This window comes from Desarmillaria tabescens, assembly GCF_030435595.1.
Source record: "Desarmillaria tabescens strain CCBAS 213 chromosome Unknown EV420scaffold_40, whole genome shotgun sequence".
In the NCBI taxonomy this organism is placed as follows: Eukaryota; Fungi; Basidiomycota; class Agaricomycetes; order Agaricales; family Physalacriaceae; genus Desarmillaria; species Desarmillaria tabescens.
In genome coordinates this window covers 1-410178 of record NW_026848339.1, presented here as the reverse complement: position 1 = coordinate 410178, position 410178 = coordinate 1, and the positions used below count along the sequence as shown (strand labels likewise).

The following is a 410178-nucleotide window of genomic DNA, read 5'->3' as shown; positions in this document are numbered from 1 at the left end:
GTGTACATATACTGCGCCGCCAGGGTTTTTTCGACCCGTAGTACTCTGTCCGTTTCCGTCCCAACTGTGCCTATGCTTCATCTACTGTGCAGTAGCTCGTCGTATAGATGCGTAAACACTCCATATCACATCACTGAGATTCATCTGATAGATCTGGTGCGCACCCTCCCTCCAGCACGGGAAACGTAATGTGTAATGATATTGTACAAAGGAATACAACAAGATGTCAAAAAATAAATAAACAAGTAGTACGGCAAGATGTCAAAAAATCCCTATTCACGCTCAATCACAGTAACTCCTCTGCATCCAAATAAATACCTGACCGTGTCGTTGCTACTCGGGGTCGACATTCAGGGATATACACATCCGAAGTCTTGTGTGTCAACTGGCGAGGAAGAACAGGTGCACGTCCGAAGTACAGGAAGAAGGTATCTGCATAGTAAGAAGCAATCGATTTTTCGAGGCCCAGGAATTCCTCTTCTGTCCATCCGGAAGGCTTGACAACGTCCAAGGATGCTGGATGCCCTTGCCATGCTCTCATAGCTCTCTTCATTGCAAAGATGCATGGTGCACGCTCTAGCCACAGATGATGGGCCACTCCATAATTCGCACATCCGATATCAATTTGTCCGGGTAAATGTCGGCCATATGGAAAACACCTGGCTTAGTTCGAATACTTCTGTGATTCGCCCTGAATTCGCAGTCGCTCGACGATGCAGTGCCCTGAACTCGCAACGAAAATTGACTTCGGCGAGCTCCCAACAAATTTCACGACGTTCCTCATCTGTGAGTGACTCATATGCCTTTCCTTTCCAGAAGGCCGTGGAGGCGTCATTATCCGCGCGTAGAGGAAAATCATCGAGGTAGCCATCCATCATTCTACTAACCTCTTGGCGTCGTTTTGTAGCCTTGGTTGTCTGTCCGCTTGGCTTGCTTGCCATATGAAGAAACCCTAATGCTAAGACTGTGCGCCACTCCTGATGATAAAGGTTTGGCGGAACACACTCAGTCACAGTGAGACGAGCGTACAATGGTGTGCGGAGACGAAGCCATGAGACGAGAAATGAGTCCACCTTCTCCTCAGTATTCAAGGTCGCAATGATGTCTGGTCGGGGAAAGGCGTATTGATTCTCCCGAGGATTGGCCGAGGGATTGGAGAGAGCCGGACGAGCACAAGAGTGGCAGCGCGCAGGATCCGCATCGACAGCTAGCAGCGCAAGACGCCATGGTTCCACTAACGGAGGAAGGAGCGGGTGTTGGGGGTCCAATAGGCGTTTAGGCTGAGGCCGAGTGTTTTTTTTATTATCTTAAATATAATTCAGATGTTATAACTTAAGGATAAGACAGGGATACATACAAGGAGAAAATCGCGAAGACGATGTAGCCTTGGCCAAGGGAATATCGTTGCGACTGAGTATAATTGGGGATGCAAGGGCGAAAGGATCTATCCATCGTAGAGAGTGCATCACAAATTCTTGTATCTTGAGGTACTTCTTTGGATCCCTCGAAGAGCCAACAAACACGGAAGGAAGCCTTAGACGACAGGGCTCCTCTGTGATTGGTGACGTTACAAACGGGAACAGTGCATCGATCCGAGTACCACCAAGATCCTTCATGGGAACGATACGCCAAACAGGAATGCCGGCTTTGAAAAACCGTTGAACAACAGTTGCATCATTGCAGAACGTGCCCATTAGATCCTCATCCACAGGGAGAGATGGCACGTCGCGTTCTGGGGCATCCATAAGGGGTTTGAAGACGGTCATATACTCGACGAAGGCTCGTAACTCCCGGGCAACACGCTGCGTCTCTGCAAACGTCAGACAGACACGCGAAAACGAGGTAGGGAGAGCATGGAGTCGCTCAAGAAGATGCTCAATCATGCTCAAGTGTCCACGCATACTGCGTATCACACTCTCACTTGCTTTGACAGTATCCATGGACTCTATGATGATGCGACACGCTTTCTGCAGCTTCAGAAATGTTGGCCTGCACAGGCGACCTACTCCCTCCACGATTGCTGATGGATCACATTCGACGAAGTCATAGTTGGTGAGACTACGGTAAAGCGGGTGAAAGACGTCACTAGGCTCTGGTTCGATCCGACGAATGCAGGCGAGATGCGGAAATTGTTCCACATAAGCTTGCGGCCATTGTAATGGGTCATCGTGACCATACCGATAGTTGGCTCGCATATAGACTTCGCGATTGGTTCCCATAGGAGGCATGCAAATCATCCCGGCGTTGGGGGTGATGATGAAGCAGTCGATGTCGTCGAAGACTGTACCCCATTTACCATCAAAAGGTCCCAAAGCTGGAGGATAAAGACTTAGAAAATGGAATAGGCGAATGGAGGTCAAGCGTACATGTGTTTGCTGCACCATTGTGCAACAGAATAGCCGGGTTAGAACGAATTTTTGAGGGTGTAAGATCAGGAGGCAGCATCGAAAATATCTATGGAAGTTCAGAGTTAATTCCAAACGCAGTGGTTGTCACAGAAAAGAACGGGTCAAAACACATACGTATGATTGCTGGAGCTAGACACAGAGTGACTGTGTAAACGGCAGCCAGGATACTCAGCGTATACACGTTCCCTGGTAGACACCACCGACGAAAAACGTCAAATGGATATGACGACACGTTTGCGTCAGTCACAGAAGAAATTATTGCTGACGAAAGATGTCAAGCAAGGTCAGCGACACAATTGTGTCAACCGAAAGAGGCGAGTAGAAGGCGACAAGACGCGTAGTGGTGAGGGTGAACCGTCTCCAGAGTACGTGGGACTTAGCACCCATTTTGGAAGTTAGTGAAATGCCGAGTCCAAAAAAGTAAATAAATAAATAATCCATTTTGGATGATGACAAAGCAGATCTCTTATCGATTATCTGCTCTGCCTCTGCCTCCCACCACTACTGGCACCACACCCTCTCTTGACTGGCTTGATCCTAACGGGTCGGCCGTTCTGCTTGACGTCTTTCGTCGGCAGATATTTGGACTTGACGAGCTACGTCGGTCATGGTCCTTAGCGTCTTTTGCTGGGTCCATCCTCTTTATTCTATCTACTCCCCATGAGTCTTTCGTCGACTCGTTCCTTACCTCATGATAATCTCCTGGAGATATCAAGACCCTGGACTTCTTGGACGCCTCTTGTTTCGCAAATGTCGTCAATGTACCCTTCAATTAGACTGAGTCTGTATAACCTCTTGACCGGGTCAACGCGTACTTATCTTTTTTAGTCTCATTGCAGGCTGTCGGTCTGTTCTTTTTTTCTCTTGGAGCGTGTTCTCACATGTGGAATAGCCAGATGGTGGTTTTTCCTCGACGCTGGACTAATAGGCAGTGGTGAGTAGCTTATTTGCGCGTCCTTTTGCTAATCCATCGTCTGATTCACCTTACAAGGCCCATTCAAGAATGCCGAGAGGGCTATCAATTTCAGCCTCTCACCTTCCCCTTCCTGTGGTCCCATAACGGCGAGCGAACCCATACTAAAGGGAGGAATTATGGCGTTTGTGCTAGCTGATTCTGGGTGGGCATTGAAGATGTCCGTACACGTAAGTTCCCTCTCATTGTTGATGGTGCACCCACTCTTAATTTCTTCCTACAGCGTTCCGCCCTCCACCGGAATTGATCGACTTCAGCTCTCTCTCCCGCCAACGATGCCCTGGTATTCGCAAGCGTTCGTTCTTCAGGTCAGCTCGACTTAGTCTCAAACGTCGGAAGCTGCTCATAACAACTAGTACCGTAAGTGTCTCCTTGGATTAATTCAACCTGACTGCTGACCTTTTCTATGCCTGTATCCAGGCTGTCATCATGGCGCCCAGCATAATGCTCTGCAATAACTGTGGCCACTCCATGGATGCTCAAGTTCCCTGCTCTCCTGTTGATGTCAACAGGTACCTGCACTACGGAGGGCGGATCAGCGAAGCAGAGGCAGATCTCTGTTCAAACACCATCGTACGTTGGCAAGAACAAGTTTTTGACTACGACGCCGAAATTTTCCGGATGAGATTTGCTTTAGGGAAGCTTGAAGGTGTTCGACAATCTCTCATTGATTGCATCCAAACATCAGACGGGCTTCTTGCTCCCATTCGTAGGGTTCCTCGCGACATACTCCAAGATATATTTGAATACGTGTATACACATTCCCGAGCTCTTCTCTACCAGAGTGTTATTATTGTGCCGGCTTTTCGAAGAGAGTCAGTGCAGGCTTTATCACTCGTCGCCATATCAGATGCAAGGAAGAACAGCAGACATCGTGGGTGCGGTAAGAGGCGCGTAAGGATTGGTCCAACCACGAACCATCGGACCAGAAGGCGGGTTCTGTATATGTGCCATGTTGGTCGTCGGCATTGTTCTGACACAACAATCTCCTCTTTTCCCAGCCCAGCGAGTAAGGAAACTTCTCCTGGCCTTCATCGTTCCAACCAACGCGATAGTCGTATTGAGGTCGGGATCAGATGTGATGCATATAGCCGTGTCGCAAGCTTTTGGTCATAGTTTCGGCGGCCGAGTGGCTTGCTGTGGATACGGCAGGGAGCTGCTAGAGTACGAAGCGTTGGTGCGAGATGCGCGTAGACTCCCATCCTTGGTGGTGTCATGCTCGTCGACAACGAGATAAGTAGTCTCTGGAAATGACTGTCGTGGAATTCTCGGCCCGCGCTGGTTCTAGTTCATTACCCAGGCTCCTTTCGTGCTTTGAGCACTGTATCCCCCTCTGAATGCCCTGATATCGTTCTGAACCAGCATTTATATGCTGTTGGACCCTGTGACCAGCACGATGACCAGGCTTCACCTGCTCTGAAAGTCTTTCACGCAGGCCGGCCCTTACGGTTCTTTGCCGTCAAGTAACGGGGGAACTTTCTGATGCTTCAAGTTGTTCCTGGAGAAGCAGATGAAGAGCAGAACCGTATCTGGCTTCGTCCTCGCGTGGTGCAGATTATATAACGGGCGTAGCCTATAATTGCCTCAATCTTGACTTGATCATCCGTCAGGCCTCGAGACGACGTGTTTTCCCTTGGGGAGTGGTATAGTGGCAAGGATACGTTGCTGATGATGGAAATCGAGGTATACGTGTGCGAGGAAGGTCCCACGGAGATCCTAAGTGAGTGCTTTTGCAAGCTGAGTAGCGTTCGCATCCTTACCCTCTCAGTACAGCATCCCCTCTTTGCATCAACACTTCCCGTACCTTCCCCTCGAGCATCGAGTCACCAAATGCCGAGCGACACCAACCTCTCCGTTTGAGTATGACGACCTGCTGGCAGTTTCTTGTACCCATTTTAGCACTCCACTTGCTTCACTTGCCGTTGGCCTGGCATGCGGCAGTGACTATTTGCCCTTCGTCGTTGCCTGTTCTTTCACAAGCCCAGGCGACTCGTACTCATGACCAGTTCACAACCAGCCTACCAACCTCGCCGTTGTCGTCATCATGCCTGCTAAATGCCAAGGACCTCCGAGTTCAAACCCTTTCGACGACCGCTCTCTGCTGCGTTATCTAATTCAGGCCCTTTACATGCAAATACTCCATCAACTAACCTCTGGTCACGATAGTCCATTCAGAGTCACATTCAATCTAGCCATCTTGATGCCCCTTCTTCCTGATCAACCTTTCCTTAGTTCCTCTCTTCTTTCTCCTGCTCTTCCCTCATGAACATGACAGTGATGAATGCAAACTGCTTATCTCTCGATACACCTCGTCTTCACCTACCTCTGCACACTTCTCGTGCTTTATTTTACATACAAGAACTATCGTCGCTTCAGTTCGCAGCAACTCTTCTCAGCTGGTGCTGGTGCTTCCGTATGTGCGTGTGCAGTCATGACTATGAGCCTCCCATCACATCTCTAGGGGGAGCATGCTCTAGCAGAATACTTAAGACGTGCAGTTGAAATGGAGTACTATAGGGTGGGCAGGACAAGGAAATGCCCTCCGGATTTTGGCTGGTACAATGGAGACAGTCTGTTCACCGACATGTACACCTTTGCACTGGATCAAAGCCATGTCTCTTAACGGAGCATCTTGACGCTTGCTTCGGATTCCTTTGTTGGGTTTCAATATACAACACCATTCACCGTGACATTTCTACTCTTGCACCTTCCAAGCTGCAGGAGGCGCTCACTGCCAATGCGTACAGTTCTCACCATAGTACTGCCAGTCGCAAAGCTATGGCCAGTTAGGCTGACAACCTCCATGCTTGATCAGTGATTGTCGCATCCAGACCGTCACCTCGACTCAAACACCATCTTCCAGCACTACTGAGGGACTTGTTCCTTGTACTTGTTGACTTATGGCATACTTAGAGATTCAGTAATGAGAAAGATGGTCCAGGTAGATGCAACCATGCTATCCCGCTGAGAGAGAGGCGGCTTGAGTGCAGAATAGAGACTCAAATGCAGATATTCTGTATCTTAAAATCTCAACACGATATGAAACACCTCCTATTGTATCCTTGGCTCTTACCACCATGGGTGTTAAAGGTGGTTGGGATGTACGTTCATCTGTAGTGGTCTAGGTATTCAATGTTACTCATGTTTTTCACAGTTATTAAATCCAGCAGACTCTATGTCGTTAGTTGAATGGTCTGCTCAAAACATTTCGACCGGTACGCTTCACAACTCGGGCCCATGCATAGGTGTCGATGCCAGGTATTTAACACGTGCATATCATCCATGTTGAGACTGACTAATCTTTATAGCGGATGGATGTTTGCTGCAAAGTACCATTATGGACAAACGAAGAGTCCAGCGCAAGCATCATTGTTCAAGTGTTTGGGATGCCTTTTTCACCTTCCAGTGTCGCCCATATTTGTTTTTGACGGTCCAAAGTGTCCTCTGAATAAGTGTAAAAAGAATATAACCAAGACAAGCGACTGGTTAACTGCGGACTTCAAGCGACTGCTCGAAGGATTTGGGTTCCCCTATTGGGATGTACGTTGATCTATCTTTGTCCTGTTTCCTCTCTCATAAAGGACTTAGGCTCCTGGTGAAGCTGAGGCTGAGCTAGCACTGCTCTCAAACAATGACCGGATCAATGTCGTGATGTCGGAAGACTTCGATACAATGGTATTTGGTGCTCAACGAGTGATGTGAATGTGGGTAGTATCTTCCTCACTCTATCAATGTCATTATTGAATGGAACATATTAGTACTGATGAAAGTGACTCCAAGTACATGATTAAAGTATATGAAAAGGGGGCACAATTTTCTCCAAATGAGCTCATAATGATTGCATTACTTGCAGGAGGAGATTATGATGTAAGTCATTTGAAATCATCGGTGAACTTGTTCTTACACATGCATCATGCAATAGGATGGGATTCAAGGGTGTGGAATCCAGACTGCTGTTGACATCACCCTAACCGGCATCGGTGAACGACTCTTTGAGGCCCTCAAAGCATCTACGGTTGAAAATTACCCCACTATTGCTTCCATGTGGTGCCAGGACCTCTATGCAATGTTGGACTCCCAAGGAGCTGGCCGTCTTCATTCCCGACGTCATGCACTGGCTTCGCACATCCCTCTGGATTTTCCAAAAGTTTCAGTCCTGATCCAATATATTCAACCATTGACATCACAGTCAACTGGCTCGTTCACTCTACCTGCTGCTCCAGTACCATGCCCACCCGACATTCCCAAACTTGCATGGCTATGCAAGGAATTATTCATCTGGGGACATTTGATGGGTATTGTCCAGAATTTTTGCGATCATGTTTTTCCAGGACTGGCAATCCGTGAGCTGCTTCAGGACTTGCATAAGCGACGAGGTGTTATGCAGGAGAGTGATATGTCATTGTCCTCTTCTGCTATCATTTCCAAAGTTTGTTCCATCCATGCAAATCAACGTGAACGATCAGACTCCGAGATTTTCATCTCCCTTGTCATTCCCCATGCAGTTATCACTCAGATCACTTCATCAATTGATGGGGTATACAACACTGATATCACCCAGAACTCCCTTGAGCAGTGGCTAGAGAAATGCGAAGCTCGCGTATGGCTTTCCCATGTACTAGCACTCCATGCACGGCCAAACATCTTAGATGATGTGGAGCATCCAACATCCAACACTGCGAAGAAACATAAACATCAAAACTCATGCAACAAAGAAAAGGGAAGAAGAATAGAAATGCCAGGGCCGACATTGCCACCACAGCAGTCTAAACGGGTGGATACTAAAGTCAGAGAAGAGAGCGAACACTGGCGAGGTGAGACTCACAGTTTGAGTCAGGAATGTATAACTCATGTGCTATAGAAACTCCCGCAGGACAACGAGCTCGCTCTGTTGAGGTTATCAATATCTCTAGCGATGAGGATGAGAGGGCGACAGGTAAGAATTGCCGAGTTGATGTCTTGGAAATGAGTAACCTCAAGCTATCTTCTAGAAATGTCAGTGAAAAAACGCCACCGTCGAGCAGCGTCCCTGACATATCACATCCAGATTCACTATCTGGAATCTGGGGAGATCTTAGAGCTTTGTACAGATGATGAAGGCACTTAAACAGGGGTGCTACTCCTATTTGTCATATATAAACCATATACTTTCGTTTCCTCACTTTCTGTCTCTCCCTCTGTATATTGCGATGACTGCTGCAACCAAGAACATGGATGACAGCAATGATATTACAAATGCCAAAGGGATTTGCAGAATTCTTGACAAGTCTCGAGCTGATTATCCGGATCAAACTGAAATTGAGGACGACATTGAAGGGGAGCAAGAAACCTGCGGCGATTCTTTCAATCATGACAATGATGGTGATGTACAAATAGACACGAGTGTGTCTGTTGAGGACAATGATTTTCTTACTGTCATCTGAGAGGCATCGAAAGGCATCCAAGAGGGCATGGCAGACGCTTATGAAGGGTATAGCCAGGCTTGTTTACTTCTCTTCTCTATCCCGCTGATTGACTTTATCTTTTCAGTGTCATGAGACAGTTCAATGAATTTCTCGTTCAAGAGTGGTTCATCCAACCTGGCACTGACATCTTCAAGCAAAAGGTGCTTGATCCAAAGATTGATTATTATATTATCGGATTTATTATGAGCAAGTATGTTTATCCCTTGCAATTCGCAACGATCATCTAACATTCATTTAATTAAGATGCGATGACTGTGATATGCATGGGGTTGATAAAGGGCTGAAGGATGTTCAAAGGACCTACTCACACGTGCAGAAGATTCAGGCAGGTACCACATATGGCTTTCGGACAGCTGGTGGTAGAGATAATGTTGCTTGGAACAGGGAAAATGCCTCCGGAAATCCCTCGATCTCACAACTGGTTTCATGCTACATGGTTGGTTTACAAAAACACAAGGTAATGGACAATGAGAGAAACTACTATTACCTGTCTGACGAGCTTTCCAGGTAGCTAAAGGAGAAACTCCAACCAGTGCTCGGGCCATTGGTCCCGTAGGTCATTTCTTCAACTCATGTTCCTCAGCTCATAAATTTTTCTAAGGACAATCTTCTGCAGCTGTACAACTTCAATCACCAGCCTGAGAACTGGGATAATACCAAGTTATCTGCTGCTAACTGGTGTGGAGGAAATATGCGCCATCTCCTCCAAGCGGTCTATCTTGTTGCGTTTACGTGCCTACTTCGCATTGACGAGGTGCTGAAAATACAGGTTCACGATCTACATTTCTATGATGATGAATTGGACAGTACAGCTTGCATGTCAGTCACTTTGCCATTCCATAAGACAAACCCATATGGCAGTGAGTTTATCTAGCGCACAGGACTTTTGTTGTAATGCTGACTTCTGCACAGAGATACCACCATTCATACTCCGAGAGCTCCCAGAACATATGGTGCACCTATGCCCTGTTAGAGCACTCGCAGAATGGGTCAGTGCCTCAAACATTCTATATGGTTATCTGTTCCGCAGGATGGATAAAAGAGATAGACTGATTGTTGCAAAGAATACCCATATGGTGAGGTACTTCATTTCCCTATCATTAGACTTGATGTACTTATTCTTGATCCCTGTCAGACCATGGAAGTGTTTCTTGAACTCTTCCGCAACAATCTATGGGACCTAGGCATAGCACCCTATGCTTATGGCATGCACTCATTTTGCCATGGGGGCTGTCAGTGGCTCTCTGTCGATCTTCATTGGTCACTTCACCAAATATGCGAGTGGGGTGGCTGGAGCACTGAATTTTCCCACTTGACCATTGTTAAATACCTTATCTCTTGGAACAATAATCCAATGCTTCAATGAGATGAATTCTTCAAGCTTGACCGTCAAGTAACCATTCAATGCTGGACTTGTGGTCGGACATGCCCATGTGCTTAGGTATCACCAATAACATAGTTATTTGTCCAAAAAAGTACTAGTGAAAATTGTAATTATTGTTCTCGTTGTCAATCCCTCTTCGCATTTGCCATCTTCTTCCTGTAATGACGTGCAATATCACAATCTTTTTTCATAACAACCCAAACCTTCTCCTTCTTCTTTATGTGGCGAAACTCATGTTCGAACCTGTCACCATACTCAGCCTTTGCTTTTGTGGCTAATTCTTTATCAGCCTGCTTTCAGTCAGCAAGAAGGAGAGTAGAGATTCGAGAATATGAGAGCCTTTGACCACGAGTATCTGAGTACTTAGCCCAGAACATGTCTGGTGTGAGAGCCTGATAGGCCTTCATGAAATACTGAATAGCCAGGGAAATCAGGGATAAGTGAGCGAGACAAATTGCATCTAGAAAACAATGTACCTGCCAATTAGTCCACTCATTCTTCAGTTGTTTCCATTCATCCCCTGTTGTCCTGTTGTAACAGTACAATTCCTTCCAGAGTCTGACAGGAATGTCATGCCCATGGATCACTATCGGGTGATCACTAGGAGGATTCCACTCGAGGCTGCCATCATCCCAGCTGGCAATAAGCTTTTGGATATCTGATGCATATCAGAATGGTGTTGTAGGTGGAACTTCACTTTGATTGAAACATAAGCGGCTACCATCAGCAAACAGTAAAACACATAATTTGGAGCTGCTGGACGTGGCATCAGAAGCTGCAGTGCCAAGGGGTTCAGTCAGAGGTGGACAGGCCATCACCTGGAGAGGCAGAGACATGGAGGGCAGAGCAGCTGACTCAAGGGTAAGATCTTTGAATGGTATGGTGGGCGAATCAGGCCGATCCACATCATCAACAATGTTGACAGAATGAGCTGTAAGCCCCAGGCTAGTGGTGTCAAAGTCAACTGAGGGACATGGAGAAAATGAGGCCATAGTAATGTCAGTCGATGATGCACGGGCAGCCAGCTGGGCCTCGACAATGGCAGCAACATGCTTGGCAAAGAGCCGGTTGTTGAGCAGATCTGAGTCCTGCAAGAATTCATCAATTGTTAGAGCAGAATCAGAGCAGAATGACAGCAAGGGACTTACTGAGGGTTTTCTATAAGGCATGTTGTTTACCCTCCGCTTGGGCAGATGGGTGTGGCATGGGACTTGCAGCAGAGCATTGGCAATCTTCACCAGCACACGATGACACTGAGAAACTTGTTAGAAAAGTTGTGTCATTAATACATAGGATAGGGAGCAAACCCATGGTATGATCCCGTCAATCTCAGCCTGAGTCTGAGTGTCCTTCGAGTGTTGAATGGAAAATCCCACTGGAGAGGTATTCGATGGCTGGCTTGCATTTGCATTGAGGAGGCATGCATGTCATTGAGTTGGCTTTCTTGCCTTCACTTTCGTGATACCACCACTTCGAACGCCTTTGTGAGAAATCCGCGCTGGGAGAAGCAAGCTGGAGGGCAATAAGCTACTGAAAGAATATCATGAACACTTATTGACACACCTAGATCTCCATTTCTCCATTCCACCTTTGCTGAAGTGGATGAGTCGCTCCCGTCGCTCAGCTTTGGAGCCATAGTGGGGGAGATGGAATTGCCGGCATAATTCTTGGAAGCCTGTACTCGTATTTGAACTCATGGACCTAGAAAATGTCAGAACATGGGTAAGCAGGATATCGGTATAGGTATAAAGAGGGTGGATGTACCAGTCAATGTCCTCAACCCCAAAGTCCCCATTCTGGTCCGGGCCCATAGGAAAGGCGTATTTGGCTTCTTCATCTGGGGCCATGTTGATTATCGCCGAAGGAGGTGATCCCACTGGCCTGGGCAGAGGCATGGATGGTGGTTCCTGTGCTGTGTCATTCATCGTGAGTCTAGCTAGCCCAATGGGTTCAGCACATCAGTGTCGAAGACTCCTGAGCTTGAGGTGGACAATGAGGATGACCACGGATACAAAAACAATGAAGGCGCTGAGTACTGCAAGACCAGCAGCAAGGTCTGGTATGTTGGAGGTGGTGGTAGTACTGTCCTTTCCACTGGAACTGCAAGGAAAGGTTTCAGATATTAGTAATAGGAGCTAGCAAGCAAAAATAATGGGTGCAAGAGAAAATAATAGGTGCAAGGAAGAGGGAGGGGGAAAAGTCTCGATGCGACATGACATGACATGACGTGAATAGCAGGGCAGGGGAGAATGGAAGAAAAAGAAGATGTGCAAAGAATGGAATAGGGAAGAAGATGCAGGGGTAAGGGAAGGGATGGAAGACAACACAACTGGCAGGGAATGGGGAGGGGGAGGGAGGACACAATCGGCCGTGCCCAACAAATGACGATCATCTCATCAGAGGATGAGACGGAGGCAGTGGAGGGGAAAGTCAAACATGAGAGATGGCCTGAGGACTGTCTCTCAGATGCCACGTGAGACATTGATTCCGGCAAATGCCGCGTGATGGAACTGTCATGATCCCGAGAGAAGTAGTAGAAGGGGCAGCCTCACAGGCAGGCAAGCCATCCCCATGATTGTGACCTACTAGTCCATATCCTAGTGCCCCAATTAAAGGCTTTTGTGCTTAACCTCGATGAAGTGTCTACTAGTCGCTTAGTCACCTATAGTATTGAACAAATTGAAGTGTCTTAAAGTTACTATTCCGTCTTGGAGTGACTCAGAGCATTTCAAAGTTAGTTAAAGTATTTTCTCGGAGTTAAAGTATTTGTTCTTAGCCAAGAGTGCCACTAGTCAAGCCTAGGGTGCCGCTAGTCAAGTGTAGACCACTTGTGAGACTCAGTATTTGGCCCAGAGTGCCACTAGTTTCCAAGTATCAGAGTTAGACCGAGCACAGTTGCTCAACCCAAGTCACTATTCATCCAATCGTGTCTTAAAACCCTGCTAGTGTGAGTATTACATCTTGTGTAGCTCACTAGTACCAAATATACGTCTTTAAACAATCTTTCCCTGATTTATTGAAGTCTGCAGAGTGCTTCTATCATACTTGAAACACCCGAACTCAATAATATTGGTGATTAGTGTAGAGTAGTAGAGGGTTTTGGTGTTGTGGTGTTCATATCCATTCACTAGCCTTTTGTCACTCACCGTTACCGAGCACATCAACATGGGCAGGGGTGTGCTGCCTCTTGCCTGAGATTGGAACACTGTTGGATTCAAGGCTGGCAGGGGAGGTAACACAGGAACCGTTTTTGGGTCCCTGGCCACCTCCATTGAAGCTGCCTCAATGTCTCAAGGCTCCATACTTGCCTGAGCTTCATGGGTTCTCATAGCCCAGACCTGCTCAGCATGTCATGCCAGTTCAGCACCTACAGCCTGCTCAACCTCCACTCACCTATGAGGGGGGAGGTCTTCGCATGCAGGATCGATGCAGACATCAGCAGATACATACTGGTGAGGTTCAAATTGATCCTCAGGCATATCATATTCATGATACCTAGACAGTGCATCAGCAACCTTATTTGACACTCCTTTAACATAGGTGATGTCGAAATCAAAATGGGAAAGGTACTCCATCCAGTGCATTTGACGGCTGGACAGATTCCACTGGGTCATAAAAAATTCAAGGGCAGTGGTCAGTGACCACATGAACCCAATATCCCACAAGCTTGTCCTCCCACTTTAGGAGGGCCTCAAGGATCATGAGGGTTTCTTGCTCAAATACCTGGTAGTGATGCTGGACATTGCTAAATTTTTTGGACATGAATCCAGCAGGTCAGCAAGTCTGCCAGGTGGGTCCCTGTCCATACATAGCACCCACCCCATGAGTGCTAGCATCGCATACCACCCAGATGGGATCTGGTGATCATGCATCCACAGGCTTTAAAATAGGTGTCTTGCAACACATATTCTTGATGTTCTGCATGCATATGTCATGCACCGGTCGCCAAAAGAAAGGCTGACCATTGTGTGACATCTGATATGGGGGTCATCCATGCAGAAATGTCAGGAAGGAAATGGGCAAGGTAGTTCACTAAACCCAAGAACTTCTGGACATCATGATAATTACAGGGGATCCTCCAATTATGGATGATCCCCAGTTTATCAGTATCAGCATGTAGGCCACGGTCATTGATCTTGTGCCTCAAGCAGTCAATCTCTTCAGTGTAAAGCTCACACTTAGTCACCTTGAGGTATAGCTCATTATCTCAGAGTCATTGGAACACTAGTTCCAAGTGTTTCTCATGATCATCAATGGTATTGCTGAATATGAACAAATCATCCAGGTATACATGGAGGAAATCTCTGATATAGTCCTGAAAATTTGAATTCATGAGCTGCTGAAATGTAGAAGGGGCATTACAGTCTCCCTGCTGCATGACATGGCTAACAAATGTCTCATAGATAGACAAGAATGCCATTTTCCAGATGTCCTCCGGTACAATATGAACCTGTTCATATGCATCCGAGAGGTTGATCTTTGAATGAACTAGTGCTCGTGCCACACTAAGACGTATATAGTCTTGGTCTGGTAATGGAGTCACATCCTTTGTTATGGTTTATTCATTTTTCTTCATTTTACTCAGCTTGATTACTCATATGCGATCACCACGGATGATTTCTCACATACTATTATTAGCATATCAAAGTGTATTTAAGTAGAGCCTCAGCTGGCCTAAACCCCAGCTTCGGCTAAGGTTTAATCTACCCAACTCGAACTCCGTTCTTCGTGTCTACATGCCTGCAATCCGCTTTGACATTGTCTTTGACCTGCTAGAGTATCATCCACCGAAGTGCGAGTGGAGTTCCTAGCCTGATCTAAGTCGATTATTAGTTAGTTGTTAACATTTAGCCAAAGCTCGCTTTACCTATTGCCCAACAACTTATCGTTGCCCAATATTCACCCCTACCTCTTACTCATCGCAGTCACCTTTTTGGTTCTGCGCTTCCTATTGCAAGACCCGCTAGCCTCAGTGTTAGCAAGGGTAGCAATTACCATCGTCCTTTGTCGGTTCTATCTTCCAGGCCCCCTACTTGCGGCCTACCTGATAGGACTCCACATCGAATTTATTCGACACTAAATCCCAATTTCCAAACTGACGCCGTTCCCCCTCATCATGCAAGCGGTCGTAATATCAGCCATCATCATGCTGATAACGACCAGTGAACTCTATCCTGTTCTAACAGTCGCATGGTTAATTGTAACCGTCGGATTGTACGAAGAATAGATCCATTCACGGATGCCCTGGTCCGATGCCATTCCCGCTGTCTTTGCGACTTTTATACTCTTTTTCTTGTCCATTATTTTGTACCGACTACACCGTTGTTTCTGACAACAGAGGAGAGTCCGTGCACAACTTCCATTCCATTACGTTCCCAGCACTCCCACCTATCCTCCACCAGTAATTCACATCCCCCCGGCATCTCAACAGACGATACAAGATGTCGAATCAAACGCCTCCAGGGGACCTGGAGAATCCCTCTATGGATCGTCGCGGTCCAGCTCGCGATACTCAGAGTCGAGCACCGACTCCTACAGAAGCACTACCGCCGAGTCAGCTGACTCTGTCGATATCACAGATACCAGGGGCATATTCCTCGACCAAGGAGACTCGCCCCTACCAGGCCTCTTCGACCAGTCTCCAGTCCAAGGCGAGTCAAGTGCCGATGGAGCCCGAGGACAAGACATCGGGCATCTGGATGAGGGCGAAGAAAGCCCTGACACCGAGTTCGAAGGTGACGAGCTCACCGACCTCGAAAGGATCCAACTCGAAGACCTCCTCGGTGACCTCTACCCGAATGAGGAGGAAGATGCAACCTATACTGGAGACAGCTGGAGCGGGCAGTCTCAAACAAAGTGGACCGATGCAGACTGGAACAGCGAGCGAAGGAGGTATGAGAGAGGAGGAACCAGAGACGACTACGATGAAGATCCCGGACAGCTTGCCCTTGGGGCCTCCACCACGACTACCCCCAGTTCAGATGCCGCCGGACCCCCTTGATCTTTTTGGCCTCCGAACAGAGGGCCCCCCATTGCTTGGTACCCAAGGACAAGTTGGGTCTATGCCGACCCAGGGGAAGAGGCTCCTGTGGCCCGAGAGTCAACCGAGCGGCCCCTCCCTCCCATACCAGAAACTGACACGCTCCCAACCCTCGTCGCCAGGGCTGAACCGATGGATCAGCAGCTCTGGGCAGAGTTCCCAGATTACAACCCCGAGGAACTTAGCACAATTGCTGGCGCTGGGGACATCACCACCGTCACCCCTTTTACCCCATCAGTTGCGGGTCGAGCATTCGCCGACCCCGTCCCTCGCTACCAACGTCCCTGGCCCTTACTCTACCACACCCTTGTCGAGTTGCTTGCAGTCCCTAGAGATGCCCGGCTCGCCCCAGAAGCAGAGGCCAGAATGGACGCTGCAAGAGCAAATGATGCACGCATCTGGAGGGCTGAAATCGCCGCCCTCCTCGGGCCCGATTATCATGACCTCCCCCTCGAACCCGACGCTACCCCCGCCAAGGTCGAGAATCGACAATGCGCCGCTGCCCTCAGATACGCCGGACACGCCGAATGTGCTGGAACTGACCTTGAAGCGCGACGAAGAGCCTGGGAGGCCTACCAGTCCAAAATCACCGATGAAGACTCTGACATCGGGAGATGGAGGAGAAACAAGGAGATTGACAGACTCACCAGAAAGGGGAAGGAGGGGAAGGATGCCGAGTAGGCCCCCCAACGTGACGCTAGAGGCACAGGTAATGGACGCCGTAAGGATGGTCCTTACCAAGCCTGGGGCGTTGCTCCCCGCTATATTCAACATCCTTCCTTGGGAAGGATTATACGAGATCATGATGGAAGACATGGAGAAAGATCCCCAGTGGCTCTTCACTGAGGCAGGGGAAGACTATCGCAGCGCAAGGTACAGCGGAGATGTGTACCTCATGAAAAACATCCTGGAAGTAGAGACCTGGCACCGCGTGGCCCTCGTATGGAACCAGGTACACCCCGAAGCAGAATGAAGGACTCGTGAGCCGTACCGCTGCCCCCAGCCTATGCCAAATCCCTTGGAGATGATGGAATTCATGGCAGGTGCGGGAGGAGAAGACGAAGGAGAAGGCTTTTGGGATGATCCGGGTGCTGGGCCGTCCAAAGGAAAGGAATCGACGGTGCCGAAACAACCGCTGCCCATCCCACCAAGTAAGTACCCAGGAGGGTACCCGCCTCCTGACGACAATCCACATCTGAGATCCCTCTCCAGGCCTCCCAAACCGCCGGTGCCACCAATGGTACCCCCCTCCGCCGGACCCTATACCACCTTACATACTGGCACCAGGCACGGCCAATAACCCCTGGAACGATGTAAAGCCAAAGTTGGTTACCCAGCCAGAATACTTCACGGGGGTGTCATCTGACATTATTCGCTTCCTTCATCACTGTGAAGTGTACTTTCAAGTTTTTCCGATGTACTTCACCATGAATGACCAGGGGCAGAACCCCTACCGCATTACGTTCGCCCAGGGCTACTTACGAGGAGAAGCCCAGCAGTGGTGGAACGACCAGTACTACCGGTACCGGACCCCACAGGGGCACTGGAGGTTCCCCACCTGGGAAGAATTCTCTCATGACCTGACGGTCCAATTCCGCGAGGTGGCCGAATTGGCCATATGGAAACAGGAATGGAGGAAGGTCCAACAGTCGGACTTCAAGTCTGCAGTAGAGTTCTTCGCGAAGTTCGAACGTTTAGCCCACAAGTGCGAGGAATTCGAAGACGAGAAGCAAATGTTTGAAGCGGTGGAAGTGGCGATAAGGCCGACAGTATGCAAGACGGTTATGCATGGGGACAATGAGCGCCCCACAACCTATGCGCAATGGAAGGCGTGAGTCCTGAGGATCGACGCCAACTATTGGTACGACGTGGCCCAGGGCCTCACCAGTAAGACCTCCCCGAAACAGGATGGTTCGGGTCGAGGCAATCAAAATCAATCGAAGGGTGGAGGGTCAGGCGATAAGAAGGACGCCTCGGGAACGATCTACGGTGGAGCGGGGCAGCCAATGGAGATCGACAAGCTCCGTTCCGACAAGCGGTGCTTCAAGTGTGGGAACACCGGGTGGAGCCGAGACCATAAATGTCCAACGGACAAATCGAAATGGCTCCCTGTCAAACTCCCACCTCGCAAGAAGCCCACCGTCCAACGCCTACGCCAGTTACTCGCAGAAGCCGAAAAGGAGGAGTTAGGAAAGGACACCAAGGTAGAGGAGGTCAAGGAAGAGAAGTCGTCAAAAGACGAGCTGGTGTCGAAATAAGCGATTCGACGGTGTCGGCAAGGGACTTAATTTCTTCTGGTGCATGCTCATGTACTACTAGTCGGACTCATACTACATATGTAGGCACTCCGTATGAACAATATACCAACCTTTTTGCTGCGTTACCAGTTGAAGGAATTAAGGATGAAGAATCGCAAAACGCCCATGGCGTAGGAGGGGATTTCCGCTGTTCGACGCGGTCTGCGTCGGACAATGAACCCTTAGGGGCCGGTCTACCTCAGGCACCCCCGCTTGACCGAATGGGGAAAGTTCTGGAGCACCCAGTGAGCACCTCAGGTCAAGACAAGACAGATGCCAGACGTGGTGGTCGTCGCCCCAGCAGGGAGAACCGGCCAACGGCTCCGACGGGTGGGCCTTCCACTCAGGTTGTTCCTCCCATCAATGGTGGAAAAGCAGCTGAGGCCAGGAACCAAGGGGACCACCTACATTTAGTAGTGGTCTCATCCGCAAATGATGCCGACCCCCCTGGCGAGCCAATATGTGTGTGCCTGCCTAGGGCTTCCAGGAGTACTGCTGGCGTTAGGAAAGAGGATAAGTATGGAACAGAAGTGGGGGTTACAACACCATGCACAAGTGCCCTTGGCCAGGGCCAAATACAGGGCAGTGAGCCCTCCCCCACCGACTCGACGGAAGGTGACCAAATGCTGCTGAGGGGCCTTACCGACCGGCCCGGTGACCAACTGCCACCTCGAGGCAAGAAACCCCTCACGTCGGTGGAAGAAGTAGAAGACGAAGAAGCTCACCTCCGGTCCAACATACCTGTCACGATGACCAAGGGGAAGTCTCGCATGACCCCCGAACCTGCAGTAACGCCTGAGACCCGAAAGGCTGGTTTGGATATGTATTACGAACCGTTCGGTACGCACTGGACGCGAAGGGCGCTTCGACTCACAAAAGATGAACCCGCCGCATTCGCCACCTTGAAAAAGTGGGTACACCCTCAGCGTACGGGAGAGGTTACCCTGGAGTTGTGGGACGCGCTCAGGGAGCAGCCGGAAACGGCCAAGGAGGCCAGGGACAAATGGGAGTGGATGGAGGACCTTCAGAAGCTGCCTATGTACATACATGGGAGGAAAGGACATAACATATCAATCACCGTGCAAATGGAAACGTTAGAAACCTGAGAAGTGCACACCCTAAAAGCCCTAGTGGACAGTGGGGCCACCGGCAGTTCTATCAACCGTGCCTGGGCCAAGGATCATGCTCTCAACCTCAAAAAGGCGGCCTGCCCCATTCCGGTCTATAATGCCGACGGCACCCAGAACAAAGGAGGCAACATAACAGAATACGCCGAAGTACGCCTGCGGATAGGGGACCATGTGGAAAGAATTGAATTGGCGGTAGTGGACCTAGGCACCACGCCCCTATTCCTGGGACATGACTGGCTGCAGAAGCATAACCCACTGATCGATTGGGACACCGGGGTGGTCACCCTGGCCCGTTGCACTTGTCGCAAGATTCCTTTCTCCCTACCCGACACGGATCCATCATCGTGGTGGGAAGAGTATGAGGAAGGAGACACCATCTTAGTTATAGACTTCAAAGAGGCTTTCCATGTCCAGGCAATGGGAACTAAGGCCAATGAACTAGCCGCCCAAGCTAATGCCCAAAAGACGACAAAATCCTTCGAAGAAATCGTGCCCGAGGAGTATAGGGAGTTTGAAGACGTATTCGCTAAAGAGAATTTTGACGAACTACCCCCACAGAAACTGTGGGACCATGCCATCGAATTAATCCCCAACGCCAACACCAACCTAGACTGTAAGGTTTACCCTCTTAATCCAGCCGAACAAGAGGAGTTGGACAAGTTCCTTGACAAAAACCTCTCCACCGGTCGCATACAGGCATCGAAGTCCCCCATGGCGTCGCCATTCTTCTTTGTCAAGAAAAAGGATGGGAAACTTCACCTGGTCCAGGATTATCGTAAGCTCAATGAGATGACTATTAAGAATCGGTACCCGTTACCACTCATTGGGGAGCTCATGGACTGGCTGAAGAAAGCCAAATACTTCACCAAACTAGATGTGAGATGGGGGTACAATAACGTCAGGATAAAACAAGGGGACGAGTGGAAGGCCATGTTTCGAACTAATTGCAGTCTCTACGAACCCCTGGTAATGTTTTTTGGACTCACAAATTTGCCGGCCACATTCCAGTGGATGATGAATGACATCTTCAAGGACCTCATAACTGCCAGAGAAGTATCGGTCTATCTTGATGACATACTCATTGCGTCTAAAACCAAGGAGGACCACAGGCGTGTGGTACGCAAAGTGCTCAAAATCCTTCGCGAAAACCACCTATTCCTGAAGGTGGAGAAGTGTGAATTCGAGGTAGAAGAGACTGAGTACTTGGGCATACTCATCAGTGAGGGGAAGATTCGTATGGATCCCATGAAAATTGCAGGTCTCCTGGACTGGCCAGTCCCATCCAAGAAACAGGAGCTACAATCGTTTTTAGGCTTCTGCAATTCCTACCGATGATTCATTCATGACTACAGTAAACATGTCAAACCCCTCACCGCTCTCATGGGGAAGGTGGAGTGGAAATGGGGGAAGGCCCAGCAGGCGGCGTTTGAGAAACTCAAGGAGCTGTTCCACGAGGATGTGGTCTTAGCCATCCTGCTTGACGAAGGGAAGTTCCGAGTAGAAGCGGATTCCAGCGAGGGAGCAATTGGAGCGGTACTATCCCAATGGCAGGAAGAGAAGTGGCGACCAGTGGCCTTTCTTTCTAAGGCGTTATCCGTTACCGAACGAAATTACGAAATTTACGACAAAGAGCTCCTCGCCATCATGATTGCGTTGGAAGAGTGGCGCCAGTATCTTATGGGTGCGCGAGAAGATTTTGAAATTTGGACAGACCATTCCAATCTTCAGTATTTCCGAAAGCCCCAGAAACTCAATCAACGACAGGCCCGATGGGTGACTGAACTAGCCGAATACCAGTTCACCCTACATCACAAACCCGGAGCCCAAAATCGCAAAGCCGACCTCTTATCCCGATGAGTGGACCACGACCAGGGAAAGGAGGACAATAAGGATGTAGTCGTCCTAAAGGCCGAGCATTTTAGGGCCCTAGTGATGCCGACGCAAGAGGAGCTACACGAAGAGATTAAACTAGCCACCCACAATCCCCATAAATGGGACTGGGGAATTTCTGACTCCCTTAACCATGAAAAGGGGGTCTCCAGGGATCAGGGCTTGCTCTGGTACGATGGACATATCTATGTCCCTTCAGACAAGAGACTACGAGGAAAAATCATAGCCCTTCAACACAACCATGTAACGGCCGGACACCCTGGAATCGAAAAGACCAAGGAGCTGATTCTTAGGGACTACTGGTGGCTCCGCATGCGCCAGGAGGTGGAAGCGTACATGAAGGGGTGTGAGGTTTGTCAATGAACCAAGGCGGACCGTCGCCCCAAGAGGGTGCCGCTTCACCCGAATGAAGTACCGGATCGCCTGTGGACCCACATATCAGTTGACATGATCACCAAACTCCCTAACTCTAAGGGGTTTGATTCCATTCTAGTGATTGTCGACCGGTTTTCCAAAACGATCATTCCAATTGCGTGTACCGAGGAGCTTACTTCTCTGGGCTTCGCCAAGATCCTAAGGGACCACATTTATGTGCCCTATGGGGTGATGCCCGAGAAAGTCATCTCAGATAGAGGGGCCATTTTCATGTCTAAATTCATGAGGGAATTCTACCATCTGTTACAAGTGGAAGGGAACCCTTCTATGGCCTATCATCCGCAGACGGACGGGCAAACTGAGCGGGTCAACCAAGAGATAGAGAAATATCTCAAGATGTTCATTAGTTATCGACAAGACGACTGGAGCGACTGGTTGCCACTAGCCGCATTCACCCACAATAACCAAAAACACTCGGCTACTGGGTTTTCCCCCTACAAAGTAGTTTTCGGAAGGGATGGACAGGTCATTAAAATGACCCAACATCCAGACGTTGTCCCTGCCGCATCAAAACTAGTGCAAGGGATAAAGGAAGTCCAGGAGAAGGCCAAGGAATCCCTGGAAAGGGCAGCAGACTCGATGAAGAAGGCCTATGATAAACATAAGGATAATGCGGTAGAGTATCGGATAGGCGATAAGGTGTGGTTGGACTCCACCAACCTAAACCTTCCCCGTCCGACAAAGAAACTTGGAGATCGACGTGTGGGACCATTCACTATCATAGCACAAAAGGGTGCTTCCACATACGAGCTTAAGCTCCCAACTGCCTGGAAAATTCACAATCGATTCAACGGATCCCTTCTAACTCCGTATCATGCCCCCGAGTTCCCAAACCAACCACAACCTGAGAGACCACCTCCGGAGTTAATCGATGATGAAGAAGAATATGAGATCGAGGAGATCGTGGGGGAAAGAGATAAGGTCGTCGGCCATGGACAAACCTGCCGAACTATAACTGAGTATTTAGTAAAATGGAAAGGATACCCGGCCGAAGAAAACTCCTGGGTCAAATGCTCAAATATGGCCAATGCCGAGCAACTCGTTGACGAGTACGAGACACGTATCCAAAAGATGTTATGGGGCATCGACAACAAAGGAAAAACAGTTGGGATCGATGACAAAATACCACCCAACAACTTACACAGATACCACGAACCGGACACCCCTTGCCTTACCGACATAATAACGGTTTATTCATCTCAATGTTTGGCAGCGGCTCATTCGGAGGAAATCAATAGAATGGTGGAAGACATATCCGGGGTAGGATCGGACGAAGAATTTGATACGGAGGAAGAGGTCGACCTTCAAAACCTCCAACGTATCCACGAAAATTGGAACGCCGACGAAGAGGAAGAGGACGATGACGTACCCTCTTTCTACTCCGAGTCCAGACATTCAACTTCAGACAATGAGGCAGACTGGGATTCTGAGGACTCATTCGGGACGAACGAGTCTTAGAGAGGGGGTAATGTTACGGTTTATTCGTTTTTCTTCGTTTTACTCAGCTTGATTACTCATATGCGATCACCACGGATGATTTCTCACATACTATTATTAGCGTATCAAAGTGTATTTAAGTAGAGCCTCAGCTGGCCTAAACCCCAGCTTCGGCTAAGGTTTAATCTACCCAACTCAAACTCCATTCTTCGTGTCTACATGCCCGCAATCCGCTTTGACATCGCCTTTGACCTGCTAGAGTATCATCCACCGAAGTGCGAGTGGAGTTCCTAGCCTGATCTAAGTCGATTATTAGTTGGTTGTTAACATCCTTCATGGTGTTCTCATTGTGTTTGCAACAATCCATGGTGGTTTGCAGTTTTGTATCCTTGTTATGGTTTATTCACCTTTTTCCTTTTCTTTTCTTTTCTTTTCACATAATCATGCTTACACATATGTTTCCATTTAACTGGTACTATTTTTAACGTATCAACTTGTATTTAAGTAGTAGCCTATGCTGGTCTAAACCCCAGCTTCAGCTAAGGTTTATTCTACCCAACTCCAAGCTCCTAGTTTCATGACTATCTAAGTCCTCGATCGACTCACTTTAATCTCCTTTGACCTCTAAGAGTATCATCCACCGAAGTGCGAGTGGCGATCCTTAGTTGATCTAAGTCGATTTTAGTTGGTTGTTGACATTTAGCCAAAGCTTGCCCACCGTTGCTCAGCGCCACAACGCTGCCCAACTACCTTGAAAAACCCTGTTGCCATATTTGAACGGCATCCGACTCCTCACGGTCATCGCAGTACTACTGCTAGTTGTGACTAGTGCAGTACCCCCTCAATCCTTGTCAACTATCCTCTCCCAACTGTGGATGTCCGATACCTACAAGACCGACCTTAGTCTCATCATCGCCATCCTCATTGCACTCACTATCCTTGCTGTCCAGTCACTCGTATGCCACTTGCTGAACTGCTACCAACTGTAGCGGTAGCCTTTGGATTATGTTAGCCACTAACTCTCAAAACTTAGATCAACTAGGGATTGCCACTCGCACTTCGGTGGACGATACGATAGAGGTCAAAGTCCTGGGGAATGAGCAGTGATGAGACAGATAGTCATGAAGAACAGAGCTTTGAGTTAGGTAGATTGAACCTTAGCCGAAGCTGGGGTTTTGGCCAGCTGAGGCTCTACTTAAATACACGTTTGGTAGGCTAATAATAGTACTGTGAGAATGCGTCCGTTGCGATCGCATATGAGTAATCCAGCTGAGTAAAACGAAGAAAAGGAAAAAGAAATGAATAAACCGTAACATTACCCCCTCCCTAAGACTTGTTCATCCCGAATGAGTCATCAGACCCCCCCGTCACTGTCCGAAGAAGTATGTTTAGATTCTGAGTAGAATGATGGAATATTGTCATCATCATCATTGTCATCATCTTCGTTCTTATCCCAATCTTCCATGACTCGTTGTAGATGGTCGATGTCTGAATCGTCTGTATCGGCGTGACTTTGTAATTGATCGTTGAACGAATACGCATTATCAATGGCGTTGAGTTCTTCGGAGTGTGCAGGTGCCATGCATTGCGATGAAGGAATGGTAACCACGTCAGAGATACATGGGGTGTCCGGATCATGGTATTGGATTGGATTATCCAGGGGTATTTTGTCGTCTCTTCCGACCGCCTTTCCTCTGTGGTTAACCGTCCACCAAATCTTTTGGATACGGGCCTCGTAGTCATTTACGAGCTCCTCGGCATTGGCCATGTCTGAACGTTTTACCCACAAGTTCTCCTCTATTGGGTACCCTTTCCATTTTACCAAATATTCGGTAATTGTTCGGCAGGTTCGTCCTTGACCAACGACTCAATCTCTTTCTCCCACAATCTCTTTGATCTCGTATTCTTCCTCATCCTCGATTAATTCCGGAGGTGGTCTCTCGGGATGCGGTTGGTTGGGAAATTCCGGTGGGTGATACGGGGTCAGAAGGGACTCGTTGAATCAATTATGAATTTTCCATCCTACCAGGAGTTTGAGCTCATAGGCAGATGCCCCCTTCTTGGCCATAACGGTGAAAGGTCCTACGCGGCGATCCCCCAGTTTCTTAGTTGGGCGTGGAAGGTTCAGGTTGGTGGAGTCCAACCATACCTTGTCACCTATCCTATATTCTACCGCGTCGCTCTTTCGTTTGTTGTAGGCCCTTTTCATTGACTCTGCAGCCTTCTCCAGGGACTCCTTAGTCTTTTCCTGTATCTCTTTTATCCCTTGGACTAATTTCGAGGCTGCGGGGACAACGTCCGGTCATTGTGTTGTTTTGATAACCTGGCCATCCCTCCCGAAGACTACTTTATAGGGCGAGAAACCGGTTGCTGAATGTTTCCGGTTGTTATGGGTGAACGCGGCTAGCGGTAGCCATTCACTCCAGTCATCTTGTCGATAACTGACGAACATCTTGAGGTATTTCTCTATTTCCTGATTAACCCGTTCCGTCTGTCCGTCCGTCTGGGGATGATAGGCGGTTGAAGGGTTCCCCTCGACCTGCAGTAACTTGTAGAATTCTTTCATGAATTTTGATACGAAGACCGCTCCCCTATCTGAAATGACTTTCTCGGGCATCACCCCATAGGGCACATAAATGTGGTCCCTTAGAATTTTGGCAAAGCCCAAGGAAGTAAGTTCTTCGGTGCACATGATCGGAATGATCGTTTTGGAGAATCGGTCGACAATTACCAGGATGGAGTTAAACCCCCTCGAGTCCGGGAGTTTGGTAATCATGTCGACCGATATATGGGTCCAGGGGCGGTCCGGTACCTCGTTCAGGTGAAGAGGCGCCTTTTTGGGGCGACGATCCACCTTGGTTCGTTGACAGACCTCACACCCCTTCACATATGCTTCCACTTCCCGACGCATTCAGGGCCACCAGTAATCTCGTAGAATAAGCTCTTTTGTCTTTTCTATCCCCGGGTGTCCTGCGGTTATGTGATCATGCCGCCAGGCTATAATTTCCCCTCGCAGTTGCTTGTCCCTGGGGACATAGATACATCTGTCATACCATAGCAATTCTTGATTCCGGGAGATCCCCTTCTCGTGATTAAGGGAATCAGAAATGCCCCGGTCCCACTTGCATGGATCGTGAGTGGCCAATTTGATTTTTTCGTGTAGTTCTTCCACGGTGGGCATGATTAAGGCTCGGAAATGAGCAGGCTTCAAGACCGTCACGTCTCGATTGTTGTCCTTCCTCTGGTCATGATCTGCCCGTCTAGACAATAAATCAGCTTTGCGATTCTGAGCCCCCAGTTTGTGATGTAGGGTAAACTGGTATTCAGCCAATTCGGTTACCCACCGAGCTTGTCGTCGGTTGAGCTTCTGAGGCTTTCGAAAGTACTGAAGGTTGGAATGATCTGTCCAGATCTCAAAGTCTTCTCGTGCACCCATAAGGTATTGGCGCCACTCCTCCAACGCAGTCATGATGGCGAGGAGCTCCTTGTCGTAAATTTCATAGTTCCGCTCAGTAACAGATAACGACTTGGAAAGAAAGGCCACCAGTTGCCACTTCTCTTCCTGCCATTGTGATAACACGGCTCCAATTGCCCCCTCGCTGGAGTCCGCTTCCACTCGGAACTTTCCTTCGTCAAGTGGGATGGTCAAGACCACATCTTCGCGGAACAGTTCTTTGATTTTCTCGAATGCCTTCTGCTGGATCTCTCCCCATTTCCACTCTACCTTCCCCGTGAGCACAGTGAAGGGTTTGACATGTTTACTATAGTCGCGAATGAATCGTCGATAGAAGTTGCAAAAGCCCAAAAACGACTGTAGCTCCTGTTTCTTGGACGGAACTGGCCAGTCTAAAAGGCTGGCAATCTTTATGGGATCCATGCGAATCCTCCCTTCACTGATGAGCACACCCAGGTACTCAGTTTCCTCCACTTCAAACTCGCACTTCTCTGCCTTCAAGAATAATTTGTTTTTACGAAGAATCCTGAGTACCTCGTGTACCACACGTTTATGGTCCTCCTTCGTTTTGGAGGCGATGAGTATGTCATCAAGATACATGGACACCTTCCTGGCGGTTATGAGATCTTTGAAGATGTCGTTCATCATCCACTGGAAGGTGGCCGGCGAATTTGTAAGCCCAAAAAACATCACCAGGGGTTCGTAGAGGCCCCGATTAGTTCAGAACGCGGCCTTCCACTCATCCCCTTGCTTTATCCTGACGTTATTGTACCCCCACTGTACATCTAGCTTGGTGAAGTACTTGGCGTCCTTCAGTCGGTCCATGAGTTCTCCAATGAGTGGCAATGGGTATCGGTTCTTGATGGTCATCTCATTGAGTTTTCGATAATCTTGGACCGGGCGAAGTTTTCCGTCCTTTTTCTTGACAAAGAAAAATGGGGATGCCATGGGGGACTTCGACGCTTGTATGTGACCGGTGGAGAGATTCTCGTCCAGGAACTTATCCAACTCCTCTTGCTCTGCGGGATTGAGAGGGTAGACTTTACAGTCTAGATTGGCATTGGCATTGGGAATCAACTCGATGGCGTGGTCCCACAGCTTTCACGGGGGTAACTGGTCAAAATTCTCCTTAGCAAATACATCCTCGAACTCTCTATACTCCTTGGGTACTATATCCTCGAAGGATCGGGTGGCCTTCCGAGCGTTATCTTGGGCAGCTAGTTTGTTGGCTTTGGTGCCCATGGCCTGAACGTGGAAGGCCTCTTCGAAATCTATAACCAAGATAGTGTCTCCTTCCTCGTATTCTTCCCATCGCGATGAAGGGTCCGTGTCGGGAAGGGAGAATGGGATCTTGTGGCATGTGCAACGGGCCAGGGTGACTGCCCCGGTATCCCAATCGATAAGGGGGTTGTGTCTCTGCAACCAGTCGTGTCCTAAAAATAGGGGAGTGGTGCCAAGGTCGACTATCGCTAGTTCGATCCTTTCCACGTGGTCCCTGATCCGTAGCCGCACTTCGGCATACTCGGTGATGTCACCTCCTTTATTTCTGGTACCGTCGGCATTATAGACCGGGACGGGTCGGGCCGCTTTCCTCAGATTGAGCGTGTGACTTTGGGCCCAGGCATGGTCTATGGAACTGCCCATAGCTCCACTGTCCACTAACGCCTTCAGGGAATGGGTTACTCTGGTATCTAGCATTTCCAACTGCACGTTAATTGACACATTACGCCCCTTCCTTCCTCGGATGTACATAGGGGGCTTCTTGAGATCCTCCATCCACTCCCACTTGTCCCTGGCTTCCGAGACAGTCTCGGGTTGCTCCTTGAGCACCTCCTAGAGTTCAGTTGTTACTTCCCCAGTCCTACGGGGGTGCACCCATCGGTTGAGGGTAGAGAAGGCGGCCAGCTCGTTCTTGGCTAGCTGTAGTGCCCTTTGGGTCCAATGTGTGCCAAAAGGCTCATAATACGTGTCTTGAATGGCCTTCCTGACCTCGGGCGATAGTTCGGGGTCGGGGGTCACAGGAGACTTCCCCTTTGGTTTGATGATCGGTATGTCAGACCGTAGGTGGGCTTCCTCATCTTCTACTTCCTCTAGAGAAACGGGAGGTTTCTTGACTCGAGGTGGCAGTTGGTCACCGGGCCGGTTGTTAAGGCCCCTCGGCGGCACTTGGTCACCTTCTGACGAGTGAGGGGAGGAGGGCTCGCTGCCCTGTGTTTGGCCCTGGCCAAGGGCGCTTGCGCGCGGCGTTGTAACCTCCACTGCCTGTCCATACTTATCCTCATTCCTAACGCCAGCGGTACTCCCAGAAGCTCTAGGCAGCCACACACATATTGGCTCGCCAAGGGGGTCAGCATCGTTTGTGGATGAGGCCACTACTAAATGTAGGTGGTCCCCTTGGTTCCCGGCCTCAGCTGCTTTGCTGTCACAGACAGTAGGAATGACCTGTGTGGAGGGCCCATCTGTCGGAGCGGTCGGCTGGTTCTCCCTGCCAGGGCAACGACCACCACGTCTGGCGTCCATCTTGTCTTGACCTGAGGCGCTTGCTGGGTGCTCCAGAACTTTCCCCGTTCAGTCAAGCGGGGGTGTCAGAGGTGGACCAGCCCCTAAGGGTTCATTGCTTGACGCAGACCGCGTCGGGCGGTGGAAATCCCCTCCTACACCGTGAGCATTTGGCGATTCTTCTTGCTTCGTTTCTTCAGTTGATAACTCGGCGGAAATGGTATATTGATCATAGGGGGTACCTACATACATAGTATAAGTCCGACTAGAAGTACATGAGTGCGCACCAACAGAAACTAAGTCCTTTGCCGATGCCGTCGAATCGCTTATTTCGACGCCGGCTCGTCTTTTGACGACTTCTCTTCCTTGACCTCCTCTACCTTGGTGTCCTTTCCTAACTCCTCCTTTTCGGCTTCTGCGAGTAGCTGGCGTAGGCGTTGGACGGTGGGCTTTTTGCGAGGTGGGAGTTTGACGGGAAGCCACTTGGACTTGTCCGTCGGACATTTGTGGTCCCGGCTCCACCCAGTATTCCCACACTTGAAGCAGCACTTATCGGATCGTAATTTGTCGATTTCCATTGGCTGCCCTGCACCGCCATATGTGGTGCCAGTGGCGTCCTTCTTATCGCCGCTGGATCCCTGGCCTCCACCCTTCAATTGATTGCCTCGACCCGAACCGCCTTGGTTCAGGGAGGTCTTACCGCCTAGCCCTTGGGCGACGTTGTACCTATAATTGGCATTGATCCTAAGGACTCGGGCCTTCCACTGTGCGTAGGTTGTGGGGCGCTCATTGTCCCCATGCATAACCGTCTTTCGCACCGTCGGCCTTATCGCCGCTTCGACAGTCTCGAACATCTGCTTCTCGTCTCCGAACTCCTCGCATTTGTGAGCCAGCTGCTCAAACTTCGCGAAGAATTCTACCGCAGACTTGAATTCAGATTGCCGCACCTTCTTCCATTCTGCCTTCCATATGGTGAGTTCCGCGACTTCTCGGAACTGTACTGTTAGATCGTGTGAAAATTCGTCCCACGTGGGGAATTGCCAATGTCCCTGTGGGTCCCGATATCGGTAGTATTGGTTCACCCACCACTGCTGCGCCTCGCCCCTAAGGTACCCTTGCGCAAAGGTAATTCGGTAAGGGTTTTGCCCTTCGTTGTTCATCGTGTAGTACATGGGGAATACTTGGAAGTAAACCTCGCAGTGATGAAGGAAACGGGTAATATCTGAGGAAACCCCAGTGAAGTACTCTGGTTGGGTGATCAACTTGGGTTTCACGTCGTTCCAGGGATTATTCGCCGCTCCCGGGGCCAGCTGCCATGGCGGAATGGGATCTGGGGGCGGTGGCAGAACCAGTGGGACCGGCGCGTTTGGTGGTCACGATAGTGAGCGGAGATGAGGGTTGTCACCCGGCGGGGGATAACCCTCCGGGTACTTTGGCGGCGGCGGAGGCGCTGGTGGGGGTTGGCTCGGTACCATGGATTCCTTTCCCTTCCTTGATGTTCCTGCCCCCGGGTCGTCCCACGTATCGTCGGGGTCTTCGGGTCCCACGCCTGCCCAAAACTCCTCGGTTTCGAGCGGGTTGGGCATTGGTTGAGGTCGTCGGTAGGGTTTGCACCCCAGTCATGTGTTGTCGGGGTGTACCTGGTTCCATACCAGGGCCACTCGGTGCCATGTTTCGACCTCCAAGATATTTTTCATGAGGTAAACATCCCCCATGTATTTCGCGTGTCGATAATCTTCTCCTGCTTCCATAAGAAGCCACTGGGAGTCTCGCTCCATGTCCTCCATCATGATCTCATATAGTCCATGCCATGGTAAAATATTAAAGATCGTTGGTACCGGAGCCGCCGGATCGACAATGACCATGCGGACCGCCCTCATCACCTCGACCTCGAGGGAACTGTTTGGCGGCTGACTCGGCATCCTTGGCCTTCTTCCTCTCTCGGGCGAGTCTGTCAATCTCCTTGTTTCTCTTCCATCATCCAATGTCGGAGTCGGGGTCAGTGATCTCCGACTCATAGGCCTGCCAGGCTCTTCGTCTGGCCTCGAGGTCGGTGCCTGCCCGCTCGACAAGTCCGGAATATCGGAGGGCGGCAGCTCGCTGCCTATTTTTGATTTCGGTGCGGGTGGCGTCGGGCTCGACCGGGAGGTTGTAGAAACCATTGGGTCCAATGAGGGCGGCGATTTTGGCACGTCGAGTGTGTGTGTCTGCCGCTCTCGCTCGGTCCATTCGGGCCTCGATTTCTGGGGCAAGCCGGGCATTTCGAGGGACGTTGAGCGACTCGACAAGCGTGTGGTAGAGAAGCGTCCATGGACGCTGGTTGCTAGGGATGGGGTCGGCGAATGCTCGACCCGCAACTGACGGTGTGAAAGTGGTGACGGGGGCGAGGTCTCCAGCCCCAGCAATTGCTCCAAGCTCCTCGGGACTGTAGTCCGGGAACTCCTCCCAGAGCTGCTGATCCGTCGGTTCAGCCCTGGTGATGGCGGAAGTGGGTGCTGGGGCCTCTGGGCGGACAGAGACAGGGACGCTCCTCGGGGTCTGGATTCGGGCCACAGGAGCTTCTTCCCCTGGGTCGGCATAGACCCAACTGGTGGAGGGGTGCCAACCGACTGGGACCCCCCTGTCTGTCGGCCAAGCAGGAAGAACGGGTCCTGCTCCATCTGCACGGGCGGTAGTTGTGGCGGAGGCCCCAAGGGCAAGCTCTCCAGAATCACTGTCATAGTCGTCCTTTCGACTATGCTCCTCGTACCTCCTTCTCTCGCTTTCCCAGTCTGCATCACTCCACTTTGTCTGAGATCTTCCGCTCCAGCTGTCTCCGGAATGGGTTGCATCTTCCTCCTCGTTCGGGTAGAGGTCACCGAGGAGGTCTTCGAGTCTGATCCTTTCGAGATCGGTGAGCTCATCCCCTTCGTACTCGGTGTCAGGGCTTTCTTTGCCCTCATCCAGAGGCCTGGTGCCTTGTCTTCGGCCTCGGTCAGTGCTTGACTCGCTTTGGACTGGAGACTGGTCGAAGAGGCCTGGTAGGGGCGAGTCTCCTCTGTCGAGGAGTATGCCCTGGGTATCTGTGATGTCGACTGACTCGGTGGTAGCACTTCTGTAGGAGTCGGTGCTCGACCCTGAGTATCGCGAGCTGGACCGTGACGATCCATAGAGGGATTCTCCAGGTCCCCTGGAGACGTTGGATTCGACATCTCGTATGGTCTGCTGAGACACCGTGGGAATGTGGATTACTGGAGGGGGATATGCGGGAGTGCTGGGAACATAATGAAATGGGAGTTGTGCACGGACTCTCCTCTGTTGTCGAAAACAGTGGTGTAGTCGGTACAAAATAATGGACAAGAAAAAGAGTATAAAAGTCGCGAAGATGGCGGGAATGGCGTCGGACCAGGGCATCCGTGAGTGGGTCTATCCTTCGTACAGTCCGACGGTTACAATTAACCATGCGACTGTTAGGACAGGATAGAGTTCACTAGTCGTTATCAACACGATGACGGCTGATATGACGACTGCTTGCACGATGACGGGGAACAGCGTCAGTTTGAATGATCGAGGGATTTTGTCTTTTAGATTCAAAGAAGGCCAACGTACGCTGCTACAAGCAAGGCTGCGAATAGTGGAGCACTGATGACCGTTTGGATGAAGAGGATAGTCACAAGGACTATAAGGACAACGGTGAGGATTGGATCAGGTAGCAGGAGGGGTAGAGCCCAGTCAGCTACCAGGAGTAAAAGGATGAGTGGATAAATGTTGGGCAACATAGGACGAGCTTTGGCTAAATGTTAGCCACTAACTCTCAAAACTTAGATCAACTAGGGATCGCCACTCGCACTTCGGTGGACGATACGATAGAGGTCAAAGTCCTGGGGAATGAGCAGTGATGAGACAGATAGTCACGAAGAACGGAGCTTTGAGTTAGGTAGATTAAACCTTAGCCGAAGCTGGGGTTTTGGCCAGCTGAGGCTCTACTTAAATACATGTTTGGTAGGCTAATAATAGTACTGTGAGAATGCGTCCATTGCGATCACATATGAGTAATCCGGCTGAGTAAAACGAAGAAAAGGAAAAAGAAATGAATAAACCGTAACAGATTACTAGCAGGAGCACTCCTGGCTATTGCCCTCAGGCAATTATATAGGTGTTGCATCTGCCAATGATGAGCCCGATTACCATTTCATTACATTCCGCATCTTCCGATCCCTTACCCAGTAATCCCGTACCCACACATCCCAGTGCAACCCACACTTCATGATGGACGACTCATCACACCAAGAGGAGAACCCTCAAGTTCTGGGGAGTCTTCCTCCAGGGAGTCCTCCCCGACCCCAAGAGCCTCCTCCGTCGACATCACAGACGTATGAGGCATCAATCTCAGAGACAGTAGCATCCTGACCCCAGGCATCTTCCACATCTCTCCTGATGGAGGAGAAGAAGGAGGGGATCTGGACAAGGGTGAAGAAGGCAATGCCCTCAGTGATCTCAAAAGGATCCGCCCCCAAGACCTCCTCGACGGCATCCTGATGGCAGAAGAAAACGCTGAGCTTGGAGTCAGGTGGCATGATGTCTATACCGCAACCGGCTCCCCAAGAAACTTCCACGGAGACGACCTTGCGGAAGATAGTGGAGAGCTCAGCCTTGGGGCCTCCGCTGTGACTACCGCCGGTCCAGTTCCAGCAGTCCCCGCTAACAGGAGAGCTGCGCCAGATAGTGGAGGAGAGCGGACGGGGATCCCTGTGGCGTGGTACCCCTCAACAAGTTGGGTCTTCACCGGGGAAGAAACTTCTATGGCCCGAGATGAGAAACAAACCCCTGGGCCCAAGGACACCCCAATCTCATGGACCGTTGCCCTCCCCACCGAAACAGAGCAGCGTATCTGGGACGCCATCGAGGCGTACAACCCGGATGCTAACCCCGATACAGACACAGCAAGTACCAGTGGAACATCCATCAGCACAGATCAGAGGGAGGAGATTGAGTGGACAGAGTACCCAGGAGATACCAAGGAAGGAAGGGAGATACTTCACCGATTGGCAAGAGATACCTCCACTGACGAACTCCCTGGAGTCCCCCCTTTCACTCCGTCAGTCACGCCAAGAGCGTTCGCTGCCCCACTCCCCTTCAATCAGCGACCGTGGACTGAGGAGTACAACATGCTCGTCGAGTCCAACTTCAATGTTCGAACTGCCAGGCTCACCCCAGAAGGAGCGGCCAGAATGGACAGAGCTCGAACGAGCAGCACACGGAGTCGAAACACAGAGCGAAGGGCCCTCAGAGATGCCCATGAGTATCTCCCCCTCGAGCCAGATGCAACAGACCAGGAGGCGTTCAGAAGGATCGGAGCGGCGGAGCTACGCTTCCACCAAGCCTTACAGCGTACCAGCGACAAGAGAATCCGGACCAACCTCCGACACTACTTTGAGGGGGAGGTCTTCGATGAGGACTGCTCTGACCTCTCTGAGTGGAGGAGGAGGTACAATGCATGAGAAAGACAGAGAAGAGAACACCCAGGACCCTGGTCAACCAGAGGAAGCCAACAGTGGAGTAGAGAGGAGGTCACATGGTGAAATGCCAAGGAAGCTGCCTGTCAGCACAATAATGCAAGAGGTGATAAAGCACCTGTAGCTGCTACTTTGATGCATCAAACACTGTTAGTTGACAGTTAATTGTGATACATCAGGAGTGTCAGTTTACATCCAGCCCATATACAGTAATTCCATCAGGATGACAAAGTGGCTTAGTAAGCTTCCCAATCTGTGTCAATGATGGCATCATTAGAAAAGAGGACAATTCAGGGAATTGAACCCGAGACCTCAAAAATAAATCCAATAATATCAAATGACTTTTTTGAGCAGACATGCTAACCACTACACCATACTGGCATTATATATATATCTTTTCATCTCTATATATACCCTCCCTCCCTTAACATTTATGACCTCATATTGATGCCCTCCCATTGCTCCGCTCTGGTGCGCTCTTTTGCCTTTTTAGGCTCCCCGAATCAGCCCATCAATTTTGACTGGATCCAGTGGCAGTGCCACATTTCTAATACCCAAAATAGGGGCTATTTTCCGGTCAAAACAGCTATTTGGGCTATTCTCAGGCTACTGGCTGGGCCAGGGGATGGCACTATAATCTGTATAGACACAAACAACATAAAATAGAGCCCTCTAATGATGCATAGGAGCCCTGGATAGTGGGATAAAAGGTTAATATAATGAAAATCGCATAAATATTCGCTTTTGGGGGCTGCTGCATGCATTGGATCAGCTGGAGGACTTCACCAATCGATTCCCTGACCTTGAAAACACCCAAACGACCCCTCCACAGTACTCTTGGCACACTTTATTCCTGGAGATAAACGAAAATATTCGCTTTTTAGGGTGCAGCATGCTCCAGATCGCTTTGAAAACATTACCAGTCGATTCCTATGCTATAAAAACCCTAGAATACATCCTCCTTCGTAATATAGATCCAGTATAATACAGTATAAAAGGGGGTATTAGGGGGCATACATCGCTTATTTTGTTTCTCCCACTTCGGATGGCCTGGGGAGCATCACCAATGGATTCCCTGATATTAAAAACCCCAAAACGACTCCAGACTTCATTTATAGGGTCTCAAAAACGACAGAAATAATGATATTACAGTTTAGGAGGAGCACATGTAATAAATCCTATTTCTGGGCTTCGGACCACTTCGGAGTTTTGTCTATTGTGTTCATTGACCTGAATAACACTCAAATGACCCCACAGGACAAAGGAAACCATCAGAAATACGTGATAAAAAGAGTAATAGGGGGATGGAGGAGACATACCTTATATTTCGCATTTCTAATAGTTAGGGAGGGTATTCTTGTTATATAACAGACTGTATATATTGTACAATGGTGTGTACGAAGCCCCATGGATATCCGAAATGTATTGAATGAGATATGAGAAGATCATTCTGTAAAACAGGAGGAGCACATCCCATATTTCGATGTTCTGCTCATTCTATGGCCTGGGGACTATCAGAATCGGATTCCTTGACCCACAAAACAGTAGGGCCACCTATCATCCATTGGAGCCATTTTACCCAGATAACACATACAGCCATATGTAGCTACAGGACAATATAAGTAACAAATGAGAGAACATTTTGTACTTCGGAGTTTGAACATCTGAATACCATGGATGATAGGTGGCCCTACTGTTTTGTGGGTCAAGGAATCCGATTCTGATAGTCCCCAGGCCATAGAATGAGCAGAACATCGAAATATGGGATGTGCTCCTCCTGTTTTACAGAATGATCTTCTCATATCTCATTCAATACATTTCGGATATCCATGGGGCTTCGTACACACCATTGTACAATATATACAGTCTGTTATATAACAAGAATACCCTCCCTAACTATTAGAAATGCGAAATATAAGGTATGTCTCCTCCATCCCCCTATTACTCTTTTTATCACGTATTTCTGATGGTTTCCTTTGTCCTGTGGGGTCATTTGAGTGTTATTCAGGTCAATGAACACAATAGACAAAACTCCGAAGTGGTCCGAAGCCCAGAAATAGGATTTATTACATGTGCTCCTCCTAAACTGTAATATCATTATTTCTGTCGTTTTTGAGACCCTATAAATGAAGTCTGGAGTCGTTTTGGGGTTTTTAATATCAGGGAATCCATTGGTGATGCTCCCCAGGCCATCCGAAGTGGGAGAAACAAAATAAGCGATGTATGCCCCCTAATACCCCCTTTTATACTGTATTATACTGGATCTATATTACGAAGGAGGATGTATTCTAGGGTTTTTATAGCATAGGAATCGACTGGTAATGTTTTCAAAGCGATCTGGAGCATGCTGCACCCTAAAAAGCGAATATTTTCGTTTATCTCCAGGAATAAAGTGTGCCAAGAGTACTGTGGAGGGGTCGTTTGGGTGTTTTCAAGGTCAGGGAATCGATTGGTGAAGTCCTCCAGCTGATCCAATGCATGCAGCAGCCCCCAAAAGCGAATATTTATGCGATTTTCATTATATTAACCTTTTATCCCACTATCCAGGGCTCCTATGCATCATTAGAGGGCTCTATTTTATGTTGTTTGTGTCTATACAGATTATAGTGCCATCCCCTGGCCCAGCCAGTAGCCTGAGAATAGCCCAAATAGCTGTTTTGACCGGAAAATAGCCCCTATTTTGGGTATTAGAAATGTGGCACTGCCACTGGATCCAGTCAAAATTGATGGGCTGATTCGGGGAGCCTAAAAAGGCAAAAGAGCGCACCAGAGCGGAGCAATGGGAGGGCATCAATATGAGGTCATAAATGTTAAGGGAGGGAGGGTATATATAGAGATGAAAAGATATATATATAATGCCAGTATGGTGTAGTGGTTAGCATGTCTGCTCAAAAAAGTCATTTGATATTATTGGATTTATTTTTGAGGTCTCGGGTTCAATTCCCTGAATTGTCCTCTTTTCTAATGATGCCATCATTGACACAGATTGGGAAGCTTACTAAGCCACTTTGTCATCCTGATGGAATTACTGTATATGGGCTGGATGTAAACTGACACTCCTGATGTATCACAATTAACTGTCAACTAACATCTTTCAAACAGAAATCTAGCAGACCAGGCTGGATGAAGGACATCAAGAGGATTCTCACTGAGCCCATAACGGTGGTCCCATCCACCTTGGGACTACTCACGTGGGATAATCTCTATGAGATCCTGGCCGAGGATATGGTGACCAACATGCAGTGGCTACTTACAGAGGCAGGAGAGGATTACCTTGGTGCGGAGCTCGATGGGGATGAGTATCTGAGGAGGAACATCCTTGAAGTTGAGACCTGGCACCGAGCAGCCCTCGTGTGGAATGTATGCCACCCTGACTACCCCCGAGAAGGGTGCCCCACATATTGACGACCCGCACCGATGCCGGCCCCGTACGCGTACCAGAAGATTTACGTGGGAGGAGGAGGAGAAGATCAAGGCTTTAAAGAAGACGAAGGAGCTGGGCCTTCCCGCCCTGACAAGGGAAAGGGATCTATGGTCCCTCCTGTGAGGCCACCACCAGGACCGCCACCGCCTACTGAACCTAGACGGGCAGGATACCCGGGTGGGTACCCACCCCCTGGGGACAATCTGGCCCTGCGGTCATTACCAAGGCCACCAAACCCGCCGGTGCCTCCAGTCCCACCTTCGCCCCCTGATTCTATTCCACCCTGGCAGCTTGCTGTCGGTGTGGTCAACAACCCTTGGAATGACATAAAACCTAAGCTGATTACACAGCCAGAATACTTCACCGGGGTATCCTCGGATATCACATGCTTCCTCCATCACTGCAAACTTTATTTTCAAGTCTTTCCCATGTACTACACCATGAATGATGTTGGGCAAAACCCGTATCGAATTACCTTCGCCCAATCCTACTTACGAGGGAAGGTGCAGGAGTGGTGGAACGACCAATTCTACCATTATTGAGACGCTCATGGGCACTGGAGATTGCCCTCGTGGCAGGAGTTCACCAATGATCTCATGCGACAATTCCGAGAAGTAGCAGAGCTTGCCATTTGGAAGCAGAAGTGGAAGAAGCTTCGCCAGTCCGACTACAAATCGGCTGTGGAGTTTTTCTCGGAGTTCGAAAGGTTAGCACACAAGTGCGAAGAATTCAGGGACGAGAAACAGATGTTCAAAGCCATCAAAGCCGCTGTATGTCCCACAGTCCGGACCACCATCATGCACGGGGACAACACTCATCCCACCACATATGCTGAGTGGAAATGGCAAGTCAAAAGGATCGACGCCAATTACCGATACAATTATGCTCAGCAAGGAGGCAAGTCCTCACCCAACCAAAGCAGCAGTTCGGATCGAGGCAATCAAAGTCAGAAAAGCAGGGGCGCTGGAGGATCCGGCAATAAAAAGGACGCCACCAGCACCACCTACGGAGGGGCAGGACAGCTGATGGAAATCAATAAGCTGTGAAGCGAGAAGTGGTGCTTCAAGTGCGGAAATACCGGGTGGAGCTGGGACCATAAATGTCCGACGGACAAATCAAAATGGATCCCGGTTAAACTCCCTCCATGCAAGAAGATCCCCATCCAATGACTCTGACAACTACTCGCAGAGGCCAAAAAGGAGGAGAGCGGGAAGGACTCAAAGGTTGAAGAGGTCAAGGAGGATCGGTCGTCAAAAGAAGAGCCAGCGTCGAAATAAGCGATTCGACAGTGTTGGCAAAGGACTTAGTTTCACCTGGTGTGCATTCTCATTCTACTAGTCAGGCTCAATCTGTATATGTAGGTACTCCATACGATCAATATACCAATTTTTTTCGCCGTGTTAACAGTAGAAGGAACTAAGGAAGAGGAATCGCATAACACTAATGGCGTAGGAGGGGATTTCTGCCGCTCTATGCAGCCCGCATCTAGCAATGAACCCCGAGGGGCCATCCAAGCTCAGGACCCCCCACTTGACAGTATGGGGAAAGTTTCCAATGCAAGGAAGAGACCCTCATGCCAAGTCCCGACCGAAACCAGACGTGGGGACGGTCCCCCCGGAGAGGGAGAAAGGTCGACAACCCAGCCTGTTGGGCCTGTGGCTACACCGTCTGTTCTAACAGGAGGCATTGGAAAAGTAGCTGAGGTGATGAACCCGGGAGACCACCCTCACTTAGTAGCCCTCTCATCGGCAAACAGTAAGGACCTCTCAGGGGAGCCAATATGTGTGCGTCCACGAAGGGTTACCCAAAGTACTGCCGGAGATAGGAAGAGCAGTAAGAAAGGATCAAACGTGGAGGTTACAACGTCGCACACAAGCACCTGAGGCCAGGGTCGAACACAGGGCAGCGAGCCCTCCTCCACCCCCTCATTGAACAGTGACCAAATGCCACCTAAGGGCCCCCTTCGGCCCAGTGACCAAATGCTGCCATGAGGACAAGATAACCGATCTAGGGTTACGGTCGAGGAGGTTCTAGACGAAGAAGCTCACTTACAGTCCAACATCCCGATCATGCCACCTAAGGGGACATCTCCTGTGACCCCCTCGGTGCCCGAGTATGTACTGACCACCTGAAAGGAGCTCCCTGACATGTATTATGAGCCCTTCAGTTTGCTCTGGACACGACGAGCGCTCCAAATCGCTAAAGGAGATGCCGTGGCCAGGGCCGCCCTCAAAGGCTGGGTACACCCTCGACGTGTAGAAGAAGTAACCGACAGGTTATGTTATGAGTTGGAAGAGCAAACCGAGATGGCCGCTCAGGCAAGGGAAAAATGGGAATGGATGGAGGATTTGAAAAGGCAGCCAATGTATATACGAGGGAGGAAGGGGCGAAACGTCTCAATAAAAGTGCAATTGGAAACCCTAGACACTTGAGAAACCCATGCCCTAAATGCCCTGGTAGACAGTGGCACCACGGGCAGCTCCATAGATCATGCCTGGGCCCAGGAACACGGCCTTAACCTTAAAAAAGCGGCATGCCCTGTCCCCATCTACAATGCTGACAGCACAAGGAATAAAGGGGGAGACATCACCGAGTATGCTGAAGTAAGGTTGCGAATTGGGGACCACGTGGAGCGGATCGAGTTAGCCGTAGTCAACTTAGGCACCACCCCTCTCTTCCTCAGACATGACTGGCTACAACGCCATAACCCGCTCATTGATTGGGATACCGGGGCGGTCACATTGGCCCACTGCACATGCCAAAAAATTCCGTTCTCCCTCCCCAATACCGATCCCTCTGCCCGATGGGACAAGTACGAAGAAGGGGACACCATTTTGGTCATAGATTTTGAGGAAGTCTTCCATGTACAAGCAATGGGAACCAAGGCAAATGAGTTAGCGGCCCAGGCTCACACCAAAAAAGTTGCCAAATCATTCAAAGAAACAGTACTGGAGGAATACTGAGAGTTCAAAGATATCTTCGACAAGGAAAACTTTGATGAACTACCTCCACAGAAACCTTGGGATCATGCCATCGAACTAATTCCCAATGCCAATGCCAACTTGGACTGTAAAGTCTACCCCCTCAACCTGACGGAGCAGGAGGAGCTGGATAGGTTCCTTGACGAGAACCTGTCTACCGGTCGTATCCAAGCCTCGAAGTCTCCCATGGCTTCTCCCTTCTTCTTTGTCAAGAAGAAAGATGGGAAGCTCTGCCCAGTACAGGATTATCGCAAGCTAAATGAGATGACCATCAAGAACCGTTATCCGTTACTGCTTATTGGAGAGTTGATGGATAGACTGAAAAAGGTGAAGTACTTCACCAAGCTGGACATATGGTGGGGTTATAATAACATGAGGATCAAACACGGAGATGAGTGGAAGGCAGCATTTCAAACTAATCGCGGCCTTTACGAACCCCTCATAATGTTCTTCAGGCTAACTAATTCTCCTGCCACATTTCAATGGATGATGAACGATATATTCAAAGACCTCATAGCGGCGGGGGAAGTATCGGTGTACTTGGACGATATCCTCATTGCCTCCAAGACAAAAACAGAGCACAAATGCATCATGTGAAAGGTGCTCCAAATCCTACGAGAAAACAAGCTATTCCTTAAAGCGGAGAAGTGCGAATTCAAGGTGGAGGAGACTGAATATTTGGGAGTAATCATCAGCGAGGGAAGGATCCGAATGGATCCTGTAAAAATCGGGGGCCTATTAGATTGGCCGATCCCCCGGAGGAAACAAGAGCTACAATCTTTTCTGGGATTCTGCAACTTCTATCGATGATTCATTCAGGACTATAGCAAACACGTCAAGCCGCTAACCTCACTCATGGGAAAGCAAGAGTGGAAATGGGGGGAAAACCAGCAGAAGGCATTTGAAAAGCTCAAAGAGTTATTTCGTGAAGATGTGGTGTTAGCCATTCCATTGGATGAAGGACAATTCAGGGTGGAAGCGGACTCCAGTGAAGGAGCGGTGGGGGCGGTATTGTCCCAGTATCAGGGTGAGAAATGGCGGCCGGTGGCCTTTTTGTCCAAAGCTCTCTCCGTTATGGAACGTAACTACGAGATATACGACAAGGAGCTGTTGGCCATTATGATCGCCCTCAAGGAGTGGCGTCAGTATCTGATGGGAGCTCGAGAGGACTTTGAAATCTGGACCGATCATTCCAATCTCCAGTACTTCCACAAGCCTCAAAAACTCAACCGCAGACAAGCGTGGTGGGTGACTGAGTTAGCGGAGTACCAGTTTACGCTTCACCATAAACCTGGGGCCCAGAACCCCAAAGCTGACCTACTGTCTCAACGAGCGGACCACGACCAAGGGAAGGAGGACAATCAGAACATTACTGTCCTTAAAGCTGAACACTTTAGGGCCTTAGTAATGCCTACAGCTGAAGAACTTCATGAAAAGATTAAAGCTGCCACGCATGACCCACATCACTGGGATAGAGGGATCTCCGATTCTCTCAACCATGAGAAGGGCATCCACTGCGAACAGGACCTGCTATGGTATGATGGGCATATCTACATACCCGTAGACCGCCAGCTTCACGGGGAGATCATTGCCCTCAAACACGATCACATTACTGTGGGACACCCTGGTATCAAAAAGACCAAGGAATTGGTACTCCGCGACTACTGGTGGCCACAAATGTGCAGAGACATGGAGACCTACATAAAGGGGTGCGATGTTTGTCAACAAACCAAAGCGGACCGACATCCCAAAAAGGCTCCCCTTCACCCCAATGAAGTCCCGGTTCGCCCATGGACCCACATTTCAGTTGACATGATTACCAAACTCCCGAGCTCTAAAGGATTTGACTCTATCCTAGTCATCGTGGACCGCCTTTCTAAAACCATCATCCCTATCGCATGCACCGAAGAGCTTACCTCCCTTGGCTTCGCCAAGATCCTGAGGGACTATGTTTATGTACCCTATGGCATAATGCCAGAAAAAGTTATCTCAGATCAAGGCTCGGTCTTTGTTTTCAAATTCATGAAGGAATTTTACGCTCTTCTCCAGGTCGAAGGAAATCCTTCCACTGCATATCATCCCCAAACAGATGGCCAGACTGAGCGGGTCAATCAGGAAATCGAGAAATACCTGAAAATGTTTGTTAATTACCAACAAGACGACTGGAGTGACTGGCTTTCATTGGCAGCCTTCACACACAATAATCACCAGCACGCCGCGATGGGGTATTCCCCATACAAAATCATATTCAGGAGGGATGGACAGGTCATTAAAGGAACACACAGGATGGTAGCCGTACCAGCAGCAACAAAGCTAATGGAGGAGATAGAAAAAGTGCAGGGAGAAGCAAAATTATCATTGGAAAAGGCGGCGGAATCAATGAAAAAAGCGCACGATAAACACAAGGAGGCGGCAGTCAAATATCAAGTCAGGGACAAAGTTTGGCTAGATGCAACCAACCTTCACCTTCCCTGCCCTGCGAAGAAACTTGGAGATCGACGAGTGGGTCCCTTTAGCATCACAGCAAAAAAGGGACTATCGGCGTATAAATTAAAACTACCAGTGGCCTGGAAAATTCATAATCATTTCAATGAATCTCTCCTCACTCCATACACTGCCCCTGTTTTCTCCAATCAACCATGCCCAGAGAGACCTCCCCCTGAATTGATTGAAGATGAAGAGGAGTATGAAATTGAGGAGATAGTGGAGCAGAAGGACAAAATTGTAGGCTGGGGACGGAACCGTTGCACTATCACAGAATACTTAGTGAAGTGGAAGGGGTATCCAATGGAGGAAAACTCTTGGGTAAAATGTTCCAATATGGCCAATGCTGAAGCCTTAGTAAACGAATACAAAGCCCAGACCTTGCGCATCAAGGAGAAAATAGATCGAGCCAACAATGGACTATCATACAATGATCCCTCTTCCCTCACCTCACAATCTGAATGGTCTACCGTCACAACTAATGAAGCAGATGGAACACCTGCTATCGACGACTCCACCTCCGAAGACGAATCAGAAGTCAACCTAGAAAATCTACAACAAATTCATGAAAATTGGGAGTTGGACAGTAACGAGGAAGATGATAACCAAGTCCCCTCATCATTCTACTTGGATTCAGCATCTACAGGTGGGACTTCAGGCTCATTCGGGACGAATGAGTCTTAGAGAGGGGGTAATGTTACAGTTTATTCACCTTTTTCCTTTTCTTTTCTTTTCTTTTCACATAATTATGCTTACACATATGTTTCCATTTAACTGGTACTATTTTTAACGTATCAACTTGTACTTAAGTAGTAGCCTATGCTGGTCTAAACCCCAGCTTCGGCTAAGGTTTATTCTACCCAACTCCAAGCTCCTAGTTTCATGACTATCTAAGTCCTCAATCGACTCGCTTTAATCTCCTTTGACCTCTAAGAGTATTGTCCACTGAAGTGTGAGTGGCGATCCTTAGTTGATCTAAGTCGATTTTAGTTGGTTGTTGACAATCCTTCTTGGGTATGCAAAGCATTGGAGCAGCTTGGCTAGTCCTGGCCGACTCCCACCACCCATTCTTGGTGTACCATTGGATCTTGTCACGTAGTTGGCCTTTCATCGACTCAGGGCATCTGGGCAGGTAGTATGCATACCTTGCCTGATCATCCTTCAAAGGTATTGAATGGTTTACACCTCATAGTGGTGGAAGCTTGTCGGGTACTCCTCCAAGAATATCCTTACAAGATTCCAACCATTGTGTGTGCAGCCATGGTGTATCTTTCTTTTTAAGGCACCCCATCTCTGATGTTCGTTCCTTGAATCGTGAAGATGCTAGGTGCATCGCCTCATCCACGGCCATCCTACCGAGTTTCTCCTCAGTAGGCTGCCCTTGGGGGTAGTATTCCTTGGTGAATTCTTGTATGAACTCATGAACTTCCTGCAGATCAGGTTGGTAGTTATTGCTATCCAACTCTAACTCCACAGCTCCATTAGCCATATCTTCAATATCTTTGATAGTCACCGCTTCATCCATACCTATCAGTACGCTGGGGAACAGGTGAGGTAGTGTAGGTTTATTCCCTAACTCCTCACAATCGGTGACTTCCTCTACTGTGGGCACTTTTCTTTGTGTCCGAGGCAGTTCAGGCCTGTCTGAACATGCGAGGTTACTGTCACTTCCATGTAGTCAATCCTTATGTTTGGGGTAAGTGACGTGTTTGGAGTATCATCGAGCAAGCTCTTGTGCTTCCTCCCCCTCTGAAAGGGTAGGCATGGACCTACTGCCCTTTGTACCCAATTGGAGAATGACAGGGTTTGTCAATTCGAAATAGCAAATGTTCGCAACTGGGACGAAGTCGGGACTAATGGCGTCAGACGTACTACCACTGTCGAACAGTGTGAATGCCTTCATGCCATTAATTTCAACCCAGGCAGACAGGCACCTGTTCTCTCCTGAGTGACAGAATGGTCTAGTTCCTTTGTGCTGAGCCCATTTTAATACTGGCTCCAAGGTGGGGGTGAACTCGCCGTGGCTTTCTTGAATTGTACCAAGAAACTCAGGATAGTCCAACGACCACTCATCATGAGACCCGCATTCGCTCACTACAGACTCGTCCTTGTTGGCCTCATTAGTAGAGCCCTCCCCTTCCCTAATTCCCCATAGAAATTCAGACAATTGTGGGTCATGGTCCCTCATAGCCCAATTCCACTCATCATCATTGCCATAGTCGTTGGGATCTTCCACAATTTTGGCCTCATACTCAGATGAATACTGAGAGCCTCCATATGGCTCTTCCGGTACAACCTCAGGCTCAGTGTTTGGGGATTCGGTGGGATTTTCCATGTCTTCTGCCCCATCAACACTCCTGGCAGCCACCATCCAATTAGATGAATTGTTCATTCATCGTTGATCGTACATGGGGCAGTCAGGGTCAGTGGAAATATGGCCAGGCTTTCCACAATGATAACAAGTACGGGTGGATGAATCGGATTCCTTACAAGCCCAATTCATCCCACCTTTAGTAGTGTCCAACTTACGTTTAACAACTACTGTATCTGGGCAAGCGGGAGGGCTGAATTTTCTACATGTCGGGCTGGGAGGTTTGTGCTGTTTATCACTAATTACATGCAGCTTGAGGGCATGCCCCCAAAATTTCTCTTCGGGGGAGGGCCTGTGTCTCATCCTTTTAGCATGCTGCCCCCGTTCTATAACCAGGGCATGTCACATGATATCAGGGCAAGAAGATAGCTCCGTGGACAGCCCTTCATCATATAGCAAGTCACTAATGGATTTGGGCATTTTGTCCATAATGTTACAGCATACATTGTACACATCTGGTTGGGATGGCATGTATTGAATATGGTATACCATGTCAGCATATAGCTGGTGTAGTCCACCATCCCAGGAATACTTCACAGCCTGATAAGATTCTGAGGCTGAGCAGAGGGTAGTCTCATACACAAAGTTATGGAACATCACCTTCACCACCCTCAAAAACATCCATTTGTATGCGACACGACCTCTGTCGATGAATGTGGAATACCAATGTTCGGTGGCACCTGATAGGAAGCCATGGAGCACTAGCTTCCATTGGCAGTCGCAAGATGAAGGGATGGGATCACCCTCATCATTGTGAGTGATAGGACTGCCACAATGCCCAATGAGTCTCATCCATCCAATCACCCCTTGAAACCAACAATCAAACTCAGGAAGGTCAGGTTTCCCATGGTATTTCCTGAGTTTGATCATGCTGCTTGCCATTAAGCACAGCATGGCTGGGTCAATGTCGAGGTCTGAATATAACTCTTGACTGACCAGTAGGTTATATTCATTGAAAACTTAGTCGAGTTGATTATTACCATCAACCACTATAGGTCGATAGTCATAATCCTCCTCTTCAAAGTCATCATAAGCGTGTAATACAGTAGCTTCACACACAAAGTCATGCAGGGGAGTTGGCACATGAAATTGGTCCTCATCATCAGATGGGGGTGGCGAGGGTGGATTACCACCCCCACCACCTCCACCTCCACCTCCACTGGGTGGACCTCTGTCGGAAGGGCCTCCAGCATGAGATAGGTGAGGGGACGGCATGAATTGAGATCCAAATCCCCATAAATTACCATTGTCATGGTTAGACAGTGCTGATGAAGGTGGGTTTTTACCACCACCACCACCACCTCCACCTCCATCTGGGGGTCTGTTTGTGGGACCGCCAGGATTAGATGGACCTGATTCAGGCTGTCTTGGATGCTGGGGGGCCGGAGATCACCCAGTATCGGGCAAATAGCCACCTCCAGGTCCGGGAGGACCAGGGGGTGTTCCATCCTTACAATGGGGGTCCACAATGGGCTTGGTCGTGGAAGGGGACAGTTCTGGTTTCATGTTGGCATCTGGCACCTTACCAGAAGCCGATTGGGCTCCAGCATTGAACTTGGGCAGATGGCATAGGATAGGATTAACCACTGGCGGGACATATTCATGTCCTTTACCCTTGTCGAGTTTCGGCTCTGATTCCTCAGGATGAGTGCCCTCAAGCCCTATCTCCATTCATTCATGGAGAGGCGTAGACGTGGGCCTGAGATGACGGCATTCATCAGAGTCTACATGGGACAGCTGTACCCCAATCTTAGGATTATCTGGGTGGGATACAACATGGTTAACATTGATAACCAACCTGTAATCAGGAAGTGATGTGGCTTTATGCAAGAACAAATCCTGTTGACACAGTAGTTGGATACAACCACACACATGTAAGTTCCGTACATATTCTTCATAGTTGGTATGCATAATATGAAGGTGTTCATGCAATTCCTCGCATGCATCACCAGATACTCCAGGAACATGACCATCCCTGGAGTTGCGAGTTGATTCTTCTACCGCTGCTCCCAATTGGGAAAATCCATCGCTGCTATGGTGGAACTGTCTAACTTTATTGAGTACAGGTATGGGTTCCATGGCTATTATACCAGGTCCTATGCAATTTTCGTTGATGAAAAGATTAATCATATCGCTTTTGAACTTGTAAACGATATGGCTACCCCTTTCAGATCAACAAAAAGCATGGCCTTTTAAGCCCTTGGCTAAGCATCCAGCAAATTCATTACGAGCTTTGGAGTAGACATTAAGACCCCCAGGAGCTAGTAGAATTTCCTTGGGATCCACAGATGGCTGGGGTGAATGGTTATTCACCCCAGTCGTAGGCACCTCCACCTTGACATCCCGAGCCTTCCAATTGGGGTGCAGAGTGTATGCAAATGAGATGTACCTATCACTAAAGACCTCCTCAGGATGGATGAAGTCAGGCTTGAGTATCCCGATTGAAGGTAAGGGGATGTTGTCCGGTAGGACATGGCCTACTATTACGATTTTGCGCCTTATCTTATCTTATCGACTCTCTCGTAATCTCGCTATGCCAATTCTCCGGACTTGATCGCATCCCACCATGAGGATTCAGTACGTTTACCGTACCGTTGCAGACACTTGTAGTATATTTAGCACGATCCAAACTGTATTTAAGTAGCTCGACTGCAGGTCTTAAACCTCAGTCTCGAACTAAAGTTTATTCACCCAATAACTTAGTCAGAACTCACTCTCGCTCAACTAAGCGATAGCTCCCTTAACGCAAACCTGCGGACAACATACAGCGCCTGACCGAAGTGCGAGTCACGCTGAGTTGTTTGATCTTGTTTGTGAAATCAGTCGCTAACAATTAGTTCGAGACTTCCTTACTCTTCATCAACAACCACGTTGACGAACAGTAACGAATGAACCCTATCGAACAATACCTCACCGACCTCTTTGGACTCCAAGGCTTTATTGCCGTAGCCTACCTCGCATTCCTATATGGATACGAGCACCGACGAAACCAGGAGCCAGTCTCCAAAGAAACTATCCCCGTCGAAGCCCCCAACCAGGAGGTTAGACGACCGGACACACCCCCCCCCCCCCCCCGACTATATCAACGACAGACCCGTACCCCACGTCCACTTCATCTTCATCCAAGACGATGAGTGGATCACAGAGAACTCCGACACAAGCGAGTCCGGTGAATCCGACACTGAGATGGAAGGATGGCCCCCACAAAGAGGCCCAGTCGTTGAAGAAGAAGAAGAGCGAGGAGTCTACGAACAAGGGGTGGACCAGCGTGTTCTCTCTCCCATTACCGAAGAGGAAAGCGAAGGGGAAAGCGAAGGAAGTGACCCCTGGAGTGCCCCTTCCCCCACATCCACCGAAAACTCAGCCGCCAATCCTGGCTACGATTCAGACGGACAGCGCCTCTATCAAAGAGAGCTTAGATATCATCTGGGAGAAAGAAGAGAGGCTGAAAATGGAACTGGAAGCAGTTCAGATGAAGAGAGCAGCAATACAGAAGAGGACGGTGACAGCGACGAGCTCCCAGGGCCGTGCAACAACTGGTCCCCTCCAAGGTTGGACTCCAGAGGAGAGACCTGGGGCTACTACTACGCCCATAACAATTCAACAGACGACGAAGAAGAGTACTTCACCCTCGTTACACGACCAAACACCCCGATCATCGTCAACGATAGGGCCGGGGAAGCAACTACTGAGCTCGACCAGTGCGAGCCCACATATGACGCCGATGCCAGCTGCGAAGTATGCAGACGAACACAGGACTACGCCGACGCGTGGCTCATGTACGAAGGAATCGAACCCCCTTCCTCCATCATCCCCTTCACAATCTACCCCCTTGCACCCTCGCACCCCCTTGCAGCCCCCGTCCCCTTCATTGCACCCTGGGTATGGGATAGACCCCGGAGACCAGACTTCGAGCAAGTCATACTCAGGGTCAACGAGTGGGCACGAATCATTCGAAACTGGAACTGTATCGTCACGGGAAGCACGGAGCCTTTTGAGCGAGTCCGACCAATCAGACTTAGAAGAAGGAGAAATCTATGAGAACCCTGGAATAGGGCCGACTTCGACTTACAACAGCAGCATAGAGTCGGAGAGTATGGTGACGAGGATGTCATCCCGGAATTCGTGGAGGGATCTAGCTCGGGAGCCTACTGAGGCCGAGCTAATTCAAATGACATATTTAGAGATGCTGCGCTGGACGGAGAAAAAACTACCAAAGGAAATATCATGGAATGGCTCGCCACAGGGGAGGTACTTCCAGAAAGAAAAGAGCTCGCCAATTGGAGCCCAAGTGCTTTATCGAGAAACCCTGTACCACACAAACATTCTATGGAACCAGGTTCACCCGGACGATTACACGGATCCCGGGGAACGATACCAGGTGCCAGCCATATCAGAAGCATCAAGCGGAAGCATGGTGGACTTAAGCCACCTATCGATTCTCAGAAGAACAGGGTATGTTGACCCTAGCCAGCTATTTGCAGCAGCAGGGACACCAGGAAGTGCAGGCGCAGCAGTCCCCATGGTACCAGTCCCTGCGCCACAAGGCCCCCTATCCCCACATCATAATCCTGAATTACGATCCCTACCGCGTCCAGTGGCAATCCCTATCCCCGCCGACCCTGTACAACCACCGAACACGCCACCACCATTCATAGTCGGGGTGGCAAACACCAACCCATGGGGACAGGTGAAGCCACAACTGGCGGACCCACCCGAAAAGTTCAAAGGAGAGTCCGGTGACGTGGACAGATTCCTCAACCAGTGCAAGGACTATTTCAATGTATTTCCTCAGCAGTTCACCATGAACGCACACGGACAAAGCCCAAACCGGGTGGTGTTCTGTACGTTCCGACTCACAGACAAAGCATTGCACTGGTGGAATCACGCCCGGGACGAATACTATGACGAAACATGCGGATACCTGCGATACCCCGTGTGGCATGTGTTTAGGCAAATCATCGAAGACCAGTTCCGAACCGATGCAGAGGTAGAACTCAAGTTACAGGAGTTTAAACGCATTCGCCAAAACACATACAAGTCGGCAAAGGAATTCTTCCGCGACTTCGAGAGGCTGGCAAAAGAATCCGGCAAACGACACAATGAGGAATACATGATCGAGATCCTCAAACCGGCCATTCGAAAAAACGTCAAAACCGCGATTCATGCTACCGGAACCGCGCTTCCAAGAACATACGCAGAATGGAAATTCCGGGTCGAGCAGATGGACTATAACTACCGCGTGGGATTAGCGGAAGACGCGGGTAGAAACCAAGGGATGCAGGGACAACAGAACAAGGGAACGGGAAAAGCCGGTAGCTCCGGGAATTCCCAGGGTGACAAGAAGACAGGAACAGGGACCACGTATGGGGGCCAAGGACAACCGATGGAAATAGATCGACTGCGGAAAGAAGGACGATGCTTCCACTGCGGTCACAAGGGACATCAGAAGCAGGACAACAAATGCCCCAAGGACGAAAGTACGTAGCTCGTCAAGCACCAGCCCAAGTTTTTGTGTGCCCAAATTCGCGCAATGTATCAACAAGTATTGAAGGATGAAGAAGGAGAGGCCTCCACGTCGAAGATCGAGGAGGTAAAAGATGAGCCAGCGGCGTAAGCGACAAACGCGTGTCGGCAAAGGACATAATTTCATTTAGTGGTGCGTCACAGAATCCCGCAGGTCGAACTAATGTACTGCATGTAGTATCTCGAGGCAATGACAAATCTTTCATGCTATCACAAAATGAAATTATCAAGTCGCATAAAAGGGAGAACGGTGTACAGGGGATTTCCACCGTGCTCGAAGAAGAACCCCATTCAAGATCCTCGGCCACCGGTGCGAAAGCACAAGCGGCGCATGCTGCGCAAGGCAGCGGGAAACTCGGGATCAACCTCACTCCGTCGGGGGCAGTAGATGGCGCGGGGAACAGAGGAAGAGCAGCCGAGCCCAAGGCGAGCAGTGAAGAACCCCACTTGGGGGCGGAATGTATGCACCAGCCACGAGTGACCAACTGCCCCCATCGTGGAATGGAGCCGCAAGAGGGAACGCGAATCCCCAGCAATAAAACCGCTGCCCCGCAAAGAACAGTCCAGACGAACGGGGACCCCATCCCTTTACAGCCTATCACGGTACGTCTACCCCCTTCGTCTCTAACACATAATGGCACCGGGGGCTCGTGTTCCCCGGTGGGCGGGTCGGTGGGACCATTATGTGCTTCCCCTATTTGTAATAAAAAGAACGTTTCTATCGAAGAAGTGCCTGATGAGGAAGACGACTACAGTTATCAACAAAACCTCAAAACACGAGGGGAAGACCTGGTGGTTCACACCGAGGAGTACCCGGAGGATTACGAAGTAACTGAGTTGGAAGAAGAATATTATGACGACAAATGGGATAGGGGATGGCTTAAGCCGCACAGCACTGAATGGGTAAGACGAAAAATGAGACAGGAGAAGACCATGGAAGGAAAGCTTGCTACCCTCCGCATGTGGGTACATCCGAGGCGCCTCATAGAGGTAGACGAGGATCTAGTTCTAGATCTCATCGGAACCACAAAGGAAACGTATAGACAGCGGGAGCAGTGCCTACAAAACATGGAGGACTTGCGAATTCCTCCCCAGTACATTCGAGGAGGAAAAGGCCGAAGCGTAAATATTCGAGTACAGCTCGAAACCCTGGACACCGGTCAAGTACAGGCAGTAGATGCCTTAGTCGACAGCGGATGCACCGGAAGCTGCATAAACTGAACCTTCGTGGAGGAACATCACATGAACACGGTAAAACTGCCAAAAGCCCAGGCAGTCTATAACGCCGACAGAAGCAGAAACAAAGGAGGAGACATTACCGAGGTAGTGGAACTTCGGATGATGATTGGAGACCATCATGAAAAAATCGACTTAGCCGTTGTAGACCTAGGAAACGTGCCCTTGTTCCTAGGACACGACTGGCTTAAGCGACACAACCCCATCGTCGACTGGAAGACGGGAACGGTGACCTTAGCCCGATGTTCATGCCGTAAAATACCCTTCCTCCTACCTGACGAAGACCCAGAACAATCCTGGGGAATGGAAGTGGAAGACGGAGACACCATTCTCGTAATAGATTTTGAGGAAGCCTTTCACGTACGAGCCATAGGGAGTAAAGCAAACGAGCTAGCCGCCAAAGCGAACCAAGCCAAGGGGGCAAAGACGTTCGAGGAAATAGTACCGGAACATTACCAGGAATTCCAAGACGTGTTCGCAAAGGAGAATTTTGACAAGTTACCCCCTCGGAAACCATGGGATCATGCTATCGAACTCATCCCAAATGCCAATGCCAGCTTAGACTGTAAAGTCTACCCGCTCAACCCGACGGAACAGGAGGAACTAGACAAATTCCTTGACGAAAACCTGGAGTCTGGAAGGATTAGACCCTCCAAATCCCCGATGGCATCTCCGTTTTTCTTTGTCAAGAAAAAAGATGGAAAGTTGCAACCCGTCCAAGATTATCGTAAACTAAACGAGATGACCATCAAAAACCGTTATCCTCTCCCGCTCATTGGGGAATTAATGGATCAGCTCAAGGACGCCAAATACTTTACCAAACTGGATGTTCGATGGGGATACAACAACGTACGAATCAAAGCAGGAGATGAATGGAAGGCTGCATTTCAAACAAATCGGGGACTCTTCGAGCCCATGGTGATGTTCTTCGGACTCACCAATTCCCCAGCCACCTTCCAATGGATGATGAACGACCTGTTCAAAGAGCAGATCGCACAAGGGGATGTCACCGTATACCTGGATGACATCCTGATCTGCACCAAGGATAAGGACAGGCACCGCCGGGTCGTACGAGAAGTACTGGCCATCTTACGAGCCAATAATCTCTTTCTAAAAGTGGAGAAATGTGAATTTGAGGTATTAGAAACGGAATACCTCGGAGTAATCATCAGTCAAGGATCCGTTCGCATGGACCCCGTCAAGGTTAAAGGAATCACGGAGTGGCCTCAACCCACAAAGAAACGAGAGCTACAATCATTCCTAGGGTTCACCAACTTCTACCGAAGATTCATCCGAGATTACAGTAAACATGTACGACCACTCACCCAACTCACGGGGAAGGCGGAGTGGGCATGGGGCACGGCCCAAGAAAGGGCCTTCCAGGAAATCAAAAGGAAGCTAGCGGAAGAAGTAGTACTAGCGATACCCACACGGACCGGGAGATATCGCGTAGAAGCAGATGCAAGCGAAGGAGCGGTGGGAGCGGTGTTATCACAAGAACAAGAAGGAAAGTGGCGACCCGTGGCATTCCTGTCCAAGGCCTTAACCGTCACAGAACGGAACTATGAAATCTACGACAAAGAACTCCTAGCAATCATGCTAGCCCTTGAGGATTGGAGACACTATTTAATGGGCGCCCATCAGGAATTTGAGATCTGGACAGATCATCAAAACCTGCAGTATTTCCGCAAACCCCAGAAACTCAACCGGAGACAAGCACGATGGGTAACGGAGCTAGCGGAATACCATTTCACGTTACACCACAAACCAGGAACGGCCAACAAGAAAGCCGACCTATTATCCAGGAGGGCAGACCACAATCAAGGAGGGGAGGACAATAAGGAGGTGATAATGCTCAAACCAGAAATGTTCCGAGCGTTAGTCATGCCAGGGGAGGAAGAAATTCACAAACGAATCCGAACGGCACTAAGAGACACAACCAGATGGGACAAAGGGATCGAAGCATCCCTTCATCACCCACGGGAAATAGTCCAGAAAGAGGGGCTGATGCACTATGACGGACGGCTGTATGTTCCCCGAGATGCCAAGCTACGAGGAGAACTGATCGCCATCCACCACGACCACATCACCGCGGGGCATCCGGGGATCGAGAAGACGAAGGAACTTGTTCAAAGAGAATACTGGTGGCCAAAACTCAAGAACGATGTGGAGCGATACGTAAAAGGATGCGAAGCTTGTCAGCGCACCAAGACAAGCACTCAAAAGAAGAGAGCTCCCTTACACCCTCATGCCGTTCCATCTCGACCATGGGAACATATCACGGTCGACATGATAGGAGAACTACCAGACTCCAACGGATACAACGCTATCCTTATGATCGTGGATCGCTTCTCCAAGGAAGTAATCCCAATCCCATGTTCTACCGAGCTAACCTCGGCAGGATGGGCCAAGATCCTTAGGGACCATGTGTGGGCAAAACACGGAATGCCGCAAAAGGTCATATCCGATCGGGGCCCTCAGTTTGTATCCAAATTCATGAAGGAATTATACAAAATGCTCCACATACAGGGAAATCCGTCTACAGCATATCATCCCCAAACAGACGGGCAAACGGAGCGGGCGAATCAAGAAATAGAAAAATATCTCCGCATATTCATTAACCACCGACAAAATGACTGGAGTGAATGGTTACCGCTCGCGGCCTTTCAACATAACAATCGAAAGCATTCTGCCACAGGATATTCCCCATTCGAGGTCAATCATGGACAGAAACCTCACCTCGCCCCGCTTACAATCAAGGAAGGAACCAATCCGGCCGCCAGGGAGTTCATGGCAGACATACAGAAGGTACATGAACAGACGGCAAAGGCACTGGAGAAGGCGGCGGAAACCATGAAACGACAATACGACAAGCACCAATGAGCGGCAATAGAGTACCAACCAGGAGACCAAGTATGGTTGGACTCTACAAACCTATCTCTGCCTCGACCAATGAAGAAGTTAGGGGACAAGCACGTTGGACCCTTTGAAGTGCTTTCCAAACACGGCACGTCTGCATATAAATTATGACTTCCTTCCACGTGGAAAATCCATGACCGTTTCAATGAGAACCTCCTTACTCCATACCATCCGCCGGAGTTCCCAATCCAGATGCAGCCTTTACCTCCACCACCGGACCTCATAGATGGACAGGAACAATATGAAGTGGAAGAAATTGTGGACAGAAGAGAAAGAGCAAGAGGAAGGGGAAGAAGGCACGGCACCGGAATCGAATACCTCGTCAAGTGGAAAGGATACCCAAGGGAGGAAAACTCTTGGGTAGATGAACAAGACCTGGACAACGCCAGAGACGCAATCAAAGACTTCGAACAAGTCTCGTTCATCATCCGACCCCCAGTGGAGTGGTGGGAAGACGAAGACGAATCAGATTCTTGGTCCGAACACGAATCTGTAACAGAGTCAGAAGTCGACCACCCATTGGTACAGGCAATCCAAGAATACCTGATAAAACCAAACGCACCCTCCCTTGTAGGAGCCTACCTTCCAAAACCAAGTTGTACTGCAGTCGGGATGACTGCCTTAACAGGGGGGTAATATTACGATTTTGCGCCTTATCTTATCTTATCGACTCTCTCGTAATCTCGCTATGCCAATTCTCCGGACTTGATCGCATCCCACCATGAGGATTCAGTACGTTTACCGTACCGTTGCAGACACTTGTAGTATATTTAGCACAATCCAAACTGTATTTAAGTAGCTCGACTGCAGGTCTTAAACCTCAGTCTCGAACTAAAGTTTATTCACCCGATAACTTAGTCAGAACTCACTCTCGCTCAACTAAGCGATAGCTCCCTTAACGCAAACCTGCGGACAACATACAGCGCCTGACCGAAGTGCGAGTCACGCTGAGTTGTTTGATCTTGTTTGTGAAATCGGTCGCTAACACCTACCAACTTTTTTCCCATTGGAGTCTTAGTCTTGTCAGGATAGCCGGTGATGTGCTCGGTAACGGGCAGCACGCAAATGAAACAAGCGTCTAGATCATCAATCTAGATACTAAATCACACACACACACACACTATCACCAATGTATATAAGTTCGAGGGTGAGTACGATAGAAGCACTCGCGATGTACTTAGATTTAGATAATCTAGTGGGGTTTTGTCTGAAAACAACTTCAATTCTTCTTTTGATGTGTTTTACACAAAGTACACTAGTCTGTGATAGCAGGGTTTATGAACTTGTTTTGCAAGGTATAGTCGAGCAAGTTATACTCGTTTTGATGTCATCTAGAAGAGCTTCTAGCAGACACTTCAAATAATCAAACAACCAAAGACTCCGAGGTCTACAAAGAGTGCAAAATCACTCTACAAAGAATGCACAGGTTCTGACTTCAAGTACAAGACTTGCAAAGAGTACACAGACTCTGGAGTTTCTTGAACTCAACGATTGTTCGAACTTAAAGCATTCTAGGGCTTATTTTACTTCAACTAGGTGAGGTCTTTTGACTTAAAGTCGACTCAGCACATCTAGATTGCTAATCTCAGAGAGAGAGAGAGCATGAGGCCTTTGTCCGCAGAGCAGTTCAATTAACTAGCAAGGCGCAAATGTGGGGATGGCTCTACTTCCTACTTAACTCTTCTAGATTACTGTAGTCGCCCTTATGGGTTGACTTTGGTAACTTAATTCACTTCAGTCGAGGATATGCAATAAAAACCAGTGATTGATTAGGTAGCTATACAGGCTACTAGCACAAATGCAGGGGGAATGCTTTCCTGCCATTATGCGTCTAGTCGCTGCTAATTTATACGATTCGTGTTTTAGGTATAGGAGCCCATATCTACAGTAATTATGGTACGAGCTTTGGAATTAATACAAACGGTGAGTCACTATCCTACAAGTATCGCGCCATTCCATAGTTTCTATTCAGTTCGACACGACTGCGCTGGGTTATTCTGTTGCCAAGGAGTGCCCTACTAGTCCGTGGGTGCTCCTTCTTCCATCTGCAAGGCCTGCCGCGCGCCGTATGTATTGAATACTGCGGTATGCGCAGGATCTCGAGGATGTAACCACTGATCACGATCGACTGCAGGTCCGAGATTGTATTCTGTTGATCACTGCGCGATCAAGGTCGGTCATCTCAGTACCCAATGCGGCTATTCATTCTTCCAAGGTTATTCCTTTCCTAGCCTGAGTTGATCTCGAAAGCTGATCTGTTTCTCGACTTAGCAATTTTTCTTGACAGGTTCTTTCTACTCGTCAAGGCAATGAGGCATCTAGTTCATTCCATTCTTCAACTTCTTGGTTTTTATACTCCATACAGACGAGTCCCCAAGATTTGACTGTAATAGTCTTGTTTAGGTAGGGCTTAGCTTGGCGTGTTGATGGCTGGTAGAATTGACTCTTCGAGATGTCATTTCTAAGTCCATTCTGTACTGCCGTGCTTTCATTCTTTATGTAGTATTTAGCTACCAGCACGAAGCCTCCACTGTAGCCCTCTGTACCGCTTGTAGATTGCATAAACTGATGTAAAATCACAAAATCTATGGGTAGCCTGATACCAGGCGTATCACCGGGAGTGGTGGATGGTTGTTCAGCCTCCTCATCTCCATCAGACGATACTGAAACTTCCTCACCTTGTTTCCTCACTTGCTGCTTGACTGCAGCTTTCATTAGCTCAGCACTGGACATGGAGGTGATGATCTCTTTAACTTGAGATGATGCTCCAGTTCTGACAGATCGTACTGACCCAGGAGACCTAGTATTTGCAGGGGCTGATTCATAGGGTGTGGCCAGCCTGCTACCCTCACAGGAGCTACTGCCCTTGGGCAATGAACTCGCGTGAATGTGCACGCTGCTGGCAAGGAACGAAGTCCCACATTCGGTCAAAGCTTCATGCTGAAGCTTCTGATCTTCTAACAGGGCAACAGCCAGAGCTGATGCCATATTGAGAACGATCCCCGGCAAAGCCATCCCAGATGGCTGGTTGGACTCGGTTACTTCTGTCAATGTGGACAGGTTGGGAATGCCAACAGCGATAGGAGTCACTGTGGGCATCGCCAAAAAATTTTGTTGGGAGGCATCCAGGGGGATTTCTTCCCCTGGTACCCCACAGAGTCAGGCAGAGGATCGACTTCCCAGGCATCGCTTGGCAGAAGCATTGCGAACCATGTGTGCTATTGCAGGGTTGAGGTGATGTTTTGATGTGGGTTACATTGATAGGTGCTCTCATTCCAGAATGCCTGTTCTGGTACAACAACAATCTAATCTTTTGATGTTCAAAAAAGTGTAAGGGCTTGTCATAGAGCTGGAGTCTTATATCATGTGATAGAACATGACAACCTATAGATTGAAGTTATACTATGTGTGATGGTAAAAAGACTAAAGTAAAACTAGATGATCGTGCTATAATATAGTAATGGAAGAGGCTGCAGCCACACAAATGGATATCACAGGCCAACATGTCCAAGAATGGTGCTACCCGTTACACCATTGACATGCAAGTCCAAAAAATTGCCAAGTCATTTTGAAGTCCACCCAGGGAATAAGCCCTGGGGTCCATGCATAAAGCTAGATCACATAATTCCACATGATGTTGAACTTCACAATGCAGGCCTGGCAATTCTTCATTCCTTCCTTCTTCCTCCTACCATCATCCCCATTACTTTGCTTCACTCCTTACCACCTCTCTCTCTACCCTCAAACTTTCCTTTGGCTCATGAGTCTGGAGTTGTTTCTTCACCATCCAACTTGACAGTGGTAAGTGGATTTGTTTGCACTGCCGGTAATCCTTTGTTACTGATGTTGTTCAGTTCATAGAGATGCTCAACAACTAGCACACAGCACATCAAGTTTTGCAAGGGGTAATGTTTTCCCCCTTTTTTATATCCTTTGCTTACCATTTTAACGAGTCAGGTGCCACTCTGCCCAATGGTATGAATCTCAAGGGTGGGTTCCCTTAGGTGATGGTACTAGGGCTTAGCACCATCACCATATAATACAGTTGTACAGGTGCCATTATATGGGTACCTGAAATAGGTTATATTGGTGAGTTTTTCTGAGTCATTTGTGTGCAAAACAATGAAAGCTTACAATTTCTGGCATATTCGACTCTCTCTTCTCCTCCTATAGGTGACTGTCGGACACCATACAGTAGAAATGGCTGTCACCATCGCCATTTTGTTAAGGTTAAAATTTTGACGGTTGACAGCTGTCCTTTATATGGCCATATATTGTATACTGTACAGTGTGAAGCCCTAGATGGTACGCTTGATTACATGGTGGTCATTTGCATTGACTAACTCTTTCCAGGTATTGTATGTTTCCTCAAGCATTGGGTCAGGATAGATGGGGTCAGGGACAAGGCTTGGGTGATGGTGTCAAGGGTTCATAGCTGGTTGTGCTGGTGTTATCTGTTTATACTTGCTGTATGCACATTATGTACATGTACTATGTTTATCACAATGACCAATATACATATTGTGCTCTTTTGTCATTCCAATGCCATAAGATCTGAAATATATGAAAGATGTTGCACATTACAGGTCCTCAATCAGTCTTTCAAAGAGTTGGTCTACTTGACAAAACAAGGTACATGTCTTGTGAAATACATTTTCTTCTTCTGGAAAGATATTGTATTTTGTATCTTTCAAACCTTTTTGAACTTGGGCAAGTACTGAAAGACCTCAAAGAAGAAGGGGCTGTTTTGCTGATGCTACTGTGCTTCTCGAATGGCCCCAGTCATTGTCTGGGCATGTATGCCCTGCTGCAACACGACCAACCAGAATTGTGGGTGCAATTCCCTGCAAAGGACATATGAGCAAAGTTCGCATTGCAAAAGGGAGAAATTACCCTCATCTCAGCAGCTACATTTGCCAAATGAATCCTGATCTGCTCATTGCAAAATTGAAACACTAAACACTAACAGAACAACAATTATGGCAGAGTACAGAGAGGCAAAGTCCACAACAACTTCTATTGTTCTGTGATACCAGCAGATACCTGTGGCAATGCCGCTGATTTTAAGGATGTGGTACATGATGAGGATCGTGCACCAAAGCAAGGTAGTCAAAATGAGTGAAGTGTAGAGAACAGCCCAGTTGACAGACTTTAGATTGTAGAAGATTGGTGGTGATAGGCTGCTCCCCCTCTGGAAAGCACTATAATAGAGTACGAATGCTCTGCTCACTGAGTTTGTAATGAGAAGATATAATCATCTCAGCATATAATGGAGAATCATTACCAGAGACTTACTGACTCCCAGAGTAGTGCAAATAATTGGAACAAGTACGACACTCCAAGACCATCCCCACGCAGTCCAACAGTGCCAGATCTAGATTGTTGTAAGTGAGTTGACTATACATATAAAAGGAGAAGGCCATACCAAAGAGTTGTCAGTGTTGTGACTGCAGCCTATTACACGTGTAATTTTGCAATCTAACGTGTTTTACACACATACTGAGATATAGTGAGCAAGTGGACTAAAACTACACGTTGACACTAATGCTATGCAGTGCAATGATATGGAATATAACTTATGGCATAAGAAGCAACGGGATTCTAAACAGGACTTAGTCACAGCACTGTACCTGATGGGCATGTGTGATGAGAAGGCCAAACCCTATACCCAATGCCTTAGGCTCTAACTTACAAGCACACTCACAGGAGCTAGATAAAACCTTGAAGATTGCAGTGACACTGGAAACACTTAGTGCACTCACTAACTGTGACACGTTGATATGCCTGGTATCAGGCTACCCATAGATTTTGCGATTTTACATCAGTTTATGCAATCTACAAGCGGTACAGAGAGCTACAGTGGAGGCTTCATGCTGGTAGCTAAATACTACATAAAGAATGAAAGCACGGCATTACAGAATGGACTTAGAAACGACATCTCGAAGAATCAATTCTACCAGCCATCAACATGCCAAGCTAAGCCCTACCTAAACAAGACTATTACAGTCAAATCTTGGGGACTCGTCTGTATGAAGTATAAAAACCAAGAAGTTGAAGAATGGAATGAACTAAATGCCTTGTCATCTCGACGAGTAGAAAGAACCTGTCAAGAAAAATTGCTAAGTCGAGAAACAGATCAGCTTTCAAGATCAACTCAGGCTAGGAAAGGAATAACCTTGGAAGAATGAATAGCCGCATTGGGTACCGAGATGACCAACCTTGTTTGTGCAGTGATCAACAGAATATAATCTCAGACCTGCAGCCGATCGCGATTGGTGGTTACATCCTTGAGATCCTGTGCAGACTGCAGTATTCAATACATACAGTGTGCGGCAAACCTTGCAGATGGAAGAAGGAGCACCCACAGACCAGTAGGGCACTCCTCAGTGACAGAATAACCCAGCGCAGTCGCATTGAACTGAATAGAAACTACAGAATGGCACGATACTTGTAGGATAGTGACTCACCATTTGTATTAATTCCAAAGCTCATACCATAATTACTGTAGATACGGGCTCCTATACCTAGAACACAAATCGTATAAATTAGCAGCGACTAGACGCATAATGGCAGGAAAGCATTCCCCCACATTTGTGCTAGTAGCCTGTATAGCTACCTAATCAATCACTGGTTTTATTGCATATCCTCGACTGAAGTGAATTAAGTTACCTGTTGGGATTTGGCAATCCAGCATCATGCTGAAGATGCTTATTAAGGTAGAAGTTGTAGGAAAAGCATGGAACATTCTAGTAAAAGTACATTTAGTATAAAAGTAGGTACTGTAGAGTAGATCCTCATGCATTTGCAGAGCTCAGCCAAGCGCAATACTATTGGCTTGCTACTGTGCATGTGACACTGGGAACAAACTGATACCCTGTTTTCCAACATTACCAAAGTCAACCCATAAGGGCGACTACAGTAATCTAGAAGAGTTAAGTAGGAAGTAGAGCCATCCCCACATTTGCGCCTTGCTAGTTAATTGAACTGCTCTGCGGACAAAGGCCTCATGCTCTCTCTCTCTCTGAGATTAGCAATCTAGATGTGCTGAGTCGACTTTAAGTCAAAAGACCTCACCTAGTTGAAGTAAAATAAGCCCTAGAATGCTTTAAGTTCGAACAATCGTTGAGTTCAAGAAACTCCAGAGTCTGTGTACTCTTTGCAAGTCTTGTACTTGAAGTCAGAACCTGTGCATTCTTTGTAGAGTGATTTTGCACTCTTTGTAGACCTCGGAGTCTTTGGTTGTTTGATTATTTGAAGTGTCTGCTAGAAGCTCTTCTAGATGACATCAAAACGAGTATAACTTGCTCGACTATACCTTGCAAAACAAGTTCATAAACCCTGCTATCACAGACTAGTGTACTTTGTGTAAAACACATCAAAAGAAGAATTGAAGTTGTTTTCAGACAAAACCCCACTAGATTATCTAAATCTAAGTACATCGCGAGTGCTTCTATCGTACTCACCCTCGAACTTATATACATTGGTGATAGTGTGTGTGTGTGTGTGATTTAGTATCTAGATTGACGATCTAGATGCTTGTTTCATTTGCGCACTGCCTGCTACCGAGCACATCAGCATCATACCTGAAAATCCAGGGAAATCCTTAAGCAAGATGACAGATATCACTGGCACAAACTGGGGCAATGGGCTTCGGCCGAAGTCCGCGAGCCCGCTGACACATGTGCAACGTGTTCACACATGTAATTTTGCAAATCCTAGGAATGCAAATGTGTGTGTGCCCCATGAATAATATTAGAGTGCATGTAAGGCATAGAGCGCTACACACTGAGGCAGAAAGCACTATAATAAAAATAATATGAGTAGAGCGCATGGCTTAGACTTAGAACGGCACACTTGTGTCATTTAAGTGTGCAGTCTCAGTGCTTATACACATACACTGTGCCCTCCTCTGCAGTGTATCACTCAATTAAATTCACTGAAGATAATATATTGAAGGTGCTTCGCACTACATTGATCTATGACGCGCGAACCCTGCTGATCCAGCAATCACCAAGAAACGTCATCCTGAACAAAGAATCAACAAGTCCGGATACTCTAGGGAGTTCTCGGCCGGAGAGAAATAAAACCCGCTGCCCATATGAAATATTAAACTAGAAATGGTTGCACGGCAACCAATAAAATAAAACTCGCTCACTAGATAAGTTGCATGGCACTGTAATTAAATCTGCGGAGCCAATAAGAAGACACACGCCGCATGGCACGACAAGGCTAGGCCTTGCCAAGTGGAGAAAACAGCGGTAGCACACGTGCCGACATGGAGTGCTGAGTAAAATAATGATTACTATCACTACGGCTGATGTGGCACGCAAGAGAAGGGAGTCCGAGGTGGAGCGTTGTCTATTTTCAGTATTTACATTTCATATAGTTAACGGTAAATATAAGAGCGGTAGTTACAGGTAGTTAGGAAGTTTTCAGACCCCCACAGTTGTACTACGAAGCAACACGCTTAGTGTACGACAAAAGGATTTTATTTGAAGCTTCGAGCGAGAGAGTATTATTGAACTTAGAATTATTTTGAACACTTTGAGAGCTCGCGAGGCATGCCTTGCTCGAGCGTGCTTGATTTGTTCAAGTAAAGTACAGTAATTGATTGCGCTCTACTTAGAGAATATTGTATTGTGATAACTTGAATGTGCATTTGTGTTTTTTGGAACTTGTTTGTGAATTCCAAGTTATTGCAAGTGGCAGAGGTTCGAACCCTTTGGCTTGTCAGTAATCTCTGAGGTTTTTTTTGGTTCATTCCCAAGTGGCATAGGTTCAAACCCTGTGGCTTGTGGACGTGTTTTCTGTGTTTGTGTATCTCTGGATCGCATAGGTTAGAACCCTGTGGATCTACGAACGGGTTTTGAAGTGTTTTCTGCTTGGAGTGCAAGGCTTTAAGTCATGTTAAGTGTATTGTGAAACGTTGTGGACACTTGTGTGTTGCGTGCGACATATTTTGAGGGTTATACGTTCTTGTAGAACATTTGGGGGCTTGCGAAATAATACTTTTGCCTTGAGGCCGAGCAATTCTGTCGCTCACCTCCTGTTCCAAAAGCATTTGGACTTAGAAGATTATTATATTGCTAAGCACGCTATATTATATTGTAACGTGCAAGGATTATTTCAATACTACTGCTATTGTGTGCTTGTATCGCACATCACCCCCAAACTACTGAGGGTTTGTGTGAGTGTGAGTGTGAGTGTGGGTGTGTGCATTTCTAGCTTGGTGTGCACAGAGCCTCTTCACCGCATCCCATTATTCTGAGTCCCATTGTTAGAAGACTCACTTGTTGCTGTGTCTATGAGAAGCCTCTGTGAATCCAAGAAAGAAGTCTTGAATGACATATGCCAGGACTGATAGTTCCATGTGCCTAGACCTGCCGGTTGCTAGAGAACAAGCCTGTGGGTGTCAGGAGAGCACCTCTTGGCACGCGTTTAGTGAGCTCACTATAGAAATGAGACTAAAACTGGGAAGTCCAACTCAGATGCTCAGTAGGGTGGTGGTGGCAACATGCTATGCATGTAGGAGTCTGGGTACTGTGCGACATTTGTAATTCTAATTCCCCTGTAGTATAAGTAGGCTGGTTACAGTAGGTAGAAGCCAGTTTCGAGCCCCCGAGTTCCCGTGCACATGTTGAAGGCAGTACTGTAACGAAGGATCAGTTTGTGACTTCGAGCTTTGCATAGAGTTAGCGAGCTCACTCAGAGAAATACAAGATACCCTTGAGAAAAGACTTTTTGTGCACTTAGTTCCAAGAGAATAAGAATCAGTGAAGCTGTTCTGTTCCATTGAGTGTTGATAAGTCTGTTCAGAGTATGTTCTGAGGAGGAAAAGCGAGATCTGTTCAGTTCTGTTCTGTCTGTTCTGTTCTGTTTCTGTTCAGTCTGTTCTGCATCAGTTCTGTTTCGAGTTTCCGTTTTCTGAATCTGTTTCCGAGCACTTCTGAAGTGTTCTTGAGTCGAGATCATCTGTTGAAGTTAGTTGGAGAACCCCTACATACAGTTGTGTAGCGAGTGGGCTAAGTCAGTGCTTGCCTGTGGTATTCTTTTAGTGAGCTCACTATTGTTTCGGCGTGTATTGCCTCTGTTTCTGTCAGGATCAGTGTCCCTTGTGTATTTTAACTCAAATCTGCCTTGAAGGTTGCGTCATGCCAGTGAACGACCTTCCTGTAGAAGTTCCTAGACTTAGAGATTCATTAGAGAAAGCTTAGCTTCACTAAGAGCGCTGAGAATAAGAGAAACTCTTTGAGATATTGAAGTATAGTGGATCGCATTAGAAATAATCGCTCCCCCTAGAACTTATAAGAGTGATTGTAGTTTGTGTAGTTGTGTGAGTGTGTGTATGGGTTTTTGATGTTTGCCTTTTAGCCCACTCACTATTCCACAAGTGCCCACAGCCAGCCTCTTCACCACATTTATTCCATGCCCAACTTGCATCTGACCATGACTCTGACTTGCAGCTGCAGTGAATGAGGGTAGCATTCCCTGGAGTGAAATCAAGGCCAATCGGAATCAATACATCACTGTCAAAATCTCATTGAGTCTCCCTATGGCTATGCCAGACAGCCTTAGCAAGGGCAACATCATCGACCTGGCTGATTACTTGAAAGGCTGTGCTGTGACTCTGTTCCTACCCCAGTCCAAGCCTAATCTGCTGGAAAAACCAAGTTCACTGACAAAACCTTTCACAAAGGACCTCTCAAGCACCTCAGTGAAGACATTGTGGCGGAAAGTTGCTGGAGAGGTGCCTGCTCCACCTGGGCAACCTCTCTTGCCAGCAGTATCGTCCAAGGAAATGATCAGGTCAAAAAGACTGATGAAGAGGGTGAGACAGACGAGCATGACAGAGGCACAGATATTGTTGATCATGTATCAGCTTCAGGTGGCGATAGCAACACCAAGGACAGTGGTGCAAGCCAATCTGCGGGTATGGGAAGTAGTAGCAGCAAAGGTTGCAATGAGGCACAAAAGAATGGTGATGTCAGTGGAGGTGGTGCTGAGGGATCTGCAGGTGCAGGTGGTAGTGGCGAGGATGGCAGGAAACAGAATGATAAGGTTGTGGGGGAAGATGATATACCGGGTCTGGAGAACAGTGATGGCGATGACGACAAGGACAATAATGCCTTGGATGCCAATCCAGGTGCTTCTGATGGCAGTCTACTGGGGAGGCAGAGGCAGCAGGACACGAAGAGGTGGAAGAGGTAGTCGCGGAGGTGGAAGAGGCGGTTGCAGTAGAGCAGAAGAAGCGTAAAGTAGGAGAGAACAATGGAGGGGAGGGACAAAACAAATGTCGAAAAAAGTCCGAACCAAAGCCGTAAGTTATCAATTTCTGAGTGGCTGTGATTGGAACTGATGATTGACTTGTTGCAGGCAGGAAGTGGAGCCAGTGCTATGTCACAGTGGAAGAAGCAGCCAGAAAGACAAGAACACTGCACCCAAAGAAGAGTAAATCATCTTGTCACTTTTGAGCTCCTGGGCTGATGGTTTGGATAGCATTGAATACAAGCCTTGTCCTGGATACAAGGGTTATGTGCTTGTGGCAACACTGAAGAAGAGAAAGTGAGGAGTTCTCAGCCACAGCCTATATACATCTGTATGTTGCAAAGGTAATTCAATGTCAGTCATGTTGGAAAATGTCTGTTGAAATGTGAGTGTTGCAATGGCATAGCAAAGTGAGTATTGGTGGTATTGCATGGCATTCCAATGCAAGTTGGAACACGTAGAAAGACATCCAGATGCTGGAACAGTATTAGTTGCAATGTGGTGTTGGAATGTATTGGAACGGCATCCATGTAACACTATTAAGTACAGTATAATCAAAAAATCCTACCTACTATGCCAGTGTTGCAACATGTTGCAATTGTTCCATGATCGGATAACATCTCAGATGTCAAATGTTGGAGCAAAATCAAAGAATTTACTGGAGCCCAAGGGCCTCAAAATTAAATTTGGTTTGAGGTATGCCAAGTGCAGGGACTGACTTCCTAATATAGTCATCACCACCTGAGTCATAACCTGTCTGATCATCGGCTTGGCCACCCACTATTACATGATCACCGATAGGGCTGTGTACGACCATCTCTGATACATGATGCAGCAAAACATATGCTATGGTTATGACTACATATGGTTGTGATGTTCCAAACCAATCTCCAAGTCTATTTCTACATCCACAGGTACTTCTCTGAGAGGCTGGCTATTGTCATTTGCACTGGAGTGAGGGTTGAACTGAAGGGATGACCCTGCACCTCCACTCCATGAATCGTCAGTCTGTGCATGCCCTACTGTGACAAGGCCAATCTGAATTGCAGGTATAATCCTCTAGATATGTTATGAATTAAATGCTGTTGCAATAGAATGAAAAGGATAAAGACTGACATGCTGTTGTGACTGCAGCCTACTTATGCATGGAATTTTGCAATCTAGCGTGTTTTACATGCACACAGAGATATAGTGAGCGAGTGGACTAAAATGACATGTCAACACTAACGCTACGTGGTGCAATGATGTGGAATATAACTTATGGCATAAGAAGCAATGGGATTCTAAACAGGACTTAGTCACAGCACTGTACCTGATGGGCATGCGTGATGAGAAGGCTGAACCCTATACCCAGTACCCTATGCTCTAACTTACAAGCATGCTCACAGGAGTTGGATGACACTTCAAAGGTTGCATTAACATTGAAAGTATTTAGCACACTCACTAACTATGACATGCTGTACCTGAAAATCTGGGGAAATCCTTACACGAGATGACAGCTATCACCAGAGCAAACTTGGACAGTGGGTCTCAGCCAAAGTCCGTGAGCCTGCATTCCATTGTCTGGAGTCCCATTGTTCAAAGACAAACTTGTTGCCATGTCTATGAGAAGCCTCTGTGAATCCAAGAAAGAAGTACTGAAGGACATATGTCAGAAGTGATAGTTCCATTGTGGTAGTATACGTTGTGGCAGTATGTGTTGCTGTGCTCATGGAATTGATGCCACGAGGCATGCTGATGTGTCCTTCCTTTTTTGGTTCCTTGTGCTTTCCTTCCTTCTCTCATGACTACATACTACTTTTCTCTTCCCTCTCGCTTTATAGGTTAATCTCTCTTCACTATGCAAAACTTTGGGCACCATTGCTCAAATGAGGCCAAGTTCAAATTCTCAATGCGGATGATGACACGTCAATCAAGGCACTGACTCACATGGGGCTCTCCTCAATGACGACTGAGCTACACCAAATGAGGGAATGTTAGAATTGGTCTAGGTCATGGTGTCATTTATCCAGTCCCATTATACCTCTCTTTCTTTGCTGACACTTCACAGTTGAAATTCTTATGTGCTCTTCCTTATCCCCATCTTCATGCTGAACATCTACCTCTACTGTACACACTGGACGCGAGGATGAGACTGCAACGGCTGTAACCACCTCAGACTGCACTGGGGATCGAGACAATGACGGATTGATGACCCATTCATCCACACTGAGGGCAGCAGCATACTCTCCCTATACAAAGTTGCGCTAATCCTGGGTGGAGCAGTTGTTCAATGTTGAGGCCTAGCTATGGACTTTCACTTTGCCAATGGACTATTTTCTTATCTTTTCTTCTTCGCTTACATTCCCGGATGTCATAGCAGGGCCCTGGTGACACAAGAGAACGTGTGTGGCCATCCCCTAACTGTACAAGTCAAGCCATACCTTGGGAAATAGACCCTTGCTTTTGCTCACCACGTTCGAGCTTCAAGTCCTGAGTTCCAAGTACCAATATTGCGCACCGTGAGCTCTCATTAACCATCTGTTACTGACTACATATACCTAGTTACTACTCATCTATTCTTCTTACTTCAAATCCTCAGCTACGCAACTTCTGTTGGCCAACGACCCGCGCCAACCAGTCTACATCAAGACCGACGTATACTACCACAAAGTCAGTGCTTGCCTGTGGTGTTCTTTTAGCGAGCTCACTATTGTTTCGACATGTATCATCTCTGTTTCTGTCAGGATCAGTGTCCCTTGTGTATTTTAACTTGACTCTGCCTTGAAGGTTGCGTCACGCTAGTGAATGACCTTCCTGTAAAAGTTCCTAGACTTAGAAATTCATTAAAGAAAGCTTAGCTTTGCTAAGAGCATCAAGAATAAGAGAATCTCTTTGAGATATTAAGGTATAGTTGGATCACATTAGAAATAATCGCTCCCCCTAGAACTTATGAGGGTGATTGTAGTTTGTGTAGTTGTGTGAGTGTGTGTGTGGGTTTTTGAGGTTCGCCTTTTAGCCCGCTCACTATTCCACAGGTGCCCACAGCCAGCCTCTTCAACTCATTATAACTGCAATTGTTAGAATGTAACTCATGGACAAATCATTGTGCACTTCAAGCACCAGTAGAGTGATCAACACTGCAGAGTACAGAGATGCGGATTCCATGACAAGCTCTACGACTCTGTGGTACAAATGTATTCCTGTCATTACACTACCACTGACTATCAAGATTTGATAGATAATGAAAATGGTACACCAGAGCATGGTAGCTAATATGAGAGAAGAATAAAGTATAGCCCAGTTGACGGAGTTTTGAGCGAAAAATCCAGATATATTTTTGATGGTGTCAATGAGATCCTGATAGATTAGAATTCCTTTGCTAACTAGTTTTTTTTATTAATAACATCACCTAAGCCTGGAACTGTAACTCACTGACTGCCAAAGACATGCATAAAGTAGGGATAATCACAATATGCCAAGATTAACCCCAGACAATCCAGCATCGCCAAACCTGGGAAGCTGTGGATAAAGAGTCTGTGGACAGGGGAGAACTCGAATGTCATACCAAAATAGCATCAGCCAGGATAGTACTCAATGCAGCTGCAATTCCCTCAAGCACATAGATTGACGTGGAAAGTGGGTTGACATATGTCTTGTATGCCTTCTCCAAACTCTGTCCATTGATGATATAGATCCTAGTAGTAGCTACCCAGCTAAAGGAAAAGTTGATAGTCGCCAGAAGATACAAGAGCAGGACAGCGCACAGGAGCCAGCGTGATCCCCTGCAGGTTTTGCTTGAAACTATGCTTCCGAAGTCAGAGAATTTTGCATAGATAGGAATGATATCCATTAACCAATGGCCCAGAGGGCAATGGCAACTACTCCAGTATAGATTCCTAATAAAAGTCAGATTACAAACAATCTATCAAAAAGTGATAGGCTCTCTCGCACCATGCAATAATCCTTGGACCATTATCTGGTTGAAGGACATGTCCAGGGCATGAAACACGATCTCGGCATGGCTTTCATACGCCCCTAGGATGGTCACTCCGTTAGACATTTTAACAACCATTAAGCTGGTAAGGAGAAAACAGGAATGGGTTCGCCTGCAGTGTGGTCAAGCTTCCGGTGCATCATATAAATGCATAGCAGCAGTGCTCCGACAGCATCATGATTGCGGGATACAGCCAATGCTATGACTTCTGTCTGTTCTCGCCTCGGGTTGAATTGAAAGGAAGGAAGATTATGAATGATGGAATTTAGGAAGAACAAGTAGTCATGTCTACAAGGCTTTGCTCATCATAACCTGAGTACAAGCTTACCTTAACGTCGCTCAAAAAGCTCCGAGAACTTGCTGTATCATAGTGTATAACTGCTCGGTCCCAAGAGCTGAAGTGTCACAGCTAAAACAGAGCTCATCTTACAAATCGCGCCTCTTGTGAATGGAGACATGAAAACGTCTGCCAAACATGATCCCCGCAGCGTAGATCGAAGAGGTTAGCGTATGTTGGAACACATCGCCGAGTTTTGTCGTAGCATGGCAATCAAACAACAGGCAATATTGGCGATAATAATTAGAATAAAGTGGAATCTGGATCCGGACTATCGGTACATTTAATCAATTGGGCGGTGAGGCTTTTGCTTAAGGCAGTTCGCTGCTGTAGTACGGACGGGGATATATTTTTGCTGTCACCCTCTCGTAGACTGATTCTTTATCTAGGTACATGATGTAGACGTGTTTCTGTCAAAGTTGTTAGCACTAAGATTGGTACAGACATGTCACAAGAAACGCACTATCACCATCAACACCGACATCACCTTCGGCAGTCCATGTTTCTGGCGGAGCGGCGGCCAGCATAAGCCCATTGGCCCCACCTGGTTCTCATGGCTGCGAAAGTCTATATCACCGCGGACTCAAGTTCATCTTCCCGTGTCTTTACAAATTTGAAGCCAAACACTGATAAAACGCTCTTGGTCACAAGCTTCCTAGATGCCGCAGTAAGGTTAAATGCAAGAAAGTGAAAGAACTCGCAGCGGGAACGTACCTAGGATCTTGCGACTATAGTGTTACTTTTATCCGTAGCCATTCCTTTCTTGATCACGTCACTAGATACATGGCACATCAGTACGACTCTAGGGTGCTTCGGTTGGACAGGAGCTAAACAGAGTACGATGAGTTTGCGTGCGATGTACTTGCTGGATGTAAGAGACGGTAGCCATACCCTTGTTGCCCAGATGTCCGACCAAAAACAAAGACAGAAATGTTCAGGGCTCGGAATTTGTCATCTGTCACGGCCACCATAAGTTGAACTCTCACTTTTGAAATTCCACCATGAACGCGAACATGAACTCGTATCACATTGAGGAGGATGAGATGCTCATCTCCAATAGAATTTACACTCTGATGAGTACGATTGTATCAATGAGACCGATAGCCACTCGCCGACTTGCAGGTAGCTAGAGTTAGAGTGGTATGAGCCATAGAGATGGTGCAGGGAACGACAGAGAATGGAGTAGAATCTGCAGACGGTTTGGACCCTCACTACATCGAGGAAACCCTGGTGAGCACGTCGACCCAATAGTCAAAGAAACGGAAAGCTCACTCGTAACATGAGAACTATGCCACTAAAGAATATGGTTCACTCGAAGCGACCCGTCCCCTCAACGTACTTAATGGGCTCCCGACTACGACGACTCGAGCCGTGGGTACTCATCGCGAGGTGCCACCCACAGATCCCGCCGCTTTCGATGCCTGGATCGTCACTATTTTTCTCCGAGAGTGTCGACACCACCTACCAGCATCCAGGGTGGTGATACGCGCGAAAACGAGTTCCACGGCGCATTCCACCCAGAGATCCTGCTGCGTTCGACGCCTAGATCGTCTCCTTCATAAAGCGCAACAAGGTCGACAAGACCCGCCATCGCGAGGCTGTTCGCGATGAACAACAGAACAATATATTCATAGATACAATGTCCAGTGGCCCATCGGGATTAGCGACGGCGATGACAGGTCCCGTGTACCGGTTTCCATGGTGGATCGTTCCTCCTGGACACCCTCCATCGCTCTACATTCGATACCCAATCATCACCACGTCGGTCCCAAGTTGGCTCCGCGAACCTGAATATGGAGGGTCCTCTGTCATGTTCGTCTCCCAAGCGCATATGTTGTAGACCAACCATCAACAATAACAAATGGATAGAGATGACGGCTTGTATCTACAAATTTCATTCAATTTTGCTCAGGATAAGAATAGCACTATAAAACTCACTTTTCAGAGCTCGCAAGTGTATGAGTACGCCAAGACAAACTGAAAGGTATCATGATATTTTGTGTCATGCCGACCGGTACTCTAATCCTTGATTGTTCTTCATTGAGTCGAAATATTAGCGAGTGTAGCAGGGTGACGAGGTAGAGGGCATTATTACCAGCAACAAGCTGAGCTCAGATGTGGTGGTGGGACCTAGACCGGTGGTGGTGGCGGTGGTAGAAGGGGAGGACCGGAAGATGGTACGTCACGGTCACGTCACGATCTTTCTCTACAGTTCTCTACCTCTGACAGGGCCGCTGCTTTCGCCTTCGAGCGTACAATTAGTACTCGATGCTTCTCCTCACTGAACATGTTTCTCAGTTATGTCTATCTTAAATAAAAACTAAGGGCTACTACTTAGGGTTCCGTGATTTCAAGGAGCGAACTCGATGGACTCGGAGTCGCGCCAAGATGGGTACTACCGTTTCTTTTACTGAGAAAATTTGTAACTTGGGCTCTCTTTCTTGGACTCTACTCTGTATCTGTGGCTAACTCGACACTTCTCACGATGCTCCTCCCTGCCGGAGCCGGCTATGCAGAATATACTCCCATGTACATCCTCGTTTCGATGTCATCATTCTGCCATCATATGATGCAGGTACAGGCTCAAGCCACGCACGATGCGGCAGTCTTGTGTGACGATTTCCGTTTCAATCACCTCTACAACTCAAGCTTTCCCGGGCATTAATGAGTCACCTGATTAATGATTCGCAATGTAGTTCATGGTACGACAATAACACGAAGGAATACATATGAAGATATCGTGGATGAAGAACTTTTGGTATGTTCTCATCATGCATTGGTCTCGCCTGTACTAACAGTAGTATATAATCTCGAATGTCGAGTCAACTCACAAGCAAAAGTAAGGTGGCTGATGTCTCTCTCATGCGATCCGGTACTAAACGACTGTCATATTAGTCCGAGGTTTCCTTGATGTCATAGTCCGGTGTCGCCAAGTAAGCTGTTTGTAGTGTCGTATCCATCTTTTGCATTGTCACTTCTTTCAGGAGAATAACGCTGTCTGCGGAGTTCCCTTCTCATCACTAACCTGGTCAGGAACTAGTGATAAATTGATACCTATATGTTGTAAATGAGATGCCTTTGCGCCAGATTCGTTCACTGTTTGCTTTCTCAGACAGCTCAGCGCTCTTCACCTTTCTCAGTCACGGAGGGATTTTAACGCTCGAATTTCTTCTTTTCTTCCTTCGACATCCCTAAGAAGGCACCGGGCTTTCACAAACTGCAGGTACCAAACTGTATTGGCATAGCCTTCAGTATCATAGTAACGCGATGCTTTCGCCTTCAATGTTCATCTTTTTTGTTGTTGAGTGTCATCAACTTTCATCTTGAAGAGAAGATTTTCATGTCCACTCGTATAAAATGCTAAAAACTATGGAAAAGCAAGCATCATCCCTTCTTCAATTTCCCCTTGACGCCTCAATGTCCACAGGGATTCATACCGCGTCCGCTATCCCGGAGCTAACCAGCACCCAACTCAAGAATATACACCAGGCTTTGGATACACAACTAAACAGCACGATCCTCTGTTCATTATGGCATGGTCAGGAAGGTTATCTGCTTCAGGATGGATTATCTGCGACTCAATTCGTTTCCCAGGATTCTACACAGGAGTACTGGTAACAACCTTGTGGACTATTGGTATATATCTTCTGCATCCTTGGGCCTTATCCCGTCTGATTTTCAATTATACACAGCCCAAAGCAAAAATCGTCTACACGGTCGAGGGTCACGTTTCCTCCTAATCATTATCCTGCTTCTATACATGTTCACGACTTTCGGCATACTATGTACCTGGATATTGTTGACCCGGTCATTCATCATTAATGGGCAAAGCTTTTGGACGAGATACAAAACTCTGTTCAACCCATCTCCTGCGATTCACTTCATCGGGGGACTGGCTGCTTGCTTCTGCACTATCCTTGCCGATACTTCTCTAGCAAGGCCCCTCTCCTTCTGTGTGTATAACCAACTTACTTACAATAATAATCTAGATCTGGCGCTGCTGGACTGCGTGGGGGCAGTCTTGGCGTGTTGTGCTCGTTCCAATGATTTGCACTACTCTGGCAGTCGGTAAGTCTCTAGTAGCAATTCTCTACTATACACTGAGATGCTTCCTTCTTGAACTCATTAAAACTCAGTCAGCAGGGTATTCGTACTCTACTATGACTTTGCTTCCCAGTCGGACGGCGAATACGGATCGGCATCAATCCTTTACACCCTCAAGTCTGTCAACTGGGCCGTTCTTTATTCTTCGCTCGTTTTGGCTACCTTGCTTTGGTGCACAATCCTCATCGTGTACCGCATCCTCATAGTCAGTGGTATTGCCACAGGTATCCGTGTATATCGCAGAGTGATAGAGATCATGGTGGATTCCGCCTCTCTTTATTCTGCCGTGATCATCGTTCTGTTGGTGTTCGAAGTTCACAATGAGGTTGTTGGAAATTATCTGACATCCATATCTGTCGGGATGAGGGTAATTTTCCCATTTTCAACGTGAACCTTACTTAGATGCCCTTTTTCAGGGAATTGTACCTACAATTTTGGTCGGCCGTGTTGCTGCAGGGCATACACGCCCAGACGATAGCGGGGGCGACTCGAGAAGCACGGTGTCGTCGCTTGAGTTCGGAAATCATTCAATCAGCCAAGACAGTAGCACTCGAATGGATGCTGAAGACGATTTGTCCTTGCGTGCAACGTTGGACTTGGAGGAAGGCCTAGAGGAAGGCTCGCAATGCAGGAACTATGGGAGGGCAGAAAATGCCTAGCATATATGTCTTGTTAATTTTTGAATTATGGAGTTTTCTTTGTTACTAGTATGTGCAATTGCTTCGACGCTCGTCTCCCTCATACAGTAGGACAAGGCCGACAGGGCCTGCCATCGCGACACTGTTCATGATGAACCATCGAAAAGAGTATATTTGTACATACACTGTCGGACGACCCATGACCGTTGGCAACAGTGATGGCGAGTCCCTCGTACCCTTGGCGCGGGTTGCTATGGCGGATTATCCCTCCTGGTACCTTTCTATTGTGCTATATCCCGACCCCTACAGTCCCAAGCTCGCTAAGCAGCGCAGAATCGCCAATTCTGTTCACGCTCCGCGCCCATATGTTTCAGTCGAGTAGTAACGTTGAGATTTACCTATAAGAATCACTCAGTTTCTTTTCAGAATGGAAATTCTTTTTCCAAAAACCTTGAGGTGTGTTTACATCAGCGAAGTTGACAGTGAGGCGAGATGACGATACTAATGTAACAACTGGTCTTCTCATCATCGGCCGCTCTTCATCAAGGAGAAATTATCAAAGGATGTCGCAGAGGGCAGGAATGAGACGGAGGGCGTCATTGCTAGCAGGGCTCAGATGCGGTGGTGGTTGTGGGAGATAAAGGAAGGACCGGGAGGTCAGGCCCGGAAGGACCGAAGAACAGTACGTCACGTCATCAACGTCACAATCTCTCCTTAGACCTCTACATCTGCGACGACACGATACCTGTCCTAGAATTCATCTTTTCTTGTGTCTATTTTGCAGCTCTGACGGGAACGAGCTAGTATCCTGGCATTTCAAGGAAGGAGAGGTACGCTATTCGTCTCTTTCTGTGATATTTTCTTTCTAAGCGAAAACCTTGTACAGGCTCTTTTTCTTGGACGATTTTCCTTAATCTTCCCTAAGAGCGCCGCCTATTTATGTGACGAGTAGCTCGCTACTCACCCAACGAAATGAGATACCCATATAGCCTGCACAAGACTTGCACCGAGGCTTCAGCTGCATACACCGACATGAAAGCATGCTTCTTCCCGCCAAGCGCGTTGTTTTACAGCTAGCATGAGTCCTCCATGTAATTAGTCATGAAGAAAGCAAAAAGAGTAGAACTTGGTCAGGAGTGGTATGTTTTCCGTCCCTCGTTGTGTTGCCTTCATGTAACGGGTGTCTAGATCCCACCTTTTTTGTCCTATCATCGATATATCATAATCACATGAATATTATGCCAGGAGGCGGTGATGGTATGCATGGGTGCGCGCCAAGCAGTAGATGAAAAGGTTACAAAGTGCGGGCCCTCTTGCTTTACTGCGTTCTCTCAATCCTGATCATGTTCTATAGGTCCCAAGAGTACTCGGTGGCTAGTCATCGAGTGAAAAGCATCCGTTTTTTCAGTTCTGAAGATCGTACATTATTGTGTTAATCTGGACATACATGCGATTCTCCTGGATCTATCGATGGTGATTCCACTTACCGTCTTGCATGCGCGTAACCTGATAAATCTTGTCACAGGGTTTCGCTCTTACTCCATATTTATTTCTTGGATAGTCCATTTCTCTGACCTTGGGCATAAGGAAGGGTCTGAGCGCCGAATATATGCGCGGGATGCTCCCTTGGCTTCGACATCCACAGCTCTTACAGCGTTATCGGGAGTAATGACGATGTTAAGGAACAGATACATCTCGATATACATATGTGGGAAGGATGGCGCTGCAGGTTTCTAGATGATATTTACGATCCGACACCATATATGCGCCTGATGGTACCTCTTGACCAGTATGAAGAACGCAACGACGTGCGTCGCCATTCATGCGACCGTATGGTAGCATGTCGGTTTGGTGTGCTCGATACAGATGGCACCTCTGGGATCTACCATCATCTTGAGGACTCGTACCGTCACATCTTCCCTATCTGGACATTGCGACAAGTTAGGCAGTCTTCTATGGTACGCGAGTTTTCTCTTAACTTAAATTCGAGAATCTCGATATACTCATGATATTGCTCTAGTGCGATGGCTCGACTTTAGCCTGAGCCTAGGACCAACGAAGTCCGGTTAGGTCACATAGCGATCTACATTGTTTCCTTTCACTGTAAGTAATAATCTTAAATTGTTGTCAACCGTAAGAAGACTGATCAGAAAGAAAGGTTAGCGAGAGCCAACATCTCTCTTCCTGTACACGCACTTTTGTATCAAAAGTGCAAGATAACGTTTTTCCCAATGAGCCTTGACTATATCATCGCTCACTCCCTTTAAATGGAGCTTGATGCAGACAAGGAACGACATGCAGACAGCGGCCCATCTGTACTGGTACAGCTTATAGTGCCAAGTGTCGAAAGATAGTACAACGTCACCTTTCGGTTTCAGGATCGCCTCGGACAAACGACTACATACCCAGAATACTCTTGGAACACGACACCGCCGAGCCAACGTGATCGTTGCGATCATCCTTTTTCAATCGGCGGGCCTTGGCATCTGCATATGCAGTACGAAATGCCAGCGGTTATTGTCCTAATCGAAGACACGGAAACGGTTCGTCGTGGCTTGGAAATCGTCAATCTTTCTCTTTTGGAGCAAGATCGCCTTGGACAGCGATCGACAAATACACGGAATGACCACCGCCGAGCCAAAACGATTGAATTGGATAACCTTGGCTCGACAACAAGCGGTGTATCGATCCTCCCACCGCAACACAGGATACATTCGCGCTCTCCGTCTAACCTGGATTTCACCACTCAAACCACTCAAAGCGAAATTCTTCTGAGGCTTGGCCCTTGAAATGAATGCTGCCCTGCCTTTTTAGTACCGCACGCCTCCCGACCTCATGTCGGGCATTGTCTTACTCTGAATGCTTCGCTCTTCACCTGTGCATCATCGCAGGGATGTGCAAAGTTGTATAAAGAGGCTGCAGGGAGGCCTCCATTCTCCAGACAAATATTCCATCCCCGTCTAACCACCCTTGTCTACTCATTCTCACTTAACTCATTCGTCATCATGCGCTTCTCACTCGCCTCACTCGCCCCTCTTGCCGCCCTTGCCGTCCCCGGCCTTTCCGCCACTATCAACGCCCGCCAGCCGGAAACAGGAAACAACACCATCCAAGGAAGGGACTACTATGGTTCTTACGCTCCATGGAAGCCGTCTTGGACCTGGCCAGGAACGGACAAGCATTGTCCAACAGACGTTCCAGAGTATTGTCCTTGCCTAGACGACGTACGTTTTTCTTCCCGCTTCTCTTCTCCCAGTTCTGATTAGCTCTGTACAGCCCGTTTGCGGATTTGAATGCCCCTCCCAATGGCCCTACAATAAGTGCACCTGGGAACCTGTGTTCGTCGACAGGTATGACTGGAAAGGCTGGAAGCCCGGCAAGCGTGACCCATTCTCCTGCGGATATGTCGACAAGGTGACCTATGAGATTGGTACGTGTGTCTTCTTTCATGATCTAGGATTTCTTTTCACTTATTACTACGCAGACTGCAAGGACCTTTGCTTGGCCCACGACAATTGCAACTCTTGCCAAGGTGTGTATCTGAAGCTCGTCTTCTTTTGACTGTTTATTGAAGGTCTTTCCTTCTAGTCTATACCCTTGAGGAAGCGGCCGAGCAGTTTATTTGCGCTCTCTTCGAGGAGATCGTTGATATCACCACCTGGGAGGACGACTGTGAGGATGATTGGGTCGACGATTGGGTGTATTATAGCTCATCGTACTGGAATGTCTATTATCAGGCAACGTGAAGTTTATATTGACTCGGCGATCGGACATGTACGATTATTGGATTTTCTTGTAGGGCGCTTACTATATGTCCCTTTATGACCGCAGAAATGGATTTTGGCTTGGCTAAACTCAGTCTAGTCATAACGTGAAAAGCGCGGTAGCTCCCTCACTCTCAACGTCCTCTTGTCGAGAAATCATTTTGATTCCTGCCTTATGTTCGAAAGCCAGCCTTCCTTTAATGAAGTACGAGGTCAATTCAGTGGAATTTCGGCCTGCAGCCGTTGGACCCATTGACATGTCCAAATGTTCGTTCCTTTCTTATCAGTGCGCCTATGCTTCTCCGCCCTCCTGAATCTTGCCACCTAACTCATCAGAAGAGATTTTTGCGGTGTCATTATGTACGCGCTTCGGTTTCAATTCAATGAGGCTGGCTTTCTCACATCATCATAAAGCAGATGGGGCACTTACTTCCGTCTTCCAATTTCTTGCTTCTCAATCATACCAATTGAATACTGATATATCAATCCGCATTATTTGACTTCCGAACTCATCGCCGCCTCATCATTTTTGGCTGTGTCTCGCATCATCACGGATTTGATCTTATGCTCTACTATATAATGAGCTGGTGGCTTGGGAGAGATAACATCCTTCCTTCGTTTGTCTTCAGTTACCATCATGACCGCTACAGCATACCCCGGGACTGCTCTAGCAGCGCTAACCGACGACCAGATCAAAGATATTTTTGCCGGACTAGATAGACAATTCAACTTGGTAATACTTAACGCGTTAACACATGGTAAGAGAAATGAAATTCATATGAAGGTCCAGGGAATTTACCTTTTTCGAAGGGATACATACTGGAGTAGTCGCTGTCACCTTGTGGACTGTTGGTCTATACTTTTCGCTTCCTTTGATGTTCATCTCTCTGATTAGTATGTCTAGCTTCAAGAAGTAACTGCCAGAATTATAGAAGGCCGCGTTTTTTTGTGTTTATCATCCTGGCTTTGTATGTTTTAGCGACGTTCAACCTTTACTGCTCATGGGCAGAGGCTCTGTCATGTTTTGCCGCTACCGGGAAAAACTTTTGGGAGGCATTCAATTCTAGCCGTACTAGCACTCCGATTTTATTAACTATGGGGGTGACTGCGATTCTGAGCACGGTTCTTGCTGATGCTACTTTGGCAAGGGATTCGATATTGGTTTTTTGGAGTCCTTTGTTCATGAATTCTAGATATGGCGTCGTTGAATTGTCTGGGGTCGGTCATGGCGCATTGTGCTCGTGCCGATTGTTTGCACCACCTTAGCAATAGGTAAGCAAGTCTTGAGTTCATAACTTTTCTAAGTATTTTATGGTTCATTGGAACTAAATGCAAACCTAGCTAGCAGAGGGATCATAACTTATTACTCCACTTTTGGACCTATCGAGAATGCGTCACCACGAACGTTATACCTTGAGAATATTGTTAATTGGGCCGTACTGTACTCCTCACTCATCTTGGCGACCCTGCTATGGTGCACGATTCTCATCGTCTATCGCATTCTGAGAGTGGGCGCTGCTGCTGCAATGATGCGCGTATATCAGAGAGTGATAGAGATGCTTGTAGAATCCGCATCAATCTACTCTGTCGTGATAGTCATTCTGGTGGTGTTTGAAGTTCATAATGAGGGGGTCGGAGCTTACATCGAAGTGTTGGCAATTGCGATGAGAGTACGTCTTATACGTTCCGACCTTTTTTCCTTGTCCTAACAATGGCGTCCCTACAACCCTTAGGGCATCATCCCTACAATTTTGGTCGGCCGTGTTGCAGCAGGGCACGCACACCCAGATGACTCCTGGAACGAAAGTACGACGACGTCGTCCCTTCGATTCAGAAGTCACTCAAGTTCACAGACCGACAGCCAGATTGGTGCTGGATCTGGATGGGACACATCTTCCCGTGTAACAGACTTAGAAGAGGGCTCGGAGGGCAATAGACAGAGTTGAAGCTGGAGGATATTGCTCAAACTTGGCGATGTGTGTGATTTTGAATCATTTGGCACGTCGCATGCTGTAGATTAGGATGTCTCTGTAGGAGGAGGAACATTTAAGTTGATAATGGTCAACTATAGATTGTTAATGGGCAGCCGAGTGCAAGAACAGCGAGCTAAATATAACTCCCAACGTGTTTTGGATAGAACCAATATTCTCCGCAAGCGAATCTATGCCCACGAAAACCTATGAGTTAGGATAGTCAGTTCCCATAAAAAAAATGTAGCCCGTAAGACGACTGACTCAATCAAAGCTTAGGCATTTGTACCAGTCCTGCAATGAAACCTTGACGAAGCAGTGCTGAGAAGAATACCTCGAGATCATGACCTTGTCGCATTTTTCGGTATGGTGTTTCAGCAATGCGACGCAGCAAAAATTCCATGCTCACCCAGCCGGAAGTTGAGCAGCACCAATTTCCATTTATATGCCCTCCAGCTAAGCATTTCCATGTCGGTGAGATCTTGTGGCGAATCTCGGACATTAGGTGCATAGCTCCTTGCTTTGCGTCTGGTCAAGCTATCAGTACGATGTCCGAAACAAAACCAGCATCGTACCGCGACCAGAGATTATAACATGGGTTGCTAGACTGGAAAGCATCAAGATCACGGTGTCGCCACAGACACTCAGGGCACAACATGACATGCGTCCCAATGTATTTGAGTGTGTATAGAGCACAATACCATGCGAATTCCTAGATGAGATGTTAGGTCTACTCGAAAGAGCATTATAACTAATCACGGACCATCAATTACGAGTTCGGCGGGGCACCAGGAACGCGCGTAAGCGGCCAGTGAGCACAGCCCAACTGCCCAAGTTGTTTGAACAGCCGATTATCGATAATCATGATGTCGAATGACTGAATCAACAACGCGCTGGGAAGTTGTCTCAACGATGGTCTCCTCCATTGCTTGACTTCTTTCTCGGGGTCCAGCACATCGCATAGAGGATTACAGACGCGTTTACCGAGAATGAAGAGCTCGTTATCTCAGGCCGAGTCACAAGTACTGAGCTTGTACTTTGCCAAGCTTGTCGACGCCTTTGTGGTCATCGTCGAGTCCACACAGTGATTTTCCCAGTAGGAATTTGTAACAAGTTGACCAGGGGCGTTGTGTCGAAGCCTGAAGAAAGCGTTAACAAGGATAAAATATAGAGACTGTACGAACGACACGCCCAGTCGCAACCCAGCATTTGAACAGCAATATCTTGGGCACAAAGCCCGCATATATGCGCTTTGAATTCTCGCCAGCGCGAAAATGGCCAGTAAAGAAGACGTACAACTGACGGAACTACAGGATTCAGGATGTTCTCGCCGGTCAGCAACGAAACGACGCCGGCTAGTAGAAACGTACCTTTCCTTGGTCTTCGACATCATAGACAGCACTCAAGCTACTCTGGAAGGGAGGTTCAGCAAAAAAAACGGTAACAATGTTAAGAGGAATGAGGTTATATTCATGGCCGTCGGGAGGAAGACCGTGACCGTGACAGCAAACTCAGCTATTGCCCGAGTTTCTTTCCTTCCTTCCACCACGACAACCGAGCTCCCTGCTGGCAATTCTTACTCTCTTGAGAATCGGTTTCGACAAGTATCACCTACGAGGCTCATTACCCCCGCCGCTCATGGAAAAGGCTGCTCTTGTAGCGCTCTTGTAGCTGCACCCGATACCTACCGACGAGGAGATGTCTTGCTTGTGGTCCCAGCGATATTAAAGGTGCATCCATTACCATGATAATTGTTGCAAAAAAAATGAATAAAATCGCAGCTATAACCTTTTGCCTCACTACTTGCTTGCCACAGCCTTCCTCTACGGTTGGTCAGCGGATGCATCGACATTTCGAGCGAGCCTGCGAGCTTGGAGGGCCGAATCATTCGAGAAGCAAAGCGAGAGATGGAGACTGTGACATTGGAGAAGCTTCTTGGTATGCCTGGTGCCAGTAGTGAGGCTGAGGCGGCGGGTACGACTGGTTTGGCATCATCGTTGTGAACCCCGATGGGCTGACCAATGCCATATTATCGTATATGGTATTGGTAAGTCTATCGCGACTGGCGCAATGGTTCTGGATCTCGTTGTCCCTCCTGCTATGCATGAAGTCCGCCCAGTCGTCAGGCTCGGTATGTGGATCGTGTTGTACGGTGCGCCAGAACAGCTCCCGTTTTTCCGAAGCCTTCCTGTCATCGTAGCGGAATTTTCCCAGGAGGGTTAACAGGTACCACCTGATGTATTCGCTGGTATTGAGAGTCGGCGCATCGTCTGGGACCCCGGTGGCGACATTGGGTTTATTATTCAAGATCGAAAGCAAGCGCCGATTCGAACCAAAAGGATGTGTAGGCGGCTCGTGGTTCGGTTCGATAGGAATATTACTCCTCCAGGCTATAAATTGATCGGTTATGGTGGAATGATTCCTCTACAACCAATGAGTACCCCAGTTTGTGCAATTGAACGAAGCACTCACCAAAACCTCACCTTCGCAGGCGAGTAACATCACATCCCTCTCATTCAACGAGGTTTCCAGGGCGCTCTCCCTTAAAGATACGACGTTTTCGTAGCCGAAGACGTCGATCTGCGATGTGGCGGTCAGTGGCGACTCCTCAACGTACACGATCGTACTCACCAAAGTGTAGGTCCAATCTTGCACCTCGGACACCGGTACCTCCCATTCCTCCATTTCACGAGATGAGTTCATATTTGAAGTTTACAGGTGAGTGTTTGTAACTTTGTGGATGTTGGACCAATTACAAATCATGAGCTCTGAAGGCTGAGCCTTTGTTTTGTTTTTGGACGCCCGGCAAGCCACAGTCAAAGTACCTCCTTCGTCGTCGAATATTAAGTGTTTAGACTGATCGTTCTCGCTTAGTTTGGTGTAAATTATTGCTTGGTGCAGCAATGAAAAATTTTCCGCGCTCGAATTATATCCTGGACCGGCTCGCCACAGTGATAGATGCGATTAAGACCGTCTCATATCCATATTTCCTCGAGAGTGGCCCTTCTGGTCTTCTCTTTCGCCATCAGCCAATTAAACAGCGCAGTAATGGACCCGGAGTCTAATCCTGTGGCGCAGTGTCGACCTTGCTTCAAACGTCAACTGCACAAAGTACGTGTTCAGCTTGATTTATTTCGACTCGTAACTGAAAGAAATACTGCAGAAACCTCAGGTTCCACTCGCATAATTCAGAGACAGATCTCCAACTTGTCTCGTTGAAAAGTTTCATGCCAGAGATTGCTCGCTAAAATGGCCTGACTTCTTGGTGTAATGCTTACTACAATTGAATATTTCTTTACTGTATGTTCAGGTGGTGGCCGACCCCTGGTGATTTGTGCGTCTCTAGTCGCGAGGCTTGTTTGTTGCTCCCCTTTCGAATGGCTCATCAATATTGACAACAGCGATGATGGGACCTTCGAATCTCAATAATTGTACGCATTACTTACTGCTCCATATCTTAGAACCAGTTGTTGTCTTTGGACTGGTTAGTATCCCCTCATATATACATCACACGCGTACATCGAACAAAGTGTTACGGCTATTTTCAATCGACGAGCCACGGCATCTGCATATGCAGTACGAACTGCCAGCGGCTATTGCCTTAATCTCAGACACAGAACCGTTCGCTGTGGCTTGGAAGTCGCCAATCTTTCTCTTTTCAGGAAAATTCACCTTGTACAGCGATCGACAAATTCACGGAATGGCCACCGCTGAGCCAAAGTGATTGAATCAATGGCCTTGGCTCGTGAATATGCGGTGTATCATTTCTCGCCTCACAACACAGGTTGCATTGGCGCTCTCCATCCAGCCTAGATTTCATCACTCAAGGCAATATTCTTTTGAGGCTTAGCTCTTGAAATGAATGTTGCCCTGCTTTTTCATTACCGAATGCCTCCCGATCTCATGTCGGGATTTGTCTTACTCTAAATGCTTCGCCCTTCAGCTGTGTATCGTCGTAAGTACATACAAATGTGTATAAAGAGGCTGCAAAGAGGCGTCCATTCTCCAGACAAACTCTCCGCCCTTGTTTACCCACTTTTGTCTACTCGTTTTCATTTAACTCATTCGTCATCATGCTCTTCTCACTCACCTCATTCGCCCCTCTTGCTGCCCTTGTCGTCCCCGGCCTCTCCGCCACTATCAATGCCCGCCAGCCGGAAACAGGAAACAACACCATCTAAGGAAGGGACTACTATGGTTCTTACGCTCCATGGAAGCCGTCTTGGACCTGGCCAGGAACGGACAAGCATTGTCCAACAGACGTTCCAGAGTATTGTCCTTACCTAGATGACGTACGTTATTCCTCCTGCTTCTCTTCTCCTGGTTCTGATTAGCTCCGTACAGCCTGTTTGTAGATTCGAATGCCCCTCCCAATGGCCCTATTGAATAAGTGCACCTGGGAGCCTGTGTTCGTCGACAGGTATGACTGGAAAGGCTGGAAGCCCGGCAAACGTGACCCATTCTCCTGCGGATACGTCGACAAGGTGACCTATGAGATTGGTACGCGTGTCTTCTTTCATGATCTAGGGTATCTCTTTACCTATTACTACGCAGACTGCAAGGACCTTTGCTTGGCCCACGACAATTGCAACTCTTGCCAAGGTGTGTATCTGAAGCTCGTCTTCTTTTGACTGTTTATTGGCGAAGGTCTTTCGTTCTAATCTATACGCTTGAGGAAGCGGCCGAACAATTTATCTGCGCCCTCTTCGAGGAGGCCGCCGACATCACCACCTGGGAGGACGACTGTGAGGATGACTGGGTCGACGATTGGGTGTATTACAGTTCTTCATACTGGAACGTCTATTACTAGGCAGCGTGAGGCTTATATTGACTCGGACATGTACAATTATTTTTGTAGAGCGCTTACCATGTGTAGTCAGCCCTATCACAGAAATGGATTGGGCTTGCTGTGTATCACTTGTAGGTTCTGATATTGAAGTCAACGCCAAAACATAACTACACTCCCACTCGTAAATCCCGAAAAGATACTACGCATGTCCTACACCTCATTCAGTGACCTAAGTCTACCGAAGTGCAAAACCGATCTTCTTCAGGTTGTCGCCGCTGACTTAGTTCCGTGTGTGAAGATCTGAAGTACGAGTTGCGATGCATCACGAATGCATGCTTAATGACCATTGACCGTCAATGGAATGAGAATATCTTGGCATACTGATCATATCAAGGCTTTAACTGAGCTGCGTTCATTACTCGAGTTTCACATCTATCGAAGATATACCACCCCGGGCCTTATACTTCAAGAACATTGTCAACTGGGACGTGCTAGACTCCTTGCTCATATTTGCGACCTTACACGTAACACCCGACTTAGAAGAGGGCTTGGAGGAGGGGATGGTTGGAAAACCGGAAGGTATATATCACAGGAATGACGGGGCCAATGTAGACAGTCTTGGCTATGTTCATGGTTGGTCATGAAATTTCTCGTCGAAGCGCTGAAGACATTGCAGATGATGGGCGCGATAAGACGGAGGGCTCCGTCGACGGTAGCGGGTCATGAATAGCATTCTTATACAATAATTGCCATTTCCTTCAGCCCATCTCGGGCGTCAACGAGTCGTCTGGATCATGAAATGCGATGTACTCGATGCTATGATGACCGTGACATCAGCACGCAGGCTATCCGACTGTCGTGGCCAAGATACATTTGTACCCATCAGCATCATATCCATACCTTTTGCTTTCTTGGAAGCCTCAATCCACTCTATCTTCCATCAAATGTTGAAGGTTTTTAATACCTGGGATCCTAGTACTATGTTCCTTTCGAGTCGACACCTCATAGGAAGCGTACTTCCATCGGTCCGGGGTATCTCAAGCTGCCAGGTATTTTATTAGCATTGGCCTTCCTTCGGCGACGCAGCAATGCATTGATTTCAGCTTTGACATTCGTCTTGAAGAGATTTTTTCCCATGTCCAGCCCAGTATAAAGCGACAAAGGCTCGGTCAAAATAGGGACGATTCTTTCTTTTTCCCTCCTGGAGGCCTTGATGTTCACTAGGACTGATACCGAGTCTGCTATCCCAGAGTTAACCAACAGCGAGCTCAAGTCCATATATCAAGCGCTGGACATACGACTAAATAGCACGATCCTCTTTGCGTTATTGCATGGTATACCATCTGGTTATAATAGATTGTCTGCACATCAACTCATTTCCTAGGATTCTTCACCGGGGTTCTAACTTCTGGTAATGACCTTGTGGACCATTGGTTTATATCTTCTGCATCTATCGGTCTTACTCCTTCTGATTTGCGATTATACATGTGTAGTTCAAAGCAAAACACGTCTACGGGGTCAAGCAGCTTATATCCTCGTAGTCGTCATCTTGCTTCTATATATTTTCGCAACTGTCGACGCTGTCAGCACCTGGATATATTTGATTCAATCATTCATCATGAATGGGCAAAGCTTTCTGGACGACATATCTCACCGAAATATCTGTGCCGATTTCCATCCTCCAGGGATTTATAGCTTGCTTGAGCTCTATCCTTCTTGACACCTCTCTGGTATGACCTTCTCCTTTTTATGTGTATTATTAAATAATTCACTTACAATAATCTAGATTTGGCGCTGCTGGACTGTGTGGGGACGGTCTTGGCGTGTCGTACTAGTTCCGACCATTTGCACCATTCTGAGAGTCGGTAAGTCTCTATTAGTAATTCTCCATTATACACTGATACGATTTTGTCTTGAATTCCTCATTAAAAACTCAGTCAGTAGGATGACTGTATTATGTATTAGCTGGTTGGGAATCAACCCGCTGCCATCGATCCTTTACGATCTCAGCTCTGTCAATTGGGATGTTTTTTATTCTTCGCTCGGTTTGGGTACCTTGCTTTGGTGCACAATCTTCATCGTGTACCGTATCCTCAAAATTTGTGGAATCGCCACAGGGATCCGCAGGTATCACAAAACAATAGAGGTCATTGTGGACTCCGCCTCTCTTCACTCTGCCGTAATCATCGTTCTGTTGGTGTTTCAAGTTCGCAATGAGCAGATTGGGTATTATCTGGATGCCATAGCCACCGAGACGAGGGTAATTACATCCCGTATCCGTTTCCAACACAAAATTTACTAAAATGCCCTTTCTCAGGGAATTGTGCCCACAATTCTAGTCGGCCGTGTTGCAGCAGGGTATGCGCGCCCAGACGATAACTGGGGTGAATCAAGAAGCGCAGTGTCGTCGCTTGAGTTCAGAAATCATTCCATCAGCCAGGATAGTAGCCCCGAATAGATGTTGGAAACAACTTGTCCTTGCGTGCAACGTTGGACATGGAGGAAGGTCTGCCGGAACGGAATCTCACAGAACAGGACCACGAGGTGGCAGGAATTGCGTAGTATTCATGTCTGGTTGCTGATTTTTGAAATTTTTTTGAATTATGGAGTTTTTGTTCTTACCAGCACGTGGGACATTTGACGCGGACGCCCGGATCCTTCATATCGTGCAAGCCGAAAAGGCCCACCATCGCGAGGCCATTTGCGATAATCATCCAACAATATATTTGTAGATACATTGCCATGCGGCCCATCTGGGCCGACGAGAGCGATGACAAGACCTTCGTACCCGAAAGACGAGCTTCCATGGAGGGTCGTTTCTCAGCTTCCTCCGCTGTTCACATCCCAAGTGCCATCGTCGCCACTACAAAGGGAAAACATGCTCTTCGAAGAACCATGTACTGTGAAGAGGATACTCAGCTCACTGTATTAGATGCAGTAGGGGATCACCGTACCTCGTTTCTTCTAGATAGCCAAAAACAAAAACAAGGACAGACGCGTTCAGGGCTCGGAATTTGTCATCCGTCACGGCCACCACAAGTTGAACTCGAACTCTCAAAACTTCCGACATGAATGCGAACATGAACTCATATCACATTGAAGAGGACGAAATGCTCATCTCCGAGAGAATCTACACTCTGGTGAGTACGATTGTATTCGTGATGCTAATAGCCACACTCACCGACTTGCAGGTCGCCAGAGTTGGAGTGGCAGGAGCCATAGAGATGGTGCAGGGAATGGCAGGGAACGCAGTAACATCTGCAGACGGCTTGGACCTTCGCATCATTGAGAAAGTCCTGGTGAGCATGCTGACACAGTCGTCAAGAAACGGGAAGCTCACTCATAACAGGACAATTATGCCACTACAGGATATGGTCCATTCGAAGCGACTCAGTCCCCTCAACGTACTTAACGGGCTCCCGACTACGACGGCTCGAGTCATGGGTATTCATCGCGAGGTGCCATCCCACCGACCCCGCCGCCTTCGATGCCTGGATCGTCTCTATCTTTCTCCGAGAGAGCGTCGACACCACCTATCAGCATCCAGGGTGGAGATACGCGCGAAAACGAGTTCCACGGCGCATTCCACCCGGAGATCCCGCTGCCTTCGATGCCTGGATCGTCTCCTTCATAAAGCGCAACAAGGTTGACAAGACCCGCCATCGCGACGCTGTTCGCGATGAACAACAGAACAACATATTCATAGATACACTGTCCAGTGGCTCATCGGGGTTGGCGACAGCGATGACAGGTCCCGCGTACCCTCAACCTACCCTCCCATGGTGGATCGTTCCTCCGGGACTTCCTCGTCCGTTCCATATTCCGACCCCCCTCATCGCCACCATGGTCCCCGGATGGCTCAATAACGGAGAGCCTTCCGTTATGTTCATGTCCCGTGCGCATATGTCGTAGTTGGGTACCAACATCGAGCTGTGTCTACACTGTACAGGCTTCATTCAGTTTCTTTTAATGAAAAACCCTTAATACTCACTTTTCAAAGCCTGCAAGCCTATGAGTACTCCGAGCAAACCTTTAGGTATGTTTTACATCAGGATTGCTGATGACGAGCACTGGAGACAGTGGTCTCGCTGGTCCTCTCATCATTGGCAGTTCTTCATTAGGAAAAATTATCAGAGAATGTCGTAGACGACGATGGTGACGAGGCACAGAGCAACGACGGGGGTCTGATGTGGTGGTAGAAGGGAAAGACCGGAAGACGGTATGTCACGCCGTCACGATCTCTCTTTGCCTTCGACCTCCACATCCGCGACGACTCGATACCTTTCCTAGAATTGGTCTCTTCCTGCCCCATTGAAGCTCTTGCAGATTCAAGCTAGTCCTTTATCGTTTCGAAGAGGGAAAGGTAAGCCATTTATCTCCTATCGTTTTCACTTACCGAGCAAAATCGTTGTGCAGAACCTTTCTCTCGAGCGATTTTATTTCATCTGGGCCCAAAGTGCTCCTTATGTATGCGACGTGGAGCTCGTCGCTCCAACGGAGAGTGATACCTATGTACCCTGTATTGGACCTACATCGGAGCGTCGGCTAGCATATACCGACATGGAGACCTGTTTCTCGTCGCCAAACGCCTCTTTTATCGCCAGGATGGGCTGCCGTATCATTCATCATGCGAATAGCAGAGAGGGCACAACTTGACAAGAAACGGTACGTTTTCTGTCCCAGGTCGTGTTTTGTAATATAACGGCGTCTAGATCCTCTTTCCTCTTATCGGCCCAAGATATATGCCGAAGGCAGCCGAGGGCACGTACAAGTGCATATAAAGAGAATGCAAGGATACGAGGTGCGTTTCTCCTACTTCATCACGGTCTTCCAATTCTGACTGCATTATATAGAGCGCAAGAGCACCGCAACGACCCATTGACATTATCAAGGGAAAGCCGTCCAATTTTACTTTGAAAATTGCGTTTTATTTGGATGACGAGTCTGCGGGGTGGCATGCCTTATGATCCTGCAACTCAAGCCAGCGACTGCGGGACTGGCCACAAGACCTGGCTTCAAGCATAATGTGGAACAAGTACACGCGGCCGAACCCAGGTGCGACACAAAGGATCTCGTTCCCGGACCATAATCTGAGATACTTGACAGGCCTATTTGGTGTGAACAAAGGTACAGCCGTCGGTGATAGCGACGTAGCTGTGCAGGTGTCGCTTTGTCCAAACATCAACTTCTGAACACGGATGGCCTCCCCTTGCCCTGACACGGTCGAGTTACTACCAGGGGAAGTGGGAAATACAAGTGTTCCGAAAAAAATGCGATGAAAGGAGGATCACAGTACAATGTAAGTCGAATCCTTTGTGTCTGGTATTTGTTATTGACGATGCTTATAAGAATCGGTTCTTGTCAGTTTCGATGATCCCCTTCAGCAAACATGGCTACCCTCCAGCCAAGTCAGTATCCAACTTTTACGCCACCTTAGTATGGCTTACTGACAATCCTCATACAGGCGACGCATACATATTAGCCCTTCCAAACGAAGTCCTCGAACAAGTACTGTCGCCAGAGGTACGAGAAGAAAGTCATTACATCAACACAAAGATAGGGATTAGTGCCCTCTGCTCCGTTTGCAAACGTTTTCGCGATGTTTTCCTTTGGCGCCTTTACCACACCATCCGTTGTCATGATATACGTGACGTGAGGCCTTTCCTTGAGGTGCTTCCCTTCCAGGGCGCCCGACACATCGTCCACCTCGACCTCGTGCTTTTCCCCATCGACAACTTAGCAGGTTACGATCTACTCAGCATGCTCTACTTGTTCCTTCTTTCGACGAAGGAACTTAAATCCCTTCGATCTCTCCGCCTTGACATCCATCCAACCCCAAGAAGTGTGAACAACCATGGTGTTACCGTCCCAGCGGCCGTTGAACGGGCCCCCGCTGATCCAATGCCTTTGTCGTCAGAAGTCGTTAATGCCTTCAATTCGGTATTGCGAAGCCTTCCTGAACAACTTCGCTCATTGTCATTGAGCGGATTTTGTTTGGAAGACGCCACAGCAGGTTTAGCGGCCGCCAAATTTCCTTCTCTACGCGCCCTCTCTCTCGACCTCGACGGAACGGATGAACCGTATGATCTGAGTTATCCTCCCTTCTTGCAAGGGATGCCTCTCCTGAAAAGCATCGAGCTCCCTGTACAGTGGTGTCCTCGTGTGAAGTGGTTCAGACAGGCATTTGATGGACGCAGTTTCAAGCGTATCAAGATCGGATTCACCGGAGACATTTTCGCCGCCGAAAAGCATATGAATCATGGCGACTCGTTGTGCGCATGGAACCAGTGTATCGTTACCTTGCTCAAGCAATCTTCCTCCATCCTGAAGAGTCTCAACATTGGGACGATATCCCTCACCATTCCTCGCAACTCGGTCTTCCCGGTATTGACCTCGCTCACTATTGTCGATATCGAGTTTGGCCCCGAAGCTGATAAGGAGCTCAAGGCGCTCCTGATGCCTTTCGTTCGCTCTCCGCTCGAATCGTTAAAGATCCTGGAGTGCCACGATCCTCCGGATGTGTTGATAAATCTCATCGACGGGTATTGGCCAAAGCTGAAGAAGCTTAGTGTGTCGAAGCTCACTACGTACAGGGACAAGTACGATCCTCCTGGCGTTGGTCGTCCGTACCCACGTCCTTTGGGATATGATGCTCCTTGGGATCCAGTGAGCCGGAGGAAGCTTGAAGCGATCTGCGAACAACGCGGAGTGCGTGCATCGCTGGATTGGGGATATTTGTAGAAGTTTGAGAGAGCATTTACATTGGACTTCCTCGTCAGCAAGTATGAATCTGTATAATGTCTATCCAATAATGTCTGATAACAGCAACAAAGATGAGGATTCTATCTACTACCGTTCGTTCATACAGTGATATACAGTCCGACATTCCTCCAAGGTATGTAGTTCGTCGCTATCGCTCTCCGTGATCAACTCGCTATGTTTGACACTGTCCGTGTCCGTGCCTGGCTCGTCGATGTCACTGTCCGTGTTTATATTCGACTCGTCGTTGCTATCCAGATCACTATCCGCGCTAGCGAGCACCACCATCATATCTTCCGCGTTCTGCTCCCAGGCCAGCTGAGGTTGGGTACGCTCCTCTCGAGGGGGGATATCTGCGTTTCGTTGTAGGGCTGCGCGATAGGCAGCCTCGTTGAACGCGTCGTCGTAGAGGTCCCATTCGGGTGACCATGCCTTGTTGGGAATGTTATAGAACTTGATCTGGGAGGTAAGGGCTGCGGCCTGCGCCATGACAGTCTGAAATGTGTGTTGAGCGCCTACGGGTAGATTAAACCAGATGAAATCTCGCGACTTACCGCCGGTTCCTTGGGTTGGTAAGTAGGAGGAAGAATGAAGTGCCACTTTGCTGCGGGGTTCTGCCAGATCGATAATGGGATGGGAGACATTGTTAGGGAGGACGCGTCTTTGGGTTGAGGTGGTTTATGGGAAAGGGAAAGGGAGAGAAAGTGAAAGAGAAAGGGCGAAGACCTTCAGGGTCGGGCTGTGCTAACGGTCAACTATGTTCCTTTGTTCTTTTTGCCACCCCGGAGATATCGGGTGCTATTGCCTTTTGTGTTAGGAGAAGGTCAAATCCTGGTTAAGTGACTTTATGTTGTAATTCTAGTGGGTTGAATAAAATCTATGACCATCCGAGGTATAAGAACGAGGCATAGCATGCTTGAGGTCTTTCCCAACGTCGGCATCTCTTGGAACAAAATTTCATTATGGAGTCTAATAGTTCATTATCGATTCTTTGCAAGGCCATTCGGAATAAAAACGAATACTGGATACGCCTACTATCGTCATCCAACGTATGCCAGGTACAAAACGTCCGTGCCTACGGTCAGCACCGAACTCCCGACCAGGCCGATTTTGAGTGACTAGTCTCGGAGATGGTTTCAGCAAGGTGGCGTGATCGATGACGATGACTGGAGCAGAGGAAAATACTAAACACGGGTCGTCCATACAAACAACACTCGACTGATGGCGGGGAATTGTATCTCTCAAGGTCATTCTCATCATTGGGTGTAGCTGGAGGACGAAAATGCTCTTGAATCATTGCTGAAGATAGAAGTGAGTTTGAGATGTTAAGGCGGCGGTCTGAGGGTGAAAGCAAGCAATCTATCTGAATATTCAGTCACGTTTAAACGAGACATCGCGTCCTCTTACTCATATCTTCTTCGTCCAAGCGTATTTATGATATTCGACCTTCAAACCGTCTATCTCAAGTACCTTCAGGTGCAATAGAGCATAAGGATGCATGGGTGAATTTGGATAGCACACCGTCAGGGACTTTAGTAGCGCAACTTCACCATCAGAATCCCGCCGCCAGAATACCATGTCCAAGAACGGGTCTTCAGCGAAAGAAATTTCCATATAGTCGTCCCAAGACGTATCGTCGCGAACGTATAATTCCTCCAAGCGAGGTGCAAGACACGAAGCGCCGTCCAATGAGAGCGCATCGAACACATGCCAAGCAGAGACCATATCTACCCGAAAGGATAATGATGTAAGGGTGCTTGAGCAGGCTTCGAGAATGGGCTGGAGTTCCGACCATGGAAGTGCTGGGACTTCGAGATATAGGCTGCGAAGCGGACAGCGCGATTCTCGAAATAGCTTAGCGATATGATGGTATCCACCAGAACGTATTCGCTCGATACGAAAAACCTCCAACGCCGGCAGACGAAGGTCTCGTATGCAGTGGATGTCGGTGTAGAGAGAGAGCGTGTGCAGGTTGGTATGAGTGAATGGCACAGAAAGATGGGACAAAGGAGGGACAAAGTACATGTTCAACGTCGCTGTAATAAGCCGTGATGACAAAATGAAAAGTATCAGACACTCGAAATAGTGCGATATATCTCCGGTGAACGACAGTAACTGGGGAAAGGGGAGTCTAAGATGAAAGATGCTTATCCCGTGAAGCGATACCTCTTGTAGATGGGGTGCCTTGGAGAAGCCATTGATGGGTGGTGACGTAGTAGTGGAACGCGGGTCCCTAGGAAGGCTATGATAGTGAGAGATATCGTCGATCGCGATGGACAGTCTTTTGAGGCCCGGGAATTCGCAAGAAATGGTGGATAGCATGTTTAGAGCTTCTTCGTTGACAGTAAAGTCAAGGTCAGTGCAGCGGGTAAAATGGGGAAGGAGTATCTCATGATGCTTCTGGATATCGTATGAAGATGACAGTGCGACGCGGAGTGGATACTGATTAGAACGTGTCAGATACTCTTGGAGAAGTGTCGCTTTATTTTCGGTGAAAGGCACACCGTCTATCATCAGAAGATCCGGGTCATCTTCAATGAAAACAGATGTCCAGAGACTCGGCATTGATAAAGCGACTGACCGCCAAGCACGACAGACGTGACTGATCACCCAGTTTGGACTGTGTTTGACGTCTAGGACGTCGTACTCTGCCAAGCCGAGGTTGCCGGTCACGACGAGTTGGAAGATCTCGATGAGAATCTCAACGGGAAGGGAAGATAAGGCTGAGTCATTGTATGGTTCACAATGGAAGAAGTGTTCTTCTTCGGAGCTTGTTGGAGGTAAGGTAGTAAGTAGTGCGGTCTGAAATGTGAGGAACGCCCATGATTCCTCTCGTCGATACTGTGAGACTGACGGAAGACGGTCCAAAACCACGAGGTCGTCGTTGAGTGAGGAATTATTTTTTCTGAGATCGGAGATGTCCTTCTGTGATAGCAAACCGTTGGATCCGAGAGTTTTTTCGTACGAAAGGGCATTGTTCTTGGCGACTCTCGACATTGTAGTAAGGGCCTTGACCACCTGAGAACTGGGGGTTTCCATTCCAGCTTGGTAAAAAGAGAAATATGAGTAAATCAAGGACGGAAAAGCGGCTTCGAATATCGTACTGAGTATGCGTGATGTAAAATCTTGAAAATCCGGTAAAAGTAGAGTTAATTCTGCAATCACTAGCAGCTGTGGCTAGTAGATATTCCGCTAGATAGACATATTCAATCGAGCGAGAATAAAGGCCACAGTTAATATTACCAGTAGCCAGCCGAAGGCGCGCACTGAGCACAGAACAGATTGCTTCCAGATAACGTGCCGGCCAAGTACTGCCAGCAGATGCTCAGTGCTGGTTACACCGCCACAGACTCGGACCGCAAGTACGAACGGTAACGCTGCACGTGTGTCGTGACAGGCATTCGGAGCTGTCACAACTACTCTGAGCAGAACAAGAACCACAACCAGACTCGCCTGTTGATTTGGCGGTTATCACGATGTTGCATCACATTTCGACTACCATCAGGTAGACGAACGGGCTCTTAAGTCATTGGTGAAGTCCAAGGACTGATATTTTAATTTTTAAGCGGCAGTCGGAGGAACAACGGAACATACTGTACAATTTCGACCTTACCTTCACGGTTTGTGACATGTTATGCCACATCTTCAGCCGGACAGATCTTCACAGATGGCTGAGACAGGGTATGGTCATCTTCATGTTGTAGGATCTTCATCACTGTCATGTTTTTGTGGTTATATGCTGCGACTGAGCAACTAGGGCATGAGTTCAATCCTTCTTAATTGTACTTTTTCACTCCCAGTGGTGACGTCGTGGATCGCTGGATTCACCAGACGGGCCGGATGTTGGCAAGAGAACAGGTCACGGGGTTGTCGAGGCCGCATCATAAAACCGAATCGCTGGTACGACGGAAACATCTGGGAACGCGCGTAGACACTCAGGACATGTGTATTTTGTTATTCCTTGCTCAAAAAGGGCACTAATTTAGAACCTTCTTTCGTCCCTTCACTGAGAGCTGTGACATGCTATCAGGTATGCATATCTTCATTTCACAAGCCTCTGTGACACGTTATGTGAACTTAAGGTCGAAATTATACAGTAGTAGCAACGCAATATTTACTCAGTCACTTATGGCAAGAGAGCTACGTATTATACACGATATATCGCATTTATTCATATCATCTTCGTCCAAGCATAACCATGAAATTCGACATTTAGACTATCTTCTTCTAGCTCCTGCAGCTTCCTCAGAGCTTCATCCGGCCTGGGTGAATAAGGCGCACACATTGTCAACGATTTCAGCTGTGTGACCCTTTTAGAGTACCACCGCCAGAACACCATACTAAAGAAGGTGATTTTATGGAAAGAAGCTTCAAATCCTTTGTTCAAGGAGTAATCATCGTCGCGAATGCATAATTCTTTCAAGCAAGGTGCGAGATAGGAAGCACCGTTGAATGCGAGCGCGTCGTGCACCTGCGATGCTGAACTATTGTTAACCCGAATGGATAGCGATGTGAGAGTGCTCGAGCACTCTTCGATGATGGGCTGGAGCTCTGACCACGGGAGCGCCGGAACTTCTAGATATAGGCTACGAAGAGGGCAGCCCGATTCTCGAATGAGCTCGGCGATATAACAATGGTGTCCACCCGAGTAGATTTGCTGGATACGAAAGACCTCCAGCGATGGAAGACGAAGGCCTCGCAGACACTCGATGTCGGTATAAAGTGAAAGGGTGTGAAGTTTGACATGTATGAGTGGCTCAGGAAGAATGATGAAAGTGGCGGCGGCACATAACACGTTTAACGTCGCCGTGATAAGCTGTGGTGCGGATGAGAAGAGTAGCTTATACTCGGAATATCGATATATATCCCCGGTAAAGGACTCTAACTTGGTCAGAGGGAGCTCAAGATACGAGATGCCTACGCCCTGAAGTAGCACGTCTCTCAGACACGGTGCTTTACCAAAGCTACTGATGAACGGTAGCCCACTCAAACTCGGGGAAAGCCCAGGTTGGATATCGTTGAAAACATAACGCCCCTCGACAACGACGGTTAGTCTTCTGAGACTCGAAAATCCGCTGGAAATGGCGAAAAGTAAGTCTAGAGTTTCATCAGTGATTGTGAGATCAAGGTTGGTGCAGCGAGTGAAATGGGGCGAGAGTATCTCGAGATGTTTTTGGATATCGTACGAGGACGACAGTGTGATGCGGAGTGGTTTCTGATTGGAGCGCGAGAGGTACTCCTTAAGATGCATCGCTTTATCGTCGGTAAAAGGATCATCTATGAGAAGATCATCTTCAATGGAGACGGATGTCCAGAGGTTCGGTGTTGATACAGCTACCGACCGCCAAACACGACAAACATGGCTGATCACCCAGTTTGAACTGTGCTTGACGTCCAAGTCGTCATACTCTGAGCCGTCCACGGCAAATTGGAAAATGGCGGTGAGGATCTCGACGGGAAGGGAAGATAAAAGTGTGTCGTTGTATGGTTGGCAGTGGAAAAAGTAGTGTTCTTCGGGGCTGGTTGGAGGTAAATGTGTGAGGAGTGCGGTCTGAAATATGATGGACGCCCGTATTTCCTCTCGTCGACGCGGTACGACTGATGAAAGCCAATCCAGAACTGCGAGGTCGTCGTTGAGTGAGGAGGTATTTTTTCTGAGGCCGGAGATGTCTTTCTGCGACAGCGAACCGTTGTTACCGAGGGTTTTTCCATATGAAAGGGGACCGCTCTCGGCGTCTCTCGACAGTATGGTAAGGGCCTTGACCACCTGAGAACTGGGTGATTCCATTCTAGCCTAAAAATGATTAAATCCAGGATGAGAAAACGGCTTCGAATATCGTACTGTGTATGCTTGTTGCTAAAAAAAAATCGGAGGAAGTAGAGTTAAGAAGTTTTGCCGTCAGTGGCAGGCCTCGCTGTGGCTAGTAGACTCGGATATTCGTGGTACTAGATAGACATATTCAATCCGAGAATAAAGCCTATAGGAGATGAGATTACCTTTTAATAACCAGCCCAGGGCGCGTACTGAGCACAGAACAAATTGCTTTCAGATGACGTACCGGCGCAAGACTGAGTGTAGAGTTGGTTGCACCGCCACTTGTGACTTGCGGAAGTACGCACGGTAACGCTACACGTGTGTCGTGACAGGCGTTCGGAGCCGTCACAACTTTTCTGAACAGAACAAGAACACAACAAGATTTGCCTGTTGATTTGGCAGTCATCACGGCGTTCCGTCGCATTTCGACTACTGTTCCCCTAAATAGCGCCAACCATGCCTCTAGATAACGGGTGTTCGTCTCTCATTCTTGATCTCTTCGGAAGCGTCTCGTTATCTAGTAGTAGCGACTTTGTCCGAATGTGAAAGGTTTCCCTCGACCAGTGGTCGACTGCCACAATTATATCTTGCTTCGTCCTCGTCTCTTGCGGCTCTGATACTCTTCTTAGTAACCCACATGTATACCTGGCACACGTTCCCTACTCCTGGTCACCTGGCGTTGTTATTTCAACTGCATGACACGCCACACACCCAGGAACCTAAATATGGGATTACAGGAAGAGATAGAGACGCTCATGAGCGAGTGGATCGTTCTTATCGTGCCGTACTAATGCAGAGGCCATGAAAAAGTATAAAGGGATGAGGAGCAGCTCTGCATTTCTCAGTCAAGTCGCCCTTGACCACCACTTGGGCTTCAAGCTTCAGCTTTAACTTGCAAGTGATACCCTCCTCTATATTTTATACCACTTTCCTTAATCCAGGTATGCTGCTTATTTCTTTTCCGACGAAAAGTTCGCTCAAATATTCGAGCAGCAATCATCATGTCTTTCGATATGTTCTCACTCATGCAACGCAGAGCTCAGGGACGCAGAGGAGGTGCAGGAGCTCAAGGATCCGGATTCGGAATGCCAGGCGGTTTTTCGAATTTATTTTCTGCTGGTAGCGGTACATCCGGCCTTGGGCTTGACCCCAAGGCATTTACCGCGTTTCCCATGGCGCCTTCGTCGTTTTCCCCCAACTCTCCTCCCCCCGCTGCTCAGCAGACTTCTGAGTCGTCGTCGTCAGCGCCCTCCGAATCGCAACAGTCGTCTGCTTCGCCTCTTTCCGGAGGCCCGGCTGGTAACCTCGCATCTTTGACGAGTCTCGGAGGGTTCGACACTGGTATTTTTGAGTCCTTCCTTGGGTCGAAGAATGGGGGTGGGCAGTAGGCACCGGAAGGCTAATGTGCTTTGTTGGCACCCGAACAGTGATTCAATTTAGTTTTGGGGTAGTCTCTTGTTCCCAAGTCCCATCTTTATCCTTATTGTACACTCATCCCTAATAAATACCTACTCGGACACAATTTTGCAGCGAAAACACCGGAGTGAAATTTGCGCGAATCGGGCACGATCGGACGAAGCTCGGCAATTTGGTCCGTTCCACCACCAACACCAACACCACCTCGCTCGTCATTGCCTCCGACAATCACTCCCCGTCTTCCATACCCAGATGAATGCAGGATTCGAGCTACTCGTCAAGATGTGCTTACCTCCTCACTTCGGTGACCGTGGAGAAGGCTATTTCGGTCGTTGATATGTGAGACGCTTTTCAGTTTCACAGTGTCCGTGTTCATGCTAGGTTTACAGATGGGTACACAAATACAAGTACAGAGTCAAATCATTCCAAGGGCGCGCATCTCGTTGAAACGATCAGTCCACCAGGCGATTCTCGGGTCAGCGGGGTCAAGGTCGAAGATATCTTCGAATGGGACGTTGTAGTCAAGTCCTTCTATCTTGGTACGGGAGCTGGTTGCGAACCCAAATCCGTTAGTCTGATTGGGTGTCTCTTCACGACGATTAGATCCACCAGCCACCTCACGTTTGGGGCTCTCGACCCTAGCACTCTGCATACATGCAGCTGGAGCAAGATCAGAGAACGTATCCTCATGAATGACCTTGTTGTTATCCCATGGGTTGGTAAACACGGGCCTGTCCTGATACGCGTTTCTGGCGTGGGATACCTCCGCCTTCGGCGTACTTGCTACCGGCGAGGGTGCAAGAGTGCCGAGGTTGAGTCGGGGGGTCGCAGGAGGAGTTCGTTCAACTGCATCGACATTGAAAGGATTGGTGTCGAACGTGATGGGGAACCTAGGAACCGGTGCAGCAACAAAGTGAGGTGCCGGTGGGGCGTTGTAGACTCGGTCTTCCGTTGAGTTGGTCTGGGGCTTAACGATGGGCCCACCGCCTTGCAGTGGCGTCGTGAATTGCGCCCTGGGTATTAGGCCAGGTCTGGGGTATATATGCCCTTCATTTGATGGCCTCTGAGTGGGTGGCCCCCGTCGCTCGAAAAGGCTGAAGTTCGGAGGAGGTGCGCTGAATGGATTGGCACGACCGTATCGCGCACCGGTGTACCGGGGCTCGATAGGGGGCAAGTACCCTCCAAATGGCGCTGAGCGGAAGGCAGACGAGAAACCATGGCTCGTTGCAGGACCATAGGCAGACGAAGGATCGTATGAATGGATGGGCTGCGTCTCGGTCTGGGTGTATGCCAATGGGAACGTCGCGTCGGCATAGATTGATCGTGCTGGCGTAAACAAATCTCCCGCTGCTGCCTGGAAGCTTGAGTATTCGGAGGCAGTAGCGACGCTAGGACGGGTGGCAGGGAATGGGGGTCCAGCAGCTTTCGAAACACGAGTTCGGTCTGAGCTCTCCTCAACCCCCCCTCGTCTGAATCTGCTGCAGACTTGCTCAATTCTGGAGAACGAAACCTGCAGCGAATCAGCTCCGACGCAGAAACGATATACGGACGAACTCACCAATGCATTGCGCGCATCAACGTACATTTCGGGTTGCGTATATGTGTGAGGCTGGGGTGAACCACGCACCGCACCACTCGTCGGGGTCGCCATCGGGCTAATAGGTGGTTCTGCGAGTCCGGACTTAGTGGCATCTCTATCAACGCTCTGGAAGACACTTATTAGAGACAGCGGGAGAATAAGAGGTTGGGTACCTCACCATTTCGGCTGGTAATGAAGCGCTCATGTCTACCAACTTCCGTGCCAATGCGAGGAGGTCTCCCAGCACCTGCAGTACAGCTAAATACCTGTGGCAGATAAACGAACACGATACGGCTCACCGTATCCACTTCTGGTAAAATGAGGTCTTCGAACGAGGAACCGAGTGCCACAGACATTGTTGTTCAACGGGGATAACACAAAGGGAAGCAAAGTAGAGAGCCGGGAGGGCGTTGCGTCGCGCAGAAGACGATTAAGAGAAGGAGGAAGAAAGGCGAATTTGACCGCTTATAAAGCCAGGAATGCGCCGTTAGTTTGGTGCGCTGTCTTTGTGCGTTATCACCTATTTTGGTCGTGTCGCAAAATCATTGTATGTTGCAGCACCATCATTGTTGCTGCACATTGTGCTGATTACTGCCACCTGAAGAGCCTCCTTCGAAATCGATGCGTTGAATGGACTGTTGGTCAGGGACGTAATAGTCTATCCCCGTGCCATACGTATGTATCCAGGTGAAGAAAATCCGGATCTTGTTGGCGGTGACGGCGTATCGGTAAGGACCAGTCGTTCAATAATACCAGCGACTCTGGCTCACTTTTGTTTCTTCCATAGGTCGGGTTATGTGCGCAGCTTGCCCATCAAGCTGGAATTAAGTTTGATCCTTCCGGAGCGATCTCTCCTTGCTGATTTGTCTTGGTGGACCAACTTTTTGCATGGTACTGAGATCATTCGACTTCTTGTCATGCGCAATAAACTTTGGGTTGAGACAAGCACCCAGAAGAATTACGCTGTATGCAGGAATTGCTGTCCCTACTGCCCACCGTCCAGACGATGCCACCTCGAATGGCCACGCGGCTCGGTCCCGCCATTAACCATAAGTAAGTGGAAGACTTACTGCATATTCCTTCTCATATCTTCGTCGTGTCTGATTCTGCGTATTCGATCAGTTCGCCTGCGGTAGCTCTCTTAGCCGCAGGATAGGTCACCTTTTAGCAGACGTGGAAGGTGACCCGTCCACAGTGAAAATGCCCATTGGACGGACGCGATCTCTCAGCATAATCGCGCCGATTTCTGGTGTGGTATTTATCAGTATAGACGAGAGTTGTGATGGCCAGAGATGTCGCCTGCCGGTTGGTTTTTACAGGCCGGCTGCATATGTGATTCCATAACCCAGAGCGACGATATGTAAACGCTATGATACTGTTACACTAAACATTTTGTATAAAGATTTTACTGTTGCAGCGGTAAAGTCACCTGTCGATCCCGGGGCCCGAATTGAGGTCTCCTGCGCAGCCCTGTTGAGTCTTGGCTCTTGAGCTTGCTACGTGAGTCTTGAGTCTTGAGTCATTGAACGCAGTTTAGGGTTGCGCACGAAACCCTAGGTTTTGATACACCAGGGTTTATTCCCGGTAAATTACCGGTAACTTACTGGTAACTTACCCCCCCTCACCGGAGGGGTTTTCGTCGAGGTAACTTACTTGTCATGTGACAGGTAGTTGAGCGGGACAATTCAGCACTATTACATCCATATTTCAACATAGATTGTATACTTACATATGGGTGGTCTTTACAACTGAATTACCCTTCTTTATATCAAGAAAACGTACAAAAACACGAAGACAAGGGTTTTGGAAAAATTCGGCAATCGCAACGCGTCAGTCAGGTGATACTGCACGTGATAGGGTAAGTAACGGTAACTTACCGTAGCAAAACCACCCCCTGGGGTGGGGTCGGTAACAAACAGTTACTTACCCCCCTTGGAGGTTTCGTGCGCAACCCTGCAGTTACACCACACTGCGACTGCTAACTGTCCAAAAGTATATGCTTTTAAGAAGTTTGCAGATTACGCCGAAGGGGAGTCGAACCCCTACCGCTTGCTTGGAAGGCAAGCATGATAACCGTTTCACCATCGGCGTGACAAAGTATTGGTTTCTATCACTGCCTTTGTCGCGCAAACATAGGTCCCTGTCTCTTGTCCAGCCTTGTCCACACTCTGTTAATTCAACTATTTCTTTTTCACAGGGTCGCATTGTCATCCCAACTTCGAGAGTAGAAGAGGTATACTCAAGCGTACCGCTGTCACTGCCGACAGAATTTGAATGGTGAATGTTGGAATCCTCGGTGTTGCGCAGGGTAGACTCCTGGCTGGTAAAGCCAGTTGATATGAACTCGTTATTCTATGGCTCCTACAGAGCCTGTATTTATACTACTTCGCAATGTAATCTAGAATGTACTACAACTTTCTACTAGTCTCGTGCTTACTCAGCGACTCTCGGCATGATGCCGGATTGCCCATTCTAGAACTTTCCGGCAAAATCCCAACAGTGAATCATATTAATTGCCTGTATAAGTCGTGCAGATTGTTCACGATAGCTTTGGATTTCTACTTTCGCTTATGTTTGTCGATGAGCGGCTCTATATGCGTTGATTTGAGAGCTGTATTGATTCGGGTTGCAGGAACTCATACCTCGAGCAGGCTATCGCTCATCTGGGATAGTGGTCATTCCGTACAATGTCGGCTCTTCAGTCATTATTGTAGCAGTGTCTACATTCTGGAGGCCCGTTTTATATTCCAACTTCGTGAGGCTACAGCAAGGCAATGAAAGGTGAGTGTGCTTCTATTTAAAATGGCGGACTCTAGCTTACTTCGCCTTACAGTGATTGTAGTCTACGACCGAGCCCGTAGTTCTTGGACTCCTGTCGCCAGATTATCATATCTACCGTCAATCGATTTATTTGTGTACCTGTACGGCGCACGGATGACGTTGCCGACGCCTCATAGCGTTCAGCGCGTCGCTTTGAATGACTTTATGCATGAACCCCGTTTCGAGACATGAATGAAAGGTCCCGGTCAGCGCTATACCTTCTCTGTATATTTACTGAAAATACTAACGGTCTGACGCAGTAATCTGTATACAGAACTTACGCGGAAAAACACCACCGTGAACTATGTAACATGGCACCCATATGGACCCATAAACCGCATGAAGACAACAGCGAATACCGATTGATTCCGTGCTTGCAACAATACTTGTGTCAAAGCTCTCTGGCGACCTCTATCTCGGTTCTTTTTATACACCCCCTAAGTTTGCGTCATCGATGGCTGTGAATATCCGCATAAACCTTTCACGCCCAATCATGACCACTTTCGAGGTTAGCGGGCCAATATTAACTCTCGATGGCTCAACAAATAGACCTGTCGACTTTTGATGATGGTACGTACCTGTTTCCAGTGACAATTGCAACTGCTATTGTCAATAGACATGTAGACATACGATTGATTGGACACTGCCCCAGGAACGGTCGCACTGCTTCGATTCGGGGCCGACGTGAGAGCAGACATGTCGAATGGTGCCTCTCCGGCGATTAAACTTCTCGCAGGCGTGAACCGAACGAAGTCTCATGCGGGTTTGGAATATCCGGCCAATGGAAATACCTTCCTACGGTTCGTTGCTCGATTTTCTCAAATCCGAGTACCGGGAGGTGTATTATCGGTTCTCTTCGAAACGCATGTGCTCGCGACAGCTTTTTTTTACGTTTCCATACCCTTACTCGACTGCGGCATCCGATCCTTACTTTACTTCGTAGATGCACCGTTTTTTGAGCTCTCCGTTCCCTGTGATCAGTGTTTCTTCAAATCATTGGACGTTGGGAGAGCTCCTGTCGATGTTTATTGTTAACTTCTTGTGATGATCCACATTTGCTCTTCGCCACGCCCTCGTATAAATAAAGAATTGTATACGGTGATGACCTTCTATTGTATGGCTTTTTGAATTTTGACTAAACTATACTGCGAGATGATTAAGAGAAGTCCCGTCCGTCCGCTCCACCGATTAAGCTGAAGAAGAAGTGACCTTCCCCTCGATAGAGCCAGTTTCAAGCGTATGTATCTTTGGATATTGCTATCTGAGCAGGAGTATTTTGGGGTGAGTCAACGAAGGGGATAAAAGGCCGCCGGGTAAGATTTGCATATGCTCTTAAATCTAAAATCACCATCAACTGACAGAGAAGACAGAAGAATGGCTTCTACCATTTGGAATACAGATACTACATAGATTTTGAGCAGAAAAAACTTTTTCTTTAGGCTAATAGGCTTGCCTGGATGCCCTCAACATTTTTGGGTCGCCCCAAAAAGCATCCGGACCTGTACCTTCCATTGGTTTTCACTAGAATCCCCCTGCAATTTTTATTTCCGAGCGTTCACGGCGTCCTGAGATGGCAAATAAGTAACCGTTACTTATCGCGGGAGTAGAAGGCCAAGAAAGGCATAATTTCAATTTGGCATCAGAGGGGAGGCAAACAAACCCAACTCTTCCACCGTCGACGACGTCGTACGCGTCTTGCTTTATTACTTTCATGCACATATCGTCCAACCACAACGCGACAGTCAGGAAATATCGATACTAAGTACGAACAAGCGCTGCTGGTGCGCGACTTTTGCTGTTTCTCGATGTCGTGGCCTGACTTTGATTTCCCTGCTGCAGGACGACAAGGACGACTAGAGACGACGCCTACAGACACACAAAAATTTATTTTTTACCGGCCGAATGCCACGACGCGGTGCTCCGTCTTCCAATACATTGAGTCCCCAGGATTCGTCCTCACCGAACGGTCCTGCTTCCCTTCGTTCCAATTCGCCTACCGCAGGCATCACTCAGTTCCTTTCCAAACCCTCCAAATGGTTCGGTCGCAGCGTTTCCTCACCAAAATCCAGCTCCGGTAGCACCACAGAGCCCAGGGCGAGTAATTCGTCGGCCAGGAAGCACAAAATTTCGCACCCTACAGATCCGAGACCGATATTGGATGGGTATGCTGGTTCTAACGCCAGGTGAGTTGCCTATCACTATTCATTTGGTCGCCGTTAACACGTTTTTGCCGCCTTAGGTCTGTGCTAGATCTTTCGGTACGACCGCCGAATTCACTCGACATATCCCCCTTTCACCCTCCAAGCTCGCCGTCTACCCCCATCGCATCCTCTACCGGTCTCGGCGACCTGCGGGCTATCTCCCGAAAAGCATGGTCGCGATCTGCTGACGACTTGGGGAGCATGTCTGCTGTCGTCGAGTCTCCTGTCAGCGCCGTATTTCAGGACAAAGTCGCCCAGTACCGCAACAGAAGCAGCAGCGGCAGCGGCAAGACCGAGCAACAGCAGCACGTCGCGAACAGTCAGACGGGACGTCAACCTTTCCCTACCATCATCACCAGTATTCCGCCGGAACAATCACCTTCCAGCGCCCCCATTCTGCCACCCGTAACAATTTCTGTTTCCGCGCCTAATAGTGAAGAATCTACCGCTCCTTCCAGACAAACCCCTCCTTCACACGTCCACACGCGCTCTCATTCCTTCACACCTAAATTATCATCTAAATTGGCTTCTCCTAGATTTCCTCCCAGTCCGAAACGTAAAGGTTCGGGCGAGCTCGACGGCAAGGGAGCATTTCCTTTTGGTTTTGGGGCCCACTCGAGGCCAATACAACCAGAACCCGGACCTTCCTCGGCACCTGGCACCACTGTGTCGCGTTCGACTGCACTTTTATCCCCTAACACCACTGTTGAATCCGAAACCGACGACAATGCCGAAGCTGAGGTTACCAAACGGGCTTCGCAGATTGTGTACCACAAGGGGCTAATAAATCGCCTCGCGGATGTACCGCACAACCTCCAGAATTCACACGTGGCATTGTCCAAGGGATGGAAACCATTCAAGCTCGAGCTGAAGGGCTCCAAACTGTACTTTTATAAGCCTCCGGGTGATAGAAGCACCGCCATTAAGGATCTTTTTCCGACGGTGTTGGTACCGCCAAGTCAAGAAGAGTTGGCGGAGTTGGAACTCGAAGGCAAGGAAAGTGGGCTAGACACCGGCGGAAAGGAACGTTTGCGTAAAGCTGACGGCGGGCTCCCCCGGAAGAAGAGGGCATACTGGGGAAGGAGAACGCATCCTGACCTCTCGCTCGATGACAGTGGAACCATTCAGAAGGGAACCTTCGAGGCACTAGTCCACGAATGCGTCTTTGGTACCACCTTCTTTGCCAGTGACGCCTCCGCCGAGCAGGAGAAATGGAAGGATTTTGCTTCAGCCAATCTTCTCTGTCTCCCAGTGCTCGCTGGTCAAGCGAAGTATGAAGCCGAGTTCTTGCGGTGTACTGAGTACCTTATATCTGGGGCGGAGGATGATGCGAAGGAAGGTTTACGTTCGAGAGTCGAATGGTTGGCTGGCGAGTATTTGAGGTACCACGGAACGCCCGCAGACTTTTCTGCTTGGGAAGAATGGAGAGCCGAAACCATTCCAGGGGCATCTTCTGCTGTAGTAAAACCGACATCTGGTACTCTTACCACTTCGACCTCAATGCAGGCTCTCTACGTCCCCTCTCCTGTCGGATCCCCAAATCCTGTTCATTCCCCCAGTATGCCGAACGTTGCTTCCCCCAATTTAGGCACCTTCTCTCCGAGGCCTGATGAGCCATCGAAGCTACCTTCATTAATGGATCTATTGACTACATATGACTCTCCCCCGTCACCCGTCCCATCATGGAAAGGAACACCGACTGATATCAGAACATTAGAAAATCAGACCTTACATCCACCTTTTTCCCCGAAAACGCCACCGCAAGCGTCTTGGGCTACTGCTCTTGATCGGGAAGGACTATCACGCGATGTTTTATTATCTCTCGACCCGCAGCTCACAGCACGCACTCTCACTCTGTTTCATCGTAGTGCCCTCCAGAGCGCCCCGCTGAACTTGACTGCAGACTATATTCTCGGGTACGATGGCCTATCCTCAGCGTCGAAGGCATCAGAAACATATTTTGGCGCACTGTTCGGCAGCGACGACCGCCCACATTGGCTCACAAAGCTGTTGCTGATGCAGATCCTGGGAGCGGATACGTCCAGTGGTTACGTGGGCTCACCTCGTCTATCTTCTCCCAATCGCAAGTCAGAGGAGCGTACATCGCGTACACATTCTCGCTCAGAGTTAATTTCCGTGTGGGTTCGGGTAGCAGAGATCTGCAGGGTGAGTGGTGATGCATGCACGTGGGAAGCCATCAAGGCTGCCGTTTGCTGTGCACCTGTCGCACGACTAGAGAAGGTGTGGAAGAGGGTGGAAGCATCGGCGGTTGCTGCTGTCGAAGCGTGGGTGTATCCGGATGACGACGGTGCGTTTATTGGTGTGCAAGAACCAAAGACGACGCCATGGGGAGGGGATTTGAGGACTCGGGTGAAGACGCAGATGGACAAGGTGAAGGATGAGGGAGCCGATGAGACACTGAAGACTCAGCCGATGGAGACGATTCGCAAGTGGTTTGAGACATATAGAACTGCGTTTTCGCTATGTCCGAGGAAGATAGTTCTGTCAGACGACGAAGTCAGTGAAGATGTCAAGAAGCTGGTGACATACTGGCGCGAGATGTTCATGGAGGGTGGTGGTGGAGGTGGTCTCGGCGTCAAGTTCGCTCGGTATGCTGTTATATATGCTCCCTCTGATCCTATTTGGAGCTCATTGTTTCCCATGACAGAATCGACCAATTCATGTCGCTTTCGCTAGCGGCGGAACCTCGACGAAAAGGCTTGTTCGAGCCTCACTTTTGGTCCCGACCTCCTTCGAATTATCCTCCAAATGTGTCTTTATTGCCCCTGGTTTTCCCCGAACCCCTTCCCACGGTATGCCTTGTTGACCGGAGCCTTGCATTACGCGGACGGATAGATAGTGATGCGGCAACAGATATCCACGCTGTCCGTGCTGTCGATGGACGTATACGGCAGGAAGAACGTCGAGTACGACCGTTCGATCCAACAGCCGGCGTACTCGCTTCATTAAGCCTTGGAGGTACAGTAATCCCGGTGCACAACGGAGATCTCCTTCTCGTTGTCCAAGGTGGTAATGATTCTGTACCGAGCTCTCGTCGCTCTTCTCGCGCACCTTCACGACCGCCGAGTTCCAGTATCGCCGACCTCTCTGAGAAGCCTCCAGGTCGTACATCGTCAATACGAGTTAAGCCGGGGTCTTCACAGGTTCTAGACCGTAAAAGCAGTATGGCACGACGAAGTTCGCTCCCAGCACTCTCCAACCGGCCGACTTATGTGACGTCAGAAACATCAACAGACCGGCCATTGCGAGCTCTTGTACAGGCGGGAACACTGAACAATCTTGTCGATATTTTGGTTCATGGACTCAAGAATATATGCGTTTCTGTTGCCGATGATAACGGCGAGATGTCTTTACGCGAAGGCACTCGGGAGCTTGTAGTTGACCGAAAGGAGTTTTCTAAAGTGTGGTGGAACGTGTTTCGTAGCTTTGTGACCCCTTTAGTGTTCTTCGAAGTGAGTCTAAAGCGCGCTTCGCTTCTTTTTCTCGGTGATTCTAACTATCCTTCTTTTGTAAGTTGCTACGAAAGATGTACATTAAGGCCCAGCCTCGAAGTTCACCACCACGATTATCCGAGTATTTGTCAAAAGCGAATGTTCGCGCAGAGGTGCTCGAGACAATGCTGGAGTGGGTTACTGGGGGAGGTGGCGCCCAGGATGTTTTGGATGACCCGCAGTTGCTGCAAAGCCTGCAATCTTTTTTGGACAGTCCTGATGATCACGTTTTTCGTGTTCCCTTGGACCTTGAAGGAGAGGCTAGTCTAAACCAGTCCATGTCGTCATTACGTGAGATGAGGCAATCTCTTCGCCGTAATTTCCGAAGTCAGTCGATGCGCCCTTCGTCACGAGCTTCCTCATCATCGACTATCATCCCATCACCAAGCGTTGCTCGTGTGCGGAATATGAGCGCCAGAGAATGCCCTGATATTGATCGAATAAATGCTGAGGAGCTCGTGGACATTCTTGACGGCATGGCCTGTGCGACATTTAGCAATGTTACGGAAGAGGTATATATTTTCCCCTGATATTTCATTTCTGACGCTGAATACGGGTCCGCAATAGGACCTTTACATCACGTCCGACTTATTGGAAGTTCAAAGCGCTGACCGAACGGGCTGGTTTTCATCTAAAGAAGGGCCAACCACCGAAGATAATATTGAAATTCAGACCATTTATTCTCACATCCAAGACGTCGAACCCTCACTTCTGATCTCGGAACTTGGGCAAGATTCCTTATATCGACTTCTTCCTCCCGGCGTTCGCAGTTGTATCAGGGCGTACGCCATCTTACGCAAATGGCTGATATCAAAGATTGTGGCGCCACGATTGGGACTACAAGCTCGACAAGCCCGCATGGAGCTGCTACTCCGGACCATTGAAATCAGCCGTATACGGAATACAGAGAAGAGTACGAAATCAAGGCTGATTGACCAACCCTGTGTTCGTTCATTCGTTGAAGCTGTGGTGTCTGCCGCAGTAATGAGCGTTGAGAGTCGAATGCACTATAGAGCCTGGCAAAACGTGGCAGCAAGCCGCAGTACGCAATGTGATTCTCTGTCATCGCTACTGTCACGGTCATCTAGCCAGTCTGTTGGGTCAAGGGATGCATTAACAGTTGATATGGGTTGGGTCATAGAACGGCTTCTTGACGTTATATCGACACCTGATGTAGTAGAGCCAAGCCAAGACGGTCAGAGCCTCGTCAACTTTGATAAACGCAGGTGAGTCATTTTACCCACAGCGAGGCAGGTCCTTGATTTTGGTCATTCAGGCACTTGTGCAATCTGATCGCCAACACACCGCCACTTCACTCGTCCCGGCAACGTGGCGATATAGCGCGTCGCGGCTTTGAACGTTTGAATAACATCGAGCGTGAAGTCATGGCCCTGCAATTTGATCATCGGGGGATAAGGGAAGAAGGCCAGCGCGAGGGTTTACATGGGAACGCCAATGGTCCGCCATCAACTAGGAGGCTGTCTCGTCCATTTCAACGTATAGTAGCTGTTCAGTTGGAAAAAGCCAGACGTGATCGCAATGGGCGGAATAGGCTTCAAAAGGAGAAACTTCTAGAGCAGTCAAGGAACGAGAAGCGCGAAGACATGCTCAATAAAGCCATGCGACCACGAAAGCGACCAGGCACTCCGACGAAACAACATCGTAACAAGAAAAGCATGTCTGCGTTTTTGCACTTCATGCGGCCAATCTCCAGTGCCTTTGGCAGCGAACCTACGCACGGTCCCGAGTTGAAACGCACAGTCTCCGAGCTCAACTTCACCCCCACTGGGAAACCGGCTTTGGTGCTCAGCTTGGTCGACGCCCGCGTGGTCGAGTTCATCAACAACGAGCGCTCGTATATGTTCCAGGTCAATACTGAAGACGGAGGCCATTATCTGTTGCAGGCGATGAACAAGCGGGATATGAACAAGTGGTTGGAGACTATCAACCGGGTGACGAAAATGGCGGCTAAACGTCGACTTACGTACATCGGCAGTTCGCCCAAGCCCGAATTGTCCGATCTCAGGGCTGGATCTTCAGCACCGTCAAGAGACCCTAATGCTGGTAAGTCGATATCCGTGCCTATGCTACTCCCCTTACTTACACCTTGTGACAGTCTTTGGCGTTGACCCCCAAATCCTGCTAGAGCGAGAGGCTCAAGGAGGAGACGTTCCCTATGGCGCTCTGCCAAAAGTCATTGAGCAATGTCTGTCAGAGATTGAAAGCCGTGGTTTGACTGAAGTTGGCATTTGTGAGCCTCAGGGGAACGTCGTATTCGTATCTGTACTGACCAGGTCCTCCAGATCGCATTGCTGGTGCCACCTCTGAGATCAACAGTCTCCGAGACGCTTACAATCGAGGTAGGAAGAACTACTTCGAAAACACGACGTCTTTTGAATCGTTTCCTTTGTAGGCCAAAGTCCGATTACAAGTACGACGGATATTCATGCTGTGTGTGATCTTGTGAAGTCCTGGTTTCGGCTGCTTCCAGAACCCGTCTTTCCTGCTGCATCTTACTTCGAGATCATTGAAGCGACAAGTACGTTTCCTCACGTCCCTTTGCCTTGCCACGTTATTGATCTCCACATACAGAGCTCGAAGATCTGGACGCTCGACTCTCAGCGATACAACGTATCGTTCAGAGCCTGCCACAAGCAAACTTTGACCTTTTAAAACGTGTTTCAGAGCACCTCGACAAGTATGTATAGCGATTCTTTAAGCATTATCTCTTACTCATTCGCCCGTACAGAGTCACTGATTTTGAAGAATACAACCAAATGACGGCGGAAGCACTATCCATCGTTTTCAGCCCCAATCTGCTGCGACCTCCAAAAAACGACTTCACGATGCTTCTGGCTAACATGGGCCATACTAATAAACTCGTTAAAGCGATTATTACACATGTAATACCCTTTCATCAGTTGCTGTTCTTCATCGCTGATAAATTATTGATATCATTCCAGTTCCATGCCATCTTCGACGAGGCTGACCCAGACGCAGAAGCCGACCCGGATGATGAGGAAATCGATTCTCCGATCTTGGAGGAAGAAGAGGAAGATGATGCCATGCCGTTTAATCCGGTCCCAGAACCCACACCCTGACTTACCGACCACGACACTATGCTGTTCATTCATCGTCACCATCCTTGTACCATGCTGCGTCACACATTTTACTCCTGGGACTTCGGACTCGGAATCATCATAAAACTTTCAGGACTACTTATTTGGACGTTTGGCATCCTTAATACGCATTTTTATCTCTTATGCATGTTTTATTAGAAGGTAAAAGTATCCTGTACACTGGCACCAATTTTGAGGTTCATTTAGGTCTTGACACGTTTACCATATGCGAACGTATTACTGCGTATAATTGATGTGTATATGTTAGATTGTAACTATCAAGACGGTGCGGCGCGTCGTCTTTGTATCACGACAGTATCGTGCAGCGGTGGCGAATTCTTGGCAACAGACTGAAAGGCGCGCATTTTCAAATTCTGCTATGGACGTACGAATGCGGATGTGGGTTCCCAAATCGGCAACACAAAGGAAGGTAGTACAAAGAAACTCTGCTTAATGTGGTTCCTTTATTCTCCATCATACATATACAGGAGAGCGCGACGGAACTATCATCTCTCCTCTCCTCTTCCCTCCCATACCAAGCTTGCTTGACTCCTCGTTTATTTCTTTCTCATCGCGTTGACCGTGATCATGAACTCGACCTACAGCCGCTTCCAATTTCCAGAAGACGCACAAATATCTCGTGTTCCCCGTGTACGGGAGATAATGGTGCCTACATTCTAGAATTTAAATGTCGACCTTTGGCTCACGTTTGGCTTCGCAGATTCTAGACCTAAACCTCCAGCGTCTCAAGAAGGCCATGGAGGAGCTTAATGCCTACTGCGACAATTTCACGACCCCATCCCACTCTTCTGACTCTTCATCGCTCTCCGGAGAGCCTTCCACTCCTTTTCACGACGACGAAGTTATGACCGATATCACAGACAGCGACGATTTGTTCGATGTACGCTCTTCTGTCTCTTCTAACGATACCACGTACTACACCCCCGAAACATCCCCCATCCTGACCTCGTTTCACACATATGATAATGATGATGATTCCATATTCGATACCTTTCTCCCCGACACACCTGACGCGTTCGACATCCCCGCATTCGAATTCGACCCTCTTACTGAGGATGTCCATGATATTCTGGAAGAACGGTCTCGATATGATGGATGGAAACAGCTCGCCAACAAGCTCAACCTCGAGTTATTTCGGGATGACTTCTTGCGTTATCACTCCGGTCCTCGGCGTAGAGTGGTCACCAGACATCCATGTTATACGCATTGGGCACACGCGAAGCAAGCGGAATACGTGTTGCCTATGAGGGATGGGGACACGGATGTGGGTGATGGCTTACGTGGTTTAGCATATCCACAGAGAGCCTTGGTGGACCAGGTAAACATTTACGATAACTCTGCACCGTGGTTGATTTTGGCGACATTCCCTTACAACGGTCATTATTTTCTTCGTGTTTTGTCCTCACCCAGGGTGTATTAATGATATGATTAGTCTATCACGTTACCAGTAGAACCATAGTATAAAAATCATTAATGGTAGTGTTAGTGACTTCAGAGGCTACGCCTCAGGCAAACAATCTTCCTACAAGCTATCGTCGCTACTATACCAGGATAGTTGTTGCTGCTGAGAGTATAACATGAATAAACCCAATTATGATGTGCGTACTAATGCTTCAATCTATCAATGGAGACGAGGATAAAAGTAGGTTGAAGGCTCACTGCCAAATGACATATGAAGCAGCAACCCCTTCGGCAGGATGGGGAGGCAGGGTTGAGAGGACTACAGTCCTTTGATTGTGAGAAGGATGCTTGAAAACAATATAGAGGGGAAAGTTCCCGCTATCACCCGACCTGAGTCGATGTCAAAAGGACGGAAACTAAGTTATTTCATGGCGCTAAGGCATGCGATTGGCCTTTGGGATGGCCAGAGCCGACAGGCAGAGAGAAAAAGACTCAATATTTTAAATTCCTAAGCGGTAGACACTCTCTTAGTCTTTGAATTACTTCATACCACTCAGTGCTGACTCTGCTGAGGCGGACAATCAATTATTGAACGACGAAATCACTGGTCAGTGATCATTGATCAATAAGGTCAAAAAAATGAGCGGTAGGGTAGCGCACGAAACCTAGGTTTCGATACACTTGGGTTTATTACCGGTAACTTACACCCCCCTCGCCGGAGAGGCTTTTGTCGAGGTAACTTACCTGTCATGTGACAGGTAGTTGAGCAGAATAATTTGGTACTATTACATGTATATTTCAATTTAGGTTGTCTATTCACAGATGAGTGGTCTTTACAAATGGGCCACCTTTTATTACATCAAGAAAATGTATAAAAACACGAAAACAAAGGTTTTGGAAAAATTTGGGCAATGCAGCGCGTCAGGCATGTGATAGTGCACGTGATAAGGTAAGTAACGGTAACTTACCTTAGCAAAACCACCCTCCTGGGGAGGGGTCGGTAACAAACGGTTACTTACTCCCCCTGGGGGTTTCGTGCGCTACCCTAATGAGCGGAATCTAAAATATAGACATTAAAGGAAGAAAAAGCTGATGAGAGTGGGATTCGAACCCACGCCCCGAAAGACCAGATATTACATAATCACCACGTGATTTGGTCTACCGATCGATCAATCGATCAACCTTAGTCTGGCGCCTTAGACCGCTCGGCCATCTCACCATATTTTTATATATTTATCATGGCAATATGTGTGGAAGAGACCGAAAGGCCAAACCACCAAAGCTTGATATGGACCTTCATCGTGGTCACCTTTGATCTGCTTCGTCTCCATTCTTTCGCATCCGCATACAAGAACCTTTAGCTACCAAATTATCTTTCAAGTTCTTCGTACGAAAGTCAACAGCACAATCTGAGGTGGGACAAATATTTGGCGCCCGTAGGCATGGATACTTACTTCTCGTAGCTTATACGATGGAATTCGAGGCGCAGATAGGACGTGGAAACGACTAGTGTCGAGCTGAACATCAAACTTCTACTTTCCGCCTATTCATGCAGCTACCGTCGACATTTCCCTCCATATCCCAGATGTTGTACCCACTTTACCTTTTCCCCATCGAGCGAATTCTTGATCTGTCGAGGCTGACAACCAAACATTTTTAGGGCACCAAGTCCAGGCATCTTGTCTTCCTGGACCATCCCCAGACTCGATGCGGGGCGTCTACATTTAGGCTCAGAACCAGGCATAAACTTTATTCGGCGTCTATGGTGATTTCTTAGTAGTGTCACTAATGGGTCGCGTTCCTCTAGGTACAAGACCGCTCGAATATTTGCGCATTTCCTCAAAGGACCATAGAGGGACGGTTGTTAAAGACGTACCAAATGCAAAAGTCGGAGAATGAGGAATGTGCATTTAAAGTGACATGAATTCGCCGACGCCCGCATCGTCGCTTCACGAGCATCTTGCGATTTTTAAGCGCCTAGACCTTGATTTGGACGGTTCTCCTCATACAGGAGCTGCGCAGGTAAGATCAGGTTCAGCTCTCCTCAATGACGTCCGATTTGCATGCAATTTATCAGAAATGTCCGCAATAAATTGCACTGACCGAAAAATGTGACCCAGCAGCAAATCCCCACCCTCTTGTGCATTCGGTTCTGCTTACAATGTGTACGCCTTCAAACCCCAGAAAATTTCTATTCTTCACGAACAGCGAATACGGGCAAGTCAACATCATTCTCTCCGTCGCACACGAGCTCTGTCTTCGCCCAAATGTCGAGGTACACATCGCGTCTTTTCCCGGTAACTTGGTTTCGTTCGTTCGATATTATCGCTCCCTGATGTTAATTTTGGAAGTGCTTTCACCCCGTATCAAGGAGCTTCAGGATCGTATTCGGATGACAGGCAGCTCGGCGCGAATCTACTTCCATCCTCTCAGGGGGATATCCCTAAAAGAGGCTCGAATACGCAGAATCGGAACTAACACTCCCACCCACGCACCAAGTCTCTCTGGTGCCCTCCGAAGTTTTAGGCGTCTGCCGTACTATGTCGCCGAATGGTCTGGCCCAGAGTACATGGAACTCTACGACAGCTGTGTTGAGATCATCCAGGATCTTAACGCCCATGCCATCGTGATTGAATACTTCCTTAGTCAAGCTATCGACGCATGCCGTTTCTTGAATCTGAAATTCATTATCATGACACCAAACGCTCCCAAGGTACGACTCACTTTTATTTGATAACAGTCCGTGCTCTAACAGGTGCCTTTGACATGCAGGACATCATCGGCCGTATACAGCCGTATGGCTCGATATTCTGGAAGTACCCTGTCATGTCGTCCGGTATCCCGTACCCCATGCCATGGTATCACATCCCGAAGAATACTTTGCTCACCTGCGCCATGGTCTACTTCATGTTCTCTTCCCCCAAAATCCAGGAACTCGTTCAATACCGTCAGAAAGCTCGGTCTCAATAACACCATTCCCATGTTTGAACCATACATTGCCGACGCACATTATCTTTGTCCCGCCACTCCTAAAACCGACTTCCCATGTGTCATTCCGGACAACATAACGTTGTGTGGTCCCATTCTTGTTCCAGCAGCCCCAGTGAAGGAGAAAGACCCGGAACTCGCCAGTTGGCTCGACAGCGGATCCGACGATTCTTGTCAACTTGGGAACGCATGCTGTTTTTGATGAGAACAACGCTTGTCAACTAGGCGACGGCTCTACGCATCCTGCTCGATCACAACCGCTATGTCCAGGTTATCTGGAAGCTCAAAGCACATGACGTTGCGAAGGCTTCCTTGCATGATATTTTAGGGAACTATGTGGAGAAGGGGAGGGTGAAGATTGTTGATTGGCTAGACGTTGAACCATTAGCAATCCTCAGACACCCAATCTCGTCTGCACGGTCAACCATGGTGGGGCAAACAGCGTCTATGAAGGAATTCAGTACGTCTTCATCACTTCAGCTGATAATCAGATACTGCTAACCATGTCTTAGCGCCGGTATCCCTCAAGTAGTTTTGCCAATGTGGTACGATTGCTATGGTGAGCTATCGGCATTGAGATGAAATCTAACTGAAAAAAAAGACTATGCAGCGCGGGTTGAATGGCTCGGAATTGGTATTTACGGCAACAAGAAATCTGCGCCAAGAGTAGAAGCTTCCGAGCTCAGTTGCGCTCTGACCAGGATAATCGGAGGAGGTGACGAAGCTGCACGATTCCGAGCGGCGGCCAAGACTCTGGCTGAGGACACCCGAAAGTATTCTGGACAGTTATGGCATGCGACAAAATAATAGAGCTTGCGCGTACGAAGTAGTTTGATAACGATGGATGTTATGCTTCCTTCGTAGACAGCCGAGTTTCAAGGACCTTTGTAATTGTAGGAACGGATCGTCTATATCTGAAGAACAAAGATGAGAAAGATAAGAAACAGGGGGTGACCAACAGAAAGACGCGCTGCCACCAAGAAAAAAAGGGGACCTTTGTCCAAGGAGTGGCGCCAAGCATCTCATAAAATGAAAGAATGAACGGCGCGCGCAAAGTTACACCATACCTTCATCACTATCCCGCTCTAACTCGTCGAGTGCAAGAGGCCCCAGTATCCGTCATCCTCATGTCAACGCCCAAGATCACCAGGCGGCCCCGCCACTTTCGATGTAGCGCAAAGAAGACAGCACCAGCTATATCGGAGACGAGAGCAGAATATCCCTCTCAACCCCCGCCACTCACGACACTTGAGCCACAGAACGCAGAATCTTGGCCCCCGCAAATGGTGAGGCCAACCTAGCCTGAGTCCTCTTTGACTGACTCTCTTCACAGATCTCGTTTTCAGCGATTGAAGAACTGTTCAAAGAATTCAGGCAGGAAAAAGAGTCTCGCGATCCTGCCACACGCTACGGAAAGGCTTCGGATGAAGAGGTCGTTGTCTATCCCCGCGTGCTACGTTGGACAACGGTGCATTCACCAGAGGGTTATGTCGGGCATCATAACCCCATTCAATGTGCATATGGTCAATCTGGAGCAAGGTTAAGGTGCATATATCCAGGTCGAAGAGGTTCGAGCCTCGCTGCCCTTCCTCAGTGACAGGTAACCGACGCCACATCAAGGCCTTGACGGGGATGGACATAAATATTATACCTGTATTCATCATAACCGTCAAACATTCGAATTACAACAACTGCTGACACGTACTTGAATGCTGTCCAGGGAGTCAACGTCAACAACTCCTCGTCAACCTCTAGTTGCCTTCTAAGTGAATCGAGCCGAGAGAATTGGCCGTCAACAGGAGGAGAGGCGAGAGAGAGGGTGGCGAGGGCGAGGGCGGGCGGTAAGGTCATGGAAGGAAGTGAAGAGAAGGAAGCCAAATTAACCAGTTATGACGTACCGAAAGCATTTGGTCCGATCGCCTCCCAGTTTGCGTCATGACGATTTTGTAGAGACAGTGCCAAAATGGTATTATGCAGTTGAGCAAGAATTATATACGGGATAAGTATACTACAGTCCTGGTAAACAGTTTGACATTAAAATTCTAGTGCGCAGCAATAGCGCGGCAATTATCACAATCAATCCTTCTTCTCCAGAATCTCCACTGAACCAGCAGGAGTATTGGGCGGCGCCAGCAACGCACTCGAAGGAGGAGGCATCAATGCATCAGACTGTGTAGCATATTTCATGCTCGATGCCAAAAAAATATCATAAAAATCGTTGTCGTTGTCGAGGACAAGGTCCGTCAAAGACTTTGCAGAGGACTGCAGTGGCGAATCCGACAAAAAGGTCGGTGAAATCATCCTCTGGAATGACTTTGGGTCTAGCGCGAGTTCAGATATCGTCGGGCTAACGGGCGTAGGACTGAGTATGGGGCGTGGCGGCATGGCGTCGTTGTCTGCTGTTTTGCGATGTGTCGCATGTCTGTGGCAACGTAATTCGAGAGGCATTCTGTAGCTACAATGTCAGAAAGAGGAGGATAGAAACCTGCGTCAACAGCCTACCTAGATAGTACAAGGAGGCAGAAATTCGGAACGAAAGGTATCGTCGGAGGGCCTTGCGCCTAAGTCGATGATGGAAGGATGTCTTGAGCATGGCCCCTGACTAATCCTTTTATATGTGAACACAGCCACACAACAGCATATATCCGTCTCGGTTTCCACGATCCCATCTAAGTTCCGATTCCCTTGTAACAGCTACGGTAGCGCTGGATTGCCGCCTAATCACTTGATGGTCTCGTTACAGAAGGAAGACCAGTCCCGAACAGCGACCAGCACTTATGCCCAACAAGCATTGGTGTTCCAATAATCATTGTCGTTATCTTCGGAGTCGATGACCAGGAAGCTAATACATGCTGACTTCCGTTGCCGCCTAGCGAAATTACAGTTATCTGGCTTGCTCAACGCTACCAGGTTTTTCTTGCGCTCTTCCCGTCCTCGTTACGCCGGTTGTCTGCGTATCCACCCCAGGAACTCTTTCGGTTTCACGTCCATCATCACCCTCGATCACAAATCACAGGCGTGCATCAGTCTTCTATAGCAATTTGGCACTGGAGCTGCTTGGTGACTGAAATAATATGCCAGGCGGTGTGAGTCTCAATCACACAACATATATTTGACTGGACCATCACCATTTCAAACAACCGTTGGTACGTGTTTTCAGGGTCTTCAAGAACAATAATGCTACAAGCGGTTTGATCATTGCCTGTGGTCACCAAGGCATTCTTCATAAGGCCGGCGCTCAGTTGCTTCGATGCAAACGATTCCAGAGTCGTAAATAAACAATCGATACCGGTACTAGCCAATGCCGAGAACTAAGGCGTACGCAGATAGGAAAACCTAAAATTCATTGATAATGAGTCTTTGGCTCATCCAAATTATGTGAGGTATGACATACCTCCAACGAACCGGAGACAATAGATCCACCGGCTAACAACTTGATGCCGAAATCGTAATATAGTCATTAGATCTTAGATGTTAATGAGATCCACTGTCCTAAGAAGTGGCGAACTTTTGTGTTGAGCAATGTCGATAGAGCCTATGAACGGTCGCGATCCATCGTCGTACCAGTGTGCAGCCTTGAGAGGCAGTAGGTGACGGAACTGCAGAATCAAGTCAAGTGACTACTAGATGCATGCTGGCGGACGACAAAGGAGAATCGTGGATTGTGCCACAGAAAAATCTGACGCTCCAACTGCATGACCTACACTCATAGAATCAGGAAAGGCAAAAACATCAAAATGAAAGTGCGTACTCTGTCGTACGCACTTTGCAGCCGGTAACAGAGGCTTGACCTCAAGCATACATGTTCCAGTTTACATCCCACTATCCACCCCTACGCATCCTGTGGCTCGAAACGGCAACTATGAGCAGCCAGTGTGCAATCACATCACCAAACAATCCTTCGGAAGCACAATAGCTTGGTGAGCCGTTGTGTCGTTGTACGTTATAGCAGGCGTCGAATTCCAAGCCAGGTAATAGTCAGCACAAACAATGTGCTCAAATAACGCTATACATATCCATCAGTATTTCGAAGGTGCGTTTATAAGCTGCTCAACCGCACCTCATCTTTCTCTGCGCTCTTCCCAACTCTCCTTGGTCGCCCTGTACTTTTGTTTTGAGCATCACCTTCACCCTCTCCCACTCGTAAATGGCGTCGAATTTTGACGCTTTCTTCGGAGGCTTGAATACACGGCGAACGTCAGAGCTGGTGAGTAGGCGTTGCTGGCCCTGCCACCCGCGCTGACCGTGGGTCGCAGACGCTCGACGACAATCTTCGGCAGCTAGAAAGCAGGATCATGGAGGATTTTGACGCTCCAGTGGTAAGCCGCATTGTCTTCATCTCCACTCACGCGGCTGAGTCTTTCCAAGACACGCGTTTCGGAACATATCGAGAAGCGATCCACCGACTCTTGGGCTCATATACCGGTAAACAACAGTGGGATTACCCCGGCAACCGCGATGAAGGAGCAAACGCGATTCGAGACAGATGAAAAGTCTGCAGAGCCGTTGGAACTGGTAAGTTGGCTTGTCAATCGTTCGAACGCAGCTCCTCATCGGAAACAGATATCAACTGTCGAGATCGAAAGGCTATTTCAGAGGATACTTCGGAGGCATAAGCGCCAGCTACGGGAGCGTCGGCAGCGCCACCCTCCAATGGAGTACTTTTCTGATGGTTTGCCCGTCCCCAAAGAGCACCCTGGCGTCGACGAAATCATTGTGTATCCCCATCTCGACTCCGAATGCCACCTCCCACTAGAAATTCCGCATACCACCGGCATCAATATTAGCGCCTCCGCGTCGAGCGGGAGCCTCACATCGAGCGGCCACGACCGCCTAGCCATTCCTGTGTGTGGGCCAATGCCAGCTTTCCATTTCGTTGACAACAACCCGCCTGCAAGCGAAATATCCTTTCAGAATCTGCCTATCGATCACGCTGCTCTCGGCTATGCGACAACCACTTCCGGTCCCTTTAGCGGTTATCGCCCACAAGCCGTCGCTTTCCCTCCGCAGATCACGAATGTCGCGATTCCGAAACCCTACGAGCACGACCTTATCGATGTATCCCACGATAAGCCGTCTTCTACATTTAATCCCTTTGCTGACGACGGACCAATTGTGGATCAGTCGTCATCGGAAGGACTGTCGTTCCCCGAAAATGCGAACAGAGGCCGACCCGTTTTTACAGATCCGTTCCACGACAACCGTGTCATTTTCGAGACGTTCGGAATGTCCCAGAACGTACAGATCCAGTCTCCTCCTAAACACCAATGCGCAGCCACCAACGCCGGGTGCGCATACATTCAGGCTAAGCATGCTGGATGCGACCAAATCAAGTCCTACCCGAGTGGTCAGTTCATGTACAGCCAATATGGCACCGTATCGCGCACCAACACAGGCGACAGCAGCTCCAGCTCCTCTTCCAGGACTCTCGTCGACCAGAGTGAACCAGTCGCTCCGAGAATTTCCTATTGGGTGGATCGATTCAACAGATTGCGGAAGTTATAAGTCTTTTTCATGTATATCCAACTGTAACATTAGCATAAATACGGGACAATGGCGAATGATTTCTTGATCCATACCGTAGATGGTGCCCACATGAGGATGTTTCAATATTGCTGGCGGGTCTAGAGAATATCTTCCGAGCCATGGAGCAAAAATTCAGCGCACTATGGCATGCAAAGTTCTGGATACAAGGCCGTGGATCCTCTCAAGATCAGGATATAGCAGCCGCCCGAGGTAGATATCGTCCTTCATCCATACATTCCATGATAGAGATAAGGAAGGGGAAAGTATAGGCAGCAAGGTCATGGGAGGGAAGAAGGATGACTTTGGGCTGTCAATACTGCTGAGTTTCGGCATGAAGCAATACAGCAACGGCATCTCGGCATTCACTCGCGATTGTCCTGCCGGTTCCATCCAATTAGCTGCGATCTAGTGTAAATATATTTTCGATAAAAACTTTCCAAAACGGTAACTAGTAGGGATTGTACCATTATAAACTACACACAAAGTCAGATTGTCTCTCTTCTATGGTACGAGTGTATCGATATCCTCTCGGCAATATCTATTGGTCACCCCCATTCCTCGACTCAAGGAGAGTGTCGAAAGCCGCATTGCTGAAGACGATGTCCGATATCGACTTGAACTTAGTAGGAGGACATGAGAAAGGTGAAGCAGGTGCAGGTGGAGGTAATGCCTTCTGCGCAGTGCCATCGGGGCCGACAGAATAGAATGAAGACGCCCCGAGTGCTGTAAAGCTTCTAGAGTCGCGTCCAAGGCGGCACGTAACATTGTTGGCTAGGCTCAGGTCGGAAGTGAAACCACTCGGCGCTGTGAATTCTTCAGCTCCTGTGCCCATAGGGTGCGCGCGCCTTCGCTTTATATGCTTCTTTGCCTTGTGGCGCAGGAAACCAAACATATCGAAAGATACGGCAATTGCTGCTCAAACATTTGAGCGAATACATAACTGGAAAAACAAGAGTAGCATACCGGGATTGACCAAAGCAGTATGAATACAATAGAAGGGTATCGCTTGAAGGTCCAAGTGTGGACGACTGGTTATGATACAAGACTGATCTGTACCCTTTTATACTTCCCCTCACCCATTAATGATGTTTCTGATTCCGTTTTTGGGTTCACCAGTCGTAGTGCCGTTCTACAGTCGAAGTAACGGTGCTAGATGAACAGGCGCAGGGGGCTGGCCTGAATGTTCCATGTTTTATAAGGGCGTCAAGAGAAAGAGACGTTGAAGCAAGTCACGACCGCAACTGGTTACAGCGAGTTCTTGGAAAATACGGGAGTGCAAGGTGTGGGTCAGAGTCAGACAACCAGGACAGCAGATTCCCAAAGAGTGCAATGGATAATTTGAGAACAAGTGTCCAGTGTACGAGAAGCAGCTATGGAAATCCTGCCGGTAAAAGGATGTTGCTAATTCAAGCCTGAAGGCCTGAAGCTGAGCTAAGCTGAGGCCTTGTGACGGCTCTGAAAGCATTGTCACATTGCACGTGATCCGTTACTGTTCGTTCCCTGTCAGTCACACCGAGGATCGCGTCGCGCCCAACAGTGGGCCAGGAGAATTTTGCGAGCGACACTTGCGAGTTGCGTTCAACTGCGGTTCATTTGCGTTCAACTCAAATTGAATTGCGTTCGCTTGCGTTTAACTTGCATGCATTTGCGCGCATATGGATACGTTTGTTTGCGTGGCCTATGAATACTTATTACTGTCTTAAAGACACTAGTAAACTCTGTCTTATCTTGAACATTTACTTACTGTTCCGAGTTCCTGGATATGTCCCACCAGGTCAATGTCGCTTACTATGACTCAGGAAAACCATTGAATAATATGAAAATGCTATAAAGGTATAGTTGTTGGCCACAAAAAGAGATCCCTCCATCACAGCGACATTTCATTTCGAAATGACTAAGAAATCTTACCCTTTTTTGAACTTGGCGGGATGAAGAAACCTGCTTACGCATCTCACAAACATGTATCGCATGCATCCCAAAGTCGAACGCAAGCCTTATGTAGATGCACGCATGCGTTCTTGAAAATAGCACATGCGGTTGGAAATTAAACGCAAGCGAGCAACAGCGGCTCGCAATTGGCTCGCAAGTGTGACGGATGTGTGACATCGTGTAACATTTGCGTTCGACTCGAGTTGAACCGTCTTAACTGTTGGTCACTTCTGATATCTCTAAGCTATCGGCATCTAGTCATCATATATGGGCTCATTTCATATTCCTATGATATACCTGCTATTGAATTTGACCCTCTCTGACCAGCAGCCAACATTTGACTTACCTTCTTTAACTTCTTTCCTCCAAGTCTGTTCATGCCTTATTCCAATGTTCTTGGGATTAGACTCTTCTATCGACAACTTTTAACATAAATTACTGATTTACCGGATATCTCAGGTCAAAGAATCGCTTCATAGCTTGATTTTTCGGCTCTTGAGTTTTGGTTTTGAACTTTGAGAGAGCATCACCTCAAAAAAACCTTCAACTTTCTGGTCTTTGTCAAAAAGTATTATATCTCTCTGCATCTAGCAGCACTGACTAGATTCCGGCGCTATTTTTATACAAGAAATCTCAAGAAGGTCTTTGTCACGCTCGCACGCGCAAATGCAAGCGTGACAATCGCATGCGAGAGAACGCAAACGCATGCTCGCAAGTGCGCTCGCAAAATTCTACGTGCCCCCAACAGTGAACACTGCCCAACATCGCTCAACATCGTCATCAGTGTCACCACTGGCATCTCCTCTGAGTAACCGATCCTTGACTTCAATTTTACATGGTTATTATTAGCGAATAAAATGTAACCGCATATCTCCCTTCAGATATCCTGGCCACTTCTTCCGCTACATTCTCTTCTTCAAAAATTCCCACCTCAAATTCCCAGAGCTTTATTGAGAACCACTTTCGCCTTCAGGAGGACCTTTGCCTCCGAATTTGTGACCTTCGACTCCTTAGATTTACCCTCATCTCGAAGTCTTTCATTTAGCTTCAACCCAATATTGACGGACACCGCTACTTCTCCATCGGAAACGACGGCATTCGGACCCTGATTAATGTTGACCATCATGTTTGGGTCGTATGTGCTGTCATGCTTTGGCATGAAGAGGTCTAAATCCTGGGTCATAGCGCCTTCCATGATTGCTCTATCGACCCCGATGGTGAGCGCGACAAGTTCTCGGATGCGATCACCGAACAGTCTCTCAATGCCTTCCTTGGGTGCCGATGTCTGCCATCCTGCGATACGGAGGACGTCCAAGAGGTTATCTATGAGCCTTTGAAGAGCGTATTCTCGAGTGGCGTTGAATTGAGGACCGTATTTGGCTATCCCCCTTGTCGCGGCTCGCCATTGGGCCACCGTCTCAAGAGAGTCTAGGGAATACAGAGGTAAGCAAATTATATATAAACTTACACCGGAAAGTACCCACTGATTTCTCGGAATTTCTTGTAAGATGAAGCAAAAAACTTGTGCCCCTTGTGAGATACACTCCAGCGCTGAATAAGCCATCGACATGTCTTTGCCAACACAGCTTGAATAACTGTCTGAATAACAATACCCTGCATTTCCTTAGTAAACCTTCCCATGAGAAGCTCGGCAACCCGTCGACCCAAAAAAATTTGCATATTCTCCGCCGCATCATGTAGGTTTGCCAACCCTTCCAACGTCTTCGCGTATGCGTGATTGAACTTCAGCTTATCCGATATCAAAGCCGCCAGCTGCATTATATCGCAATTCAAGGACTCCAGCATGTCCTTTATTTCCATGCACGAATACGCGTCAGTTTTGACGTGGATTCGACGGCTATTGTGCAGAGAATTGTCCGCCTGTAATGTCAGCTCCCGTTTCTTAGATCTCAGCCCATTCAAGGGATCGTCCGATTCCTCTATTTCGTGAGGCAATGAGCCTGATGAGGCAACTGTTTTCGCCAGCACTATGATTGCTCCCAGAAGAAAGCGTGATAGACTCGGGCATGGTCAGCAGTTTGGATGGCCAGACGAGGGCATGGCAGAGCTTTCAGCTCTGGTAGGCTTTCGATTTCCTCTTGCCATTAGCGTTCGATTTCTTCGCGAGCGTGACACTATATCGGCGCTTTGCATGATCTGGATTTGTCTGGCTCCGAGTTACAGGCCTGAGATCCTTGTTCGTCTGCATTTTGAACTGCAAATTTCCATTAATCAAGTCGATATGTGTCTCAGTATATGGACCTTACCCACTATACACCCAACGAGGTGTACGGTAGCTAGAGGACGCTATTGGTTTGTGAGTAAGTAAGAAATCGAGTTGGCAAATAACCGACTGGTCCCTTGAATCTTTTCGGTTCCAAAATGTCTAGATGGCTGCCTTTCCACATGACGACCATCTTCTGTTGAATCAGAACATTCCGAGAATTGAGTAATACTCCTTCCTTAGCATGATATTCTAAGGGCGAAGGCCGATGTTTGGCCATTTCTAGACATGGCATATCCTTCGGCGAATGCCGACGTGCTTCTTTGCTCCTGCCACTACTTGCAAACTGACTGAACAATGCGGCTCCGCGATTCTTCTATGTTTCCATGGAAATTTCTCTATTTTATCCTCTCCGACGGTCAGATGTAGGGGACGCCCTGGTCTTTGACACCACCCCTCTCATCTCTTGCCTGGTGTAATAATTCATGACGACCGCCCCTGCTCAGCGAAAACCTTACAGCGGTCGTCACCGAAAGTTGGTGATGTCCTTTGATCTGGGAACCACTTTCAGCGGTATCTCGTATAGGTGATACTCTAGTAAAAATTTATTTATTCGCGCGGCTAAAGGTGGTCGACTTGTAGTATACTTGATCCTGGAATTGTTCCAGAGATAAACGGAGTGACAAGGTGCGTTCCTGGTATTAACATCACTGTTGAAGCTGACAATTGTTCCCCAAGGTTCCCTTTTCAAGATGCTGGTAGCGATGCCAAGATACCAACGATCATGTACTACGATGCATTCGGGAATCTTAGAGCTGTAGGTGCAGAGACACAACATCCGTCTGTAGAAGAAGCTGCCCTGGCAGAGGGGTGGATGAAGTACTGCGAGTGAGTATAAAAATGCTGAAAAATAACGATAGTATTCCTGACGCTTTTACGTTGCAGATTCAAATTGCACTTTGGGCCTCAAACAGCGTCGGAGTGCCTGCAACAACTTTCTCCTCTAAAAGAGATTACGACGCTCTTCGCCGACTTTTATACTTACTTATACACTTGCGCCAAGTCCTTCGTGCAAGAAACTCATCATATCTCGTCCTCCGAATGGTCCAGTCTGGAAGGCGGTATTCACTTTGTACTCGCACACCCGAACGGCTGGGAAGGCGAACATCAAAACAAAATGAGAGATGCGATGATAGCTGCTAGGCTTATCAGCAATGGTGAACAAGATCATTCGCGCGTGTCTTTCGTCACCGAAGGCGAGGCTAGTCTTCACTTTTGTTTAAACAAAGGCCTCTCGCGATACACCTCGGTAATAAATCTTATCCTCTTACTTCTTTCTCTCATTAATGTATGTACTAGAATGAAGACGGTGTCATCATTGTTGATGCTGGAGGTGGAACTGTTGACATTAGTACATACTCCAGGGCTGGTGCGTCCGAAAGCAATCGATGTTTCGAAGAGATCACTATCCCCCAGTGTAAGTTATTAGGTTAGAATTTCAGCAGTTCCTCATCTTTCGTGCAGGTCGATTATCGGGCTCCGTGTTCGTTACCAGGAAAGCTCAGATTTATCTTCAAGGTGATTCATAGTGTTACTACCATCAAAGATGTCTAATCTTTGCGATTTCAGACAAATTAAAAGGAACCTCTTACGCTGAGATGGTCGATACTATTGCTGATTACTTCGACAAGACGGCGAAGTTACGATTCAGGAATGCTGAAGAGCCAGCATATATCCAGTTTGGTACCATTCGAGACAATGACCCTGCTCTAGGTATCCGTGGAGGGAGACTTGCATTGCCCGGGTGCGTGATTGTAATTGGATCCAGCTTGTCCTCTTCTAATGATAGCATCATAGGAGCACTGTTGCTGGATTTTTCGAGCCATCTTTAAATGATATCATTCAAGCTATCAACTATCAGCGTTTGACATCGCCCAAAAATATATCTGTTCGTACATAGCTATATTTTAATACTCTAAAGAATTAAATTCATCTCCTCCAGGCTGTATTCCTCGTCGGAGGATTCGCTGCCAGCAATTTTATCTACGCGAAATTACGTGCGCGCCTTCAATCCATTGGTATACAACTTTCTCGTCCCGATAGCCATGTGTTAGTTCTCTTCCTTTTTTTTCTTACCACTGCGTAAACAGCTGATACTTATTCTAGCAACAAGGCCGTCGCAGATGGTGCTGTCTCTTTCTATATTGATCATGCGGTGAATGCCAGGATGTCGAGATACAACTTTGGGGGAAAGGAGTTCACCTCTTACGAAGAATCGATCCCTGAGCACCGACATCGCTCAGATAAGGCCTATATAGCCGCCAACGGCGAACTGTCTTTGGGAGATCAATTTGAACCTATTCTTCCCAAAGTAAGACCGCGCGTTCGATAGACCCTCGTTTCTGTGCTAAAGACTGGACAGGGTATTCTAGTGTCTGAGACGACAGAGTTCAGGCGCACCTACCATATGTACTCCGAGACCCTAGAGGACTTGACATCGATATCAGATGATATAATCTGTTATAGAGGCTCGAAGATAGATCCGCGCTGGATGGACACCGATGAAGGTTCGTTTACCAGTTTCACATACACATTAGCATCAGGCTGACTGTGAATCCTGCAGCTATGTATACAGTGCTTTGCACAATTACGGCCGATACTCAACAGGCAGCGAAAACACTCAAACCTCAACGTGGACCCGATGGAAGGATATTCTACAGGCTTGACTACGATGTCGTCTTGCTTTTCGGTCTTACAGAGCTGCAGGCATACTGTGTCCTGGAGGTATAGGGTACGTATCTTTATTGTGACCTCTCGTTCCTGCATTTATCTCGGTTGTTACAGGGGAGAGAGAAAAGGCAAGATGAATTTTCATTTCACTCAGAGTCTCTCCGATCTCACCGCTACTATCGCAGAGGTCCCGCTCGTATTATCTATTCCCAGCATCTCTAATGTAGTACAATAGTGGATATAGTAGCAACGTCTCGAGCCGACGCTGTCTTTGCAGAGGCGAGGATGTCATACTTACTGAATACACGGCTTCTGTTTGTGAAGTACTCTCGTCCTTTTTGATACCAATAGTATTTTCTCCAAATGAATAGATAGAAACGGAGAGTATCTACGTGGACCACGCCCATAAACCTATTCTTTACATCGCTTTTACACGTACATTATGCGAAACAAAGACGTAGTTCTCCGATATCGGTCGACGCTACCACTCTTTCGCTTTGAGAAAGTTATTCAGCAAAATCGACGCTACTTAGTAGCATCTGACATCAAGACGTGCACGGATACTTCACAGGATGCGGTCATAAACAACTCGTGCTGGACCTCTGGATGATGCGGCATGTGTTGAAATTCGAGCACGGGAGGGAACGAAAATGAGCAACTCGTTTATACCTAGTATGTCGACATGGTGGTAAACGGTAAAGAAAAGAAAACGGCGGGTACGGTACGTAACGGGTTCGGAGCCGGTTGATTCCGATGGCTCGTACAGCCACAGTAATTCCAACAGCATGAGCTCTCATTACCGCGGTATATAGGAAGGAAATGATCGCTTTACCTCTTCTCTACGCCCTATAAGAATATGAGCCTCCCAAAAGCAGATATCGGTAATTTGGACTTACATTTTCCTTCCAGCTTAATTGCGCCTTGAGTTCTGTCCTTCCAAACAAGAGAACAATATCAAAAACAAGAGCGAAGTATGATCCTCCATCCGGCCTCCGTCGAAGCTTGAGAGACTTGGCCACTTCAGAAGTGTCTGCCGCGACAGTGCAAAAAAGCGAGTACGCATCTGGTAAAATATTGGGATAGCAGCTGAAACCAACCCGTGCGACACAAACCTGGTTCCTTATCTATCCAACGGGGATCTTCAATTCTTACACCGCGGTAGCATTTTATATCTGTTGTTATGTACTGCAGATCGGCCAGATGAATTGAATTTCGAGAAAACGAGTGGCGGAATTCTGTCGTTTCCGAGACTTGTGTGTCCTATACACCTGCGTTAGAGGACCACGGAAAGAGTGGTAACTACCAATGGTAATAACTTACCTTGGGAAGTATGATGGAGAATTGGCCTGGAATAGAAAGCGCTCCAGCTCCATCGTAGAAAGTTGTGCCGCTACGAACGTAATGTTCAGCGTCGTATGGGTTATAATGCGTGTATACCGAAATGCCATAGTCGTATCTGGACACACGAGCGGCCACGACATGGTCCAGATAGAATGACAGGGCACCATCAGCAACAGCTTTATTTCTGCCAAGTCAGCAAAATATCAACATCAACCAGAAGGGACCGGGGAGGGAATACTCACACATGACTATCTGGCCGGGAACATTGTATTTCGAGCGGTTCTAGATGTTCTTTCAGCTTGGAAAATAACCAATCGCTTGCCGCAAATCCGCCGACAAGAAAGACCGACTTAATAACGGATCGTGAGTATTATAAGGCGCCAGTAGAAAACCTTTACTGGCTTACCGAAACGGGTTTTGTGGCTTTGGCTCGTTGATTATCTATAACTCGAATCATAGACGCTATTGATGGCTCAAAGAAGCTGGCAACATCGGACCTATTCAACGTCAAGTGGAAGATTGGCGTACAGAAGTATCAAGAACCAAAACGTACCCTGCCAACTTCAGCTGTCCAGAGCGAATATCTAGCTTAGGATCTCTGTCCTTCATGGTGCCGAATTTGATAAACGAGGCCTCTTCAATGTCTCTAAATCGAAGCTTCGTAGTTGCATCAAAACATTCCGCTATAAGTTCGACTTCATCGGCAAACCGAGATCCCGCCAACTTTTCTGCAGTCAAAACATTATAAGCGCATGTCTACACAAATAATTAACGCGCATATACCCGCAAGAAATAGCTTTGCGCGAGCGGTTACATAGACAGAACCGGTAAAGTTGCCTGAGAGGATAAATGAGACTGGAGAAAGGCAGATAAAAGAGAAACAGACAAGCTGGAGCCGAGATTTCTTCGAACGCAAAACTGTCAGCGTTCGGTGACTGAATGCTTGAATAAGTGCTAATATCAACAGTTCCTCCGCCAGCGTCGACAATCACGACGCCTTCCCCATCCTATGAAGAAGTTAGGCTGTAGAATGATGTAACGTCGAAGCAGCTTACTTGTATATAAGATTCGAGTCCCTGGTTGACGCAGAAGTGAAGACTAGTTTCTCCTTCGGTGACGAAATGAACGCGCGAGTGCCCGCCATCGTCATCAGGGATTAATCCGGCATCGATAGCCGCCTCCCGCATTTTGCTTTGCTGAGGTCCTTCCCATCCGTTGGGATGGCTAAGAACAAATTCGATATTTTCCTCTACCGATTTCCAAATCGAGGCGGCATTCTGGTGCGTATCCAGAATGAAAGTCTTCGTACACTCAAAGAGGTACGCATAGAAGTCGGCGAATACGGCAACGATGTCCATTCCGTCTGGAAGAGGTGGAATTGCCTCGGTAATCACATCTGAAGTTGTAGAAGGAGGCCTCAAGCGTAATTTGAACCTGTTCGTTTTGAAGGATTAATGCACTTAGAGATCTTTAGATGATAGAAAAGATGCATGCTTACAGGGAACATTTGAGCCAACCCTCGTCCTCGGCGTCTTCAATCACATTTTGTTTTAGCGCTTCTGCACCGACCGCTTTGACGCTTCCGTCCTGGTCGTAGTACATGATGGTAGGGATTTTGGCGTCGCCGCCGACATGCTCCTGGGACGGAAACCTGAAAGAAAAGTGCGCCATAGCATAAGAATAGTGCGATGGTACGTAAAGAAGACGAATACCTTGTTACGCCCTTGATTTCCGGTACTCGACCAGGGTCGAGAATACTGTTCAATAAGTCTCGACAAAGTCTCAACTGAGAAATCTGGCCAAGTCTCACCTATATGACACCCCAGAGAATGTCGTGCCAAGATCCATGGCTATAACGAGTTTCCTTTCTGTTCCGTTGTAAGGTTTTCTTTTGGGCATCGTGAAAAATACGGAGGAGACGCGTTCGGATGGTGGAGGGAAGAAAGAAAGTGGCTCAGTGTGCTTTCAATGGGTAGTTCGGTTACCGGCACGGACATCCGAGCTCTCTTTCCGAGTCCTATGTATATAGGATACTCGGTTATTATGCTGTCCTGAACTAACCGTGGGAAAGAATCTATTTGGGGTATCAATCCATCACGGCATTTGCCGACTTTGCTACCTGAGCAAACCGTGGGAATATTTCTATTCGTTCACGGCAATTGCCGTCCTGGCTGCCTGAGCTCATCGTGGGAACCTTTTCTATTTGTTCGCTTCCTCTTTTCCAACTTCTTCGCTAACTTTATTTCTGATTTGAACAGTCACCGCGATGACGGCGCCAAAGCTCGCTGTTGGCTACAGTGAGCTCTTTGCTGTTTCTTTTGTTTTTAATCTTACTCGGGATTGGTTCAAGGTCCTCTCGTGTACCCCGGCGTCGAGCAATGAGCTCGACATTCAAATGGTAAGTGAATGGTTAGGTTTGGTTAGCAAGCATTTAACGAGTAAATTTCCAGAGCCTTAGCTCTCTCTTCAATCCCTCTTTTGACTTGTACAGGCTCGTTTCACCAAGGTAAGCCGTACTTTACAATCCTTCAATTTGAGCTAACACTTTGCTTGTCATTCTCAGGTGATGATATGCAATAGAATGGGGCAAGCATCTTTGTTCGCTACGACACAATAGGATGACAGCTGTAAGGTAATGGTAGGAAGTTCGGATACCGGTGCGTGGCTTATTTCTTGCCTCTTTCCCTGCTAACGTGCCATCGGATATGCTAGGATTTGGCTCGTTGCGCGTAAACGAGGCTGATGGATGGGATGGACAAGACCTTGCTGGAATTTCAAGGATATTTGAAGATAGCGGCAATACGGTCATCGGTAAGTCTTCGTTTTTTCTATTTCCCATTCTTTAGACTCATTTGCCTCGTCGTGTAGTTCATTTACTCACTTTATTCTATCAACTATAGTAGCTATGGGCGCAAGCTATGCCTCTCGATAGTCCCATCACGACAAGAACACCTTACACAGTGAGGTTGCAGGTACCAGGTGCGTAGTACCATGTTTCTCAGCTCAGCTCGTTGTTCGCTAACAAGTCCTTTGTTGATGTAGCCCTTTTCCGTGCACGAGTGTGCTCCTCGACTGTCACACGAATGTGCATCATGAAGTCTGATGGGATGCTGATGGATGGGGTACATATACATGGTGAGTTCATATCCTTCCTCGCGTATCTCGTGTTCCTGATGTTCTGCCAGTGTGAAATTTATGTTGGGTCCTCGCTCGTACACGATGGCAGGCTCAACAACTAGTTCTTGAGCAGATCATAGGTAAGGTAAGCTTTTGCTTCGTTAGCGACTCGGTAACTGATCCTTAATCTAGTTTCAATTTTGCGCTTGGATCCTTTCTCAGTGCCTAACTCGCCCTCCAGTCGCTCAAATGAACCGGAACTACAAGTTAACGAAACGGGTACAGGCCTTTACGTGGGCTGAGTGAACGAAGAAGCGGGGATCGCCTTTGCTAGGTCCCTTTCTGCTTCTTTTTCCTTTCTGTGCGCTAACACGGTATCTACTACTGCTAGGCTGGGCTGTTATATCATCTAACACGACGGCTACTTTTCATTAAAGAATCCTACGGGTTGAGGCGGATGTACCGGTGCCTCGTTGGCATGCCATTCATGGACAGCGAAAGGTAGTATATTCATAGTAAGGATTCCCTGTCTTGTTTCGCCTTTGTTTGACTAACTTGTTTTTGCTCAGAATATAGGCTGCGTATTATTTATGTACTAGGGTACGCACCATTATCTTTCAACTCGACTGGAATACTAACCCCTTGTTCTAGCATAAATGATATATATTCTTGCTTGTTAATTCAGGGTAAGCGACCGTATTTGCAGGCCTTAATAGGAAGCTAATACTCTGATTAGATGTCTGACCTGCCGAGTCAAGGAGGCGAAGTGGTATAGATGAGTCTGACACATTGTATTTTCGTACACATTCGTCATGGTTATTAGTCCATGATTTCAATTATTATTGTTGTTTTTCTTTTACTTTCTATGTAAAACAAAACAAAACATAGGACTCGGACTTGCCACGCAGATGCGTTGGCCCTCACCAACTAGTTGCTAATCTCCTTTGCAGCCAGTTTGCAGCTTCCTTTCAACGTCTTGCTACACGAATCTTGCGTACAAAAGTACAGCTGAACCTCGAATTGTCAACTCTTTTTTTTTGCACGAGAATTCCGATACTTACTCCTTTTGTTTCAGGCGCGACTCTTTGAAGGCCTTGTACTTTTTCACGTCACCTCAATGACTTGGTTGAACAATACGTTCCGATGCATCGTCCCAGCATTCATAGCATCCGAAAATCCCAGCTCGCATGAATCGACTGCTGAAACTCAGGACGCCCAGCACAGCAGTGATATATCAGAGTCGCTGCCACACAACGATGACGAGGGTCAATCGCGAATCGAGATCGGCGAGGCCTCTGCTAGAAATGGGATATCGGAAACTGTCGCCAAAGATGTGGATGAATCGCACGCGATGGATTCTCAGCCGCTTCATGCGATGAACAGAGGCACGCCGGAGGAGGACGAACAAAGAAGAAACGACGATAGGGACAAGTTGAAGCGGGCGACGCGGGCAAAAAAGAAGGCGGAGAGAGAAAGAGACGAAGCGTTACGAGAATTGTCACGCTCTCAGGCCGACATGACCCTTCAAGCATCCGAAATATCTGCGCTTCGTAACCTCATCAGAAACCTGCAGCATACTCAGTTGGAAGACGCGACGGAGATAGAGCAGCTGTGCCAGCGTAATAAGGTCCTAGAACAAGAACTTCAGAACGTTGGTATGAAGCTTCTTCACGAGCAGGAACAACGCCAAGTGGAACGACGACTACTCGCGACGCGGGCACAGGAGCTTCACGACACGGAAACCTTCTTGACGAAAGCTGATCTGTTCTCTGGCGCGGAAGTGAAGGTAATGGTTCAGGGACTTAATACCGAGATTTTACAATTGGCTGCCAACATGGTAGACACGTTGCAATTCGAAGACAATGCTATGACGGTAGATGGAGATCAGGCGCCGACGGAGCAACGTCTCGCCATTGGCGGTCGTATGATGCAGCTGTTACAGACTCGAGGGGACCCGGATACGCATGCCATGGTTGTCCAGGCCGCTCTGCAGGGCGTCATTACTCGACTGCCGACGATTCATTTCTGAGTGGTCTAAGCACTCTCCCACGGACGATAGTTTGCATGATTTATATTGTGATATTCGAAAAAGGTGTAAGCGCTTGCCTATTTCACAATCTGTTCTATTACTGAGATCTAATACAGACGCGGACAACCCTGCTGTAGCAGGTAGATGGAGATCAATGACTCGCGAGAAAAGCAAGTACAGCATGGTATCAGAAATAGAAGAAGATTTCTATTCTCGCGTTGTTGAGGTCGTGTTGAATGTGTTGCTCGTCGCCGGGTGGTCGCCTGCAGACTCCAAGGGAACTCTCACACAGACTTTTGGCAAACGTGTTTCGGCGATTGTGAAGGCGGCGATGAAACTGGATCGGGCTATGGGTGAGGGTATCACGTCTCAAGATCTGGTGGTGTATGGTGCACGCTTCGATGATCGTTTTGACTCTGACACGATGGTCGATGCATATGGAAACCAGAAAGAGGACGGCGAATCCGTGGCGTGTACCTGTGAACTTGGGCTTAAAGTCTCCGGTGGGAGCAATATCTTGTCGAAGACTGGTGTCGTGCTGTACTCTGCATTTTTAGCGTAATGACTAAGAATAGTCTGTTCCCGGATATGACATCGTGTACCTTAGTTTCGAACTATAGATCTTTCTCGCGGTTCTAATACATTCCAATTGTGCTTTTCCTGTGAAAGAGTGAAGTGGAGCCGATATTCCCAAGAGCAAGAAAGGTTTTCATGGATCGCCTCGAGAGTCATACCGGGCACAGAGGCAGCCTACACAAGGATCGAACTAGTACAGCCACATACTCCAGTTCATATCCTCGACTCGTTCACAAAAACCCAGGCGAAGAACGACATTACACTAAGGAAACCTTCAAAGGCGTGTATCGTGCGTGTCCCGCATACACGTGGGATGAGCATCTTAGTAGCATACTGCCAAGCGCTCTTGCCATACAGTCCCGCCTTCGTCGTCCGGCTTGCTACGTCCATGGCAGGGATACTTTCCTCATTACGTCGCGGCTCAGGTACTGTAGCCAGGGCCTTCAACTTGTGGAGCAACTCATCAGATGACTCGGGAAAAGGCCATCCTCGTTCTCGTACGCACTCGTCTCAGCAGCCGATACTCGGGAGCACCACACAAGGACAAGGGACAAGGGACCTTTACCATCAGCCGCTGGTGAAAGAGAATGCAGAGGCCAAAATCGAAAACCGAACTCCACCTTCGACGAATATCCGCCCGAGCGTTCAAGACCGGACTCAGACGGCAGGAACGCTGGTCAAAGAACCGGTACGAACGGAGCCAAAGGCAGCCGAGGTGGGTCATGATTCAGGCCTAAATGGAAGATTGTGAATATTAACTTTATGAATTTTCAGCGAAATCTTTACTCGGATGTTGTAAAAAAGCCGGTGCCGGACAAGAAAATCGAGGCAAAGAATGTTCGGGAGCAGAAGTCGGCAGAACCAGAGGGTTTTCCAAGGCTGAGCAAGACGAGCGCTGAAAATATTCAGCCAAGCAGGCAGGTTGCGGAGGCTGAGAAGAGGTTTGCAGTCGTCAAAAAGGAGCTTACGCAGGCCAACGAGAAGAACGAGACGGAGCAGAAGAAGGTTTTGGGGCTCCAGCAGGAAATGACGCGGCTTCAGCAGGAGAGTGCGGAGACGAAGAAGAGTTTGGAGACGCAGCTTCAGTCGGTGATGAAGCAAACGATATACGCAAAATGGAAGTCGAGCGGGTTAGCAAAGAGCTAGAGAAAGAGAGAGCCTTGCGAAAGGAGGAGCACGCTTTGATGGACGTTCGCATGCGGGAGCTGCAGGACGCACGGGCATATCTGACCACGGAAGACACGATCTCTGGAGAGGAAATCAAAGGGATGACCGAAGCACTCAATACGGAAATTTACCAGGTCGCAGCCCTTATGGTGGATACATTGGATTTCGACGCGAAGGTTTCGGAAGATAGAGAGGCTCAAGCGGTTGCGGCGCGTTGTATTGGAGAGCACCTGGTAAGGGCGTTGTCTGGTGGAGAGCCAAAGGATGATTCGGAGGAGGAAACGAGACATCTGGCAACGTTGGCTGCAATCCAGGCATCCCTCGTCGAATCTTGCTCCTCCATGATCAATGCTTGGGCTCTATCCCCGGAAGTGAGCGACCACTTCGCTCGTCTTTATGCGAATATTCGACACACATGTAGGTAGTTCGGTTCTTAACCCTCGGCTAGACATTAATGATCTTCTTTCTAGGTACGCCAGCAGTTGCTGGTCGTTGGAGAGTCATGACGCGAGCTAGGTGCAAGTATCTTGGATCAGATACGGAGGTGGAGGAGTATCTGACACGTGTCCTCCTGGGAAACCTGGTCCCTGTCTTGGTCGTCGCCGGGTGGAAGCCGTTCCCAGTCATGCAGATAGAAAATGCAATAAGCGCCTTGGGGCAGAGATTCGGAACGAGAATGGTGCAGGTAGGGAAGAAGCTAGTACGTTTGGATAAGGCGATGGGCGAGGGAATAATCTCCAAGGACGCCGCAATAGGATGGATTCCTGGGGGGGCACCTTTCGATCCCAATATCATGGAGAATGCCTTCGGGAAAAGCTCAGGAATTTCAGCGGAAGATTTCGTCCTGTCAACGTGCGACCTTGGACTGATGTTATCGCAGGTTATCAAGGATCGGGAAGGGGCGGGATCCGATGCAAAGGCGGAGAGCCAAATTTTACTGAAACCCAAGGTCGTCCTCTATAGCTCACTTTCAGAGCACAAATGAAGGTCCGTGTCGTCAGGATTATTATAGGCAGTCTCCTCCTACCTAGTATCAGTCGTTGGTTAGTATTTATCTAGTTCAATCACCTATGCTTCTGAAAAATGATTCACGTACTGATATCTCACATAAAATTCCTCTGAAAGTAGCACAGTTGTGGAAAAGGTTCAACGAAGGGTACCGGAAAAAAAAAAACTAGGCCTCGGCCCTCTAACGCGAAAGTTCGGCTATTCCCGCCCCTTTCCAAACGTGGCACAACGATCCGGATCCCGCCCTTTGTCACTCTGGTTGCTACCACCACCATCAATGGCCATTGCATACGGGATAATCTACATCGCCGCTTGTCTTCCCGCCCTTGAAGCTTCAAGATCACTCGACTGTATCTTAGACCACAGGGCCTGCGTGGCCAACATTTCGTAGCCATGATCCTTGAACTCGCCGCAATCAGAGTGAGTAAAAGTGCTTGACCGTCATTTCGTCTCGCTGAATGGAAGTTAGAAATGCGGTCTTGTCGACAGAAGAGCTTCTTGAAGCTAACAGTGACTTCTACGGAGGTCGTACCTGAATATATGCTATTTGTGCCTTCGGATGCCGTCTCAAACTTAGCGTCTTTGTTGGTGCAGATCTGTTTTCCCGGCTGAACAATTATCCAGGTGCTAGGCGCTATACGCTTCCATTCTAACGAGACGTATGCCAATGGTGCACTGCCCTGTGGGTCATCGTGAGAGCAACAGGATTGGTAGCCGGTCGGGAGTTTCCTGAGCATGGTTTTAGAAAATGGTGTAGCAGGCAGAAGGTGAATGTGAAAAGGAAAGGTCTGGCTGGTGCGTTCTCTACGTTATTCATCTTCGCTCAAATCTCATTGTCGCGCACAGGTCCACAAGCGTTACAACGATATATTACGAATACTCAGGTCGTACATAATGATGGTCGTGATTAGTTCAATGGGCCTCTTCCGCCAGGATTGTATCAGCCAAGCCTGACTTCAGTATGATTTTCGGCTTCACCAGGACTCTTTTCTCCCACTGTTCCCCCTTCTTCTCCATTCTCATCAACCCAAGATCCGTCGTGCAAAGGATATTCTCCGTGCTATCGGTCGATGCGATCCCGAATGTATCTTCCATAACATTCACATCAAACGGCGTTTCGGGCACGAGATACAACGGCATCATTTCACACGAAGTGATCCCTTGGCCGATGACCCGGTTCAACCGCATCGCATGCTCAACCACGGTAGATGCATGTTCTGCGAACTGGGCGGCCATGGTCTCGCTAACTTCGGATGTCGCGGATTCCAAACCAGCAGTGATAAGGATGTTGACCAAGGTCTCCATCACTACACTTAGCAGTTGGTGTTGACTATCGGGGGCCTCCCTGAAGGCTTGAAGCGCGTATCTACGCGTCAGAGCGCGCCAGCGTCCTGCAACGGCTTGATCTTCTGTAGAACAAACCGTCTCTCATTAGAGGCCCCTGCCAGAAGCAATCAACACGACGTACCTGATTCTTGGATAATCGCGTACAAACTACTCAGCATTTGCTCCTCCTCCCTCCCTTCGAAGTACCATGACGTGACGATCCAATCCACGTACGCGCACATTGCGGCTTGAAATGCAGTTTGTATGAGGATCTGGTCGTCGTGATGCAGCGTCGACTTCAGGAGCTCTGTCATGCGTGGACCCAGTATCTCGATGACATGGTCGTATGCAGCCGCAGCCTCGCTCGACTCCTCCACTTTCTTCTCGCCAAACTTGAATGCTTCAGCCACTGTAGCAGCCGTCTGGAAAATCTCGACGTTCAAGGCGTCGATCATGTTGATGACATCAGCTCCAGAGGATTGGTCCGCCCTGTCGAGATACACCTGTGCTGCCCTCAACTCTTCCGTCCGTGTTCTCAATAGCACCCTCGTCTGCTCGTGTGCCAATGACACTTTCCCCACTTCATCTCTAGCCAGTTTTGCTGCGGCCGTCTGCGCTTTCAATTGCTGATCCAAAATGTGGTTTTGATTCCGCGCCTGTTGAAGCTCATGCTCGGCATCAGTCAACCGCTGCTTGAGCACGTCCGAACTTCGTGTGAGACTAGAAACGAGGGATTTGGTGTTCTTGACCTCCACATTCACATCTGACAGAGATTTCTGTAAGGTGCGAATGGTAGCATCTTTCCTTTCCACTTCGGCCGAGAGGGTGTGAGTTCGATCGTTCGAGCTGAGGCTTTGGTTCGTCGGCATCGCGTGATCACGGTGAAGCAGGATGCGGAAATGGCGACAATACCGAGTCCGCAGAGGACGATGGACATCGTGGAGCGATGGTCATGAGAGGTCATCATAAGTTATGGTGGTCGGACTGAGGATGAAGAAAAATTAACATTAGCTTGCCATGAGGCAGGAACGTGTTGGGACTGCCGCACCCTTCTCCGGTGGGATTTCATGACTCAGAGTTAATGAACGTGTTTACCTACCCGCTTCACTGTCGAACTTCATGTTCAACATCGTTGTGTATTGGGTTCTGGTGTTTTCGATTCATGTGTCCGAGCGGTGATGATGTGATGCGGTGATACCCGAAAATGTCTTCACCCACGTCACTCACGTCACTGCGTCAACCACCCCCTCCCCTCTTTGTTTCGTGAAAGGAGAATGGCGATCGTTCAGAGCCTACAAAACCGACGACCTTTCGGTTCTCACTCTCTTCGAAAATGCAATTCCCAGCCATGACTGCACGCAACAGATACCAAGGCACCCATCGCAAACTCGTCATAGCGTTTGACGTAGGAACCACATTTTCTGGCGCCTCTTACGCCATCCTTGACCCTGGCCTCGTGCCAGAGGTACGTGGCGTAACAAGGTATGCCCGGGTCCCACGATGTCAGACGACTAATAGCTTATGTTGCTAGGTTTCCTGCCCAACAAAAAGTCGGTGGCGACTCAAAGATTCCCAGTATAATCTATTATGACAAGGATGGTGCCGTGCGTGCCGTAGGTGCGGAGGCCACGCAGGAGGCGTTTCTCGAGGAAGCCGAAGACAACGAATATATCAAGGTCGAATGGTCAGTATTGCGTGCTTATGCCAGAAGTAAATTTTTTAATAAAAGTCATTAGGTTCAAGCTCCACCTGCGACCTAAGACCTCTAGCGGCGTCCCATATCACCGATGCAGGACATTCCGCCGCTTCCAAGAGGGAAGAAAGGAATCGACGTCCTCTCCTGATTTTCTAAAGTATCTCTTTGAGTGTACAGCGCACTTATATCATAGAAGCCAACCCTTCCGGGGCGACGTTTTGGGACTCTGTCGCAGACAACTGTCGAATTCATATTGACTCACCCCGAATGGATGGGAAGGGACCACAGCAGGCTATTCATGAGGAGAGCTGCAGTCATCGCTGGTCTCATCCCGGACTGCTCCTCATGGACAGGCAGCGATTACAGTTCGTCACGGAAGGCGAGGCGAGTCTGCACTTTCTGCTATCAACAAGGGGGTTATGGGCAACCTGCAGGTTAGTTTATTTCCTTGTCCTGACATCACTTATCAATGCTCATCCATTGCATTAGCAAGGAGACTGGTATTATCATCGTCGATGCCGGAGGCGGTACGGTTGATCTCAGCGCTTATGGAAAGACATCGGATTCCAATACATTCGAGGAAATCGCGGCCACCCAATGTCTGTCTCTACCTGCTGTCCTGATGTCTCTCATCTTACTCTTCACAGGTCGCCTACAAGGATCGGTCTTTGTGGGCCGGCGCGCAAGAGCCTACCTCGAAGGTGAGAGGATATTATGACTGCCGGTAACGTGCTAACAGCTCTGGTAGATGAATTGGCCGAGTCGAAATTCAAGGGCGAAGACGATATCAACCAAATTGCTAACGTCTTCGACAAAACGACCAAGCTCGGATTCCGCAATGCATCCGAGCCCCAATTCATACGCTTCGGCAGTGCCCGGGACAAGGATCTCAGTGTTGGCATAAGGAATGGGCAGATGAAAATCGCCGGGTGCGTATCACTGGACATAAGCTCGTCCTATCCTGACTTTCGAGTGCTCAGCGATGTCGTTGCCAAGTTCTTTGAGCCTTCCGTTACATCCATCGTCGAAGCCGTGACGGATCAAATGAAAGAAGCTTCCCAGAATGTTTCGGTACGCATGTTTTGCTATTACTTTGATTCTTCATCTTATCATTTTATAGACCATAGTTCTAGTGGGTGGTTTCGCAGCCAGCGACTGGCTGTTTTCGCAACTTCATCAACAACTAGAATCTCGCGGATTATCTATCTGTCGCCCAGATGGGCACGTGTAAGTATTTCTTATCGATGGTTGCTATCATTCTAAAGATATTGTATAGAAACAAAGCTGTGGCCGATGGGGCGTTATCATTCTATCTGGACCACTTTGTTTCCGCACGAGTCGCTAACTTTACCTACGGGATCGAATGCGTCACAGATTTCCAACGTTCCAAATCCGACCACCTCGCGCGTGCATCAACAGTGATTCCCATGCCCTCAGGCCGGTCTGTGGTGCCTCATATGTTCAGTCCCATTTTGACGAAGGTGTGTTCCATTTAAATCGGGGACAGAACTGCAATAACCCACTGCTTCTAGGGTACTCGTGTGCAGGAAGAGAAGGAATTCCTCCAGCGTTATTGGCAAGAAGGCGCACACATTCGTTCGATGGAAAACCTTTACGTCGACCTCATGTGTTATCGTGGACCGTCTCCGGCTCCCGATTGGATTGACCTCAACCCTCGTGGGTTATAATTATTTTCTGGTATCAACGCTCTCATCATTTGGCAAATAGATATGTTTTCCACCCTTTGCACGGTACAGGCCGACACATCCGGTATAACGCAGGGCCTGAGTCTAGAGACGGCACGAGGTGGTCAACGCTTTTATACCATCAGATTTGACGTTGTCCTTCTCTTTGGACTGACAGAGCTCAAGGCTCAGCTCCAGTGGGTCGAGAACGTGAGTCACTTATAAAAGTCTTTTTTGTGTTATCTGATGATGGTCTCTGTTGAAGGGCGAGACAAAACGGTATGTTGAACTTTCTCGTGTATCCTTGACTATGTATCACTGACAACATACTATTGAAGGTGCCCTGCCGTTATTGTGTATGACGACGTCAAAGGGATGAACTAAGCAGCGTCTTGTTGTCAATTGGCTCATACTACTTCCTCTATCTTGTATATCGCACTGATCGTGGACCATATTCCTTTAGCATCACTTTCTTAGGGCTCCATATGTCTCTTTCTCTTTCTTCGTTGTAGGTCCTGTCCATCAATATAATTATGATTGGCCACAAGTGCCAATCAATCATGCAGACGCTTCTCGAGAGACCTCGCTCAATAAAGAGGACTCCTTGTTTCTTTCTCTTGATACGGAGTGTGTCCGGCCTGTATCATGGAGTTCGACAGATATCATAGCCTGGCCTTACGATTGATATTGGACAGGTGTTAGGTTTTCATAACGCTAGCCACTTAGCTACTTACCGCATATATAGCTTTCTACTAGGATGAAGTGATCGGGGATCGACTACTCATTACTCCATTTCATCGAAATTAACTTTATTTGACTGTTGTGACAGTTAACTTGTGCATGTCATTGGTGGGTACCATGCACGATCCATTAACTATCATTATATGCTTCCTCGCGTCCAGAATGAATTGACCTAAATATGATTGACGCACACCCTCTCCCTGATCGGTCAAAGAGGAAATGGTACTCCAAAAATTTTCATCTACTACGGAAGTTTTTCTCCCTGAACACAGCTTTTGATGACTGAACACAATGGGGAATTCACAAAGCCGTCATCACGTTTGACGTCTGATATGTCCATGTCTACTGTCTTAATCCTCGCGTCGTGCCACAGCCCAGGTACACCATTATGAGGTGTGCCCGACTCTCGCGCGCGCGATGGAAGATGGCTGACATTTGGGCTACGTTTCTACCGCAAGGCTTAGGATCCAAGGTCGTCAGTACCATTCATCGCGATTGGACGGCACCGCTGGCACCTCCAAACCAGGTGGAATCTGTCAAAGTCGAATGGTCAGTCTATTACATGCATACGTCAGAAGTAGACCTTTAATTAGGGCGAGTACGTGCTCAAGCTCCGTTTTCGTCCAACTCCCTAGTGCCAACAATGCTGATGACACTTCGCACTTCCGAGAGGTAATACAAACGTCAACTGTCTCTCCGGCTTTTGTCCGACTTTCTGGGTTACCTGTTCGAATACATACTTCTTCTAAAGGCCTGGACTTGCTATGTTGTTGAAGATACCACTCTCTATTACTTTGGGAGATGTAGATCGGGGCAATTTATCCTATCAAACATAGATTCCGACAGTATTTACTATGACTGTCAAACAACTAATCAGTGGCTTATGAGCAAGGGGCTCAACAAATTCACTTACACAAGTATCCGACAAACTGTTAGTAGACTTGTACATGTCCGAATATTCCCCAACCGTCACGTCAAACGTCGTCGACCACGAATAGATCGGAAGCATGAAATGACTCGTGTATAACGTGTAGCCATCATGCGCGTCCGTGTTCCAGACCTCCATTGCGGAAGATTCAACGGCTAGCGAAGGAACGATCATACCCTCGCGCTCTGTTTTCACAACAACATCTAACGAGGGATTCGTCAACGAGTCGTCATTCCGGACCTGCGGCAGAATCAGTGAAAAGCGCGGAAGGACCACGGAGTAAGATTACTTACGGCTGCAACTACCGTGAGGTTCTGATTCCCGTTCTCGTCTGTTCCTTGGACCAAACATGAATGCGGCTCAAGGAAAAAGATGTTATCTTGGATGGGATACCCGGACCCTCCGTTGTCGTACCTCTCCTCTTTCCCAGAGGACGGGGTGACCGATACATTGAAGGACGAAATGCCGCTTGGCACACCTGCTGAGAAGGTATAGAACCAAAGCGTCGAGTTAGCGCGCTGCAGAAAAATAGAACAAAAGGTAGCACCTTAAACGCTGCATCAAAGCCATATCCAGTCGAGTGTACTTCTGCAGTGGAAATAGTGTTATTTGAAGGAATGTTTCCATCGTGATCAGCATAATATAGCTGAACAGTGAGGTCTGTATCCTCTCGGTCTGATATCAGGACACGAATTTCCCCAGTGAATGCAAGCGTCCCGCTCGAGTCGAACGTCATCTGAATCGCTACGGGCTTGATGGGAATTGGGTCTATGACCTCGGACAGGGTGACGGAGGAAGGAACGACCTCGATCATCCGCTGGAGTATGCTTTGGCAGGTGTTTGTAAAGGTGTTAGCATCCGACATTGACTGCATTGTCGCGTTGCCGTCTGCGGAAAACACGAGTAGGTCGGAGTTTGTTCCTTCTGGTCCAACGACTAGGGGATTTTCGGTAGTGCCATCGAGGTAGTCAGTGACTATCGCAGGGTCAAAAGAACTGTGTGTGCTATCGAAGTGAACGAAATTTGTAGAGCTATTGTCTCCGGTAATGTCAGGAAAGTCGACGCCATGTACACCGCCCAAAGCTAAATGAACGTTAGATGAGGCCTACTCTGGAGCGAGGAAACAGACTGACTATGACCGCAGGTCACCATCTGTATCATCTCCGTTCTATTGAATCCCGCGGTGGCGAACTGAGCAACGATAATTTCCAAATCGTCGGTGGGTTCGAGAACTCCTGTAGGCCCAGCACTGGTAGCGTCGACGCGCCCCGCCCTCATAGCGATCTGTAGGGCCTCCACAGCTTCTACGGAGACAGAGACTCCCAGAGCCAAAAGGTCGGCCATGGAGGTCTGTATACCGTAAAGATTGTACAGGAAGGTAAAAGTACCGTCAAATGCATCTCCCGGATTCTCCGGTCGGTCGGTCTCAAACATGATGGACGCATCCAGTCCACCAGTTCCATCGATGGCATTATGCGTAATCATAGTCATGGAAAGCAGTCCGAACCTAGATACCAAGTATGAGCACATAGAATTTTTTAATAACTATGTAAATATACACATTCTGCTGCTGCTTGTCTTCCCGTTTCCCATCCCAGCATCAAAGCTGCACGGAACTACCCCATCTATGATACCATATCTGCGGATATCCAGCCTGTTGATACATAACACCTTCGAAGTAATCGAATCTTCGAGGGCCAGGTGTAGGCATACAAGCCAGTCAACGAGGTTAGGAAGAGGACTGAATATCCAACGGGAAGCATGACGCTGTGCCAGAGAACGGTGAGAGCACCATGGGGGTTTTATAATGTCGACTAGAGTAGCTGTAGTGCATGGTGAATGTCAGAACGAAACTTCGGCGGAATGTGAAGCCCGTACATGGCAAACGAACCACGGTATAACCAGCCCTTGGTGGCAACATCTTGAAGTTGTTGTAGCCAGTCCGTGGTCGCCGAATGGTCAAGCGAGCGTGCGAAACGTAAGGGCCGTCTTCAACGCTATGTTTTCATGAGGTTCTGCCAAGACAAGGCGAGCTGAAGCCATACCTTAGTTCCGACAAAATTCCGGTCCCCTACGGTAACGACAAGAGATTATTCCATCTCGAAATGATTGTTAAAGAGCTAAGTAGCATATATGCGGGAATCGGAGGTGAACGACGTCGTACGCAAACAGACGACATGGTGGTAGGAGGCAAAAGGCAATTTGTCAAAATCTCTGACAGAATTGCAATTTGGATGTAAAACTGACGTCATGGCTACATAGAGGCTTCCTCTAACACCACCACCACCACCACCACCTCGCCTCTTCTGAATCTTTGTACACTGTACAGGCATAAAAGGTCAGCTGTACACCTCTGATGTGTATCTAAAGCATTACTACCCGCTGGTGAAATCAACTCCAGAATTCGACGCTCAGCGCTCAACGAGTGCTGACTTAAGATTGATAGATAGCTATCATAGAGCACCTTTGCCTACTGAAGTGGTCGTTTTATTTTCTTCTGCGCCACTGAGTTATGCCATACGAAAGAACTGGACCGTTCGATGCGATTTTTGTATAGTATATCAGGCCATATTGCCGCCTACTCTGGACCTGCTTTAATATCTGATCTCTGTCGCGAACTACCTAATGGCCACTCAGTCCTAGCCGCTCTTTCCGTTCTAATTCTCACAAGAGGTCTTTCATCACCGCTTGGCCTCGACACGGCGAAGGATATAAACTCAGACGCGTATCGGTCAACATCAGCGCCTACGCGATTCCATATATCCTTCTGATCCGTAGTCCCATATGCACACGTCCTTCTAGACATAAATATACTTAAATCAACCCCAAGGAGGTTTTCGCAGTCCTCTAATAACCCGTCAGGTATTGCACGACAATACTCGCGTATGTCTCACCCGACTCGCGACTCGCGACGGATCACGAGACCGTGTTGGTGGGGTGGATAATATTAATATCGTTGCGTAATCAACGAAGTTGTCATTTGTTCCCCGGCGCATGACACCGAGTTTTGGTATATAGATACCACAGCCAAAGTAAAATTCTCTTCCGAGTCCGAGGCGCTCAAAAACTGTGTTACCGGTGCCCTATTCATTCTAAGTTAACGATACTACTATGACTAAATCATCAATCAGAAACGATACCACCAAGACTTCAGCAAGGTCACTTACACAAGTACCTGCCAATGTACCAGACGACTTGAATGAGTCCGAATACTCTCCCACCGTCACATCAAACGTCGTCGACCGCGAATAAATCGGAAGACTGAAATGGCCTGTGTACAGCGTAAAACCATCGTAGGCATCCGTGTTCCAGACCTCCATCGCAGACGATTCAACAGCTAACAAAGGAACGGGTATACCAACGCGCTGCGTCTTCACCACAACGTCGAACGAAGGATTCGTCAGTGTGTCATCATTCCGGACCTACACCAATGTCATCACCAAAAGGCATCGACATCGAGATACACAGCAAGGTCACTTACCGCAGCAACAGCTGTCAAATTCCGGTTCCCATTCTCATCCGCTTCTTGGACAAGACATGAATGCGACGAAAGGTAAAAGATGTTGTCCTGTATGGGATACCCAGATCCTCCATTATCGTACACCTCCTCACCACCAGAAGAAGGGGTAACCGATACGTTGAAGGACGAGATACCATTCGGTACCGCCGCCGAAAAGGTGTAGAACTACAACGCCATGTTAGCAAATCGCAGAGAAATTGGACTAAGGAAAAATGATCATTGATACCTGGAAATTCACACCGAAACCGTATCCAGTGAGAGGTGCCACTACGGTGGAGATCGTGTTATTGGAGGAAATGTTCCCGTCATGGTCAGCATAATGCAACTGAACCGTAAGATTGGTGTCATCTCGGTCCGATACCAGGACACGTATCTCTCCTGTAAATGTGAGGGCCCCACTAGAGTCGAACGTCATCTGGATCGCTACGGGCTTGATGGGAATCGGCTCAATGACATCGGAAAGTGTGACAGAGGAAGGAACGACCTCGATCATTCGCTGGAGGATATCCTTGCAGGTGCTCGTAAAGGACTCTTCGTCTGATAATGTCTGCATCGTCACATTTCCATCCACTGAGAACACAAGAAGGTCAGAATTGGACGTGTCTGGTCCCACGACAAGCGGATTTTGGGTAGTGCCGTCCAGATACTCTGTAACAACCGTAGTGTCAAACGAGTCGAAGGTACCGTCAAAGTGAACAAAGTTGGTAGAGCTGTCGTTACCAGTGATATCGGGAAAGTCGACGCCATGTACACCGCCCAAAGCTGAGCAAGAATTGAGATATGAAGACTCCGGAGAAAGGAAATGCAGACTGACTATGCCCACAGGCCACCATTTGTATCATATCCGACGCATTGAAACCTGCCGTCGTAAACTGTGCAACGATAGTATCCAAGTCATCCATTGGCTCTGGAACTCCTGCAGGCCCGGCACTGGTAGCATCAATACGGCCCCCTCGCATAGCAATATGCGGTCCACCACAACTGCCGACGGCAAGGTAAACGGCCAGAGCAAAAAGGTCCGCCATGGAAGTCTGCTTGTTGTAAAAGTTGATCATAAAATTCATAGTCCCGTTGAATGCCGCTCCCGGGTTCTCTGGTCGGTCCATCTCAAACATGATTGACGCATCCATTCCGCCAGTTCCGTCAGTTGCGTTGTGCGTTATCATGTCGTGGAATGCAGTGCGGACCTGAAATGTAATAAGAACAGATCTACGAGAGATGTTGGCAAACTCACCCATTCCGCTGCAGCCTGCCTCCCTTCTCCAGCACTAGAGAAACTGCACGGGTTCACCCCGTCGATGGTACCAAACCTACGATACCCAGACAGTTGATAGATTAGACCTTCCAGGTAGTCAATGTTGGAAGGCCAAGTGTAGGCGTACACCACGGTCAACACGGCCAGGAATGCCAGCGAACGTCCAATAGTAGGCATAGTTTTTCTGTAGTAGTACGAGAACCGCGAGACTTTATAGGGCCGGCAAAGGTGGTTCCTGGGTGGCTATTGTGCATGACCAGTGGCGACGAAACTTTCGGCAGAATGTGGAGATTATGTCGAGAAGCCCAAGATCAACGGCAGAATCAGCCTGTTCACGGTAACTGCCGATTTTTGAGAAACGGTGCAACCAATCCGAGGTCGCTCAACGGTCAAGCGAGCTTGCCGAACGTAATGGCCGTGTTCAACGGTAACAAAGCTCCGCGAAAACAAGACCAGGAGCCAAGCCCCACTTTCGTCTAAATCCCAGGCTTCGCCTATCATTCTTTGAAAGTTTCCAGCCCAGCATACGTAGAGAAATTTGAGCTTCATGATGTCTTACAGATACTAACGATATGATTGCAAGAGGACAAAGGCCATGTATTTCCACCAAGATTTACTACGACTGCCAAATTGCCGATCAACAACTCACACGTTGAACACCACATAAAAACACTTACACATGTACCAGACAGGCCCCCCGAGGATTTGAACAAATCTGAGTATTCTCCCACAGTCACATCAAATGTCGTCGACCACGAATATATCGGGAGACTGAGATGTCCCGCATATAAGGTGAAGCCATCATACATGTCCGAGTTCCAGAGCTCCATCGCAGAAGACTCTACAGCTAACGAAGGGATGGGTATACCGATCCGCTGCGTCTTCACCACGACGTCAAAGGAAGGATTCGTCGACAATGCGTCATTACGGACCTGCACCAGCATTCATTCCAGAGAAACGTTAAGATAGAGACAAGAGCACTCACTGCTGCAACCGCTGTCAGGTTCCAGTTGCCATTCGCATCTGTCTCTTGAACGAGACAGGAATGTGAACTCAGAAAAACGATGGTATCTTGTATGGGATACCCAGAACCTCCATTATCGTACCTCTCCTCTTCGCCAGAGGATGGAATAACGGTAATATTGAAAGACGAGACGCCGTTCGGTACTGCTGCTGAAAAGCTGTAAAACTAGTGCCCTCTCAGTCGCCGTACGGGGTATAAATATGCATAGCCATACCTTGAACTCTGCATCAAAGCCATATCCAGTCATGTGTATCTCTGCGGTGGAGATCGTGTTATTCGAAGGAATGTTTCCATCGTGATCAGCATAATGTAGCTGAGCAGTGAGGTCTGTGTCCTCTCGGTTCGATATCAGCACGCGAATTTCTCCAGTGAATGTGAGGACCCCGTTCGAGTCGAATGCCATCTGAATCGCTACGGGCTTGATGGGAATCGGGTCGATGACCTCGGACAGGGTGACAGAGGAGGGAACGACATCAATCATTCGCTGGAGTATACTTTGGCACGTGTTTGTAAATGTGTTCGCATCCAACATTGACTTGCATTGTCGCATTGCCGTCTGCGGAGAACACGAGTAGGTCAGAGTTTGTTCCTTCCGGTCCAACGACTAGGGGATTCTCGGTAGTGCCGTCAAGGTAGTCCGTGACAACTGCAGAGTCGAAAGAACTGAATGTGCTATCGAAGTGAACGAAATTTGTAGAACTATTGTCTCCAGTAATTTCAGGAAAGTCGACGCCGTGTACGCCACCCAGAGCTACATGAACGTTAGAATGAGAAGGGTTCTGAGAGAGGAAACAGAGACTGACTATGACCGCAGGCCACCATTTGTATCATCTCCGTTGTGTTAAATCCCGCGGTCGCGAACTGAGTGACGATGGTGTCCAAATCGTCGGTGGGTTCGGGAACCCCTGCAACGCCGGCACCGATCGCATCGACACGGCCTCCCCTCATAGCAAGACGAGGGCCACCACAGCTCCTGATAGCAGTATGCGCTGCCAGTGCAAAAAGGTCTGCCATGGAAGTCTGTATGTTGTAGAAGTTGACCATGAAATTCATTGTCGCATTGAATGCAGATCCTGGGTTTTCTGGTCGGTCCATCTCAAACATGATTGACGCGTCCATTCCACCAGTTCCTTCGGCGGCATTGTGAGTTATCATGTCGTGGAACGCAGTCCGAACCTAAACGCCAATAAGAGTAAGTTTCGATATAAATTGGCAAACGCACCCATTCCGCTGCAGCTTGCTTCCCTTCTCCTTCGCTGGAAAAACTGCATGGGTTCACTCCGTCAATGACACCAAATCGACGATATCCTGCCTGTTGATACGTGACGCCTTCCAGGTAATCGATATTCGAAGGCCATGTGTACGCGTACAGTCCAGTGAAAAAGGACAGGAAGACCAGCGAATGTCCGAGGCCGAGGGTAGGCATACTGTTGTAATGGCGAATGAACAAGGCTATTGCGAGGCATTATAAGGCCGGAGACGGTGGCTGTATCGCATGGTGAGTGACGGACAAAAACTTCGGTAGAATAAGAACGCCGCACGTGTAGCGAAGCCCAAGACCATCAGCGGGAGAATAAGCCCTTCGTGGAAATTGCTCCTGATCTTCGAAGATTACCGTATGTAACCAATCCAAGGTTGCTGAATGGTCAAGCGATCCTAAGGGCCGCCTTCAATGCCAATGAAACTCTGCCAAGACCGTCTCGATTCCATGATTCCGGTCGTCTAGGCGTTCGAAGAGTGGAGTACTTCTGAGCGAGTTTTCAAGTAGATCAGCCTGTATGTAGGCATCTGGGCTCGAGTATGCGTCCTACAGAAGAGGAGGACGATGACGAATCGACGACATGATAGTGTAAAGGCAAAAAGGAATTTGCCGCAAAATTGTAATTACGCGTGACGTCATAACTAGAAGTTCTTCCCCGAATTCTCACTCCGTAGTAACTCGTTACTACTATTACTCTCCGGCTAACTGTCATATGTGGAAAGTCGCTTCTTCATAGTGCGTCCTGCATTCCGGGCTTCAGGAAATCAAAATGTACACGGATAAGTACCTCCATATGTTATCCTGGATCTTCATGGGGACGAGTACCCGTATTGTTCAAGCTTCCGACCTAGACCCTAATTAATCAGGCGGCCAATCGACGGATTATGTACTCGCTATCCCAGAGAAATCTGTGGTGTACAGTTGGATGCATGATCTGATGCAACTCGTCCTAAGCTCCACGCAGTGCTGACACGGACGAATTTCCCGTAGGCAGAAGTTTCTCACGCCGGGGAGTCATTATTGTATCCATATGGTTCAAGCTAATTTTTCCCGGCTAAATTAATTGATTGGATTACGACATCTCAGTAATAGATCCAGTCATATGTATCAGTGTGTTGTGCACCGTTTGACCGCACACAGCACGAGAGAAAAGAACAATACAATAAAAAAGCCGCAGAAACACATCAATCCACCTCTCACCGCCCCAACTCGTGCAGCGTGGACCCCATCTAACTGCGTGTTTCCTCCTTTCACGAGTACACCGACCACGATGTTAGCGGTCATAGACGCAACTACCATTACGACGAAAAAGACCTGGAAAGCGATCACATGGCACATTTGCCGAACCCTAGTCGAAACAGTATCAACAGGAATAGTCGCCCGCAAAATCACCCAGATGAGCAGGAGCCAGGCAGGACTCAAGACCAAGGTACCCGACACACCGGCCCAAAACAGATCAGAGTAATCCACTGGGGAAGGGACAGGGGATGTGATGAGGTATCCAAACAAGGAGAACGTCGGGACCGAGAACATGTACAAGACCCAAAGCGCGAGGATATGGAGGACCATAGTGCCGTAGTAGATCCACCTCATTGACTGTGGCGAGCCGGAACACATCACCGCCGTACGCTTAACAAAAGAGCGATAAACCCGGAATACATCAAAGAACGTTGAATCTGGGACGAGGGGTGACACCATTGGTGCCGCCGGGGAACTTCTTTGGGTCGGGTCCCGAGATTCAAGTGCGTGAGTGGAACATTTTGCTGAACATAGAAGCTGGGGTCCATCGTGCTCCAAACTTAAATTATTATGACATTCATACCTGATAGAGAGAGAGAACATACCTTTGAAAGCAGCGGTGAGAGTCAGACCTAAGGTGTGATTCTGAAGGCTGAAAGACAAGACCTTTATAAAGATTCCAGAGATCATTTTGTGTGAGCTATCGCAACGTGAACAATACAGAACATTCCTAGCTCTATTGATGAGGTTGCGATGAGTCGTGTTGGAGAACAAAAGACTTTAGGCGCTGAGAAGGTATCAGTAGCGAGTATCGAAGTACAGCTTCTCTAGTCTTCTATTCCCAGGTGTCGCCATGGCATAGATTCGAAGCTGTTGAGGTACCAGATCTCCGGCCAACTTTTGGAAAGATTCCAGAGAACGCCGACGTATCTGGGGAACAACACAGACAAGAATCTTTCTCTCGTGCATATCTCACGCAGTGGCGCCACGGTAGCGAGGCTGAGCAATGAAACAGCAAAGAATCAGATGGCAGGTATGGACCATATAATATATCGACGACGAGGAGCTTCGATTCCAGAGATGCCAGTCGCCGCCTTCCAATACGCAAAGACGTATCCCCAAGTTTACGATACAGAAAATGAATACAACGTTGTAAGGCCAGGATAAGGCCACAAGAAATTAATACTGTGCAACTCGGTCTCTAGAGAGACAAGGGAAAAGCAACGTTATAAACACCCCGAGTATAAAGACAGCCAGAGAAGCAGCCACAACAAGCCGCGGTACCCAAGCATCCTGCGACAACAGCACCCTCTACCAAATCCTTCGTAGAGCCCAAGATCGCTGCACCTATAGCGCCTGCGACGGGGACGAAAGCCGACACGAGGAGACAACGAAGTATCTGAACGGCCTGAGGCATAACCACAGCCGCCAGTGACAGGACAAGGCTAACACCCACGAAAGTGATCGTGTTCCCGACTAATCCAACTTTGAATGACCACAACAAAGGGACACCCTCGAGGAGATGATTATGACTTCTGCGAAGGACAGCATGTCCGATTATGAACACTGTGGAGCTGCAACATAGGCCCACACTGACGATGAGGAGCACGAGAAAGAGCGTGAAGAACGCGAGCGCCACAAATGTGGCGACTTGTAATATGATTGTCGATGTGGGGGCAGTGAGATCGGGTGTGTACGAAGAGAGGTAGTTCCAGAGTCGTTTAAAGAATGGCTGAGATCTATCCCGTCTACTCGAGGTAGGGTAGGCGTGTTCGAGGTGAACCGTTGGCATGATACCAGAAAGACTGATTGTTGGGAGAATTCCAAGATGAGCGGTGTTGGCGTTTATAAAGAATCTCGGCGAATTCCGGGGGGTGGACTATGGACAAAGGAAGGTCGACTTGGGCACAATTCCTCTCGTGGCAATGTCAGGGTCCAGAACAAAGAGAACAAAAGTAAGAGGAGTTCAATATAAGCTAAGTAACAGCATCAAATTAATCAAGGAAATCAAATTAATTTAGACCTGGATTGAAATTTTAATTAGTGATATTGTCAACAGCTGCTGAGTAGCGGGGGAAATGGATGCTCCAACTCATCGAAGTGATGGCCCCAGTACGATAGAGACGCTCCTCTTGGTTTTTTTCCCTTTGGATATTTTGTAGGAAGTGAATTATTGATGAGCCGGGGGTGAAAATGCAGAAGACGGCAATAGACCTTCGAAATACCTTGACAGCGTGGTCTCCCGTCAGCAACCGAAGAGAGTTGATGGTGTCAGCACTTCCCACGCAACCCTCGATGAGATAGCCTAAATAATTCCGAGTCGGGTTCTTACTCTGAGTAGGCTGGTAGAACGCGCGTCACGAATGGATGCTATGGTACATTTAAGAACTACGAACAGCGGGAAAAGACGGCAAAACCTCCGAAACCTGCCCTAAACGGCACGTGATCCTGACCCGTCTGACTCTCGACTTCGTTGGCAAGGCAAGGTTAAAGCCTGTGTTGTATACCTAAGCTTATAAAGGACAAATCCTAGGATTTCGTACATTCCCAACTTTCTGAGAATATCAGAAGTCTTTTTGATAAATGGTACGCGCCGGAAAGGATCGACACGGACAAAACCGGGACTCCTTCCAAATCGGGTCTCCGCCCTTACAACCTCCGCGATATCGCGGTGGATGCTTACAAGCAGTTTCTTCATCCTGGGTGCGCGCTACACAAAACTGGCATATGAAGTGGAATTCGCCTCACTCTTGGCAAGTGTCGGCGTTTTCCTGACACATTGAAATTGCTTATACTACACAAATACCACTACAGAGCTGAGTAAAGTACAACTCCAGCCTCGAGCAAAACACGCTCGTCCCGACGTTCTCCGACACCGTTGTCATTTATGCTAGTTGACCCATTCAGCTTTCGATGTGTAATCAAGCCCATATCAGAAGTGCATGCCACGGACTCTGGAATTATCGGCGCGACGATATCTGTGGAAGTTTGATTGATGTTCATCATCACAGTTGGATTGAAGAGTTTATCACGGGACAGACGAGGCCGTGCGCAGCATGCTTCGAACGGCGGGGTTTGGTTTGGCTGGAGACGGATTGTATCAGCTAATTGAACTTGCGAGAAAAGTGGATAGTCGAACGCGTTCAAGTGTCCTGGAATATGCGGATATGTACCATACTCAACGGTGCACAGGGTTCCCGTCGAGGAATGCTCGGATGAGCGAGAAGGAACGTGACTGTGAAAATGGATATTGTATTTAAGGCTAGAGTTGTTCATTTGTCGTCTCTCTCTGTAAATAAATGTGCAGGTCGAACGGAATTTTGTGAATGCTCAATCTACACAATTCCGAGGTATTCATTGAATCATAGTAATTGTAAGCAAGTACACTGTACATTTAGGTGTCCAGTAGGGGAGTGCGTTTTGAAAGCTTAGTCATATACAATTCGAGCTGGACCGCTGGCGCAGGGACTATGTTAGTATCGAGACAGACGGTTGTGTCATGATTGACCCACCGCTTTTCTACGCCCTACAGCGAAATGTCAATTCATTGTGTGCAATAGGTGCCAGGATATGAAATACTCGCGTTTTCCGTCCAGCAAAACTGAGCTTTCATCTCGGTATCTCTGAACGACAGAATGATTTCGCACTCTAGCTTAAAGTAGGTCTTTCCATCGGGTCTCTTGCGAAGTTTCAAAAGCTTTGCCGCCTCATGTGTATTCGCTGTGATATGACACAAAACTTCATACTTGCCTAAGATTCAGCAATTAGACGTGACCCTTCTGAATCCAGTCAAGAAAAAACAAACACGCTTACTTTTTCCGACATCTGTCCAACGAGGATGCTTAAGTGCACCACGATAAGACAAGATGTCGATTGAAAGTGATGTCAATGTCGATAAGCTTTTACCAGTCCAGTAAAAACTAGTGCGGAATTCCGTGCCTTCGGCCAGACGAACATTCTGGGACTTACTGATATAGTATTAAACGGGGTAGAAGGATGCATACCTTGCCCAGGATTTCCACATATCGGTCTTCTAACACGAGAGCTCCTGTATCATTCGTATACACCTTATCCTTACGTTTCTGATGCTGAGGATCTTTCGGATTGAACACGTCGGTTGTGCGTACACCGTAGCTAAACTGGGAAATTCGCATAGAGACGGCGCGATCAACATAGAAGGACATTGCGCCGTCTGGAACCGCTTTGTTCCTAGTAATCTCATGTGTACTACGTCCAACACAGAGTTGCTGGATACTCACACATGACCATCAGGACGATAGAAGGCTATTCCAAGTGGCTTCAAACACTCTTGGAGCTTGAGAAACAGATAGTCGCTGGCGGCGAAGCCACCAACCAGAAAGACAGTCTATTAGGAAAGATGTCGCATTGGTCTTAGTACCAAGATTGGTTTATGTCTTACGGTAACTGTCTTCCGCGATGTGCAACGTTGCTGGTGAACGATGTCGATGATGGACTTTATAGAAGGCTCAAAGAAGCCTGCAACGTCAGTCCTGTTTGAAGCTGTGAATCCGAAAAGACAAGCCATAGAAGGATGTAACATACCCAGCCAACTTCAACTGTCCAGCCCGAATATTCAACACGAGGTCCTTGTCTTTCATCGATCCGAATTTGATGTAGGCAGGCTCGTCCGAATTCCTAAACCGAAGCTTCGTAGACTTGTCAAAGCATTCGATGATGTTCGCGACTTCTCCGGCGAATGATGTACCTTTCAATTTATCTCGAAACGTATCGGTAACTATCCCCGGCAAAAAAGTCAGTGGGAATACCTTCGATGAATGCATGAGCACGTCGAGTAACAAATAATGACCCTGAAAAATGGCCTGCAGCAGCGTGAATAGAAGACAAGAATAAGGAAGCATTATGTGCGTACATTGGGGAAGTGCGACTTCTTCGAAGGATCGAACACCGTCAGCTGTCGAAGGCACACTAGTGTAGGCATTGATATCGACGGTGCCTCCTCCAGCGTCGATGATTATAACAGCCTCGTCATCCTGATGTGAGTGAGTATATTAACAAGGGTAAGACATTATGAATCTACCTTGATGTGCGACGCAAGCCCATGGCGGATGCAGAAATGCAGGCTAGCCTCCCCTTCAGTGACAAACCTTACTCTCGTGTGCCCCTCATCACTATTCGGCACAAGCCTCGCGTCGATCATGGCCTGTCGCATTTTTGCTTGCTCTGCGCCTTGCCATCCATTAGGGTGCGAGAGAACAAACTCAATATTATCTACTACCGAGCTCCAGAAGACTTGAGCACTTTGGTGTGTTTCGAGAATAAAGGTTTTTGTGCATTGGAAGAGATACGCGTAGAAGTCTGCGAAGACCTGAGTCAGAGCTTTGAATGAGGGAAGCTTGGTCTTGATTTGTGGGGAGTCGATGACTTGGGGACGGAGTTTGCTGTTCAACGGGTCCTGGTAAGTCATCGGTGTTCGGGGAAGATTAACAGGATATACTTCAGATATTTCTTCCCATCTTCCTCTTTCACTTGTTCAACAATGTTCCGGAGATGGAGTTTGAACCTGTTCAACGGGTCCCAGTAAGTTATTGTAATCGGAGGGAATATTAATAGAATATACTCTGAATACTTCACCCAGCCTTCCTCTTCGGCTTGTTCGACGATGTTCTGCTTGAGTGCTTCAGCACCGACGGCCCGAACGTTCCCTTCTTTGTCGTAGTATATAATTGTCGGTATTTTTGCCTCATTGCCGACATGTTCATGGGATGGAAATCTGGGTAGGTGTAAGCAATAATCCGACAAATGGTAGGGAGAAGGCGAAACCTTGTGACACCTATGATTTCTGGGATGTTCCCGGGGTCGAGGACGCTTGGGGTAAAATTGAACATCAACTTCAACTTGTAGCAGAGAATACACTTGCCTGTACGATACGCCAGAGAATGTGGTTCCAAGGTCAAATGCGATGCATAATTTACGTTGAGAGCCGTTGTAAGCTGTGCGGCTTGCCATTGCCACTTAGATGTAAAGCTGAGGGAAAGAAAAGCAAGGGTGGTAGTCTATTCCGTAACAGTTGTTGAAGCAGCGGAACCTGATCTTAACTCACAGAGATCTTCTATAAGTATAACAAAATGGTACCTTCCGTGACTCTACATGTGGATCATTTCCATTGTAACTTTCCAAGAATAAGGGAAAGCTTCCTACCGGAAATGCTTTGTGTTTCAACTTCCATACCTCATTAGCAAGCATGATAGACGAGTCGAGGGCGACACATTTACTTGGAGACGTGTTAATCGAAAAAACAGAGACCGGCTTATGGAACGCCTATCAAACACCAATACAATGGCGATCGGACATCTTGTATGCAATTAGTGACAGAGTACTACTCAACGGATGAAAGGTGCCATGTCGAGCGATATACAGCTGTGCACTTGTATGCTGTACGCCACAGCATACATTTTTATTCCAACTTGATGGTTACCATCAAGAGACAAAGAGCGAAGATCATTTCGATACTGAATTCCTATGGAGCCAGCTTAGAAGTCATAATTTTCACGTTACTACGACACTCACCATCAGAGATGGAAATCCAACCCTTCCATGTTTTTCCAATAAAACTAACCTAATATTCAGTCTGGAAGAGGGGAATGACATCAAGTACTAAAGAAATTTTCTTGCGAAACGAAGACCGTGACTTTTGCAATTGGGAGTTGCAACTTGGCGTGACCTCTCCAGAAGAGTATCAGGGTCTCGTTACGCCTTTGATCCCTGAATCGAAGCCTTGGGTGTGGATTCGTTCGACCCTGTGAGCTTCCTAAACTTAAAAAGTGACGTGAACTTGCCCACCACGCCTTTCAACAGCAACCTTCACCAGCAAATTCTAAATCGCTCGTCAGTATTTTGTTCGAACCGCCGGAAAAAGTAAGTTTAGAGCACGTAAAACATTGTCTACTTATTCTAATCGCCCTGTAGAAACATACACTGTAAGCCTTTATTGCGCAGTCTGGCATGTCACTCAACGCACCTTGTTCCAGAAGCCATGCCAGAACTGTATCCACCGACAGACGCTATCGACTCATTCAAAGGCACCCTCGAGGTCGAACAGCCAGTTGCTAAACCGAATCCAGTAGCCACAGGTGAGGAGGTAGAGATCCGTGGTATGGACATGCTAGAATGGGCTGAAGACTAATGGCGCAAATAGAGCGCGAGGAAGCGGCAAAGGATCTGTATTCGGCTGTCGAGAATCTCCATACCAACGGGTTGTCCACAGAGGGATTGCGGGCTAGCCATGCCGAACTTGAAGAGGAAGTCCGTACTCTTCGAAGGGAGAAGGCCGAACTCCAGAGGGAAGTTTTGGATACGAGGGAAGCGCTCGCCCGTGAGCAGATGCAGCGAGAGGCGGACCACCAAGCGAAGGAGGTGTAGAGGGCGGTGGTACTCGGTACTTGACGTTCGCCGTTGAGGGAGGTGATCATAAGGGGAAGGGATGAGCGACGTGGAGAGGGATGTTGTGCAAAAAAATTGGTGTTTCTCGCTTTTACTCTGTTGTAGGCAATGATTGATTTTCGCTGGTTGTCACTGTTCCGCTTGTTGAAGTAGTAATATGGCAATGACACGACGCCACTGGTCTCGACAAAGAGCCATGAATATGGAAGATGGAGAGTTTGAAAGTGGACTTGTGGCCTTGGATTGCATGACGGGGTCTAGATATTGATCTGCATTCGTCCGACACGTACAGCGACAATTGCAAGCATAAGAATAACGTAGGAAAGGAGAAGGAATTCTAGGATACCAACGTCGACCAGAGAACAACGTTGGCTTTCATCAAAACTGTCGTCTCTATCTTCGTAACCTGTGGATCAGATGAAGCCTGTATTTTTCTCGTCACTCTCAGGCCAAGATCGGAAGTACACGCGACAGCAGTTTCTTCATCTGTGATCATCTCTGACATCGGGTTGTGATTCGCATCCACCATCGACGTAGGATTGAAGCGCGTGTCGCACTCGACGACATAGACCGCTAGCTCTTCGGAAGTGATGCCTTCGCCGATAGCTTGATCCACTCGTTTCATCAGCTTGGATATCTCAAGGATACGGCCACCAAAGTCCCTTTCAAGGACAGGTTTCGCATCAGGCTCCATCCACCCTGCGACGCGCAGGACTGCCCAGATATGGGTGAGCATTATATGGCAGCACAGCTGCTGGACATCTGCTTCGGAGGTGTACTTGGTCTCGGCTCTGGTCATGGCCCTCCATCGCCCAGCTACAGCCGGAGTACCTGAAAACGTCGTTCATCAGGACATGATGAATTCTGGGCAAAGGAAGACGCACTGTTTTTCTTGATGTTGCTGTATAGATGAACGAACATGTCATGTATCTTGGTTTCTTGATGCCAGCGCTGAATCATGCTTTCACAGATACGGGCCATGGTAGCCTGCAATGCAACCTGCAGGACAAGTTCTCGCAGTTCTGGATCTTTTCAAGCCTGCAGAAGGCCAACCATGCGATCACCAAGGGAAAATTTAGCGCGGTTGATCGCGTTACATGTATCCTGGTCAGAGAGATCTAGTGGGGTATCGCTGAAGCGTAAGCTGTCCGACATGAATGCGGCGAGTTGCATGATCTCAGAGTTCAGCGAATCGACCATGGTCTTGATATCAGCGTGAGAGTACGTGTCGTCTTTGGTTAGAAAGGTTCGGGCACTACGAAGCTCCTCAGCACGTGTCTCGAGAAGGTGGCGATCCTCTTCACGATGTGCCTGCTCCCTCGCTAGCGCGTTCCGAGCGCCGTGAAGCTCCCGCTGCAAATCCTCCATCTGTCGTTGAAGAGCAGAGACTTCGGTTTGGGTATGGGATAGTGCAGCTACGAGATTTCGTTTTTCTTGCAAAAGCCTCTGGAATTGATCGTCCTTGCGCGGTAGGGGTGTCATGCGTCTATCATGCCTGTGGCTTGGTTGCTTGTCCTTTCCACCACCCCACCGACGCGTCTCCTCCCTTCCAGGACCCTGACTTGTTTCGAACGTGCCGGGCATGTCGTAGTGTTCATCGAAGTTTTGGGTTTCGTCCATTGGTTCGTCCCGAGGACTGTATGGCGCATATTGCGAAGGACCTTGCTGCCTTCTGCACAATCCTGAACCGTCTGCCACTTCTTCGGGACCAAAGAAGTCGTCGTCCTTCCTTTCTACAGGCGCGACGTCCTCCTCGTCTCTATGGCTATTCCCCTGTTGCTGAGCAGACCGGAGCCTTCGCGGCACTTTTTCCTGAGTCTGTGTCAAAGTTATTCACGTCTTGGTCCATGTCAAAGTCGAGCTCTGGGCGATAGGATACGTGATCTTCATTTTTGAGTGCAGCAGAGTCGTTGTGCATCGTGTTCCAGAGTCCGGGCACTCAGGATCACGCAACAATGGACCTAGAGCACAAAGAAAAGGTCAATGAATGTCAGACGGTATTCTAGGCTACCCACACCAAGTGGTTTTGAGAATTCGAATAATTCAGGTCTAGCAGCAGGACTGTAGAGTTGTCAGGCAGCGTCTAGGGGAGTGTGGCAGCCGTAGGTAGTGACAGTGAGGGAAGAAATGAAATTCGGCCGTTTCCGAATGTAATCCTCGATTCGACCTCAATTCGATCAGCACCGTTCGGCGCTGAGTTTGCACTGAGTCATTGAAAATCTTCGTCTTTTTCCGCTATCTTGACCATCTGAAAGCCGTACGCTGGATTTCGACGTAAACTTGTATTGCTTTCGATCTTGAGCTTTTTGAACTTTCTGATATTTATTACCGGACTCCGTAACAAAGGCACAATATTTGTCAATGTCGTGCCCCGTTCTGGATCCTAGCAACGTACCCAAAGTTAAAAGGCATAATATAGTGCTGTTATCTTTCAGTCCACTGTGTACAGGTGACATTCTTCTCGGTTGTCTCTAGGTTTCCAAGGCGGCCGACAAAATTTCGATGAAACAAAAAGTGTTCTTACCAAGCCGCCAGACCGCTAACGATTAAAGCTTCATCCGTGAGTGGATGGAGCTCCGTGGTGGACTATGATATCTTTCTGTTTTTTTGGTCAGACAGATCAAGCTCAAGGTTCCGTTGCCTTGGAATTAGAAAGTAAGTGCGCACAGTACTGACATCAAATACTTAATTAAAAGAAGAAAAAACAATTGTATAGTATAATACTTGCATGAGGGGAAAGCTACCACCCCGTGCCCACCAAGTATCTGGAAATTCGGAATTCTGACTCCCAGCCGAACCCTACTTAGTACTTCCACGGAACCACTTTAACTGTCAGTGTCACTCCCTTGGTCTGTCACTAATCACGTGTATAGCACGTTAATGAGACACGAACCGTCACGACACCTTTCAACAACCTTCTATCATGAACACCATAGTCCGCAAGCCCTACAGTGGGTCCCGACGCAAGCTTGTTCTTGCATTCGATCTCGGAACGACTTTCAGTGGTATTTCTTATACGTAGGTTCCTTCGAGCCTCTCTTCTTCTGTTCTCATTGAGCGGTTACAGTGTCCTGGACCCGGGAACGATCCCAGAAATCAAAGGAGTGACAAGGTACTGGAATATCTTTCATTCCTGAGACGCATGTAAATTGCTTTTATAGGTTCCCTTCTCAGGAGCATGTCGGTAGTGATGCAAAGATTCCGACTGTTATGTATTACGATTGCGAAGGGACTGTTAAGGCCATTGGCGCAGAAGCGTTGAAAGAGAACATCATCGAAGCTGCTGAAGACGAGGGATGGACGAAATATTCTGAGTACGTGTATAGTTCTGGGCTCCCTTGTCCTGTTACCTGACCGCAGTCCGGTAGATTCAAACTACATCTTCGACCCGTGATCAAGACAGAGGGCGGAATAAAGTCCGAATTCGACGTTGAAATGCATAACAACATTGCTCCCTTTCCTCTCGGCAAGGATTTAATTGCAGTGTTCGCCGATTTCTTCAAATATCTCTTTCAATGTGCCAAGACATTTATTATGGAGTCACATCAAAGCGCTGAGACATTTTGGAATTCTGTCGAGGGACATATCGAATTCATTCTTACTCATCCGAACGGGTGGGAGGGTGAACAGCAGAGTAGGATGCGGAGAGCAGCTGTACAGGCCGGTTTGGTCGCAGACGACGATACAGGACATGCTCGCGTGCACTTTGTCACCGAAGGAGAAGCGAGTCTTCATTTTTGCATTCATCATGGTCTTTCTTCGCATATAAAGGTTCGGTCGAGGATTCACTGCTCGCGAAACTTGTTAATTTTTTTTTACAGAACGATGAAGGCGTAGTCATTGTTGATGCTGGTGGCGGTACCGTCGATATCAGCACTTATTCCAGTGTTCAATCCGTAGGTCGTGGCACTCAACGCTTGTTTGAAGAAATAACTACTCCGCAATGTATACAACTTTCTCCTTTGATGTGTCATTAAAATTGATGGTGCCTCAAAGGTCATTTCACCGGCTCAGTATTTGTCACGAAGAATGCCAGAAAGCATCTTGAAGGTTCGTTACTTCTATCCACATGCTAATTTTCTTTGATCTTCTGCCACAGAGAAACTTCGAGGATCGCGATTTGAGCCTGAAGTGGATCTTATCGCTGAATGCTTCGATAAAGCAACCAAGTTACGGTTCAGAAATGCCGAAGAGCCTGCATATATCAAGTTTGGTACCATGAGGGATCGCGAACCGGCCTTTGATATCCGTTCAGGACAACTTAAATTAGCGGGGTATGTGCTCCCTTCTCGTCTTGCTGCAATTGAATCTGAGAGCGAATCTTGTAGGAGTGTCGTATCTGACTTCTTCCAGCCTTCGATAAATTCCATCATCAATACGATAGATGAACAGCGACTAAAATCCAGGAAGCCTATCACTGTGAGGATCATTTACGTCGTTTTGACGAGGCTGATCCATCTTTCTCAGTCCATCTTCCTTGTCGGTGGCTTCGCTGCAAGCGATTGGCTTTTCGTGAGGCTTCAGGAATACTTGACGCCCCTCAAGGTGTCGTTCTCACGGCCAGATAGCCACGTGTGAATACATTTGAGCTTATTCATCTCGACAACTCTGATCATGATTTCTTCCCCAGCAATAAGGCTGTTGCCGATGGTGCAGTCTCGTTCTACCTGGACCGCTTTGTATCAACTCGAGTGGCCAGATTTCACTACGGCGTCAAAGTTCATACCGAATACGACCCTGCAAACGTTGAACATCAGCGCCGTCGAAATAAGACATATCCCGGTATTTCTGGTGAGCTGAAGCTCGACGACCAATATGACACCATTCTCGCTAAGGTAAGATGCTTCTCCGACTTGTTTGAGACTCTGCATCGTTTACTCATGTTATATGCGGTCAGGATGTTCAGGTGTCTGAAGACAAAGAGTTTCGAAGGTCTTATTATAGAGATAGCAAACTCCTATCTGACCTGGAAACTGCCAAGGCTGACATACTATGCTACAATGGCTCTAAATCCGATCCCCGTTGGATGGACACTGAACGTGGGCTTTCAATTTTCTCTGATCCGACGATCGTCTTGACCTGGATGTATCCCAGCTGACGTTTATCCAGCGCTTTGTTATGTGACTGCGGATACCCGGGAGGCGGCCAAGGCATTGGCGCTCCGGAGACGAGAGGACGGGAAGTCCTATTACCGTCTTACCTATGATGTTATCATTCTCTTTGGTCGGACGGAGATGAAAGCTCAGATATGTTGGATGGAAAATGTGAGTACTGACCTTGGTTTAATGTTTGTGTACTGATTAGTATATGAAATGTAGGGCATAGAGAAGAGGTTTGTATATCCCCAATACAGCAAGTTGCTTTACTGACATCGATGCTCGCTTCAGAGGGCCGGCTCGTATTGTTTATGACAGAGACATATGACACATAGGCGCACTTGGCACTGAAGATTGGGAACTATTGTTGTAGTCTCGGCGTGCATGTTGGCTCTAATCAGAACTTTGGCTAGTAGCGTGATCAGTACAATGACCCTGTCACAAACACATGTTATCACATTCTGTGCCCGTATGATAAGAGGATCGAGCGCATACTAAGGCCGGACTTTCTTTTCCCCGACAATGGAATAAGTACCATCTGAGGACTATATCCCCCAGGATCTCCAGCAGTTTGAAGAAGATGGCGAGTGATGACTGATGAAAAGAGCAAGTACTTACAGCCTTTCAGACAGAACAGAGTACTCGATGAAGTCTGAAATTTCTTCGCTATAAACGGCAACTCACGTCCCTCATATAGCAATCATACGGACACGAAAATGTGACGACACGCGTTTGTGACACAATTAGTCGCTTAGGTTGCGCATAGTGCCGTATGTAATTTATTGCTGGCGCTTCTCGCTATTCTTGTCATGATGGCGAAGATGATAAATCGTGCTACTCTACATTTTAACGACTAGATTATTAGAATAAAAAAATAGATTTGCTACAACACTAGTAGTACACGAAATCAATCTGGTTCTGCAACGGAACCGTCAGTTACACTACTTTTCAATCGAGGACGCATACTCACATTGCGGCCCATACACTACTCGAGCAGGGCTCCTAGATTTCGACCACGTCAGGACCGGCCGAACATTCAGTTGTTTAATTGCTGACCTTTTTTCAACTCCCTAAGATCTTGTCAGCATCGCCATCCACGCATACCAGAAGTCACAACACCCACATTCTCATCCCACGCTATCTGAGCTTTCATCTCCGTCTGCCCAAGCAAAAGAATGATCGAATACTTGAAAGAAAAATACGATTTTCCATCGGGCCTCCGCTGGAGCACCAATGATCGGGCAGCTTCCCGCGTATCTGCCACCACATTGCATAACACAGGATACTTATCTTTGAATACTATCAGCCCCACAAATAAAGGAAGACCGGGACATGCGCACCAGGCTCAGCATCCATCCAGAGCGGATTCTCCCTTGTCCCACTGTAACACAAGATATCTTGGGAAATCGAAGCAAAATCAGACAGCTTGTGTTGATTGCGCACATAGGGACGCCGGAATTCCTTGGTCTCAGCAATAGATTCGCCCTACAGAAGTTAGATTTGCGCATGACTGTCGAATCGAAATGACGGACCTTTGGCAGAATGATATTGTACTGGTTACCCAAGGACAGCACGCCGGCTTCCGACATGAAGGTTTTGTTTTTTCGGTCGACGTGTCCAGGAATTGATGCATCATATGCAATTGATGTTCTGATACCATAGTTGTACTTTGATAAGCGTTCCAATACGGCACGATCTAAATGGAAGGATAAGGCACCGTCTGCGACGGCTTTGTTGCTACGACGAAGCTGCCATCAAGGAGAAGCTCTTTGTGGGAGACGGACTCACACATGACTATCGGGTCTTGAAAACGCAATGTTGAGTGACTTGAAATGCTCTTGTAGTTTTGAAAAGAGCCAATCACTAGCGGCAAAACCTCCCACGAGGAAAGCCGCCTGGATAGAAACATGATCAGTGAAGGAACACGATGAATGCGAGTAAGAGAACTCACCGAAACTGTGCTCTTGGAGGCAAATCGCTGTTCGTCAACGGCCTTTATGATAGACGACACTGATGGCTCAAAAAAGCTCGCTACTTCAGCACTAATAGACACATCAGTATGCATATACCCAGTACAAATATCCTTACCCTGTCAATTTGAGTCTCCCCATGTTGATGTTCAGCTTGGGATCTTTATCCCTCATACTGCCAAAGTGAATGTATGCTGGTTCGTCGGCGGCTTTGAACCGAAGTTTGGTCTTTTTATCAAAGCACTGTGCAATGTACTCAGTCTCTTTGGCAAACTTGGTGCGCTTGAGCTTTGCTTTTAAATACGTTAGCCAAATAGCATCGAAATACAAATACAGAATGACCGGTACCATCGAAAAATGCCTTTGCACGGCGGGTCACGAACATTGAGCCAGCGAAGTTACCTGTACACGGTGTTAGAAAGATGTAGATGTCTATGGAAATACAGTTACACTGCGGGGCTGCGACTTCTTTAAACGTGTGAGCCTGGGTCCCGTCCTTGGCAGAAACACAAGTGTATGTACTTATGTCAACTGTGCCACCTCCGGCGTCGATAATTATAACGGCTTCCTGGTCCTATGGTCCTGATGGTGAGTATAGGATCGGCTGCATCGGAAGTGACGTACTGTGATAAAGGAAGAAAGTCCGTGATGTATGCAAAAGTGAAGACTAGCTTCTCCCTCTGTGACAAAATGTACACGCTCTTCGCCCGGCAACTGCGTCAGGAATCAATCCGGCTAATACAGCGGCCCGTCGCATATTGGCTTGATCGCGGCCTTCCCAGTTATTTGGATGGCTGAGAATGAATTCGATGCTGTCCTCGACGGAACTCCAGAAAATAGTCGCGCTCGGGTGCGTCTCTAGAATATACGTCTTGGCGCATTCAAAGAGATATTTGAAGAAGTCAGCAAACACAGAGACGGCGTCCTTGTCTGGAGGTAGAGGAGGGAAATCAGTGGCCTGTGTTGAGATAGCGGAGCGATAGTAACGATCGAGGTTGGAACGAAGATGGAGTTTGAATCTTTGGGAAAGGTAAATACAGCGAAGCTCGTTCCGACAGGGAGTACACTCACCCTGAACATTTGAACCAGCTCTCTTCTTCCGCCTGCTCGAGAATGCTCTCCCTCAGCGCCTCTGCTCCTACCGCCCTGACGGTCCCCGTTTTGTCATAATACAGGATCGTCGGAATTTTCGCGTCACTGCCGACACGTTCTTGCTCCGGAAACCTGGTATTCTCGCGTGAAAGGCTGCAACCAAAGTTAAATGCAAAAATATACCTTGTTACGCCCTTTATTTCGGGGACACTGCCGGGATCCAGGATACTGAGAATATTTTAATGGCGCGTCTTCTTTTCTAATGTTTGGATAGGCTCACCTGTAAGATATTCCCGAGAAAGTAGTTCCAAGGTCAAAGGAGAAGACCAATTTACGTCGAGAGCCTGCGTACGGCTTTCGCGTGATCATGGTGGTGAAGAAGAAAGAAAGGCAGGTTAAATCGGGAATAGCCGAGCAACCTTTGACCTCCACCACCACTCTTGCCGTAACTGTCAGTGCCAAGGCTCGCTGTTTCAACATTGTTTTCTCTTTTCTCTGTACATACCTGGTGCGTCTATTTCACTGTATACGGTAGGTCATCGTGTACTGATCTTTTTTTACAGAAAACACATAAACCTCGACCTCTGGAATACAATGTGCAACGATATATCTGCGTCTATAAGGGAGGGAAATGCGCCCTATTCCCAGGAGCTCGACTTTCCCATGCACGAAGACATGGTCTTGAGCTCCTGCTTGGAGACAGATCGTCCTGAGGAACAAGGACTGGAATTTTCAGAACAGATGGACCCACGAGCGCGTCCTCGACAGGAGGAGGAAGAACTGTACGACCAGGATAGGATGGCTGACAAACCACGAAGACGCCGCAAGCGTGGTCGCCAATACCACCTAGACGATGCGCCGGCCATGCCAGACGGTCCTTCAGATGAATACATGGACGATATCCACGAATTCGAGGACGGATATGATATGCCCGGCGCATTTCATGGCGACCGTGACCTAGACAGCGAAGAGCAGAGGAGTTGGGATGGTGGCAAGGACAGGCAGCGTGATCACCGACACAGCCGACGCATGACACCCATGCCCCGCAAAGACGACCCGGTGCAGAAAGATTCACAGGAGAAACGGAATCTGATGGCTGCTTTATCCCACGCGCAAACCGAAGCAAGAACTCTCCAACGGCAGATGGAGGACATGAAGCGGGAACTCCGAGGTGCTCGTGAAGCCTTGGCCAGGGAGCAGGCTAAGCGAGAAGAGGACCGTCACCTTCTCAACACGCGCGGTGAAGAGCTCCGTAATGCCCAAGCATTCCTCACCAGAGCCGATGCGTATTCGTATGCCGATATCAAGGCCATGATCGATGCCTTGAACTCGGAAATCATGCAGCTCGCGTCCTACATGTCAGATACACTGCGCCTTGAACAGAGCCAGTTGGATCCCTCCGATGAGGATACGTCGAACGCGATCAGCCGGGAAAAGCACATGCTTGGTGATCGCATGGTTTTCCTTCTAGGCACAAGAGATAACCAAGACCTGCGTGAGGTCGCCTTGCTGTGCTCGCTGCAGGCAGTCATGGTCCGTACGTGCAACAGTATGATCAGGCGTTGGCACAGAGAGGCAAAAATACACGACATCTACTCTGAGTTGTACCAGGATGTCAAAGACAGTAGTAAGCTATCGCTTTCATCCAACCGTGTCTGCTGCTTATGTACATTTTCAGATACCCCAGCTGTCGCCGGACGATGGAGGGCCTTGACTCGAGCACAGACCAAGTATCGCCCCGAGGAAGATGTAGAGGATCTATGCAGTCGACTGCTCTTGAGCCATCTTTGGTCCGTTTTGCAGATCGCTGGCTGGACGACATCCGATGGGAGGTCAACGATTGAAAAGGATTTCGGGGCCCGAATATCGGAGATATCCAAGCTCATGAAACAGGTGGACCAAGCCATGAACGAGGGTATCACGTCTGAGGATCTCGTCACATATGTCATTCAGCCCGATGTTCGTTTTGATCCCACGATCATGGCCGATGAAAATCAGGATTCGCAGGCGGAGATGGTCACGGAGGACGCGGTGACTGTAGCGTGCACCACTGAACTTGGACTGAAGGTGTATAATGAGGATTCATTATCGGATGATGTACGGGATATCAGAATGACGGTATTGATGAAACCCAAGATCATCCTATGGGCCTCGATGGTGTCTTGATATTCTTATACTTCTACTGTTACCGTCTTCAAGCTAATATTTTTGCTTCCTACCGAAGCGTTTGTACCATGTCCGAACAGGCCGCTTGCTGAACTCGGAGATAAATATTTTAATGTATTCCGTCTTTCTCGTAGGCGGGTTTGCTGCCAACGGCTCCAATGTCCCGGATAACTACCAGTAACCCGATAGAATCTGACGCGGCGCGTGGAACAAGGATTCATTGTTGGACGATGTCCAGGGCGTAAAATCATCCTATGGGCCTTGATATATGATATTTTAATGTTTATATTGTTACCCAGCAATACTTACTGTGACCGGAGATGAAGACCCAAAGGGTAGAAAGTTATGAACTGGTTACGATACAAATGTATGGTACTGTGAATTAATCAAAGACTTTTAGATCCTCCTATAACAAATCCAAGCTGTCCAAACACAAGGCTATTAGTATGACGTTTCTGTCTAAGCAAAGGTGACGGCGCTCACAGATGAATTATAAATTTCGCTCATATACGATGCGCGCAGGGCCTCTATATAAAGATCAGTACGATAATCAAATCCGAAAACCCAAACTTCCACCTCTTCTCAACACCCTTTCACGAATTGAGTCAGACGCGTACCCAAACAACAAACGAAAGAAAGAACTCACATCTTCCCACCAACAAATCTGGGCTTTCAACTCCGTGCGGCCAAACAATATGACAATGTCATATGAAAGGGTGTAGTACGACTTGCCATCTGCTCTTCGCCTGAGAACCAACCCTTTCGCAGCCTGACGTGTATCAGCCGTGACGAAACACAGCGTTGGGTACATATCATCTACATCATATTAAGTCATGTCGAATGGAATTAAAGAGAACCACTTACCGTTTTCTTTGTCCATCCAACGGGAATTCTTTCGGGTTCCACGATAGCAGAGGATGTCTTCTTCGATAATATTCAATTCGGACAGAAGCTTCCGAGCCCTCATGTACGAACGACGAAACTCTGTGTCTTCTGACACTTGAACGCCCTGTTGATACAGTCAGAAATGCTTTCTGTTTATCCGTCGGGCAACGTACCTTGGGAAGGATAGTATCGTACTGCCCACCCAACATGAGATCTCCAGTTGCGTCGAAATACGCCTGCTGTCGACGTGCGATATGATCGGGATTGGTCGCGTCAAATTCAGTAGACATCTCCACGCCGTAGTCGCACTTGGATACACGAGCCGAGACGACATGGTCGAGATAAAAGGAAACCGCGCCGTCTGCGACAGCCTTATTTCTATGAAAAGGAATGATATTCCCCTGTACACCATCTGAATTATATCACTTACACATGGCCATCGGGCCGCGAGAACGTGATGTTCAGCGGGCTAAGATAGTCTTGCAGCTTCATAAAAAGCCAGTCGCTGGCAGCGAAACCTCCGACAAGGAATACTGACTATGCCACCTTTGCCATCAATAATGACACATCATTGACTGGCCCTTACCTACCGTAACAGTCTTATCCGTGGCAAAGCGTTGTTCATCGATGGCATTGATGATAGACGCCACAGATGGCTCAAAGAAATCGGCAACCTGACGACTACCCAAAGCAGTGATCAGCAAAAGAAAGAAAGCTACATGTCGATTGACTCGCCCTTCCAACTTGAGCTGCCCTGATCGAATGTTGAGTTCTGGTTCACGGTCTCTCATCCCGCCGAACTTGATATATGCAGGCTCGTCGGCATTGCGGAAGCGCAGCTTTGTGGTCCTGTCAAAACACTCGCAAATGACGTCGACCTCTTGCGCGAATCGTGAGTTTGCCAAGAAGGCTGGTAGAAAAGGCGAAGTCAGCACTAATAGTTGTGACGGAGATTTATAAGGGTTCACCCTGTAAATACTGTTTGGCATTTTTAGTAACAAATATTGATCCTGTGAAATGGCCTTATAAAGATCAGGACGCGGGATTCGCATCAAGCAGGATGCACGTACACTGAGGTGCAGTGATTTCCTTGAAAGCCATAGTGCCAACATGGTCTGATGGCACACTAGTATACGTGCTGATATCGACGGTGCCGCCGCCTGCATCGACGATGACAACAGCTTCGTCTTCCTGAACAAACCGTCAAAGAGGCAACGATAAATCAAAATCAATACCCACGTGAACATGCGAAGACAGCCCGTGATGGATGCAAAAGTGCAAACTCGCTTCGCCCTCTGTGACAAAGTGTACCCGGCCATATCCTTCGTCGCTGTCGGATACAAGCCCCGCTCGTACAGCAGCCTGGCGCATCTTCCCCTGCTGCTCGCCCTCCCAGCCATTCGGGTGACTCAAGACAAATTCTATCTGGTTTTCAATGGACTCCCAGAATGTCGCTCCGGTCTGGTGACTTTCGAGGATGAACTTCTTGGCACATTCAAAGAGATATCGGAAGAAATCAGCAAAGACTGATACAATGTCTTTGGTTGGGGGAAGAGGAGGGATGGTGTTTTGGATTTCTGAGCCAGGCTCGGATTTCACAGTTGGACGGAGATGGAGCTTGAACCTGGCAAATGCGAATTAGAGAAAGAAACAAAGGCGATAAAAGAACGCACTCTGAATACTTAACCCAGCCATCGTCCTCGGCTTGTTCAATTATGTTCTCTTTGAGCGCTTCTGCGCCAACAGCTCTGACATTTCCCGCCTGGTCGTAGTACATGATTGTCGGTATTTTCGCATCGTTTCCGACGTGCTCTTGAGATGGAAATCTAAGAAGTAGGTCAAGGATTGCCCCGCCTCTATACAGTGTAGTCATACCTTGTCACGCCTTTAATTTCTGGGACAATGCCAGGATCAAGAACGCTAAAGAACGAAAGGAACTTTAGTGGCTCAAGATACCCCTTGCAGAGGATACACACCTATAAGATATCCCGCTGAACGTCGTTCCCAAGTCAAAGGCCATTAAAAGCTTTCGGCGAGACCCGTTGTAGGGTTTGCGCGATGATACGGTCATGGAGGAGAATCTGAAAGGCGAGGGTGTCTCATTAGACGAGGAAAAGGATCAATTTGGTCTTATTGGCCAACACCTTTGTCACGGACACGTTACGTCACATATTCCCGTGTGCGTATGCCTACTCAAAGGGGATACAATTTTCTGTCTGAATTTCCGCCAGAACATTAGTTGCTTGATCGCAAGCTAGATCTCTAACTGACCTTGAAGCTTCTACATTTGAATACCATGACGTGAGAGATTTCAAGACCCCAGGACTCAGGTTGCAGTGCTTACTTGGCTGTTTAATAGGTTGAAACAAATTCTTGAAAACACGTAGTACAAAATATAGTCATCGTTGCAAGACATAGTAATGATATTCTTCCCTGGAGAGTCGATACGTTTACGCAAATCACTAGAATCCAGCTAGACTAGCGAGTCTCAAAGGAGGAAACATACACAACACCAACTTTCACCAGGCACTCCGCTCTCGTCTCCTGCTGTCCTTCCTCTGCTGTAGCACTTATCCCGAGTCCCAGATCGCATGAACATGCTATAGGACCGGACCCGTCTTCCACAGCATTCATGTACGAGGGGTCAAACTCCGTTCCGGCATCAACCGCGACAACGAATAGATCTCTTGACGTGATACCCTCGCCGATAGCCCTATCCAGCTTCTTCACGAGTGTCGCCAGCACATCCAAGCGGTCACCAAATTTCTCCACCATCCTCTTTTCCGTGTCCGTACTCGATCATCCCGCAACGTGCAGCACATCTCGCAAAGATTCCTGCATAAGCCACGAAAATTTCTCGTCAAAGTCGGTCTCCAGAACATATTTGGTTGTTTCCCGAGTCATGGCTCTCCATCTTCCCGCGACGGCGGGATTCTCTACAGGGTACAGACATTAGCTAATTGATTTCAGATTCGAGACAGCGAGAACTCACTAGAAATGCGAATATGGTCGTACATATCCTGGAAGAAACTCGACAGGGGAACATCTGAGCTCCAACGGGATATGAAGTGATCAGCCGCTTTCACCAGAAGCGCCTGGATGCTTTTTTGAACCACTTCTATATGCATGTCCTTGTCCTTATGGTCCTGTAACAACTGGACCATTGGCTCCCCAAGAATCTTCCTCGTTTGCGTCACCGCCGTCGTCATATCCTCGAACTCGTCCCTCATACCTGCATCCTTACCCTTACAGTCAAACTCATCCACCATCATAGCAGCAATCTGCAATACCTCCGAATTCAAACCCTCTACCATTTTCTTAATCTCTGCAAACGAGTGCACGTCTGCCTTGGTCAAGAACGTTTGCGTATCGCGGAGCTCCTTGGCGCGTGTATGGAGCAGACGACGATCTTCCTCGCGGTGGGCTTGTTCTCGGGCGAGTGCTTCACGTGCACCACGTAGCTCCCTCTCGAGTTCCTCGTTCACCCGCTGAAGGGTACGATTCTCTGCTTGCGCATGCCCCAGCTCTTGCGTCAACCTCCTCTTTTCTTTGGACCACTGTGCTCTTCGATCGTCCTGCTTCTGGTATGGAGCATTGAACCGTCGGTCCTGCCTGTGGTCTGCCTGCTTTTCCTTCCCGACCCTGTGCTCGTTTTCTCTAAGGTCCGATTCGAATCGTGCTATTCTCTCAGCGAGATCTGCCTTGCCAAAGTTTGGGATATTCAGGGTAGTTCCAGAAGTGATAGGATTCGATTTAATAGTTTTGAAAGATGTTTCGCTTGTGTTCGCGGCTTGCGATAGGGCTTTTTCCACTTCCAGGGTATCCTTCAACTTGATGTCTTCCATGTCCCAAGGCTCTGGCTCGTCAATAGGGTCACAGCCAGGCGTACCCGGAACATAGAGCTCGCTATCCACTTGCATGTCCGCTGCTTCAGATTGCTTGGACCGAGAAGCAGGCATGGTAGAACCAGATGATCCTGTGTATACAAATTTCCCAGCCGTTGTTTAGGGGCAGATCACTGAAAATTATCAGCATACTCAAATTTTCATGTGAGAAACATGCCTTCATACAAAAAAGCGACGGAGATTCAGAACCACTGAAATACTCTGAGCCCTCGCTTTAGCATTGAATGGGCAATGTGTAAGGAGCGTACCGCACGTGCCACCAGGGTTTTGGTCTCGGGCCGTATGCCGAATTCTATTTGAAAACTGAACATTTCTTTCTTTCTTTCTTTCTATCAACCATGGCAGGACGCGAAACCTACAATGGTACTCGCCGTAAATTAGCTATTGCCTTCGACCTCGGAACAACATTTTCTGGAATATCATACAGGTATGTTCAAACTGAGCCGGTGCTTTATCAATTTATGAAAGATTTTCAGTGTTCTTGATCCCGGTAACATCCCGAAAATCAAAGGCGTAACAAGGTAATCAAACCGTCCGGTTACCCTTGTCTTACTGAATGTTTTACAGATTTCCGTCGCAGGAACACGTTGGGAGCGACGCGAAAATTCCGACAATAATATACTACGATCAGGAGGGGAACGTTAGAGCAGTCGGTGCCGAAGCTCTTAAGCAAAACATCATTGAACAAGCCGAGGACGAGGGATGGGTGAAATACTCAGGGTACGTCGCTACTCCTGTGAAGATCGCCACTTTTAACATACCCGGGCCACCGCCCGTCAATAGGTTCAAGCTCCACCTTAGTCCCAAACAGAACTATCCCCCTCACATCAGTTTGAACCTCCCACCTCTCCCCCCAAATAAGACTGTCGTTCAAATTTTTTCCGATTTTTATGCGTATCTCTTCCAATGTGCGAAGTCTTTTATTGTCGAAACCCATCAAAGTGCCCTTCTCTTCTGGAATTCGGTCGAGGATCATGTCGAGTTCATTCTATCTCATCCCAACGGATGGCAGGGCGCACAACAATCGCAAATGCGGCAGGCCATAGTTGATGCTAAACTAGTTCCGGACAACGATGAAGGCTACGCTCGAGTACAATTTGTTACGGAAGGCGAAGCGAGTTTGCATTTCTGCATACACCACGGTCTTTCATCCTACCTGAAGGCGAGTATTTTTTGTGTCCTGTTTATCAGCCTAATTATACCATATCTAGGACAACGAGGCTGTTGTCATCATAGACGCTGGCGGAGGGACCGTTGATATTAGCAGCTACACGACTGCACCTTCAAGTACCCCGAATGTCAAATCTTTTCAAGAGGTCGCAGCGCCTCAATGTACGTGATTCAGTTCTTCATCATTAATATTCGACACGTTTTATTTTACAGGCCATTTTACCGGCTCTCTTTTCGTCACACAACGCGCTAAAGCATTCATACAAGGTAACTATGAGCTTTCATCTCTTCCTAGCATCCGAACTGAGATGGTTTAAGATAAATTGAAGGATTCAAAATTCGCTGAGGAGGTTGAGAACATCGCTGAGTGCTTTGATAAGACTACCAAATTTCGCTTCAGGAATTCAGAGGAGCCAGCCTATGTCAAATTCGGGTCGATGAAGGATAAAGATCCCGCGTTAGATATCCGTTCCGGGCAACTCAAACTGGCAGGGTACATTTCTTTTCACGTTATTCTTGATGTTGCTGACAGTCCTTTACATAGGAGCGAGGTCGCCGGTTTTTTTGAGCCTTCGGTGAAGGCTATCATTGAGGTTGTTCATGACCAGCGCTTTGTGTCCGCCAAGACAGTATCGGTGAGCACGGCTTCGCCTAGGTATATCACGGCAATCTCATTGCGCTTAGACGGTCTTCCTTGTCGGCGGATTCGCCGCCAATGATTGGGTGTTTCTTAAGCTTCAGGAGTACCTGACAACGCTTGGCATATCATTCTTTCGCCCCGATAGTCATGTGTGAGTGCCCATCTAGCGATACTCGACATCCGCATACTAAATACTTACGAAATAGAAACAAGGCAGTTGCAGATGGCGCAATGGCATTCTACCTTGATCATGCAGTTACAGCTCGTGTGTCCAAATTCAGCTACGGCGTGCGCGTGAACAGGAAATTTGTCCCCGGAGATGCTGAGTACGAAAGACGCAGAAACAATGCATACATCGATGCCGACGGTGAACTTAGGATAGGAGGTCAGTTCAGTATAATGTTGTCTAAGGTGGGTATATTTCATCTGATATCTATGGTCCTTCGTCGTGGTAACATCCAACAGAATACTCATGTTTACGATGATACCGAATTCCGCCATGTATATCACAGGACTAATGAACACCTGTCTGAGCTTTCTGCTATATCAGTTGACGTTTTATATTACCGTGGATCGAACGAGAACCCTCAATGGATCGATGTCGAGCCTGGTCAGTCTCGTTCCATTCACAATAAAACTTGCTTCCTTCCTTGAACTTTCATTATCTCTTTCAGATATGTATTCTATCCTGTGCAGTATTACTGCTGATACCCGAGAAGCTGCAAAAAGGCTGAAACTTCAGAGGAGACCAGATGGCAAAAGCTTTTTTAAGCTCACCTACGATGTCGTCCTGCTTTTCGGGAAGACTGAATTAAAAGCTCAGATCTGTTGGAAAGAAGATGTGAGTGTTTCATTACTTCGCACTGTTATGGAATATCTGTTTATGCTGGTTATAGGGTGTTGAAAAGCGGTAAACACTTTGTGCTTCTACAATACCACCTCACTCATCTTCTTGCCCTAGCGGTCCTGCTCGAGTCGTATACGACCGAGACCTCTGAGACTAGACACGCATATTGCGATCATTATATATGTGTATACTATCTTTCTACATACTTAGATTAACAATGGGATGGACAGTGCCTGAACTTCGTGCTTTGGCTAAGTTAAGCCTTGCGTCAGGAGTCAGAACGTGAGTTTCTTTACCAGTTTATATGTATAAATTTATGCTTTACACGGAACACTTTCCACACCAATTACATCGTGCACTATCTCAGCATACTTGTATTCGCTCCGGTACAATCCTCTAAAATTGCGTTCGATCCCCTTATAGAAATCATACGGGCACGAAGGACATGATGACGCGCGTTTGTGACAGGTCGTCATACTCAGAAGCGTTGATTAGAGCAACATTCACGATTGGACTACTATGCGACAATGATCCCTACCCTTAAACTTTACGAATATCAAGTTGTACCACCACCCTTTACGCCTGCTCCTTTGTCTGGTGGCGCCCCGCCTTTCGCTTCATCTGCTCACGGGCAAGCGCTTCACAGCATATCCAAAACTTTCCCTTGTAGTTCGTCCTTCTCCTTCGGAAGAGTACGGAATTCTTCTTCAAGTTGGGCATGGCTCGCGTGCAATCCTTCTGTGGACATTGCTATGAGGGAGGAATCACTTCCCAGAATTTGGACATCCATTTTGTAGGCTCTGGAGAACGGTATGATCCTAGTACGATGGACGGTACCTACGGCAACCAAAAGACGACAGATGAAGCAGTCTTGTACACGTGTGAGCTTGGGTTGAAGTCGTTTGACAATGAAGAAAAGACGCCCAGACTTGTGTTGACGGCAGGGATAGTCGTCCCTTCAGCGCCGGATGTAGCTGTGTCCATTCTTTAGCGTTGGGAAATATCAATTGCATGTATCTATTAAGTATCTCAACCGTCTTTCATAGAATAATGAATTGTAAGATTTGACCATGTTGAGCGCAACCTATGGTAGTAGTACGACATTCAACCACATAGCTTTCGCTTAACATGGCGCCTTTCACCACATAGAACTCTGTAGTCGGTTGCATACCATTAAGATACTCCGAGTCGGTTGTCATTATACTGACATCCTACAGGTTATTGTCCAGGTTCGGAAACATAGCATAGCACATAAATCAATACAATTACTAATTTTACAGCTTACTCCATGATGGTAAAGAATTGAGTTATTTGTGAATTTTGTCCGGAAGAAACTGGCGACGTCGGTTTGAGCATTGGAATATGAAGAAGCAGAGAAATAGTACACTGTTACGGCGTCCCATTGCTCAAAGACCGCGATCGTAAACAATTTGCGCCGGGCCCCTAGTCGACGGAAAACTCAGTATCAGAGATTTGTATAACAATGATCCCACCTTTTCTCGACGCCCTTTGGGGATTTTTGATAAGCTGATGATATTGGTAGAATTGTGGAAATGAGCTCACATCCTCCTTCCAACAGATTTGCGCCTTTAACTCTGTCTGACCAAAGCAGATGGCAATATCGTATGTAAGGGAATAATAAAACCCGCCACCCTTCCGAGGCAAAGCCTTGAGTGACTCTGCGGCTTTACTGGTATTGGCTACAACGGTAAACAGAACGGAATAGTTATCTGTGAAATGATTGTCAATATGTAATCGACCAGCATGGCAGCCCGCCGACTAATATACCTGGTTCTCTGTCCATCCAACGAGGATTGATTTCATGTCCGCGGTAGCATAATACGTCGACCTCTATTGTGTTCATGTTCGATTTTTCTCTACGATATCGCCAATACGAAGTACGAAACTCTTGGGTTTTGAACACTCGGGTGTCCTAATTGAATAGTGGATTATATCGCACTGCCAAGACCATAATACACACCTTGGGTAACGTGATGCTGTATTGTCCCCCTAATCTATCGTCGCCATCTGCGCCTATGAAAACCTGATCTTTCCGCCGAGCATGTTCAATGTGCAATGGCAGAAAGCGGGTGTTCACTATCGAGCCATAGTTATATTTAGCCACCCTGACCGAAACGATATCACGGATATAAAACGAGACGGCACCGTCCGCAACTGCCTTGTTCCTATGACCAAGCGGTCAACTTCACCACGAGATAGCAGCAAACAAAACCACAATTGCCTGGGAGCACTCACACGTGGCTGTCAGGGCGACAAAAAGACAATCCAGCTGGTTCTATGTGCTGGCGCATCTTTGAGAATAGATACGTGTTGGCAGCAAACCCGCCCACAAGAAAGATGGACTACATTCAATTCTTCAATTCAGCAAGTGATCTTCACTGTTCAGAGATAGAATAAAGTCCTTACTGAAACATGCTTCGTAGCTATGGAACGTTGGCCATCAATCCCCCTTATAATGGACGAGACAGAAGGCTCAAAAAAACTGGCAACATCAGAGCTTAGAATTCAAAGCTCAGACATAGGTCATAGTGATGGAACTAGATTAAAGCAACTTACCCTTCCAGCCTCAGCTGCCCAGAGCGAATGTCCAGCTGAATATCAGTATCTCTCATTGTACCGAACTTGATGTAAGCAGGTTCATTTGCATTCCTGAAGCGATGTTTCGTCGTTTTGTCAAAGCAGTCTGCAATAAGCCCCACTTCTTGTGCATATGGGGAGCCTTTCAGCTTCTCTGGCGGAAATTCAGACTGCTTAGAATAAGAGGAAAAGGAATGTAAGGTTCCTCACTCCATAAGAATGAATGAGCACGGCGGGTAACGAATATGGAACCCGAAAAAAGACCTAAGCAAGGTGAGATTTAGATCTAGAAGTTTAGAGCGGAGACGAACATGTAGGAGCGGCAATCTCTTCGAATGACTGGTCGACACCAGTACTGGATGAAATACTAGAGTATGTACTGATATCGATAGTTCCCCCTCCAGCGTCAACAACCATAACGCCTTCCCCATCCTGCCAGTGAGCGCATGAGCAACAATTCACAGGATAAAAAGGAGGATTTCCCACAGTGATATATGGGGAGAGACCATGATCGATGCAGAAGTGAAGGCTCGCTTCACCTTCTGTCACAAAGTGGATTCGTTCGTGGCCTTTGTCGTCATCGGGTATTAACCCCGCATAAACGGCCGCCCTACGCAGTTTCCGTTGTTGAGCACCCTCCCAACCATTGGGATGGCTGAGAACGAATTCAATGTGATCTTGAACGGAAGCTAAAAGGTAGGCGCCATTTTGATGCGACTCTTGTATAAATGTCATGGTGCACTCGACCAAGTACGCATAAAAGTCGCCGAAGACTTCGACAATGTCTTTCCCAGGTGGAAGAGGCACGATAGCTTCATTTATTTCTGTTGTGCGAGCCCATTTAGGACGCAGGTGTAGTTTGAATCTGTTGGATACTTTAGATTTTACAAAGAATAAAAAAATTCATTATACTTGGAATATTTGACCCATCCCTCGTCCTCAGCAGATCTTATCACGCTTTCATCAAGAGCTTCCGCGCCCGGCTGCCTTGAGATCCCCAGACTGATCATAGTATAGGATCGTCGGAATCTTTGCGTCGCCACCGGCATTCTCTTGTGCAGGGAATCTAGGTCCAAAACGCACTGATCATCTGTTATCTAGGAGAAGAGAATACGAGAGTTGCCTTGTAACGCCTTTGATTTCAGGAATGAGTCCAGGATCTAAAATACTTTGCCGGCAACCTTCGAAATCGTGAGCAAGCATGAAAATAATCTGAAGGCGCACCTGTATGATACTCCGCTGAAAGTGGTGCCCAAGTCCAATGCTACGACTAACTTCTGGTGAGATCCTTGATACGGCCGCCGAGACATGTTCTTGAAAAGTTCCGTAAGTCTCTATAAAGTCGCTTGCCGGGCCACGATGAGATTGGAAGAAACTTTATTTGGTGCAGCGTCCTGAATCAAGAGGGACTCGGGGTTTCGGCCCGGACAAGTCCTGGCACGAGTTGAACAGGACTTTCCGAAATAAGCAGTCCTCGTCTACTTACAGTCACATACACTTAATGCCTCACGAACGCTATATAACCCATTAATTTACTAATATCTTCGAAGATTTACATACGGTCAGTGCGGATTCTATAATTGTGGAAATTTGTCAGGGCCTCATTTCTATATCACCTTCATCTCTACAGAAAAATCTGTTTCGAGCGCCTTCAATCGTCGGAGTATCTGCTGCAATCGCAATGAAAGAAGCAGTGTTCAAAAAATTACATCGCCATGACAAGTCTCCAGACTCAAGGCGCGGTCTCGATGGTCAGAATTTTGTAACGTCTTAGTCGTGCCTCTGACACCGGAGTGCCTGTAGAGCGGAGTTACTCTGTGGATTCAAGTTCTGCAGAAGAGAACGTAACACTACTTGATACAACGGGCGCTACCTCTTCTTCCACAATTTTGGGTACAGATCTGAGTAATCTATCCCCAGTCCCGGCCGGAAAGGTCGAGAAAGAACCAAATACTAGGGAGAGTCACTATCGGGAACCCCTTACATCGATTGGAGGCAAAGATTCGGAAGGGTGGTCCCCCAAGGATGAGAAGCAACAAAAGCGATCTGGGTCTTCCAAAGAGGTAATCATATTCCTACGACGCTAGAACGATTGACTTACCAAGAGGAAGACGATGACCAGCAGCGACTCTCTACAGAAGTCGTTACTTGAAATCCAATCAGAGAGGAATCGTCTCCAGCACGAAAACGACAGGCTCCACAGGGAGCTTCACCGTACGCGTGAAATACTCCACAATCAGCAAATTCAGCATCAGGAGGATCGTCGTCTTCTTCAGAGCCGAGGCAAGGAGCTAGAGAGCACACGTCCTTTCCTGGACAAGACAGACGCACATTCCTTCGCCGACATCAAGTCAATGATGGGGTCACTGAACTCCGAAATTCATCAGCTGGCTGCGTACATGTCTGATACGTTGTTCGACAGCGGGAAAAGGGAGGAGATAGCTGATGAGGAAGCTAACCATTCAATGAAGCGAGCAAAGTATTACCTCGATGATCGCATTCTTGCACTTTTGATGCGCAGAGACGCAGATGATGCAGAAAAAAGTGGCGTCCTGCAGGTCGCTTTTCAAGCGGCATTGCTGTTTGAGTGTACTGATTATCTCGGAGTCTGGGATTTAGATCCTGCAGAAAACGATATGTTACGCGATTTGCATGCAAGAGTTCAAGAATCCAGTGAGTTACATATACACTATGCTTTCAGTTTATCCATATGACCCACGGTTGTAGACACGGCTGCGGTAGCCGGAAGATGGAGAGCACTGACTATCACAATGAGCAAATATCACTCATCTTCGAAGGCGGAACAGTATCTATCCCATCGCCTCGGACGTCAGCTTGAAAAAGTCATACTTTTAGGAGGATGGGCCATCCGAAACATACCGGAAGCATTGCGAAATGCTTTTGGCGAACGGATCACGGAAATCACAAAGTTGGCAATTAAATTGGATAGAGCGATCAAGGAAGGGATCACTTCCCAAGATTTGTACGCCCATTTCGTGGGTCCTGGGGAAAAGTATGATTCTGGAACAATGAACGGCGCATACGGCAACCCGAAGACGACAGATGAAACAGTCTCGTGCACGTGTGAGCTTGGGCTGAAGTCGTTCGAAGAAAAAGGAAAGAGGGCCAGACTTGTGTTGAAGGCAGGTGTAGTCGTTCCGTCGGCGCTAGTGTAGATATGGTCATTTTTGTAGCGTTAAAACAATATCACTAGTATTCGAGTCTCTCTATTCGGCGTAAGCAGTGCAGATTGCCAAGACCCACAAAGATCGTCCTGGAGTTCGCCGTAAGGAATACCCATCTACTTGTTGACGAAGCACCAACTAAGAAAACAGGACACCATTAATTAAAAGGTGAATTAGAGGCGAACGTAAATACACTCAGCCACATATAAGATCCGGCTCGCTGACTGTTTTTTGGATCTCCGAGTTGAAAGAAGTCAATAGACTCAGGGATAGCTCCAAAACCGCAATCGTCTTTGTAAAATATGGAATCATCGGAGTTAAGGAAAGCGTGCGATTGGACACGTCCAAGGTACCTTCCAATTATCACCTGGCTGGCCGACACGGCTCACAAGCCAGGAAGTCTACTAACATGAGGACAGCAGTGCTAGAGGAGAGGGACACAATGAAACTGGTCTCGTCGCACCTTGATTTACAGAGGGATGTTGCCTGGATCGACTGGCACTGAACTAATGCCGTTCTATAGTTTGCGAGTCGTGGTCGCTGCCGTTGTGATGGGAGAAGATCCTTGCGCATGCACAGTGTTGATGTTCTCACAGTGCATCAATGTTCATATCGATCAAAAGAGGCTGCATGCCCTTTAGAAACATGAGGAATACACGTTGAGTATTTCATAAGAAGATCACCTATGATCTCTTTCCTCCTTTCATCAACCCGCTAGGCTCCACACCTCGAAAGCGCTTTAGCCTCCTCACTGTACCAAATTCAAGGGACCTTTCTCCGTCATGTCAGACAGCCAAGGAGAGCTTGCTAGTTACAATCACGATGTTCCAACAAGCATACAGAAAAGTAATGCGGTTGACACGCTAGGCGAGGTATCCGCGGTACTGTGAAGATGCGATTCGTAATGATGGATGGGATCCGGTGTCGAAACAGCATATTCGACAAAGCTGCTCTTCAGAGGGGGATAAAGATCTAGCTGAAAGCGACGAAGATTTTGTTATAGTTTCAAAAGATGACGAGGTATGATATCGCCCTATTATGCTAAATTTGATTCTCAATTGACTCCGGGCAATAGAGTATACCCGAGGGAGAAACGAAAAGATCAAAGACACCGAGTAGGGAGAGTGACTCGCACAAAGAAGAGTGCTTCACTTCTCGAGAACTCGAAATCGAGGGACGAGTCGTCGACAATTCAAAAGCAGCTCGAAGCCAAACTCAATTCTCTGGGTGCGGAGATGCAAGGTTTGCGGTGCCTTTTGGATGTCAGGACGAGGGAGCTACAGGATGCCCGGATGTACTTGAATACCGTTGATTTGGTATCTGGAGAAGACGTCGTATCGATGGCAGAGGCGTTGAACGCAGAAATCTTCCAGGCAGCCGCATATATGGCGGATTCGTCGGTGTTTGGGGCGAAGAGCAGACTCACGGAAACGAAGGAGATAGCCCCTTGGATCGGCGTTGACTTCATCGAGATTTTGCGGTCGGAGAAGGATGCCGAAACGCGGGTTCATGCTGTCCAAGTTGCGCTTCAAGCGTCGCTTGCTCGATCTTGTATGGCGACCATTGCGATGTGGCACCCCGATTCGAAGATTGACGAGGGTCTTCGTCAAGTGTACTCAAAGATCCAGAAAACTAGTACGTTCACCTATATGCATAACGAGATAGATTCTAACCTTCCTATCCAGGTTTGGCACCTGTCGCGGCGCGATGGCGTGTAATGACTCGTTCAAATTCGAAGTACTCGACATCGGAGGAGGTGGAAAAGTCATATATACCTTGGATGGTCAGACGGGCAGTCCTAGTGTTGCTCCTAGCCGGATGGGACTCAGACGGAACGAAGACCTGGGACGCATGTGTGACAACTGTCATGAATAAATACGGGAGGCGGGTACGGGACATCATAAAGCTGATGATGGGGCTGGACAAGGCTATAAGTGAAAGCATTGTCTCGAAAGACATTATCGTCTGCATTGCGGCCAGCGGGGACCAGTACGATCCTGGGTCCATGGAGAACACTGACGGACCTGCCGAGAAAGTGCAGCCGTCTGATCGTGTAATGTGCACGTCAGACCTTGGGCTGAAGGTGACGGCGACGTCCGGCGACGGATCCGCGGAACGGGACACTTACTTGCTGAAACCGAAGGTAGTGTTGCGTTCTTCATTGACGCAAGAACACTAGACAGAGGATATTAATATTAATTACTGCGCGGATTTTACATTGACCTTTGCGTACCAGTGTCATTTCCCACATTACCATCATTGGACAGGAAATGGAACCATTTACTTCTCGTTTCGCAGTACGAATATGATCTTTCTTGGAAGCACAAAATGCCGAATGCACGTTGGAGATCGAGCCCGCATTCGTCTCACGAATCATGTTTCTCATATACGGAACCGATACCCCACCAGAGTCTATTGACGAACCACCTTCACCACGGGCACTACAATGTCCTTTAACTGTGAAGGCATAACATCCGACATGCCATATTCTCTGTGGTCAGTGGTAGCTCCCGCCGGCGGAATGATGATTTTGTCATGCTTGTCATGCCTGTCATGCCTGTCATGGCGTTGGTATAGGCATGCAGCGTCCGCACTGGAAGAAAATCAGAAGGAGCTGTCGGTGTTGAGGTCCGCGCTAGCGCAGAGAGACGCAGAGGTTGTATCATTGCGGAGGGCGCTTTCGGAACCAACGCAACAGGTGAGAGGCACTTGACGTAGAAGAGGAATAGAGAAACTGATTAGCCACCCCCGAAGGCACCGAAAGCACCGTCTCGGAAGGACGGTATCGAGGTGCAAGCACTGAGACGGCGCATTTCCGATCTGAACAAAGAACTAGAGGAATTCCGTGCTCATAACCGTGATTTGACCCTTGAAGTCCAAGCGGGAAGGGAAGAACTGCATGGACTCGGGGTAAAACTCCAGCAGAGCGACAAGTTGTCACGGGCACGAGCAGAGGAGTTGCGAGTCGCTCAGGTGTTTCTCAGCACGGCAGACCAATTCTCTGGCTTCGAGATCATTCAAGCTGTGGAGGCGCTGAACGAGGAGATCTCTGGGATAGCTGCAACACTGGCAGATGTCTACGAGCAAGCAGAGATGGGAGTGGATAATCCAATGATGGATATCGCCTATGGACACCTCGCTGGGATCCTGGGGGACATGATGGCGAGCTTCGTCAAGTCCAATTCGCAATACGAAGTCCTTCAGGTTGCTTTTAGTGCTGCTATTTGCGCACATGTGGGGCAGATGGTTATGTCGTGGTCCATCAGGAGAGATACCGGAAAAGAAAAGAGCTGGGACGAAGTATTCAGCCGTATTCGGCGGTCAGGTAGGAGCATATCTCTTTCAAGGTCAACGTCATCTTAGTCCTTTTTAGAGAAGCAGGCTATCGCGGGGAGATGGCGTTCCCTAACACAAAAAGCTATAATACCGTCGTCCAAGCATGACGAAGCCGCAATAGAGGCCATCGTTACGGAGACCCTCGTCAATATCCTCATCGTTGCTGGCATAGATCCAGGTGACAAAAAAGTCGTGGATAAGCTGGCAAACTCAGGATTAGCGAAAAAAGTGATGGAATTACGTTTTGGTGTATGGCAGGGTGTTACGTCGTGCGAGATGCAACCCGTGTACGCTGCTCCAGGTCTTCCATTCAATTCCGGGATGATGGAGGATGCTTTGGGCCAAGGGGACTCGGAACGGCAGGATAGCCAAAATCGAATATGTTGTACCACGGAATTGGGCCTTGCAGCAGTTGAGAGCCAAGGAGAGGCCAGCAGAACAAGCCCAAAAATCCTGAAGAAAGCCAAGGTGATCCTCCTGTCGGGGCTGAACGAGATCGTGGCATAGTGGTACAACAATGTACTTAGTAAACGTATTTTAGTCGTATCTGACAGTGAGGACTTACTTTGTAATTTTGTATGCACCAACCGACACGGAGGGTTGAGACCGACAGAGCATGGCTGCCGCTTCGGCGCATCACGGCATCAGGTTCAGAGATCAATATAAATTGAATTCCGATAGTTGCCGTTGATGGCAGGTCAACCTAAAGGCCCACTCGTCACTGTAGAATCATTCCGATTCCTGAATAAGCTCGCTCAAAGTTCTACACATGAATTTTTTGTGTGACTCTCTGAAACGAAGGGTGCATATTGGGAAGCCAAGTATCTATGGGTACAGTAAACGGTAGCTGCAATCTTTCGCCCGTGAGCCTCTTTACCTTACATTCTGTGTATTATCTCTGATATCGTCGAGTAGAGGATCACCTTCGGCTTAATGAGGATGGTCAACGGCTTTTCTGAGTAACCATTCTTTTCCACCGACCGCGAAACCTTCAATCCTAGCTCGCAGGTGCAGAGAACGTGATCTGAGTCCAGGACCGCGCGTTCCCCATCACCATTCTCCATCGTATCTGGCACGAAGGTACTTCCTCGGCTGACGGAGAAAACAACGATATCTCCTGATACGACGCTCTCTCCCATCCCTCTGTCGAGATCTATGGCTAAATGGACGACCTCTTCTATCCTCTCCCCGTATTTTCCCACCAGAAAGGACGTACAAGCGTCCCAGCTCGGATCTGTACCGACGCTAGTCCATCCGGCGAAGATGAAAAGGATCGCCAGTTTTCTGACAATAATGTTTATCCATTCTTTCTTGACGTCGGCAAGGAACTCGTACTTCAACCCAGATCGAGTCATTGCCCTCCACCGGCCTGCGACCACCTGTGTATCTGGGATATGCTTTCAGTACTCATCATTTCTGATTTTGCGTAGCTGGCTCACTCGTCGCTCGGATTTGTGCATATAGACGGCTCAGATTTGCGTCCGTGCGTCTTTCCGTGTGCCACATAGAGATGAAGTCTGCGCAAGTTTGAATCAACGACGCTTGCACTGCGATCTGAACAACCTGAATGCGCGTCTCTTCATTCATGGGGGAACACAGCAGATCGATGATGTAGCTTCCAAAGTAATGCACGGCCTCTGCCCGAGCATTCTCGAAATCGTTCCTGGTGCCGAATGTCATGGAATCTACCATGTATGCTGATACCTGGTATACCTCCGCATTTAAGGATTCAACCTTTGCGACGAGCTCGGCACTAGACAAGGAATCGCTTATCATCGAATAAGCATGCGCATCCTGTAATTCCCGCGTGCGTATGTCCAAGAGACGGCGCTCGTCTGTGCGTACTGCCTTCTCTCGCTCTAAATCCGTGTGCAGTTGGATCAGCTCTTCATTCCGGGAGGCCATTTCCTGTTCCAACGACGCAATCTTTTGCTTAGCCATGGCCAGCTCCTTTCGGAACTCCTTCGAGCCTTCAATACGCAACGTTTCAGACGGGTTTTGATCGTTCTAAGTTGTGTCAATGTCCACAGTGCCATGCACAAGGAGGAACCTCACCACAGGATCAATAGAGTTCCTCTTTCTTCTCTCTCTCCGGCTGCTGGGATCAACGGCGTTCATCGTACGTGCTCGGTGCGATGACTGCAAGGCATTCCCATGACCTGAATCCACAGCAGGCCACCGCCCTCGATCGGCGCTTGTGTCGCCTTTAGGTTTTTTCCCGGATAGGCGCTGCATTAGTTCTCCAGCCTTCCCCATCGTGCTTGAGCGACTGCTCTGAGGTCCCGTTGGTGGATGGAAACAATCAATGTGACTACAGAGGACCAACGGGTCACACTGGGTGCGTGTAATGCGCATGTTCTCCTCTAAGGACTGCACATTCCTTTCACCATATCACTGGACGTGTGAAGAATAAGGGTGCGAACAAGTGTTTATATTCCCTTGGATGCGCCGTTTTGTCTAAACACAACACGGCCACCATGAACACCCGCTTGCCCTACGCTGGCGATTACAGGAAACTGCTCTTGGCTTTCGACCTTGGAACGACTTACAGCGGGATCTCATACAGGTCAGACTTTTGTCGTGCGCGTGTAATAAATTTCTGAGTATTCGTTTTATAGTGTACTCGACCCCAGTCTTCCACCGACGATTCAGCCCGTGACTAGGTATAGTTTTTGGATTATTTAGGTACCAGAAATCTAATGCTGTTCAGGTATCCTTCCCTTGAAGGCACTGGTAGCAATGCCAAGATCCCGACTATCATCTGTTACGATCGGAATGGCCGGATGAGGGCGGCCGGCGCCGAAGCGATAAGTGAAAATATCAATGACAAGATCCAAGAGGAGGGATGGGTCAGATGCGAAAAGTAGGTTATATTTCCATTAGTATGCTGGTCTTACAACGAACTTTCCGTTACTCAGGTTCAAACTGCACCTCCGCCCTCCTGCCAAGGACGTCAAGTCAGACAATATCAACCAAGCCATTTCACCGCTTCCGCCTGGCAAGAACGTCGTTACACTTTTTGCTGATTTCTATGCGTATCTCTTTGAGTGTGCCAAGACCTTCATACAGCAGACGCATCCGAGCGGTGCGACATTTTGGTCTTCGGTGGAGGATTCGATAGAGTTCATCCTGAGCCATCCGAACGGATGGGAAGGGGCGCAGCAGGAACAGATGCGCAAGGCTGCGGTGCAGGGCGGTCTCGTCAGTAATGACGCCAAGAACACGCGTGTACACTTTGTTACCGAAGGAGAGGCTAGTCTGCACTTTTGTATTCAGAAAGGTCTTTCATCACATGTGAAGGTGAGCACTGCATTTGCTCGTATGATGGATGAATCTAATGTGTTGGTTTAAGAAAGGAGAAGGCGTAATTATTGTCGACGCTGGAGGCGGCACTGTCGATATTAGTAGCTACACTAGTGTTTCGGCTGAAGGTGCTGCGAAATATTCATTCCAAGAGATTGCCGCCCCATTTTGTAAGTTCTTGACTTTCTCTCTACTATTTGACGCTCGTAAACTTATGTACAGGTGACTTTACTGGATCAATTTTTGTCACGCAGAGCGCTCGTACTCACATTGACGGTAACGTCTGACGTACCTTCAGGCTTCTTTTCATTCATAAGTTTATAGAAAAGTTGAAAGGCTCTAAATATTACGACGATGTTGGCCATATCGCAGAATGCTTCGACAAGTCTACGAAGCTTCGTTTCAAAGACCCGGAGGAGCCGTCTTTCGTTAAATTCGGGAGCCTCCGTGACAGGGACAACGCGCGCGATATCCGATCGGGTCAACTCAAATTGAAAGGGTGAGTGAAAGCAATAGACCGAAGACCCGTATCTTATATTACATAGGTCAGATGTTGCGACCTTCTTTGAACCATCGATAACTTCCATCACTAAAGCTATCGATGCCCAAAGAGCCGCATCGACAAAGCCTGTTTCGGTGAGTGTAGCGTTTTTGTAAATGGTTATGCCGGACGCTCATCGCGTCTGTGAAGGCTGTTTTTCTCGTTGGTGGTTTTGCTGCGAGTGATTGGCTCTTCCTTAAAGTACAAGAGCACACAAGTTCGCTTGGCTTGACCCTTGCTCGACCTGATAGTCATGTGTTAGTCTTTTTTCTTCAATTTCATCTAACTGTCCTCAGAAATGTTCGTTCGCAGGAACAAAGCAGTCGCTGACGGTGCCGTCTCGTTTCACCTCGATCACGCTGTTACCGCCCGTGTCTCGCCCTATAATTACGGCGTGACGGTGTGTACTGCATTTGACGGCCTGGATATGGAACATGTTTCCCGTCGTGCGCAGATGTTCGTGGACCCATCTGGCGTGCGTCGCTTGGCCGGGCAATACGATATCATCCTTGCCAAGGTAGTGTCTGCTACCATAGCCACGGGACCGTTGACATATACATCCTCTTTAGGACGTCTTGGTGTCGGAAGAGACAGAATTTAGTCAATCTTATTGCAGAATTGGACGGTCTTTGTCGGATTTGAGTACCATCACGACCTCGATATGGCGCTACAACGGGGAAAGGGAGCATCCGAGATGGATGGACGTGGAGAATGGTTTGTGCTCGTCTAATTCTACAAGATTATTCCTAATTCTTGGCCGACATTGCAGACAAGTATTCAGTACTGTGTCGCATTACGGCTGATACATCTGTCGCGGCAAAGTCACTCATAGCCCAGCGTTGTTCCGACGGAACCTACTACTACCGGTTGAGTATAGATGTCATTATGCTGTTTGGGATGACAGAGTTGAAAGCACAACTTGCGTGGATCGAGAATGTGAGTTACATGGACTATGACTTTACACGCGCCGCTATTAACGATATTTTTTCTTCTGTTCTAGGGCGAAGAGAAGAGGTAATACTGTGCTTCTGCTGATTGATTGCTTAGGATACTAACCATGTTAACAGGGGACCTGCTCAAGTCATATACGATTAACGGGATTGAGCGTTCGCTGCGTATATCTCATGTTTTAGGCTCAATCTTTGGTGATTTTTTCGCACTAGGAATATCGTACTTGGAATTTCCTAGCGTTTGTTCCTGTATTCCTATATTCTGAGAATCATATAATGTAACATGTTCTTCGAGGTTGCTGCGAAATATTGAGCAGCATTCAGCGGTATCCTGCCGAGCTACAGACAAACCACGACATACAACTGAGCGCCCACTTGGCACTCAAACTCTCCACGTACCGTCATAAATAGTTTGCGTGCATTGATGCTCCAGGCCGATCATGGGTGTTAACAAAAACTGCTCTTCCGAAGCGTACAGAAGAAAGTCATGTTAATCCCACTTGAAACGTTGCAATCTTATCTATTGGAGGGCCAGAAGACTCCCAAAAATATTGACGCACGCTGAATGGGATGTCAACGACAGTAACCCGGCCCGGCCCGGCCCGTGGCAGCCGTGACAGCAGGTCCCACCCGCTGGCTTGCATCATCACCTGTTCCGCATTGTTCTTTCGTAAGTTCTTTCACAATTACCTCGTATGGTCGCCTACATCCCTTCTGTTTTATAGAGGAACATATTGAAGACATATGGTCATGTCGCCTTGGTAAAGCCGGTATTTTCATATTTCGGTGCGTCGAGTATATCTTTGCTAGAAGGTGCTGACCAGGCTCGACATACAGAAAGTCCTTTGTTAATGACAATGCAGGACAATATTTCTGTTGCAAGTGATTCATGTCCCTCTTTGCCTCAAGAACTTGTCGATTATATCCTCGACTTCCTGCACGATGATATCCCTGTTTTACGGACGTGCTCTCTTGTTTCCAACGGCTTCTTGCCCAGGAGTCGTCATCACATCTATTCAGGCGTTTTAATCGTGCATGATATGGAGCTTGACTCGTTTCGGGAACAACACGCTGGGAAATTGTACAGATGTGGAAATTTCGACGCCCTGTTGAAACATTCCCCTCACGTTGGACCGCTAGTGAGGACATTAGGGATGCATACCATGTCAGAGAGACTGGACGATCTGTGCGCCTACTCTTCACTCCATTCTATCTTTCACTCCCTCCACAATCTCTCTCAACTCCAACTCGTCGATCAGAGAGACATGACCATTTGGAACTTCTTGCCGATCGTATTTCGAGAACTCTTTCTCACAACGCTACGTTCCTCGCGAATCACAACATTGCAACTCAAAGGCATTGCATATGCCACAAATAATGAACTAGAAGATGTATTCACCGCGGTAGCAAATCCAGTTCTAAAGCATCTGTCGATTGACTCCGATTTCGGAGAAAAAACATCTTCAACCTTTCCATTAACGATTCGCCAGCCAGCGAATGGTCTCCCAGAGCTGGAGTCTCTGTCCATGTCTGGGGATTCCATGTGTCATCAGATAGAATACCTTTTCTTCAATAGATCCCTGTACAACGTCAGCCATGTCCGACAGCTCTCTCTTCAACTGAGTAGCGACACAACGGGATCAGTCGTACAATCCCTTCTCGACGAGATGAGAGATACCCTTGAATGTTTAACTCTCGATGTTACGCATTATGCGGGTATGCAGGTCTCGGCTTTGATTTAAACAATCCACTTATCACATCTTCAGATCAAAATAATGGTTTTGACCTCAGACGACATAAGAAACTCACATCCTTTTACAGTGTCCTTTTCTTCACACTGAATACTTGGCTCCTGACGATATGGTTCGGTCCTGCATTACAATCATTGACTACTGAGCTGCTTGTCGATGATTGGGTGATCGAGCCAGACGCTCCTACATTGACAAAAGTTGATGCGCACATTGACAAACTGGCGCTACCTATGCTACAGCATGCACATGTCAAGCTGCATGATATCAGCCATAATGTGTGCAGCTATTTTTGGTGTGACGGTGATTACCTACCTCCGGGTCATGATGAATGGAGAAACCAAGTCGAAGAGCAGATGCCGTTGCTAAGCAGCAAAAGGATCTTAGAAGTTGACGTTGTAAAACGTTAGTCCATCCTTTTATTCGTCATTGCTCATTCTAATGCACCTTATCCTAGAGCGCTATTGCGTAGCGAGGGCAAATGACTCCATCTGATACACAGGTCTATTTCACCTTGTAAAATGATATTCTCTCGTGTATAATTACAAGCATATACCCGCCGAACTTCCCAGTTTCGTCAATCGCCAATGAAAGAACGGGCCGGAAATTACTACCTCAACACATGCGCTTGAAGAAGTGTGTCACTGCTCTGATTCGGAAACTGGTCAGCAGTGAACCGGGCAGATGGGAGAACCTTGTCGAAATTCAGAATAACATGCAACATGAGATATCTCGTGCACATCTATAAGATGATGTAGACCTGCGAACAGTAATTACAGTTAGTGACATCAAAGACATGTTGTCTTCCCTCGGAGTCTGTCAGTGATCCCCGGATGCATTCCAGGTTGAACTTGGAAGTGCTCGTTTGAGGAGGGTTACGGTCACGTTATCTTAAAATGGCTCCTATACTCAGGGGCTACTTGAAGAACAGCATAAATACCCGTTAGCCAGGTACTCCTAGACCAGAAACAACACGAGCACTTACAACCATCACCACCAGAGCAAGTGATCAGCTTTATCAATGTCTACCATGACATTGTACAATTATCCCCCCTCGTCGTCGTCTACCGAGTCCATCGATTCTCTAAACTCCGTGCCCGAGATGCCGAGGGATTCCATACTATCCGCTTCAGATGGAGACGTTCGCAGCCTCCGAGAACGTCGAGGCGTGACTTTCTTCATTTCATTCACTCAACCGGATTTTGGTCCCGTCATCCCTGCGAAAGGCCATCTCGAACCCAGAGCTGGCACGTTTCCTAGCAGGAGAAAGGCCTCTGCTCCCAGACATATATCTGAGAAAATTGTAGCAAGAACTGACATGGGAGGAGGGTTCTTTTAAATGCACGCTCTGCCACCAGGGTGTTGGTACCATACATCCTCCGGAACGGGCCAAAATTTACCTCTTTCCACTTGCGGGAGGATGCGCCGCCTAGCAGTCCCCAGATCAACGCATGATAATTGTAATGCAGAAGGGGAACATAGATGGAGGAGCGCATAGAACGATTGTCATGGACTCGTTGCTTCGATATAACTTTGTTTTAAGGGAAAGTTCTCAAAAGATGAACTGACGCACGAATCACTATCGTTGCGATCTAGGAATGGGCTGCTAAGAATCGAATACAGAACAGTCGAACTGAATTGCTCACCGAGACATTGCGTCAAATATGAATAGCCTACCCATCTGGAATGAAATAGCTAAACCCAATGACTTTGTTCCTCTGCGCAACGGTGGAAAAAAATAAGCAGGCCCTGTTAATGTCGCGAAAGAAAGATTGCTTGCAGCGGTATAGGAATCATTCTGAAAGGCCCTGTGCCAGTAATGGTGTAGCGACAACGAAGGCATCGGAACAATGGTGGCGGTTAGAATTGGGTTATAGTGCAAGAAAGCGTTGATCGACAGAGCCGGCCCACCCTCCGAGAGATCTAAATAACATTGGCCACCTTCTCTTTTTCTATTGTTCTCTTGTCGCTCAGAATATATCCTCACAGTTTTCGGTGAGACGTAAATCTTAATGAAACCTTTATTCAGCGAATTCAAACATCAAGTACAATTTATTCGTCCTTCAGACTCTTGGTTTGCTTTCTGCCTAGTGACATCGCATCTACTAAGGCTATTATGACCTATGGCCAGTGTCGGGAAGGGTTCTGTCCTTGTAAATTGTTCTTCTCGTTTACAACGATGACTAATCATTTAACGAGATGTATCTCTATCTTCATGGTGTACATACACGCTTTCTGAACAGCACCTTGCTACTTTGGCTTGGGAACTGCTCACTGGAGACCCACTTGGTCGGGGGAACCTTGTCCATCTTCACGTCATAATTCATGAGGACATAGGAAATGAGAGCCTTTAATTCGTTGACAGCGAAGAAGCGGCCGGGACTACACAGGAGTTAGTGTTAGGCTCGAGGAAGGTAAACGTAGGGATGAACGCATCATGCTGGTCGTCCATGGCCAAAGAAAATAAAATCCAGGCTCGGTGTGACCATCTGGTGGCGAATAGCATCGCCTTCTCGTTTCCTCTTTTCGGAGAACCTCCACGGCTTGAACTCTAATGGATGTTCGTAGTTTTCCTACGCAGAAAAACTTATAAAGAGGGCAGTAATGGAAATAAAAGTTTTGTATACCTCGCCGAAATGAGTACTCATAGAATCCACGGCGACTTGACACCCAGCAGGAATAACTATCCCGTCCGAAAACACGAAGTCCTTCTTAGCCAACCGACGCATTGCAACTTTGCTTAATGGTCACCACGAGTATCAAAATAATGAAACAAGACGAATGCGACTCACAGACGCCAATGTCACCATACAGTCTCTGAGATTCCTTCAAGAAGCTATCAAGCTGGTTCATCTTACCCATTGCAGCTTTCGTTTTTCCTTCTTCCTTTATCACAGTTTCCACCTCAGTCCGGAGCATTTCAACGTACTCTGGATGCGCAGCCAATGCATACAACGCCGACGTAAATGTCTATAAGCACTATCAGCTAGTAATACCATCAAATACGTGATTTAGCTTACATTGGATGTCGTGTGGATGGCTGCCACGTTCGTGAGGAGCATCCTAGCAGACAGACTCCGTACTGTGCGCCTTTCTTCGACACCATCAGTCGCATCAATCAGCCACGAGAGCATGTCATTCTACCAAAGCATGAGGCAAAGGGCGACACAGCTGATGCCAGGCAACTTCCTACCGGTTTTCCCGGTCAGTCTTTGCCATGGATCTTCTCCTGATGCAACCGTTCCTGGATGGTCTCAGCAAGAAATTTCTCAGTCTTGGCTATAGCCCGCCGGCGAGGCGTTATAATGGATCCCACAATCCTGGATATATGTCCCGGTAATTAATTATACTGTAAATAATGGTGGGCTCAGATAACTTACGGCTTCATAAGTGTCGGAAAAAGGTTGATGATTTGAGCACAGATGAAAACATTGATAGTGAAGTTGATATTGAGTTCGAGGTAGTCGGAATTTCGGCCTTAACAAAGAGTCGTATCAGGAGCATCGATGATGAGGACCACCACTTACAGAGAGGAAGTCCAACGAACATCCGATTAGTTGTTCGACATACAATTTGCAAGATTTTTTGATATGCAGGCACCTCAATCCAGTCTACCTAATATTAGCTAGAGCATCTTAAAACACCGTTAGTTATCGCACCTTCGGTCATTGGTATATTTCCCTTGAAGGCTGCTTCTATCTCGTCCTAAACATCCGCAAAACAAGTGGCGATGTTGCGGGTAAAGGTACCTCGTATGGCTTCTATATGATAAGTGTCCGTCCTGCATCAGGAAAAAATGACACGCCGATATACCCATACGTAGCGTCTGTACCTGGTATTGCAAATGCGAAAGGTCCCCTTTATGTCGTGATCGTACTTCTCACTCGGGTCTCTGTAGCTCTCTGTAGCCCTCCGTAATCTGCTGCAACGACTACTGTAGCACTATTGTAGGTGTATATAATAGGATATACATCTAGCTAATCAAGGCCACATCTGAGGTAGACACCAAAAATTATGGAAAAAATGATATATTCACTGGGAGATATGTAATACACAACTACAACACATTCTGTACATGGTTCCGGGCTCCCGCAGCTAGCCCTTGGCCTCTACTGGACCCGTGCTAGCGTCCAACAGTGAAGTCCCCGGAAGAGCTTCGAATGCCTCGAGACATACGATCTGAATAATCAAAGTCAACGATTGAGTGAAAGATATTATAAATAATACGCACCATCAAAATGCTACATAGCTCGAGGACCACCTCCAACAGCCGATATCAAACAGACGAATACTACCAAGAGTAATGAGTAACAACGTGAGGGATAGTTCGAGCAGAGCCTGACTCACCGTTAGGAATGCGAGACTGCCAATCATTCCGAACTCACTACAACAGCAACGATCAACTCCAAGCATGCGAAGGCAGACGAAGAAGACCTACTTCATCCACGACAGTCCACGAAGAAACTCGTCAGTGCTTGCATAGTATCAGTCCGTTGCCACAATCTTCGTAAAAGATGAAGTTACTAGTGCGGACCTTGGACGACGCAGTAAAAGGGGAGGTGGTGGTAGGAGGGAAGAAAAATGGTTGGAATTGATCGCATTTTGGTGGTGTGATCATGTTGATAACGCACGAACCATCGGAGTTGGACCGGAAATTGAAACGAACTTCGTAATTCTTTCGATGTTGATCGCGCTTCACCCTTGACACCCACCCGCCGTTTGCAATTGCCCTGCACAAATTTCTTTCGTGAGGTATCCCAGAGACATCTATTAAATTGTTCATTTACTTTGTATCATAAGAATGGATTTTTATGTGACCTTGAACACCTGCCACATCACTCCCATTCATATATCTATGGAGGTGTGCACTTTGCTTTATGTATGTCCTGTTTGGCTATGAAGGCTAAGCTTGGAATTACGGATTGCTACAGAGACATATGGTGGGTAACAGGTGGAGCAACGTAAGGTACCGATCATCAATATGATATAGACAAATTGTGGTCAGGTACGTAGTATTTCAGTTTTTCCTGATGTGAGTGAGCGATCGATAGTGTAATCCGTCTGCAAGGCCTATAAGTGCTAAGAGTAAAACTCCCAATGCATAGAAATAGTACTCGAGCACCCACATCTATGTTCACCTCCAAGGACGACAAATGCTCGCGTGATGACTTTCGGATATCATTAATTTTATCAGGCCCGCTAACCACGACCACCCATTTGTCGAGCAAGGGCACTTTGAACGTTGACCCGCCGTACTTCTCGCAATGATTCAGACTTGCGCCAATTGAGGAATGAACCGGTTGATACGCACCATTCTATGTCCCTCTTCAATGATTTCCTTCGCGTGGTGCACGAACTTGAAAGTATCTATCCAAGACATGATGATACCAGATGACCCGACCGTAGGAATGGCTTTCAGCTGCGATGCGATGAAATCAAGTAGCATAACGTCTCACCTTCGCTCTGATGATCAAGGCCTTTCGAAGTTGGAATGGAAGGAAAAGCGCAGTGGCTATGGCCAAACTGCGTAGCAGTGTTGTGTTGTCCATCTGTTGTGCAATATCGATGTATTCTTCGAAGGCCATTTGTTGTGTAAGGAAGAACCTGGAGGAATGGCATTTATATACGCATGCCAGAAGTACTACGGAGCTCTTATCCGCACTTAGTCATTTTGATTTGTGTAGTTGCCTAACTCCGTTCTGAAGTGAGCATAACGAGGCGAGAGACTGATTAGCGTCCTCTCTTTTCTTGGAAGGGTACATATTTGATTTGAAGCGACAACCTTGTCGCCGAAGACATTCAGGAGTTTGAAGATAGTCCTATGATAGCACAATACATCGAAGGCGAAGGTGGCCTTTAGCCGTGTTCGTGAAAAGTTGATGAGTTCGGTATGGGTGCGCGAGGTCAGTCCCCACGAACCACACATGCGTACCCCGTGCTTGAGGCGTCCATTACCTGCTAGCCCGCGTAATAGACCCGCTTCTCCGTTGGCCCGGTGCATAATGATGATTGCGAATGACCAGCGATCTGCCAAGCTATTATTGTTACAAGCGCTTGCAAAGAAGGGAGGAACACGTGCGCTTTTGTCTTCCTCACATCTGACATAGCCCACGAATTATATAAAACGTCATCGCTCGAGCTCATCTTGCTATCGTTCTCGCTATTGTTTCATGGCAGCCGTGAAAATGGACGAGAGCGGTAATAAGACGAGCCAGGAAGCCAAAAAATGCGGGAGAAAACTGGGAGACAACGTTACGAAGATCATCACCATCATATTGCACAATGTGTTTTGCTGTAGAGACAGTCGTGGCACACAGTACAAATAAAACGTCGTAACGATGGTGGTCGGCGATGGCTGATGGCCGGCTGTATCAGGCCGACCAATCGTTTCTCGTTTCCGACCCCAGATTCACTGCGTTTTAGGTGTTTAGCTAACCAATCTTTCTTGGTTGAGGAAACCCACATTGAATGGCGAGCATTATTCCTTCAACTTTCCTATAGCCCGAGATTTTTGTGCCCCCGTTATGTCTATTTACGTTTACAGACTGATAAATTCTCACAAACTTGAAGACGCAGAGCCCGGTGACCTTTGGCCAGTCAAGATACGTATAAACGGTCTGAAGTGGCTTTTTGACTTCATTCGCATTACGCACAAGTCTGCGATGACCAAAAATATTTAGCAAAGCGGCCCTTCTCAATCCAATCTCGCCCAGATCTTTTATGACGTACGCACACGCTTCCTGAACAACACCTTACTGCTCTGATCAGGTAGCTGATCACCGGCTAACCACATGGAGGAGGGCGGCCTATCCATCTTCACGTCAAAGTTCAGAAGAACATACGACATGAGAGCCTTCAACTCATTGACGGCGAAGAAACGGCCAGGACTACAGGATGGTTAGCTCTCAGAACTGATCAAGCTGTTACTAAAGCTTCGCACCATGCCGTTCGCCCAAGGCCAAAGAAAATGAAATCCAAGCTAGGAGTGATCATCCTGTGACGAATACTCTCGCCCTCTTGTTTTCTCTTGTCGAAAAACCTCCACGGTCTGAATTCTAATGGGTTTTCGTAGTTCCTCTGTACGAATGTCGATGAATATGATAGTTAGACTTGCGTCATGTGCGACTCACCTCGTCCGTATTCGTAGCCAAAGCAGCCACCGCGATTTCAGTGCCCGCCGGAATGACCGTCCCATCTGAAAACGCGAAGTCACCTCGAGCGACGCGACGTATCCCGACTGTGCACAATTGTTAGTGTGAATGCGATGCAGCGAGAGAGTACCAACTCACAAGTGCCAACACTGCCATACACTCTCTGCGCTTCCTTCAAGAAGCTATCAAGCTGATTCATCTTTCCCATCGCAACCTTCGTACATCCTTCTGCATTGATGACAGATTCCACCTCGGTTCTGAGAGTTTCAGCGTACTCTGGATGTATGGCTAAGGTATAGAGAGCAGTCGTAAATGTCTATCAGGGATCCAGTTAGCTTTTGGCCTTGGACATATAATCTAGAGTAAATACCATAGAGGTCGTATGGATCGCTCCCAGATTCAGGCTGAGCATTCGAGAGCTTAAGTCCTGTATTGTACGTCGTTCTTTGTCGCCATGAGTTGCGTCGATTAGCCACGAAAGGAGGTCATTCTGTGGTCCGTGAGACGAATACTCGACAAAACAGAGTTAGTAGAGCTTTCTCACCGGCTTCCCCGGCCAGTCTTTGCCGTGAACGTTTTCCTGATGTAGGCGTTCTCGTATAGTTTCATTCAGGAATTTCATCATCTTGGCTAAGGCACGCCTGCGAGGCGTGAAGAGGGTTCCCAGAAGTCTTAGGACGAAGATAGTTTCAGCCTCGACAATATCAAGCTCTGGTGACTTACGGTTTGAGGATCCTGGGGAAGAGATTGATGATACGAGCGTAGACAAAAACGTCAATAGTGAAATCAATGTTGAGTTTAATGTAATCAGGATCACGGCCTTAAGACGGGTTGGTGTCGACAAGGCACTAACATGGATAGCTTGCTTACAGATGGGAAGTCCTATGAACATCCGATTGCTCGCTCTGCATACGATTTGCAAAATCGTCTCGTATGCGGAAACTTCAATCCAGTCTATAGCAATATTAGCCTGGGTACTTGAAAAGTGCCGGGTCCCCGTACCGTCAGTCATGGGTATATAGTCTTCAAAAGCTACTTTTATCTCGTCTTGAACGTCCGAAAAACAGGTAACAATGTTCCGAGTCAGAGCGCCTCGTACAACTTCTGTCTGGTACGGGTCAACACATAGGTTGCGACCCATGGTATGATTCATTTGCAAAAGCTACAGATGCTGCTATGAGAATCATACAAGAGACCTCACATATAACAAGGAACACTCACATCTATGGTCGCATCCAGAGAAGACAGCTGCTCGAGCGTGGACTTCCGAATGTCATCAATCTTCTCGGCGCCACTCACGACGACCATCCATTTATCAATCAATGGCACTTTAAACGTTGACCCATAATACTATAGGGCAATCATTTAATCCCAAAGGATACTAATGGGACGACCCGGTACACACCTTTGCATAACCCTCTTGAATAATTTCCTTCCCATGAAATATGTACTTGAAGGCGTCTATCCAAGACGTTATGAGACCCGACGACCCCACCGTTGGAATGTGCTTCAGCTACAACAACGTCAGCGTTCACCGGGTTAAAGGAGATACAACAACCTACTTTTGCTCTGGTTAACAGCGCCTTTCGGATTTGTAGGGCAAGCAAAAAAGCAGTGGCTATGGCCAGAGTGCGTAGCACGAAGGTCCTGGCGCCTAGCTGCCACGGAGGTTCGAAATAGTCTTCAAGCGCCATATGTTAGATGAGAATCAAAGAGAAACAGAGGTTTGTATGCATACGTACCATGGGAATGTTGGCATCGTGCGAACGCATGGAAGGTCACAGGTCCGACCAGCGCATATCAGAATCACCGTTGCCGACAGGACATTTGTTCCAATCGCACGGATACTACATACCGCGTAAGCGCCACTCGTTTATCTGTTAAAGTCATCGCGGTGCTAGTGCAAACGCAGAGTGCACCAAGCTTTTATACCATCATAATAGCCACAGAGAGGTAGTAGTCCGTGATCACCGTTCTCGTGTTGCCACTGATTCATCCAGTCCAGAACCGAATATGACAACACTTTCCCGAAAAACACCTCAATAACACACGTGTCGTTCTTTCGGCTGCTTTATATATTATCTCGGACCGGCAGTGTGAGTATACAGTTTCGCTAGGCTAGCAATACTGGATGCCTCTGCATGCTGCATTTCTCTGGTACGACTCGGAGTGTTGAGTAATCCCAGTTTGAAACGAGCAACTATTCCTATTTTCGCTGCAGGTTCAGTTATCAGACCAGTATACCAAATTTACAAGACAGTACACACCGTTCCATCGCTTCCCTGTGAGCCAGCCAAATCGGTAGATATGCTTCCATGGGTTCTGATCATGAAACCGATTGAGCCGCGGAGACATTTCCGAACATGACACCTATGCTCGAGAGGGGCTACTTGAAGGACAGCATAAATACCCATTAGCCAAGTACTCCTAGACCAGGAACAACATGAACACCTACCACAACCATCACAGCACCATGTCAGCTTCACCAATGTCCATCGCAACATTGTACAATCATCCCCCCTCATCGTCGTCCACCGAGTCCTTCGACTCTCTAAACTCTGTACCCGGGACGCCGACAAGTTTTGTACCATCCGCTCCAGATAAAGACCATCGCAGCCTTCGAGAACGCCGAGGCGTGACTTTCTTCATCTCGTTCACCCGACCGAATTTCGGTCCAGTCATTCCTGCGAAGGGGCATCTTGAACCCAGGGCTGGCTCTCTTCCCCGTAGAAGAAAGGCCTCTGCTCCCAGACCTGCGTCTCCGAAAATTGTAGTAGACGTTAACATGGTCGCAGGGTTCTTTTAAGCGCATCCTCTGCCACCAGAGTGTCGGTACCATTCATATTCCTTCGTGACCGGTCAATCTTCTACGCGCGAGAGGAAAGCGACAATGTATCGTCCGGGGTCCAGGGTCCATCCTGCATGAAAATTGTAGTGCAGAACTGGGACGACGTTGGCGTAGCCCGTCATGTTTTGATAGCTCGTGGACTTGTATCAAATAAATCTTCTCTGTTCCGCGAAAAGGCAACCGAGCATCAAGTGTGAGATAGCTGCAAGAGAGAAGAATCGGCTGAGATATTCCCTACAAAAAGAGATAGACATACACAGAATATTGACGATACCTCACACCAATCCTGAATGCTCGTAAGGGGTACGGAGATGCCCTATCGCTGCCGCCCATGACACTCCCGTCATCTTTATCGTCCAAGGAAAAGGCAGTCGCGCTAATGAGCCGGGTCTGCCTCTACACCACCAATAAGATAAAGTCAAGTGGGAAAGCGCACGACGTACCAATAGCCGGACTATATTCCTACGCTTGACTCGACATCCTCAAAGTAGGACAAACTTGTTTTCTGGCAGCGCTGCAATGCATCCCACTAACGGCTCCGAATGGCGATTTCCTTTACGATGCCAGGCAAACTTTGAATCGTTCCATGTCGTTGAATGCGGTAGGCGCTGGAGTCGACAGAAATGGCGAGGAAAGCAGTTAAATTCACCAGCATCGTCGGCAAGGTCGTGGTGGTAGAAGATCAAGTGACCGTGACCACTTTTGCTTCCGTACCACCATCATCGATTATCCCCCTCCGTTCCCTCACCATTTCCTCCTGCAGCAGTGCATATTCTCGTCGTTTCCCCGGATATCTGGAAGAGTAGCTTTTCAGTATCGTGCGTTGCTGTATTTCTTCTTCCCAGGAAAGCGCTGATGGATACTGTAGATGACGACGCCGTTCAAGGACAGCGTACCCGTCGAATTCAGCCTTTCTATTCCCCAAGAGCTCTTTGATTACATTCTCGACTTCCTGTACGACGGCGCCCCTACCTTGCTGGCGTGCTCTCTTATATGCCGTGCATCCCTTCCCTGTAGCTGCTATCATATCTATTCAAGCGTGTTTATCGTGCACATCTGTGAATTTGACAAATTTCGAGAACAATACGCAGGGCAACTGTACCACCACGAGAACCTTGCCACATTACTCCAACATTCTCCCTCCGTTGCCTCGCTGGTCACAAGATTCGGAATTCATGCAATGTTAAACGCGATGATGGACCCTTTTGATGGACATCTCTCTCTTGCCTATCGTTCAATCTCTCCATAATCTGTCCCATCGAATTCATCACTCGCCGAAACTAGGGATTCTGGACCGAGTCTCCAGTCACCGCACAGACTCTTCCTCACAGCTCTCCGCTCTCTCCCACTCAAAACACCCGTCTTCAAAGGCACTAAATTGCGCATAGATGCCCAATTCGAAGATGTTTTTGCTGCTGCCGCGAAGCCCGCACTAAAGCATCTGTCAATTACTCACACTTACGCAAGAGAACGTCAACGGATCCCCCATACGTATCTACTGTACATATTCTCACGTTTTATCATTCAGAGCGCTACTGTATGCATGCAAAAGACTTGCGACTAAATTGTCATCTAAATGTGTACTAGTACCAGGGTAATGGGGAGCTTGAATATGGAACAGTGTTACTTTGAAATGGAAACGAGTGTTCGTCATGTACTTGTATTCAATTGACATTGGCCGGGTACCGCTTTCTCGACTGTGGCATACAAACTGGCTATTATCGTACTGCAACCTTCATAACGCAGGTGCCCTCTTGCGGAACAGCACCTTACTGCTCTGGCTTGGGAACTGCTGAGAAAGGAACCATCCAGGCGGGGGAACTTTGTCTATCTTCACATCAAAGTTCAAGAGAATATGGCACATGAGGGCCTTGAGCTCATTAACGGCGAAAAACCGGCCAGGGCTACAAACAAAGAGTCAGTTTTAAATTTCTCAGTGGCTTGATGTACTCACCACGCCGGGCGTCCGTTACCAAAAAGAACATAATCCGAGTCGAGCGTGACCATCTGGTGGCGGGTGCCCTCACCCTCCTCTTTCCTCTTATCAGAAAATCTCCACGGTTTGAACTCTAGTGGGTCCTCGTAGTTCTCCTGCATAGGTCAAGTAGTGAGAAGGAAGGTAAGGTCAGATATCCAGACCCGTGGTTACCTCGTCCATATGCGTGGAATAAGCTGCAGCGGAGAGGTGATTGCCAGCAGGAACAGTGGTTCCGTCCGAAAAGACAAAATCTTTCTTAACGACGCGTAACATGCTGACTGTTCTCGTTTCTCATTATGTTTCAAACCAAGGACGAGGGGAACAACTCACAGGTACCGATGCCGCCGTACAGTCTCTGTGACTCCTTCAAGAAACTATCAAGCTGACACATCCTTCTCATTGCGGCTTTCGTCCAGCCTTCTGCTTCAATTGCGGCTTCGACCTCGTCTCGAAGGGTCTGCACATATTCAGAATGAGCAGCTAATGCATACAGAACGGTAACAAATGTCTAAGAGTGTACAGTTATCAGCTGCTCGAACTTCAATTTCAACGTTGAACAGACATACCATAGACGTCGTATGAATAGACCCAAAGTTTATGAAAAGTAATCGAGTGACCAAGTCCTGTATTGTACGCCGTTCACGGTCACCATCTGTCGCATCAATGAGCCAAGAGAGAACATCGTTCTACCAATACCATGAGAAAAATGTGTTTGGAAAAGAGTAGTTTGGATTTCCCACCGGCTTTCCCGGCCAATCTTTGCCATGCACATCATCTTGATGTAGTCGTTCCTGTATAGTTTGACCAAGTAATTGCTCCATCTTGGCCACCGCACGTCTGCGAGGCGTGAAGATAGAGCCCACGATGCTGTAAACATGGATGAGCCAGGTTACGATTCAAATTGAACCAGGCTAACTTACGGCTTTAGGATTGGGGGGAAAAGGTTGATGACATGAGCGCAGGCAATAACATTGACGGTGTAATTGATGTTGAGGTTGATGTAATCGCGATTGCGACCTTGAGTACCAGGTCAGATCAATAAGGCTTTGAGACGAACTCGGAGGTCGACTAACAAAGAGGAAGTCCAACATACATCCGGTTGCTTGCTCTGCATATAATTTCTAAAAATGTCTTGTACGCGGGGACTTCTATCCAGTCTACAAGTGCGTTAGCAATTGTCCCGTAGAAGGCCGTGAGGGACTATACCTTCAGTCATAGGTATGTCATCTTTGAAGGATGCCTTGATTTCGTCCTGAACATCCGCAAAACGCACAGCAATATTGCGGGTCAGCGGGCCTCGCACAACACCTGCATGATAAGGGTCGGCGCTGACGCTCTTTCCCATCGTATGGTCGAACTGGAAAAGCTATATTCGTTGTTACGATAATTGCGATGGACTGAAAATGAGAAAGGTTCACCTCTTGACCCGCGTCCGTAGCAGATAACTGCTCATTCGAGGCTTTTCGAATGTCATTGATCTTCTCTGAGCCGCTCACTACGATCATCCATTTGTCGAGCAACGGCACTTTGAAGGCTTTCCCGTAGTGCTAGGGAAAGAAACGTGTCATTTCGAAGATCGGCAAGACAACTCCATACATACTATGTTATAACCTTCCTGAATGATCTCCTTCGCGTGGAAGACAAACCGGAACGCGTCTATCCAAGACGTGATAATACCAGACGACCCAACTGTAGGTATATCTTTCAGCTGCGATGACATTAGCATACACCAGGACGAGATTGGTGCAATAACGAACCTTTGCTCTGGTGATGATAGCCTTTCGGAGCTGTAAGGCAAGCAAAAATGCAGTGACTAAGAACAGACTGCGTAGCAGTAACACGCTGTCTGATTCTTGCGCCATATCGATGTATACTTGAATACCTGTCTGTCGAACGAGGAATTTCAGAGGCAACCTGGCCTCTATATACAATCCTGGGAGAACGGTAAAATTAGTCAGCCCACTAATGTCCGTTTCGTACATCAGTAGCCGTACCCACGATCCGTTCTGTCAGAGGAGAATTGTAATAAATTAATAATTCAGAATTCCATTCTGATCAGGTCCTTACTTACGTGCAGATCAGAGGTTTTCGGCAGTACTGTGATAATATACCGAACGACCAAGGCGCTATGTTCGACTTCGTCAACGACTGGCCAGTTGGGCGTGCGTAAGCAAGGTCGACGTTGAGCTCCCGCCTCCATGTGTCGTACGCTGGTAATGCTCATTACCTCCAGTATGCATCACACGCATGAGACTCTCCATCCGGTCAGGTCGTAATAATTGCAAATGTCACCCCAGCCCAATGCTCTTGATCTGGGGTAAGCACAACTGGTACCCCGAATCGATGGGACAGTACGTACATGAATCTTTATGCCATGTGAACACCTTTTCTTCCCATAGAACAAAACCGGTACTGCCACCGTCTCTCCGTTTGACGTTCAAATCCTGGCGCCGGCCCTGATCCAAAGCGAAATATACCCGCAAGCATACCCTTCTTTGAGTTGTTAGTTTTACTCCCGGAAATATTACAACTCCAACGCTTACCAACATCGGCATAACACTCGACATGCTTTATTCCACCTCGCCGTCGTCCACGAATCCTTGAACTCCCGGCAGCGAAGAGTCGATACGTTCCATACGGTCTGCTCCAGATGTCGCGAATACCAAGTCGTGGCCTTCTTCGTCTCATTTGACTGGTCGAATTCTTGTCAAGCCATTCCTATCGAAGGTTGTCCTGAACGCAAAACTCCTCAGAGAAAAAAGCTCTACTCCCGCACCCGCGTCATAATGGTCGCGTACAATCGAGCGGGCTTCTTGTATGCATAGACCATGGAATGCTAAGGTATTGGCGCTCCTTCACGGCGAGGTAAAGCAGTGGCCTTGTTCTGCTTGCGTTGCTCATCGGTTCCTTATTGGTAGTAATCATAATCCAAGGAGAAACTCCAGTGCCTTGCGGACAAAAAATTAGTCAGTGTTTGCGGTGAACATGGAGAGAGCTCACCAAGGATGCTTTACCTCTCTGTATCTTGGCGGCCAGTATGTGGATAACACGAAGGAAGAGTCCAACATGAAAAAAATAGGCACGGTGTTAGTGGTGTCGGCCGTCACCGACAGCGATGATGGCGGTAAAGGATCAAGGAACGATCGGTTACCGGCAACCTTCCTTTCTGCCGCCATCATTTCCTCATTAGCATCCTTGGTTTCTCGAACGGCATCTGTGCCTCCATTACTTATTGAAGGGTAATCTGTCAGTAATGTAATATCTCCTTCTGTTCCCAATGCAACGTTTTTTCATGATTTTTGTGCCTACGTCGAGATCGATGAGGACCCACACATTCACCTCTTCGACGTAGCTATTCGACTGTTCTCCATTCAGGTAAAAAAAAAAAGACATCGAATACGATGCTCGCTTGTACGCCTGCAGCCTGTAGTTCTTATTCATATTGCTCTCGGTGTGAAATATCAAGTAAAACCAATGTTTTCTCACAGGATCCTATAATTGAACAGGAAGCAGAAACTCGCCTTTTAGCCCTTTAGGCATTCCACAGAGCATTATAGTAGGCATAAAATGCGTACTACTTCGTCGCGTAAAACCAAACAGCATATTATTCAAACAAGATTAATCAAGCATCACTACTTGGATGCACAAAACTCTAGCCCATACACATACCCGCCTTCATGACGAGGTCGCGCGTTTCTTGAACAAAACATTGCTGTTCTGAGGGATCCGGTCCGCGAGGAACCATTTGCTCTCTGGAACCTTATCCATCTTTACGTCAAAATTCAAAAGAACGTAAGTCATCAGGGCCTTCAACTCGTTGACCGCGAAAAAGCGTCCCGGGCTGTAGCAAAGAATCAGCTCCAAGTTCCCGGTGTTTCGACGTGGGACTCACCATGCTGGGCGTCCGTTGCCGAAGAGAAGGTAATCTAAGCTAGTCGTCACCATCTGATGACGAATGCCCTCTCCCTCCTTCTTCCTCATATCAGAAAACCTCCAAGGCTTGAATTCTAGTGGGTCTTCGTAGTTCTCCTATATGGATACTGAGATAAGGAGACGTGGCGATGGAGGAAGAACTTTATGTTTACCTCGTACATATGTGTGGAATAAGCAGCGACAGAAATTTGATGGCCAGCGGGAACAATTGTTCCATCCGAGAATACAAAATCTTTCTTGGCTAAACGAACCATACCGACTGCGATCGATTGTCAGAATTCTTCAAGCCGAAATGGAGAGTAACAACAACTCACAGACAGCAAAATTACCGTAGACCCTCATGGCTTCCTTCAAGAAACTGTCGAGCAGGTTCATCTTTCCCATTGCAGCCTTAGACCAGCCTTCTTCTGCGATAATCGTTTCTACCTCACTCCGGAGGATCTGGACATGTTCCGGGTGCGCAGCCAACGCGAAGAGACCAGTGGTAAAGGACTGGAAACGTACAGTTAGAGGTCGCTCAGAAAGCTGGAATTAAATGAACGTACCATAGACGTGGTATGGATAGCCGCAAAGTTCATGCCAAGCATTCGAACAATCAAATCTGATACTGTACGCCTCTCGCTGTCGCCATTGGTTCCGTCAATAAGCCACGAGAGGAGGTCATTCTGCCGTTGCGTAAGACCCGCGACTTTCGGGGGAACTCATTTGGAATACCCACTGGTTTTCCCGGCCAGTCTTTTCCATTTACGTCGTCCTGGTGTAGCCGTTCTCGTATGTCGGCACCAAGAAAGTTTTCCATCTGGGTCATAGCACGTCTGCGAGGTGTGACGATGGATCCTACAATTCTAAATCACGATGGGTCAGCCTTGACAAGATTTATCCAGACATGTTAACGTACGGCGCTAGGATCGAAGGGAAAAGGTTGATAATATGAGCACAGGCCACTACGTTCATAGTGAAATCGATATTGAGCTTAATGTAATCGGGGTTGCGACCTTAAGAGCGAGTTTATATCAGGAAGAGATTCAGAGATGGAGGAGTTACTAACAGAGAGGTAGCCCAACAAACATTCGGTTGCTCGCTCGGCATACAATTTGCAAGATCGTTTTGTACGCAGGGACTTCGACCCAGTCTGTAGATACACCAAGATAAGAACACATGGCGAAACACTAGGAAAGACTCTACCTTCAGTGATAGGTACATTATCTTTGAATGCCGCTTTAATTTCATCTTGAACATCCGCAAAGCATGCAGCAATATTACGAGTCAAAGAGCTTCGGACAACATCTGAATGGTAGGGATCCACCGTGAAACTGTAGCCAATCGTATAATCCATTTGGAACAGCTGTAGATTAATGGAGTGTGAATCGCAGTATACAGTATAGATCGAAAGTCAAAGATGGCCTCACGTCTTGGGCCGCGTCTACGGAAGACAATTGCTCGCGTGAAGCCTTTCGGATATCGTCGATCTTCTCAGCACCACTCACAACTACCATCCACTTGTCGAACAACGGCACTTTGAACGCACCTCCGTAGTACTGGGTAAAAGAAATGAGCTACCCTGAATATTGGTATAATAGGCGGATGCATACCGTTCTATGGCCCTCTTGAATGATTTCCCGAGCATGGAAGATAAATTTAAAGGCACCTAACCAAGACGCGATAATTCCAGACGGCCCGACAGTAGGTATGTCTTTCAGCTGTTACGGCATCAACACGGGCTAAGAATGACAGTGGTGTAGAAACATACTTTCGATCCAGTGGTGATAGCCCTTCGCAGCTGCCAGGCGAGGAGGAATACACTGGCTAGGCCGAAACTGCGTAGCAAGAGGGCAGTGTCCATATTCTGAACTAGAGTTATGTATTCTGGGAGAGTTATGTGTCAGATGAGAATGAGAAACCCAGAAAGACGGGGTTTATGTACCAGCGCACCACTGGCATGAGAAAGTTACTACGGACCCCGGCCTCCGCACTTACAAAAACTGTATTGGTAAGTAGTGGTGCCCGCGATCCGTGAAAGGAAGCACCTAGAGGGGGTAAGCGAGGTGCTTCTCTTTCTCGATTTTCGGGTGTTTAATCATGTGGTCCTGTATTTAATGTTTTCAGTATCGTCGTGAGTGTAAAATGAATATGTCAAGGGGCTTGAGGCATTGTAATGAAAGACTTACTGGCACTGAAGACCAATACTCGGCTTTCATCTAACATACGTCGGTTGCGTCTCTTCAGCATGATGCTTTTCCCGCACAAAGGTCTGTTGTAAGTACACCCGACTGATCGGTTGAATAAGTACGTACAGATATTCCGACGTGGCGTGCCGGCGGCATGGCTCCTGGAAAAACAGAGTTCATAATATAATCACCTAGTTTTGCTGCACTTGTTAACAATCAACGTCTCGCTGAGAATACCGAGGTATCGTTAATTTACCTTGAGATTTCTCGGAAGACAAGTCAATAGAGTCTAGATGGAGCCCTGTACCTTCTGAGTATAAGTAGATGATATGCGCTCGGAATTTTGAAGATGTCACGGTAGGCTTTCTGGTCCTTGCACAAGCGGCTCTCGGGCCAGTGTTCCTAAACGCCTGATAAGATGCGGTAGGTAGGGCCCTAAGGTAGAGGCCATCCATTTCCATCACGTGTTATGTAAGCAGATTTCCTTGACTTTTCGACCTGCATCTCTTCCACCACGTCGGGGTACTGACTGAAAATACTGCCAGAGGATGATGAAGAGATGTATATAGAACATTTCCCTGAAGCTACTTTCTTAATATATATATTAATGATAGAGCAGTAACAAATTTAAGATAAAAAATTTCGGGGCATTTTCTGAATGTTCCCAAGTCATTTTCCGGCCATTTGGAGTCATCTCGAAAAAATGATGTCGAAGAATTTGTCCAGTCACGTGATCACGTAAGCTACCTGTTCGACGCGCCGCGAGCTCATTTTTCGCAGTCATTTTGGTCTCTAATTGCTACAAAACGATGCCTATGAAGTCAAAAGCAACGAGAGCACGAATTTTGAACCTCCGTGGGGCCGCTGCCCAGTCTCGTTCCGTCAGAATTCAAGATGTCCTTGAAGAACTTGGAGAAGCTGATGTGATGCGTGCCAAGGACATTCACCACTGCGATAGCAATCACTCCCAGCATTCACATGCACCAGAAGATGGCGCATTGACATGGTCTTTTGATCTCGGAGATCAGCTGCCAGATTTCGAGGTGGATGAGGAAACTGGCAGTGATGAGTTCATAGAAATTGACGAGATTCAGACAGAGGAGGAGCTCGGGAGTTGGACAGTTTTCCTGGAAAAGGCACAAGAGGCAGTGAGAGAGGAAGAGAGGGAGAGAGAGAACAGCCGGAAAAGAAGAACACCATCTTGTGAATGTAACTTCATAGAGATGTACTGGGGTGCAGCCAAGTACCGCTACCGCAGTTCTCCTCGGACAACCAACATCGATGAAATGGAGAAAAACATGATAGCATGCCTTGATGATGTTCCGCACTTACAGATCATTCGGTGAGTGGGTTCTATTTATATATATATTGATCTCTATGCTAAATCTCATAAATAGCTATGCCAATCGCTCTGCCCGTTTCATTTCAGCATATTATTATGGACTTAGTGGTGTGGATGCAGTTTGGGCTGCCAGAAAGTATGCTGGACATAGGATTCTCCCTCTGGACATACTTGCAGATATAAGGGAGTTTGTTGAGAGTCGGGAACGGTCTCAAAGGGAGCGAGAGGCAGCGAGAAAGTAATATATTTCCATTAATGAAGACGCGTCCTATTCAAGCTCGCGATTTTGTCCTCACGTGATCTGCTGACAAATGCTTACATAACACGTGATGGAAATGGATGGCCTCTACCTTAGATAAATTCGCGTGAGGGGAATAGACAAGTACGCCTGTATGGGGCCGAGGACAAATTCTTGTCCATATTATATTGGAAAGGGACCATCGAAATGATTCCATACGCTCTGATCACTGGCGCAGTCACATAAAACCACGGCGACATTCTTGAACTGTGTACTGTGTAATGTAAAGAAGCAAAAAAAATCCAGAAAGTCGTCAGCACTCTCGCAAAGTAAATACAATTCGAAGACTGACCACCATCATCGGAGCATTCTTTTATCAGTACCCATCGTGGTATTCCATAACCCTCCCGGCGCAATATCCACCTTGCAAATTCATTGGCTCTCAAAGCTTCACATCCCGGATGGTGACAGATTCACTCCATACTCAAGCTTTCGAGAGCATCGAGGGGTGATCTTCTTCATTTGTTCACCCAACCAGATTTCGCCCCGTTTATTCCTGCGAAGGGCTATATTAAACTCAGAGCTGATTCGAAGAAGAGTCTTCAGGAGTCTTTCTGTCTTGATTGGTGCTTGCGAGTCGTGATGGACACTAGGAGAGTTCTTTTGAGCGTCCACCGGATATTCTGCCACTAGGATGTCAGTATTGGAGCCGTATCGCTGGGCTCAAAAGTCAAAGAGAATAAGGAATCGATAGTCGCTGTTGTAGCTACGAAGTAAAGAACAACCGTGAAGATATGGGCAGCCTGCCCTAAGGTATACGTGATCATGGAGGAACCGGACCGTGACCTACCGCAGCGAAGTCACAGCCAGACATACTTAGGGCTTCGCACCGTCACCGTATAGTACGGTTATACGGGTGCCATCATACGGGTACCGTACCCGTTCCGTCTGGCGAAATAACTCGCCCAGAGACGGACGGTATACGGACATCCCGTATCCCGTTAGCAACCGTATAAACACGGCCGTCATACGGTAATCGACGGCCGTGTATGTATCTAAAAATAACCGTCATCAGATCACGCTGTACGCGTGTTTGCCATACACTTAACATCGTACCACGATGTGCTGGCACCGCAAGCTCTTCAGCGCTACCACTCGATCTTCTTTCACTCGCTCTACTCAAGCTCTAATCCTTACCAGCATAGAATACTTTCTATTTCCTGCTTCTGCTGCCTCTATTCTACTACTGTTTCATCCTTTGAGTTTGACTACCCGCACATATTGCGCAATAATTTGCCCCCACTAGCCTGTGCACCTGTCAAATACTGCTGAATTTTAAGCCAGAGGAGTTCACGAAAGAGTATATAATGGCCCTTTTTTTCGCAGACTTACCACCACATTCTGAGCATCATGACAGATCAGTGTGCCCTCGATGCCAACGGAAACTCGAAAATCAAATTTTATCACGATGCAGATGACGACGTGCCCATGGCAGGACCTGAAGCTGCTCCAAAGCCCCAAATATCAGTTATGTATTATTCAACGGCCGTATTGACGACGTCTATATACCAGTACCGTACCGTCAACCCAGTTCTAAGAGCCTTGACGGTACGGTTACGGACCACCCGTCGCCCGTCACTGTACCGTGGCTATACGGCCGTATACCGTATACGGTACGGTGCGAAGCCCTAGACATACTTTCCCCTACAACTCCAGACCAATCTTTGAACAGAAATTTCTGAATATTTCTGATATCATTTAGAATATGATATGCCCTGGTATCGATGGTGGCAGGGTAAAGGATCCACAAGTAAATATTACCATGCAGGTCGTGGCTGTAGTGGTGGAAGATCTAGGAAGCTACCCGGACAAGCTTAATAATTGCTCTTGCTTCCGTACTACGATTTATCCGTCGCAGTATCGTCAAATCGTTTCTTGTCCTGAGCGGCTTTAAATTCGGACGCCTTTCGACTTCATGTCTTTACACACAAATTTGTCACTACAAGGAGCATATAACACTGCATCTCTTTCTTCTCTATCCAACCACGTCGAATACTGCCTTAATCATTCGTGGTGTATGTTCGCTTCCTGAATGATACCTTACTGCTTTGATTGGGGGACTGTTCGGAAGAAAACCACATGGATGGGGGAACCTTATCAATCTTCACGTCGAAATTCATGAGAATGTAAGACATGAGGGCCTTCAACTCGTTGGCAGCAAAGAAACGGCCCGGACTGTAAATGAGTTTCAGACTTACAAAGAAACAATTAGAGATTGATAGAATGTACGTACCATGCCGATCTTCCATGCCAAAAGAAATGAAATCTAGGTTCGGTGTGGACAACTGGTGGCGCATACCCTCGCCTCCTTGCTTCCTCCTTTCCGAGAACCTCCACGGTTTAAATTCCAGTGGGTTTTCGTAGTTCTTCTGTAGCTATTTTGTAAGAAGGGTTTCTCCGACAGAAAGACTAGCCTTTACCTCATCCAAATGTGTGCACCAAGAAACCACAGCAACTTGAGTCCCAGCGGGAACAACCGTTCCATCCGAGAAAACAAAATCCTTCCGAACCACACGTCGCATTCCAACTGAGTTCGATATCAGAGGGAAATAATGTGCCAAAGGGAACACAACTCACAGACCCCGAAATCACCGTATAATCTCTGACTTTCTTTCAAGAAACTATCGAGTTGGTTCATTCTATCCATTGCGGCTTTTGTATTTCCTTCTTCCTTTATCATAGATTCCACCTCGGTACGTAGAGTTTCGACGTATTCGAGGTGGGCAGCTAACGCATACAGAGCATTAGTGAATGCCTGTGAGCATAGTCAGTTGTGGTTTTTCGTATAATTCAACGTACCATAGCTGTCGTGTGGATAGCGTCATTCTGTCGGTGTATGAGGGGCATATTCAGAAATTTGAGCTTATAAGCCTCACTTACCGGTTTTCCCTGCCAATTTTTCCCATATATGCCCTCCTGGTGCAGTCGTTCACGTATGGTTCAACCAAGCAATTCTTCCATCTTGGCCACAGCAAGCCTGCAAGGCGTGAATATGAACCCCACAATCCTAATCATGCACATATACGGACTCAGTACTCAGTCTGAATGCTATCGAGCTGGAATAACCTACGGCTTCAGGAAGGTTGGGAGAAGGTTCATAATATATGCACATGTGAAAGCGTTGATGGTGTGGTTGATGTTGAGTTTAATATAATCGTGGTTCCGGCCTCAGGAACAAAGAATCTTTAGCGACACAGCAGGTGTTGGTGTAGGAGGTTAAGTACTCACACAGAGGAAGTCCGACGAACATCCGGTTGCTCGCTCTGCATATAATTTGCAAGGCCGTTTGGTATGCAGGAATCTCGATCCAATCTACAGTAGCGTTAGACAGGACGCTACTGTTTGCGATGAAACATGAGCTCCATACTTTCAGTCATTGGTATGTTATCGTTGAATGCGGCCTTGATCTCGTCCTGAACATCTGCAAAGCAAGCTGCGATGTTTCGGGTGAAAGCGCCTCGTATAACATCGATATGGTAAGGGTCGGTGACAACGGAGCGGCCAATAGTATAGTTCATCTGTACAATCTAAAATATCCGCACTGAGAATACTATACCAAATGAACGAAAAGAATACTCACATCTGCGTTCGCATCCATAGAAGACAACTGCTCGACGGGGGACTTCCGGATGTCATCGATCTTCTCGGGTCCGCTGACTATGACTACCCATCTGTCGGGCAACGTCACTTTGAATGCTGACCCACAGTGCTATTTCCGGTCGGCCAGTTAGCCACGCGAGGGGATAAACAGATACACACCATTCGCTGACCCTCTTGAATGATTTCCTTTGCGTGGAAAATGAAACTGAAAGCATTTATCCAAGACGCGATGATACCAGATGACCCGACAGTAGGAATCGCTTTCAACTGTGATACAGTGAGCATATGACAGAATCAAGTAGTATATTCTCTCACCTTCGCTCTGGTGATTGAGGTCTTTCGAAATTGAATTGCGAGCAGCAACACGGTAGCGATACCTAGGCTCTGTACTAACACTAAGGCATTGTCAACCTGTCGGACGAGACTGACATATTCATTGAGGCTCATACTAGGAGAATTCAGAGACAGTGTGACGGAAAGACTGGTACTGACATTTATATAGTATCCTTGTGTGCCAGATTGATACCTTTCTTATTCACTCGTCCGTGATGCATAGTTGTATTTTCCACTTGTTATTCGGCACTAAGAAGAACCGTGCATGCATGGTGGCGAGCGAAGTGATCCGTTGTTATAGCACGTTTGCGTACATCTTGTGGAGTACACTCCCCATGGGGTACACTGGAAAGTGGTAAGGATTGCATGGCATATCCTAGTTAATAGAAGTCGTCGATTATGGATCAATTATGGTGCCGAACAAACCTTCAGGAGATGTATTCATAATATTATTGTTCAATACCCATCGATGCCCATTTGTGCTCAGCCGAATGCGCATCAATGGTAACATAAAGCAGAAGGCTATTCCGAGTGCGGAAAGCCTGAGTCTCACGTTTGACATGCTATACGCCTGTGCAATGCTGGTTGTAGATCGGGTCAACCTGATAGTCCTGATCCGCTGTGAGTTTGGAAGGTACACCGAAGGAGAGACAGGTTGGCAGTACATGCAGAAACCTTTATGCCGTGCCAACGCGGTCTCGCGACAGTCTACGGTTGATTTTTGGTGAACGCACAACCTTTATCAGCTTGTTATACCGTAGTGAAAGCGACGCTGCCAGGTTGCACCTAAGCGACAAGCAGAGCTTTAGCAGTATGATGAGATAGTGGGGACCAGGACTAAAAGCAACCAGAGAAGCGTTGGTCCGCTATGTCGTTTTGAAAAGGGCCATCGCTTCTTCGCACCATCCCAGGGAATTGAATAACCCGACTTGGGCTACGAAACCTACTGTGGATGAGATAGAGAAACAAGTTATTCTGGGTCTCTGAGGTTTCGCCTTCCAAAGATTTCAGTTCCACTACTCGGGCAGTCCAGTGCTAGGAGAGCCGAGGCATAGGTATTGCAGCTGCGCAGGACGCGGTCATGATGGAGAGATAACAACGAGCACTCCAAAACGACGATCCTTCTTCCTCTAGTACCGCCATTATCTGTTCCGAGTCCTGTGAGTGAGTATACAGGCGGCTCGGTCTTATGCTGTTTTTTTTGGTGTACTCGGTGGCGGTGTATTTTGGACCTTCGGACGTCATGTGGCTTACGTGTCCTACTCGCCTGCCGGTCCAGCTCCATCTATTTCAAATCTCGACTGTCTTGATTTGAGAGTCTGCCTAGGGGAGACTACATCTGCGTGTTGTCTGCGGTTGGCATTGAACATTGTTGCTCCTTCTACCGTCGCTCTTTTCGTTTACGATTTTCATGCGGCGGAGAAATCCATTGTCATGTATTTGAATTGTACACATCCTACGTATCTAACAACTCCAGTACAGGGTATAAACCTACAACTCTCCGATACAAATATCCAACCACTCCTTGAATATACCAACATACAAATCCATATTCTCTTGCGACAGCCATTTTCTTCCCGAACACCACGAGAAGTTAATCCGACCGGCATATTGCCAGCATATAGGAACGATAAGCGGATGGGTAACCCGAATGGTGTGATATTGACCAAGGACGGTCAATTCTTTCGCGAGCACTCCTGTCTCCGGGACGAACGGATTGAGAATATCCATAGCGTGATAGTCACCAATCGAGGACATCATAGGTACCCGCATGTGGAATGCTGTGTCGTCGTGTAGGCCCTCGTCGAGTACGAATTGACGATCGACTTCGCGTTGGAAGACGGCCGTCCAGTCAGACTGGGAGATGGTTAGAGAAGGCAAGAAAAAATGGCGTGTTAACCTACCGGAGTGCCCTTCGCGACAGAGTTACTCATTTTGATAATTCCATCCCAGAGGACCTCGTCTGTAATAGTACGCTGAATCTTTCCAGTTTCTTTGTCGAGTAAGATGGCTTTGCGCATGGTAGCCATGTCGAACAACAGGCTCGTACCCTCACAACCGAAGAGAAGGGCTCCGTCTTCGAGCGTCGAATATTCTCCTGGAAGTTTGTGACGCTATAATTCGAGTGTAAGAACTTACAACATGGCGATAGAGTGTCCAACTTACATGGTTGATAAAGTAGAAACCAAAGAGGAAATGCGACGCTTGCTCGTAGGCACCGATATTCTTAGCGGTGAGCTCCCCGTTGTCTGACTTTAGAGCAATATGCAGGGTCGACTCTATTTCCGCAAGGGCAAGAAGCGCAAGCATCAGGTCGGTAACCGTTACGCCATGTGCGCGACACACTTGACGATATCGGGCCGTCTGTTCAGGCGTAAGGGTAAGCAGCGCGTTGACGTTGTTCGCCTCATTGGCGGACGTATGATCGGCGTCCACTACCGCTGGTAGGAAGGGAATCTATACAACAATGTTAACGTTCTGCGGAGAAGAGGAAAAAACACGACATACAAATCCCGGAGGGGCGGGGGCGGCTTTGGGTTCTGGAGCCTGGTCTAACGGTAACTGGGCTGCTAGGATAAGTGTGGGTGCAAGACGGATAGGTTCAGAACCCCATTCAAGCTCCGGTGTCCCTGCAGAAGGCGTCTTTAGCTCTTCAAGCGTCCAGGTTAGGATGTGCTCCAGTAGTTTCATGAGGGAGCGGCCATCAATACTATTGTGCGGTGCGAGGTAACTGGAAGATTACGTTCGGCGAATGACCAGTGAACCGAAACGGTCGACTCACCCGATGTGCCAGTCGCCGGGAGTTTCCGCGGATGGTACGAAATGTAACTGGACGATGTACAGACCGTCGCTGCACTTCCACCACTTATCCTCGAGCATCAAGTCTGTCTGCAGGAGCGTCTTGGGCTCCTCGTGCCAGAATATTGTCTCCTCAGCCCAAGTTTGCGCCTCAGCAGCCGTGGGTACTTGGTATTCAAACCAGTAGTGACCGTCATGTTTCGTTTGCCTGCATGCAATTGAGGGGGAAAGGTGGCGCGCCTTGATCCAAGCTTTCTGAATAGGCAGCTCGAGCTCGGCGCGAGAACGGGGCGGTGTGAAACGAGCGGTCAAGGTTCCGGCATACATGGTGAAACCTTCACCATGGTCACTGAATAGGACGTGTCAGGGTCAATTGTATAGCAAGCAGAGGAGGCACTCACACGAAGTAGGCAGCCTGAGCTTCCTGACCATAGAGCCTTCGCGTCCACAGCTTCCCGTCCGCGGTACCGAATTTGAGTTCCGAGGGACATAGTGATGCAGACATAGCGCCGTGAAGATGAAGAGTTCATCGCAGTTGATACTGTATTTGTATTCCGCATGCTATCACACCAGAAGCATCAGAACGATAGGAGCTTGCCCAGTCCCTGCTACTGCCGCGTGTGAACAAATTATTTGGCGATCTGGACAGGATAGGACACGATCTGGTCGCAAAAAATGAATAATCGGTCCGGAAGCAATCCATAAAAGGTGTGACCGGTGTGACCAGTTGGATCTTGAACTTTTTCGTACCACTATCAGTGCCTATGCAATATCAGAAGACGCCTTTAGAACTTGTTTCCTGACATGTGGTCCCTTGTGTCCCTTAGTGGATCACCAAGGTCCAGCATTGCCGGCAGTCTCTCAGGCCATCTTCTTCCTCCATCCTCTTACGATATCTCGCACTGGAAACATGGATCGTCGTATTGATGGGGTAAGTGCCAGTCTCGCAGACACCTTATGGCTATTTTCAGGGAAATCCTTGATGACCTTGGCCTGTTCCTGGCTGGCGATTGTCGTGTTCTACCGATTCTATTTCCATCCGCTGGCCAAATTCCCCGGTCCAAAATTGGCTGCCGTTTCAAGTCTGTATCATTTTTACTACGATGTAGTTGCGGGGGGAGAAATGCTGTCCAAATTGGCCGAGTTGCACAAGGTTTACGGTAAGTATACTGTCTGTGTTGTTTCGAGCGTCTTTCTCAATATCCCCGAATAAGGTCCTGTTGTCCGTTATGGACCAAACTCCGTATGCGGCTTTATAAATTCATCAGAACTTTGGCTGAGCCTTGATCTTCAGTTGCACTTCAGTGAACGCCTGGCATACAGTGATATCTATCGAACAGGCACTAATCTAACAAAGGAACCATTCTTCTACAAATGTTTCTACTTCACGGAGGCCTCCTTTGGATTTACAGATCCTCAGAAGCACAAGACGCGTCGCGAGATGATGGCACCCTTCTTCCATCGGCGTGCCGTACTTCGACTTGAGAGCGTTGTGCAGACAACCGTACGTCCGCCGGTTACCTTACATGCTGATAAACGATCATCTAATCTTGTAACAGGTTGATAAGCTGATATCTCGCCTATCCGAGAATGCCGATGAACCGGTTGACTTTTACTTCGCATTCCGCGCGGTTGCTCTTGAGGTTATCGCCACTTACTGCTTTGGTCAATCCTTTGGTTCTCTTGATGTTCCCGGTTTCCGTCATCAGCTTCTCCTCAACATCGCTATCCAGATCCAGATCCTTTGGGTCTGGAAATGGTTCCCCCTACTTCCTGTGGTTCTCATGAACCTGCCAGACTTTATCATTCTCAGACTTGACCCTACTTTGCGTGCCAATCTCGACCTTCGCGACATGCTCACGAAGCAGATCGACAATTTTGTAGACAATGAAGATGATTTAAAGAATGCACACGAAGTAATTTACCATCACTTGTTGCATCCGAGTTCGGAGAAACATACGAGGCCTTCCAAGAGCTCTCTCCATGATGAGGTAACGTTTTACCGCTACGTCGATTGCTTACTGCCTGACTAGTATCATAGGCCATGCTTCTAATTGAGGCGGGAAGCGATACCGTTGGAAACGCATGCTACACCGGGATGTTCTACGCACTCAATGATCCCTACATCTACAAGAAAGTAACGGCAGAGCTCCAAGAATCATGGGCCGATCGGAATCAGCCTATGCCTCTGCAATCGCTTGAGAAATTACCCTACCTCGTAAGCAAGAATTATTTCAAGTTCCGGTGGACCTTCATTCTCACTGATGATCGTTCCCTAGACTGCGTTCATCAAAGAATCCCTTCGCCTAAGTCATGGGGTAGTCACTGCGTTACCCCGCGTTGTACAGAAAGCAACTCGTATTTCAGACTATGCCGTTCCAGCGGGGGTACGTGGGTCCTTTCACGTTCTATGTTCGTCTGAACCCGGTATCAGGTTGACGTTTCGATGGCCGTAAGCTTCGTCCATCTCGACCCCGAGGTCTTTAAGGATCCTCTGCATTTCAACCCCGACCGATGGCTCGTTCCGAATGCCCATGAGCTAGAAAACTCTCTAGTGGCGTTCTCGCGAGGGACGAGGATGTGCGCGGGAATTAAGTGAGACTGGTTCGCTTTCTATCATCTGTATTTCTGACGGTCGGGGAACAGTCTAGCTTGGGCCGAACTTTATCTTATCCTCGGCAATGTGTTCCGCAAGCTGGATTTGAAGATATACGATGGCGCGAGGTAAGTGGCGTATCTTGGTTCCTGAGGTCCTGCGCTGACCTACTCCATTCTGTAGAGTTGAAGAATTCGCTCATTTCAAGGAGTACTTTGTTCCAGTACATAGAGGACAGAATCTGAAGGCGCATGTGGCAAAGCAGTCCGGTTGAGTGATTTTGGAGGGAGATAGGCACCTTATGCCCGAATTTATTTTTCGTTACGTAGGAACTGAACATCGTTGCAACCATCCTGATTGCCTCCTGTGTATGGCTGGACTCACTGCGTAACGTACGTCATGCTTCAACATTTTAGACGATAACATTACGACGGCCGACTATCAGAAGCATCACGCTTGGTTGCCGGTGAGTGTGTAGAGAATCCGCTGCTGCCAAGCGTAACTGATAAATATCAAGCTAATTCACAAGGAACAGCCCTTGAAGTTTTTTTTAGTCCTACAGGACAGACGGCACCAGCCCAGTTTATACGTAAAGAAAATGGCTACTTAGTCTGGACTGCAAGTCCTGAGTGCACGAGGTTAGCACCTAGTATCGCCAGGTTCCGGAAGTTTTGAAATTCGTCCCGAGTTCCATTGTGCCAGAACGAATTCGAATATTCAAAGTCAAATACTAGGTCCCCGATCAAGAAGTGGAATCTCCGTGTTACGGCATGGCCATCAATTAAACCGTAAACGGCGCCACTATTGCACGCGTCAAAGCACAGATTTTCTTTAGGTCCCTCAGGCTCATGGTTAGCATCAAGCGCAGTTTGACTTGAAGTCTTGGATTTTTCTTTTCGGGCCACTTCGGAAACATCCGGGATAGACACGAGGATTTTGCGGTCCTACAACTTGAAGACGCCTACATGTACATCTCGCACGAGAGGGATCCATCCAGGGTTACGTTTCATAAGGACGCTTTTGTCGCAACGACGCCTTTTCTTTCGGCCGGTATCGGTTTCTCCCAAACTCCAGATTATTCTTTGGTTGCCGGATCTGTACCCCGATCTTTTCGATTTTGAGATGTCGAATATATTATTACTGGGACCCTGATTGTTGGTATGTTTGTCACGCGAACATTTCATTCTGGAAATACCTTAGCAGCGGCTGGATCCAACCCTTTGAGTCTTCTTTTTCTAACCGTCACCCCGACTTCGCTGGCGTTGTTGTCATGTCCAGTCCTATTGCGATCAGTGAGTTGCTTTGCGCTGTGAAGGAGCATTGCTCACCGAGGGCAATTATAGCACATGGACCAGCTCTAGTGGGAATCTTCCTCGCATGTATACTCTATGGCGTCATGCTACTCCAGTGTTTTTCGTTCTGGACGCATTTTTCAAAGTGAGTTCGCCATATCATCCAAAAAACATTCCCTCATTGATTCGTTGAATCGTAGAGACCGAATGTGGCTTAGATGCTATGTACGAGGCTTTCTACGCCATTTCTATCGCAGACACACTAACTTCAGAGGGGAGTTTAGGTTGGGCTCCTGCTTTTGGTCGATACATTAAGGTTCATTTCATTTCCGTGCTATCATGATCCCAGTGTTGATGTCATTCTCAGTACGATATTTGCAATGTGGTGGATATATAATTTGCTCGTCAACAATTTTGGTGCCCATTCCACAGTCCTTTTGCGAAGTGCTCGTATTGACTGATGGTCGACTCAAACAGCAAACCTCAATGCCTTTGCTAATGCTGATTGGCGTACGTTTATTGGTCCTTTGAAAAACTATCAGCATCTGATTCATACACGGAGACAGTTCTTGCGGCTGGTACATATCCTCTCTTTCGTTTATACCCCTGCTTACTGACAGGCGCTCATTAAATAAGATCCCGCTCTGGTTGTGAGTGCCTTATAGCTTTCTGTTGGATCTGTTTGATGGTCCTTCGTTCCAGGGCATCACCGGGACGTTTTGTCAACTTTTCTTTGCCTGGCGGATCAAAGTGCTAACGGGAAAGTGGTGGCTTACTGCCATCGTCACTACCCTAGCCGTTATTTCTGGACTGGCCGCCATCGGGTCGGGAATCGCTGTTTCGTGGGTCGTAAAGTTGGCGGATTTTAACAAATTTCAATCCGTCGGATGCTTGTGGTTGGCGACAACGGCTGCCGTCGATATCCTTATTACCGCTATAGTGACGATGAATCTTGTGAGTCTTATTCAGGGTTCAATTATATTTCACCAATTTCCATGTAGAATCAACGTCGTACTGGATTCAGAGCGACAGATAAGCTGCTCAATAAAATTGTGCGAGGTAAGATTTAGCCCCATATCGTGTTTCTAAGTTCTTCTGACGGTTTTATAGCCACCGTAGCGAACGGTCTTTTGACAATGGTATTCGCTATCGTAGAATTATCCCTCTACGTAGGAAAGGTGCGTTTAAATATACGGATATTTTACATCGAAGGGTTGACATAAATGCATTCATAGCCTGATACAGGCTTACATATAGGATTTAGTTTCGTTCTGGTACGTAGAACCGTTTCAGTCAGACGGTGTAGAATTTAAATCCGGCATTCGGCAGCCTAAGCTCTACTGCAACTCTGTTCTTTCGAGTGCGTTCTTGCCTATAACTCTCTTCTGGACATCTAACAGCGGAATCATGCAGGTCTAAACGCTAGGAAGTCTGGCACACCTTCGTCAACCGACAACACATCGAGTCATATATCAGGGCAAGTGAGTGCTGACTCCGAACGTGCGTAGGAGTCTCTTATCGTATATGTAGCGTCCACTCCCTGCTACCGGAGGACATTCGACTCGACAGGATCCAGTGGGTTTCCCTGACAGATGATTACCGAATATCGTTTACTGATGCCATACAAGCTCGTCATTACTGTGAACACGGAACACCTCGAGATGTATGATCTCAACAACTACAATGCCAAAGGCAACTCGGAGTGGGACGACAGCGCAGAGGCTGGTTCGCAGCGTACCAAACAGATCGATGTTTAAAAGCTCGCGTTATTTCTTGTGCTTGTTCTTTTTCATGCTTCTGACTAGTCAGTGACTAGAGGGTGACTGGTATTTGGATATATTTTGGTTAATGCCCTTTGGATTGTATGTTCTACCAAGGGTATAGATATGTAGATATGTAATATCGTGACGCGCGACCCGCCGCGATCGGCAAAATTGGCAACGCTTTCGGAAGATCTTCCTTCCGCAACACAACCACTCGTGAGAATAAGTTTCCTTATGTAGATAACACCGCTTTCTTCACTACCGCCATGTCCCCGTCGAACCTTACGGCCCTACAACGTGCGCATATATGAAGAACGTTTGATACATATGCAGCAATGTTCCTTTTCTCCCAGCATCATTTGGCCTGCGTTTTGTGGACCCTGGAGGAGTAATGTTGCGCGTTAACGTGTGTTCTGGGACAGTCTTCGGTCGCCGCACACCGGAAACTTTAGCATAATGCCTTGCCCATCATCGCTCATCACCGCTGCATCAATGTCGTGGAGGACGAAGACGCGTGGAAATTCTCTTAGCGCTGAGTATACAGACCGAGAATCGTAATATTATTCAGTGTGCTGGGTGAGTTACCTTGCTTCATGCCTGCAGCGGTTTGTTCAAAGGCTCTTGGTTCCTATCCTCACCGTTTTCGGACGCGTAATGGACCGTGTTTCGGGCCATTTCTATCACCACTTGCTCCTACCACCGTCCATGGCATGGGTTGAAGCATTGGGCGAACATTTGAAAGTACGTTATTCAATGTACGTCGTTCATCCTATCCTTCTTTCTTTTTTCTCATCTCGCTCCTAAGAACCTAGTACGGATGCGTCGACTCAAACTCTGACGGGGACCGTGTTGACTTACTTGATCTCATCTATAAATACCCGACTCCGAACTTTATTTGTCAAACAAGCGCCGACGGCCTTTCAACCCAACACCCTGATACATCTCAGAGCAGGTCGTCACAAAGATATATCACTTCTTGCGACGGTCCGCCGAAGAGGTCATCCAACTTCATGACTCTTTGCTCGTGGTCAGGTGTACTAGCACCTGAGGTCCTTCTCCTTCTTAATGATGGCATTGATGTTGTTCGCGTATGTCATTAAAACCAAGCTGGGGTGATGCTAGTAACTGACACAATCACGCAAGATGAACTTGCTCGTCATCTGGACGACTCTTATCACAATTTTCAAACTCTCTTCTGCTTTGCCTCCTTACCCCGTTGTCAGTTTGGACTTGCATCTGCTGTTCGACAACACCGCTGCTTCACCCGACGGCTCAGCTGATTTTGATGGGAAGGGGGCCTCATTTGATAGCAGTTATTTGCCAACGGGACCATGGGTGCATGATAACATCGAGGTGGGCTTTAACGTCGTTGGCCACTCCACGACCTAAAACATGGTTCGGATGACAGTACGAGCTTCCTTCGGAATGGGGCATATCCAATGACAACGTCATAGCCAACGGACAAGACCTATCCCTGGACAAACCCACGTTCATCCAAGAGCTACATTTCCTCTACGCGGGTGATGCTGGACCAGGTGTGCTTTATAACTGCACAACGGTGACCATTGAGCCCTGATCTTGCTCTCATTAGGGACAACCGAGTTTGGGAGCGTCTTCACGCTTACATTCACTGACAACTCTACCTTGGATGTTGAACGTAGGATTTCCTCTCGTAAGCGTGAATTCGGTCACCTAAACTCGCTCTAGTCATTACGCAAAACTGGTGGAAGTGGCCTGTAATCAATAACGGCATTATTCACACGTAAGAAGCTTCTTCGTTTCACGTGGTTCTCGTCTAACAAATGTTGTCATCAGACCGTACCACTACGAGTCTGGGGGAACAGTGAAGAACGAAAACACGACAGACATCTTCCAATGGTCCACTGCTATACCATCAGAACTCGCCGTAACCGGCATCACATTTCCAAGCATTGACAACGGCAACAGAGCCCACATCTTCGCCATGGCGTTTTCGCCTTCAGTAGTCCCTGCAGAGGCCTCGAAGCCCGAGCTAGCCATACGCAGAGTTCGGTTCACCACCCGTTGGGAAGCCGTAAACAGTACTCGTGCCCAAGTCGTGGAGGTCACGGTGGCGAATATGCTTCCGACGCGTCTTCTGTCTGTGGAAACATCTCTTCGTTCGAAGCATGAGATTTCTATATCTGGATCTGGGGTCGATACGCTAGTTCCGGGTGTTATCAGTCGACTTGTGGTCGGAGATCAAGTCACGGTTGAGGTTTTGGTGTCGGGAAGTCGTGCAGGCGGAAACGCTATTGTCACAGTCGAGGATTCTAACGGCGGTATTGTGGGGACCTCAGCGGGGTGGCCCGTCAGTCCGTTGGTTGAGCATTGGACTGCGGATGTTGATCTTTTAAGAACTCATGAAACGCCCTCTTGGGTAAGCGGGTCTACTTGTGAAGACATTTCATGTATTAACTTGTATGCAATAGTGGAACCAAGCAAAGTTTGGTATCTTGTGAGTATTCTAGTCCTCATACCGATTCTCATAGGTTGATGTCAATATTAGCATTCATTGGGGACTGTATAGCGTCCCGGCATTCGCGCCTCCCTCCTCCTATGCGGAGTGGTATGAGTAAGGCTCCGTCTTGTAACGATTATCCGTTGGCACTTATTGCTTCGTAGCTGGACCTTGCACCAGGACCCTGGTGCTAGCAACCCCACCTGGGTGTATCACTTGGATACATATGGAGAAGTACGAAGTCTGACTCCTTCCTTCCTCACAGAGCAGTAACTTCGACGACAGAATATTGTCTATGATGATTTCATGGTTAACTTCACTGCGTCAAATTTTAACGCCAGTGACTGGCTAAATCTCATTGATGACGCCGGTGCTAAATATTTTGTGTTGGTCACTGTATGGATCCCGTATTAATAACGGATGCATGCTAAGATTTGTTTCTAGAAACACCATGACGGCTTCGCACTATGGGATACACCTACAACGAACCGGACGTCATTCGCACTCGGACCCAAACGCGACTTCGTAGGAGAATTGCTCTCAACATCGAAGGCGGAGAAGCCTCATCTCCATCGAGGAACGTACTTTTCTCTGCCGGAGTGGTGGGTTAAATATTATATTCATTCATATTTCATCTGAAAGCCGACCTCTAGGTTCAATCCGGACTACGCGAAATACGGCTTTGATGTGTGGCCTGGAGGGCTGGCGCACAACGCATTTAATTCGTCCATACTTGAGCCGTATACCGGGCATCTGGAGATTGGCGACTACCTTGATGATTTGCAACTGCCCCAGATGTTGGAATTGGTAACGACGTACGAGTCTGAGATCATGGTGCGAGGATCCTTTACCGCATCAGAGAAGACGCATTCTGATATTGTGTATAGTGGTGCGACATTGGCGGACCTAACAAAGCGCTAGAATTTGCCTCCGAGTTCTATAACAACGCCCTGGCTAATGGCCGACAAGTTACTCTGAACAATCGTGGGTTCTATTCCGCGCCTCGGTTGATTAGTACTGACTGCAGGACCGGCAGGATGCGGGGCTGTACCAGATTTCGATACACCAGAATACTCGACGTTCAGCGCAATCCAGCCGCAAGCATGGGAGAGTAGTGAAGGGATGGATCCTTTCAGTTATGGATTGAACTTGCAGACCAAGGATAATCAATACAAGAACGCAACAACGATCATTCATTCGCTTGTGGATATCGTCTCAAAAAACGGCAATTAGTAAGGAATATCTGTGCCATCGTGATATAAACTAATCTTCGGTCGACAGCCTCCTTGATATCGGACCTACCGCGGAAGGCGATATCATTCCGATCATGAGAACTAATCTCTTGGATACCGGACGTTGGCTCAAATATTCTGGAAGATGCGTTTACGATACCGTGGGTGTTACAAGCTTTTGATGTTGTCAGGCCTTTATGTTCTGTCTCACAGAAATTCTGGTTCCAAGGTTCGCAAGACACGAGGTCGACTTCTGATGTGCGATTCTTGACAACGCCAACTACGTTCTGCATCGTGGTTTTTTCCCGACCAGAGAACGGAAAGATTGTTATCGAGAAACGTCTTCCCTTACTCCCTGGGGACGAGATGGTTCTCTTGGGGCCGGATTCAGATATCCCTGCAAACTGGTCGATGGACGTGGCAAGCGGACATTTGACGATTGACGTAGCAAAGATTGATATTTTCGAGTATGCATGGGCGTTTGAAGTACGTTATAACCTGGAGTGAACATTTTGTATACCTTGTGTGTTTGTACTGCTACTTAAATAAAGTCTTGAAACTTTTTTCAGTGATGTCATGCATGGAGCGGTTCGGGAAAAGCCGGTCTTGCACGAATGTCGCACCTCTGAACTCTCCTGCTTACTTTCTGCCAGATGTCCGTAAAGCCATTCTTTCTCAACGTTTCTGAGGAAAAGCACCAATGGATAATGCAAAGAGTACAAACTGCTTACATTATTCCGGACATATCTCATCCTCAAGGTAAAGAATGGGACCACGGGACACCTAGTGACGTCGTAAAGGAACTAGTCGAGTATTGGAAGAGCTCGTACGATTGGCGAAAAGTAGAAAAGAAGCTTAATTCTACATTCGAAATGTTCACGGTCGAACTGGAAGAGGCTGGCCAGACAATTGATCTGCACTTCGTGCATCACAGAAGTCCTCGTTCAAACGCTATACCCCTCATCTTTGTGCACGGCTGGCCGGGTAGTTTCTTGGAGGCATGCATACTTCTTAGTATATATTACCATTCTCACATCTCACTGCATATTATATTAGGTGGAAGGCATCCTTAAGCTTCTAACAGAACCGAATGATCCCGAGCAACAAGCGTTCCACGTAGTCGCACCTAGTATTCCAGGTTTTGCGTTTTCTTCCCCACCAACAGTGAGAATATTCATTTATTTGGTTCACGATAAATAACTCACAATTTTTAAGGCTCCTGGATTCTCCGTAGCCCACATCGCGTCTCTGTTTAAAAAGTTGATGGATGTCTTAGGGTATCACCACTTCGTAGCCCAAGGAGGGGACTGGGGCGCCTCAATTATTCGCTCGCTGGCCCTCCAGTATCCCCAGTCTTGCATGGGTATCCATACCAACTTTATCCAGGCCTTCCCTCCGTCGGTTTCACAGCATCCTTTCGTCGTACTCTGGCTCATGCTCGGATGGCTAACCCCGAGCGAGAAACGGCGTATGGATCGAATGCAATGGTGGTACCAATCCGAGATGGGCTATGCGTTCATTCAAGGGACCAAGCCGCAAACTGTTTCTTACGGCCTACTAGATTCCCCCATAGGGATGCTAGCTTGGCTGTATGACAAGCTTCATGCACTTGTAGCGCCCGGATTCGTATGGGACAAAGAAGTCGTTATTACCTGGACGATGATGTACATTCTATCCGGAAACGCCGGCCACGCTAGACTTTACAAGGAAAGCATGCAGACTGTACAACACGAGGTTATGGATAAAAAGATTACCAAGGATGTCGCCGTTGGTGTCAGCGCCTTTGAATTTGACACGGTGTATATTCCAAAGTGGTGGGCGGATGCTGTTGTCGCAGAGAAGATTGTGACTTGGCGAGAACATAATGACGGAGGCCACTTCCCTGCTCTAGAATGTAGTGACGTTTTGGCAGACGACATTAGGGAGTTCGTACGACAGATTCAGGGAAAAGAACGTGTTGTGTTAATTGAAGCAGGTAATTAAGGGTAACGTAGCGAAGCTATTTGACTGTATCACTACTGTAACTATAAGTCAGTGTAATAAACCACCTCCGTTCAAGCTAACGTCCTCATCAGATTCTGTCTTAATGACTGGTGATCCCGAATCCATCTGCTTGACGAGCGCCCTTACGTCTGCTGCCTTAAGGCGAGCGGTAAAGAAAGCCCCGCTTCTGTCTGGTGGTGTGCCAAAGACGCGGATGTAATCGCTGTTCTCTGCAGGATCATCGATGTCGTGCCTTTTGGAAGTGTGTGTCAACTTGCGGATCAAAACCAATAAAGCTCCAAAACTACGTACCTGGCTCTAATATGATCCTGAATAAAATGTCGAGGAACTGGGGAACTCTCCGTCGAGGAATCAAGGCACCATTTACAGAGATAATTTCCGGCCATCACACGGAAGGTAAGAAACTTAGATGGCGGTTCTAGACTGTATTGGAGGATTTGGTTGGGAGTAAGGATACACCAATGTGCCTTGCCGGAAGTATAGTGTTTTCTCAGAATATGTCTGAACTGTGAATGAAAGGATGGACTGTCAGATTGATCTTCGGTCCCTAGACGAGGAAGACCTACCGCTAATCGCCACTTCCATATCTTCCCGGAGGCTTGCTCGACTCTGTCGACGTCCTCGAATGTAGCGCAGTCCATGCAAAAGAAATAAAGCAACAGCTGATCCATCTCTACTGCGCTCGTAGTCTTGGGATCCTTTCCTGCTGCAATGACAATGTCCTCGGCGATCCCCGCATGTCGTGGAATGATCCGTAGGGTGTGCGAGCTCCAAGCGAGACGATTCGAACGCTTGTTACTGACATACACGATAGCATCCACCTTCTCTATCGGTGCCGGTATATCTGCAGGGTCAGCCTCGCCTCTAGTAAGGCATTTATGAGACAACACCCCTGGATAGGTCATAATGCCAAATCCGTTGACAATCCCCAGATCAGAATTAGAATCTGAAAGGTCGTGATAAATATGTGTGCAGGTTTCGCAGGTGAATATTGTAGTGGCAAGGTGTAAGGCCTCCCGCTCATCGATGGTCGATGTCGGATCTGAATCCTTAATCAGGGCATACAGCTCCTCGTGTACCCGGTCGCGCCAGGCTTCAATCAGGTCCGGTAGGAGAGGCGGGATGTGTTCAAAACTGGTATGATCGATGGTCTCTTCGGGAGGGCGATGAATGATGGCTCTGACGTCTGGAAATTCGAAGTAATCAGGGCACTCAGGCATGAAACCCGAGAAAGGTATATTGATTCTTTTGTAGGTGCGTAGGATCGAAAGAGCCACATTCTTTCGCGCACGAATCAATGCGTCGTGCTCTGCCTGTAGCCGACGAACTCGTACGTCTTGGAGAAGCTCGATGATAGCAGGTTCAATTCTCGTCCATACTGAGTTTTTTTACTAAGTGAAGTCCAACTAGAGTGTTGAATTTACGTACTGCGATCAGTTAAAGGGCGAGTCTGGTCCACAAAGCGATGTTCCGACAAAATGTGGTAGTCATTCTGCCGCTCCAGAAAGTCTAGCTCCTGAGTCCAGCCAAGATCTACAAGTTTGTTGTGGATACTTGAAATCCGATAATTGGAATCGAGGATAGCAATAAAAGACACAGAACTCACGCCCTGAGACGATTGGCCTTCTGACCGATTATTTCGGTCAGCTGGTCAATGGAGTAACATTTGGTCCAAACGAGACATTCTCTGGCGCGCTAGTATAGAACATGATGAGTACAGCATCATTCGATCTCCTTTAATAAACGCGGCTTACTTGTTCTATCTCTCTTGCCATTGCCGATTTTTGCGATTTGAATAATTCTTTCTCTTGCGGGTTATTAGTAAGTTTGAACTGATTAGCAAGGTCGTGAAAGTCTTGTCGAAGGATGTGTTTGCGTCCGGTGGCTTTAGGACAAGTCAGTCCGAGTTGCATAGGGACTATCGGGGGCTCACTTCTGTCGATCTGCATCGGAAGCATACCGGCAAGCATGACCGTCACCGGCATATTCTCCCATTTGTGCCAAGGAGCATCGACATCCATGATCCAACGCGAGATGGTTATCACACTGCATGATTGTCAGAAACTGTGAGCTTTGTTGAGCGACCTGTCTAACTCACTGCTTGTGCCAACATCTGTTACACAGGCGCTTTCGAAAGCACCACTCGATGGTATGGACTACTCGTGAACAGAACTGATAGTGGGATTTAGCATTCGATTCATGGAGGAAATGCGGAAGATATACATGACATTGCGGGTGAAAGACGAGGTTGACCCAAGCCGGTTCGGTCATGCCAGGAAAGGTGTCCGGTAAATTGGGGACGTTAGAAAGAGATGCTCTCCAGCAAGAGCGAGATGAAGGATGCATAAGGAGCCTTCTGAATTCTTTGGTTAATCGTGCCAAACGAAGAACGTCGTAGGGAAGCAAATGTCCGAATATCTGGTAAACAGTTCATCAAGAGGGTCTTAATCAAAAGGAGTGACACACCTCAAGTAAAACATCTAGTGGCATATCAATTAAGCCCTTCAGTGCTCCCTTCCTCCCCCTTCGAGCGACCTTCTGATGAGCACCGTAGTCGCCGTCCTTCACATCCGTTCTGCGTTGTTTATTCGCGACAGGACGCGTCTTCGACATCGTGATTAATTCTGATAAGATTTCAGGTGGTTTCTTGGAAGGCTTGCGCAAGATGCCAACGTACCACAAGCGAAGACACCTCGCGTCGGACGTGATGGTAGGAGAGAAAGAGTGGTTTCCGATCAGATGATCCGGAGCAGGACCCGACGCAAAGGCCGACGGCCGAGTTCAAATAAGGTTATTTAATATACTTTTTTTCAGCTATTTACTCCAAATCGCACCTGGAAGGCCCATGCATGTTGTATAGCCTCCAAGTCTGCCCCAGAGATATCCACGAAAAAATTACCTGTAGTTCCATTAACAGTCCATGGCAAAGGACCAAAAGGACTGGAGGGGTTCAGAAGATAGACCTCGTCCCCAGGAAGAATTGGCAGTCGCTGATTGACAGCTAGCTGACCATTGGTAGGCGCTACGAAGGTGATGATACAAAACGTGTTTGGAGTAGCTGTGAACCGCGCTGGTGTCGATTCTATCGGCGCATAGATGTCCTGTGAACCAGGAAACCAGTAATTCTGCAAAGGCGCGTCAATGAACGAAAACAGGGGATATGGAAAACTCACTGTGTCGTATACACATTCTCCGGCATATTTCAGCCAGTCCCCAGCACCTAGAAGGCCTGTTTGCATCGGGGCGATGATTTCTCCTTCTGCGGTTGGTCCAACATCAAGAAGGCTAAACTAGCAGCTAAGTCAACCGAGATCTCGTCTCTCAAAAATCACTGACAAGTTGCCGTTCTTTGACACTATGTCAACCAGGGTCTGAACGATGTTAGTGGCGTTCTTGTACGAGCTAGCATTAGTGGCGAGATTGAGACCGTAGCTGTGAGGATCCATCCCCTCGCTGGCCTCCCACTTTCTGGTTTGGATAGCGCCAAATGTAGCATATTCAGGTGTGTCAAAATCAGGAACAGCACCACAGCCTGAGAATCAGGTTTCTCAACACCCAGAATAGGTATACTTAGACGCATATACTTACGGTTGTTGATGGTGACTTGTCGACCTTGCGCGAGCGCGTTATTATAAAATTCGGCAGCGAATTCAAGGGTCCTGTTCGGACCTCCGATGTCGCACCACTACACCACAAAGTCATCCAGCGCTGCTGCTCCAAGGATTCGCTAAAGTACATACCATTATATCCATTTCGTATTTCTTGGCAAGATCGAGCATATGAGGCAGCTGGATATCCTCGATATAATTGGTGATGTTCAGCCTTCCTGTGTAGGGATCGAGGAGCGAGCTGTTAAATGCGTTGTGCGCGAGGCCTCCGGGCCACGCTCCAAAGCCGTAGGGAGAGTAGTCCGGGCTGAACCTATCTTCACATTAGCTAACACGGCATGGTGTAGAAAAGGATCGTTCCTCACCATTCAGGCAATGAATAATAGGTACCCCGGTACATGTCTGGTTTCTCCTTCTTGGCAGTGTCGAGCAGTTCGGCAACGAAGTCTCGTTTAGGACCGAGATATACGCTGCTTCTGTGAGTCGAATTTCCGGTGTCGAAGAGGGAGAAACCATCATGGTGTTTCTAATGCGAAGGTCAGTGATAAGGACGAATCTTCAGATAAGATACTGACTGTGACAAGAACGAAGTATTTAGCACCCGCGTTGTCAAATAGGTCAAGCCACTCGCTTGCGTTGAATTTCGACGCAGTGAAGTTGGCAATAAAGTCGTCGTATACGACGTCCTGCAGATTCATGAGAGCCACGACGTACATAAAGATATGCGGCTTACTGTCCCGTAAGTCTGTAAATGATGGCTCCAAGTCGGATTGTCCTCGCCAGGATCAGTGTGGAGGAACCAACTATTTGAAGTTCCAGCGACGGCGAAAGGTGTAAAGGAATCTGGCTTACTCGTATGATTCTGCATAATTAGACGGCGTAGCCTAGCGTTTCAAATTATCATAAATGCCGTTATGCTTTGAATGTACGCCTACCCAAGCAGGAACGCTGTAGATGCCCCAGTGAATGCTTCCAAGTATACGTTAGCACCAATCCTGAAACAAATGTGGCGGACGTACAAGATACCATACTTGGCGCGGTTCCACTATAGGATTCAGTGTCGTGTCGCAGGGGCAGGGCTGAAAGTACTCCTTACCCATATCGGAGTTTCGTGTGCCCCCAGAACCTGTGTATCCAGAGTCCAGTGCTCGAACAAAGGTGTTGTCGGCCATCCCTCAGATGTACCAATTACACGGGCATGGGAGTCCCTGATTTCAACATCTGCAGATTCACCTTCCTGTGCGCCAAGTATAAAGATGTCTACAGTAACTTGATCCCCGGGGACCAACCGATAGACGAGACCAGAATAGAGTGTCTTGATACCAGAACCGCTGATGTATATTTGGTGCTTGGCATTTAAAGATGTCTCTGGGGAAAGGCTATACGTCGAGAGAAGATTCGCCAGTGTTACTTCCACAGCTTGAGCTCGAACTCCATCAAAATCTTCCCATCGAGAGGTGAACCTTGCCCGTCGAATGGACAATGCCGGCTTCACATCCACTACATCAGGCGAAAGAACTGTCGATGGTGAGATGGACATAGCGAACAGATGTAATTTGTGTGCTGTGTTAATTGATGGCAACGTGATACTTCGAAGAGCGTGCTCCGACGAGATCGAGCTTGACCATTGAAAAATGTGGCTTGAATTCCAATTCTTCTGTGTACCGTTTTCGAAATGATATGGCCTGGAAAAATAATTTAAGGGCCTGTTTGGTTATGGCGAACAGAAAACGAAAGTCTGGATCATTCCGATATTGAGGATCGGCCATCGCCGCCAGTTCCGAGCGTAGACTGAAGATTTCAAAGATGATCGTGTGTGAGAGCATTACACCACTCACGCTGCACTTGTTGAGTCGAGCCGTCCGTGAATGTAAGAATGAAATTGGCCACGAATTCGTGAGTTCCTAGAAAATACAATGAGCTAGACCTAGACTGAGGAAGCAAGATGGTGCCTATTATTATCAACCTTGGCCTGCGTCACCCGCATAAACGAAATGCAGTTCTTGTGTGAAAGTCGGTTCGGGAAGACTGATCACTTGACTGTCTGCAATGACATTGTCGTTACCTGAGCCCCAAGACTCTGGTAGATCATACTAGAAGAAGAGAAGTCTATATCGTTCACAGCACGTAGACGTATCTTACGATTATTCCGTCATGCACGTATGGACCTGAGGGGAGGAATTGGCTATCAAAACTGGAGCCCTTGCCATCGAAATCTGCAGAGCCATTAAAGGAAGCGGCTTGATTGTTGAACAGGGAACGAAGGGATATAGGTGTCGATGGATAGCTGTGAAGAGCTGAAGCTCCGGAAAACAAAATACCGGTAAGAAGGATCGTCGTAAAGAAGAGCATAGTGTGCCGAGTTATCATACTAGTTCCATTTATAAAAGGAAAGCTACCAAAGAACCTTGCACATGATATGCATCCTTGTGCTCGTCGATGTCCAGGTGAGCTATTGGTCAACTTCTGATTCGAAGTCGATATGAGATGTCGGAAAGTGAAGTCTCCCTAGGATGTTTAGTTGGTTATGGATAGTTTCTGCCGTGACCTAGAAGTTTCCATAGGTTGATCCAAGATAGATGTGCAACGGATTAGCTGTAGAATCATCGTTCTTATAGCTACAGCCCTAGACCGCAGATCCTGTGACGGAGTCTGAAGAAGGTCCTTCTAAATATCCGAGAGTGATATTCTAAGAAATGGAATGGAGCCGAGTTGTCGTTTTCTTGGATGTTTTCAAGGGAAGTTCCTGCCGTGGGAAAAGTCATCCTGTCATCAATGCATCACCCCACGTGCCTCATCGCGACGCGTCTCGGCCCGAACGGCCCGAAGAGTTTGGACCTACCCCTTCACCTCTTTCCAAGTTTGTTCTGAGTCATAGATGAGCAGCACTGGAACATGGCAGGGATTCAAGCTATGTGATAACTGAAACTGGCCGAAGTAGCATTAAAACTTTGTGCACTGCGGAGCTGCGTTTGATGCAATTGTTTCACCATGTTTCAGCCGCCTCGCCTGTAATGCCACACAAACATCGCCTTCCCCGCAATCCCAAGGTACGGTATTTCGGCATGAAAAGGTCATGGCGAAGCACAAAGATATCACCAATGTTCCATCAATGTACAGTATTCCCTCCTAAAGGATTCTCGAAATGTAGATAAGGACTGCATAGCCTTATCAAGATGATCCCACAGATCCTCCGGAACTTTTGTAGAACTGAATGGAAGCCAGGTGACCATTGACAGCAATTGAAACATGAGAGCGAAGTTAAATGTTAAGTGCCCGGGTCAACCGAAGCCACGGGATGAACCTGTGCTGTAAATGCGATCCATACAAAAACCCAGCAATCTGATGATTGCACCTCTCTCCACTTTCAAACCAGTTACGTTCCCTGGGCCTGGTGAGTCCCTTTCATCATGGTTGGAACGCCAAGGCTCAAAGGCTCAAAGGCTCAGTTTATTGCATGAAACCCGGGGATTATCAATGCCAGCCGTGCACGTTAGCCTTCGAGAAACTGAATCGGATTCGTCGCCTGCCCACGGGACGGAGATTACCCTCATCTGTGTCATACTCGTCGTGGTTTCTGGTGTCTTCTTCCTTGCCTTACTTATCCGCTGCATCATGAACCGTCGACGAGCCCAGAAATATCAGTACAAGCGTAAACCGCGTTCCATCGAACCCTTTCTATACGAAACCACGCCATTCGATATATCTGAATCGAGTGGTCGTGCGCCCCTTCTTCGCACCGAATCTCATCCTTACTCGGGCGATTCTTTGAACTCGACTCTTCACGAATACAGCCGCCCACCCATTACCCAATACGCGTGGGATTCGCATCAGTACGCTTATATCACCCCGGAAGAGCACCTTCCTCAGGTCCCGCCGCCTGTACCATATTCCACTCAGAGTCTATTTAAGGCAGATCCATTCACTCCCTCTCTCCATACCGCGTCCGACAGCGACCACTACTCACCACCATCACCATTTCCGGGAGTGCTTCCATCACCCGGTTTTCACCAGGAGCCCGTGAAGTCACTCCAGCTAAGCCCAAAACATCTCCCCCGGCTCGTGATACCCAACGCGGCATCCATGCCGAGATCTGCTCGTGCTGTCGAGCATTCGAAAGATGTCCTTTCGGAACAATCATCCGGGTCCGAATATTCACAGCCATCCGCTTCCTCTTCGTTTATACAACAATCTTTCCACAGCCAAGACCTGGCTATTCCGCCGATACCGCCACATCCTGATTACATTGTCATGCAAGGAAGGTTCCAAGACGAATCAGTTGGTCTGGGGAGAACAAATACGGTCGAGATAGCCAGTCTGTTGAAGGATCGCGCCAAGCGCGACGGAAGTCTTCTTCGTGTTCCGAGTAACATTTCACATATTGAACGTTGGAACTCTATAGTTGTTGTTGACGGGGAAATGAAATCCCCACCTGTATATTATTAGTATTGATTGAGAGGGTTTACTTATCCCATAGCTCAGAGGGCCTTTTCAAATCGTTTTGATACCACGTACTTTCTCCTGTTTATCTGCATAGTCAACCATATCGTTATCGTTATCGTTATCGCTATCGTTATTCATTATACCCTCGCATAAAAGAATTTCCCAATCACTGATCAATAAGAAGATGGATGCTTCAGGAGCGTCTATAACCACCTAATCAGCCAGCACCTTAGCCATGAGAAGCGAGACACTTACGCCGCCATCGATTAGTACTGTTTCCCCAGTGACATACCCATTTGCGAGTAGGAAGAGCGCGAGCGATCCAACGTCGCGCGGTTTACCATACCCTGGTTCAATGGGAACCTCGATCCCCATTTTAAGGTTCGGCGGAACAATTGCGGTTCCAGCCTCGTCAGTAGGAGCACCGGGAAGAGACATCTAACGATAGTCAGTGAACGGCCGACATTCATGGTCAAGTAATAAGTCATTACTGCGCTTGGGAAAAGACCTAGGGTTCGGATTCAGAATGCAGAACTATCATTTGGAATACAGAAAGACATGCCTGGCGCAATTCCATTGACTCTAATACCCAACGGGAGCAGTTCATGAGCGAGGGAAGAAGTAGCATGTCCAATAGCACTTTTTGAAAACATATATGGGTATGAGAGTCCTGAAGTTGCCGAGTCCTATACACTGAACAATGAGAACTGAGTCGGAGGTTGAAACAAAAAAGTAACCTTCGTCCATCCATTCATACTGCTAGTCATGATGATCTGCGGTCCAAATTTCTTGGTAGCTGGATCATCTGAAAGTTTCCACTTTTCGAGCAATGGCAAGAAGGCGAACGTTAGCCAGTACGGTCCGACGGCGTTCGTGTTGAGAGAATCGTCGAAATCCTCTTGAGTGATATCATCGAAGAAACTCGATACATATGCAGATGCTGTAGGAGCTGCTGGAGGCTTGAATGTGCCTCTGAGAATACCAGCGTTGTTGAAGAGGGCGGTGATATAATGTTCTCGTTTCCCAATTTCATCAGCTAGACGCTTGGCTTCTGACTAAGGAAAAGTCAAGAGCCAATTATTTAATCAAAACATGCCTGATGCAAACCTTCAAACGGACATCTCCTTCAATTCCATGCATTGTACCAGCGCCAGGAATGTTAGCAGCTGCGGTATTGAACTTATCGCAAGTTCTGGAAGAAGTTACTGACCTGCTAAACTGTCTACAATGACGTGACTTACTGGTCCAAATCAGCCTGGGATGGTCCAATGATATAGACAGTAGCACCATTCGCGACCAGTGTTGAGCTGATCATTAGCCCAATGCCCTGTAGCGCAACAAAGCATGAGCGGATATACCTCCAAGATCGACAGAAAGACTAACGGAGCCCCCACCCGTGATGACTACGACGGTACCGCGAAGGTCGAAGAGGTTCACAGCGCGAAGATTATCCAGAGACAGATTCGACATGGTAGACAGTGGGAACAAACCTTACGAGAGAACTAGTCTTTTATATCCCACTGTGGCTATTTCGATTTGTAAGGAAATAAGTTTCTCACCGGCTGACGACGCGAGCCGTGGCATGACGTCAATCGAGGATCAGATAGATTTTCAAAAATTGGAGGTTCTCGTACCCGGCCGTTCCTTATTGGGTCTTTGCACCACCACACCACCACCACCACCAAAATGCACCATTGCTAATATTCATCACGTCCTGATCTTTTCAGTGAACTAAACAAAAAACCAGAGGCGAGACCGAGATGGTGATGAACTCGGCAAGTTCTCGAACGACGATAGAGGTGATGGAAGATAAAACTCAATAGGCCCGAACATCGGAGCTATTGGTTCCGTCTCTTATGGATGCAGGACCTGACCGACGCTCGAAAGCAAGGACTTGAATTGTTCAGTGTGACACTATAGTACATGTCTTGACCAATGTATGGTAGAATCTGGGCGGTTTCGTTCCTGCGTCTACGCAACACAGGATAGTTAATGAGATTGCACAGCGAAATGTCGAGGAGGCCCTTTACCTGAACTCAATGACGACTGGGTTTAAAGAACAGTATATTGGCATTCTCAGATGCTTTTCATGGTGATCGTAAAGTATCCAGCGCAAGGTGTCGATTTTGACGTATCCTGAGGCTCTTGACCAAACTCAAACGCGTATGGCAGTATCGCGGACCCCCCCAGGACGTGTCGTTTTCAGTATCGAGGGCAAAGACGAAAGGAAGAGATCCTGGAACAGCACCAATAAGAATCCCGGCCCGCAAACTGAGGCACTGAGGAAGGGTTCAATGTCACATCAAGTATCCGTGAATACGTCTTTCTGGCTGTATTTTGAGAATTTATCTTTGATTGATGGATTACAAATCTTTTTGATATCACGTACTTCTCTCTGTGTTATCTGCATAGTCAACTGTATCGTTATCGCTATCGTTATTGTTATTCATTATACCCTCCCCCAGTCGCCGATCAATAAGAAGATGGATGCTTCAGGAGCGTCTATGTCCACCTGATCAGCTAGCGCCTTAGCTATGGGAAGCGAGACACTTACGCCGCCATCGATTAGTACTGTTTCTCCAGTGACATACCAATTCGCGAGCAAGAAGAGCGCGAGCGATCCAACGTCACGTGGTTTACCCCACCTTTGCTCTACGGGAACCTCGAATCCCTTTTTAAGGTTCGGAGGAACAATCGCGGTTCCGATCTCGTCAGTAGGAGCACCGGGAAGAGTCATCTAACGACAATCAGTGAACGATCGACATTCATGGTCAAGTAATAATTTCCTACTGCACTTGGGAAAAGACCTAGAGTGCGGATTCAAATACAGGATGATCATTTGGAATAGAAATACTTTCCTGGCGCAATTCCATTGACTCTAATACCCAACGGGAGCAGTTCATGAGCGAGGGAAGAAGTGGCATGTCCGATGGCACTTTTTGAGAACATATACGGGTATGACAGTCCCGAAGTTGCCGAGTCCTATACGCTGAACAATGAGAACTGAGTCGGAGGTTGAAACAAAAAAGTAACCTTCGTCCATCCGTTCATACTGCTAGTCATGATGATCTGCGGTCCAAATTTCTTAGTGACTGGATTATCTGACAGCTTCCACTTTTCGAGCAATGGCAAGAAGGCGAACGTTAGCCAGTACGGTCCGACGGCATTCGTGTTGTAGGTGTCATCGAAAGCCTCTTGAGCGATATCGTCGAAGAAACTCGATACGTATGCCGATGCCGTGGGGGTTGCTGGTGGCTTAAATCTGCCTATGAGAATACCAGCGTTGTTGAAGAGGGCCGTAACGTAATGTTTTCGTTTCCCGATTTCATCAGCTAGACGCTTGGCTTCTGACTAAGGCAGAGTCAGGAGTCAATTGATCAAAGCATGCCTGATGCAAACCTTCAAACGGACGTCTCCTTCGATTCCATGCATTGTACCGGCTCCAGGGATGTTAGCAGCTGCGCTATTGAGCTTGTCGCAAGTTCTAGAGAAAATTACTTAGGTGACGAACTGTCTATAACGATGTGACTTACTGGTCCAAATCAGCCTGGGATGGTCCAATGATATAGACAGTAGCACCATTCGCGATCAGTGTTGAGCTGATCATTAGCCCAATCCCCTGCGGCGCAACAAAGCATGAGCGGATATACCTCCAAGATCGACAGAACGACTAACGGAACCCCCACCCGTGATGACTACGACGGTACCGCGAAGGTCAAAGAGGTTTACTGCGCGAAGATTATCCAGAGATAGATTCGACATGGTAGACAGTGGGAACAAAAGTTACGAGAGAACCAGTCTTTTATATCCCACTGTAACTATTGACGTCATAATGTGGCTAGCCGTACGCGTCGTCAGCCGGTACTGAGAAGCTACAAATCGAAGGTATCTGAACTGCCTGTGACTCAGATAGATTTCAAAAATTGAAGGTTCTCGTACCCGGCCGTTCCTTATAGGGACTTTGCGCCAATACACTACCACCACCAAGAATGCACCACTGCTAATATTCATCATGTCCTGATCTTTTCGGTGAAATCAGCAAAAGAAAAAGAGGCGAGACCGAGATGGTGATGGAAGATGAAACTCAAGGCCCGAACATCGGAGCCATTGGTTCCGCCTCTTATGCCAATGGATGCAGGACTTAACTGACGCTCGAAAACAAGGACTCGGATTGTTCAGTGTTACACTAGGGTACATGTCTTGACCAATATATGGTAGGGTGGTTTTCGTTCCTTCGTCTACGCAGCACCTTGCGAGAGAAGATAATTAATGAGATTGCACAGCGAAAGGTCGAGGAAGTCCTTTACCTGAACTCAACGACGACTGGGTTTGAAGAATAGCAGATTGACCTTCTAAGATACTTTCCAAGGCTATCGTAAAGTATCTAGCGCCATGTGTCGGTTTTGACGTATCCCGAGGCTCGAAGGGCGTGTCAACCAAATTCAAAAGCGTGCGGCAGACGTCGCGGACGCCTCCGGCAATTGTTGTTTTCAGTATCGAGCGCAAAGTTGGAAGGAAGAGATCTTGAAACAGCACCACAGCCCGCAAACTGAGGTCTTGAGGAAGGGTCGAATGCTATATTATCCGTGAATGCGTCGTTCTGGCTATTTTGAAAATTTATCTGCGTATGATAGATTACGCTACTCACCAATGCCCATTCAACATTCAACGACTACTAGAGGCACAGATGCCGTTCAGGGAGAAATCGAGGCTGCCAATTGAGGAGATGATGGTGGTAGAAAGGAAGGTTGCCGGTAAACGATCATTCCTTGATCCTTCACCGCCATCATTGCTGTGGCGACGACCAAAACGACGAAACCATGACTATTTTTTTCATGCTGGACTCTCCCTTCATATTATCCGCATACTGGCCGCCAAGGTACAGAGTGAAGCGTCCTTGGTGAGCGCTTCCCATGTTCACCGCATACATTGATGCGGGTGCGGCATCGTCATGCAGGAAGTCGAGAAGTAATCAAAGAGCTCTTGGGGAATAGAAGTGCTGGAGTCTCCGAGTACCGTTCTCTTGACTGGTGTCGCCATGAGCAATTGGATACCTACGACGTGGATCAGTGTTTTTTTTTAGAAAAAGAGATACAGTGACGCACGAAACACCACAGTACGGCGTTCACCCACGAGCCGTACAGATATCCCGAGGAAAGGCAAGAATATTGAGTGTAGGAGGTAATTGAAGAGAACGAAGTGAGATGATGGCGGTACGGAAGCAAGAAACAGTGAAACAGTGTGAATTGGTCGACTCCGCTAGTACAAGTTCAGGTAAACAATAGTAAACTACTGTGGACCTCGCCGACTCGTCAATAAGAATAAAGCGAAGAAAAGAAAGTAAAGTAAAGTAAGATAGTGAGACTGTTGTTTTTATCACATTTGTATAATATCGGCCAAAAAATCAGGTACAGTTACAGTCGACGGTTTTGATTTTGGAGGCAATGATTGCCTACATGTACGTGTCGCAAGAGTGATCGCGTCGCTTCCTCTTACATCATCTCCTCACCACCTTAGTACTGTCATCACTGCCGTCGAGCGTGACGCTTGTAAAGCCTGCTTAATTCTTTCGCTTGTTTCTGTCCTCGCCTAGCATATTCCAAGCATTATTGTGTCTAGGATGCACATCATGCACTGCGGGGCCATTAGCAAACTAGGCCTGTTCCATGTTGAAAAGACCCCAGAACAAAAGGGCGGCTGATTGTTCGTGAGTCGTACGCTTTTACTTCGGACTTTGTCTTATATATGCACTGTAGAGCAGGCCTAGTTTATCTTCATGAAGCGTAATATATTTCCTTGAAGGACAACGCCATGGGCGGTGGTTGTGAGTATTCTGGTCAGACCTTACAAGTATTTGGGACCGATGCGAGGACCGAAGCGGGACCATGCTACCATACTACGTAGTACGTGTATGTGCAACCGAATTCTCACAGAAAACTTATTTCCGCAGCTTTTCGCATAACGAGAGATGTAGGAACTACCGAATAAGACGCATCACACGGACATTATCTCCCAGCTGCACCACAATGTTTATACTGGATGGTTTGAAGATCATTACTCTGGCGCATGCCTTCCACGGCTGGAAAGATGCCAAGATCAACCCCATCGCGAAAGAACACGAATGATGCCAACACCCTAGTGGTAGAGCATGCACTCAAAAAACCCCGGCCATCTTAGCGTCTGGTCCAATTTCCGCAAGCGCAAGATTGAGAGCAGGTCTTTCTCCTGTGGGGAAGACGGCGACGAGTTCCACGCTATCTGCTCCAGATGGAGACCGTCGCAGCTTTCGAGAAAGTCGGGTCGCGACCTCCTTCATCTCGTTCACCCGACCAGACTTCGGTCCAGTCATTCCTGCGACGGTCCCGGTGTATAGAGTCGATGCACTCAGTGGACGACGATGAGGGGGGGTTATCGTATAATGTCATGCTAGTGGTGGACATTTATAAAGCTGGTAGGTGTAATATGATCATGATGTTTCTACTCTAGGACTCGGGGACTAGCGGGTATTTATCAGAGCTTATTTGAAAATAGAAAACGTGACCGTAGCTTGCCTCAAACGAACTCCATGGATTCCGTGGCTTAACTGTCTAGGTGATACCAGACATACTCCTTGGCATTTGCTTTATAGAACGAAGGGTTTTAACCGATGGCACTATACTACAGGCGTGCGGTTCACTTCTGCCAAGCCTGAACGGTCTTAACAACCATCCGAAGATGCGCCTTCTAAGAATTTCGCGGACGACAATGCCAGCTCAGAACTTCTCGATGATGCCAACTGTACGATTTCCAGCAAAGCCTTAGTTTTACACTGTAAACTCAAAATTGCCAACGTTAACGTCCATTGAAGAGCTGGTGACAGCATCAGCTTGTTCACGACGGATAAATACCGTGGATACAGCCCAAGCATGTCTGTACGTACTGTCCCCTTCTACTGCGCCAACCTTTCCTGTCCGTGTTGTACACAAATCCCTGTAACTACAGGGGAGCCATTTGTGTGCACAGGTCAGGGAATGGTACTATACACCCCTGCTGTGGTGAGTCAGCCATCTTGTGACGCCTCTTGTGACTGCCTGGTGCGTGATTATGTGAGCAGTCGAGCTCGCTGTCGCCTTCGACGTGCTAGGGTCCTTAGGCACTGTGCTCGACAAGCAAAGTGATACTACAATCGAGCCAAAAATAAAATCCAATACAAAAGTAACTATAGGGCTGCCTTTTTCGTCACAGCCGGTGATAGGAACCATGTGCATCGTCTCTTGATTACTTTTTCCCATGCTTCCTGTTCCCTTTCGCAAAATCTGATCCCATCCCATGGCTTGTATAAAAATAATATTGTATTATTTAACAAGTAGATATATGGAGTAAAGGAATATATCTAGTCATTGGATATTCATGCTAAAGGCCTCCTCCCTCACGTCATTGCCGTTACCTCCCTGGCCGCCACCGCCGTCGTCGTCCCGCGCATGGTGAGGGAAAGAAGCGGAAAAAGAAGTGGCACAGCCACTCGATCACTCTGCGGTTTCACGGACCGGAGCGATTGAGCGAATGGAATGAATACCGGGGATGCATCCTCTGCTCCATTCCTGCATCCCGAAGGCCCGAGAATCATTGGAATGTAATGATATTGTATTATACAGTATAGTTCTATACTTTCCTATATATTAAATGAATCCCAGCCTTGATTAATATGCATTTTACGGTTGAAAAACCGCTTTTTGGTTCATTTGCTAGCATATACTCATTGTATGCTGTTCTATACACCGTAGAAATGAATACAATGGCCTGCATATACGAGATTATGTAGTATACTATCCAAACAAAGTGTCTGATCCACAGCGATCTTCTCATAGAAACATCGTTACTCACTTCATTGCTTAGAAGAACTGTTAGAAATTTGACCTCCGTGCACTTTTGTCTGACCAAAATAAAATTGTATCACGGTTTCAGGGCAGGTACATTTTCAGATATATACTACTCAGAATAGATGAAATCCATGGTTTTATTGACTCTGTATTCTCATTTGAATGTGTACTATGGGATAAAGGATGTAGAGTACTTGCATTTGACACCATAATTCATATTTATCTACAAATCAGCTAGAATATATGAATAACTAAGCTATACATGATATATAAATGCCAATAGACACCAATATATTTGATTTTAGAGGGATGGAAGAGCTTCATGACTGTACAATTGCAATCTATTGCTTGCTGCAGTCAATTTAGGGGTTGTCCGGCAAATTCCGGAAATCCACTCCAAATGTTCTTTTTTCACTAGTTCATACATGCATTAAATATAGTCATGATAGAGTCATTAGTGCACATTTTATACCAAAAAAACACACCATATCCATCTACTATCCCCAAAATTGAATCCACTATCAGATTGGGAATGCTATATTCCCACAGTAAATGCATCCAAGCACATGTAATTACTGGGATAAATTGTATTAAATGAACAATACAGCCTCAATACAAAAGGGGAAAAATAGAGTGGGAAGCGGGCAATGACGAGCGGGAGGGGCGGAGCATAGGGTGTAGCAAAGCATGGGAAATCCAAGCATGACAACTCCGGCATGGCTGTGCACAAGCTGAGCGCTTGTGCTACAGGCCATTCCCTGAGCTGTGTACAAATGCTGCTCCCTGTAGTTACAGGGATTTGTGTACAACTCGTTCCCCTGTAACTACAGGGCATTTGTGCACAAAATGGACGGTATAGCCTCACTGCGCAACCGGGTGTATTTACAGGCAATCAGCATTACACAATGGCCAGATGTTAAAGAGTTCCTTGTACCACGCAGGGAGTCGAGTGCTGAATTTCGATGCATGTATACTCATACGAAACTCTTCACCTTTCATAAATATCGCTGCAACCTGTGTTGGTCACTTGGTCTAGCCTGCTACTATTGTGGCGTACCCTTAAATCCGTTTAACGAGAGGACCGCATGATCGAGCACCTTAAAGAAAGTGACAGGGAATCATACTAAGGTAGAGGCCGTCTCTTTCCACCACCCTTATGTAATCATTAGTCATAACATCACGTGAGGACAAATTTGGGAATCTGAATTCGCATCATGACATTTTCTGAATAAAAACAGCTTCACCTCATTTCCTGTCATCATGTTAGCACTTTGTACAGCAATATATGTTGTTTTAAATATGTGAAGATCTCCATCAACTGAAAAGATGGATTACAGCACCTAATAGCACTAACATGACACTGCGTGTTACATCAATGATGTCATTATAATGACGTATTTCAATCACGTGACTGGACAAAATGTTCCGGGTGAAATTTTCGATATTGCTCCGAACTGCTGGAAAATGACTTTTAGACATTCAAAAATGCCCTCAAAAATTTCTGATTAAAATGACTACTAGTCTTTCATTAACACAATTATCAACAAAGTAACTCCAGGGAAACCATCTCCATACATCTTTCTATCATCCTCTGGAAGTATTTTGAGTCAGCAGCCCGACGTGATGGAGGAGATGTCGGTCGAAGAAGTCGGCGCGCTTTGCTTACATAACACGTGCTGGAAAGGGACGGCCTCTACCTTACCTCGACGAAGCTTCTTCGCAGCACGGATCTCGGGCACTACAACTGACAAATGGGAAATGAGTCACCGGCCTATACTTCTGACTTGTCTGTCATGCCCGTAGTGCCGATAGTCTCATGGTGAGTAGGTATATAAATGCCAGTCTCATTGCTTCCCAACTGACATGGCTCTGAATGAAAACATCAACCTTGGGTAACAAACGGACATTGCCTTGCTGCTACGCAGCTTGGGTCTAGCCACTGTACTCCTACTTGCTTGGCAACTTCGAAGGGCTATCGTCAACAGAGCCAAAGTAGGTTATCGCACAAACTTTCCCTGGCAGATACTGACCCTGCCACAGCTGAAAGCTATTCCTACAGTCGGATCATCTGGAATCATCACGTCTTGGAAGGATGCCTTCAGATTTGTCTTCCACGCAAAAGAAATTATTCAAGAGGGTCATCGAATGGTGTGTATTGCGCCGTCTCGCCAATAGCTGACGTCCCTCATTTTCAACTAGCACTACGGATCGGCATTCAAAGTTCCAATGCTCGACAAATGGATGATCGTAGTGAGCGGCGCCGAGAAGATCAACGACATTCGAAAAGCTTCGCCCGAGCAGCTGTCTTCGAAGGATGCAGGAGCAGAAGTACGCAATCTCTCCTTGTTTTGGGCTATAGTGTGATTCTGATGAGCGATTATAGATTTTACAGATAGACTATACGATTGGCCGTCGTTTTAACGAGGACCACTATCATGCGGACGTCGTTCAAAGTTCTTTGACGCGCAACATTGGTGCATGCTTCGCCGATATTCAGGATGAAATTCAAGCGGCCTTCAAAGATAATGTACCAATGACTGAAGGTACAATATCTCGTGGTTTTCTATCAGGCCATCCCCTAATACAAGTGCTTGTAGACTGGATCGAAGTCCCCGCGTACCAAACGATCTTACCAATCGTATGCAGAGCGAGCAACCGGATGTTCGTTGGGCTCCCTCTTTGTTAGCCGATTTCTTCGTCTCATTGAAGACTCATTGATCTGACCTGTTATTCAAGGTCGCAATCGCGATTACATTAACTTCAATATCAATTATGCTGTCAATGTTATAACCTGCGCCCAAATCATCCGCCTTTTCCCTTCAATCCTAAGGCCGTAAGTTCCTCCCATTGGACCGGATGTTGTTCAGGCTGACCTGCTTTGTGCGACCAGAATTGTGGGTTCCATCGTTACGCCCCGCAAGCACGCGGCAGTCAAGATGGAGAAATTTCTTGGTCAAACCATACGAGAACGATTGCATCAAGACGATGTACACGGCAAGAATTGGCCGGGAAAGCCGGTGAGGCATTCAAAACACTCTCGCAGAAACACATTTGCCTTATACAGCGATAGAATGACCTTCTCTCATGGCTTATTGACGCGACAAACGGTGACAGCGAGCGACGTACAGTGCAGGACTTGATAGTTCGGATCCTTGGCTTGAACTTTGCATCCATTCATACGACGTCTATGGTGTGTCTATTGAACTTAAATAAAGTTGGAACAGCTAGTAACTATACGCTCAGTCATTTACTGCTGCTCTGTATGCATTAGCTGCGCATTCAGAATACGTTCAAACCCTCCGCGATGAGGTGGAAACCGTGTTCGCAGAAGAAGGTCGGACTAAAGCTGCGATGGGAAAGATGAATAAGCTCGACAGTTTCGCGAAGGAAGCTCAGAGGCTATATGGTGGAATCGGTGCCTGTGAGTCGTCATTACCCTCACCATCACAACAATGCATTCTGACCATAAAGTGTAGTCAGCATGCCTCGTGTGGTTAAGAAAGACTTTATGTTCTCGGATGGAACGGTTGTTCCTGTTGGCAATCAAATAGCTGTTGCTGCTTATTCCACGCATATGGACGAGGTAGGCACAAGTTTGGGTTTCATCACCGTCTTACTCAAGAGTTTTCCCACACAGGAGAACTACGAGGACCCATTGGAGTTCAAGCCATGGAGGTTCTCCGATAAGAGGGCAAAGGAGGGCGAGGGCATTCGTCACCAGATGGTAACGACTAGTTTAGATTACCATTTGTTTGGCAATGGACGATTCTCTTGGTGAGTCTACACTTCAAAACCGAAAACCTTTAGCTCACTCTTGTTCACAGCCCGGGTCGCTTCTTCGCCGTTAACGAATTGAAGGCCCTCATGTCTCATGTTCTTTTAAACTATGACGTGAAAATGGATAAGGTTCCTGAAGCTGGGTGGTTCCTCTCTGATCAGTTCCCTAACCAGAGCAGTAAGGTGCTGTTCAGAAAGCGCGCGCCTGCCATGAAGGTATAAGTACAGGAATGGCTAGATTATGCATCGAAATAGCGGGTTTAATATAAATTGAATGGTGCACTGGTTGTACACGACATAACACACGTTTCAAAGCAACTCTGTTCAGTGTTTGGGCGCTCCAACGCAGGTGGACCTTTCGCTAATATAGGCTGGAGGTCGATTCCCTCCCGTAGTTACAAGCAAGCAATGAATGCTCTAGTGCCGGGTTGGCAGCAGCAGTGAATACGTCTTCGAATCAGCTGTCTGTTTTAAACCGGATGCCCCTGAGGATGAGCGCTTTGAGTGGCACAGGGTGGAGAGCTGTGAGTATCAAGTATCATAGTCTGACATTGAATGACTTCCGAATCCTGTGACCAGCAGGCGACAAGGGTCTTACAGTAATATTGGTACAGTTGCCCTGCGTGATGCTCTTGAAAAATGTCCAATTCATTGGCTTGTACGATAAAAACGTTTGAAAGGATAGCAGTTACAAGGGAAACAAGGAAGACGTTCGTTAGATAGGGATGTCGAGTCGAATGTAATCAAGAAGCTCTTGGGGAAAAGGATGGCCAGACTCGCCGCGTATGCTATCCTTGAACAGCGCCGTCTACAGCACGGATCAGTGGTTTCCTGGGAAGAAGAAATACAGCAACGCACGATACTGAAAAGCTAATCTTCTCGATACCGGGGGAAACGACGAGAATATGCACCGCTGCAGAAGGAAATTGCGAGGGAACGGAGGGAGATAATCGATGATGGTGGTACGGAAGCAAAAGTGGTCACGGTCATTTGATCTTCTACCACCACGACCCTGCCGACGATGCTTGTGAATTCAACTACCTTCCTCGTCATTTCTGTCGACGCCGGCGCCTACCGCATTCAACGACATGGAACCTCTCCCATTCAAGAGTTTGGCTGGCATCGTAGAGGAAAATCGCCATCCGGAGTCGTTAGTGGGATGCATTACAGCGCTGCCAGAAAACAAGTCTGTCCTACTTTGAGGATGTCGAGTCAAGCGTAGGAATATAGTCTGGCTATTGGTACGTCGTATGCTTTCCCACCTGACTTTATCTTATTGGTGGTGTAGAGGCAGACCCGGCTCGTCAGCACGACCGCCTTTTCCTTGGACGATAAAGATGACGGGAGTGTCATGGACGGTAACGGTACGGCATCTCTGTACCTCTTACGAGCATTCGGGATTGGTGTGAGGTATCACCAATATTCTGTGTATGTCTACCTTTCTTTCTAGGGAATATCTCAGCCGATTCTTCTCCCTTGCAGCTATCTCACACTTGATGCTCGGACCTCGGTTGCCTTTTCACGGAACAGAGAAGATTTATTTGATACAAGTCCTCGAGCTATCAAAACATGACGGGATGCGCCAACGTCGTCCCAGTTCTGCACTACAATTTTCATGCAGGATGGACCCTGGACCCCGGATGGTACATTGTCGCTTTCCTCTCGCGCGCAGAAGATTGACCGGTCGCGAAGGAATGTGAAATATGAATGGTACCGACACTCTGGTGGCAGAGCATGCGCTTAAAAGAACCCTGCTCCCATGTTAGCGTCTACTATAACTTTCGGAGACGTAGGTCTGGGAGCAGAACCTTTTCTTCTGCGGGGAAGCGAACCAGCTCTGGGTTCGAGATGGCCCTTTGCAGGAATGACTGGACCGAAATTCGGTCGGGTGAATGAGATGAAGAAAGTTACGCCTCGACGTTCTCGAAGGCTGCGATGATCTTTATCTGGAGCGGATAGTATGAAACTCGTCGGCGTCCCGGGGACGGAGTTTAGAGAGTCGAAGGACTCGGTGGACGACGACGAGGGGGTATGGTTGTACAATGCCGCGATGGACATTGACGAAGCTGACAGGGTGCTGTGATGGTTGTGGTAGGTGTTCATGTTGCTTTTGGTCTAGGAGTACTTAGCTAACGGGTATTTATACTGTTCTCCAGGGTGCCCCTCTTGAGTATAGGAGCCATGTTCGAAAATGTTTCCGCGGCGGCATAATTATATCCACATCGGCATTATACTGTCCTTCAGGCAGCCGTCAATCCTCTATCAGATCCCAAATGGCGCAGAGCCTAAGCGGTCAGGCTGGCTTAAGGAGCAAGGAGCCATCCATCGATGAACTTGCTATTTCACGAATGCTTCCGTGACGTGATCAGGACCCGTGGATGCATTTCTATTTTCCCTGCTTGGCTCAGATTGGGAGGATGGGATGATTTAATGATGTAGTAGACGTCAGTTGAAAGAAGATGTCGTGTGCGTATCGTCTCCTAAATTTTGGTATACTGGTCTAACGGCTGTACTGTCTGCAGCAGGGACCACTAAACTGGGAGACTCTAATTGTTGTACTCACTGAAACAGAGAGACCATGCGGGAAGCAAAAGGCGGCCAGTATTGCTAATATGGCGAGCCATACACTCGTGCTGTTGGCTCGAGATAAAATTAGGATCCCCACAAGACGACACATGCGTTGAACAGGTGTGATATGGGACCATATTGGCATATTCGGACCTTGACTATCTGAATCAATATTAATGCAAGAACGATAGTATGAAACAGGAAACCCATCGTTCCGTGTGTATCGCAATGGTATAACAGGCTGGTACATCCTTGCATCTACACCGTCACTATAGTGACTATTTTTAATAGTCGGCGGGTAGGCATCATTACGCAGTAGCACCCGTGCGATTGGAACAAATATACTGCTTACAGCAGTGATTAGATTCGTGTAAATCAACAGTGTCTTTCCTAAGACGCACGGGTCGGACTTGTGACCTGCCTATGTGTTCGGACGATGGTGCGTACACATATAAACCTGAGTCTCCCCTTGATTCCCATTTGACATATGGCTCTTAAAGAATATTTCGAACTTCCATGGCGAGTAGACATCAAAACCTTCGTGATACGCGGTCTGGGTATAGTCACCGCTTTTCTGCTTGTCCTGCAAGTTCGAAAGGCCCTAAAAACCAGCGCGAAAGTAAGCTACTACACTACCTTCGTCCTGGTGAATGCTGACATTATTGTAGCTGAAACACATTCCGGGTCTAATAATGTCTTGGATAGACGCCCTTAAGTTCATCTTTCACGCAAAGGCGATCATCCAAGAGGGTTATACAAAGGTGTGTACCGAGCCGCCTCATTAGTATCCTCGGAATTCAATGATTGCCTTATAGTACTATGGGTCAGCATTTAAAGTGCCCTTGATTGATAAATGGATGGTCGTCGTGAGTGGCGCCGAGAAGGTTGACGATATCCGGAGGTCTTCGCTCGAGCAGCTGTCTTCTCTGGACGCGATCATAGATGTGAGTATGCCTTATAGTGAGACTCTGTATAGTGCTCATAACGACGCCTATAGCTTTTGCAGATGAATCATACTATGGGTTACAGCTTATGTGTTGACCCTTACCACGCCGAAGTTGTGCGAGGCGCTTTGACTCGTAACATTGCCACACGTTTTGCGGACGTTCATGATGGGATAAAGGCAGCCTTTGAAGACAATATACCGATGACTGAAGGTATGGAGACCTGGCAAATTTAAGGTACCCTGGCTGATATCGTGATAGACTGGATTGAAGTTTCCGCATACCAGACAGTTTTGCAAATCGTATGCAGAGTGAGCAATCGGATGTTTATCGGACTTCCCATCTGTAAGTAAGCCATCCCTATCAGTGCTTTGTCAATGCTAACCTGTCCTTAAGGCCGTGATCCCGATTACATCAAGCTCAACATTGATTTCACTATCGGCGTTTTCGTTTACTCTCGTATCATCAACCTTTTCCCCAGGATCTTCAAACCGTAAGTTACTAGAGCTCAATGTTGCCGAGGCTGAAAACATCTTCGCCATAAGACTTCTGGGAACCCTCTTCACGCCTCGCCGACGTGCCTTAGCCAAGATGAAGAAATTCTTGGATGAAACTATACGGGAGCGCCTGCATCAAGAAAACATTCACGGCAAAGACTAGCCAGGAAAGCCGGTAAGAGAATTCCCTGGACCAAACCTTCACCGAGTATCTACTTATAGACTGACAGAATGACCTTTTTTCGTGGATAATTGACGCGACTCGTGGCCAAGAAGAAAGACGCACGATACAAGACTTGAGTACTCGAATACTGAGCCTGAATGTAGGAGCGATTCATACGACGTCTATGGTACTTACTCTGGACTACAATTCCAAGGCCAACAGCTGACTCGATCTCCGGTAGACGTTTACAATCGCTCTCTAAACTTTGGCTAGACACCCGGAGTATACTGAAACTCTCCGAGCTGAGGTGGAATCAGTCATCAATGCAGAAGGATGCACGAAAGCTGCAATGGGAAAGATGAATCAGCTTGACAGCTTTTTGAAGGAAGCGCAGAGTGTACGGCACTGTTGGCGTTTGTGAGTTGGTAGTCGGCACTCTATATCGCTTTGCACTGACAACTGCGCACAGTCGGAATGCGTCGTGTCGCTCAAAGCGACTTCGTTCTTTCGGACGGGATTGTTGTTGTGTACGTAATGTCTGGAACCGGCGTTCACTGTGTGGACACTGCCGTGTAATACTACCTACCTACCTACCGACGGGCACTGAAATCGCAGTGGCTGCTTTGGCTACGAATACGGACGAGGTAAATCATGCGTGATGTGAGCATAATAAACCTTGTATTCACCGACGTTTTTACAGTGGAACTATGAAAATCCGTCAGAGTTCAGGCCCTGGAGGTTTTCTGACAGGAGGAAACAAGAGGGCGAGAACCTCCACCACAGGATGGTCACTCCTAGCTTGGATTTCATTTTCTGTGGTCATGGACGACCGGCATGGTGAGGATATTCAGTAACGTCTTTATTAGTTCCGAGAGCTAATCGTCCTGTAGTCCCGGCCGTTTCTTCGCCGTCAATAACCTCAAGGCTCTCATGTCGTATGTTCTTCTGAACTTTGACGTGAAAATGGATACGCTTCCCTCCTCCACATGGTTAGCCGGCGATCAGATTCCTGATCAGAGCATTAAGGCGTTGTTCAGGAAGCGCGTACGTACGCCGTAAATGATCCAGGCGAGATTGGATACCGAAGAACGGGATACACTTCTAAATGTTTCCGGTCGTAGCAGACTTGTGCATAATGCAAAGGAGGTTGAAAAGTCTCTTCAGACTGCTCATCCATATTTTAACTGGTCAAAAGTCGCCTGCTTCTTTGTGTCTTCAAGTCTATCAGGATTGGTTTGTCCCGGTACGTGTATTAGACACAGAGTAAACGTGGCCGCGGTACTAACAAGAGAGTAGAAAAATGCAGGCCCCGGGAGAGAAGAAATATACTCCCTTCACAATCAAGAAACATTGTTTAGCTACGTGCTTGAATCGCAGCCTCTGGCGATAACTCAGAAGTTCTCACTTGATAACTGTGCACTTGTTGTATAGCATCATTTGATGCATTGACGCTCATCGTTGTAGAGACATACTTTATTATAAGTTTATTATTCGTGCGTCGGACGGGACACTTAACATCCATCCATCCATCCTTTGGATAAACGACACGTGCTGATTGATACTTCAACAGGCTGAACGTCATAGTTACACCTTTGGGAAATGACAAGGACTTCTCTAGGGCGTACGAGTCACTCCCGAGCGGTTTCACGAGACGTCAGAAGATGCATCACACCATCTACCGTCCCTGACTTCCGAGAATTCCACGAGCAACAGTGGCAGATGTTGGCTTGGTCTTCTCGGATGAGACGTCCACCGTCACTGCATTACAATTACAGATCTACGCAACGGCCAGACGCCGAAGAGACACTTGTACCCCACAATGCTAGGAGCCGAACTTGAGTTTTGATGTTGGATACTTGTACCAAATCTTAGTCTCCTCGCTCCAAACTGTCTTCAACTCACCTGCTCTGGATCTGCTACTGTCGTTGTGCATCTTAAATCCGTTCAACAGGAGGACCACATGATCATGCACCTTGGAGAAAGTGACACGCTTCGATAATGCTTCTTTCCAGAACGGATGGTGAGAACTGGACAAACAGAAAACGAGTATACGGCCGCCGTCCTTGTGGTAACCCTAATCGAAGCGCCGGTATTCTCATGGTAAACAGGTATATACATACCAGTCTTATTGCTTCTCTATCGACATGGGTCTCCAAGAAAACGTCAACCTAGCGCAACAAGTGGACATTGCCTTACTACTGCGCAGTTTAGGTCTAGCCGCCACATTCCTTCTTGCCTGGCAACTTCGAAAGGCTATCGACAACAGAGCGAAGGTATGCTATCACATGAACTTTCCCTGGCAGATACTGACGCCTTCACTTGGCCGTCACAGCTGAAAGCTATTCCCACGGTTGGGTCTTCTGGAATCATCACGTCTTGGAAAGATGCCTTCCGATTCGTCTTCCATGCAAAAGAAATTATTCAAGAGGGTCATAGAATGGTGTGTATTGCGCCTTCTGTTCGGTATCTCAGAACGTCGTATTTTCGTCTAGCACTACGGATCAGCATTCGAAGTTCCGATACTCGATAAATGGATGGTCGTAGTAAGCGGCCCCGAGAAGATCAATGACATTCGAAAAGCACTGCCCGAACAGCTGTCTTTGAAGGACGCAAGCGGAGAAATACATGATTGCTCTTTGTTTGGGGCTATAGTGTGATTCTGATGACTGCGATCATAGCTTTTGCAGATAGACTATACGATTGGCCGTCGTTTCAATGAAGACTCTTACCATACCGATGTCGTTCGAGGCTCTTTGACGCACAACATTGGCACGCGCTTTGCGGATGTGCAGGATGAAATTCAAGCGGCCTTCAAAGATAATATACCAGTGACTGAAGGTACAATATCTCGCGGCTTTCTATCAGGAAATCCCTTAATATAAGTGTTTGTAGGCTGGATAGAAGTCCCTGCATATAGAACAATCTTACAAATTGTATGCAGAGCGAGCAACCGGATGTTCGTTGGGCTCCCTCTTTGTTCGTAGACCTCCTCATCTCAAAACCCGTTGATTTAACCTAGTACCCAAGGCCGCAATCGTGATTACATTAAACTCAACATCAATTACACTATAAATGTCGTCGTCTGCGCTCACATTATTCGCCTTTTCCCTTCAATTCTAAAGCCGTAAGCTCCTTCAATTCGACCCGGTATTGCCCAAGCTGACCCACTTCTTGTGGCCAGAATCGTGGGATCCATCTTCACACCCCGCAGGCATGCAGCAGCCAAGATGGAAAAATTCCTTGGTCAGACTATACGGGAACGATTGCACCAAGACGATGCGCATGGCAAAGATGGGCGGGAAAGCCGGTAAGAGATCTAAAGCTACTGTCGCCGAACGTCTTTGGTCTAATTCGACGGAAGAATGACCTCCTTTCGTGGCTTATTGACGCGACTAATGGTGACAGCGAGAGACGCACAGTGCAAGACTTGATAATTCGGATGCTTGGCTTGAACTTTGCAGCCATTCATACGACGTCCATGGTGTGATTATTGAAATTTCAAGTTTGAATGGCTAGTAACTTTACGCTTTCAGACATCTATTGTTGCTTTATATGCATTAGCTGCACATTCGGAATACGTCCAAATCCTTCGCGATGAGGTAGAAACTACCATCGTAGGAGAAGGGTGGACTAAAGCTGCGATGGGAAAGATGAATAAACTGGATAGTTTCGTTAAAGAAGCTCAGAGGCTATACGGTGGAATCGGTGCCTGTGAGTCGTCGTTACCCTCATCATCACAACAATGCATTCTGACCATCGAGTGTAGTCAGTATGCTTCGTTTGGTCAAGAAAGACTTTATATTCTCGGATGGGACGGTTGTTCCTGCTGGCAATCAAATCGCTGTCGCTGCTTACCCCACACATATGGACGAGGTAGGCATAATTCTGGGTATCGTCACCGTCCTTCTCAAGGCTTTTACTACACAGGAGAACTACGAGGACCCATTGGAGTTCAAGCCGTGGAGGTTCTCCGATAAGAGGACAAAGGAGGGTGAGGATATTCGCCACCAGATGGTGACAACTAGCATAGATTACCTTCTCTTTGGCAACGGACGACCCGTTTGGTGAGTCCACACTCCAAATTGAGAGCGCGGAACTGACTCTTGTTCCCAGCCCAGGCCGTTTCTTTGCCGTTAACGAGTTGAAGGCCCTTATGTCTTATGTTCTTTTGAACTTTGATGTGAAGATAGATAAAGTCCCCGAAACCAGGTGGTTTCTCTCTGATCAGTTCCCTAATCAGAGCAGTAAGGTGCTGTTCAGGAAACGCGCACGTCTAGCGAAGGTGTAAGTACAGGCATGGCTAGCTCTTACACGATATATATTGGACAAGTACGCTGGCTGTATATGATGAAAACCCGCATTTTAACGCAACATTGTTTAGTATGTGAACGCCATCATGATGCTCTTTCTGGCACTGAGTGGTTACCATCGTTTCCGCCACTGCCTATGCATACCCCAGCTGGTATGAAGGGGACCACTTTGCTACTCAATGAATACTCACTATGAGCTTCTTTAAACGATTAAATGACAGGGAAATGAATATTTCTTACCTGTTTCGGTCCGGCGTGCGTACTTTACGGAGTACGTAAAATAGCCGACCTGGTTTCTCAGCGTGCAACTCCATGGCATTCAAAGAGTTCGTCAGTATCGTACGAAAATTGGACGGCACTTCGCTGCTGGGCATCCTGGGTTTGTCCTTTGTATTTCTGCTTGCGTTCCAGTGTCGACAGGTTTCAAACAACCGGGGAAAGGTGAGTGGGCATGCATATTTTCATGGCTTATTTTCACCACGTCACAATTGAAAGGTATTCCTACGGTTGGGTCCTCTAGGTTCATCGCATCTTGGAAGGATGCTTTGAAATTCCATTTCCCCTCAAAGGAAATTATTGAAGAAGGCTACAGAAAGGTTCGTTTTGAATCGTCTCAACTGTTGTTGAGGTCTTTGGGAAGCTGGCTAATTTCTTGCATAGTACTACGGGTCAGTGTTCAAAGTGCCGTTGCTCGACAAATGGATTATCGTTGTCAGCGGCGCTGAGAAGATTGATGAGATTCGAAAATCCTCGCCTGAACAGCTGTCTTCACTGGATGCAACCTCAGATGTAAGAATTTCTCCAAGATGTGCGCTAGCGGTACAATATTGACTATGGCGATTCAGCTTTTGCAGATGGACTATACGATGGGTAGCAGCGTGGCCGCTGACCCTTACCACATAGACATCGTGCGAAACGCCTTGACCCGTAACATAGCTGTTTGTTTTGCGGACGTTACAGACGAGATTCAAGCGGCCTTCAATGACAACATCCAGACGACTGAAGGTACCAATTTTAATTGTCTGTTTAGGCTCCACGCCTATCAAGTTACTGTAGATTGGATCAACGTTCCTGTACACGATAAAATTCTCCAAATTGTATGCAGGGCAAGTAACCGCATGTTTGTCGGCCTTCCTCTCTGTCAGCATTTACCCTTGTCAAATATAAGAACGCTAACCGGAACTATCCCTGCAGGCCGTACCGAGGATTATATCAAGCTCAATATCAACTTCACGGTCAACGTTTTCGTCTGCGCTCATATCATCAACATTTTCCCATCGTTCCTGAAACCGTAAGTCTTCCCGTCGAATGGGATTACTGACTAACATTTCATTTGATTAGAATTGTAGGATTCCTCTTGACACCCCGGAGACGCTTTAGCTCAGGCGGAGAGATTACTCGGTCAGACTATTCGAGAACGACTGCGCAAAGAGGACCTCCATGGAAAGGATTGGCCAGGGAAACCGGTAAGGAATTACTGGTCCATTTGGTAGTGTCTGGTGTCATAACCGCTGTAGAATGATCTCCTCTCATGGCTGCTCGACGCGACCAAGGACAACAAGGAAAAACGTACTGTACAGGATTTGACCACTCGTCTCCTTGCCTTGAACCTGGGGGCCATCCATACAACGTCCATGGTATTGTCAAATTCAAAGTTCAAAGGCAACCATTGAGCATCATACCCTTTTAGGTATTCAAGACTGCCGTGTACACATTAGCTGCACATCCGGAATATGTTCAGATTCTCCGAACCGAAGTTGAATCAGCCATTGCGGAAGAAGGCTGGACCAAATCTGCGGTTAGTAAAATGGATCTTCTCGACAGTTTCTTGAAGGAGGCTCAAAGGCTCTATGGAGATCTCGGGGTCTGTGAGTCGCCGTGGATATTCTCGCCAGGTGAATAAATTCAAATCATCAAGCACAGTCGGTGTACGTCGTACGGCGCGAGAGGATTTCATCTTTTCAGATGGGACAATCGTGCCAGCCGGCAGTCATATCGCCGTAGCGGCGCTCTCCACCCATGTCGATGAGGTAAATGCATGATTTCCGTCACCGTTATCTTTCACTTAACGTATGCAGAAGAATTACGAAGATCCGTTACAGTTCAGGCCTTGGAGGTTCTCTGAGAGGAAACAGGAAGGTGGGGGTATCCACCAGCAGATGGTTACCCCCAGCCTAGATTATGTTCTCTTTGGTATTGGACGGTCAGCATGGTGCGTATATCTGAACACCGACGTTCTGAAACTGACCCTTATTCAGTCCAGGACGCTTTTTCGCCATAGACACGCTGAAGACCCTCATGACTCATGTTCTCCTGAACTTTGACGTGAAAACAGACGGCATTTCCACCGCAGGCCAATTACCTACTCACCAAGACCGAAACAATGACATCTTCTTCAGGAAGCGCGCGCGCACGCCATAGTGGAGACCGGTTTGTTCTGACAAGAAATATATGTTTTGTAGTGATACACAAATGAGCATGGGTTTACAAAAAATAAATCAGTCAAAAGTCCTTTGTATGCAGTAGCGCCCTGTGATATAAAAGGTGAGAATGTATACCAGATCAGTCAGAATGTCAACTGACGTTTAACAAGTTCGACTTCCAGGATACCTCTGGCTTTCAGTAAAGGCATTTTATCCTCAACTTGACGCTTCCATCCGACATATTCTGTTGGATGCTCACGGCCATGACATATAGTACAGGGGTACTTGTCCTTGTAGCATAGAAAACACTTGCATACGCCATGCTCACGGGCGTGGCATGCAAAGCAGTAGCATGTGCCATGTGAACTGTCATGCAGCCTGATATGAACACATTGCAGCGCAGGCAACGGCAGTGCATCCAGGTGAGCGTCAAACTGAGCCCAGGCGTGGACAGACTGGTCCAAGCTGTGCTCCCAGTTGTGACACACTTGCTCTATCTTCAATGTCCGCAACGTAGGACTAAGGCGCACTCTCAGTAACCGCGAGTCCAGCGGAGAGGCCAAGATCATGAAAAAAGAGGAGAGGCTTCTGAGACGACTCAAATCCAAACGGACCTGTTGATCTTTGGAAAGAAGCTGGTGAGAATAATATAGTCAAAGAAGATGGTGACATACCTGTCCAAGCGTTAACATCTAGAATGAAGTACTCGAGCGATCCCTGCATCGCGTTAAGCAGTCTCTGAACGAGTGATGCATTGTTCTCATAGTACATTTGGAGAGAGAGATGATGGACAGAGCTGATATTGTACAGAGATTGACTGAAGAACATCCATGCAATGTTGCTGCATGTTGCGGCCCCTGCCATAGTCAAAGACTCCAGTGCGGGTAGGCCTTTCGGTGGAGGGCGAATCGGCGGATAGTTTTCAGAGGTCCAATCTGCTCCGTTATCAGTGACGATCGACAGATGCTTTAGCGCCGGGTTGGCAGCGGCAGTGAATACGTCTCTGAATTGTTTATTCCCTTGATATGTGATGCCATTGGAAATGAACGTCTTAAGTGGTACAGAGCGGAGAGCTGCGAGGAAGACTTTGCGTCTGGCGACTGGAAAATCGGTCCAAAATCCCTGGTATTGGCGAGCAACGAATTCGACATGAGACAGATTATGGAGAGATTTAATGATAGGAACGAGAGAGATTTCCATCAAAATTTCCGACATCATTGAGTTTGCGTGAATTCCGAATCTTGTGACCAACGGGGCGACATGAGGATAATTTTTGAGTAATGTGGCAAGGTTCTCGCAATGGTACAGTTGCCCTGCATATTGTTCCCGAAATTCGTCTAATTCACCTTTGTGCACGATAAACACATTCGAATAGATATGATAGCGGCTGCAAGGAAGTAAGGCATGGCATACAAGGGAGCACGTCCGCAAGGTTGGAGCATCGTCGTGCAGGAAGTCGAGAATGTAATCAAGGACCTCTTGGGGCACAGAAGGACTCACATCGCCCGGTGCCGTGTCCTTGAACGGCGCCGTCATGACAGTCCGAGTCGTTCTTTGTATACCTACCGCATGTATCAGTATTTTTTCTGAGAGGAAGAAATACAGCGACGCACAAAATCCAACAAAGTGATGTCCACCGAAGAGCCGTACAAATACTCCAAGGAAGGAGAAAATTATTGAGTGCAGAGAGCAATAGGGGTACCGGAAGAGCGGTGATGATGGTACGGAAGCAAGAGTGATCGCATCGCTTCCTCATGGGGCAGGGCAGCCCTCTGCCTCCTTACCACCATCACCACCACCACTAGGCGCGACAATATTGATAAATTCTTTACTCTCCACAATCGTCGACGCTGAAGCATAACACCTCCAAGCGATGATATCGACGAGGAACGTCGTGGCTCCTATACAAAAAGTCGCCTGGCCACTGGCGTTGTAGGGCTCATTACTGGGATTTGTTGCGATGGCGTCGGTAAATCAGGTGTGTTCTACTTTGAAAAGGCCAAACGAACGCCGGAATAGAAGAGCGTGGCTGTTGGCACTGCAGTGAGTCCTACTTTTTTTCCTACCGACTTCATCTTATATATACGCCATAGAACGAACTCCATCCACTATCGTGAAACGCAACACATTTCTTTGGACGATAAACCGACGAGAATACTATGGGTGGTAACGATGGAACGGTTTGGTCTGCCCATTCAAGCGTTTGGAACCGACGCGAGGTCCCTACAACCGCAATCGGAACATATACGAAGCCAGCATAATGCGTACGTTCACGAGCAGTGAGATTCTCACAAAGGGCTTATATCCTACAGCTCCGTTGATTTATCGCAGAAAAGGAATTTATTCCAGAACAAAAAAAAAGTCCGTGAGCTATCGAAATACACGCAGTATACCGACATGATCTCCTAGTTGCACTACAATTTTCATGCAAGATGACCAACCCGGCATTTTCCCTCTGCTACTGGAGAGAGGCCAAGGTTGACCCCGTCGCGGAGAGACGTGAATGATACCAACACCCTAGTGGCAGAGCATACGACGGCGAACACTTAAAAGAACCCCGCCTCCATGTTAGCGTCTACTACAGTTTTCGCAGGCGCAAGTCTGGGAGCAGAAACCTTTCTTCTGTGCGGAAGAGACCCAGCTCTGGGTTCGAGATGGCCCTTTGCAGGAATGACTGGACCGAAACATGGTCGGGTGAACGAGATGAAGAAAGTCACGCCTCGGCGCTCTCGAAGGCTGCGACCGTATCCATCTGAAGCGGATAATATGGAACTCGTCGGTGTCCCGGGTACGGAGTTGAGAGAGTCGATCGACTCGGTGGAGGACGACGAAGGGGGATGATTGTACAATGCTGCGATGGGCATTGATAAAGCTGGCAGGGTGTTCTGATGGTGGTTGTAAGTGTTCATGTTGTTTCTGGTCTAGGAGTATGAAATTAATAGGTATTTATACTCTTTTCCATGTAGCCCCTCTCAAGTATAGGAGCTAGGTTCCAAAATACTTCCACGGAAGCATATATACCCCCGTGGCAGGCTCCTTCGCCAGAGGTACTGCAGTGTCAAAGCGATGTGCCGGCTTAATTTTGACGTTAAAACCCTCGTTTCCACAATGCGGAGATTTCTTCTAAGCGATTCATATCAATTCATCTTCTTGATCTTGTCGCCTGACTCCAACTGAACATTATCCGGCCGTATCTATAAGCCCAGGTGCCAGTATTCGGGCAGACGTTGTTAAACCCGAACACCTCTTATACTTCAAAGTGCTTACTTGTATGTGCGAACTTTGGTTTTCCTCCTCCCAGCGCTTTCAAATCGCCGAGATTCCATAATACAGGCTTTTTCTGCCGAGCTAGATGGGATATTGGTAACCTTTCGGTTCCGAGATTGTTTGATACCCGCATAATAGAGTTGAAAGAAATAATCGAGTTTGGGGCGTCCGTTTGAGATATCTTTTCGTTGCGCTCATCGCTGTCCTCGAATATCCTCGAAGCCATCATTTCAAATATCACACCAATCGATTTCGTAAAGGCTAGCCTTGCCGTTCGGAACATAACCGCCTCAAAGAGCCGAAGTGCGCTGTATCTATTCTTCCTATACCTTCAACAGCCAAAAGCTAATTTCGCCTACAGGTCCGAGTGTACCGTTACGCACTACACATATAGGCATTGAACACGGCCGCTTTGTACCATGACATACCACCCCATAATGATCACGACACAGTGATACCGAATCTGTGGCTAATGACGGCAGGTGAAACTTTGAGAGGGTGATGCACCGCATACAATTGGTCTGCGGGATAAGAACCTTTCACCGAAGATCACTTGTATGATTTCTCAGGACAGGCAAAGAAGGCTTTATCTCGGCACGGCAGTCTCATGACTGTATATAAGTCAGAGGATGAACACAGAATTGCATCTTGACCTGCATGCAATGGCTGGTTCCACCCCGGGTAAACTTGCAGCCCAACAGGCGCATACGGACCAAGAAATGGTCATGTACTCGCTCGGACCTTGGGTATGTGAAGCTGTCTTTCCTGGAAATTGGTTACTCGTATCGACATGACTACTTAGCTCGTCGGAATGTGTCTGGATTTATTTCTTCAAGGAATATTAACGTCCCAGGTTGGCGTCTTTGGTTTTCAACGTCAATGGTCCAGATCATCATCGTCGACTCCTTCTAGTTCTTCAACTACTATGCGTGGTACGGCAAATCCGACACCTGGAAGTTTACAACTGCAGTCGGCGTTCTTGCGGTTATGACTACCCTTAAGACTATACAGGTCTGTTCCCAAATGCGGATTTTCGGCATGTTTACCGGTGATCTTTTCTAGGCATTGTACGCGTTCTTCTCATTAATGAATTTTACTGAGCTGACTACCCATGGCAGCGCGATTGTTTGGATACAAGATATAGTGTACTTCAACGATCTCGACAGCGCTCTGCAAATGAGGTTCTACGTCTGGTATCAGATGGGTATGGACCCTTTCACACTGACGCATGTCCCTTCTCATAATTACAGGTAATGCCATAATGGTGGCGTTTATCGCCTTCTACGTGCAATGCTACTTCTGTTATCGTCTCTGGGCCGTTTCTTCACGGTATTGGGTTGTATCGCCGATTCTCTTCCTCTACGTCTTTTCTTTGGGAACGGCTGCTGCTGCAGTACGTTCAGTTTTTTAAATCGCTGAAAATGTATTCTGATATTCTCGTCTAAGACGTATTATATTGTACTCGCCGATCCTCGATTAGGACATTGGTGTATGCATGTCTAACTCGACCTAGGCTAAAGCTGAACCGCATTAATTAGTATCCGTTCATTATGCCACTGAGTTCGGTATCTGTCATGTTTCATCTCTCTGTTCTTGCCTTTTCTAACTCTTTTGTAGTAGGTGACGTGTTACTGGCAGTTACCATGGCATATTTCCTTCTACGCACAAAGAAACGCGTCCTACCTCAGTACGTCTATGTGTACTTCTCTTCTTGTTCTCACCAGCGTCCGTATCGACTTAGAACGAAGAACTTGCTTGATTCATTGGTCCGCCTAACATTTCAGACGGCCACGCCGGCTGTCATAGTGTAACATCTTCTTTCTTCCCGTCGACGCTCGATCTAACCTGATTTATTAGCGCGTTACTCAACCTGATATTCATCTTTCTCCCTGACCCTTACGTGAGGGGCATTTCTAGCGCTTTCATCCAACCCCTCCCGAAGCTCTATGCGATCAGTATGATGTGGACTTTGAATGCAAGGAGAGATATACGGATAGCTTCCTCCAGTCTGAGTATTTATACCAGCCGGAATTATGCGCAGGACTTGCCCAGTCCAACATTTCCTAGATCCCCTAGGTTTACCCATGAAATACCCATGAACAGCTTCCAGGTATTGAATGTCGTTGTCTATGTCATAACCATCCGCTGATATGGGCGGTTATAGACATCAGGGTCTAGCATGCTGTTCACTGATACCGAATCTACGAAGCAAGGACAGGCTACCCCGGCCACAGCTTGTGACAATGTTTCGTGCTTATGAACCCTTTATATTGTTATTACAACACGCAGCGGACATCTGGACATATTCCAGTAGTATACACTACGGACTCTTCGATATATGGTCATCACGATCAAGGCGGGCTTGAGATCGTTTTAAGGTTCTTGTTACTTTGATAGAATCGTATAGAGGACTTTTATCTTGGCAAACCAGAGTAGAACTTGTCCATAGTTAGCACACAGCGATTCTATCTACGGTTCTCTGAAATGCCGTACATGAAATATGCCGAGACTCGGAAATACAGACAGCAATGAAGGGAGACACGGGACTAAGGTTGTTGCTCATATTAAATCGCAACCGAGAACCGTGTTTCCAATATTCCGACCGTGACGGAAAATAATCCAACGAAGTACAAGACGCAGCTTCTTCTTTGGCCTCGTTCGCAACTTACGGCTACTTACATCTGATGGACGATTTAAATTAGGAAAGATACATTCAGTCGTTCTTCTGCCGGGACTACAGCCCGCAGCTTATGATGAGGTGATGACATGCGGAATTGTGCCTTACTAGAGTACTTGAGCAAATTGTGGGCGTTTCGCAAATAGTGACCTTATGTACGGTCCTCGGGAAGAAAAGGTACTGTACTGCAGTTGAATGATGATGTTGGGAGATAGTGAAAGGGCCAGTATCAGTGGACCACTAGTGCAGAAGGGAAGAGCACAGCCGCTTTTTCGTCATTTATTTTGAGCACTCCGGAGCAGCTGACGCTCGTGCAGGCTAACTAGCACCAGCACTTCGTTGGATAAATATCCTAGATATAATGCCTACGGTCTGTTGAACGACGGAGTCTCAGATTCTCGGAGGTGATTGGAATCAGGGAACTCTGGGGGATAGATACAAAGTTCAAAATAAACCGGTAGAGGCGCCCGTGCGTTTTATAACTTTGGAATGTAGACTGCTTTAGCTTTAGTAGTCTGTGTTCGACGCGTACGAATGCCGCCATGGAAGTATATTTGCTTCCATGGAAGCATTTTCGAACATAGCTCCTATACTCAACAGGGGCCACATGGGAAAGAGTATATATACTCATTAGCCACGTACTCCTGGACCAGAAACAACATGAACACCTACCACAACCATTACAATACCTTACCAACCTCATCGATGTCCATCGCAGCATTGTACAATCATTCTCCCTCGTCATCGTCCACCGAGTCCTTCGACTCTCTAAACTTCGCGCCCGTGACGCTGACAAGTTCTATATTATCCGCTTCAGATGGATACGGTCGCAGCCTTCGAGAGCGCCGAGGCGTGACTTTCTTCATCTCATTCACCCGACCGAATTTCGGTCCAGTCATTCCTGCGAAGGGCCATCTCGAACCCAGAGCTGGCTCTCTCCCCCGCAGAAGAAAGGGTTCTGCTTCCAGACTTGTGCCTGCAAAAATTGTAGCAGACGCTAATATGGGAGCAGGATTCTTTTAAGTGTTCACCGCCGTTTGCTCTGTCACTGGAGTGTTGGTATCGTATATTTCACATCTCTCTGCAACGGGGTCAACCTCGGCCTTTTTTCAAGTCGCAGAGGGTAAATGCCGAGGTAGTGATATCAGGTTCACGGTGTCTAAAGATTTTAGTGCAGCTACCGGGAGAGATCATGTCGGTACAGCTGGTCGTATTCCGACACTTCATGGACTTTTGAATTATCGAAGAAAATTTCCTTCTTCTGAAGTCGCGGCATTGACTGGTCTAAATGAAATCAGATAAGCGAGGTTGTATAAATTGACCGGAAGGCAAGAAAGACACTCACGACACAACGATTTATCCTGAAGTGAGTCCAGGCGTAAAAAGTGAACTATAAACAAATGCTAACGTACAGGGCAACTGCCGCACAATAGCTCGGACTCGTCGGGCAAGCGTGAAGAGTTCCATATCTTGACACCACTCAACGTCGATTCGTAAGTGGTATCCTTGAAGCTTATGACGGCGGAAAGTATGGCGACAGCTAGGTCTGAGCAGGCGGTAACAAGCTGCCATCTATAAGTATCCACAACGCACCGCAAACGCCATCTTCAGAACTGTGTAAGCTTTGTATAACAGGAAGGAAATAGCAAGACTGAATGTTTCATAGGACATATTATTCGCTACAGTTAGAAACTTTGCTGCTATCACACCAGCTCTTCTTGCCTGAGGGTACAGACCGATTCTATGTGCTACAGGGACGAAAGGCAGTAAGGTCATAGCTGTTTAAAGACTGGAACGAGAAAAAACTGACTAAGAAAACGCATCCACGATCCTCACGGCTAACGGTGAATTCCGACGTTGTATATCAAAAGATCTTACAATCCTCCCGATGCGGATGTGGTAGTCATGCGACAGAAACGAACATACAAGAATATCTTCTCGCTGTTTGACTCGAACCTTCTGCAAGGGTGTACTCGGCAAGGTTGAAACGAATAAGACGTCGCGTAGAAAAATCGGGCGCAGCCACGGTAGATATTAGGATTGGGCGCTCTCCACCATCTCTAGGGCCCAGTTACTTCTTCATGGTACCAGGAACGTCGGGTTCGAAGTTGGAAGTGAGAACGGAGATGGCGCCGACAAAAGCAACGATAGCTGAGTATTTTTTCTGTGGCTGCCGGATTCGGCACGAGCATTTAGGGCGAGCCGGTTGCACGTTTCTCGGCCCGAGCATCCGTTTCGTCCTTCCTTTCCAAAGCATAAACATTCGAACTTCGGTGGCTTGGACACTACACTACTTGTATTAAGAACCAGCGCTTTCTACTGTGTTAAGTCTCAGATACTCCTTCGTCTTATTGCTATTAGCTGTCTTTGCTTGCTACTCAGGAGTTCGTGCACTCCTGGAGTCGAAGTTTAGTTCCGTGTATCGCCCAAACGCCTGATCACCAATTGGCCCGGTTTGCAATCAGCATTACGCACCTTCCAGAGAGAAACAAGTATATGATGCACTCGGAACGTAACGTATCCTTACTACTTACTGGCACACGGCCCCGTTGCTTGTGATCAAGGGTACTCACACCAAACTCGTCAGCCTTTCCACGAACCCGATTAACAATTGCCTTGGTCACCAGGTACCGTACAGTGTTATCGCAGTGCTCTCCACAAAATATTACATCCATTCATCGATAGAACCCAGTGCGAATGAACTCTCTGGGGCAGTATGACGTCTCATCGTCTCTTCGCAGCACGGATTGAGGGCACCAATGTAAATAAAGATGAGTAAGTGCCCGCGGCGTAGCCCACGGCCCACGGCATAGGGTGTACTACTTTTGCCAATCCGAGTACGCACCGTATTCTATATAACCGGCAGGCTATCTGTGTTTCTCATACAACATAGTATGGCTCTTGAAGAATACACAGATCTCGCACGACAGGTGGACAAAACTTTTCTGCTTCGCAGTTTGGGTCTAGCCACTGCATTTCTGCTTGTCTTACAACTTCGAGGAGCTTTGGTTAATAGAGCCAAGGTAAGTCATTACACCGATTTTGTGCTGGGGTATACTAATGTTGTCGCAGCTGAAAGCCATTCCTACGGTCGGGTCTTCTGGAATTCTGACGTCTTGGAAAGATTCCTTCAAATCTGTATTCCACGTGAGGGACGTCATCGAAGAGGGTTATAGAACGGTGTGTATCCGTTTGTGTGGCTCATATACGAGGCGGCTGATTTTTTTGCCAAGCACTATGGAGGAGTTTTCAAAATACCTTTCCCAGACAAATGGATGGTTGTCGTTACTGGTAACGAAAAGATGAATGATATCCGGAAGGCCTCAGATGAGCAACTGTCCTTCGCAGACGCAAGCATAGATGCTCGTGTTTTATGTTTGAGTTGCAACTCGATTCATATGACATTGGTTATAGAACTTTCAGATGGACCACACAGTAGGTCACAGGCTCTCTGCAGACCACTACCATGTAGATGTCATACGAGGCCCCTTGACGCGCAATATCGTTGCATGCTTTGCCGATGTTCAGGACGAAATCAAAGCAGCCTTCAAGGATTACATTCCGATGAATAAAGGTACGAAATCACACGGTCTTCCATCAGTTTCTTCCCGCCCTAATACACTTGCAGACTGGACCGAGGTTCCCGCATACCAAACGGCTCTGCAAATTGTATGCAGAGCAAGTAACAGAATGTTTGTCGACCTTCCTCTCTGTAAGTCGCCTCCCTGTCTCAGGGACTTGTTATTGATTCGAATTCATCCTCGAGGCCGCAATCGCGATTATATTGACCTCAATATTAATTTTACTGTCAATGTTACTGCCTACGCTCATGTTCTCAACCTTTTCCCTTCATTCCTAAAGCCGTAAGTCCTTCCAACTCTACATTGCCTAGGCTGATCCATAAATCAGAATCTTGGGATCCATCTTCACGCCTCGCAGAAACGCCACGGCTAAGATGGAGAAATTCCTCGGTGAAACAATAAGGGAACGATTGCGCCAAGATGATTTATATGGCAAGGATTGGCCGGGAAAGCCGGTGAGATTCAAAGCCACTGTTGCTGAAAAATATTTGACTCATACAACGACAGAATGACGTTATCTCGTGGCTCATCGATGCAACAAATGGTGATGGCGAGAGACGCACAGTACAGGACTTGATACTTCGGGTGCTTGTCATGAACTTTGCAGCTATCCATACGACGTCCATTGTATGGCATATATTCACCGACTTGAGTGACTACTAACTCTGTGCTCCTAGACATTTAATATCGCTCTGTATGTATTAACCGCGCATTCAGAATATGTCGAGACTCTCCGGGACGAGGCAGAAGCAGGCCATCGCAGAAGAAGGCTGGACTAAAGCTGCGATGGGAAAGATGAACCAGCTCGACAGTTTCATCAAGGAAGCTCAGAGACGGTATGGTAGCGTCAGTGTCTGTGAGCCTTTACCCTCCCTATTTTCTGAATGCACCCTAACAATCGGGCAGTTAGCATGGCTCGCTTGGTAAAGAAAGATTTTGTATTTTCGGATGGCACCGTTGTCCCTGCTGGCAATCAAATTGCTGTCGCTGCTCAATCCATACACATGGATGAGGTAGGCACAGGTTTACTGTCATTGGCGTCCTTCTCATCTTTGGCTTTTGTAGGGAAAGTACGAAGATCCATTAGAATTCAAGCCGTGGAGATTTTATGATATGAGAAAGGAGGAGGGCGAGAGTAATCGTCATCAAATGATCAGCCTGGACCTCGATTATGTCCTTTTTGGAAACGGACGACCGGCATGGTGAGCCTATGTCAAAAATCTGGGAGCCTGATGCTGATTTTGTTCGCAGCCCGGGTCGCTTCTTCGCTGTCAATGAGCTAAAGACCCTCATGTCTTATGTTCTTGTGAACTTTGACGTGAAGATGGACAAGGTTCCCGAAGCCGGGTGGTTCCTCTCTGATAGATACCTGAATCCAGACAGTAAGGTGCTGTTCAGGAAGCGTGCGACCGTGTGAAGGTGAACGAATATAGCTAGCCTCTTGTATATCGAAGTAGAGTTTCTGCCTCCCATTTGATAGGTTATGGCTTTGCTGAGAAAACGTCAGTTTAACTTGGCACTGACATACGGACATGGTGCGCTGAGAGCGATAAGGACAAAGATATTAATGGTAATAAAACCCCCACGGCCACGCCTCTCTTTCTCCAACCGCCACCATCTGTTTTGCTCAAGTCTTTGGCCTCGCATTTTCTCTACTTTCATGGAATTGAAAAAGTTTTTTACTTAGAGATCTCAGTGTGTTCCCTGCTCCCCTATCCTGGAATAAGTGCGTTGATGTAACAAGACAGATTCTCACCTCCTTGTATTATGGAACCCCCATCACTGGAATCGCGCCAACATATCCCTCAGGAACTCGTTGACTATATCTTTGGATATCTACATGAAGATATCTCAACATTACGGACATGTTCAATCGTGTCGCATTCATTCCTGTTTTCTGCTCTGCCGCACATCTATCACCAAATAATACTTGTTCATTCTCTCGAAGTGAACCGGTTCTGGAAATACCATCCTGGAAGGTTGTATCAATGTGACAAATTTTCCAATCTACTACTTGCCAATCCCGTTATCGCTCGTTCCGTCAGGACGTTAGGCATATATTCAGACACTCACGGACTTGAACTTCTGTGCCGAAGTCCTTCACTCCCCTCCATATTAATCTCGCTTTCGAATCTTACGCGCATCGGTATGGTTAACAGACATTCCGTGTCTGATTGGATGCGCTTTCCCGAAAATTTACGGTCTGCACTCCTTTCAGTGTTCCAATCTCCTGCCCTCACAACGTTGCATCTCGACGGAGTGGAGAACGTACCAGACAGCGATGCCCAACGTATACTCGATAGAGGGTCTTCAAGTTCTTTGAGACATCTATCGCTGAAGTGGGTCAATGTACCGCTCCGTCCGCCTATGAGGCAGTCTCAGGAGAAGTTACCAGTGCTGGAGTCGCTGACCTTAGCGGGTGACAAGGGAAATCTCATTCTCAACCATCTTATGTTGCCAAATACATTCTTCGACATGCGTCCTATCCGAAAGTTATCGATACAGGTGTCTGAAGCTTATCCCAGGCTTCCTGACATCGAGAACGCTCTTGATGAACTGAAGGAATCCCTAGAGCATCTTATATTTGATGTGAGCACGGTCGATTATCGCGGCGAGTATGTTTTTCTTGTATCAAACCCTGGACTGATCTTCAGCTAGGAGCATCGCAATTTTGTCTCAGCGATTATAGGCGCCTGAAGTACTTTCATATGGTCATCAGTTCCTTCGGCAGGCAGCTTTTCACGCCAGTCCCCTGTGAGAGTCTGCACACTTTCATTATAGAGTTGGTATCCAGCAAACCTGGCATACAACCTTGGAGGCAGGCCATTGATACCTATTTGTGCACTAGTCAGACTTCTGCACTGCAGCAGGTGAAAGTTAAGCTCCATGATTGTTCGCATGGACGATGCGAACCTTACTGGTGTGACGGTGATTATCTTCTGGACCATCATCTCGATTGGAAGAATCGAGTTGAAGAACAGCTTCCCTTATTACGCAGCAAAGGTATCCTGACGGTTGAAGTGGTTCCAAGTAGGTTCTACTCTTTCTGTTGAATTTCCCGCAATTCCTCATAGTAATAATTTGTAGAACGTCACACGGTATGGGAGGAAGACTAAACAGAAGTCCATGTGCGGTGTAATCACCCAAGATTTCCATTCCTTAGGATCCAGATGAGCATATGGGTCTCGGGATTGATGCAGGTGAAACGACATCTCATGATGATCAGTAGAGCTAAAGTCAACCTCATTTCGCGTGTAACTCGTTTCATTTACTGCGTCCGTTTATCTTTATGTGGAGGAACAATGACGTTGAAATCACCGTCCTTGCACATCGAGCTTACCTCTGCTCATCATCGAAATTATTATCAAGGGGTTACCGGACTGTCAAGCCGGTACACCCGGTCGGTCGGTCGGTCGCCTTCGAGAGGCCTTAAAAAAAATTCTATATCAATTTTTTTCTGCACTAATCAGCTCAAAAGTGCCATGAGGAAGCAATAATTGATGAAGAATAAAGATCTCACTGAGGATGTTGGCTGTGTGATTCTGTTAAGCATCTTCTCAGTGATAGAGATGACGAAGGAATAGTCCTGCCAGCTTGCTGATGAGGCGGATTTGGGGATTCCGGCAACGTCTAGACGGGAGAGCTCGGTTACTACCGGTAACTGCTTCTAACTAGTGTTGCCGCGGCTCGGCTTAAAGTCGCTTGAGCCGGTGAGCCGAGTCTTAATAAGCCGAGCCTGAGTCTCTATTGGCTCAGACTCATTCTAGGCTCAAGCCCATATAGGAGCCGGCTAAAGCCGGGCTTGAGTCGCTTTAGCCGGACGACAATGCCTAATTTGGCCAGTGTGTTTTCTTGACTTTTATTGTCCCCTAGGTCACATAAAATCATGCCCTGTGGTGTGTACTATAAGATTCCAACATGAATCAAGGCAACTACACATCCAAGATGCTGATTAATACCATAAAATGGAGGACTGAAGTTTGAGCATCAATGCCCTTACAGATGCCAAGGTCAAGCCGAAGATCTTCCTAAAAAAGCGAAGTGACTGGAATTTACAGCTGTGTTGAAGATATATTTACATAGCTGCAAGCTGAGTTCCTATGTATCACCAGATGTTGATTCTAAAGGATTTACAAGCCCTCTCACCTTGGAAAGTGCATCTTAACCCAGTGACTTCCTTTTTAGATCATTAGTCTGAGCTCAAGCCGACTTGAGCTGAAGCTTAGCTTAGCCGACACAATGATTACCGACTCAAGCCAACTCGGCTCATGACAATTACCAAAGTCGGTATAAGTCTAGCCAAGCCGAGTCTAGCTGAGTCGCAGCAACACTAGTGTTGCCAATGACTCGGCTTCGAGTCGCCGAGTCGCCGAGCAGAGTCGGAAATGCTATGAGCTGAGTCACTGGCAATGACTCAGGCCTAGGATGGCTTGGCTTGGCTATGACTCAGCTTTTCACGGCTTGAGCGGACCCAAGTCGCTGACTCATTCCACTTTTGGACTTCGCTCTCACTGATCTTCTCCGTCATCGAAAATGCGGTGGCCTCTCGCTCTATTCATCTTGCCGACATTCTGAAGGACTAAGAACTTGATAGATGGGGTAACTTATGTTATTTCTCCCGAATTATGGCTGCATTTCTGTCAGTAGGCTGTTCACTCATGGCTTGCAGCTATCTGATTCCATCTGATAAGCTGTATGTTGTTAATGGACTGTTCAGGAGTTCGCATGTGTGGAATGTGCAGATATTAAATTGAAGGTAGGTGACTCTTTTGTATATGCTGGTCATATCTGAGTTCAAGCCTTAGAACATCCAGCTGTCATGGCTTCAAGCAGGTCTCCATTGATGTCGCACCATCATGAAACCGTTCTTCTTGATCCTGGCATTCCTTCATGGTGTTCTTGTGGCCAACGCCTTCTCCGAAGTGATATAGTGGGACCCGATGATGGTGTAGGACGCATACGCAGTCATGTATGTAATTGCAGAGGTATGTTTATTGGTCTTACTACTATTATCCATCCTTATTGAATAATAGACAGCTCTTATGTATCAACTTTCACTAGATGTTATGTTTTACGCTGAAGAGGCTGGCTGTGGGCACCTGTGGAATAGTGAGCGGGCTAAAGGGCAAACCTCAAAAACCCACACACACACTCACACAACTACACAAACTACAATCACCCTCATAAGTTCTAGGGGGAGCGATTATTTCTAATGCGATCCAACTATACTTCAATATCTCGAAGAGTTTCTCTTATTCTCAGCGCTCTTAGCGAAGCTAAGCTTTCTCTAATGACTTCCTAAGTCTAGGAACTTTTTACAGGAAGGTCGTTCACTGGCACGACGCAACCTTCAAGGCAGATTTGAGTTATAATACACAAGGGACACTGATCCCAACAGAAACAGAGGCAATACACGCCGAAACTTTAGTGAGCTCACTAAAAGAACACCACAGGCAAGCACTGACTTAGCCCATTCGCTACACAACTGTATGCAGGGGTTCTCCAACTAACTCCAGCAGGTTATCTCGACTCAAGAACACTTCAGAAGCACTCGGAAAACAGATTCAGAAACGGAACTTCAACAGAACTGACATGGAACAGACTGAAACAGAACAGAACAGAACAGATCTCAGATTTCCACTTCAACACATTCTCCGAACAGACTTATCACACTCAACAGAACAGAAACAGTGTCACTGATTCGTATTCACTCTGACTAAGTTCTCAAAAGTCTTGTCAAAAGGGTATCTCGTATTTCTCTGAGTGAGCTTGCTAATTCTATGCACAGCTCGAAGTCACAAACTGATCCTTTGTTACAGTACCACCTTCAACACATGCACGGGAACTCAGGGGCTTGAAACTTCTCCTCTACCTACTGTAACCAGCCTACTTATACTACAGGGGAATTAGAATTACAAACGTCACACAGTACCCAGACTCCTACATGCGTAGCATGTTGCCACCACCGCCTTACTGAGCATCTGAGTCGGACTTCCCAGTTTTAGTCTCATGTCTATAGCGAGCTCGCTAAATGCGTGCCAAGAGGTGCTCTCCCGACACCCGCGGGCTTGTTCTCTAGTGACCGACAGGTCTAGGTGCACAGAACTATCAGTTCTGGCATATGTCGTTCAGGACTTCTTTCTTGGATTCACAGAGGCTTCTCATAGACACGGCAACAAGTGAGTCTTCGAACAATGGGACTCAGAACAATGGAACGTGGGCTCGTGGACTTCAGCCAAAGCCCATTGCCCAAGCTCATGCCGGTGATATCTGTCATCTCGCTTAAGGATTTCCCTGGATTTTCAGGTACGACGCGTCACAGTTAGCGAGCGCGTTAAGTATTCTCAGTGTCACTGCAACCTTCAAAGTTCTATCTAGCTCCTGCAAGTGTGCTTGTAAGTTAGAGCCTAAGGCATTGGGTATAGGGTTTGGCCTTCTCATCACGCATGCCCATCAGGTACAGTGCCTGTGACTAAGTCCTGTTTAGAATCCCATTGCTTCTTATGCCATAAGTTATATTCCATATCATTGCACCACGTAGCATTAGTGTCGACGCGTAGTTTTAGTCCGCTCGCTCACTATATCTCAGTATGTGTGTAAAACACTTTAGATTGCAAAATTACATGCGTAAATAGGCTGCAGTTGCAACAACGCACAGTATAATGTTATAACCTCTTTAAGATACCACATTGAAGGTTTCCGAAGCACTATGTCATCTGAGGACATGTCGCCAGGTGGCAGTCATACATGTGGGCGCAATTTTTTCCGTTTCTGTCTCAATTGCTCATTCTTCTCTGGTGGCGGTAGGACATGGCTGATTATATTCTAGGGTACCTGTGGCCTTGTTGTCCGCTTAGTATGCTCCGCTGTTAATGATGGTCGGGATTTATTACACGATACTGGCTGTTGGCTTAATCGCTGACATGTATGTGCTTCCTGACTGCCTGCATTCCCCATCCTAACATTTGTTTGTCCAGCCTTTCCGTGCATTGCTTGGAACGAGAAGGTACTACGTCATCGTTTTTCACGTATATAAACCATTCGAAGTAGTAAGTACATTATTCATTGCACATCCATGGCTCCTGCTGGCAGAAAGCAAGGCAGACAAAAAGCTGATGGCAGCAGTATGGCTAACGCTGATCATACAGACTCCCATGTCGAGCCCGTACCAGATACCACTGTGCCACCAACTACTCGTTCTCGTTCTCATGCTGGTGCTCTCATGCATTCCAGGTCCAACGCAGGTTCCAGTCTGGCATCTAATGGGCCAACACAAGTGTTGCCTCCTACAGAGGCCATTCCAGTTCCCGGTGTTCAAACAATGTTCCACATTCATGGCAAGTACTTATATATTGAGTCTTATCTATAGTTCTGATATTTGTCATTAGGCTATAACCACCGTCAACCTACTCCGTCAGAGACAACGGCTGTCCCCTTTTCAGATCCATCGATGCAGGTGGCACAGGCTTCCGGCAGTACAGTGCCATCACAACCCATTATCTCTCCATCCCCCACTCATCAGCCCAGGGAGATGGTGCCAGGTGCAGTGCTGGTGCCAGTACCACGCTCCTGACGTGCGCATTTTGTTGACGATCCAGAGAGTTCAGATGGAGAGTTCCTTGAGCTGTCTCCTCCATCATCTCTGTCTGACAATTCCGCTGTTCATAGCGAAACACCTCAGCGACCATCAGATTCTGATCATACAGCTCAAGCTCTGCATACTCCTCATCGTAACCCATTCCCTATACCCCGTCAATTGTCCAGAACACCAGGAACACCTCGACGACTTTCCCATGCTGCTGCTGGTCATACTGTCAAAAAAGGCCATAATACTGCCCGTGACGTCTGGTCATTCTTTATAAAGTCTGAGAACCGCCATCATTGCGCTTTCTGCATGTGCATCTTCAAAGTTGTCTATCTAAGTCTCTGAATTCTGATCTTTATTTTAATCACAGCACGAAGGATTTCGAGAAGGATAATGAGCTTCCCAGAGCATCAGACTTTGGCTCAAAAACAAGTACTGATATCTTACAGCACCACTTGCTTGATTACCACACCACTTCATGGCTGACGAAGTGTGACAATCAGGGTATACAGGTGCGCTCTACTCAAAAGCGATATCAAGATGCGATCCGCAAATTTCACCTCGACCAAGGGAAGCAATCTTCCATATTTAACAGTACTGGACATTGTGCATTCTTGCATGAAGCGTTCATTGATTCGCTAGTTGCATGGGTCATTGCTGATGATCAGGCTTGTACTATTCATATTTGATCCAAATTTGCATGTGTTAATGAAATTTCAGTCAATCAATGCCATTGAGAGTCTGCATCTACGGTCTATATTCTTGATGCTTAGAGAAAGCTTGAAAGACTCTGACATACCCCATCGATCATCGTTACGTTGAAGAGGCTGGCTGTGGGCACCTGTGGAATAGTGAGCGGGCTAAAAGGCGAACCTCAAAAACCCACACACACACTCACACAACTACACAAACTACAATCACCCTCGTAAGTTCTAGGGGGAGCGATTATTCCTAATGCGATCCAACTATACTTCAATATCTCGAAGAGTTTCTCTTATTCTCAGCGCTCTTAGTGAAGCTAAGCTTTCTCTAATGAATTCCTAAGTCTAGGAACTTTTTACAGGAAGGTCGTTCACTGGCACGACGCAACCTTCAAGGCAGATTTGAGTTATAATACACAAGGGACACTGATCCCAACAGAAACAGAGGCAATACACACCGAAACTTTAGTGAGCTCACTAAAAGAACACCACAGGCAAGCACTGACTTAGCCCGTTCGCTACACAACTGTATGCAGGGGTTCTCCAACTAACTCCAGCAGGTTATCTCGACTCAAGAACACTTCAGAAGCGCTCGGAAAACAGATTCAGAAACGGAACTTCGAACAGAACTGACACAGAACAGACTGAAACAGAACAGAACAGAACAGAACAGAACAGATCTCAGATTTCCACTTCAACACATTCTCCGAACAGACTTATCACACTTAACAGAACAGAAACAGCGTCACTGATTCGTATTCACTCTGACTAAGTTCTCAAAAGTCTTGTCAAAAGGGTATCTCGTATTTCTCTGAGTGAGCTTGCTAATTCTATGCACAGCTCGAAGTCACAAACTGATCCTTTGTTACAGTACCGCCTTCAACGCATGCACGGGAACTCGGGGGCTCGAAACTTGGCCTCTACCTACTGTAACCAGTCTACTTATACTACAGGGGAATTAGAATTACAAACGTCGCGCAGTACCCAGACTCCTACATGTGTAGCATGTTGCCACCGCTGCCTTACTGAGCATCCGAGTCGGACTTCCCAGTTTTAGTCTCATTTCTATAGTGAGCTCGCTAAATGCGTGCCAAGAGGTGCTCTCCCGACACCCGCGGGCTTGTTCTCTAGCGACCGACAGGTCTAGGCGCACGGAACTATCAGTTCTGGCATATGTCGTTCAGGCCTTCTTTCTTGGATTCACAGAGGCTTCTCATAGACACGGCAACAAGTGAGTCTTCGAACAATGGGACTCAGAACAATGGAACGCGGGCTCGTGGACTTCAGCCGAAGCCCATTGCCCAAGCTCGTGCCGGTGATATCTGTCAGCTCGCTTAAGGATTTCCCCGGATTTTCAGGTACGGCACGTCACAGTTAGCGAGCGCGCTAAGTGTTCTCGGTGCCAGTGCAATCTTCAAGGTTTTATATAGCTCCCGCGAGTGTGCTTGTAAGTTAGAGCCTAAGGCATTGGGTATAGGGTTTGGCCTTCTCATCACGCATGCCCGTCAGGTACAGTGCTGTGACTAAGTCCTGTTTAGAATCCCATTGCTTCTTATGCCATAAGTTATATTCCATATCATTGCACCGCGTAGCATTAGTGTTGACACGTAGTTTTAGTCCACTCGCTCACTATTTCTCAGTATGCGTGTAAAACACTCTAGATTGCAAAATTACACGCGTAAATAGGCTGCAGTCGCAACAACGTGCTCGTATCCTTGAGATGTGGGACAAATACATGGATGACCTCACTTCAGAATTCAAGGTTAGCGCTATTTATTATATAAGAGTTCTCATGAACATAGCAATCTAGGCTTCTATGGGACGCATTTCGTTCACTGAGGATCTCTGGACAGACCTGAATATGCGTCCCTTCATAGCTGTTACCTGTCATTGGATCGAGAACCGGATTGTTGATGGTCATGCAACACTGCATCTGCATTCAGATCTCATTGGCTTCCATCGCGTTCCTGGACATCATACAGGGGAGCACTTAGCGGAAGTGTTCATCTACATCCTTGACCACTTGCAAATTATGGGAAAAGTGCATATGTCTTTCGTTTGGGGGTAACATATTACCAATGTTTCTATGCTAGGTGGGATGGATTACTTGTGACAATGCGACAAATAATGACACAATGATGGAACATCTCGAAAGGTTATTAAGACTGCGATATCCGGACATGTGTTTTGATCGGGTAGACAACCGAATTCGGTGTGTGAGTCTGACCTCTCCTGTAGTTCCTTATTCATTAAATACATAGATGCTTTCCTCATATTGTAAATCTTGCATGCCATGAGGCTGAGAAGGCAATTGGCGAGATACAATACAATGGTGTGGGTAATGAAGGAGCTTTAGCCTATATTACTTGGGATCCCATTTCCACACTACATTCTCTTGTTAGATCGGTAAGTGGATAGCCTTTTTGTGGGTTCCCAAGTTGCTTATGGCATCTGTAGATAAGATCATCATCGCTTCGCCGTCAGGCATTTTCCGAGAAAGTTGCTCAAGCTGGGTTGGGTTCTCTACAGCTACTCTGTGATGTAGATGTCCAGTGGTCCTCAACAGATATTATGATTGAGAGGGCAATTGTTTTACGCCAGGTATGTCGTTCTCTTCTATAATAATTTGCTTTGCCTTCTCTTTGTTAACAAAATCTGGACACAGCCAATCCAGACATTCCTTCAGTGCCAAGAGCAGCGTGAACTTCAAAAACATCAATTAAGTGATGACGAATGGACTGTTCTCTGACTTTTTCACGAAATCCTAAGTGTGAGTACCAAGCTTATACAAGCAACTCATTCTAATGGCTATCATTAATATTAGGTTCCACATGCTTTTCAACAATGACTTTCAGCAGAGAAGACTCCCACGCTTTGTGATGCTCTTCCGTCTTTCTCAGCATTGATTATTCGGTGGTGTTTACTGAAGGAGAAAATGCCAGAAATGTGAGACGTAATAACAGCCGGCCTCGAGAAGCTGGAAGACTACTATGGCCATGTTATGTATATCCCAGCATATATATTTTCTATGAGTTTCGTTTCGTTTCGTTTCCTCCATATAATTCATTTCTAAAACCTATTTCAGTCTTAAATCCTACCATGAAGCTGAAATGGTATGAGCAGCATGACCCGACAAAGATTGGGTGGGTCAAGAATATATTTATGCAGGAGGTAATCTCATAACTACAACTGATTTTATTATATTGCATGACTCATAATACTTCACAGCTCCAAAGCTATTCTACTGATGACTTTAGTGTCAAATCCTGCACCTCTGCATACTCGCAACTGGGCAGATGAAGTACTCGGTCTTGATATGCCTGCCATCAGCTCGACAGTACGACAGACCCTTGCTGAAGAGTTTGATGCATATCTTCTTGATCGTCAATCCTTATCTAGTAGTTTGTTATTCTGGCAGGTATGTGGTTTTCTAAGATATCCCCTTCTCTCTGACACATTTTCATAGGAAAATCGTACACGCTATCCAACTCTATTTTTAATGGCTATGGATATCCTTCCGATCCAAGAGTCATCTGTACCTTGCGAATGAGTCTTCTCATCTGGCAAGCAGACAATCACAGATCGCCGTTCCTGGATTACACCTGAGCTGACTGGAAGCGCTGCAGATACTGAAGTTTCGCTTGAAGAAGGGTGCTATGTTAAATTTTACACAGCACTATGACAAGGCCACACATACAGCTTCACTTGAGGGTCTAATGGATGAGGAATCAGAAGTCCCTTCTGGAATGGATGATTTTCTGCGCTTTTTAGACACTTTCGAGGCAGTAATTGACATAGAGTAGGCTATATGAATTACATTGCCTAATTTAGAGTGAAGCCGATCACTTGGCTGGAAATCAGTGGCTTTGAGCCAAGCCGAGTCAAAGCCAATGACACAATTTGACTTTGGAGTCAGTCCGAAGCCGAGTCGGTGATAAGTTGAGCCAAGCTAAGCGCAGCTGAGCCGTGGCAACACTAGGCAACACTACTTCTAACCGGGTGGCAGTGTGCTTACTAATACCACATGTTATGCCTTCATTAGGTATGTTATTCCCATGAATGTTAGTCGGTCAGATCGACCAGGCCTTAAAAAAATATCGAGTGGATGTAATTACAGTCATCACCCGGTCAGATGTACAGGCAAATTTCCGATGGATTTTAAAACCTCCCTCATCCATTTTTCATCCAGTAAAGTATATAATAATGTCAAAGCTATGTTTAAGACTATACATTATGAGTTTTAGGTGGTTCCATAATGATTTGATAGCATGGTGAATTTTTTTCGAGGAAAGTCCAAAATTACCAGTTACCGGCACCTCTGTACACCGGTTTCCTGTGCGCCAAATTTGGGCCACCGTTTCCCAATTTGGAGTATTTTCTCATGGCTCTGAAAAGTGGTTCTGGTTCGTTTTGCCTGTAGCACCACAACAAGTAATCTCTGGCCCATGGTTCTGCAGGAAAAATCCATCCTTATAACTAGTAAAATGATTTGCGACATCAATTTATGCAACCCAATGCCCTCACTTTTTTCTAATACTGTATTCTTGTTTTTCTAAAATTCATATCACTCACAAATCACTCATCATTGATTTTTTCCTGACTGATACAAGGCTCCTTGACTTGATTTTCATTAGTGGTATGATGACCTATATTGTCCTCTATAAGATAAAAATAAAATTGGCACCACAATAGAGCGGAAAGTGAAGTTATATTCAAATGTACAAAGGAATAGTGATGTACAAAAGACCGGGTGATGACTGTATTTGACATCCTCGTAACCCCTTGATTATTATGGCGGATTATTATTATTATTAGTATTTTCATAAAAATATCGCTGCCGGATTCGGCAGAAAGGATTCGGACCGGTCATCCCGCCGACCAAATTCCCGAAAACAGTCATTGTCTTCTTTGCTGTCAACCACGACGACCGCCGCTCTCCGTCTGACATATAATCCTCTCTCTCCGCCGTTTGAGATCTCGCCTCGTCTGATCCATCAGCATCACGGCAGAACATGACAGTGAAAGCCTCGAGATCATCCGGAGTCACGTGGAGCAGCTCGGGAACAAAGGACAATTCGGGCTGTAGGACGCTGTTCAGCTTTGTTCAGCAAGGAGACACAGGCTTTATGGAGGAATATCAGCGCAGAATTCGCGACCGAATTCGCGACCAGAAGGACCTGTAAGGATAGCGGCAGGTACCCGACCGACACAGCCATGTCTCACTGTTTCTGCCTTCAATGATGATCAGATCTGTCAGTGACGGCTTCATTCCTTTCTCTCACCACGAACACAAGCTGTAGACCGGAATGACGATCAGTAATCACTCTTCCGCGACGTCGCTCTCCAGATACGCCATGGCTCGGTCACCAGGGGACGACATCTACAATGGCAGTGTATCCAGGGACTTCTGCAATTCATTCTGGGGCCCGAATGAAGCAGGTGTCAATGTCTTGTGTGCTCGTATGCGGGGTGCTGAGCGTACGACGGACGAGCTGAGAAATTTTTGGAAAGAGAGGTATGGAAGCTTGTCGAGACATACCGCCTTCGCTGACGTTCTCTCAGGTCTGTTCTCGAGGAAGAGTATGGGAATCGCCTTATGGAACTGTCCAAAAGGGTAATAGGCAGGGACGAGATTGGGTGCGTTTTCTATACTATCAGTATATCCCCTCTTTCCGACTCCTTTGCTTCACAGTGACCTCCGTAACGTCCTTGATACAGTGAAACTTGAGACAGAGAAACAGGCAGCAGCACACATCGACCTAGCGACCAAAATCCGCTCTGAACTCGGGAAGCCTACTACCGAACTCTTGAACAAGCAATCCGACCATCGAAAGAACGTTCAGGGCCCCATGGGGAAGAGGTTCAAGCTGAAGCTATTGCAAGAGTCGTATGTGGCAAAGGCTCGGGAAAAGTACCAGAATGACTGTCAGCGCATCGATTCGTACGCGAAGCAGATCGAAGTCAACTCTGGCAAGGACGTCGAACGACTGCAAGCTAAGCTGAACCGATATAAGCAGACCGTCCAGGCCAACGAGAAGGACTACGCAGCATATACAGACAAGCTCAAAGAAATGACGGTGGCATGGGAGTTGGAATGGAGAAACTTTTGCGATGAAACCCAAACGATGGAGGAGCAGAGAATGGAGTCCATGAAGGACACGCTGTGGGCATACGCTAATCTTGTCTCGACGGTCTGCGTTTCTGACGATATAGTGCGTACTCCCCTTCTGGCCTAGTTGCTGCCTATCTAACACGACCTTCCAACAGTCATGCGAGGCCATTCGGACCCATCTCGACCAATTCGAAGCCGACCGGGACATTGAGAACTTTGTCAACGACTATGGGACGGGGAACAGGATGCATGCCCCGCCCACATTCGCACCTTTCTCGTCCTCGGAATCATCGCCTGTTGCTGGACCCAGTGTATCGACATCGACGCGTCTTGCGAAGTTTAATCGCAGAAAGAGAAGTGCGTCAGCAGTGCCGACGCGGAAACTGTCAATGAGGCAGCCTTCGAACGAGCCGTTACTCCCTCCTCAGGTGAATCCGTCGCCTCAGAAGCAGGGTAATCCTCCACCAGCAGCTATGACGAAGCAGCCTCGAGCATCGTTACCGCTCCCTGAACAGACTTCCAATGGGAAGCCAGTTCCGGGGTCGACTCCCCCATCACCTCCACCGAACGAAGGAGTTGGGATATTGTTTTATGGTATGAACTCTCCTCCTTTTCTGGTCTTCCTCATGCTGACCGCTTTGTACAGTCAAGGCACTTTACGACTATACGGCTACGATTGATGAAGAATTCGACTTTCAAGCGGGTGATGTCATAGCTGTGACGGCTACGCCGGACGATGGATGGTGGAGCGGAGAGCTTCTGGATGAGGCGAGGAGGGAAGAGGGCAGACATATCTTTCCAAGCAATTTTGTTTGCTTGTTTTGATTACTGAGGCTTCAATCTTCGCTGTCATACGCGGCTATGCTATATCATTTACATCCTAATAATGACTAACGTTTCTAGCTGTGAGAATGATCTATATGATGGGATCTGGAAGTGACGGTATGTTTGCGTTCATGACGCTAATGTCTTGTTGCGCCGGGTGACGGTAGGTGCAGACCGGTACGTTTTCAATGTTATTGCTACCGCTGCTGCTGTACCTGACGTACATTATTGAGTGGCAGAACATGAAAATTAAGTCACATTCCTCAATTACCTCTGAACTTGCAACTCCTGCGAAGCAGACTAAGAACGAGACTGTCCACGAGGATCCTCTACTTCGGTCCTTCTTCCAGAATCTGTTTTCCGCTTGCCAATTCGGGACTTTGCAGCTCAAGGAGTTGGCCATTTCTCCGCGGTTATCGAGAACTAAAGGGCCGAATTGTCCACGCAATTTGCTGCGAGAAGAGTGAATTCCGTCCCGCCGCCGTAAGCAGTTTTGCCTTTTTTCTAGAACCGTCTGTATATCTACCTTCTAGCTCGATACAGAGGACGTCCGTAATCCACTTGGAGTTCCACGACATACTGCGGAGAGATATACAACGCCTACGCCCGAATATGGTCCACGGAATACCCTGTTCACGCACTCGGAAGTAACCATGGGGGGAGTAATGTGGCTGACACTACCTATCCTGCTATGGGCCGCATATCTATGGCACCGACGTGGAACTATTACCTTGAAACTAGCATGCTGCGCGCGAATTTTTGACCTTCGTCGAATACCTCATTTTTCGCCCTGGGATTCGCTATAAATTCGGTGCAGCGATAGGTCCCATTCCCTACAACCTCTGTCATGTTCTCACTGATCCTCGTATTCGTGGCTCTCATTTTCCCGACTTTGGCTGCACCCCAACCGGCAAGTTGTTTTCCAGCAATAGGATTCAAGATGCCTTCGATACCACCATCCACGACGAACAATTGGTGGTGTGACATGAACACAGAATACGCGTTCGTTGGATTCAGCTATGAAGTTACTGCTTGTACGTCGACACTTCTCATTGTAAAATGTTTTCTGTTAATATCGCATACAGGTCAGGATTTCAACCAGCTCCGATCCGAGTTCACGGACATTCGGCGAAGATTCAACAGTCGTTATGTCCGCATGTATGGGGCTTGTGACAGGGAAGGCTTCTAGTACGAGAAATGCCTGCTCGGTTGTAGCAGAAATACTAATTCGGACTACTCATAGCGATGATGTTATAAGTGCAGCCTGGGAGGCTGGTCTAGGCATACACGCTCTTGTCTGGGTACGTATATTCACCGATCCTTAGTGTATAAATCACCCGAAGCTGACTCATATCAATCAGTTTGGATTCGACGGGGACGACATCTGGAAAACTCGTCGTGACACGCTCTTTGTAGCACTACACGCGAACCCAAAGGCCAAATTTGTCACGCGAGTAGTGCAGTTTGGCTCGGAGCCGCTCTTTGACAACGTTCTCGAGCCGGGTGATCTCGTAGCTCAGGTGTTGGCTGCCAAAGCGAATCTATCGAGCTTGGGTATACCCGTTACCATATCGGAGATGGCGTAAGTTGCTTACCTTTTCTGTTTCTTGTAGACCTCGTCTAATTCACGTCCTCTTGCATTTAGGTACGGGTATCAGGTCCGAGTGACGCCATATTCATTTTGATTTTGCTCCTAACGTCTTCCAGGAACGTGGTGGCGCGAAAGCAGTGCTCGATGCCGTTGATTTAATTGACGCGCACATGCTGCCCTTCTTTTCGCAACAAGCTTCCACTGGTAAGTCCAAGCGTTATACTACAGTGTTCTCGGCTAACGCCTCCGGCGTATCATTCTCTAGCTAACGCATCCTGGCCTATCGTTTTGACCGACATGAATTGGTAAAGGTTCATATTGTAGGTTTTTTGTAGAGGGACTCAACAGTTTTGTGATAATAGGTTCATTGATAATGGCGAAGGAAAGAAAATCTACCTGTCCGAGGTCAGCTTTCATAACGTAATCATTCTTCAGTCTCTGATTCACCGTCCAGAATGGCTGGCCATCGGTCACCTCCGAAGGTGTACAACCTAACAGTCCCGACGCAGTATCTGATATTCAAAATGAATCTGTCAGTTCTCTTCTGCATGTAACATGTCCAAGCTGTTATTCACGTTCACATTCCAGGATTATTACAAGCTACTCGATTCGAAGTGCTCTTACTTCAAAACAGTTCAGGGCGGTGGCGTCGGATGGTTCGCGCATATCTATTCTGATACGCAGGAGCCGGGATATGGCATTTACAATACGCATGGAAACCTCAAGTTTGCCTTTAATCCTGCTACGTCTTGTTAAACTTGGTACCCGTGATTTGATATACCTGTTTTTGTTGTAGTAGAGATTCTTTAGCGTTAGTATGGGTATTGAAATCTCCCTGAATTGTAAAACAATCTGAACACGAGTTGGGAAGAACGCTGGGTCGGGCTAGAATTCGAGCTAACCCAAGGGATTCTTCGTTTTTTTGAAGATGCGAACAGGTTTTTTTCCCTTGCCCTACTTGAAATATTATTGCTACTGCTACTAAAAAAATCTTGATTAGGAGAGCGTGAGAAGACGTCATAATCAGACCTTTAGGGCAGGTCTTTTCCCATTGCTGTCTTTCTACAATTGCAACGGTCCTTCTCTCGGGATCATGACGGTCCTGTCACGCGGCAAGTGCCGGGATCAAGGGTCCAGCACAGCCGCACAGACGTTTCCCGTCCCTGCGACCGTCTTGACGGTCTGTTTGGTTCCCTCCCCTACTGCCCCCGTGGGAGACGCGTCCCGTCCGTCTTCCTTCTCTTCCGATCGCGATGCCGCTCGCTCCCTCGCTTTCAGACTCTTGGTGTCTGTCTGTCAGGCGGGTTTTTCAGGCGGGTGAGTGCACATGGGCTTCTGGTGCCCATGCATGCTGTGCTCCCCTGCCCTGGTGTTCTCCTCTTGGTGGGGAATACCGTGTTTCCTTTCCCTTTTTCGCTTGCTTTTCCTGCTTCTTTTATTTCCCAATCTCCTCCTTTTTTTTTGCCTTACGTGGGGAGGAGGGAGAGACTCCCTACGCCTGTCTGTCTCTCATCCCTGACTAAACCGAGACATTTGCTAGGGATACCAACTACGCCACCGCCCATCATGGCTCTCGTCTTGCGACTGGTCTGACATTGTTAGGGTCCTTTTTCGCTATTGCAGTAATCGCCGCCACTGTTTATATCGCGATCGCCAGGAGGCAGGCACGGTTCTCTCAACAGCAGCGCCGTGCATCTACCAGCTCATTTGGACGGATTATGGACTTGTTTCCCCTACCCCCGCCTCTGCCTTTGCTACCAACAGCATCCTCTCCGTCGGATCCAAGTCCAGAGCCACCGCTGGCAACAAAATACGCCTTTCCTCGCTTGAATGGCAAACTTGACAAGAATGGTGATTTTGAGACTGAGGAAATCGACTTGTACGTTAAATCCATGGCCTCTCCTTCCTTCATTGTCTGATCCTGTTTAGGTCTCTGGCTAATAAAACGGATTGGTTTGTGGATCTCTGCCAGCGTTACAGTCTCCCCTCCTACGGTACCAAAGCAGTGCGACGGGACCGTCTTATGAAGTTCAGCCAGTCCGGAATGGCAAAGTGGAAGTCGAGGTACGTTTTGCCCTTCATGTATGCCATCTTTGCTAATGGGATCATCTTGCTTCGCAGTCTTTTTACTCCTGCGCGTATCCCTCACAAGGGCGTAAGGAACGGTGGTGTCACCAAGAGAAAACCAACAAGGCGGGAGCATCGTATCCTTCAGGCAAGCTCACTCACAAGTGCAACTCCACCGGTGATCTTTGCTACGGAAAGATCAAAGGACACTCGTAGTCAGACCGTGGTGGACAGAATCCTACCATGGGTGCAGTACCTACTGCTTCTCTTTTCTATCTTGTGGTGCTGATGGCAGTCTTAGGCTCATAGTCTCTTGGCCAAGATGGCACAAACTCCTCCTACAAACCCCCGCCACACTCATCTGCCAGAACGAAAGACCAGCGGTACGTACATTGGCATGCAACAGATAGTATGTGTCTTCTTACCTTATGGCTCTTCTACTCTAACGGTCTCCCGAAGGTTCAGGATCCCTTCGAGAACCCGGTTTTTGCGCAACGGGTCGCTTCGATTGTTGATGAGCACTTGGCCGTTTATCGGGGTCCCGTCGATGCTGCCACCGAGACCTTGCCCATTTCTTCAGTTGAATCGCCTCGTCCATCCATGGATCTTGACACTGCCTGCCTTGGCCTGACTACAGCTTCCAACGACAGCTTCTCTACTTATGTGGACCGCTCGGATTCACCAACCTTACCATCTCTTGAGCCTCCTATGGTTGTGACGGCTTTAGGACCTGAGATACCTGAGAGGGCACCTGTACCTTCCGACAATGATTCCGGCAGCAAGATACAGTGTGTACTGATCTTCGCCGATGGCTCAAAAATGCTAGTCCATCAACGCGATGTTCCACCGACAAAGCCGTTTCGCTATGCCACCAATATTCAAAGTCTCATTCAGAGCTGGGACGACAGTTGTCCTGAGTGGGCGCCGCCTCCTGATCACCCAATCATTATCCATGGACGTTCCGTTCCTATCAAGTACTGGAATATGCTGTATAAATATAACAAGACTGTTCATGGCGAGTGGAAGACATTGAAGAACGACTGGATGAACTGGAAGGTATCTCTTTACTACCTTCCTTCTCTCTTCCTTCCTCTCATCTTTTATCTTTCAGTTCTTCATGGAGGCCTATCGAGCCAGCGGCACACCTGAAGCATTTTGGGCAACATATTCCGACTCTCAGGGACAACGTCTGAAATACTCTCGCATCTTGCAGCTCCTTCTAAAAAAACGTAAAGCGAGCAACGTTGCAGAGGAGGCAAAGCGGACTTTTGACAAGGGAGTTCATCAATCGATTTGGGTATATGAAGAAGGGGATGTGGGTCCCTATGACAAGAGATTTGAATATCGCCCAGGTATCTAAAGCAAAGATAGGAATGAATGGAGATGCAGAAGATGATTAGTTTACATTCTTTTGTCATATTTTTGAAATTATGTCCTTTCTTATATTTCTTTGCACAAATTTTATTGAAGCTATACGTATTGTGCATAAAAAAAGTCCATTGAAGCTTTATTGAGCATACTTAGTAGTCCATCACGGCATTGTAAAAAACAAAAGTCCATTACAGCATTGTAACTAGGCACAGGCGCACGTACGTCCACAGCTCCAGCACTTGATGGTGGCCTCACGGTCAAGCTTGAAGAAGTCCTCGCGACGCAGCATTGCGACGTCGTTCCAAGAAATCAGGTACTTGACAATTGTTAAATGAGTAAAATCTGTGCTCCATCCGCCCCACTCACAAATCTGTCGGATTGACCACCGAAGGTCAACCGATAACCACTGACATCCCCCACGGCGAAAAGAATGGGTGCCGTATGCATATGGTGGTTCTCCCAAGTCACATAGGTTGTTGCGAAACAGCTGGAGAAACACTTCAGGTTTCTGAGATAAAGTTACAAATGAGTATGAGTTATCCATAAGATACTCGGTATGCTTACCATCGCAGTATTCTTTACAGTGATAGGTCGATCACGTTTGTCAATATTGGGGAAAAGGTATCCCTGCGTAATCTCTGAGGCATCTATCCATTCTGCTAGGGCTCGAACAGGGCAGAGATGCGCCATGTGGGCTGGCAAAGCGCGAAGCACAAATGGGGGTATGTCTGTCATCATTGAATTGAATTCAGCAGGTGCGAAAAGATGATACAGGTACACTTACCGCCAAACGGGCTGTTCTTGCGGAAGGGTAGCGTGATCGATACATAATGGATGCCGTCTATATCGTCAATGCCAAACTCGATATCGTGAACTTGGATTTTGAGGGCCTCATCGATGCGGAGAAGGCAGGAAAAGGTGACAAGATAGACAGCTTGGAGCAGCCGTCGCACGTTTCCCCCACACCAATTTTCAGGTGTCTGTGGACTAGCATTCCAGTTTTCAGGCTTGTGATTATATTCATAGAGCCTCCTTAGAGTACTCTACAGAAAAAGATTATAATAAGTTATATAGATGGAGAACAGATGAAAACGTCGCAGACTCACAGGCCTAATGGCTCTCGCACTAGTTGGAGTTTCTCCTTTAGCGACCTGTATCCTTATGTCAGTTACCCATATTCTACATGATTTTTAAAGCTTACCTTGCGCTTGCGCAGACCCAGCATGTATGACGACACAACATCAGATATAGATGGGTTTCCGGAAGCTGTGGTCCGATCCCAAGGAACCTTACCTCTACCACCCCTGCGGAAGCCATACGTAGTACCTGCCCGAAGCTTTTGAGCATACGAGTAAGTCTTCTGTGGCTCGTTGGCCCCTTTGTTCACGCCATGCATGTCAACATTGTCGCACCTGGAACCTCTTAAGTTAGACAAAATATAGAGCTGGAGTGAGAATATACTTTTGCATAACAAAGCCGACAATGTAGTAGTCGATCTTTGGGTGGAGCATCTGCTCAGTGAATATGTCTGTGCCTGGTGGAACGACCTTCTCCTCGACAAGGAAGGCATTGAACTGCGCCATGACACTGATAAAAATGCAAATTAGTAAAGACAGTGAGGAATAGGAGTAGAACACCGGGCATACCCTCGATATGCAGCAGCCGTGCCTTCCTTGACACCTTTTGATGCTTCCTGGATATTTTCTAAAACCTCCTCCGTATCTGCAGCTGCGCTGATGTCCATATCACCATCGTCATCATAAGCGTACAAGTCGCCGCAGGTCTCCTGCTCGCCCTCAATATCATCCATGACCTCCAAGTCGGTTGTGTCGGTTCGAGACTCGTCAAGGACTTGACAGATTCCGATTGCATTCGCAACATTGTCAACGATGTTCATGTCCATATTACAGCAGTGTTATCGAGATAAGGGGATGGCAAGTTAAGAAATATGGAGACGAGAGACAGTCCGAGCAGGTACAGAGAAAGGAGAGACAGTCCACAGTATATATAAGAAAAGAAAAGGGGTGGTGCTAACCCCTTTTCAGACTTCAGATTTCACCCTCATCGTCCATACACAACTCCAAAACCTCGCCAGTTGCCTTGAGGTGAATCTCGATGCGGTATTTGGGGGAAGCAGCACGCTTCTGGCGCTTTCTTGGGGTTGCTTCTGACAAGGAACTGTAAGAAAACAATGAGAACAGTTTAAGTGAGCCCCACCTGTCATCTCCTCGCCGCTCTCATCGCTTGATATCTCTAAGATGGATGGAGTACGGGCGTGTTCTGCTTGGACATGATGACTAGTTACTATGTCGGTTGAACTCGAGGCTAGAACATTGCAAACGTTCGAAGATAAACTTGACAGGCAGAGATACTTAACGTACCAATAGAGTTTTCGATATGTTCGATTTTTTTGAGATGTGGCTTCATAGACTTGCGCCTTTTAACAGGCTTGCCTGTCTGATTCGCATCATCCAAGAGGTTCGGCTGTGCATGGAGCACCAATATACGTGAGAGCCATGCATGAACCTCACGCTTTTTCATGAACGGAGTCAACATGCCCCTACTGTCGGTATCATATGTTATGTCAAGAACAGACGTGATCTGAGTGAGGATTGCATGAGGGATGATAAGAGACACGAAGATTTCTGACCCCGATCGCTCACGCTGGTTTGCGCGAATAGCACAGACTTTGGAAATAACGGCGTGCGGGGATAGATGGGAGTCATTAGCCTGTATCAATCCTCGTCGCTTACACAGATCTTGAAGCAATTCACGGGTCGCTAATCCCGGAAAGACATGATGAGAAAAATTCTGAATGATGCCCATCGGGTGTCCCCAGATGAAGAGCTCTTCGCATAACTTTGCAAGCTTCAAGATATCTGGTTGACCTAGCGATGGAGCAGCAGGCAGATTGCCGAGCCCATTCGACCAGGATGTCACTGGATGGATATATTGAACGAGAACCAAAGCTTTGGGAAAGTTAGAAGGAATACGAGAAGCCAACGACCGGTGGCGAGAGGAGAGACGGCCAGCTCCTTTAGCTTCCAACATCGTACGGAGATCTAGACGCCACGCAGAAGTTACAGCAGGGTAGTCATTGACTTCAGATGCTTCGAGGGCATCAAATAATTTTTTTCCGATGCCTGTTCGAGTGATTTCAGCGGCAGTTTGAATCCCGCATCCCTGGATTCCATCCTACAAGAAAAAAGATGAGGCTATATTTGCGAACAGGCTTGCATGACGTACGTCGTAATCACCACCAGCAAGTAATGCGATTAGTACGAGATCATTGCGGGAGAACCGAGATGCTTCGTAAACTTCAATCAGATATTTAGAGTCACTTTCGTCTTTGCTAATAAACAGACTTAAGGGAAATACTGATCAAGCCAAACTGTTGCTGCTCACATCCGAATTACTCGCTGAGTGCCAAATACCATGGTGTCGAAATCTTCTGACATCACAGCATCGATACGGCCAAGGCTCGAGAGCTTCGCCAGCTCTGCTTCTGCTTCGCCTGGAGCCTGTTTTCCCCTTCAGTAGAAGAAAAGAAAGGCGCAATGAGAGCTCATACCTCCCAAAAGGGGAACCCAAATCCTACGAGTAGCTTCTTGAAATCGGCAGCCAACCAGTCCGGTGTTTTCTTTACAGCCTTTTTGCGCTTATTGGAAGGACGCCCTGGACCATCGAAAACTGAATATAGGTATCACTGGAAGGTGAAAGAGGCGACCCAGTCGTTTAAAAAGTGATGCTTGCGCCGGATTTTTTGTCTGTCCATGGTGATACTTTGCGGCAAACATCCATCCACTAAGAGTCAATGATCAGCAGCCTCACAGGTGAGAATAAATCAACAATAATGACCTAGCATCCACACCAATACGAGGGCCTAGATCCTGGACTGCGCCAGTGGAGATCTTCTGAGCGGACCAGTCAACAAAAGAGACTGAATCTACGGAGTTCAACAGCTGTCAAAAGCGGGTTAAAGGTAGTCTTAAACTGTCATAAAATGAGCGTACATTCCAACCGCCTTTGACACCCATGATGGTAAGACGAGATCACTATAGGGGTTGTCTGTCTTTCACCAGGATCCTTATCAACACAATAACACATGTATAGCGTGTCCGCATTGAAAAGATGTTAAGACATGGCCCCGAAAGCATATTAACTCTTACGTGTCTTTCACCAGTCCTACACAGAAGAGTCCAACGAGGGCAGCGACACCACCGGCTAACAATGCAGCGCGCAACGCTTGGTCCGGAGCATTCAAGGTATGAGCGACAAACAAATACGTTGAAAGCGAATGGAAAAGTTTATGTCAATGGAGCTATTCCTCACAATTAGTATCGGGAAAATATACCACGGAGACATTCACATACGTTCGGCACTAAAACCGCACTTGCCAACTTTATTTGTTAATGATCTCGCTCTGCGCGTGCTCGGCATAAAGGGATCACCGGTGATGCCCACATACACCAGCGCATACTTGCTCAATGCTATGGTGATACCCTCCAAGAAGCCAATGACTACTCGGATCCCAGTAACAAGAAACAGCGCCCGAGCGGGCATATACAAAGGTAACCGTTAAAAGAAGACCGTTAAAAGCGTCAAAAGTCTGATAGCTATTAAAATCAGGGCTAAAAGAACAACTGTGCCTAGAGAAGGCCCAGTAGAATGCATCAAAGCAGCATGAATCATGTGTGTTGACATTGAGGGCAGCGGGAGGGCGTCGGGACTAAAACAATCAGACAGGGATATAAAATACTCTATTAGAAGTAGATGGAATATAAGCGTAACGAACGGTATTGATGCAAGGAGGGTGGCGAGGAGGATGGTTGGAGAAAGTGCGAGAAGGAGAGGATTGGCCATTAGGAGCTGGGTAGACAACGTTAATGTCGACGACGTGGAATGTATATCTCTAGGAAGACCGAAAAGTCTCCGAGCTGTAAGAATAGACAGAGCCAAGGGAATAAGAGAGAACAAGCGAAGTCTGCAAAGTGTAGGTCAGTCGAGATTCGATATCTAGCGTGGCGGTACGCGTACGCTGTAGTTTCTCCCCATGTTGGCTTGGTATCCCCATCCCACATGAAGCTTCCTACAAACGCCCAAATTGCAGATATGAACAACACCGCGGGGATAAACACGAACGTGATGATCATCACAGGCCGTACGAATATCCGTGAAAGGAGCACATGAGTATACGCCACGAATGCACTCACGAAAGTGAGGATAGTGATGAGGGGTACAGTATGTAGGAGGATGGTATATGGTAGTGTCACCCCAGGTTTCCGGTCGGATGTGGGAGTTGTAAACAGCATGATGATAGAGAACAGGGAACATAGCATGATCCCTGTACACCACAGTGCTGTCCATATAGAATCATTGAACTTCCTGACCTCTAGGAACATGCCGGAGATCTGGCAATGAGAAGACATCCAGAGGTCAAACCGTACCATCACGGGGTAGTAGTGAATCAGTGAGTGATAGCGAGACCGGCTGTCTGCCTGTAGACAGAGGTGGAGGAATGAACAACGGTGGATGTTATCGACTCTTAGATGTAGCAGCGAGAAACTCTGCCGGTGGCTTCAAGTCTGTCGAGTCAGACAATGAAGGCGAAGGATCCCTCAACGGAGACGCCTGATGCGTCAGCCAACCCTGGGGCGAATCTGACCGGTCTGATAAACGATCCGACGAGATGAGTGGTCGTGACTGTGGATCCCGGTGCCTCAAGTCATGTCTCGAATGCATTGCCTGCTCCTCGTCAAGTCGAAGATATGGGTCCTCATCATCCTCATCATCGATTTCCGGAATATTTCCACTCAAATTACCGCTCCTCAGATGGCTCTCTCGCAGGTGAGGATCATCGAGGTCATTTAGGTCGGCGTCGGGATCGTATCCGGCAAGTTGAAACACCATACCCACACTAAGGAACGATATTCAAACGAAGAACAGACCAAAAAGCAGAAGACGTACCCCAAAAAGCACTTCCATATCATAGAGGTACTTCAATTTCGCTGATCTTGTCGATGCTATAGCCACGATGGAAAGTGGTTGAAATGGTGAATATACACTTATCTGTTGGATTGACAAGCTCTTCGTCGATATCTTCCACAAAGTCATTCTTCACAATACTCATCAGAAACGAGCATGTGTCAGAGAAAGAAAGTTTACCTTCGCAAACCCTGAGAACTGGTCATCGTTAGCTCGAATAGCCTTCTGAACCGTCTCTTCAAATGTCCGCCCGATGCTCATGACCTCGCCAACACTCTTCATGCCACTACTAAGAAGGCGACTAACACGATTGAACTTCTTCAGGTCCCATCGAGGAATCTTGACGACTACTTAATCCAAACTGGACTCAAAGCATGCGCTAGTGACCTTTGTGACCGAGTTTCATGGCAATGAAAGCGAGAGGATAGCCAGTAGCTTTCGATGCAAGAGCCGCTGATCAAGGCAGACGTGCGTTGGCCTTGCGGTACGTTTTTGATGAGTACGATGATGAGCATGAGAAGGTGACGTTCGATGATGCAGATCTTATCGTCGACGACATGCACGCAGTGCCCCTGGGAGTTGGGATTGAGAGCGTACTGTGTTACATTCACCAACAACGCCAAGATGTTTGATCACATTAATGGCAGTTGTCCGGAACATGTTGTAGTCTGAAAGCGTTTGTGAAGGGGCTACGACGACTGAATCACCGGTATGGATTCTCAAGGGATCGAAGTTCTGCACGGGTGTTATAAGTGCATCAGAAAGATGGAAAATAACAACTAACCTTCATATTGTGATGCATTTGTTGCGACAGTCCTCGACCACTTCTTACTCGACTCCTTCCATCCCTTCATACTCTTTTCCACCAAGACCTGAGGACTAGTAGCGAAAGCCTTGCTACACAGCGCCTTGAGCTGTGCTTCGTCCTATGCAAAGCTGGATCCCAGTCCTCCTGATGCATAAGCAGCACAGACAACGACCGGGAACTCAACGTTTCCTTGCCGCGTTGATAGCTTCCTCCTGATTGACAGCAGTGCAACTCTCTGCGCACTTCTCCCCAATCTCGGCCACGGCACTCGCGAATAACTGCCTATCCTCTGTGATGATCGTGTCGATAGGCGTTCCCAGCACTTGCACCCCAAGCTCCGCAAATTCATCCTTCAGCTTGATACCGATGTTCAGAGCTGATCTGGCCACCAAATGTGACGTAGATACCATCTGGCTTCTCATACTTGATAATTTTCCGGACAAACTCTGGCGTGATTGGGAGGAAATACACCTTGTCGGCCAGACCTTTGGACGTAGTAATGGTAGCGACGTTAGGATTCACCATGATCATGTAAATCCCTTCCTCGAATGCCTTGATCGCCTGAGATCCAGAATAATCAAACTCGCCCGACCAATGGACAGGCCTCCGGACCCAAGAATGATAACTTTGGTGACATTGGCACGGGGAACGCATTTGTCATTGTCCTCTTTCTTCCCGCCGGGTAGTGAGATAGTGGTCATGCAGTCAATGTTTTTCATAAAGACGTTAAACAAGAATTCGGTGTCGCGCGGTCCAGGAGTCGACACCGGATGGAACTGAACAGAGAAGAATGGCTTGTCTTCGCAATAGATACCCTCGGTGCTTCCGTTGTTGGCATTTCGAAACAGTTCTTTCCAGGTCCTAGTTCAATCGCCTTGTTCATCAACTGCAGTCCACGCGTGAACCCGCGTGAAACTCCTGGCATGCTTTGAACACTCTCGGGGAATGTGCCTTTCCAAAACGAATACCACTGCGTCACCTCCTCGAAACTGACATTCGGCTGTGTAAGCCAGATGTGCAGAACATCCAGCCACTTTGGAAAGAATTCTGTCTCAACTAGTTGTGAGAAGATGTTTGGGCGGATGAATTCTGCTCACAGAAGGACGTGTTGCAACGGTTCCATTCGTTGATTTCGTGGGTAGACACGGAAGTCATTTCTCAGCGTCGAACCCAACTTATATTTCAGCAGGATGCTATCCCAGTCGCTCGAATCGAACACCTGTAGTATTTCAAGATCAGTAAAGGCAGAGTTACCGAAGAGATTGTGACATACGTCTTTCCAAGCAATGAGATCCTTCGGAATGTCGTCGCCCGCCATCCAGCTACAGAGTAGGTTCTTTACTTTCCATCTGGCATCCCCAATGACTTCCTCTAAACGGAGGCCTACATGAGGAAGCCAAGGGAATACAATGGTTTGAAGAGTCACTGTATCTTGCTTGGGGATCCAAGTCGCTACAGCTTTCTGAACTTTTGGTAAGATAAGACTTGAACTAGGTTGGGAGGTCAGAGGTGATGCTCAGTCGTTTGGACACGCCATAGTTGCCGATGAGAGGATAAGTCAGGATGAGGATCTGTCCTTCATAGGACGAGTCGGTTAAAGACTACGTGTAGTCTACCATACCTATAAGAAAAAAATTCAGAAGATTTTTCCCCATAAAAAACAGGCACAGCGTACCGGCCTGAAAAACGTATTCGCCTGCTACGCTCGTTCCCTCTGATACCTTTGAAGGTGGATCCATCGGCTAGTACAAGGACTGCATTGTCACAAGACAACGTTGACTTGTTATTTTGAGCGTAGCGATCGTAAGAGATGTGTCCGAAAAGATGTGTCCGAAACAGTGAGCTCGATGTGCGCGACAGTGCTGGATGGGTCATAGACATGGTTGATGGCAGAGAATGGATTCAAAGTTTCGGCGGCGGTTCTCGTCGTCGTCTTCCTCTCCACCCAGATTCGCTCAAAGCCATCTGACGTCGCGCGGCCTGGAGTCCGGATCCTTGCAGAGGATATCAGAAAAAGCGTGGGTGAATATTTGTGTAAGTAATTACAGATTAGAAACACGTAGAAAGGAGGAACTCGGCAGTAAAAGGTGAAGACTGATGGCACGAGCTGCATCAACAGTATTCCCCACCAGGAGGAGAATACTATGAAAGCACATAGGCGCCAATAGCCTATCTGCTGGACCCAGACGCCAAAAGTCTGAAGCCCACAACTCATGCCAACGCATGCCAGTACTCCGGAGACACCTGGTCGATAGATAGTATTAGTGGAGCGCGACTAGACCGTAGAATACCGGAAAGGACCGAGGTGTGCATAGCCAAATAACTGCCAAAGTCCCTTCTCACCTTCTAAGTTCGCCATCACCATCCGACCTTCAGTAAGTGCTTTATACTTGTTCTAACGCGTTGACTGAGTTTCTTGAACAGAAAATCGTACCTTTCACACTGTGGATACAAATACCCCGTAGCCCATACAGCCTTGCAGCCAGAAACTCTTGGTGTTTCTGGCTGTCGTCTCAAGTGCTCTGGTGCACTTGAACGTTGCCTCTACTATTGGTGTAGAGACAGGCGTGGTTGTGGTTCACCCCCGTCCTCCAGAATCACCTAACTCGCATATTCCAAAGCTCTCACACTAACTACGAATCATCTAAGTGCGTATGTTTACTGTTGATTCCCGATTTTATGCTAACTAGCTGAAGTATTATCGACATGAATCTCACTCGTGTCATTAAGAAAGAAGACTTGCTAAGGAACTCGCGAGCCTTTTCGGGTATGTAATTCTGTACTCTCCTTTACTTAGTTCTGGATTTTCTATATAATTCTAGGTACTTTGTCGTTTAACGATGGTCGTGTTGGCGCCATTTTCCCTGACCGCCAGTTCTTTATAACATCGCCAACTTCTGACTTCATTCCTTTGCCGCCAACCACCAAGGAGGTTCATCTGTACACCGATGGTCGCTTTGGGGAGCACGACTACAGCCGTGTCCCACAGTACTACGAAGAAGCATACTGTCATCTTCCGCTCATTCCACGGCGGCCTACTAGCCTCTCGAACTGATCATCCTTACCGGGACTACATATACATGTGGGATAACATAACCAGTAACGATATCGAGTGGGCTGCCAGCTCTGTTCAAGGAATAGGCCTGTTACGAAGACCATGGCGTGGCCGACTATCCCGTGCTTTCAATTACATCGATGGCCGATGTGGAAATATGTTGGCGGACCAAAAAAAATCATCTGACTACCACGACTTGCTACGTATCCTACGTTCTCGCTTACAGGCAGTACTTGACCGTCTGGGGCATGTCACGACGGATACTTTTACGATCCAGGTTTTAGTTGCTACTGCGCAGAGATTCTGGCTTGAGATCGTTGCTGCTCTGGACTACATGGACTGGGTCAAGCCGGTCATGGATGGCATCAAGTCTCTGCATCCTGCACACAGGGCTGAACATCGCATTGGGACGTTCACCTGGGACGTCGGTGTCACCCAACTCTTTTTCAAAGCCCAGATCCCTGTATTCTTCATTCGTCCTTGGGAGTCGTTCGCTAATCAAGTTATCCTACGCGTCATTGAGCCGTCTCCTCCAGGGACCTGCATCACACATCCTGCACATCCCTTTCCCATCGTGTTCGATGGGCCACCCTCAGATCCCAAAAAATATGTGGCTCAACACCGATGTCTATGCCTTTTCCAAGGGTACCGTGACCCGTTCAACTTTCATACGGTTCCTTCTTCTGCAGTTGCACCATCATCTACATCCACAATGCTGCCACAAAATTCCTCTAGGACAGGACCCATATGCCTGGACCGTGATGTTTCTCATCGTCTGGACTACTCGTCCCAGGTTGGTCGCCCAAAACATAAAAAAAATGCCAACAGTGAGTATTTGATTTATTTCGGGGACAACTCATACTCATCTTGAGATAGATATCAGTCGAGACAAGTTTAGTGATCTCCATGGTGATTATGCACCTCTCGCTATTTCTGCCTGGTCGGAAGCCCTGTCCTCAATCAACGAAGAATCTGAACGTGCCCAAACTCTTTCCCCTGATCTGGTGGCCACAGCTTACATGTTTCCTGATCCAAGAATCATTACCAACGTCAACGCAGTGCGGCAAAAAGCGTATCTCCGACAACTTGACCATTCTTTTGATGCCTTGAAGTATCGTGCAACCGCTATGGGTTCCGAGGCATCACCACTCCGCCCTCAGCAGTGGCGAGACCTACTAGCCCTTGCCCTCAAATGCGCTGATGGGCCTAGTTCAAGCAAGCTGAAGAGCTCCTCATCTATCAAGAGTTTCAAAGCAGCTGAAGATATGCTAGGGTCATGCATGCGTGATCAAGGCGTCGTAGTCCAACTCGTGCCACCGCCGTCTTCTGATGATCACCCCTTCGATGTTCATCGTGGTCGTCAACTCATCTGGGAGCTCTGTGAGCTCAACTTCCGTTACGAACTTCTTGCGTTGGACAATCGTGCGGCGCGGGACTGGGAAATGCCATTGGCAGTCAGCGCCACTATGAGTGCCATCAACGACTTCGCATCTGATCGTCAGAATATGATTTTGGCTGTGTTTCCTGGCGGTTCATTGATACCATCAGCAGGAGAAGGTGTGGGTGATGGATTTGGCGGTGAGTGGGTGACACGACGGGAACGTCTCCGGAATCTGCAAGAGCTGATGCGGGGCTGGGTGGTTCCTCTACCTGGAGCATGTCATGGCTTGTTAGGTATGACGGAATCAGAAGGTTCCTTAAAGGTAGAGAAGGCTTTGGCGGCGCATTATGCGCAGACATTCTTCGACTTTTTCGGCCGTCCTCCAATCCTCCCTTGCCGTAAGCCAGTGTATGATCATTGAACAGTATATTAAAAAGTTCTTTCTTGTATTGTAGTCTAACCGTATATATTTCTTGCCAGTTTCTTATTCCTGTGTCTGAATGTATGCTCCGTATAACAAAATGATTAGTTCAATTCAAGAACCCCTGCCTTCCCTTCCCTGCCTTCCCTGCCTTGCCTCGCCTCAAATGTCACTACATTTTGCTTCGTTATCTTCGAAAATGTCGCCTTGTATGTTGTCTGCTTCTGTATGACTACCAATACAATAAAATATGAAATTGCCACAGATTACGAGGGTAGCACAAACCTGACCGAACACATGTCATTTATCGAGTCCTATTGGGAATGTCTTGGAAGTGTTGTGAACGTCATTTTGCAGGTTCAAGTAGGCTTCCAAAATCTTTTGGCGGGCACTGACAGTGTTTTGTAAACACGAAGAAGCGAGAAAATGATGTTCCGACAACTAAAAAGACGTTTGCCTCACTTGGCTTGGACCCTCGTCTTTTTTCTTCGGTCTCGCCCTTTCTTTTGCCTTTGCCTTTGCCGTCCTACCTACATTTCGGCCTCATGGCTCGTGGCAGAGATCCTCTCCCTTACTTAAGGAAGAACGTTGCTTCAGATTCCAACCCTTGTCTCTCTCTCTCTCTCTCTCTCTTCTTCTCAATGTTTTCCCCCTCTCCCTCAACATTGTCGAGGCCCTATATGTGCGTTCATTTTCTTTTCTTTTTCTTTTCTTTCTGTATATTATTCAATTCCCGTCTATATATTTAACTATTGTGTACGGGGTACGGGGCTCTCCCTACCTACCCTCTTCCCCTCCCCTCGCTTTTTCCTTTTTCTTTCTTTTCTTCCTTCCTTCGTCTCCCATCTCGTCCCGTCCCGTCGTCGTCGTCGTCGCGCGCTCACGCTCACGCATCCTTCCGTGTGTCCGCTATCGCGCGCGGCGGCAGGCAGAGATTGGCGAGATCGATCGCGTTGCGCCGTTGGCCGAGACCCGTTGGTCCCGACCCTGTTTGTCCCCTGCCGTTAAGTTGCCGTACTTTGTCACCTTGTCACTCGTGACGGTAACCGTCTCGAAATCGTGTGTAAAACGGCTTCACAAGTGGATCGAAATCCGATCGGGTGAATGTGAAGAATGTCACACACTGACGTTCTCGAAGGCTGCGACGATCTCTGGCAGTATGGAACTCGCCATCCTGGGTGTCCAACTTAGCGAATCGATGAACGTGGATATGATTGCACAATGCCATGGTGGACACTGATGAAGCTGATACTCCGCCTGATAAGCATGGGTGTTCAGATGACGATCATGGTTGTCTTGGCCGTCGAAGGGGTCTGCGACTGCGACTATATTTTCACTGTGTATTCCACTACCTATTTTCATCTTGTCTCTGGCATATGGAGATGTCTTTCATTCAATCTCCACAGTGTATCTTCACCGCTTGTGGCCGTAGGTCATGCTGTCTCTGGAATCTGGTGTACGGGATGTCAATGTCCCCGATTCAATTTCCAATGTCTTCGCCGTTCATGATGGTGCTGGTGTTCACGATGTCTTTGGAATTTTGTCCAGGAGTAGGGGGCTAACAAATGTTTACGCTATTTTCGATTTCGCTCCTCTTGAGTATAGGAGCCCTATTCGATAATACTTCCACGGATGTATATATACTTCCACGGCTGCGTGTATTCTATTCCCTACAAACCTCTGCCATGATTTCGTTGATCTTCACACTACTAGCTACCTCCCTAGCTTTGGCTGCACCCCAGCCGCCAAGTTGTTTTCCAGCAATAGGATTCAAGATGCCCGCGACACCACCATCCACGACGAACAATTGGTGGTGTGACATGAACACAGAATACGCGTTCGTTGGATTCAGCTATGAGGTTACTGCTTGTACGTCGACGCTGCTCATTGTAAAATGTTTTCTGTTAATATCGCATACAGGTCAGGATTTCAACCAGCTCCGATCCGAGTTCACGGACATTCGGCAAAGGTTCAACGGTCGTTATGTCCGCATATATGGGGCTTGTGACAGACAAGGCTTCTAGTACGAATCTTTCGTACTTGTTCGTACTAGAGGCACTGATTTGACCCATAACGACGATGTTATAAATGCGGCCTGGGACGCTGGTGTAGGAATACATGCTCTTGTCTGGGTAACGGTATATTAACTATCCTTAACGTGTAACACTGACGCCTGCCAATCAGTTTGGATTCGACGGTGGCGACATCTGGAAAGCTCGTCGTGACACACTCTTTGCGACGCTAAACTCGAATCCGAAGGCCAAGTTCGTCACTCGAGTGGTGCAGTTTGGCTCGGAACCGCTCTATGATAACGTTCTTTCGGTGGATGAGCTCGCAGCTCAGGTGGGGGATGCCAAGCGAAGATTGTCGAGCTTGGGTATACCCGTCACCATATCGGAGCTGGCGTGAGTTGCTTAGCTTTCTCTTTTCTTGTCGATCGCGTCTCATTAAAGACATCTAGTTATGGGTATCAGGTTCGAGTGACGCCATATTCATTTTGATTTCATTCTAACTTCTCAAGGCACGCGGCGGCGCGAAACCAGTCCTCGATGCCGTTGATTTAATTGATGCGCACATGCTCCCCTTCTTTTCGCAGCAAGCTTCGACTGGTAAGTCTGAATGACGTGTTTTGATCCTATCTCATGCGTTATCCTCTAGCAAGCGCGTCCTGGCCCATTGTCCAGAATGATTTGAATTGGTAAAACTTCCCTTTGTCGGGTTTTTGTAGGGGAGCTTAAGTTTTATGAATAGGTTTGTTGCGAACGGTCAAGGAAAGAAAATCTACCTATCCCAGGTCAGTTTTTATATCCCGATAATCTTTCACCCTCTCTGATCCATCGTCTAGAACGGTTGGCCCTCGGTCACCTACCAAGGTGTACAACCTAACAGTCCCAACGCAGTATCTGATGTCCAGAATGAATCAGTCAGTTCTTTTCTGTATGCACCATATACAAGCAGGTTTTCATGTTTATATTCTAGGATTATTACAAGCTTCTCGCTTCGAAGTGTTCCACCCTCAAAAATATTCAGGGCGGTGGCGTCGGATGGTTCGCGCATATCTATTCCGATGCGCAGGAGCCGGGATATGGCATTTATGATGTCAATGGAAATCTCAAGTTTGACTTTAACCCTCTTACGTCTTGTTAAATCCAGTATTTGTGATTTGACGTGTACTTGTTGTAGCAATAATTCTCTAGTATTGTTTGTATTATTTGAATCTCATCTCTTGGTCGTAAAATAATTTTAAAATGAGCGTGCTTATAATCTACTGAGTTCAAAGTTTCTATCATCCAAAGGATTCTTGACGAAACCCAGCACTTGCTCAAACATTTGATGCTAGACATGTCCCAGTGCGTGACTGGTAAAACCTTTTTTTTACTTCTTTACTTCGTCATCTTGATGAAGCAAAGACCTAACCGGGTAGCAACGGCAGAGGCTGGCTTGGCAAGACTGGGTCGGAAGGATATTCTGCGCATTGAAACAGTCAAAAGTGAGTCTGTTTAATTGCTTGGAACTCCCACTTATCAATGACTTCGTAGGACAAAGGATTGGGCACAGCGAATGGAAAGACTAGACATTTGATGAATCTTGTCAGAATTGTGAAATGTACACAATCGTAGGGCACCATCTTGAGGCATGCTGGGGATGTGCATGAGTGGTGTGTTGGTTGACGAAACATATATTACCCAGAGGGCGCATACTGTAATACAAATACAATAACGACGATTTTGGCATACAGGATAGGAACAGAACGATAAACATAAACGGCGTTCTGTTCAGTGGTCGGTTTAGATCTGTCGGGAAAACATCGCCTCGCACCTCTAGACAATACTCTTCGGCATCTCGTCCAATGGGCCTATCTCCTTCAGAATGTTGTCGCTCATGACGATGATAGGTAGTGTCAGATCGTATAAGATGCCACACACGGCACACACGAGAAGGATAATGGACCGAGGCAAGGAAAGCATAGCCCAACGAACGTTGCGTTGCATCCGCACAGAGTCGGAGACATACGGCTCTGCGTGTCAGTCAGTATCTAGTGGCATCCGAAGAGGGCTGAAACGGACCAGTGACTCTCAAACACCCATTCGAATCACATAGGTTTAACATAGCATGGTAAAAAATAAGTTGAAAGTTGACGTCTTTGCAGACGATCTTTCCGGAAGGGCTAATGATCTGCACATTCGTCTGTGAGCTTGGTGTAGAGCTACCCACTGCGAAAATCACAAACCGAACAGGTCTCTAGACCGAAGGTCTCTTGAACTTGGATCATATTGAGATCTCCGGAACCAGTCAGCTGGAAGTCATGTTCGAAGCATGGATCCCGATTGCTTGTGGCGTACCGCGGGTGGGTATAAAACAATACGCGCATATACCTGATCGTTCGATCAGTGGGACGAAAGGACATTTACTAACTTGGCATACCCGGGAGGTGGAGGGATGAAAACTTTACGCCGGGGAATAGGCGGGCGAGTTTTCGCCGTCTCTTCGGCGAGCTCTTGTGGACAGCGCACGAAAAGCCAACATTCTTCTTTCATGACGGTCAAGACGGTTTTGGTGCCCATGGAACGGCAATAGGAGATGAACGTGTAGAGATAGGCAGAAAAGGAGAGACATAGCGCAGAGATAAACAAAGACCGCAGGACGCTGAACGAGAGTAGAGACATTAGGAACATGGTCGAAAGTCTTCGGGAGCGCAGGGGAGGTAGTTGAGCATAGAGGTCAGATATCCTTTTTATAAGGATCAAATAATACCCCAGTAGATACAAGGCGTAACCACGAGAAGGCATGTACAAAGGCAGTGTCCACGAAAATACAAGGCGAATAAATTAATCAATAGATTGTTGTAACCTGACAGACTGGCAGCGGATATTAGAGGATTCTCTCGAAGGAAGTTGAATACCAAAAAGAGAATAAGACGCGTACGATCGTTGAGAGGGACGTTGTTGAGGCAGAATACAAGAAAGTCAGAGCAAAATTGGCACGCGCCGATAGCACGTGATGCTCTTTCTGGGATATACGGTCCGAATTCCGCGGGTCATTAGTCGAACTCGGGGCCGAACCACCATGTTCGGTCGTTCCAATATTCTCGCTCTCTTGACTGTCCATGGAATGACCTTAGCGACTTTAACAACCTACGATGGAGCCGTCTAGCTGGCAACTATATTCAGTGAGTCTTCCCCTCTGTTGCCTCTCAGTTTGTTAATATTCTTTTTTTTTGTCAGGCGCAACGACCTCCAAAGAAAACGAGACGACACGCTAATTTAAGATGGCACTGGGGAGAAGTCGGGACTAATGTTTCGTGGAACGACCAAACGTGCAAGATTAATCGCAAGGTCGCGAAGGCTTTTGAATTAGATAGCGCGGAGCTCATCTTTACGTCGGTGGCCTGCTTCATGGGCTCGGTGAACCTGAGTGGGACGAAAAGCTCAAGAAAGTGACAACAGACTTGACGAAGTTGTCATGCGTCAATTTACGGCACGCTTATGTCCGTAAGTTTACCTGACAGAAAAAAAAACAAGTTTTTAGCTATTTTACTCCGCACACTGGTACCTGGAGATGGAATATCTCAGAAGCAGAAGGACCTACGACATGTCGCACCATGACTGGATAGCTATACAGCAATGATCTCAAGGATTAGAAAGGGACAAGGCTTGACGGTGATGGATGGTCAATTATATTGACGCAGTCTGGTGGCAGGGTAATCGACCGTGGATAGTTACCAGCGACCGTACTGGAAAGTCTTCGCTTACAAGATCCGTGGCATTTTCGTATCTTATAATCGGAAAAATTGTCCAGACGCGCGCTTATGACCGTCAAAATCTTCTTTCGTAATGCTAAAGAGCTCGTGGCCACCCTTAGGCGCCTGCTCCCACGTTCCTTCGTTACTTGCTCTGTTCCATCGCTTCATCGCTGGCTCATCTCTGCAATGACTGATTCCTCGATCCCCGCATCTGTCCTCAAAGCTGATCGTGATCAGTACCACCATGTCATACCTAAGTTCATCCTGCGTAAATTCCAAGTGGGAGGTCAAATGTAAATTGCCTCTCTTCCGTAGCGAAGTGCCTGGTCTCATTACAATCGTATCCTAGGTCGAAAAAAGAGCGAACGAAGGCCTTCAAACGCACCGGCCGAGAGCCAGGCGAAGTGCTTTTCTACGACATAGCTGCCCGAACAATTCAAACCCGACCTATCGCCACTGTCTACGGGGTGATGAACCTCTACAGGAACGTTCGCTTCCCCTTTAACCTTCATCATCTGGAAGAAAAACTCTCTCGACTTGAGAGTAATGCCGCAGATGTCATCCTACAGATGCACGAAGCCGTTGACAAAGGTAGCTCATTTCCCATCACAAGGCAAAAGCTCGGCGACTTGCACCAGTTCCTCTTTCTCATGCACTACCGCACCGTAGCGCTCTCCTCTTCCTACACCAACTCTGATCATCCGGAGAATACCCTCGTCACTGAGCAGCTAAAACGTTTCGGAGAGAGTCTGGCCTTAAGTACGAACTCCGAGATATGGCTTCATTTTCTGCATTATTTCCTTGATGCACAAATTGCATATGACGGTACTTCCTTCATAAACGAGCCGGACCTGGCAAATTATACGGAGCGGGATATATTGCCATCCAATGTGGATATATCACGCACCCCCATGAAAATCTATCAGCGACATGCAAGCATGTTCTATCTGGCCGCCTGTCAGCCTGCCGATGGGAAAGAGTTCATCCTAACGGATAACGGATTCGGGTTATGGGAAGGTTTATCAGAACAAAGTCATATCCATCGCATCTTTGTTGTCGGGCCTCGCTTAGCCATCATCCTACGCAACAATTCGGTTGATGCCCAAGCGATCCCGCGGCTGAACAGTACTCTCGTTGATATACCATTACCACGTCCGACTTGCCAATACAGCATCACCGGTTCAGACTTTCCACCCCGGCAAGACGGCGATATCACCAGTGCTGATCAGTATCGGATGTCAGAACAGGCCCAGCTGGATGAATTTACTTTCCAAATAACGAAGTTGACGTCTCAGCAGACGTTCGACGTCAACTCCGTTTTCCTCCTCAATGGGCATGACGACGGGTCTGTCACATTTGCATCCAAGGAATTCATGATGAGGACCCTAGAGTGTTATACCGATCCAACATCTTCTTCGCTTGAAGACCCGCATAAAAGACGGTATGAACCCGCCCTGTCTCAGCTACGATCTGAGCTGCATCGGTTATCCTCTCCTTCACCACAAACTGAAGGGATAGGTAGGGACTTCCAGATAGGCGAGACAGATTTTGAAGCAGAGCTCTCACCAACTACACAAGCCACGTCTTCACATGCAGTTGGTTCGTCGTCCACTGCAGCTGGTCCTCACGCTTCGCTTCGCTTATCAAAGCGCTCCAAAAAGTTGAATTCATCCACTGTCCAGCTCGCAGGGTCGGGCGCTGGGACCATCGCGCCGCCACCGTCACATCCTTCTGGGTCAACGCAGGCGTCAGCATCCGAAGGCAGGCTCGATCCATTCACTCGACCCGTTTCTGAATCGAAGCCTAGTGACCAGCACATAGAGGCACTAGACGAACTGATGACAGACATCATCACCAGAAAAGTTTCATTTTCATCATCGTACGAACAAGGATATAAGCTTTACATTTTGTTCACGGCGGTCCAGCCCCCCACGGTCCATCCTTTCGCCAAAGATTGTGATCGTATGCTCTCCAGCATCATCTCACGTTTTGAACAACTTTTGAAACCTCCAAATCGAAGGGTCAGACCGCGGCCATATGCTTCGAGTCCTGTTCCACATCCAAGAGTAGACCAGCAACGCTGGGATCTTCTGATTACACTCTTGACTATGCTTGGTTTAGGATCTGCCGAGAATCCCAGGAATGCGTTGGAAGACAGATGGGAAGAAATGGTTAGGGGTGTTCTGGTGGTGGGACTGTCCACTTGGATTGTGAAGAACAGACCTGATATGGCACCCTCGCTCCATCTCGCGTAGGTATTTCGTGGTGCGAAGAACGATGTGCTATGTGATGACAATGCCAGTGTTCAACGCCCGTGACACTGAAGGAATGTATTCAGCATGTCTCTGTAATTCTACTGTAGGATTTGGTATATGTAAAAGTATGAAACTGATAGGTGACAGGTTGTGTAACATGAAAGATAGTTACCGATGCGCGATAAGGGACCACCGAGGTTGACCCGGGTGATCATGGCTCTTGACTTTGGTGTCGTCGTCTGATAGCTATGTCAAATGGACTGTATCTTAACTGTACGTGCGGCTGGCTTGAATATCTCTTTTGGCGTGCCGCGATGCCTGCTAGACTCCGAGTCGTACTATCTCTCAACACTTGGCCTTGCAGGTGGGAAGATCCCGCTTTCTTGCTTGCAGAGACTAGAGTGATCAGATAGAAGCACATTAATCAGTAGATGGCGAGGAACGGTCATATATTTCCGATACCTTCCCGATATTGCTCAGAGCTCAGTGTCCGTCCCACTCTGAGCTTGATGTTAATGGTAAAAATTTCGTTAACGTTCAACGCACCAGCTACAGCTAGAGACTGATGAACCGCGAATTTAATCGAAACTTAGAGGGGCATCCGGGAACATTTTGTGTTTGAGACTTTGCCTCATTATTTAACGTTGTGTGACCAGTCCGGCCGCAGCGGCATTGTAACCGTCTGAAGCCGTAGCATGCCGTACGATCGGCAACGGTCCCGATGCCGGCTATGCTTATGGTCAATCGTGATGCCTTCTCCTTATTTCACTCGGCTTGCATCCTACTACTTATCCTTGAGTAAGTCTACGTCGGAATATCTACGAGGACTCCATCTTGGGTTGACACGCTGAAAGTAAACCTATCTGGCTGGAATATCATGACCTGGTAGTCACCGGTTGCGTGCGCTTTTTTCGTCACATCTATCTGATGGTGCTAACCGTTGTTCTTCAGTACTATGATCGCCGTCGACCCGTTGCTTCAATGTGCTGCCCAGGTATCCCATTCATCATTCTATGGCTATCATTCAGTTTTGTACCACATGGTCTTGGAACTTTATTCAAATAGTTTGGGTGCGTATGTCTACCCTCTCAAGCTATTTATGATTTGACACTCATCGTTTAGGGTACTACTGCCGTAGCTAGTTTCCCCAGATGAGATGTAAATTCGTCCGGAGTACTCGCACTAGATACAGCTGTCATGGACCTGTCGTTGTTCATCAAGGAGCACGTCTTTGCCATCTTGGTCCCTTGTACCTTGACCCATTCACTCAGATTCAATGCGTCTGGCCTTTCTCCGGGCCTCTGCACTCGCGCATATCGCTAGCTAGTATCATAAGTTTATTTCCACTGTCAGATTATCGGTGGCTTGCTATGTTCATTGGTCCCGCATGTGGATCGCCGCAAGACGGGTCGTATTGCGCTGGCATATGATATTCCGTATAATTCATAGCCAGTGAGTATGCCTCCATATCTTTCATACTGTAACATAAACGGATTCTCAGAACAACCTGGACTCTCGCAGCGGTCACGAACACCTTAAATCCGGTGAGAAAGCAGGTGGAACATTGATGGATTCCCTCCCAGTGATTAGCACATATAGCGACAGTCATTTGTATTCGCACGCCAAGCGCGCTGTTCTCAGTACTAGAGGGCCGCTGCTCCGTAACGAATCTATGTATCTCTCGTGGTGGTACTACGACGACACTACCGACATAGGGCGGATCTTCGTGTCTTCAAGCAAAATGTTCATGGCTGTTCCTTAGAGACTTGGTTATTTCTGGTCGGAAACCTGTCAAGGCTCAACATGGCATCATTTTTATCTCACCTTACGCTCGCCGTGAACCATTCATTACGTCCTGCTCTACGACGTCGTATTCACATATAGAAACATGAAGCTCCCGGGTGTCCATATGAGGCCCCGGATTGCTGCCATTCAATTGTTCGAATCCACAAGGATCACCCGTTCGTTCCCATATATGCTCCGACAGCCTTATCACACATGCTTCCCTTCTTATCGGTCCACATGCTAGCTATGTGATGTGTGCCTTCGCTCATAAAGCTTCGATTGTGTCCTGATGTTGGGTAGGATCTTCTGCCTGAACCCAGTCTTTCCCAATGGCTGTAGTGCCGACTCTTCGCACGGAGAAGGAAGCCTCTTTGAACGAGAAGAAGTCCGGCGACAGCGTCAAGGTTGTTTCGTCCATCGACGATGAGAGGGGACCTCTCGATGAGAAGCAGCTATCATCGCTAGATATCTCAGAAATTGGGGACGTCTATGCTGATGGTCCGCGACTCATCGATCTTGGCGCAGATGGCAAGGAAAGGCCTATCGGTAGATCTCTTTTCTTGCGTTGCGAGCAATCCTTTCATTTACTATCATAGAAACTGACTCGGACTATGCCCTCCGTCTGCTCTCCTTAGAGGATGACCCGACATTGCCAATCTTTACGTTCAGAATGTGGTTCCTTTCCCTTGGTCTGTCGTGTTTCGGTGCTGTCCTGGGGCAAATCTTTGTGTGCTTTTAGTGCTTATCAGTATGCGGAATTTTGAATTGATTGCTGTTCCAGTACTTCCGTCCTCAGACCATATACGTGAGCTCGCTGTTCTTGCAAATCATCTCGTATATTCTTGGCCGGGTTAGTCGTCTATAGCTTATCTCCCACTGTTCTTTTCACTGATAGCCCTGCCTTTCCAGTTCATGGAACAGACCATACCTGGACCAGGAACTACTCTCTGGCGTTTTGGTGTCCTTCCAAATAACTGGTTCTGGCGGTTCCTGAACCCTGGCAAATTTAGTGCGCCGTACCTTCCTGGTATTCTCTGATTTACTTTCTGATACTACGATAAAACAGACATTAAAGAACATGTGGCGATTACTATAATGTCTTCGACAGCCTCTGACAGTGCTCTAGCCATCAGTATCTTCGCTGCACAAGACCTGTACTACAACGTCCGGCCCAATGCTGCTGTAGGAATCTTTACTCTTATCGGTTCGCAGCTAATCGGATACGGCATGGCGGGGATTATGCGGATGTTTCTTGTGTATCCCACGTTTGCCATCTATCCCATGGTCATTCCGACTGCTCAGCTGTTCGATGTGCTTCATCGTGGGCAGGAGGCTGTGATGAGAAGAAGAGACTGCGGTTCTTCTGGCTTGTATTCCTCGGGATATTCGTATGGGAGTGGTTCCCTGAGTATATCGCTCCGTGGGTTTTGTTTCCTTTACGTGCTTCTCCGTCGGAGCTAATCATCATTCCAGAACACTGACCGGAGTATCTATCTTTGTCTCGCCATACAGGATAGTGCATGGGTCACCCGTATATTCGGAGGCGCAGCAGGTAACGAGGGCCTTGGGGCTTTCTCGTGTGCTTTGACTGGGTGTATGTTGGGTCGGGTGGAGGTGCTATCGGGTCACTCTTTACGCCCCTTATCTACGCAGCTCTCACTGTACGCGGGATGTGCAGTTTGTATGAATCGCGTTTTGCGCCCTGTTATGCTGCCAATACGTGGAATACGCAGAACTTCCCGTTCTTACGCAGGTTACTGTTTTCGAGAACGGTACGCTTCGTCTCATTCTCTACTGCTGGTTCGCCTTAAATTTATTCATCATCCAGGGACGGAATATGACCAAGTTAGCTATCTTGAATGACGATTTACGCTCAACGAAGAGAAGCTTCAAGCTGTTGGTCTTCCGTGGTATGCGGCGTCTCAACTCTTGTACAAAGTTAGCCGGACGATGTATATCGGAGGTCAGTGCTACTCTTGTTTAGGCGTAGGTAAATAGTGCTAACGACCCCTGTGCTACCCCAAACAGCCGCCGTCACTCATTTCTTCCTGTGGCACTTTAAGACCCTCTACAAGATCATACAAGATTCTTCTGTCAGTTTTCTTACTTCTGAAGCTACTACTTGTGCTTATATAAAAGACAGACCAACGAATGCAACGATCCGCACTATCGCAGGATGAAGATTTACAAGGAAATGTCGAACTGGTGGTATCTAGCCATCTTCGTCGCATGTTTTGGCATGGCCATTGGCACGACTTATGGTGCTGATTCTGGCTTGCCGTGGTGGGGAACGATCGTGGCATTGATTTTCGGGTGGATATTCGTGCCTATTATTGGGACGGTGAGTCCGGTTCTCTTCCCTGTGTTTCAGGCTCATGCTGTGACGGTAGTTGTACTGCACCGTCGGGTATGCCCCTTCTATTGAGAACATGGTGCAAATGCTCGGAGGTGCCATTATTCCTGGAAAGCCTGTGGCTAATATGTATTTCACTTTGTAAGCCCTTGACCCTCCTTGTGCATTATCTTTCTGATGAAGCATTCTTCTCAGATACGGGTATAATTGTGTTACCCAGGCAAACAACCTGATGAGAGATTTGAAGCTCGTATGCTCACTATTTCTTCCTAACCGCATCATGGAAGCTGATCTTTTTGCAACAAGGGCCAATACACGAAACTCCCTCCCCGCGTCACGTTCGCAGTGCAAACGATTGGCAGCGTTATCGGGGGCTTGCTCAACTTCTTATCATGAAACTGTGGTGTCGTCACATAGGGAAATCTTGAGGGATGTCCAGGGCTCCAATATCTGGTCGGGTCAACAGGTATTCTTACGCTGTATCGACAGTTCCTTTACTCAACTAAGTGACTTGGTGATAGGTTCAATCGTATAACAGCGACGCTATTGCTTGGGGTGCCCTGGGTAAACCGCTGTACGCGACGGGAACGAGATACGGAGTGAATTCTTCATTTTTCTAGGCTACATATCAATCACTAACCTTGCCCTTTAAAGTTTGTGCCATACATGCTCTTAGCCGGTCTCGGATTTCCCATCCCATTCTGGTTGCTGCACAAGAAGTATCCCAAGTTCGGATTCGACAAAGTTTTTCACCCCTATTTTTGTCGCTGAGTTGGGATACCTAAGTGTGGGCATCAACTCGAGCGTCTTTACCTCCTTTGTTCTCGCGGTGTTTTTCTCAATATTATTTGAGGAAATACCACGCGACGTGGTTCAGGAAGTATAAGTATGTGATTTCGACGTCGACTTTGAAATACTACTGATGCGAACATTACGATAGCTTCCTGATGAGTGCTGCGCTCGATGGAGGAACGGCTATTATGATATTCGTATGGACATTCGCTGTTGGTGGCGCTGGTGGAAAGACTGTAGCTTTCCCAACGTGGGCTTTGGTATGTATCTTTCTTTTATTCCTCCAGGCGTGCCATTTGCTAACTGTCCATAATGATAGAATCCTACTGGCAACCCAGATCACTGTAAACGTCTGACTGATTGAAATGTAAATTTTACATTCCTTAAATGACAATAAGCATTATGAGATTTTATATTCCCCGCACGCGTTCCAATTTTCATTTCCAAGGAGACGAAAATGTTGCCAGCTAGTTCGCTCTAGCTCGTAGCAAGTGAGAGGTTTGATTATTCATTTTCAATTTGAATGTAGGCTGACTATTTCGTAACTGACAGCGGCTTATTTAAGCAATGCCCAAGAAATGAGAGAAGTTTGTCTGAGTCCGAAAGAATATAAAATTCAGTAAGCTGATGATCACAATGCCTGATCTGTCGCATTATAAATGAGCTCGTTGATTGCGAGACTCATTATCAGACCGAAATTGTCCTGCCAAAACTTTCAGTTTCATCATTCCATCTCCACGAGTAGACCTCACCGATCCCGTAAGCCACTCTTCCAGGACTAGTAAATACACCGTCGCGTTGGTGACATTTACTCCTCCGCCCCACCCGGAACTGGGTCGCTTGGAAAAGTCTGGCATCGTCAGGTTAGCTGGTGCTGGATGGGTCGAGTACGGTACCGCTGGAATTCCGTGAGACAAAATTTTGATTGACGTACGTCGAGCTTACCCGGATAATTGGGATAATCGAACCTTCCAAAGTAATGCCCGCTTGACCACTCGGTGCTGGAGAACAACGAGGATGGGAGTTTTGTGAAGAGAAAGACGGTGTAGTTGTACGTGGATACGCTATAATCTGCCATCGCGTCGTAGCTGAAGGCAAAGGATTCGCCGGGCATAATAACGGTTCCGTTCGCAGGAGCGGTGATTACGCCCCCATCTGCCGACACGAGCGCAGCAAGGGCAGCCAGGAAGATGGCTCGGAGGGTGAACGAAAACATCGCTGTTTTTCTCTCCTGCAGGATGGGAGAGATATTTCGAGAATGTGGTTTTTATAGGCCGATGATGCACGTGTAGGCTATTCTTAATCGGCTTGAGAAATCCGAGGAGACTCAGCCGCCGTATCTCTTGACTGGCAGCTTGGGCGAAAAGAAGGAGTATAAAGTTGTACTACCCCGAACATGACGTAGATAGACACACATGAAACAGGAACAATGACCGTTCCTCCCCATATCACCCCGCTCTTCCCCATGTCACTCATCCCTTCATGCCAGTCTTTCGCGTCGGGCACGGAGCAATCAGGCTGTCTCCAAGTCTAGAGACCGAAGTAGCCTCGAAATTTCCACGCTCTGCGTTAAAATAAGGTTGCGGAAGAACTCTTGTTGGAAGAACGGTCGCTTGTAACCATGCGTGAGAGCTCGGCATTTATCATGTAGCCTTAGCTCTGGCCATAAGCTGGGCAGTTGAAGTGATCTCCTTAGCGCCGAGGTCTATGACAGGGAATCTGAGGTAAGCGAGAACACTTGCTACTGTCTCGACCGCCTTAAGGTGTATGCTGATTCAGCGAGATGTCAAGTCGTTACCCAGATTTCAGCAGGTAACCCTCGCAAACAGGCGAGGGCCGTCGTCGTTCATCTACCAGCCTCTCCACGCCCTGTACACTGATAGAAAAAGCCTGTTGAATAAAGAAACCGGAGGACAGCGCTTCAATACTTAGCAGCCGAAGATTCTGACGTGCAATTAAGTAAAGAGACATGCATATACAAACACTTCTGAACTAGAAAGAGTTCCCCAGGCTTGGAAGTCGAGGCACCAGATTTCTAAAGAAGATACGTACAGTCCGTCTCATCCCCTTGATGAATACTGCGGTCGTGAACGTTTCGACAAAGAAAGAGTCACTGAAATCTTCTTGTATTAGAGGGCTACAACTCCTTTCGCATACGCTTCCTACTCCGACCTGGGCCTGAATCTGAAAGGTCAAACGCTACACCAGACTCACTCAGATAAGCATCCTTTAAGCCTTCAAATTTTGCTATCTCATTGAAGAGAATGTCCCTTCGTCCCCCAACGAACTTGCGCACCGCCCGATCATACGAAATGATGTGTCCATGAAAAGACCTCTGGCGATAGAAGAACAGTGTCTCAATATGCTTGTAATACGCCTGGAGCTCCGCCTCCCGTCCAGGAAATGCGAAAACGACAGCATCCTTGTATGTGTCAAAGGCCCACATCCAGTCTCCGGCATTGCACACCTGGCGCTCAAGATCCAGGTGGTACCCATAGATACGGTCAAAGTCGACATAGACGTCCCGGAGAACGTTCTTCCACTGATCATAGGGGAATGTGGGAGCGCCAAAGGAGAGGCTAAGGCTGCGAAGCGCCTCATTGAGGTCGCTGGTGTAGATGTCAATGTAGTCGCGAACTTGGCGGTGGAGGGGAGTTATAGTGCTTTCATCGGAATTCTGGGAAAACGGAAAAGGGCGCCTGGCTCCTTTCCTCTCCTTTTCATCGTCCAGAGCAAGGATTTCTTCAATATAGGGTACGATGAGTAACCCGTCTGAGTCTTCAACCCCTTGTTCTCGACAAGCAGCTGCAGAGATTCTCGCAATATTTGCGATGGTGGAGGCACGGTCACGGTGCCGGCGTTTGTAGTCGTCGATGAGTCCTTGTATGAGAACAGTTGGGTCGGAATGAAGGCGAAGGAGGACCGTAAGGCTTGAGGAAGAAGCCATACTGAATAGGCATCTTAGTTGCTAGACATGCATGCAGAGAGGGATTAACAATAACATACCCGAAGATGTCTTGAGAGCAGTGAAGAACAATGAATAGGGGCACTGAAGCACATTTCCATTTGTTGTCATGCCGATCGTCCCGCCTCTTCCTTGGCGCAAAAATAGCGAAGTCCGAGTCTGCATCGGAAAAGGCCTTACAAAAGGCACTGATTCTCAACTAGCGCCAAAAATTTCCGCCCATGGAATTAACTAACGAGGCGTCACGTCCTGTGCTGTTACGCTAGTCTTTTTGGGACGGTGGTCAACTTCAGAATTGAAACATCTATGGTTCTTGGGGTGACCACTGACGACAGCATATTACGTTCGTCAAAGTGAATAGGCTAGATGAACAAGTCTAAGGAAATTTTCTGGTTAGATGAGAGAACAGTGGATAGGGCTAGGCTACTACCGACACTCAAAAGGGCTGGCGAATGTTCGCGTTTTCTACTGGTAAGCCGCATGGCCAACTTTGTCCACAGACGGCATATCACACTAACAATAACCATGGTTCAAATACACAAATGATAGCTTGCAGCAAGCGCGAGGGATGCGTCTAACAAATCGCCAGCCATGATGAAGTTCGGAAGAAAGGTGGATGCACACGCGCCGCTTCGGAATTTGAAAAACTTGCCTCTTGCTCCCATGTTGATCGCGTATCAAAATTTATACGTACTACCGTCGATACAGAAGGCGTATGAGCAGTGAGTTCGTGTCGCCCGTTCCTCAGTCGAAATTCTGACCGTAAAACGCTTTTGTGTAGAAATGCCGCAACCACGCCAGTTCCGCGATGCTCTATACTAGATTTTTTTTCGAACATCCATTGAAAAAAAACCTAGTAGAGTTAGAAATATTGGTGGTACGAGGAATTCAGGCGTTTCTCGGGGACTGTAGACCATGCAGGTGTGGCGTGTGCACTGGCCTTGTGGGCCGTCAGTTAATACTTTGACTGAAAATGAGAGAACACCGGCCTGGGTTTGTTTTACTGATTACGTGTCATCTTCCCTAGACTTATTCAGGAGTCTTGCATCCAGGAGACTGCATGAATATCTTGCGATAAACGCGTCCAGCATCAATGTTCGACGTCAAGAGATGCGGCAGGCCAGCTTTGGCTGCTACGTGTCTTCGTTCATCAAACAATGCACTTCATTACCCGATATGAGTTTGGTGAGGATCGCAATATATTAGACAAAGCAGTCCGTGCTAAGTGAGTCTAACGCGTTACATAACGGACCATCCTGACTATTAGGGTCACATTAGTGGATGCCAACCACGACGTCGATTGAGATGAAAATTGAACAAAGAGGACGGACGTGGAACGTGGAGATCAACTTGACGAGTAAATTGCCGCGTGGCTGGCTCACCATTATTGATTTACTGAGCTGGTGTAAGAACAGAACCTTGCTGTGCGACCCGGAATGCTTTGACTAATCATTCGTACTAGTCAGACAAGCTTTGGTCAAGTGCCAACTAGAGCTTGTCATTTAGGAGGATGCAATATATCTTCCCAAAATATCATATTTCGTGGCTGAAACAAAGGGAGGAGAAACCCGATTTTTCTCGCTGCCCGTCCCCTTCGGAACCCCAATGCTCACTTTCGACGAACAATATAACGATGTGCAGTGGTTGATGGTATAGAAGGATCATGGCCAGGACGGACACGTACCTAACATTGACAAGGATGCATCGCATGCTGCTGGGAAGGAATTTTCCTCTGACCGCTATCCAGGCTGACCGGGCAGCTGCTCTGGAATCTGGAAATGTCGGTTCGACTGTATTCGAATGACTGTATTCAAGCGTAATCATGAGTTGATCAGCTCAATGGTATCGTGCTTTGCAATCATGGTTTACGTGATAATAAATCTACTTTTGAATTTAGACTCATCGGCGTGTATTTCGAACACTCATCGCAATTATACAAGACACATCGGGAACGGAGTAATGTATATCCTTAACTTTAAAAGTCTCCTGGATCTAAGTCACGCGACACTTTCAGTGCATAAACCAGCGTGATTTGTTCCACCTATCGAGAGACTGAGAGTCTGCCTAGGAGACCATTCGCCAGTACACTCCCAAGTACAACACCAGCCATCATACGCGCAAAACCGGAAGGAGTCAAGAAGGAGTCCACCATATATATCCTCTCCGACTCGGGCGGAGTGACAAATGAGATCAAACGGTATTTGCAATTTCCCCATAGGAGGTATTTCACTGACGTCAAAGAGCTCTGAAGAAATGGCCACTGTTTTGTCTGTGGGCTGGGCTTTATTGGACAAAGATAGGGTAAACTCCAAGGGCCGTCTTGATCTTTCTCATCCGATTTCTTACAAGGGTACTGCGTCCCCGAACCCGACTCCGATCCTGAACGAAACCTTAAACTGTCAGTGCTACAATCTCCCACCAACGGCGAACAGACAATTGTGGTGTCTTTCAAGACATTTGGCTCTTATTTACTTCAAGTTTCTAGCACTTTGTCTCTCGATGTTTTTGAATATTGAATAAACGCAACAGCAATATTGCCGAATCGGAGCAGTGACAGTTAGGGACCCTGAATCCTCAAAACAAATACTCGCACGTGTCGGCCACCCGCTCTCTCTCATAATGTCTTGGTCACTAGCGCGAGCTCCTCTTTCCTTGTCATTCATGCTCGTTCACGCTGCAGCAGGAGGGTAGACAGGTCGTAGGTGTTGTCGTTGATCCTTCCGCTTCTCTTACCCAGCGATCATCTAGGTAATGACTGCCGAAGCTGTAACACATAGCGAAAGCCAGCTTGAGCCGGCCTCATGTTCGCTGGCCCGAATTCCCACTGAACTCCTCGCAATCATCATCAGTTATCTCGGGAAAAAGGACTTGTTCTCTGTCGCTCTCGTCTGTCGGAGGCTCAACGATATAGTGACCACTGTCTGGTTCGGGACTCCCAAACAATACCAAAAAGCATACGGCGCCTTCAGTCCCTCCCGTGCCGGTCACGCCCTCCCATATTCGTCATTCAAAGACCTCCGACTATGTCTTGTCACGAAACCCATGATCCCCAACATAAAATTATCCTTAAGCAAAGACTTCGCCCCAGACTTTCGCGAGTTCCTGCGCTATTTCGACACTCTTCCTCGGGATAGAGCGCCTCCTGATGTCCAGATCGATCTACACCACACGGTGTGGAGACGTTCAAATGTACGTGATGCCGACGAGTACGACGCAGAGAGGCTCAATGCCTTTTTCACCCGCATTGCCGAATTGAACTGCGTTACAGCCCTCCATACATGCACAGAAAGCGAACCATGGCTGGATGTCAAAGGAGAGGACGGCCAACCTATCTTCTGTCCTCCTACACTCACTACCCTTACTGAGGAGTACCTCAAACCTCTTTCCGAATCCTACTCCGACTGGCTCATCCGCTCAGCCAACGCGTCACCCGTCAACAAGCTCGTCATCGCCTACCCAGACGGATCCATCCTCCTTCGATTACATCTCCCTAAACTCCGCGATGCCTTGATCAACGGCGGGAAGATATCAACGCATCATTTGTCGCTATTCCTAGACCAGGAGGCACATTCCCGTCTCGAGGAGTTGATCTTCGCTCCGAATACCGTCTTGTATCACGAAATGCCGGATGTAGGTCACCCAGAGTGCCATGCAGCTATGCAGCTTCGCCCTGGAGCGCTCTCCCACCTCACGTCCGTTGCTGCAGACACCGACGTCCTCGCGCTCCTCCTTTCGGCACCTCACGCGTTCACAGGCCTGCAGCGCGTGGATGTCCGGCTTCCGTACTATCGGGGTCCTAGCATAGGGCAGGAGGTACGTCGGATATTCTCATGGGTATCAGAGATTCCTAGCGTGCTGCGTATGACGCTGCCGTTAGAGGACCTGGCTTACAATGACTGGGAGTACTTGTCATTGGAATCGGATGAGGACCCGATCGTCCTGCCGCATGTGAAGAAATTGGTATGTGGTGGGTATCCCCGGTATGATTGGTCGATTCGTCTTGACCAGATTGCGGTGTTTTTCCCTGGGGTGGAGGAGTTTGTTATGGATAGAGCAAGCTGGAAGGAGCCGCGTCGGTTGGATTGCGTGGAACAGATGAGGGAACAGTGGCCCTCACTGAAACGTGTGGTTATTGATGGTGTACGATATACGAATGGGAAGTAAAGTTGAGATGTGAAGCTGTTTTTATTTCGGCTCGTCTAACGCGTGTATGCTATGCTTGCTTATATTGTTGCTGATTTTCTTATAGTTGACGAAATGTACATTAGATACGTTTTAAATTAATCTTATCCCTGCTCTTCGGATTAAAACGACAGTTCTCTTTCGCGTACAGGCTATCATTTATATCATCAGCAATGCACGACCAAAAGCCAAGTAACGACGATCATAGTTACAGAGCTGCGTAGTGGAGCACCGGACCGGCAGTTCACCCGAATCACCCGAGTCGAAGAAGTTTACGTTTTCCTCATTGACCAGCGCCTATCGATATCAGTCAGATATGCTTCGAGTCTTGTGATGAGAGAATTGTGTTTTCCCCACAGTATCCATCGATAATCCTCCGAGTCAACGATACTATCATACAATGTCCAAAGTGAATTTACAACTTCGCGATGCCGTTCTCCAAGCCGCTTGTCGACGGTCTGAGGGGCAGAACCAACTCTCCTCCCTCGTTACCAGAGACGATCCAGGTTTCACTGACTTCGACAAGGGGTACAAGATGCGCACTGAAGTCCGTCGGATGATAGATGTTGGGATCCTTGGAATGGTTAATGACCACGAGGCTTCGAAGGAAGGTGTTGCCAGTCTGAAGGTGATCACGATCGGGATATCTGCAATCGACTGTGCTGATAACTTTTCGCTTTTTGAAGACTCTTCTTAAGCTGGCTAACAATATCATCGTCCATCCAGAAGAAGAGAAGTTCAGGCGGTTCAAGATTAATAACCCTAGGATTAAGAAGGAGATTATGGATCCAAAGGGTGTGCTTGAGTTTGCCATCAAGGTCTGCGCTTTGTTTTGTGGTTGCGAGCACTAATATTAACTTATTTATAGATGGGATTTCGACAGGAAGTGCGTTTTGGCTTTGCGGTCGCCCTTACCTGATCTGATACGACACAGAAAGTCATCGAACTGGAAACATACCGGATATTCATGCCCAAATATCATGATGACCTTGTTCTATGCGCAAGCCTTCTTGAAAAAGCGATAGATAGAGAACATCTAAGGGTAGACGAGCGGCTGAAATTAGCCAGAGAAAATGAAGAGAAAGAGGAACATTGGACGATTGTATGTATGCTTTCTTCCTGAGGATTCTTGAAGGAAATTCACCTCATTTTTACAGGCAATGAAGCGGTTTGGGGATGATAGGAAGAGGAAGGAAGAGGCTGACAAGCGTGAGAGGGATGCGAGACAACGTTCTAACGTTGCGACAGCCGAGTCAGGTAGCAACGAGGAGCAGGAGACCGAGTCGACCGTTAACTGCTTACCCATCGAGAATATAACGTTGAGCGGCAACCAAGATGACGAGAAGGTTGGTGTGCATACTGGCGAACTCATTGCCAAGAGTGTTGCGCCCACTTTAAATCCTAACACAGCGCCAGTCTATTCTGATTAGCTGTCGCTATATGATCTCATATGTTCTACTGATGTCGATAAGTACTAAAATCTCGATTCCCGGGAAAAAAAAAAACTCACTTCTTTGTCTTTTGTTTTGCTTTGGTATCAATCAAGTCAAAAAGAAATGTGAGTAACCGGCGGGACCAAAGTTGCCGCCGGCAATCATGGCCCGTGCACCGAAGTTGGAACTTGAACTTTCATCTGATTTTCATCACATTATGTCCAACTCTCCGACGAAGCTCGTCGCAGTTCAGCCTACCCCAAGAACTCCAAGTATATCCGACCTGAGTGGATAACCATCACATTTCTTTCTCTCCGGAAAAGGAAGACTAGTCGCATGAATTCCAGATAAATGAAAGGCGCTACAGAGACAGAAGTTAGAACGGGGAAGAGGTCGAACAGGCAGTTCGTGCGGTGCCTACAGCCTATATAAAAGCTTTCGGGTTCGAAAGCAGACGGTACATGAAAGGTACGCTCGCCTAGTAGATTCGCGACGAGAAGCTTAATCCACGACCTCTAGGGAATATTCCCTTCGACTGTGCGCAAAGCACAGCGAAGACGCCAATTGTGAAGAGATATGACCCAATGTACGAGCTTGGAGGACCCATTCTGGATGAAAGCGTAGTATTCGACGCGAACATGGTGGAGCAATGACGGGACAACGTCGAGATCTCGCTTGTCCTCGTGAGCCATATGTCCAGCATTATCTTCTCGTACTAAACGTCATCGCAGGCGGGTTCTCTTATCTGCCGTGCTCAGAGTTATCGGGGTTCCCAAGTCGACTGCGTTCAAATATTTGTCTGCATCTTTACTATCCGAACTCGTTGCTATCCAGCAGGCGCTTGCCCCCGTCGAATCGGTCCCACCTTCTTCACTCCATTCCGGCATCAATTACACTCCTACGGCGACATATGTCTGGGTGAACGGGTCGTAGTTCACGAGCCTTGCGCCCAGTCTGACGACGGCGTTGGTTGCCATGCACGTGGAACAATGACTTCATCATCATACGGTACTTCCTTCTGGAACTCCATCAGAGAGTAACCATGTTCGACGATACCGATATGCGAGTTTCCAGAGGCGGCATGTTCCTATGATCGCTGGGCTACTTCCAGTGCTCATGCACGTCTCCCTCGCCCTGTTTTTTCGTGGGTCACTGGCTTTGTCCAATACGGGACCCCCTCTTGTATAATCGATACATTCGCTTACACCGTGTACCTCGTCACTATCATTCTTCCGGCCCTTTCCTTTCAATCTCTACATCGCTTGCTCTATTCTTAGTCTTGAATAATTCGTCAATTTGTGGGTAAAGATACCCTCGCCTTTTGGAGGTGACGTCCTGCAAGGATCGATTGCGCAAGCTGGAAACCGATGTGGTCCAGAGGCCAAAGTGGGAGATGAAGTTGACGACTGGGGAGGTTAATATGGTGAAGAAGAAACTGCTGCGCTGTTGTTGGAGGCAGAGGAAAGGTGAACCTAGCTCGGGTTTTTGTATTGTTGTACTTTTTTTCTGATTATTGTGATTTAGAGATGACATGGACGGGACAGGAGCAACGCGGACGTGGATATGCATGTGAAGAGATAAAAAACCTGAACTGCACCGACAGACTGGTTCCATTTTCGCATGCTAAGTACGACGCAACGGTTAACACCGCCCGCTTTCGGGGTTCGGATCCCATGTACTTATTCTTTGATGACATGGACCTATAACCTTTTTTGTTTACTATTTCATTAGCAACTTCAATCTTTCTCATCCTTTTCATGTGTCTCTTACGGTGCGGCGGCTGAGATCGCAGGCTTTAGGGTTCGATCCCACCTGTCGGAATACACCAAACAGTTTGTACATTTTTGTTCTCTTGGCTAGCGTGCATTCCTTTATCTAAGAGCCTCGGTAGCTCGGCCGTTTTAGGGTCTTGATGTGCCATCCTTCATCAGTATGGGTCATCTTTTTTTCTTTTTAGTACATTCGTTTGCCAAACACTAAGTAATGACCTCAAATATATATGCCCCATCATTATGCTATTTAACTTGGTCTTTCCGATTGTGACTAGCATCCTCCAGGCTCTTCGTATCGCTACCTTCTTTTCGACCCATTTATTTTGTCGTTGACTGGGCACTGTGATTTTTCGCATTAGCTGGGTGGTATCTTCTTCTCAAGTCACAGGCTGTCGATCCGTCATATCGTAACTCAGATACAGTGTTGCAGTTGACACCACCAGCTTAGTCTCATTGGGAGGAAGGAGGTAGATCTCAGAAACTTGAATGTCTTTGATAAGAGTAAATTCGTGACGAAGTCTGACAAGAGAGCTTTGAACAGGAACTGTGCGCCCTGCGCGCGGCGGGCGAATAGTCAAGATTTTGCAAAAAAAAAAAAAAAAAAAAAAAAAGATAAAAGAACGGAGATCTCTGACAGTAACTTCGGATACGGGGAATCGAACCTCGAGCTGCCGCGCAACATATGTGAGAGGCGGCAATGTTAGCCGTTACACCATATCCGAACACTAAAATTTGTATAATGTCTTATTTCAGTAGACAAGAACTAAACCCCCTGCTGCTAGCCATGATCAATCCTGATTTTCTCCTTCTCGTTCGGTACGACATATTAAACACTTACTGCAATTTTTGCACCCGTACTTTTTGATATTTCATCTTGCCGTGAATGACCTGTATCGCAATGAAACGCGGGACCCGGCAACTGCCGGAGTACCCGCTTTGGGTTCCCTCCGCATCACTATGACTTCATTTCTACCATGAAGACTCCACATTTTCAACATGCGCTCCTTATCCTGATACCTAACGAATACCGTATGTCTTGTTTGTTATCTTTCTCTGTACGGTTGGTTCAATAAGAGTTGCAGCTTAGAACCAGGAGCGCCATAGACAAACCTGCTCGTTGCGACGTGCGACGTGCGTACGTCTTTTCATTTCTTTGACTGGCTTTCTGACGCTGGTCCTATTTATACAGATTCATTCCTTTCCACGAACTCAAGAGGACTGCCTCTCAGCGCTTCCATTCAAGACTCAGACTGTAAACGACAGAACTTGAAGCTCGCCCGATTTGTTGCTCGCTCCCGCTCTGCCACCCACGCGACCAAAACGAGCACGAGTGCATACGTGCTACTACTACAGAGACTTTACACTTTGCGACTGAGAAACGCTTACTGGTGCGTGGTATTCACATCTCTGTCGTTCTCTGGTGCTAATTACGGCTGCGGGTATCAGACTATCTCATCACCCATCACTGACCACAGCCCGCCATACAATAGGCACAGCGCCCCAACGACGGCTGACAACAAGCACCACGATGGTCTCCTCCCCGGCATCTTCGACCACGCTTGCCAACCTCGGGCTTCTTCACCACAAGCTAGAGCTAGAGTGTGGCTTTGTCATCCAGCCAAAGGGCCACCTTGAACCCCATATCAGCAATCTTCCGCGACGGAGGGTGGTCAGGAGGAGGGTTGTAGAGAGCGAGAGCGAGGACGAGGACGGGGATAAGGCCAGCGCCAAGACAGAGTCCTCGCATTCGCTCAAAGACGCGGACGAACCTCATCCCGTGCGCATACAAGCCCTCGGCGAGAACACAGACGTATGCGTCTCCGTCGCAGAGGTGGAAGGATGGGACGGGGACGTCGTTCGCGTCGACGAGGAAGAAGAGAATGACTGTGGTGTACCGACTTCGCCGCGGTCGACGTTCCTCGAGCTGGTGTCGAAGGGGTCGGCGTTGCGAAAGGTGCTGGTTGTCGGGACCCGGGTAAATGTGTTTGCTGTTGGACTGGGGATACTCTGCCGGCGTAGTGGGAAGGATATGATAGAGACGTATATGGAGCTGCATGACACGGGTGGGTTGGAGGATGCATGGAGGGGTTTGTTGAGTCGGGATGGCGTCGAGTGGGTCGCAGGAGAGGACAATTAGATTTTGATATAAATTTTATATATGGGTAGATTGGGTATTAGAGGACTCGATGCTTATTGTATTCCTAGACAATTTGTAGATATAAATTCCGTATTACTCCTTACGAACATACTGAGTGTGAGCTCGGTCAACGAATCCATCAATTGACCCTACTACACTGACAAGGACGAAAAGGAACGACGGCACTTCTTTTCGGCTTGGGGGAGACTGCATGGGAACGGTTTCTGATAAGATGCATCTTTCAGGCAAGTTTCACGGCGCGCGATGGGCGGGTCAGCTTCAAGCCATGCAATATCATAAATACAGAAACAGTAAGCGGAGGTAGGATACGACCTTGGAATTGTATTCTAACTTCTAATTATTTACATAAAGTAGCCGAAAAAAAAAAGCAGCCTTAGGGACGCACCTTATTCCGGACACGGGAATCAAACCCTGCGAGCAGCGATTAACTGTTACACCAAATCCGAGCTACCTCATCGTCGTTCCACGTCTATCGAATGCCTTGATAATGACCCACGTGGACAGCACGATCCGGAACCGAGATACTTCGCGTCCTATCCTTCCTATCATTTTTCGCGTTTATCAGCCATGACCATGGCACAGACTCGGAATCTCACTTGAATTATCGTTCGACCTTCCCAAGCACCAATATGAGAACTGCCTAGAGCGATGTACTACTCTTCAGACTTCCATGAATGCAGACTTCAAGAGCGTGATGTATGACTTTGCACGATATCGGTTCGAAGAAGAGCTGAGGGCAACAACCTGACTACGTTTTAGGAGGGGAGGACTGCTCCGGTGGAGCTAGGGATTGCTACGGTTCGAACTAGTGAGTCGCTCGATTTCCATATTGGCCTTGGCTCAAGAACTTGAAGTAGGAAGAGCGAGCCGTGGCCATCTATTGCGCTTTCCGAACCTATTCACACTAACTTACCTTGCCCTTATTCGCGCTGATCACAATCACGAGAGCGCGCTAACGTATGAAAGGGATGACCTGTTGATCGTTTCAGCGAAGTGATTCATAGGTGTTCCGTACGGTGGATGGAAGTCAGTAGCTGTATGCTACTTGCCAACTCTGACCGCTTACTATTTAATAGTAGTGTTCAGAGTCGCGATTTTCAGGTCGATTTGGTCCACAATTTTTGGATGCAGTAAAATTGACTGTCGCGCGGAACACCCCCGAGAGGCGAATCCCTGCTTTTTGATGTCGATTCTTTGAGGCGATTTTTACACAACTCCCCGCGAAACTGACAGGATAACGTAAAATCGACCCGAAAAGCATGACTCTGACCGCTACTACTTAATATTGGTGGTTAGCGAAATTAGCATCAGTTGACGAAGTGAGTGCTCTCGTTTGTGAAAGGCCAGTCAACTCTGATCTTGATACTCATAGACTTGCGCACAGCTCTACTCAGTGAGCCTGCTGGAGCCACGGCGTTATGAAGGCTGGAATCTGTCCGTCGTACTTTGCTCTAAGCCTAGCGTTTGGACTTGGGCGTGGGGTCGGTTCTTTCGGCTGCGACTAGGACGGCGTATGCATATCACTTTTTCTTTGACAAATTTTCCGATCAGTCATCAGGGATCTACACTTAAAACTCTATAGCCTGAGTCATAATAACAGCAAGACTCGTTGCCGCAGTGTCTTCATGTGCCATTCTTCGGGCTTCATTGCACTCAGAATCAGAGACTCTCATCAGACTTCGATACAGAAAAAAATCTCGCCTCCAACTCTACAGTGGGGCTATGACTTGTCATCTGTCTATCTACAGGTACCTCTCCCACCATCCATGCCTTTCCGACGTGATATCCACACGACGCCCGGTCGAGTCGTGCTTGATTCGTGGCCTGGGATCAGATTGTATTAGGTCGGCATTGTCAATATATTCTTTCTGATGGCATTCTCGGGACACTGTCGTCTTCAAGGCACTACAATCATCCTTATAAACTGCACACACCGACAGTTGCTCATCCATTCCCTCAATCCTGTTCTCATTTCTTTTAATCCTTCTGCCTCTATGCTCAGCTGCAATATACGAAACACTCGCAGACCTTCCGTCTCTGGACTTTGACTACATTATCGTAGGAGGTAGAGATGGTCTTTCAAAACCTTTCCTACGCTCTATCACTGATGCCCGTCATAAGGCGGCACTGCAGGGAATGTCCTCGCGAATCGTTTGACCGAACAGCCTAATACCTCCGTGCTCGTTCTAGAAGCGGGAAGATCGTATGTTGATCCTTTCCTTTTTTTCAGAATATTTCTTCCAACACAACGTAGGACGGCGGACGTACTAGCTTCGCAGATACCCTTCTTCTGTTTTTCGCCACCAACTCTGCTGAACTGGAACTTCACCACCACTCTCCAGCCTGGTCTCAACAACCGGAGCTTTCCCTATTACAGGGGGTTTGGGCTGGGTGGGTGTAGCGCTATTAGTAAGTTTGGTTTGACCTTCCATTGGCGCGTGCTGACTCCTAGTGTCTTTTCGTTCGTAGATATCATGACATACACACGCGGCTCGTCGGAGGACTACGATCGCTATGCGAGAGTCAGCGGGGATGAGGGGTGGGGCTGGGATAGGATGCAGCCATATTTTCGAAAGGTACATCCCACAGGGCTCAGGATATTACTTGTCTGATTTTGGACACAGAACGAGCGCTTTGTCCCCTCTGCAGATCATCACGATCTGAATGGTTAATATGATCCCGCGGTGCACGGCTTTGACGGAGTTAACTCTGTTTCGGTGGCTGAGTATCCGAGTGCGATCGATGGGCGGGTTATTCAAGCAACTAAAGAGGTCCCGGATGAGTTTCCGTTCAATTTGGATTATAATTCAGGGTATCATTTGGGTATCGGTGAGTGAAGAGTGGAGTTACGATATGGGGTAAGCTGATTATTGGCGGCATTAAAAGGCTGGCATCAAAAGACTATCGGGAATGGGACAAGAAGTACCTCGGAGACCTCGTATCTCGCTCCCGAGTACATCAACAGGGAGAACCTGCATGTGCTTGTGAATTCGCATGTCACACGGATTCTCGCTGCAAACGGCTCCAGTGTAGACAACAGGCCGTACTTCGATGCTGTTGAATTCACGCAGGATGCCGGAAGTAGGCTTGTCCTGTTGTTCAGCACTAGCTTTGTCTGATAAAACATCTCAGAAACAATGTGTATCCTTTCAGCTCACAAGGAAATCATTCTATCGGCTGGAGTTATCGGGACTCCCCACATCCTGCTCAACTCGGGCGTGGGAGATGCAGAGGTGCTCTCTGCGTTAGGCGTCACCTCGACGGTGCACCTTCCCGACGTTGGGAACAACTTCAGGGAACAACTAAACTGGGCCCTCAATTGGGCTGTGAACGACACAAACACGATAGAGAATGTATACTGGAGGAACGCGACGTTCCAAGAAGAAGCTATGACAGAATGGCAGGCGAGTCGAACGGGGTACCTGGCCAACTCCCCGTCGAACCAGTTGGGATCCTTCCGGGTAAACGAAGGTTTACTGGAGGAGGAGCCTTGTGCGGGTAATCGGACGGGCCATTATGAATTGATATTCACGGTGGGTGTCGTTTTTATCCATTGGTCATCACTAGTAATCGAAATCATCAGGGCGGGATACCCATCGGCGCTGTCCCACAAACTGGGAGCTTTCTCGGGATCTCAATCACTGTCCTATGCCCACTATCCTGTACGCATTCAACTCATACCTATCTTAATCTTTTTTTGGTTGACTCTCGGAAAGACGGGAACGTCAGCATCAACAGCACCAACCCTCTCTCCCCACCAGTCATCAATCCCAACACGCTCTCGCATGAGCAAGACTTGGTGTTGATGGAACAAGCTGTGGCGGGTGCGCAGAGGTTCGTCTCTGCGCCCGTGTGGAAGGATTATGTCCTCGGGCTCGTGACGGATATCACGGATCTGGAGGGGAGCATCCGGAGTAGGGCCATGCCAGGGGGACATGCGGTGGGTACGGCGAGTATGTCCCCGCCCGATGCGCGTTGGGGCGTCGTCGACCCGGATTCGAGGCTCAGGCGGGCGAGAGGGGTGAGGATTGTGGACGCGTCGGTTTTGGTGGGTTTTTCGTTTTCGTTTTCGGCTATTCTGGAGTGTTGAAGTTTCGGGTGGTTTTTTTTAGCCTTATATTCCGGCTGGGCATACTCAGGCGGCGGTGTATGCCGTTGCGGAAAGGGCGGCGGACTTGATCAAGGGAAGGGAATCTTCTTAGGTTGAGTTTGCTCTAGAAACCGACAAGCCTATTTTGTTGATACCTTCGTGGTAATACATAAGCCAGTCAAGTCAACAGCTCTCTTTTAAATTGAACCAACAAAACAGAATCGATAAACATTCATTTCCTTCCCGAGTCTTCCGGTCTTCAAATAGGAAACAGAGCGTAAACTAGATAATACAGCCTTGAAACGGACACTGACATATCGTAATCAAGGTTGCGTGTCTCGTTAAACTGCGAAGACTAATCAGCCGGATTCGTGCCAAGTCAAGTCACTAGCTTGCTTCTGTCATTGCTCCTACATACACCGGTCATGGTCACTTGCGGCCATAGCTTGACTCATCTGCGGTTGTTTCACCTCTACTCAACCCCATTGAGCCACGGATCGGAAAGCAACTCGGCGGCGCTGGCTCGCTGTGCAGGATCTAGACGTAAACATCTGCGCATGAAAGCAGCGGTGGAAAGAACATCCGCTTCTTCTATAACTTTGCGCCTCCTGATGGATATCTCGAAAGGATAATCAACGAGTGGATGGTTGGCTCTGAGATTACCTGGATATACTGAATGAACACGAGGGACGACGTTGGGAATGCACACGTACAAGTTGAATCGAAATATTTGTCAGCCAATGGACTGACGGTGAGCTGTTGCGCTCCAAAGTCTTCGCCTGTGAAGCATATCATCTGATAGAGGATGTAGGTAAACCCGTCAAAGTCGAATTTAGGGAGCAAATCATATTTGAAGAGGGCATGGCCGGTGATGAGTTCAAAGACCTTGGATATGTGTTCGTCAAAGGAAGTAGATGATGAATGGGAGAGAAGAGCACGCACCAAGCATCCGAACGACCATATATCCACCTTTTCGTTCCACGGGCCTCCGATGATTATTTCCGGAGCACGAAGCGCTATAGGAGAAATTTCTTCTTGGTCATGGACATCGACGGGCTGCGCTGTAATAATAGGTGAGCAGTGAAGTAGCATACACGACACGTTTGAAACTACCACTGCCAAAGTCGGCCACTAAGAAAGTTCGCTGCATGGCCTCCTGCAGAGTGGGGATCGGAAGCGGCTGAGACACCGCGACCGTTACTAACCCTTCGTAAGAGAGTTCGGGATCATGTCGACGGGGCGGGTCGGACGTAAGTAGTTCGTCGAAGTCGCTGGTGGACATCGGAATATCGAAAAAAACGTTGTCGTGCTTCAGATCAGTGTGGACGACACCGCGACTGTGTGCGTGGGCGATTCCATGAAGCAAATGTAGGATGATGCGTTTAGCGAGAGGAAAAGGAAAGTGTCCGTGCTTTATGAACAGCGATTTTACGTCTCCACCGAGAACCTTGGTGACTAGGCAGAGGTGCTGTCCTGCGCTGCCTTTGCCAGGGAAGGTGAAGTGCGACATAAGCTGAAGGCAATGTGGACTCGGCGGGGGCGATGATACCTTCTCGAGAGCTTCGAGTTCCCAAACGCGACCCCGTTCGACGAGGTCTGTATAATAACCACTAAGGATCTTAAGGGCAACATAGGAGTTATCCCTATAGAGATATGTTAGCGTCATCAAGAATGAAAGAGCAGCACATACACTGTATCACGAGCGAGCCATGTGCTCGAAGACATGCCCCAGCCAAGCTTTCTGGATATAACATAACGGTTTTCTGGGCCGATGGCTTCATCAAACTCGAGCTGAGGCCAGCCAAAACCTTCCTGAGCAGGTATACCAAGTGGCTCTTCAACGAAAGTCAAGTCAACACCGACTTTGCCATCGGTATCAACAGGGGTATATTCGTTAGGTGCTGGAGTATTGATGGTAGAAGACATCCTGACAATTACAAGCAACGAGCGCAAACGACACAGTGACGAGGTCAAGGGCAGAAACAAGGGCATTGCCGTGGGAAAGGATTAATGTCTTAGGACGCTCAGCAAAGCCCCTGTTTTCGGTGACTTGTGATTTTAGTCATATATACCGGCTGGACATACTCGATTGGAAGATTTGACCATAGGAGAGAAATCTGTTTAGTTAGTTGAGTGAACACTGGTCATCCATGAGCAGTTCTACTCATTGGATCATTCCTAGATGCAGGGTGAATTGTATCTGGGTTAGGAACCTGGATTTGCGATATCTTTGTGCTAATAGAGTTGGGTGATGCGTGTTCGGATGTGGGAGTTTGTGGGTGCCAGTTTCGGACGCCACGTGTGCTACCTTCGCGAATTGAAAAGTTGAGAACAAGAACAAGAACAAGAGGATGACCGGTCTATATCCTCAAATATCAGTCTGATTTCGTCAATACCAACGTGAATGAAAAAAGGTCAGTCAAGCGAAGCAATTTCCCTTGGAAGCAGGATTGCATTTGATCAAAAGAAACAGCGAGATCTATTCTCTCCCGATGCCCGTTCCTTATTGGGACCTGGCGCCGGTAACACCACCACCACCATTTCCCCCCTCTGGGCGATAAATAAGCAAGATAATCCATACCTGATGCAAACACAGATGTATAGAGTAAAGGTCGTGGTTGGCCTTTTATTGACAATCTGTAAAAACGGCCGAGATCGGCTATATCCGGCCATCCTAGCTTCTCCCATCATCGACATCATCGATCAAAATTTCGTCGCAAGTATCGTCGCATTGAGCTTGAGGGCTTGCCTGTTCAAAGGTTCAGTGGTTTCTAGTGAGATGGCTTACTTTTCACAAATAACCTGTGTGCAATGCACGGAATTGCTCTGCAAGGATGTGTGATAGGCACTCATGAAACGCGAGTCATATATCAGGAAAGTTGAATGCGGTCCTTATTCATTCTTATGGAGCTATTCATCGATGACTCAGGAAACAAATATCATCCTCGAGATACGATCTATAATGAGGACGACCATTGCTGACCATATACCGCCCACCCTCCGTGCTTGCTAATACGCCTTTGGAGAGATGTTGGTGTCACCAGTACGACGCCACAAACCCGTCGCAGCAAAAAGATTCTTCTACCGCGATTGCAGCATACCTAAGTCAATTTTGACCCAAAACAGACATTGTTAGAGCTAGAGGTGGAGCGAAGCCTTGCCAGATTGGGCTCCCGCTTAGCACCACACCTATCACAGGATACAAGCCCATCTTGCTGCTGAATATCCAGCCCAAGGAGACTTTTAACAACTTCTCTCTCGTAGAGAACCGCCGTATAAATTTCCACCGCTCGCCTCGCCGCTAATCATTTCATTTTTTCCCATCAATATCACAATCGCACTGTCTATATACTGCTATGCCTCCAAGTTACCGGTCTGTCATTGCCTCATCTCATCGATGCGCTATCCACACAAAAATCCCGGTTTGTCTGCAGGATAGTGGCTTGGCAACAACGTACGTCACAGAGGCTCTGCCTATTCAATGTCTATTCTCGATGCGCCAGCCTTACGACAACCTGTAAGGCAGAATTCATTTTCATATAAATCACTCTTACATCTGGCCGCTCCTAATACAAACTGGCGCCACTTGTGCACTACTTTCCTCCCTCTGTTCGGCGATACACAAATCGACCTTTTTCTCCTTTGTGCTGTAGACCAATCGCGGGAATGTGGATGCCACTGCGGTGGCGGAGAATCCGCACAATATCCACTGGAGACATTAATATTCGTCCCGTCTCCTCCATTCTATCTTTTAGAGACACAGTCGCCTCCGGAGTCCGCAAGGCAGATTATTTATTGACTCTCAGAAAGCTTGGAGTCATGCGGCTACTTCTCCATCCCCTTCATCATGATCTCACTCCTTCTGTTGATCCTGCCTCTATGCTTAGCTGCAATATATGAAAGAGCAGCAGACCTTCCTACTCAGGACTTCGACTATATCATCGTAGGAGGTACATATATCCTCGGTCTTGCTTCGCTATCTTCGCTGACGTCTTCTATAAGGAGGAACGGCAGGAAATGTCCTTGCCAACCGTTTGACTGAACAGCCTGATCTATCAATCCTCGTTCTTGAAGCTGGAAGATCGTATGTGATTCATTTCCCTTCATGCTATCTCTTCCAACTGTGATCTAGGACCGCAGATGTCCTGACCTCGCTAGTACCCTTCTTCTGTACTGCTCCGGAATGGCCATTGGACTGGAACTTTACTACAATCCCGCAGCTCGGCTTGAACGGCCGGGTCTTTCCCTACCTAAGGGGGTTCGGATTGGGTGGATGTAGTGCTACTAGTGAGTCCTTTCTCGCTGGCATGTGTTCATAGCAAATGACTTTTGATAGATATCATGACATACACGCGCGGATCGTCGGAGGACTATGGTCGCTATGCGAGACTCAGTGGGGACGAGGGATGGAGATGGGATCAGATGCAGCCGTATTTTCAAAAGGTTGAGTACAAAATTAAGTGTTTGCAACAGAATGTCTGACTTTTTTTGTGCAGAATGAGCGGTTTGTTGCTCCTGCCGATCACCACAATATCACTGGTCAGTATAATCCCGCAGTGCACAATTTTGAGGGAATCAACTCTGTGTCGCTCGCTGAATACCCGAGTGACGTCGACGGACGAGTCATTCAAGCGACCAAGGAGCTCTCTGACGAGTTTCCGTTCAATCTCGATTACAATTCTGGGTATCATTTGGGTGTTGGTGAGTGTTGAGTCTGAAGAGGTCGTCCTAGACTGACCATGATGATTGTCGGAAGGATGGCACCAAAAAACCATCGGAAACGGGACGAGAAGTAGCTCGGAAACGTCATACCTTGGCTCTGAGTACATCAACCGGGTGAATTTATACGTCCTCGTAAATTCGCATGTCACTCGCATTCTGGTAGCAACCGATTCAACTGTGGACGACGAATCGGAGCCGTATTTTAATAGCGTCGAGTTCACGCAGGATGCTGGAAGTAAGCTTGTTCCGCCATTTTTGGCTCTGGCCCACGCTGATCATAGGTTACAGAAACGACGTATACCCTTTCCGCCCGCGAAGAAATCATTCTGTCTGCCGGAGTTATAGGGACTCCTCATATCCTCCTCAATTCGGGTGTTGGTTCCGCTGATGAGCTGTCTGCGTTGGGCATCACTCCGATGCTGCATCTTCCCGATGTTGGGAAGAACATGACAGATCAAGTGAGCATGAGGCTTTCCTGGGCTGTGAACGATACGCAGATGGTAGAGAGTGTATATTGGAGAAACGAGACCTTCCAGGAGGAGGTTTTGGCGAAATGGCAGTCAGATCGAAGCGGGTTCCTGGCTAACCCTCCCTCGAACCAATTAGGATTCTTCCGCCTAAAAGATGTTCTGATGGAGGAAGAATCCTGTGCTGGAAATCAGACAGGTCATTACGAATTGGTATTCAGTGTAGGTTCGACTCAAGCAATTGCAATAATATTTACTAACAGATATCATCAGGGCGGGATGGACACCTTACCCGTTCCAGCAGGCGGCAGCTATTTCACGGCACTGGTTAACATCTTGTGTCCGCTTTCTCGTACGCAACCAAAACGTTCTCTTCTGAGGTTTCGTTGACCTAGCATAGGTGGGAATGTCACCGTCAACAGTACCAATCCCCTCTCCCCACCAGTCATAAACCCCAACGTCCTCACGCACGCGCAGGATCTAATGCAGATGAAACATGCTATTGGAGGTGCACAGAGGTTTGCCGCCGCGCCTGTCTGGGCAGACTATATCCTCGAGCTCTCTGTGGATATCGGCGATCTAGAGGGAAGTATTCGAACTCAAGCAAGGCCTGCCGGTCATTCGGTCGGTACCGCGAGTATGTCCCCGCTTCATGCACATTGGGGAGTTGTCGATCCCGATTTGAAGCTCAAACGGGCCAAGGGTGTGAGAATTGTAGATGCATCGGTTCTGGTGTGTTGTTTTTTTTCGTTTTATTCGTGATGGTTTGGGATTTTTAATCTGAGAATTCTAGCCCTACGTACCGGCAGCACATACGCAAGCTCCGGTGTATGCGGTTGCGGAGAGGGCGGCGGATTTGATAAAAAGGGGAAAATTCCCTGAGACACATGCTGCGTAGTATGCCAAATATATCATGCGAGTTCATTTTCCGAGGCAATCAAAGGTGACCTGGCTTCCACTGCCTCTGGCTGTACATCAATCGCGTGTCAGTTCACCAGTATGCTCCCGCCGACAATACCGGCAATGCCGGCATCTATCATTGAGTAGACCAGTATTCTGATTGGGCACGAGAAATTTGATGCTCCAAGTTTTTGATACTTAACAGACAGCTCCACATCGTGAAGGCTCATTTATTTCTGGTGCATGACGGCCTTGATGCGGTAATACTCATTGAAAGACTTGAAGATCATAGAATAAGCGCGAAAGAAGAGGCTTCATGTTCATCACATTGATACCAATGGGCGATGGGGACAACTTTTTTGATAAACGTACGTTGTCCAGGCATCAGATCGAATTGAGATTACAATGGCACATTGGTTACAGCTAAACACGGTTCAATGTTCAATAGCCGGCTTTTCGTTGTGGGCGTTAGTAGGTGACAATTTCCAATCGTCCGCCACGTGTCTCGCGAGTTTCCGCACCAATTTCAATCTTGAACTTGATCTTACTCCACTTAGTAGCTGATCCACGAGAGTGACCGATTCTACCAAGACACCTCGGCAGGTCCCTTCCATGGCCTCGTTGTGGAATTTCACGGTCAGCCTCCAGGGCTCCATCTCTCATTTCCGACTGTGGAGATCCGAGACGTGAACCGAGGAACGTAGTGCTTCGACGGCGGACACACCACGCCGTTTGCTAGCACTTGGGTGTATCAGAAGTCGACAAAGTGGTGGCATATCAAGCCTCAAGCCAACTTGGAACTGATGCATGATATACATGGAAATTTTCGTATCCTCGCGCATTAATTGGAGAGCAGACGGGATGTAATAGCGAACCGTGTGTATTCTGGTTGGTTTAATTTTTTATCGACGTATTGTGGTACTAAGTGTTCAACTCCACAGGCCATTTTTTGTCTCTATGTCGGATCCTCTTAGCACTTAGCGAAGATAGGATCATAAGTCCTTGAAACGCTGAGATGCTTAAAGTTTCGGCGATGTTGTTGTCGAACTTCTGATAGATCAATGTTCGGTACATGACAGTGCCCGATTGCAGTGCGTTATACGGCACAATATGCGATGGGAAAGCAGACCGTTCTTCCCAAAGTAGCAAAAAAAGCACATTTCCAGCTCTCGTCGCACTCGCCGGTGTTGTCACTTCGTTACGACAGCTCTATCGCGATCTCATGTCTTCTAGATTATCCCTCGGCATCCTCCAATGAGATATCCACCCGATATCCAGGTTTCATCTACTCCGGTATGGGATACCTGTCGCGACAAGCATCTCTATAATTCTGTTTCTCTTTGCCTGGCACTTGACATCCTGATGTCCGTTCTTACCGCCGTTCTCAGTATCATGTTCGAGGCCAGCTACTCCTTTATAAGCTGCACATAGAGGTAGGTGCTCCCCCACCCCGCATCATGTTTTCTCCCTTTCTTCTTCTCTTACCTGCTGTATGCTCAGCCGCGATATACGAGAAAGTCGCAGACCTTACAACTCTGGACTTTGACTATATCATCGTTGGAGGTACATAAAACCTGCCTTTTCGCTTCTTCATCACTAATACTCTCCTTGAGGCGGCACTGCAGGAAATGTCCTTGCCAATCGTCTGACCGAACAGCCTGATATATCTGTGCTAGTCCTTGAGGCTGGACAGTCGTATGTGTACATATCATCTCTTTTATTCAATCTCACAGTCTACCCAGAACCGCGGATATCTTGGTTACGCAGGTACCATTCTTTTGCACACTAGCTACGCCCGACACGGCTTTGGACTGGAACTTTACCACGACGTCCCAGCCTGGCCTAAACGGACGGGCCCTTCCATTCCCAAGGGGCTTGGGCTTGGGCGGCACTAGTGCAATCAGTGAGTTCGACTAAGTCGTGTTGCAATATCGTCATTAATTTCCAACGTTGTCCAGATTTTATGGCATACACCCGCGGTTCATCGGAGGACTATGATCGATACGCCAACATCAGCGGTGATCCCGGGTGGGGATGGGACGAGATGCAGCAATATATTCGAAAGGTTCGTTCATTATCATCAAGCCCAGAAAGAAAATGACCTTGCTATGGTCTAGAACGAGCGTTTCGTCGCGCCTGCGGACCGTCACAATATCACTGGAGAATTCGATCCAACAGTACACAATTTCGGTGGTGTAAACTCGGTCACGCTCCCAGGATATCCCCGCGCTATCGATAGCCGAGTTATCCAGACCACTAAGGAACTACCGGATGAGTTCCCATTCAATCTAGACTCTAATTCAGGCTATCATTTGGGGATCGGTGAGTACAACCTTGAAGTGGTAGACCGGTTTAACTTATAAATGAAAGGATGGGAGCAAACGACTGTGGGGAGCGGGACGAGGAGTAGCTCCCAGACGTCTTATCTTGGGCCTGGGTATATTGAGCGCGAGAATTTGTATGTGCTTGTGAATTCTTATGTCACCCGGATCCTTCGGAAGAACGGGTTGGATTTGGACAACGGTCTGCTTTTTGATGCTGTCGAATTCACGCAAGATGCAGGAGGTAGGCACCGGTTCCATTGCCTGTCGGCAGCTAAAAAAAAGTTATCATCCCAGAAACGATGCACACCCTTTCTCCATCTAACCTCAAAGAAATAATCCTTTCAGCCGGCACCGTTGGAACTCCTCACATCCTGCTTAATTCAGGCATTGGGGATGTCGGCGAACTCAATGCTTTGGGCGTCACCCCAACGGTCCATCTACCCGATGTTGGGAAAAATTTGACAGATCATCCGAGTTTGAGTCTCGTCTGGACTGTCAATGATACTAACACAATAGAGGACGTATATTGGAGGAACGAGTCGTTCCAGGCGGAAGCTCTAGCTGAATGGCAAGCCAATCGGACCGGGTATATCTCCAACATCGCGTTAAACCATCTTGGATTCCTTCGTCTAGATGGTGTCTTAGAAACTGAACCATGCGCCGGTAGTCAGACAGGGCATTATGAATTGATCTTTGCTGTAAGTTAAGGTTGTCATGAGCGGGTACAAAAGTGACTAAACGCGTGCAATTTTTTATCAGGGTGGGATTTTCGGAGAGGCCGTTCCGGAAACCGGCAGTTATCTTACTATAGCTGTCGTTATGTTGTGCCCGCTTTCTCGTACGTCTTCCTTTCTCGTCAATCATCTTCGCCTTAACGTTCGGTTGGCAGGTGGAAACATCACCATCAGCGGTACCAATCCTCTCGATTCACCGCTCATCAACCCCAACTATCTCTCGCACCCTCAGGATTTAGAGGCACTGCAACACGCTGTAGGGGCTGCACAGAGATTTGTCGCGGCACCGGTATGGAAGGACTATATCATTGAGCTCACTACCAATATCACGGACTTGGAGGAGACCATCAGAGATATAGCCATACCGACTGATCATCCCGTTGGTACTGCGAGTATGTCCCCGGTCGGCGCGGACTGGGGAGTTGTGGACCCAGACTTGAGGCTCAAGCGCACGGCAGGGGTGAGAGTCGTAGATGCGTCTGTCTTGGTGAGCGTTTCGCTGAAGTCCTTAGCTTCGCCGGCTGGTTTGGCTGATTCCTTTAATTATGTAGCCTTTTATTCCTGCTGCACATACGCAAGCAGCAGTCTACGCTTTTGCAGAGAGAGCAGCTGATTTGATCAAAGCAATTGGCCAATAAAGGAGATAGGTAGATACTACATAGTGAAGAACTCGTACGTGAAAGTTTATATTTATGAGTCTACAATCCCGAAATCAAAACATCTATTCTTGAAGAGGGAGAAGCTGCACAAAACGTCTGTTCTTGACCTCAGCTCCAGCATTACCAAAGTACCGCATCGTCATAAAGCTCCAATGAAGTGATCTGAATGAACGACTCTGAGAACGATGCAGCAGATAATCCACAAAAAGGCGTACCCCGCAATCCAATCCTGAAGGCCCTGGATGTACTTCTGTACGATGGGGTCGATGTCAGGACCTCAAGACGGTACATGCTTCGTGTCTTCAATGAAGGCGTCTATGGTCTCCCTACAGCGATCGCCGACATAATCAACGGTTTGCTGGAGAGCGTATCTCCACGGGATTGTTCGACATTGTAGGAGAATATGCCTCGCCCCTAGCCAAGCAGGTCACCGGGAGACTGGTGCGTATCTCACTCCGTCGCTTAGCCGAGTCATCGTCAGCTGATGGGGATCAGGTTCTAGGTAAAACCAGTAAAAATGTGGCTCACAGGTGGAAGAAGCATGCATCAGAGGCGGTGTTATAGCAATAAGCTGTCAGTTCGCCGGCTTGAAGTCCATAGAGAGCCTTTCGCTGCCTGGCGCTCAAGTCAGGGCAGTTGGTGCCCTCAGCTATTTATGAGAGCGGGTGCTCCTATATCCCGAAAGCGTTAGCAAGGACAAAAAGAGTGAGAACGTTAAAGATGAAAGATCCGAATACAATCATGACGGGTTTCAAGACAGGATCAAAGGCTTTGTTAGGTCCTGAATAGGAAACGCGTCGGCTCATACAGTAACTCGGTATTACGAGCATAGGATATAACCAATACGAAGCACAATGATACGATATGCTCGTTTCAGATACAGAAAGGAAAGGGGGCTCCTGGTCTTGAACTTGAGCTTCGACGGTAGATCTTGAATTTTTTAACCATTATTTTTTTGGCTAGGGGGACGAAATGCTGCCTTGAGATCAATGATGAAGGTGACAGTACCCACATAGTACTTACACTCTTACAGACAACATTCCATTGATCCTTTTATTAGGTCTGGTGGATAAAATGGGTTTTGCGTTCCGAAACAGAGACGAGTCCTAATCGTCGTCGAGGCTAAAGTCTGCAGTCGTGGATTGTGCTGCCTCGCATTGAGTGACTACCCGGTGGTATCCAAAATTGTGTTGCTTAGAGTCTAGAGAGTGCACGAGACGAAGTCCATCAGGCAGGGGTGGCGTGGTTGGTTAGTTGTGGTTGATTGTGGGTGGTGTTGGTGTTGGTGTTGGTACCGGTGGTTGTGGGAGACAAAATCGAATGCCACGTGTCGCTATCGATCTGCCTTGTACCTTACCATTACCATCAAGATCTTTTCCTTGCCGCTATAGCCAAAGCCCCTACAAAATGTCACGTTCAAAAGAAGATCTGATTATTCCTCTTGACACTGAAGCGCAAATTGAGGATCTCAAACGCGAAAGGGACAAGTCCAGGACCCAACATCTGGAGACCCTGAAAAAACTGCGGAGAAAAGCCGACGTGGAAAGAGACAACGACACCTTGCGCAAAGAGAACGAAAGGCTGAGAAAAGACTTGGATGATGCGAAAGCGAGAGCCTTGAAGGTGGATGAAGAGGCGACCGACCTATGGGGCCAGAAGGAAACCGTTGAATACGAGAACCGAGGTTTGAAGAGACTTGTCGCGAGGTTGCAGGAGAGGACTAGGGATGTGCACCGTACCGTTACGGATACGGCCGTACCCTTGACGGATGGATACGGATACGGATGGACCGTATCCGTACCGTAGGAGCAGGAAAAGCGAGGTTCACGGTACGTACGGGTATACATACGGACGTAACGGCCGTATTACGGTCGTAGAATACACTCAAAAGACCTGCATGTTCTCTGCAGCATAATACTAATAATCATCATCGTCTCCATGTAGACAAAAGAAGATCCACTATAAAAACAGTCACTTTCGAAGTCTTTCAGGGAATCAAAGAGACGTACACATCTTGTGTTCATGAATTGCGTGGGCAAAGTCATTTTGGTGATCTGTATCGTAAGAGTGGCAGTGAGTGCGGACAGCAATGGAAACCTAAGCAAAGAATGTGTGAGGTATGCACATTTAATACTCCAGAGTTTATTGCATCGTGCCAGGTGATACAGTAATGTTTCATTTATAAAATACTAAAAAACAGATTGACGACGGCAACTTGCACATTGCTGAGACAAATGCAAATTGTCATTGAGAGAGGGGGACTACGCATGTAATTGGCATACCTTGTACCAGGTTGAACTAAGTTGAAACACTCGACAGATTACAGTGGCAAGCAATTTTCAGATGAGAAAGCGAAAAGGGAGTACAAATAGTCTGTATAGACAAGACCAAGATGCCCTTCAAGGCAAATGGGATGAACAACGGATCGAAGTATGGAATGCCAGAGTAGCTACACCATACGCACCGTTATCGACATTAGTGCGAGAGAATGGACCATCAAAAGCGGCTTCGGTTTGATATCAGTTGCAGCTGCCGTATACGGCCGTAACGGCTTGTTCCGTACGGTTGTTACGGGTACTGACCGTACCGTGAACCGTACCGTACCTTGCAGTCTCACACTCGCGACGGTACGGACCCGTATCCGTATGTGCCGTACGTATCCACCGTATTACGGATACGGTGCACATCCCTAGCTCAGAGGACAAAGGACCTTACGGATGCAAATTATAGTAATCAAATCAAAGTTGAAACACCGCACAAGGTTCTAACCTTGACGACGGTGAGCCTTATCTCTCGCTTCAGTGATTTCTACCTTTTTCAATTCATTACAGAAGCCCGCGCCTTCCTCCTCTCTGAGATCCCAGTCGACGGGAAAGGAAGTACCACAAGTCATCAATCTAATAGATGATGACGACGATGACATGGTCCCAGTCAGCACATCCGTATGTTTGTTCTGCCTTCTGCCGCTTCCAAACTCATTCTAGTCAGAACGAGACAAAGTTCCCAACACAAGCTGTTATCAAAACAGAACCGTTGGAAGGAACGGTGAGCGCTCTTTTTTAGTCTATGTCTGCTATTCTTGAGCTTCCATCGGCAGGATGAGGTTAATCTACGGACATCTGGTCGTAAAGTTCCTTACACACTCCATTAGGTACTGTCAACACCTGCACCTGCCTCTACCCGGTCCACCAGAAATATTAAGAAACGGCGAGCAGACGTTGATCTTCCAATCGCACCACCACTGAACGATAGGGATATGCGGCCGCCCAAGAGGACAAGAAACGCGCACTCAATTGTGGTAGGTTACTCTTTACTCGATGTATGATTGTTTAGAAGCCTGGATCAGGGATCCTCTCAAGAACCAATTGCGCAGATTGAGGTAAAGTTGCGTGTCTACATTTTGGCTTTCAATCAGCTAAAAAGATGATCACGTTCAACAGACTTCACATTCTGCGTCGACATCCTCTGGATCCCAATCTCGTTCTGATGCCCCGAACGACGATGAACCTTTGGACGTACGTCATGCACGTGTCTTAGGAAGATCCTTCCTGAATAATTGCTTATGGGATGAATTTGACCCCAATAACATGGAATTCGTCGGTGTTTGAATCGTCATTGACTAAGTGTAACTAATTTTTTTTTCCAGGAATCGATAGAACCTGAACCCGATGCGATGGAACCCCAAAGAGATTATGACGTCTATCCAGGAGCAATGAAGCTGCGGACCCAACTAGATCGCCCAGAAGAAGTGGTCCTCAAGAGTGAGGTTAATCACACAACGCTGATCGCCTCTCCCCTACTAATCCACTTGGTGTAGGACGAGTTCGATCCAAGTGATTCGCTGAGTGTCGATGATGGTTTTGAAGATGCATCCAGATCAGAGAAGCGTCAAGTCGCACGTCTTCACCGGAATCTGATAATGTGTTCTGATGGCATACTAACCAGGGATCGGGGTCAACAAGTCGCTCACACCTATCTGAGATCGCCAGAGGAAAGAAGAAAGCGGTACCCCGACCATTGAATGTACGTTTGACGTGTCTTTTTAAAGGTCCCCCCTGACATCTGCATGAAAAAGGACAACTACCTCGCACAGATCGAATCTATACATCTCAAGAATGCTAAACAGTATACAACTAAACCGCCTCCGCCAACTGGGTTCTACGTCCCACGCGTTTTCGTATCAAGCGTTTACGGAGGCAGCTCCATGCAATTCATGCAAAAGCTCACAGCCTTCGATATTCAATGCATATGGCCTACCAAGGATCTCAATCCCCTCGTCGTGGACTCCCCTGGTGCCCCAGGATTGTTATTCACTTCAAGACCAGAGATTGTTGGAGGCAAGCCTTGGCACGTTTTCTGCAAGTGGCAAGTGGAAAAACAGCTCCGCTGGGAGTATGCGGGGAAGTATACCATGGTCATCTCAGGTAAAATCAAGGCAGAGCAGCTCGCTGCGCAAACAGAGGCGACGAAGAAGCGATGGGGGGAGTACTTGATAACAAGGAAGGAGGCGAGGGTATATGTTGCTATGCGAGCGCGGATTGCGCTGAGGAAGCACGACCAACCGCTGGACGAAAGAAGGGTGTGCATGGAGATTGAGGCTGTGACGGGTAGGGCGGTAGAGAAGCCAGGAGATAAGAGGATGACGAAGGAGGATAAGCAAAAAGAGAGGGGAAAAATCAAAGCTCGAGTACCATTGGCCGTCACAGCTAAGGATGTGATCGAGGCGTTGTGCAATGGTGATGAGGTAATGTATATAACTCTATCGTCAAAGTTTGCCGTAACTGACTCTTAATACAGCATATCAACATCCTGCGAATGGATTGTATTGGGTACGATCATACGTTTGTGAAGGATATGCAGAAAAAACTGCCTCAATGGCAGTCAAAGTCGAAGAGCACACCGAAAAATAAATCGGCATCAGCAGGCAAGGGGAAGTTGCCATTAAGGCCTGACGATGGTAATGAGCAGCATACTTCTTCTGTTGCTCCTCGTCGACGAACTTCGAGGCGGATGAAGAACTCCGTTCGTTCGCGGCAGCTTGCGGATGAAGAGGTTGAGAGCGAGGTGGTAGAATCGGAGGATGAGCGTGATGATTCTAATGCCGATCCTGACTATTGACAACCAATAATGAGGTTTATGAGCTACCTGTTCTTATAGCAACATCATGTATCTCTCATGAAAATCTTTATTTGAATTCAGTCGCTCAGGCGAGAATTTAGATGGCGACTTCGGTATTATTATACAATCGCTATGCAAACAATTCCAACTTGTTAATGGTATCCTGTCCATCGGGAATACTCCAGTACACCAGTGTACCAAGGCCAGCCCCTGCCATAGATACTAGATCATTAAAGTTTTCTTCATCCTTGAATGACCTTGGCAGGCCAATGTCTAGCTGAGGTTCGTGGTCTGAACTGTCATAGTCTAGGCACAAAAGGAACGGCAAGTCAGGATCCTCGGGCTCGCCCTTTTCCTCGATATATTCTTTCTTAGCATCTGCCCACTCCGCGGACAGATTTTTGTAGTGCTTAACAAACGCGGCATTGAACACTTTCAGTGTGTTTTTGTCGCTCCGGGAAATGGGTAGCACTCCGCCGTCTGAGGAATATTGGAAGGTGAGATATGCATCTCTTGGCTGAAGGCACCTCTAGGCTAAAGACAACATACCGTTTCTAATCCTTTTTATATCCTTGCAAAGATTACGGCGCTGTGCCTTCCAGTCATCTCTTTGGCATGTACTTGAACAATACAGCTCCAACTGACACCCAGCACAACGCATTAATACAGTCGTTGCGGCTTTTCCGGATCTTCTGGGGCACTAGCAGAAAGAAAATGAGCATAAAAGAATATCTCAGAGAATACGAATTGAATTACCTGCGCGTTACCACAGAGTCTGTACTCATCACTCGTGAGTATATCCATTCTGTACGATGAAAGACATCCAAAATCTACCCATGCTCTACAAAGGACACTGATATCCACTGCACGATCGCTAACTCGGAATCCTGGAAACCTGCCAGCCCGTTCCGCTTTGTATATGAACATGCTGCTTCTCTTTAAGATCGAAGCATAGACAAAACGTGATGAAATCTTCTCAAGAATTTGCGACATAATCACCTCTAAAGAATTGGCAACTTGAAGCGGTTTGATTGGCGTGAAACGCCGATAACGATAAAGACAATCTGTTGCCTTGAGCAAGGATGGAAGCAGGCCATATCCAAGAGCGTCGAGAATGTATGAATGTCCGAGCTGTACGACCAGCAAATGTACCGAGACACATAAGTGACTCCCTGAATAACCACGTTCAGCTCTGTAACTGTAAGTTGTCGGTGCTTCGTCAATGACCGTAAGATCTGGCACATCCAGCGAAGACAATTCCTCTTAAGAAGTTCCATGTGAATGGACGAAGACTCGTCTGCAAGGTGCCATATTGCACGAGTAATGGTCGTCATTGACCGACACTCGTGTGATACATTTGCTTGCTGGAGAGAAGAAAATGTACCAACAACAGCTCGAATACACAAGTCTGCCATAGCAACGCCATTCTTCTCAAGGAGGCCAACAAACGACCGTGGCATCGATGATCGAGGGGAATACAAACCTGAGAGCGTCTGGGCTAAAATAGACACAACATATTTTGTGTGATCGTATGGGGAGATGGACATGGATAGTCTTCCGGATGAAGGGTTGAGTCAAAGAAATGGTGCATATTCCGTGAATAACTTGGGCTCTAGAGACAGTCTCTGCACAAATTCGCCACGTGTCGTTATCACGAAGAGAACCATCATCGAAACTCGATGAAAGTCTGGTTCGAATTCATGGCCACGAGATGGGATGAGTATACGTTCGCAATACAAGGATATCCAAAAGGAAGCGGCAGGTAGAACTGGATAGACAACATCGTCAAAGGTTTTCGGGTCGTTCACATCTACGCCTATCGCAAGCGCATGAAGCGAATTACAACTGAGATTGAGTGGATCTTTGGGATCGGAGGACGGAACGGCAGGGAGTTGTCCTTCTTTTATGGCCTGAACGGGTTTGAACTTGAGATTTTCGTACAGAACTAGGAGAAGATTTCGGCGTGAAACGGGGTCCTGGCGGGCTTGCTTGGCCAGAAATGACATGGCTTCGAAGGACCCTGCTTTGCAAAGTTTCTGAAAGGGATAGCTTGAATTTCTCGAGCTGTATATATACTTCAAACATACCACGAGGTTATCCATAGCGTTGTGTCTGAAACGTGGTCCACTATTCTTTCCAAATATCACCTAGAAGCAGTTTGAGATTAAGTCGGCTTCGCAAAGGACTAGGAACACACTTTGAATAGCCAAAATACTCACAGCAATGTAGAAGATGAAAGCTGCATGAAAATCAGTGAAGATGATGCCAGCATCAAGAAACTCAGCTGTCATGTTCAAGTCCGCTCAATCCCCGTTTGTTTGAGTTCTTGATTCGGACTTAAGAACTTGAAGAAAGAAACACATCAGCCGCAGATCCTTCACAGGTCGTGCGGCCATTTTTGGCTAACTTGCCGCCCAGTTGATAATGGATGATCCAGATGTCAAGCATTGTTGAGCCTGTTGTGGGGAGGTCCGCCGGAAGACTGAACGGCCGATCCGGCACCGGTCCATGGCATCGTACCGAGTATGGCTCAGAAGCCGCCTTCAAACTTGCCGCTCTCTCCGACAGCCAAAAGATGTTTACTTTCATCTTATGCCACGGGATTCATGTTTCTCTCCCTTTGTCCGCCATGTCTGTCCAGTCCTCGTGCTTTTCCATTGCCGCCAGGAGCTTTACTATCCGAGAAATGCTCGATAATTTGCTTATCATGCGTCCATCCTACTCCCGATACTCAGACCAGGAGTCGCTTTCAAAACGCCTAAGAGTCATATCAGCTCTCACCGAAATCGTACCATCGCTACGCCGCTCATTGATATTGAATGGTGACATCCCCCGCCGTGATGCGGAGACTCTACAAACGTCCCAGGAATTTCTTTGCTCAGCGAAAATCCTTGTGCAGATGGCAATATTGTCGGATGAAGAAAGCACAGGCGTGCTCGAGACAATCACACGAATACTCCGTGATTCGAAATTGTTTGCAGTTCTAGGACCTGGTCGCCATCACATTGTAGAATTCTATTCTCACATGGGAAACTCTTACAGTGCAAGTAATAGGACCGTTTCACCCAAAGCGCGCGCCATACGAAGTTCACCCGCCCTGAAACAGCTGGTGGATTTTATGTTCAGCAAAGAGTACCCTAATTTTAAAGCTGTCTTTGATCTCATCTGTGGCATTCTAGCGTTTGGACTCGAAAAGCACATTCAAGTTCCATCCGCGTACAACATTTTGTATGATTTTTAAAGCCTTGGGAACTACTTGTATCGACTCAGCTTGGTAAAATTCATTCGCCGGCATGTTAGAGGGCTTGCGCGGGCACCTGAAAGCGACATACATACTAGGATTGTAGAGCGGCACGTCGGTTCCCGTCACGACCTGTAACCTCTTCCTTGCAAGTGTTATTTTGATCACCGCTAGTCGAGACAAGTCCCCCGTCTAAGACCCTCTCGTGCTTGCCCGCCCTTGGCCGTGGGATCCTTCATGAACTGTGTGTCTCCAAAAATCCGAGAAGCGATGTTCCGTGATCCGCATGCTGAAGAAGAGAGGATAAATGTCCTATTGGTTGTCGATGTTATTGAAAGATATATTTCTGGAGAAAGAGACACGTCTATCTTGGTAAGCTGTCCTCGGAAGCCCTTGGTCTCGCTGACTATTTTCGCCAATTTATTTGATTACATGGCATTTTATTCCTGCTGCACACACTCAAGTGGCGGTCTATGGTTTTGCAGAGAAAGCAGATGATTTGATCAGGTAAGGGGCCAACGAAAGAGATAAGTAGCTAGCTATATGGTGAAGGAGAAAGACTCGTATACGAAAGTGTTTAATTATGAATCCAAAAGTGAGAATATCAAATATCTATCCTTGAAGAGGGAGAAGCGGTACAAAACACGTCTTCTTGACCTCAGCTCCAGCATTACTAAAGTACCGTGTCGTCATAAAGCTCCAATGAAGTGATCTAGAAGAATGACTCTGAGACCGATACAGCAGATAATCCACAAAAAGACGTACCCCACAATCCAATCCTGAAGGCCCTGGATGTACTTCTGCACGATGGGGTCGATGTCGGGACCCCAAGATGGCACATGCTTCGTACCTTCAACGAAGGCATCTATGGTCTCCCTGTATCGATCGCCGACATAATCCACGGCTTGCTGGAGAGTTTTCCCATGATAAACCATCATAATGGCAATCATGTTATGCGTATTTCCACGGGATTGTTCGACATTGTAGGAGAAAATGTCCTGAATATGGTGTGAGGCAAGGAAATCTAAAGGGGAGTGAAAGGCTCCTTACATTGGACCAGGTGACCAGATCGTTTGTGTGCTGGTTAAGTGCTTGAATAACTTCATTTTCGGCGACCTCATCGGGAAGATCAATGTCAAGGGCATACCTACGGATCAATCAGCGTACGAACCAGAAAAAAATTAGGCAATAAACTCACTCTATTAGCGCCCAGCATGGCTTGCAACCTATTTGAATTTAACTCTTATCAATAAATAACGTCGGAGGGTACGAGAGGCAAAACTCACCAGACGTGTCCCTTCTAACATTGATATAAGATTCAAGGTCCAGAATGACACCGCGATCACGATCGAGGGCTTGGATGTTGATAGCCTCGAAGAACAATTCGAGGGTCTCTTTGAATCTGGCTTGCGCACCAGGTCCAGCATCGGGAATGCAACGGGCCCAGAGGCTACGAAACGAGCGAAAATCGGTTAATGAAATCATAGAAGCATGACATGTGGAAAACACTCACTCTCTAGCGAGTTTACCAGCATTCATCTCTTCCTCCGGCTGGATATAGTCGCTTCTGACTGTAGGCTTGTAATAGCTCGGAAACCAAAGCGCATTCATAACACAATCAGCGAGAACGTCAGTTTCTTTGGTCATCATGCCATCGCTAATGTTGTCCCTAACCTAGCATGTTAACATGTCGAGGAGGAAAAACGGGTGAAAACAATTCTGACTCACAGGTGGAAGAGGTAGTTCATGAAATCCGAGACAACCCTCAGGCGTGCATCAGAGGCGGTGTTATAGCAGTAAGCTGTCAGTTCACCGGCTTGAAGTCCATAGAGAGCCTTTCGTTGCTTGGCGTTCAAGTCAGGGCAGTTGGTGTCGAGCCATTTCACGGACTGAGCAGCGATGGCATCCCCGTTAGGATGGTACACGAGGGGGAAGGTGCAGTGAGAGACGAGATCAGGGAGAATGAAGGAAGTAGGGCGTTCAATTTCGGTGGTAGCTTCGATAACCATGGTAAACGATGGGGGGAGGACACGTTTTGGTTCTACAAGCGCACATCTACTTATGAGAGTGAACGCTCCTATATCCTGCAGGGTCTATCATTTAGCAAGGACGAAAACAAAAAGAGCGAGACCATCCAAGACGAAAGATCCAGATATAACCACAACAGGTTTCAAGACGAGATCGAAGGCTTTGTTGCATCTGGAATAAGAAACGCACCAGCTGATGTAGTAGCTCGATAAGACGAGTATAGGATATAGCTAATATCAAGAATGTTGGGAATATACGCTGGCGGTAGAAATACGATCGGAAATGAACATGGTGATCGTGGTCTCGGTGCTGATGTATTTGGCAGTAGTTGATACAAGCTGCTGTGTCTGACAGCGAATAGCTCGGGTGACTCCTGGGTCTGTGAAGTTAACCCATATCCGTACCTGTCAGGGTTTTTACCCGGATCGGCGCGTGTACAGGTTTTGCGGTTTTGCCAAGGTAGGCTTTGTGTTGGCTAGTATTTCTTACTATTGAGGTTTGGACCGGTAGGTTGCCGGTTAGTTGCTGGTAACTTACCTCTCCTCGCTGTAGGGATTTTCGTTGAGGTACCTTGTAGTTCAAACACGCGCCGTCAGATCGGAATATGGTGCAATCACTGGTGTTGTTAGCGCGTGATCAACAACGTGAGTAAAAACTTACTGTATAAGGCAAGCGACACACGAGATCTTTAATCTGAGGCGTAATCTTGCACCCCTGCCCTCACGATTCCATCAAAGCCCTTAGCCACGGGGACTCGCTCAGTGATGTGAGCTTGCGAACATCGTTTCTCGTGGAACTCGACAAAACTCGCTAAGCGTGCCACCAGCTCTCATTGTCCCGTCCCTTCGGTCTTGATTTGTTCTGTTCCGGTCGGACTGTAATCAGTATGCCCATAGTGAGGTAACTTCAAAATGAATTGCTTCTCCAAAGTCTTGATGACATCACTGTAGCATCATACTGAATGCCATATTAGTTAGTAAAAATTCAATATATATGAAAAGATCTTCCGGGACATGACCCGTACCCGACAATCTGGTCGAACCTGAGGTACCTGTGCTTTTCACTACTAGTACTAGGCACAGAACCCGGCCCAAGTAGCAGACTGAACTGGATGAAGTTGGGGGCTAGCACAAGCATGGCAAGACCAAGTCCTCAAATATTTTTGTGAAACAAACGTCTAATGAATTCATATTACTTACGGATATTGGTAGTAAGGAACATACAACGAGGCGACAGGAGGGCCGGTACGTAACAAGAATTATTAAGAGCAAGACTTGGCGGCATTGAGAGGACCTCCTGACGAGGAGACACATGCCTTAGACAGGGCAGAAAGGACCCCTGGACACAGTTGACGTTGAACCTCCGGCGATATTGTCAGTGGAATGGACCAGAGCAGCGGCATAACAGATTGTAGGCATAGAGGAGGAATTAAGAGCCTCAAACGAGGCATACAGGACCTGGGATGGTCCTCAAAGTGAAGGCAAGGGCGTTGCTTCGCGAAATGGAGCAAGATCATGGCGTGTGAGAGGATCAAGGTAGTAGCGAGATATGGTTCAGGCATTGAGGGGTGAAGCGAACCTCAGGTGAAGTAGAAAGGCCACGAGAAAGCTCCAGAGGTGAATGCGATAGTGAAAAAGTCGTTTCATGGGACAGGGGAGGGCCTTTCCCGTGAGCTGGTATAGCTTGGGGTAGCTGCAAGCATAGCCATGGATGGCAAGGAAGGAAACAAGCACCTATGTCACTCGAAGAGTGAGCGGGCACAGAAGAAGCATGAAAAGACTCACCACAAGCCTCCCCCCTCACAATGTCAGTGACGTTGAGCCAATTCCTCTAAAATTCTTCATCTGATGCATTGTGATAGGTCGGATACAAATGGCGGTGGTACTGCGAAGGTGCGCTGTGAGACTGGATCTCGAATGGTGCACGGGTTGGGTGGTTTGAGTAGGTAGCGATAAACACGATACGACACTCCACTGAGAACGTCAACGCGTCACGCGCATAGGGGTGGCCCAGATTCCATAGAAACTGGATATAGTGACCGGTGTCGGTTCCAGTAGGGTCGCGCTCGTGTTCAGAGGTTGAACGAGTGCAGTTGAGTCGAAAAAAAAATCGTAGAAAAGCGTAGGGCGTCAAAGCAGCCGAGAAAACTGGGGCCAGTCGAGACTGCGGTAAAGAGGTATCATGCATCGATAAAGCGTCCGCGTCAGGTGAGTAGACGCAACGTGAGCAATGCAGGAGAGGGTTAGGGTTCAAGCTGATATTGAACGAAAATGGAACGATGCATAAGCGAGATGACAAAGAAAGCAGCACGCGAACACCAAAAGGAGGAAAATCACCAATAGAAACGGCACCACCAAAATTTGGAGTTCAGCTTTGCCAAAGACCGAATCCTGTATACACAGGACTCGGAATCTTCTTGAGCTCATGAACGCGGTCATTGGGAAGTCCCTGCTGCGACCTTCCTGTCAGCTGTTACCTCGCTGCATTTGCGATGAGTCGGAAATTCTGTATTGTCACTGGTCAGTCGTGTATTTCTTTACCTTTGCTCTTACATCAACTTGTATTTTCCTGGACACTCTTAAGTTGCAGGCGGACTTTCTGTATGGTATGATCCGTCTCGGTGTATATTAGTGTATATTAAAGTCCAAGAGATCACAGCAATAAGCACGCGATATGGACCCTCAACGCGACTCTTTAATTAAATCCGCTGCCCGCTCTGCAATGGCGTACACCGCTGCCTGCGTATGCCCTGCTGGGATGTACGGCTACATTATGAAGTAATGATCAGCAAAAAAATCCTGGTGAACCAGTCTCAACTCACCAAAACAGACGCATCAACAACTCTCACTCCTGCCGCCTTCTTGAGCTTTAAATCAGGGTCCACAACTCCCCAGTCCGCATCGCGTGCAGACATACTCGCCGTACTAACAGGATGGTAGGTCGTGCCCGCTCCATTCCGTATGCTTCCCTCCAGATCGGTAATATTTGTCGAAATCCCGAGGACGTAGTCATCCCACACGGGAGCAGTGAGGAACCGTTGCGCACCCGCTACGCCGTGCTGCATGGCGATTATGTCTTGGGGGTGTGATAAAAGGTTGGGGTTGATGAGAGGTGGAGAAAGGGAGTCGGTGCCGTTGATAGTGATATTCCCACCTGTCAAGAGGTCGGAAAGTATAGAATGGGAAGGAGAAGACGGACGTACGAGAAAGCGGGCAGATCAGTATCACGCCTATCGTAAGGTAGCTTCCCGTAGGTGGAATGGTACCGGCGCCAATACCGCCCTTTATGGTATACAATCAACACATAAAACGCCGTGGCAGGAACCTCAGACCCACCGAAAAAATCATCTCATAATGTCCCGTATTTTCCCCTGCACAAGGCTCCTCCTCCAACACACCCTCTTCCACTCTGAAGAATCCTAGATGATTAGCGCTTGTGCTAGCGATGAACCCGGTCCGATTAGCTTGCCACTCCGCCAGCGCCTCGGCTTGGAATGTAGCGTTCCGCCAATAGACGTTCTCGATCGTGTTTGAATCATTAACAAGCCAGGCGACACCCCATCGAGGGTGGTCAGTGAGGTTCTTCCCAACATCGGGAAGGTGCACGGTAGGGGTAACACCTACTGCGGTGAGTTCGTCGGCGTCTCCAATACCAGAGTTGAGCAGAATGTGGGGTGTTCCAACTGATCCAGCTGAGAGAATGATTTCCTTGAGGGGCGAAATGGTGTGGATAGTCGCTGACATTAAGAAGATCATCAGCCCACCCATATCATCATAGGGTACCAGTGAGTGGTTCGTACCTCCAGCATCTTGTGTGAACTCCACAGTGTTGAAATGCGGCTCATCATTGAGAGTCGATTCATTCGCGACAAGAATCCGCGTTACGTACGTGTGAATAAGAATGTGCAAATTCTCCCTGTCGATATATCCAGGACCAAGGTATGAAGTTTCCGAACTGCTCCTTGTCCCATTCCCTACAGTTGTTTGCTCCCATCCTTCCAATCACTCATTAGTCCTGAGTGACCTAAAACCTAGCACGTGGACTCACCAATACCCAAATGATACCCGGAGTTGTAATCCAAATTGAACGAAAACTCACCCGACAGCTCTTGCGTAGCTTGAATGAACGCGTCCATCGATCGCGCGCGGGTATCCAGGGAGCGAGACAGAATTGACTGCCATCAAAACTGTGTACCGCTGGGTCAAACTCGCCTGTTGTGTTATGATGGTCTGCAGGGGCGACGAGTCGCTCGTTCTACAACCAGACACTCAGATATTTTCAAAACTTTTTTGAAAGTTAAGCAGTACGAACCTTTCGGATGTAGGGCTGTAGCTCATCCCATCCCCACCCCTCATCCCCAGTCACGCGCGCATATCGGTCATAGTCCTCTGACGATCCACGGGTGTAGGCCATATAATCTTTACGGCGGCGATGAAAAACGCGTAACTCTGTGATGAAACTGACTCACTGACGGCACTGCTCCCCCCCAATCCAAAGCCCCTAGGGTACGGAATAGCACGGCCATTGAACCCCGGTTGGGGAGTCGTGGTGAAGTTCCAGTCGAGAACCGTGTTGGGCGTCGCTTGTGGACATAAAAATGGGATTTGTGAAATTTGGACGTCAGCGGTTCTATAACGGCTTCAGAACTGTGTACGGAAAGAGGGGAGAATGACGCACGATTGACCTGCTTCGAGAACGAGCACAGATGTGTCCTCCTGCTCAGTCAATCGGTTCGCGAGAACGTTCCCCGCCGTACCACCTTTCTACAAATTAGTGCACGCGGGACAGCATTAGTTCTGCACGTACCTCCTACGATGATATAGTCAAAGTCAAGCTTGGGGAGCTCAGCGACGCTCTCATATATCGCAGCTGAGCATAGCGCAGGAAGAAGCAGCCCAAAGAGTCGGGGAGAAAACATGGCACGAGCAAAGAGCGAGCAGCTGTATGCTGTTTTTAAGTGCTTAAAGGATGTTATGTTCCGAAAAAAGTGCCGTAATGAACAGGAACCAGAATTAAGAGCCTTACAGTTCTCTCTCCGAAGTACGCCGTCATCTAGGCACGGATTCGAAGATGAAACCGGGATTTTGAGTGGGTAGCTCGTCGGGGAGACGATCGTGGCGGATCTGGGCTGAATGCCACGTAAAATTAAAGCGCAACCATGGATGCACAGACAGAGCTTGACGGGGCGAACAGGATGCTATATTTCCGCATCGAAGAGTGATAGTGGTCCCCCGACGAGGCGAATTTGTGGTGGAATAGGCGGATACTTTATTCTTCAAAAGGAATGGAAGCAGACTCTATCCCCATGGTCATATTGGCTCCTTGATATAAGTACACGGACGGATGCCGAATAATCTATAATTGTGTGGTCCTGATGCGAAGGAAAAGTTGGTCTTATCGAAAAGGAGTTCACTGGGCTAGTGCTCTCCTTGTCTTCTAAGATAAATAACCCGGCTGTATTCATCGGAGTGATCCACGATATCTTCAATGGATTCTTTCTGCCGGACATTGAGCGCCAATACGGCGCCTTCTCGCACTATCATAGTAAGCAATCGTTAACAGATCATACCTGTCTTTTCAACAAGGTAGGCGCACCTGTTACGGACACAGACACAAAAAGGAATTCGCCAGGTGTGTGGTACCGAGACTAGCGCTCTTCTTGTCCTCTAAGATAAGTAGCACAGCTGTGTTCATCGGAGTAGTCCACGAAGTCTTTGATGAATCCTTTTTGTCGGGAATCAAGCGCACCTCGTGCTGTGGCACCATATCATTATGAATCTTTTCAAGGAGGTAAGCGTGCCTGTTACAGACACAGCCCTTGCTCCTCAAGTTCCTCGAATTCAATACCTTGCGTTACTAATGATTTGGTCAGCAGCGATAGCACAGGATGAATGCAAAACCTACGTGCCAGAGTAAAGGTATAATTATAGTGGAATACTTCTCTGGGCGCCTTTTTTTTGCTAGGCAGACGAAATGTTGGCTCTCTATATTGATCCCAAGTGCAAATCAGGCAGCCAGCTAGACGATGTCTGAACAAATAGTTAATGCGTCGCACCAAGGATGCAACACTCACTCTACCGGATGCAAACATCACCGAAATCGAGGATCTGTACACACATCGCAAATTGATACGAAATCCATGCCGGATTTACTATTCATTGTTTCGGTAGTCGACTTCGACTTCGGCCGACGGCGATGCGTGATTCTGACTGTCTGTGACACCGTGGGGTCCCTCGGAGATGCTAGGACGGCGATTATCGACTTCGAGGCATCCAAACGCTAGCGAATATGGCTGGATTTAATGCAGGGAGGATCAAGAGAGTGAAACAAGGCGGTGATGGTATGTAACGATCAAAGTGTTGCGCACGTGGCCTAATTCTGCATCCATTTACTAAATGATTGACATTTACCTTTGCGATTTGGATGACTAAACCTTCGTATCTTTTCACGCTCATTACCTCGGCAAAGGTGAGAAGTGCTGTGCGCCTTCCTGCGCGATAAATATTTTTGTTCGGATGCCAGCGATGAATAGATGAAAAAAATGGTCCAATCTAGCCTAGAACGGCGGTATAAAGATTGTCATTAGAATGCGTGTCTTAGCGTCCGTCCACAACGAAGTCTGGAAAGTGATGCAGAAAGTAAACGAGAATGTAGAAAAAGAAAATTACAACAGCCAAACTAGATCCCAGTCCTCTAGTATGCGTGAAACGAATGACCTACAATAAACGCGCACACCTACGGCTGAGGGTCTGAGGTGGCAGATTCCGGCTTCTGCAATTCAATCGATGTGGCGCTGCGAAAAGAACAGAACAATCCGTATGCCAGTTCGTTCCACCAAAAAAATCTAAGGTCCTTCACGCCGGAGGAAACAGAGATATGAACGATACTGCAACACTAGAGACCGAATAGATTTTTTTTTTTGGTAGGGCTTGTTACATTCTCACAGCAATTTTAGCCCGAGAATCGAGCTATTTTGAAGGAGCTTTACTCCAGCTGGAGGTTATAGGTCTGGGAATGGTGTTGGTGTTGGTACCGGCACAAGGTCCCAATAAGGAACGGCTGGGTCCACAGCCTAAACATGGCAAACTGGCCATCTCCGCTGATACAGCTCAGGTAAATAGAAGTAAACTACTCCTACCGACCTCGATGGCTCGTTGTGAGAAGTAATGACAGTCGTAGCAACATTATCTACTAGTGCATGAGTCCGAAATGACAGCGAATATGCACATTCCCTCTGAATCCTTCCGACTACCGTAATCCTGATCGTCGCAGACCAGCTGCACCTCGCTGACATCAGCTGCAGATGATGTCGACCCGGGATAAGCCTAGTGTTGCCGCGGCTCAGCTTATCTCGGCTTAACGCCGAAGTCGGTTTTGAGCCGCCGAGGATAGAAAGGTAGGAGGAACAAGAACGCAGTTTCTGATAATACCGATAAGTCTCGTGAGTGAATGCAAGCATCAAAACGTCTGTCATTTTGAACGTTGGTGCAGTCAGAGCAACCGGCTCAAAACTGACTTCGGCGTTAAGCCGAGATAAGCCGAGCCGCGGCAACACTAGATAAGCCATGTGCTGCGGTGTGGTTCCGGCTCGAGGTCCGAATGGAATGGTGGCTATGCATGCGATCTAGCTCCCGGGCTGTCCGGTTTTCTAAACTCTAAACTTCTGCTATTGCGAGGCGTCGATCCATGAAATCCACTGTAAGTAATCCCTTCATTTCCCTCGGCCCCCCGCTCTGGAATGGCCTACAGCAAGAACGATGGCATGATTTTTTTTTTTTTGCTTACGCTGTGACAACTTTCAAAGACAACTCAGACTGTCCAGGGCCAGTGATCGCTTCATGGTATGTATTTACCACCCTTTGCGACCTTAGGTCTCGTAATTATCTGATTTTTCAGTGATCCCTGCCGCAGAGATAGCGCACGTGGGGTTCAAAATCTAAGGTCCACTTCAGAGATCCCGTGAATTGGCTCGAACGGGGTATTCGAGCCAATACAGCAGTTAATGAATACTCAAGCAAAACCCGAGTCGTGAGCAAGGATGTCCGAAAGTCGAGTTCCAACCACCAAGAGGGATCTGCTAACAAGCGCTAGGCGTAACCGATCAGAAATGCTTAGGTTCACACAATTAAGTGGACTTTGAAGGTGAGTAAAATTAGCTTAAGATTCTCCTTTCTAATACAATGGCAGAGAAATATTTATATGCTACTACTAACTAGTAAAGTCTCAATTACGGATTATTCTATAAAGTTCCATAGCATTCCAGCGCCGGCAAGAAGAATAAAGTAAGAGAAAATACCAGTAAGCCGAGGTCAAGACCGAGAAGGACGAGAGTAGGCATGTGTTGACTCATGTACAGACGGGAAAAGACGCAAGATCTGTAACAACAACAATTTTCATCTAAGCGGAATTCCCTGCCTTTATCAAATCCGCCGCCCGCTCCGAAATCGCGTACACCGCCGCTTGCGTATGCCCTGCAGGTATAAATGGCTACATATAAAAAATTAGCAACTTGAAACCATCACAAAAGAAACAAAAAAAACCCACCAGAACAGACGCATCCACAATCCTTACCCCCACCGCCTGCTTGAGCTTCAGATCCGGGTCGACAACTCCCCATGACGCATTACGCGGTGACATACTTGCAGTACTAACCGGATGGTTCGTCGTAATAGCTGTATTGCGAATGGTCCCCTCCAGATCCGTGATATTCGTCGACAGCCCGAGGACATAATCTCCCCATACAGGTGCTGTCACGAACTTCAAGGCCTTCTGGATGGCGTACTGCATGACCGTCATATCCAGGGGATGTGACAAGAAATTGGGGTTGATAAGCGGAGGTGCGAGGTGGTTGGTGCTGTTGATCGTAACGCTTCCGCCTTCACGAGCGGAAGTCAGGAAAAGGGCAGAGGAAAGGAAATTATCACGTACGAGAAAGTGGACAAACCACAATAACCGACATTGTCATATAGTCCCCAGTTGCCGGGATAGTTCCGCTGACTATGCCGCCCTGCATTCATCCATTCAGCAAAATCAGCCACGTTTTAGGCGTCCTAGACTCACCGAGAAGATCAATTCAATACTCCCCGTCCTCCCACCTGCACATGGCTCTGTCTCCAGCACGCCCTCCTCCACACGGAAGAACCCGAGGTTGTTCGAAAATGTATTAGCTACGAATCCTGTTCGACTCCTTTCCCATTCTTCTAGAGCCTCGGCTTGGAACGACTCGTTCCTCCAGTACACGTTCTCTAGTGTGTTTGTGTCGTTGACCGTCCAAGCAAGGCCCACGAGGGGGTGATCCGTCAGGTTCTTTCCAACGTCAGGAAGGTGCACCGTAGAGGACACGCCCAGCGCAGAGAGCTCATCGGAGTCACCGACACCCGAGTTGAGCAGGATATGAGGTGTACCGATGGATCCAGCTGAGAGGATGATCTCTTTGAGGTTGGGATTAGAAATAATCTGGAGCGTCCCTGAAACTCTCGTTAGTAACATACATCACTCTTCAAAGACGTAGTGAACCGACCTCCGCCATCCTGCGTGAACTCGACAGCATTAAAGCGCGGATAACTGCCCGAATCTGAGGCGTTCAGGACGAGTATCCGGGTCACGTACGCGTGCACGAGCACATGCAGGTTTTCCCTGTCGATATACCCAGGACCAAGATACGCCGTTTCCGAAGTACTCCTCGTCCCGTTTCCAATGCTCTTCTGATGCCAGCCTTCCGTGATCACAACGTCAGTGCAGGTTACACTTTCTGACTTCAACTGCACTCACCAATACCCAAATGATACCCAGAATTGATATCTGCGTTATACGGAAAATCAACCGGGAGCTCCTCAGTAGCTTGCATGACCCGCTCATCGATGTTACGTGGGTATCCGGGGAGTGACACGGAATTCATTCCGTGGAAGTTATGAATTGAAGGAATGAACTCGCCAGTGGTATTATGATGATCCGCAGGGGCGACGAATCGTTCAGTCTATAACAAAAAAATCAGTAAACCCCGAGATAAGTCCTATCGTGGACTCGACCTTTAAAATGTACGGCCGCATCAGATTCCATCCCCACCCCTGGTCCCCTGTGACACTCGCATATCGATCGTAGTCCTGCGCCGAACCACGCGTGTATGTCATATAATCTAAGGGCATGTGTGAGCACCCACCGATAAGAAAACAAATGTGGATTAAACTCACTAACGGCGCTACTCCCGCCCAATCCAAACCCCCTCCCATAAGCAATAGACCGCCCATTATAGCCAGACTGGGGGGTGGTGGTAAAGTTCCAGTCTACCGATGTTTGGGGCGTAGCCGACGTGCAAAACCACGGTACTTGCGATAACAGGACGTCGGTGGTTCTACAAGCTTTTATGAGCTTCAAAAATGAGGGAGGGAAGAGAGTTGCATACGATTGCCCCGCTTCGAGAACAAGCACCGACGTATTTTTTTGTTCCGTCAGACGGTTGGCGAGGACGTTCCCTGCTGTTCCACCTACGAGTAAGATCGTGAGCAACGCGTGACAAACCCTCGACTGTAAGTACATACCTCCCACAATGATATAGTCAAAGTCTTGTGTCGGGATATCTGTAAGTCTTTCGTATATCGCTGCTGAGCATACAGGCGCGAGGAAGAGAAGATAGAAAAACATGATACATGGGAGAAACACTAGTTACATGCATGCTTTTAAGAATAAAGTATCTGAATTGGCGCAGTAAGGGGATGCCGTAAGAGGCGGTCGTGAAGAGAGCAAGCGCCATGTTTGGATGCTAATTTTGGAGTCGTGGCTAAGGTTTGGGATACCTTGGCATAGACGGATCTCGTGTGGATACTTGTCGGAGTGGAAGGGAACACCGGCATGAAACAGTGAGGCAGTGAGGGAGGGAGGAAGCGCTCTAAAGGGGATCCATTTTGCATAGACTGAGCGCTCCCATTTCCCCGACAAAGGACGCGGTATCAGGGGACCTATAAGGGCCGTCTTCGCCCACACGAAGGCCGCTCAGTACAGCAAGACAAGTGATGTGGACTAGCGAATACGGGAACGGAATGGCGGGTTGGGTCGCTATATGAACATCGACAATCCCGAAGCCCGGAAACCCGACACAGGGATCGAAACAAAGAGGAGCCTCGGTACCGAAAAAAAGTAGAAATAGAACCACCCGACATGATCGAAGAGGAGCGGCGCACAGCTTTAGTAGAACCCGAGTGATAACCTCAGCTGCCTGTCCCGTTCTTTACAAGCGCTGGAGTCGACAGTAGGAGGTCATGGATCTGAGGAGAACGGCGACTGTTGGTGGAACCCTAAGTGGGAAAAGAATTGCCTTCAAGGAAAGTCAAGAAAAGACAAGGATGAGTCAGACATCTGAATTATCCCAGAATCTGCACGTCCGATTCCTGTGTGATACTTATAATGCTTATGGTTTAGTGCCATCTTCCACAGATGTCATCACTTGAGATTTTTCCGTCTTCCTCGTTGCCTACAGCCACCGTCAGATAGCTCCAAACGACAAACCACGCGACACACTCACCCAGGTCACTTGTTTCCGGATGTTTTTGCACAAACTCCGATATGTTAGATTCGCAGCTTGCCATTATCACGTATCCTGCGGCATATACTATGAGCTCGAGATACTCAGTGGTGTCAAAAAACGAGAGGGCTTACCAGCGGTCCTAGCCTCGCTTCTCAGGTGAGATTCGGACCATTCGATGAGATCATGATGGAGGCAGATTCAGCACTATGAGACTGGTAAATTTTGGGGCGACATAAGGTGCAATCGGGAGGACCTTGAACGTGACAATAGCGGTATCGGCTGAAACACGAGTTCGTCGTTGGTGCAAGTTAAACCCTCTCTTCCCATTGTTAAAGTTCTTCGCCGGAAAAAAGTCACCCAGAGAGCTGTGAGCCTCCCTCCCGAGAATGATACAGGCGTGTGCAGCTGAGGAGCTTGAGGGTTAAGTAGGAGAAAAGATAGGAGAAGAGGTTCGATATGCGGTCTTTAGATACAGCAATAGGAAAATAAAGTGTTTCGGATATGGTGTAACGGCTAACATTGCCGCCTCTCATTGTTCTGCGCGGTAACTCGGGGTTCGATTCCCCGTATCCGAAGTTGTTTATCTCATCCAGCCTTTTTATGCTTGGAATTTTTCCGGTTCAGCGTTCACTTGTCGCCTGTGCCCAGGCCCAAGGCTAATTTTTTTTAGATTCTGATTTCTCATTTTCTAATAAGCTGTGCAGCGTGCAGTGTGCACAAAACCTGCGAGGTTTAAGCTACGCTCTTTGTACCGACTCAGCAAACTTGACTTCATGTCTCTGCAGCATAGCTATGTATGCTTTCGCCCACAGCGAAGACACATCATGTTGTGGTTCATCAGTAAACGCTTGAGCCTTGAAGCTTGAAGCTTGATGATCGGCTTCCGCATTCACTCTATCATCGCACACCAGAGAGCTCTTGACAGAGAAACACACGATGTGACGATTGAGAGGGCAGCGATGCCACGAAGAAGATACCAGTACAGTCGGATAGCGAGAATGACAAACGATAGAAGAATAGCATACTAGCCAGTATATTTAAGAAGACTGAGTACTGAGTATGAAGATCCTTGTCTTTGTCGATGCGGTATAAATTTCCCTGTAGCAGCGCGTTCATTTTGGAGACTGTAGGATTTCGCTGCAAAAAATCACCGGAGAGTTTAGGGCGAGAGAAAAAGGCTGGAAGTGGTTACAATTCTGATCAAGCAGCGGCATCGGAGGTCGGCCCGGTTGTCCGCCTCTCTCACCCAGCAACTGTCATCATCGCTCTGTTTTCCTGAAGCTATCACCTGTTCAACGTTACGTTCAACGCCAACATTGAACGTGTCGTTGGTCCTGTAAAACTTTACACCATGATTGCATGACCTCAGCTAACCTTCGGCCAGTATATAGATGTCGCTCAATTCGGATTTCAAGCTCCCACAAGAGCTCGTCGACGCTATCATCGACACTGTGAAGAATACATCCGCTTCACTTGTAGAAGCAACCAAAAATCTTTCATCCTGTTCTTTGGTTTCACGGGCATTCCTCCCCCGGACTCGATTGCACATGTTTAGAGACATCGTAATGACCAACCCCGAGAAAATAAAGCACTACCATGATATATGCCTCGCATCTCCCATTATCCCAGCTGCAGCCCGGTCTGTCTCCTTCATGACTCTCAACATACCTGCGATCCAAAGCCCACTGATTCCATCCATCCTGCGGCTCACCACCAGCATTGATACCATCCAGTTCGTTAACGTTCATTGGGACAAGCTGCCCCAGGAGGTACTCGACATCGTTAGCTCTTATCCTCTCACCAAAATATTACTCAATAACGTCGTCATCCCATCGGCCCTTCCCTTCTTCTCTTTCTTCCGCCGCTGCGCCACTCGCGTGCCAGTGGATCTCCATATCTCTGGCATGCTCCGCCTCGAAAGCGCCGCAGAAGAACAGGCAGCGGACGGAGTATCTCCCGACAAACCTATTGCCGTTCGATCTCTGATCATTCGATGCCCAGATCCTGCACGAAAAGCCCTTCGTGCTATCCTTCTATCCCCGTCTTCTCCATTCAATTTGCGCATTCTGACGAACACCGTATTCACCATGATTGGATACGACATCGGGACAGACCGTAATGCTATTCTTCTACGCGACATAATTTCATCGCCGAACATGAGTCGGAGCATGAGGAGTCGTTTCATCATGCAAGAACCCCCATCGTTCATGCTCCATATCCCTTCCACCATCCAGAGACTTTCATTCGCCATCACTGGTTCTCCTCTCCAAGTACTCGCCTTTCGGCCGAGTTCGATCCTACGATGGTGGATTGACGGTCTCCTGCGATCCAAGTGCTATTGCTTGGAGCAACTGAACGTTTTGACCTCGTTGTTGCTGGATGTGTGGATTATTGACGATGAAGCGTTGGATGCATGGGCTCACCTCGACGAAGAGCTTTCCTCGCCAAGCTACGAGGTGAAGGTCATGTGTATTGGTATAGGACACCAAGGACTGCTTGATGACCCCGTTCGTTATGCGGAGGTGGTCAATACTTTGACCAAGTGCATGCCTGGACTAGCGAAGAAGGATGCTCTGAAACTGATATGTGACCCGGAACCGTCACCGCGGAAGCCAGAGGCAGGTGCGGCTTAATATTACATTGAGTACTAGCTACAGACGAAGGACAAATTGTAGGCCAAGGCGCCATCATTAATTAAAGATATGAGAAAAGAGAAATTTCGTCACCAGCTAAGTCTGCAACCTAACTCAAGTCCCGACAACGACGAAGTAAGGAAATAGTGGTACATGTGCAAAGCGGAAAAACCGAAAGTAAGGTACACTTGTTGTCGTCGTGAACTTAGCCCACAGATGAGGACCTACTGGTGAATACGAAGAATTGATTCAAGAACTCATGCTATCCTCGCCCTGTCATGGTTCTACGTAGCCATGAGCATGATAAAGGGTGAACCGTTGAGAGACTCACTATGTCGGGACATCCGCCAGTACGTGATATATTGTGAGAACATGAGACTGGAGCAGCAGCAAAATACCCGCCACAGTGAAGACTTTGAACTCAAACACATGACTGAAATAAATTCGTGGCTGTATGCGGATACGTGAGAGCCAGATGTGGACTGCGCAAAGCCGTAAGAAATCCGAGAGGAGACTTTGCACGTAACAATGATGTAACACTACACCTAGACAAGTCGGAATGATAAAAGAACGACGCGGCACACTTACCTGCTTCGAAGAATATCCGACGACGATCTTGAGTGACACGAACCCCGCTTGTTTTGGACTAGAAAATTATGATCTTGTGGATATTTACTCAGAGAATGTCGACGTGATACCGCAATACATCGCTCTGGGTAAGTAGATGGAGTCACCGCTAGCTTCCGCCTTGTGGTGCCAGCGTGCTTTTTCTGCATTGAGTCTTGAGATGGTATTGATTATGAGATCCACATGAATGAACAACTGCCAGAGCAGTCCAACTCAATCGAATGGACTCATTAGAATCTTTCTTTGATGAGATACAGCTTTGCTGAAGTGGAGGGGCAAGACTAAGGCGCGTTACTTACGCGTATTTCAAGTTGACCTCCACTGCGGTGATCCCGGCCCGCGGCACTTTCTCTCTTCAATTACCTGGAGACACTTTTCATTTTCCTGCTTCAGTGGATGTAACATTACTTATTTTCCTCGGTTCATCATCGTCAGAACCTGAGTGAAGTAACAGAGGTTGGCTACTTTTCTCACATTTGAAGACGCCTATATTACTCTACTGTAGGTACACTTTTTCTTTCCGTAATCAGTACTCAGTTCCCCTGTTCTGTGCTTCAAACGGTGCCTGCCCATGGAGTCCCAGCTGGCCACATACCAGTTTCAGGACTCCCTTTTTCGCTAGTCTGGGCAGACACTTGGTTAAAATATCGGCAGCATTCGCACGGTGTGCGGGGTTATAAAACAGTACTCGATGTTCTATACCAATATGCACGGCTTTCACCTTTGAGTAATTCGACGAGGAAAGCTCATCATCGAGATGAGCCCACGCATCTAGCGCTTCATCGTCCATGACCCACATACCCAGCAGCATTGTAGTGAAAATGGTCAGTTGCTCCAAGCCATAGCATTCGGACCGCAGGAGACTATCGATCCACCATCGTAAAACTGCACTCGACCGAAAGGGGATCATTTGAAGGGGAGAAGTGGCGATGGTGAATGAAACTTGGCGGGTGGCAGGGGGAAAACGGAGAATGAAAGACGGGGGTGCTCGTATATCAAAGCTGCTCCTCACGGTCCTCAGCTCCTGAGAGCTCGATGATGAAATCAAGTCGCGTAGAAGAATGGCATCCCTTTCTGATCCGATGCCATCTTTCCCTGTTAGGGTGAATACCATGACAACGTTCGCGAGAATGCGCAGATGGAATGGGGATGACGGTGATAGAAGGATAGCACGAATCGCTCTTCGTGCAGTACCTGGGCACCATAGGCTCAAAGACCGAATTGCTACAGGTTTGTCGTTAGATGCTACATTTACTGCCTGTTCTTCTGCGGTATTTCCGATGCGGAGCATGCCAGAGATATGGAGATCAACAAGCACACGAGTGGTGCAACGGCGAAAAAAAGAGAAGGAAGGGATCGAAGGGATAACGACGTTGTTGAGCAATATTTTGGTGAGAGGATAGGAGCAGAGTACGTCGAGCACCTCCTGGGGCAGGTTATCCCATGAAATATCAGAAAACCGAATGGTGTTGATATTGGCAGTGAGTCGCAGGACAGATGCCAACAGGCAATTTTCGACTGCAGATACGATGCCGATTTGGAGGGAGACAGACCGGGCTGCAGCTGGGATAATGGGAGACGCAAGACACATCTCATGATAAAGTTTTATCTTCTCGGCATCGACCAGTGCAATGTCTCTAAACATATGCCATCGAGTTCGAGGAAGGAATGTCCGTGAAACCAAAGAGCAGAATGAAAGATTTTTAGTTGCTTCTGCATCTGAAGTGGATGCATCTTTCACAATGTCGATGATAGCGTCGACGATTTCCTGGGGGAACTTCGAATCCAAACCAGGTGCCATCTACACAGGCGGCTGAAGGTTAGCTAGGGACATGAGTTCATAGTGTAGGATCTTACAGAGTCAACGTTAACACCCGCTGTTGAAGAGTTGATAGTTTCAGACAGGCTCTGCAGGGCAATGATGATGTTCGTGTTCGTGTTACGGTTCGAGTTGCTGGGTAGGAGACGTGGCACCCGGGCCGTCTTCTGCCGCTGACTTGAACATAGCAGAGCAGGACACCTTGCTTGCGTACACTGGCGACCGTCTCTCTCTTTCTCTCTTTCTCTGTGACCACACTTTCCTGCTTGCAACGGCAGGTGTCCAGAGAGACGGTTACGAGTCCATTGCTTGCGAATGACCGGCAGACAAAACAAGATCCTCCTCAACTTGGGGCACAACTCTTGCTCGCCTTGGTACAGAAAAACGTAGTACTGTAGACACTGAGCATAGTTCGACGCGACCCTGGTACGACGCAGTGGAGGTGAGAGACAAGGATAATGCCGGTATTATTCCCACGACACCGGTCCGTCGTCCGTACTATCATCCCTCTCTTGAATACAATGTCGAGTACTGAAGACGGCGACTGCGAGAAACGATGGTTCGCTCACCCGATGCGCCTACACAGCTGCAGGTAATCTGTCTAGTTTCAGAATGAATTGGCGGATGTTTGGGCCTCTACTTTAGCGCCTCTTTCCAACTTCCACCGTAACGAACCACCTCTGGCGACCGAAAACAAGAAACCTCGATACCAGGACGGTGAACAACGTCTAGTCAACGTCGCCTCAAGTTATCCATTAACTGCCACCTGCTCCACTTCGCTGTCTCTCGACGAACGGCATCTGTAGCACGCGGAAGGTCATACGCGCACGGACCGTGCACATCTCAGCCATCTCTCAAGACACACTCATCGTGTAGATATAGCTCGTTCACCGACGCTTTCATTCTCCTCAACATATCCGTGTCGCACGACGTTGAAGCCTACCGTCGCCTTCAAGGCACCAACGTGCCGCACTTCCACGATGACCATACCCTCGCAAGGAAACAAGACCGTGCGCATCCTCTTGATAGAACTCGTCGGCGAGAAGGAATTCCGTAGTTTCATCCCTGCGAAGAGGACGACGCACACCAATTAGCCATTCATCGACAAGGTGCCCACTTGAATCTGGTCGCTTTCGCAGCCCAGGAACGTCACCTTGCGGAGGCCTCGACGCTGCATGGAATTTTGCGAGAAGCAGGGCTGCCCGGCACATTTGGAGATGTACTTGGACGACGTTCGTGGTGTGTTGATCGATTTGGGAGAGGTCGAGCCCTGAGAAGCTCAGAACCTGGGCGTACCGGGCACGGGTCGCTAAAAAGCACCAGCAGGAGTACCTTGAACGCTGGTTGAAGAACTCTGAATGAGATCTTACGCTGGAGGCAATAAACCCGATTGTATTTACCTTATCATCTACTATTTCACTATGGTGATCATCTGTCATCAGTAGTAACTGGAATTGTTCCAAAAAAGACCGGCGGGCTCTGTAGCATCTCCTCTACTGCTGCTTCCACCCTCACGAACCACCCCCAGTCACTGAGAACAAGGAACCCTTGATAACAGGACGGTGCACTCACGTCTCATAAAGCTCGAAGATCGCCTCACGGCATCCCGGATTGACCATCGCGTCCCCTTCTCATCGATTTCTTCCAAATGGGTGGTACGTTCCCTGTCATCTCTGAATGGTAAGATGGAATGCGCGTATTCGCTCCATCTCAAGTTACACTCGTTGCAAAAATTTTCAATCTAGTGGATTTCAACGACGAATACAGCTCGTTCGCCGACCCATTTGCTCTCCTCAACATATCTTCGCAAGAAGTCGAAGCTTATCGTCGCGTTCAAGCCATCAACGCGCCACGTATACCCACACCTGCACGAGGAAACAGGACCGTACATGTCCTCTTCTTGGGGCATATGAACGGGAAGGCATCCCAAATTTGTGATCTCATCCCTGCAAAGAGGGCGACGCGCATGATTTTGCCATCGTCATGATACCAGGCTCAATCCGGATGCATTCGCAATCCCATGGATTCTCAGCCGAGGAACACCACTTTGCAGAGGCCCGACGCCACATGGAGTTTTGCGAGAAGAAGGACCATCCGGTGCGGAGTTCGACGACGTTCGTGGAGTGCTAGTCGATTAGGGCTTCGCACCGTACCGTATACGGTATACGGCCGTATAGCCACGGTACAGTGACGGGCGACGGCTGGTCCGTATACCGTACCGTCAAGGCTCTCAGAACTAGGCTGACGGTACGGTACGGGTATATAGACGGCCGTGCCGTCGTCAATACGGCCGTAAGGTAGTGGGAAAATGTATTACTCGCCATATTTGACAGGTGCACCGGCCACCCGTGGGCAATGTATTTCGAAACATGAGCGGGTAGTAAAGGGATGAACAGGAGTAGGGCAGAGGCAGCAGAAGTAGGGAAGAGCAAGTATTTATGCCTGCCATAAGAAATAGAGCTTCATGTGAGCGAGCGAAATAAGAGCTAGCTGTAGCGTTGAAGAGATCGCAGTGCTAGCGCATCGTGGTACGATATTGAGCACATGGTAAACACACGTATAGCGTGCTCTGATGAGGGTTATATTTAGACAACCCACACGGCCGTCGAGCGCCGTATAACGGCCGTCTTTATACGGTTGTTAACGGGCGACGGGATATCCGTATACCGTCCGTGTCTGGGCAAAGTCTTTTGCCAGACGGAACGGATACGGTACCCGTATGACGGCACCCGTACAACCGTACTATACGGTGACGGTGCGAAGCCCTATAGTCGATTTGGAAAAGTTCGGGAGAACGAGGTTTAACGCTAAGAGAAATGGATCTGAACGTGAGTACATCATCATTTACCTCTGTGTTATATTGCTGAGGATCTACCATCAGCATCGATCGACGCCTGCCTTCTGCATGCAGCTTTGTTGATCCTAGGTTCGCATCGCGAGATTGCGTAACCTTGGATCCAATCGACCCTGGCCTGGAGCGGCCCGGCGGCCCATCCTTCGTTGCATTCATTCACTCTAACACGAGGATCATCAGGGTATGTCTCTCATGTTCGAAGCAAACAATTGGTGTTGTGTTTCTTGCTCAGAAGGAGACGTCAAACTTGTCCAGATATGGCCATGATGGGGTCCGATTCCGCAGATTTGGATTATGATAACCAAAATAGAATTCTTTTACCCGCCATTGATTCTGATTTGCTTATCTTTCCTGGAAGAGTCCCCTCCGCTTTCTCATGCGGCCTTTAACCGGTGATTTTGTCGACTTGTCGGCATCCTCAAGCGTAATCTACCATGACGCACGATGTGAGAAGCAATGCAGCAACCAACCCTTCGTCCTATTAACGATGATCATCGGCGTGCCAGGCATGGATCTACAAGGGAACGAGGGGCGTACGACTCTAGCGCACTTGGCTTTCTTCGCGTCGGGAGGAAAGCCCAGGGAGAAAATTCTCTACGTCTGCTGCAGCAGTTTTGAGACCGAAAACATCACATTTCCTCTTTTGTGCCTCAAAGGACGACTTTATGCGCACAAGGAGGCCTTAAATCATCCGGATATGGCGTAGCAGATGATGCCATGGTGTAACTTGTACCGCCGTCAATGCACAGCAGAGGCCGGGTCATTTTTGATCGTATAAAACGAAACCTTCAAAGGTTTTGTTTTAGCGAAGCCTTTGTCAGTCCTGAAAAGTCCGTCTGCAAAACAGTGGGAAAAACCTTCCCCCCTACAGAACAATGGAATTGAAATAACATTTCGCTTTACAACGTCCAATGCTGGAGCAATGACTGTAAGTATCTCGTGGTCCACCTCCATGTTACACTGAATATCTACCATCAGCATAAGTACATCTACATCTACCTTCCTGCACCAAGGTTTATTGATCCTGGGCCATACCGCCGGCGCGCACTATCATATTCTACCATATCCTCGAATCCAATCCACCCCGTCAACGGTCATACCCTTCATCGTGACTGGTCCACGTATCTTTGGCGTTCAGTACCATGTAGCGAAGAATCCGTGTCATAGTTCTTCGCTTGTGGATTTCTAAGACCCAGACAAGGCCTAGTGGACAAAGTCGCTACTTTGTGCTGGGGTTCGATTCCCCAGATCTGGATAGGACGGTACTAATTCAGAACTTTTACTTTTACTCGCCATCGGGTTCTAAATTGTTCATCTTTCCTAGAAGAGTCCTCCCCGCTCGTCGCTCTATTCAACCGGCGGTTTCATCATTTCTTCGGCGTTCTCCAGTCTACCCCGAGCGCAACAGCGGAAGGGAGCGCAGTGACCAACCTTTGATCGTGTTTATCTTGGAATGGTCCTCATTGTGCGCTATACAAAGGGTGTGCCGGTTCTATCGCGTTCTCGAGTCGAAAGTTTCACGTTGCAAGGAAGATCCTCAGGGAAATTTGACGCGTTCGCTAAAGGAGGCGCTTTGCCTTGAGTGAACGACTTTTAACACGCAACAAGGGCCCAAAATCATCCGGATATGGCATAACAGGATGGGTCGCTGTTCCGCGGTGCCGGTTCGATTCCCCAGGTCTGAATGTGCGAATCTCACCTACCTTTTTTAGATGTCTTTTCCTCGCCGCTGGGTGTATTCCGACTCAGCAGACACGTATCATTCTATTGTCCTCTGGGTTTTGAATTCATAGGCAGGCAACAACCGCTGCGGGAAAAAGAATTAACCAGTTGCTGTGTTTCGTTGTTTAGAAAGAAACCATACGCTGGGGGCAACTTGGCTGTGAGTACCTCGTCGTCCTTCTTCTTGCTGTACTGAGTGTATACTACCAGCATACTTTATACTATTACCTTCATGCACCATCATAAATTTCCGAGATGGTCTTTTTCGCCTCCTCGAACCTAATCTAACACGATATAGAAAACAACCCTTTGTCCAATGGTATACCACTATCACGTTCTGCCGGATTCGAGTCGGCCATGGAGAGCAATCAACATGTTCTCGGGACCAGGCGCCAGTTATAGCGCCCAAATATGGTGTAACGGATGATGTCGGTGCTGCTTCGCGGGGTTCGATTCCCTAATTCCGGATGGACGAGAGATTCCTGTGACGTTTTTTGTACACCCTCTACCGAATTTCATTTCTGAGTTAGAAGATTCTTTCTGGTGCAGAAATGCAGGGCTCCTTGCAATGTGCATCCAACAGCCGCTTTCATGGAAGTATACTCGATATCCATTCAGTTCTGCCTTGGCTCCTTCCTCTTCTCGTATCCTGACTCGCGATCGTAGGACGCCACGCAAACATCACGGTGAAAGACATAGGGAAGCCCTCGACAGGAGGCAAAATTCTTCTTCGGGATCGATCTTCCATATATCCCTCTCATGATCTGGGTCGGGGAATCGAACCTTAACAGTACCAGTGTCGGCCGTTGCACCATGAGATTGACGATTGCGATTGCGAGAAAACGGTTCTCACTCCCTTCCCGCGTAATCAAACTCGGGGGTTATCGTGCATTTGAGCTTGCGAGTTCTGAGTCGTTTCTTCTGTCTGGAATGCACTGAGGTAAATTCAGTAAGCTCTCCTCGTTGGTACTAGGAGCAAAATACTTTCGCACGCCGTATGACCGGGACCGGGAATCGAACCACGATACGGTACCAAATCCGTAGTATTAGAAGCAACATCCGTTGCACCAGCATGAGGATAATGCATCCTTAGTGACCGCAGAAAGAAAGTTTCCAATCCTTCAGCGCCACTTTCCCTCCCGCTCTCTAATTCCTCAGTGGCTTCATATCTGTACGAAGCCGGGGTCGCCTCGACGCTAGTGAATATCTTGGGGGATTTTGATACTGTGACCTCGCAAGGTTCTTCAAGAATCAAGACTTCGCGAGGCCTTGACTGTTGGGTCCGAACATGCGTACAGAGTTGAGCATCGCATCGTCCTGGGCTCAAGTACAGCCAGTGGATGTATTATGTACGAAGTTTGCGCTCAAGCAATGTTCAAGTTTCTAACGAAATGGGAATCTATTATGAAGAGAGGAATACGCATTAGTACGCAGGTCGCATAACTTCCAACTCCTTCCTTCCGCCCTCACACACTCACTCAGATCTCAGCCAAAATCTCAGATGGGGGCTTGTTCAATCTCCTGATAATCTTCTTCGGCGGTTCAATCCCCCCAATCGTAATCCTCCGGTTATCCAGCAAAGTGATCCACTTCAGCTCCTCAGCATTGATGCCGGTGCCGGTCATCAACCAGTCTTTCGCGATAGCCCAATCTCGCTCGCTTTCTTCTAGGTCTCCGGGATCCGGCATGCCGTAGGGGATATACCGCATGTTCAAAAATTAATTTAATATGATGTCACGGTTAGTGGCCACGTACCTTGAAGCTCGACACAAACATCATCCCAGGCCCGTCGTTCTCCCAGTGGATGTACGCAGCTAAGACGTTCTTCTTCTCCATGTGGCAAAGCCAGTAGTTTATGGCTAGTTCGATCATGGTGTCGTCGTAGTTCAGGGGGTTGGTCATTTTGTAGGCGTCCATCACTTTGGGAAGGGTGGAGAAGGACATATAGTAGCCGCCGATCCTGTAGGACATGGCCGACCCGGGGGGAGGTTCAGCAGGGTTTATCTATACTAAGGGGGAATGTACACTCACCGGAAGTGAAAAAGATGTAATGTGATATGGAAGCAAGTAGTAAGCGAAATGTTGAGATCTCCGCCTTCTTATATACTACCCTTGTTCAACAATTACATAAAATATCCTTTGGCCGTCCGGAAGTCGGAACCATGCAGCGGAGAATTAGTGTCGTGGTTCATCCCCAGTGAAAAGTCGGTCGAGCCACACTGAGCCAAATCAAGCCCAGGGAAATGGTCGATGGGGCTCCATTCCGCTCGTTGTGGCTTCGAAATGTGAACCATTTTCCAGCTCAAATCGAGCCATTTCGAGCTCAGTGTGTCGGTGTCATAGGGTTCCATTAGGCTTTTTGGGGCTCGATTTTATTGCTATTAATATGCATAGAATCAGATTGCTACTAGCACGTACTATGCTAAGTAGTAGCATCCTTCCCATTCCGTCCACGGCTGGCTCTGTCCCGCTCGGATACCTCAACCGTGTTTCCCGACGTCAAGATAGATGTACCGAAATAGATAGCCCTAGAAAATGTTATATCAGTACACAATGACGGTAAAGACGATTCCAGGACTACTCACGAAATAAAAGCCAGCGGGAACGATGGCAAACACGACCTGTATAAGATTAGATTAGTGAGTCCAGGAATACACACATATAGAACAGAACGTACCATCACCACACCCGAAGCTATGCCTAGACGGCATATGGAGCAACTGTACACATTCTAAGTATCAAGAGAAAAACATTCAAGAGCGCAATGAGACGTACCTCAGAGATCCAGATATCTTTCTGCTCAAACGGGATTTCCAAAGACGTATTGCTGCTAAAGGTGTCCAAACATGGCGCATATATCCACTTTATGCGGCATTTTCAATCTGTAGCCTCATATTTGCAAGTCTTCGCATCAGCTTGCCGGTAAGAGACCAACAGTAGGAGGCTACGAGAGCAAGTACGAACCCATGTCCTGCGATAATACAGGATCTGGGTGTAGGGCGACAATGAGGACAGCGAATAGGCCAGAACGCGACGTGGATGGTGGCAGAAGGGGAAGAAGCGTTAATCGCGTCACTGGATGACATCCACGTGGTCGGAACCGTTGACTTGAAGTTGTGCCAATTTGCGCTCGCAAAATTCGGCGCATTTTAGTTAACCGTTAGGTTCAGAGAGATTCTGCCCTGGTATTCTTGGATATGCTGATGGAAAGAGGAGAAGGTTTATAGTCCGAAGCTTTCTTGTACGACGCCGCTTGATCCGGCTCGACTACGCTACATGATAATCTTTGCAGCTTGATTTGGCTCAAACCGGCTCGACGGAATTTTCACTGGGGTTCATCGTAGATGATGGAGGAAGATACAGAATAGAAGCTGGAGCATATGAACACGAGGATAAGACTACAACAACGTGACGTGCTCACCAAGGACCAAACGGAACACCCAAAGTCAGTCAAACGAGACCCTCTTCAGCCGGTGACGTGACTTTTGCCCATATTGGATTAGAGAATCATAGTCTGAAGATACTTAGAAGATCCGGCATCGTTTCGACGCGATTCTGGCAAGCTGAGTACGACGCGGTCGAGGTGAGGGAGAAAGCCGGAGTTTGTTCCCACGATACCGGTCTAGCGTCCCGATACCGCCGAGACCTAATCGCCGCTGTCTTGAAGACAACATCGAGCACTGAAGACGGCACGATGGGCCGCTCGCCTGCCCCGCCTCCACAACTGTTATAACTGGCTTCGTTCCAAAACGGACTGACGGTCCATCGAGTGCCTACTTTACAGGTGTCTCTTCATCCTAGTGAATCGTCGCCAGTCACCGAAAACAAGGACGCTCGATACCAGGACGATGTGCCACATCTCATCCTATTCGGAGATCGCCTCAAGACAACTATTGGCTGCCGCCCGACGAAGAGTTTAAAAAATCGGGCGTACCAAACCAGGGTCGTTGACAAGCGCCGGCGACAGTACTTGAGCACGGTTGGAAAACGAGATCTTACACTGAGGCCGATAAACGACGTAAGTACCTTATCATCCACTGCTTCACTATATTGATCATCTATCCCTAGCCCTCTATCACCCGTAGTAATTGGCGCTGTTCTACTTTTCCGCTGCCTCCATCCTCACGCGCGCGAACCACCCCCGGTCACCAAAAAAAGGACTTCTGACACCGGGACAGTGCACCACGTCTCATAAAGTTCGAAGATCGCCTCAAGACATCCCTGATTGACTGCCGCGTACCCTTCTCATCGACTTTCTTCTAACGGGTGGTACATCCCCTGCCATTTCTCAATAGTCGCATGGATTGCGCGTGTTCGTTCAAGTTACACTCATCGCGAAAATCTTCGACCCAGGCTATTTTAGTGATGAACACAGCGCATACAACGAGAACGTCATCTTGTGGAGACCTCTACAGCTTGAACGCTGTTTTTCCGACAAGGAGGACTGCCCCGTGCGCTCAGAGGTGGACTTGGACAATGTTCGTGGTGTGCTGGCCGATCTGGAAAAGGTTGAGCCGGCGGATCCGATGAAGAAACTTAAGAATCTGGCATATTGGGAAGAGGTCGTTAATAAGCAGGGGCGGAGGTGTCTCAAGTGGTGGTTGCAGAATGATTCGGCACCGGGGGCAATAACCTGACTGTAAGCACCTCGCTGTCCTATATATCAGGTATTAACTACCATCCTATATGCAGCTTTTTCTACCTTGAACGCAAATACAGTGGTATCACCCTTGTCGACACAAAACCACCAACTGCACAGTCTTTGCCACCTCACGCGTCAGTTGAACAATCTCTTGTGAAGGACGCAGGGCATCGAGGGGGATAAGTCCATTGATCGCCGCCTGCCGCTTCCATCGCTCCCGACGAGTAGTCGGCGGCACCCTGCCATCGCTCAAGTAGCGCCCCTCAGCGACGAATACAGCTCATTGTCCGACCTGCTCACTCTCCTCAACATATCTGTGTCGCAGGAAGTAGAAGCCTATTGTCGCCTTCGCGCCCATACCACGCACATCCTCTCCATAGGGGAAGGAATCTTGTGTTCTCGTCCCTGCAAAGAGCGCAATGGCTACCATCGTCGACCTTTAGCCGAGGATGCCCCGACCGACGACGTGGTGTGGAGTTTTGCGAAGAAAGGCTACCCAGTGCGGTTGGGAGATTGATTTGCGTGGCATCCGTGTGATTTGGAATAGGTCGGGTTTGCAAATCCAACTGAACAATTGGGCGTATCCGACGAATGCACGAGTTCTATGCTGGAGGAAATAAACCTTACTGTAAGTTCCTCGTCGTCCACCTACGCGCTATACTAAGCAGTACACTGTCACTTCATGCAGCTTTACTCATCCTCCATCAGCCCCACGTCTCCCCTTGCAGGCTGCGTTCAGGATCAGAGATCTTTATGGACCAGACATAGCCTGTGTTTTTCTCGACGTCAAGGACACCCAATAGCCAGTCCATCTGGGGCAACGAATAAAAGAAATTAACACGATATTATATCATCCAGATCCGGGGAATCGAACCCCCCTTGCAGTGACAATACTTATCCGTTACGCTATATCTGGTTCCTTCTTCCGGGACCGTCGACATTTTCCACTCGAAAGCACAGACCACCCTCCCTGTATGAGGGCATGCTGATGCTCCGGATGCTGCAGTGGATTATGATGGTACATGATAGTACCCATCCTTCGTCGTATTCTCCCTGATACGAGGATCACCAGCACGGATGTTCTTGACTCTGAATCATGCAGCGAAGAATTCGTATTGTATTTCTGGTCGGACTGGTCAGTCCGAAGAAATTGAACAATCGGGCGTATCGGGCGAAAGCACGCATCAATCACTGGTGGGAGAACGAGGGAAATGAATCTGAACGTAAGTACTTCATCGTCCATCTTCGTGCTATATTGCTGAGGATCCACCATCAGTACAGATCGACACCTGCCTTCCTACACGTAGCTTTATTTGATTCTAGGTTTGCATCGTGAGATTCTTGCAACCTTGAGATCTTTGCAACCTTGAATCCAACCGACCCTAGCCTGGGATGGGAGGATCGGCCCGGCGGCCCATCCTTCGTTGCGTTCATTCACTCTGACAGGATAATCATCAGCGTGTATGATCTGGTCGCTTGCCAGGAGGAGTCGTTGCTTTGTGATGGGGTTCGATTCCGCAGATTTGGATTTTTGGATTATAACCAAAATGCAATTTTCATTTCGCCGTCGATTTTTGGCTTGTTCATCTTTCCTGGAAGAGTCTCCCTCCGCTATCTCATGCGGCCTTTAACCGGTGATTTCGTCGACTGTTCTATCGCGCTTGGCTTTTTTCACGTCGGAGAGAAAAGCTCAGGGAGAAAATCTACGCATCTGCTGTAACACTATCGAAACCGGAAGCATCGCATTTCCTCTTTTGTGCCTCAAGGGATGACTTTGTGTGCACAGTGAGGCCTTACATCGTCCGGATATGCATCGTAGGGTTCGATTCTCCAATTCCGGATGGTACAGTACCTTGGCCAAAAAACTACCGCCATACCTTCCTGTTGACGTGGTGTAACTTCATGTACGGCCGATAATGGGGTATATGTAGAAGAAAATATGCTCCGTCCCTGCCCAGAACCGACCATCGGGAGTTGAAGAACGTCGGACATAGAGGCTGTGATACTCGACAGAACAGCGCGAACCTTAAAAATGGCGATATAAATATTGTCATTAAAATGTGGGTCCTATCAGTACAGAAAGCGATACATAAACTAATATATAACAGCGAAATTCCTAGTCATCTAAACCGAAACGTGAAAAAAAAAAACCAACCCATAATCCCCTCATATTTAATCCTGATACCAGATACGCATGTCCTTGCGGTTTCCAATAGCATGCGGCGTCTGATGAACCCATTTGTCCAAAGCATGAACAAGGTTGGCGTACGTGGTGTCTTTCTTCAAGTATCCGGACCGGAGAGTACGCAAAAGCGAGTCCGTGAACAGACCAATGTACCCTCCTTCCACCTTCTTCGCCTTCGCAACCTGGTAATCCTCACATGCAGCCAACACAACGAAAGAGTTCATATCCGGGTACCAGTCATCCTTTAAAATGGAGCGATAGCCAGGATAACGCTTCAAATATTCGTGCCCGGCGAGGAGCATAGCCTGAAGTGGAGTCTGGTCCAGTGGAGGAGCAGTGCGCGCTTCTGGCGGAGGTAAATCTCGAGTGACACCACCAGAGTGGCAACAGTCGAGAATGACTGTGATTCGGCGTCCCTTGGCTCGGGCGATCAGGGTTAGGATGGTATTAAATTCCCGGTCACTAATGTCAGGGACGGGAATACCGTTGGAGTCAGCGGTACCACGATCGATGGGACACAGTGCTTCGACGAATCCCATTTCTGCTTGCTCGTCATCTTCCTCCGAAAATGAATAGCGAGAACCATGTCCGGCATAGTAGATGATGATATTATCGCCGTACTTGATATGGGGATTGCCAATGACACTGAGAAGTGTGCGAATGATGCTGGCGCGGGAAGGATTCTTTGTGGGATCAAGGGAAACTTCCTTCTTCGACCCGAGAAGGACTTGGATGCGACCCTTAGGCACACCGAGGTCGTCGATCAAATACTTCCCCATTGATTTAGCATCTGATACGCAACCATGCAGCGGGTAGGACGCATAATCGTCAATGCCAATGAGCACAGCCCAAAATCGAGAAGCATCGACACGGTGTGGGGGCTAAAACACTACTAGTCAGTACAAAGGCCTATCGCTAAAGGACACTCACTTACGCCTGATGGAAGAGGATATCTTTCTAGTTTGAAATTTTTAATGAGCTTCGACTGAACGCGACTGGTATTAAGGCGAAGATGATAGAGCTTGTTGAGGTTTTTTAACACCTCCAAGAAGCGATGATCACCGTTGTGCGTCACCTCGTACCTGGTCCTAAGGACTCGGAGAACCTCGGTTGAGTCAGCATCTTCGCTCATCCCCAACTGCCGTCGCACTTGCATCTCGAGCTCCTCTAGTGGTCGTCTTTCTCTGGAAAGTTCTTCTAACTGTGATAACATAGCACGTTGCTTATCACCCTAGTCCAAAGTCAAGGTGCTGCAGGCTCAGAGGATGGCAAAAGGTAACATACCATATCGTTAGTACTCAAGGTCACGTCATTTCCCAGCTCAAATCGCATCCAATTGGCAGGTGCCGCATGTTCGTTTGGAGGGTCATAGCAATGATACGACATGTTCATTGTGTGATTTTCCAGGGCACTGTCCAGACGGGGGGAACGAGGTATATCCGATAATGAGCCCGCCATACTAGGACGCATAGAGCTCTTGTGACCAACAGCATCTGGGTTCACCGTCATGCCATTGACAAGGAGATCTTGCCTCGATGCCCTGCTAGAAGTGCTTGAAGACTGATGGGTATCTGGCGACTGATACAAGATCGGGACGCTTCTTGCAAACATGTTCGATCCGGTGAAAATGACGCTGGCTGGTAGCATGTAATACGGTACTATGGTTGAAGGTAGTCGATAATGGTTGTAATCAACTGGATAGTAAGAGAAAGTGGTCGGTGACCAGATAGGAATGTTTCCGTCTAGCCTCTCGCGTGTTGCGGGGTGGTCGACGGGTAGAAAGGTGTTACTAGGTTGAAGCAAATTCCCAGACTCAATGGCTGCGTCTGGGATAATTCCAGGAGAAGTCGCCCGTGTATGCGTCTGATGAAGACATTGGCTGTATCGATTATATTGAGTATCGTAACGGTCATACGAAGACACTAAGCGGTTATGTTGAGTTGAATGATGGAAGAAATTTCAGGGCTTTACCTGCATCGTCCTTCTGCCACGGGCATGAATAGTGGGAAGCACAGACACATCTTTCCGAAGAGGAAAAATATTGAGAATAGTGGTTAGGACGCGTTGTGGGAGCTACTCAAAGTAAGATTGTAAATTTCTGGTGAAAACTTCAAGAATATTGATAAAAGCCGACCTGTGAGTGTCGAAGATGCGCCAGCCGCATCCGGCAATCCGGCAATCGGACTATAGTTGAAGCCACGCGAGAATCTTCGCGTCCCTTCTCCTCGAGTCGTTCGTTCGTCTGCTCACTCAGCAATGAGTCAGACATGGACACTGGTAGGTAGTAGTATGTTCTGGAAGTACTTACCTTGTAGTATATATACCGGGGATCTCAGTCCCCAATACACATTGCTTTAACTACTTCCTAACACAATCTCTCTCAAACGGTTGAGTCTCTCAGTTTACCACTGCGCTTACCACCTTCATTACACTCTATTTTACAACAGGTTATGGGCCCCGGTCCTAACTAAACTACAGAAGACTCACCGTAATCAATTACCTCACTAAATTACAATCCATCCCCATACATCATGTCCGACACCACACCCTCATCATTATTCCGCATCGAGCTACTCCAGGAGCATAACTGGGTTCCGTGGAAGCGTCGCGTCACTGCGATCCTGCGAGAACGAGCCCTGTTGAAGTATGCTGATGGGACATCAAAGAAACCAATTCCGGCAGATGCCAAAGCACCGACAGCTGAAGAATCGGAGAAGATCACGAAGTGGGAAGAGGGAGATGGACGAGCGCAGACCCAAATCGAGCTCACGCTGTTGCGACTGCAGCCTATTTACACGTGTAATTTTGCAATCTAGAGTGTTTTACATGCATACTGAGAGATAGTGAGCGAGCGGACTAAAACTACGCGTCGACACTAATGCTACGCGGTGCAATGACATGGAATATAACTTATGGCATAAGAAGCAACGGGATTCTAAACAGGACTTAGTCACAGCACTGTACCTGACGGGCATGTGTGACGAGAAGGCCAAACCCTATACCCAATGCCTTAGGCTCTAACTTACAAGCACACTCGCGGGAGCTAGATAAAACCTTGAAGATTGCACTGACACTGAGAACACTTAGCGCGCTCGCTAACTGTGACGCGCCATACCTGAAAATCCAGGGAAATCCTTAAGCGAGCTGACAGATATCACCGGCATGAGCTTGGGCAATGGGCTTCGGCCGAAGTCTGCGAGCCCGCGTTCCATTGTTCTGAGTCCCATTGTTCGAAGACTCACTTGTTGCCATGTCTACGAGAAGCCTCTGTGAATCCAAGAAAGAAGTCCTGAACGACATACGCCAGAACTGATAGTTCTGTGCGCCTAGACCTGTTGGTCGCTAGAGAACAAGCCCGTGGGTGTCGGGAGAGCACCTCTTGGCATGCGTTTAGCGAGCTCACTATAGAAATGAGACTAAAACTGGGAAGTCCGACTCGGATGCTCCGTAAGGCGGTGGTGGCAACGTGCTACGCATGTAGGAGTCTGGGTACTGTGCGACGTTTGTAATTCTAATTCCCCTGTAGTATAAGTAGGCTGGTTACAGTAGGTAGAGGCCAAGTTTCGAGCCCCTGAGTTCCCGTGCACGCATTGAAGGCGGTACTGTAACAAAGGATCAGTTTGTGACTTCGAGCTGTGCATAGAATTAGCGAGCTCACTCAGAGAAATACGAGATACCCTTTTGATAAGACTTTTGAGAACTTAGTCAGAGTGAATACGAATCAGTGACGCTGTTTCTGTTCTGTTAAGTGTGATAAGTCTGTTCGGAGAATGTGTTGAAGTGGAAATCTGAGATCTGTCCTGTTCTGTTCTGTTCTGTTCTGTTCTGTTTCAGTCTGTTCCGTGTCAGTTCTGTTCGAAGTTCCGTTTCTGAATCTGTTTTCCGAGCGCTTCTGAAGTGTTCTTGAGTCAAGATAACCTGCTGGAGTTAGTTGGAGAACCCCTACATACAGTTGTGTAGCGAGCGGGCTAAGTCAGTGCTTGCCTGTGGTGTTCTTTTAGCGAGCTCACTAAAGTTTCGGCATGTATTGCCTCTGTTTCTGTTGGGATCAGTGTCCCTTGTGTATTATAACTCAAATCTGCCTTGAAGGTTGCGTCGCGCCAGTGAACGACCTTCCTGTAAAAAGTTCCTAGACTTAGGAATTCATTAGAGAAAGCTTAGCTTCGCTAAGAGCGCTGAGAATAAGAGAAACTCTTCGAGATATTGAAGTATAGTTGGATCGCATTAGAAATAATCACTCCCCCTAGAACTTATGAGGGTGATTGTAGTTTGTGTAGTTGTGTGAGTGTGTGTGTGGGTTTTTGAGGTTCGCCTTTTAGCCCGCTCACTATTCCACAGGTGCCCACAGCCAGCCTCTTCAATGCTGAGCGACTCGCAGATGATACACATCGCAGGAGCAAAGACGTCGGCTGAGATGTGGATGCAGCTTAAATTAGTAAAGGAAGCTAGAGGGAAATTGGGAATACTAGCGCACCGCCGCCGACTTTACCGCACCATTGCTGACGAGTCAACAGACATCATAGAGCACACCACAGAAATGCGCCGAATCCAGGAAGAGCTTGGCATGTTGGGGAGTACCGTCACCGATGAAGACTTCCTGATGCTGCTCGTATCGTCACTACCAGAATCCTGGGACCAGTTTACATCGGCGTACCTAGGATCCACTGGGAACAACCCAACAGTCACATCGCATGAGTTCATCGCCATCATCCTTGAAGAGAACCGTCGATGGATTGAGAAATCCGGAGGGAGTGAAGCCGCCATGTACGGGCGCAGTAATGGAAAGACTGGCAGTGGAAACAGTCGAGGGAACTCCACATCAGGGAAGGTCTCTGATGATGTTGAGTGTTGGAACTGCCACAAGCGAGGCCACATGTCAGCACAGTGTTGGTCCAAGGGTGGTGGTCAAGAAGGGAAAGGCCCAGGCAGGAAGCAGGGAAAGAAGAGGGAAAGATCTAATCAGGCAAAGGATTCAGGAAACGTGAAGGACGATGTCATCGAAGCAGCTTACCATGTGGAGTCTAAACCCCAATTTGACTCGCATTTTTCCACTTACAGTTGGCTATCTGACTCCGGAACAACCTCGCATATCTCCAATCGCCGAGAAACCTTCGTAGACTTCAAACCACTTGAGGCCACATCCATTGCAGGCATCGGAAATGCATCCGTTCGAGCACTAGGCCGAGGGACAGTCCTGTTAGACTGCAAAGTAAATGGGAAAACTGTTACTCACCAACTTAAAGACACACTCTATGCACCGAATGCCGTAAACAATCTCATTTCCATCAGCAGGCTTGATGATGCTGGTATGGAAGCTTCGTTCAAGGATGGCAGAGTCCAGTTCCTCTGCAAGGACGGGAAGATCCTGGCAGAAGGAAAGAAGACATGCCGTTTGTATTTGATGGATGCCCGAGCATGTGAAGCTGTACGTGAGCAGTCAAACATTGCCAATGTCAAAACCGAGAACACATGGGATGCTTGGCACAAACGCATGGGACATCTGGGAAAGTCAGGGTTAGAGCGATTGAAGAGAGAGGGATTGGTGGAAGGATTCACAGTTGATGATGACTCACCTCCCCTCAGTCAATGCGAAGCTTGTATTCAAGCCAAGATGGCCCTTCGTCCATTCTCACAAGAAGCAAAGCATCGAAGCGAGAAACCAGGGGAAACCACACATGGTGATATTTGGGGACCAGCCTGAGTTGAGTCCCTGCAGAAGTCTAAATACAACATCATGCTCACGGACGATGCAACCCGGCGATGTACACCTGAATTCATGAAACTGAAGTCAGAAGCATTCCAGAAGATTAAAGAATATGTCACCTTCATTGAAACACAGCATGGGTTCATGCCGAAGATACTACATGTCGACAACGCGAAGGAACTCACTAGTGGGGAGGTCAAACAATGGCTGAAGAAGAAAGGGATCTGACTACTCACACCAGCACCATACGCACACTCATCTAATGGCATAGCTGAACACTTTAATTGCACACTTGTTGAGCTTGCACGTGCTATGATGATTGCCAAAGGCATACCTTCGTTCCTGTGGGAAACAGCCATAGAGTACGCAGCATATATCAGAAATCACCCACCAACGAGGGCCCTTGATGGTAAAACACCGGAGGAAGCATGGATGGGAAAGAAACCTGATGTTTCCCACCTCCGAGAGTTTGGATGTGATGTCTGGATCAAAAGGGAAGGACAGAGCCTGTCAAAACTCGGCGGAAACTCGAGCAAGGCAAGGAAATATACCTTCATGGGATTCACCGAGGACCCAATTGTCATCAAATACTACGATCCTGAATTGCGAAAGATCTGCGAATCCCGGAATTACGAGTTTGCCGAGCCCAAGGCCATAGAACAGAGCTGTTATGGTTTATTCTTTTCTTTTCTTTTCCTTATGTATTCATGCTTACTCTTTGATGCGATTCCTATCGGACGCTCTCACAGTACTATTTTTAGTGTACCAAACGTGTATTTAAGTAGAGCCTCGGCTGGTCTAAACCCCAGCTTCGGCTAAGGTTTAATCTACCTAACATCGAACTCCTTGTTTCGCGACTATCTAAGTTCGCTCCTGACTCCGTTCCATCGTCTTTGACTACCTTGTGTTTCGTCTACCGAAGTGTGAGTAGCGATCCAAGGTCGATCTAAGTCAATAAGAGTTAGTGGCTAACATTTAGCCGAAGCTCGACACACCGTTACCCAGCGCCACGTCAGAGAACGAACACTGCCTAACTCTTTTTATCAAAGTACTCCCTTCGAAATTCATCCGATACACTTCCTTGCTGCAGTAGCCCTTTGGGTTACACCCTTCAACCTACTGCTTCAAGTAACCGTTGTCGCCTGGATTATCTCCTACCTTATCAACAACCCGATCTTTGCAGCCTTAGTAACTGCCCTCTTCACCCTTGCCTTCACTCGAGTGTATATCGCTGCACCGCTCCTAGCAGGACTGCTAGTAGCCCTGTACGGAGGATACGTCCTGCTTGTCTGAGGCGCCACGAAACTTTTCAACCTATTTCTAAAGTCAGCTTCCTTGTTGGCAGTAATCCTGCTGACATTGACTGACCCTTCCTTCGACGACGAAATCCCGCTGATGACCGGCTCCAACTACGAGGCCGACCTCAACCTGATTATCGCGACCCTCGCAGCCCTCACCATTATTGCCCTGACCATCGTATGGTCCACCCTTACCGCCGGCTATCCAGGAAAATAAGCCCCCGAACGGATGCCCTTATCCGACGCCATTCCCACAATCTCCGCCGTTTTTATTCTCTTTTTCTTGTCCATCTTCTTGTACCAGATCAACCGGTGTTGTCGCCAGCAGAGATGCGTGCGCGCACAACTACCGTTCCATTACGTGCCCGCAACACCGGCCTACCCGCCGCCAATAATCTTCATTCCCGCGGCCTCACAGCAAACCCTTCACGATGGCTGACCCATCACACCCAGAGGACCTGGAGGGTCCCTTTACACCTCGTCGCGATCCAACTCGCGATCCTCAGAGTCGAGCACCGACTCCTACAGAAGCGCCACCGCCGAGTCCGACGGCTCTGTCGACATCACAGATACCTGGGGGGTACTCCTCGACAGAGGAGACTCGCCCCTACCGGGCCTCTTCGACGTCTCTCCAGTCGAAGGCGAGTCAAGCAACGATGGAGCCTGAGGACAAGGCACCGGGCATCTGGTCACGGGCGAAGAAAGCCCTGACACCGAGCTCGAAGGGGACGAGCTCACCGACCTCGAAAGAGTCAGACTCGAAGACCTCCTCAATGACCTCTACCCGAACGAGGAGGAAAATGCCACCTATACCGGAGACAGCTGGAGCGGACGCTCCCAGACTAAGTGGACGGATGCCGACTGGGGCAGTGAGCAGAGAAGATACGGGAAGGGGAAGGCCCGAGACGATTTCAGCGACGATTCCGGAGAGCTTGCCCTTGGGGCCTCCGCCGCCACGACCTCCCGTCCAGGTGGAACAGGACGAGTTCCAGCGTCTTGGGATACGGACAGGGGTCCCCCAGTCGCCTGGTACCCCGATTCAAGCTGGGTCTATGCCGACCCAGGGGAAGAGGCTCCTGTGGCCAGAGTCGCGGCCAGACGAGAGCCCGACCAGGTCCCTTCAGGGCCCGAGACCCCAACGATCACTTCCGCCATCCCCATGCACGAGCCGACGGATGGGGAGCTTTGGAGCAAGTACGGCGAGTACGACGCCGAGGAACTTGGAACAATTACCGTTTCCGAGCGCCTCACCGGAGTCTCCAACTGGGAGCCGTCGGTTCCCTCGAGAGCCTTCGCCGACCCCGTCCCTCTATCCCAACGTCCCTGGCCACTCCTCTATCACACGTACGTCGAGTCCCTCGGACTCCCTAGAGATGCCAGGATCGCCCCAGAAATCGAGGCCAGAATGGAGCGCGGAAGAGCGCATGATGCACGCATCCACAGAGCAGAAGAGGACTAGTGTACATGGCAAAATAGATTTCGGACAATTGTGCCGGCACAATGGCACAATGGCAATTGCCGGGTGTGGCACAATACGGCGCAATTTCAGAGACGGTAGTAAACTACATTGCCTTCATTAGAGTATCTATATCCCACCCACCCGCTACAGACTGTGGCTCGCCAATATGATCTGACTCCTCTCTAAAACCAGCTGGCGCCAAGCCCTCATCGATCCGAGCAAGCTCGTCAAAATTGTAAACATTACCTTCAAGAACCTCGGCACCATCAACATCAACCTCTTCTCGAGTAGCGAGATCCGTTTCGATGTCATTATATGCTTCTTCTATCTCTGCCATAATCTCTTCATAGGAATCTTCTTCAAAGCTCGATGCCGCAGGTCCCGATTGAGTCATGAAAGGAGGGACAATGGTGAAGTTTGCCTCGAGTTCCTTTGCTAATTCTGTATTAAGACCTGGTGTTTCACGAGTATGCATATGAGCATGCCGGCGCCGCACAGGTTTCCCTTCCAGAATAGCTTTCTGATGTAGATGGTAGTTGTAATTCGTGCGTAATTTTCCAAGTGACTCGAAGGTGTCTGTTGCAAGATTACAACGCTTTGCAGTCTGAGTACCGCCTAATTGGGAAAAGAAGCGTTCGACATCAGCCACATGGGGAACAATGGAAAGAAGCACGGATGTGAGGGATTTGAGGGGATGTTCCTTTGCCCGAATAGGTAGAGTCTCCCACCAGTCGAGCCCATCTTCCTTCCCACCAGCAAATGGCCCTTTTGCGAGGTAATACTCCTTCATGTCAGCAGCCAGCCCTTTGGCTCGGTTCTCATCCCATCTCCACTGTTTGGCTATGCTCAAAGCTGTCTTTAGCATGGTTTCAAAAGAGCGTGCCTTTGCAGCTTGGTTGACCGCAAGATTCCGGCATAAAGGGTGGAGGAATAAGGCTAAGGAGTGAGTGTCGGTGTTCATTTCGTGAAAGCGGCGGTTGAAGACTGCTTTGGCATGGTAGAAAAATCCAGAATCCTCGCCATCCTCCAATTCTAATCTGGTCATTGCACGGGCACAGCGAATGAATTCAAGCATGCAGTCGGCCAGATTAGCATCGCGAGACTCTAAGTTTCCAATCGCATCGACGAGAGGCTTATTAACCTTGATTAGTTGGTTCAACAGTGTCCAGTATTCTGGGTCATAGATCACTGTCTTAACAACATCGACTGCGACAGGAGAGAGCCCGCCGATTTTCTTCTGAGCATCGGGGCGCAGGCATATCTCATAGAGAGGTCGTCTGAGGGAATAGTGAGTTCAATCCTTCACTGTATCATTCTCGCACTTACTTATGGTCTTGAATACTCAGTGATTGCAAGATGAGTGCGTACCACCGTGTATCCGTATTCGTCTGAAGCTTCTGGTTCACCGCTATCTTTTTGGCTTCTTCTTTGAGCTGTCCACCCCAATAATGTGAGGAGTTGAAGAAGGAAACAATACGAGTACTCTGCGAGATAATTTTCTTCATGCGTGCATAAGTGCAGATTTCTCCGATAATCGTGTTCAGACCATGCAGAAAGCATGCAAAAACCTAGTTGTCAGAGTCGTTACTATGGAATACCTTCAAGGAAGTCAAGCCCATACCAAAACCCAATAATATTTCTCTTTGAACAGCCGTCGGAATTTTTGCATTACCGAGGGATCATCGGTTGTAGTTGCGATGATGAGTTTTCCGTCTTCTATACCCATGCTCTTCATGCCATTCTCTACGACAGCTAATATCCTCTCTGAAGATCCTCGCTGGCCTGTAACATCCTCCAAACCCAAGACGACAGGATACTGCTTCACTTCGGAAGCGATCGTTCCATACAAGCTTCGCTTGAGTTTATCCTCCCACCCATCTACCAACAGCGTAAGCCGACTCCTCTTTTGTAGCCGTTCCATTTCCTCAATCTGCACCCTAGCCATCTCACTTGCTATAATCGAGTGCGAGAGTACGTATCTTGATGGTGCATCATATGAAGGACGTATCTCATGCAGGAAATCCTCAAGATACCAGTCATCAGCGGCATAGAAGGCAATGTTTGCATGCACGAAGAACCTATTTCCTTGTTAGATGCCTATTCTTTCTCTTACATGCATAGATATTGAGCACACCGAAACAATTTAACATCAGCACGTTGCTTTTGGGTATCCGTAAGTCCATGGTCTAGTCCATACTCCTCCAGTGTCCCTGATTTCCGTCTCTTTACAGCGATAACATTCGAGGTTGCTGTTATGCCTGAGGCCGAAGCCGTGATACTCCCCGAATCATCATCGCGGCCGGTGTCTTCTGCTGATGGCCCCCCATCTTCGGTGATGAATGTGATGGCATGATTACCACCCTTTGCTGATAGGTAAATTCGGGCATCCCTTCGCACATGTGCCGGTGCATTAGGACATTTTTTTGGATCTGTGAAGTGGATGATATGTGCGTTGTCCCGGCCCTCCATCTTGAGACCCTGCCCAGCTGTACAGTATTTGCATCTCCAGTAATATCGACGTGATTTGTTGCTAACTTGCTCCAGGCGGTCTAAATTAGCAGCTACCACAGGCGGTAGCCGGCGTCCACGCTCTGCCATGCGTAAGGGGAAAAAAAGGTGAAGGAGTAATTATATTTGACTACCTGTGCCTTTGCCGGAAGCTCGTACGCCATGTAAATACAAATTCTACATATATTAATTGCGCCATATTGTGCCCAGTGACCCCCTCGGCACAATGGCACCTGCCGTCTGGCACTTGCCATGGCGCAAATGGCGCACTTGTGCCAACAACACTAAAGAGGACGCCCTCCAAGGACCTGGAGGCTGGTGGGACCTCCCTCTCGAGCCCGATGCCACAGATGCAGAGGTCGAAAACCGAATACGAGCAGCTGCGGTCAGATACACCGGAGCAGCGCGACGAGCCGGAACAGACCTTGAGGCAAGGGCTAGGGCCTGGAACTCCTATCAGGCTGAGATCACAGACGAGGACTCGGACATCGGAAGGTGGAGAAGGAACCGAGAGATCGACCGCCTCGCCCGAGAGAGGGAGGAGGCAAAGGATGCCCAGCCGCCCTCCAAATCCAGCCCTCGAACCGACGGTGATGGCGGCGGTGAGGCAGATTCTGCTTAAGGGGCCCACGCCATGGCCCGATATTTTCAACCTACTCCCGTGGCATGGGCTATACGAAATCATGATGGAGGATATGGAGAAGGACCCGCAGTGGCTTTTCTCCGAGGTGGGGGAAGATTACCGAGGAGCGAAGAGCATGGGGGACGTATACCTCATGAAAAACATCTTGGAAGTAGAGACGTGGCATCGGGCGGCCATTGTCTGGAACATGATGAACCCCGAGGCTCCGCAGCCAGGGTGTGAACCATACAAGCGCCCTCAGCCGATGCCTCACCCGATCGACCCATTGGACTTCTTCCCCGAAGGGTTCTTTGGAGGGGCGGGGGGGGACGACGACGAGTATACGGACATGGGCGCTGGGCCCTTGAACCCAGATAAAGGCAAGCAATCTACGGTTCCGCCAGTGCTGCCAAGGTCGTCGCGACACCCGGACCCCGCGGGGTACCCGCCCCCAGGGGAAAATCGGAATTTGCGGTCCTTGTCGCGACCGCCCAAGCCGCCCGCACCCCCTCACGTCCCATCGCCATCCGATCCGATCCCTCCATGGCAGCTAGCCCCTGGGGCGGTGAATAACCCCTGGAATGACATCAAACCCAAGCTGGTGACCCAGCCCAAATACTTCACCGGGGTTTCCTCGGACATTACGTGGTTCCTGCATCACTGCGAAGTGTACTTCGTGGTGTTCCCCATGTACTATACAATGAACGATCAAGGGCATAACCCCTACTGCATCACGTTCGCGCAGGGGTACTTATGGGGGGACGCGCAGCAGTGGTGGGTCGACCAGTACTATCGATACCAGGACCCGCAGGGCCATTGGAGATTCCCCACCTGGGCAGAGTTCTCTAGTGATCTCACCACCGAGTTCCGCGAGGTGGCGGAGCTAACCATATGGAAAGCGGAATGGAAGAAGATCCGACAGTCGGACTTCAAGTCGGCTGTCGAGTTCTTCGCGAAGTTCGAACGGCTGGCCCATAAATGCGAGGAATTCGGAGATGAGAAGCAGATGTTCGAAGCGGTCGAAGCAGCGATAAGGCTGACGGTGCGCAATACGGTTATGCATGGGGACAATGAGCGCCCCACAACCTATGCCGAGTGGAAGGCACGAGTATTGTGCATCGATGCAAACTATCGATATGGAGTGGCCCAAGGATTGGGCAGTAAGTCCTCCCAGAACCAAGGCGGCTCTGGTCGAGGCAATCAATCATCGCAGAAGGGGAGCGGGCAGGGTTCTAGTGGTGACAAGAAGGACGCCACCGGAACAACGTATGGAGGTGCCAGGCAGCCGATGGAAATCGATAAGCTCTGAAGCGACAAGCGGTGCTTTAAGTGCGGAAATACCAGGTGGAGCCGGGACCATAAATGCCCAATGGACAAGTCGAAGTGGCTTCCCGTCAAACTTCCACCCCGCAAGAAGCCCAACGTCCAACGCCTACGTCAATTACTCGCTGAGGCAGAGAAGGAGGAATTAGGGAAGGATACGAAGGTCAAGGAGGTTAAGGACGATAAGTCGTCAAAAGACCAGCCGGCGTCGAAATAAGCGATTCGACGGTGTCGGCAAAGAACTTAGTTTCTACTGGTGCGCACTCATGTACTTCTAGCCGGACTTATACTACGTATGTAGGTACTCCCTATGAACAATACACAAACTTTTTTGCCGCGTTACCAGTGGAAGAAACTAAGGACGATGAATCGCATGCAACCGACAGCGTAGGAGGGGATTTCCGCCACTCCGCACAGCCTGCGCTCAGTACTGAACCCCTAGGGGCTGTCCGAGCTCAGGAACCCCCGGCTCACCGCACAGGGAAAGCCCCTCGAGGGCAGAGCCCCCTAGGTTGAGTCCCGACTGCACCCCAGACGTGGGGAGGTCACCCCGGAGAGGGAGAAAGGTCGACAACTCAGCCCGCTGGGCCTGCGTCCCCGTCTGTGGGGCCATCTGTTCCAGCGGGATACGTCGGAAAAGCAGCTGAGGCGATGAACTCGGACGACCACCCCCACTCAGTAACCACCCAAACGGCAAACAGTGGGGACCGTTCGAACGAGCCAATATGTGTGCCCCCGCGAAGGGTTACCCGAAGTACCGCCGGGTCCAGGAAGAGCGGTAAGAACGGATTCACAGTGGAGGTTACAACGCCGCGTGCAAACGCCCGAGGCCAGGGCCAAACACAGGGCAGCGAGCCCTCCTCCACCACCTCGACTACCAAGGGCGCCCAAGTGCTGCCTCGGGACCTTTCTCGTCCCGGTGACCAAATGCCACTTCGAGGGAAGACCCCGTCGGTCTTATTGGAAGAAGTGGAAGATGAAGAAGCCCACCTATGGTCCGACATCCCAGTGCGCACGCCGCGAAAGACGTCATCACCGACCCCATCCCTGTAAGCCACTAACTCTATCGACTCAGATGTGTTAGGGTCGCTACTCGCACTTCGGTAGACGACGATCCAACAGATCGAAGACAATGAGAGTCGATGGGACAAGAAGTCACGAAGGACGGAGTTCGATGTTAGGTAGAATAAACCTTAGCCGAAGCTGGGGTTTAGACCAGCTGAGGCTCTACTTAAATACACGTTTGCGTAGGCTAAGAATAGTGCCGCAGCAATGTCCGATCGAAATCGCAGCATAGAGTAAGCGTGAATACGTAAGAAAAGAAAAAGAAATGAATAAACCGTAACATTACCCCCTCTCTAAGATTCGTTCGTCCCGAATGAATCCTGACTCTCCCCACTCTGCGCGGACGGGCTGTAGAAAGACCAGGTATCGTCATCATCGTTGTCGTCATCTTCGGAGTCGAAATCCCAGTTCTCGTATACTCTTTGTAAGTTCTCGAGGTCTAGCTTGGAATCCTCATCGTTTGGTGTTTCTTCGACGATGGGTATTCCATCTGCTTCCTCTGCAGTTACTTCTCGCATCTCCATGGAGGACTGTGCATCGGAGTGTCTTGGGTTAGTGCATTCGGAGGAGTAGACGGTTTCCACGTCCGTGACACATGGGGTATCCGGGTCGTGGTATGGTGTTCGAGCCTCCCGGGGTATATTGTCGTCTCTTCCGACTGTTCTCCCGTATTTGTTGACTTCCCAATGAATCCGTTGGAGACGTGCTTCGTACTCGTTTACGAGTTCCTCCGCGTTTGCCATGTTGGAACGTTTGACCCAGGAGTTTTCCTCCCTCGGGTAACCCCTCCACTTCACCAGGTATTCTGTGATTGTGTGGCGAGTTTGCCCCCGACCGACAACTTTGTCGCGCTGTTCGACTATCTCCTCGATTTCGTATTCTTCTTCGTCATCTATTAACTCCGGAGGCGGACGTTCGGGACGTGGTTGATTTGGAAAGGCGGGATCCACATAGGGCGTCAGTAATGATTCGTTGAAGCGGTTGTGGATCTTCCATTTTACCGGTAGTTTCAATTCGTAAGCCGAAGCCCCTTTCTTTGCAACGATTGTAAAGGGCCCGACCCGACGATCCCCGAGCTTCTTGGTCGGTCTAGGAAGGTGAAGGTTGGTCGTGTCGAGCCAAACCTTGTCTCCTAGCTGGTACTCGATGGCGGCGGCCTTGTGCTTGTCATAGGCCCTTTTCATAGATTCTGCCGCTTTTTCCAACGATCTCTTCGCTTCGCCTTGTGCCTTTTCTATTTCTTCCACCAGCTTTCCCGCTGCTGGGACACTCGTTGTCCGTTGAGGCTTTTTAATGACCTCTCCATCCCTTCCAAAGATGACTCGATAAGGGGAATACCCCGTTGCCGAATGTTGACGATTATTGTGAGTGAAGGCCGCTAGCGGTAGCCATTCACTCCAATCGTCTTGTCTATCGTTGACGAACATTTTTAGGTACTTTTCAACTTCCTGGTTAACCCTCTCTGTCTGTCCGTCGGTCTGTGGATGATATGCGGTGGAGGGATTCCCCTCGACATGAAGCAGTCGGTAGAACTCTTTCATGAACTTGGATACGAATACGGAGCCTCGATCCGAGATTACCGTCTCAGGCATCACCCCATAGGGTACGTAGACGTAATCTCTTAGGATTTTGGCGAATCCGAGGGAGGTAAGTTCTTCAGTGCACGCTATGGGGATGATGGCCTTAGAGAACCGGTCCACGATGACGAGGATGGAGTCGAACCCCTTAGAGGTTGGGAGTTTAGTGATCATATCGACTGAGATATGTGTCCAAGGCCGTGTCGGCACTTCGTTTGGGTGAAGGGGGGCCTTCTTTGGACGGCGGTCAACTTTGGTTCGTTGACAGACCTCGCACCCCTTCACGTATGCCTCCACGTCTCTTCGCATGCGGGGCCACCAGTAATCGCGGAGCACCAATTCCTTGGTTTTCTCGATCCCTGGGTGCCCTGCGGTGATATGATCATGTTTGAGAGCGATGAGCTGCCCTCGTAAATCCCGATCCACTGGCACGTAAATGCGTCCGTCATACCAGAGTAGGTCCTGCTCGCGGGATACCCCTTTTTCGTGGTTGAGGGAATCCGAAATGCCCTTGTCCCAGTGGCGGGGATCGTGCGTAGTGGCTTTGATCCTTTCGTGCAAGTCCTCCGTGGTCGGCATTATCAGGGCCCTAAAGTGTCCCGCTTTAAGGACCACAACGTCTCGATTGTCTTCCTTTCCTTGGTCGTGATCTACCCTCCTTGATAAGAGGTCGGCTTTGCGATTTTGCGCCCCGGGTTTGTGGTGCAGGGTGAACTGGTACTCCGCTAGCTCAGTTACCCACCGTGCTTGTCGTCGGTTGAGCTTCTGAGGTTTGCGGAAGTACTGGAGGTTGGAGTGGTCCGTCCAAATCTCAAAGTCTTCCCTCGCTCCCATGAGGTACTGCCGCCACTCCTCTAGGGCGATCATTATGGCCAAGAGCTCCTTGTCATAGATTTCGTAGTTTCGTTCCGTGGTCGACAGGGCCTTGGAGAGAAAGGCTACTGGCCTCCACTTCTCGTCCTGCCACTGGGAGAGTACCGCCCCTACCGCTCCTTCGCTGGAATCCGCCTCTACCCGGAACCGCCCCTGATCAAGTGGGATGGCAAGTACCACGTCCTCCCGGAATAGTTCCTTTAGTTTCTGGAAAGCTTCCTCTTGGGCTTTTCCCCAGTTCCATTCTTGTTTACCGGTGAGAGACGTAAGCGGTCGAACGTGACGGCTGTAATCTCGAATGAATCGTCGATAGAAGTTACAAAACCCGAGAAAGGATTGTAACTCCTGTTTACGACGGGGAGTCGGCCAGTCAAGTAGGCCCGCAATCTTGACGGGGTCCATACGGATCTTTCCTTCGCTAATGATGACCCCCAGGTACTCAGTCTCCTCTACTTCGAACTCACACTTCTCCGCTTTCAGGAACAAGTGGTTTTCTCGTAATATCTGGAGGACTTTGCGTACAATCCTCTTGTGCTCCGCCTTGGATTTGGAAGCAATGAGGATGTCGTCCAGATATACTGACACTTCACCAGCGGTGATGAGATCTTTAAAGATATCGTTCATCATCCACTGGAAAGTGGCAGGAGAGTTGGTGAGCCCGAAGAACATGACGAGGGGCTCGTAGAGACCGCGATTAGTTCGAAAGGCAGCCTTCCACTCGTCCCCCTTCTTGATGCGCACGTTGTTGTAGCCCCACTGGACGTCCAATTTGGTGAAGTATTTGGCCTTCTTTAGTCGGTCCATGAGTTCTCCGATGAGCGGTAACGGATAACGGTTCTTGATGGTCATCTCGTTGAGCTTTCGGTAGTCCTGGACAGGTCGTAGTTTCCCATCCTTTTTCTTGACGAAGAAGAATGGGGAGGCCATGGGAGATTTCGAGGCCTGAATACGCCCCATGGCTAAGTTCTCATCCAGAAACTTGTCCAGCTCTTCCTGTTCCGTGGGATTGAGTGGATAGACTTTACAGTCTAGGTTGGCGTTAGCGTTGGGGATTAACTCGATGGCATGGTCCCAGGGTTTTCGCGGGGGGAGTTCGTCGAAATTTTCCTTATCGAAGATATCCTTGAAGTCCCGATACTCCTCGGGTACTATTTCTTCGAATGACTTGGCGTCCTTTTTAGCGTTGGCTTGGGCGGCTAGTTCGTTGGCTCTAGTCCCCATGGCCCGTACGTGGAAGGCTTCTTCGAAGTCAATTACTAGGATGGTATCCCCTTCTTCATACTCGTCCCATCGCGCCGATGGATCGGTGTCGGGGAGGGAAAATGGAATCTTTCGGCACGTGCATTGGGCTAGGGTGACCGCCCCGGTGTCCCAGTCAATAAGCGGGTTATGACGTTGGAGCCAGTCATGCCCTAGGAACAGGGGGGTGGAGCCTAGATCGACTACGGCTAGTTCGATCCGTTCCACGTGGTCCCCGATGCGTAACCTTACTTCGGCGTACTCCGTGATGTCTCCTCCTTTGTTTCTGGTGCCGTCGGCATTGTAGACTGGTACCGGTCGGGCCGCCTTTTTGAGGTTGAGGCTGTGTGCCTGGGCCCAGGCGCGATCAATAGAACTGCCCGTGGCCCCGCTGTCTACCAGGGCGCTTAGGGCGTGGGTTTCCCGAGTGTCTAAAGTCTCCAATTGCACCTTTATGGATACATTGCGCCCCTTCCTCCCGCGTATGTACATCGGCGGCTTCTGCAAGTCTTCCATCCACTGCCACTTCTCCCTGGCTTGAGCGGCCGTCTCGGTCTGTTCCTCCAGCTGATAACATAGCTGATCGGTTACCTCCTCGCGTCGTCGCGGGTGTACCCATCCATTGAGAACGGCGCGCGTCGCCGCATCCCCTCGAGCAATTCGTAGGGCCCGACGGGTCCACAGGATGCCATGAGGCTCGTAGTACATCGCCGCGAATACCTTCTTGTCATTGGCATTCGCGGTGAGAGACACGGCGGGTGACGTCGGCCTCTTGGGGGCCACGACCGGTATGTCGGATCGTAAGTGGGCTTCCTCATCTTCGACTTCCTCCAGCGAGACCGAAGGGGTCTTCCCTCGAAGTGGCATTTGGTCACCTGGACGAGAAAGGTCCAGAGGCGGCACTTGGGCGCCTTTGATATTCGAGGTGGTGGAGGAGGGCGCTCTGCCCTTTCTTCGGCCCTGGCCTCGGGCACTTGTGCTCGGCGTTGTAACCTCCACGGTTGTCCTAGACTTACTGCTCTTCCTAGACCCAGCGGTACTTCGGGTTGCCCTTCGCGGGGGCACACATATTGGCTCCCCCGAGGGGTCTGCACTGTTTGCCGTCGGGTGTCCCTTGGCTACTAAGGGCAGGTGGTCCCCCGAGCTCACGACCTCAGCTGCTTTTCCGACGCTTCCCACTGGAACAGACGCCTTCACAGGCGAAGACGCAGGCCCAGCGGGCTGGGCTGACGACCTTTCTCCCACTCCGGGCTGACCTCCCTTCGTCAAGGGTGCAGTCGAGACACGACCTAGGGGGCTCTGCCCTCGAGGGGCTTTCCCTATGCGGTCGGCCGGGGGTTCCTGAGCTGGGACGGCCCCTAGGGGTTCGGTGCTTGTCGCAGACCGCGACGAGCGGCGGTAATCCCCTCCTACGCCATTGTCGATTGGCGATTCATTCTCCTTAGTTCCTTCGACTGGTAACGCGGCGAAAAAGTTGGTATATTGATCATACGGAGTACCTACATACGTAGTATAAGTCCGGCTAGAATTACATGAATGCGCACCAGTAGAAACTAAGTCCTTGGCCGACGTCGTCGAATCGCTTATTTCGACGCCGGCTGGTCTTTTGACGACTTATCGTCCTTGACCTCCTCAATCTTCGTCTCCTTCCCGTTTTCCTCCTTCACGGCTTCTTCGAGTAATTGGCGGAGGCGGGCGACGTTAGGTTTCTTGCGTGGGGGGAGTTTGACGGGAAGCCACTTTGACTTGTCGTCGGGGCATTTGTGTTTCGGGTTCCACCCGGTATTCCCACACTTGAAGCATCGCTTGTCGGACCGGAGTTTGTCGATCTCCATCGGCTGTCCGGCACCGCCATAAGTGGTTCCAGTGGCGTCCTTCTTATCGCCACCTGACCCGCTTCCTTTTGATTGATTGCCTCGACCCGAACCACCTTGGTTCGAGGAGGACTTACTGCCCAGTCCTTGGGCGACTCCGTATCGATAGTTTGCGTCGATACGCAACACCCGCGCCTTCCACTGGGCATAGGTTGTGGGGCGCTCGTTGTCCCCATGCATAACCGTGTTGCGCACCGTTGGCCTTATCGCCGCTTCTACTGCTTCAAACATCTGCTTCTCGTCGCCGAATTCTTCGCACTTATGAGCCAGCCGTTCGAACTTCGCGAAGAACTCGACTGCGGATTTGAAGTCCGACTGTCGGATCTTCTTCCATTCTGCCTTCCAGATGGTTAACTCCGCCACTTCGCGGAACTCGCGCTTGAGATCCTCGGAGAATTCCTCCCAGGTGGGGAATCTCCAATGACCATGCGGGTCCCGGTAGCGGTAGTACTGATCGACCCACCACTGCTGCGCGTCCCCTCGTAGATATCCCTGAGCGAACGTGATGCGATAGGGGTTCTGCCCCTGGTCGTTCATGGTGTAATACATGGGGAACACCGCGAAGTAAACTTCGCAGTGATGTAAGAAGCGGGTGATGTCCGAGGAAACCCCGGTAAAGTACTCGGGCTGAGTTACTAACTTGGGCTTGACATCGTTCCATGGATTATTGACGGCCCCCGGCGCGAGCTGCCAGGGAGGAATTGGATCCGGAGGAGAGGGTACATGCGGCGGTACCGGCGGTTTAGGTGGTCGTGATACCGACCGCAGGTTTCGATTTTCCCCCGGGGGAGGATATCCCGCGGGGTCCGGGTAGGGCGGCTGTTTTGGTGGGAACGGGGGTACCGTGGACCCCTTCCCCTTGTCAGTGCGAGATGGTCCAGCGCCTGGATCGTCCAAGTCGTCATCGTCTTCTCCCGCTCCTCCGAAGAAGCCTTCGGGGAAGAAGTCCGAGGCATCCGTAGGGTGAGGCATCGGCTGAGGCCTTCGGTACGCTTCACATCCCCGTTGTGGGGCATTGGGGTTGACCAGGTTCCAGACGATAGCCGCCCGGTGCCAGGTTTCTACTTCGAGGATGTTCTTCATCAGATATACATCCCCCATTTGTTTCGCGTGGCGGTAGTCTTCGCCCGCCTCGGAGAAGAGCCACTGCGGGTCTCTCTCCATATCTTCCATCATGATCTCGTACAATCCGTGCCAGGGTAATAGTTCGAAAATGCCCGGCCTAGGCACTGGTCCCTGAAGAAGGACCTGTTTCACCGCCGCCATTACCGTCGGTTCCAGGGCCTGGTTTGGGGGCCGACTTGGCATCCTCTGCCTCCTTCCTCTCTCGGGCGATTCGGTCAATCTCCTTGTTTCGCCTCCACCTCCCGATGTCGGAGTCCTCATTGGAGATCTCCTCCTGATAGACTCTCCAGGCTCGAGCTCGGGCTTCGAGATCTGATCCGGCCCTCCGGGCGTACCCGGTGTAGCGAACTGCAGCGGCTCGTATCCTGTTGTCGATTTCGGCGGGAGTGGCGTCGGGCTCGACGGGTAGATCCCAGAATCCACTGGGCCCATAGAGGGCGTCCTCCTCGGCACGTCGGATGCGTGCATCATGCGCTCGGCCTCTGTCCATTCGGGCCTGAACCTCTGGGGACTCCCGGACATCTCGAGGGAGTCCGAGGGACTCGACGTACGTGTGATAGAGGAGGGGCCATGGACGCTGTAAGAGAGGGACTGGGTCGGCGAAGGCTCTCGACGCGACTGACGGTTCCCAGTCGGAGACTCCGGCGAGGCGCTCGGCGGCGGTAACTGTCCCAAGTTCCTCGGCGTCGAGATCTGGGAACTCGCTCCAAAGCTCCCCACTCGTCGGCTCGATCGAGGGGACGGGGGCAGGGAGCGTTGGTGCCTCGGACCTTTCAGTGATCGGGTCGGGCTCTCTTCTGGTCGCGATTCTGGCCACAGGAGTCTCTTCCCCGTTGTCGGCGTAGACCCAGCTGGTGCTGGGATGCCAGCCGACTGGAGGGCCTCTATTGGTTGGCCAGGCCCTTGGAATAGACTGTGAGTGAGCTGTACTGGTGGAAGCTGCGGAGGCTCCGAGGCCAAGCTCTCCTGAATCGGCGTCGTAGTCGTCCTTTTGCCTCTGTATAAACCTTCGGCGCTCTGCTCCGAGGTCGGAGTCTCCCCACTGGGCTTCAACCCACTTTGTGGATGACCTTCCGGACCAGTTGTCTCCGGTATAGGTTGCATCCTCTTCCGTGTTCGGGTAGATGTCGTCGAGGAGGTCATCGAGGCGGGTTCTTTCCCACTCGGTGAGCTCGTCCCCTTCCCACTCGGTGTCAGGGCTTTCTTCGCCCGCGACCAGATGCCTGGTGCCTTGTCCTCGGCTTCTGTCGTCGCCAGACTCGCCTTGGACTGGAGACTGGTCGAAGAGACCTGGTAAGGGCGAGTCTCCTCTGTCGAGGAGTATGCTCCTGGTATCGGTGATGTCGACGGAGTCGGTTGACTCGTCGGTAGCGCTTCTGTAGGAGTCGGTGCTCGACTCTGAGGATCGCGAGCTGGGTCGCGACGATCCGTAGAGGGACTCTCCATAAAGCGAGTGTAGCTCTAGCCTGGGGGTTTCTGGAACTGGTAGGGTCTGTTGCGAGGCCGCGGGGATATCTATCACCTGCGGGGGGTATGCGGGTACGCTGGGCACGTAATGGAAGGGCAGTTGAGGTCGAACCCTTCTCTGTTGTCGGCAACAGCGGAGTGTGTAGTACAAAGAAATGGACAAGAAAAAGGCGATAAAAGTTACGAAGATTGCAGGAATGGCGTCGGACCAGGGCATCCGTATAGATGTCTATTTTTGGCGTAGGTCGACGATGGACCATGCAAGCTGGTATATCGCAAGGATGGTGAGAACGATGAGAAGGGCGATAATCAAACTAAGGTCGGTCTCGTAGTTGGATCCGTTCATTAATTGGATTTCGCAGGTTTCGTCGGGAGGGGTGCTCGTTACTATTAACAGCAAGACTGTTAAAATAGAGGCGAGCTGAAGGGCGAGTATGAAGGGTTTCGTGTTGGGATACGTTGTTCCTAAACGAGGCGGGGATATAACGAGTACAGGGCGGCCAGCAAACTTGCTAGCAACACTGCCGGTATTCCGAGCGCGATTAGGAGAAAGGTTAGGTATACAGTCAAAAAGACTGCAAGGAGTAGGTCGTCGTAGAGGATTGATTCAACAATCAACCGGGTTACTAACAACAGAAGGAGTAGCCGAGGGGGTATTAGCCACAAGGCTAGGGCGACGAAGTAGTGTATCGGGTGAATGGTGACGGTGAGTGCTTTTCCGTTGGTCCACTCGCTGTACGTTGACAAGCACTGGGTTGTCCACACGAACGTAGGCGATGACCTCTCTGGTCAAGCGGGGTAATTTCTCGTAAAAGAGTTGGGCAGCGCTCTTTCTTGGAAGTGACGCTGAGCAACGTAGATCGAGCTTCGGCTAAATGTAAGCCACTAACTCTATCGACTCAGATGTGTTAGGGTCGCTACTCGCACTTCGGTAGACGACGATCCAACAGATCGAAGACAATGAGAGTCGATGGGACAAGAAGTCACGAAGGACGGAGTTCGATGTTAGGTAGAATAAACCTTAGCCGAAGCTGGGGTTTAGACCAGCTGAGGCTCTACTTAAATACACGTTTGCGTAGGCTAAGAATAGTGCCGCAGCAATGTCCGATCGAAATCGCAGCATAGAGTAAGCGTGAATACGTAAGAAAAGAAAAAGAAATGAATAAACCGTAACAATCCCTTTCCGCCACTCCCAACGACAAGAAGATCATCGCGGAAATGTACTACGAGCCGCATGGCATCCTATGGACTCGTCGGGCGCTACGCATCACACCAGGAGAATCGGCGGCCAGAGCCGTCCTCAACGGGTGGATCCATCCCCGACGACTGGGGGAGGTCACCGACCAATTGTGTCGACAGTTGGAGGAGCAGACGGAAATGGCCGTCCAGGCTAGAGAGAAGTGGCAGTGGATGGAGGATTTACGAAAACCTCCCATGTACATACGCAGGCGAAAGGGACGGAACGTCTCAATAAAAGTGCAGTTGGAAACCTTAGACACCCGGGAGGTTCATGCAGTCAGCGCATTGGTGGACAGTGGGGCCACTGGTAGCTCCATCGACCGTGAATGGGCTCGAAAACACGGTCTCAATCTAAAAAAGGCTGCACGGCCCGTACCAGTCTACAATGCCGATGGCACTCAAAATAAAGGAGGAGATATCACGGAGTATGCCGAGGTAAGGTTACGTATCGGAGACCACGTGGAACGGATCGAACTAGCCGTAGTTGACCTAGGATCCACCCCACTTTTCCTCGGGCATGATTGGCTACAACGTCATAACCCCTTAATTGACTGGAACACCGGGGCGGTCACCCTTGCCCGCTGCACATGTCGCAAAATCCCGTTTTCTTTACCAGATACGGACCCTTCGGCACGATGGGAGGAGTACGAGGAAGGGGACACCATCCTAGTGGTCGACTTTGAAGAAGCCTTCCACGTACGAGCCATGGGGACTAAGGCCAATGAACTGGCGGCCCAGGCTAACGCCAAAAGAGCCGCCAAGTCCTTCGAAGAGATCGTACCCGAGGAGTACCGCGAGTTCAAGGATATCTTCGACAAGGAAAGCTTTGATGAGTTACCCCCACGGAAACCCTGGGACCATGCCATTGAACTAATCCCCAACGCAAACGCCAACTTAGACTGTAAAGTCTACCCCCTCAATCCAGCAGAGCAGGAGGAGCTGGATAAGTTCCTCGATGAGAACTTATCCACGGGGCGGATTCAACCCTCGAAGTCTCCTATGGCGTCACCCTTCTTCTTTGTAAAAAAGAAAGACGGGAAGCTTCGCCCAGTACAGGATTATCACAAGCTGAACGAGATGACTATCAAGAACCGTTATCCGTTACCGCTTATTGGAGAACTAATGGACCGGCTGAAAAATGCCAAGTACTTCACCAAGTTGGATGTGCGGTGGGGGTATAACAACGTGAGAATAAAGCAGGGGGACGAATGGAAGGCAGCGTTTCGAACCAACCGCGGCCTCTATGAACCTCTGGTAATGTTCTTTGGACTCACCAATTCTCCCGCCACCTTCCAATGGATGATGAATGACATCTTCAAGGATCTCATAGCGGCAGGAGAGGTATCGGTGTACTTGGATGACATACTCATCGCCTCCAAAACTAAGGCCGAGCACAAACGGATTGTACGGAGGGTGCTGCAAATCCTACGCAATAATAAGCTATTTCTCAAAGCGGAGAAGTGCGAATTCGAGGTGGAAGAAACAGAGTATTTGGGAGTCATCATCAGCGAAGGAAAGATTCGTATGGATCCCGTTAAGATTGCGGGCCTCCTGGATTGGCCGGTACCCCGGAGAAAACAGGAGCTGCAGTCCTTCCTCGGATTCTGCAACTTCTATCGACGGTTCATCCGGGACTACAGCAAGCATGTCAAACCGCTCACTTCACTCACAGGGAAACAGGAATGGCGGTGGGGAGAGGCTCAACGAGAGGCGTTCGATAAGCTTAAACAGTTATTCCGAGAAGACGTGGTGCTAGCCATCCCGCTGGATAAAGGACAATTTCGGGTGGAAGCGGACTCTAGCGAAGGAGCAGTAGGGGCCGTACTCTCCCAGTGGCAAGACGAGAAGTGGCGACCGGTAGCCTTTCTCTCTAAGGCGCTCTCTACTACCGAGCGCAACTATGAAATCTACGACAAGGAACTCCTGGCGATCATGATCGCTCTCGAGGAATGGCACCAGTACCTCATGGGAGCAAGGGAAGATTTTGAGATTTGGACGGACCATTCCAATCTCCAGTATTTCCGTAAACCCCAGAAGCTCAACCGACGACAAGCACAGTGGGTAACGGAACTAGCGGAATATCAGTTCACTCTACATCACAAACCTGGAGCCCAGAATCGTAAGGCGGACCTCTTATCAAGGAGAGCGGACCACGATCAAGGCAGGGAGGACAATCGAGACATCGTAGTACTCAAGGCAGAGCACTTCCGGGCCCTAATCATGCCCACCGCTGAGGAGCTACACGAGCAAATCAAAGTGGCAATGCATGACCCTCGTCACTGGGACAGAGGGATCTCCGACTCCTTAAATCACGAAAAGGGGGTTTCTCGTGATCAGGACCTATTGTGGTATGACGGGCGAATCTACGTACCCGTAGACCGCGACCTTCGAGGACGGATCATAGCCCTCAAACACGACCATGTTACCGCTGGCCATCCTGGTATCGAAAAGACCAAAGAGCTGGTACTTCGCGATTACTGGTGGCCGAGGATGCGTCGGGACGTGGAAGCGTACGTAAAGGGCTGTGACGTCTGCCAATGAACCAAGGCGGATCGTCGTCCGAAGAAAGCTCCCTTGCACCCCAATGATGTTCCAGTTCGTCCTTGGACCCACATCTCGGTAGACATGATTACCAAGTTACCGAATTCAAAGGGTTTTGACTCCATCCTGGTCATCGTCGATCGATTCTCTAAGACCATTATCCCCATCGCGTGTACTGAAGAGCTCACCTCCCTCGGCTTTGCCAAGATCTTGAGGGACTACGTCTACGTACCCTATGGAGTAATGCCGGAAAAGATCATCTCGGATCGCGGCTCGGTTTTCGTCTCCAAGTTCATGAAGGAGTTTTATACCCTCATTCACGTCGAAGGAAACCCCTCCACCGCATACCACCCACAGACGGATGGGCAAACAGAAAGGGTAAATCAAGAGATCGAGAAATACCTAAAGATGTTTGTCAATGATCGACAAGACGACTGGAGTGAATGGTTACCCTTAGCAGCCTTCACTCACAATAATCGCCAACACTCGTCCACTGGGTATTCCCCGTACAAAGTAGTGTTTGGAAGGGATGGGCAGGTTATCACCGCATTGCGAAAACCGACGGTAGTCCCGGCAGCGGCAAAATTGGTAGCAGAAATCGAGAAGGCGCAGAGGGAAACGAAGGCATCCTTAGAAAAAGCAGCCGAGTCAATGAAGAAGGCTTATGACAAGCACAAGGGTCAAGCAATAGAGTATCAGCTGGGGGACAAGGTGTGGTTAGACACGACCAACCTAAATCTCCCTCGCCCTACCAAGAAGCTTGGAGACCGTCGTGTCAGGCCCTTCGTTATCATCGCCAAAAAGGGAGCCTCGGCTTACGAACTAAAATTACCCGTCCGATGGAGGATTCACAATCGATTCAACGAATCGCTCCTAACGCCTTACGTCGTTCCTGCATTCCCAATTCAACCACACCCTGAGCGGCCACCTCCAGAATTAATTGACGATGAAGAAGAGTACGAAATTGAGGAAATCGTGGAGCAGCGGGACAAAGTTGTAGGGCGCGGACGAACCCGTCGCACTATAACAGAGTACCTTGTAAAATGGAAAGGCTACCCAAGGGAGGAGAATTCTTGGGTTAAACGATCAAACATGGCAAATGCGGAGGAACTCGTAAACGAATACGAAGCCCGTATCCAAAGGATTCAATGGGGAATCAACAAACATGGTACGATAGTTGGGGTGGACAATAAGATACCCCCAAATG

At 48.1% G+C, this 410178-nt stretch overlaps 119 protein-coding genes, 4 non-coding genes and 2 pseudogenes across 125 annotated transcripts; 66 read left to right on the top strand and 59 right to left on the bottom strand.

Annotated features, from left to right (window-relative positions):
* Positions 1–286: 286 nt before the first annotated feature.
* Positions 287–2384, bottom strand: EV420DRAFT_1483405 (uncharacterized protein; the record flags this gene model as incomplete). The annotated part of the gene is made up of 3 exons (XM_060469979.1): positions 287–547; positions 660–1306; positions 1358–2384. The coding sequence occupies 3 exons, from the start codon at positions 2382–2384 to the stop codon at positions 287–289; spliced, it is 1935 nt and encodes a 644-aa protein (XP_060326712.1).
* A 684-nt stretch (positions 2385–3068) lies between these two features.
* On the top strand, positions 3069–5601 carry EV420DRAFT_1711383 (uncharacterized protein; the record flags this gene model as incomplete). The annotated part of the gene is made up of 9 exons (XM_060479636.1): positions 3069–3189; positions 3237–3254; positions 3301–3342; positions 3400–3541; positions 3605–3689; positions 3721–3741; positions 3802–4196; positions 4992–5101; positions 5155–5601. The coding sequence occupies 9 exons, from the start codon at positions 3069–3071 to the stop codon at positions 5493–5495; spliced, it is 1275 nt and encodes a 424-aa protein (XP_060326711.1). The 3' UTR covers positions 5496–5601.
* An 857-nt stretch (positions 5602–6458) lies between these two features.
* EV420DRAFT_1711374 (PIN domain-like protein) lies at positions 6459–8488 on the top strand (the record flags this gene model as incomplete). Its single annotated transcript, XM_060479635.1, has 8 exons — positions 6459–6482; positions 6536–6639; positions 6690–6921; positions 6970–7079; positions 7140–7248; positions 7304–8195; positions 8243–8376; positions 8429–8488. 8 exons carry the CDS (start codon positions 6459–6461, stop codon positions 8486–8488), a joined length of 1665 nt encoding a protein of 554 aa, XP_060326710.1.
* A 426-nt stretch (positions 8489–8914) lies between these two features.
* EV420DRAFT_1622206 (DNA breaking-rejoining enzyme) lies at positions 8915–10212 on the top strand (the record flags this gene model as incomplete). Its single annotated transcript, XM_060475783.1, has 6 exons — positions 8915–9036; positions 9090–9303; positions 9354–9398; positions 9448–9706; positions 9759–9901; positions 9982–10212. The coding sequence occupies 6 exons, from the start codon at positions 8915–8917 to the stop codon at positions 10210–10212; spliced, it is 1014 nt and encodes a 337-aa protein (XP_060326709.1).
* A 162-nt stretch (positions 10213–10374) lies between these two features.
* Positions 10375–12406, bottom strand: EV420DRAFT_1711369 (uncharacterized protein). The gene is made up of 7 exons (XM_060479634.1): positions 11794–12406; positions 11685–11742; positions 11538–11624; positions 11379–11483; positions 10952–11318; positions 10707–10888; positions 10375–10643 (listed from the first exon to the last, which is right to left on the bottom strand). Exons 1-7 carry the CDS (start codon positions 12153–12155, stop codon positions 10527–10529), a joined length of 1278 nt encoding a protein of 425 aa, XP_060326708.1. The 5' UTR covers positions 12156–12406; the 3' UTR covers positions 10375–10526.
* A 21254-nt stretch (positions 12407–33660) lies between these two features.
* Positions 33661–34892, top strand: EV420DRAFT_1483401 (uncharacterized protein; the record flags this gene model as incomplete). Its single annotated transcript, XM_060469978.1, has 2 exons — positions 33661–33764; positions 33785–34892. 2 exons carry the CDS (start codon positions 33661–33663, stop codon positions 34890–34892), a joined length of 1212 nt encoding a protein of 403 aa, XP_060326707.1.
* A 298-nt stretch (positions 34893–35190) lies between these two features.
* Positions 35191–35288, bottom strand: EV420DRAFT_t210 (annotated as a pseudogene). Its single transcript has one exon. The product of its transcript is annotated as a tRNA-OTHER (tRNA).
* Positions 35289–37764: 2476 nt separating this feature from the next.
* Positions 37765–37862, top strand: EV420DRAFT_t211 (annotated as a pseudogene). The gene has a single exon. The product of its transcript is annotated as a tRNA-OTHER (tRNA).
* Positions 37863–44982: 7120 nt separating this feature from the next.
* EV420DRAFT_1647269 (uncharacterized protein) lies at positions 44983–47838 on the bottom strand (the record flags this gene model as incomplete). Its single annotated transcript, XM_060478025.1, has 6 exons — positions 44983–45311; positions 45570–46153; positions 46205–46459; positions 46514–47093; positions 47148–47488; positions 47561–47838. 6 exons carry the CDS (start codon positions 47836–47838, stop codon positions 44983–44985), a joined length of 2367 nt encoding a protein of 788 aa, XP_060326706.1.
* A 10311-nt stretch (positions 47839–58149) lies between these two features.
* On the bottom strand, positions 58150–58947 carry EV420DRAFT_1647266 (uncharacterized protein; the record flags this gene model as incomplete). The annotated part of the gene is made up of 1 exon (XM_060478024.1): positions 58150–58947. One exon carries the CDS (start codon positions 58945–58947, stop codon positions 58150–58152), a length of 798 nt encoding a protein of 265 aa, XP_060326705.1.
* A 1628-nt stretch (positions 58948–60575) lies between these two features.
* On the bottom strand, positions 60576–62545 carry EV420DRAFT_1483398 (uncharacterized protein; the record flags this gene model as incomplete). The annotated part of the gene is made up of 10 exons (XM_060469977.1): positions 60576–60692; positions 60742–60803; positions 60892–61077; positions 61144–61222; positions 61541–61557; positions 61611–61632; positions 62067–62152; positions 62173–62277; positions 62316–62372; positions 62518–62545. 10 exons carry the CDS (start codon positions 62543–62545, stop codon positions 60576–60578), a joined length of 759 nt encoding a protein of 252 aa, XP_060326704.1.
* Positions 62546–66400: 3855 nt separating this feature from the next.
* On the top strand, positions 66401–67300 carry EV420DRAFT_1483397 (uncharacterized protein; the record flags this gene model as incomplete). The annotated part of the gene is made up of 4 exons (XM_060469976.1): positions 66401–66518; positions 66545–66991; positions 67024–67165; positions 67222–67300. 4 exons carry the CDS (start codon positions 66401–66403, stop codon positions 67298–67300), a joined length of 786 nt encoding a protein of 261 aa, XP_060326703.1.
* A 468-nt stretch (positions 67301–67768) lies between these two features.
* On the bottom strand, positions 67769–69509 carry EV420DRAFT_1483396 (uncharacterized protein; the record flags this gene model as incomplete). The annotated part of the gene is made up of 10 exons (XM_060469975.1): positions 67769–67932; positions 67998–68172; positions 68230–68273; positions 68488–68514; positions 68558–68576; positions 68630–68728; positions 68909–68976; positions 69043–69069; positions 69137–69344; positions 69456–69509. 10 exons carry the CDS (start codon positions 69507–69509, stop codon positions 67769–67771), a joined length of 885 nt encoding a protein of 294 aa, XP_060326702.1.
* A 1051-nt stretch (positions 69510–70560) lies between these two features.
* EV420DRAFT_1750871 (uncharacterized protein) lies at positions 70561–71196 on the bottom strand (the record flags this gene model as incomplete). Its single annotated transcript, XM_060480348.1, has 5 exons — positions 71047–71196; positions 70950–70991; positions 70860–70896; positions 70661–70808; positions 70561–70629 (listed from the first exon to the last, which is right to left on the bottom strand). Exons 1-5 carry the CDS (start codon positions 71165–71167, stop codon positions 70561–70563), a joined length of 417 nt encoding a protein of 138 aa, XP_060326701.1. The 5' UTR covers positions 71168–71196.
* Positions 71197–74843: 3647 nt separating this feature from the next.
* On the top strand, positions 74844–76189 carry EV420DRAFT_1647263 (uncharacterized protein; the record flags this gene model as incomplete). Its single annotated transcript, XM_060478023.1, has 6 exons — positions 74844–74964; positions 75021–75062; positions 75119–75379; positions 75416–75494; positions 75570–75897; positions 75947–76189. The coding sequence occupies 6 exons, from the start codon at positions 74844–74846 to the stop codon at positions 76187–76189; spliced, it is 1074 nt and encodes a 357-aa protein (XP_060326700.1).
* A 2711-nt stretch (positions 76190–78900) lies between these two features.
* On the top strand, positions 78901–79973 carry EV420DRAFT_836921 (uncharacterized protein). The gene is made up of 4 exons (XM_060483663.1): positions 78901–79392; positions 79445–79598; positions 79653–79700; positions 79757–79973. The coding sequence occupies exons 1-4, from the start codon at positions 79174–79176 to the stop codon at positions 79912–79914; spliced, it is 579 nt and encodes a 192-aa protein (XP_060326699.1). The 5' UTR covers positions 78901–79173; the 3' UTR covers positions 79915–79973.
* Positions 79974–80994: 1021 nt separating this feature from the next.
* On the top strand, positions 80995–81943 carry EV420DRAFT_836893 (uncharacterized protein). Its single transcript, XM_060483662.1, has 4 exons — positions 80995–81075; positions 81126–81204; positions 81278–81602; positions 81666–81943. The coding sequence occupies exons 2-4, from the start codon at positions 81128–81130 to the stop codon at positions 81876–81878; spliced, it is 615 nt and encodes a 204-aa protein (XP_060326698.1). The 5' UTR covers positions 80995–81075; positions 81126–81127; the 3' UTR covers positions 81879–81943.
* A 1470-nt stretch (positions 81944–83413) lies between these two features.
* EV420DRAFT_1566489 (uncharacterized protein) lies at positions 83414–83911 on the top strand. Its single transcript, XM_060474070.1, has one exon. It carries the CDS (start codon positions 83647–83649, stop codon positions 83857–83859), a length of 213 nt encoding a protein of 70 aa, XP_060326697.1. The 5' UTR covers positions 83414–83646; the 3' UTR covers positions 83860–83911.
* A 179-nt stretch (positions 83912–84090) lies between these two features.
* On the top strand, positions 84091–84565 carry EV420DRAFT_1566487 (uncharacterized protein). The gene is made up of 3 exons (XM_060474069.1): positions 84091–84335; positions 84386–84493; positions 84543–84565. Exon 1 carries the CDS (start codon positions 84139–84141, stop codon positions 84301–84303), a length of 165 nt encoding a protein of 54 aa, XP_060326696.1. The 5' UTR covers positions 84091–84138; the 3' UTR covers positions 84304–84335; positions 84386–84493; positions 84543–84565.
* A 1480-nt stretch (positions 84566–86045) lies between these two features.
* Positions 86046–87417, top strand: EV420DRAFT_1483390 (uncharacterized protein; the record flags this gene model as incomplete). Its single annotated transcript, XM_060469974.1, has 7 exons — positions 86046–86177; positions 86258–86402; positions 86465–86504; positions 86550–86673; positions 86827–86872; positions 87133–87270; positions 87368–87417. 7 exons carry the CDS (start codon positions 86046–86048, stop codon positions 87415–87417), a joined length of 675 nt encoding a protein of 224 aa, XP_060326695.1.
* Positions 87418–89759: 2342 nt separating this feature from the next.
* Positions 89760–90603, top strand: EV420DRAFT_1647258 (uncharacterized protein; the record flags this gene model as incomplete). Its single annotated transcript, XM_060478022.1, has 3 exons — positions 89760–89831; positions 89883–90010; positions 90060–90603. 3 exons carry the CDS (start codon positions 89760–89762, stop codon positions 90601–90603), a joined length of 744 nt encoding a protein of 247 aa, XP_060326694.1.
* Positions 90604–92080: 1477 nt separating this feature from the next.
* EV420DRAFT_1647257 (uncharacterized protein) lies at positions 92081–93432 on the top strand (the record flags this gene model as incomplete). Its single annotated transcript, XM_060478021.1, has 2 exons — positions 92081–92099; positions 92156–93432. 2 exons carry the CDS (start codon positions 92081–92083, stop codon positions 93430–93432), a joined length of 1296 nt encoding a protein of 431 aa, XP_060326693.1.
* Positions 93433–94417: 985 nt separating this feature from the next.
* EV420DRAFT_1566470 (uncharacterized protein) lies at positions 94418–96779 on the bottom strand. The gene is made up of 4 exons (XM_060474068.1): positions 96694–96779; positions 96555–96642; positions 94858–96494; positions 94418–94809 (listed from the first exon to the last, which is right to left on the bottom strand). The coding sequence occupies exon 3, from the start codon at positions 96487–96489 to the stop codon at positions 94858–94860; it is 1632 nt and encodes a 543-aa protein (XP_060326692.1). The 5' UTR covers positions 96490–96494; positions 96555–96642; positions 96694–96779; the 3' UTR covers positions 94418–94809.
* Positions 96780–97490: 711 nt separating this feature from the next.
* On the bottom strand, positions 97491–99522 carry EV420DRAFT_1566466 (uncharacterized protein). The gene is given in 4 exon segments (XM_060474067.1): positions 97491–99244; positions 99342–99393; positions 99405–99407; positions 99448–99522. 1 exon segment carries the CDS (start codon positions 99236–99238, stop codon positions 97622–97624), a length of 1617 nt encoding a protein of 538 aa, XP_060326691.1. The 5' UTR covers positions 99239–99244; positions 99342–99393; positions 99405–99407; positions 99448–99522; the 3' UTR covers positions 97491–97621.
* Positions 99523–100745: 1223 nt separating this feature from the next.
* On the bottom strand, positions 100746–102616 carry EV420DRAFT_1647252 (uncharacterized protein; the record flags this gene model as incomplete). Its single annotated transcript, XM_060478020.1, has 6 exons — positions 100746–100920; positions 100974–101001; positions 101132–102191; positions 102240–102386; positions 102439–102507; positions 102560–102616. The coding sequence occupies 6 exons, from the start codon at positions 102614–102616 to the stop codon at positions 100746–100748; spliced, it is 1536 nt and encodes a 511-aa protein (XP_060326690.1).
* A 1663-nt stretch (positions 102617–104279) lies between these two features.
* On the bottom strand, positions 104280–104351 carry EV420DRAFT_t209. The gene has a single exon. It is a non-coding gene; the product is annotated as a tRNA-Gly (tRNA).
* Positions 104352–106982: 2631 nt separating this feature from the next.
* Positions 106983–107267, top strand: EV420DRAFT_1275538 (uncharacterized protein; the record flags this gene model as incomplete). The annotated part of the gene is made up of 1 exon (XM_060467906.1): positions 106983–107267. The coding sequence occupies one exon, from the start codon at positions 106983–106985 to the stop codon at positions 107265–107267; it is 285 nt and encodes a 94-aa protein (XP_060326689.1).
* A 108-nt stretch (positions 107268–107375) lies between these two features.
* On the top strand, positions 107376–114197 carry EV420DRAFT_836520 (rho GTPase activating protein 22). Its single transcript, XM_060483661.1, has 11 exons — positions 107376–109890; positions 109950–110754; positions 110829–111305; positions 111361–112019; positions 112070–112857; positions 112910–113044; positions 113097–113153; positions 113207–113332; positions 113386–113491; positions 113543–113696; positions 113757–114197. Exons 1-11 carry the CDS (start codon positions 107483–107485, stop codon positions 113892–113894), a joined length of 5853 nt encoding a protein of 1950 aa, XP_060326688.1. The 5' UTR covers positions 107376–107482; the 3' UTR covers positions 113895–114197.
* A 133-nt stretch (positions 114198–114330) lies between these two features.
* Positions 114331–115330, top strand: EV420DRAFT_1566439 (uncharacterized protein; the record flags this gene model as incomplete). The annotated part of the gene is made up of 2 exons (XM_060474066.1): positions 114331–114578; positions 114634–115330. Coding segments are annotated over exons 1-2 (723 nt in total), but the record flags the coding sequence as incomplete, so codon positions are not given.
* Positions 115331–116424: 1094 nt separating this feature from the next.
* On the bottom strand, positions 116425–116553 carry EV420DRAFT_t208. Its single transcript has one exon. It is a non-coding gene; the product is annotated as a tRNA-Leu (tRNA).
* Positions 116554–117495: 942 nt separating this feature from the next.
* On the top strand, positions 117496–119129 carry EV420DRAFT_1483381 (UDP-glucoronosyl and UDP-glucosyl transferase family protein; the record flags this gene model as incomplete). The annotated part of the gene is made up of 5 exons (XM_060469973.1): positions 117496–118047; positions 118107–118192; positions 118266–118495; positions 118651–118782; positions 118933–119129. The coding sequence occupies 5 exons, from the start codon at positions 117496–117498 to the stop codon at positions 119127–119129; spliced, it is 1197 nt and encodes a 398-aa protein (XP_060326686.1).
* Positions 118995–121128, top strand: EV420DRAFT_1750860 (uncharacterized protein; the record flags this gene model as incomplete). Its single annotated transcript, XM_060480347.1, has 6 exons — positions 118995–119608; positions 119656–119790; positions 120043–120232; positions 120369–120495; positions 120555–120754; positions 120950–121128. The coding sequence occupies exons 1-6, from the start codon at positions 119360–119362 to the stop codon at positions 121126–121128; spliced, it is 1080 nt and encodes a 359-aa protein (XP_060326685.1). The 5' UTR covers positions 118995–119359.
* A 5260-nt stretch (positions 121129–126388) lies between these two features.
* EV420DRAFT_1711319 (uncharacterized protein) lies at positions 126389–127806 on the bottom strand (the record flags this gene model as incomplete). The annotated part of the gene is made up of 3 exons (XM_060479633.1): positions 126389–127205; positions 127262–127717; positions 127767–127806. 3 exons carry the CDS (start codon positions 127804–127806, stop codon positions 126709–126711), a joined length of 993 nt encoding a protein of 330 aa, XP_060326684.1. The 3' UTR covers positions 126389–126708.
* A 520-nt stretch (positions 127807–128326) lies between these two features.
* Positions 128327–130953, top strand: EV420DRAFT_1750858 (uncharacterized protein; the record flags this gene model as incomplete). Its single annotated transcript, XM_060480346.1, has 13 exons — positions 128327–128587; positions 128644–128688; positions 128740–128889; positions 128947–129310; positions 129361–129478; positions 129526–129579; positions 129631–129805; positions 129859–129949; positions 130004–130110; positions 130168–130372; positions 130424–130568; positions 130637–130785; positions 130846–130953. The coding sequence occupies exons 1-13, from the start codon at positions 128487–128489 to the stop codon at positions 130951–130953; spliced, it is 1812 nt and encodes a 603-aa protein (XP_060326683.1). The 5' UTR covers positions 128327–128486.
* A 395-nt stretch (positions 130954–131348) lies between these two features.
* On the bottom strand, positions 131349–134061 carry EV420DRAFT_836050 (uncharacterized protein). Its single transcript, XM_060483659.1, has 13 exons — positions 133883–134061; positions 133785–133829; positions 133571–133723; positions 133128–133506; positions 132959–133079; positions 132856–132909; positions 132626–132800; positions 132479–132569; positions 132315–132421; positions 132052–132256; positions 131844–131991; positions 131628–131794; positions 131349–131577 (listed from the first exon to the last, which is right to left on the bottom strand). The coding sequence occupies exons 1-13, from the start codon at positions 133969–133971 to the stop codon at positions 131560–131562; spliced, it is 1752 nt and encodes a 583-aa protein (XP_060326682.1). The 5' UTR covers positions 133972–134061; the 3' UTR covers positions 131349–131559.
* A 277-nt stretch (positions 134062–134338) lies between these two features.
* On the top strand, positions 134339–135491 carry EV420DRAFT_1483374 (uncharacterized protein; the record flags this gene model as incomplete). Its single annotated transcript, XM_060469972.1, has 7 exons — positions 134339–134470; positions 134564–134578; positions 134690–134729; positions 134785–134883; positions 135034–135051; positions 135115–135207; positions 135382–135491. 7 exons carry the CDS (start codon positions 134339–134341, stop codon positions 135489–135491), a joined length of 507 nt encoding a protein of 168 aa, XP_060326681.1.
* Positions 135492–136081: 590 nt separating this feature from the next.
* EV420DRAFT_1566394 (uncharacterized protein) lies at positions 136082–137865 on the top strand. Its single transcript, XM_060474065.1, has 4 exons — positions 136082–136211; positions 136265–137185; positions 137220–137283; positions 137335–137865. Exons 2-4 carry the CDS (start codon positions 136307–136309, stop codon positions 137778–137780), a joined length of 1389 nt encoding a protein of 462 aa, XP_060326680.1. The 5' UTR covers positions 136082–136211; positions 136265–136306; the 3' UTR covers positions 137781–137865.
* Positions 137866–138617: 752 nt separating this feature from the next.
* On the top strand, positions 138618–139984 carry EV420DRAFT_835884 (uncharacterized protein). The gene is made up of 2 exons (XM_060483658.1): positions 138618–139378; positions 139432–139984. The coding sequence occupies exons 1-2, from the start codon at positions 138910–138912 to the stop codon at positions 139944–139946; spliced, it is 984 nt and encodes a 327-aa protein (XP_060326679.1). The 5' UTR covers positions 138618–138909; the 3' UTR covers positions 139947–139984.
* Positions 139985–140881: 897 nt separating this feature from the next.
* On the bottom strand, positions 140882–142164 carry EV420DRAFT_1275621 (uncharacterized protein; the record flags this gene model as incomplete). The annotated part of the gene is made up of 2 exons (XM_060467913.1): positions 140882–141378; positions 141438–142164. 2 exons carry the CDS (start codon positions 142162–142164, stop codon positions 140882–140884), a joined length of 1224 nt encoding a protein of 407 aa, XP_060326678.1.
* A 479-nt stretch (positions 142165–142643) lies between these two features.
* EV420DRAFT_1711274 (uncharacterized protein) lies at positions 142644–145512 on the top strand (the record flags this gene model as incomplete). Its single annotated transcript, XM_060479632.1, has 13 exons — positions 142644–142777; positions 142827–142979; positions 143150–143425; positions 143481–143590; positions 143639–143692; positions 143740–143920; positions 143972–144062; positions 144112–144218; positions 144268–144472; positions 144524–144668; positions 144720–144886; positions 144942–144955; positions 145015–145512. 13 exons carry the CDS (start codon positions 142644–142646, stop codon positions 145058–145060), a joined length of 1683 nt encoding a protein of 560 aa, XP_060326677.1. The 3' UTR covers positions 145061–145512.
* Positions 145513–146162: 650 nt separating this feature from the next.
* EV420DRAFT_1483370 (heme peroxidase) lies at positions 146163–147836 on the bottom strand (the record flags this gene model as incomplete). The annotated part of the gene is made up of 5 exons (XM_060469971.1): positions 146163–146240; positions 146331–146585; positions 146639–146863; positions 146893–147428; positions 147479–147836. 5 exons carry the CDS (start codon positions 147834–147836, stop codon positions 146163–146165), a joined length of 1452 nt encoding a protein of 483 aa, XP_060326676.1.
* Positions 147837–149285: 1449 nt separating this feature from the next.
* EV420DRAFT_835714 (heme peroxidase) lies at positions 149286–151636 on the bottom strand. The gene is made up of 6 exons (XM_060483657.1): positions 151100–151636; positions 150680–151052; positions 150092–150627; positions 149827–150030; positions 149513–149767; positions 149286–149460 (listed from the first exon to the last, which is right to left on the bottom strand). The coding sequence occupies exons 1-6, from the start codon at positions 151295–151297 to the stop codon at positions 149455–149457; spliced, it is 1572 nt and encodes a 523-aa protein (XP_060326675.1). The 5' UTR covers positions 151298–151636; the 3' UTR covers positions 149286–149454.
* EV420DRAFT_1711269 (heme peroxidase) lies at positions 151495–153570 on the bottom strand (the record flags this gene model as incomplete). The annotated part of the gene is made up of 7 exons (XM_060479631.1): positions 151495–151742; positions 151798–152052; positions 152106–152309; positions 152359–152628; positions 152681–152895; positions 152948–153320; positions 153367–153570. The coding sequence occupies 7 exons, from the start codon at positions 153568–153570 to the stop codon at positions 151737–151739; spliced, it is 1527 nt and encodes a 508-aa protein (XP_060326674.1). The 3' UTR covers positions 151495–151736.
* A 469-nt stretch (positions 153571–154039) lies between these two features.
* Positions 154040–155536, bottom strand: EV420DRAFT_1566376 (uncharacterized protein). The gene has a single exon (XM_060474064.1). It carries the CDS (start codon positions 155332–155334, stop codon positions 154513–154515), a length of 822 nt encoding a protein of 273 aa, XP_060326673.1. The 5' UTR covers positions 155335–155536; the 3' UTR covers positions 154040–154512.
* A 309-nt stretch (positions 155537–155845) lies between these two features.
* On the bottom strand, positions 155846–156436 carry EV420DRAFT_1647235 (uncharacterized protein; the record flags this gene model as incomplete). Its single annotated transcript, XM_060478019.1, has 1 exon — positions 155846–156436. One exon carries the CDS (start codon positions 156434–156436, stop codon positions 155846–155848), a length of 591 nt encoding a protein of 196 aa, XP_060326672.1.
* A 1518-nt stretch (positions 156437–157954) lies between these two features.
* EV420DRAFT_1313075 (uncharacterized protein) lies at positions 157955–160632 on the bottom strand (the record flags this gene model as incomplete). The annotated part of the gene is made up of 15 exons (XM_060468606.1): positions 157955–158100; positions 158157–158170; positions 158228–158394; positions 158458–158602; positions 158649–158853; positions 158904–159010; positions 159065–159155; positions 159208–159382; positions 159432–159485; positions 159536–159656; positions 159704–160064; positions 160121–160186; positions 160244–160396; positions 160447–160491; positions 160538–160632. 15 exons carry the CDS (start codon positions 160630–160632, stop codon positions 158073–158075), a joined length of 1827 nt encoding a protein of 608 aa, XP_060326671.1. The 3' UTR covers positions 157955–158072.
* Positions 160633–162403: 1771 nt separating this feature from the next.
* On the bottom strand, positions 162404–163984 carry EV420DRAFT_1483364 (uncharacterized protein; the record flags this gene model as incomplete). Its single annotated transcript, XM_060469970.1, is given in 4 exon segments — positions 162404–162897; positions 162951–163065; positions 163120–163884; positions 163904–163984. The coding sequence occupies 4 exon segments, from the start codon at positions 163982–163984 to the stop codon at positions 162404–162406; spliced, it is 1455 nt and encodes a 484-aa protein (XP_060326670.1).
* Positions 163985–164986: 1002 nt separating this feature from the next.
* EV420DRAFT_1566356 (uncharacterized protein) lies at positions 164987–167864 on the top strand (the record flags this gene model as incomplete). The annotated part of the gene is given in 16 exon segments (XM_060474063.1): positions 164987–165084; positions 165134–165178; positions 165228–165380; positions 165435–165837; positions 165888–166011; positions 166063–166116; positions 166166–166340; positions 166395–166485; positions 166534–166640; positions 166697–166901; positions 166964–167105; positions 167161–167330; positions 167385–167398; positions 167454–167656; positions 167669–167670; positions 167731–167864. 14 exon segments carry the CDS (start codon positions 164990–164992, stop codon positions 167488–167490), a joined length of 1815 nt encoding a protein of 604 aa, XP_060326669.1. The 3' UTR covers positions 167491–167656; positions 167669–167670; positions 167731–167864.
* A 113-nt stretch (positions 167865–167977) lies between these two features.
* Positions 167978–170610, bottom strand: EV420DRAFT_1566351 (uncharacterized protein). The gene is made up of 15 exons (XM_060474062.1): positions 170505–170610; positions 170408–170452; positions 170204–170356; positions 169875–170151; positions 169757–169846; positions 169583–169706; positions 169481–169534; positions 169251–169425; positions 169114–169204; positions 168951–169057; positions 168695–168899; positions 168503–168647; positions 168219–168452; positions 168133–168164; positions 167978–168080 (listed from the first exon to the last, which is right to left on the bottom strand). Exons 1-13 carry the CDS (start codon positions 170591–170593, stop codon positions 168244–168246), a joined length of 1764 nt encoding a protein of 587 aa, XP_060326668.1. The 5' UTR covers positions 170594–170610; the 3' UTR covers positions 167978–168080; positions 168133–168164; positions 168219–168243.
* Positions 170611–171262: 652 nt separating this feature from the next.
* EV420DRAFT_1275632 (uncharacterized protein) lies at positions 171263–172390 on the top strand (the record flags this gene model as incomplete). The annotated part of the gene is made up of 2 exons (XM_060467914.1): positions 171263–171851; positions 171903–172390. 2 exons carry the CDS (start codon positions 171263–171265, stop codon positions 172388–172390), a joined length of 1077 nt encoding a protein of 358 aa, XP_060326667.1.
* Positions 172391–172604: 214 nt separating this feature from the next.
* On the bottom strand, positions 172605–175394 carry EV420DRAFT_835451 (uncharacterized protein). Its single transcript, XM_060483655.1, has 15 exons — positions 175252–175394; positions 175151–175195; positions 174949–175101; positions 174515–174899; positions 174346–174466; positions 174244–174297; positions 174011–174185; positions 173866–173956; positions 173706–173812; positions 173449–173653; positions 173255–173399; positions 173037–173206; positions 172967–172980; positions 172874–172917; positions 172605–172812 (listed from the first exon to the last, which is right to left on the bottom strand). Exons 1-14 carry the CDS (start codon positions 175344–175346, stop codon positions 172881–172883), a joined length of 1797 nt encoding a protein of 598 aa, XP_060326666.1. The 5' UTR covers positions 175347–175394; the 3' UTR covers positions 172605–172812; positions 172874–172880.
* Positions 175395–175622: 228 nt separating this feature from the next.
* Positions 175623–177406, bottom strand: EV420DRAFT_1566346 (uncharacterized protein). Its single transcript, XM_060474061.1, has 5 exons — positions 177346–177406; positions 177273–177293; positions 176268–177252; positions 176087–176211; positions 175623–176053 (listed from the first exon to the last, which is right to left on the bottom strand). The coding sequence occupies exons 3-5, from the start codon at positions 177232–177234 to the stop codon at positions 175754–175756; spliced, it is 1392 nt and encodes a 463-aa protein (XP_060326665.1). The 5' UTR covers positions 177235–177252; positions 177273–177293; positions 177346–177406; the 3' UTR covers positions 175623–175753.
* Positions 177407–177517: 111 nt separating this feature from the next.
* EV420DRAFT_1566344 (uncharacterized protein) lies at positions 177518–180255 on the top strand (the record flags this gene model as incomplete). Its single annotated transcript, XM_060474060.1, has 14 exons — positions 177518–177607; positions 177657–177701; positions 177748–177900; positions 177964–178342; positions 178392–178512; positions 178564–178617; positions 178669–178843; positions 178895–178985; positions 179035–179141; positions 179197–179401; positions 179456–179600; positions 179665–179831; positions 179887–179900; positions 179952–180255. Coding segments are annotated over 14 exons (1783 nt in total), but the record flags the coding sequence as incomplete, so codon positions are not given.
* A 1025-nt stretch (positions 180256–181280) lies between these two features.
* Positions 181281–183445, bottom strand: EV420DRAFT_1647225 (uncharacterized protein; the record flags this gene model as incomplete). The annotated part of the gene is made up of 10 exons (XM_060478018.1): positions 181281–181567; positions 181626–181770; positions 181819–182023; positions 182094–182200; positions 182265–182355; positions 182415–182589; positions 182646–182699; positions 182747–182867; positions 182922–183300; positions 183348–183445. 10 exons carry the CDS (start codon positions 183443–183445, stop codon positions 181281–181283), a joined length of 1662 nt encoding a protein of 553 aa, XP_060326663.1.
* Positions 183446–183910: 465 nt separating this feature from the next.
* On the top strand, positions 183911–185677 carry EV420DRAFT_1750841 (uncharacterized protein). Its single transcript, XM_060480345.1, has 5 exons — positions 183911–183996; positions 184066–184186; positions 184239–184498; positions 184547–185108; positions 185163–185677. The coding sequence occupies exons 2-5, from the start codon at positions 184117–184119 to the stop codon at positions 185609–185611; spliced, it is 1341 nt and encodes a 446-aa protein (XP_060326662.1). The 5' UTR covers positions 183911–183996; positions 184066–184116; the 3' UTR covers positions 185612–185677.
* Positions 185678–186447: 770 nt separating this feature from the next.
* On the top strand, positions 186448–187933 carry EV420DRAFT_835194 (uncharacterized protein). Its single transcript, XM_060483653.1, has 3 exons — positions 186448–186640; positions 186696–187255; positions 187306–187933. The coding sequence occupies exons 1-3, from the start codon at positions 186633–186635 to the stop codon at positions 187797–187799; spliced, it is 1062 nt and encodes a 353-aa protein (XP_060326661.1). The 5' UTR covers positions 186448–186632; the 3' UTR covers positions 187800–187933.
* EV420DRAFT_835195 (uncharacterized protein) lies at positions 187934–189599 on the top strand. Its single transcript, XM_060483654.1, has 3 exons — positions 187934–188318; positions 188375–188945; positions 188994–189599. Exons 1-3 carry the CDS (start codon positions 188067–188069, stop codon positions 189461–189463), a joined length of 1293 nt encoding a protein of 430 aa, XP_060326660.1. The 5' UTR covers positions 187934–188066; the 3' UTR covers positions 189464–189599.
* A 235-nt stretch (positions 189600–189834) lies between these two features.
* On the bottom strand, positions 189835–190897 carry EV420DRAFT_1275565 (uncharacterized protein; the record flags this gene model as incomplete). Its single annotated transcript, XM_060467907.1, has 2 exons — positions 189835–190343; positions 190396–190897. 2 exons carry the CDS (start codon positions 190895–190897, stop codon positions 189835–189837), a joined length of 1011 nt encoding a protein of 336 aa, XP_060326659.1.
* A 536-nt stretch (positions 190898–191433) lies between these two features.
* Positions 191434–193835, top strand: EV420DRAFT_1275606 (uncharacterized protein; the record flags this gene model as incomplete). Its single annotated transcript, XM_060467911.1, has 12 exons — positions 191434–191522; positions 191575–191619; positions 191667–191819; positions 191875–192256; positions 192309–192429; positions 192482–192535; positions 192584–192758; positions 192805–192895; positions 192951–193057; positions 193113–193317; positions 193370–193514; positions 193570–193835. The coding sequence occupies 12 exons, from the start codon at positions 191434–191436 to the stop codon at positions 193833–193835; spliced, it is 1833 nt and encodes a 610-aa protein (XP_060326658.1).
* A 570-nt stretch (positions 193836–194405) lies between these two features.
* EV420DRAFT_1767192 (uncharacterized protein) lies at positions 194406–196266 on the top strand. The gene is made up of 4 exons (XM_060480914.1): positions 194406–194420; positions 194476–195466; positions 195517–195903; positions 195956–196266. The coding sequence occupies exons 2-4, from the start codon at positions 194602–194604 to the stop codon at positions 195991–195993; spliced, it is 1290 nt and encodes a 429-aa protein (XP_060326657.1). The 5' UTR covers positions 194406–194420; positions 194476–194601; the 3' UTR covers positions 195994–196266.
* A 1284-nt stretch (positions 196267–197550) lies between these two features.
* EV420DRAFT_1483353 (cytochrome P450) lies at positions 197551–201083 on the bottom strand (the record flags this gene model as incomplete). Its single annotated transcript, XM_060469969.1, has 19 exons — positions 197551–197619; positions 197727–197846; positions 197985–198071; positions 198126–198232; positions 198291–198468; positions 198519–198588; positions 198738–198818; positions 198879–198975; positions 199026–199109; positions 199158–199203; positions 199383–199475; positions 199675–199677; positions 199730–199759; positions 199846–199882; positions 200130–200265; positions 200508–200568; positions 200625–200753; positions 200810–200917; positions 200955–201083. 19 exons carry the CDS (start codon positions 201081–201083, stop codon positions 197551–197553), a joined length of 1665 nt encoding a protein of 554 aa, XP_060326656.1.
* A 1133-nt stretch (positions 201084–202216) lies between these two features.
* On the bottom strand, positions 202217–204343 carry EV420DRAFT_1647216 (cytochrome P450; the record flags this gene model as incomplete). The annotated part of the gene is made up of 12 exons (XM_060478017.1): positions 202217–202385; positions 202439–202575; positions 202629–202735; positions 202788–202965; positions 203020–203139; positions 203194–203320; positions 203373–203469; positions 203520–203603; positions 203652–203811; positions 203871–203999; positions 204055–204162; positions 204212–204343. The coding sequence occupies 12 exons, from the start codon at positions 204341–204343 to the stop codon at positions 202217–202219; spliced, it is 1548 nt and encodes a 515-aa protein (XP_060326655.1).
* Positions 204344–206191: 1848 nt separating this feature from the next.
* Positions 206192–206877, top strand: EV420DRAFT_834954 (uncharacterized protein). The gene is made up of 2 exons (XM_060483652.1): positions 206192–206315; positions 206366–206877. Exon 2 carries the CDS (start codon positions 206366–206368, stop codon positions 206744–206746), a length of 381 nt encoding a protein of 126 aa, XP_060326654.1. The 5' UTR covers positions 206192–206315; the 3' UTR covers positions 206747–206877.
* A 355-nt stretch (positions 206878–207232) lies between these two features.
* On the bottom strand, positions 207233–209195 carry EV420DRAFT_1275521 (cytochrome P450; the record flags this gene model as incomplete). Its single annotated transcript, XM_060467905.1, has 11 exons — positions 207233–207401; positions 207452–207588; positions 207647–207753; positions 207806–207983; positions 208042–208161; positions 208216–208342; positions 208396–208492; positions 208549–208632; positions 208682–208841; positions 208894–209022; positions 209076–209195. 11 exons carry the CDS (start codon positions 209193–209195, stop codon positions 207233–207235), a joined length of 1428 nt encoding a protein of 475 aa, XP_060326653.1.
* A 1872-nt stretch (positions 209196–211067) lies between these two features.
* EV420DRAFT_834776 (cytochrome P450) lies at positions 211068–213438 on the bottom strand. The gene is made up of 12 exons (XM_060483651.1): positions 213159–213438; positions 213001–213108; positions 212818–212946; positions 212594–212753; positions 212457–212540; positions 212307–212403; positions 212127–212253; positions 211954–212073; positions 211723–211900; positions 211561–211667; positions 211368–211504; positions 211068–211316 (listed from the first exon to the last, which is right to left on the bottom strand). Exons 1-12 carry the CDS (start codon positions 213249–213251, stop codon positions 211151–211153), a joined length of 1506 nt encoding a protein of 501 aa, XP_060326652.1. The 5' UTR covers positions 213252–213438; the 3' UTR covers positions 211068–211150.
* Positions 213439–214799: 1361 nt separating this feature from the next.
* On the top strand, positions 214800–215160 carry EV420DRAFT_1275567 (uncharacterized protein; the record flags this gene model as incomplete). The annotated part of the gene is made up of 2 exons (XM_060467908.1): positions 214800–214918; positions 214974–215160. The coding sequence occupies 2 exons, from the start codon at positions 214800–214802 to the stop codon at positions 215158–215160; spliced, it is 306 nt and encodes a 101-aa protein (XP_060326651.1).
* A 2056-nt stretch (positions 215161–217216) lies between these two features.
* EV420DRAFT_1647212 (cytochrome P450) lies at positions 217217–219263 on the bottom strand (the record flags this gene model as incomplete). The annotated part of the gene is made up of 13 exons (XM_060478016.1): positions 217217–217391; positions 217446–217585; positions 217637–217743; positions 217794–217971; positions 218016–218042; positions 218097–218132; positions 218187–218223; positions 218287–218383; positions 218445–218528; positions 218584–218743; positions 218797–218925; positions 218976–219083; positions 219132–219263. 13 exons carry the CDS (start codon positions 219261–219263, stop codon positions 217217–217219), a joined length of 1410 nt encoding a protein of 469 aa, XP_060326650.1.
* A 1203-nt stretch (positions 219264–220466) lies between these two features.
* On the bottom strand, positions 220467–222673 carry EV420DRAFT_1566249 (uncharacterized protein). Its single transcript, XM_060474058.1, has 6 exons — positions 222350–222673; positions 221932–222297; positions 221658–221880; positions 221316–221606; positions 221054–221263; positions 220467–221006 (listed from the first exon to the last, which is right to left on the bottom strand). The coding sequence occupies exons 1-6, from the start codon at positions 222451–222453 to the stop codon at positions 220641–220643; spliced, it is 1560 nt and encodes a 519-aa protein (XP_060326649.1). The 5' UTR covers positions 222454–222673; the 3' UTR covers positions 220467–220640.
* A 2-nt stretch (positions 222674–222675) lies between these two features.
* Positions 222676–225134, top strand: EV420DRAFT_1566247 (cytochrome P450). Its single transcript, XM_060474057.1, has 10 exons — positions 222676–223108; positions 223163–223191; positions 223243–223452; positions 223508–223939; positions 223990–224166; positions 224228–224335; positions 224383–224543; positions 224595–224672; positions 224728–225010; positions 225062–225134. Exons 1-9 carry the CDS (start codon positions 222859–222861, stop codon positions 224816–224818), a joined length of 1536 nt encoding a protein of 511 aa, XP_060326648.1. The 5' UTR covers positions 222676–222858; the 3' UTR covers positions 224819–225010; positions 225062–225134.
* Positions 225135–225367: 233 nt separating this feature from the next.
* Positions 225368–227811, top strand: EV420DRAFT_1566245 (uncharacterized protein). The gene is made up of 16 exons (XM_060474056.1): positions 225368–225836; positions 225888–225981; positions 226037–226061; positions 226121–226152; positions 226204–226253; positions 226314–226346; positions 226403–226414; positions 226473–226486; positions 226539–226790; positions 226838–226895; positions 226947–227014; positions 227072–227110; positions 227166–227196; positions 227250–227317; positions 227367–227411; positions 227465–227811. The coding sequence occupies exons 1-16, from the start codon at positions 225815–225817 to the stop codon at positions 227591–227593; spliced, it is 972 nt and encodes a 323-aa protein (XP_060326647.1). The 5' UTR covers positions 225368–225814; the 3' UTR covers positions 227594–227811.
* Positions 227812–228790: 979 nt separating this feature from the next.
* On the top strand, positions 228791–231914 carry EV420DRAFT_1711202 (glycoside hydrolase family 29 protein; the record flags this gene model as incomplete). Its single annotated transcript, XM_060479630.1, has 15 exons — positions 228791–228952; positions 229008–229134; positions 229191–229256; positions 229307–229361; positions 229415–229997; positions 230050–230075; positions 230127–230192; positions 230243–230312; positions 230364–230474; positions 230523–230680; positions 230732–230912; positions 230966–231062; positions 231115–231310; positions 231360–231471; positions 231524–231914. Coding segments are annotated over 15 exons (2304 nt in total), but the record flags the coding sequence as incomplete, so codon positions are not given.
* Positions 231915–231921: 7 nt separating this feature from the next.
* On the top strand, positions 231922–233572 carry EV420DRAFT_834369 (alpha beta-hydrolase). The gene is made up of 3 exons (XM_060483650.1): positions 231922–232308; positions 232367–232474; positions 232526–233572. The coding sequence occupies exons 1-3, from the start codon at positions 231964–231966 to the stop codon at positions 233291–233293; spliced, it is 1221 nt and encodes a 406-aa protein (XP_060326645.1). The 5' UTR covers positions 231922–231963; the 3' UTR covers positions 233294–233572.
* On the bottom strand, positions 233318–235843 carry EV420DRAFT_1711200 (uncharacterized protein). Its single transcript, XM_060479629.1, has 8 exons — positions 235781–235843; positions 235475–235732; positions 235069–235302; positions 234921–235009; positions 234743–234867; positions 233881–234692; positions 233606–233820; positions 233318–233546 (listed from the first exon to the last, which is right to left on the bottom strand). The coding sequence occupies exons 1-8, from the start codon at positions 235802–235804 to the stop codon at positions 233342–233344; spliced, it is 1962 nt and encodes a 653-aa protein (XP_060326644.1). The 5' UTR covers positions 235805–235843; the 3' UTR covers positions 233318–233341.
* A 259-nt stretch (positions 235844–236102) lies between these two features.
* EV420DRAFT_1711189 (glycoside hydrolase family 29 protein) lies at positions 236103–239217 on the bottom strand (the record flags this gene model as incomplete). The annotated part of the gene is made up of 15 exons (XM_060479628.1): positions 236103–236439; positions 236488–236599; positions 236651–236846; positions 236903–236999; positions 237055–237235; positions 237288–237448; positions 237498–237608; positions 237656–237725; positions 237775–237806; positions 237858–237891; positions 237942–237967; positions 238019–238628; positions 238757–238826; positions 238889–239015; positions 239065–239217. Coding segments are annotated over 15 exons (2295 nt in total), but the record flags the coding sequence as incomplete, so codon positions are not given.
* An 801-nt stretch (positions 239218–240018) lies between these two features.
* On the top strand, positions 240019–241614 carry EV420DRAFT_834007 (uncharacterized protein). The gene has a single exon (XM_060483649.1). The coding sequence runs from the start codon at positions 240238–240240 to the stop codon at positions 241366–241368; it is 1131 nt and encodes a 376-aa protein (XP_060326642.1). The 5' UTR covers positions 240019–240237; the 3' UTR covers positions 241369–241614.
* EV420DRAFT_1566211 (uncharacterized protein) lies at positions 241448–242770 on the bottom strand. The gene is given in 9 exon segments (XM_060474055.1): positions 241448–241512; positions 241527–241568; positions 241621–241803; positions 241857–241873; positions 241928–242051; positions 242103–242420; positions 242473–242557; positions 242607–242692; positions 242749–242770. 7 exon segments carry the CDS (start codon positions 242678–242680, stop codon positions 241539–241541), a joined length of 831 nt encoding a protein of 276 aa, XP_060326641.1. The 5' UTR covers positions 242681–242692; positions 242749–242770; the 3' UTR covers positions 241448–241512; positions 241527–241538.
* A 984-nt stretch (positions 242771–243754) lies between these two features.
* On the bottom strand, positions 243755–245062 carry EV420DRAFT_1566195 (uncharacterized protein). The gene is made up of 9 exons (XM_060474053.1): positions 245040–245062; positions 245006–245007; positions 244899–244981; positions 244765–244849; positions 244399–244716; positions 244226–244347; positions 244156–244174; positions 243920–244102; positions 243755–243867 (listed from the first exon to the last, which is right to left on the bottom strand). Exons 3-9 carry the CDS (start codon positions 244970–244972, stop codon positions 243838–243840), a joined length of 831 nt encoding a protein of 276 aa, XP_060326640.1. The 5' UTR covers positions 244973–244981; positions 245006–245007; positions 245040–245062; the 3' UTR covers positions 243755–243837.
* Positions 245063–251017: 5955 nt separating this feature from the next.
* Positions 251018–253223, top strand: EV420DRAFT_1647202 (cytochrome P450; the record flags this gene model as incomplete). Its single annotated transcript, XM_060478015.1, has 13 exons — positions 251018–251043; positions 251150–251216; positions 251265–251372; positions 251424–251552; positions 251608–251767; positions 251822–251905; positions 251961–252057; positions 252115–252241; positions 252295–252414; positions 252468–252645; positions 252701–252807; positions 252862–252998; positions 253049–253223. 13 exons carry the CDS (start codon positions 251018–251020, stop codon positions 253221–253223), a joined length of 1515 nt encoding a protein of 504 aa, XP_060326639.1.
* Positions 253224–256056: 2833 nt separating this feature from the next.
* EV420DRAFT_1647201 (cytochrome P450) lies at positions 256057–263904 on the top strand (the record flags this gene model as incomplete). The annotated part of the gene is made up of 35 exons (XM_060478014.1): positions 256057–256188; positions 256238–256330; positions 256385–256513; positions 256567–256726; positions 256775–256858; positions 256910–257006; positions 257447–257590; positions 257643–257817; positions 257874–258010; positions 258064–258217; positions 259282–259446; positions 259506–259613; positions 259852–260011; positions 260066–260129; positions 260193–260297; positions 260355–260480; positions 260579–260654; positions 260707–260884; positions 260940–261046; positions 261101–261237; positions 261287–261417; positions 261468–261502; positions 261555–261635; positions 261705–261754; positions 261809–261924; positions 261979–262079; positions 262144–262272; positions 262329–262623; positions 262678–262774; positions 262825–262963; positions 263001–263120; positions 263174–263351; positions 263407–263513; positions 263562–263695; positions 263742–263904. 35 exons carry the CDS (start codon positions 256057–256059, stop codon positions 263902–263904), a joined length of 4407 nt encoding a protein of 1468 aa, XP_060326638.1.
* EV420DRAFT_833583 (uncharacterized protein) lies at positions 263741–265652 on the bottom strand (the record flags this gene model as incomplete). Its single annotated transcript, XM_060483648.1, has 4 exons — positions 263741–264013; positions 264067–264528; positions 264581–265468; positions 265520–265652. Coding segments are annotated over 4 exons (1515 nt in total), but the record flags the coding sequence as incomplete, so codon positions are not given.
* A 2246-nt stretch (positions 265653–267898) lies between these two features.
* Positions 267899–269322, top strand: EV420DRAFT_1275471 (uncharacterized protein; the record flags this gene model as incomplete). The annotated part of the gene is made up of 10 exons (XM_060467903.1): positions 267899–267919; positions 267976–268026; positions 268086–268184; positions 268275–268377; positions 268424–268566; positions 268620–268662; positions 268712–268738; positions 268791–268860; positions 268915–268980; positions 269031–269322. 10 exons carry the CDS (start codon positions 267899–267901, stop codon positions 269320–269322), a joined length of 915 nt encoding a protein of 304 aa, XP_060326636.1.
* A 1940-nt stretch (positions 269323–271262) lies between these two features.
* Positions 271263–271521, bottom strand: EV420DRAFT_1750823 (uncharacterized protein; the record flags this gene model as incomplete). The annotated part of the gene is made up of 2 exons (XM_060480344.1): positions 271263–271415; positions 271444–271521. Coding segments are annotated over 2 exons (231 nt in total), but the record flags the coding sequence as incomplete, so codon positions are not given.
* A 1092-nt stretch (positions 271522–272613) lies between these two features.
* On the top strand, positions 272614–274848 carry EV420DRAFT_1711128 (cytochrome P450; the record flags this gene model as incomplete). Its single annotated transcript, XM_060479627.1, has 13 exons — positions 272614–272873; positions 272923–273030; positions 273084–273218; positions 273265–273424; positions 273479–273562; positions 273617–273713; positions 273760–273886; positions 273939–274058; positions 274109–274125; positions 274160–274287; positions 274338–274444; positions 274497–274633; positions 274683–274848. Exons 1-13 carry the CDS (start codon positions 272745–272747, stop codon positions 274846–274848), a joined length of 1515 nt encoding a protein of 504 aa, XP_060326634.1. The 5' UTR covers positions 272614–272744.
* Positions 274849–275099: 251 nt separating this feature from the next.
* EV420DRAFT_833319 (uncharacterized protein) lies at positions 275100–276317 on the top strand. The gene is made up of 2 exons (XM_060483647.1): positions 275100–275126; positions 275180–276317. Exon 2 carries the CDS (start codon positions 275199–275201, stop codon positions 276087–276089), a length of 891 nt encoding a protein of 296 aa, XP_060326633.1. The 5' UTR covers positions 275100–275126; positions 275180–275198; the 3' UTR covers positions 276090–276317.
* A 4948-nt stretch (positions 276318–281265) lies between these two features.
* EV420DRAFT_1245795 (uncharacterized protein) lies at positions 281266–281684 on the top strand (the record flags this gene model as incomplete). Its single annotated transcript, XM_060466687.1, has 2 exons — positions 281266–281340; positions 281406–281684. Coding segments are annotated over 2 exons (354 nt in total), but the record flags the coding sequence as incomplete, so codon positions are not given.
* A 5339-nt stretch (positions 281685–287023) lies between these two features.
* Positions 287024–288654, top strand: EV420DRAFT_1647194 (uncharacterized protein; the record flags this gene model as incomplete). Its single annotated transcript, XM_060478013.1, has 5 exons — positions 287024–287232; positions 287280–287354; positions 287410–287929; positions 287985–288423; positions 288476–288654. The coding sequence occupies 5 exons, from the start codon at positions 287024–287026 to the stop codon at positions 288652–288654; spliced, it is 1422 nt and encodes a 473-aa protein (XP_060326631.1).
* Positions 288655–289594: 940 nt separating this feature from the next.
* On the top strand, positions 289595–291001 carry EV420DRAFT_1275499 (glycoside hydrolase superfamily; the record flags this gene model as incomplete). The annotated part of the gene is made up of 10 exons (XM_060467904.1): positions 289595–289688; positions 289740–289842; positions 289898–289955; positions 290016–290236; positions 290300–290312; positions 290362–290449; positions 290511–290550; positions 290608–290650; positions 290700–290777; positions 290834–291001. 10 exons carry the CDS (start codon positions 289595–289597, stop codon positions 290999–291001), a joined length of 906 nt encoding a protein of 301 aa, XP_060326630.1.
* A 309-nt stretch (positions 291002–291310) lies between these two features.
* Positions 291311–293790, top strand: EV420DRAFT_1566109 (uncharacterized protein). The gene is made up of 7 exons (XM_060474052.1): positions 291311–291562; positions 291786–292124; positions 292175–292309; positions 292367–292559; positions 292614–292721; positions 292772–293368; positions 293424–293790. The coding sequence occupies exons 1-7, from the start codon at positions 291339–291341 to the stop codon at positions 293670–293672; spliced, it is 1845 nt and encodes a 614-aa protein (XP_060326629.1). The 5' UTR covers positions 291311–291338; the 3' UTR covers positions 293673–293790.
* A 95-nt stretch (positions 293791–293885) lies between these two features.
* Positions 293886–295253, bottom strand: EV420DRAFT_1275616 (DNA breaking-rejoining enzyme; the record flags this gene model as incomplete). Its single annotated transcript, XM_060467912.1, has 5 exons — positions 293886–294191; positions 294248–294411; positions 294468–294726; positions 294790–294834; positions 294885–295253. 5 exons carry the CDS (start codon positions 295251–295253, stop codon positions 293886–293888), a joined length of 1143 nt encoding a protein of 380 aa, XP_060326628.1.
* A 478-nt stretch (positions 295254–295731) lies between these two features.
* On the bottom strand, positions 295732–297720 carry EV420DRAFT_1711109 (PIN domain-like protein; the record flags this gene model as incomplete). The annotated part of the gene is made up of 9 exons (XM_060479626.1): positions 295732–295850; positions 295901–296008; positions 296065–296878; positions 296930–297035; positions 297089–297204; positions 297255–297358; positions 297411–297487; positions 297542–297645; positions 297697–297720. The coding sequence occupies 9 exons, from the start codon at positions 297718–297720 to the stop codon at positions 295732–295734; spliced, it is 1572 nt and encodes a 523-aa protein (XP_060326627.1).
* Positions 297721–298137: 417 nt separating this feature from the next.
* Positions 298138–299085, bottom strand: EV420DRAFT_1711107 (uncharacterized protein; the record flags this gene model as incomplete). The annotated part of the gene is made up of 3 exons (XM_060479625.1): positions 298138–298412; positions 298479–298667; positions 298721–299085. The coding sequence occupies 3 exons, from the start codon at positions 299083–299085 to the stop codon at positions 298262–298264; spliced, it is 705 nt and encodes a 234-aa protein (XP_060326626.1). The 3' UTR covers positions 298138–298261.
* Positions 299086–299218: 133 nt separating this feature from the next.
* Positions 299219–302357, bottom strand: EV420DRAFT_1711103 (GC-rich sequence DNA-binding factor-like protein-domain-containing protein; the record flags this gene model as incomplete). The annotated part of the gene is made up of 9 exons (XM_060479624.1): positions 299219–299600; positions 299749–299798; positions 299849–299969; positions 300720–300857; positions 300901–301037; positions 301103–301337; positions 301574–301695; positions 301750–301966; positions 302152–302357. 9 exons carry the CDS (start codon positions 302355–302357, stop codon positions 299219–299221), a joined length of 1608 nt encoding a protein of 535 aa, XP_060326625.1.
* A 1067-nt stretch (positions 302358–303424) lies between these two features.
* On the top strand, positions 303425–305333 carry EV420DRAFT_1647187 (uncharacterized protein; the record flags this gene model as incomplete). The annotated part of the gene is made up of 2 exons (XM_060478012.1): positions 303425–304358; positions 304408–305333. The coding sequence occupies 2 exons, from the start codon at positions 303425–303427 to the stop codon at positions 305331–305333; spliced, it is 1860 nt and encodes a 619-aa protein (XP_060326624.1).
* A 1775-nt stretch (positions 305334–307108) lies between these two features.
* Positions 307109–308480, top strand: EV420DRAFT_1647186 (glycoside hydrolase superfamily; the record flags this gene model as incomplete). Its single annotated transcript, XM_060478011.1, has 10 exons — positions 307109–307202; positions 307254–307337; positions 307389–307465; positions 307518–307738; positions 307795–307807; positions 307855–307942; positions 307992–308031; positions 308085–308127; positions 308179–308256; positions 308313–308480. 10 exons carry the CDS (start codon positions 307109–307111, stop codon positions 308478–308480), a joined length of 906 nt encoding a protein of 301 aa, XP_060326623.1.
* A 513-nt stretch (positions 308481–308993) lies between these two features.
* EV420DRAFT_1566102 (uncharacterized protein) lies at positions 308994–310031 on the bottom strand. The gene is made up of 4 exons (XM_060474051.1): positions 309759–310031; positions 309565–309709; positions 309401–309509; positions 308994–309351 (listed from the first exon to the last, which is right to left on the bottom strand). The coding sequence occupies exons 1-4, from the start codon at positions 310007–310009 to the stop codon at positions 309155–309157; spliced, it is 702 nt and encodes a 233-aa protein (XP_060326622.1). The 5' UTR covers positions 310010–310031; the 3' UTR covers positions 308994–309154.
* Positions 310032–311142: 1111 nt separating this feature from the next.
* Positions 311143–313538, top strand: EV420DRAFT_1711095 (uncharacterized protein; the record flags this gene model as incomplete). Its single annotated transcript, XM_060479623.1, has 2 exons — positions 311143–311369; positions 311426–313538. The coding sequence occupies 2 exons, from the start codon at positions 311143–311145 to the stop codon at positions 313329–313331; spliced, it is 2133 nt and encodes a 710-aa protein (XP_060326621.1). The 3' UTR covers positions 313332–313538.
* Positions 313539–315445: 1907 nt separating this feature from the next.
* On the top strand, positions 315446–318625 carry EV420DRAFT_1622183 (OPT oligopeptide transporter; the record flags this gene model as incomplete). Its single annotated transcript, XM_060475782.1, has 23 exons — positions 315446–315662; positions 315713–315843; positions 315898–315966; positions 316026–316125; positions 316183–316427; positions 316460–316536; positions 316590–316602; positions 316629–316793; positions 316870–316888; positions 316945–316961; positions 317001–317079; positions 317145–317209; positions 317260–317457; positions 317507–317610; positions 317665–317719; positions 317776–317832; positions 317909–317935; positions 317991–318068; positions 318124–318173; positions 318199–318300; positions 318323–318355; positions 318410–318521; positions 318581–318625. 23 exons carry the CDS (start codon positions 315446–315448, stop codon positions 318623–318625), a joined length of 2058 nt encoding a protein of 685 aa, XP_060326620.1.
* A 54-nt stretch (positions 318626–318679) lies between these two features.
* EV420DRAFT_1566089 (uncharacterized protein) lies at positions 318680–319750 on the bottom strand. The gene is made up of 3 exons (XM_060474050.1): positions 319207–319750; positions 319014–319159; positions 318680–318964 (listed from the first exon to the last, which is right to left on the bottom strand). The coding sequence occupies exons 1-3, from the start codon at positions 319475–319477 to the stop codon at positions 318893–318895; spliced, it is 489 nt and encodes a 162-aa protein (XP_060326619.1). The 5' UTR covers positions 319478–319750; the 3' UTR covers positions 318680–318892.
* A 482-nt stretch (positions 319751–320232) lies between these two features.
* On the bottom strand, positions 320233–321480 carry EV420DRAFT_832912 (uncharacterized protein). Its single transcript, XM_060483646.1, has 2 exons — positions 321268–321480; positions 320233–321209 (listed from the first exon to the last, which is right to left on the bottom strand). Exon 2 carries the CDS (start codon positions 321206–321208, stop codon positions 320399–320401), a length of 810 nt encoding a protein of 269 aa, XP_060326618.1. The 5' UTR covers position 321209; positions 321268–321480; the 3' UTR covers positions 320233–320398.
* Positions 321481–323837: 2357 nt separating this feature from the next.
* EV420DRAFT_832793 (uncharacterized protein) lies at positions 323838–325607 on the top strand. Its single transcript, XM_060483645.1, has 2 exons — positions 323838–323924; positions 323975–325607. Exon 2 carries the CDS (start codon positions 323978–323980, stop codon positions 325388–325390), a length of 1413 nt encoding a protein of 470 aa, XP_060326617.1. The 5' UTR covers positions 323838–323924; positions 323975–323977; the 3' UTR covers positions 325391–325607.
* Positions 325608–325808: 201 nt separating this feature from the next.
* On the top strand, positions 325809–327494 carry EV420DRAFT_1483320 (uncharacterized protein; the record flags this gene model as incomplete). The annotated part of the gene is made up of 8 exons (XM_060469968.1): positions 325809–326036; positions 326095–326226; positions 326277–326294; positions 326343–326510; positions 326566–326754; positions 326955–326966; positions 327222–327309; positions 327361–327494. The coding sequence occupies 8 exons, from the start codon at positions 325809–325811 to the stop codon at positions 327492–327494; spliced, it is 969 nt and encodes a 322-aa protein (XP_060326616.1).
* A 346-nt stretch (positions 327495–327840) lies between these two features.
* On the top strand, positions 327841–327990 carry EV420DRAFT_1220866 (uncharacterized protein; the record flags this gene model as incomplete). Its single annotated transcript, XM_060466457.1, has 1 exon — positions 327841–327990. A coding segment is annotated over one exon (150 nt), but the record flags the coding sequence as incomplete, so codon positions are not given.
* Positions 327991–329254: 1264 nt separating this feature from the next.
* On the bottom strand, positions 329255–329335 carry EV420DRAFT_t207. Its single transcript has one exon. It is a non-coding gene; the product is annotated as a tRNA-Glu (tRNA).
* An 806-nt stretch (positions 329336–330141) lies between these two features.
* EV420DRAFT_1483319 (uncharacterized protein) lies at positions 330142–330750 on the top strand (the record flags this gene model as incomplete). The annotated part of the gene is made up of 1 exon (XM_060469967.1): positions 330142–330750. The coding sequence occupies one exon, from the start codon at positions 330142–330144 to the stop codon at positions 330748–330750; it is 609 nt and encodes a 202-aa protein (XP_060326614.1).
* A 1787-nt stretch (positions 330751–332537) lies between these two features.
* Positions 332538–334973, top strand: EV420DRAFT_1483318 (alcohol oxidase; the record flags this gene model as incomplete). Its single annotated transcript, XM_060469966.1, has 11 exons — positions 332538–332571; positions 332774–332836; positions 332893–332974; positions 333026–333180; positions 333241–333347; positions 333498–333600; positions 333658–333852; positions 333925–334304; positions 334355–334433; positions 334488–334819; positions 334884–334973. 11 exons carry the CDS (start codon positions 332538–332540, stop codon positions 334971–334973), a joined length of 1620 nt encoding a protein of 539 aa, XP_060326613.1.
* Positions 334974–335333: 360 nt separating this feature from the next.
* Positions 335334–336527, bottom strand: EV420DRAFT_1275575 (kinase-like protein; the record flags this gene model as incomplete). The annotated part of the gene is made up of 4 exons (XM_060467909.1): positions 335334–335524; positions 335575–335746; positions 335804–335922; positions 335975–336527. The coding sequence occupies 4 exons, from the start codon at positions 336525–336527 to the stop codon at positions 335334–335336; spliced, it is 1035 nt and encodes a 344-aa protein (XP_060326612.1).
* Positions 336528–338708: 2181 nt separating this feature from the next.
* EV420DRAFT_1483316 (alcohol oxidase) lies at positions 338709–340948 on the top strand (the record flags this gene model as incomplete). Its single annotated transcript, XM_060469965.1, has 10 exons — positions 338709–338811; positions 338864–338945; positions 338994–339148; positions 339198–339304; positions 339358–339562; positions 339618–339818; positions 339872–340272; positions 340324–340402; positions 340451–340782; positions 340844–340948. 10 exons carry the CDS (start codon positions 338709–338711, stop codon positions 340946–340948), a joined length of 1770 nt encoding a protein of 589 aa, XP_060326611.1.
* A 1459-nt stretch (positions 340949–342407) lies between these two features.
* On the top strand, positions 342408–344646 carry EV420DRAFT_1750805 (aryl-alcohol oxidase; the record flags this gene model as incomplete). Its single annotated transcript, XM_060480343.1, has 10 exons — positions 342408–342513; positions 342576–342645; positions 342684–342853; positions 342909–343015; positions 343068–343272; positions 343321–343515; positions 343620–343972; positions 344034–344112; positions 344164–344495; positions 344560–344646. 10 exons carry the CDS (start codon positions 342408–342410, stop codon positions 344644–344646), a joined length of 1704 nt encoding a protein of 567 aa, XP_060326610.1.
* Positions 344647–345966: 1320 nt separating this feature from the next.
* On the top strand, positions 345967–346547 carry EV420DRAFT_1566039 (uncharacterized protein). The gene has a single exon (XM_060474049.1). It carries the CDS (start codon positions 345988–345990, stop codon positions 346471–346473), a length of 486 nt encoding a protein of 161 aa, XP_060326609.1. The 5' UTR covers positions 345967–345987; the 3' UTR covers positions 346474–346547.
* A 1248-nt stretch (positions 346548–347795) lies between these two features.
* EV420DRAFT_1566016 (uncharacterized protein) lies at positions 347796–349909 on the top strand. Its single transcript, XM_060474048.1, has 6 exons — positions 347796–347965; positions 348314–348433; positions 348485–348562; positions 348613–348690; positions 348743–349411; positions 349465–349909. The coding sequence occupies exons 1-6, from the start codon at positions 347924–347926 to the stop codon at positions 349783–349785; spliced, it is 1308 nt and encodes a 435-aa protein (XP_060326608.1). The 5' UTR covers positions 347796–347923; the 3' UTR covers positions 349786–349909.
* EV420DRAFT_1711055 (uncharacterized protein) lies at positions 349702–351791 on the bottom strand (the record flags this gene model as incomplete). Its single annotated transcript, XM_060479622.1, has 5 exons — positions 349702–350265; positions 350335–350485; positions 350542–350957; positions 351269–351283; positions 351512–351791. 5 exons carry the CDS (start codon positions 351789–351791, stop codon positions 349916–349918), a joined length of 1212 nt encoding a protein of 403 aa, XP_060326607.1. The 3' UTR covers positions 349702–349915.
* A 623-nt stretch (positions 351792–352414) lies between these two features.
* EV420DRAFT_1647172 (uncharacterized protein) lies at positions 352415–353026 on the top strand (the record flags this gene model as incomplete). Its single annotated transcript, XM_060478010.1, has 1 exon — positions 352415–353026. The coding sequence occupies one exon, from the start codon at positions 352415–352417 to the stop codon at positions 353024–353026; it is 612 nt and encodes a 203-aa protein (XP_060326606.1).
* A 612-nt stretch (positions 353027–353638) lies between these two features.
* EV420DRAFT_1275594 (terpenoid synthase) lies at positions 353639–355035 on the bottom strand (the record flags this gene model as incomplete). The annotated part of the gene is made up of 7 exons (XM_060467910.1): positions 353639–353738; positions 353792–354024; positions 354077–354173; positions 354225–354252; positions 354313–354476; positions 354540–354695; positions 354755–355035. The coding sequence occupies 7 exons, from the start codon at positions 355033–355035 to the stop codon at positions 353639–353641; spliced, it is 1059 nt and encodes a 352-aa protein (XP_060326605.1).
* Positions 355036–357501: 2466 nt separating this feature from the next.
* Positions 357502–359972, bottom strand: EV420DRAFT_1711031 (aryl-alcohol oxidase; the record flags this gene model as incomplete). The annotated part of the gene is made up of 11 exons (XM_060479620.1): positions 357502–357819; positions 357876–358207; positions 358257–358335; positions 358390–358790; positions 358854–359048; positions 359102–359228; positions 359249–359308; positions 359366–359472; positions 359523–359683; positions 359732–359813; positions 359861–359972. The coding sequence occupies 11 exons, from the start codon at positions 359970–359972 to the stop codon at positions 357736–357738; spliced, it is 1740 nt and encodes a 579-aa protein (XP_060326604.1). The 3' UTR covers positions 357502–357735.
* A 3018-nt stretch (positions 359973–362990) lies between these two features.
* EV420DRAFT_1565976 (aryl-alcohol oxidase) lies at positions 362991–366015 on the bottom strand. Its single transcript, XM_060474047.1, has 11 exons — positions 365593–366015; positions 365457–365538; positions 365245–365405; positions 365083–365189; positions 364826–365030; positions 364575–364769; positions 364115–364521; positions 363983–364061; positions 363599–363930; positions 363449–363541; positions 362991–363028 (listed from the first exon to the last, which is right to left on the bottom strand). The coding sequence occupies exons 1-10, from the start codon at positions 365693–365695 to the stop codon at positions 363452–363454; spliced, it is 1761 nt and encodes a 586-aa protein (XP_060326603.1). The 5' UTR covers positions 365696–366015; the 3' UTR covers positions 362991–363028; positions 363449–363451.
* A 1055-nt stretch (positions 366016–367070) lies between these two features.
* EV420DRAFT_t212 lies at positions 367071–367150 on the top strand. The gene has a single exon. It is a non-coding gene; the product is annotated as a tRNA-Glu (tRNA).
* A 939-nt stretch (positions 367151–368089) lies between these two features.
* On the top strand, positions 368090–369305 carry EV420DRAFT_1565972 (uncharacterized protein). Its single transcript, XM_060474046.1, has one exon. The coding sequence runs from the start codon at positions 368123–368125 to the stop codon at positions 369206–369208; it is 1086 nt and encodes a 361-aa protein (XP_060326602.1). The 5' UTR covers positions 368090–368122; the 3' UTR covers positions 369209–369305.
* Positions 369306–370229: 924 nt separating this feature from the next.
* On the bottom strand, positions 370230–371477 carry EV420DRAFT_1565971 (uncharacterized protein). Its single transcript, XM_060474045.1, has one exon. The coding sequence runs from the start codon at positions 371424–371426 to the stop codon at positions 370362–370364; it is 1065 nt and encodes a 354-aa protein (XP_060326601.1). The 5' UTR covers positions 371427–371477; the 3' UTR covers positions 370230–370361.
* A 2896-nt stretch (positions 371478–374373) lies between these two features.
* Positions 374374–375214, top strand: EV420DRAFT_1483305 (uncharacterized protein; the record flags this gene model as incomplete). The annotated part of the gene is made up of 3 exons (XM_060469964.1): positions 374374–374482; positions 374523–374689; positions 374867–375214. 3 exons carry the CDS (start codon positions 374374–374376, stop codon positions 375212–375214), a joined length of 624 nt encoding a protein of 207 aa, XP_060326600.1.
* A 2494-nt stretch (positions 375215–377708) lies between these two features.
* EV420DRAFT_1483304 (uncharacterized protein) lies at positions 377709–378201 on the bottom strand (the record flags this gene model as incomplete). Its single annotated transcript, XM_060469963.1, has 2 exons — positions 377709–377885; positions 377986–378201. 2 exons carry the CDS (start codon positions 378199–378201, stop codon positions 377709–377711), a joined length of 393 nt encoding a protein of 130 aa, XP_060326599.1.
* Positions 378202–378710: 509 nt separating this feature from the next.
* EV420DRAFT_1647165 (uncharacterized protein) lies at positions 378711–379085 on the bottom strand (the record flags this gene model as incomplete). The annotated part of the gene is made up of 4 exons (XM_060478009.1): positions 378711–378758; positions 378816–378851; positions 378908–378950; positions 379006–379085. 4 exons carry the CDS (start codon positions 379083–379085, stop codon positions 378711–378713), a joined length of 207 nt encoding a protein of 68 aa, XP_060326598.1.
* Positions 379086–379610: 525 nt separating this feature from the next.
* Positions 379611–381675, top strand: EV420DRAFT_1483303 (uncharacterized protein; the record flags this gene model as incomplete). The annotated part of the gene is made up of 8 exons (XM_060469962.1): positions 379611–379675; positions 379744–379813; positions 380015–380248; positions 380526–380815; positions 380923–381006; positions 381032–381371; positions 381420–381500; positions 381601–381675. 8 exons carry the CDS (start codon positions 379611–379613, stop codon positions 381673–381675), a joined length of 1239 nt encoding a protein of 412 aa, XP_060326597.1.
* Positions 381676–383419: 1744 nt separating this feature from the next.
* On the bottom strand, positions 383420–383905 carry EV420DRAFT_1216285 (peptidase C14, caspase domain-containing protein; the record flags this gene model as incomplete). Its single annotated transcript, XM_060466412.1, has 1 exon — positions 383420–383905. A coding segment is annotated over one exon (486 nt), but the record flags the coding sequence as incomplete, so codon positions are not given.
* Positions 383906–384067: 162 nt separating this feature from the next.
* Positions 384068–385384, bottom strand: EV420DRAFT_831739 (uncharacterized protein). Its single transcript, XM_060483644.1, has 2 exons — positions 385033–385384; positions 384068–384979 (listed from the first exon to the last, which is right to left on the bottom strand). Exons 1-2 carry the CDS (start codon positions 385076–385078, stop codon positions 384300–384302), a joined length of 726 nt encoding a protein of 241 aa, XP_060326595.1. The 5' UTR covers positions 385079–385384; the 3' UTR covers positions 384068–384299.
* An 8103-nt stretch (positions 385385–393487) lies between these two features.
* Positions 393488–394020, bottom strand: EV420DRAFT_1222791 (uncharacterized protein; the record flags this gene model as incomplete). Its single annotated transcript, XM_060466477.1, has 2 exons — positions 393488–393596; positions 393653–394020. Coding segments are annotated over 2 exons (477 nt in total), but the record flags the coding sequence as incomplete, so codon positions are not given.
* Positions 394021–410178: the final 16158 nt, after the last annotated feature.

Coding starts and splice junctions, on each gene's coding strand:
- EV420DRAFT_1566249 (XM_060474058.1), bottom strand. CDS start 222,453: ATGTCTGCATCACTATGTCCCTCGGAACTCAAATTCGGTACCGCGGAC. Junction 221,607..221,657: donor CCCCCGCCCCTCCGGGATTT/GTATGTCGTGTT, acceptor ATTGTTGTATAG/ATTCCCTTCCTACCAGCGGT. Junction 221,007..221,053: donor CTGTCGCGAAGGGCACTCCG/GTAGGTTAACAC, acceptor ACCATCTCCCAG/TCTGACTGGACGGCCGTCTT.
- EV420DRAFT_1566109 (XM_060474052.1), top strand. CDS start 291,339: ATGACGGTCCTGTCACGCGGCAAGTGCCGGGATCAAGGGTCCAGCACA. Junction 291,563..291,785: donor CAGGCGGGTTTTTCAGGCGG/GTGAGTGCACAT, acceptor GACATTTGCTAG/GGATACCAACTACGCCACCG. Junction 292,310..292,366: donor ATGGCAAAGTGGAAGTCGAG/GTACGTTTTGCC, acceptor CTTGCTTCGCAG/TCTTTTTACTCCTGCGCGTA.
- EV420DRAFT_1566195 (XM_060474053.1), bottom strand. CDS start 244,972: ATGATCAGCTCAACACTGATCGCGAATGGTGCTACTGTCTATATCATT. Junction 244,717..244,764: donor AAGGAGACGTCCGTTTGAAG/GTTTGCATCAGG, acceptor ACTCTGCCTTAG/TCAGAAGCCAAGCGTCTAGC. Junction 243,868..243,919: donor CAGTACTAATCGATGGCGGC/GTAAGTGTCTCG, acceptor AGGTGGACATAG/ACGCTCCTGAAGCATCCATC.
- EV420DRAFT_1750841 (XM_060480345.1), top strand. CDS start 184,117: ATGAAAGAAGCAGTGTTCAAAAAATTACATCGCCATGACAAGTCTCCA. Junction 184,499..184,546: donor GATCTGGGTCTTCCAAAGAG/GTAATCATATTC, acceptor ACCAAGAGGAAG/ACGATGACCAGCAGCGACTC. Junction 185,109..185,162: donor TGCAAGAGTTCAAGAATCCA/GTGAGTTACATA, acceptor CCACGGTTGTAG/ACACGGCTGCGGTAGCCGGA.
- EV420DRAFT_835195 (XM_060483654.1), top strand. CDS start 188,067: ATGTCCTTTAACTGTGAAGGCATAACATCCGACATGCCATATTCTCTG. Junction 188,319..188,374: donor TTTCGGAACCAACGCAACAG/GTGAGAGGCACT, acceptor CCACCCCCGAAG/GCACCGAAAGCACCGTCTCG. Junction 188,946..188,993: donor CAGCCGTATTCGGCGGTCAG/GTAGGAGCATAT, acceptor AGTCCTTTTTAG/AGAAGCAGGCTATCGCGGGG.
- EV420DRAFT_836893 (XM_060483662.1), top strand. CDS start 81,128: ATGGCGTCGTTGAATTGTCTGGGGTCGGTCATGGCGCATTGTGCTCGT. Junction 81,205..81,277: donor TTGCACCACCTTAGCAATAG/GTAAGCAAGTCT, acceptor AAACCTAGCTAG/CAGAGGGATCATAACTTATT. Junction 81,603..81,665: donor TGTTGGCAATTGCGATGAGA/GTACGTCTTATA, acceptor TACAACCCTTAG/GGCATCATCCCTACAATTTT.
- EV420DRAFT_1566470 (XM_060474068.1), bottom strand. CDS start 96,489: ATGGAAACCCCCAGTTCTCAGGTGGTCAAGGCCCTTACTACAATGTCG.
- EV420DRAFT_835451 (XM_060483655.1), bottom strand. CDS start 175,346: ATGACCGTATCATCGCGCAAACCCTACAACGGGTCTCGCCGAAAGCTT. Junction 175,102..175,150: donor GAAATTAAAGGCGTGACAAG/GTATGACTACAC, acceptor CCTACTTCTTAG/ATTTCCATCTCAAGAGCACG. Junction 174,900..174,948: donor GGCTGGGTTAAGTATTCAGA/GTGCGTTCTTTT, acceptor CGCATTTGCCAG/GTTCAAGCTCCATCTCCGTC.
- EV420DRAFT_1565972 (XM_060474046.1), top strand. CDS start 368,123: ATGTTTAGAGACATCGTAATGACCAACCCCGAGAAAATAAAGCACTAC.
- EV420DRAFT_1566245 (XM_060474056.1), top strand. CDS start 225,815: ATGTCCAGTCCTATTGCGATCA. Junction 225,837..225,887: donor GTCCAGTCCTATTGCGATCA/GTGAGTTGCTTT, acceptor GGGCAATTATAG/CACATGGACCAGCTCTAGTG. Junction 226,791..226,837: donor CTATAGTGACGATGAATCTT/GTGAGTCTTATT, acceptor ATTTCCATGTAG/AATCAACGTCGTACTGGATT.
- EV420DRAFT_1566376 (XM_060474064.1), bottom strand. CDS start 155,334: ATGATCTCTGGAATCTTTATAAAGGTCTTGTCTTTCAGCCTTCAGAAT.
- EV420DRAFT_832912 (XM_060483646.1), bottom strand. CDS start 321,208: ATGGCTTCTTCCTCAAGCCTTACGGTCCTCCTTCGCCTTCATTCCGAC.
- EV420DRAFT_834776 (XM_060483651.1), bottom strand. CDS start 213,251: ATGGACACTGCCCTCTTGCTACGCAGTTTCGGCCTAGCCAGTGTATTC. Junction 212,947..213,000: donor TTCAAGAGGGCCATAGAACG/GTATGCATCCGC, acceptor TCTTTTACCCAG/TACTACGGAGGTGCGTTCAA. Junction 212,074..212,126: donor AAGACTGGCCGGGAAAACCA/GTGGGTATTCCA, acceptor ACGCAACGGCAG/AATGACCTCCTCTCGTGGCT.
- EV420DRAFT_1566394 (XM_060474065.1), top strand. CDS start 136,307: ATGACTTGGTTGAACAATACGTTCCGATGCATCGTCCCAGCATTCATA. Junction 137,186..137,219: donor TCCAGGCCGCTCTGCAGGGC/GTCATTACTCGA, acceptor TTCATTTCTGAG/TGGTCTAAGCACTCTCCCAC. Junction 137,284..137,334: donor TTGTGATATTCGAAAAAGGT/GTAAGCGCTTGC, acceptor GATCTAATACAG/ACGCGGACAACCCTGCTGTA.
- EV420DRAFT_834007 (XM_060483649.1), top strand. CDS start 240,238: ATGCGATCCATACAAAAACCCAGCAATCTGATGATTGCACCTCTCTCC.
- EV420DRAFT_1566346 (XM_060474061.1), bottom strand. CDS start 177,234: ATGCCTGCTTCTCGGTCCAAGCAATCTGAAGCAGCGGACATGCAAGTG. Junction 176,212..176,267: donor CGACCATATTCGCATTTCTA/GTGAGTTCTCGC, acceptor TGTACCCTGTAG/AGAATCCCGCCGTCGCGGGA. Junction 176,054..176,086: donor CTTTGCGAGATGTGCTGCAC/GTTGCGGGATGA, acceptor GACACGGAAAAG/AGGATGGTGGAGAAATTTGG.
- EV420DRAFT_836520 (XM_060483661.1), top strand. CDS start 107,483: ATGTCTGCTGTCGTCGAGTCTCCTGTCAGCGCCGTATTTCAGGACAAA. Junction 109,891..109,949: donor CTCGGCGTCAAGTTCGCTCG/GTATGCTGTTAT, acceptor TTCCCATGACAG/AATCGACCAATTCATGTCGC. Junction 112,020..112,069: donor GTCAACTTTGATAAACGCAG/GTGAGTCATTTT, acceptor TTGGTCATTCAG/GCACTTGTGCAATCTGATCG.
- EV420DRAFT_1566351 (XM_060474062.1), bottom strand. CDS start 170,593: ATGATCACGCGAAAGCCGTACGCAGGCTCTCGACGTAAATTGGTCTTC. Junction 169,707..169,756: donor GACTTTCTTCCTTTATCACA/GTACGTCACTTC, acceptor TCAGGACCATAG/GACCAGGAAGCCGTTATAAT. Junction 169,535..169,582: donor AGAAGTCGCAGCCCCGCAGT/GTAACTGTATTT, acceptor CACCGTGTACAG/GTAACTTCGCTGGCTCAATG.
- EV420DRAFT_1566089 (XM_060474050.1), bottom strand. CDS start 319,477: ATGTTTTCGTTCACCCTCCGAGCCATCTTCCTGGCTGCCCTTGCTGCG. Junction 319,160..319,206: donor CGATTATCCCAATTATCCGG/GTAAGCTCGACG, acceptor ACGGAATTCCAG/CGGTACCGTACTCGACCCAT. Junction 318,965..319,013: donor AAGAGTGGCTTACGGGATCG/GTGAGGTCTACT, acceptor AAGTTTTGGCAG/GACAATTTCGGTCTGATAAT.
- EV420DRAFT_1566102 (XM_060474051.1), bottom strand. CDS start 310,009: ATGTTCCTAATGTCTCTACTCTCGTTCAGCGTCCTGCGGTCTTTGTTT. Junction 309,710..309,758: donor TTCATCCCTCCACCTCCCGG/GTATGCCAAGTT, acceptor TCGAACGATCAG/GTATATGCGCGTATTGTTTT. Junction 309,352..309,400: donor TGGGTGTTTGAGAGTCACTG/GTCCGTTTCAGC, acceptor ACTGACACGCAG/AGCCGTATGTCTCCGACTCT.
- EV420DRAFT_834954 (XM_060483652.1), top strand. CDS start 206,366: ATGACGACGCCGTTCAAGGACAGCGTACCCGTCGAATTCAGCCTTTCT.
- EV420DRAFT_836921 (XM_060483663.1), top strand. CDS start 79,174: ATGCGCTTCTCACTCGCCTCACTCGCCCCTCTTGCCGCCCTTGCCGTC. Junction 79,393..79,444: donor ATTGTCCTTGCCTAGACGAC/GTACGTTTTTCT, acceptor AGCTCTGTACAG/CCCGTTTGCGGATTTGAATG. Junction 79,701..79,756: donor CAATTGCAACTCTTGCCAAG/GTGTGTATCTGA, acceptor CTTTCCTTCTAG/TCTATACCCTTGAGGAAGCG.
- EV420DRAFT_1566487 (XM_060474069.1), top strand. CDS start 84,139: ATGTATTCGCTGGTATTGAGAGTCGGCGCATCGTCTGGGACCCCGGTG.
- EV420DRAFT_1566016 (XM_060474048.1), top strand. CDS start 347,924: ATGCGGCCGCCCAAGAGGACAAGAAACGCGCACTCAATTGTG. Junction 347,966..348,313: donor GAAACGCGCACTCAATTGTG/GTAGGTTACTCT, acceptor TTTTTTTTCCAG/GAATCGATAGAACCTGAACC. Junction 348,563..348,612: donor GATCAGAGAAGCGTCAAGTC/GCACGTCTTCAC, acceptor CATACTAACCAG/GGATCGGGGTCAACAAGTCG.
- EV420DRAFT_832793 (XM_060483645.1), top strand. CDS start 323,978: ATGACTGCCGAAGCTGTAACACATAGCGAAAGCCAGCTTGAGCCGGCC.
- EV420DRAFT_1566211 (XM_060474055.1), bottom strand. CDS start 242,680: ATGATCAGCTCAACACTGGTCGCGAATGGTGCTACTGTCTATATCATT. Junction 242,421..242,472: donor AAGGAGATGTCCGTTTGAAG/GTTTGCATCAGG, acceptor ACTTTTCCTTAG/TCAGAAGCCAAGCGTCTAGC. Junction 242,052..242,102: donor GTATGAATGGATGGACGAAG/GTTACTTTTTTG, acceptor TTCAGTGTATAG/GACTCGGCAACTTCAGGACT.
- EV420DRAFT_1767192 (XM_060480914.1), top strand. CDS start 194,602: ATGACAATGCAGGACAATATTTCTGTTGCAAGTGATTCATGTCCCTCT. Junction 195,467..195,516: donor CGATGTTACGCATTATGCGG/GTATGCAGGTCT, acceptor TCACATCTTCAG/ATCAAAATAATGGTTTTGAC. Junction 195,904..195,955: donor AGAAGTTGACGTTGTAAAAC/GTTAGTCCATCC, acceptor ACCTTATCCTAG/AGCGCTATTGCGTAGCGAGG.
- EV420DRAFT_1711369 (XM_060479634.1), bottom strand. CDS start 12,155: ATGAATGACACAGCACAGGAACCACCATCCATGCCTCTGCCCAGGCCA. Junction 11,743..11,793: donor ATGGAGAAATGGAGATCTAG/GTGTGTCAATAA, acceptor ATTGCCCTCCAG/CTTGCTTCTCCCAGCGCGGA. Junction 11,319..11,378: donor TGCCTTATAGAAAACCCTCA/GTAAGTCCCTTG, acceptor GAATTCTTGCAG/GACTCAGATCTGCTCAACAA.
- EV420DRAFT_1566039 (XM_060474049.1), top strand. CDS start 345,988: ATGCCACGTGTCGCTATCGATCTGCCTTGTACCTTACCATTACCATCA.
- EV420DRAFT_836050 (XM_060483659.1), bottom strand. CDS start 133,971: ATGCCCAAAAGAAAACCTTACAACGGAACAGAAAGGAAACTCGTTATA. Junction 132,570..132,625: donor GGACAGCTGAAGTTGGCAGG/GTACGTTTTGGT, acceptor GACGTTGAATAG/GTCCGATGTTGCCAGCTTCT. Junction 131,992..132,051: donor TCTCCATCATACTTCCCAAG/GTAAGTTATTAC, acceptor GCAGGTGTATAG/GACACACAAGTCTCGGAAAC.
- EV420DRAFT_835194 (XM_060483653.1), top strand. Junction 187,256..187,305: donor CTCAAAGATCCAGAAAACTA/GTACGTTCACCT, acceptor CTTCCTATCCAG/GTTTGGCACCTGTCGCGGCG.
- EV420DRAFT_1711200 (XM_060479629.1), bottom strand. CDS start 235,804: ATGCCACTAGATGTTTTACTTGAG. Junction 234,693..234,742: donor TCGCCCTTTAACTGATCGCA/GTACGTAAATTC, acceptor AAAAAAACTCAG/TATGGACGAGAATTGAACCT. Junction 233,547..233,605: donor CAGGATCATATTAGAGCCAG/GTACGTAGTTTT, acceptor CACTTCCAAAAG/GCACGACATCGATGATCCTG.
- EV420DRAFT_833319 (XM_060483647.1), top strand. CDS start 275,199: ATGGAACCCCCATCACTGGAATCGCGCCAACATATCCCTCAGGAACTC.
- EV420DRAFT_835884 (XM_060483658.1), top strand. CDS start 138,910: ATGGAAGTCGAGCGGGTTAGCAAAGAGCTAGAGAAAGAGAGAGCCTTG. Junction 139,379..139,431: donor TGCGAATATTCGACACACAT/GTAGGTAGTTCG, acceptor TCTTCTTTCTAG/GTACGCCAGCAGTTGCTGGT.
- EV420DRAFT_1565971 (XM_060474045.1), bottom strand. CDS start 371,426: ATGTGTCTTGCGTCTCCCATTATCCCAGCTGCAGCCCGGTCTGTCTCC.
- EV420DRAFT_834369 (XM_060483650.1), top strand. CDS start 231,964: ATGTCCGTAAAGCCATTCTTTCTCAACGTTTCTGAGGAAAAGCACCAA. Junction 232,309..232,366: donor GGCCGGGTAGTTTCTTGGAG/GCATGCATACTT, acceptor ATATTATATTAG/GTGGAAGGCATCCTTAAGCT. Junction 232,475..232,525: donor CGTTTTCTTCCCCACCAACA/GTGAGAATATTC, acceptor ACAATTTTTAAG/GCTCCTGGATTCTCCGTAGC.
- EV420DRAFT_831739 (XM_060483644.1), bottom strand. CDS start 385,078: ATGTGTCTGTGCTTCCCACTATTCATGCCCGTGGCAGAAGGACGAT. Junction 384,980..385,032: donor GCCCGTGGCAGAAGGACGAT/GCAGGTAAAGCC, acceptor ATAACCGCTTAG/TGTCTTCGTATGACCGTTAC.
- EV420DRAFT_1566247 (XM_060474057.1), top strand. CDS start 222,859: ATGGATCGTCGTATTGATGGGGTAAGTGCCAGTCTCGCAGACACCTTA. Junction 223,192..223,242: donor TCCGTTATGGACCAAACTCC/GTATGCGGCTTT, acceptor CTTGATCTTCAG/TTGCACTTCAGTGAACGCCT. Junction 223,940..223,989: donor AGAGCTCTCTCCATGATGAG/GTAACGTTTTAC, acceptor CTAGTATCATAG/GCCATGCTTCTAATTGAGGC.
- EV420DRAFT_1566466 (XM_060474067.1), bottom strand. CDS start 99,238: ATGGAATCACCCAGTTCTCAGGTGGTCAAGGCCCTTACCATACTGTCG.
- EV420DRAFT_1565976 (XM_060474047.1), bottom strand. CDS start 365,695: ATGTTTTTCTATCTTCTCTTCCTCGCGCCTGTATGCTCAGCAGCGATA. Junction 364,522..364,574: donor GTTCACGCAGGATGGCGGAG/GTCGGTTCACTA, acceptor CGAGAGTTTCAG/GGACGCTCCAGATTATTTCT. Junction 363,542..363,598: donor TTGTGGATGCGTCTGTTCTG/GTGGGTTTTTTT, acceptor TTTTATATGTAG/CCATTTATACCTGCAGGGCA.
- EV420DRAFT_835714 (XM_060483657.1), bottom strand. CDS start 151,297: ATGCCTACTATTGGACGTTCGCTGGCATTCCTGGCCGTGTTGACCGTG. Junction 151,053..151,099: donor GGCAGGCTGCAGCGGAATGG/GTGAGTTTGCCA, acceptor ATTACATTTCAG/GTCCGCACTGCATTCCACGA. Junction 149,768..149,826: donor ATTTGACAGCTGTTGCTGCG/GTAAGTGACCTT, acceptor ACATTGGTGTAG/GTCCGGAATGATGACACACT.
- EV420DRAFT_1566489 (XM_060474070.1), top strand. CDS start 83,647: ATGATAATTGTTGCAAAAAAAATGAATAAAATCGCAGCTATAACCTTT.